The sequence below is a fragment of the Esox lucius genome, chromosome 17 (genome assembly GCF_011004845.1).
Source record: "Esox lucius isolate fEsoLuc1 chromosome 17, fEsoLuc1.pri, whole genome shotgun sequence".
NCBI lineage: Eukaryota > Metazoa > Chordata > Actinopteri > Esociformes > Esocidae > Esox > Esox lucius.
The window spans coordinates 20,824,110-21,243,919 of NC_047585.1; the positions used below are offsets into that span (position 1 = coordinate 20,824,110).

At 42.3% G+C, this 419,810-nt stretch overlaps 5 protein-coding genes and 1 long non-coding RNA gene across 19 annotated transcripts; 3 read left to right on the plus strand and 3 right to left on the minus strand.

The window, feature by feature from the left end:
• Positions 1–11,478: 11,478 nt before the first annotated feature.
• On the minus strand, positions 11,479–29,992 carry nampt2 (nicotinamide phosphoribosyltransferase 2). The gene is made up of 11 exons (XM_010881670.3): positions 29,720–29,992; positions 24,562–24,700; positions 23,695–23,798; positions 23,400–23,528; positions 21,797–21,955; positions 14,756–14,886; positions 14,443–14,668; positions 14,148–14,267; positions 13,907–14,047; positions 13,377–13,502; positions 11,479–13,232 (listed from the first exon to the last, which is right to left on the minus strand). Exons 1-11 carry the CDS (start codon positions 29,765–29,767, stop codon positions 13,059–13,061), a joined length of 1,497 nt encoding a protein of 498 aa, XP_010879972.1. The 5' UTR covers positions 29,768–29,992; the 3' UTR covers positions 11,479–13,058.
• Positions 29,993–31,314: 1,322 nt separating this feature from the next.
• Positions 31,315–32,787, plus strand: LOC105017247. The gene is made up of 3 exons (XR_828511.4): positions 31,315–31,470; positions 32,107–32,169; positions 32,401–32,787. It is a non-coding gene; the product is annotated as an uncharacterized LOC105017247 (long non-coding RNA).
• Positions 32,788–38,606: 5,819 nt separating this feature from the next.
• cadpsa (Ca2+-dependent activator protein for secretion a) lies at positions 38,607–149,081 on the plus strand. Of its 11 annotated transcripts, XM_034287074.1 has the most exons (35): positions 38,608–39,400; positions 39,663–40,019; positions 66,246–66,359; positions 67,762–68,094; positions 77,079–77,159; positions 77,384–77,617; positions 78,006–78,127; positions 84,343–84,454; positions 84,614–84,753; positions 86,317–86,383; positions 86,944–86,949; positions 94,241–94,349; positions 96,203–96,415; positions 97,343–97,354; positions 100,875–101,011; positions 101,128–101,315; positions 101,987–102,154; positions 107,344–107,445; positions 108,042–108,105; positions 108,398–108,521; positions 112,385–112,432; positions 114,628–114,734; positions 118,302–118,310; positions 119,815–119,971; positions 123,205–123,346; positions 124,523–124,666; positions 126,516–126,671; positions 126,796–126,943; positions 128,408–128,422; positions 128,801–128,875; positions 128,973–129,056; positions 129,477–129,509; positions 130,799–130,906; positions 146,418–146,522; positions 147,784–149,081. In XM_034287074.1, the coding sequence occupies exons 2-35, from the start codon at positions 39,684–39,686 to the stop codon at positions 147,952–147,954; spliced, it is 4,164 nt and encodes a 1,387-aa protein (XP_034142965.1). In that variant the 5' UTR covers positions 38,608–39,400; positions 39,663–39,683; the 3' UTR covers positions 147,955–149,081. The 11 variants fall into 11 exon arrangements, with proteins under 11 accessions (XP_019911243.1, XP_034142965.1, XP_019911237.1 ...); XM_020055678.2 differs by lacking the exons at positions 101,987–102,154; positions 112,385–112,432 and adding an exon at positions 111,324–111,392; XM_034287075.1 differs by lacking the exons at positions 86,944–86,949; positions 101,987–102,154; positions 112,385–112,432 and adding an exon at positions 111,324–111,392 and having other exon boundaries at positions 38,609–39,400.
• A 9,934-nt stretch (positions 149,082–159,015) lies between these two features.
• fezf2 (FEZ family zinc finger 2) lies at positions 159,016–162,542 on the plus strand. The gene is made up of 5 exons (XM_010898600.3): positions 159,016–159,207; positions 159,475–160,319; positions 160,576–160,710; positions 160,817–160,949; positions 161,624–162,542. Exons 2-5 carry the CDS (start codon positions 159,528–159,530, stop codon positions 161,884–161,886), a joined length of 1,323 nt encoding a protein of 440 aa, XP_010896902.1. The 5' UTR covers positions 159,016–159,207; positions 159,475–159,527; the 3' UTR covers positions 161,887–162,542.
• An 8,957-nt stretch (positions 162,543–171,499) lies between these two features.
• Positions 171,500–174,708, minus strand: c17h3orf14 (chromosome 17 C3orf14 homolog). 2 transcript variants are annotated; one of them, XR_829228.4, is made up of 5 exons: positions 174,556–174,708; positions 173,952–174,075; positions 173,759–173,827; positions 172,185–172,413; positions 171,500–171,945 (listed from the first exon to the last, which is right to left on the minus strand). XR_829228.4 is itself a non-coding variant. In XM_010898597.3 (4 exons), exons 1-4 carry the CDS (start codon positions 174,606–174,608, stop codon positions 172,222–172,224), a joined length of 438 nt encoding a protein of 145 aa, XP_010896899.1. In that variant the 5' UTR covers positions 174,609–174,708; the 3' UTR covers positions 171,500–172,221. The 2 variants fall into 2 exon arrangements, 1 of the variants encoding a protein (XP_010896899.1); XM_010898597.3 differs by having other exon boundaries at positions 171,500–172,413.
• Positions 174,709–179,751: 5,043 nt separating this feature from the next.
• ptprga (protein tyrosine phosphatase receptor type Ga) lies at positions 179,752–419,403 on the minus strand. Of its 3 annotated transcripts, XM_029113687.2 has the most exons (30): positions 418,851–419,403; positions 354,356–354,460; positions 264,336–264,518; positions 258,944–259,092; positions 239,858–239,953; positions 232,065–232,131; positions 227,873–228,030; positions 219,745–219,937; positions 213,301–213,485; positions 210,514–210,622; positions 207,540–207,589; positions 206,448–207,225; positions 204,145–204,283; positions 201,533–201,571; positions 200,730–200,821; positions 194,996–195,087; positions 191,595–191,691; positions 191,252–191,334; positions 190,915–191,049; positions 189,356–189,490; positions 189,090–189,262; positions 187,911–188,046; positions 187,462–187,608; positions 186,126–186,219; positions 185,746–185,822; positions 185,318–185,446; positions 184,043–184,189; positions 183,693–183,835; positions 182,577–182,712; positions 179,752–182,494 (listed from the first exon to the last, which is right to left on the minus strand). In XM_029113687.2, the coding sequence occupies exons 1-30, from the start codon at positions 418,936–418,938 to the stop codon at positions 182,348–182,350; spliced, it is 4,302 nt and encodes a 1,433-aa protein (XP_028969520.2). In that variant the 5' UTR covers positions 418,939–419,403; the 3' UTR covers positions 179,752–182,347. The 3 variants fall into 3 exon arrangements, with proteins under 3 accessions (XP_028969520.2, XP_028969521.2, XP_028969522.2); XM_029113688.2 differs by lacking the exon at positions 201,533–201,571; XM_029113689.2 differs by lacking the exons at positions 258,944–259,092; positions 264,336–264,518; positions 354,356–354,460; positions 418,851–419,403 and adding an exon at positions 240,286–240,354.
• Positions 419,404–419,810: the final 407 nt, after the last annotated feature.

The following is a 419,810-nucleotide window of genomic DNA, read 5'->3' on the forward strand; positions in this document are numbered from 1 at the left end:
AACATGGAAAAGGAAGACAGGGTTGTACTACTGTGCAGTCACAGTATCCAGTCAGTTTTAAATGCCTATAGTTTACCACAATGTTTGATTGTGTGTGATTATTATTTTTCTGTTGATATGATAATCCCTTGCTATGCGATTTGCTCTCCAATTAGCCAACTGAGGCAGATAGAATAGGGCTGGACTGTTAACTAACTGCAGGCCAGATGATGGTGAGGCTTCTTGTGTCTGCTACAGAGATTACAATTCCAATAGAGAGAACTGAAAACCAGGCTGACAGCATGGCTAATTTGACAACATCTCTTCTCTCACTCCCCACATCTTCTCCCTATTCACACAGTCCCCCTCTTCTCATCTCCTCTCCCTATCTCCCTCTCTCTCTCTCTCTCTCTCTCTCTCTCTCACACACACACACACACAACAAACCTCTCTCTGTCTGCCTGAAGTGTTCTGTCCTGTTGATTAGGAATTTTTAGATATGGCGTTAAATAGGATCTGTGGGTCTCTTGCACATGGAGCCCAGGTTCCATATCAATATAGCTAATGTAAGCTGGTGTTTTTGTTTTATCTATTAAAATTTCACCCTTGTTTTACCAGTTAAGTTGACTGAAAACACATTGTCACTTACAGAATCAACCTTGGGAACAGTTACCAAGCGAGGATGAGAGGTGGTCTGAGGGCCAGATAAGACACCATGGGTAACACCTTTACTCCTGTTCAGGACACATGATTAACGTTCCATCTGACAGGGCACATTATTCAGGGAGATGCCCCAAATCACTGCATTTGACCAGAAGTAAGAACATCTTACTCACTTCCAGGTGCCGATAATCCCTTTGCTAGCGGGTGTAGTTCTCTTGTCAGTCCTATCCCTATATTGTGTTTCACATTGTGAATGATGATAGATATCCCGGCATCCAAATTAGTCAAGGGTTTGTTTGAATATTAATTAAAGTTTGATGTCAAACTCCACTGCAGTCGTTTAGATCACCACCAGGCCTGACGAGAGCCTCAAGAGCTGTCATTACTGTCAAATGAGCCCTTGGGGAGGAGCCACTGTTCATTTATAGGAGGTTGAATGTGACCGTTCCAGGGTGAACTCACATCCGTCTACCAACCCATACCGCCAACACCCCTCAGAGACTGCTGGGAAAAGGCTGTAAATAGATGCAAAGCACCTGCAGGGAGCTCAGCTGTGTCCAATAATCTTTGAAAACTCACATGCTCCCTCCTTGCACTTTTAAATGATGAAACGAGGGGTGACTCCATGAAGTGGTAACCATCTTGTGGCATAAAGTGAGCGATACTGACCTTCTTTCCGTCCACTGTAGTTCAAAGACAGAGTGTTATGGGGAGAATCCTTGGGGTTGGAAAAGCTTCCTTGATAAAGTATCAGTGGGAATTTGCCACACACACTGGCAGGTGCCCGAACGCATCACACACAGCTTTACAAACTGCTTCGAAGCCAGAAAACAGCCCACCTGGGTACTAGAGGTTGACACAGTAGCACTGTGTGTGGTAAGAGAAGGATGGAGAGAAACAAGAGACTGTGTGATGTGACAGAGATTGAAACAACAGCCAACCAAATAAATGGCCTTTGCTGTGGCTCAACAAAATACATGCGCTATAGTAGTATAGTGATCTATTTCTCAGTTTATGGGTAGGGCATTTAAATAAGAGCATCAACAATTAGAAATGAACCACCCTCAGGGACCAACACACAGTGTGTCTAATCATCAAACAGTGCATTAGACCTCTACAGTAATTAAAGTGTGTGTGATGTGATATTGCAATAACATCAAAGCTAAAAGAAAGGATAATGTAAAGGTTTAAGGCCTGTGTATATAACATTATATAACATTATTTTAGTTTTTGGTGTGTGAACTGTGTGTTTGTGCATGCGCTTCAGGACATATGTTAGAAGCAGCACCGTAACCTTTTCATGGCCTTCGTTGTTCTTCGTAAGACCTTAGACAAGGTCAACAGAGAGACAGACGTCGTCTTTAAGTTTGGTTGCCCGAAGACGTTTCTCAACATCCTGCACCAATTCTACATGAGAACGATGGTTCACGTGACTATAGGAGGCCAGGAGGCAGAACCCTTGCCCTTCCCTTTAACATCTTCCTCTAACGTGTCACAGGGTGTCTCCACGATGAGAGTGAGAAAGACAGTTGTGGTACAGTGGAGTGGATGGATAAACCTGTTCAGCATAAAGAGGCTTCGAACTGCTACAAAAAAATGTGAGCAGCTTCAGTATGTGGATCATTTTGCATATGTCGTTCAAACAGCTGAGGCCCTGCCAACTACCATAACAACTGCTGCAAGGGCCTATAGTTAGGAAGGGGCAAGGGGCCCTGTGCAGAATCCTACCTCTAAACAATAACCCAGGTTTCTCCTCTTTGCCAACCCTTACTAAATGAGACCAGTATAGTACCAGCTAGTCAAGGGTGGACAGTACTGCGAGTGTCTAAAATAAGTATATAGAGATTATAAGGAGAAGTCAATGCAAACTGATAGACGGACTGGCGAGAAAGTTTACATGGGGAATATGTGAGTGACTCATTTAGAAGGATTATTTAAATCATTAAGGTTAAACATTACCTGAAGATTTTTTTATCGTGATATTTGTTCATTTTTCCCATGAATGTACGTCAATGTGCATCCACTGTACCATCTGACCTGCTGAACCATCAAAGATTACTCACTACAGCAGTGCAATCATTCAAATACCTGGGCAGTTTACCCTCAGATGACTGAACTAGTGAAATAGAAATACAAAGTCCAATGAATCAAGCCTCTGCCTCCTTTGGCAGGCTCAGATTAAGGTTATTCCAGAGCAAAGACTTCAACCATCAGACAAAAATATTATTTTACCCGGCGGTGGTCTTCTACAACTCTCCTATACTATTGTGAAACATGGACCTTATACAGTCAGTACATCAGGATGCTCAAATTAGGTGTCACCAGTATATTCTCTGTGGTGTATGGAGGTTACTATCACTTCAGTAAGGAGGCTACCATCACATCTGTATGGAGGCTAACATCACATCAGTTTAGAAGCTTTCACCTAATCCAAATGGAGGCTACCATTACATCAATAGCACTTCATTCAAATGTAGTTGTGAGTCAGCAAGACAAAATAAACATACAAATATTAACCTGGTTTATTGAGGATGGCAAATTGAAACCCTTTTGATGGAGTCAACTATTTTGGTGAAGCTAATGTATTGAGACTGAAGGATGATGTATGTCCTCTCTGGTTTGTGGAAGGCAGTATTGGTGTTCCACTAGTTCAGTTTTGCCACAGCCTGTTGTGTGTAGCGTCATCTTCCTCTAGGTCAATAGACAAGAGGTGTGTTTGAGCATGTGTTGACCAAAGCACTGCATTCACACCTGTGTCTCTTTAATACGTGAAGTCTACTGGAGAGAAACTCGTCAGTCCTTCCTGTTTCCCCACCTGATACAGCAAAACATGGGGCATCAGGGACATGAAGCCATCGTCTCTTATTAAATTAACCAAAATCAAATGATTTTTTTCCTCAGGTGGAATATTTTCACCACCTCAATAGTGAGATGAAATACATACCTTTGACATGCTTCACATTTGGACGCTCTAAAAGTTACCTCCTTTACCGATCGGCACAACCAAATGAACATTTCTCGAATCAACACCAAGACAAACAATGAGGATGTATTGTTTGAGTGTGCCTTCACACCCCAGAGGAGATCTGTGATGGCAGGACCTTTGTCAGCCGTTACAGCTGTCAATCATTTACAATAAGATTCTACAGAACAACTCTCAGGGCAATATACAGTTTTTATAGTTTTTTGTGAATATCACTCAAGCTCAGTACATTTGTTTGGTAGTCATTGATGGACAGTACTATTCAATATTCCAATTGTCAAAAACTATTTAAGCAGAATCAACATAGGATTGAGGCTGGACCATTCAGGAAAAATCTAAACCCATTTGCATCACAATTTTTGAAATTTTTGAAAAATACATATCGCATGATTACAGGTTTACAGAAGACTGAGGACAGTTTCTACTTCTGCTTTTGTCTATGTAGGGGAATGCAAATATACATGTATGTAAATTAAGTATTTGAAAATCCTTATAGCATATAGAATAATATTGCTTAGTATATCTACTGTACAGTAAGCACTGGAGAGTTCAAAATAGAATGGGATCAAAATTACCATGAAATACTTCAGGGTAAAATTTGGAGAAATCTTACTGAATCCCTTTTTAAAGCATCCTTGTACAAGACATGTGTGTACTGTCCTCTCCTGTGCTCATCAGCAGAACCAGAGATGGAAAGTCCTATATACAGGACGGTTAAATGTTTGAACTGAAAACTTGAAATTTATATAAATCACATCTGATACAAGATAATGCCAATTCATCTGTTTTAACATATTGCCTATCTAAAGTAGGATCTCTTGCTGTTGGCTTTCCTAGACACTAGATGGCAGTTTTACTGTATGGTGTTTTAGGTTGAGAGCTCATTACCTTTACCCTGCAAAAGGCCTTCCATTCTACACAAATTTTCCCCATCATCACTTGTTCCTGATCCTGACCAAGTAGATGGTGTTAAAATGAAACCAACATGAGCACTTAAAAAGACGGCATGTTATGCAGCACGACTAAACTGTAGCCTATTTTTAAATGTCAGTTCTACCCCATTGTTGCCCTAGAGTATTTATTATGAACAAGGAGAAACCAAGTTATATTTCACCTTTTGTTATTTTTAAAATCATACCAAACAACTAGTGAACGTCAATGTTTATTTTATTTTTTTAAATAACATGTTTTGTCATTGCCTTCCTCAGATTTCTACCCGAGTGTGGTTGAGTAGTATACAGAAAGAAGATTCCAGAGCAGGCTGAGGTAAAGCTGCTGAGACACTGTGCTGCTGTATCTGGGTGAGGATGGAGCAGGCAACACAGCCAGGCTGCTAACCGGTACCATTCTTCTCCTCTGTTTAAGCCTCTTTCATACTGTGCCTATAGCAGAGGAATTATAGCAACCAGCATAGTCCAGGCACTTTAATATGGAAGTCTGTTCCTGCCAATACTGAAATGAGCTATGAGATTCATAAGTGTTATGACATACTATCAGTTATGAGATTATTCAAATCATTGTTATGATGTCATTAGATGATAAAAAAAAAGTTACTCATAATATGCTATGGTAGTGTATTTCAACTACGTACAGGACATTGTAGTATGGAAAGGGCCAGGTCACGGCTTAGTCATTTTGGACACCATCACAATTGTCACTGTTGGTTGTCAATTAAACATACGTGCCTGTAAAAATAAAAAGCAATGAAAAATGTATAGACATTATAACAAAAGGTGAGCGTTAGGAAATATTTCTATTTAAATGGTGTTAGCCCTGGACTCATTCTACAGAAGTAACACAGCAGTTCTACAGAAATAAATCCAGAAGTTCAAAGTTTATTTATCAAATGCACCAAATAACGCAGGGTCATCCTGCACAATGAAATTCTTGTGACATGGCACACGACATCCAGGGTTGGGTAGGTTACTTTTTAAAAGTAATCTGTTACAGTTACAAGTTACCTGTCCACATTTGTAATCAGTAACATAACATAACATTACTACATTTTTGATTACTCAAATTTAGTAATCGGATTATTGAATTACTTTTAGATTACTTTCATATTAAGGTATTGGAAAACCAATAGGAATAGCCCATAACCAACTGAACACCTTTTGCAGGATCAATCAATTTTAGAGTTTACATAGCTGGCCAGAAACGGAATTCACATTTTACCTTATGGGTTGTGTAGGCTACAGTGGCTTTGGAAATGGGTTTCAAAACCATTGGTTTTTACTTCAAAATGATTGGGCTACATCTCTACATTACATGCTAAAGGTCTGTCAGATATTCAGTCATTCCAATTAAACCAATAAACCTTGATATTTAAACTAGCGCTTCCTCCGTCACTAAGCTGGTTATGTGCGTTCACCTTTGCACGGATGATGATGACAACTGAGGTGCCAATTCATATTTTGATTCAAATATCGATGTTTTTATAACATTAAATAATAAACTCAAACATATGTGTCATAATTATTTCACGCACCTATTGTTTTTCAATTGAAGTAATCCAAAAGTACTGTATTTTTGTAATCCTTTACTCCCCAACTGTGACAACATCTATGTAGTAAGAATTAAGAAATATATAAAGCAATAATATAAGTTTAAACTAGCAGCAATTTTTAAAAGCTAGGAGAAGCAACCTTTCTTCACATATCTTGTTGACGTTAAAGTTCACGCTCACCTCAATGACATCACTGCCAAAGAACAGGGGCCGGTTTCACAAAGCTGTTTTAGACTGTTATATAGTGCTAGACTAGTCTCAAATTTGCTCATAGACTAGTCTAATGCAAGGTAGATCGTTTCACAGAAATAAAGACTGACTTACTTTAGACCAAAAAAAATTGACATCTTACCCCCAGTCAAAGATACTGTTACCTTGGTAACAATCAGTAACAATCAGTTCCATAACAAAACAACAGCAAATAAACAACATAACGTCCTTGTAGGCTGTCGTTAAATTGTTAACGTTAATTTGCTGGCTAGCAAGCTTTCTGGTTCACATTAACATAAGTCAACGTGACTTTATTAACATCAAATCGACGGCAATGAAGCAAAACATTTTATGTCTTTAAAACAATCACAAGAAACACTGATAACCTACCGTTACCCGTATTCTCCTCTTGACTGTCTGGCTGTCCCTCTTGACAAGGTGGGGTGCTGTCATTGTCAGTGCGTCAGGGATCTCTGCCGGTGATTTTGAGAACACCACACACTCCACTTTCCCATCCTCCGCTTATCCCCCAGAACATAGGCGACTGTCCACTGTATATGTTCACTACCATTTTGGTTGTGTCTTTGAGTTTCTCTAAGGGTCCTCCTCTCGTTTTAGGATATTTCCTCTTAAATGTTTATTTTTTGGCATCTTGTACCATGTTTTTGTATCTTTTGTTTGTCTTTGACGCTCCGCTCCATGGTTGGGTTAACACTGTTTACTGAAAAAATCAAAATCAAGCTTTCCAAGTAAAATATCCTTATAACTAAATGTCTTTATAACTAGTACTTCTCCAACAAACACACATTTTCTACTGGGGTAAACTGCACTGAGCGGTTAGAAGCACCTACTCGATCCGCCATTTTTGTTTTGTTTTGAAAAGTGTCTCATTGTACCTAGAATTCATTGCAGTGTAGTCCTACATAAGATAGTCAGGGTCTTAAGTGCTTTGTGCAACGTTCTGGTTAAGATGTCTACCAGAAGTCTGACTATTTACTATAGCTAAGCTGTAGTCAAAGTCTATATTTGTGAAACCGGCCCCAGAAGCTGTGTATTGCGGCTATAGGAAATAGTTTGCTGGTGCCAGTTTGAATTCAGCCAATTCCGCCTGCTGTTTCATTAATGTACAGTTTTAAAAGAATCTATGCTACTGCAACAGTTTACTGAATGTTAGTTTGAAGTATTTTGGAGTAGTTTTCCACTTGCAATGCAGCTTTGCAATAGTGGTACGAAACGTTTCCATTCATGAATTTGGACGATGCTAATAACACTAATTTTCAGACTGGGACAGAGCTGAATAATTGATTGTTTGAAAAAGAATACACTATGGGCCTTCTGGAAGATCTTTTGGTAAGTTAACTCTAAGAAAAATATGAATTTTGGATGAATTATCCCTTTAAGCGATATTGCAAATATCATCTCTATGGCATTTAACAATGTATCTTATTACGGGTTTGGCTTTAGAAAAAAGTCTTAATTTCTACCCAGATAATGAAAGAAGTTCCACATTCATGGAGAGAACTAAAAGATCCAGGCCTGAATTAGAACAGTCTTCTGTTATACACATATTCACAGCTCTCAACTGCAGCCTTTCTGGTAAACACAGTCAATTAAATTATATCACATAACCATCCAATCAGTCAAAGCCTGTCTCTGCGTAGTTATGCACATATAACAAAAGAGCAAAGGCCACTGTTACAGTAGAGACAGAGAAATTTACATACAGCACTTCATTTGAGCTTTTACCACGATTGAAATACAGTGAAAACAGTCAGCCTCAGACACCTGACTGACTCACCCAGATGCCTTTGATAGACAGAGCCGTTTCCATGTCTGTCATTGGTCAGTAGACCACTTCAGAGGGCACCACAGGATAAGTCGACTCCATGACAACAGGCTTAGCCCATGCGTTGCTAGGCAACTAATCCGGCGGGCACAGAGTAGGTCTACGTTGCGACAATGATGACCAATTATCGTACCCTTATCTCTTTTGCAGACGTTTTTTCCCAGGCATGGTTTTTCTCGTTTGCAGACGTTTTTCCCAGAACAATATTTTTTCTCTCTTTTGTAGACGTTTTTTCCAGGGCATTGTTCACCATTCCTCAAAATGGATTCTGCAGAACACAATTCTTTTTTTTACTGACAATATGCACTTCACAATGTGCAGTTGTTTAGAAACATGGCCTTTAGGCTCTCTGCAATTATGAACAAGCATGCACAACCATATAGGGTGAGAGTAATTGTTGCAGGCCTGGCCAGTAGACTCTGTTCAAAACAATAGTGAATTGATTATGCCCACTTGTCCTCCAAAAATAGACCTACAATTAGAGGACAGAGAATTAGGCTCTATTGTCATACTGACACTTTGTTTACGTTTTATGTGATTGTTTGCTTTCTTTGTATTGTCAAATGAGTGACAGTCTTAGTTAAGAATTGCCACGGACCTCTCTGGCGCCCTCTGTAGTTAAACTGATTTAATGTTTTTCTCTTATTTTGGAATGCACAAGGCTTATGTCTGGAAAAAATCTCAGAAACACAGAAGTATAATCATATGGAATTTGGTCAGCTTCTTTTGCACTCTGAATGGCCCATCGTGAGGTTTTACTCTCGACATGATGAATTTGTAGGCTCAGGGCGTGTATATCCTACTGCAAGTGCATCTCAGCTACAACTTCATTTTATGTATCCATCAATGCATCGTTCAACCACATCACAGGCTAAAAATATCCATATACATCTTCGGAAAAATAAATCAACTAGATATTTTCCAGTGAACAATTGCAGATGCCAGAGAGGCCAATCCTCCCTAACGGTTGTTTAAAAAAATCTGGTTATCTGTTGCTGCCAATCTCCATCGGAAATTACAGACAGAAAACATGCGAGGACCAGTAGCTCTTTCAGCTCTGCAGCACTCAGATGAGGAGACCAGATAGAGCCAACGATGCCAGAGCCCCAATAACCTGGGGACAAGCTGCCAAACACAGTCAAATGAATGGGGGATGTTTCTCATCAGCTACGCTCCCTATCTCCTCACAGCCTGTGCTGCTGGATGGATGCACAACATGCCTACATAAACACTGCTAATTTAGTATGGGAAGAAAAACACAATTCCTTGAAGATGCAATGTGAGGATTCCAAATCAAGTTGTATTTGTCAAGTGCTTCATTACAAAACATGTTTCCACTAATGGTAAAATGGTTATGTACGTTTGTGATGTGAACCCCAAAGAACGTAAAAACACATGATCCTGTCCACTTCAGCCCCTTCATTGTGGATGGGGGGCATAGGTGGGTATGCAAACTGCGATGCACTGTGTTCTGACACCTTTTTATAAGCACCAGAATGAACCTTTTCAGCAATTTGAGCTACAGTAGCTCATCTGTTGGATCTGATCACACTCGCCAACCTTCGCTCCCCAGGTGCAATCAATGTCTCTAGTTCACCGCTTTTCCTTCCTTGGACCCCTTTTGATAGGTACTGACCATTGCAGACCGGGAACACCGCACAAGGGCTGCAGTTTTGGAGACTTCTCAGTCGCTCAGATCTTTACGCTTGCCCATTTTTCCTGCTTTTAACACACATTTTGGTGTTTTTTCACTACAATACTACTATATGTTACTTTTCTTTAGTGACACATTACAGGGCCTTACAAGTAGTGTAATGGCATAAGGTTCTCTTTTGTATTTGTTGCTAGCTCGACTAAAATAAATTGTCAGCATCAGCTGGGGAGTGGTAAAAAAAATAATTGTTAACATCAGCTGTCTGCAGTAAAATCTTGAATCCTCCAGAATTCTGCCAAATTAATGTTTTAAATATGACACTATATAAAATACTACTTTCATAGTGATTTTCTTTTTCTGTTATTTCTGATAATTTTTCATACTTATTGTGCTGATAGAGGAAAAACTCATACAAATATTTGAATCTACTTTAGGGCCATAAACATCAAACACATGACCCAAAAAGTAAATAGAGGTAAATGCAATTTCACCATTTACCTATAGGGGCCGCTACAGGCAGACAAAGATTTGGTGAATATGGCGCTATACCATATTTTTTGCAGCATGACAACTTTACAAATGTGCCAATTGTTATGCTGTTATATAGATTTTCTGGGACCTAAACTTCATTGGATTAGCCAGGGTGTAGCCTTTTTACTTTACAGCCCATTCCATGTTATGTGTCTTTTGAAATGAAAAGGATTAGAATGTCAGTGAAAGAGACTGAAACTCATATTACTACTGGACTATATTATAGGAACAAACACTTTTGGAAAAGAACAATTGAAACGCACATTCTACATAAATGTAAAAAACGGGAAATATTAAGATACCTCTTATAACCTATTTGTGCTGGTGGCACAATCCAGGGGATTTGTTTGATGTGGTTGTCTTCCCTGTACAGGGAACACAGTTCCAGACCTACGAGTCTCACTCTTTGCAATCGTGTGTTATGGTGAGATGAGACCAACATGAATGTTTTACAATGGCCATCTCAGTCTCGGGACTTGAATCCAATTGAAAATCAGTGGTCTGAATGGAAAAGGGCCGTCCACAAGCAGCAACTCAAAATGTATTAAGGCCTTGAAATGTACTGCATGGAGGATTGGTCCAAGATCCCACAAAAGCATACACCAACCATGTCAGAGGAAAAGCCTCTGTGGCATTTTCCAGTCCATATTGAAATCTTGATTGTAGTGGTGCCATTAATTTTGAGATATTGTATTGTTTTTGAGATATTGTTGTGTTGAAATAGTATGCGGTTCCCTCTTGTGTTTAAGCCCAAAATATGACAATGATAGTTTTTTTCTTTGGTATAAAACCTTCCTCAATTTCATGAAGGGTACCAATACTTCAAGAGTTGACTGTAAATAAAGATATACACGTTTTACTAGCATCATAACACCAGGCCGGTAGGTCACAAGGTGAATAATTAGTGTACTTGATTTGGCAGTATTCACAGCATAGAAACCTTACAGACCAAACATCAGTAACATCAGTTAACTTTTGTTACATCGTTTTTTTAATGATAAGGCAGAAGAAATACAAATACGTTATCAGTCAAGACCATATTTATTTTTGAAATACAAAGTATTACTTTTGTAAAAATCAAAAACTAAATGGAGAACAATTAATTCACTAAAGGTAGACTATTTTCAAAAAGGTATTTACATAAGAATAATAATAATATATATATATATCATTAGTACCTAATCTACTTGTACAATATCATTATAGAAAAAAAAGAGGTAGGGTCAAGTGCCTTTTGCCCAATTATTTTGAACACAAAAATATGTATTTGCTCAAAATAATTTAACATGGGGCAGAGATCTGAAAGCATAGTCTTAATTAGCATGGTCTTAATTAACCTGTGCCTCAACCAGTCCAGACTAGCAGACCAGCATCTAAATCAGACAATTATCGGCATTCCAATTAAAATGATTCACAAAAGTACTTCACACTAACGTTGCAAGTTGGGGATTCAAATAGAAAAAATAAAGCCTCAAATGACTGTGACTGCAAAGGCATTAAAGTCATAGTCAGGTCTGGAGACAATATGGAAGCAAATCTTCAATATAAACAGCACACTAATATTAGTGTAAAAAATGTGCATAAATAGTTAAAAGTGTGCATAACACATACACATCAGTCGCAGTGACATTCTCACAAGATGATTAGTATTCTGCCCCAAAGTGCAGCATTTTCATGTGAAGCAGAATCAGTTGAGTAATAAAATGTTGACGCTTAACATAAGAGACTAAAAATGTTAGCTCTTCAAAGCCTGTTGAAGAACGTAGTTAACCGACGGGAGATGAGACAACCAACTCAGCAGCAAGACGCTTGCATGGCAAAGGAACTTGACTTTAAACCCAGTCTCAGTCTAGGTGACTTAAGGACATTGAGCACCTCTAAGGAAAATTGCCTGAAATAGTCATCTTCGTTGCCGTCATCATGTTAAAAACTAGGAACCATCCTAGACTCCATCACCAGTCTCGACTGCAGGGCCTGATACTGACTTGTATTGGAAATTAGACAAAAAACACGTTTGGGACATTATTGAGATGGCAATGAAATACTTTCAATTAGTGCAATTTTGCCAGAATAGAGAAAAATTTGATTTGAAATTAATTTCATAAAATTGGCAAAAGAAACACAAAACGTTCTCCAAAAACAGAAACAGACCAGCAGACAATCAAGACAGTTAATGGTATTCATTGGAACAATCTGTGATATAAGAAAAAGTATATTTTTATAGGAAATAAAGCTAAATATGGCATCCTTTGTCTCATCATGTAGCTCACGTCACTGGTACTGATGATGTCACTATGACATGATAGATCATCAGGCGCCGGAGAACAGAAGGTGACGCATATAAACTTCTCTTGAAAGACAAAGGTAAAACAAAGCCCCGTGGTCTAAGAGAGACAGCAGGTCAGCCATTGGTCAGAAATGAGTGTTTCAAAAGAGGAACTGCATGCAGACTGATGACCACATCACTCAATGAACTATGTGCATCTAGTGCGCAGAAAAATCACTGCATCGTACCGAGGTGTGCTTCTGGTGCAGCTCCAATAACACTGTTCTTGTGTGCCCTGACAATATAACGGTGTACAGTGGTAGGCCGGTTGTTAACGAGTTACACCCACTACAATACGTGACTTGCCTACAGTCTAGGTGGAGTCGGTGCATTGCTTGAATCAGCGAGGTGTCTTGTTGTTCAGTGTACCCCGTTCATGATGTGTTTCTGGTGGAGCTCAAGGCCCTTGGGCTCGTCCTGGTTGTGCTGGAAGGAGATGACATCATCGTCCTGGAGACGAGCATTCTTCCGGATCTCCTCCAGAGTGTACTCCTGCATTATGGAGCCGTTCTCAAACACCGTCACCAGCATATCCTGAGAGACACACTACAGGGTCAGTACAACACAATGATAGCGAGACATCGGAAAGACACACAAGGGTTACCAAATCTATACTTGAGCGACTGAGGATAGTGAGCATGTATGCTCTTTGCCCCAGGTGAACCACTGTCCCCTAACCTCCTCTGGCTTTCCCACTCCTCGCTCCACCGTCTCAATGAAGCCGTCAGAGTTTCTCCTGAGTGACAGGCGACCTCTTTTTGAACCCTTGGATGGGTCGGTCACAGGCTGCTTGTACACATCCATCTAGAAAAAACCAAACCCACCAGACAAACGCATCAGTAAAAATCCCTAGTGGTCCCATTCCACTTGGAAAACCAACCCATTCAAAGGCTCCCATAATCATTTGTTTGTACATAAACTCCCACAGAAAATGAATATTTAGCAGTCTGACCAGATGTCTCAAGTCCACCAATATTAGGATAATATACACGCATTCCAACAGAAAATTATGGAATGTGCCTCATCGATATTGACCATGCAATGTTGATCTAGCGCTTGGTTCTGCCCATCTCCTAGTGAAGGTTCTGCACACTTCAATTCATGAGCCTCCAATTGGGAGCAACAGCTTGTAGGGCATCTTGTTTTAGCTGTAAATGTCTTTGATCCACATGCAAGTAAATAAAAGCAAGTCAAAGTGAAGAGCATACCCCCTTCCCATTGGTCTCCACGTAGCTACATTTGAAGGCACAGTTGAGTGTGTCCCTGTTGAGCTTCTGAAGGAGGGCACTCCCACAGCCAAAGAACACATTCTCAGAACTCCAGCCCTCATCACGCAGCTTCTCCAAGATCTACACGGAGAGAAAGGGGTTAAACAACGTGGTACGGACAACCAGTTTATAACCAGAGTGGCGTTTATGGGAGGTTATTGTGTGTAGGTTATTTTCTTACATCATCCACCGAGTTGAGATCAATGCCATCACCCTGGATGATACGCAGGTAAGATGGCAGCACCTTGAATCCTTGAGAGTTTAGGGAACAACCGAAGCATTCCTCTAAGATCTTTATCACCTGGGGAGTGAAAAACAAAGTTAAGCACTAGACCCAGACCCGAGTCAGTACGGATGAGCTTGGATGCAACCTGTAAATTAACTGTGTGTCCCAGCACCCAGACCTGTGACAGCTGCAGTGAAATCACACTCGCACGACCTGGAACCCCAATGACAGGGGCACATGTGTTCCTTACCTCAATGAGGGTCTCTGCAGGGTCTCCTGAGTCAGGCCGGATGACCAGGCAGGATTCTTCGCTCCTCTCCATTACTCGCTCCTTCAGCTTGTCCCCCCAGATGTGCTTACAAGCCTTGAAGATGTCATAGCTGTCACTGACCACTGACACCGGGCCTGTGGGAAACTGGTCCAGCAGACGCTCAAAGGCCTCCTTCTCCCTGCTCCGCCCCCAGGAGATGATCGTGCTACCAGACATAATGCGCAAAGCTACAGGTCTAAGGGAACGTGTCCTTGTTTTCACCCAGCTGTGTTTATGGCTGTGTGGTTCTTACCTGTGCTCGGCTGCAGGTATAGAGAAGCCTGCCATGGGACACCCGTAGTATTGCTGGGCCATCAGAAGCCCTGGGACTGTGTCTGTGCTGCAGAAATTCACCAGGTGGGCTGCCCCGCCTAAGGCCGCAGACTGGGAGACAAACACACCGAAACAGTGCTCAGTTTCCACAGTCTCACACCCAGACCCAGCAGTCACACATTCACGCCCTCTGGTAACTACACACAGAGGAGGAGGAAGATCAGGAGGAAGGAAAGAAGGACACTAAATAATAGATGTGAATCCCAGCTCACCATTTGCATACTGTGGTGGTCAAGTCTGCACTTAACCCAACTGCACTTAACTTTCTGTCTGGGTCGGAGACTAGGAGTCAGACGTAGGAGCAGAAGGCCTGTGGCAGACCCAGTCAGGAAAGTTAGGTACAGTTAAGTACTGTTCCTTCTATTTGAATGTCGGAAGCATGTTTCAAATTCGCTGGTTGAAATTCACCTTGGAGAATCGGGTGCGTTGTGATCAAACTCAGGCAAATGCTCAGCTTCTATGGCCACTGCCACACTGGAGAAGGGTGCTCTTTACCGGTGAGTCCTGCTTTCAACTCAGTGTGCAAGAACTCCATTGAGCTTGACTGCCTTAGTCCAGGACTAGGCTTAATCGGTGTCCGAAAACCGGAAGTGGTCATCACTATGAGGGACATAAGCCATAAAACAACTTCTATTATGCCAACCTTATATAGATGTAATTCTTGCAACAACTAAAAAAAATAACAGTGGGCTTGTACCTCATTACAGTAACCCCTGGCAGATAGAGTCATGTGCAGGTTCAGCAAATGGACTGATCAGTGATCCTGGTCTAGGCTACACCTTCAACACAACATGTTCCGAGGGGACATCAGGATCAAATGGTCCTAATTCAAGCTGATGCATGCACTATTAAATTATTGCAGAAATGTGTGCATACCTTTTAATAATGTAAAGTAATAAAGGGTACAGTGAAAAGTAATTTTATTATAAATCCCAAGTTTAGATAACCTTGAAGGTCCAGATTACTAATGAATAGAAATGAATGCAATAGAACAAACACCACTCTACTAAGAAGGCTTTCCACAATATTTGTGTCTCTGTGGGAATTTGTGCCCATTCAGCCAAAAGAGCATTTCTGAGGTCAGCCACTGAAGGCCTGGGACAGTATTGCCATTCCAATTCATCCGTGAGGTGTTCAGTGGGGTTGAGGTCAGGGCTCTGTGCAGGCAACACAAGTTCCTCCACACCAACCTCGCTTAACCATGTCTTTATGGACCCCGCTTTGTGCACAGGGGCACAGTCATACTGGGACAGGAAAGGGCCTTCCCCAAACAGTTGCCACAAAGTTGGAAGCACCCAATTGTCTGAAATGTCTTTGTATCCTGTTGCATTAAGATGACCCTTCATTGGGACTAAGGGGCTTAGCCCAAACCCTGAAACACAGCCCCAGACCATTTTCCCTCCTACACCAAACTTTACAGTAGCCACTATGCATTCTGGTAGGTAGCGTTCTCCTGGCATCTGCCACAGCCACATTCATCAGTCAGACTGCCAGATAGTGAAGCGTGATTCATCACTCCAGAGAACACGTTTTCACTGCTCTAGAGTCCAGTGGTGGCATGCTTAACACCACTCCAGCCGACACTCGGCATTGCCCTAATCATCATCTTCCGCTTATCCGGGGCCGGGTCACGGGGGCAGCTGTCTAAGCAGAGATGCCCAGACATCACTCTCCCTAGACACTTCCTCCAGCTCTTCCGGGGGGAGTATTTTCAATACTTTATTCATGTCACTTATAGACAAACGATGCATGTGCTTAAACAAGGAGACTGGATCTATGCACTGGCGTTGAAACTCGTTAGCCTCACTAGAATCCCCAGGAGAGATCCGCAAAGACGCGCTGTTTTAGTAGCCTATTTACATGGAAAAAAGGATGTTGTATTTCTCCAAAAACTCTTCTTGGTTATTCATGGACAAACAATGCATGTGCCTAAACTACGAGTCTGGACCAATACACTAGCGTTTGAATTAACGACTTTTCATAGCCTATTCACTAGGTGAAAATGTTTTGTGTTTTTCTCCTCTCGGTGTTCTCCTCTCGGTCTTATGATCTTTTGTTTAGCAGTTCATCTGGTTGCCTTTTCACTATCCATTAAGTGTAATTGTTCTTTTTGTACGCTTTTGTTTATTTATTTGTAGAGTTATAGTTACAGACTCTCTCCACCTCCATACAGTCATATATTTTGAGTGTAATTCAGTTGCCAAAAAAGAGAAAAAAAAACAAACATTAAACAAAGTGTTTCATGTTTTTTTACCTCAAATTTTGTCTAGATACCGCAGGTATATCGTTATCGTGGCCAAAATAATTCACGGTAATTGCGTAGTGAAAATCTGATATTGTAACAGTCCTAATTCACATCCAAATTGGAGGAAGTGTTTAGGAATTACAGCCCTTTAATATGTAGCCCACTCTTTTTCAAAGGACAAAAGTTAATCAGACAATTGACACCAAAGCTGTTTCATGGACAGGTGAGGGGTATTCCTTCATTATTTCTTCATCAATGAAGCAGATAAGAGGTCTGGAGTTGATTCCAGGTGTGGCATTCGCATTTGGAAGCTGTTGCTGTGAACCCACATCATGTGGTCAAAGAAGCTCTCAATGCAAGTGAAACAGGCCATCCTTAGGCTGCAAAAAAAATTCAATCACTCAGAGAGATAGCATGAACATTAGGAGTTTGGTATTTTCTGAGAAAATGAAAAACCCAGCAAGCCTAGTTCAGAACGTTGTTGCCCTCCCAAGATCCCCACCCAGGTCGCCCACATGAAAGGCTGTGTCTTTGCTAGGTGTCAGTATAGCCTCTTGATATTATATAATTTTGTCACACATTAACATCACACCAAGTTTGAGTATTTCATTAGACACCATTAACCATTGTGTTAAACTGAGTAATGTTTCTTATTGGTATAAGATTACAACCACCAAAAGCAGCATCTATGAACTGTATTGCTTTTGCTGCTGGCCGTTTTAATAACTTATTAGCCATTTGTGAATGACATCGATACAAAAACTACTGTATCAATATAGGTGATGATAACAGACTTTTTCGTCAAGTGAAAAGACTAGAGAATCGTGTAGTCAGCAAAGTTTGTCAATCCTTAACAAATCCTAATATCCACCAGAACTGTTTTATTTTAGGCTTCCTATTTTGTATCTACTGAAGGTTGTAGCTAGCAAAGCTTTTGTCTATCCTGAACAAATCCAGAGGCATAATGTGTTTTGACTGGGAGTCGAGCGCAAAACCTGTTATCCTGTAGTTCGTGCCTCTAACCACTACACTATTTAACAAGGGTTAGACAGTCATTCACTCACCCACCCACTCTCACTCAGTCAGTAAGAGACATTTGCTCTTCTAGGCCGGCTCTGCTTACAAAAAGAATGCACTAGTGAGGTCTGCAACACAAAAAGGCCTGGACGTCCATGGAAGACAGCAGTGGTGGATGATTGTAGGATCCTTTCCATGGTGAACAAAAACGCCTTCACAACATCACCAGTTCTTCACCAGCCAAGTGAAGAACACTCCCCAGGAGGTAGGCATATCATTATCAAAGTCTACCATAAAGAGAAGACTTCACGAGAGAAAATACAGAGGGTTCACCACAAGGTGCAAACCATTCATAAGCCTCAAGAATAGAGGGGCAAGATTAGACTGTGCCAAAAAACATCTAAAAAAGCCAGCCCAGTTCTGGAACCGCATTCTTTGGAGATGAAACTAAGATCAACCTGTACCAGAATGATGGGAAGAAAAAAGTATGAAGGCTTGGTTCATAATCCGAAGCATACCACATCATCTGCAAAACATGATGGAGGCAGTGTGATGGCATGGGCATGCATGGCTTCCAATGGCACTGGGTCACTAGTGTTTATTGATGATGTGACAAAAGACAGAAACAGCCGGATGAATTCTTAAGTTTATAAGGATAGTCTGCTCAGATTCAGCAAAGTTGATTGGACGTCGCTTCACTTTACAGATGGACAATGACCCAAAACATTCTGTAAAAGCAACCCAGGAGTTTAAGGCAAAGAAGTGGAATATTCTGTAATGGCCTAGTCAATCACCTAATCTCAACCCGATCGAGCATGCATTTCACTTGCTGAAAACCAAACTTAAGGCAGAAAGACCCACGAACAAACAACAAACGAAGACAGCTGCAGTAAAGGCCTGGCAAAGCATCATAAAAGGAGGAAACCCAGCATTTGTTGGGTCATGCGTTCCAGACTTCAAGCAGTCATTGCCTGCAAAGGATACTCGACAAAGTATTAAAAATGAACATTTTATTTATGATTGTGTTAATTTGTCCAAATACATTTGAGCCCCTGAAATAAGAGGACTGTGTGAAAATGGTTGCAATTGCTAAATGTTTCATATGATATTTTTGTTCAGCCCCTTGAATTAAAGCTGAAAGTCTGCACTTGAATTGCATCTCGGTTGTTTCATTTCAAATCCATTGTGCCTTACTGTATAATCTTAGAATGGCACATGATTTAAGAGGTTTACATTTGCAAGTTATCACCTGTTGTTTGATTAGCGGGAGGTCTAAAAGGTGACAATTCACCAGAATAAGAAATCCTGAAATAAGAAACAGCCACACCATTCAAAAAAAAAAAATGGGCCAAGCTGCAATGTTCAGGGAATGTTAGGCTACAGGGCTAAAACAAATGTGATTTTCACTGATGTCGCAAAGTAATCTTATAGGAAAATAAGGTAATTACAGGCAATTATTTTCTTGACCAGTCAGCGGAAACCACTTCATAGGCATACATCAAAAATAGGCAACATCTCCATTTCTAGTGGTACAAACACGTCATTAAATGTTGTTAAATTGCACTTCCATTTGGCTGCTAAATTGCTCTTCCATTTTTCAGGATTAATCACTAGGGAGTGGTAGAAAGATAAGCAGAGCTTTTCCTTAGTTATTGATTTATTGAAATGCCATTTCTGTTGTCAATATTGCAACCAGATGCCCAGTCACAACATTATAGTAATGGCATGAATAAAAGTGTAAAAGAGGTTTTCTACATAGAGAATATGCCTCGTTAGGTGTGGCAACTAGCATTCAGACCTAGTTATTTTCTCTCAATGACTAGATTTATTTTGCAGACATAATATATACTATAGTTCTCAAACTTCTCTTCTGGGATCCCCAGATGTTTCAATACTAATAATTTTGTTGTAGCCCTACACTAGCACACCTGAATTACTAACCAAAGCCTTGGTGAGTAGCTTAAATTGTGTGTGCTAGTTAAGGAATAGTTAAAATACATGGAATGGATGGAGGTCCCCAGGACTAAGCAGAGGAAGAATCACTGGGATATAGTACTACAATCTAAGGTAATGTAAAAAAGGTGAGACAAAGTAATAACAACCTATGAAATTACTTAGCGGCTTCCCAAGCCAAAGTATTTCAAAGCCAATGTTGCTCACTACAATGTGTAACACAAGGTCAAGGCTGATCTCTTTTTATAAACGGATTTCTTGAGTGCTTTAAGGATTGACTCAGCCTTTCATCCAGTAATAGCCTTTAGAGTTTAGTGCTCCCATAGGACATGTAGGCAGTCTACAGGTCCGGACCAGAAACTGGAAGGAGCCAACAAGAAAATATTTGGTTCATTCTGGGTTAAAAAGTGAAATATTTTTTTGGATGGAATTTCAAATGTAGTAAACAACAGCTAGCAAACAATGACCATTCCCATTTTGACATGTTATCTGCATTGGAATTTGTGTGTCCACCTTGTGCTCATGCAATAACATTTTAATCACCAACAGTTGATGACTAGCCAAAGGAAACAGATATAAATTGAAAAGGCTACTGAAATCACTTAGCTGGGAAAACTATTATCCTAATTATCCTGTGCCTCTGAAAATTATTCAGATGCCTGAATACTAATAACTAATCAATCTACACACAATATTCCAATAATGACAAAGCAAATACACCGTTTTCAAAATGTGTGTCAATTTATTGAAAATATATAAAACTGAAATATCTAATGTACATAGTTATTTAGGCCATTTATTTACTACTTTGTAGAAACGTCTTTGGTTGCGATCAGAGCATGGAGTATTCATGGGTATTTTTCTACCAGCTTTGCACACTTGGATTTGTAGAGTTACTCCCATTCTTCCTTGTAGAGCCTTTCAAGCTCTGTCAGATTGGATGCGGAGCGCCAGTGAACTGTGATCTTCGGGTTTCCATTGGGTATGTTCAATGCGGTTCAAGTCTGAGCTTTGAGTGGGCCACTCAAGGACATTGTCTTTTCCCAAACCCACTCCTGCGTTATCTTGCCTGCGTGCTTAGGGTTGTTGTGCTGAAGGATAAATCTGCAACCAGCCTGATGTCCTGTGTGCTCTGGGTCTTCAAGGACCTCTATGTATTTTACCTTGATCATTCTTTCCTCAATCCTGACCAGTCTCCAAGTCCCTGCCAATGAAAAGCATTCCCAAAGCAGGATGCTTCCATCACAATGCTTCACTGTAGGGAGGTATTTAGCCAGGTGATAAGCAGTACCAGGTTTTTTTGGTGCTTGGCATTCAGGCCCAACAGTTTGATTGTGGTCTCATCAGACCAGAGAATGTTTAACCTGATGCCATCATAGATCCTCAGACATACAACAACATATTGAGAAGATGAAGGGGTCTGAATACTTTCTGGAGGCACCATTTTCTGGGACTACTTTCACATATTCTACGTAAACTGTCAGAAAGGTAATTAAAACCCTTGATGAAAAAAACTCTAGTGTTTAAAAAAAGATAATGCTACACTAAAGAAAATCAATAGATTAATGCATGTCTCTTAGCTAAGTACTGTAGCTTAAAATGTTCTAAAAATAATAATGGTGCAAGGCAACATAGCAGTAGTCCAGCAAATAACTGAAATAAATAATACTAAAGCAACTATTCCCAAGAAGACAAAAAGAAACCAGAGTGATGGCCATCCCTGGCTGGGTATGAAATGTGTCTTACCTCTTGCGAGGAGACCCCTCTGTAGCCAAAGTCATGAAGTTTGAAGTCCAGGCCTTCCAGATTGCCTGATGTTGCCTTCAGGTGCTTGGCTAAGATCTTCTTAAATTCCCTGGAGATGGAAGCCACTGTAATGGGATACCACATCTGGACCAGCATGGTCTGTGGAGAACAGAAACACACAGTCAAAACAACTTTTTGACTGGAGAAGTTGAGTTTGTTGAAGACAGAGACGGGTGAGAAATTAAAGGAAAAAACATAAAAACATAGTGTCTCAGTAAGGTGTTGGGCCACCACGAGCCGCTAAAACAGCTTCAATGCAGCTAGGCATAGACTGTACATGTATCTGGAACTCTATCGGAGTGATGGAACACCTGTCCTTCCAAAGACATTCCCACTGTGTAACGATCCAAAATCTCCAAAAGGTGTTCAATTGGGTTACAATCTGTTGACTGCGAAAGCCAAAACATATGATTCACAACAAACACACACTCATCAAACCACCCTGTGACTCCTCGTCACCAGAATACGGTCAAGGATGAGTCATCTTGTTTGTCACATCTCTGTAGACCAGTGCCAGCGGTTCTTGCACCACTAAACTCCCAAATGTACATTTGTGTTGGTAATGAGGAGTTTATGCACTGCAGACCTACTATGACATCCTTCTCTGTGTAGTTCTCAGTAACCCGGGAAAGACGTGGTCTTCTGCTCTTCTGTTGCTCTTCCTTACACTTCACATTCACTCACATGCATCTTGGTCATAAAACGTGCGCTTTTGGACCACAATTTCTGACCCTATTTAATGATCTGTCCCATAGATCTAAATGCAAATGTAACTTTAGTCACTCTTCCTTTTGGAACACTTGCCCATTGAGCAGTATTTTTAATTGAAGCTAATGCCAACAGAGCCCCAATAATGAACCATCTTAGAAAAGTCACATCTTGATCTAGGTCAACTGGGCCTGCTCAGCATTTTCTACATTCCACAGAGATAGGATGTTAATTGCTAAATTGTATCAAGCAGTAAATCTGTTTTGAAGGATTTGTCCAGAAGCAAAATGTGGTAAGCCATTAAAGGGAAATTAACACTGTCCACTTAATGAGGTGTCAACCTAAAATTAAGTGGACAGTGTTAGGTTTTAATGGTCAAGCTGTTAAATGTATACAGGGGAAACACTGTATACCCAATGCCGAAGAACAATGAGGATAAAACATTTCACTAATGGTCCTCAAACATTGTTCCCTCAACAAAGAAGCTTTGCTGAAGAGGTACCTTAAGTGTACACCAACCATTTAGAGCCAAACAAATACAGGTTGTCCCAATAAACAATATTCAACACAAATGTTACAAGCTTGTCAGTCCTATCTCAACAATGATTTGATGACAACATGCTAAATTATGTACAACATTTGTAATTAGTTGATGGGTAATGTGTTACAGAAAGTAATCACTTACAGCTAGTGTGTGTAGGTCAGTGTAGACGTGGGCAGGCTGACTCACAGGTTTTAAAAATACACACATCATTATATTAATGTATTGAATTTGAGAGAATAAGTACAAAAAGATTACGATGAACTGGAAACTAACAGAGGGAAATCAAATTACCTCAATATAGTTGGTAAGCCAAAAGAAATCTGGGTCTGTGTTTTCCACTGTGAAGAGGACGTTTCCCCTGGGAATAATCTTTCCCTCTGGAACCGCTTTGATTCGGATTGGAAGACGGCCATCATACCTCTGATGGAACAGCACACAAATCTACAATCAACCTCAACTGTGTGAACATCTTACAGTCAATAGCCTTAACGTTCAGAATACACCCAATAGAAAAACTATATTATATATTGAAAAGCTAAAATAAGAGCCTGGAGTGTCTAATCTGACTGAAAGGCATCCCACTTACCTCCATCACTTTCCTCCAGCCTTCCTCATCAAACACAGTTTGTTTAAAGTGCATCTGGTAAAATATTTTCGCTTCCTGAATCTTCTCCTCTGTGATAACCCTTCCTGAATAGGGTAGACAATAGGACAAAGTCATTAATTAATCTGAATTAAAACACACACACACACACACACACACACACACACACACACACACACACACACACACACACACACACAAAAGATCCTCCTTTATCTCAAAGACATTTAATAAAAACTCATAAGCACATATTTATCTCTCTAGCACTGGCTAAAATTCCTTTTCAGCTAGGCAACATTTGTTGTCATTGGTTGATCAAGTGCAAGAGATACACAGACTGTGATCGTGGTGGAGCATGCAGGAGTGCCTCAGTAGTCTTTGCCCTTAGGGATCCTCTCTGGTTGATTTTTTAGGTAAGAGGTCACCCAATCCACACATACTGTATGAGAGCATATATGGGGTTGGATACAACCAATCCTGACTAGCGAATTAGGCGAGTTGATATTGTTTAATGGCAATCTCTTAGGAAACCAAGTTATCTAGATTATGCTGCATGGAAGTGGCCATTTAGTTGCATTCGCAAATAAAACCATTAAAGTTGGATGAATTAAATCTGCGGTCTGCTTTTGTAAAATCTTTTGCACATCCTTCACCATATTGACTTAGTGGGTCATCCACGCACATCATGCGACTCAAAGGACGATGCTGGTAGTAAACAGAACCCATGCCAGCGTGACACAGCAAAGACATCAAACACACGCTGGGCTGAGGACACCTCCTAAGCCCTGACTAGCCCTCAATAGTTCCCGTTAGTGCCCTTTCTCGGGATTGAAGACAAGGTGAACCCACCTGAAAGATACTTCTTCAAGAGGTACTGAAGGCCAAAGAACACCACCTCGTTTAACTGAGTGCCCCCCTTCTTACGGCGGCACTCAAAGTAGGAGTAGACCTTGTTGACGTTGGGAGGGTACTGTTTGTAGTGTGTGATCTGTGGAAGACGGATTACAACACCATCAACCACAGCGAGGCGACATGCTGTAGGGGAGTCAGGAGAAAAGACATGCAATCCAGAAAGCAGAGGATTTTGTTCATACAACATGGTGTCAGTAAAGACGGCGTGAGGAGAAAGGTAGAATTCATGTTTAAAGGTCCTGCGAAATAAGCTTGCAGATCATTTTTACAGTCAAAGTGGTGTAATTCAAAGCGACATCATTTCTGAAGACAATGTCAATTCGTAGTGTCAAATCAATGTATAAATCGTTCCTTTTTCACATTTTGCACATTTCTGACCTTGAACAAATAATATGACACTTTTTCCTAGTACAATGCGACAGTGATGTGAAGATGTTTTAAATCTTGCAAGGATGGTGTAGATGGTGTATGGATGCAGCGACACACTTTTCACAGACAGTGGTTTTCAAAAGCGTTCCTGAGCCCACGCAGCGAATTCCACTACAGAATTGTCTGTTTTTAATGCAGCGCTGCCTGAAGGCCTGAAGATCACGGCCACCCAATATTGGTTTTCGGCCTGGTCCCTTGCATACAGAGACTTCTCCGGATTCTCTGAATCTTTCAATTATATTATGTACCATAGATGACAAGATTCCCAAACTTCTTGCAATTGTACATAGAGAAACGTTATTCTTAAAGTGTTGCACTATTTGCCCGCTCAGTCTTTCATAAACAAAAAAAAATACACTGGAAAATTAATGTTGTAAAATGTTATTACTGGCCCGCTAATATGCTTTAAATGGTAGATTTCTTTTTTTAGAGGGTTGTGTCGTGCACAACAGCAAAAGGCCATCAAATCAAATAGATACAAAATTGTCTTTAATGAAAATGAATTGTCTTTCACAAGGTTGCAGCAATGACAGTTTCAGACAAGACTTTGGCTAGAATCTTGTTTCCTTCTCCAATTGACTTGTGAAACAATGACTCTGTCGAGTCTGCTTTGTAAGCATCTGTGGAAGTCTTGCAATGTACAAAACTTTTATTCCCTCTACAAGGTCAAATGTGCAAGCAACCAATAATGTATTTTTCTAATTCCTATTGTACTAAAAACATTTTATGAAAAGCCAAGTGAACATGTAATGTTTTTGTCCTCATAATAACTGCAGAAACTGTTCCCACTGTATTTATTGGGTCAGTAAGCATGCATTTATTTCTTCAGTCTCCAAATTATTATGATGTAATTTTTTTAATCAGACTGACTTCTTTTGTCAATGGAACAACTGCAGTGGGGATTTCCTGGTGGCTAAAATTTGACATGATGTATATTAGCTGAAAACTAGTCCAATTTGTTTTTACACACAACAGAGTTTACCAGTGTGTCCAATAGGTGTCTCCATAATTACAATGTAAATATAAGTGTGTGTGAAGTCAATGTCTATCAACAATAGTAAAACCTAAATAATAGGTCCCCACAAGTCCTGACCAGGCCAAATGCTATTTTAAGTTTAGGGGGGAAATAATTGTGCATAGTGTTAGAACTGGGGTTGCTTTCAGGCTAAGTCATTACTGGTTAGGGCTGGGTTAGGTTTAGGCATACAAGCAAAGTTATTAATGTTGTGTGTGTGGACTGAGCTTAGTTATTCTACAGTACCAGCTTCTCATCCACATCCAGAGTAGTTTTCTCCTGATGTTAAAAGCAAAAGTCTTATTATTCGAAAGGTCCAAAATATTCACATCTAAATCTGGCTATGTGTATGTTGTTCTGAATAGCAAGTCAACAAATGGTACAAACTAGAGCTAGCCTAATGTTTTTTTTGTTGTTCTCTAAGTATTACACTAATTATCATGACTGCTCATGCTCTGCACGCACGCTCTCCCCGTATCCACCCACCCACACACACACAATAGCTGTCTGTTAGTTTTTTTTATAATTAGCCAAAAATCCTGACAATCGCAAACAATAAATGTTTACTCGCAAAATGTTTTCAAAGTAACCCAATTTACAGAAAAAAAAACACGGCCATGGCAACATTGCCGACAGCTACAGGCGTAAACCTGTTTTGTAACTATTCGTTTTGCAGACCACAAGGAGTGTCTGGAAGTTTAGCCTCTTTGTAGTTCATGTAATACAAAGCAAGAGGGATATTTTCTGTATTTATATGAAAAGCTAAGCGCTAGTAGGCCTGCTTTTTTATTGAGATGGGTCCTCCATGCATAATTTTTATTACACTCGCACAGCTGTTAATGCACACTAGGGATGCAATGGTACAAGGTATGTTATCAAACTGTTCGGTACGCCCCCTACGGTTTAATACGCACACGTGAACCGCAGAGTTACGATATGCCGATCATTTTCCTATACATGCATAATTATAACACTGCAGACTATACACACGTTGTAGATTCAGATCCGCAGAATCAGACGGGTAGTTTGTGAACAGGTAACCCCCAGTTCACATAGTGATGTGCAGTTCGCAAACAAACCGTTCGTTTTGAACAAATATTTTTAGTGACTCAGGACTCAAGTCCTTTTTCTAGTGACTCTTTGTGACAATTGTATCGTTCATTTGAACATTTGACAGCGGATAACTAAAACATGATCACTTGCTTCATACCCAATCCTCCAGCTCAGTTCTCCGATCAAATTCTATGTGCATTCGCAGAGAAAAATAGATTAAGGCAGGAACATCATAAAGACATGTTTATCACTGATAATTGAATGCATACTATAATAATTAATATAGTTAGTTGATTACTGATGCCATGAAAAAAAGATGAAAACAAGCATGGAGCCGCTGCCTTTGCCTGACTAAAAAGACTTGTGAACCACTGACTCGGTCAGTTTTATCGTTCAATTGAACGGTTGTTTCTTTCATTTGAATGACTGGCAGCAGGGTTCTACCCAACCTCGGCATACGCTGTTAGTGTTACGTTCACAAAGAAAAATAGACCAAGACAATAACATAATAAAGACATGTTTGTAACAGATATTTGGACACATGGTAGGTCTAAAATAATTAATGTGGTAGTTGATTTTTGATTGTAATGATAAACACATAAAAATCACACACTGAGCCTTTGCCTAAGTAAAAAGAGTTGTGAACGTCTGACTCGGTCAGTTTTATTGTTCAATACACAAGGGGAGTACTGACGACTGACCAGGGGAGGGCTGACGACTGACCAGGGGAGGGCTGACGACTGACCAGGGGAGGGCTGAAGCTTAAACAGCTTTTTCTATCGACCAAAATGAAATGCCAGCTACTTGCTAGCTATATTTCTAAAACAAATGGCATACATCCATTTTCATTAAAAACTTTAAGGCCTTTAAAAAGACAAAATAAGACGATTTAAGACTTTAAGGCCTTTGATTTCGATAAAATCCTTATCCTAAACAACAAAGAACAATACCTAAAAGCTTAGGTGTGATTCAGTGTTGGATCAAATGCCTGGAGATGGTGTAAGTATGGGATCAGAGACCAGCAAACTTCTATACAGATTTACAAAGGCCACAAATAGATGCCGGCTGTTATTGTGGTAATTTGAGGGGAGAAATGTTACAGCTGTTGACACACTGATCTAATGAACCGATTTAGACAGCTACTGCAGTTATTGAATTTCAAGTCAAGCCATGTCTACAGCAGGGGTGTCCAAACAGTTCCACAGAGAGTCGAATGTCTGCTGTTTTTTTTCTTCCTACAAATTGGTTCACAGTTCACACCTAAACAACCAGATGAGGGAAGAAACTAACCAATTAGTAACCTAATTAGTTAATCAAGTGCAAAGTGAGAGAGAAAACCTCTGCCCTCTGTGGAATGGTTTGGAAACCCCTGGTCTACAGTTTCTAATAAAACAAAATGCACTGCTTTTTAAACAGAACATTGTTTAAGGACAAATCTAAATAAATGCTAAAATGGTGATTAATCACCATTAACAACAAAAGACTGATTAATTGCAATTATATATTTTGGTTCAATTTACTTGCTTTTAAGATTTTGCATTCTCTTTCGCATGTTTTGTAAAACTAGCAGCCAGCCCCATCACAACAATAAAAGTTTCTGAATGTGTAAATCAAAGTCGTTTTGAATAATTCTGTTTGGATAATATTAATGGAACCCTGTGTAGAATCCTGCCTCTAATCTTTACAAAATTTTAATTAAACAATAATGACCTGTCTCCTCTTCCCTTACGGGAATATTACTAGCTAGTCCAAGGTGGTTGGAGGGAGGGGGCGGTAGTACTGGGAGCGTCTGGAGTGAGTAAGAGTAGACTACAACCGGCTGAAAAGTTCAAACAGGGAATCTCAGGCACTCAGAAGTTCCATTTTGTCGGAAATATATATATAAAACATGTATTTAAAGCATTTCGTGCAGATGTGTCTTCTGGTCATTTATGCTCATAGTACTATAAAAATGTAACATATGTGCCCTTTAATACATTTAAAGGGAATGAGAGCGCGGGTGGCTTGTTTTCCTTTTTCTCTTTCTACGTACTAGGCTACGATTTGTCTGGCAATATCTATGACAAGAAAGACCATTTTGTTCTTGGTCCTTTTTGACCTCTGTTGTGGTCGTGATATTAGCATACGCTGCCTGCAACATGAATTTGTCAGGAATGTAATTGCCAGCTAACGTTAGTAACCATTAAAAGTTAGTAGGCGTTTTTTAAATTAGAAATAGGAGGGCGGCGCACCAGCCGTGGATAACCCCAACGTCATTACCTAACTAGCTATAGACGTTTCATTTCGGTTTCGTTTACGGCCTCTCAGGCTAGTTCTTGAAATAAGGGCCCCTCCCCCTCACGTGAATGTCGCCTGCATTGTAGCAGAGACTTCTATGCTATACCGTACGACATGGCATTGGACAAAAACAAATGATACAAATAATTGTCAACATAAAACATCTGCCAATATAACGATGTACTGTCCATTCACAACACTTAGCTACCAAACGATTTGTAGACAGTTTCTGATAATGACCACCTGATATTTGAACAGTTGAAATGAAATACCTAGCTAGTTAATTTAGAGGGGCAATGATTGAATCATCATGACACCCACCTTGTATGAATCTGTCGCCAGCAAAATATTAAAATCCTGGGCTGCCATGGTTATTACACTGAATGAGATGTATGCTGCTGCTGTGCCCTGCTTCGTCACTATAGCGATGAGAACCGGAAAAGTGACCCTCAGGACGGAGATAGCAACTAGTTAACTAATCATACAATCCATTGGTTAATATTTCTGTGTTTATAGTTAACGTTTCGTTTTCCAGACCACCGCTAAAGATGTGACCGAGAAACTGGAGGTTGGGAGTGTGGACTTGAAACACGCATGTCAGAAAGCACGTAGTTAGTGAAGAGGCGTGGTCACGTTTTTTTTTTTTTATCCGGGTGCGTTTGTAACCAAGTGGAAATTTACCTCATACGACTGACAAAAACAGAGTTCAATGGCGGCATCAACCGGAGATGCAACATTTTCCTACCACCACACTGTCAAAAGCGAAAAAGCTAGTGACTGGTCTGGGACAAAGCAAGTCGATGGGCGTTTGTATACAAACAACCCTCGCCATTCCAGTCTGGTCCAATCACAGCAAACTGCACAGGGACGAGTTTATCATCTGATCGTGGCAGTATATGAACTCCAATGTCAAAAGAGCAGCGTCGCGTTTAATCAATGACAACTAGGGTGTAATTAGGCGGTAAAAACGAAAAGGCGTTCGGTACTACTTTTGATTGGGTGGCCTTTTTATAGGTTATGACCATGGTTTTGTCCAAATTATTATCACTTTTGTTTGTGTGAATGGATTATTTAATATGTAACATGCCAACTTATGTCTCTGAAACAAAACTATATACCGTCAGTTTAAAATAATGTACCCACATCAACTCAACTATATATAGTTGATCATTTTTGAGATTGCCGATTTTTGCATTGGAAATGTATTGTAGAATTATAATGAAGACATCAAAACAATTAAATAACACATGGTATCACATAGCAGCCAGAAAATTGTTAAACAGGTCAAAACACATTTATGTTGTAGATTCTTCTAAGTAGCCCCCATTGATTACAGCTTTGCACACTCTGCATTCCCTCAACCACGGGGTAAGATCTTTTCATTATTATTCTGCAATGCAGAAAATAGTAAAAATTACAAAATTAGTAGGTGTGTCCTGACTTTTGAGTTGTGCTGTATGTATATCACTGTAAGACTGTTATGGTATTTCAACATTAAAATACTGTAGAGTTTTGGTTAAAATGCTGAGAAATACAGCTATATACTCTATTTGAAAGCCTCCTGTAAACAACTTTAAAGCAGTTTACTTTCCACCTGTCGTTGTTAGCGCCAAATATGGACTTAGATGTATCTCAATATTCGTAAATATATCTAGAAAAACCTTGCGTATATTCATCACAACTCACAAATAAAAATTGAATTTGTAAATGTGAAAAAAATATTTTGTAAATAAAAACATTATCTGTAAAAATTTAATAATGGTTCACAAATATAAATAAAATGTGTGAATATGTAAAAACATATTTCACAAATAAAACACAAATCTGTAAAACATTTACAACTGTTGTTTAACATATACAAGTGTTGACTTACATTTACAAACTTACAAACCTTAAGTTTATTTAAGGATCAGAATTTTATATTGACAATTTTTTAGACACATTTCCCTTCGGTCGACAAGTTCTCGTGTGCGTGGTTTCAGTCAGAGGGCTCGCTTGGTGGGATATATGGATTATCCGGACTGGAGCCTGGTAGATTGGAGTCTATAGGTAGAACACGTTTTTCCTGAAATGTGAGTATAACGTTTATTTGTATAACAATATTTGACTGCATCACCAATGGGTAATATAACGCCGAGCGTGTTTTCGACTTCAGGCAACTAACTTAAGCACAGTTAGTTATGTCAGCCTACATCTGGTTGGCTAGCTAGTCAGCTAGTAGGCTACTGTAGCTTAACTGAAGTAATGAAGGTAACTAACCCGACGATGCAACTGACTAGATATGGGTATGATGTTGACGTGCACAGCTGCATTCGGTTCATTCAGTATGAGTCTTGCACATCTAGTTAACGTTAGTGGTTATAAAACGGAGAACTGTATGCATGTGTTAGTCCTTAGAATGTGTGTAAGTACAGAGTGATAGTACACCAACATCATGGTCCACCTACATCTTTTGTTTGTTAAAAGTGAATGTACTCTTTATTTGGCAAGTATATGTCGCCACTTTTCAACCTTTCATCACACATCCAATCAGAGATAGAATTTATCTACTGCAGAACACTCAGTGCACTTCTGGCTCTCACAGGTTATTTAAGAAGGGTTCCCATGATGCTTTAAGTTTAAAACAAACTGGAATATTGGATATTTTTATCAAGAGTAACCATTAATATAATGTGTTTGTATTTCTCTTTGTTTCCCTCCTACTGTAGCTTGTGTCAATGTCCCATCACAATGTCCTTCAATGTCCCTCACACCAAACCTCAAGGAAATAGGTGAACATGCACTCTTCAGTTCCTTTGCAGTCTTTTTAGAATGACATTCCCTAATAATAAAAGTCTTAAAGATACTAAATGCATGAACTATACTTTAGTAATCTCTGCTGACTTCCACAGTACCTGAAATATCAGTGTTCTTACCATTGATTTGATACTGTTACTTAATTGCACAAAAAAGATCCATCAATCATGTGACATTACCCTGCTTCTCCGTCCTGCTTTTTTCAGCAACGTGTTTTAACGACCATCCTCTTTGCCACCACTACCAAATGATGGCCCGTCATTGATCTTCTAATTAATATGTCCCTAAGTCATCAGAAACGAAGGATTATTTCTCAGAGAGGAGACCATAACAAAAAGTATACTGTATAGTTATTAATATTGTCAGTATGATTGTACAAAATACTCTATTTATTAAATCCCCATGAATGCAAATTAGTAATTACATACTGGAGTATCCTTGTTACAATAAATATAATGGTATACATTTTATTGTCATTAGATTCACTGTTGTGAGAAATAATGTTTCCTAAAGAAATGTATCCAAAAATATAAACTTTGCTTTGAGAATGCCTGATGTCATCCTCCATTCACTACTGTCAATGAGCAATTACAGTTTGCATACCCTTGAAGAATTGGTAATAAATGTACCATTTTTAAAGAAATCATGAGTGAGCAGGCATTTATTTTATTTCTTATGGGATTCATATTCAACTGTAGGTTATAACAGAATGGCATCATAAAACAAAACATGGTAATAAAGAACAAAATGGAATGACTCCTGTTCAAAAGTCTGCATACCCTTAGTTCTTAATATTGTGTATTGCTCCCTTTAGCATCAATGATAGCGTGCAGTCTTTTATAAAAGTTGTCTATGAAGCCCTGAATTCTTGCAGGCGGTATAGCTGCCCATTTGTCTTGGCAAAATGCCTCCAGGTCACGCAAAGTCTTTATTTGTCTTGTATGAACCGCACCTTTGAGATCTCCCCAGAGTGGCCACTCCAGGACTGACACTAATTGCAATTTAAAAAGCATCAGGTGTGGGAAATTAACCTTTAATTTCCATTTTAACCTGTGTGTCACCTTTTGTGTCTGTAACAAGGCCAAACATTCAAGGGTATGTCAACTTTTGATCAGGGCCATTTGGATGATTTCTGTTATCATTATGATTTAAAAAGGAGCCAGACAACTATGATAATAAATGGCTTCATATGATCACTATCCTTAAATAAAAGAAACTTTTTTAAGCATGATCAGTCATATTTTCAAAATCAATGCTAAAATTGCACAATTTCTGCCAGGTTATGCAAACCACTGAGCACAATTGTATAACCACTAACACTAGCTAGATGTGCAAGACTCATACTGAATGAACCAAATGCAGCTGTGCAAGTCAACAACATATTGTTATCTAGTCAGTCACGCCATGGGGTTTAATTAGGGTTGCCCCCTTCAATGTGGACAAATAAGGGACACCTTGCCAGCAGCCCCAAACCCGGGGGACACTAATGAAGCGGGTTCTGGGGGTTCTCCCCAATGAGAGTGTCAGATGCTTCATTCTGGTGAATTTCTATGCACCAATTATTTTATACATAATGTACTCTGCTACTGTGAACATTAATGTAATGGAAATAGAGTAAAGAAGAGTAAAGAACAAATGCATCAATTATATTAAGGATTAAAACTTCAGATCATAGACATGGGCAAGATGTTTGGTCTTTATAAACTATTTGGTATATTTGGAAGAAGCAAGAACCCACGCTCCAGGAAGGATAGGGTAGCTTAGTTTTGTCTGTTGCTGCTCCCATGCTCTGGAATAGTCTCCCATCCCATCTCTTGCCTTAATCTGCTATTGGGAATGTAGGCTAGCTCTCTTGCCTTTATCTGCAAATGCCATCGAAGTTGTGCTTTAAGTGATGTGATCACTAAGCTACAAAAGAGTATATAGCCTCAGCAAGCCATGCATGCAAAGATTATTTTTGTTAAATTTCTCTCACACGAACTCACAAGCTCGTGCGTGCGGAGATGGTATCTTTTATTTACAACTTGTGTATCTAGGAGAACCGCACTGCTGATGTTACCGTGCGTCTGAGTCTCCGTAACCAGGGCAACGATGACGTTCAGTGACAGACAACTCGTCTGTCATTCTGATTAAATACTTCTTCGCTATGTTTCATTGAAACTCTTTTGGTTTTATTATTTTTCGTGTCAATCCAATCTTAAAGTAGGGTGTACACGAAAAAAATTGCGTCCCGTTTTGATTCTGTAAGGGACAATGCATTTTATTTTTCAATACGGGACGATACCGTATTATACGGGACAGGTGGCAACCCTAGGTTATAGATACCTTCATTACTTGAGTTAAGCTCCAGTAGCCTACTAGCTGACTAGGTAGCCAACCAGATGTAGGCTGAGATAACTAACTGTGCTTAAGTTAGTTGCCTGATGTCGAAAACACGCTCGGCGTTGTATTACCCATTGGTGATACAGTCAAATATTGTTATACAAATAAACGTTATACTCACATTTCAGGAAAACGTGCCCAAGCTACCTATATACCAGGCTCCAGTCCGGATATTCCATAAGTCCCACCAAGCGATCCCTCAGACTGAAACCATGTACACGAGAACTTGTCGGCCGAAGGAAAATGTCTCAAAAATGTGTAAAAATGTTTTAATCAGATCCTTAAATAAACTTAAGATTTGTAAATGTAAGTCAACACATGTAAATGTTAAACAACAGTTGTAAATGTTTTATAGATTTGTGTTTTATTTGTGAAATCTGTTTTTACATATTCACACATGTTATTTATATTTGTGAAACGTTTACATATTTAGAGATAATGTTTTCATAAGTCCCACCCATTATTTTCACATTTACAAATTCAATTTGTATTTGTGAGTTGTAATGAATATACGCGCACAGATTTTCTTGATATATTTACGAATATTGAAACACATCTAATTCCATACAAAGTTGGAGTTGTGAATGCGAAAGAGCCCCAAACTCTCAGTGAGGAAAGATGCCTGAGACTAAACATTGTAAAACGTATTTTGGGCGTTTTTGGGGGAGATTAAGGTAGTTGTGTGGACATCTGCCAGGTAGCTATTTTCTAATTTTATAAAAGCATTTAATGAACTTAACAACATTATCTTCTGCATGTGTTGACCTCGGTAGCCAAGTTATTAACTTTAGGAAGTGATTTAAAGATTACTAGTTAACTTGCTAGTTACTGCTTGGGAATCTAACTTGTCTTTTAGCCAAGTTGACATGTTGTTCTCTACTGTAATGTTAGGTGGTGCCAGCTTAATACTGTATTTTTGCTATACAGCAACGAAGCTGTAATATATTTTCTTAGCATACAGATTTATTACTTGATGGGGATCTTTGCATTCATTAGGAGAAAGATTCAACAGGAGCACTTTAAAAATGAACTACCTAATAAAATACAGTGGTCAGTAGAACTCAAATTTCAACCCTGTTTGCAAAAAAGTTGGGACACTGTGTAAAATATAAAGAATAAACGAAGATGTGCAAATCATTTAAACTCTGTATTCAGTAGAGCATAGTACAAAGACAACATATCAAATGTTGAAACTGAAAAAAAGGTATTGTTCCTTGAAAAATATATGCCCACTTTGAAGATGATGCCAGAAACAAGTTTTAAAAAAGCTGGGAGAGGGGCATCGAAATAAAATCTGTATAAAAACAGCATCCCAGGTTGAGTCTTTCAGAACTAAAGATGGGGAGGGTTTCACCACTCTGTGAATGACTGCACGGGCAAATAGTGCAACAATTTAGGAATAATGTCTCTCAATATAAAATTGCAAAGAGTTTGGGGATCTCATAATCTATAGTCTATAATATCATTAAAAGATTCAAAGAATCCGAAGAAATCTCTGTATGCAAGGGACAAGGCCGAAAACCATTATGGGATGGCCGTGATCTTTGGCCCACTGAATTAAAAACAGACACAATTCTATAGTGGACATCACTGCATGGGCTCAGGAACACTTCAGAAAACCATTGTCTGTGAAAACAGTATGTCGCTGCATCCACAAATGCAAAGTAAAAAACATATATAAATAAGATCCAGAACCGCCGCTGCCTTCTCTGGGTCCATGGTCATTTAAGATGGACTGAGGTGAAGTGGAAAACTGTCCTGTGGTCTGACAAATAAAAATGTGAAATTATTTTTTGGGAATCATGCATGCCGTGTCCTCCGGACTAAAAGAGGAGAGGGACCATACGACTTGTTATAAGCACACATTTCAAAAGCCAACATCTGTGATGGTATGGGGGTGCATTAGTGCACATGGCATGGGTGACTTGCACATCGGTGAAGGCACCATTAATGCTGAACAATATATACAGAGTTTTGGAGCAACATATGCTGCCATCCAGACAACACCTTTTTCAGGGAAGGCCTTGCTTTTTTCAGCAAGTCAATGCCAAACCACATTCTGCATGTATTACAACAGCATCGCTCTGTAATAAATGAGTCTGGGTGCTAAACTGGCCTGCCTGTAGTCCAGATCTATCACCCATTGAAAACATTTGGCACATTATCAAACCAACTGTTGAATTTGAACAGCTGAACAGCTAAATTCCTATATCCAGAATGAGAATACATTTCATTTTCAAAACTACAGTAACTGGTCTCCTCAGTTCTCAAACGCTTACAGAGTATTGTTAACAGAAGAGGTGATGCAACATAATGGTAAACATATCCCTGTCCCAACTTTTTTAAATGTGTTGCTGGCATCAAATTCAATATGGGCATGTATTATTCCAGAAACAATATAATTTCTCAGTTTCAACATTTGATATGTTGTCTGTACTATTTTCAACATAAAATAGGGATACATGATTTGTACATCATTGCATTCTGTTTTATTTGCATTTTACGCAGCATCCAAACTTTTTTGGAAACAGGGTTGTAATTTTGAATGTTTATTTCTCCACGATGGTACACTAAATTTATTGTACACATAGAGGGGCCCTAACTTAACTAAAATCTAGTAGAATTTTTTACTTATTATGGGGAGTCTGTCATTTAGCTTTAAGTGTAACAGCATCCACGTCTCCACAGAGATGCAGTATACATTTAAATACAAATATCTCAAAAGTGCTTCAATAAATTTAGTGTAAATGTAAAGGCCACCGTTCTTAACAGAAATCAAGTAGATTAATTAACTAATTATAGGATTTGAGCCTGTAGCTTAAAGTGTAGCAGCATTCAAGTCATCATAGACATGCATTATACCTTTAAATACACATTTCTTCAATATGCTACAGTCAAATTGCGCTATATGTGGTGTATTTATGAAGGAGACCTTCCTTAATAAAAATCAAGTGGAATTATTAACTTATTGTAGGAATTGAGCCTGTAATGTGGCTTTAAGTGTAGAAGCATTAACATATCCATGGTTCATTAGGCCTATATATATAAATGTTTTTTTCTCCAAAGTCATTCAGTGAAATGTATTTATTTGTGATGTGTATATAGAGGAGATCTGACTGATCACAAATCAAGTGAAAATTAGTCTGTGGTTTAGCATCAAATAAAAGTAATGTAATATAATCCCCAAAAGGAAATTCCTATTTCTCAATAAAAGTCTGTATCATACCTATAAACACTGAAACGTTCTTACTACTAAGCATCTTCAGAAATGTTTAATACATTCATGTATCTTGAAATTCGGATTGAGCAAAACACGAATGCACTGCTTTCAGAGCGCTCCCTTGAAGATAATGGTATAGACGTGCACATCATTTTTTACGAGTGGCTAGTTTGACCGAGTATTTTCAATAGCCGGCTAGATTGACCACAGTGAACTATCCTATCAGCTTACTTTTACCATCAAATTCAGTTTCCTCCAATCCAACTACTCCTTACTGCTTATAAGCTACAAGCATATCTGTCATATCAGAAAACTAACTGTTATATAACAATAGGCATACGAATACTTGAGGTAGGCCCTACATGAGTTCAGGATACACAATTACGATGGGTCCAGATTAGTAAGGGGATAACGACTTTTTCCAACATTATGTCAACAACACAGCATTGCAAGGACATTGGTGTCCTTGTTAACTAGCTACATATCTCCCCATAACATAACTCTGCATATCTCCCCATAACATAACTTTGTATATCTCCCCATAACATAACTCTGCATATCTCCCCATAACATAACTCTACATATCTCCCCATAATATAACTCTACATATCTCCCCATAGCTTAACTACTGGAAAAGTGCTCAACAGGCAGGGGAAAACTACCTCACACAAGCAGAGCAGGAGAGCAACATTACAAATTACTGCCAGTGTCCTGAAAGATCATTTATTTTATTTATACTTTTTTTGGAAGTAGGTCTACATATGCTACCACAGGATAAGGATAAGACCCTAATTTATTTTCACATAGCTTGCTGATATGCTGATGGAATCTACCAATAGTCTTTCCTTAGCTTAGAGAGGGAACACAAATCTCTAGTAGGGCTGTTGAATCAGAATAAACAATTGTATAGATTGATAGCCAAGGGGACCTCGACACACACTACAATTAGATGGGTGATGCCTGTAGGTGGGATTTGAAAGATTACCACTTTACGTGCCTTATTTGAGCAACAAAGAAATTAGGAAATGGTTTAGTTGTATTTCAGGATAGTGTATTAAAAGGCTTACAGTTAAAGAAAACAAATAATGTTTCAACCCAGCAAAGGAAAACATTGGTACAATGATAAGTGTTTTTAAGCGTTTTTTTTCCGTACTTCAACTTTTAACTGAAAACTGTTAAACGTAGTTGGAACTTCATTTTGGCGTTCCTTCTGGGTGGGGAATAAAAGTGAATAGCCTAAAGATTTTTTTTTTGAAATAGGCTTATTCAAATTGGTCATAACTACCATTAGATATTCACAGTCCAGTCTCAGATCATCAGGTGGATGGTGTGGGGTTGTCTCGACTACAGCGAAAGCTCCCGCAACCAGGCAATAATTTGCCTTTGGATTCAGAACCACGGTCAGTTCCCGGTACCTTTACCATCGCGTGTTGCTTTGGAGGAAGCGCAATTGATAGTTTTGCATTGACAAATCACATCAGGAAGAAGTCGACGGATGGCGCTGGGTCCTGAAAAGCTCTCTTTCTCATCTTTCATCCGACCCCTCCCCTTCATATAGCATCCTAGCAAATCCCCGGCGGCGACTGGAGAGTAAAACGCGTACAGTAAGCAACTAGAATTTTCTTTCGTTCAAATTCAGTAATTTCTTGTGCAAATAGTTTGTCTAGACATTGTTTAATGACAGTTGCGAGCTTTAGTAATTCCACTCATCAATTGAAATTTTCTGGTTTTTATCTAGCTTTCACTAGGCTTTCTTATTTTTCTCCGGCGTTGCCATCGCAAAAAAAAAGCCTGTCGAAACGTCGTTCTTGAAAAACCTCTCGTGACACTGAGAGTCATCGTTATCCGCTTTCTTCCCCTGTCTAGTCTCCTTCCAATACCGCCAACATGTTGGACCCATCTTCCAGTGAGGAGGAAACGGATGAGATAGTGGAAGAAGAACGTAAAGAGGTGATGGCACCAAAGACGGGGTGCGCACGGGTGTCACCCAGCCGGACCACCGAGAGTTCTGGTGGGCTACAGCCCTCAAGCCGGGGAGGCGCTCGCCCGTCAAGCCCCAGCCCCTCGGTGGCCAGCGATAAGGAAAAAGAGGATCTGGAAAAGATGCAAAGGGAAGAGGAAGAGAGAAAGAGGAGGCTCCAGCTGTATGTCTTTGTAATGCGCTGTATTGCCTACCCTTTTAATGCAAAGCAACCCACTGACATGGCCAGGCGACAGCAGAAGGTAAGACCAATGTAAAGAATATGCACACAACAGTGACAATATTTTTTATTATGTGTATATATATACACACACACACACACACCTGTGTAGGATGAGAATTGTTGGTCATTATTACAAGGGAACCCATCATGCATAATGTGAACAATTAAAGCCCCCATGATGGGGGTGGAGATGGAGTTCAGCACCCACTCTTCTGCTGCCTGCTATTGCTGCTGTTGGGGATGGAAAGACAGCACATCCTGGAAAGGCATATTTTAACAGCAGCGAAACTACATCAGTAGGCAGTTGCACAGTCACATTGTTTCCACAAAGGGGCAATCAGCTATTGCTACATCGGTTAACTCGACTTTTAAACGAATAGCAGTGATTCTTGAGGAATATAGCTCACACATCTGCTATGAGCTTGTTTTAACAGTGTAAACCCATCAGAACCCCAAATACAAGATTATTTGAATTATAAATAAACACTACAGTCTCAAAGCATGCTTAATGTCAGTAGTCCTCACAGTTGCATCCATAGCTCCGTCTATGCATTTGAGAGGAGTTACATTTCTCCAAGCTCATGTATCTTTGCTGTTAATACCTACATGTTTCTTGAATTAAATTGTGAGGAAGTGCCATACAGCTTTATGTCTATGGGTAAGTAAAATGCACGCTTCGTCTCATCCACTGCTTAGTGTCCGTGACACTGCTCTGGTGCCCTACCCACTCTAATAGCACTTGCATAAATCCAGCCTCCAGGGCAGATAAGCATCCTTCTGTACCTACATGAATCAAGGGAGGCTTTTGGCCTGTTTACACAGAAGCCCTTTAACACTGGATTTGTTGCTTATTTCACTGTTTTTGTTTACACCATTTATAGTGTTCTGTAGGCTTATATTATACATGTGAGAGTTTACATTTCCACTCCATCCAGTATACTCATATAGTATTTTCCTAACCATGGTAATGGTTAGAAAAATACCCAAACACACCTGCTAGGCAATTGTTGGTGTAAAGCTTTGATCTAGACTACCTGAATAGTAATGTGCCCAGCTCTATGAGACATTACCATAAAACCATGAAAAAGACTAATTTACATACTGCATTAGCTTTGAATTTTTACTTTGTCTTTCCATTGGAAAATATATATTAAATATTGTGCACACAGTCTCTGGATGACAGTTGACAAGTGGGTGTGCTGGCCTCCACTCACCTGAAACACACACAGGGCAAAGCCCGTTCCCCGGCCCAAGGGGATTTTCTGGGAGAGGAATTTCACACCCACAATGCCCACGAGTAGCCTATAAAATATGTATAACACAAAATACAAAAATCTGCGCTGTGGTGAATTCATTCCCCATCCAACAACCACAGTAAACTAACAGAGGAGCTAGAGCCCAACGAGGCAAGTCAGGCCTGTCTGACATCTATCCTTCCACCACAGGCAGTGCTGAGCCGATTTCGATCTGCCCTGTGATGGACGCCAGGCACTGTCGTTTTTGCCGACACCTGGGCGCAGTAGCACAGATGTTCCACGAGCCAGTGCCTTAGACCACTTGGGAACCCATTCTTTCTCATGTTTGTCTCTGATTCTTTAACGTTACCTGGTTTCATTCTTTTTTGTTTCCAGATTAAAGCCTGACACAGAGGAGCCACGTCTCTTCGATGGTTTAGGAGGTTTATACTTGGATGATTTTCTTAGTCCCACTGCCTAGGTCAGGTCATGCTGAGCCTGGTTCTAGCATCAGCTTGACAATGTTTTTTTTGTGTATTTTCTTTTGTGTGTCTCTACTATGCTAAGCACACAGTAGAGGGGATTTTCCGCTATGCATGACTTCCTAATAACTGAAGAACTAGGGGAGGAAAGGGCTGTGTAACCTCATGGAACATGCAGTGTTTAAATCAAGGAAGAGAGGCAAGGTCCAATACCATTTGAAATCTCTATCCTCTGGTTATTTGATATCTGAATGGATGCAACATGTTTGCATTTACTACTGTAATTCACTCTGGATAACAGCCTCTGCTAAATCACTGAAATATAAATGTAAGTTATATTCTTACATGAAACCCACTTGAATAGTTCATCCCAAATCAGACTTAGATTAAGATTAGTGGGTCATGTGTATCACTTATTATTTCCCCTGACTAAACCAACATCATATTGATTTCCTAAATGCCAAAATATAAATTTAGGAAATTTGAGATACAATCCTAACCTTAAGGAGTTGCAAGATCCTTGTGAAGTGTAAGACATTCGGTCACCTCCTTTCACCCCACTTGCTTAAAATATTTGCTCAGTGCATAACTAAGGGGGCATTGCCAGATACTGAGGTTATTATTACGGTCATTCATAACAAGGGTACAGGTCAGAACGTGGTTGGATGGTTCTCTCCTCAACACAGACCAAGAGATGTTAGCAAACTTTAGGTAGCAGGCTTTGTACTTTGGTGGCAAAACTAGCCCACTAGGATCATCCCTAAAAGGAACTTGTTTACACTTAAAGGTTACCTAATTTGTACCTGGCTGTTATATGAAGTAGAATGGCCTTATAGACATCTTACTATATATTGGAGACATGTTTATAAAATGAATCCTATTTCGAAACAGGAACTCCTGCAGTAGAACAGCTACCAAACAACCGCTGCCAACCCAGTTTGACCCCCATAGAGGGATGAGGCATGATTGTGTACTTTTGCTGCTGCTTTTGTTCTTTGTACTTCTCACTCATGCCTAAAAGTCTCATGTAGCAACACTAATGTCTATAATGCCAAAGACATTCTAAAATTCCTCCATACGCAGATGAAGTTCTCAGCTATTTAACTGAACTGATCAAAGAAATTAAGACACACTTGATCTGGTAAACTTTTCAATCAGTGAAATAACTGATTTGTAGAACTCTACCAATATCCCTGCTGCTGAGTTGATGCCATTTAAATATTTTGACTCCTTAATTACTTTAAGTTTTCCAGAATATTATCATATTCATACCAAAACCCTACTATAAGCAACTGGACGTAATTATCAACACACTCCTCTGGGATTATAGTACACACAGGATAGGTAAAAAAAGCCTCCTTAAATCTAAAATGGACATCTCACTATCTGTATTTAAAAGAAAATGAATTGATATTTACGTCAACACCCTGGGAGCAATCAGGGTTAACTGTCTTGCTTAGGGACAGAAGACGTTGTTGGCTGGGAGATTAGAATCAGTGACCTTTTGTTTTTTGGCCCAATGCTCATTGACTGATTGAGGCTATCCTGCCGCACCCATTCTGAATGTAGGCCAATATCATTCCTGTTCCCGATTGCGAGGAACTCCTAATATACTCACTCCAACCTTAATAATATCTTTGAGCAAGGTGGAGAGCAGGATCTATACATAGAAGGAACCTTTGCCTTCTTTGCTCAGAAAACCAAGTACTTGAATACCTTTAAAATCATGTGCCTGTTCTCAAACAAATTCTTGAGAAGTCCTTGAAATGTAGTTTTAGTTGTTTTTCTGCTCAGCTGTTCCAATATAAGTTCCCACCAATTTAATTACTCAACTGTTTTTGAGATGTAGAACCTTTTGTTAGTTCCCATCTGTGTGATTTGACAGGTGTTGCAGACTGCACTTGTGTCAAGTCAACTGAAAACTGAACAATGGTTTTGTAGCATTTTCCATTTACTGACAAAATTACATGCAGTTCATTGTGACTTTATTTCTGACAAATCACTGGTAGAACTTTGGAGAAAATCTGATTTGGTTTGCAGTAGCCTGTTATACAGTAAACAATGTTCATTCTTTGTGTAGCACATATGCAGAACTACGCAAAAATGCAGGTATCCAAGTGGGTGTATAGAACTGTATTGGCCCTAAATGTAATGATGAATGCGGTGGCAATTTTTTGGTAAAGTTTGGTATTGTGACAATAAAATACTTAAGCACAATATCTATATATTGTAAGCCCAATGTCTAGTGTTAAACCAAGATGTTTAACATTTTTCACAGCTAAACAGCTAGGGCCACTCAGTGGGGTCTTGATTAAATATACATCCTAACTAGTGATGGGTCATTGGACAGTGAACAACTCTTCCTCAATTAATGTCAGGAACTGAAAAGAAACAGTGAAAGAATCATTTATTCTGATCCCTGATCTACATAGTCTTTTCTTCTAGCTCAAGAGATAAATATTGTGTATCTGCGTAGTAAATAGTGTGGAGCTCTCTAGTCCACAAACAATATATAACAATGTTTTTTTAAACAGGAAATCTAGTGTAATTAGGCAAGATGTTGATGATTTAGTGATTTGAGTAGTCATTGTCACATCATACAATTAAACACGTAAAGCCACTGCCATCGGAAAACTTCAGGAGAATTGTCCAGTTTGTCCTAAAGACCGCAAATTAGACCTTACTTTTGCAGTACTTTTGAACAACAAAATTGTGTACCCCACAATACAACTTTTTGTATCGTGGGGTACAACTCTAATTGAAAGATCCATACCTAAATTTAGTTTGTCTACATATTCTCTGCCAGGATGTAGAAAGGCAGCTGCAGCAGCAGTAAAGTCCCACTGTCAAATTCTCTCTAAGACTAGACAAATAGTTTTAGAAACATTTTCTGAGCAATAAAACGTGTGTATTGAATGTATAACTAGTTGGGTAGTAGTACTTAGCTACTTTTTCCTAAATTTAGCAATAAGTATCCAAGCGTTACTATTATCAAATTGAGGTCTTTGAAAACGTCTGTACCGACACAGGTTTTTATTTTCTCTCCGGGACAAAAACATACATACAATGTTTTTGTAAAACTGTACTGTATTGTCCTTGTGTTGTGTGTGTTCTATAAAAAAACATTTTAAACAGGAATTGTCAATAAGCCCCTAAACCAAGTGTCCACACTAAAGCACAGAGGTTTATGCACTTTCCAATTAATAATTATTGTCCATTTGACTAAAAGTCTGCCAGGTCAATGATCCATTGTGCAGCTCTACATTGTATTTAACCCACCCTATTTTCCAGTAAGCACATCACTGGACAATGTGGAATACATACAGACACAGTCAGAAGTTTGGACACCTACTCAATCAAGGCACCTACTCATTCAAGGGTATTTCTTTATTTCTACATTTTCCACATTGAAGACATCAAAACTATGAAACAACATATGGAATCATAGAGTAAACAAGAAAGTGTGACAGAAATCAAAATACATTCATATTTTTGATGCTTCAAGGTTTTTTTTTTGTCTTGATGATTGCTTTGCACACTCATCCAGCTTCATGAGGTCATCACCTGGAATGCTTTTGCGACAGTCTTGAACAGAGGTCTCAAACCTGTTCCATGGAGGGCCGAGTGTCTGCAGGTTTCCACTCTAACCTTGTACTTAATTGACTAATTAGGTCACTAATTGGTTTGTTTCTACCCCCACCTGGTTGTTTAGGTCTGAACTGGGAACCAATTTAAAGGAAAACCCAAAAACCTGCAGACACATTGCCCTCCGCGGAACCGGTTTGAGACCTCTGGTCTTGAAGGTGTTGCCACACATAATGAGCACTTGCTGACTGCTTTTCCTTCACTCTGCAGACCAACTCCTCCCAAATCAACTCAGTTCGGTTGAACTCGGGTAATTGCGGAGGCCAGGTCATCTGATGCTGCATCATCACTCTTCTTTTTGGTCAAATATTCCTTGCACAACCTGAAGGCGTGTTTTGGGTCATTGTCCTGTTGAAAAATAAATGATTGTCCCACTAAGCGCAAACCAGATGGGATGGAGTATTGCTGTAGAACAGAGGTGTCAAACCGGTTCCACAGAGGGCCGAGTGTCTGCAGGTTTTTGGTTTTTCCTGTAAATTGGTTCCCAGTTCAGACCTACACAACCAGGTGTGGGTAGAAACTAACCAATTAGTGACCTAATTGATCAATCAAGTGCAAGGTGAGAGTGAAAACCTGCAGACACTCGGCCCTCCGTGGAACCGGTTTGACACCTCTGCTGTAGAATGAGGTGGTAGCCATGCTGGTTGAGTGTGACTTGGTAACTCCAGTGAAATTATCATATTTAGCTGAGGTAACTCTGGGTCTTCCTTTCCAGTGTCGATCATCATGAGAGCCAGTTTCATCATAGCACCTTGATGGTTTTTGCGACTGCTCTTGAAGAAACCTGCTAAGTTATTGAAATTTTCCGCATTCACTGAACTTCATGTCTTAAATATGATGGACAATAATTATCTTTGTATATTTGATCTGTTCTTGCCATAATATGGTCTACTGCATTACAGACATGATGATGGTTTTCTGTCTACCAACACAACTGATTGGCTCAAACGCATTAAAATGGAAAGGAATTCCACAAAAGAAACTTTTAACATGGATCCATGTTAATTGAAATGCATTCCAGGTGACTACCTCATTAAGGTGGTTGAGAGAAAGCAAAGAGTGTGCAAAACTGTCATCAAGGCAAAAGGTGGCTTCTTTGAAGAATCTACAACATAAATGTATTTTGATCTGTGTACCACTTCTGGTTACTACATGATTCCATATGTGTTATTTTATAGTTTTGATGTCCTCACTATTATTAAAAAATGTGGAAAACAGTAAAACTAAAGAAATACCCTTGAATGATGTGTCCAAACTGGACTGGTGTTTTACATTCATTGGTCAATGCATGGGAGGGCATGTAAACAGCCTCAGTTAGCTTAGCAGGTGCCCAAGTTGCCCGAGGGAGTTCCTACAGCATGATGATGAGTCCAGAAAATCCCTGCTGACAAATTTGCATCCCAGTTGAGTGTTCACAGCCACTCAGCTACATGATTCCATAAGTGTTATTTTATAGTTTTGATGTCCTCACTATTGTTAAAAAATGTGGTAAACAGTAAAACTAAAGAAATACCCTTGAACGATGTGTCCAAACTGGACTGGTGTTTTACATTCATTGGTCAATGCATGGGAGGGCATGTAAACAGCCTCAGTTAGCTTAGCAGGTGCCCAAGTTGCCCGAGGGAGTTCCTACAGCATGATGATGAGTCCAGAAAATCCCTGCTGACAAATTTGCATCCCAGTTGAGTGTTCACAGCCACTCAGCTACATGATTCCATAAGTGTTATTTTATAGTTTTGATGTCCTCACTATTATTAAAAAATGTGGAAAACAGTAAAACTAAAGAAATACCCTTGAACGATGTGTCCAAACTGGACTGGTGTTTTACATTCATTGGTCAATGCATGGGAGGGCATGTAAACAGCCTCAGTTAGCTTAGCAGGTGCCCAAGTTGCCCGAGGGAGTTCCTACAGCATGATGATGAGTCCAGAAAATCCCTGCTGACAAATTTGCATCCCAGTTGAGTGTTCACAGCCACTCAGCTGGTGACACAGTCAGTATCTGCTAGTATTCTCTTGGGGTTGATGATCTAACTGATACTGAGGCCCCTGAGGATTGCACATGAACATGTTACTCCATATAGGGAAACCTTCCATGATAATTCCCAAAGCAAGGCTGTGCAATCACTGTTTTCTCCTGTGGACACCATGTTATGATCCCTTTCTTGCATGATGAAATGTACAATTTGGCATTGTTTAGTGAGTCTCATGGAGAGTCTCAAGGGTTTTATGCTATCAGACGCTTTGTGCAGATGAGTGGTCAGGGCTTACTCTCATAGGATAACTTGACATAGGCAACTTGTTAGTCTTGTTTCATTTGGACTCTTAAAGTATCTTCATGGCATTACAGTAAGAGCCAACGTTGAGTGAATGGACAGATGGTGGCCCTTGTCAAACATGGCATTAGAAAGAGGGTATTTAATTACTGTTAAATCTTGACATGATGAGGTAGCGACCATACCGTAACTGGGGTTTGACCCGGGTCTGATCTGACCCGAGTCACTCTAAGCTGATATGTGAATGATAATCTCACATTATCCTCTCATGCATTTCTGATCACTAAAAACGGAAATTTAAGGCATGTCTATACCCCCGTGGTTCACTCTCAGGGAAACTTGTCATTTATTCAGACTCTGGTTCGTTCATACACTCTTTAGGGATTTCTCTGTTATACCATAATGGGGGCGTGGAGGCACAGCTCTGAACCTTCCCCTTTGGGGCATCAGATTACCTCATCCCGCATTACCTCATCCTGCACTGTTTTGTGTACACAGACAGTAAGTCACATATCTGTATGTGTTATTACTAGTGCCTACTGTCAAATCCATTCCTGAGCGATATCTCTGACAGAAAGTTATTTAAATATAATTTCTTTCTATACTATGAAATTTAGCTGCAAACTATTTAAAATGTAGTAAACTAACGGTTACGTTTTGAATGGTTCCGTATTTCCACCCTATGAAATACAGTATACCGTACCACATATTTACCATACATCTTTGAATAACCCCTAATGGGTGCATCATATGTTGTTTCGGACTCATTAAAATATTTGTATTCATGCCTTATTTGTTGCAATTCAATAAAAATGTATTGGGGACCGATTTGAGTGGCAACAAGTCTTAAAGCTTTAAGGTGTACTGTGTAGAATCCTGCCTCTAACATTTACAAGACAGAATTTTGTATAATGAGACAACTTGTCTCCCCTTTCACCCTTGCTGAACGAGACTGAAATAGTATCAGCTAGTCCAAGGTGGTTTAGGGTGGAGGGATAGTACTGTGTGTCTGAAGAGAATATGTGGAGACTACAAGTCACTGCAAACTAATACATTTAGTTTAAAGGTGAATATCTCAGGCACTTGGAACAATTTTGTGGAAAAAATATTTTAAATATGAAATTAAAACATTTACAGGATATACGTTCTGGTAATGTATGCTTGTTATTTATGTTATTTCTGTTTTGCTCTATTTTGCCCTTTAACCGCTGCCATTTTGGAAGCCCCTGTTAAGTCATATAAAACATTTAGTATGCTGTAAAATGTAAACACTTTACCTTGCAGCAAACCTGCTGGCACCAATCCCTTTGATGTACTGTTAGATACTGTTATAACAAACCTCCTACCCTGGGGGGGGGTTCAACGTAGGACATTTTGCAGCATTGTATTGGGAGTCATTACACAATTGGTCGTACTTGCTTTGAAACATGACCGTGGGAAGATGTTTGGATCAGGGAGTTCTGATAATGATTAATTGTGTGGTGGAACTGAACAGATATCGAACGCATCTGCGATGCGTACCTGCTTGCCATAATGACGCGTTCAACAAGAGGACTTTCTGAAACAAGCGTGGTGTTTTCTGAAACAATGGTATTCTGCTTCTAGGCTTGTCTCCTAACTGTGCATTTGGGCCGAGCCTTTCCTGTCACTTGAATCCGGTTGGCTGCCTTGGACTAAGAAAACTGCATGACTAACATTTTCTAACACGGATGTAGGTCTCTCAAACTCTGTGTCTTCTCCTTGTTCTCACAGATTTTTTTTCTGGTTCCCTTTTATGCTCTCAGTGTTTTTCTGAGCACCCACCCCACCCCACACCTCTCACTCTCTCTCCCGTCTCCTTCCCTGTCTTTCTCTCTCACTCTCTCTTGTCTCCTTCCCTGTCTTTCTCTCTCACTCTCTCTCCCGTCTCCTTCCCTGTCTCTCTCTCTTACTCTCTCCCGTCTCCTTCCCTGTCTATCTCTCTCACTCTCTCTTGTCTCCTTCCCTGTCTTTCTCTCTCACTCTCTCTCCCGTCTCCTTCCCTGTCTCTCTCTCTTACTCTCTCCCGTCTCCTTCCCTGTCTATCTCTCTCGCTCTCTCTTGTCTCCTTCCCTGTCTCTCTCTCACTCTCTCCGGTCTCCTTCCCTGTCTCTCTCTCTTACTCTCTCCTGTCTCCTTCCCTGTCTCTCTCTCTCACACTCTCTTGTCTCCTTCCCTGTCTCTCTCTCTCACACTCTCTTGTCTCCTTCCCTCTCTCTCTCTCTCTCTCACAATCTCTTGTCTCCTTCCCTGTCTCTCTCTCTCACACTCTCTTGTCTCCTTCCCTGTCTCTCTCTCTCACACTCTCTTGTCTCCTTCCCTGTCTCTCTCTCTTACTCTCTCCTGTCTCCTTCCCTGTCTCTCTCTCTCACACTCTCTTGTCTCCTTCCCTGTCTCTCTCTCTCACACTCTCTTGTCTCCTTCCCTCTCTCTCTCTCTCTCTCACAATCTCTTGTCTCCTTCCCTGTCTCTCTCTCTCACACTCTCTTGTCTCCTTCCCTGTCTCTCTCTCTCACACTATCTTGTCTCCTTCCCTGTCTCTCTCTCTCACACTCTCTTGTCTCCTTCCATGTCTCTCTCTCCGTCTCTCCTGTCTCCTTCCCTGTCTCTCTCTCTCACTCTCTCTGATCTCTTTCCTGTCTCTCTCTCTCCCGTCTCCTTCCCTGTTTATCTCTCTCTCACTCTCTCTCTTTCTTTTCCTTTCTGCCTGAATATTGCTCTCTCACTCTCACTCTCAGTCTTTCAGTGAGCTTTCAGTGATTGTATCAGTCATCAAGCCCTTCACTGGATTTCGTCTGCATGCCTGTTCTCCATGGCTCCTTTTCTCACTTCACATTATTATGTGCATTTCTCACTGTCCGTCAAATACCACAGTGAAAATTGGCATCTGCTGTGTGTGGGAGCCATATTGCTATGGCAAAACAAAGATCTTGGCCTTTTTAGACATCATGCTAAACTGGTTTTTGCGGCGATAGCTGATTTGGAATCTGTTTCCTGTAAACACATTTTCTAATTAGACCCAAGGACTATGTGGCCCTTGATCTAAAATGAAATATGGTAACTAGCTCTGTTGTCTCAAGCACTTCATAAAAATATCACACGCCATACCAATTACTAAAAACACGGGCGATAGTTGAAGGCAGAAGGTACTGCAGTATGAAAACAACCTCCCTTTCCCTCACAAGCCTTCTAATCAGGCCTGGGATTTGACACAGGTGAGACTGAGGCAGTACAGTAGCACAATCAGGCCATCAGTCCTCGTCTCCACCGCAATAGACCTTGATTAAACCGGCCGAATACCTCCGTACCTCACAGCCGCCTTTCTCCTCATCCTCTCTGGTCATTTTCTCGATTTCTTTACCATTCTCTTGCTCATTGTCCCCTTCTCTCATCCTCTTCTCCACTATTTCCCTACTCTTGTCTCTATCTTCTACCTGCTGTTTGTCTTCTCCATAACCCCACCCCATTGTTCTGTTTATCTGCTCTTCTCCTCACCCGTTTCTCTCTTCCACCATGCTCTTGCATTCGTCTGTTACCTTCTGAAATAATTTCCTCCATTTCTTTTCTCCCTCTTCAACAGTAGCTGGAGTGGCAGGGTTTTTGGAAACAAAGTACTTAGATCAACAGATACTCAGCAACAAGGGCTTCCTTTTGATATTTTCACCTATTTGTTGAGCTGACCCCCCCCCCCTCCCCCACATGGCTACTTACTCTGTCGGCTTTTACAAGCTTCAGGTTTGAAATATTTCCAAGAAATATCTTTGTGAAATAAGTTCTACACTTTTTACATATTAGATAGGATACACAAGTTGGGGCTCACTCATCGCAATAGGGTGTTCCAAATCTGTACCACTACTACAGAGACAAACAATCAATTTAGCATTAGCACATGCATCATTACATTGACAGTCAGAAGCCATATGAACTGATTGAGAGAAAGAGGCTCTAATGATGAGAGTATTAAACAGACATAGATCCATGTATCCTTTATAAAATAGACTCCAATATATTCAAATACCCAAAATAGTGAGTGCATTACAGTAAATGAGACTTTCTGAAATGTATTTGAAACTTGTTTGACAGGAACATTTGAGAAAGCGTATATCAATACACCAGACAATAACGAAACAGAAACCTTTGTGAATTCACTCATCAGAGGCATATGTTGCATGTATTAATAATTAAACCTAGTGCTGGGCCATTATCTTGTTAATAAGGTGATTGTGTGATGTGGAAATCCAGCATATGTTTGTGTGACGAGTGTGTCAGCTGTCTCTCTTAACGCTTTGTGTTGTAAAACTGGTTCAATAGTGACCTGCATAATTCATGAGTACAAGGTGTATGCTGCTAATGATGCCATGTCAGGCCTCTCGCTGTGCACTCAGGGTCTGCACACACACACACACACACACACACACAGCCACACACTCACGCTTGTTTTACTATATTTGTGAGGGCTTTGTGCAACCACAATTGATTTCAATCAAACATTCTCTCTTTTCTAACCCCTAAACTTAACCCTAACCTCAACACCTAATAACCCATTGTAACCCTAACTGTAACTTTGACCCCAAACCTAACAACGCTATTTATCTTATTAGGTCTGCCACTATGTCCTAAAAGGCCGTGATTTGCCCAGGGTTACTATACTAGTGAGGACATCTGAAGTATAGTAGCGAACTAAACGACATGTGCACACAAATGCATGCAGCCATGTGTATGAGCACATACACGACAAGCAGGCCCCACGCCCACACACACTGTACTGCACACATGGTCACACATCCAATCTCTGCACGTGCACATGGACGCGCAGTAGTAGTAGCCTAACTAACCCCCGACTGTGAGTCACTGCGAAACACCTACCCATAAACCATGTTCCACTCCGTGGATGGTGGAGGCAGCCACAGAACTGGCATGCCAGTTACTACAAAGACTGAAAGGCACGCGGTATCAGCCTGAACCCCCCTACATGAGCTCAGGTTTTACACAGCTGTATTTGTTGCATTATTCCAAAACACAGTTTGGCTGCTTTGCTATGCCAAGCTGAGTGTTGTTTGTGTTTTATAGTTTCTTTTTTAAAAGGTATGCTTTCTGTAGGTGGTGCTTGATCTGTCTGCGAAGGAGTTGCTTATTTCCATTCTTGAATGTCTCGTTTTATTAAGGGCTTCCGATAGCGGAGGTGGCGAGAGCTGTTTTCATGTGGGCTTTTCGTTTCTTTCTCTCCATCTCTGATCTTTTGGAGACTCATACCTCCATTTTTGGGGAATTATCCTTATTTCAACAGCGGGAGCTGAGAAATAAAAAGCTCTATTCTGAGTGCCAGCACCCGAGGATATTATGGGATTATTGTGTTAGACCAAGCCTAATGGCCCTAGATGGCAGCCCCACTGGCCCAAAAACCTCTAGACAGACAGAGATGAGATCATAGGGGCACGGTAGAGATACTCGTGACCTGTTCCACAATGACTTTCACAATACATCCTTCCTGCTCTCCAGACCACACATCCAAACATCTACTGAGTAGACTTGATTGGTTTAAGCTTAGACGTGGAAGCCGTGACTTCCCTTTAATTCGATCAGTGATCATTTCAAGAAAGGAAAAAAATAATAATGCTTCTTACTTAAAGGGTCCGTTCTCTGGTTCAGAAACAGAGGGCTTGGCTACAATCTAATGTCCCTAGACATAACCCATTCTTTAGGGTTGGCCAGTTCAGCAGGGGTTTGCTGTGATTAACCAGTTACCGTGACAGCTTGCCCTGAAGGTGTGGCACTGCTACATGACTGGAATGGCACTTACTGACCTATAACCTCTATAATGCAAACATTAATTTTTTCAGATGACAGGATATTTTTATTTCAGAGACACTCGTTGGCTTCTCGGGTTTGCTGGCCTGTATTTTCTTTTTGGTTTCTTTGTTACAAACAAACATTTGTGAAAAATTGTCCTTTTAAAAAAAATCTGTTTTCTTTCAAAAGAGACAAAAGTGAACTCTGAGGAGAGAGTGGGGGAGGAGTCCTCTGTGTCTGTTGGGTTCTTCTTTTGTGCTTGTGTGAATGCATGTCTCTTAAAGCAACACAATACAGTGTTGCAGCTGAGCGTTCACGTTGCCCTGACTTGTGTGTGTGTGTGTTTAGATCTGTGTGCACGTGCACAGATGAGCGCTGTTTCTCTTCTTTGTTGGCTGTCACTAATCTGGGATTACACGTCCATTTGATGTTTTCTGGCCATTACGTAACCAATGGGGGAGAGGCCTCTGTAAATGGAGAAGAAAGATGTGTGTTTACATACAGTTGAGTGATGTGTATGTCTGACTAACTGAAAGATAAGAGGGAGTCGGTTGCCTTCCTTCCTTCTGGTGACTTCTCTCATCTATGGTACTTTTCTTGACCAACATGCAGTAGTCACATGTTAAAAACTCCCCATTAAGTAACTGACTGGTGACACCATTTCCCTGATGGAGATACAGGGAGATACAGTATATTCCTTGACTTTTCCTTGATGAAGATACAGGGAGATAGAGTATATTCCTTGACTTTTCCTTGATGAAGATGAAGTATACTCCTTGACTTTTCCCTGATGAAGATGGAGTATATTCCTTGACTTTTCCCTGATGGAGATACAGGGAGTTTTAGGATATTGCTTAATTTGTGATAGGTAAAAATACAGACAGCAAGACAGAACTTCTATGTAACACAAAAACCAAAATGTCTACATCATTCATCCATCCTCTACCTGGGTCCACTCCCCAGTTCTCCCAGTGGGAATTCATGGTGGGAGAAGAAACAGTGCCTCATGACTGGAGAGGTGTATGTCAGAGTGAGTCCACGTGACAGAGTTATCTGTGTTCTCAGCTCCCAGATGGCATGCACAGAGACGGCCTTCACCAGCCCCAGACGCTCCCTCGCTCACACATCTAGTTAACTCAGGGTGTCAGAGCCAATCACGTTTCATTACAGCAGATGCCAGAAGCCCTGGTACTACTGAAATACAGTGACCGTCAATGGGAGTGTGAGGGAGATTTTGTGAAGACGCAGCTTCATTTTCTTGGCTGGTATAATGAGAAATTGCACCCCGTAGAGTGTATGTTCTTGTTTGTGAGAGAATGGACTCTGTTTTTGGCCGCGCCTTGTCAAATGCATATTCAATGGTCATTTTGACATTGGTAAATCCAGTGCTCTGACAATTCCAACCTGTGTTGATTGGTTATTTACCTGTCTTAACTTGCTAGTGCTTTGATGGGTGAGTACTAATTTCAGACAGCAATAAACAGGGGTGTTGAATTGGGGTGAAGAATTTTACAGAGTTCCATTGTTTCCCCCTGGATAAGAGTGAAAATATGGGATTCAGTGACCCTGACCCCCCCCCCCCCCCCCAATAAACAATACAAATCTACGCCGTTGGCGCTAGAAGATATACGAGACCATCTTAGGAAGATAGACAAGACCAAGAGGGTTTTCATAGAAACACTGTTGGTAATGGCATGCATTTTGACAGAGGCAATGTAGCCTACTTTATATCCAGCCATGAGTCACACTGCACATATGCGCATGGAACTTGAATAACGTGCCTTAAGTGCACATGAATGTTCAGAATTGAGCCACTTTAGAATTTTTAAAGACCAACCCTACCCTTTTCAGTGAAGGGAGCTTTTTGTACTGCCCAGTGTTATCTCTGAAACACAGAAATGAAGTCTCACATACTTCAGCTGTGCACAGGAGAATGTGCCCAATGCAATCAGTGACATGTCTATAAAATGTTTAAAAAATAACATATTTGGGAGTACTATAATTACTATAATTTGAGGGGACATTCCACCTTTTTCTTTCTGTTCGATTTTTGCCCAGCTCCTTAAAACCCTTCATAGTCTGTGTTGTAGTGAACGTCTTGCTGCCTATTAGTGCATTTAGACATGACTTGACTTTATATTGTTTTTTATGCAAATTTATAACAGACTATTACCAGAATTGGAGTTCATTCAAGGTATTACGTAAAAGACGGTATATAGCCAAATTGACGCGATAGAGCATGTTGTGATTGGCCATTGAGGGGATCAAGCCTCAATACGCCTACACCTTCTGTATTTGTTAAAACCCATCTGATTCTCGTCAATGCCAGTCCTGAGTGTGTTTTAATTTAGCCCTTGAATCAGTATTGCCAGCGCTTGACCATGTGCCTGGTTTGCAAGCATTAGCTAGAGTATCAACAGAGACAGTAAACTAGTAGTGGTCATCCCTGAGACCAGAGTAGTAGAGCTATGAAATCAGTGATAGAGTTCCAGTTTTCCAGAGGTCCAGGGCTCCTGGTACAGAGCTCCATGTGTGGGGGTAAACTCAGGCTCGCGCTCGGGGACATGAAAACAGGACTATACCTCAGACACTCACAATATGCTCGTATCCATGCATGCTTGCACATACTGTGGGTACTTACACATGCTTCGCCCACTTATACACTTTCACATCAGCGCACACACACACACACACACACATGCACACACACCGCTAATGGTGACTTTGTATCACTGGGGGTCCGTCCGTCACAACTCATGCACACGCAGGCCCAGTGGACTTCTGGGTATGTAAGCACGGTCTCTGTTCTAGCCACCATTAGGGTGCTAATTACGGGAGGAAGTGTAGCTATGACGTTGGCTGAACACAAATAGGACACGGTCCGTGAGATATACCAGGCACGTGGATAAAACACACTAGAAAAGCACTTTACTTCATCTGCATGTCACAACAGCTATTCTACAGTTCATGTTTGTAAAACCTACTACAGAGATGATAGGTGAACTATAGAGACGCCGTGCCATATTTGCTCTGTAAACTTGTAAAGAGCATGGTTTTTCTGGAGTCCACCCTGGTCGTGGCCAGCTGGCTCAGTAAAACAATCATTTGAGGGAATATTACATCCTGTGCCAGAGATGATTAGATTCATACCATTAAAGTGCTGCATTACATAAACCCTCAGCTTGAGGTTGGCTGGCACAGGGGCTTAGAGCCAACAATACTGAATTATAAATTGATTGGCGGACCCGGTTATACATGGAAAAGAGCTGGAGTCAGTGTAGAACCCATTGGTTGATCCAGGTGTCAATCAGGAAGTGGAGACATTCTGAGCTGTCTGAGCTGCTTGTTGGCTACACCATCAGAAGATTACTGTATGTCTGTATATCATGTTATGTCAGATATTTCCAGAGTCACGTCTTCTTTTTTTAACTAATACCTAGACTGTAATATGAAAACAATTGTAATTTGTAGTCGTTTTTAAACATTCCTATACGGTTATTTGTCCACAACACATTAAGATACTTTATAAGGTGTATAATTTTATGTCATTTGCACATATGATTCCATTTGGTTTTGAAATGAATCTAACATACCCTAGAATGACATGTCCTTATTTACATCAATATTACTTACTTTTACATTTTTTAAGCTTAAGCAAAAGCTGGAATTTTGACTTTATTTTGAAATCTTTGTGCGAATTGCATTGAAGTTGTATCTCCATCTGGTTTTTAAGGGGTGTAGCCATGATATGAAAATTGTGAAATTACAACAGTTTGATTTTAGAATCAATCCAATTCTTACCTCACTGAGCACTGTAGTTAGTAGGTTTCACTTTTGGCTGATAAGCTTACAAAGTTGGAATAAACTAGATATATATTTTACTAAATAAAACAATGATTTAGGTGCCACAATTATTCTCTATACTGACTTTGATGGGGGTAAAAGAGGGTACTGCTTTTCCATTTGATAACAGAAGCCAGTCTGGCTTTTGTTTACCAATAGAAATTCTGCATTTCATGATGTGCTTTTGTATGTATTTGTATTTATTGTGAAGAAATGTTCAGAAAGACATTTTAGTTTGATTGCTGCCATGGCTGGCTGGCCTGCCTCAAAGTCTGTCAGCCACACAGTGGGTATAGAAAGTCACCACCCCCTTTAAACGTTTTCATTTTTGTTGCCTTACAGACAGATTTTTTTTTTTTCTGGCTTTATTTAATCCAGAACATCCAAGCAAAAAATAAAACATAAAAACTCTTGGGTAGGGTGACTTTCTTTAGCCTCTGTATGTACTGTATATATACAGTTAAGAATCCTAAGGCCTCTGTCTTAAGAGGTGTTCACATTACCAATCAATACATTGTGCAAAGTGTCAATCTTGTACAGTGTGACAGATTTTTACACATGTATTTGATTTCCTGCATGAATTTTACCATTCATTTAATATGAGGACACTTCCTTAAATAAACCAAATTTGGTGCGCAGAAAAAAAAAATTGTGATCATTCTGTGCAAACTCTGGCATGAGTTTTTTCTGGGAATTCTTAGGCTGTACCGACTTTATGTTGCATGGGCTTTATAGTGGCAACCTATGAAGGATTAGGGTTAGCCCAGTCTCAAGATCAGCTACTCTGAAATACATTGCTGCTATTCAGTCTGTGGGTGAGTTAGTGGGTGAGTGAGTGAGATTTCTCTGAAAGTAAACAGCGACATGGTGTCTCTGTTTACTTTAACCTGGAATGTAATAACCCCAAGACTAGGGATCAGTCTGTTTGGCAGACTGACCGTGGGCAACATAATAACAGTATAACTGAGGGAATATATGCATATACGGAATTGGTTTTAAAAGGTATTAATAAGCTCCTCGACTCCTGACTCCATGTGTTGTGGCTGAGGCAGCAGGGAGGGGGATGTTACCTAGCAACCAAATGATTGTTACAGCACTTGCTTGTTTCGTCCCACAGATATCCATTCATTTCCTTAGTCATTGGCCTCCGCAATGGAGCTACAGGGTTTCAGCACATTATAAACTCCGTGTCACAGGCTCACCCTCACCAATGCTGCCGAGCCAAACAGTCAGCTGTTTGTTCTGAAGTCCCACCCTCCCAATTTTTTAATGACCTTTTTTAGTCTTACCTCCATTTTTATTCTGCTGTTATTTTCATCCATAGCTGTTGTTTACACTGTGACTGTGGCTGCCCTAGTGTATGGACTTACTGAAGCAACTGTTAGTATGTCGTCTACTAAAATGTATCTGCCCCTCCCCATCTCGGGTCCCTCTTCCCCAAACCATGGCCGTGTTTCTCATGGTTCCTTTCGGTGGATGATTACGAGGCTTGGCTACAGACTCTTTGAGTAGTGGCAGTCATGTTACATACGTGTATTATGTGTATCTGCTGGTTCCGTCAACCTGTCTGGTGTGGAGCTAATATGTTGGGCTTGTTGTTTATTACATGGTTTCACATGTTGACATGGTGCTTTAGCGGGGTATAGATTGTCGGGGTATAGATTATCCCTTTATAGATCATCAGGGTACACACGTGGAATGTGCTGAGCCTCCAGAGGATAGGCTGATGTCACTCTGCTCCTTGGTGTGTTGAAAGCAGAGCTAGAGGGGATTACGGGTGTTACTGACAGTTTAAACCACAGGCCGGACCATAGAGAGAATGAAGAGAAAGGACAGCGTACAGCTGCCTTAACAGGATCAGCTGAGGATATAGTACCAGGATTAATATTTTAAATTTCAACGGTTTATTGGTCGTGTACCTATTACAGCAGAGGTAGTCACGGGTGTAGCGAAATGCCTCTGTCTCGACTTCGGAACTGTGCAGTTGGTGAAAATAATGTGCATTTAATATAAAACGGGAAGATATAGTCCACTCAGGATCAATGTTGGGGGAAACGCCTTACAGTGTGCATATGCACCAGGCATATGTCCAACGACAGAAGTTCAGTCATTTAAAGTGAACAAGTGTGTTATGGTGCAAAGACGTATAGCACTAGGTGCACCCTTTGTGAATGCATCACATTTGGGGTGTTGCATGCGTTAGATTTTTCCTACTTGTGCGCTGTATTGTGTGCATTAATCAAACTGGAAACTGTTAATTTATCATTGGGGAACAGGTCAGAGAGGGATTAAGGATAGATACAAATATATTTATTATATATCTGTATATATTTTTATATATTATAATCTGTAATTTCGTTTGCATTGATTTAATATTTTTTGTCTTAATAGTAAAGATCTTCCTATTGAATTTCTTCAGTTTGTGTTGGAAAAATAAGGCTTAATATCCAAGAGAAATAAATATCCAATCAGAATATTTCTTTGGTTGTATCTTGGTAGAAATTATCTAGCTGTGCTCAACACTCATTTGCTAGGCCCTTAGGCTTTGTAAATGAGGCAAGATCCAGCGTCATTGAAATTCACTTCAATTAGAGTAACAATTTGGAATGACAGTAGAGTCAACCAATCACAAATTGTCTTGTAATAGTTGGGACAGTTGTATGATGTCTCATCACTAATGCTGAGCCAACGGTGAGCCTTATCATGTTTTCTCACGATTGAGCCTAGCGAACTGGCTTGATTTTATGTGTGTATGTAAGGATGGCGATTGACCGGGTGTCAGCTCTGGCTTTGATTTCTTTGAAATGACACAACCGTATTTTTTTCTAACGTGGTTCCTGCTATCGATATTTGCAACTACTGCGTTAGTTATTTAATGAATCCCTTCAAGTAATTTTTTTCAACTAACGCGTTACTCAATTTCCCCCAGTGCAACCTACGTAGCTATACGTTGAGTTAATTTTCTCTAGTAGCAACAAAGGACGAAAATGATAGTTTATAGTTAATTAACATCTAAATACATGTTCTGTGTTTAAACGAGATTTAGTAATTATTCACCTCTGAATAAAGTAATGAAACATTAATGGATTATGCACATTATTGCAGAGATTTCAAATTGCAGTTTTCTTTTTGAGAAGGTATGTTTATCAGTGTACAAGGCTAAAGCTGTTATTTTTGTTCTTCATTGTTGACTGCATTGAATCTGTCTAGTATTGAAGTCTGTACATATAGGCTGTTACAAAAGCCTGGCCTGACAATGTGAAGGCAGAATCATTGATTGTTTTCAGAGTTTTAATTAAAGAACTAAATGCATATATTTGTTGTCATTATGGTATATGATTACTTTATATACTTGGATAATTGGTCACTCTTGCTGTATAATGATTGAAGATTGATAATGTTATATGCTGGTGAGTGACACTGACTATGTAATACCTGACTACGTAATTATACAACGGCCCATTAAAAGTCTGCCTTGGCATAAATTACCAACACGTGAATGTGGAATCAAAGGACTAATCATAAAGTAACGGCTAAGTAACTTAACTCCTTACTTTCTACATCAAGTAACTAAGTAACATAACTTAGGAACTTTAACTAGTAACTGTAATTAGTTACTTTTCAAAATAACATTCCCAAACACTGCTCAGGATGTCCCGGAGAGCTGGAAGCGTAACCATTGAGCTGACCCCACCAGCGTTCGAAAAGGCCATGGTGTCGCAGTTTGGCATTGTATCTGGATAGGAGTTTGGCCAACTCATGCTCAACATAGAGTTTAGCCTGTGCTAAACATTTCTTTCATTTCTTTTTTACAGTATTTGTCACATTCGATTAGACAAAGAAGCTATGTTTCAGGAAGCCCCTTGGTGTCTTCTCTGCTGTCTGATCATTCACATGGGGCTGATTGGGTCAGGCATCTGGAGGTGAAAGGTTTGGCCCATGTTCAATATCTATTAACCCCTCTGACCCAGCTGGTCTGCAACCATAACCCTCTCATCCAAAAATAACCTTTGTCTTTCCTGGATGAATGAGATTGGGCAGGGCTAGGCTCTACAGCTGATAAGATATGGAAAAACTGGGATGGGATGGTGGTTGAATGAGGATGGCTATTTTGCAAGAGCAGATGGATGTTTGCCACTTTGCTAGCTTTACTCAATCCTATCTTCAATACCCCGACCACTGGTAATATCGGCATAGCCCTTGGCTTAGAGCCAGGTAATGTAAAGGTTATGTTGGACTCGATTGACCCTAATCTCTACAGTGCTTCCTGAAGATTTCTGTGACAGGGTTACCAAGGTAACAGTTACTTGGGGCAGCGGTGTGGAGCAACCGGTGAGGAGGTCCAATGGGTGGGCAGGAGGCTGTGATTCTGGTGTTCTTTTGCTGTCAGACATAGTGGATTGAGGCTTTTATTGGTTTGTTTGTTTGTCTTGTGCAGGGCATAAAGGTGAGAGATGAAGGGAGCATTGATAAAGTGGGTTGTGTATGTATTCTTCCACTGGACTGTCCAAATTTATTGAATTGTATTTTTTTACCAAACATTTTCTATGTGAAATTGGAAGAATAACATGGTATTCATTTCAATGAAAAGCACTGAAATTGTTTGATTAGATAAAATAATCACCAAATGATTACATATGTACACCTTATTGGTTAAGTCTACAGTATGTAATGTGACTAGAGGATTTAATACATCATTGATATTATAGTTATTTAATTAACCATGTTTTAAAATATACCAACTGTCTGATTTATTTTACTGTACCATACCAATAACTGACCTTCAATATGACACTAACATAAACTATCCTCGGTCTTGATAGTTGAGTCCATGATTGGAATGATTTACTTGACTGAGGTGACAGATGGTCTATTTATAGGAGTCAAGGAAAGGGTTAGTAATTAAAACATGTAAATTGCTTCTATTTCACCAAATTAAGTCTATGTAACATACAGTGGGAGGTTTCGGGGCTGTCGCTGGGCAATACGGACTTTCAGCTCCCTACAAAGATTTTGTATTGGGTTGAGGTCTGGAGACTGGCTAGGCCACTCCAGGACCTTGAGATGCTTCTTACGGAGCCACTCCTTGCCCTGGCTGTGTGTTTCGGGTCGTGGTCATGCTGAAAGACCCAGCCACGACCCATCTTCAATGCTCTTACTGAGGGAAGGAGGTTGTTGGCCAAGATCTCGCAATACATGGCCCCATCCATCCTCCCCTCAATACGGTGCAGTCGTCCTGTCCCCTTTGCAGAAAAGCATCCCCAAAGAATGATGTTTCCACCTCCATGCTTCACGGTTGGGATGGTGTTCTTGGGGTTGTACTCATCCTTCTTCTTCTTCCAAACACGACGAGTGGAGTTTAGACCTAAAAGCTCTATTTTTGTTTCATCAGACCACATGATGTTCTCCCATTCCTCCTCTGGATCATCCAGATGGTCATTGGCAAACTTCAGACGGGCCTGGACATGTGCTGGCTTGAGCAGGGGGACCTTGAGTGCACTGCAGGATTTTAATCCATGACAGCATAGTGTGTTACTAATGCTTTTCTTTGAGACTGTGGTCCCAGCTCTCTTCAGGTCATTGACCAGGTCCTGCTGTGTAGTTCTGGACTAATCCCTCAACTTCCTCATGATCATTGATGCCCCACGAGGTGAGATCTTGCATGGAGCACCAGACCAAGGGAGATTGAGCGTCATCTTGAACTTCTTCCGTTTTCTAATAATTGCGCCAACAGTTGTTGCCTCCTCACCAAGCTGCTTGCCTATTGTCCTGTAGCCCATCCCAGCCTTGTGCAGGTCTAAAATTTTCTCCCTGATGTCCTTACACAGCTCTCTGGTCTTGGCCATTGTGGAGAGGTTGGAGTCTGTTTGACTAAGTGTGTGGACAGGTGTCTTTTATACAGGTAACAAGTTTAATCAGGTGCAGTTAATACAGGTAATGAGTGGCGAACAGGAGGGCTTCTTAAAGAAAAACTAACAGGTCTGTGAGAGCCGGAATTCTTACTGGTTGGTAGGTGAACAAATACTTATGTCATGCAATAAAATGCAAATTAATTATTTAAAATCATATAATGTGATTTTCTGGATTTTTGTTTTAGATTCCGTCTCTCACAGTTGAAGAGTACCTATGATAAAAATTACAGACCTCTACATGCTTTGTAAGTAGGAAAACCTGCAAAATCGGCAGTGTATCAAATATTTGTTCTCCCCACTGTATATGATTTGCTAGGCCAAATTTCAATCCTGAATTAATTTAGGCATACCTCAACAAATAATTAAATATTTATGCAATTACTATATTGTACTTGCTTTTTTATATCTTTGTAAACATTTGTAAAATATTTGATGACTATGATTCGATAATGTTGATGTTATGGTGTAGAACTAGGCCTATGGATTGGGTGCAATGCTTGAATTAATTGAATGAATAAAAGATGAGTTTAGTTGTCGGTGTAAGTCTCAGAAGTTAATAATATGGGCACGGACTGACAGTTATGGATGTGTTCATTATATTTATATTTTCTGCATATTTATCAACATGCGCATGAGGCTTTTGAGTTATTTCAGCACTGCGCTCCTGTTATATCTCCTTCGATCCGGCACCTCGTTCCTTCAAAAGACCAGTGCAACACTGTACAAGTTCATTTATTGTAACAGTGATCATGTACAGCTGACCTAAATTCTGAGTTATGACCTTTCTTTAACCTGTACTGTCTTGCTTCACACTGTCTCCGGCACATCACTTCCTTTGTCCTAGATACACCTGCTGCTCCCTTCTCTACAGTTGTGCTCACACGTTTGCATACCCTGGCAGAAATTGAGAAATTCTGGAATTTTCTAAATATGACTGATCTGTCTTTTAAAATCTGTCTTTTATTTAAGGATAGTGATCATATGAAGCCATTTATTATCACATTGTTGTTTGGCACCTTTTTAAATCATAATGATAACAGAAATCACCAAATGGCTGTGATCAAAAGTTTACATACCCTTGAATGTTTGGCCTTGTTACAGACACTCAAGGTGACACACCCAGGTGAAAATGGCTATTAAAGGTGAATTTCCCACACCTGTGGCTTTTTAAACTGCAATTACTGTCAGTGTATAAATTGTCAATGAGTTTGTTAGATCTCACATGGATGCATTGAGCAGGCTAGATACTGAGCCATGGGGAGCAGGAAAGAACTGTCAAAAGACTTGAGTAACAAGGTAATGTTATGGAAAAGGATATAAAAAGATATCCAAAGCCTTGCAAATGCAAGTAAGTACTGTTCAGTCACTTATTAAGAAGTGGAAAATTGGGGGTATCTCTTGATACCAAGCCAAGGTCAGGTAGACCAAGAAAGATTTCAGCCAAAACTGCCAGAGAAATTGTTCAGGATACAAAGAAAAATCCACAGGGAACCTCAGGAGAAATTCAGGCTGCTCTGGAAAAAAGACGGTGTGGTTGTTTCAAGGAGCACAATACGACGATACTTGAACCAAAATGAGCTGCATGGTCGAGTTGCCAGAAAGAAGCCTTTACTGCGCCAATGCCACAAAAAAGCCTGGTTACAATATGCCAGACAACACATTGACACATCTCACAACTTCTGGCACACTGTAATTTGGAGTGACAAAACCAAAATAGAGCTTTATGGTCACAACCATGAGCGCTATTTTTGGAGAGGGCTCAACAAGGCCTATAGTGAACAGAATACCATCTCCACGGTGAAGCATGGTGGGGGCTCATTGATGTTTTGGGGTTGTATGAACTATGGGGAATCTTGTGAAAATTGATGGCATGAGTGCTGTGCATGGGACGCTCTTGGAGGTTCTGGAGTGGCCATCACAGTCTCCTGACCTTATATCATCGAGCTACTCTTGGGAGATCTCAAACGTGCGGTTCATGCAAGACTTTGCATGACCTGGAGGCATTTTGCCAAGATGAATGGGCAGCTATACCACCTGCAAGAATTCGGGGCCTCATACAAAACTATTACAAAAGACTGCACACTGTCATTGATGATAAAGGGGCCAATACACAGTATTAAGAACTACAGGATATTAAGACTTTTGAACAGGGGTCAGTTCATTTTTTCTTTGTTGCCATGTTTTGTTTTATGATTTTGCCATTCTGTTATGACCTGCAGTTGAATGTGAATTCCATAAGAAATAAAAGACGTGTTTTGCCTGCTCACTCATGTTTTCTTTACAAATGGTACATATATTGCCGATTCAAACTTTTGAGCACAACGGTATCTTTGCTTCCCCTACCAGCCAGTGTGTTTAGTATGGACAGGGCAATTCAATACACATTTGCCCAAGTGACCCACGCTGAATTACTGTGGCAACATCACCCCCAACTAATTTCCTCTCGATCATTGAACATATTTAATACCTATAATTAGTTTAAAGCCCATCTATCAGTCCTGTTTACGTGAGAAGAGGCTAAAACAGAAGATCTACTCTGGCTTTCTGCCACACAGTGATGATTCATTTAAACCTCCACCATGTTACCGACACTGGAGACACACAGCAGTTTTTAGAAACATTGGTGAGGACTGTAATCCAGAATTAAAGAGGCTGGTTTTTTTGTTGCATTAAATGCTCTGTGAAGTTTGCAAATGAAGATGTGGATGTTTAAAAGGGCACGAGATAGGAGTGTGAAATTAGTCACTGCTAATGGAAAGACTGAGTTATCAGTGCTGGGGTCGGGGCTCCGCATGGGCAGTTTAATTACTTGTGGGCTGAAGATGTTGAAGGAAAAAATGGGTTTAAACAGGCAGTGTTTCAGTTTAGCACGGAGTAAAACAAAAATGTGCCGTATTATGCAAATTCAGAAATGTTATAAATGGACAGTGACAATATTAGTAAGAAATACTCAGGAAACTTTGTGTGCTAACTTAATGTTACTGTAATTCCTATGTCTCTATTGTGCTTTCCTCTATATTAACTGTCTGTCTGTCTCTCTCTTAGATCAGTAAGCAGCAGCTTCAGACAGTAAAGGAGCGTTTCCAGGCCTTCCTAACTGGTGACACCCAGATAGTGGCAGACGAGGCGTTCATCAATGCTGTCCAGAGCTACTATGATGTGAGGCCCTTGCTATGTGTGTGTGTGTGTGTGTATTCATGTCTGTGGACCTGAAATGTTAAAGTGTCTGTGTGGTCTGTTGTTTATTTTCTCTGATGATTCTTCTGCAATTTTAAATACAGTACTACTCTGTGGATTAATTGTCTGGATGTTTGAGATGATTCACCTTTGGTAAATGATGTGGAACACAGACATGCTGCTTCTCTCTTCTGTAGTTTTGTTCATTTTCTACTCCTGCACTAGATTCAAATGAATTTCACAGAAAGTGTTCAGCGTCCAGACAGGCTGTGTGAGGGACTAACCTGAATCCGTATCCAGAAAACTGCACCTTAACCTATACAAAATATAGAGAAAAAGAGATGAGAAAAGTGAATGAGAAAAAGATCTTCTCTGACTGCAAAACTAATCAATACAGCTCTTAAAAATGCCCACGTTAGTAAATTGAAATGCTTCATTATTTAACACCCAGCTAAAGCCGGTTCTCCAATTCAATTAAAGCGTAATGCTCTTATTGACTGCTCCAGAGGCTTACACTCTCAGCACCTCCCGACCTGCTCTGGAGAGTGGAGGGCAGACATCTGGGCTGTTCTTTGTTGACAGGTAAAGCTATTGTACATGAAAATGTCTTGCTGCCGAAAACATTTCATTTATTTTGTTTACCAGCGGCTCTATCTTCAAGACATCCATGTCACAAATGCCCAAAGCTGGCACTAGAAAACTGTGTCTATGTATCTGTCCATCCTGGTTGGAACTGAAGGCAGTCTGTCTTTACCATTCATAGGTCACTGATGGGAAACAGGCAGCCCGTCACTTTGATCAATAAGGCTACGTGATAGAGATGAGACAAGATTTAGTCAGATAGACACATGGGTCTCTGTCTGTCTGCCTGCCTGCCTGTCTCTCTGCATGTCTCCCCGCCTGTCTGTCTGCCAGTCTCCCTCTTTCTCTTCAACTCACAAACTCACACCGGGCAATGGAAAATTGCTTTGTGGGTAGTGGGAAAAGAGAAATGTGCAGCTTGGGATTGAAGCGCGACAATGTCAGATTGAATTGAAAATGTAATCATTTCTTTCCCCCTTCACCTTCATCGTAACAGAGAAACAGACGGACAGGGCTGGGGCAAATTCTCAACTAGTGAAGCAGTACTCCAGACGCCCTCTTCTGCAGCTGTGCCTTTCACTTCCCTTCAGGAGCATCGACGTGTCAGGCTGGCGCCGGGACTGTTGTACCCAGCTGCAGGGAGGACGTCTCTGGGAACATAATGAAACAGCTCCGTTCAGAGACTGACTTTAAAAGGACTCGACCCCGATCGCGCAGTGTGCTCCGTCTGAATGTTCCTCCTTCTCTTTAATGCTAAACCGCCACGCCCACCCCCCCTCTCTGTTCTCTGTCCCGATCACAGATATTCCTGAAGAGTGACCGCGTGTCCCGGATGGTCCAGAGCGGAGGCTGCTCGGCCAGTGACTCACGGGAGGTCTTCAAAAAGCACATCGAGAAGCGTGTCCGTAGCCTGCCCGAGATCGACGGCCTGAGTAAAGAGACGGTGCTCAGCTCCTGGATGGCCAAGTTCGACACCATCTACCGCGGGGAGGAGGACCCCAGGAAGCACCAGCAGAGGATGACGGCCAGCGCGGCCTCCGAGCTCATCCTCAGCAAGGACCAGCTCTACGAGATGTTCCAGTCTATTCTAGGCATTAAGAAGTTTGAGCACCAGCTCCTCTACAATGCCTGTCAGGTTAGCTATGAGCTAATACGTCATGTCCTTTGTACCAGTTTTATGCATGAATCATCTTGTTATGCGCACAGCAAAAGTAAACACGGATCTTTTGCTGTCAAGCTATCTACACACACAATGTCATGCAAGCATACAGCACTGCTGCAAGGCAAATGCATTGCTCAACTGAAAGTGGATCCCCAGTTTCACTCCTTTCCCAATTTCTCATAGGTGTGTCAATCATTTACCCAGGTGTGCCTTTAGGCTTTTGAGGGCTCCATGGCAGACACGTATTACTGCTCTACTCCCTGTTCCATAATGAACAAGGAATTGCCTTGATAAACTCAGTCTAACTTCAAAACTAACAAAATGTTTTGGTTAATGGATATACATTTTAGAAACCTACATTATAAATTGTTTAAAATGTTCTGGCAACAACCCTGGCTAACAGGCCTAGCTTGTTGGTGGGCAGATTAGTTCAAATCAAATGATGTGCTTGGTTGTTATAATGTTTTTGTTTATTCTTTTTTTTTTTGTTGGAAAAATGTGGTATGTTTATAGGGCAAATTTGCAAATGAGATCTCATTCTCACTTTTCCCTGACTAAACAAATATATAAAAATATAAAACATTGGAATTGTATGGTGTCTGCTTGCATTCTAATAGATACTGGACACTTACGCTTGTTAGCGAAACCCCCTTTTGACTGACAAATTCAGTAACATGAAAATGGTGTCAACGCCGTCGTACTCGGTGTGAAGGGCCTCACTGCCAAAATGAAAAGTGTCCCTTCAAACGGTGGGAAACCTCCCGTTTAAATCCACCTTCCGAAGTTATTAGATGAATAGCCACCTGTCACAGGAGCAGCTTTCAGTGTGGGACTGCATTTTCTTTGGCACCTTAAAGCTGGAAAGAGAACTGGAATGTATACTGCAAAGAGAATATGACTATTTTGAGAAGGAGAGCGTGGGTAGTGTGCATGGAGGTAGAACAATAGATGAGCGTGAGAACCAAGGTATTGTGTCACAAGGAGATTTGGTTGAGGCTGGAAACGACTTGTACACCTGCAAACAGCATTCATGTTGTAATCCCAGAGAGTTGAGCGGAATAGAAAGCTATTGATGGTTAACTGGAGATAATGGGCTAAGATGAAGGCTGATAGGATAATACAGTGATTTTGGCCTTTAAAGATGGCGTCCACTTGTCAGTCACTTTTGGTTCAGTGGAAAAATGTGTAGTGAGAGAATGTGTCAATTCCTCATCCTGCCTTTTGTCTGTCAAAGATTAAACATTCATAAAATGCCAAATGTATGGGTATAGGCCTAGTCATTCTATTTTCTAGAACACCTGTGTATCAGAATCCTGGCCAAGATTGAAACCTTTCTAATTTCAGTGAAAAGGCAAGGCCTTTTTCTGGCAATTTACACTGCCAGGCCACAGGAGTCCTTTCAGCTTGATGTATTTCCCTCTTCCACAGAATCAGATTTTGAGTCGTCAAACCTATTGCTGTAGCTTCCACTAAAGTCATTTCCCCCCCATTTTCCATCCTCGCGGACGAGTCAAGAAGATCGAGCTGTTATATGTGCTGGCAGTATTTATGGTTTCTTTCTCTGTTTTTTTCCCCCTCTGCTGCACTTTAATGTCAAAAAGACATGTCAATATCCACACCCACGCCACATTTAGTCCTGGTCACACACACTGGCACATGCACACCCAAGCAAAAACACACACACACACACACATGCTTTGTCATGACGTTTCAAATGACGTCTTTCTACGCAACATACTGCTGTAAGCGTCAGATTGAGGAGTTGAGTCTGAACAGCTGTAATCCATGTCCCTACATCGGCCCTTGTCATCAAGTACCTTAGATTTGTTTGTTGGATTGAGAGACAGATGGTTCCCTTCCATCACATTTTGTGGCAAGCTGTTGTTGCACTCGTTAGAAGATGTCTGGGGATTGTAAGAACGGATGCTGATTCTGTGGGGTCTCTGGTGTATTCCATGTTCTTTTACATGTGTGTGTTCACAAACCTCTCCCTCGACCAACTGAAGGTCACTTGGACGAAACATGACTATGTAAAAATTGCGATGAGGATTGAACCTTACTCTCTGCTGTGTATCTTGTGACGTTAGCCTGAGGCACCTAGTTTTCTGATAAGAATCACCGTTTGTTAACTACATTAACACGGACCAAATATTGTGCTTGGTGTAATGGTGCTGTTGGTGGTCAACAACGTACAGCGATAGAAGTCACAAAATATGTGCCATCTTTGGCACCCTTTGCCTTGATGACCACTTTGAGCGCTCAAACCTCAGGAAGGACTTGTTCCTAGAGGGGCAGCTGAAGCCAAAAGCTATTTTCAGGAAGTCAGTGATTTACTGACAGAAGCCGGAACCTTAGTCAATGTCTACAAACAGCACACTTGCATACATCTTTGCGTTGCAAATGTGTTGGAGGATGTATTGAGGTCATGTTGATGGTGTAGACCACTGACCTAGGCTCTGTATTAAAGCTGTAGTTGAATTGCAGTGAGTCAAAAGAGGCATCAGTGATAGTTTCCAGATGGGATTGGACTCCAAACATGTTAATGACGTCCAATGTGAGTGCTAAAGATCTGTAGCCATTCACTTGATCTTTGATGAAGAGTGCATTGCTCTTGGGGCTTATTGACGAAGTGTAAATTGGTGCTGGGTTTTAACCTGTAGTACTGCCTTGGGAAAAAGAATCAACTGAATTTTGTTCCTGTGCAGTAGTTGTGGGCTCTGTGTAGGTGGTCCACCCTTTCATCAGACAGGCTTGTGTTTTACGGGGATGACCATGCCCATTGCCAGGCTCTGTTTCAGTGAAACTTCACAACATGGTTGAGGTGGCTACTCTCCTGCCTTCTGATTGGTGAAGAATAACAACTTTAGTTATTTCCCAGTGGTGTTTTTATTTATCCAGCTCTAAACGTCTGATCATTTTAATCCGGCTCTGCTCCCTCAACACACTCACAGTGTTGCAGAATTCCAGTATCTTTCTCAATTTTCCTGGAAATGGGTGTGCAGGACATTTTGGAAAATTTTGGGAAAGTTACTAGAATTTTGCAACCCTACTCATACATCACAAACACTCCCCATTAGCCAATTCATCTTCAAGTTTATATTGTCTGCCTCTGACTTATTTAACACAGGTGTCACATAAAACTGTCCATAAAGCTAGTGCCATTGGCAAGCAAGAACAGGAATTGTTTTATTTCACAATAAAATATGCCTACCTCAGGTATGGTAGAAGTCCATTTGCTGTTTTTTAGGTGAGTTGGACCAGAAAAGCAACAATGTGATCAAAGTGTTTCTAATTCTCTGTAATATGTATAAAACCTTTTGTTCTTTTAGAAGTTGCTTTACAGATGACAGAGATAAATCCAGAGGAAAGGATCTATATTTAACATAATAAACAAGGCCATCAATATAACAGTCTGAAAGACATTGATTGGAAAAAACATTTGAGAAATTGCAAAGTAATATATTTTCATCAAAGACCTTGCTACTTTCCTACTACAAACAGAGGTGTGTCTGAAAGCTTTGAATATTTCAGTCCTGGAAGTTGGTCTGGTCAGTCTGTTAGTCAAGTCAGTGTTATGTTGGTCTAGTCTGTATTGTTGGTGTAGTCTGTGTGTTGGTCAAGTTAGCGTTGTGCTAGTCAAGTCAGTGTTGGGTTGGTCTAGTCAGAATTGTGTTGGTCTAGTCAGTGTGTTGGTATATTCTGTGTGTTGATCTAGTCTGTGTTGTGTTGGTCTAGTCTGTGTGGAGTTGGTCTAGTCTGTGTTGAGTTGATCTAGTTTGTTTTGTGTCGGTTGAGTCTGTGTTGAGTTGGTCAAGTAAATGTTGTGTTGGTCTAGTCTGTGTGTTGGTGTAGTCTGTGTTGAGTTGATCTAGTTTGTTTTGTGTCGGCTGAGTCTGTGTTGAGTTGGTCAAGTGAATGTTGTGTTGGTCTAGTCTGTGTGTTGGTGTAGTCTGTGTGTTGGTCTAGTTTGTGTTGAGTAAGTCAAGTCAGTGTTATGTTTGTCTAGTCTGTATTGTTGGTGTAGTCTGTGTGTTGGTCAAGTTAGCGTTGTGCTAGTCAAGTCAGTGTTGGGTTGGTCTAGTCAGTGTGTTGGTATATTCTGTGTGTTGGTCTAGTCTGTGTTGAGTTGATCTAGTTTGTTTTGCGTCGGTCGAGTCTGTGTTGAGTTGGTCAAGTGAATGTTGTGTTGGTCTAGTCTGTGTGTTGGTGTAATCTGTGTGTTGGTCAAGTTAGTGTTGTGCTAGTCAAGTCAGAGCTGTGTTGGTCTAGTCTGTGTGTTGGTCTAGTCTGTGTTGTGTTGGTCTAGTATGTGTGGAGTTGGTCTAGTCTGTGTTGAGTTGGTGTAGTCTGTGTTGAGTTGGTCTAATTTGTTTTGTGTCGGTCGAGTCTGTGTTGTGCTGGTCTGGTCAGCGTGTTGGTCTAGTTTGTTTTGTGTCGGTCGAGTCTGTGTTGTGTCGGTCTAGTTATTGTGTTGGTCTAGTCTGTGTTGTGTTGGTCTAGTCTGTGTTGTTTTGGTCTAGTCTGTGTTGTGTTGGTCTAGTTAGTGTGTTGGTATGGTCAGTGTGTTGGTCTAGTCTGTGTTGAGTTGATCTGGCCTGTGTTGAGTTGGTCTGGTCTGTGTGTTGGGCTAGTCTGTGTTGTGTCGATCTAGTTATTGTGTTGGTCTAGTCTTTGTGTTGGTCTAGTCATGTTCTGTTGCTATGCTCAGAGTTATGTGTGTGTGTGTGTGTGTCTGTGTGTCTGTGTGTGTGGGGAGGTGTTTATTTGTTTGTGAAACCTTTCTGCCATCATTCACATATACAAACACACACTACACACACACATACATACACACCATTTCCTTTGTCTGCTCAGTCTTGGCTACCATGGTGACAGCAAACACTAGGCTACCCCTCTTCCCCCAGCACCCACTCCCTTCCCTTTCATACTGCAAAAAATCAGGTAACAAAATCCTTAAAGTAAGATACATTTCCTTAACAAGCTACATTTGTGTTAGATAATACCACTTTGTTTGAGCAAAAATGCCTTAAATGTCTTGTTTAGCATATAAATAAAATGTTTAGTGTAGATTTAGGAGAAACTTAAGAGAGACACTGAAACTGAATTTAGACATCACATCCATACTAATAATCTTTCAGACTGAAAACTGCTCCTTATTTTAAGTTTGAATTGCTAAAAAAATTGCTACAAATCTAAAATATGCTCATCTTATTTCAAGATACCTGCCATATTCAGATGCTTAAATATTTTTTGTTGTGTGCTTATTTCAAAACGTCTTGCAGATTATTTGACTTATTTCACCCATATATCTCCTTACATTTTTCCCCTTATTTTTTGCAGTACTGATGCTGTCTCCTAATTGAACCAGTCTGACTAGATTATTTCTGGTGGTTAATCCTTCAATTGGAGGTACAAGCAATTTATTTAAACAATTAAAAGACTGGAAAGATGAGGACATAAGACTGAGGAGAGAAGAGGAGATTTTGGATTGGGCAGAGGATATAAGGATTTGTGATTGGTTGCTTCCTGCAAAGCCCTCCTTTAGTCCTGTAGGTACATCAGGCACATTTGGGGATGACAAAGTCACAGTGATCCATTTTGATGGTCTTCAGTATGTTCCAGTTGAAAATGTGTGATAGTAAAACAACAATGGAGGCTTTTTTGTGTGATTGCTCTTTCATCCATCCCATTCATTTTCCCATAGGGATTTTATCATATGACAATGTCAATATACAAGTCATTGCTCACGTTTTATTCATGTGTAGTTTGGAAGGTTATAAACTTGCAGCTGTCCAATAGACATATTTTTATAATGTTTACGTCAACAGAGCTTGATCTTTGACCTTTACTTCCTATGGCACCTACAGTATCATGAAAAACCTGTATAATTGACCCTGACACATTTGAATTTTTTTGCAACAAATGTTTCTGAAAGGTCAGACAAGACCAGACAGTTAAGATCCTAGATCAAGACACTCTGGCTGTTATGCTTTATGAATACAGACCTCTTTCAATGTTTCACATTATTGAATCACAGAATGTTACATATCGGCCACTTGACTAAATTTGCCAAGAAAAAAGTAATTATTGTTTATCAACATAATTTTATACTCGAAAGACAGAGAAACCAAAACTTGAATAGAGGGAAAGTTAATTAAGAATCACATTTCTTTAAAAGTTTTTTTTTTTTTATTTGCACAAAGTTGACAATGTATCAGCATTTCATTAGTAAAGCCATTTCTACTGGTAACTCAGGTATCTATCCAATAGCGTGGACGTACAACAGAGCCTGAGACCTTTTCACCCAGGAAGCCTGTAGTCTATCACATTGTGTTTCCTGTACACAGAGATACACTGATCAGACATTCAGACAATCCAGGCGACATATATTCCATGACAGGACCATGGTGTATAAAACAGAAGAGAACAATCTGATTACTACTGTAGCCATGACAACAGTATAGGATAGTGTAATACTGGACCCCAAAGTCAGTCAAGCCAGGGGTCTGGAAATGTGATGAACTATGATCCTGAACTTATGGTATACATATACATGTATGTAGGATATATGATGAAGAATTCCTTGTGGTGGACAAGGGAGTGGGGAGTGAGACTTGCAACATTTGGGTCTAGTTTCAGAGGTAAACTCTCCCTAATTCTCCTCAACCCTCTCTGCTTGGTCTCCATACTATAACTTCTCCCTCTATGGATGTTTTCACTCAAGAATGAGTTACCTGCTGCCAGCAGTGATTAATGAAGGACACCAGGCCGTCACACTCGGGATCTATGCTCTAGGGAGTGAGCGGAAAAAATAGTCGATCATGCTACTCTACCGTTTGACAGAAGACACTATTGATTGGTGTTCAGTACAACAATGATATGGCGACCGCAGCTACAACAGCATGATGCTAAGATACATTCCAGAGATCGGAGACGGGCAGACAGACAGGAGTGCCTAACCCACTGGGGTTGTGATTGTCGTTGTAATTGGCTGGTATTTATACTTGTACTGTAGGTTGTATCTGCTCTTCAGTAGGGTCGTTGTAATTGGCTGGTATTTAGACTTGTACACTGCTCTTCAGTAGAATCGTTGTAATTGGCTAGTATTTAGACTTGTTATTGGATGAGTTATTTTGAAATTTCATGCTGGGAAGTGACCTGGGTTTGGTTTTTTGTAGTACTGCACATTGTGTCTGCAGTGACATTTCTGTACCCATTCACACCTGTTTACACACATTTTGGGAATTTCTAGTGTAGGCAAATGAAAAAGTCTAACCTAACCATTACTCCAGACACCTAACCATAACCCTGAACCTAACCAAGACCTTAACCTAATCACTAATCCATAACTCTTCTAATAACCTACTAACCCTAACCCTAACCCGTAAACCTAGAATGGCCTTTTTTGTCGTTGGGAGAAGTATCCCCACAAGGTGGAACTGTCCTAGTTTTACTGCCCTGGTGAGGGTTTTGGTCCCTTCCAGGTTTGTCAAACCTGTACACACAATTCATTCAGGCAGATCATCATCCTGACATCTGTGTGTTGACAGTGTTTAAACTAAGCCCTGGGAGGTTACTAAGGGAGGAGAGAGAAGTCATGTTGAACAGTTCATGGTACCAGCATAGGCTTATTCCAGACACACACACACACACACACACACACATACACACACTACTCCAAGACACACACAGTTAAATACAGTCACATGCACTATCCTGTGCACGTCTTTCGGCCGGCAGGGATTTGGCTGGTCCAATTCATCTAACTTAGTTTGCTTTCATCAGATGTGATTCCGTTACGTCAGGGATATCTCACTCTCATTAGTGCCATTGTGTAATTCAGTAAAGGTTATCTACAGGTGTGTTCTGCCAACATCCTCTTATCGTTCTTCTTGTCATCCACCCAGTCTGTGGATTCATCCCAGGGCGCCTGTTTGGCCCAGGACAACGTGCTCTCTGTCAGAAGGAAGGCCAGCCCTGTGGGTGTGTCTGGCATTTCCTGTCGACTACATTTCTGCTACTCTGCACAGCGTGCCCTACAGAGTTGCACAAGCAAAGTCCAATAACACACATGAATTATTACAGTAAGACAGAAACACACGTCTAGCATGGTTTTGTGGTGTGTGTGTGTGTGCGCGCGTGTGTGCGTGTGAAAGAGAGAGCGAGCCAGAGAGAGTGGACGGGTGTGTGTTCTAGAGAGAGAGTAGATGATGTGGATCTGTAGGACAGTGGGAATCTTTATGCAGTACTATCCTCTGTGGTGTGTGTGTCGGGGTGTGTGTTCTAGAAAACATGGGAGTGGTGATTTGTCCGTCCGTCCTCAGGGACTGAAGGAGAGGCTGTGACGGACGGGTTTGTGTCTGCAGTTGTACTGCAGGCTCCCTGACTACCAATGACAGTCCCTTTCTCACCAGCCCGGACCCATCGCTGCTCCGTGGTCTGGGGGACCAGGCCCCTCACCTGAAGGCCTATATTATAACATCATAGTGTGTATTCAATTGACATGAAGGACGCATGGCCGTTGTAAACAAGCGCCTTTCAACAGGGAATGAGGAACACAATCATTTGACAGCGGTTGTAAACGCATCTCTTTGATTGGACTTCCCCTCGCCAGATAGCCTAAAGGTTTCGATTCCATGATTTGAGTGTGTGCGTGCTGCATACGGAACTGAAGGCCATGATCCCATGAAAGGCATACTGGATTGAAACTAAATACTGTGCCAGCGCTATTAGTCTCCGGTCAATTCTAAGGCTAAAAGTTCAAAAGGTTTATTTGTCATTTGCAATAACAAGTTACGGCATTGAAATGCTTGGTTTTCCTACTCCTGTGTGCAGTTAAACATTAAAAAGGAACAGTAATTATAATTTAGAATAATAATAATACTTGCTTTTTGTGCTCTGTGAAAATAAATACTGTATTTTGTCTTGACAAAGTCTCTTGTTGTGTTGGTTTCCAGCTTGATAACCCAGATGAGCAGGCCGCTCAGATCAGGAGAGAGCTGGACGGACGTCTGCAGATGGCTGATCAGATTGCCAGGGTAAGACGCCACCTAACACCTAGCAGGTAGAGTAGAAGACAGGAAGCCGTGCTACTACAGTATCAGTGACATTTCTTTACATGAGCAGCCTTGGCTAAATGGTGGGAGGCTAAAAGGGACATCCAGGGAGGAAGGATCAACACATTACTCCCTTATAGTTGGAGACTTCGCTGTGGACATGGTCTGTCGATGTCTGCATGTGCCTGTATGTCTGCGTCTAACAGGGGGGGAAGTTTCCCAAGTTTGTGTCCAAAGAGATGGAACAGATGTACATCGAGGAGCTGAGATCCTCCGTGAACCTGCTGATGGCCAACCTGGAGAGCATGCCCGTGTCTAAGGGAGGGGAGTTCAAACTGCAGAAGCTCAAAAGGGGACACAACACCTCCATCATAGACATGGGCCAGGAGGATGAGAACACGCTGTCCAAGTCCGATGTGGTGCTCTCCTTCACCCTGGAGGTAGGCTTGGCCAGGCTACCCTTCAGCTGAAACACAAGTCTGCTTACAGACAAGGCCTCCAGGGGTCGACTACTGAACTATCTTTTTAATCGGATAACACGGAAATTGAATTAAAGTCAGCATTGACTACATGGAAAAGATAATTAAAGTCAGCATTAACTCATTAAGATGATAAGATAATGGCAGTCACTTTTAAAATACTGAGATGTAGACTGAATTTAGATACCACGCCCGGGAAGGAGAGATGGATAGGCTTTGATGGTTAATGTCTTGCTGTCAAAGACGCATTTGTAGCAGCTGGCAGTTAATGCAGTCGTCATGTTTTCCAAGCCTTTATAACCAGTTAATACTGTTGTAATGTATTTGACCGGTGCTATTTTTCTGGCAGGTGGTGATCGTGGAGGTTCAGGGGTTAAAGTCACTGGCACCCAATCGGATTGTCTACTGCACTATGGAGGTGGAGGGGGGGCATAAGCTTCAGACTGACCAGGCCGAGGCCTCTAAACCAACGTGAGTGACTAGAACACCCTAGATCACAGGTGTCGAACCGGTTCCACAAAGGGCCGAGTGTCTGCAGGGTTTTGGTTTTTCCTATAAATTGGTTCCTAGTTCATACCTACACAACCAGGTGAGGGTAGAAACTAACCAATCAGTGACCTAATTAACCAATCAAGTACAAGGAGAGAGCAAAAACCTGCAGACACACGGCCCTCCGTGGAACCGGTTTGACACCTCTGCCCTAGATCACCCTATCGAGATCACCCTATATTTTTCTTCTTAATTCTCACTATTTAGTTGTCGGGTGCCATGTCATAAGGATTTCATTGAAATTCTTTGAGAATACTCTAGATTAGGAACACCCTAGGCCTACGCAACTAGTAACAACTTCAGTTGTAAATCTTTTGAGTAGTAAATACCTAGTCACTAGTAATAAGTTCAGTATGTTATAGCATTAATAATAAGTAGTAAATACCTAGTCACTAGTAATAAGTTCCATTTGTATTAGCATTCATAATAAGCTATAAATACCTAGTCACTAGTAATACATTCCGTTTGTTATGGCATTCATAATAAGTTATAAATACCTAGTCACTAGTAATAAGTTCAGTATGTTATAGCATTCATAATAAGTAGCAAATACCTAGTCACTAGTAATAACTTCAGTTTGTTATAGCATTCATAATAAGTAGTAAAAACCTATTAACAAGTACAGTATGTTATTTGAAACTTCATACCTGCGTGTACTGTCTAGTCAGTTTTTCTGTACTTGGATTTGTGGTAGTAAGTCATGCACAGGTCTGAGTGATGTTAAAAAGGACCTGGTAATATGAGTGATTCTGCTCCCTGCTACGCTACTTCCTGCTTACATGCACATTGCCACATCATGTGGACTTCCTCTGACGTGAAACCCCCAAGCCCTTTGGTACTGTGGCGGTCAATTTAAGCCTTGCTGTCTGCTTGTCTGACCTCGGTAGATTAGATTCAACATTGAAATTAGATGTTCCCCTGGTCTTCTACAGTAAACACCATGCTTAGTAGAGGCAAGACAAGGCAACCTTTATCTGAGCCCAAAATTATTATTTAATTACATCTAGTTATGTACTGGCCCGTATGCATTTGAAATAAAGGTTGTTTTCCGGAAAGCTCTAGACATCGCTTTCATTCTCTGTCCTGTTTCTGTTACTTTTAGAATGTTTGAAGATTATTTTAGGACTTTTTGTGATATGTGTGAGAAAGTAGGATAGTGTGCTGAAATGTGGGCCAGAATGGAACCTAGTGTATACTGCTGCGTGCTGGGAGGGGTTTTGTACAGTAACACAGTGAAAGGTTTTTGTACAGTAACACACTAGGAGGAGTATTGTTCAGTAACACACTGGGAGGAGTTTTGTACAGTAACACAGTGGGAGGGGTTTTGTACAATAACACAGTGGGAGGGGTTTTGTACAATAACACAGTGGGAGGGGTTTTGTACAGTAACACACTGGGAGGAGTATTGTTCAGTAACACACTGGGAGGAGTTTTGTACAGTAACACAGTGGAAGGGGTTTTGTACAGTAACACAGTGGAAGGGATTTTGTACAGTAACACAGTGGGAGGGGTTTTGTACAGTAACACAGTGGGTGGGGTTCTGTACAGTAACACAGTTGAAGGGGTTTTGTACAGTAACACAGTGGAAGGGATTTTGTACAGTAACACAGTGGGAGGGGTTTTGTACAGTAACACAGTGGAAGGGATTTTGTACAGTAACACAGTGGAAGGGATTTTGTACAGTAATACAGTGGGTGGGGTTTTGTACAGTAACACAGTGGAAGGGATTTTGTACAGTAACACAGTGGAAGGGATTTTGTACAGTAATACAGTGGGTGGGGTTTTGTACAGTAACACAGTGGGTGGGGTTTTGTACAGTAACACAGTGGAAGGGGTTTTGTACAGTAACACAGTGGAAGGGATTTTGTACAGTAACACAATGGAAGGGGTTTTGTACAGTAACACAGTGGGTGGGGTTTTGTACAGTAACACAGTGGGTGGGGTTTTGTACAATTACACAGTGTGTGGGGTTTTGTACAGTAACACAGTGGAAGGGGTTTTGTACAGTAACACAGTGGAAGGGATTTTGTACAGTAACACAGTGGAAGGGGTTTTGTACAGTAACACAGTGGGTGGGGTTTTGTACAATAACACAGTGGGTGGGGTTTTGTACAGTAACACAGTGGGAGGGGTTTTGTACAATAACACAGTGGGAGGAGTTTTGTACAGTAACACAGTGGGATGTTTTTTTTTGTTACAGAGTGGAGGGGGCGGGGTGTATTGTAACACAGTGAATGTTATTTTTATGTATAACACAATGGGATTTTTTTTTCAGTAACAAAGTAGGAGGGGTTTTGTACAGTAACATCGTGGCTTGTTTCTGAGAATTGTATGTTAGTGGGTCAGGTTTGATTTGTAGACTGTAAGGTGATGTATGAAAGGATGGAATCACACCTGTTATCACAAAATTAGATTTTAGTTTTTTTTGTGGAATCAGCCTCTCACAGTAGCTCATATGTGGCAACATGCATTGCCAAAGAAAAATGTAAAGCTTGGAGTTAAACAGCACTGACCCTTGATTTAGAACCAGTGATTTGGTCAGATTACATGAATATTGAGCTCTTTGGTCAGATTACAGGAATATTGAGCGCTTGGGTCATGCACACAAGCAGTCGGTTTTGAACTGAAATGAGAATGCATCAGCAGACAAAAAAACCTTCTTTATCAACTGTAAAATAAGGTGGTGGATCTTTGATGTCGTGAGTCTATTTGGCTTAATCTTGTTAAGATGAAAGGTAATCGGAACTTTACCCAGTGATCGATTTACCCAATGAAATGAACCTTTAGGGCAAAGAAGGGCTAAACAAAAGCACTTCAAAACATCCAACCCTGTATGAAAGCATAGTGATACCAAAACCGCTGAGGTGCTTTATATCTTGTCTTTATATATACCACTTACCAATGCCAATATTCAGTATAAACTCAGTGGTATATGGTCTGATGTACCATAGCTTTTAACCAATCAGCATCCATTTTTGAACCCTCTGGTTTTATGACAACCACAAGAAGTGATCCATTTACACTGTATTTGTTGTCAATCTAATCCAAAGTGAAACACGTGCTTAGACTGCCATCTGCAGGTGCAATGTGAGAATAATTATGGACTGGTCTCCTACTTCACTGAAAACACATTTACAAAGATAAATTCAGTTGTATGTAAATGAATGCCCATTAATAGGATATAATTGGAAGCACATGGAGTATTTTATTCTGTTGTATACATCCACACAAAGCTCTGTAATACAGTATAATAAATTATTTGACAATATGTGTTTTCAAAGTTAACATGAGTGGACTCTGCTCTGACACAAATAAAACCATAATCCCAGAAAAATCTTACCCTAACCCCAGAGAAATGTAACCCTAACCCCAGAGAAATAGAACTCTAACCCCAGAATAACATTACCCTAGCCGCATAGAAACAGAACTCTACCACAGAGAAATAAAACCTCTAACACCAGAGAAATAAAACTCTAACCCCAGAGAAATAGAACCCTAACCCCAGAGAAATGTAACCCTACACCAGAGAAATAGAACCCTAACACCAGAGACATAGAACCCTAACCCCAGAGAAATAGAACCCTAACCCCAGAGAAAAATATGAAAGACTTGATGATAGCTAGTAGGTAAGTATGAAGTAGAAAGTGGCAAGGCAAAAATGTTTTCCCCAGGAGCAGGATTGGGAAACACTGCCCTGACCCCAGAGAAACAACTAATCCATATGGATCTATATCTACTGTATCTTTCTGTCCTATCAACTATATCTATTCATCTATCCATACTGTATTTATATAGTGTAGCCCATAATTGTTTGAACAGTGACCCCAGTTTTTTTTTGTTTTAGCTCTGTACTTTTGTTTTAGCTCAGCAAATTGTTTTATTGAAGCTTTTTGTGATCCATTCATATGATTGAGAAATTCTGTGCTCCTGTTGGCTCTCGAAATTATTGCAGGATCTTAACATTGGACAATGGACCCGCATTTAGATTGATGGGAGGAAACATCTCTTAGAAAAATAACTGAAGGTGTGATATTGAACGACTCAACTTGTTAGTGTCCTCTTTGAACCACAACACGAGAGCATAGCACACTACCAGTTTCAAGTCAATTTGCTCATTGTCATGTAGATGACATGCAGTACATTTTTTAATGGCATAATTTCCAAAAGTTGGTTTGGCATTTTGTTTTATTTATTGTGATAGAGTCAAGTTTTGCCAGTATGGATTTCCACCACTATGTACAGCCCTCGTTTCTAAAAAAGTTGTGAGGCTGCGTAAATTGCAAATAATAACAGAGTGCAATGATGTACAAATCATTTATCCCTGTATTTAATTGAAAATAGTACAAAGACAACATATCAAATGTTGAAACTGAGAAATATTATTTTTGGAAAAATACTTGCCTGTTTTTAATTTGATGCTAGCAACACGTTTCAAAAACGTTGGGACAGGATATGTTTACCATTGTGTTGCATCACCTCTTCTTTCAACAGTACTGTGTAAACGTTTGGGAACTGAGGGGACTAATTGCTGTAGTTTTGAAAGTGAAATTTTTTCCCATTCTTATAGGATATATATAGGATATCAGCTGCTCAACAGTTCAGGGTCTCCTTTGTCATATTTTTTATAATGTGCCAAATGTTTTCAATGGGTGACATGTCTGGACTGCAGCCAGGCCAATTTAGCACTATTTTACTATGGAGCCATGCTGTTGTAATACGTGCAGAGTGTGGTTTGGCATTGTCTTGCTGAAATAAGCAAGGCTTCCCCGAAAAAGATGTCTTCTGGATGGCAGCATATGTTGCTCCCAAACCTGTATATATTGTTCAGCATTAATGGTACCTTCACAGATGTGCAAGTCACCCATGCCATGTGCACTGATGCCCCCCCATACCATCATGGATGCTGGCTTTTGAACTGTGTGCTGATAACAAGCCGGATGATTCCAACAAATTATTTCACATTTTGATTTGTCAGACCACAGGACAGTTAAATGAAATCAGACCCAGAGAAGGCAGCGTTTGTTCTGGATGTTGTTTATATATGGATTCTCAGCATGGTTGAGTTTTAACTTGCATTTGTGAATGCAGCGACGTACTGTGTTCACAGACAATGGTTTTCAGATTTGTTCCTGAGCCCTTGCAGTGATGTCCACTCCAGAATCCTTTTTTTTTTTATGTTGTGCTGCCTGAGGCCCCAAAGATCACGGCCATCAAATATTGGTTTTCGGCCTTGTCCCTTGAGTACAGAGATTACTCCGTATTCTCTGAATATTTTAATGATATCATGTACCGTAGAGGATGAGATTCACAAACTCTTTGCAATTTTACGTTTGAGAAAGGATATTCTTAAGTTGTTGAACCCCTCCTCACTTCTGACCAACCCATCCTGTCTTAATACCCAATCATATACTGACCTTTTGCCAACTGACATGATTAGTAGTGTGATGTTCCACTTGGTTCAGTTTTTTTGCGTTACACAACTTATCCAGTCTTTTATTGCCTTTGTCCCAACTTTTTTGAAACGTGTTGCTGGCATCCAATTCATAGTGGGTATATAGTTTCAACATTTGATATATTGTCTTTGTGCTATTTTCTATTGAATATAAGGTTTAAATGATTTGCACATCATTGCATTCTTTTTTCATTTACATTTTACACACCATCCCAACTATTTTGGAAACTGGGTTGTATTTTGACCAAAGCGTACTTTCAGCCATGAGTACGCTCTTGTGTAGCAGTTAAACAGAGAATGCTCCCACTGTGGATATAATAAAAGACATAAACTGTGTTTATAGTACTTAAGTGTTAACTGCGGGATATTCTTCAGCGATGTGAGACCACATAGAAAGGTGATACAGCACATCAGTCAGAAGTGACACAGGTGAACATCTCAAAGCCTGGAGCTGGATCACAGATTGTTGATGTGTGTCCCAAAGGCTTGCTGGGTGATGTAGGAGCAAAGTGGTTGTGCTGTGGAGTTGTCAAGTTATCCCCAGTGCTAACTCCATCCCGTAGTGTCTTCTAAATACACCTGGGTTGACACAAACACGCACACACCAAAAACATCAGTGTGTTCTGTGACAGGAGTTGGTGTGTGATTGTCAAATGGTTTGCCTCTGTGATCTGGTGTGTTTCAGCTGGGGGACCCAGGGGGACTTCACCACCACACAGCCCCTGCCTGCTGTCAAGGTGAAGCTATTCACTGAGAGCACAGGAGTCCTGGCCCTGGAGGACAAAGAGCTGGGCAGGGTAAGACACCATCCACCTGGAGCCTGAGGGAGGCATGGTTAGCTACAAACTGTTGGCACACCAGTATAGAGCGCATTATCACAAACACTTGTGTTGAAACACCATTCATGACTGGGTGCTTGCTTGATGTATAGCGTGTGTGCACCTTTTGGCTCCAAGGTGGTGCTCCATCCGACCCCCAACAGTCCCAAACAGTCGGAACTGCACAAGATGACCGTGTCCAAAGGCTGCCCTGACAGTGACCTGAAGATCAAACTGGCCATTCGCATGGACAAGCCGCAAAACATGAAGCACTGTGGGTGAGTTACGCCATGCAGAATCTCAGAATTAAAACTCAGTTCTAAGGCGAGGGTTTGCTGCCATCTACTGGTGGTCTACCTGCAGTGCATACCACACACTAAGACCAGAACTGTTACTAAAGCAGACAACCTCTTATCGCACCACTCACTGAACCAGGAAGTATGCCAGAACATACACGCAGCAGGAGAATGCGACAGCTAACGGCTACAGTTTGTCTTCCCATCACCTATCCTGCCACGAGCAGTCACTTGAGCATGACTCCACAAGGCAATGGACCTCCTTTGGCACTGGCTGGACCTCCTTGTGGTACTCCCAGTCTGTCCGTATGCCGCAAGCAGGATGCTCCATTTGGGTGACCCAGACCTCCATAATGTTCGTTCAAGAATGAGTTCTCCTCTTCCATACTTTTTCAGGAACAGATATCATTAAGTCAGCCTTCGTTTGGAGTGAAATATAGGATCCATTTTCTGGGTTGTGGACAGGACAGCCTGACACTAATACAAACATGAAGGACTCGCCCATATTAAAGCGAGTCGCGTGTCATTCATAGCTATCCAGAGGTAAACGGCATTGGCAGCCTCTTCAATCCAGATCAAATATCAAATCGTGATTGTGATTAGGCCAATGGCTAATGACAGCGGCGCTCGCGTATACGCTTCTCCCCAACACCCCCCACCCCCGTCTCCGTGTGTGTCCCGCTCTGTGGGGAAGCCCAAGTGCTTCCCAGCGTCCGGGCTTGGAGGAGCTCCGCCTGTCTCCCTCACTCGTTCTCCTCCGTATGCTTCCCTGCAGAGCCTGTGGGACCTGGCGCTCTGCAGGGAGACCCACCGGCAGCCCTCCCCGGTGCCTCGCGTCCGCTTGGCAGGCTGCCGACAGGCCCTCTCCCTCGCTGCTCTCCCAGCGCAAGTTTATTCAGTGCGACAGGCCCCGGCGCCCCTAACGTAACCGCGGGTGCCGCAGGCAGAGGGGAGGCAAGACAGGGCACCTTCAGCCCGACCAGGGGGGGACGAGCTGGCGGACCCGGGCAGGGCTGGTGGGGGGTCCTCACCCTCAGATGTTCTTTTCCAAAAACCTTACGTCGTCTCTATCGTCCTAAGTCTTTTACAGCAGGACGTACGACAACACAACCGGAGCGCGTTCATCACGGCCTTGTAAGGACATCCTCTGGTCCACACCAAACTCTAGCTGGTTGTTAAGCAGTCCCAAACTCAACCATGTTCTGCTCTAAATGAAGTACATGTTACTTAATTAAATGTTAAAATGTAATCTTACTGTAACGCAAGATGGGCAGCTCTAGCTCTCAAACGGAACCACGTTAAACGCAAACAGTAACAACTCTTCTCCATAAGAGGTCAGCAGAGACCTTGGTCTCTAACTGGCGGGAGAGCTGTTGTCCTGCGGTTGCTATTCACTTCGTGTTGTTTACAGTTTGTTACTCATTGTGACATGAAAGGAAAATGTGTATGCTTCTTAAACATTAAGTAGTGATGCCAGGCAATGTTAAATAACGTAAAGTAGCCTTTGCAGAAACTGTTACTAAATCATTGCTTTTGCTTACTTAGGTACCTATGGGCCATTGGTAAAAATGTCTGGAAGAGATGGAAGAAGAGATTCTTTGTCTTGGTGCAGGTAAGAATAAAATACCACTAAATATCCATGGTCCACACCAAACCCATGAGTAATACTTTTTACTAAAATCCTTATTTTATTTGTCAAGTTATTGTATGATGTCTCCTAGTTGACTGGGTGATAAAGGTCTAAGCCAGTTCTTGTCAGGGGCTGTGTAGCGGTAGCAGCCATTTTCTGTTGGTCCTGATTTGGAGCAGAAAGCTTTCTCCTCCGTGTTTGAGAGGAGATGTCTTAAAGCGAGGAGTTGACAGGCCATTGACAAACCAGAGTGTACGCTGGCTGGCCTAGCACTTGCAGCTAAAAGACCGACGGAATGCTCCTCTGACTCGCTCCCAGCTATACATACAGCAAGTGACAAATACCGGTCAATAGACTGTGTGTCTGTATGTGTGTGGGTGTGTGTGCTTGTATGTATGCAGTTTTTTCCCTGTGTGTTCACTGTTTTATGTCTTGCATTTCTTTAAGAGACAGACAGCATGCATGTGCTTTATTCTTGTGTTTCATTTGATTTGTCTTATTTCTTTTCTTTTTCTTGCCTCTTCTGTTTTGGTTATGTTAAGTCACGTGTAAGTATTGAAGACATTCAATACTCTATTGCTGTATGGGGTTACTTACATGTTTTTGTACTTTTTCTGGCATCATTTTAGTATCATCCCTGTGTTTCTTTCAGCCTGAAAACACTTTATTAGGTGTGGATCCATAATGTCATGTTTCCTTCTTCTACATGCCATAAATGGAATTAGACTAGGAATAGAAATGATCCATCAATTAGGAAACTCAATTCTTGTTTTTTCTTAGTTTGTTGTGTTTGCTGTGTTAATTAATATGGATGTGATTCACCATCGGCACTGTGATGTTCAACCTCCCTCATCAGAAATTACTTAACAAAAAACAAGTTACCATCCGCTGCGTGCCAAATGTGGCACGCGCACACACACATGCACACACACACACACACACACAAACTCTCGCAGTTTCTTTCTGAATGCTGTTTGATTGACATTTGCCATGATACTCATAAATAGCACAGCTTACACTGGGGGGTATTTGTTTCAGTCGCGAGAGATTAGTTTCCTGTTGAATAATTCATGAGTTGTTAATTACTGGGAGTGAGTGGATCAGTTACAGTGCCGTGTGACGGACACTGGCATCACCCACGAAGCATGGCGGCAACACGCCGAGAACCCGTCGGCACCGTGGAAACGGCGTTCCACAGGTGTACGGCTGACGTCGTGTAAACACGCTGCATCTGCCAGGCATAACATGGGGACCGGGTGGAAAGTCCCACGAGGGGGCTGTCGTCAGGGCTCATTCCGTACAACCCGGCCGTTTTCTATCCGTGACAGTGGAAAACCTGTTATGGAAGGCAGAAATGCCAGTCTTAACCTGTGAAACTGTGTTGTGACTAAATTACCAGTGGAACGAACATACTGAGGCTTCCTACCCATTCCCCTTCTGTACTTGCCCTGTTCAGATGGGGTTAATCCCGTCTGTAGTGGTAGCTGGCTAGTTTAAAGCCCTGACATTTCCCCTGCTCAACGGAACAGATTGGAGCCCTAAACCAAATGTTTATGATGCAAAGTGAAGTGTAATTATTCAGCGGTCTGGAGGTTGCCCTCGGAGACCGCCAGCAGCAGCCTCTCTCTCGCTCACTCTTGCTCCTCTCTCCGCTGTCTCCCTCTGTCGCTCGCTCTTTTTTATTTTTCTCTCTGTTCGCTCACTCACCCAATCTCTTTTTCTCTCTTGCTCTCTTCTTCTCTCTCTCTCTCTGCTGAGATGCCCTGGTTCAGATCTAAAGTCTTAAGAAGTTCTATATGGATCAGAGGGAGTTTGGTGGATGGGGGTGGTATGATGTCACAGAATGTCCTTAGTGACGTATTGGAAAACATCTCTGGCCCCCCAGCCTGACACTAATACCATCACATAATCCAGTTTATCAAATTTCAACAACAACTGTGTTATTTCCAAGAGTAAAGCATGTAGGGTAATCAGTGAACAGAGTCATTTAGAATCATTTAACCATCAGTTTGACAGGAGGTCAGCCAGCCTCAAGGCCCTTTTCATCCTGTCCTGTCTGTCTCATATCTATGTCTCTGTCTGTACTTCTCTGCCTCTTTGTCTGTCTTTCTGTCTCTGTTTTTCTCCATCTCTCAATCTCACTCTCTGTTTCTTCTCTCTGTCTTTGTCCCTGTCTTTTTCTCAGCCTCTCTGTCTCTCTCTCTTCTCTCTGTCTGTGTCTGTCTTCATTTCTTTGTGCCTATCTGTCTGTGCCTCGCCTGGCCCTGATAGGCCCAAACTTTAGCAGTCAGATCCTGACTGGAGTACCAGGAGAAATGTGAGGGGGTAGTGGGGAGAGGGGGAGTTGTGCCTCGGTGACGTCCCAGAGGCAAGGGGGCGGTATAGAGCCGGTTGGAGACCCGGCGGCCCTGCACAAAACACCCGGGGCCTCATCAGAGCCCTGACAGTCAATCTCTGTTGTCACACAGAGGCAGGCTGCAGCCAGTGAAAGCTGCCACTTGCAGCAGCAGAGGTGACAATGGCGCGGTATTGGCCGAGCTCCTCGGGTTGCTGTGGCATGACTGGCACCTAGCAGTCCGGCTCCCATCTCTTGTGACAGGGTGTCACTCCCGCACTCGTCTGGCCTCGCTGAGTGACAGAGTCAGGACCACAACCCCTCCCTGGCAACGGCCTCGGCAACAGCACCTTGACCGCCTGTCCCTCGAACCCCCCCCATCAATTAAATGTCATTGAAATGGGCTCTCTGCTTCTGTTCCTGTCAGTAGCGGATTAAACCTGCTGTAATTCAGGAGAGACACACATCATAGTTTCTATCATCCACATGAGCTACTTTTAAAAGCACGTGCACAACCATGAGCTGTTGTTCCCAGACACCGACACTTGTCATAAATCGCGCTGAAAACAGCCTCCACCCTCCGGTTCGGCCACTTCATTCATCTAATTATAATGTCATTATCCTTGTATAGCCACACTCTCACACACTCACACATATTACTGACAAGAGGTTCAAGAGCGGGCAACACAGCTGTCTCTTACTGCCGTCCATACTCCCTCTGATACACGTTCTCTAACACACACAAACAAACACATTGTTTACCCACGATTAGATTCTCCAATATATACTCCCAATCTTTGTCTGGTCATTGGTTCAATGGTAATACAAATGATAATAATGGATTGGACTTAAACAGTGGGTGGTAACTAGGCAACCGATATGTTTTTTTAGGGCTGATTAGTGATCAAGGAGACCAATAACCGATATTTGGGACCGATGTACACCGTTCATCCATAACATAATGACCACTGACAGATTAAGTGAATAACACTGATACACCGATCAGCCATAACATTATGACCACTGACAGATGAAGTGAATAACACTGATACACCGATCAGCCATAACATTATGACCACTGAGAGGTGAAGTAAATAACACTGATACACCGATCAGCCATAACATTATGACCACTGAGAGGAGAAGTAAATAACACTGATACAACGATCAGCCATAACATTATGACCACTGAGAGGTGAAGTAAGTAACACTGATACAACGATCAGCCATAACATTATGACCACTGAGAGGTGAAGTAAATAACACTGATACACCGATCAGCCATAACATTATGACCACTGACAGGTGAAGTGAATAACACTGATACAATGATCAGCCATAACATTATGACCACTGACAGGTGAAGGGAATAACACTCATAATCTCGTTATCATGGCACCTGTCAGTGGGTGGGATATATTAGGCAGCAAGTGAACATTCTGTCCTCAAAGTTGATGTGTTAGAAGCAGGAAAAATGTGTAAGGATCTGAATGACTTTGACAAAGGCTCTTCCCAGTCTGCAGTGGTCAGTACCTATCAAAAGTGGTCTCAGAAGATGGCCTGGTCTGATGAATCATGTTTTCTTTTACATCACGTGGATGGCCGGGTGCGTGTGTGTCGCTTACTTGGAGAAAACATGGCACCAGGATGCACTATGGGAAGAAGGCAAGCCGGCGGATGCAGTGTGATGCTTTGGGCAATGTTCTGCTGGGAAACCTTGGGTCCTGCCATTCATGTGGATGTTACTTTGACATGTACCACATACCTAAGTATTGTTGCAGACCATGTGCACCCTTTCATGGCATTGGTATTCCCTGATGGCATTGGCCTCTTTCAGCAGGATAATGCACACTACTTTAAAAATGGTTCAGGAATGGTTTGATGAACACAAGTTCAAGGTGTTGACTTGGCCTCCAAATTCCCCAGATCTCAGTCCAATCAAGCATCTCTGGGATGTGCTGGACAAACAAGTCTAACTTACAGGACCACAACTTACAGGACTTAAAGGATCTGCTGCTTACGTCTTGGACCCAGATCCCACAGCACACCTTCAGAGGTCTAGTGGAGTCCATGCCTCGAAGGGTCAGGACTGTTTTGGCGAAAAAGGGGGACATACACAATATTAGGCAGGTGGTCATAATGTTATGGCTGATCGGTGTATATTTCCGGTGAAAATTACTGTCAAAATTTTAAGTACTAGTTACAGTTGAAACATTATATTTTGAAGAATAAAGTGCAGGGAAGTCCTACCAGCGTTTTACGTGTGATGTCCACCAGACACGTCAAACTTGTTGCGTTGTGCCGGAGGTCATTCATTGTCAATGAAGCAATCCTAAAAGTTACGTTTTCAATGCTATGTTGCATTGCGGTGCATTTGTATATGGCAATGAGTGGCACATAGCATGACCAAAGCCAACTGATAAAAAAATGTCAGGTTTATCAAATGTTGTTGATGTATTTGACAATGTATTATTTATTATTTATTGTATTATTATTATAAATGTATTATACATTTGACAGTGTATTATTTACTTTCCAAGGTCTGACGCTTTAGTGACGCTTTCCAAGGTCTGTTTTTCTGCTAGTAGGCTAAACCAAAGCATTTATTCAGACATTTTCAGGGGAGTAACGTTAGTCCATAAAAATTTTTACTGGGTATTGTCATCACAGATAAAGATCATAACAAGGGTAATGTCTGTTGCAAGGTCAGTTTAGATTATTGTGATATTGTGATTGGCTTTTTACTTGTGATGTATAACCAATTAGATAATTCTGCGGGCGGGACATTGAGCAATACAAGCAGAAAACTTTCTGAAAGATGTGGCTGCCAGAGAAGTGCCATGAGAAGTGTTTTGTCAGCAGTTATATCAGACAAATGAACGATTCCGATTATTGTAAAAAGTATGAATATCGGATCCAATTATCGGCCAGGCTGATAATCGGTCGACCCCTACAACTCAGCACATATGAGGTAGAGAGGTGAGGAGGGATATATAACAACTCAGCACTTATGAGGTAGAGAGGTGAGGAGGGATATATAACAACTCAGCACATAAGAGGTAGAGAGGTGAGGAGGGATATATAACAACTCAGCACATATGAGGTAGAGAGGTGAGGAGGGATATATAACAACTCAGCACATATGAGGTAGAGAGGTGAGGAGGGATATATAACAACTCAGAACATATGAGGTAGAGAGGTGAGGAGGGATATATAACAACTCAGCACATATGAGGTAGAGAGGTGAGGAGGGATATATAACAACTCAGCACATATGAGGTAGAGAGGTGAGGAGGGATATATAATAACTTAGCACATATGAGGTAGAGAGGTGAGGAGAGATATATAACAACTCAGCACATATGAGGTAGGCAGGTGAGGAGGGATATTTAACAACTCAGCACATATGAGGTAGAGAGGTGAGGAGGGATATATAACAACTCAGCACATATGAGGTAGACAGGTGAGGAGGGATATTTAACAACTCAGCACATATGAGGTAGAGAGGTGAGGAGGGATATATAACAACTCAACACATAAGAGGTAGAGAGGTGAGGAGGGATATATAACAACTCAGCACATATGAGGTAGGCAGGTGAGGAGGTATATATAACAACTCAACACATATGAGGTAGAGAGGTGAGGAGGGATATTTAACAACTCAGAACATATGAGGTAGAGAGGTGAGGAGGGATATATAACCATTGGGGATGAGGGGGTTAATCGGGTGGTCATGATGGTGATAGGGCTGGGTTGGGAATACAGCCTTTTGTTATGACACCTTTAGTGACCAAAAAGAGTCAGGACACCTGGTTAATCTGAAATAACACTTGAAGAAAGACCTAATAAAATGCACTGCCTTTAGAAACATAATGTAAACAACAGCTGGAATAATACCACAAGGTGTCTGTCTCCTCTGTGGTGTAGGTGAGACAGGACACTTTTGATAATGTCTGTCTCCTCTGTGGTGTAGGTGAGACAGGACATCTTTGGTAATGTCTGTCTCCTCTGTGGTGTAGGTGAGACAGGACACCTTTGATAATGTCTGTCTCCTCTGTGGTGTAGGTGAGACAGGACACCTTTGATAATGTCTGTCTCCTCTGTGGTGTAGGTGAGGCAGGACACTTTTGATAATGTCTGTCTCCTCTGTGGTGCATTTTAGCCAGATAATGTCTGTCTCCTCTGTGGTGTTGGTGAGACAGGACACCTTTGATAATGTCTCTCTCTTTGGTGTAAGTGAGACAGGACACCTTTGATTATGTCTGTCTCCTCTGTGGTGTATTTTAACCATATAATGTATGTCTCCTCTGTGGTGTAGGTGAGACAGGACACTTTTGATAATGTCTGTCTCCTCTGTGGTGTAGGTGAGACAGGACACCTTTGATAATGTCTGTCTCCTCTGTGGTGTAGGTGAGACAGGACACATTTGATAATGTCTGTCTCTTCTGTGGTGTAGGTGAGACAGGACACCTTTGATAATGTCTGTCAACTCTGTTGGGCATTTTAGCCATATAATGTATGTCTCCTCTGTAGTGTAGGTGAGACAGGACACTTTTGATAATGTCTGTCTCCTCTGTGGTGCATTTTAGCCAGATAATGTCTGTCTCCTCTGTGGTGTAGGTGAGACAGGACATCTTTGGTAATGTCTGTCTCTGTGGTGTAGGTGAGACAGGACACATTTGATAATGTCTGTCTCCTCTGTGGTGTATTTTAGCCATATAATATATGTCTCCTCTGTGGTGTAGGTGAGACAGGACACCTTTGGTAATGTCTGTCTCCTCTGTGGTGTAGGTGAGACAGGACACCGTTGATAATGTCTGTCTCCTCTGTGGTGTTGGTGAGACAGGACACCTTTGATAATGTCTCTCTCTGTGGTGTAAGTGAGACAGGACACCTTTGATTATGTCTGTCTCCTCTGTGCTGCATTTTAGCCAGATAATGTCTGTCTCCTCTGTAGTGTTGGTGAGACAGGACACCTTTGATAATGTCTCTCTCTGTGGTGTAAGTGAGACAGGACACCTTTGATTATGTCTGTCTCCTCTGTGGTGTATTTTAACCATATAATGTCTGTCTCCTCTGTAGTGTTGGTGAGACAGGACACCTTTGATAATGTCTCTCTCTGTGGTGTAAGTGAGACAGGACACCTTTGATTATGTCTGTCTCCTCTGTGGTGTATTTTAGCCATATAATGTATGTCTCCTCTGTGGTGTAGGTGAGACAGGACACCTTTGATTATGTCTGTCTCCTCTGTGGTGTATTTTAGCCATATAATGTATGTCTCCTCTGTGGTGTAGGTGAGACAGGACACATTTGATAATGTCTGTCTCCTCTGTGGTGTATTTTAGCCATATAATGTATGTCTCCTCTGTGGTGTAGGTGAGACAGGACACCTTTGATTATGTCTGTCTCCTCTGTGGTGTATTTTAGCCATATAATGTATGTCTCCTCTGTGGTGTAGGTGAGTCAGGACACCTTTGATAATGTCTGTCTCCTCTGTGATGTAGGTCAGCCAGTACACCTTTGCCATGTGCAGCTACAGAGAAAAGAAGGCAGAGCCTGTGGAACTTCTTCAACTGGATGGTTATACTGTGGACTACACCGACCCTCAGTCAGGTACAGTATTACACACATACACACACAGATATACACACACACACAGAGACAGATATATATACACACACAGAGACAGATATATGTACACACACAGAGACAGATATATATACACACACAGAGACAAATATATATACACACACAGAGACAGATATATATACACACACAGGGACAAATATATATACACACACAGACACATATACACTCACCTAAAGGATTATTAGGAACACCTGTTCAATTTCTCATTAATGCAATTATCTAATCAACCGATCACATGGCAGTTGCTTCAATGTATTTAGGGGTGTGGTCCTGGTCAAGACAATCTCCTGAACTCCAAACTGAATGTCAGAATGGGAAAGAAAGGCAATTTTTAGCGTGGCATGGTTGTTGGTGCCAGACGGGCCGGTCTGAGTATTTCACAATCTGCTCAGTTACTGGGATTTTCACATTTTCACGTACAACCATTTCTAGGGTTTACAAAGAATGGTGTGAAAAGGGAAAAACATCCAGTATGTGGCAGTCCTGTGGGTGAAAAGGCCTTGTTGATGCTAGAGGTCAGAGGAGAATGGGCCGACTGATTCAAGCTGATAGAAGAGCAACTTTGACTGAAATAACCAATCGTTACAACTGAGGTATGCAGCAAAGCATTTGTGAAGCCACAACACGCACAACCTTGATGCGGATGGGCTACAACAGCAGAAGACCCCACAGGGTACCACTCATCTCCACTACAAAAGGAAAAAGAGGCTACAATTTGCACGAGCTCACCAAAATTAGACAGTTGAAGCCTGGAAGAATGTTGCCTGGTCTGATGAGTCTCGATTTCTGTTGAGACATTCAGATGGTATAGTCAGAATTTGGCGTAAACAGAATGTGAACATGGATCCATCATGCCTTGTTACCACTGTGCAGGCTGGTGGTGGTGGTGTAATGGTGTGGGGGATGTTTTCTTGGGACACTTTAGGCCCCTTAGTGCCAATTGGGCATTGTTTAAATGCCACGGCCTACCTGAGCATTGTTTCTGACCATGTCCATCCCTTTATGACCACCATGTACCCATCCTCTGATGGCTACTTCCAGCAGGATAATGCACCATGTCACAAAGCTCGAATCATTTCAAATTTGTTTCTTGAACATGACAATGAGTTCACTGTACTGAAATGGCCCCCACAGTCACCAGATCTCAACCCAATAGAGCATCTTTGGGATGTGGTGGAACCGGAGCTTCGTGCCCTGGATGTGCATCCCACAAATCTCCATCAACTGCAAGATGCTATCCTATAAATGTGGGCCAACATTTCTAAAGAATGCTTTCAGCACAGTCAGGCAGGCAGACAGGCCGATAGAGTGACAGACAGGCCAACAGACCCACAGACAGGAAGGCAGACAGACAGGTTACCAGAGTGACAGACAGGAAGGCAGGCATACAGGTTACTAGAGTGACAGACAGGAAGGCAGACAGGCAGGCCAACATAGCCACAGACAGGAAGGCAGACAGACAGGTTAACAGAGTGACAGACAGGAAGGCAGACAGACAGGCCAACAGAACCACTGACAGGAAGGCAGACAGGTTAACAGAGTGACAGACAGGAAGGCAGACAGACAGGCCAACCGAGCCACAGACAGGAAGGCAGGCAGACAGGTTAACAGAGTGACAGACAGGTACAGTAATACTCCATGCACCCACCTGACCTCAGTCAGTTAACCCGCTCTGCCACCCTAACAACCTCCAGGGGAGGTTTGCCTGTGCAAACAGGAGTCTGATTCCTTTTCTAGCATGCTAGTCTGACTTCCATAAGTACCTAAATACAGGACAACTAGCCCTTCAATCAGTGCTGACAGTTGTTGTCCCTTAGGTCTGGATGGTGGGAGGACCTTCTTCAATGCAGTGAAGGAGGGTGACACTGTGATATTTGCCAGTGATGACGAACAGGACCGCATCCTGTGGGTACAGGCCATGTACCGAGCCACGGGCCAGTCCCATAAACCCATCCCCCCAACCCAGGTCCAGAAACTCAACAACAGAGCCGGCTCCGCACCCCAGCTAGATGCACCCATCTCCCAGTTTTGTAAGTATCAGCCCTGCTGTTCCAATGAAGCCTAGCCCAAACCATGTTGTTCTCACTGTCTCAGACTCAGATAGAACAACAACACCCAGCCCAGACATTGTAACTCTCACTGTCTGAGACTCAGAAAGAACAACAAAATCCAGCACACACTGTACTTCTCAGTGTCTCAAGCTCAGAAAGAACTACAACACCTAACTCACACATTGCAGCTCTTACTGTGTCAGATTCAGAAAAAAACTTCAACACCTAGCTAAACAGCCACCCCAATGTACACTGCAGTTATGTTTAATTAAATTCTACCCCTGTCCAGATCCAGATCATTGGACTGCTTTTTGAGGTGACCTGTTTCTCTTTATTTCTCTCCACATGATATAAGTGTGTATTTAAAATGTGGTCTAAAGGTGTGTGTTAATAGTATGATGACAAGTGTAACAATGTATTTAATGTAACCCCAAGCCAATACAGTCAGCTGTTTACATGAACATGGAGGAGAGAGACCTCATGTTTCCTCTCCCTCAGTCTGTCTCTACCATCATCACTAAATAGGTTGTTTTCATGTCTTTCTTATTGCATATTTGTATCAAGTGGTCTTTCCTCTGTCTATAAATGTCTCTGTATCTACAGAATAGGATGTATGTTACATCACACCCTTTGTAGGTTACTGTATCTCTTCTCCTGTGTCCTTGTATATCTGTTTTCTAACTCTCTCGCTAACAGTCTTTATTTCTCAAACTATCTTTTTTCTCACTGCATACTACATCTCTGTTTCTTCCATACTTGCTTTCATTCTTTCTTGCCCTCCCTCTCCCTCTCTGTCAAGCTGTGTGTGTCCCTGGTCTAGCCCGGCTGTGGCGGGTCAGGTCTCTGTGTCTGTTCTCTGTCTTTATGTCTCTCTGGTTTGTTCCTTCTTACCCTGCTCTCTTTTAGCTGGACTTAAGGGTAAGTGCTTCCCTGTAGCTGGCACAGCACAGATAATCCATACTGATTATCTGACTAAAGCAATGTGCTCTCCTCCCTCTCTTCCCCCTTTTCTTTTGTTCATTCTCTCCCTCTATTTAAATCTTTATCTTGTCTCGACGTCTTAGACCGCTCTAGAAAATGTTTGTTTTCGTTTGGTTTGGTTTGATTGTTTTTAGGTTTGAACTACTAACTTGGGTCCGTCCAAGACTAGGGATGCATGTGAATCTGATTTACTTTGGTTATACTCTCTGCATATTTGCCATCTCTCCCTCTTTCTGTCAGCAACATTATTGAACATGAAATCTCTTAGCTGAATACACTCTTATCTGAACTACAGGAAATTTCTAATATTTTATTTTAAAAAGGCACTTACATTTGTCCTAAATATCATAATTGTGATTGTGAAAAGTTTTAGGCAAAGACACAACTAAAACCCACAACATGAATTACAGTGATTTATCAATTGTAATGTTTAATTCAATTCCAGTAGAAAGAAATTAGGATTGATGTGAATTTTGTGAAATTGCTGTTTTTGACAACTCCTGAAGGCCCCTGTGTCTCCCAGCAGCTGCTAATTACCATGTTAAAAGTGTCATGTCATGAATTAAACAGTGTGGTTGCTGCACAGTTATTTCAGGAAGCAATCAGTGAAATGTTACCAAATAAGTACTTGCTAGTTCACACCTGCATCTGTGCGCTGTATAATACAACAGCACAAATGTTTTCTTGGGAGGAAAACAATGGCCAAAGAAATATTTTTGGAGTATACGATAATAACGATAATAAAATCATATTAAAGGAAGGCCCGATGGTCGTTTATATATTCATATTTATATTTATATTCTAGACCAATTTAATTAATCTACAGTTTATATGCATTAGAATATAGTTTGATTATGGCTTGTTCCAAATTGTCCAATCGTCAATTCATAGTTTTCATCAATTCAAAGTTGTTATTTCCATTGGAATATCCATGTTCTACTGATGAAGACTCCTCGCCTTTCCCCCTTCATTCTTCTTGCTGCTAGACGAGAGCTGGCAAAAATGTATGTAGAGCAATCTGAATGCTAACATAGAGCAGACGATGGCCCTCATATCATCCCTCCACTAAACCGTATGCTACTCTAGTCTTCTCCATCATGGGGACGGACCTGAGATTATCACCTGGACTAACATAATACTACCACTTCTTCAATGAACATGTTCCTTCATCATTCTGTGCCTGACAAGGACATTTACCCGGGTAATGTTCTCAGAATTATTTATGAAAACAATGGAGTCGTTTAACACACTAATACTAATTGGTATCAAATGCTCAATGAATCATTCAGTGTAGAACGTATCATCAACTTGCAAATGTACAAACGGATAAAAACCTGAACCTGTAAACAAAACCGAAATAAGCATAGTATATGATCTTCCACCGTCGCTGTTCAATGAACGAGAACCTCCGTGGCAGTTAATGCCTTTGGCTCCAGGTTAGCCCACAGCCACACCCAGCAATCAGTGTGTTCCCCTACCCTGCTGTCAGAGTGCTGGGCTGTTCATGTTGAGCGGAGGGGGTGGTGCTGGTGGTCAAACCTCCGACAGAAACAGAAGCCGGCCGCTAAATAGCCCCAAATGTTCTGCTCTCAACTCGGTGGGCTCAGGGATCTATAAATGAGTAGCATCCATCAATCATTGTCATGTCTGTCCTCCCCCTGCCTAGAGAGACGAGGTGACTAGTGTCATTGTCTGTTATTGTCCGGAGCCCTCGTGTCCACTCCACCGCCGGAGTGTCAAACAGACGTGACAGGCCACCAGTCCCAGAGGAGAGGGACACAAAGTCACCTTTTGGATTTGGGAGTTGGGGATCATAAGCATCATAGCAGCTATTGTCTTTGTTCCCTGGGTGATTGACAGCTTGCCCGGCGCCACATTGGGCTTCGCGCAACAGTGAAGTCCAGGTCATTGGGAGAAAATGGCGCCTTTAGTCAAGCTTTTGTGGGGTTTTGATATTGTAGGGTTACATCCTATGGTCTAAGTCATCTATATTTCTACCTGAAACTTTCAACTTTCGTGTGTTTTTGAGTTAAGAAAGAACAAAACTCACTTTTTTCTTGTCAGTGTGTCTGGATCCATTTTAGGTATTGCAACAAGTATTGTGTGTGTGTGCACAGCCAGTACTAATTTGTTTCAGCCGGTACTGCAGCCAGTACTCATTGTTTCAGCCGGTACTGCAGCCAGTACTAATTTGTTTCAGCCGGTACTACAGCCAGTACTCATTTGTTTCAGCCGGTACTGCAGCCAGTACTAATTTGTTTCAGCCGGTACTGCAGCCAGTACTCATTTGTTTCAGCCAGTACTGCAACCAGTACGCATTTGTTTCCAAGTATTTAAATAGTTGTTAATGCCCCATAAATGGTAATGTTCCTTCATGGACATGTAAACTGCGGGTCCAGGAGGGGCAGCTGCATGTAGGCTATTTATCCAGACCTCTGCTTAGAATAGCTGTGACCTGCAGATCTAGGGCCTCCAGAGGGCTCCTTAAGCCCTGGCTAAAATGGGCCATTAGAATAAAAATAGCCGGAGATTGCCTCAGCAAGGATTAGCAGGCAGCCTTCCCATTCCAGACAAACCTGATGTAATGCCTAAGACCACTCACTGGGAAGGAAAGTGAAAATGTGTTGACAAATTTATTTAGCCCCCTCTTTGGACAAAGGGGTGTGTGGGCAGAGGGACCTTCTGGCGGGCCCTGTCCCAGGCCCTGTTTTACCGGCGCAGGGGGGGCGTTTAATTAGGGACACCCCGGGGGGGATGTGCCCACAGGCTGAGCAGTGTGTGTGTGTGTGTGTGTGTGTGGGGGGGGGGGGTTACGTAGGGGGAGGTGGGGGAAGCCCACATTAGAAATAGCACTAAATCGTGTGAGGATGCAGTCAGAAAGGCTGCTTATAGAGACTTAAGACGATACACATCGATCTGCTCGGCTGGGCGGTGAGTACTCTCTCACGCAAATGAACTTCGAACCTTTACGTTTGGCAAGGGACCGGGGTTGTAACGGTGAAGCAGACGTACAGAACCAGACCTGCATGACCTCGTGAATGACCCTTCTGCATTGGTTATGCTGCAGTCTATGTCGGCTCACACTGGCCATCGCCGCTCCGGGGTTCGATAATGACCCCACAAAGAACCTCCCCCCTGACCAGAGTGGCGACCTCAGAGGATGAATACTAAACCACAGTCCTGTTCAGTCAAACCACTAACCAGCCGTTTAAGAACACATTCAACATTATTCCCATTGTTTCTTAAAACGGGGGGGAATTTAGCCCCAACCCAGAATCTCTGAGTGCTCCAAAACTTGACACCGTCATCCTGTAAACCTGCTTAGTGGTTTTGATAGAATGGGGCCCTCAGCGTGTGACCTCCCCCCCCGTTCAGCTGTTCACTTCCTCTGTTGTTTCTAACCCCTCTGTGGAACATCTCTCTCTCCACGGACGCTGGTTGTCTCTCTCGCATACAGACGCGGACCGGGCCCAGAAACACGGTATGGATGAGTTCATCTCCGCCAACCCCTGTAGCTTTGACCACGCCTCCCTGTTCGAGATGGTGCAGCGCCTCACCCTGGACCACCGGCTTAACGACTCCTACTCGTGCCTGGTGAGGAGGGGCGGACCCCCCCCCCCCCCCGCCCCCATTGTTCTCTCTTTCATTCACCATTGAAATCCGAGTCATTCTCTCGTTCAACGCCCCTGTTTTTTTTCTGTCTTTGTCAGGGTTGGTTCAGTCCAGGCCAGGTGTTTGTGATGGATGAGTACTGTGCTCGTAACGGTGTGCGGGGGTGTCACAGACACCTGTGTTACCTCAGCGACCTGCTGGAGCGGGCGGAGAACGGGGCTATGATTGACCCCACCCTGCTGCACTACAGCTTCGCCTTCTGTGCCTCACATGTCCACGGCAACAGGTACTGAGAACTGGCCTTTTGGCAACATGTGGCCATGGGTAAATTTCTTTAGCCCCCACCCCCCCCAATGTTTCTCCTGGTGTGCATATATATCATTTATATATATACGTGGGAACCAATTAGAAGTGTAGAAATGATTTATTATTACAGTTACAGTATGTCCCCCCACCCTGACTATTTGCTCGGCCAAACATTGACCCACTGTAGTTGAATACCGCTGTTCTACACTGCCTATCTTTCTTTCTCTTCCTCTCTCTCTCTCTCTCTCTCTCTACCCATCTCCCTTTCTCCAAATCCCTGTTCAGAACCCACAATACCACCATTGCTCTTCTTTGAACGAACCTCATTCAGAGAAGACAGTAACACATTGTGTAATGGACCCAGTCACCCAGTTCTGGATGTTGTCTTCTGTACCTTTGGGATTCATCACCATATCGACCCTTGCTTGTTGTTTCTTACTTTCCTAATACTCTTTTTTTTCAATCATGTTTTTCAGTCACTAAATGATTTCAAGTTGGTCTTGTTTTGTTATTTGCTTAACTTGTTCTTCTTTCAGTTGTATTACTGTATGGTTTCTCATCATGTGTTCTGATGTTGGTTTACTTTTTTACTTCTCTTTTCTCCTGCTTGCTCTCATAACATCATCCCTGCCCCTCCCTCATGTCCACTAGTCAGAGACTGTGTGAGTTTCTAAGCTGGCCCGTAAACGAGGCAGAGCTACAGAGCTACCTTAACCCCCCCGCCCCAGAGCCCCCCGCCCCCTCTAAGAGGGAACTCAAAATCATGGAGTTTAGGAAAAAAAAGGACTCCAAGTCCCAGGCTGCCTTTTTACCCAGAAGGTAAGAGACCCTGATCCAGAGTGTCTCCCTCCCTTCTAACCAGACGTACTGATGTGACTGTTTGATTTACATTATGAGAAGCGTATTGAGTATTTCAAGTGTTGAGTCATGTAATGTGTGCCGGCGTGTCTGTGTAGGAGTTCATATGGGAGAGGGATCAGTGGCATCCCTGGCTGGACCTCTGGTCTACACCAGCCAGTGTCAATACACTGTAAGGGGAAGGTCATGGACGGCTGTCTGTCACTCTGCCAGTCTGCCCCACTTGGACACTCCTCCTACCCCCTTTTCCTCCCCTCCCTCCCTGCCTCACATCCTCCCTCCCTCTCCTCCCCATCCTGTGACAGACAGTGATGGAGCTGAGGTGGGTTGTCTGTTTGAGTCCTGGTATGATCAGGCTGGACAGGAGGATGGGTGTTGGGGGTGGGGGTGGGGGGTGGGGAACAAGGAGAAATAGAGAGCTGGTCAGGAATAGAGAGGACGGAAGGATAGACCGGGTGTATTGTATAGTAGTGGGAGGGCTCCAGCCAACCGGTGTGCCTGGAGGTCAGGGATGACAGGATGACAGGTCGCCATGGGTGACGGGCGAGTGTCTCCTGCCACTGTCCGAGTCCAGGCTACAGCCACAGCCAGCCGCCTCCAGTCCCTGTGACCGTGACAGCCATCTCTGGCCAAGACCCCCCCCTCCTCATCCACCCACAACCTAATAGCCTGTTGGCCAGAGGCCATGAACTGACGATTATAGAGAGTACAGTAGCCTGGGAGCAGATTGAGAATAAATTGTCTCTTTAAAGGTTGGAGTTGATTTCTATCCACCTCCAGTTAATTTAAATGATGATTATGTGAAAATGTGGTGTTTGAAAGTAATAAATACTCGTTATTACGATGTAGTATGTCTTTTTAAGATTGATGTGCGTGTCAATTTGTGAATTGGCTGTGATTTGGCTCCTGTCATGTACTGTGGCTTCTTGAAATTGAGAAAGCAGAGGCTGTTTGAAGTGGTGTTATTAGTTTCGCTCTCTGTGACCAATGACGACTCATGTCCATTTAGTCATGAATACAGAGGACAGGGGGCGTGAGGTTATGAAAACATTATGAAAGCTGTGGAGCGGAAAATAAGGCTAGGCATAATTAGTGTGAAATTATCCAATTATTACTATATATTGACAGTCTGTCAGTGGCGGAGTACACACACACACACACACACACACACACAGAAATGACATTCCATGTTGTTAAAGGCTTGGGCTTTTTATTGTCTGTGACATGCCTCAGATGAACACACACCAAAACACACACACTGACAGTCATGGCTTCACACACACAGACACACACAGAAACAGAGGGAAAGGAGCGTGGGTGAGGGCCTGGCTCTTTATAGTTACTGACACGGCTGAGGACGGGGGAACGTGAGCAGAGTGCATGTGACAGAGGAAGCGCTGGTCGCCGTGACAGCGGCTTGAGGAGCAGGAGACGTGACATGCTCCTCGTCACCGGGCCCAGGATGTCATCTCAGTGAAGGACAGTGAGAAGGGGGGGGGGGGGGGTCCTCCTGTCAGACGAGATGGGGGTCACAGCTTGGTAATGGGGGAGTGTTGAGGGGCATGGGATACCCCCCCCCAACCATCTCCCCAAATATCAGCTGTCTGTCTCGTACCTGCAGAATAAAGACATTTAGGCTTTGTGCTGTGGACTCTACTGTGGAATCAAACAGTACTGTAGAGAATCAATACATGTGTGCCTGGAGGCGGATACACTCTGAACATTTCCCTTCGGGATGCAGTCAGTGGAGAAAATCAGCATTGTTTAAACGATTCTCAGTGAGAAACCGTGAGATGCTGGCAATTCTGTATGAATTAAAATGATTAGTCCCCTAGCCCTGTCGGTCTTTCACAGTCAGATCAAACCCAGCTGTAATGTGAACATTTGAAATGGGTAAATTAAGATTTTTGTCAACTGAGCAAAATATTTGTTTTGCTCAGGGGTTTCACTTTCATTTATACTTTTACATTTTGATTGTAGTTACCTTGGAATTGAACCTTTCATTCAATGCATTTCACTATGGGCCAGTTTCACAGATTAAAGCCTTGTCTGACACTAGAAAGGCCAAGGTCTATATAAACTCTGGCCCAATTGTCCAATCGTGTTTTTTCACTGTTGTTTCCCTTTTGTCAAAGTGTTTCTGTTTTACTCTGTTGTTGAAGTGTTTCTGTTCACTGTTGTAGAAGTGTTTCTGTTTCACTGTTGTAGAAGTGTTTCTGTTTCACTGTTGTAGAAGTGTTTCTGTTTCACTATTGTTGAAGTGTTTCTGTTTCACTGTTGTAGAAGTGTTTCTGTTTCACTATTGTAGAAGTGTATCTGTTTCATTGTTGTAGAAGTGTTTTTTCTAGAGCGTATAGATTTTTTGCCAAAAAGCGTGCTGTTTTAGTGCACTCGATTGATGCAAAAAATCATGCTAACATTTAATTGAGAAGATTTTTGGGAAGGCCATCCAGGTAACAGAAGATTGTTTTAGTACTTTCATTATCATCAATAATAAAATGTTTTGTTTTATACTGTGAGGCAAGTTTTGGCTTGTGTCAAAGTAGCCAGGGCAAAATTACACAACACAAATATCAATGCATTCTGTTCTGAAGATCCTTTATTCAACTTTCTTCCCTTTTCTAGCCTAAAGATCTATAACAGTTGTTGCATCTTCTTGCACCATTTACATCTAATAATTTAGAAAACATCCAGAGCAACTTAAAGTTAATGTATACATTTTAAGAAACTAAGTGGAGCCACCACATACCTTAGTAGCAGCAAGTACTACTGAATTAGTTAGTTGTCAGCAATAGTCAGTGCTGGGAATAAGACAATACAAATAATAAACATATGCTTTTTATCTCCCTTTTCCACATTTGTATTGGATATTGCTTGCATGTGTGTTGTGCTTCAGAACATGGTTTTTCCTGCAAAATTGCAGTTTATTTAATTTATTAAATAATTTTGAACTGTTTCTACTTCTGAACAGTGTGTGTAGGTGGTATACCTGTCTACAGACCCATACAATCCTGACTGTTTGACCCTTGCATGATACCCACCATCATTGTGTCACCACCTTCCTCTCTATTCCAATAAGGATAAGTTTTTTTATAGGAAATTACAGGAAATTGCAGGGTTTTTTTTTACATTAAGGCATCACTCAACTCCTCCACCACATTTTCGAGTCTCTCAAGACAGTTTTATTCTTGTTCTGTAAAGACCATGATATGGGGATGTATTTTTTATATGCCTCCAGCCATGTTAAGCTACAGTACTGCCTCACGGCCTGGAAACAAAAATGAGTAACTAGGTTGTCTTTGTAATGTCAGGTTGTATCCAGAACATCTCCAGTTTGTGGGGCATACTGTACAATTTAGTCTTATTTATAATATGGTGATGATTCCAGTTTAACATTTCACAGAGTCCCTTTCACAGAATCATGGCCATAGCTAACACAGGGAAAGGTGGATATGATTCACATGGCCCATGGCGTGACAGGGCCCACTGGTCGTTAAAATGTCAATGCCTTCTATAAGTGAGGGGGCCCAGGACATATTTTCAAGGACCCAGGATTCCTAGCCATGGCCCTGCACAGAATGTACCTTACAACACTGCTCAAAGAAATTAAGGCCTCACGTAATTGTCACAGTATAACACCAAGTCAATTAAACTTCAGGGATTTCAATCTGTCCAGATAGGAAGCATACGTGATTGTGAGTCAGTGTCACCTGCTTTGGTACAAATGAAAGTGGCAACAGGAGCACTGGTGAGGCAACAGCAAGACAACCCCCAAAAAGGGAATGGTGTTGCAGGTGGTTGCCACTGACAATTGCTCTCTACTTATCCTTCCATTCTTCTCTAGTTTTATGTTTTGCTAGTATCCCTGTCACTGCTGATATTATGAGGCGTTAACTGCAGCCCATTTAATTTGCACAGGTAGTCCAGCTGGACAGGGATGTAGAAAGGCATCAACCCAGCAGCAGTACCGATATTTGCTCCTTTGTGTGGGAAGGTACAGGACGAATACTGTCAGAGCCCTACAAAATGACTTCCAGCAGGCTGCTGGTGTAGCTGTTTCTAACCAAACTGTCAGAAACTGACTCCATGAGGGTGGCATGAGGGCCCTTCGTTCTCTAGTGGGACCTGTGCTCACAGCCCAGCACCGTGCAGCTCAGTTGGCATTTGCCAGAGAACACCAGAATTGGCAGATCTGCCATTGGCACTCCGTTCTCTTCACAGATGAGAGCAGGTTCACACTGAGCATGTGACAGATGTGAAAGGGTCAGGAGATGCCGTGCTGAACGTTATGCTGCCTGCAACATCATCCAGCATGACCGGTTTGGTGGTGGGTCAGGGATGGTCTGGAGAGGCATATCCTTGGAGGGTCCCACAGACTTCCACATGCTAGCCAACGGCACCCTGACTGCTGTTAGGTACCGGGATGAAATCCTCAGACCCGTTGTCATACCTTAAGCTAGTGCAGTGGGCCCTGGTTTCCTCCTGGTGCAGGACAATGCCTGGCCTCATGTGGCCAGAGTATGTAGGCAGTTCCTGGATGATGAAGGCATTGATGCCATTGACTGGCCCTCATGTTCCCCAGACCCAAATCCAATTGAGAACCTCTGGGATGTTATTGGTGCATCCGATGCCACCCAGTAGTGCCACAGCCTGTCCAGAAGCTCACTGATTCCCTGATCCAGGTCTGGGAGGAGATCTCCCAGGACACAATCCACCATCTCATCAGGATCATGCCCAGACGTTGTCAGGAGTACATACAGGCATGTGGGGGCCAGACATACTACTGAGTCACATTATGAGTTTCTGTGATGAAATTCACCCAAGTTGGGACAGCCTGTGATTTCAGTTTACTTAGATTTTTGTTGTGAGTTTGAATCCAGCCCTCAATCGGTTGGTGATTTTGGTGTCCACTGGCCCTTGTTACTTCATTTTGTTCTCAATTAATTACACAATGAACAGTAAAAAAGATTTTGATCTTTCATATATTTCGTTCATCGAGACCTGATTTGAGTGTTCCAATACTTTCTTTTTGAGCAGTGTGTATTCATTGGTCTTTTTTGAAACATTTTGGAAATGAACCCACAACCTCAGTGTTTTCTGCCGCCTCTTGCTCCAACCGTCTAAACTCTCTGGTGTCATCTGTACCTCAGGCCTGATGGCATAGGGACAGTGACTGTGGAGGAGAAGGAGCGCTTTGAGGAGATCAAAGAGAGGCTGCGTGTGCTGTTGGAAAACCAGATCACACACTTCAGGTTTGTACTGTAATACTTGAATTAGCTTACAGAAAGATTCCTGTTTGTACTGTAATACTCTAGACAGACTGACAGAGACAGCTTCAGGTTTTACTGTTGTATTATAGACAAAAGGTCAGCTTCAGGTTTGTACTGTAATACAGTTGACAGAGAGACAGCTTGGAGTTTCTTCAGTGATACTAAGACATGTAGACATCTTCAGATTTCTTCTGTGATAATAAGACAGACAAACTGCTTCAGGTTTCTTCTGTGATACTAAGATGTACAGACAGCTCCATGTTTTACTGTAATACTATATGCTGACAGCTTCATGTGTCTACTGTGATATTATATACAGCCAGCTTCATATGTTTACTGTAAAACTATGTACAGACAGCTTCATGTGTCTACTGTAATACAATATACAGACAGCTTTGTGTGTTTATTGTAATGTTATGTACAGACAGCTTCATGTGTCTACTGTAATACTATATACAGACAGCTTCATGTGTCTACTGTAATACTATATACAGACAGCTTCATAGATTTTAAGTAATGATGTTAGTATTTACCTACACACTACACCTTGTATAAATGGAACTAAATTGCTTTCACAGGTACTGTTTTCCCTTTGGTCGACCGGAGGGAGCACTGAAAGCCACTTTGTCCCTGCTTGAGAGGGTAAGTCATTACGTATCCTCTTTCAGTCGTACCATATTCTGTTTACCGTACTCTAGTTACACACACTTTCCTTTAGGCTCCTGTGCAAAACAAACACAGATTGTAAACGTTCCATCCCAATGTAAATGTCCCAGACGTCACAGCTAGTTGTCCGTTTGACCTCTGTGTAGTCTGGTGGTCATCTGTTCAGTGGAGGGTCGACACAGCCCACTCCTGTGTTTTTCTCTTTTGTGCTACCGACCCCAGAAAACAGTAGTGTGTTGTTCTAGAATGTGAACCTGTTGTGTGGCAGGTCCTGATGAAGGATATCGTCACCCCTGTGCCCCAGGAGGAGGTGAAGACGGTCATACGGAAGTGTTTGGAGCAGGCAGCCTTGGTAAACTACCAGCGGCTGTCAGAATACGCCAAAGTAGAAGGTAGACGACTGCTTTCAATGCGTCCTCCACGCATGCATCGAAACACGCCCCCCCAACACGCACACCCAGTTAAATCGATGTGAGCCGCACATTGTAATACACCCTGAATGCTCCCTGCTGTACTTGGGTGCTGTCATTCGGGACTGACCTGCAGCAGCGTTCTTACCACTTTAGTGTGGATATCTGCAGGAAAGACTACACACTGTGGTTGCGCAGCACAGGAAGCTGGTCAGGGAAAGACAGCTCGTAGTGGTGCCTTGAGTGAAGTGACTGGAAGTTTATCAAACACACGGGTCTGTTGTGCTTCACCTGTTTCCTTCTGGTCCATCTACCACATCCCAGCCACTGCTATGAGCTTGTCCTCCCCAGTGCCACCAGCTGCCTGTGTTGCACAGTGCCGTTGAGATACTACAAAGTGTGCCCTCTTCAGCACACTGCCCCCTGCAGGTCACTGGGTTCCATGGCCTGTTTTGAGGTTTAGGTTAAGTGTATCAATGGCACTGGCATAGACCCATTTGGAGTGGACGTCACAGTTACGTCACTGAAGTTTGGTGGTGGCAGAAAACAGCGGGAACAAATATAGGGAAACGGGCAAGATCTTCTGACTTAAATTTAAAAAAATTGTGTTGTGCCATTGAATAGGAATGCAAAAAATGGTCTTCATTTTTATTGAATACCGTTGCAAGAGCCGCCCTTTGAAACTTAATGTGGACGTTTGTGGTTGTAAGCCATTACACAGACAGACTGGACTCTGCCGTGCTCATTTCATAACAGGCAAGGTTTTGTCCACTGTTTATCACACACAGGCAAAATTAATGCTGTAGTTATAATAATACCAGTAAGTTAGTAACACCTGCAACCACAAAGCTGGCATTCTCAGTAGGCTAATTCACAATGGTTAACACCATTGACTAACGTTAGCAACATTAGCTAGCATTTAAGCAGAATTAGCATGTAAACAAACCAAATTGCTCATACTTAGACTGTTTAGATAACATCATTAATATCTCTTAATATCTCACCCGGCACAACCAGAAGAGGACTGGTCACCCCTCTGAGCCTGGGTCCTCTCTAGGTTTCTTCCTAAAATCTGGCCTTCTTAGGGTGTTTTTCCTAGCTGCTGAAATTCAACTCTACTGTTGTTTGCTCCTTGGGGCTTAAGGCCAGGTGTCTCTGTAAAAGCACTTTGTGACAACTGCTGTTGTAAAAAGGGCTTTATAAATAAATTTGATTGATTGATTGATCATTCAATATTTATGCAATAATTAAATTAATGAATGGGGTACACGGTAATATTGTATCTGTGATGTGACATTTTCTTTACAGAATAATTGGAGAAGGGATCCGGATTATCCATAGTCCTGTATGTTTTAAAGAGGTTACTGTCACCTTCTGCCACCAAAAAGGGTCACCTGTAAAGGCAAAAGGCGACATTTTATTTGTTTGCCAAAGATCATTTTTATGTTTTGGAGCAACTCCCACTAGTGACATTCGGACTGTACAATGGGTGAAATAGACATTTAAGAGGAAATCAAAATACATAATTCAAGTACAGTCAGTGAAGGGAAATACAAACAATAATTTGTATTGTGTTGAAAATGCAGTTTCTAACAAAAATCAGAGGTTTCGTACATGTCATACAAACAATATGTAGTATGTTATATATATTGTATATGTGATATTGGCATTTTTATATTTATATAACGGCTATAACTGTTATAACTGTATAATATAACTGTCCCTCAGCTGAAGCGATGACACGTGGCCTCCTTCCTGTGGCTGTTGTTGCTGTTAGTAATGCTTGTAAAGTTTAAACCCCCCTTCCAGGTGTCTTTACTGTATAGTGATGCTCTACTAAGCTTGCATGTTAGCGTTGTGTTCAGTAAGTAAAAATGCATTCAATGCCCTGTGAATCTGCCATCTTTATGCTGACTCCAGTGTGTCTCTGCTTCTCTCTGGCCCAGTCTGTCCTTTCCCTCGTTACACCGACGGCTGGTGCTCTGAAGGACACTCCCTCCACTCCTTATCTCCTTATCTCCTACCCCCTAACCCTGTGCTATCTTCTCCCGGGTTGAAATGACCTTCATCTTCTGCTCGCCGCCTTCTGCCCTCACCGCTTTCCTCCTCCTTGTTTATTGGCTTTGCTGCTTCACCTCAAGCCCCCCTGTAGTGTGAACGCAGGTCAGGAAGGCCAATACACAAGGCGTTGCCCTCTGCAGCGACCCGGGATCTGTTTGTTGCATGTCCTGACTTGTCTTTAACAGGCGTAGCTGGCCACATGTTCCAAGGACACATTTACAAAGAACATGATTTATTGGAATATACTGTATTCGTATGGATGTGTAGTGTGGACTACTATTACAGCACTCAAAACCTCTTTTCAAATTCCGCTATTCCAGTCAATGTTTAGAAAGAAATACCTGAGAAAGGCCTCTTGGTATCTTAGAGAGGAAATACTACTGAACAAAAGGCTGCTTATTTTCTTCATAACGGTTTGCCAGTTTGTTACCTGGATTGGGGGAAACCCGGTCTTGACAGAAAAGTCTCACACTTCCATTTGGCGTTGAGAATGATTAAAAGTAAGTGTGGCCTAAGTGACCCTTTTTCCACCCATTCACTCCCCTCCGACACCTCTGTCAAACAGATGCCTCTCCTTCTGTCTCCATGGGCCTAGGCTCCTCCACCTCCACCTCCATGTAGGATCCTGTGGGGTCCCCTAACCCCCACATGCAACTGCCCTCCGAACTCTGACCTCTCCTCCTCTGACCCCAGCCTTTTGCATGCCCCGATCCTCTCTTGTAGGGAAAAAGAGAGAAATGTATGAGCATCCTGTCTTCTGCTTGGCGTCTCAAGTGATGGATTTAACCATTCGTGAGTACCTTCCTCATCCTGCTCCACCCACCTCCACCCTTTCCTCCTCCCCTCTCATAAACCATGTTTTCCTTTTCTCGGCGTACCTCCGTTTGCACGTCATCCCACTCCTCCACCCCCATCCCCTGCCTCCCCCCTGAAACAGTCTCTCTCGCTCTCTCTCTTGCTTCTCCTGAGTCCTTTGGCCTTTTGATCTGTTGCTTCTGTCTGTGAAACCAAGCTGTGAGAGATCCAGGCCCCGGCTCCTAGCATAACAGGCCGTAGGCTCCATCAGATCTGTGAAGACCATAGGCTGTCTACTCCGTCAGCTTCTTTTTCCTCCACCCGTGCCTGTCTGCCACTTGAATGCATTTTTACTTTGCTTTGGTGTAAACCCTGTTCGTTCTGTTGAGCCATGTCTCCTGGGTATACTACGTGCTACCATACCCAGAGCACGATCGTGACCATCCCCATTTGGCTCGCCCTGGGGACCAGCGGGGTACAACAGGAAAAGGAACAGGAAGTGGCTACCATAAGGAGGACAGGATATAATGTCTACATATTCTGTTATCATGTCTTGTCTTTATGATTACAGGTTTTCTCTGTCCTGAAGTGTTTGATTGTTCTTTTTTTTTCTTTGGGGGGGGTTGAGTTTTATTTTGGTCCACTGTCTGTTAATGTTTTACTGTATGAAGCTATACAGTACATGTCTGTGTCTGAGTATTGGTTAACATCAGATCCAGACCAGAGAACCCTTGGATGAATGCTGAAAGGTGTTGCTCAACCACCTTCTCCAGATTTCCATTCTGTCCTGCTCTTATACTGTCATTACTGACTATCCTCTCTTCTTTTTCTCTTTATGTCTCTCCTTCTTTCTCCCTCCCTCTACCTCCTTTGACCTCCTTGGCTTGACCTCTCTGCTTTCCCTGTCTCTTCTTCCATCTGTCTCCTCTTCTGCTCTCTCCTCTTCTGCTCTCTCCTCTTCTGCTCTCTCCTCTTCTGTTCTCTCCTAGCGGATAAAACTCAGAGAGATAAGAAAGATTCAAAGGATCAGGATTCAGGTGACATCCCATGTATTAGCATATCCTAACCCAGCTAGAACCATAGCAACATAACATCTCACAGCCTTCCTGAGGCACGGCCTGGGAATGTTTCAGGAACGTTGTGACAGCGTTATGTCTCCACACCCTGTAGTTTCCTCTGCAATGCATTCCAGTAATGGAGATGCAGTGTTCCCAGTGGGGGCCTGTGGTAACTCTGGTCGTCCAGTCCCCTCCCCAGCCCTCTGCTCAGCCGTGGAGTGGCTCCACCAATGGACATCCTCTGAATTCTCTTAAAATGCTTCCTCTTTCCTACAGTGTTGCCTTACTCCCCTACAGTAATTTCTGGAAGAAAACCAAAAAGTCTAGAAGTCAGGAGTTATTGAGGGAGGGAGGGTGAGGGAAAAAAGACTCAAATGAATAAACAGAGGTAGCAATTTTAAGACCATTTAGACTATTGCCATTGAGGATCCCCCTTGTGTTCTTGGAAGCTGCAGTTACTTCCTCTATATTCCAAGCTTCAGTACGTTAGAAAGCAGTCATGACATGCTTCTGAATTCATACATGTTGCAATGTAACTAGTACTTTCTCTGCAGAAAGTGCATGAACCTTAATCTATAGACATTTTCAGTGTTCTAAAATTCAATAATTTCAACCTCATATCAAGGTTCTGTTGTACATTTTAACCGATGCATGTTTTGGAAATTCCAACTGAAATTGTATATAGATTCCTGGTAGGATGCCGCATTGTCGTATCAATGCAAGTACTGATACAAATGAGTGAAATAAGATAATTGTATAATAGCGTATGCTATTGTCCCCTGTAAATAAAACTGTGTCATTAGTGCCTCCGGAGGTTTTGTCATGGTCCCTCAGACGTCCTTAGGTAGGCCCCCGTTTGCTGGGTAATCATCATTAACGTCCGTTCAGACTGTTTCATGACTACAGCCCTGCTGGTGTCCCTGTTTGACGCGTAATTGATCATTAGATGTCACTGATTAGACCGAGCTCACACCTCCTTGTCCAAATCAGTCACATAATAAAAAAAAAAAAAAGTCTGGCATCCCTTTCCACGAACTGTAGAATGTGGCAGTACTAGGTTTCTGTTACGGAACATCTAGAGCTAGTCTCTTTCCTTAAACCCCATGTATAACTCTAACACTACTGCCTCTTCATTGACCAAGGGATGAAATTACCTTTGTTGTTTGGGGGCCTTTCTTTTAAATCCTCTGCCCACGCTGCCTAATGGACTATTATTTTAGCACTTTGTTACTAAGAGGTAGCCCTCTGGCCACAGTCATCTGCCAATGTGTGGGCATCATAAAACTGTACCTCAGAATGCTCCCAATGAATTCCCAGTTACTGCAGACACTCTACAGCACAATGCCACGTGAGTGTCTGACAAAGAGCAGAAAGCTGTGTGGAGAGGTGGGAAAGCCCTCGTTATCGTTTATACCTTTCCATTTCACTGGCGCTATAAAGTAAATCAAGCAAGTTGGCGTTGTTGTGAGAAGACTGACTCATTAAGACACAGGGTCCAGGAGTCAGGCGTATCTGAAGATCTTTGACTCTAAGATGCCCCAAAGTCTGAACGAGCTCGGTTCTCCGGTTACCTCTCTGATTCTATCACATCTACCACTTCTTCACTTCATTCATTAATGTTCTTTACTTAGAAAACCTGACATTCATGTGTATTATCATCACAACCTCTGTGGTCGGTTGAGCAGGGTGTCATCGGTCTTGTTTTATCATGATTTCTGTAGATTTAATAGTTTCCACAGACATTTATTGTTTGTTCTTCGATATGATCTCGTTATAAAAAACAGTCAGTTCTTGCCCTCCAGGCCTTCTTAGTGATTCTGTGTATCCTGCTTGTGACAGTTTTGCTTTCAGGGGGCAGGAATCACCCTAGAGGGAGAGTTGTCTTGCATATCACGTTAAACATGGGACTCGCATAAGCAACATTCAACGTGTGGCTGTCAACACATAAAGGACATAAGCGCTGCACGACGTTTCGGCACATTTTGCATGATGACTGTGGGACATATCTGTTGTTGTGGATGTTCCATTGTACCTGCTGTATTGTTGATGGCATTATTGAAGCGTGGCCCTTGGGGGCTTACATAATATCACAGAACTACCAAACCTCTGACTAGAGGGGATGTTTTACACCAGGGTGTCTCCCACCATAATGACCTGTTACCTTTGTGCTGCAGAAAATGTAGGGCGCTTAGTCACCCCTGCCAAAAAGCTGGAGGACACTATTCGTCTGGCCGAGCTGGTCATAGAGGTCCTCCAACAGAATGAAGAGCACCATGCAGAGGTGAGTACAGACACACACACACACAGAGACACACACAGAGAAACACACACACAGAGAAACACACACAGAGACGGACACACTCACACACAGAGACACCCACACACACATACAGAGACACACACACAGAGAAACCCTCACAGAGACACCCAAAGATACACAAACCCTCACAGAGACACTAGCACCCATTCACAGAGTCACACACACACACAAAGACACTAAAACACACTGACTAAAACAGACGCTTATCCACACCTACACACCAATTTGCTGTGAAACGCTGCAAAATCACCAGGGAAAACCCAAAGGGATTTAATTACAGAGAGTATAGAATTACAGGGACTATGGAATTACAAGGACCATAGAACTACAGGGACTATAGAAATACAGGGAGCATAGAACTTCAGGGAGTATAGAACTATAGGGAGTATAGAATTACAGGGAGTATAGAACTACAGGGAGTACAGAATTTCAGGGAGTATAGAACTTCAGGGAGTACAGAATTTCAGGGAGTATAGAACTACAGGGAGTACAGAATTTCAGGGAGTATAGAACTTCAGGGAGTACAGAATTTCAGGGAGTATAGAACTACAGGGAGTACAGCATTTCAGGGAGTATAGAACTACAGGGAGCATAGAACTTCAGGGAGTATAGAACTACAGGGAGTACAGAATTTCAGGGAGTATAGAACTACAGGGAGTACAGAATTACAGGGAGTACAGAATTGCAGGGGGTATAGAGATACAGGGAGTACAGAACAAAAGCTGGAGGACACTATTCGTCTGGCCGAGCTGGTCATAGAGGTCCTCCAACCTCTATGACCAGGAGTACAGAACTACAGGGAGTATAGAACTACAGGGAGTAAAGAACTAAATGGGAGTATAGAACTACAGGCAGTATAGAACTACCGGGAATACAGAACTACAAGGAGTACAGCACTACTGGGAGTATAGAACTACAGGGAGTATAGAACTACTGAGAGTACAGAAATACTGGGAGTACAGAACTACAGGGAGTATATAACTACAGGGAGTACAAAACTAAATGGGAGTACAGAACTACAGGGAGTATTGAACTACAGGAATTATAGAACTAAATGGGTGTATAGAACTACATCAGAGTATAGAACTACATGGGAGTACAGAACTACATGGGAGTACAGAACTACGTGGGAGTACAGAACTACAGGGAGTATGTAACTACAGGGAGTATAGAACTAAATGGGAGTGTAGAACTACAGGGAGTATTGAACTACAGGGATTATAGAACTAAATGAGTGTATAGAACTTCATCAGAGAATAGAACTACAGGGAGTATAGAACTATAGGGAGTATATAACTACAGGGAGTATAGAACTACATGGGAGAACAGAACTACATGGGAGTATAGAACTACATGGGAGTATAGAACTACATGGGAGTACAGAACTACGTGGGAGTATAGAACTACATCGGAGTACAGAACTACAGGGAGTACATAACTATGTGGGAGTTTAGAACTACATCGGAGTACAGAACTACAGGGAGTATAGAACTACGTGGGAGTATAGATCTACATCGGAGTACAGAACTACAGGGAGTATAGAACCACAGGGAGTACAGAACTACGTGAGAGTATAGAACTACATCGGAGAACAGAACTTCAGGGAGTATAGAACTACAGGAAGTACAGAAATATGTGGGAGTATAGAACTACATCGGACTACAGAACTACAGGGAGTATAGAACTACAGGGAGTACAGAACTACGTGGGTGTATTGAACTACATCGGAGTACAGAACTACAGGGAGTATAGAACTACATGGGACATTTATTGCGTCTCTGACTCTGTTTAACAGGCTACGGTCACAAGCACTGGAAATCAGTGGGTACAGTATTCCTGTCTCTGTTTTCTTTATATTTATGGTGCATGCTAGCCAGAGCACACTGGCCTGAATACACGGTACGGGGTCAAAGTGTGGGTTCGAAGGTCAACAAGTTTGCATCACTCCATTTCATGTGCACTGTGCATCATTTGGGATTACAATGGTGAGCATTGTAAAGGAATACCCAACAGGGCTTTAATGAACCCTATGATGTCATATGTTGCTGCAGGCTCAGGAAAGGCTTTCCGGGTGATGTCACACATTGTTCTTCCTGTAAACTAGGGTGTCCCCACAGACATAGTGGAGGTGTAGGGGTGTAACATAGTGGAGGTTGAGTGACTAGGATTTTAAATATCATCCCTGCCCTTGCATCACATAGGCATTTCAAGAGGCATAGGACTGCCTTTTTCTAAAAATGGGAAGAGAATTCACAGACCTCAGCCACGCATTTTGAAACACCAGATGTGTTTTGAAGATTAGGCCAAGTGCATGACTTCTCATGCAAATTATGTTTATATCAAAACAAAAAGCATCTCTTTTGGATTGTATCTTTTGTATCTCTTCACAGTTATCATAGCATATTCTCTGTTATCTTTGCATATTATCTATTATCATTGCATATTCTCTGTTATCATTGCATATTCTCTGTTATCATTACATATTCTCTGTTATCATTGCATATTCTCTGTTATCGTTGCATATTCTCTTTTTTCATTGACTATTCTCTGTTGTCATTGCATATTCTCTGTTGTCATTGCATATTCTATGTTATCATTGCATATTCTCTGTTATCATTACATATTCTCTGTTATCATTGCATAATCTCTGTTATCATTCCATATTCTATGTAATCATTTCATATTCTCTGTTATCATTGCATATTCTATGTTGTCATTGCATATTCTCTGTTATCATTACATAATCTCTGTTATCATTGCATATTCTCTGTTATCATTGCATATTCTCTGTTATCATTGCATATTCTCTGTTATCGTTGCATATTCTCTGTTATCGTTGCATATTATCTGTTATCATTGCATATTCTCTGTTATCATTGTATATTCTCTGTTATCATTACATATTCTATGTAATCATTTCATATTCTCTGTTGTCATTGTATATTCTATGTTGTCATTGCATATTCTCTGTTATCATTACATAATCCCTGTTATTATTGCATATTCTCTGTTATCATTGCATATTCTCTGTTATCATTGTATATTCTCTGTTATCATTACATATTCTCTGTTATCATTGCATATTCTCTGTTATCATTACATATTCTCTGTTATAATTGCATTTTCTCTGTTATCACTGTATATTCTCTGTTATCATTACATAATCTCTGTTATCATTACATATTCTCTGTTATCATTACATATTCTCTGTTATCATTGTATATTCTCTGTTATCATTACATATTCTCTGTTATCATTGCATATTCTCTGTTATCATTACATATTCTCTGTTATCATTACATATTCTCTGTTATCATTGTATATTCTCTGTTATCATTACATATTCTCTGTTATCATTGTATATTCTCTGTTATCATTACATATTCTCTGTTATCATTACATATTCTCTGTTATCATTGCATATTCTCTGACAATTAACCATTTGAAAGAAATATGGAACAGCACCTGACTTAAACCCTTCCTGTTCTCTCGTTATTTGTTTTGTTTTGCGGGGGAATGTTTGGACAGGGCAAAGAGGTATGTGATGGATCTTCACATCCGGATAATATAACCCCTGACCCCTGACTCACCTCACTTCCCATACCATGTGCATGTTTTAAAAATGCCCAGTGAGGACCCCAACCCTTCCTAGTGATGGTCTTGTATCCCCTCCTACTTGTTGTCAGATCCCCTGGACAGTTGTCCAAGTGCTTTTGCCACTCAAAGCTGATGCCTTTGGGGACGAGGCCGACCCTGACAAGCCATGTCCCTGTCCGTCACACTGAACCCCCCCTCCCTGTCAGGTCTGTTGCAGTTCTCTGTCCGCCCCGATACTGACACGCCCTACCGGGGTCGTATCCAGCCAGTGAAGAGACCCAACAGGCCCATCCTCCTCCTCCTACAGAGACCTGACTACTCTGAAAAGCATGCCATTGATTTGTGGGGGGGGAGCAGGACCCCTCCATCCCCTCTTGCATTTCTCCAAATGCCTTGTCGTGTGACCTACTGTCAGTGGATCAGCATAAGCAGCAATAGACACATCTTCCTCTCCCGTTCAACCCAGTACCTCCAGTCAGCTTGTCACTCAGCCGGTTCTGTCTCGTTCCGTTCAAGTCAACCGGCCTCCCTGATTTCATGTTTGTGTGTAGTGTACACCACGTCCCATACACTTCCTGAGTTGACTTGCCTGGAAATGAGACAGACCTGCCCGGCGTGTGGTCCGGCGGCCAGTGTGGAGCCGCAGTAAATGGGTCCCGCCACTGGCCCCGTGCATTTGACGGTGACGTGCTTCCTCGATTTGACCCCCGAGATCCTGTTGCTGGTTGCTGCTGGCGCTCCTCATGCCAACCGTCCCATGCCAGCGTGCATGACGCCCATTGGAACATTCACATCAGAGAGTTGTGACGATGTGAATGGCTGATGGCCCGGGTTCTCCGCTGGCCAAGGGGACCATGGGAAAACAGTGGGGGACATGGGAGGATTAAGTGTTTACCTGCATGAGACCAGGCCCTTCCAGACTGTGTCACTCCACTGGTTCTATCTCTCCTGTGGGGAGGCTCCGAGCAGCTCTGTGCGAATGACTCAGTCAAGGAGCCGTGTCTGCACAGCTCTCTGTGTTTCTCTCTGTGGGCCTGCAGAACGGCACATGTTTAGCCGTGCTCAACCGCAGAGACAAAACACAGTGCTCGAAGAGGTGGAAGTGTCCCTCAGAGATCTGGATGTGATGTCTCAGAGGTGACAGCTTGGCTCTTATTGTGAAATTGAGAGAAGAGCCCTTATAGAACGGTGGAGTAACATTCCCTGTCCTCTGTAGAGTATGGCACTGAGACTTGAATTTAGAGACGTGCTTGTGTTATCTTTGTACACACTAATATCAAATGTTTCAATCTTTGTCTTTGTTTTTCCACTTCTTTCCTCAGTTTTTCATCAAACTTCTGTATCTTCTCTCCCATGCTTCTCCCTTTCTATCTTCCCCTTTATCTGTGGGTTCTTCTCTTTCCTTCTCCACAATATTTCTCTCTCTACCCCCCCCCTCCCCAAGGCATTTGCCTGGTGGTCTGACCTGATGGTTGAACACGCAGAGACCTTCCTGTCTCTGTATGCGGTAGACATGGACTCTGCTCTGGAGGTGCAGCCCCCTGACAGCTGGGACAGCTTTCCTCTCTTCCAGCTGCTCAATGACTTCCTGAGGACTGACTGTGAGTGACTCTGCCACCATCCTGGTCCTGAATCAGGGCTATCTAAATAAGAAACACTCCCTGAACCTGAATCATGACTACATTATTAACAGAAACTCATTGAACCTGAAACAGGGCTACATTATTAACAGAGACTCCTTGAACCTGAAATAGGGCTACATTATTAACAGAAACTCCCTGAACCTGAATCAGGGCTTCATTATTAACAGACACTCCCTGAACCTGAATCAGGGCTACATTATTAACAGAAACTCCCTGAACCTGAAACAGGGCCTCCTAAATAACAGACACTCCCTGAACCTGAATCATGACTACATTATTAACAGAAACTCACTGAACCTGAATCAGGGCTACATTATTAACAGAAACTCCCTGAACCTGAAATAGCGCCACCTAATTAATCGACACTCCCTGAACCTGAATCAGGGCTGCATTATTAACAGACAATCCCTGAACCTGAATCAGGACTACATTATTAACAGACACTCCCTGAACCTGAATCAGGACTACATTATTAACAGACACTCCCTGAACCTGAATCAGGACTACATTATTAACACACTCCCTGAACCTGAATCAGGACTACATTATTAACAGACACTCCCTGAATGTGAATCAGGACTACATTATTAACAGACACTCCCTGAATGTGAATCAGGACTAGATTATTAACAGACACTCCCTGAATGTGAATCAGGACTACATTATTAACAGACACTCCCTGAATGCGAATCAGGACTACATTATGAACAGACACTCCCTGAATGTGAATCAGGACAACATTACTGACAGTTCCTGAACCTAAATCAGGGCTACATTATAAGTCATTATAGTCATTACACAACCATTGTGGTTGATCTTGGCCGAACTGGAGAAACGAATGCCTAGTGTTGGAGAACTGGAGAAACAAACTGTGAAGAATATGTTGCAATCTAATTTGACTTTGCCACTGCACTCTCCACCTTTGTACATTTGACTTCAGTATAATGAAATGGCTGTAGGTAATTGAGATGACAATAGAGCACTATGGGAGCTTTGTGCTAAGTGCTAAGAGACCAACGGTGATATGGTTGCTGTGGGCCCTGTCATCTCACTAATGAACTCCAGTTGCCCTAGGAGCGCTGTCCAGGGTCCTGAAAGCGTGAGCCGGAGAAGGAACACTTAGTAAAACCTTTGTCAAGCGAACCAGCACTGAGTTATGTCAGCAGTTTTTCTTGGGTTATGTCTCCTTTTAGCAGGGGTCTGGAAGTGTGTACTCTGGTGTTCACCTGCACTGGAACAGCTTGTTATGCTCACTTTTTATTGTTGCACAAGTAGCCACGTTCACAAATGACAATTTCTAGCCCATAGGATATAGCACATAGCATTGATCATAGCAACAAGACCAAAATGAATGGTATTCGCCCCAAATGGACCGGACAATCATGGTCTAACTGTAAAGACAGAAACACTCTAGATGACAGCATGTCAGCACATGATATGGTGTTGATTGATTGCATTTGCGTAACATGCAGAGACTAATTATATATAATACTAGTGAACTAATTCCCATGACTCTGACAGCAGAACCCAACCAGTAAACGTGACACCATGATGAGTGAGATGGCCACCAAAATAGCATCTAGGCATCCTTTCCCTCAGGGTTCTCCTGTGGTGTACAGGAACACACTACGCACACACACACACACCACTACTACACTCAAAGTACAACACACACACACACACATCACTACTACACTCACAGTACAACACACACATCACTACTACACTCACAGTACAACACACACACACACACCACTACTACACTCACAGTACAACACACACACACCACTACTACACTCACAGTACAACACACACACACCACTACTACACTCACAGTACAACACACACACACCACTACTACACTCACAGTACAACACACACACACACATCACTACTACACTCACAGTACAACACACACACACACACACCACTACTACACTCACAGTACAACACACACACACCACTACTACACTCACAGTACAACACACACACACACCACTACTACACTCACAGTACAACACACACACACCACTACTACACTCACAGTACAAAACACACACCATGACTACACTCACAGTATAACACACACACACACCACTACTACACGCACAGTACAACACACACACTACGCACACACACACATCACTACTACACTCACAGTACAACAGACACACACACACACACACACACACAACACTACTACACTCAAAGTACAACACACACACACACCACTACTACACTCACAGTACAACACACACACACACCACCACTACATTCACAGTACAACACACACACACCACTACTACACTCACAGTACAACACGCGCACACACCATTACATACACAAAGAACAACACTCAGTTCCACACTACAGACACAGAACAACATCCCTGCACTACCAAATCATATCAGAGGGGCATTTTACACGGAAGGTCATTTGTTTTGTCTCCCCGAAGCAGCTAGCTTATGTGGCAGGAAATAGCCTTAGCACCAGACAGGCGCCAAAGTCGGACGCCATTCAAGCAGTTAATGAGGTCTAAAACAGAGGTGGCTGGGAAAGGGGCGAGCCCTCCGTCCTCACTCCTGGACAAATACATCAAAGTGTACAGCAGCCGCTCAAGTGGCTAATTGGAGAGCGACAATCAGGGAACAAAATAAACATTGCACCTACTGTGTATCATCGACCTTGACTTGTCCCCACGCAGGCACATGCACTCCAAGGGATGAGGAGGAAACCAGCCTCGCTGTGTGGAGCCGGTAGCCATGGCATTGCCACACACTGGCCTCCATTTTGTCTCCCGTGGTCCGTGTTAGCGTTGCCTTTTTACCAGTTCAGTCAAAAGAAAACATTCCCGTCCAAAAACGTAACGAATGCTGCCACCAGATATACAAAGAGAGGAGATCCACTACAGTATGATAGCTGACAGGGAGGACCAGGACTGCTGTTAGCTGCCGTTAACTTCCTTCCAGCAGGATCGGAAAGGTGAAAGACTGGCTCTAATCTTATAGCTTTGTCAGGCCAATCATTTCAGATCAATGGACCCCCCCCCCCCACCCACCCAAGGAACATAGGAAGGAGAGGTGTCTTTTGAAGTCTTTTACCAGCAGCTGTTAAAACAATGATTACTCTGGTGTTTCAGTTTAATGAAGAGCTTCCCCTTGACCTACTGTCTGTGGTCTGGTCTGTCTTAGATAACCTGTGCAACGGCAGGTTCCACAAACATCTGCAGGACCTGTATGCCCCCTTGGTGGTACGTTACGTGGACCTCATGGAGTCGTCTATTGCCCAGTCCATCCACAGGGGATTTGAGAGGGAGTCATGGGAACCCGTCAAGTAAGGACACCTCAACCTCTACGATTGACAGCCGTGGTTACACAGCCTGAACTACATTGTTTCAGCAGTCAAATACGCTTCAGCAGAAATTGAATGGCCCCCCCAAGCTAGTCATAATGCAGAGGCATTTCAACATACCTTATTCATGTCGACCAATTCAGTTTGTGAATGGCTTTGGGTACTTGCACACATACGCTGATGTCTTAGTTCCTGTCCACGGGAACAGAAATATTCTGAGCACTTTCTGTTTTGTTTCTTAATTATGTGGTTCATATACTATCCACCCTTTAATCATAAGACACTCAGGCTACGAGCATTTGCTAAATGACTAAAATGTGACAGTAAAATTATGTCTGTAAAACTGTATAACAACAAATCAATTGTACTAACAAGATTATTTACTATCTACTTGTCCTTATTGCAGGTAAGAACACATCTGTCAATGTTTTATATTCATATGGTACCCCTATCTAATGGTGTAGCAGTTTGCTGTCACCGTACGTTGACGTTTAGACACTCTTTACCGATCATTAAGACACTCTTTACACATCATTAAGACATTTTTATCCATCATTAAGACACTCTTTACACATCATTAAGACATTATTTATCCATCATTAAGACACTCTTTACACATCATTAAGACATTATTTATCCATCATTAAGACACTCTTTACACATCATTAAGAAATGATTTATCCATCATTAAGACATTATTTATCCATCATTAAGACACTCTTTACACATCATTAAGACACTATTTATCCATACAATATTTACGTTATTTACCCATCATTTAGATGCTATTTACCCATCATTAACACACTATTTACCCATCTTTAAGACATTCTGTACACAATATTTAGACACTATGTACACATTATTATGACACAATTACACATTATTAAGACAATATTTACACATCATTACACTGTATTTACACTTTTTAAGACAATTTACTTTACACAATTAAATGTATATTTTATTCACTGCATGGATACCATATAAATATAACAATGTTTTCTTTTTGCCCTACCTCACCACCTTTTCATATACACAGCATTGCTTTTACCTGTTTTGCTTAACTTTCCATTTTAAAACATATCCTCATTATTTCAGTACTTTTATTTTCTTGTTATCTTTTTTATTTCTTTTCTGTTCTGTCTCTTTCCTCAGGAGCCTAACAAGTAATCTGCCTGATTTGAATCTACCAAATGTCAACCTTCAAATACCCAAAGTACCAAATCTACCACAAGTTGGCCTCCCAACAATGCCTAGCTTTTCTACACCCAACTGGATGGCAACTATATGTGACTCAGAGTGTGTATTGAGTCTCGGCTGGAGCCTTGAGACATTAAAAACATGCGTCTGTGTTCTTGGCATGAACATGTCACAAGTGCTCTGGGATACTGGCTTCATTTCTTGAGCTCAACAGGCAATATTCACCAATCCTAATGTAGACCACTAGGTTTTGGCCTGAGTGAATGTTCTCAACTTCGGGATGCAATAAAACATTGACTGGTAAACGTTGCAATCAATCAAACATAGTCCTTTAGTGGTAGTGGTTAGGGCATTTGAAAAACCAACCATGTCTAATGTGGAGAAGCAAGAGCGCTGCGATCTGCCAAACGTCTCCTTGTGACTGTCTTTAGTAAGTCATGAGCTTCTCAGAGACAGTCCTGATGTTGTATGTTTGGCTATTCACACCACGATAATGATTCCACTTTAATATGGTCTTGAACATTTGAAATGAAGAATTAGCAATTTTGCACTTTACTCCCTGCACCTTGAAGTAGCCCTGACACATGACTCTCCTCAAATTCAAGTGAAAATCCTCAGCATCCACTAACAGTGTGTGTTGAAGGAGAGAGAAAAACACATTCTCAAAACCCATCGGAGTGAGACCCTGGCTGCTTGAATGTTTTGAATTCTTGGTCATGTGTAGGGTATCTTCAAATTAGCATGAAGCAGTCAATGATATGAAGCAAAGGTCTCCTCCCCAAGAAGTAGTTGCTTCTGGTGCAAAACTGGTGGCATCCACATCAACTCCACAGCTAATAGCTGCTCTTAGGCCTGAATCAGGCAGTAAGTCATGGAATATTCAAACCCCTGAGGTGCCTTAATGCTGAAGGATGCATTCTGCCGTTTCTGGCCACTGGATGCCAAAGTGGTGCTATGGAGACAAAACGTGTTCCAGGAAGTGATGTGCTTTGTCATGTACGTGTCGTGATATGATCATTTAGGATTTGATTCTATTTATACTGTAGATCATGCACATAAATACTTGTTACACAACCAGACCAAGAGGTTTATTTTTTTATTCACAAACATCCCAGCATACTTCATGTAACCAGCTGCTAGTGATGTGAAGGTCTGTTGCGTGAACCCCAGTCGTCCCCAGTGTCCTTATCGTTCTACCGTCAGCCATGTTCATGCCAAGGCCAACGCGTGGCCAGTATGTTTAGAGTAGGCACCGTTCAAACTGACAAACCATTAACAGCCTTTCATTTTCCTCATGCTGCATGTGTGGAAAAGACCCAAATTACTTTTTTAAGCGGATTGAAAAACAAATCCAATGGGCTCATGCAAAAGGATAGCTCAATAAATAAGGCGTTGAATTTGCATCTTTCCATCGCATTCCTCTGACCTCTTGTCTGTCACTGTGTGGACGGGACCACCGGTTCCTGTTCATCCTGTGTTGAAGGCCCTGTGGGGCTGCAGGGAGCTGCACCCTATATTCCCAGGGTTAGGAGACAGAGAATTAGAGTGGAATCCAGTCTCTTCCACTACATTTAAAATCAACCCAACCCTTCACCGTGGCTGGTTTCCCAGACTAACTGACCAACTGACCAACTGGCAGCGTGCATGGACCCTTACTCTTTTAATAACCACTCACCTGGTTATTCCTGTGTCATACTGTCTGTTTACTTTTACCAGACACTGATTGGTTCCTTGGCTAATCATATTGGTCAGGGATAATTCAACGATTTATTTATAATTCAACTAATGTACGGTCTTACATTTTATTTGAACCAATCAGTAAATGGGAAAAGTAACCCACAGAAATGCACTGCAGGGATTTGTCCCATCCTCTCTGATCCTTGATGTAGTCCTCCATCCCTTCAGTGGGTACCCACGCTCTAACATTTGAACCCTGAACTGTGCCCAGTAATGGCTCAGGTACGTCAGAGGACCTGTTCTGGAAGCTGGATGCACTGCAAACGTTCATCAGGGACCTTCACTGGCCTGAGGAGGAGTTTGGAAAGCACTTGGAGAGCAGACTCAAACTCATGTCCAGTGACATGATCGAGTCCTGTGTCAAACGGTGAGGCACTCATGGATGGGACTCTAGCACGTTCCCTACATACACATGAACACACACACACACTTGCATTCGGTCCGTTCATAATGTTCTCCAACCTCTCTCTGTTACCTTCGCCTGTCTCCAGAACCAGGGGGGCCTTTGAGGCCAAACTCCAGAAGAGCAGTCGGACCACAGACTTCCGTGTGCCTCAGTCCATCTGCACCATGTTCAACGTGATGGTGGATGCCAAGACCCAGTCAGCCAAGCTTTGTGCCATGGAGCTGGGACAGGAGGTAGACCATTTAACCAGTCTGAGATGACACATACCAGTCCACCTATCAGAATCAACCCAGTCTGAGATGACACATACCAGTCCACCTATCAGAATAACCCAGTCTGAGATGACACATACCAGTCCACCTATCAGAATAACCCAGTCTGAGATGACACATACCAGTCCACCTATCAGAATCGACCCAGTCTGAGATGACACATACCAGTCCACCTATAAGAATCGACCCAGTCTGAGATGACACATACCAGTCCACCTATCAGAATAACCCAGTCTGAGATGACACATACCAGTCCACCTATAAGAATCGACCCAGTCTGAGATGACACATACCAGTCCACCTATCAGAATTGACCCAGTCTGAGATGACACATACCAATCCACCTATCAGAATCGACCCAGTCTGAGATGACACATACCAGTCCACTTATCAGAATCGACCCAGTCTGAGATGACACATACCAGTCCACATACCAGAATTGACCCAGTCTGAGATGACACATACCAGAATCGACCCAGTCTGAGATGAGACATACCAGTCCACATACCAGAATCGACCCAGTCTGAGATGACACATACCAGTCCACTTATAAGGAATCAACCCAGTCTGAGATGGGAGTACCAGTCCATCTACATGGGCACAGACTTTAAGCAGCATGCAGATGTTATACAGTGTTTGAATCAGTGCATGGATCACATTTTCACCTATTATATTTCAGATGGGATATAATGTACAGTCTATGCTTTGTCTAATAGTGATTTGTCATTTATGTTTTTGGCGTAGCAATTGAAAGGCAATCGCTGAGCATGCCGCCCTGGATATAATCTCAATTCACCCCAAGATCAGTACCAAACCACTTTGGGAAAATCATTTTGTGCTCTCCAGCAGTCTTTGAAGTGTGTATTTTCTTAATTGCACGAACTCAGGTGCTTCAGGCCACATTGAACAGTGGCTTTCAAAACGTTTCGGTCCGGTGAACCTTTATATTATAGAAAAATATATCCGACAATTTTACACGTTTAGCTATGAAGTGGAGAGAAAAGGTTTTTAAAGCTAAATCCCTAACAAATGTATTGAGTAGTTTACAGTAGAATTGATTGGTTGAGTACTTTGGACCCCAAAAGCTCTGTCGGTTAATAGAATTAAATTGTACTTGTTACACCCTCTAGTTAATTCACTGATCTCCTCCATAAAAATATTACTTTTTGGTCAATTTGAGAACAATTGACTAAAACAACTCAGCACTTTGATTTCAAAATTTCTTTCTTTCTGCTCATATGAAGTAATGGTATGCTTATAAAATACCGGTACATTCTGCATATAAGCCCATAAAGTATTTGTTTAGTTTTTTTGGCACTTGTCTCATGATTTTGCTTTTGCTTGAATATATGCTTTAACTGTAGTCGCTTGCTTTTTCACCATCACTTATGTTTCTTTTTATTTCTTTTGTCTGTCTTGTGAAAGTTTGTTAGAAATTGGGTAAGTGTGGCTAACAATTCAATTGACATCTTACCCCAAGAACCCAAATGTATAATTAGCCCTCATTGCGGTGTTCCCTCATCTTCCAACACTTGAATTGTTTTGATTTCATTAGCATATGTGTAGATGGTTCTGAATATACATGATGTAGATGTGAGAGTTCTCAAATCCGCACAATCTAGAGACAGATACCAATTACCAGAACAGAATTAATTAGCCGGGGGCCTTTTACTTGGCTCACGCGAAGACAAAGGAATGCTCTCATACTCCTGATTAGCGGCATTTTGGCCTCTTCTAGACCTGATGACAACAAACAGAAGGGAAGGGAGGGAGGCTGAGTTTGGCCATTGTGACTAATGCGTGTCTCCTTCCTGGCAGAGACAGTACCATTCCCAAATCGACGCTCTCATAGAGGAAACTGTTAAGGAGATGATCACCTTACTGGTAGCAAAGGTGCTGTTACCATCTTACATCTTACAGTGTTCATTTTGTGAATGTGAACTTGATGGACAAGCCATTAAACAGACCTGTCTGTCTGTCTGTCTGTCAGTTTGTGGTCATTCTAGAAAGCGTCCTGGCCAAACTGTCCAGATACGATGAGGGCACACTCTTCTCCTCCTTTCTCTCTTTCACAGTAAGAACACACTCCTCATTCTCCTTGTTCTCATCTGCAAACACAACTGGACGTGGACCTTTTATTTGATTTCTTCTGAGTCTATTACTGTCCCTCCATTTGCTTATCATAGCCCTCCCAGTACATGAAAAGGTTCAGCATTTTAGTACAGATGTCCTTTAACATTGTAATAAGTCTAATTACATTTACTGTGCAATTACATTTCCTGGCATGACTCGCTTAAGCATATTAGAGTCATACAATGAAGCTACACTCACGTTATACAGCTTTTCTAATGAAAGGAAGTTGCACAGTCGGAAACTCAGTCTTTCCTTTGACCTAATCTCTCTCTCTCACACACTTTCTTGCTCTTTCTTTCTCTCTCTCTCTCTCCCTCTCTGTTTCTCGCTCTCTGTTGCTCTCTTTCTCTTTTGTTTTAAGGTGAAAGCTGCCTCAAAGTATGTGGATGTCCCAGTAAGTGAGAATAGCATTATTATCAGTACTTGTGTTTTTGTCATCACAGCCCGTGTGGGTGTGTCTCTGTGTGTGTGTGTCTGTGTGTGTATTATGTGGATTCAACTTGCAACTGTAAGGCAAGAAGCTGCAAGCGGATTATCATTTTGTAGTTATACTCAAATTGCTTTTTCCAATTTTGCTCACTTCAGGCAAAGTAGGTTGAGTAAACACACATTCACACATTAGCTACTGTAGGTTTGTTGTCTGTCTGAAGTGAGTTTAACTTGCAGACTAGCAGATGTGTAACCTTTTTAAAGGGCTGGGAGACATCTATTTGTAATTTCATTAATTTCAATTTCAATTCAATTCAAGTTGTTAGCACACTGTATTTATTGAGTTTATTGAGTTTATCAAGTTTATTGAGACAAAATGTTTTCACACATTGGCTACATTGAATGTCCTTCTAATGTCCACTGAACTCACAGAACAAAGCTGATTACAGAGATTGGTTTAATTATTTTTTTTCAGACTGCATGTCAAAATGGCACTTTGTAAATGAATACCAGGTCAATGACTCTGTGATGGGTTATCTTACGTCTGTAGGGTTAGATACACTAAATTAAATGAAAGGGGAAACATACTTATTTGCACCCTTTGTTGCTACACCTGGATGTTAAAAAAAGTCAGTTTACAGCAATTGATTGTTAAAAAGTCTTATGACCTCATCAGCTACCACAGGAGGATGCATTTCATTTACGAGAGAAGAGACGGTGGGGTAGTGACACACACACACACACACACACAGAGTCTTATTTACATGCCAATTGTCCGGTTTGAATATTTGCGATGCTATGAGATATTCCTTTTCACAGCCTCTTCATGTGTTCCTGGTACATTGGTTCACTTTGCACATGCCCAGACTGTGACAGATGACTCTGGGCCAAGTATACATCTCTAATAGGAAGTTCAGTGGTAAAGACAGCCATAGCCCAGGGTCTATATGCACTGCAAATGAAACACCTCTCCAGAGATGTCAACCGTAAACTCTAACATGATTTCTCTGAGATGAAAAGGACAATTTGATAACACTTCAGTTGAATGTTTATTGTAATACCTGCAAGGTTTTGTTTGTAGAGCTTTCCATGACCTAACAATTATAATTTAATAATATGCTGGCCTCCACAATCTCTATTCTGATGGAAACACGTTTAAGTGCCTTGGTGAAACAATGTATCTCTGTTTTTGTTTGGACTAATTATCCCCCCTTCTCTACTCTACTCTCTGTCTCTGTGTGGTGTGTTCTGCAGAAGCCTGGCATGGATGTAGCGGACGGTTACGTGACCTTTATGCGCCATTCTCAGGACATGCTGCGGGACAAGGTCAATGAGGAGGTGTACATAGAAAGGTTATTTGCTGTAAGTAACCAGTGCCGTCTCCTCCCTTACAGTGGGAGGCTCTCCAAAATGTGATAAAACAGTCAGTTCAGAGGGATAAGTCACATTTTGAACAGCTCTCTGCGTTCTCTCCCAAAGCCGCACAAGTATCTCTCTCTCTCTCTCTCTCTCTCTCTCTCTCGCTCTCTCTCTCTCTGTCTTTTCCCCCTTCCCTCCAGTCTGAATACACTATGTCTGTCTCTTCTAATGCAGTGTCCTGTTTGTTTTAGGAGTGTAAAACCTTGAGGAGGATTATCTTAAGCAGTGTTCTCTCTCTGTGAGACCGCGAACAGGGCTTCACCATTAATGACCGTACAATAGAATGCCCTGCCCTAATACCGTCTTTACAATTCCCCAGTCTGGATAATGTGTTCAGCCATTAGAATACATTGTGTTCTTCTACTAATTGAACTGTCAGGAAACATTGATAATCAGCTGAAAATCTTTGGGTTAGTCAGGTGCGTTGTGAGGACCAGTTTTGGACCTGCCCCATATTGACGGGGACAGCTTTCTCCAGTAAATTAGTATTTTTCTAAGGCGATGCCAACAGAATAGAGGGCCTCTGACCCAGGGCTTATTATAATGAGGGCTTAAGGAGGATGGAGAGAATGAAATGCCCAAAGAAAGAGACCAGGAGCGATCCAATGGGTTAGTGTTACAGAGCGAATGAAGAGGAGGGAGACGCGAGAACAGAGAACACTGTCTTAAGGAATAGCCTAGAAGCAGGTTATCTAAATAATCCTTTTGTGATGCATGTTGACCAGTTGGTCTAGTTGTCTTTTTGGGCCGAGGACCCCAGGTTGCACCTGTGCATGCGTGTGCAGCTTCCCTGATGGCTTGCTGGCATGGCCTGTCTCCTTTGAGTGGACCTGTCTCCTCTTCATGTTTGTTTCTTCTGCTGCTTTGACCTGCTGTTGGCCTGTATCCTCCTCTCTCAGAAGAGCCTTTCTTTTCTGATTATAGCGGAGGCCTCTCTCTCTCTCTCTCTCTCCCTCTCTCTCTCTCTCTCTCTCCCTCCCTTCCTCTCTCAGCCCCTCCTCTCTCTCAGTGTGTCACTGTGTATCTGCTCTCCCTCTGGCTGTAACGTTATTGTGGCATATGAAGGTGTCTTGCTGCACTGTAGGACTCCTCTGTGTTGTCCTTTTCTTGTTGCTCTGCTGAATATGACCAAGATGTGATGCTTTTCTGCTGCTCTTCCTATAGTACATGTCCATGCTCAGTGATCAAAAAGCATTAAAAAACATCTGTGGCTTCCTTTTCTTCACTTAAATTCCTTTCCAAATGTCTTTCTGCTTTACTTTCCTAACCTTTCTAAACCTTTGCGCGCCTCTCCATTCTCACCTGGCTAAGTATTTTGAAATGGAACTTATCTCTCACGTCGAGTTGTTTTAACACATTATGTCCAGTGGCATGATTCAGATTCAAATAATCTTCCTATGTACATCTACTAGCATGGCCCATTTCCTTGAAGATCCACCCCATACATGCACTCAGCTTTCTCCAGCATTCCCCCACCCACCCACCCAGCACCTCTCCCTCTACAGTCTCCTTGGCAATGCTTACAACATGAGACACATATTTTGATCTCACAAAAATACAGGGATGTTACCTGAACAGACACAATTACTCTACAGAGCCCTTTAAATAATAATAATGAAATATCAAATATATATAGTTTAGTACTGTTAGTATTACAGTCAAATTTGGCAACATCTGCAGACTGTTAGCTGTCAAGTGTTCATATCACTTTCTTTAGAGAGTGGGGTTTGTTCTGCAAAAATGAGGATAGGGATTGACCCCCCCCCCCCCCCCCCCCGCATCAACAATGTTACTACTAGAGTAGATTATTAATTTATTGCATTAGTGATTAAACAGTAGCATGTGCTGTTGTCTTTAAACTGCATCAGCATCCTGTCAGACATTTACATCAGATTTCATAGGTTAACTTAGTAGTAGTTTCTGGTGCTTATTTAACAACTTCTGACCAATACCAAATGCTATGTTGTGATACTTTAGAAATTAATTATGACATAGTTATTGTAACATTATTCATGAAGTGAATACCGTTTACCATGGTACTTAGACAAAAAGTCAGTTCAAAAGTTGTCATCAAAATCTCAAATTATTAATATCAACCATAATAAATAGATTTGGATTTGAAGGGGTATTGATGGCATCAGATAATAGACGTTGTAAAGATTACCAGGAGACAAGATTTAAATCATGAATCTATTTTATCATAATAGAAATAATTTACAAGATTGAGATGTTGACCTCTAAAATAACCTTTTAGCCTTAACGTTATTACAGTTGATCATAAGGGGATTACTTTTCAAATCACACGATGCCTCTGCAAATGAATATCCCTCTCAAGCACGTCAGAGCGAGACCAAACTAAAGATCAAAATAATCTGTCTTTTCATCTCCCTTTGACCTGCAGTGATTCACACATTGTGTTGGTGCTCCGTTAGAAGGGGGCAATCGAACAGTCGGGTGCTTGGCTAGTAGGGTTGGGTGCTTTACCAAATATATACCGTTCAGTCCCTCCGCTAATATTGGTGCCTTTGGTAAATATGAGCAAAACTTTCTCTCTATTGTTTATCCTCTTGATCTTTCATTCAAAATATTAATAAAAATCTAACTTTCTATTCAAGTAAAACATTTGACAGAAGAAATTCATTTATATTATAAAACCAATATTTTTCTCATATGTGTGCCAAAATAAATGGCACCCTCTTTGTTTAATATTTGGTGCAACCTCCCTTTGGCAAGATGACAGCTCAGTCTTCTCCTATAATGCGTAATGAGATGAGAGAACACACGGCAAGGGATCTGAGACCAATCCTCCATACAGAATCTCTCCAAGCTTGTGGACTCCTTCAGCTTATACCACAGGTTTTCTATGGGGTTTATGTCAGGGGACTGGGGTTGGCCGTGGCAAAACCTTGATGCTGTGGTCAGTGAACCATTTTTGAGCTGTTTTGCCATGGCTGTTTTGTCCTGCCGTGGAAGGATCGTCCTGTTGGAGGATGCATCCACGGCACAGTTTAAGTTTCCTGATTGGAGACAACTGGAGAATCTGATTGTAGTTTTGGAGACGTCCTTATCCCAAGACCCAACTAACATCTCCAGTTGTGATCCTTGGAGATTCTCTAGCCACTCGAATCTTCCTCCTCACAGTGCGTGGGGTTAATATAGACACACACTCTTTCAGGACGATCTGCATTTGCTTTTAACAAGTTATTGCCCTGATCGTAGAAAGGGGCCGTTTCAATCTATTTCCAAATCTGTGTATTTGATTAACCTTTTCTTGTATATCATTGCTGTTTTCTGGGGTCTTTCCCATAGTGATGGATATCTATGGGAATTTGGCCTGTGTGTCACTTCATATTTATACCCCAGTGAAAGGCATGTCTCACCACTTGTGTTCCTCATTACTCAGGTGAACTTAAAAATGTAAAATATGAATGGGAATATAGTTCCCTTCCCTTCAGTTAGATTTTATTTATAATAATTTTTAAGGATTCCAATAATTGTGGCACACATGTTTTGAAGAAAAATATTTCATTTATTTCACATTTATTTTGTAAAATAATTTCACTAATAATGTTTTGATTTTATATATATATTTTGAATGAAAGACTCATATAAATAACTTTTTTTCACGGTCCATTTTGCTCATATTTACCAAGGGTGCCAATATTAGGGGAGAGACTGTATGTACCAAGCCTGAGCTATTGGTGCTGTAGTGATCTGTTTGTGGGAGATGACTTTAATTGCTGCCAATCATTTTGTAGCTTTTCCACTGAATTTTTTTGTCTTCTTTTGAATACCTGCACTCAACTTGTGCAATATGTTTTTAGTTAAAGCAAATCAAGATCTTAATTTTACCTGTAATATATTTTTTTATTATCAAGCTTAGTTGTCCTAGTAATTCCCCAGAGATTTGAACCAGTCACATCACCAACGCGTGATCATTTGAAAAGAGCGCAGCTTGGAGAAAGCACGGGCTGGTGAGTCATTTGGTTTAACTATCTAGTTAGCTTTATTTATTAGAAGTCAGCGCATTAGCATTCTGCCATGTTTCAGAAGTCATACAGTTTTGAATAAGTTCTCAGTGCAGCTGCCACTGACTGAACACTTCGGTATCTCTGAGATTTTGTTTGATTATGCTGCTCAACCTTCGCCCACTGTGGTCATACAGAAAGCCTGTAGGCTACACTCTTCATGTTAGTTTGCACAATGCCTGTCATTCACTTACTCTTGTAAATGTCCAATGTCGTCCAATATGTCTGGCTCCTACCTATACATGTCTAACTTCAGGAGCTGGGTGGCCCCCTTTACAACTAATTAATTCATTTGTTAGTATAACTAACACTGCTTGTGCTTGTCCTAGATTTTTTTGCATTCAGACAACAGAAGCGAAGTGGCCTTTTAAGCGTTTCCTCTTTTGTGTATGCCTTAATACTGAATACCCTACTGAAGGAGAAAGCATGGATGAAAATAAGAACATCTGGATATCACCCAATCTTGCTAGTGCTTGTCTTAGCAAGATTGGCTATAGAGGTTAAGGTCAGGCCTGGGGTTAGCGGGTTGGCTAGTGCCCATTCATTTGAATAGCCACCCTCAGCCTAAGACCTGGGCAATGGTTCTGAAGAGTACACCATCGGGCAATCCTCTAGGGACCATTTCTGTTTTCTGTGGTTCCCAGTACACTAATCAAATGGGTACTGATTACGTTTAGGCAAGGGTTTATACTTGTGTTCGTTGTGCATGCATGCGTGTGTGTGAGTATGTTGTGGCCAGTAGAACGTGAGGAATACCTTGTGTAGAGTTAATTACATCTCATATCAGCCACCATAACGAGATTACATGATATGGTTCACTTCATTTAAATGGAGGGTGGGGTGTTGTTTAAAGATTTGGGCCTCTTCGTCAGTAACGACTGCTGTCTAAGCACAACAGTTCTCTGGCTCAGTGTGCCAGTGTCCAGAGGATCAAACAGCTTGTTGTTCTAAAATGTTATTGTATTCGGCATGAAAAATCCAGATTTTTACAAACCATGAATCCTATCACTCCATTATCTCTAATAATGCATTTTTGTATTGGAAAAGGCAGGATTTTCGACAGGTGTTCTGTTATATCTCTGTGTGTGTGTGTGTGTGTGTGTGTGTTTGTGTTTGGGGAGAGATATGCGGGTATTATTCAACAGTAATGATTAATCTTAACCAACTGTTTAGAAGTACAGATGGCTTGTGCTGTAGGTTTAACAGTGGAGCAATTTGTCTTTAACCAAGCTGCCTAAGCGCCACTGAATTCTACACAGCGATAAAGAGATGAATCTCACAGTCAGATGGCAAAGTTTGTTAGGTTCAGGGGCAGGGAAAGGGGAAGGGGGTTGAGGGAAAGAGGGAGAGAATGAGGGAGAGAGGGATAGGATGAGGGATAGGGAAAGGGGGAGAGGATGAGGGAAAGAGGGAGAAGATGAGGGAAAGAGGGATAGGATGAGGGATAGGGAAAGGGGGAGAGGATGAGGGAAAGAGAAAGAGGATTAGGGAAAGGGGGAGAGGATTAGGGAAAGGGGGAGAGGATGAGGGAAAGAGGGAGCGGATGAGGGAAAGAGGGAGAGGATGAGGGAAAGAGGGAGCAGATGAGGGAAAGGGGGAGAGGATGAGGGAAAGGGGGAGAGGATGAGGGAAAGGGTGAGAGGATGAGGGATGAGGGAAAGAGGGAGAGGATGAGGGAAAGAGGGAGAGAATGAGGGAAAGAGGGATAGGATGAGGGATAGGGAAAGGGGGAGAGGATGAGGGAAAGAGGGAGAAGATGAGGGAAAGAGGGATAGGATGAGGGATAGGGAAAGGGGGAGAGGATGAGGGAAAGAGAAAGAGGATTAGGGAAAGGGGGAGAGGATGAGGGAAAGAGGGAGCGGATGAGGGAAAGAGGGAGAGGATGAGGGAAAGAGGGAGCAGATGAGGGAAAGGGGGAGTGGATGAGGGAAAGGGGGAGAGGATGAGGGAAAGGGGGAGAGGATGAGGGAAAGGGTGAGAGGATGAGGGATGAGGGAAAGAGGGAGAGGATGAGGGAAAGAGGGAGAGGATGAGGGAAAGGGGGGAGAGGATGGAGTGAACAAATGTATGGGCTGGAGGAAAAATTAATTTGTTTTCATCCCCCCCACCCCTCTCTCCATCTCTCTCTCTCTTTCTCTCCCCGCTAGTTCTTGAAAGAACAGCTGAAGAGATGAGGATTAAAACAGCTGTGCTTAACGTAAGGGCTCATGGACTTAATGCGGCCGGCCCAGAGATCATTGATTAAAAAAAGCCATCTCTTTAGCCGCTGCTAAATCCAGCGTCGCACTGATATGCTTGCTGCCTGGTGCCGGCCTCCAAGGGACACTAGGCTGTCTGTGGGGGGCGCGGTGCCAAGCCAGCCTTCGCCCACCACAAATACATGGATTACAGGGTCAATTATACGCTTAATCTGCCTCCTGGGGGATTAGGGCCCAGCTCATTGATTGATTCGAAGCATTTCCGTTGACCTTGGTAGTTATCAGGTCTGCGAGATTGCACTTTACGGCAAAGTTAAAAAGCTTTAATCGCCGCGCAGCGAACTGGTTCCCGGCTGGCAGGGGCGGCGGAGGGGAGGGCGGGGGATTGGGGATTGTGCCGCCGCTGCTGTGACTGTTGCTGCCAGCCTGAGCTTGTGGCGGCGTTGAGGATGACGAGGGAGAGGATAACTGTGACAGACCTGCTGCAATACCACTTCACTGTCCTAGACACTTCACCACTTTACAGGCCCCGGTTGCCAAACGCTGGGCCAACTGAATGGTTTAATCAACCGGAGCTACTTGTGCAGCGCGCTGGTTGTCTGAGGCAGGGTGGGTCAGCAGACGGAGAGGGACAGGGTTAGGACCGTATGAAGGGGAGTAACAGAGGGAAGGATGGAAGGTGCTAATTAGACCATATGTTATTAAACCTTCATTGTTTCTCTGTGGAGATCTCTCTCAATGTTAGCTATTACGTGTGTTTACTCCTGTTACTTTTTTGTCATCCTTTTATAAGTCTCATTATTATATTTTTTTGTGTAATAGCGACACGTATTTGTTCTTTTACGGTACTGATGAATGTTTTGGTACAGACATTGGTGTTTGTGTGTTTAGATATGATGTGTGAAAAGAAAGTGCATGTTTTCGTTGCTGTTGTTTTCTTTGTTTCCCCACCAGTTTTTAATGTTGGGATTTAGTGGTTCACCTTTACTGTGAATAAATACAATGTATAATTAATTACTGCGGTGGCCCTATTGAAGTCGATGATAGATTCATGACATGCTTCATTTAATTATTTTAGTTTTTCATGTTTTGCTCTTGTTGATCTTGATTGGATTAACTTTGTCAGCCCGTTAACACAAAGAGAGGCAGACATGTTCGCGATTATAACAGAAGCATTATTTACTCTTTTAAAAATCTACATCACAATGGTGGAATACATTTTGATCATGTTTAGGAGAATGAGGACATGATGAAATACTGTCCTCATTCTCCTAAATTCATTCTCCTTTTAAATTCAGACACAATGAGCAGGTCCCTCATTGTTTTTCATGCCAGTTAATAATCTCTCTGTCTATATAAACCAATGGTGAACAGAGGCTTTAGAATGGAAGATGATTCTGGATGATAGTAGGCCAGATTTAAAAAGGACTATGCATAACAAACAGGTAGAATATGGACTCACTGCAACATGGCAAACGTTTCCCCTCCTTTTAATGAAGTCTGTAAGCAACTTTCACTCTTTACAATTACTGAGGGTGCACTTTGTTTCCTCCATCCATCCGTCTAGCAGCCCTGTGATCTCAGACTGCATGGTATACATCCCCCCTGACCCACCCACAGAGGGCCAGAGGTCCATGTCAGTGGTCAAAACCAAATGAGGAAAGGAACGGATGAATAACATAAGACGAGGGAAATGGAAGTTAAATGAAGCCTTCTTTTATGCTGAGTGGGACAAGTCCCACTGTTTCTCTCTCTTCTCTATGTCTTTCTTTTTCTGTTTCCCTCTCTCTCTCCCTCTCTATGTAAAGGCTGGTATGGTGGCATTTGTTTGATTAACTTGTCTGACAAAAGTGACAGCTGCTAACGGGTGCATGTGGATGAGAGGCTCAGCGCGGGTCCCTCTTTGTACATCTGTCAGCGGAGAGGCAGGGGGACAGGGTGAAAAGAGACAAATTGGTCCCAAAAGGCAGGCCATTCACCTTCCCCAAACCCCCACGGCCCCCCCGGCCCTCCTTCCCATTCAGGAGCTCGGCGGGATCCTCAAGTGCTTGCTGGCTTATTCCATTTCGCTTCCCCTATAGAGGTTGAAGCCCACAAGTGTTTTACCCGTCATTCTGAGCCCCTCAATCCGCCTCTAAGCGGCCTTTTGTTAGGAGAATGGCTCACTTTGCTCAGGCCTCGGCCTGTTTTTTTCTCCACTGAGCTTTTCTGTCCTTTATTGTGTGTTTATTCAATGACGCGGTGTAGTCCATAATTCCACCCGTTTAGTTCCTCACAACACGCTTTTTATTTCCTTTACCGTGGGTTTGTGAAGTACTCTCTACATTTGACACTGTAATCAGTTCGACTGACATTCACAAGCGTTATATGACAGGCATTTTCGTTATTTTTTTTTTTTGGGCTACTCCGATGGCAACAGAAAATTATTCGGGAACGTTCGAGCCCCTGTCGCTTGGTCTCCTTTGATACGAACATTTCTGTCCGTCTAGTATTAAATATGCACAGACCATGTATTGTTAGCGGGGTTTATTTAAAATCCCAAACCTCCTCCCCCAGAAAAAGATGGACTATCTGGCCGATGTTCCGGTTGGGTGCACACAGAGGAGTTTTGTTCCACTCCAGGTTGCGCTGAAGCGTATGAATCGTTGGCTGGCCTCTCCTTTGTACACGCGGCACAATCGGAACAGTTTGAAGCCCATAAGCTTGCTGAGCCTGAAACTTTATTTCACTTTGGCCATTCAGGGCCCTGCACTCCCCGACGCTTGAAGGAGTAAAAGGAAAGCGGTGTGAGCGGAGCGCTGGCAGGATCTAAGGGCAGTACCAACGGCGGCGCTCGCCCAGCGTGGAGGGACGCGGTTAAGGCTGTCAGCTTCCTGTGAAAGGACTGACTACCTACAGGGTCAGCTCAGCCCAACTGGGGAGGGGGGGTTGTGGGGTGGACCTGGGGGTCACCGGTGTGAGTTACTATGGTAATTGAGTTCGGTCATCAATGGGCCTCCTCTCATGAGCTGTGGAGCTGACAATAACAGGCAAGCAGCAGCGGTGAAAAGCAAGCAGGTAGGATTACTCTGCTCCTTTGTCCTAAGTGCATAATGTCTTGTAGTCAGATTTAAAGACTTCTCAATACCGGGCCCTCCCCTCAAATGCCCGCTGGGGGGCCTTGTCTAGCTGCCCTGGCTTCCAGCTCTCTCTGGGGCAAAAGACCAGTGTGGACAGCTCTTTTTTCCCATTAACAAAACTCTGTAGACACCCTGGCCTGGAGGTCTGAAGAAAGGTTGTGCCCTCCGTCGGCCCTACCGCTCTGAAATGGACTTCTGAGGATTGTTTTGTGTGGGTTTCAAGGAGCTCGGAGAGGCTGCGCCCATACCTGTGTGAATGCACACGACTGCATATGCGTGTTTGCGTGTGTGCGCGTGCGTGTGTGTGAGTGAGAGAGGGAGACTTAAAAAGCAAAAGTAGCGGCGCATTATGTTTCTGAAACACAGCGACCTCCCCTCTCCTTTGGAAGTAAGCCTGTCACTTTACATTAGCATCGGCGCGGCAACAATCATCATTCCATGCCTCCCGCTAATTGCAGACACAGCTGGGTCCCAGCAGGACACTGCTACACACCCCAGCCTTCACCAGCCAGGACCAATCTGTGGAGCAGTAACACACACACAAACACACACACACACACACACACACAAAGTTAATACAAGGTCCCAGCCCATTCAGGCCAGATCCAATCTGGTGTGTAGCGCTGACATACACAATCATGTACTCACAGAGACCCACTCCCACATTACCACCAGCAAGGGCTGAAAGAGGCAGAGTCACAGGTTGCTTGTAATCCCCCGTACCCCACGGAGGGGCCCCGCCCCGCATCTCTCCCGCAGCATTCCTGCTTTTTGTGTTTTTTAGGGGGCCCGGCACAAAGGCCTAATCCGACCCCTCACCAGTCCTCTGTCCCAGTCTGGCATAGGAGTACTGGGGACCCATCAGGTGTGTGAAATGAGAGAGAGAGTGTGTGTTTGGGCGCGGGTGATTGTGTGTTCATCAACAGGACGGGTTTTTGTGGAACTGCGTCGGGATACGAGGGGGGGGGTGCAGATTTGCACTGAATTCTGTTGGTTTCCCCCCCGCCAGGCGTTATGGCTTCCTGTAACATGTCAGATATGAGTGTGAACACCATGTTCGGGGCGGGGTGGTGTGCGGTGACGGTCGTGGGGGGGGGGTTGGGTTGGGTTGGGGGTTGGTGTTGCAGGGGGCAGGAGGTCGCACTGCCTGCCAGACCTTGGCTCCAAGGGGGATGGGACCTGCAGATGTTCATGAATGTTTGTCGTGAAGCGATGGAACCCCAGCCCTTGGCACGGACGCCCCCAGAACCTCGTCCGTCCTCCAAGCCCCAATATCAGACGGAACTCGTTAGAATGTCACAGATTCCATCCCTGTCGGGTTATGCCATTATATATTCAGAGCCACATTACACGTGTTTTGGCTGTCAGCTATCGCTAGCCTCCTGCTGATTCCAATCCAGCCTAAGAAAAGAGGGAGTCTCTGGGTGTGTTCATCTGCTCTGAGAGATTTGTTAGGGTTGGTTAGTCTGTTCAGAGTGGAACAAAGCGAGAGTGCCATCACTGTTCATTTCACAAGCCTGGAATCTGAAGTCTGCCTTCTCACTCATTTTCTGGAGTTTCCCTTGAGCGCACTTATAAATATATATTTTTTTCACTACCACTCATTGCCTCTTCTCTGGGGACTGTGGTCAACTCAAGAGAATCATCTTTTTGAAGTATCGTAGATGACCAGTTTTTTCCCAGAAGATGACTGTTATCAGAACTATTGAGACTGCGTAAGAGGAGAGGAGGGAGGAGAGGGAAAGATGCATGTTAAAGGATGTGAAACAAAAAGTTATGAACCTAATGTTAACCCAGATCATTAGACTTAAAGAGTAAAGGGAGGAGAGCATGTGGAGGCTGACAGCAAGAGATGGAAGGAGGGCAAAGGGAAAAGAGGAGAGGGAGAGCGAGCAGTCGCTCCAGGCCTGGCCTCTCAACGGGGGGTCACGCTCGGGGCGAGATCACAGCCCTGCTGCCGTGGCGATGCCTTCACAGGCACAGAGCGGCAGAGAGGAAGCAGTGGTCCACACACAGCAGGACTCCACAGTGATTTAGCCTGCGGAGAAGGCCCTTACGTTGTAGTCTTACATACCCCAGCACTACTCCAGTGTCACATCCTAGAGAGGGAACGGATGAGCTGCATGCGCAAACTACTGTGGTATGTTCACATAAAACAAACAACTGTGGTATGTTCACATAAAACAAACTACTGTGGTATGTTCACATAAAACAAACTACTGTGGTATGTTCACATAAAGCAAACTACTAGGGTATGTTCACATAAAACCAACTATTGGGGTATGTTCACATAAAACAAATTACTGGGGTATTTTCACATAAAACAAACTACTAGTGTATGTTCACATAAAAAAACTATTGGGGTGTGTTCACATAAACATTATGTAACTACTAATGCCTAGTTTTTACAAATACTCTGTGGCCTGAATAAAAAGGTTCCTATATTTCTTAAGTCTTTTGTTGTGTAACATGGGCCTCTTACTGAGAAGTGTGTGAGTTTCAGCAACACAAACTCACAGTTACCCCAAATATGTCCACCCCCCTCTCTGCTTCTGACGGTTGAGGTCTAGTCCACTCTGATTAGCATCACCCTGCCCTGATCATTACCAATCAATTAGACTTCAAACAGGACTGAGCCCACAGATAAACATCTGCAGCCTCTCGGATAGCTGCTTCAGGATTAGAAGAGGTGCTTCCAGGTCACTCTCCCCTCAGCTAAGGAGACACACGTCCTTACGTTCTGCCAATTGTAGCACATTACAGTCACATCCCTCTGATCATCCAGAGCTATAAAGAATTTGAAATTAAATCAAACATGGATAAACTGTCATATATGTAGTGAGGAATACTGTAATGTACAATCACCACAGCAGGATTTGTGATCCACTGGCATGAGAAATGGGCAACCAGTCACTAATAACCTTCTAATCTTAACTAATATTCAACTTTTTATTTTGCCTTGCCATTCCTACTTGTAACTATTTACACATTTGTACAACACTGTATATTAGCTTATACCTACATTTATCCTATGAAACTTTTGTATGTTTACATTTCCAATGTTTTCTATTCAGTTTTGTTATTTAATATACCTTATTTATTTTCCAGTTTGGCAAGGTAAAAACAATCCATGCCAATAAATCCCTTTACATTTCAATAGAAAATTGTGGAGACAGATTTGACCCCAGTTATTTGTAATGTAATTTAAAGCAGACTCCATCAATTTGTGCTTCTCAACAAATCATCACAAGACCATGTACTGTATATACCCTAAATTAAACAATAGCAAGATCTTCCCATTGTTTGTTGATTAAAAAAACAGCTTTTGAATACATTTGGCAAAATCCTTGTACTCAACAATGTGTTGCAGTTTGAAATCAGCAACACATTTCTTAGGGACTGGTGGGTAAAACAGGGATGCAGATTGAGACCCATTCTTTTCAACATTTACAGCGCATTTGGAATGTATTCAGACCCCTTCACTTTGTCCAAAATTAGTTGTTATAGACTTCATTTATAAATTATAAAAAATTATACATGATACCCCACAACGGAAAAAAAACAAACATGTTTTTAAACATATTTGCCATTTTACTGTAGAAAATAATATTACAAATCCCATTCTGACCCTTTATTCAGTACTTTGTAGAAATGCCTTTGTCAGCGATCCAAGCGTTGAGTCTTCTTGGGTATACCTCTAGCAGCTTGACATTCCTGGATTTGGACACTTTCTCAAATTCATCTGTAAAGAATCCCTCAAGCTTGTTCAGATTTTCTTGGGGGCATTTGTGAATGGCAATCTTCATGACTCCCCTCAGATGATCAATCAGGATCAAGTCTGGGCTTTGGCTAGGCCACTCAAGGGCATTCACAATTTTGTCTTGGCAGTGTACTGTGGGTCATTGACATGCTGAAAAATGAGTCTTCACCCCCAGTATGACCTCCTGTGCTCTGTGTATCAGGTTTTCTTCAAGGACTCCATTATATCTCCATTCATCTTTTCCTCAATCCTGACAAATCTCTCAATCTCTACCAGCGAGAAGCATCCCCACTGCATGATGCTCCCACCAACATGCAATGAGTATGTTTCTCAGTCTCCTCCAGTTTTACATTTTAGGAGGAGATGAGGTCCTGGTCCACACCTGCGGATTACCTGGTTTGGGCGGCCTGTTGCTGTCCCTGTCCTTGTCCATCTGGTCATAATTTTGACCTAGTCTAGTATCAAATAGACTCTGAATTTAGCCCAGAGAAATGTATTTATTATTCCAATTGGACTCTTAATATCTCACCCAGGACACAGCCAGAAGAGGACTGGTCACCCCTCTGAGCCTGGGTCCTCTCTAGGTTTCATCCTAAAATTCAGCCTTCTTAGGGAGTTTTTCCTAGCCACTGAAATCCAACACTACTGTTGTTTGCTCTTTGGGGTTTAAGGCCGGGTGTCTCTGTAAAGCACTTTGTGACAACTGCTGTTGTAAAAAGGGCTTTATAAATACATTTGATTGAATGATTGATTGAGTATTACCTTGTTTTAGGTACTACTCCCACCAACCAATGATGCTCCCACCAACCAATGAGTATTACCTTGGTTTACTTCGATTTTGGTCTCATTTTAGTTTGATTTTGGTCTCATTAGAACAGAGAATGTTTTTCCTAATGCTCTCAGAATCCTTCAAGCGGCATGTCATTTGCCTTTTTCTGTCCTGATATAACCTTCTCTAGTCTATGCCTGAACACAGTTTTGAAGGTCTATAGGAAATCCCTTTATTTTTGATCTGACATGCCCTGCGAAATGTGGGACCTTTCTAAAGTCAGGTTGGTTGACTTTCTAAATCAGGTTAAATCCATTGATAATGCCACAAGTGGACTCCTATCAAGTTGTAAAGACATCTCAATGATGGTTAAAGAACAGAGGATGTACCTGAGCTCAATTTTCTAAAGTCATGGTAACGTGACTGAATACTTAGAGGCTCTGGTACACTGCAGCAATGGTAGACATGGCGACCACTTGATTCATCTTACCTCCATTGGCTAACTCAGCTCATGCTGTGTTTAGTTGAGCACCTACAGCTTGCACCTAATGATTAGCAATTCGTCTTGTTGTTAGACCCCAGCTCTGAGACAATCAGAAAACGGATAAGAAATGGTTTGTAGAAATCATCAAGAGCGAGAAGAAGAGGGTAGAGATACAGAAACAGATACAGAAACAGCGTTCTATTCTGGAGAGTAGTCAGTGTGAACGTAAGAATCGCTAATTGGGGAGTGGTGCTATTTGCTCTCTTCTGAGAATAAACCAAGTGCATATATTTGCCCGAATCTTTAGTTTTTCATTTACAATACATTGGCACTGATTTCAAAAAACGTGTTCACTTTGTCATTATGTGGTATAGTATGTAGATTGATCACAAATATACATTAATTTAATTGGATATAAAATAAGTCTATAACACTTTGAGGTCTATCTAATGTGAAAGTAGGCAAGTGGTCTGAAACCTTCCTAAGGCACTATGTATGAACAAATAAAATAATTGGCAAGAGCCAAGTCTGCCTCAACCTACTTCTAAATTGTCTGCTGTTTAAAGATAATTTGTTGCTGCTGTCTCCAACCAGAGTGGACTTACAGGAGCTCCTAGATCTCCCAATTCTGTCAGACCTGGACCCTGATATATGAGTTGAAATAGAAAATTGACAGAGGGAGTCAGAAAGACAAAGAAAGTCAGAGAGACACAGAGCAAGGGAGACATAGCGAGGTAGAGTCAGACAGAATGAGAGTTGGAGTCAGAGAGAGAGAGAGAGAGAGCGAGGGAGTCAGAGACAGAGTCCAAGAAGAATAATAGACTCTGTAATAGATTGAAAGAAGCGTTGTCAGGATGGAAACAAAGATATAGAGAGGGGATGAGAGGGGGTGGAGATGGAGAGGAGAAAAAGTGACAGAGACAGAGTGACAGTATCAAGTCCTATGAAATGTTGTTTCTGCTCTTTGTTTCTATATTCTGGTTGTCTATGTGTGTGTGTGTGTGTGTGTATATATATATATATATGTATATGTGTGCGTGTGTGTGTGTGTGTGTGTGTCTTTTTTGCTGGAGACCGCTGTGTTTTTGTGTTGCAGCAATGGTACACCAGCACGATGAACCTCTTGGGTACGTGGTTGACTGACCGGATGGACCTTCAGCTCCATGTCTACCAGCTCAAAATCCTCATCAGGATAGTCAAGGTAAGATGGGGTTAGCCATCAGGTCCTCACCAGGGCCCCCCAAACCAATTGATCATATGAATATCTTATGGCCATTTTGACTATCCAAATAAAGTATAACCAGAGCGAATGCATAGTGGTTCATGATTAAATAAAACTAAAAGACTAGAATTATAGATATTTGGGCGCCTGAGGTTTCCAGTGCTCTGTGTCACTGCCTTGTAATACCACTGTGCCATAGTTGCCAGCTTGAATCCTCCTTGCGACATACCCACCGTGTCCAACATAAGGGTATGCAAATTGGCGGCAAGAGTGGATGGGTAGATGTCGGACAGAAGTGCCTTGTTCTGATGTGCTGTAGCTTGTCGAAGTAATCGGATCAGGCAAATGGGACCTTAGTCCTGGTTGTTGGGTGGGGAATGTATTCTCCTCCAGCGTGTATGCACTAAAGAGAAGATCCTGGATGAGTGATAGGTGTGATAAGAAGCAGATGGACTTGGTGAGGTGCTTCAGAGGAATTTGTTCTGATATTCAACTTTCTGGCACCTGCTGTGGAGTTGTTGTGATAAGGCAAGGCTATAATTGTTAACAGGACATTACTAAATTGGGGGAGGGGGCAGAGAAATTTGGTAAAATATTTATATATTTTTGATATTTAAAACTGCTTTTTATGGTCTTCTCTTACTCTGTGACCAATATTGAATGAGTTGTGACCTACCTCCTCATGACTTGATAGAAAGCCTAGTACTGACAACCATTGCTTCTCTGCCCGTGTTAATATTTCAGTGTGATGTTGGTTCAGTGTGAGCAGTAACAAGTCCTTCCAGCATAATGTCACGTCACACATTTATTTCTGTTCTCTCAGAGAGAGAGAGAGGCTGTTTCCCTGTACGTGCACTAATCACTGGTGGGGCCTGATAAAAAAAAAATGCATGGAATCCGTCCTCACATAGCTTAATTGCCTTTGGTATTGATTATTTAGTCTGTTCATGAGGCAACTGCATGGTTGTCAAATTTTATGAACAATGTTATCTTCTACCATTTACTCCTGCATGTTGACTGATGTGAAAATACAAACTAGGCTAGTTGTGCCTGTTGTCTGTCACCTGTCTGCTTCTTTAACGGCGTAGCTGGAGGAAAGATGAAGCACTAATGCCATTCAATATGCACTCAGACACTGCTGTGCATTCCTGGCTTCATGTGTTCACTTGCCTTAGTAACTGGCTGAGGATGCATCCTGTCTGAGCCAGTCCCATCCCATTTTCTCGTGGGGTCTTTACAGAAAAAATACCGTGACTTCCGGCTCCAGGGCGTCCTGGATTCCACACTAAACAGTAAGATGTATGAGACGGTGAGGAACAGACTGACCCTGGAAGAGGCCACAGCATCCGTGAGGGAAGGAGGGATGGCTGGCATATCCATGAAGGATAGTGATGAAGACGACGATGACTAGATGAACAGCACCAGGTGGAAGAGCCTGTCAGAGTCCGTCTGAGCCCTCAGACCGATGCATGTACCAACCAAGTTAACAAGGGGACCAATATTATGGGTTTTCAATTTTTCTCTGTCAGATAGAAATACCCATGAACGAACAACAATACAAATGATTAACGCTACAGAAATTATAATTATATTAGTCATGATAATTATGATATATATATATATATACACATATTATATATATATTTAAGTGTTGAACTTAAAAGTGTAGGTGTTTTATGAAAAAAGTTAGCAAAGTTTCTCATTCTCCTGAATTCCCTCCTGAATGTTCCTAAGCAATATGGAAATCCATGTGTATGCGATGTTGAGTTCTATGATTAGGATAATGCTTGGTGTGTCCCTGTTTAACGCAGACCTGTTGAGGCGATTAGTTAACGTACTGTGAATACAGTAATGTTACATCATTATGAGTTGGAGAGTATTTTATTTGTCTCAGAGCCCGTGTCTACTGCCTAAAGGGAACCAAAAGACAGACGGACAGACTGACAGACTTAGAACTGTTTGCAACTAACTGTAGGTACATTTTAGAAAAGTAGCTATCCATTCTCCTCAACACTGTTGATGTATAATTTACTTTAATTCAATTCAATACTCCTTTAACATTTTCCCTCACTGGCAAATATTTAGCCACCTTTTTAAATAAGTTGTTTTAGAAATGCAATATTTTCATTTCGTTATTATATCTTGTATTTATGAATTATCTATGTTTTTTATGTTTAATTTTTTTTAATATATAAAAGCACCTAGCACAATAAATATTACTTCATAGAGTGAAAAGAGACATTCTGTGTTAGCCTAAACTTCAGCCATTCCAGGAGGTACGTTTCCACACTTTTATAATATGGATAGCGAGAGATGATGACATCCAGTATTTTCTCTTACGCTGATGTTGTTTTGTATTTACACAATGTTTATTGCTCCGTCTGCAGTTACTGCATGTCCCAGGTATCCACTCCCACCCCCAAAGCATTTTTTTGTTATCTCTGTAAAGTTTCTGGTGGAGTCATCTTGCTTCTGCCTTATGGTAGCCTACTGAATTGGGGCCCACAAAGTAAAAATAAAGATATCTGTACAAATATGCTGCTTATTCATCTTTGTTGTTTTTTGCCAATATTATAGTCTTCTACAGTCCTGAAAAACTTACAATAATATGAGTAAGGCATCCTGGAAATGAATCTGCCCATGCAAATAAAAGAGTTAGTGTAAAGAGCTACAGTATGTGGTGAGGAAAATTAGAAAGAAAAACCTACTCAAACTGATGAGGTTAATAGGTTCCTTGAACCTGAATGCATAATACATATTTAAAAGACTGCCCTTGTAACCCCTTGTTGTCCCCTCTTCATGTCTCAGCAGTGTCCAAAGAAAAGAATCAGAGATTAGTGTGTTGGATTAAAGCATCACTCATCTTTAGTTTGTATTACAGCCCAGAAGGAGATTGGAAGAATGGCCGAAGATGATATGCACTTTGCCACATCTCCCCCAGATTAAAATTATTCTGCAACAAAAAAAACAAATCAGGCCCAAGACGACAGATATCAGTAAAGTCAAGGGGATTAAATATAATAAAGTCACAAATTAAATGAGGACTGGATATTTTTAATTATTTCATAGAAGGGCGAACCACAAATCCTTCTTAGAAGAACTGAGGAAAACAAGCTTTGGCCCCAGTGTTGTGAGAACGAGCTGATTCAAAACAAAAACAAAAAACAAAATATTTTGTCTCATCCAATGTTAAGGCATATGTTTGTTTAAAGCTTGACAATATTTTTCAGAAATGTGTTAAGCTGAACATTCAATATTTGACATTATTACACATTTCCTATGACTTATTATGGCAGGTGTCTCATTGCTTATTCTTCTACTGTAAGGTTTGCAGTTTAGCTACACACATTCTGTGAGTCACATTGTGAGATTTACATACTGAGAGTCACACTGGAACATTCATGTGATTGTCCTCTCTGATTCCTCTGGTACTAGTAGAGAATATGAAGAACTGTGGCGTTGAGTAAATGAAGCCTTCTCATCCCAGCAGACATTGTGGTTAAACTCAGGATACTATTAACCCAGCTCATTGTTGTTGGCGGCTGGGGTGGTGGGGTGGTGGGGTGGTGGGGGGGTGCCGGCCGACAAAGGAGAGGCCCTAAGCGGTAATGTCCTCCTTGGGACTGCATTTCTGACCTAATCGTGGGAGCGTAGTCTATGTTTCAATGGAGGCCCAGCTTGTCCGCTACTTGATATAGGAATAATTGACAGCAAAGGCCAAAACACTGTAGCTCGACATTCAATCTAACATTGGAGAGGCCTGGGGATATTATACATTTAATCAGCATATAAAGCTGGGCACCATGCAAAAATTTGGAGAGGGAGAGGACACCGAGACGGATTAATAGGCCTGGAGATTTACGCAGGCACGATCTGAGCTGCTCTGGTTTTTTTAAGCTTCAATCAGGTTAGGAAATGAGAATGATAACAGTATCCTAATAAAAGATTCTCAATTTACCATCTCAGCAAGAACTGACCGAAGTCTGAACAGTGGAGAACATGGACTGGGGTGTCTAATAACAGGGATTCGGATGACAGTTGAAGTCCCCATATCAGACCCAGCAGGCTCCATCAGACTTGGCATCACAGGATAATAACAAAAACATTGAAAGATGAAAAAATTGTAACAACCTTAATATCAACATTTGCTCAACCAAATCAATTGATCTCACTTTATTTCAAGCACGCAGTTTATCATCCAAACAATTTCTAGACTGCTGCAATCAAATGGTTGTTATGGGAAAGGTATTTTTGTTTGTTGATTTGCGTGTCAGGCGATTGTCTGTTATTTAACAGAGCAGGTAGATGTCAGATCTGTTTAATAATGGCCAACCTAAAGCCTCTTATGTTTTCCTGCCCCTCCCCAACCTTCTTATCTTAGCTTTAAGAAAGGAAAACAACCCCACTGATTAATTTTAGATCTTTTTTCCGTGAAAAGAGTAGCTTACAGTTTAAAGCAATCTCACACAATGTTGACTCAAGACATCAGGGCAGTGTATTCCAGAGAGAGGACTTGCTGTCTGGTCATACAGTAAGTCCATATGGAGATCAACTGTATCACAGGAACAGGGGCTGCCTATCTCACTGTTATTAACATTTAATCCCTCCACAGACACATTTTATTTTCCATAGCTCTTTTTAAGCTTTTTTCTTCTATTTCATTTTTAATGTACCTATTTCTACCAATTATCAGAAATAATGCTGGTCCATAGAATTGGTAGTCTGCTCTCAACCATCCACAATTATGCCCTGAATCTATGGTAAACTTCACTGCTCTTCAATCAAATGCATCAAACTCTAATCCTCAACTCAATCTAATGCACCTGTCAATCTAGCCTGCAGTCCAAAATGTGAACACAAAGAAGCCGTCGAGCTCTGATGTCCTCTTCTGTGCTGGTGATAGGCCTGGGGAGGTACTGGCTGGGCTGGCTGAGTCAGCTTTGGGTTTACCTGGGCCTGCATGGACCCCTTCAACCTGCTGTCAATCACTTTAATTATGATAGACACATGGGGTCTGTGCAGAGTGGGCAGAAGCCAGCAGGGCAAACTAAGGCCTCTCACGTGGCCATACATGCTCTGTACTCTCAGGCCTCCTCACCATTGTCCTGCTCTGCCATTCACTTCTCTGCTCTATGCATCAAAGGCGTTTTGAAAACTCTGGGCTGTTCAGAACTAATAGTATAGAGAACCTCTTGCACTTGGATAAGGGGTCAGAAAAATTGACGGAGGCGCAGAGTAAAAAACACAAATGTTTCAAAGCGCTTGAGAATTATAGGGGAGGGAAAGGGAGGGAAAAGGAGGAAATCTGCTAAAAGGCTGCCTGAAGGATGTTATTCTGAATAGGACATGCATTGTGTGTGTGTTGGTGTGTGTGTTCCTGTGTGTCGGTTTGTTTCCGTAGGTGAACAGAGGCAAACAGACAAGCCACATGGTGGTCTGTGTTGAGGGGAAGGTGAGGGGCCTGAGATCTGACAGGCTACAGGAACTCAGGAGGCCTTCAGGACACAAACACTGGCTGACAAAAAGACTCACTCAGGAATACATTAAAAAGCAATTTTTGCAATCCATAGCACAGGAACGATGAATCTTTTTGACAGACAATGTTTTCCTCTTCGTTGGCATTTCCTTTACAAACTTTTCTCAAGACACTTGCTTTTCCTCTGAGCAATTTTGTATAAAACAACAAAGCATATAAAAACAGTGCCATCATTCTTTATAATATCTTAAGACATATTTGTGAGACATGTCTGAGAAAATATATCTCCTGATGTTGTCTATAAAAAGTCTCAGTCTCAAAATGCATGTAGATGATGTTCAAAACTTTACTTGCTAAGGCATGTGGAGACAGTGGTAACTCGTCTTTGCATGAGCTTGAATAATAGGTCAAAAGAATATATGGCCCATTTAAACCTATGACAAATTGACATGCCGATCCCCTGCTCTAAATAGTCCTTTGGGATATAACATGTCAGAGATCAGTAAATGCTTTCTGGTAACATTCTGGTCATGTGACTCCTTGATGTAACACATATGTAAACAAATCCTTAATGTAGCTGGACGTACAGGTTCACTGCTAAATTCTGATAACAAGCACTTCCAAGTGGTCACACATCATCTCAGTTCCATTCCCTCACATTAAGATGGTGGTGAAAGTTGTCATCTTCTGCCTCACAACAAACAAAGGGAGTGAGGACCACTTCAGGTTGGGATGGATACTTGGAAATTTAGACCTCAATCAAATCAAATGTGTTTCGCTGCATTTGTGCAAAAACTTTTTCCAGTTGTCGAATTAACTCACAAACTGGGGTCTAGTGATGTCTGAGCTAATTGAAGTGTAAACAATAGGTTTGATGTTTATCGTGTGCTCAACCCTGTTATTGTGCCTGAATAAACTAAAATTAGAGTTACATAATTTACAATTGTTGTTGGATAAGAGTAGTTAGTTTAAATCTTGTAAACATTAAAGAAGCAGGTACATAGTATAACTTAAGATGTACTCCACCTAGGCTTACATGATCAGGTCTTGGTTATGTAGGCCTTTAAAGACAAACAGTTCTGAATAATGTACCTATTATTTTCTTTTAATATTTGTGTGTGGATATTAACATGATGTGTTAACCGTTTCCACAACAAATGAAGAAAAACAAACTGTGTGAGAGCAATATTCAATTCTAAACATGTTTTATCAGTAAATTTAAACTGCAATATTAAAGCAGTTTAGCTCAGTTGACATTTAACATTGTTTCAGTATGACTAACATATGATTGAGTACTATTTCAAATAAATGTACATATACTCCTCAACACTTGAATTTCTACATTTTGTGGGATAAGGACAGACAACTCTACAATGGAAAAATGTAAATAATGAACAGGCATCATCAGTAAAGCATTTTACAAACTAATAATACATTTATGAAGAATTTTGCATCGTGTTTGAGCTTGCTAAGTACATTTTGCACGTCTTTTGTTATAATTACACCACTGGCCAAATGTCTAAATTTCACTTATTAATCTACTTTGGAGTGAAAAGAATAATGATGATTTCCATTAATGTGTGTGATTTACAGTATATTTTGGTGTGACATCATGTATCAGAGGCAGCTTAAACAATTGTAATGGCATATTTGACAACCACGAGCCCATCTTGTAGGGTTAAAGGGCATACATGTAATGTGTTCTGTTAACAATTGGTACATTAGACGAGTGCTTATTTACAGAGGGGACGTGAGAAAACTCATGTGACACATATGGCTGAATATTGACTAGTCATGCAGGACACATGACACAGGTGTGTGATTGAGATTTGACATAGTCTAAAATCAAATAGACTCTGGATTTAGCCCAGAGAAATGTATTAATTATTCCAATTGGACTCTTAGTATATCACCCAGCACAGCCAGAAGAGGACTGGTCACCCCTCTGAGCCTGGGTCCTCTTGAGGTTTCTTCCTAAAATTCAGCCTTCTTAGGGAGTTTTTCCAAGCCACTGAAATTCAACACTACTGTTGTTTGCTCCTTGGGGTTTAAGGCCAGGTGTCTCTGTAAAGCACTTTGTGACAACTGCTGTTGTAAAAAGGGCTTTATAAATACATTTGATTGATTGATTGATTGATTGATTGAGATTGTTGGTCATTCTTACTAAGACATCATATTACCATGGCATAATGGCATAATTCATGGTCAAATGTGTAGAATTGTAGAAAATTGCATAATTTCCTGGTTGCAGAATATCAACAATGCTCAGGGGTCCAGCATAGAATGACAAACTGGGTCAGCTCTGTGCTGGGTAGACTGAGTGGACTGTTGTACAGAATTGCCTGGTTACGTCTCTAGCGAATCCTTGTGGTAGGTTGGGCACCTGGGAAGCTCAATGATGGTTGAAGGCTAGGGAATGCATTCCCCTCAAGTGTTTGTGTCCCAATAAACATTTCCTGATTGAATGAGCAATCTGATAGAAACAACAATAGCTTGGCAAGACTTTATTGGTGGAAACGTGTTGATCTTCAACTTTCCTGCACCTTCAGCAAAAAACTAAACCTGGGGCAATATCACACTACTAGTTAGGTAAATTGGCAACAGGTCAGTAACATGATTGGGTATTAAAAGATCATTCCAGAGAGGATGTGTCAGAAGTGAAGATGTGTAGGGGTTCACCACTCTGTGAATGAATGTATGGGCAAAATTGCCACAATTCAAGAATAACGTAACACAATGTAAATGTGCAAAGAGTTTAGGGATCTCATCCCATCACAATATCATTAAAAGATTCAGAGAATCTGGAGAAATCTCTGTATGCAAGGGACCAGGGGATGAAAACAAATATTTGATGGCTATAATCTTCAGGCCCCCAGGCAGCAATACATTACAAACAGACAATATTCTTTAGTGGATATCAATGCATTGGCTCAGGAACAATTCTGAAAACCATTGTCTGTGAACACAGTAAATCGCAGCATCCACAAATGCTAGATAAAACTCAACCATGCAAAGAAGAAACCATACATAAACAACATCCAGAAACGCCAGGGCATTCTCTGGGCCAGAGCTCATTTTAGATGGACTGAGGCAAAGTGGAATATTGTCTGTCATATGGTCAGACATATCAACATTGGAGATTCTTTTTGGGGATCATGGATGCCACGTCCCTCCGGGCGAAACAGGAGAGGGAGCATCCTGCTTGTTATCAACACACAGTTCAAAAGCTAGCATCCATGATGGTATGGGGGTGCATTAGTGCACATGGCATCGGTGACTTGCACTTCTCTGAAGGCACCATAAATGCAGAACAATATACTGTATAAAGGTTATGGAACAATATATGCTGCCACCCAAATTACATATTTTTCATGGAAAGCCTTACTTCAGCAGGGCAATGCCAAACCACATTCTACACATATTAGAACATCATAGCTCTGTAGTAAAAGAGTATGGGTACTAAACCGGCCTGCCTGCAGTCCAACCCTGTCCCCTTTTGAAAAATGACAAATACAGCAAAGGAGACCTCAAACTGTTGAGCAGCTGCAATCCTATATCAAGCAAGAATGGAACATTCCACTTTCAAAACTACAGCAATTGGTATACTCATTGTTTACTGGGTGTTGTTAAAAGAAGAAGTGATACAACACAGTGGTAAAGATAACCCTGTCCCAACTTTTTAAAACATGTCACTGACATCCAATTCAAAACGATCATGTATTTTTTCAAAAACAATAGAATTTCTCAGTTTCAATATTTGATATGTTGGCTTTGTACTTTTCAATTAAATATAGGGATTAAATGATTTGCACATCATTGCATTCTGTTTTATTTGCATTTATACAGCGTCCCAACTTATTTGGAAACTGTGTTGTATATCTGTGACCTTTAATCCTAGCAACCTATTTTCAATTGTAACAAATTAATTAAAATATTGTCAAAAAACGTATAATTATGGCACATAAATGATACGTATTAGCTTAATTTTATGACAAATATTAAGGTAATACTTTTTTGGCATTTATATGCCATATACGCTTAATATTACCACAACAATAAAATTATTATGCCAGAAAAGCTATCTGAAATACAGTTTTGTACCAGTTTGAATATAATATTTTATGTCACTTGGAAAATCATTCTGGAATCATTAACTAATAATATTAATGATTAGAACTACATGCAGTATGACTCTATAATTGTATCAATGCCAAGTACATTCCATCTTATATAAAATCCTGAATGTATTAACCTCAGCAAAAAAAGATCATGCTTTGCACAAAATGCCATTAAAAACAGAGCAATAAGCCTGAATTAAGATTGTAAAAGTCTACATAATAATAGTTATTTCTTATATAACCATATTTAACAGTAGGTTTGCAAAATATACAATAAGTGCAAATTATTTGCACTTTTTTTTTCCAAATCAATTGCCTAAATCTATGTATTTATATAATTCATATGGTTAGCATGTGCATCCCTAATTCTATATTTTAGAAATTGTTCATACTAATATTATTTGCTGTCCACTGCCACCTGCAGGGACAAAACAATAAAAGCTATATATTTTATACAACACTATTCAGTGTGCTTGAGAAGAAATCGTTCATACAGGTACAGTGAAAGGGCAGTTCGGGTACTTAGACTTAATGGGAAAACATTTTATTTTAGTCTTTAACCACTAAAAGACAAGAAACACCATTCATACAGCTTTTGATATAAATCGTGCTTTTTTAACTATATCCTTTTTAGATATGCATAAAACCTCCAAAGACTTCAAATACCACATTTTAAGTGTAATTTGGTTTCAACACAGCTTATTGCAACTATTTCTCTTTCAGAAACTACAATGCTTGTTGTATCCACATAAATTTCAATGGCATAATGCAGGCTTTCTCACACCAAATTAAAAACATTGGACAAAATGTGTATGGTAAATTAGTTGAAGAATGTTTAAATTAAAATCAAATGAAATAACCTATGATGACAGTACTCACTCTAGACTCCTGTACTAACCCTCACACATTATGCCATATTTTTTAAAATAAAAACACATGTTTTGAATCCTGACGTTTTCATTGTGTTTCAAAGTAGCATTAGCTGCCTGATGATAATGGAACCAGTTTACAGTACATGGCTGAGGTATTAAAGCATTAGGTTGACAGCCTTTGTAATGACATTATTTCTGGGGTATGTTGGAGCACAGAGCCTACTGAAATATGTACTGGTGTGTTTTAATGGTTGTTGGGGGTTATGGAAGGCATGACTTATTTCAAATCTCCGATTGCATAATTGACATGAAATGTGTCAAGAAGCATCTAAAGTAATGGCTATAACATAATTAAGTTACGAATAGGTTACACAGAAGGTGACAGATTTTTTTTTGTTTAGAGAGCACAATTTTTCACCAAGTTCAACATTGTCAGGATCAGAAGTGATTGTAATGAACAGTATTCCGTTTTCAGAGATCATCGTATCTACCTAAACCGTTGCTTAATCCAGATTGAGACATTTCAAATAGCATCTTTGGGCAACTCAACTTAACGACGGGTATACCTTTTATGCTGAGTATTAAACCACTACACAACAAGATAGTAAGTTCTTGTTATTGTATTAATTAACTGCAATATGTGAACTAATTTGCCTAAAACAACGTATTTCTTGCGTTAGTGTTATAGGTTTATATGTATGTGTGTGTGTGTGTTGTAAATCTCAAAAATGTTATATTCCATTGTTGTCTGATACGGTCGTTTTCACAGAGCTTGTGCACTTCCAACATTCAACGTTCACTTATTACCCTGCGAACATTCTATAGCATAGACAACAAGTGTGAAATATAACAGCTTCCCTTTCGGAGTGGCTATCGTATACCAATTTTCAGCAGAGGCTTTTGGGGAACGATTAACTACTATCATCCACTGACACAGCAAGGTTTTTCGGTTGGCCCATGCACTAAATTTGTTGTGAGTCTCAGGTGAAATCGTCAGCAAACAAATGAATTCAAGAGTGTGCTTATGAAAAAAAGACGAGAGGGCGACTGGTCATTGTAGCAAGCACACAAAACTCTGAATTCCAGCAAACTTTGTATGCTGGTTTAAAAGGAGATCTTTTCATTTCTTGGTCTACTTCTGGCCAGTCTTTTCTTCCCCCTTTAATCCGTCCCTTTATTTACGAAGAACACAAAACCAGGTTCCACGCAGTGCTTTAGTAGCTAAAAGAGAAAGAACTGTTTTTTTCCGGAGCTGAGCTCTGAATCGCCCTGGAAAATTGGTTCTTCTGAATAGGTGAAGGAGGAAAAACGTTTAATGGGATCCGAGGGAGGTTCTGCTCTTGCAATCTGCTTCTTAAACAGGTGGAAATTGGAGCTTCTCAATTATACAAATAGTAGGCCTAAGTATAAACCAGCATGGAAAAGCTATTCCATCTCCTAGGATTAGCAACTCGCAATGAAAATTAAAAGGTGGTTAACCAGAAGACCCAAATTGTTAATTAAGTTAAATAACTTCCAAATCAAAATAACAGCGATGTCAAATAGTATTAGGATAGCCACAAGCATAACATCTGAAAATATTTGATTGTCTTATTCATTATATAGCATAGTTATTGTTTACTATGTAGCAATATTTGCACCTAATCCAATTCAAACATAGTGGCCAGAAATATCTAATATAGCTACTTAGAATATTATTTGCTGAAAATCTATAGATCTAACAGCGTGTTTAGGCAATAGCAACAATAATAAAAACAAACACATAACTATAATATCATTAATAATAGCAATAATAATGTGAAGGCAAAAAATAAGAAAAACATTGTTTAAATTATGTTAATCAGAACAGTCTTCTTTCACTTTTTCCGAGAAAGGAATGGGCTACATCATTGTTATTCGATTAGAGAATAGCTGGTGGTAAGAGGCAGAGGATTTGAGGATGGAGACATACGTAAATAATAATCTGTAATAACGGTCATGTATACCACCCCCATGGCAGTAGCCTATATAAGTGGGCAGCAGGAGATGGGACAGAGCTGGTGATGGCGTTTCCTTGTCACCCTGATACGAAGTAGTCCGTGTGATGTCAGCTAAATGTAAGAGAGTGATCTCGCGCTGATGAGGACGTCCGCTTCCAAAATGTGACAGAGCAGTCACGCTGCTATCTCCGAATACATCTGCAGTCGCTTTACAAAAAGGTAAACTTCAACATTGACTCTGACACTAAGTTTGCTATCAGATTCTCAGAGGTGCTGAATAGGAATTAACTCACTGCTTTTTGTCTTTTTCTTTTCGCTAACGAGCTCTGTAATGTCCTGTTAATTTTGTGTGTACTAGTTAATGAGCATTAATCTGGTACCCCTGGACGCTATTGTTCAAGGGATACCCATTTGAATGCAAATGAGGACATTGTATTACCAAGGTGCTTATATTAACTGTTGTGTCCTGTCTTTTCTGGAATTCAGGAGGCGAGGACAGGGCTGCTGGTCGGCTGCTCACATCAAGTTTGGTACACAAAATGACAAGTTCTCTTCCTTTGGGAACGGTGATGTCTTGCCCACGATTAGACAGCGGTAGGAACGGAGGGTCCGCCGCCCCAAAAGCCCTGGCCTTCTCCATTGACCGGATCATGTCTAAGACCTCGGAACCCAAGGGCAATTCGGATGAGCGGCGAGGAGTGGGGTCTTCGGAAGGAAAGAGGATGCTAGGACTCTGCTCACCTATACCGTGCATGATTCCCCTGCAACCTTTTAGCTACGACTTACAAGCCAAGGCGCTGATGAACTACTCCGAATTTTGGAAAGCTAATTTCAGGGGAACATTATGCACTTCTGCTGCGATGTGCAAAGCCAACTGCGGAATGTGTGGCAAAACGGACTTGGGGTTGAAGCACTCTTTATTACCCGGGAGCAGGGTGATTAAACCCCAAGTCATCCATCAGGCGGTGGCGATGCCCACCAATGGCTCTCTTTACTATTTCAACTACCTGGACTCTGCATACCACCAGTCTGAGCTGCTAACCGGACATTTGTTTTCCTCGGCCCTGGCCAGCTCTCAAGCCCAGGCCAATCTCAGTACGCATCAGAAACTGCTACTGCTGGAGAACGCCAAACTCGCCAACGTTTCGGCTGAGAAATTTCCGACACCTCAGTACCCACACAAGGAGCATCTCCCAGGCCAACTCGACCAGATTGTGAAGGAAAACCATAGCCTTAGCTCGGAGAAAAATGGAGTGAAAGTGCACACCAAGCTCAACAACAGCTCAATGGACGGAAAACCCAAAAACTTCACATGCGAAGTGTGTGGAAAGGTAATTGATTTCATGATATATTGTAATAATGACGTAATTATTTTTGTTCGATTTATTTGTTTCTAAATCTAAAAAATATTCTAAAACAAAACCACATAGGCCTAGATAGTTAGACTATGTATCAGTTAACGAATATTATGTGTTGCTTGACTATGCCCTACTCTATTAATTTTGAAATTAAAATGATGCTGAATTGATAATTATACATTATCAAATCAAAAAACGTCTAAACGAGATTGTTTAATTATTCCTCCAGGTGTTCAACGCTCATTATAATTTGACACGACACATGCCAGTGCACACCGGCGCTAGGCCGTTCGTGTGTAAAGTGTGCGGGAAAGGATTCCGCCAGGCCAGTACATTGTGCAGACACAAAATCATTCACACACAGGTGAGATATATATTACTCATTTAAAGCTATTTATTCTATATCACTGTATTATACATTTAATCGAATAGTCTTATAAATAGTGTAATATCGCTTCATATCTTTTCAGGAAAAGCCTCATAAATGTAACCAGTGTGGGAAGGCGTTCAACAGGAGCTCAACGCTGAATACTCACATACGAATACACGCGGGGTACAAACCATTCGTTTGTGAATTCTGTGGGAAAGGATTTCATCAGAAAGGTAATTATTCGCTATTAAAACCCAAGTCCATATATTCGGCATGCCTTTGGAACGCATAGTTGAACACAAATACGCTTTACGTGTAATGATGTAAGCCTATGTTTGAGATTAAGATGACACAAGCATCCTAATAGAAACTTTCATATCATAAACTTTCATAAAGCGTTAATTAAATTATTATCAATGACAAATATGAATGTAAAACTATGTGTGATGTTAGGCTACCATTATAACCCTATGGGAAGATTAGGTCTAAATGTAACAAAGACGCATAATTATTATTCTGAAATTATAATTATTATGCTACCTATTGGTAAAAATGGATTCCTATTGCGGCCTTCTGATCTTAAAGCATCAATCTAAATAGAACGTGTCATTAACTCCCCCTACAAGACTCTTAAATTCGCAATGGGTCAACACACCGACCTTTCCCTGGTTTATAATCCGACAGTTTTCAGTTGTTATTGCGTTTGATTTTGACCAAGTTTGACAACTTCTTGACTTCAACATGCATAAGCGGAAGGCTGTAGAATGGGCTGCGTTTGTGGAGAGTATAACTTAATTGTGAACTGTTGACACTGACAAAAAAAGAGCTCAGTTTGGGTTCCCTTTGTTCTATGCTGTTCATTTTATTCTCGATGTTCATTTCCATTAATTTCATTTCCCAATTTCAGGAAATTACAAGAACCACAAGCTGACGCACAGCGGTGAGAAACAGTACAAGTGTTCCATCTGTAACAAGGCCTTCCATCAGATCTACAACCTAACCTTCCACATGCATACGCACAATGACAAAAAGCCCTTCACGTGCGGGACTTGTGGGAAAGGCTTCTGCAGAAACTTTGACCTGAAAAAACACATAAGGAAGTTGCACGACAATTACTCATGTAGGCCCGTATCTACGTCGACCGATTCTTCCAGGGGACCCCAAAGTTGAGTTTTTCCATTCCATTTCCATTGACAGTTTATTATGACTGCACCATGCAGTGCACATTTAAATTTTTCTTCAGTTTTCAGTTAGTAAAGAAAACATCAAATGACAGCTGAAATAAGTAAAACTGAATTTCATTAAAAATAGGAAAACCTTAACGCATAAAACATCGAAACGATGGGCAATGATTGGCTAGAATGCTCTCAGACCCGCCTTGTAGTAATATTTACGCACTGTCTTCACGATGATCATCCTCTGCACAAACTATTCTACTTCTGAAAAATGAAAATAGGCTATACCTACGAGGGAAATGGTTCTGGCAGGAGCTGTAGGTTTGTATAAAGTACTAAAGTATGTGATTTAATTATAACATCGGGAAAAGGCTATTGAGTAAATATGCTAGTGCAATGGCGGTCTGTTTTAATTAAACGGTGGATAGCCTGAATTAAGACAGTTTTGTATTTTAAGTTTATATTACTTCATATGAAAAAATATAATTATAAACCTAATGAGGCGCACTGACGAATTTTGCACTGTTGCACTGCCGTAAATCTGAACCTGAATGGAATCATGTCATATGCCTAAATATTTATGAACTATTTCATGACAATTTGTAAATGGGAAAATTCAGGAAGAACTGTTTTCCGTTTTTTTTTATTGCATAATGTGTGAAAATAAAATTGTAAATAATATGAAAATAAAATATTATTTAAAAGTGTTTTACTGTGGGTACATTTTTATACATTGCAATTGCTATATATGAAATATTTAACTATATCTACTTGTGACATATATATTTAGGACAGTAAATTGTAGGCCTTTCACTAAATATAATGCTATGACAAACTTTTCTGTTTTTTAGGAAGACTTTCTAAATTCATAGAGTTCATACTAGTTAGGCATAAGGTTTTTTGAAAAAGGCTATAACATAATAACAGAATGTCATTGACATCAAATATTTTAAGATTTTTTTCCATATTAAGCTACATATGACAGGCAATATCTTTTGAAGTACGTGATCCGTTATAATGATCCAATTATTGATGTTATAAAAAATAATCAGTAACAATAATAGGTGTACACTTCCACAGCTATAGGCAACTTCATTCTCTCAAATCTTTCAAGCAGCTGTTTTACTTGCAAAAGTGTAAGTTAGTCTGAAATGTAATACTAGTCAGAATAAATTGCTTATGTTACTTGGATGAGAGAAATATGCCTGTGAAGCATCATAAACCTCCAATTTAAATAGCAGGCCATAAATTCAGTTAAAACACTTGGCCAAACAAGAGAAAAGACTCTGAAGATGCAACACTTGACTTCAGCGTAATGGCACAAATGATCAGATATAACATGGACTCTTGAAAGCGAATTACATTAATCAGCTAAACGTCCTCGAGGGGAGGATTCAGCGCAAGACGTGCTCATCAGAATATGAATAATAAAGCACTTGGGCCACATCAGCCAACCCTGTCCTCATTTGTTCAACTTTAATATAGGATAGTGTATTCTACCCACGGCTCCTGGAACAATATTATCCTTGCGCGCCAACAGAAATTCTGGTGAGAGAGGAGTGCGTGCTCACAAATCTCGTTCTCCCAATTAGAACGTTTAGTAATTACTCGCCATGCCCAGGGACCAGTTACATGGCTAATATTACCAGTAGAATGGCCTGTTCACCTATACGGTCCCCTCTGTTCCAGCTATTTCACACACAAGATGCCTTAAAGATCATTCTATAAAAACTAGTGTGCTTTTCACAAAACCGTTAGGCCTGTTGTTATGTCAACACGATATTTTGGGTTAAATGTACTGCAAATAGCCCTAAGTATATTTTATACAAATGCGTTGTCATATCGTGTAATTCCCATATCCCAATATTCTGTATCCTAATTTAGGGCGGCAGGGTAGACAGTTGGTCAAGAGCTTTGGGCCAATAAACGAAACGTTGCTACTTCTAATCCGCTAGCTAACTTTAAAACCACCTCATTCTGTTCCTAAGCAAGACAGGTAATCCTAACGTTCCCACGTCGTTGGTGTAAATAAGAATCTGTTCTTAGCATAGGCGTAAAATAACGAACAAAAATAAGCCTAATTGCAGTTTAAGATACCTTCATGTTGCATCATACATTTTATTAAGTGTGCTTTATATGTGTTATTAAAACAACTCTCGATTGAATAGTCTTTCGAAACTCTCAATCCTCTTTTAATTTACTTTTTTTTAATTTGAATGCCCACTGGGCCCTTTTTCAACAAACATTCCAGAGCACCCTCATACAATCAACTTTAATTGACGGGTTAGGGGGTTGGCCTTTGCAGCAAAATGTCATAATCAAATTCCAACATAAACATACATATGCCCAATTAAACAATAAGTAGGCAACGCAATCAAGTTGGTATACCCCTCCCCCACAGCTACAGCCGTCTTGGGTTGACTAGCCGAATAATCAACATAATAGGGTACGTCAGGTGTGGCCAATGAAACTTATTTTTGAAAGAAACTGAGAAAACCACCCTATAGTTTGTTTTGTTCTTTCTTTTACAACGTATCCCATATTGAGTTTCAGTCATCTATCTTTGTTGGGTAATCTTCGTCTATACATAGAAAAATACGGATCACGCATGGGGCGAGTTTCTCAAAAGAAATCTTTGTATCGATAAAAGCGTCAAGGCTATGCGCAAGAGTGCCGGTCTTGTCCAAACCCGGGAAAAAAGAGTGCTGGGGAGTAAACAACCTAAAGGCAGCGGCGTTGCCCTTTTCTCTGTACTTACCTCTCAAACATCTGAGCAACCAGCTTCGCTTCTAGAAACATGTTAATTGACAACGGAGCTCATTACAGCGTGCACATGTAGACTACGCAGCAAGAGAGATTACCGACACAAGAGCGCATTAATCAACTGTCAACAATCGAGTACATCTACACGACCAGGATCACCCAAAATTGAGGCATTTACAAGTCACAAAGGGCTCGGCTGACAGGAAGAAAAGAAGAGCCAGACTTTTGTTTGGCCATTTCAATTGATTGTAAATGGAAGATTAACGGGAGTAGATTCAGCACTAAGAAGAGAAGAGAAAAGGACCAATTAAGTCCATCAAATGTTAACTAGGACTACACCAGTTTTCCCCCGTTTATCCCAAACTAAATTCTAGCCTAATTAAACCGTCCCTTGCCATCATTTTGGAAAGCAATTTATTCCGCTGCTAAGGGAGCGACGGGGCTGATTGCGGCGGTCGCTAAAGAAGCGTTGGCTCTTGGCACAAAGAGCTCACAAGAAGACGCATTCTAAAATGCCAAGGGGGAAGTTAATGAGCATCGGGCGAAGCCTTTGGATCTATTCCTGGATAATGGTGTTGAAAAGATGGAATCAGCTAGCCAACTGCATGGGGTTCTGGACACTTGTAAATAATGTCCAAAAGGGCAGTCACCAATAATGTTGTTCTGGCTGCTCAAAATCTGCAGTAGTTAGACTACTCGACTGGAAAATGATAGGATTGGATATGACACAATGTAGCAAACTGAATTTAGGACATTGTTATTTATTATATAAATATGTTTGTGTGTACATATAGAAAACAATGAAATTGTAAAGCACATTTAGTTTCAAACACTGTAGGATTTCCAACTTTTTTAGTGCAGCAACCTAGCCAATTACTCTTGCAAAATAAATAGAGAGTATGGGCAGGTCTGGAGTATTCCACTGATACAATGTCCTTAATAAAAATCCTTCTAAATAAAATCCTTCTATACACACTGAGGTGATATCAGTTGGCTCAACACAGATGAAAAACACACACAGGACACAGACACATGGCCCACCAACCCCCTTCCCTGGATCCGCCTTGGCTCGTCAAGGGCATGAGTATAGAAGGTGCTTTATGGCTTGGAGGTCTGTGAGCTGGGCTGGTGGAAGCCATGTGCAGGCTCTGCCCTGCTGGAATCACATCACTGTCTGTCAGTCTCCAGAGAGTGACCTCCACACAGGACCAGTCCACTCACCCGCCCTAAGAGCCCAGGGCCAAGGAGCTGAAGGGGACCCTCTGTCCCCTTGCCCACTCCCTTCACCTCCATCTCTGGGAGGAGAGAACCCTGACCCCAAACAATCTGCTCTATATTTCCAGCCTCAGTCTGTCAGGGTGCTGATATGCACTGATGGCAAGTATGTTGGTTTCCATGTAGAATCTTGGTTAATGTCAAACAATATTAAATGTATGTAATGAATAGGAAGGCTTGAAAAGGAATATTAACAGAATATAGTATTTTGGATGAATAAGTGAATGGTGTGTAGTCCTTTCCATCACACCATGGCAACACTGAGCTCTATTCTTGTGGAATTAAATCAGTCTCATTGTTGGTCAGGATCACTAATTCTGGGATGTCCGGTGCTAATCCCTTTGACCTGGGCTGGCTCTGCTGAGAAATGTCCACTACTGTTGTGATTACCCGGAAGTGCTAACGACATACTTCAGAACCACAGCCTTCGTTCACACAAATAAGGCCCCTAATTATAAGATCCTATAGGTTGTGCCACATTAAGATTAGCACTAGTAGGTACAAGTTTAAAAGGACACTGGTAAAAATGATTTACTTTATGTTTGTCACTTGCATGATAGAATGAGGAAGCATTTTTTTCTAAATGTAATGAAATACAAATAGTAAAAACCTGTCTCTAGGCTAGTTCAGGACACACTGTGAATGCATTCTTTTCTCCACAGTATCAGTGCTAAAAAGGCAAAAATAACTGAAACTTCACTCTCTCACACATACATATCCAGGCAGTCGCACACACTTCAATAAAGGCATATGGTATCACCTTACCAGATTGGCAGGCTTCTGGAGAAAGAGTCAAAAAGAAATAATGCACCTTCAGTACATTAGAAAAATAAGTATATAAGGTAAAAACACTGCACAAGTTTCCAGCAGTGAGCTTGCTGCTTTATTGCTGGAATCTCTTGCAATGTTTTAAGAAATATATGTATATTTTCTGTGGTAGTGAATTTGAATAATTTGTATCTCAGAAAAACTGCATCAAGTTTGAAGAGAAAAAACCCACTACTCTTGTATACAGAAGCTATTTTTAAGTGCAGTACAATTGATAAAGTACATGCCAAAAGCTCTATTTGTACAGAGAGCCGGTGAACTACATGATTATGTTGACAAAAAAAAGCTCAGGTCCATTTTGGAGGAAACACTACACTTAAGCCAGTCAATACTGCACAGTGTGGGGTTCCCTTTAGGCCAGTGGTACTTCCTTTTAGTGTGCCACATGTAGACTTTTCTTTAATCCAACATACTTAATACGACATAGAACAACACAGTCAACTCCTCTCTTAGTGGGTACATTGGACACTTACTTTGTAGGGCAGGCACTTAAGAGTTGGCATGACATGATTTAAACAAGTGCTATTACTTTTAAATTGGAGTATACTGTACAGTATGAAGCTCAGTATTTGGACAAGAAACAGCATATTGACATTGGATTATTTCCAAGTCCTGTAATGTCAATAGGAACAGCCCACATATAAGTGGCTACAGAGTGTGTGTGAGTGGATGTGTCTAAAGGGCGAGTTGGTGTGTCGAATGGAGGGGGTGTCGGAAAGCAGATCAATTAATTGGACAGATTTGTTGTCACTCATGACTGTTTTTACGAGGCTGATCTGAGCTGCTGCTCAATGGGTTCATAAGCCGTTGTGAAGGTGCACATCTGTCCAAGCCCCAGAGTAACAAGTTGCTGCGCTACTTTAACTAAAATCATTGGTGGGAGAAAACTGCCATGCTAGCAACTGCCATCGATATGCACTACATGTGCTCAGTGGGAACCAGCCCCCGGTTGGGCGAACTTCAAGTAGCCTACACAAGAAATAATTCAAAAAATTATTGGATGTACTGGTCAATAATGCTTGAAGAGTCTTCTATGAATGCATAAGACAAAAAACTCAAATGTATTGTAAAGTGTCGACACCATGTCAACGGTCAAGCATGGTGGTGTAACGTTTTGAGGATGCTTTACTGCCTGCAGACCTGGACGACCTAACACCATTCAAAGAACCATGAATTCTGCCCAGTATCAAAGAAAGTCAGCCCAATCTTTAGAGGAGACGAAGCTGAAACACAACTGCATGACAATGATCCAAAACAAACAAAGGTTTCATCAAACTGGGTGAGAAGAAAAACATTGTGTACTTTCTGGAGTGCCCAGGTTAATGTTCAGACCTAATCGACATGAAAATGGTGTGGCAAGACCTACAAAGTTCATACTCAATAAATCTAAAACATCACTGAGTTAAATCAGCTCCGCGTGAAAAAGTGGGCTAAAATTCCTCCACGGCAATGTGAGACTGATCAACTGCTAGGTGGCGTAACTCATTTATTAACTGTAAGGGGGCCATCTCTTTTTCACAGTGGGAATTGTATGATACATAACTTTGTTTATTAAATACAAGAAATACATATAGAGATACTTAATCAGACTTTTCATTATTTCACATAAGGATTTTGGTTGAAGATGTGACTTGACAAAAATTGCAGAAGACTTAAAACGGTGAAATATGGCACTGTAGAGGTCACCACGGGCAGGGCTTGAATCCCACTGGGCCAATTTCCTTCACTCCCAGTTTAAGCACTATAATGAACAGCAGTAAACAAACATACCACACACATAAGCAACAGTATAACAACCGATTTTTCCCAAACAGTTTTTTGTGGTATGACAGCAGCAGTTAGATGAGTAAGAAATACAAAATCGTATCCATTGAAACTTTCAAACTCTGTGTAATTCAACCTTTTTTTCTCCAGACCCCATGGATGTGGGGTGAATGAAGCGATCACCGGTTCTCCCTGCACATATTTCATTATCATAGGTAGTAGGTAATGTTTTTTCTCCGGTTGAATTTGCTTTCCTTTATAGACAGCCGGTTACCATTACCAAAAGCGAGAATTTTCATTGCAGAGCAGAAATTATCTGTACTACTATTAAAGCAAAATAAGCAGACTAGAATATCTATTGTAAGCTGTTATGAGTATGTTGGAGTAAATCTTTAAATGAAAAAATATTTATATTTTCAAGTTGTTAAAGTTAATCCAATGATCTTTCTCAAGCATGCTCGCATAGAATAATTAATATTCCAACTTTTAGTATAGGGACACCACTTTATATAAGTATAGGGACACCACTTTACAGAAGTATAAGGACACCACTTTATAGAAGTATAAGGACAGCACTTTATAGAAGTGTAGGGACACCACTTTATAGAAGTATAGGGACACCACTTTATAGAAGTATAGTGACACCACTTTATAGAAGTATAGGGACACCACTTTATAGAAGTATAGTGACACCACTTTATAGAAGTATAGTGACACCACTTTATAGAAGTATAGGGACACCACTTTATAGAAGTATAGTGACACCACTTTATATAAGTATAGGGACCCACTTTATAGAAGTATAGGGACCCCACTTTATAGAAGTATAGGGACAGCACTTTATAGAAGTATAGTGAAACAACTTTATAGAGGTATAGGGACACCACTTTATAGAAGTATAGGGACCCCACTTTGTAGAAGTATAGTGACACCACTGTAATTCCTCTGAATCCCCAGGTTGCAACTCACAGTCTAGCCACTTCTTGTGCAAGCTGAAAGGCATTCCCTCCAACACATTGGTTCAGATGATTTCTGGCTTAACAAGAATGGTCTTAAAAGGAGCATGGCTTGGCAGAGTATATTTCAAAGGACACACGTCCCAATCTTTGCCTCTCCAGAGGCAGCTGGAGTTGCAAAACTGAACGACAATTTCAACTTGATACCTCAAAATTATGGAGAAAATACAAGTAAAATTGCTTACATTTTTGGCGCAGTGCTTAAAACACAACATATCAGTCAATAAAATCCAACATGCAATTATCCATTATCCAATCAATTGAAGTCAACAGGCAACCAGTTATTGTGCTTTTCTGTCTCAATTTTCTCAGGAGCCTCTCAGTGCTCTCAACAGACGCCTCAGCCATGTAATCATGCGGTTTGAAATGCATATGCTATTAGAGATGGAGGAGTTCACCCTTAGCCTCTGTCTGCCGCTAATCCTGCCGATGAACGTGAGAGGCAGGTGTCTGTGGGCCAATGGGGGTCAGGGGACCCAGGGAGGGTTGTCAGGGCTGAGGCTGGTGGGGCTTGGAAACAGGGCTTCAGCTCTCCAGCCGAGGGCGTGGCGGAACCGTGGTGTCCGTAGCTAATCCACCTCGGGGCCTTCAACATTAGAATACATAATGCAAAGCTAGTCATTTGGAAGGGCTCCAGATCGTGCTCTTCAAAACCCTTTTAGATAATTTGCTGGCAGTCCCCTCGCCCCCCGCCCCCCGCCCTCGCTGCCACTGCCCAAATCTTCACATCTACCCTCCAACAACGGCGACCCCCCCCCCCCCCCCCCCCACGACGACTGGTGGCTGCCTGACCGCGGGGGCAGTAGCGTGGGTCCCAGCTGAGGAGCTAGGGCAGCTGCCAACCACGGCCACTTCAACCCCGGCCATCCGGATGATTGCGTTTGTCAAGCCGCCACTCTGCGTCAACTCCGCGCAGGTTTGATCATCGCAATTAGGTTGGATCAGGGATGCCATCTCTGCCACAGACACGGGAGAAGGGAGAGGAAGATGAATGATGGGAGGCAGAGGAGGGTGGATGGGGGCAGTCAGGAAGCAGGTGGAAGTGCTTGCTGCGTTTTTGCATCTTGTTTAACAGCGAGACGTCCAATTTCATCAGATGTTTCATTATGTCCCGTGTACCTTCTCATTACCCACACAGTGGCTTCTAAACACTGTCAACATGGCCCATGTGTTAACTGCAAATATTTGAACAGAAGTCTCAATTATGTTGGTAGGAGAATCATGTAATAACCAATTTGTAACTCAATAAATATATGTTTGTCATACAAAAACGGGCAACCTTACAGCAGTTAACACCAGAAAGCAAAAACAAAACAAGGCTATTTATTAAATACTCAGGACATAAGACTATCGAAAGGATAGCAATAACCTAAGACCGCCCCACCCCAAGAAAAGTGGTCTTGAGAACCTCATCAGTTTATGCACGCCTAATGGTCCTGCAGAAATGAATCAGTTTTACATACATTTATATGGAGTATTATGAACATATGGTAACAGGCTGACCTCAAGCTACCCTTGAATAAAGGGACAATAAAAAAGCAATTATCACAGACACAGAACATCCTTGTGGAGGCTTTGTGTAATAAAGACGGTACCCACTGCATCCCAGGTATAAAGAGGACTCTATAATGACTACATAATGGTTTAGAGACATTCCAGAGAAGCCTGCTCAATGGCCCGGGCTAATATAGTTAACCCCCTAATGCACAGCATATACTGTGTGATAAAGCAAAGCTCTACATTTAGCTAAACTCTATAAGCTCCCAACAATTTAATGGATACAACTATTACACCAATGGAAGTGTGACACTTTAACCACCTTTTCATACAGTTGACTTTTATACAGTACATCTACACACATGTCTACACACATCTAGTAATCACATACTTCTTTTTTGCACAAATAAGCTAATTATTTCTCACAATGTTTTTAAATTTCAGTAAAATGCTATAAATGCAAGAATCAGTAAACGGATAATGTTTATTGAGACATATACATATCAATTGCTTAAACAAGGGAACAGTAATGACATGAGTAATTGTGGTTTACCATAATGTTGACATTTAAAATAAAATAAAAGCTGTTAATAATACATATTATGCATGTAATGGTGAAGCACCAGAATACAGCTAGGTTAGAAGATATGCACATAAATTACAGTAAATGTTATTAAATCATTGACGAGTAACAGATGGTGAAGTGAATGACCTCAGGCTGGAGTAGAGTTTGGCCTTTGTTTTCCAAATCCATGGTGCTACCTCCCCCTAGTGGGCAGACAGGAGACATGAACTCTAGGAAACCACATTGTTTCAGATTACTGGTGGTGTGGTATTAAAATCACGTGCTACAGACCATATACTTACACAGTGTGTGTATGTATTGCTTATAAAAAGTAGGGGCGGAAATTCTGTAGAGTGAGAGGTAAGAAAATATCATATAGAAGTATTGGATGATGTTCAAAATCAAAGCTTGACCTTGAACTGTCAAAATTGCTGATCATAAAAAGGTGCTGGAGTATAAACATAAATAGGGGGGAAAAAAATTTTAGCCGACTGTCAATGCTAAGCACACTGTCATAGGAGAATACCTCATAACACTTGTGCCCAGGCACTTGACATGAATGAATAATCTACATTATAATTTTACCTGTTGCATGCAAATGATGTACATTTTCCCCTTCAGGTCATTTTGCATGTTTCAGTATAGGATGAGGAGACAGGGCCTTGTCTTGTGTGGGAGAACTGTTGCGTGGGTTGGCTTTCTGTTTCCATGGTTTAGGTGTTCTGCTAAGGTTGCTGCTAGGATGTGGCCCCTTACCCAGTAGGAAGCGCTCCCATTCTGGAATGTTCTCCTCAACGGACGCCCAGTAACGTGTCTGAAACAAGCCAACAGCACATTGGCCTAGGTCATCAGGTACAGGCACTACTTGGGTCATGCTGAGCCTGTAGAGATCCTGATCACAATTGGGATTATCTTTTCATTTAGCATATAGTCTCATTCCGCACGATTTACAGGAGAAATCAGGGTAAAGTGCTTTGCTAAAAGGGCGCATCTTTTCACCTATGTGCTTTGAACCAGCAACCTGCAGTTACAGGCCCAAACTCTAAACACTAGTGTAGCTGACAACTTGTGGCATTTCAGTTGAAAACTCTTTTTAAGTCATCTGGGTGAGACTTCCTGTCTAACCTCTCTTCAAGAGAGATAAGCCAATGAATTATACAAACATCCCATAACAGCAGGTGGCAGTAAATGGCCCCGTCTATGGCATAATTCAGTACCTGTTCAAACAGCACACTGCAGGTGGCAGTATGCATCATTAGTGTGTTCACCAACGCATGCAGGCATAGAAAATACAAATGACTACATCAACACTGAGATGGTCTCAATGGCACTGCTAGAGAAGTAGAGGCAATGCAAAAGGATTTACTCCATGAAAAATCTATCCATGCAAAATAAGCACAGTGTTATTAACAGAAGTTAAATAATCCATAGGTTATCATCATTTGTCTACAGATATCAATAAACGTGTGGAATTCCCCGTATTATTTTGCTGCGTCGTGCCTCTTGTTCACATGCACATCTGTTATTGCATTAGCTAGCATGCCACACCGGAGGTGGCTGCTTTTACTCTTTCCAATTTCACACATGAAGTAATCATTAACATTTTATAGAATGGTGCAATAAACAAAAACATCCACCAATCCTATGGGAGAAAATAGCTCATTAATGAGAGAGGTTAAAGGACAATGGCAAAAAGTGTGCAATCAAACAGACAGGCCACAAACTGGCCAATACCGCGGGGTACAGTGGTGTGCAGAAAGGCATTGCCTTGTCACTGGCGTGCTATTACAGCAACCTTTGTCTTTCGTCAGCTCAAAACAAGAAGTGACTCCAGTGGGTAGGAAATCACAAACACAGGAGAAATGACATGGGGAAGAAACATTTCCGGAGGCGACAGATCCAGGTTCAGTTTGCTTAAGTGACCAGTGCAGACCTTAACCCAATGCAGTATCTCTGCCAATCTGCAACTAATGCGAGCGGCCATTGTGTCAGAATGGGCAGACATTCCTGTGGAATGATTCCGACACTTTGTAGAATCCATATTCCTAAGAATTCGGCCTGTTCTGAAGGCAAAGCGGTCCAACTCATTACCGGCTGTCTGCATCACAACTCAGGTCAAAACAATTTCTGTTGAAAAAAATTTTTTAAATAACTTTTACCTCCAAAGTGAGGATATCTGGGTGTGGGAGTTGTTTTGTTCCAAGACGATTCTCAATTTTCTGCAAGTCCTATCGTGTGAGATAGATAAGGATTTTACAATTCATGCTATTCCTTTGGCATGTCAGGTTAATCAACATGCACAATAAAAGAGTTACAGTAAAAGTGTACTTTCAAGATGAATCCGTTCCATACCTGGAGGAGTTGGGCGTTTCTCTCATGAGCAACATGTGACATCTTCACCTGCTGCTTCCTTGTACACTTCTGTTGTTTATATAGACTCTCCATCTGCAGAAGCAGCACAGCTCTCTTTCCTAGACTGACACATCATAATAACATGAGTAACTTCATCCAACGGAAATTATTTTGGTGCAAGTATGCACTACTCTTAGAGGTACAACGGAGTTAGTTATATTATTGTTGAAATTTAGCAAGCCTGTTAATACAGTAAACTTTTAACTAACTAAGCTAAATCTTTGGTGGCTGGCTTGCTAACAACGTTGTCGTTAACACTAAGGTTTTCCTTTTAATCAACGTTAGCACACTACGGACTCTGTATATGGTCTGTGATGAATTGGCTGGCTAGCTAACGTTAGCAACGGGTTATTCGTATGGTAGACAGGTCATAATAATTCTGCCCCCAGGTACTAAAGCACTGGTAACTGAGATAGATAGCGAACGTTTAGCAAGCTTAGTTAAGCTTTACAGTAACCATTCAGCCTTCAACTAGCATTATCTAACGCTAACGTTACACATCATACTGCCCTAGATATGTTTTAAATGCATGACTATTAAATACATTTCCTCATGTTTCTTGCTCAGTTCCACTTCTTCAGATTGAGTAGATAGCATTCTGCCAGGTAGTTTTTTAATCACTGCAAGAAGCCACCGGCATCCATTAGTAAGCGTCCATGGAAATGAACCGGATGTCAGGGAAATAACGTTGACGTCACGTAGTAGGTTCCTCTTCTCTACAAATCCAGGCAGAGTTGGTTAATAAAACATTCTGGGCGGGGTGCACACAGAATGCGTTGCGGCTGACGTCCATTCATTCCAAATGAGCGCAGAACGGACCGCTGCGACTCATCTGCAGAACTAGTTTGCAGAGCTCGCTGTATTTTTTCAAGTTGTGCGAAGTTTTGCCGTCCGTTCTTCGAAACAGAATTGGATCATCTATCAAAGCTGTGTAACTTTTATCGATTGATATGGGATAGCAACAAACACGAAAGCTCAATACATTTATAAAAAAGTACAATCAGAATTGATTGATTATTTCATGATCAACGTCTGATCAATACATGAGAAGAAAATATTCTGTATTTGAAGGGACATGTTTGCTGTATTTAGAGTATATTTCGGGAGGAACATTGTAGCATTATAAATGTTGTGAAAGCAAGATGAGTGAACCTTTGTCATTAATCTATAATGAGACAAAGTTATAGATTAATGACAAAGCTGAAACACTTAGAAAGTTATAAAAGTTAAAACACTTGAGGGGTATTTCAGAAAATTGTATTAGTAATCTAGCAAGCTCTGTCAAATCAGAATTTTAGCAAACTTGAGTTTTCAGCTCCAGAAAGAGAGCATTTAGTGTAGCCTGATCAGAAACTATAAACGCTCTGAAACCAAAAAACCTTCTACATACTACATGTTTTCTTATCCTATCCAACTGAATAAAACGATTTTTCCACATACAGTTGAAGTCGGAACTTTACATACACATAAGGAGATGTCATTAAAAACATTTTTCAAACACTCGACAGATTTCTTGTTAACAAAATATAGTTTTGCCAAGTCGGTTCGGACATCTACTTTGTGCGTGATACAAGTAATTTTTCCAACAATTGTTTACAGATTATTTCACTTATAATTCACAATATCAAATTTTCCAGTGGGTCAGAAGTTAGCATATATTAAGTTGGCAGTGCCATTAAACAGCTTGAAAAATTCCCGAAAATTATGTCATGGCTTTAGAAGCTTCTGATTGACTAATTGACATGCCTCTTTTCTTGACTTCATGGGAAAATCAAAAGAAATCAGCCAAGACCTTGAAGGTACCGTTCATCATTGAAGGTACCATTCATCAACTGACCTGAAGGTACCATTCATCAGTACAAACAACAAACAAGTATGGCTCCACGCAGCCATCTACTGCTCAGGAAGTTGACACCCTCTGTCTCCTAGAGTTGAACCGTACTTTGGTGCAAAAAATGCAGAACAAAGCAAGGACCTTGTGAAGATGCTGGAGGAAACAGGTAAAAGTATCTACACTGAACAAAATTATAAACGCAACACTTTTCTTTTTGCCCCCATTTATCAACTCTGTGATGGAGATGTGTTGCACTGTGTGAGGGAAATGGTGGTCACACCAGATACTGACTGGTTTTCGCCCCCCCCCCCCGACCCCCGAACCCCCCAAATACAGTGAAACAGCACATTTTAGAATGGCCTTTTATTTCCTCAATATTTGAGAGAAATAGGCCTTTTGTGTACATAGAGAAAGTCTTAGATCTTTGAGTTCAGCTCATGATAAATGGGGGCAAAAACAAAAGTGTTGCATTTATAATTTTGTTCAGTGTATATCCACAGTAAAACAAGTCTGATATCAATATAACCTGAAAAGCTGCTCAGCAAGGAAGAAGCCACTGCATCAAAACCAGCACAAAAAAGTTCTTTCAGGAGGGATGGGCCAAAATTCTCCCAATTTGTGGGAATGTTGTGGATGGCTACCTGAAATGTTTGACCCAAGATAAACAATTAAAACGGAATGCTACCAAATACTATTTGAGTGTATGCAATTAAAGTTATTCTTAAAATAAAGTGGTGATCCTAACTGACCTAAAACAGGGATTTTGTCAGGAATTGTGAACAACTGAGTTTAAATGTATTTGGCTGAGGTGTATGTTAACTTTCAGCTTCAACTGTAGTCAATCATTTTTTTATCTGGCCAATTTACTGAACTCAACTGTCACCGAATGTGGTTTCACTTTGACTACACAAACCCTGTGTATTGCTTTTCAATTTCTCCCAAATAATAATTTAAACACCTCTGCAAATGCCAGATTGGAAACCTGGCAGAGAATATTTAATGATAAAATAGGCCTTCACACATATAGGTGATAATAATGTTTTAAATTTATCGAACCTCAGGAGTGACATGAAGAAAAAATACTATTTTGAACAATCTTCCAAATGTTAAAGCGAATACACAAGTGTGCCTTAGATGGAACAATCGCCATCTAAGAGTAGGGTACCGTTTGTATAGCTCGTTGTCAACGTGGTGCTGCATAACAGTTACGCTTCTTCCAGTGTCGGACCGCACCCAAGGTGGGACGCAGAGTGGGCCTCGAACACGCTGCCTTCTGCTTCGCGACACACTATATAAGGAAAACAGATTCCAAGTGACGTCACACACAATTGTTGAGGCTAGGACCACTATGTCCATTGCTTAGCACAGGCTGAAACTACATACAACTAGTTAGCGAACCTTATCTATAATATTGATGATTGCATTACATTAGCCAGTGTTTTCTCTGGAAGGGAGGGGGAGCAGCATGGTGACAGGAGCAGGCGGACTCCGGGGCTCAACCATTTTACGGGGAAGGGAGGATTCAAAGATATTGGAACGGGTTACCATAGAGATTAACAACGAAAGTAGAAAAAACATAATACTATTCAATAAAATTAAACATGAATATATATATAATATAATATATAATAGCAGACACTCCTGACGCCTGGGATGGTGAGTGGGGTGGCAACACATTTTTGTGGTTTCGCCAGTACTCATTTTATAAGAATGCGCTCTTGTGCTATTATTTTCTGATGGGACATTTTCTACCTGAAATTATTTTGAATTAATTTAAACATCTGTGCAACTAATTAGAAAAAAGCATCGTTTTTTTTTGCCTGCTATTTTCTTCAACCTCAATTAAAGAGGTATTTTTTTTCATGACTTGCCTAGGCAGATGGATGGTGGGAACCCAAATGATACTCATCCCTGTGTTCATGCTTCGATGACCTGGGAAGTGTCCGTCTCACCTGGACTGCTGTGTGCGTTATTCTATCACTGACGTAGAGGGCTTCAAACCAAGAATCCACAGTCACTTCATCCAGGTTTGAATCCACAGTCACTTCATACTGAATGACTACTGTATTAACTCCAGGTTTGAATCCACAGTCACTTCATACTGAATGACTACTGTATTAACTCCAGGTTTGAATCCACAGTCACTTCATACTGAATGACTACTGTATTAACTCCAGCTTTGAATCCACAGTCACTTCATACTGAATGACTACTGTATTAACTCCAGCTTTGAATCCACAGTCACTTCATACTGAAAGACTACTGTATTAACTCCAGCTTTGAATCCACAGTCACTTCATATTGAAAGACTACTGTGTTAACTCCAGTTTTGAATGTCAACTGGTGATAGGGATGGACTGCTTAAATGAATGGATCGTTTTGACATTGGAGACTCACAGCAAGCATTGTAAGTCACATGCCATTTGCATTCAACTTGTGTGCTCCAGGTTGACAGCTGCAGCAACTTGAGAAACTGCCTTGCTGATTAAATCGTAGGTGCAGGCAACATCAAAAGCCAGAGATCCAATACTTTCGAGGCCGATGAAACAGTGCAGAAAATTCTGATATAATGTATTGATGAAATGCAAAGACTCTTTTAAAATGTCACTCTACATATGGGTATTGGTTGTCTGAATCTCACAACACTACTTAGCTGGCCTTACTGTCTGAGATAGCTTTAGTTCTGCATTGAATGAATATGTCCTTATCGTAGAATTCAGTTTGATATACAGTAAATGAAATGTTCAGTGTTCTAAAAATTAGCAATTTGTAGCGTCGCTGCTACTAAGAAATGAGGTACCGGTCAATCTGGATGACCCGTGAAATTTCATCCTTCTCTTTTTGTCGCTGCAGCCTTGAGCAAACAGCCAAGAGATCTTCTGATGCACCTTCCTTCACCTTTCACATTGGCACTTCATATATAATAGAAGACTATTTGACTGATGCTGCTATGAAGCTTTTTTGTTAGTCATTTTGTATACTCACAAAAAAAACGGGTAAAGTAACGTGTTTTTAGACACAATGTAGGAGGGTAACACAGACATTCAGGAGCTCCTGACTTCTGGGAACATGGGACTGATGACAACACGGGTTAAAGGAGACCTTGTCCGTACAACACAGCCTCATACGGAGGAAATCCCAACACTAGATTACACCAGGCATTTGAAGAGGTTTGACATGATCTACGGGTTTCCATGAGGTTCTGACAGATATATATACAATGCATACAAAACACATACACTGACATTACGGGTTATGCAACAGATTTGTATGTATTTCATAAAAGCTAAGCAGATTATATTTATGCTTTCTAACTATTTATGCTTTTCTAATTAAACATGGAATTGTATCCATCGGGAATGTAAGAAAAACAAGTAGGTGGCCAGTACAATAAAGTACAATGATGGGACTGTCAAGATATGTTTCTTCTCAAGCACATATGATGCCACTCTGGTAATAACCGCGAGGCAGTGACTCTAACACTGTTAGACTCTAACACAGTGACTCCCTCTTAAGCTTATTCAAGTTAACCCAGATGGTCTCCAATTGTTATTTAACAGATCTTCATACCCCACAGTGCTCACGTTTGGCTGCCTTCCGCTAGCTTCAAATTAAATCTGAATAGGGAATTCATTGCATGTTATTGCAACCACTCCAAGTTTTTGTAAAAGTATTCATTTCTTTGCCACTAGATGGCTACCTTGCATGATTTATTCCATGACTGAATAAGAAACATGTATTTTGCAAATACCAACCAGCCCTGAAACACCCTTAGACAAGTCACAGCCATGGTCAGCCCTTATCAACACGGACCTTTATAAATTAGGGATATTGTTTGAAATTGGAATGATAAAGCTCAATCCACATTCACAACAGGAAGGATTTCACACAAGAATTTCGACAAAATACATCAAAACCCATATTTTATTTTAAGTATAGCAATACAATTTACATATTAAATAACACTGTTATAGAATGCTTTGATATAGCTTTCAACGAAACAAAACATTTTTTTCCTTTTTTTTTAAATTTCAGTTTAGAAAAGAGGAAGCAACGCCCACCTATTCAAAATGGCCAATGGGACAAAATGATTCAGTGACTTACTATAGCTATTCTATTGCACACTCTGACAACCAAATTGTATATCAGAAAATCAAAACAAAAACGAATTAATAACAATGATAATATCACAGTCACTGCCTTAAAGATAATGGGAGGCGTGGAATTGTATTGGAATGTGATGACAACCACTAGTTCAATGCACGGAGACTTGGTTTCCACGTTTCACCACAAAAGCAATGCAATAAAGAACTTGAAATGCGAGAAAGAAAAATAGCTTTATATGAAAATATAAAATTCTATGATTATATGCCATAGATACAAAGTTTCAGAAGAATGGTTGTTTATACGTATAAGCAACAAAATATATACAATGTTTTCTTGACACACTAGTACATTTTGTGTTTTACAAAGTGGACACTAGGCTCGGTCAGAAAAATAAAGAGTTAACCTGATGGACCAAGACAAAACTGAAAGACTGAAAAAAGCTAGTCCATAACAAGGCAAAATGTTTTCTGCGACAAAGGGACAAGTGTCAGATTTTTACCCCAAATGTTGGAGAGTTATGACCTAATTCAAGAGCCCTCCTTTGAAAGATGAAGGATGACAGATAAGAAAAGAAAGAAGTTATGCATCTCTCCTTCATTTTGTTATTCTAAGAGTTGAGTAATCTGATATAATACAATTACAACGACCTCCTTCTATAGCAAAGGGAATTCCTAAATTAACACAAGTGATGAGGAGTTGATGCCAAAACATCAGCCTGGAAACAAAAAGATGGTGAAAAAAGCTGAAAAAAAAGTAAATAGGATCATTATCACTCACACAGTCAACAGCCTACATATATATTAAAATGATTCAGACCCAAATGTAATAAACCTGCTCTCCATCTCTAATATTTGTCTTAATGGAAATTCGTATAAGTCTTTGGTAAAAGTTACAAATAATAGGTATCCTTGATGTTTGTTGTGATAAACACAAAATATTAGACAATGGTCATTGTGCTGTATACTGAATTCACATTTCCTTTCAAATGCAAATACCAGGTGGTCTGTCTCTCTTTCAGATGACTAACGGAGGTGTTTATTAAAGTGATTCTACCAGGATATAAAGGGCTGGTGGGAGGACAATAACTAAAACAGGGTCAACGAGGTAATGAATCCCTCTGGGACTCGAGAACCACAGTAAATCTGTCCTTGCTTAGGCCACAAAGTTCCCAACTCACTTATACCGGAGCGAAAACACACAACAGTCATAGCATACAATCAGTCATATCACACACAAACACAGTCAAGCAACGGTGAGGATTAAAAACTATGTACACAAGGCTGTATGACTTGGGAGCATACCTCCATCAGGACAAACAAGGGGATTAGAAAAATACCTTCAACCAAATTCTAACTTCAACAGGTATCCATTTTACCACTCACACGAGAATCATTATTTCTTCCTCTGACTATATTATGTTGTGTTGACAATTAGCAGCAATAAGCAAAACAAACTCAGCCAGAAGGTAAGGGGGTTGAGTGTGAAGGAAACCAACATTGGCATGGGATAAGAGTGGTAAACTAGTGTATCATGAGGGAGTCAGCTGGGTTGAGGCAGGTCATGACATTGGACATCTACAAAATCACAAGTTATAATGATAAGGATATTCATATGTGTGTACATATCTATATATATATATATATTTATATTAAAAAGCATAATATGAATCATACAAAAATCCAAGTTCACAGTAGCTGTTATAATACCACCTTCAAAGTTCAAATACGGGTTTGAGATGCTAATAGGATGCATAATGACGATAAGGTGATACGAACAAAAGAGAAAAACAAACAACAAATGACCGTACTGCCTGTAGGTGTGACAGACGGTTGAGTCTTGCAGCAAATTAGTGATATATGAGCCACATGGGGGAGGGAGGGAGAGAGAGAAGGAAAGGTCTACTGCAGTCTACTGCAGTCAGCCTCAGGTTGAAAAGGTTATTAAAATGAACTGGGAGATAGTTCCCCGACGCTCCTCTTCCTTGTATCAGCCAGTTGGAAGCAAACAGGAAACGTATTTGTCTTACTTCTCAAACGGAATTGAGTGAAGCCTTTGAAATGGAATGTTGAAATCAGAGCTTATGTGAAGTAGAACAGACTTGATCAGCTTAGTATAGGCAGTAACACTGACATTATAGTGCAAACAAGAAAGACAGAAGTGTGTTTCGTTGTTGTGAACTCAAAAACGCAGGTGCAAACGTTCAGTAGGATAACATTAAGACATAACATGGCAAAAAATAAATATCAAAAACTTTTTATCAGTGTAAAAAAGTAATCAGGTTGTTCATTTAACCAAGAGTCTGGCAAAAAAGGCCTCAAAAAGTATTGTCTCATAGTCCTTAACGTTTTACAAATAAGTGCCTCTCTCTTTGTAAGGGCCGGGAGGTCGGGACTCTTTAGACCAGGGACTCCATGCTTTCCTCATGGTCCGACTCATCCGACATGGCCATGGTGCCGTTTCTGTCCATGGACATGAGACCCGAGCGGTTCTCCTTGGTGCCGATCAGACTGAGCATAGCTTTATAAAGGTACTGGTACTGATCCTGTAAAGGGAGAGTGAAATGCTGAATAACGGCTCCGAATCCCGAAACACATTTCGGCACCGTGTGTTACCGGGGTACTTACTATGTCTGTAAATACTCCAGGCCTCATGAGGTTGATCATTTTGGCCACCTGATAGACGCCCACAGCGCTCTCGCTCTCCAGCTGCTGGGACAGGGTGGTGAGGGCACACAGCATGCCCGCTGACACTGCCCCGAACCTGAGGGAAAGGACACACTGGGTTACTGAATGGGACCCCGAAACAAGACAGGGAACCCAATGTCAGACTGAGCACCTACACGTATTCCACGTGAGATGACAGGAAGGGTTCAGCCCCTCGGAGAGAGGGCGTCTCACGAAGAAAAGGTTGCTGCTTCCATTAACAACCGTGTCAAGTGCTATGGAGATACACAGCCTAACAACCATGTCTCCCCAGCTAATGAATATGCAGAAAATTACGGCAGCCGTCTATCCAAAGCCTCTTAGGGGGGAGGGGGGTACCATAGTAACGTTACACAACCGAAATGCTCAATTAGTCCCTTTTTTCTCTGGGATGAGACAAGCAATCTTCATTATGTTAATGAATAAACATTACTGAGGCTACATGTCTTGTCGTTGGGAGTGTTTTGCTCGTCGCCGCTAATATCTGCCAATGTTAAGAGACGTTCATTATTTCTAATTGTACGGCGTATCAGTGTACCTGGGGGTGGAACTCATTAGAATTATTATATTCTGTTGAAACACTGCTTTGTTTAAAGGGGCAGTGGACTTTATTTTTTTTTCTTCATATTATGAGGTTGAAGTATCAGTGAAAATCATTATACATCCCTTTTTGTGTAAGAGCTGTATGAAAAAAACTGCTGGAATTTTTGCCTGAAGAGGTGGAATGCAACTTTTGGCCAACATAATTTTACAATGTGATCCGATTATAACAGACCAATGACTGTTCTGCTGGAAAACGGAGTCGAGTAAAGATGATCCTATCAGCCATTTGTACTATAGTTTGTACTATATGTAAATAGTTTCACATTTGTTTCCTATGCCCACACAATTCTATTGAGAATTTCAAGGAGCCAAATGAAAGGTAAATAATAAAAAAAAAAAATTTTTTTAAACCAAACACACAGTGATTTGTTAGACAGTGATGGTTACAGTACATTACTGGAAAAGGTTAAAAGGTGTGGAGAGTGGCACACTCACTCATCATGTACTATGGTGGGTCCGTCTCTGGTCATGGCCTCCTCCTTGATGACATTGATGAGTTCAAAGGTGCTGCTGATGGGAGCGTCAGGGTTGGGCCATTTAGGGCACTGGAAGTGACGCACCTCCAGGACATAGTCATCCTGGGGGAGAGGTATTGAGAAAGACACACAGGCTGACTCACAAATGAAGGCAAGCGAAGATAGTTATACAGTCGTAAATACACACATGCACTTGTGCACATGTATAAACATATACACACACACGCACACACACACACACACACACACAAACACACATACCATGACTCGAATCCTAAACCATTACACTAACCCTAACATTAAAAGTACCTGTGTGGCCTCCAGAATGAAGTCATGGATGATGATCTGCTCCTCATTAGAAAGGCAAATTCTGTCTTTACTTATGAGTGTAACAGTGAAGGCCTCACAGTTCATGGCCTCCTCGCGGCTCGGCCAATACACAAACTCGTCCTCCGCCTAAAGACAAAACAGCCAAACCAAAAGCCTGGATGAGAATGAACGGTGTATGAAAAGGCAGTGGTGAGGGAAAAGTTGAAAAACTAGTGATGAGGGAGACATTTCAGGTTAGTAGAATCACTGACAGTTTATGCTAAACCAGGCATAAGGTCCAGAATATTCTAATACTAAAAGGAAGGGAGTGTGAGTGCATTACTAGTTAGAGACATGGAGCTGCTGTCACATTCGATCCTAGTGATGCTCATCAGCACCAAACTATTGTGTGAAACAGAGTGGGCCCAGGCTTGTGTGAAACAGAGTGGGCCCAGGCTTGTGTGAAACAGAGTGGGCCCAGGCTGGTGTGACTCCCATAACGAGTAGGCTACTAGCCGTTGGCTGAAACAGGGGCGAGAGAGAGGGAGGCCCGTAAAAGGGGCTTGAGCATGTAATATCCAAGGTTATAAACTTACCTAACACTCTTGTAATGTTTTTATTTGTAATTGCTTTTATTTTGATGTATTTGGGGTCACAGTGCAGACTGAACAAAGATGTCCCATATCTCAGTTCAGTACGAGTACTGTTCCACACCTAGGAGACTAATGTGAGGGTGCTAAGACAGTCCTGTAATAGACCAGACATGTAGCTGATAGGCAAACTGTTCCTTTATCTCCTGCTAAAGACATAAATGTGTTGTGGTGTGTGTGTGTGTGTGTGTGTAGTGTGTGTGTGTGTGTTTGTGTGTAGTGTGAGTGTTTGTAGAGAGTGTGTGTGTGTGTGTGTGTGTGTAGTGTGTGTGTGTGTGTGTGTAGTGTGTGTGTGTGTGTTTGTGTGTAGTGTGAGTGTTTGTAGAGGGTGTGTGTGTGTGTGTAGTGTGTGTGTGTGTCTGCATGTAGTAAGTGTGTGTAGTGAGTGTGTATAGTGTGTGTGTATAGTAAGAGTATGGTGTGTATGCGTGTAGTGTGTGTAGTGTGTGTGTGCGTGTAATGTGTGTGCTTAGTGTGTGTGTGCGTGTAGTAAGTGTGTGTAGTGTGTGTGTGTGTGTGTGTGTGTGTTTGTGTGTGTGCGTGTGTAGTGTGTGTGTGTTTGTGTGTGTAGTGTGTGTGTATGGGCAGTGTATGTGTGTGTGTGTGTGTAGTGTATAAGACCCACCAGGCCCTGGTTGTCTGGCAGCATGATGATAATCTGTGCGTTGTGGTCCCAGATCATCCTCCAGAAGTCTTTAGTGGTGTGTGGCAGAGGATGCTGGGTAATGATGAATTCATTGCTCCTGTAGTAGCCCTTCAGGGTAACAACAGAGGTCAAAAGGTCAATCAAGGTTTGCGTTGTGGCTACACAACGTCGAAAACAAGCCAGCAGCAGACAAAACCAGCCTCACCAGCAGCCCACCACTGCTCATAACACCTGAGATACAGCAGTCTACAGTACCCCGTCCCAACACAACCATAAGATGCAAGTCAACAGTGACTCCAAGTCTTTTACTCAAAGTGGACAGCATTGAATGTCTGGAATACGGTTAGACAAATGTGTGACTTGACGGGTGGCAGTGAATGATTGACAATGTAGGAAGTGGTACTTACCATTATGTAAGACGCATTAATGTAATCTGTGCCTGTCATGCCTGGCAAAGGTGCCAATCCAACTCTTGCTCGCTCCGCTGCCATAGAGCGACAGAGAAAACCAATCAGGTCACAGTGCGCGAAACATCAAACAAGTAGCAAGTGAGTGAAGAGTTATTCTCATGAAATGCACCCACAGTGTATTTACTTAAGAACTACCGTTTGAGCATGGACCATAAAACCCAAGTTATATAACTAACTAGAGTAGATAAATTACTACCTACGACATTGAAGAAAGACCAGGGTCAACAGAAAAGTGAAACTGTATGAAAAGCAACAGCGCAGATCATCAGGTGGTGCACGGAAAATACACATCAGGACAAGTTGAGCATTTGACTCACAGGGGACCACTGAGGAGTTGCGATTCTTCTCTTTGTTGCACTCTTTCTGAGCACTGAAGCATTCCACAAACCTGGCGTTACACTGAGTCACCAACTGTAATCCAGAGACAAAGTGATAGGGCATCAATCACGGACAGAGATGAATGATAGTGGGGGAGAAAGAAAGGAGGCGACAGGTCAGGTAAGACTGATCCATAAAGCCAGAGTCTGATAAGGACACACGCTTCCATTGCTCATTCATATCTTCCCAAATTCGTCGTGTAAACAAAGGCTTATGGCCTGCAGTGCACTCCGCTGTATATTCAGTAAGGAGTCATTGACCTCAGGGGTTCTGACAGCGACCACTGACTCCACAGTTATGACCCTGAACAAGACGGGAGCTTGAGAACACAGCTTGGGTCTGAACAACAAACCAACCATGTGGTGCTTCTATTCAATATTGACTTTCAACAGTTAATTTCTCGGAAATTCTCAGAAAAAAACTTCAACTTCAAATTCAACTTGAAAAATCATTGTGTGATTCATCTCAATCGCTATGCCAAATTATATATCACAAATGTAAAAACACAGAAGAATTTTTTGAATAGCTGAAATAAAAATGGGCCTTAGGATATGTTTGGGCCCTAAAAAGCCAAATACATAATTCTCTCTAACAAATGATTAACTTCCAATCCAGCCTTGAGGCTAATTGCATTAAAATCACAATGGCTACCATTGTTTCGCAAGAGCACGCTCAATCTCGCATGACCCTGGGCCGAATCAAATCACACCGTGGAGAAGAATAATGAGAGCCAATTACGATTTGAGGCTGTCATCAAACTATGTGACAACCCAGACCCCCCCCCCCCCCCCCCCACAACCTGATAGGAGGGTTTACATCTCCCTGGCAACCAGTGCACTGAGTAGCGTTTGTCAAAGGAAGAGAATAACTCTTTCCTTCCATGTATTTCCATTCTAATTCCATTCACTTCTCCAGTAGTGGGCCCCGAGTGAGATGAATCAACACTTTGTGATGCTGAGGGATATCTTTAAGGAGTGAGACACGACCCTGGGGTCCTTGCTCTGGGAAAACATGGAAACAATGGAGAGAATAGAGGGAGAGTGGGGTGCGAGAGAGAGATTGGTAAAGAGAGATCAGGGGACACAACGATCAGTAGAGAGCGATTGGTAGAGAGAGATTAATACAAAAGAGATCAGTGGAGACAAATCAGGAGACAGAGATTGGGTGATGCGGGCAGAGAAAAAAGCTGCAGAGAAAATGAGCGAGAGAAGAAGCGTGACAGGCAGACAGAGACATTGATCCAGAGGAGTGAGTGTTCAGTTAACCTGCTCTGACCTTGAACTGTTTCTCCAGCCGTGTCTTGCCACCCACCCCAGGCGTAAGGATGCTGCTGACATAGCTGTGCAGCTGGCTGGACAGCACCTCCGTCTCTTTGCCCATGATGGCCTCCACCAACACATCATGGATGAAGATATACTGTTCCTATAGGCAGGGCAAGACCGAAACAACCGGTCAGAAAAAAGAGACAGAGAAGCTCTTGGCCCCCAGGGCAAACGTCTATTTAAAACCGATGAATGTGACAGATGCAACAAAGCTGCATGAGACAGATAAAAGACGTGCACGTTCAATGTTGCGCTCCACTGTAGCCGTAGCAACGGATTATTGGGATCATTCAGGTCGTTCACACAGGTCAGCTCAAGTGAACACAACGGCACAAGTGAGAACAGACAGATTATTTTAGGAAGATAAGAAAACAAAGACACACGAACAGAATCAGTCCACACCTCGGTTTGGACCAGATAGTTGCGCTGGGTCCGGATGTGTTTGAGGAAGCCCAGGATGTTCACTGTGCTTTTGTCCTTGATCTGCTGCAGCATGCTGTCTATGACAATGTAGGTCCCTGTTCGCCCCACACCCGCACTGCGCACACACACACACACACACACGCAGGAACACACAGTTAGACACTACATGGTCTCCATTCTGAGAAAAGCTCTTCAGGAACAAATCGATGACAGCAACAGACCAATGAACACTCTGTCCTCATTCCCAGTTCCTGTGAATTACATCCATGGTCAACTCGAGCTAACACATCATAGATTAATTCACGTCATGGCTGCCACCATTGCGGAATAACGGTAAAAGAAAAAAAACGGAAGGCACAATGGTCCTGGACGGTAGGAGTTAGGAAGCCAGTGTAACACCTCCAACCATTCAGGGACAAGTCATACAATACACACACCTATAAGAAGTCCTGAACGTGACCTCTGACCTGTGACAGGACCATTTCTCCCTCCTAGGTAGATCATAAACAGGGCTAAGTCCATTATCAGCGGGGTGAAACCAGTAGCCAAACCTGACAGTGTGACAGGATCCATTCAGGTCTCAGGCACTGTAATGAGCCAGGCAAGAAGACCTCTGTGTGTGTGTGTGTATGTGTGTGTTTGTGTGTGTGTGTCTGGCAGAGCTGTAAGTGTACAGAAACAGTGGGGTCTGCAAAGTGAAGGGTCATTTTCTAACAGCACAGGACAGATGACATTAGAGAACATTACTTTCATTACAAAGGCGGGAACTTTCCCTGGATAATTACATTCCCCTGCCCTTCATGTGCCCGGAATTACTGCCTAAAAACGCACTTTGCTACCCAGGCCTGGGACCTCGGCTCCCAGTTAACAAAGGAAGTGCAGAGTGGCTGTGGTGAAAATGATAGTGTATATTTCATAGTGCACTACATATAATGACATGGCGCTTAGCCAAGTCACTCACAGAAATGAATGGAAAGGGCAGAAAAAAGAACTAAACAAACAAACTACTAAACTGACAGTATATTGACACACGTTTTCACCTTTCTTTTCACATTTTATCCCCTCTGTGTTTCCTCTCGCCCACTTAACATTTAAAAGAACAGTTTGTAAAATGTGCACCATGACAGCTAAGCCTTCATAACGTGCCCTCCACAGTACCTGCAGTGGACCAGCACGGGGCCCATCTCTGGGGTCTGCCAGGCTGAGGACCTCCGAATGAAGGTGAGCACGGGCAGGGTGTACTCTGGGACGCCCATGTCGGGCCACTGGGTGTAGTGGTACTGAACCACGGTCCGTTCACCCTGACGACCCTTGGGGTTCCCCTTTTGACTCTGGGAGGGCCGTGAAAACATGGACACTTGTGTTAGTCACAGCAGTGGAACCGGGTCACCTGGGAGATGGGTTCCAACACTCGGAACACTGACCTTTTTTAATTTGGTGTTGCGCACCGTGAAGCGTCTTAGCGTGTAGCAGGCATGGACTTTGGTGCTCTTCAGCGTAACCACAATGTTCCCATACTCTTCACTGTTCTCGGTTGGCCAGTACTGGTCACATTTCCTCTGTAGGGAATTGACACACAAATCAGGAACCCTTGTTTCAATTACTCACTAAGACATCATCACTCTGTTTGAAGGGACCTATGATACTGTACTGTATCACACCATAGTGCAGCATATTATAATGTAGTTGAGTATTGCACTGTAGTGTGTATGTTACTGAAATGTAAAATGAAGAGTAGTGCACTGCAGCGTACTGTGGTGAGGTCAAGTGTAGTGTAGTGTACTACACTTAACATCAGTGAAATGTGTAGTGAAATGCAATGTATTATAGTTTACTGAAATGTAGTGTACTATAGTGTACTGAAAGCTAGTGTGGTACAGTCTAGTGTACTGAAATGTAGAGTATTAAAGACTAGAATACTAAATTGCAGTGTATTATAGTGTACTGAAATGTAGAGTTTTGTGTACCGAATTGTAGTATAATATAGTGTACACAAATGCAGTGTATTATAGTGTAGTGAAGTGTGTTGTACTCTGTAGTAGTGTTGTGTTGTGTCACAAATTGTAGTGTAATTTCGTCTAGCTTAGTGAGTTGTTGTGTAGTGTGGTGTAGTGTGTAGTGTAGTGAAGTAGTGTGGTGTAGTGTGTAGTGTAGTGAAGTAGTGTGGTGTAGTATGTAGTGTAGTGTAGTAGTGTGGTGTGTAGTGTAGTGAAGTAGTGTGGTGTAGTGTGTAGTGTAGTGAAGTAGTGTGGTGTAGTGTGTAGTGTAGTGAAGTAGTGTGGTGTAGTGTGTAGTGTAGTGTAGTGTAGTAGTGTGGTGTAGTGTGTAGTGTAGTGAAGTAGTGTGGTGTAGTGTGTAGTGTAGTGAAGTAGTGTGGTGTAGTGTGTAGTGTAGTGAAGTAGTGTGGTGTAGTGTGTAGTGTAGTGAAGTAGTGTGATGTAGTGTGTAGTGTAGTGTAGTAGTGTGGTGTAGTGTGTAGTGTAGTGAAGTAGTGTGGTGTAGTAGTGTGTAGTGTAGTGAAGTAGTGTGGTGTAGTAGTGTGTAGTGTAGTGAAGTAGTGTAGTGAAGTAGTGTGGTGTAGTGAAGTAGTGTAGTGAAGTAGTGTGGTGTAGTGAAGTAGTGTGGTGTAGTGAAGTAGTGTGGTGTAGTGTGTAGTGTAGTGAAGTAGTGTGGTGTAGTGTGTAGTGTAGTGAAGTAGTGTGGTGTAGTGAAGTAGTGTGGTGTAGTGAAGTAGTGTGGTGTAGTGAAGTAGTGGGGTGTAGTGAAGTAGTGTGGTGTAGTGAAGTAGTGTGGTGTAGTGAAGTAGTGTGGTGTAGTGTGTAGTGTAGTGAAGTAGTGTGGTGTAGTGTGTAGTGTAGTGAAGTAGTGTGGTGTAGTGAAGTAGTGTGGTGTAGTGAAGTAGTGTGGTGTAGTGAAGTAGTGTAGTGAAGTAGTGTGGTGTAGTGAAGTAGTGTGGTGTAGTGAAGTAGTGTGGTGTACACACCCTTCCTTTCTCCACCAGGTTAGTGATCATGACGATGATGCCAGTGTTCTGCTCCCACACCATCCTCCAGAAGTCCTCAAAGGTGGACTTGAGAGGGCCCTGGGTGGCGATGTAGGCCTTGGGCTTGTTGTAGCCCTGCAGTACACGGGCACGAGGACAGGCCATTCACAACACAACCAACAGTCAAAACTACTGACTTCCTCTGCCCGTCCACATGACACACGTCATCCATATCATATGCGCAACATATGCATACAATACGCAATGCACAAACCAACTCTCACACAAATCTACATTCATATGGTGGGACCAGATGGCCCGTAACACACACACTCACATCAACATAATTGGCATTGATGTAGTCGCTGTGTTTGGAGTCCTTCCCAGCTAAAGGCCGCAGCTTCACCCGACTGTGATCGTCTGGATGAGGGAGACAGGGGGTAGTTAGAAACGAGTGTGCATGTGAGTGTGCACGTGAGTGTGCATTAGAGAGTGCATGTGAGTGTGCACGTGCTTGTGCGTCACGTTCACAGCACTACAGAAACTGTCAGTTTTGAGACACGGGTAGCCTACACGACGACAGCGGAACTCTGACGGGCGGGGGGGACCTGTGTGACATGAGGCGTCAGTGCAGTGGTGTGATAGCCTGTCACGAACCCACGATGGTGATGGGTACTCACAGGCCACAATGTTGATGTATCTGTTCTTGTGCTTGTTGTCTGGATGGTTGGAGTGCTCTGACATGATCTTCAAGTCCGCCGTGCATCTCTGCACCTCCTGTGGGAGACAGAGAGACACGCGCACGCACACACACACACACGCACGCACACACACACCAAGAGTGACATTTTGGAAGGCGATGAAAAAAGAGGTTTTGACATTGAGGTTTGGTGCTGCGAGTTATACAGCCATTTCTGGTGACATCTCAGCAATTTCACGCTGTGAGAGTGTGGTTGACATAGTGACAGACACAGGGAAGATGTATCCTCCTCTCTCCCCTCTCCCCTCTCCCCTCTCCTCTCTCCCCTCTCCCCTCTCCCCTCTCTCTTAGAGCAGAGGTTGACATGCTCTCTTCCCTTTAGTACTGTTACACACTCAGCCAACCATCACGTAATCTTTCTGAGCGTCAGCTCTCACATTCTCACAACACGATTTCAGTGGAACCATAAAGCATGCCAATCGCTGAGAAGCTTTGTGTATAAATTGTAACTGTCACTTTCAAACCCCCTTTAAAGCCATGGTAAATAACATGCCAAGTAATCATTTATTACCTGTGTGTCTGTACGGTTAAAGAAACAGAGAATACATGTCCATTATGCTCTATCTGACAGAGTGGCCCAGAAGCTACAAATGTCAGTGTTTCATGACAAACCAACAACAGTCTGGCCCAGCACTAATAGATAAGGCCCTCAGTTTGGCTTCCGCCCCTCAGACATTTCCTGCAGGGATTTACAGTCCAACAATCTCGTTTAGCTTTAAAGATGTCTCTCTCTCTGCATGGTACAAACAGGAGTCCTAATTTATGCTAGGCAGAGCTGAAGGAATCAAAACCCTCATAAAAGGCATATATATATATACTATATATATATATGCCTTTTATATATAAGGCAGCAACTGGAGATGGGGTATAGGGGCTTAGAAGGTTGCAGGAGTTGTGAGGACTCAAGCACAGACAGGATACATGGTGACTGCACAGCAGCTGGCTGGTGGGGTAACCAGATGGTACATATACATACACTACTCCCAAACACACACACACACACACACATACATACATACATACACACAAACACACTACTCGCACACACACACACACACACACACACACACATACATACAACCACATTCACATACTACTCTCACACACACACACACACACACACCCACACCCACACACGCACACACACACACACACACACACACCCACATACACACACACACACGCCCACTGGCTCCAATTACAGAGTGTATGCGAATGCAGGTGGCGGCATTACCAAATGACATTCGACAAACGAGCAGATTTCTAGTGACCATAATGGACATTGTGTATATGGACCAGGGCTGCTCAATACTGGTACCGGAGATCTACCATCCAGTAGGTTCTCTCTCCAACCCCAGTTGTGACCTGACTTAGCTTTTCATCCCGCTCATTAGTAGAACCAGGTGTGCAAAATTCGTGTTGGAGTGAAAACCAACCGGATGGTAACTCTCCTGGTTACCCCTCTCCCCGCACCCCATCCTGTGTTTCTGCACCCAAACCATGTTTCCTTCGGGCTCGGCTGGACAAAGCCACTTGTCACGGCCAGAGTACGTTCCAGCTAAAGGGGTTTTGCTCTACTGCCTACCCCCTTTTCTCCTGCCTTCTTTTTGGGGCCAAATAAAGAGTTGCGGATCACACCGAGCTCTCCATTCACCCAGGAGAGGCCCCCCCACACCTAACACCACTTCCAAATGTCTATCAAACAGGCATGCACAACAAGGGGGTGATGATGGGGGGAGGGTGGCAGTGTTTCTAGTCCCCTACACAGCTCCTTCTTCTGGGAAAGGGGTTCCTTAGGATTGTGAGAGGTTTGCTAAGGAAGAGGTTTGCTAAGGAAGAGAAGAAGAGAAGCTGAGATGGTTTCCAAAAGCACAGCGATATAAATAAGGGATGTCTTTGCAGCACATTCTGGAGCTGACCGGAATCCCCTCAAAATAATCAAGTCCTAGGATCCCTGCCTGAAACATAAGAGGTCAGCTATTTTAAATGAAACATGAAATCTTGTCTGTGTACTGTCCTGAAGTCTCAGCGCATTACGGATCTTTCCATTTAGCTTTCTGTCTATAATACACACATAACACAAGGTAAATATTGGTCTGGTAAGACAGTGAAGTGTACATTTGACACAGGCTCTCTCTCCAGCTCTACACAATGACATTCAAAAGGGCTTTATTGGCAAAGCCAAACATTTGTTTACCTTTCCGAAGCGAGTGGAGAAAACCAAATCAATACGAAGAATAATGGAATAATAATGAATAATGAATTAAAGCATTATCTGAGGGTTATGCATGGCACCAGGACAATGTTGCTGTGTTTTCCATGCAGAGTCTCAGTTGCGTATTAGTCCCATTTAGCACATTTTTGGTTGGTAAATTGAAACCAGACCTCACAACCAGGGGGGTCAATGGGCTCTATAATGGATTGGAATATTTGTGCACAGATCCCTATTGGGCTTTTATGTTCTGTTTTTTTTTTCTCCCAGCCTTATCTGTAAGATCATTTACAGCCTTGTTGGAGTTATCAGTGGTGTTGATGGGTCGAGGAGGGTGTAATTGTTTGCTCCAGCAGAACGATATCTGGGTAGAATTTATGTTCACGGTTTGGTATCTGGACCTTTTTTAGAACTCCATTATTTTTTTCTTACTGATATTCACTGTCAGGCTCCCTCTCTCCCTCTTACACCATAGATCTACACCAGTTAGGAGACACTGGTCTAGACCAACTAAAAGGCCTCTCCTACACCATCTGCTCCAATACCATTAGCAGCACTATGGAATCCTTAAATGGCCCATATGCACGGATGTGCGAGTACACACACACACACACACACACACACATCTTATGGACAGACTGACTGTAACTCTAACCCAGCAGACTAAATGTAACCCATCTAACTAAATCTAACCCATCTGATTAAATGTAACCCATCTAACTAAATCTAACCCACCTGACTAACTCAAACCCACCTGACTAAGTCTAACCCACCTGACTAACTCTAACCCACCCGACTAACTCTAAATCTAATCCACCTGACTAACTCTAACCCACCTGACTAACTCTAAATCTAATCCACTTGATTAACTCTAACCCACCTGACTAACTCTAAATCTAATCCACCTGACTAACTCTAACCCACCTGACTAACTCTAAATCTAATCCACCTGATTAACTCTAACCCACCTGACTAACTCTAAATCTAATCCACCTGACTAACTCTAACCCACATGACTAACTGTAACCCACCGGGCTGGAATGCTATGCTAGTCCAGACAGTGTATCATCGGGTGAAGACAGCCAGAGCAACAGAGGGCAATACTTTACCTCAAAATCTTCTGAGAAACCATGCTGGTTGTTGGAGTAGAGTTCTGAGATGTGTTTGATAAACTGCTTGACAGGAATGGCCTCCATGTCATCTGGGAGGGCAAGAAAAGACAATAAAATGCAATTAGACTCTTATAAATTAATTAAAAAGGAGTTATACTTCCACAGTTGGAGTTCAACACAGCTGCGTCTTAGAAATACACTGAGAAGTGTAGTAGAGGATCTTTGGTCGGCACAACATCAACATGCTTCATGTACAGTATAAACTGTATGACTAACCAACACACTCTCCTCTAGGATCTTTAAAAACAACTGAATAGCTGTCTGCACCAAAACGGAAAAAGAGAGGGAACCAGCAGGATGCTACAGCAAAACAACCGAGGACAGAGGGAGAATGCTACGCTCACTGCTCTTCCATTGTATCGCAATGACTCAGTAAATATTTCACTAAGACAAATTAAAGCATGGGTTATTCATATCCACAGGCTTATGTTTCTTCAAGGTGAAGTTAAGTTCAGCGTTGTAGGCTCATAGCGAGTCATTAATGATTCACAGTCTCAATCTGGTCCCAGTTATATCCACTTCTTCCAAAAAGGGGGTAAAAATAGCAAAGGGGAGACTTCCTAAGGAGTGTGACAGTGGAAAGTAATGATGGAGACAGATCTCATCTGGCTGGATGTTCTGTCCTAACTGTGCCTGTGGGAACCACTCTAAACGCTGATTCAGTGGGACATACGGAGAGCTGGGCAGAACAAACGATTCATCCATGGACACCAAATGGGAAACCAAACAGTCAAACACATGTACGAATTCACAGCTGTATGTGCACGCACACACACACACACACACTTGCATACACATACACACACACTCATTCGGGAACACAACGACAAACACCCACGCAAAGTAAATGTTCTATAGTCCTTTTAAAGTCCCACTGCAGATAAAAAAGTGATTTTCTTGTTTTCTTAGTTTCATTACCACAGTACATTACCACAGTATATTACCACAGTACATTATCACAGTACAAGTTCAAAATAACACAGCGGATGATATTTTTTATGTAGTCACTCGATCTGATGACTTCTTACAGCTCAGCTGGGTAAAGGTCTTAGTATAGACTATTATAAATGCATACGCACACTTACACCATTGTTATAGAACAGTGGCTCCTCCCAACAGCTTCTAACAGTACCCCCCAAACAGCAAACATTGTATGCCTGGACAAGCACACCCAACACAACTTTATTGAGAGCCTGATTATTAGTCGACAAGTTGAATCAGCTGTGATTGGACGGCCCTACAACGAAATTGGGGGTACTTGAGCACCGGCACTGGAAACTACTGTTCTGGAATATTGGACTGTTGGCCTTATCACTTCATTTGAATTCTCAGCCAAGCTCAAGCTGTCGACACAGGATGCGTACCGGAGCCATGTTTACTGGGTCTCAAAGCCACATAGCTGTATCACAATGGCACGTAACAGTGTCGCGTCTGAGGACTATCATTTGGTTATAAGAGGGTGGGCTGGACTGAAGACCACCCTATCAGCCATTTCAGGCTGTACTGTACTGTAGACTGGGGACTGAGGCCGGTTAATGGATGTACATTATAAAAATATATGCTTTACATTAAATATGTACATTGTGATTAATTAGACAATGCAGTGTTAATTTAGGAACACAATTATAAAGGCTGCATGTGGGCTTTATAACTACCTGTACTTTTCAATATCTGTCCAACTGAGTGATGAAAATCCTTCATTGAGCATTTGTGTGAACTACAGTGTCTTTAGAAAGCACAACAACCCTCTCTTAACGCCCCTCTGGGTCCCACTCGTACTGACACCCTCACACGCTGGAGAAGAATATCTATGCATGCAAACGTCCCATGTCACATATTTACAGCATATACAACATATAGAGATTAAACAAAATGGCTAAAGGTCAAACATGTTCATTATAAACCGATTAGACACAAAACTATAGCTTGAAAAAAGGGTTGTTGGAAATGTGTTGTGTGTCTCTGGTCGTTAGGCTTGTGGTTTTCTGGTGGTCTTTTTGTTTAGAGGGCGAAATCCCCAGAGAGAGAAAGCGAGAGACAGCAGCAGAGAGAGCCAAAGAGAGACGGAAAGATATGGAGAGAGGACAGAGAGTAGGGGGTGAGGGGCACTTGAGAAAATAACTGCTGTGAGAAGCAGGTTTGTCACTATGGTCACATATGGCTGTCCCTGCAATGCTGTTCTCTGACCCACAGATCTCTACAGCAGACCCACAGGTCTCTACAGCGGACCCACAGGTCTCTACAGCGGACCCACAGGTCTCTACAGCAGACCCACAGGTCTCTACAGCAGACCCACAGGTCTCTACAGCAGACCCACAGGTCTCTACAGCAGACCCACAGGTCTCTACAGCAGACCCACAGGTCTCTACAGCAGACCCACAGGTCTCTAAAATAGACCCACAGGTCTCTACAACAGACCCACAGGTCTCTACAATAGACCCACAGGTCTCTACAACAGACCCACTGGGGCTCAGAACCCTCAGATTCCCTGAACAACATATTAGTCACATTAACAAAATGTATACAAATCTCAAATCTGATCAACATTAAAACAACCCACAAGCAACCTTCTGATGAATACTCCGCAATATCCTAGAAACATTGTCTTACATCACAGTTATTATAGTCTCATGAAGCCACATACCTTCTGATGCCTCCAGTTACAATCTGCTGGGGAGAAAATAGAGTACTAACGTAGGTTCTCAAAGTTAAGACCCTTTTAATGAGGTGGAGGAATGGGTTCTTCTGGTAGCCTGTTTCTAAGGCTGCCCTGTTCATGTGCTGGGTAATGCTGTGCCGTTGGTTAAAAGAGGCACATTGGACACAGCACTCTATGCCAAGGCTCATTGTGAAGGGCACTCATTCAGTTCAAATGGATTTAGAAGCTGGGGAGAATCTTGGATGTGAAGAGAGTAGTTTGATATGAAAGAGTGGGTGTTTGAGGGTCATTGTCCATGTTTTCTACATTTGATCTACTGTTTGGATTGAGTGAGAGAGAGAGATCCAGACTTTCTCCACCCTCCTAACTATGGTGCATTTACAGAGCACGAGGACTGGGCTGTTATAATACAGTGCACACACACACACACACACACACACACACTTACTGAGCTATTTCAATGGGGACACTGAAGTAGATTGCCCTATCTCCTAACCCTAACCCCAACACTAAACCTTAACATTGATGTCTAAACTTCACCTAGCTCTAAAGCCAAACCTGAACCCAAACCCTAACTGGTAATGCCTAACCCTAACTGGTAATGCCTAACCCTAACCGGTAATGCCTAACCCTAACCGGTAATGCCTAACCCTAACCGGTAATGCCTAACCCTAACCGGTAATGCCAAACCCTAACCGGTAATGCCTAACCCTAACCGGTAATGCCTTAAAAAAAATCCAAATGTAATTTTTGCCCCAAACCTAACACTTTAAAACAGGAAGAGGAAAAATGTCCTCCACAGTCAGGTAAGGTCCAGGCCATCTTTCAAAAACTTTGATTGAACAAAAACTGAACACACATGTACAGGGCTGTAGCTGAAGTAAGGAAAAGGTGGATATAATTTACAGGGCCAATGGCTTGGCAGGGCCCACTGATTGTAATAATGCAAATGTCCTCTATAAGTGCGAGGGCATATAACTTTTCAGGCGGCCCAGGATTCCTGGGGACGACCATGCACACCCTACCAACCAACTACCTGATCACATATGTACCCTACCAACCAACTACCTGAACACCCATGTACCCTACCAACCAACTACCTGATCACACATGTACCCTACCAACCAACTACCTGATCACACATGTACCCTACCAACCAACTACCTGTTCACACATGTACCCTACCAACCAACTACCTGATCACACATGTACCCCACCAACCAACTACCTGATCACACATGTAACCTACCAGCCAACTACCTGATCACACATGTACCCTACCAGCCAACTACCTGAACACACACATGTAACCTACCAGCCAACTACCTGATCACACATGTACCCTACCAACCAACTACCTAAACACACACATGTACCCTACCAACCAACTACCTGATCACACATGTACCCCACCAACCAACTACCTGAACACCCATGTACCCTACCAACCAACTACCTGATCACACATGTACCCCACAAACCAACTACCTGAACACCCATGTACCCTACCAACCAACTACCTGATCACACATGTACCCCACAAACCAACTACCTGAACACCCATATACCCTACCAACCAACTACCTGTTTACACATGTACCCTACCAGCCAACTACCTGAACACACACATGTAACCTACCAGCCAACTACCTGATCACACATGTACCCTACCAACCAACTACCTGATCACACATGTACCCTACCAACCAACTACCTAAACACACACATGTACCCTACCAACCAACTACCTAAACACACACATGTACCCTACCAACCAACTACCTAAACACACATGTACCCTACCAACCAACTACCTAAACACACACATGTACCCTACCAACCAACTACCTGATCACACATGTACCCTACCAACCAACTACCTGATCACACATGTACCCCACCAACCAACTACCTGAACACACATGTACCCTACCAACCAACTACCTGTTCACACATGTACCCTACCAGCCAACTACCTGAACACACATATGTAACCTACCAGCCAACTACCTGATCACACATGTACCCTACCAGCCAACTACCTAAACACACACATGTACCCTACCAACCAACTACCTAAACACACACATATACCCTACCAACCAACTACCTATTCACACATGTACCCTACCAACCAACTACCTGAACACACACGTACCCTACCAACCAACTACCTGAACACACACATGTACCCTGCCAACCAATGACTATAAAACAATGGCACCTTCACTGTCAAGCAAACACCAACAAAAACCATGTCTATGTGAATTCTGCCAAGTCAGACTGCAGCACCACCTGTCCTGTCAGGAGTTTTAACATTTTAAGATAAAAAAAGAAAAGATTGGTTGTCAAACCTTAACGTAGGCTGTTAAACTTCATCTCAGGCACTGTCTTTATTTAAATATCCATGGGTATGGGCTTTCCCACCTGCCCAGTGGGTGTGAGAGACGTCGCAGCTCCCTGCGGTTAGTAATTCACACATTTTAGTTCACCTCTGGGAGTAATCTAATGTCGATGTTGGATGAAATGTATGCATGTATCTATAATTCATGTCTGTATGCTGCTGATGTCAAAGAGAACCTCCCCTTTTGAAAATCAATACTGTGCAATCAATACACGGTACGTAGAGATGCATGTACAGGAATCCCAACACACATACTTAAAATTTCTAACAGTCCCTATAGAATAAAAATACCATATTTGGTTGAACTACTAGCCCTACAGTGAAAGGAGCAGAGTCACAGATTGTTTTCTCGACTGTGTGTTAGTGGTGACTGTGTGACTCAGATTCTACATTACGGTGCTGAAGGAACACTCAAGTCCCGAATTCCTCTTCTTCGTTTCGTTCAGCAATGACCTCTGACCCCGGTGTATGCTGAACCGACCACAGTCAGAAAACAAACATGTGGTCAACTTCGGAGCTGGGCAACAAATTGCAGCCAAACAGCATTTCACTCACCCGTTCCTGATTCCTCCTGTACTATGGGAGCAGATGGTATTATTGGTGTTTACCTGGGATCGGGATGACAGGTATACTCTCATTGGGCACCACTCTGGGGGAACTGCTCTCCTCCACGTAGAAATGAGCTGTCTGGAAACACCTCCTGAAAGACAGACAGAGAGAGAGAGAGAAAGACACAGGGAGAAAGAGTGAGACAGGGAGAAACACACAGTTAGTCAGTGTCACATTAGACCTGTGAATAATGTATCAGTGCTGTCATCAGCGTCGCCACAGGTGACAATCCCCCCAAAGTAAACACAGATGGTGCAGGAGAGGCGTGACAGGATCAAGGTGTACTTTGAACTCTTCCAGAGCAGGCAAATGTTAAGGCCAACACACCATATCACACACACACCCACGCAGGCACACATCCACTCTCACGGCTCAAGCAACACAGAGTGAAGGCTCCCATAAACACCGCAAGAACAAAAATCCATTCCGATTCAGTAGGAGCGCGGTTAAACCAAGATCAAGAGGGCAAAGTACCCACAGACACAGCCGCAAGCCCAAGCTACGTAAAGCTAGAAAGACATCCAACTCTAGACGAGAGAACTGTGTAAACAGTCATAACCTGGACCTCTAAAAGTGCAAGAAATATTTTATCCTTATTTCTAACTCAATGACAGCGCTGCGCACTACTAAGCCGGGTACAAAGACCTCTTACAGCCATTAAAGGTAGGAAAGGGAGGCAGAGGAATAATCTTCTTGGAGACCGGAGCATTGGTCTAAGCTTGAACTCAAGGCTATTTATACCAAACAGAGTAAAGTTACTGTGTGAGTGTGTGTGTGTGTGTGTGTGTAGTCCTACTCCTACCTGTATTTTATGCAGAGTAGATTGCAGAGACTGGTCATCCTAGAAAGTGACGGGAGGAACCAAAGAGAGGAGACAGAACAGCCTTAGTGTGCATGCTTCTGCTGAACCAGAGCAGCGGACCGAGAGAGGAGGAGCAGAGGGAGGAGAGAAGAGAAGGAGCAGAGGGAGGAGAGTAGAAGAGTGGGAGGGCTTCCCTCTTTTCTGGTCTAATGCTGAATTCATAACCAAGCGGGAGGTGGGAAATTACCAGTTGTGAAGTTCTAAGTAACAGTTGGATGCATGTGCTTTGAACTTGTTGGGAACAGCTGATTGGCCAAAGGTCCAACAATCTGCGTCAGCCATTAACAAAAAACACGTTTATCATGCTTGTAGGAAAGCATTCAAAACAAACACTAATATATACTTCTATAAAAAAAAAAGAATGTTTTGTTGAATTTCACTGCCTAAAATGCTGTCCTCGGGAGTTGTCAAAGGTCACTAAGTGGAAAACATCTGAGAGATTAAAGTTTTCCAGAAGTATTTATGAGTTGAAGGACCGTCGCTTCACGTGGTAATTTTCCAGTTCCCACTCCCACCAACGCATCATAACAAGCAGGAGGATCAGTGGCTTCGGTCTGTCTAGTAACAGTTCCTGGATCATTCTACTGGGTTGAGAGTCAGGCTCAGGGTTGGTTGACCTGATCCCAGACCAATCATGGGTAGGATTACTTTCACTGGGCAGCGTCCGTGGCCCAGGTGGGGGAGGGGTTACACGACGACGGGGCGGTTGAGCCATGAGCTCTGCTCCACAATAGGATTACAAATACCCAACACTCCCCTCTCAGGGCTCCAACACCTGCTACTGCCCAGGAAATCTCTGGCTCAACCCCCACCGTTACGCTGTTTGAGTATATGTGTGTGTGTGTCTGTGTGTGTGTGTATGTGTAGGGATACTCCAAAGACTGCAGACAACATCACTGTAACATTTTATCATGCACAAACACGCACACACAAACACCCATGCACGCAGGCAAAACAGTCACCCACCCCACACCCGCATATTCGCGGATGATCTGCTGGACACGACGTCAGACTCAGAGCCCACTCTGTGATGTGGTCAGGCTAGGTCTATCACCCTCAGCAGAGTCCAAACGACCTGCGTAATCCTCCTAGCCTGCTGTTGCAACTCTACCATATGTTCTCCCCAGTTACCCCCTACTGGGCTCCCAAGGTACTGCACCTCTGTGACAGTCCTAAGCCTAGTATAGGTCCAAACCAGGGGTATTCCAATCTTAGCCTAGGAGGGCGGGAGCCTATTGGTTTTCTGTTCTACCTCATCATTAACTGGACCCACCTGGTGTCTTAAGTCTGAATACGTCTCTGATTAGAGGGTTGTAGTGAAGAAATGGAGCGGAACCGGTTTCAAGGGCCAGATTTGAATGCCACTGGTCTAAACTATCAAGGTCAATGGAGAAATCTTATTTAATGTCCGTGAAGTGTGCTAGAGGTAAAGGTTCGCCTCTAGGCACGGATTGAGAATTAGCTTACCCTCCTGAAATTCTTAACTATTGGTGTGGAAAGATAAAACTGACCTTTGATGGATATCTAGGGACAGCCCCCTCCTGCTCTGCCAGGGTTCAGGGAAGGGTTAATCGTCTGGCCATGGCTGCTGACCTTTAACGGAGCCGAGGGTGGTGAGAACCAGAGAGGTCATGGCCCTCACTCAGAAGTAAGATGGCCTTTGAACCGATGCTGACATTAAACATCTGATTGAAGTACTATGATAGATGCGCTTTGATGATAAAGGCCTGGGGACTGACCATGCTCTCTTAAGCATCATTGCAATCGTCTTTTAGTGTGGAATCACTATGAAAACTAGTGCTCATAACCTTGGTAAGGCTGTTTGTGTGACAGTGTTTATGTATGCAAATAAGCTTGCTGTTGAATACATTAAATTGCAAATGCCCTCCACTAGGTCGACAGATTAAAACCCCTTTGGGAGATATTGTGTCACTTTTATCCAGTTGATGAGTGGTGTGTGTGTTTTCACCCCTGACCCACACTGCTGAGGGTCCAGTGGAGTCATGAAGGGAAGCAGATGGCCGGGTCCTGTCCCTCAGCATTAACTCACCATGGGTGCTTGGGCACCAGGCTACTGTAGGGCACTGGTGCTGCTGGGTAAAGCAAACGCCATAGCCAGTTCACAGACCGACGCATGACCACACAGGAGGGAGCCCTGGAATGTTACCATCTCACAACATCAGTTGACAAGAGGCGTGTGGCAGTTCACTTGTCTTAAAACCCTCCACATCAACACGATTTGGGGAAGAAATCTTCGTCTATTTGAGCTTGGTGTTTCACTGTGTGTAATGGTGATGTGTCAATGTGTGTTTTGCTAATAACAGCGTGTGTTGTGGTGTTGACAGTGCGTTTTTTTGGTGATGACAGTTTGTTCTGGTGATGACAACGTGTGTTGTGGTAATGACAGTTCGTTGTGGCGTTGACAGCGTGTGTTGAGGTGATGACAAGCTTGCGTTTTGGTGATGAAATGAGTTGCAGTGTTGAGAATGTGTGTTATTGTTGTGTGTCAGTATGAGTCACAATGACATATCACTGTGTGCTATGGTACCCACCTCCAGTAGACGAGCACGGCCAGCAGCAAGATGAGGCAGACGAAGGTGAGGGCTGAAACAACTACGAGGGGGATGATCCACTCCACCTTGCCCACCCCGGGGGAACCCTGTCGGGTGAGGTTGGACACGCTTGTCCTCTCTGGGGGAGGGAGAGAGAACACTCAACCAGTCAGTGATATAGCAACATTTACAGAACTTATTAAAGATGCTGAAACAGAAGAGGTTTGTAATGAAGACAAAGACACATTTAGCCAGATTAATGGAGCTTTGCAGAGGTACAAATCAAGCCCGGAAACCAATAATGGCCTTATAAAATGAACTAGCCATCTTATCAACCAAAAAATAATAATGCTTACTAAATCAGCCAGAATGTTTGCTAGAAAAAAAATCATAGAATTGTAATTATGCCTAAAGAAACATATCTTCAAACCAAATGCTACCTTTATGGTCCATTTGTGTGCAATGAAAGGCAGCTAAGTATTCTAAAGATAGTGTCTCTACCTGCCAAAATACATCAACATCATTAGCCCCTCCACGCTAATGTTGCTAGACTGGGGATTTACACAGACAATAACAGATAATCACACAGACAGCAACAATCCAAGCCTCTACTGCATTCAGCATGCATGCACAGGGGAAAACATGTCCCGCAACAACACACCACTAAGTGTAAAGGACAATGGATACGATTAGGACATCAAAAATCCATACATAATCTGCTTGTGAAGGCAACCCTGGTGCTATATCGCCGGCCTATCTTCCAGACCCCAACCATCCTGAGGCTTCAGGGCCACTGAGAACGACCCCCACCCCCCACCCAACCTACCCAGGCCTGGTTCTCCTGCGATGCTGATCCTGGCCCCCATAGCTTCACTCTGCTACAGCCCGGGAGGTAGCGTTAGCGGCGCAGTGTAGGTAGCCCCGGGGGTGTAATAGCAGCGGCCCCCTGCGCTGCAGCACAGCCAGTCACTACCACAGATCCCTCTCCCCCCGCCATCCACACACACCAGGCAGGCAGGGGCATCCCGGTGTGCTGCTGTGCGCTTCGCTACTCTGCCTGCCTCTCACGCCAGCCAACGCCAGAGAAAAACAACGCCAACCGGAAGTGCGCAGGGACGCTCCGGGAGCGCACACACACACACGTGCATGCAAACGCAGCCAGTCGCAAATATGCACCCGAAGGACACACACGTACGTCATCACAAACAAACACACACACACACAAACACCAATGGACTACATGACTAGTGCCATGCAGGGAGCTATAAATGGAACAGAGGGTTTTTCCCCTGGAGCTGCGTCTATGCTCTGAGCTCATCTCACTGGCTCTGAAAGTAGGACAGCACTCAGCCTAAAGAGAACACAGAGGAGGGAAGGAGGAATGGGAAACCAGCGCTGGGCGATGGGCGGGGGGGGGCGCTTGAACAGCATTGCGGTTACACCATCTGACCAGTCACTGAAAGGTCGCTGGATCGAGCCCCAGAACCCAACAAGGTGAAAAATCTGTTGTTCTCTCGTTGTCCATAGAAAGTTAACCCCAATGCTCCGGTGTGTCACTGAACAGTAGTGTCTGCTGAATGACTCAATCAAATGTTCATGGGGGGGGGGGGGGGGGGGGGGGTGTACAGAGCGAAGTACAAGGACGAAGACAAATGGCGGGAAGGAGGGAGAAGAAAGATGGAGTAGAAAGACTGAGCCTCTAAAACGACGCATGGGACACTGGGAAGGAGACGGTGGGGGTCGTTCCAAACAAACGTCAAAAACACACATCTTCAAGTGTTACTAAGTCAAATTCACCCTACTGTACCTATTGGATGAACAGAGCTGTACAGTATATTACATAGACGGATCTGTACACACTGGGAATATCATGTTATGGTGTTCTGGCAAACCAAATCAATATTGCACACAGTCTACTGTAGTTAAGGCTGTCTGCAAGGCAGTAGCAGTGGCAGTTAAAAGCCTTAACAGTTCTTCCAGCAGTGTGTCTTCACCATTAGCTATAGCCTCTCAGCATGTAGAGAGCTCTCTTGGGCAGATCACTTAACACTAAACTGTGAGTCATTCATTATAACCATTCCAGTGTGTATAAGATGGTGTGGGTGGGTGTGGCCCTGAAAAAAGCCATAATAGAATCAAGTAAGGTTGTCATAGAGTTTTCTTGGTATTCTTAGTTTCCTGGTATCTTTTTTTATCGGAAAACGAATCACACACTAAGAAAAAGAGCAAAAGAGAATTGAGGTGGAGAAAGAGTGGATTTCGGTTTGAGATAAATAAGTTGCTGCTATAAGGCTTGTGCTCACCTGTGTGTATGGAGAAGGGCCAGAGGCTCTTGTCTCCTCCTGAGCTGGGCCTGAGGGTAGGGGTGGAGCTGTCTGGGGCTGGAAACTCTGCTGTGTCATTCCCTGGCTCTGCGGTGAAGGACATCGTGTTTGACCCTAACGTGATCTCTGTGTGTGTCACCAGCTGGTCCTCCTCGGCACCAGAGGGCGTAGTGTTGCTGGTGTTGGCCTCAGCCTCCCCTTTTTCTCGTCCTTTCTCTTTGGCAGTTGAGGCCGGGGGGGAGGTGGGCGACTCCTTCACCACTGTGCTGTTGGCCTGCTTCTCCACCTCGTCCGCCTTCGTGTCTTTCTTCTCCTTTGTCTCCTTTTCTTTCTCCTCTTCGTCTTCCTCCTTATCTTCATCTCCCTCCTTCTCTCCATCCTCACCCTCACTCTTGGCTCCTTTCTCCCCGTCCTCGGATCCCTCTCCACTGTCTTTGGCCACATCGGCGCTCTGGGAGGCCGTAGGTTCGCCGATGGGCTGACGAGGCGTGGCAGCAGTGGGGTTCCGGGTGGAGGCGGGGCTTCCAGTCGGCCAGACAGAACTGGGGAAGGAGGAGATGACCCCACCGCTGAACCCCAGCCCAGCCAGGAGGGTACTGGTCACCACGGACGCTACTGTCGCCTGGCTACCACTCGAGGAGGGTCCGATGCCTGTCGCCATGGAGACGAAGGAGAAGGGAAGGCCGGAGGAGGTCCAGGTGGAGGAACCAGAACTGATGGGAGCCATGTCTGCTGAGGAGGCAGGAGATACAGTGGGCTGGAGGGAGGAGGTAGATGGAGAAAGAGGGAGGGATCAGAGAGAGGCCAAGGGAATATTTACACGCCATATTAACTTCCACTTAATCATGTTTGATAATGTCATCAGTGCAAGGAGAAATAAGTCAAGTACACGCTGTTATCTTCTGCTAAATATTGACTTAGAAGATTTCATTAACATCTGTGGATGTTAGGCTAGTTAAGAGAAGGCTGAGTGACAGTGGGTACATTATCTTCAGCACAGAAGCTTGATAATGAGATGGTGCTGCTCCTTGCTGGATGGACGGAGTACTACAGAGAGTCGGAATCACTCACCATCCCGGTTTTTACTATCCTTGTTCCTTCAAATATCCTGGTGGTGTTTGCTGAAAAGACCAAATTACATTGAAATGTGTTAACCAGTTTTATCACACCTTGTTTTATAATATTGACAATGTTTAGTTTTTTTTCCCGATTCAAATTCATAGTCATTGAACAAGTACAAGTACAGTACAACGAAATTCAGTTAGCATCTAACCAGAAGTGCAAATAGAAGAGCGCAGAAAATGTACAAGTGAAACAATTAAGAACAATGAATGTTATAGGTGGGATGAATAAATGAGCAATGAAGGCAAATATTACCAATGGCAATTAAAAATGTGCAATGAAAGCAAATTGAAGGTGCAAGGTGGCATGTGCAACTGAAATACAGGGATAGCAGAAATGAAGTTCCTAAAGTAGACATGTACATGTAACAACTGAAAACGTCCTTATCAGATTTTGCAAAGCAATGTCAGAGACCAGTAGTACAAAGAGATTAGTGCAACAAGGTCCCTGAGAGGCAGTACTAAGCGGTGGGCGTGTGGGTATGGTTGTTGCTGGATCACAGAGTTCAGCAGGGTTACAGTAGCTGGAAAGAAACTGTTCCTGAGCCTGCTGGTGTTGGAACGAAGAGACCTGCACCGCCTGCCGGAGAGATGGGCTGATCCCTAGGTCAGGGACTTTGTTGACCAGCCTAGAGAGGATGACCGTACTGAATGCTGAGCTAAAGTTTACGAACAGAATTCTCACATAGCTATTGGTTTTATCCAGGTGGGTCATGGCAGAGCGTAAAGCTGTGGAGATAGCGTCCTCTGTAGACCTGTTTGATCGGTGGGCAAACTGGTAGGGATCCAGGGCTGGGGGGAGGCAGGACATAAGGGCCAGGATCAGTCTTTCGAAGCACTTCATGATGGCGGGGGTGAGTGCGACAGATCGGAAGACATTCAAGCTTGACGCAGTCAATTGCTTCGGCACTGGCACAATGGTTGGAGTCTTGAAGCATGTGGGGACAACTGACTGGGCCAGTGACAGGTTGAAAATGTCAGAAAAGACCTCGGCCAGCTGCCAAGCACACGCCCAGGGACACCATCAGGACTGGCAGCCTTGCGTGCATTCCCCCAGATCAGTGCGAACAACACATCTGCGATGGATAGTCTGAGGGGGAGGTTGTCTGGGGGAGCTCTGCTTTAATGGCTGGATCTTTTTTGTTCCATTTTTTGTCGAAGTGGGCGTAGAATCTGTTTAACTCGTCGGTGAAGAAGATGTCGCTGGCTGTGGAGGTAGGGTTCTTTAGTCTGTAAACGGCTTGGATGTCCTGCCACATGCATCGAGGTTCTAAGTTGTTTTTGAAGTGCTCTTCAATCCGTAGTTTGTGGTCATGTTTAGCCATGTTGTTGGCCCTGGATGAGCTGTAGGCCTCAGCGTCGTTGGATCTGAAAGCTGCGTCGCGTGCCTTTAGCAGTTGTTAGACCTCTCTGTTCATCCACGGCTTCTTGTTGGGGAAGTTCTTTATTAGTTTATGGATGGTGACATTGTTGATGCAGATGTTGATGTAATCCAGAACGGAAGAAGCATATGTTTCAGTGTCCATATGGGAGTCAAGAGTGGCCAGAGTGGCAAATAATCTCCAGTCTGTGTGTTGAAGTAGTGAATCTGAACCCTCTGGCCACATTTTGACTGTTCTCACTGATGGTTTTACACGTTTAATGAGGGGTAAATACTTGGGGAGAAGGAACAGTGAAAGATGATCAGACTGTCCCAGGTGGGGTGGTGATGGCTTTGTAAAGCCTCTGGAATGTTTGTGTACACCTGGTCCAGTGTATCGTCTCCTTTGGTGGGGCAGGAGACATTTTGGTGGACTTTGGGAAAAACTGTTTTCAGATTTGAGTAGTTGAAATCCCCAGCAACAATAAAAGCACCATCCGGATGTGCAGTTTGCTGTTTACTAGTTGCAGCCTGCAGTTATTTCATTGCTAGTTTATCATTAGCATCCAGAGATATACAGGTTTGCACTGACAACAATGTATGTGAACTCCTGGGGCAAGTAAAAAGGCCTGCAACAAATCATCAGGGATTCCAGATTGGTTGAGCAGTGACTCCCGGTTATGTTAGAGTCTGTACACCACACTTTGTTTCCATGAATGCACAGACCACCTCCTTTGGACTCACCGGAGTCCTCTGCCGTACGGTCAAGCTTTGAAGATGTCCCGCTCCTCCAGCTCAATTGCGTTGTCGGGTATGCTGTTGTTTAGCCATGTTTCTGTGAAAATCATGATGCTGCAATTCATAATCCTGTTTTGTGAGATGATTCTTAGTTGCATTTCATCCATTTTGTTCGCCAGTGAGTGTACGTTAGAAAGGAAAAGGCTAGGTAGTGAAAGCTGATGGGGGGGTTAGCTTCTGCTTAGCCCAGAGACCATCCTGCTTCCCTTGCTTTTGTTTACGATCTCGACGCCACCTCCGGGCACTTCCTGTTGGAGATATCTCCTGGGGCATCTTCACAATCTCTAGTGGAAGTTGTAAGTTGTCATAAACCCTTTCTGTGCATTGTGTACCAATATCCAGGAGTTCTTGTCGGCTATTTAGCGTGCAGGTCAGGCTTTACTGAGTGAATAAACTAAGAACTATTAAGCAAAATGGGCAGACGCTGAGCCTTGTGTTGTGCACATGCCTCCATCTTGGTCTAATCCATATTATACAGCTACTGATAATATTTCTAACTGATTCATATATATTATTAATAAGACCTATAATATTGTTATCACTAAAAAATCTGGATTAGTTAAATGCTGGATCACTAAACTCCAGATCACTAAATGCTGGATCACTAAACTAAAGACAAAGAGAAGTGAGCTCAATATATTGCGAGTGATGCAACTTGAGGGAAATACAGTTTCTTTTTTTACAAAAGTGAGAAGAAATAAATCAAGGAAAGAAGTTAATAAGGAAGACGATGATAATGAGGAAGAGCAGGACAAGGATGAGTCACCTCTGAAGAGCATGCTCTGGCTGAAGTCACTGCGCATATCGTTCATACACACAGCCTGCACCCGGAAAAGATACAGCACATCAGGAGACACTGGAGTGATGACTGCTTCCTGTAGTACACAAACACACACAACAAGCAGACATCAGCAATACAGAGGACAACATACACGCAAACACACACACTAACACACACACTAACACTAAAATATCTAGAAATTTCCCTGGGTTGGAGTAATGCAGGACGTCTGCTGCATACTGAGAGTTTGATCCACAAAACAAGAGAAGGACGTGGTTGACACTGTCAGCTCCCATGAAGAGACATAAAGAGACCACACATGACGAGACCACACATTAGGAGACATGAAGACACCAAACAGTAGGAAACAAGAATAGACCAAACAGTAGGAGACATGAAGAGACCAAACAATAGGAGACATGAAGAGATCAAACAGTAGGAAACAAGAATAGACCAAACAGTAGGAGACATGAAGAGACCAAACAATAGGAGACATGAAGAGATCAAACAGTAGGAGACATAAAAAGACCACAGATGACAAGACAGGAAGAGACCACACATGACGAGATATGAAGAGACCAATACTTGGAGACAAGAAGAGAGCAAACAAAAGGAGACATGAAGAGACCAACATGCTCAAGAGGTGGATTGTCGTGCAGAACACTTCCCCTCACACATGCAGCCAGTACAAAACGCTGTGTGTAGTAGAGGACACACACAATCACACAAACACACAGATTTTGATGAGTTCTGGCAACCTTCCAGGAGAGGTCACATAGCTTTACCTAGAATCCTGCTGGAGCTAAAAGTATTACACAACACAGCCTGACCCCATGACCTCAGAACACACATAGGGCAGAGGTCACAGAATGAAGGTTAAAGCAGGAAGGGCCAGACTTTCTCCCCTTTCCTTCCTTCTTCAGACAACTAACATTAGACCTGCCCCATTATTTGTAGCGGACAGGTCGTAGTGACACTGTAAAAACCACACACAAAACAACAGAGATATTTTGTATTAGGTTATAATGTAAATCCCCCCTGGGCTGGATATGGCCATCAGATCCACACAGCGCCTCTCACCTTAATGTACGGCAACTGTCCCTCCCTCCCTTCCCAATTCCTCTTTATGGTGGGCGCGTTCCAAATCACACGCATGAATTATACCCACGACGGGGAGACGGTGGTCCGATCCACCGCTAAATGCATGAGGAACGGCCATTATCATAACTCACATTCTCCGGTGTCCGATCGTCAGGGAGGACTCGCCGCACAACTAAATCTTACATTAAGTAATGGCGTTTGTTCTCCCATCACTACCGCCACGACATCCTCCCTGATTTATTCGAGTTCCGCGCAGTTTAATTCAGTTAAGGATGTGTCTGCCCAGTTCCCGGGTGGCTGTTACAGCGTGGAGAGGGCTGTGGAGGATGACGACAGGCTGGGGTCGCAGCGGGGCGAGAGCGGGTATCGTAATTGATTCTGACAACCGGTTTCATAAAGGCCCGGTGGTACCGTGGCTCTGTAACGCGACCCACGGAGTAGTGGTGCCCAGGGAGCACACAGAGAGGAAGAAAAAAAGGAAAATAACAAAAACAAAAGGAAAAGAGATGGGGAGAGAGACAGAGAGAGAGAGACAGACAGACAGAGAGAGACAGAGAGAGAGAGACAGAGAGAGAGAGCGACAGACAGAGAGAGACAGACAGACAGAGAGAGACAGAGAGAGAGAGAGAGACAGAGAGAGAGAGAGAGAGAGAGAGAGACAGACAGAGAGAGACAGAGAGAGAGAGAGAGAGACAGAGAGACAGACAGAGAGAGACAGAGAAAGAGAGAGAGAGCGACAGACAGAGAGAGACCGAGAGAGAGAGAGAGAGAAAATTAGTGATGGAAAACAAGAGAAAGATAAAAACATATTAAAAAGAGCGTGAGAACAGGAAGGAGTGATGAGAGGAGGAAGAATGGCTAGGAGCAGCGAGGCTGTGGTTCATGGGGAGATGAAACTCCATTAATGACGGGCAGCCCTCAAAGAAAACAGCCTCCGTGTCTCTCCTCGGCTCCCTCCTCCGCTGTCCCTAGTTCTCCTTCTCTCTATCAGCCACCAGAAATCCCTCCCACCCTCTCCTCCTCATTAAATCCAGCCCCCGTCAGAACACAATGGCAGGATATTAAAAGAGCCGTGGGTGTTTAAAATTCCAGTGCTGCTGCTCTTAAATGGCTAGGGGGCAGCTGTGCTCCTTCCACTGGTGTCTCACGGTGCAAGTTACAAGGTCACATTACCAACACTGTCACTACAGTAGGCTCCACACGCAGTCTAATGTGCAGCCAATTTATCCTGCGTTTTCAGCCTACCTCATCACTTTCTTCATTGTCCCCGTGTCTGGCACTGTGATTAGGGCGGAAGGAGTCTCACTCCTCTTAAAAATGTGCGCACGTGTACGTGTGTGTAACTGACAGCTGTCAGTGCAGGTGCATCTGCCCGTGCGTGTGTGTGTGCGTACCGGTTATCCTAATCTGGTGGGGCCGGAGGTCCCAGTTTGACCTTGAGTGCGTGATGTGATAAGACGGACCAGTTTGTGATAGTTACTGGTGATGTGATAGGACTGACCAGTTTGTGATAGCCACTGGTGATGTGATAAGACTGACCAGTTTGTGATAGTTACTGGTGATGTGATAGGACTGACCAGTTTGTGATAGCCACTGGTGATGTGATAAGACTGACCAGTTTGTGATAGTTACTGGTGATGTGGGTGAAGTTCTGCGTTTAGTGCCACTAACCAGTTTGTGTTGACCGTCAGTTATGTGCGTCTCCTCGTAGGACTCGTCGTGTTTGGTCCAGCTGTAGGAGATGAGGAAGGAGATGATGGGTGGGTGGTAGGTGAATTCTGGCCGGGACCATCGTACCACCAGGGCAGTTTGGTTCAGATGCTGCACCTTCATGTTGATAGGAGCACTGCTGCACACTGAGAGAGAGACAGACAGACAGAGAATCAGACAGACCCAGAGAGAGTGAGACACACACAGAGAAAGAGACAGACAGACAGAGAGACAGAGAAAGAGACAGACAGACAGACAGAGAGAGAGAGAAAGGTGGGAAAAAGAACAAAAAAGGAAGAAGAAAGGGGAGTGTTTAATGAGGATCTAACACTGTGGTCTAACACCAATCTGTAATGTAAGACAAAAGGACTGCCTCAGGACAGGACACACGACACGCTAACACGGACACATGAAAGACTAATGAAAGAGAGAGACAGAGATGCAGTGAACAGAGAGCTAGACAGACGTACTGGAGAGATATGAATCACTGCCACCGGTACTTTGAGGTAGTTCTGGGACTGATCCGCCAGAGACAAGCATCTGTCCTAGGCCTAAAACTATTCAAGAGCTCTTACATATGTGCACACAGACCTTTCAGAGTGCACATCTCCAGTTTGTGAGTCCGCTTTAGTGATCTGCTTGGCTGTGGTGCCATTGCCTCATGTGGCCACTAGATGTCACTATGAGTGTGTCTCAGAACTGGTACCCAGTTACCATGGCGTCGCAGGCACCCAGCCAGCAGGCTCCGTGGCTCCGTAAGCACCACGGCAGAGGGGTTCATTGAAGGCCTGTCAGGAAGCTGAAGACGCCGCCGTAATAACCGAACCCTGTTCAATTCACCTTGAGGAACCAGCTACAACTTCCCCTTTTCTGTCCCTGAATTCCCATAACCAATGTCATTCCCAACCAGTGAAGACTACCCTAAAGAACCAAAGGACGCCTCCACTTCTATCATCGGTGTCATTATCACTAACGGTCTGAGGGTGACTAAAACACACAGTTCGGTAAACAAACAGCCACTGCATGTGTGAGCACACTCAATATATTGGAATGGTAAACCAGGCTCATGCATATGAATGGCCTATTATGTGTTGTGTGTGACTAAACTGATTAGTCATAAATAGCAGCAGTGCGGTTGGTTTTCCATTGACACCCCGGCGAATAGCCCCATGTGGTTTGGCATTAATAAAATGATTAGTCACTCCCATCTCCCCCAGGCTGAGCCAATGGAACCGGCTTTGACCTTTACACACCTCCGGGTTGTCCTCTAGCTAACACCCAGCTGTGTTGGGTCAGCCTACAATGGCACTCTCAGAGAGTGGGTTTTGATGCACCTGTGTGTGTGTCTGTGTGTGTGTGTGTGAGATGGAAACACAGGATGAGGTGTATAGAGACAGGAGAATAGGAGGCTTTAGGGGCTCTCTTTGTGATGAAAGGCCTGAGAGGATCTCTCCATCACCACTCCCAGCACCCATTGCCCCTCATGACTCCCCTCTGATAGATAGTAGATGGCACGGTTACCAAAGCATTGTACAAACACACACACACACTCTCTAACGCGCGCATGCACACACACACACACACACACACACACACACACTCAGACACAGAGAGAGAGACACAGGGGACAGGTAGCAATGGCAAAGGCTACATGATTCTTTCATTCCTGTCACCAAAGCAGAGAGGAGATGTGAGAGGCAGTAGAAGGGAGGAAGGTCATCAGCGGCCCTGCGGCTAACTGACCGTCCTGGTAGATGAATAGCTAATGGGAAGGAGTGGGGACGGTGGCGGTGAGAGAGCTAGTTACCTCATTAAGGCTTCCTGGAGTCTCAGAGACCTTACTTCAGGAGGCTAATCACACAATTAAACACGGTGAATATTCCTGTGAGGTCTGAACTGTGTAATAACCATACAGTAGTTGTCTACAAGCGATTGCATATTCAATATTCAGAATCACCTTTAATCAGTAAGTACATTTACACATACTCAAATCCTCACTAACGAGGTTAGGAATGGATCCAACCCGACACCCTTCATCTCCTTTCTAACCCCACTCCAAAGCCTGGTGTTTTCTGGATTGATCAGTTCTGGGTTAATTCACCGCGGCTAAAGCCAGCGGAGCTCATTTCAAACCGTAGGCTTTAATTTATTTTTTAAAGGAACGACAGCCATCACTCTCCATCCCAATGATCAGTCCCCCCAACTCCATCTCCTCTGTGGGACAGCTTACCGAACTGTCAATCAATTCTCCACTGCCATAACTGAAGAAAAACATCTTAGATGGATGATAGAGACAACCTAAAAAGCTCTTTGTCAGTGGATTAGCAGGTTTTCTCAGAGCACCTAAATTAATTCTAACTGTGATTATGACTGTGAGGTTAGGCTCTCCAGGACCTGCCAATGTTTCTTGATTTCCTTTTGTCTGATTAGCAGCCTTTCCACCGGCCAGCAGGCTGGACTTAAGCTACAGGGTAGAGCAGCTCTTTGACCAGAGACATTCAGCTTCTGACTCTGAAGTCACTCAGTCCTTCACTCCGGCATTTCATAGCATATCATTTCCTTGTGTTTTACAAGGGCAGAGTGGATGGAATAAAGGACTTCAGAGACACACACACACACACACAAAAGCACAAGCAGATATATACAAACACGCACACACACAAACACACGGACGCACACACAGAAAGCACAATTTATTTTCCTGCTGAGCGCTTTCATGGCGATGAGGGGCACACGTGTCTGGAGGTTGACAAAGGCTGCAGTCTGTTCTTGATTTGATGGAATTGTGTCATTCGTCAGCTGTGACACACAGGCTATCAGGAACAGTGCTGGATTGGAACGTTCCCTTTCTACAGCGCGACTTGACTTGGGCAAAGGTTATACTATCACACTGTGATTGTGGTTTCTTGTGTCTGATACACTGAAGTACGCACAGAGGTGTGCGCGCACACACACACACGCATTAACAACAGCGCTCGTACACACACATTTTACTATCAAAATCCTATTTTTTATATTGATAAAACCAACCCCAGCTTTAGCCCTTAATCTCAACCATAACCCAAAAGTGTTAAAAATTGTATTTATTTTAGACACATCAATCCTTGTAGGGACAGAGATCATTTCCATTCTAATTCTCATTTTCCCTGACGCCTAAACTTAACCCAAGCTGAAAATAGTGTTTTTCCTCATGGGAATCTGCAAAAATGTCCCCACAAGGTCAAACTTTCCTTGTTTCACTGTCCATGTGGGGAGTTTTGGTCCCCAACTGGACTGAAAACAGTGAACACACATAGACACACGCATTGTGTGGAACGCAGCGGACTGTGGAGTGAATAGGCGGCATATGGTAGGTCCCTGTACAGACCCACGCTCTTCACTCTGCTCCCCTCCTCTCTTCACTGGGCCTGTTCATTTTCCCCTTCGTCTGACGGTGCAGCTTTCAAGGACACACATTACAGTAATGTGAAGTGTGTGTGTTTGTGCGTGTGTGTGTGTGTTTGTGTGTGTGTGTATGTGTGTGTGTGCGGGCATGCGCATGTGTGTCCTTGTGTGTGCGGGCATGTTGGGGAAATCTATGTGTGTCGCTTCATTTTCTATATTGACATTAAAACTGAAGGACGGGGACGGAAAGCAGCCAGGCTGGTGTGGTCATGCAGCACAGACAGATGCTAGCCGGCTGTGTGACGGGGTCGCATGAGACACGAGGCGAGTGGCCACACACACTCCCAGCTGGGTTGGAGACATGAAGTACTAGAACCAGCAATGAGCCAGTAAAAGACTGGCCACTGGTGGGCCTCCCAGTACCGTATGGCAGGGGAGCACCACTCCTCGTTTGTCCCAAACCAGCAGAGCATCTTCCAGAACAGCAGAGTCACTGGATATGTTTGATTGTACCTCAGGGATTCTGAGGCTTCTGCATGCATGACCAAGCGTTCACTGGAGAGAAACAGTGTACCAAGATGGTGCTTCAGTGAATAGTTGCCATCTCCTGGGCTCCTACCCTGCTAGTTTGTGAAGGGTTTTTGTATATTGCCTGTGCCATCATTTTCTGTGATGAGAGAATCTCCCGGAAATCCAAAAAGTAATCACTCACCTGGATCTATACTATGATTAAATTTCTAAAGAATCTTCAGCCTAAAACATTCTGTTTAATCCAGACCATGCCCTACTTATTCCAGACCACGCACTAGTTAATCCAGAGGAGACAAAACTCTAGATCACGTATTAAACACATAAACCCATAAGGTCCTTGCTTTACCAACTCAGACCGTAATACAACCCTATTGCCTCAGACCTGTAAACAATAACATGAATAGGAACTAACAGGTTACCAGTGACACCCTCAACATGGCAGTGTTGGATGAAGTCAATGCCAAGCTACAGGACTGCTGTACCAACACCGGCTGGATTATGTTCCAGGATTCATCCATCGATGACATCGTCCCCACAGAGACCATACCTTCATACCCAACCAGAAGGCTTGGATTACAGGCGGCATTCACATTGAGCTGAAGGCCAGAGCTGGCAATATCAAGGAGTGAGACACAAATCCGGACTCTTTAAAAGAAATCCCTGACCAGCTATTAAACGGGCAAAGCATCAATATAGGTACAAGCGTGAACCCAACTACGGCGGCGCTGACGAAGGCCTTGCAAACTATCACAGACCGGAAAGGGAAACCCAGCTTGAGAGCTCCCAAGAGACACAAGCCAACCAGATGAGCTAAATGCCATCTATGATCGCTTTGAGGCAAATAACACTGAACAATGCTTGAGAACACCTGCTGTTCTGGACGACTATATGATTCTGCTCTCCTCAGCCAATGTAAGCCTTTTAAACAAGTTACTGCCCTCTCGCTCCATCTGCCTCTTTTTGTCTTTGTTGTTTGCAGGTTGGTGGCAGGTAGAGCTGTTTGGCTTGTTAAGGAGATAAGTCACACCTGGGGTTGGCATTGGCTAGAAGTTAGAAGTTCCTGGTGCCCATTCCTGTCTATCTCGCTTCATGAGCACCGTTTTGTTCTTTGACCTTTTGGTTAAGCGCACACTTCAACACTTCTACATGTCCATGCACCTCTAATTCACGCCTGATATTCCTACTTACGCACTTCATAGTTTATGTTGCATTAGTAGTTGCATACTTTGTCATTCATTTATTAAACTATTTTGTTACTCCTTTTACGACAATGTGTGGACTCCCTTGTTTGTCGCAGTCTAAGAGCCGGGTTTGACAAATAGGAAAACATCCATAAGGCTTCAGTGCCAGATGGAATGCCAGAGATCACACTAAGAGCATCAACAGACCAGCTGGCTGTTGTCTTCTTGGACATATTTAACCTCTCCCTGACCCACTACATAATACCGATGAGCCCCAGTGCCCAAGAAGGCAGAAGGCTACCTACCTACAGTGAATGACTACTGTCCAGGAGCACTGGTCGTCCTTTGGAACCGCTCCCAGGTGAGGCTAGGCATCAAGACATCCACCACCTGAACCCTCAACTCAGGGGCCTGTTAGGGATGTACTCTTTGGTCATACACGACTACAAGGCTGTGCACAACGCAATCAACCACTTCTCTGATGACACAACAGCTATAGGCCTAGTTGATGAACAGACCAAACGTAGGGAGGAGGTCCAAGTTCTGGCAGTATGTCTACAACATCTCGCTAAACACTAGACGCAGGAACTAATGGTGGACGCCAGGAAACAGATGAAGAACAACGCCGTCCAACCATCCCCCAACGTGCAGCACTGAAAGCATCTTGACCGGCTGCGTCACTCCTTGCTATGTCAACAGCCCCAACATGCATCGCAAGGAGCTTCAGAGGGTGAAAACCCTTAACACCCAGGAGCTCTATACCAGGCGGTCACCCAAGCCACACTCTGGTCCCTATACTACTACATGTCTGGTTGTATTTGTCCCTCAATTCTGGAACCAACCCATTTCAGTTACTTTCCCCAATCCATGAGACAATAAAAACAACACAGCCTAATGATTAACCCGGTCTATCTGGCCTGTCATTAACATCACCTTTTTTTTTAATACTGATTACCTGCGCACACACTAGATACATTCCCACACACCCACTCACACATAGTAATACACATTTTGTATATTACTAGTTACATATTCCTTGTGTTACGTCTCTTTATTATTATGATGATGATGATTATTATTATTTTTCTCTCTTGGTAGTATAATTTATTTTACTCTGCATTATTGGAAAAGGGCCGTTAGGTAAACATTTCACCATGAGTATGCACCAAGTGTTTACAAATGAGACACTTTTATGCACTCAAAAGTCTGCTTATATGTCAGTTAACTACTATTCTCAGTGTTGCTCGGAATACACATTGATTGGCCATAACCAGGCTGGTATCCAATCATGCCTAAGGTCCCGCCCTACCTTTGGATGCCTCGGTTCCATAAGGGTTTCCCAGGCTGTCTGTCAGGTCAGGTAACCAGGCGTCTCTGACTGCAGACTTGAAAACGTCACGGTTGTCGAGGCTCTGGATTGGCCGGAAGTTGCTCCTCAGGTACTCGACAGACTTCACATGGTCCTGCTGCTCTGTGGTGAAGATAGAGTAGAATGCCTCCAGCTAAAATAGACAGAGAAAGAGAGGGAGAGAAAGAGACAGAAAAAATATATATTAAGGAGGTGAGAATTACATTTTGAGGATATTAAAACCTGAAAAATGAACCATTGTTTGGTTGACATGTTCAGGGAATCTTTCTAGCAGTCAAATCCCTGGGAGCCCCTCCTTTCCTTTTCCCATAGTTGTGATGCTGCAAGATTTTTTCGAACAGTAAGAATGAGAGGCTTAAAAAAGGTATTCAGGGCCAAATGAACCTAGCCTAATGAGGGAAATAGTGTTTGTGAAACAAACAAAAAAACATGACCAGCACTTCTTGGCTGAAAAACCACAACCACAGAATAACCACTCCATCTGACCAGGGCAGCCAGGAACTAATCATCCTAATCTGTTGAGTGGTTTAAGACGATGAAAGCAAAGTCTACGTTTTAGAACGTCAACATCACAACAAGAAACACGCTGCTCGTGTAAAAACCACAGTCAGGTTTAAAAGAGAAAACAGGGAGGAAAAGAGAAAGGGCAGGATTTAGACAGGGAAGGTCTCATTTCCGTAGTGGTTTGGGAGGTTACGGTTACAGCGCGACAGTCGGACCATTTCCCTGTCAGCGGAGCTCTGTGTGTGTTTATTAAGAGTACTGAGACTGCAGGTCTGTGTAATACTCAACTAAATGTCTACCCCCTACAGTGGCTGTAGAACATGGCTAGGCAAATCCATTCAGCCGCAGGCCGAGTTTTGTCAGAGCTGATGGTCGGAGGCTGGAACGTAATTAGAAAAGAAAAAAAATTGTACACTATGAATTGACCACTACTAAGCCGAAAAAACAGATTGTGTTTGAAAATAACAATTTCATACCATGATTACTTTGTGACTCTGCCATGTAATGTCTCGTTGTATTTCTGGGAACACTTGGGAACAGATTTCTTTTAAATTGACATTATTCTGAGCTAAATTCCTGGTGGTTTTAAAGTCTGTTTGGACACAAAGGAACAAACACACACACACACAGTTCCCGCTACAGAGGGTGTGTACATGTTATCTGACACTATAGAGAATGTAGTCCAGCTGCAGCCGAATAATACTCCATCTTCCATCCTGATCCCTTTCTATTGGCTGCATTAGCTCATCTGTTAAACATCATGTAGCCTCCATTCCTGGCACAGACCACACAGTCTCACACCAGGCCGCGTTGAGGCAATACGCTGTTCTCCACCAAATCTCTTAATCAGACTAAAATCTGCTAATCCCTAATATGGCAAAACCCCCCTGAAAAAGCAGCTTACAGGGATTGAAATCTCTTCCAGGCCAGAGAGAGGATTTCTACTTTTTGTGGAAATCACAGCGCAATTGGAGACTAATACTTTCGGTAGCGATGCAGTACACACGCAAGAACGCCATCACACACACAAACACACTGTTGTTACTGGTAAGAAAGGCGTCCATGAGGGGGTGAGCATGGGGTTAAGTGGCCTGGCGTGACAACGGGCGTTCCCCTGACACATAGCTGGGTTTTGGAGGTCCACACACTCACGGTTCACATGTTACATATGGAAGCATTTTAGGCGTTAGCTGTCGCTGAGGAAAAGCTGAGCATCGATCTTCGGTAAAAGCCACCCCTAAGCAACATCTGTTACTCACTATGACCTACTTCTACCAAATAGTGGAAGATCAAGAACAAAAGACAGACATGGAGGGAGGGACAACATTAAATTAATAAAGAGAGACAGGGAGGGCGAGAGGGAGGTAGCGAGAGATGGGTGAGTAAAAGAGCTGGAGGGAGTGAGGGAGATGGAGAGGGAGGGCAGAAGGGAGTGAAAGAGAGAGGGAGCAATAGAGGCTGGGAAGGAAATAAGGAAAGAGGCAGTCGGTGAGAGACAGAGGAAAGGAAAGAAAAAGGAAAGGAGAGAGTTGGGGAGAGGTGGAGGGAAGAAATACGAGCAGGAAATAGAGAGTTGAAGAGAGAGGGAGGGAAGGAACGAGAGAGCTGGGGAGAGAGGGAGGGAAGGAACGAGAGAGCTGGGGAGAGAGGGAGGGAAGGAAGGAGAGAGCTGGGGAGAGAGGGAGGGAAGGAAGGAGAGACCTGGGGAGAGAGGGAGGGAAGGAACGAGAGAGCTGGGGAGAGAGGGAGGGAAGGAACGAGAGAGCTGGGGAGAGAGGGAGGGAGGGAAGGAACGAGAGAGCTGGGGAGAGATGAAGACAGAGACAGACAGGAGAGAGGGAGCACATTGTGTCTTCTTTCATCTTGGCCAGTGATGTTTTCTTTAAACCGCAGGACAGGAACAGTAACAATAGACTTCAAAGCCCAGTTAAAAATGTTAAAAAAGACTGACTAATGGTCAGGGTAAACATCCGGAGGATGGAGGACAGGACCGGTAAGGGATTCCACTGACGGGAAGGAAAGACGTGCTGTCTGTGTGGATGGAGCTTCTAAAGTCACATCTCTTCCTAGTTCCTGTCCTGCCCATGAACACACTGGTTTTGCATCACCTCACATGTGTCCTGGGTTCCTCTCAGGAAGGCAAAACATTTGTATTATATATAGACAGTCTATTCGGGTGCTATGAGACGAAATGAAAACCCCTGCATATTCTATATATTTCACAGAGTATATTCATTGTTGTTTGGATCTCAGGCTAAATCAAATCATCCAAAAGGTCAGGCTGAGAGTTCTTCCATGCTGCTTCTCATCCTCTCTTGTCTGCCTCTCCGCTCTCTTATAATTCAGAGGATGACAACAGACAAATCCCCTCTATTACTTTGCTACGGGACACCTGCTGTCCTCTGCCGAAGAAGCGCCGTTCACAGTCAGCTCCCATAAACACTCTGTTCTAACACGTCTGCCACTCATTGCTGTATTAAAGAGCAAAAAAAAAAACAGATGGATTCACCTCCAATCACATTTGGACAGAAATTGTTAATGGCTCCATTAGTAAAACGACCTGATGTGCACAGTCGGTGATAGCGCGCGTGCGGCCATCTTCCGGGGGCTCTTCTGGCCCGGGGGCGCGGACAAACACGTCGGCCACAGCCGTGTGCGCAGCTTCAGTGTAATGCTGGTGGTAGACAGGTCTTAAGGGCACGTGAAAGTCCTCACTTCCGGCAGTACAATGCACGCAGCCGCTAACACCGTCTGCCTTTCCGCTGGCTACTGAGGCCGCACACGCCGATGTACCGTTTAGCATTCAGCGGTAGGAGCACGCCGACGCTCCAACTCCGTGTGGCAGCCGGCATGTTATCCAGCCAGACGGTATGTAAGGGGAATATGAAGCTGGCTATGGGGAAGCTAGTGGTATTGAAATGGTCGAGAGCCATATGTGGGAGTGACCATATCTCTGTGGGCCCCTAGCCAGGCAGATCCTCTCCTTCACAGCTGCAGAGCTGTCTGGGCCTTGACTAAGCTCTGGCAGATAAACATGTTTAATGCAGACCCACAGAGCACGGTCACAGGGGGCAGCGCTCGGCCACCCCTCAACACCACAGCCCACACGCTCGCGCTCTTGACATCCTCTTTCTCCACATCCCCTTCTCTTTCATTCTCGCTAGCCATCTTGATTGCTTTCTCTCTGGTTTTCTCTCCCCTCTCCCGTATTTTTATTACTTGAGCTCTTTTCCGAGGCCCGTCCTACTGTGTCGTCGTGTGCTAAGCCAGCACCTCTTCCACATTTGGCTTCCTGCAACAACACTCTTAAGCAAACTCATTTGGCCTCATTACAATGTGCTTCAAGTGCCAAATGCTCCCTGGACTGCTGGGGAGCAGAGACGAGGAGTAGAGACTAGGAGAGTACAGCAGAGAAGGGAACTGCGATGGAAGACACTGCAGACAATGATTGTCTCAACTCAATCACAAATACATACAAAACACATTAAGGACTGATCGTTTTTCATGATCTGGGGTATCCGGAGGAAAAAGCCCCCCCCCCGAAAATCTAAAAATGGTTGACCCTCCCCCAAGCAAATTATATTTATCGCCCGAGCCTTCAGGAAGAACATAACCCTCCCCATTCAAAATACAGATTAAACAGTAGACTGAGCACATTTGGTTTTAAAGACAAACTCTCCTGCTCAACAATATGCACACAAAGGTAACCTATAGTGGTTCCCAACCCTTTTCAGTTCCTGCTTTGCTTGGATTACCCCTGAAGTACCCCCACATGTTAATTTCACTAGTAAGCCTATGGTGTCATGAGTGTTTTCAGGGCCCCCGTGGAGAAGCAAAGTACCCCCAGGGGACCTAGTATGACTGGTTGAGAACCACTGGCCAATACTATAGGACCAGTGTACAAAATACGGACCTAATAAAAGCGGAAAAATTAAAACGTATATAGGCTAGATTACCTATATATTCAAAACGCAGAACGTATTCTACCTTCAAGCCCACATTATAGGATTGTTTTTACTTTTCCAAACGTTTATAAAAATATGAAGCCTAATATGCACAATGCTGCACTTACCGCATATCCATCCTTGCAGCTAACGGAGGGAGCATTTGTTTCTAATAGTATTTTTTGTTGGATTTATAAAAAAATGTAATCACTGTCGCAAGCCCAGCACTCGAACCATCCACATGGACTGTTCTCTACATTCATACTGATAGTCTAACCATCCACATGGACTGTTCTCTACATTCATACTGATACTGTAACCATCCACATGGACTGTTCTCTACATTCATACTGATACTGTAACCATCCACATGGACTGTTCTCTACATTCATACTGATAGTATAACCATCCACATGGACTGTTCTCTACATTCATACTGATAGTCTAACCATCCACATGGACTGTTCTCTACATTCATACTGATACTGTAACCATCCACATGGACTGTTCTCTACATTCATACTGATAGTCTAACCATCCACATGGACTGTTCTCTACATTCATACTGATACTGTAACCATCCACATGGACTGTTCTCTACATTCATACTGATAGTCTAACCATCCACATGGACTGTTCTCTACATTCATACTGATACTGTAACCATCCACATGGACTGTTCTCTACATTCATACTGATAGTCTAACCATCCACATGGACTGTTCTCTACATTCATACTGATACTGTAACCATCCACATGGACTGTTCTCTACATTCATACTGATAGTCTAACCATCCACATGGACTGTTCTCTACATTCATACTGATAGTTGACCATCCACATGGACTGTTCTCTACATTCATACTGATAGTCTAACCATCCACATGGACTGTTCTCTACATTCATACTGATAGTATAACCATCCACATGGACTGTTCTCTACATTCATACTGATAGTCTAACCATCCACATGGACTGTTCTATACATTCATACTGATAGTTGACCATCCACATGGACTGTTCTCTACATTCATACTGATAGTATAACCATCCACATGGACTGTTCTCTACATTCATACTGATAGTATAACCATCCACATGGACTGTTCTCTACATTCATACTGATAGTCTAACCATCCACATGGACTGTTCTATACATTCATACTGATAGTTGACCATCCACATGGACTGTTCTCTACATTCATACTGATACTGTAACCATCCACATGGACTGTTCTCTACATTCATACTGATAGTCTAACCATCCACATGGACTGTTCTCTACATTCATACTGATACTGTAACCATTCACATGGACTGTTCTCTACATTCATACTGATAGTCTAACCATCCACATGGACTGTTCTCTACATTCAGTAGCAGCAGCTCCTCCAACACACGATTCATATACTCTTCCCCCAACGGAACATCTCCCTTCGACTCTGAAAATCCATTGAATATTTCAAGACAATCTACAGCAAACTGAGACTGCAAAGAAACTCTTACATTTTTGAGTAGAGAACCACGGTTCTTCTGTAATTCTGTAATGCCATGATGGTAGCACAAAGTTGGACTCATCAAATAGCCAATAGAAGGGTGCTCTAGAAATAAGGTATGTTCCGCGAGTCAATAAGCAAATTCTAAAAGTCTGACAGCTACTAAAATGTAATCAATTATAAAATAAAATCACCCTCCCTTGGACTTAATAAAAAACTGTAAAAACCTCCCCAAGACTGATATGAAAAAAGCATGACCCTCCCCACTTTCCCTCCCTGTCTCATTATGTAAAATTCCAATCTCTCCCTTAGATATGGGAGTATATTACAGCTCCTGGAAAATGGGAGGCCATTAGTCAAAAACGTATGTGTGTATGTGTGTGTGTGTGTTTGTATGTGTGTGTGTGTGTGTGTGTGTATGTGTGTGTGTGTGTGTGTGTATGTGTGTATGTATCCCTTTTAGTCACTATGGGGGGGACTAATACCTGTATGTGTATCATCTGAATATGAAATTCAATCACGCCTTTCAAGGCCAATAAGGGCTTCAGTTGATGAACCACTTGTCTTTTGTTCTTGGTCACACCAAACAGCTCTGGTGAGAATTTTCACCTTTTTCAATTTTCAAACTTTTTTTTAATGCCACTTCTTCTGGCTGTGAAAACTGATGAAAGCTTTCAAGCTGGCTTTGTGTTCTGGACCATTCTGTTTGTTTTATGTGATTCCGGCAATCACTTTACACTCAAAGCGTTCCACATAGCATTCACCTGGTTATTTGGCTTGGTTGCTTGTCCGTCTCAGGCCAACTGCATTCAGCTACACTGAACTCATGAATCCAGCAACTGATGAGTTTCCACGTCCATTTCTTAGTATTCCCTGCTGACATGTCACAGACTGTTGGCTCATGCTATGGAGGCTGTGTGCGCCTCTGGGGAAACCCATTCGATTCCTCAGCCAGCCCCCAAGCCTAAACAGCCAAGATTCTGTGTGTTTGGTTTTGTTCCCGGCTTCACTCGTAACAGTATCACATCCCTTTTTTTGATTTTCTGGACTGTCTGAGGGCTACCTGGCATTCTACTAGTTGTGCTAGGGATATGTATTGTTGGGGCTGGATTTCAGGGCATAGACAGGGCTGTTTCGCATGAGAAGCTAGCTGCCTAGTGCAGAATCTTAACTGGGAACTATTCAACCCACTGATTCTCTCCCAAACAAAGTCCTGTTTTGGCAGTCCATCTCAAAGAGGTTTATGGTGTAGGTTTATGGGCCTTGAAAGGTACGACAACAGTTCAAACTAAGCCTGAACGTGCAATTCCTTCCATAGCATTGAAACCTGTTTCCTCCTTCAGGGAACCAAGTTCTAGATATATTCTTAGCATTCTGAATGAACCATTCCATGTATTATTGGACTATTAGAGAAGAAATTTGAAAGAAAGTGCGGCCTGGCCTGTGGTAACCAGTAAACCATGACACGCATTGTGTTTTCCACCTTGAGTTTTAAAGGGGGTTATAAGGGAGTCTGTTGCACATGCTGTTGCCCTTCACACAAGGCCTTGTACATTGTCGGACATAAACACCTTGTCAACCTGGTAGCCACTGAGGTGAAACAGGTGGTCTCAACAACAGCACACATACAAACATTCTGTTGCCAGAGGAGCCTGGGTCGATGCTGACGATTATGTGTTTTCTAGTACACAGAATAAGCCAGATGTTGTTGTGGAGAGGCCTGATATTGGAAGTAAGCTGCTCCTTTGACCGCAACATAGAGCAGGCCTCTGGTGACAAGTTGCTTAAATATCAGTACCTACTGTCACACCTGAACAGCCTGGGTTGGCAGCGCAAGCTTGCAATACTAACGATTGGGAGTCTTGGCCATGTTCACCGGGTAACAGTACATCAGATTTAAGGGCTGTGTAAGGGCCGGGCCGCTGGCGAGGTGATGCCCTGGGGCAGCGGAGAACAAGGTGGCGTTCCTACCCTTAGGTGTTCTCACATACAGCGGCCTTCACCAATAATCCATCTTGAATGTAAACTGAGTGTGTAGGCTCAAAGAGTATTTAAAATGCGTGCGTGTGTTTGTGTGCGGGTTTGTATGCGCGTGCGTGTTGGAGAGCGATAGGGTGACTCACCTGCTTGTAGGAGACAAACACGGGTCTGTTGAAGACAATCCACTCCACCACCTTGCTGCATGGCGGCGTGGTGAGAGAGCCTGTGTAGCGATAATAACTTCCCAACGACGACGGCAACAGGTCCCTCAGAACAAAGGGCTCCAGGAAGGTTTCTTTTTCTGCGGGAAGACATGAGACATAACGACCAGAAGTATCGACCATTCGGTCAAAGCCGCATACACTCATTATTCACATGTAATATGTCTCTGTACTGCAACATGTACAGTATGGACAGATCTGTAATGATTTAAACAGAGTCATGGGGAACAGTGTTCCTTTGTCAGTGAGTAGTTGTGTATGGCTTGTTGGTATTGATGCCAGTAGGCAGGTTTGGCAACCAATCATTACTATTGATCTTCTCAAAGATTAATTCAACCAGAGTAGAGATAGAGGTGATGTAACCACTGAATCTGTGCTCAGTATACCAGGCCAAATCAGAACCCATTTCGGAATGCACGACTTCAGCTTTGCGTACACCATTTTAGAGATAAAGAGAAGGGGCTAACTTTTCAGGGCCAACAATGAGGGTCCCCCACATACCCTAATATACGTAGCAGCGTAAATAACCTCAAAGATATGGCAAGGAAACAAACCGATAGATCCTCCGGCCCCACACATTAAAGAACCAAAAATGGGAATCCCATTGAGCGTGGGTGAAAAAGGGGCTTAGCGTGCTAGCAATACACCACGGAGGCGCATCACATTGGTAGTGAATGGGAGAGCTGGGGATTAACGCCACTGCTGGAGAATAGACGACAGACAGAAGCAGGCCCATTTGCATGGAAGGGGCTATGCGACTGCTAGGAGCATGGCTGAAACACTAGCCTCCCATACTGTACCGTAAGCTATTTCAGCCTTTAGAAATGAATTTCCAATCAGGGTTGGGGAATCAGCGGAGACTTCAAAGCCACCGTACCGTGAGACGCCGAATTAATGGACTTGTAATGTGTCCCGGCGAGGAACGCGGAGTTCATTCAGCACCGTCACGGGAGACCGGGGGGTGAGGGAACGGTTCACCGGGCCAACACCAACGCCGGACTAAGACTGAGCCATGTACAGATACATACATGCAAGAGAATCCAACGACACACAGGGTTAGGTTGGTCCGGGAAGCCTCCATCCCCGTCCTAAGCTGTGTCTAGTATAAAGACACCACCGTGGCATACATCCAGGCAATGTTTGTAACCAGATCAACTTGAATCCGTCTTAAATGTTAATGTTATGCAACGGCACCTATTCACGCCTCTGTGGTTTCATATCAAGACTGCGGCTTACTGTCTGTTTACAAGGTAACGTTGTCATGTTTAGATGGGCGCTATGGTGAGTGGGCCTTCCACAGTCTCCTGCGCTCATGAAGCGGCTTTTGATATAGGACATGAATGAACGGACCATTAATGATTAAAGCTGGGTACATGCATGTGTTGACTGGCCCCAGACGGATCCCACTTGCAAAATCAGCCTCTTGCAGGGGAAATATCTGAGCTGTAAACTATACACACGGACATGAAACGCACGCTGGCACGGAGCTGTCTTCAAGCATTTGATGTCCCTTGATGTGTCCTGACTTCTGATACATCTATTCTTACCCCGATGATGTCCCTGTCCCAGCTGTATAACCAAATATTAAGACTAAACAACAATGGAACGTTACTTGAGCAGACAGCTTGTCATGTACCACAGGCTCATTTGCTTAAAACACCAGCAGATTGAGCTCTGTCGCTTACGTTACAATTAAAATGCCTTCCTTGGAGGCACATGGAGCCCACACAGAGCCAGACATGGGTCGGCCTCGCAACGTTCTCACAAACTTCTTTTTTTTTGCTTCAAACAAGTGAGTTTCTCATTATGAGTGTGTATATGAGAAGGCTCCATTTGAATCCTGAGAGCCCCCCCCCCACCCCCAACCATCCCCCTCCATGCCTGTCCCCTCCCCGTGCGGAGGTGACAGAGCTGAAAATACATCTCTGCAATCACAACTGGAAGACAGCAGAAGACAGGCCTGTCAGCGGGGAGGAGGGGGAGGAGGGGGAGGAGTGGGAGGCAGGGAGGCGGGGGACCCCACGGTCATATCTGTCTCAGATAAAGACAGTGCATATCTCACCCCCCGTCACGCTGCCTGGCCCTGGGCATGCCACCGCCTGCCTCGCCTCCTGCCCTATCCTCTCCTTCCTCCCCTCCACTCCCACTCTCCTCACCCGCCCTCTCCCCCCTCTCCTCTTCTCGCTTAACTCCCTCATTCCCTCAGTCCTTTTTCTCTCTTCCAGCGTGCTCCCTTCTTTCTTTTACTCCCCTGTCAGGTTCATCGTTTCCCTGCTTCAGAGTCCCCCCTCTACTCCTTTAGAGCGTCTTCACACTCCTTTCTAGTCCTGTCATCTGTCTAGCCTCTCACCACAGGACATGGCCCGGGCCCTCTGTAATAACACAGCGCATCAAAGACCCAAAGACAGCAGGACTTCCATTGTGGCTGTCTTGGTGAAAGTTACAGGGACGTTGATAATGATTATTATTATTACTGGTTCCACAGGAGCTAATGGAAACGTGAGGATTGTTTCACAATCTCCATCATCACTGATATTATCATCAGCATCACAAAAAGGCAGACATATGTTATACTATAGTGTTGTCTGTATGTTGTTTGAAAGTGAACCAGTCCTTCGATATCAGTCAGAGCTCAGTGAATTAAAGACGTGTGCAGCCTTCCTCTTAGCCTGCCATGTGCCTTAAGCCTTTACCCTAATATCATGATTCCTGTCAGACTTAGCAGCTTTATCTCACATCTGAGTTCAAACATTCAACCAGCTACAGTCAATCCACCAGAGACACACCCACATGCCTCTGGTCTCATTCCGACAAGGTTTGAATTTTATTTACATTGTGTACATAGGCAGAGATGGATTGAATTGTATTTATATTGTGTATATGGGCAGAGATGGATTGAATTGTATTTACATTGTGTATATAGGCAGAACAGTTGGTAATGACATGGCTAAACTACAAAATCAACAAGACAAGTGGTTGTGAAGACACTCAGTCTGGTCCACTGTCTATCTTTGGTGATGACTTGAAGCACATGGAAATCCGACTAATTATGGAGTAGGTTAAACAAACAAAAAATGTAGGAATCATTTAATGATGGTCACATTATGCACAGCACTCAAAGCGTCCTGAAGCGAATTTGGAGCGGGACAGAGTGTGTGGAATTCATGCTCTAGTCAAATTATACACACCCCGCTCCTCTCCTGCTCCACTCTGATATATCCCATCGTGTAGCCAAATTGCTATGGTAATATTTTTTTTTCTTTATACTCAAATAGCATGTTTTTACTACGATGCCCATGCATTTTTTCAGAGGACCCGCACCCCGAAACGCCCCCCCCAACTTGAATCCAGTCTGTACAGGGAGATTTGTCACGAGGGCACAGCAGCTTGCCATGCTTGTTGAAGGGCATTTGTTAGACAAAGGTTTCATGTAAAGTGCAACCAGGCGTGAGCTACTGTACTAAGACAGGGCAACCAGAGTGGTGATGTGTCTTCCAGACATGCCCAGAACCAGCCAGATGAGGAAGTGTAAGAACTGGAACCAACATGTTTCACAACCAGAGACCATGCACCTTTTCTGTTTGGTATAACAAACTGAACGTGATTGGGCAGGACCTGCACAGTTTTCCCATGATTTTTACATTAAAACAAAAGGCCTGTGGTGACAGTGTTGAGGTGTATGGCTGAAGCATAACAGTCCCGCGATTCCATGAATACATTACATTACTTAAAGATGAATTTTTCGATTTTTAGCTCCTGGTTGCAGAAGTGGCCAGACTGCATCTTTAATGCTGTGGCTGTGCACCATTTTATTGAAGACTAGTGGTTTTATAAATTGCCCTCAGTAGTCCCAACAAAAAAATTATCTTCCTGTATATATATATTTTTTGTTGGCACCACTGAAGGCAACTGGCGGTGTATTCTCTATCATCAGGCAGTAGCATTTGATTTGGACCAGAAAATGAGTAAAATATGCCTGAAAGGTGCTGAGATAACGTACTGTTACAGGCAACTTCGCAAAAGCATTAGTGTTCCTGACTGAATGTTGTTGGTCTACGATGCTGGTGGAGTCAAAATCCCTTGTGGAATGATTGGCTGAGGCATCCCCACTCACCATGATGGACCACGCCCCTGAGGCCGTGAATAATGGGGTCCACTGCTGGATTGTCCTTTAGCCCGACCTGAGGACCAGAGAGGAGAGAGAAGAAAACATGTTAGCCTGGAAAATGTTTAATAAATTGAAGTCAACAAGGACTCAACGCTAAACAAAGACAGAAAAGGGCAGTTATAGAAAGTGAAGAAGGAAAGAGAGAGACAAAGGGAAGAGAGAGAAATCATGACTTGAACAGAGCACTACAGAACAGAGGCAATCAGCCTATTTGAGCTGAACAAAACATGACGTCAATGAACTCATACGTACAGTACCCACGCACTGATGGTTATGTTGATAGTTATTTGGGCACAGAATAGTCTAATTTCTACCTCACATTACAGAAATGAGAGAGGCACACTAGACTATTCTGTGCCCAGAAATGTTTGGCCTAAGAGTATGTTTTTAAAACCCTGCTGGGCCCAATGTTATGTTTAGAGTGTCACATGTCCGCAAGCAGCAGAGCAGCAGGTAAAGTGCTGATGAAAACACTTTGATTTGCACCACTGAGGGAAGATGGCTGGCCAGGGGAGATGCAAAAATATGCTCCATTACCCTATGTCTTTGTATCATCTCACAGGAAGGGTGAGAGGACTGTTAAAAAACAGGACTGCTATCTTTTTACTGGCACTAAGCAGAGACACATGGAAAGGAGGCCATCTGTGAGTATTGCGACAAAGCTCCACACTGATCTGAACACTGTCCCTACACTGACCTGAACAGTAACCTGAAAACTGTCCCTACACTGACCTGAACTATAACCTGAACATTGTCCCTACACTGACCCGGAGAGTAAACCGAACACAGTCCCTACACTGACCTGAACAGTAACCTGAACACTGTCCCTACAACGACCTGAACTATAACCTGAACATTGTTCCTACACTGACCCGGAGAGTAAACCGAACACAGTCCCTACACTGACCTGAACTGTCACCTGAACATTTTCCCTACACTGCCCCTGAAGAGAAACCTGAACATCATCCCTACACTCACCTGAAGAGAAACCTGAACATCATCCCTACACGCACCTGAAGAGAAACCTGAACACTGTCCCTACACTGAAATGAACACTAATCTGAACACTGTCCCTACATTGACCTGAAGAGAAACCTGAACACTGTCCCTACACTGACATGAACACTGATCTGAACACTGTCCCTACACTGACACGAACACTGATCTGAACACTGTCCCTACATTGACCAGAACAGTGCTGAACACTGGCCCTACACTGGCCAGAACACTCACTTGAACTCAGGCAGCATGTCTTTCTTAGTCTCCCCTCATAGAATAGATAGACAAACCATAGAGCAACATCCTTCCTTCATGATCTCCGTCCACCAGTCCTTTAGTCTCCCTCAGCCTCCTCTTATTTACTCCCCCTCTGATTTTTCCTCACCCCCACTGTCATCCGCTGTCATCCCCCATTCTTTTGTTTCTGCTCACCTCCTGAGCTTTTGTACATCTACAAGTATCTGGTGTTCATGCACACTGTCCCACTATTCTTAAATGCGCTGAATAGATGTTCTGGGAGGATGGCAGACCACACAGAACGACTGTTGCAGCACATAGCACTGGGCCAGATCTGCCTACCTAAGACAGCCCTGTGAGAGAGGGAGAAAGATGGCATCAAAGATAGACACAGGGGAGTAGCAGAAAAGAGATTGGGAGAGAGGCAGAGAGCGAAAGACGGAGAGCATGACCAGGGGAATTATAGTTTCATTATTAATGATTGTCTGTAAAAGCCCAGAGCTCCGTCTCCTGGGGACCTCCCCCAGTGGGCCACTGTCCCTCTTCCATCCTCCCTCATGCAGGCTGCCTTATCCAGACACACCAAACCACCGTGACGCAGGACAAAGACAATGTCAGTACACGTCTAAGGTTGCAAACAAATCCTGAGGATTTCTTCCCGACTTCTCTTCACTACCGTCCACCAAAAAGGCCGGCCCTTAGTCTGTCCAATCGGTGAAGAATAAAAGAACACCGCACATGACGCTACTGTGCCTTTAAGAGACTCAGTTCACTGCACTGTGTATCTTTAACTGCGGTGCGGGCAAATCCTACGGAGGAGAGTTTTCGACAAACGAGGATGAAACACCAGCTTCCCTTCCCACCAATGAGTGTTAAAGAATGGCACTGTCATTTTCTTGCATGTGTGCTCACCGCTTTTGGACGTTGATAATATATATTCCTTCCTAAAAATAGAACCTACGATCAATTAAGAGGGAGAATTCACGCCTAATGAAGTAACCAACATTTCTTTGCAGTGACATGAACTTAAAAGTGCTCCATCTTGTTTCTGGGGATGGTGACGTCGGTGGCAGTCTGAAGAATGTCCCACCGTAACTATGGTGACTGGCGACAGAGAGAGGAAGCAGAGATGAAGTGGCTAGGTCATCCTGCTTCATCAACAACAACCCTGCCTATACTGTATACACTAATACAGTTACAGGCCTTGCTTCCTCACAAATTTACCACTTAACAAATGGCTAAAACCAACTAGACCAAATTACATTTAATTAATTATTTTTCTCTGTTAAAAGCTGGAACTAATTTCACCTCCAGCAGCAACTACTCTCCTGAATTGGAAGAAGCATTGTAGCATCTAGCAATGTTGGCATATACGGTGTAATTAACTTTAATTGGAGGTAATTGATTCGGGGAGGGATGGAGAGTCACCTAAATAGACCCACCCCCACCAAAATCCCCCATCAACACATTATTTTAATGGTTGCCTCGCCTATCACACGATGCATCTCCTTAATTTAGTGCACACCTTGGCTGGGTTGATCAGCACTGAACCAGCGGTAAGTTGGTAGACGTGTGTTACAGTTGCGGTAAGTTGGTAGACGTGTGTTACTGATGCTGGTCATGACTCTGCCCTGCACACACCTATGTATCTGATCGTGTGGTGAATCGCTGATCATGCGGACTGTAAATAAGCCAATAAAACAGTAATGATAGATGTTACTACTGCAATCTATTTCAATCAGGGGGCCGGGCGCCGAGCGAGGTTGGACCGTAAAAGCATGGCAGCGCGAGCCCTGAGAGCTCACGCCAATTTGTCTTGTATGGCAACCGACACCGCTGAATTAATACATGGTACGGTGAGAGCAGAGCAATCTAATCACACCACAGACACACAAACACGCAATGACTGAGACAACACACGCGTGCACAAAAACACTGGCTTAAATATAAACACACCCATACCTACAGTGCTATTCTTGCGAGGCCCTTTCGGAGAGTAACAACTGATTTACATTGAAAATAACCCTAACCATAGCGACTTACCACAGCGACTTACCACAGCGACTTACCACAGTGACTTACCACAGTGACATACCATAGCGACTTACCACAGCGACTTACCACAGCGACTTACCACAGCGACTTACAGTTAACCCCTAATTCTAACCCTAACTAAGTCAAAAATAGCCTATGTAAAGTGAGGAACATTGAGGTCCTACACTGTTAGCCTTTTCCTGGGTAAACAATTTTTCATGAGGGCTTTAAAAGAATGCCGGTAGTTGGTAAAGCATACAAATACATCCACACACACAGACACACCCACACACACACCCATACCACACACTCTCTGTCTCTCGGACAGAGACGTACACACATATGAACATGACATACTCCTGGGGTCAGTTGATTGATAAATGGATGTTTCCATTGTGTGTATCGATTAGCTCTCCGTAAGAAGGGACCTTTTTATTAGCTGCTGGTATCTCTGGGTGTTGTGAGGACGATTGGCCTGGTGGGGACGTGGAACTTGGCATACAGGAGAGGAGGCTCTTTAAGGTTATCACAATTGAGGGAGCCATCACTTTTCAACAGGATACCTCGTCACGATAAACACCCCCGAGGGATACATCCACTCCGCAGGCCTGCCACATATTGGCTCTCTGACAATCAGTTTGCAGGCTCACTGTGTGTGTATGTGGGTGTGTGCGCGTGTACGTGTGTGTTATGTTAGTGTGTGCGGATGAGTATGTTTGTGTAGGTGCGTGCGTGTGTGTGCGTGTGCGTGCATGCGACAATAAGTATTTCCATTTCCCCAGTGCTCTGTATTCTACACTAGAGGTTGTTTGACATGCACACACACACACACACACACACAGGTTAGAGCTTGAAAGAGGAGAGGGTGTTTGAGTTAGAAGAGATCAAAGATTGAAAAATGCCATTATAAAGAGTGCACCCACACACACTCATATTTGCATTAGAACAAACGCATAGATGGAACCTCTGGAGACCCCACACACATTCTCTATGTATCTGCCTGGTTATTGAGGGCACAGCTTCACTTCAACCTCGCAGTTCAAGAGATGTGCATTATCAGATTTTTCACGGAATAAGGAGGCGTGGGGGAGTGGAGAGGACTATGGGAGAGGGTGAGAGAGAGTGACTGAGAGAGAAAGAGAGCAAGGGGGAAGACAGTCATTGTAATTCAGGGGACATAAATAACTGCCAACCTGGACCTGGAGAAGTGCAGGACTATGTGCACAGTGCATGTCGTTGCTGTCTGATGAAAACCTCTTATCTCCCACACAGACACTTCTCAGGAAAATCAAAAATATTACCATACCTTGCCATTAACTGACATCAAATTATTAAACTTTAGGAGCTATTTTGACTAAATGTTCTTGGTCCTAGATTAACTCTTTGACCAAGTGTGTACTTTCAAAATATGAAAAGGAACTAGTCATAAGGTTTTCTTCAGACAGTAGCCGTGTGTCTGTGGGCATGTGGTGGGGAGTGTGTCTGGGTGTGTGTGAGGGAGCATTAAAGGCGGGGTAATGGGCCAAGGAAAAGAGCACTTACACAATCGATGGGATCAAATTAACTTTTAATCCTGCCAATTCAGAATGATGAGTTCCAATGATTCCGCCCACTGCTAGCTGTTAGTTCAACAGTCTTACCTTCAGGCTGATCACTAAAGCCAAACTCAGTAAGACCTAAAATACATTTTCTCGAAAAGGATTGATGGAAAAGCTTACTTTTACATTTGTGTCACATTCAAGTGATAAAAAAGTATGTTTTGTACAGCTTATATGTACAGCAGCTGGGTTTACAAATCACATTTCTCCGCCCATTGTCTATCAAAATTGGGTAGGACATGGAGATTCTGCAGGTACTGAATTATGTATGGATCTGGTTAAATGAATAAGCCACTGGTAATAAATTACTAAATTGTCAAATTGTTTTTTTGTTGTTTTACCCCGAAACTTAATCCTAATTTTAACCTGTTGTGAATTCACATTTGAAGAGTTTGACTGACAACTCCAGAGAAAAGAATTAAAAAGTCATGGCAAAATGACAGATTCGTGACAGCATGGTGTAATTAAAATGCCAAGCCATGCTGTTATTTTGTTGATGCAGATTCGCCAAGGGAAGCTGTATTACTTGAAGATTAGGTTGAGATTTCTCCAGGTAATTATGATGCATGGTAATAATTCTTAAGCACGTTCTTGGCCCACCAGCTCCTCTGATCCAAACACAACTACAGCAACACATCAACAACACAGATATACAATTCATCCCTCTCATTATTAATGTTTTGACTAAATCGTTTGCTATTCCTCTTTCTTTCTTTCGGACCCACAACATTTTTACATATAGGCTACTTGTAACGTCGAAACAAGAGGGAGGACACATACGCATGTCTTTTAATAAAGAACTAAAAGCTAACGCAAACTACACGAAAACAGAAACAATGCCACAGCAGCATGAAAACTAAACAACGAGCGACAACAAACATAACAGGAGGAACCTAAATAGGGTCAGTGGTCAGGAACACAGGTGGGGCAATAACAACAAACAAGCGTCAGTGCTCCAAATGAGGGAGAGAAGGAGTTGGATTCCACTGGCAGGCCTGCCGTGCCAGGATGTCACAGCGGAAGCCACCAATCCCGGAACCCTGGCGAAGTCTACTGGGCTGTGAAAGAAGGGCTCCGTAGGCAACCGGGAACTGGCTGAGATGCAGCCCCGGAACCGACGAACAGGCAGTGGGGCAGGGCTTCAGAGGCGCACTTCTCCCACCAAACAACTGCTGGGGCGATAGTCTTCTACCCCCAGATCCACCTACAGGGGGTCCAGCAGTGGGGCCGGAAAGACGTGACCTCTATAAACCACGGGGATTCCCTGCGATCAATGAACCCGGTCGTACATCTCCTTTGGCAGCAGCAGCTGGGTCCGAGCGACCTTCTTCTCTGTGCTCCCGGATTCGCCGCCACAGGGGTTCCACACCGGAGCCAGAACGCACATCATCTCCATGCACTGTGCTTATCGTCCCACCGCCATAGCCCCCCCCCCAAAAAAATATTGATTTGGGGACATGACAATACTGGAAACATTATCAAAGACATACACTTTTTGCCAAACAAAATGGAGCATTTTTTTTTTTTCCATAATGTACAAACAGATTAAAACGGTGAAAGACGCATTAAAACTGTTTTACAACAGAACACCTTGGCTTAGGTGGTTAAATGACTGAATAAGGTGTGGCCTTAACAAATGGTGAACAGTCAGGTTGGCAAGGACAACTGTCTGTGCGACATGCTTTGTGAATGAGAAAACTGACTCACCAATGCACGACAGGCAGAAAAAAACACATGCACAATTGTGTGTGATCCGAGACAGAGACAGAGGAGGGGCTGCCTGCCTTTCCACCCATACTCTCATGCAATGCACCAGCTGACGTAGGCTGTGTGTGCCGGGTCCAATGCAAACTTGCCACTGCTGAACGGAACTGCTTAGACCCTCTGGGGAGACTAATAAAATGTCTCCTTATCATAATGTAATTACAGCTACAAGTCACTGTCACCAGGGGTTGAGAAGTCCGAGTCAGTGATTGTCGAGTCCTAGTTGTCAAGCAAATAATGTCACTATTGAAAGTAGGAGTAATGTTTAGTTACCAGTATCTTTCACAGAATATTATACAGCTTTGGAAAAAATTAAGAGACCACTGCATCTTTTTCTTTCCTTTCCAAAAACTTTGAAAAGGAACAGAAGAGACCAAAATTAAGAGACCACAGCAAATTTAACAGAAGCGTTAAATTTACAGTGGTCTACTTTTTTGGAAAGGAAAGAAAAAGGTGCACTGGTCTCTTAATTTTTCCAGAGCTGTATGTTGAGAGTTTATTTCAAGTGTATTAAAATGTATGTGCAATCATGTCTACAATAAAGGAAAAACAGGAAAAAAGAGGGTCCTGAATTATATTTATTACCAGTGTTAATTTCGTCAACAAAAATATTGACATAAATATTTGTTAAATACCTATTTTTCAGTGGAAGTTGATGGGGACGATAACTGACTAAAAAGAAACAGAAAAAACTAAATCTAAATGAAAAAATACTTTTCATTTTGGTTGACCAAAATGTGACTAGACAAATTTGGATGTGAGGATTTTAGAATGAGATTCCCAGTGGGTTTTCTTCATGACACACTTTCAGTTGTCATTAAAATAATCTGAATCCACATCACCCCAATATATACGTGCAGGCAAAGACTGTGGTGTGGTGCCTGGAGAAGAGGGTATTCCCTAATCTTCTGTTCTCCGCTCGTTCTTAGATTTTAAACTGATATTTCCATCCACGTCAAATAAATTGCTCGAACAATAACGTTTGTGCAGAACACATTTTCCACTAGCTAAGCAGAAATACTGTGATTCACTTCAGGTGAGTATGTAGAATGATATAGAGTCAAAAGCTCCAAAGCTCCTGTGAAAAGACAAAAAAACTGTTCTCACCTGAAAGAAGACAGACATTGCTGCAATGATCCTCTTTTGCCGTATGGCGGCACTGAGGCTGTCAAAGTCATCCGAGTTGTACATGTAGATCTGCATCTGTGAGGGAAAGAGAACGAGAAAAACATAGGGAGATAGAATGAATGAAAGTGTTAGGCATCCATCTGTGAAAACTCCACCTCTCTCAAGGAACAGCTTGGCTCTCCAAATTGCATCATTTATGACCATGACTGCAGAGCCTCAGAAGCATGTGAATGGGACTGTGTTCTGCTCTCCGACTCTTTTTTTCCCTTCAGGGTTTTCTCAGAATCCTTGAGTTATACTGGGAGCCAACATGATGTCATAAGGTCAAAGGTCATATATCGGTTGTAGGTTAATTATTTCAGTGAGCTGCATAAAGACATATAATGTCCATAGGGCGTCCCGCTCACCGATTCTGGTGTCAGAGACACACGGATCCACAACATCAAGACAATCAGCAGTACCAGCCCTCAAAACTCTGAAAAGATGTACAGTTAGTCAGATAAGTTAGAATAGCCATTTCTCACCCGCTTGCATAAATACACACGGATTCAGCACAACCAACATAGATCTCCACTTCAGGCCCGTTGTCATGGTGATGTCGAGCAGGCAAAACTCACACATACGTCCACACACACACACACACACGACACACACACATCCGGTGGGTGGGATTAAGGATGTAGCATGTGTCCAGCTCTGTGTTACAGAGTGCTTCCATAGAGTTTCCGGATTGTAAAGGGAAGGATAAACTCCCCCCAACATGTCATGGTGCAGTTTTACCTCTACAGTACATACAGCTCCACCTCAACAGCTCAGCTGTTCCTCTAAATACAGGTTCACCTCATCAGCTCAGCTGTTCCTCTAAAAATAGGTCCACCTTGACAGCTCAATTGTTCCTCTAAATACAGGTTTACCTCGTCAGCTCTGCTGTTCCTCTACCAACAGGTCCACCTCGACAGCTCAGCCGTTCCTCTAAATACAGGTCCACCTCGACAGCTCAGCCGTTCCTCTAAATACAGGTCCACCTCGACAGCTCAGCTGTTCCTCTAAATACAGGTCCACCTCGACAGCTCAGCTGTTCCTCTAAATACAGGTCCACCTCGACAGCTCAGCTGTTCCTCTAAATACAGGTCCACCTCGACAGCTCAGCCGTTCCTCTAAATACAGGTCCACCTCGACAGCTCAGCCGTTCCTCTAAATACAGGTCCACCTCGACAGCTCAGCCGTTCCTCTAAATACAGGTCCACCTCGACAGCTCAGCCGTTCCTCTAAATACAGGTCCACCTCGACAGCTCAGCTGTTCCTCTAAATACAGGTCCACCTCGACAGCTCAGCCGTTCCTCTACCAACAGGTCCACCTCGACAGCTCAGCTGTTCCTCTAAATACAGGTCCACCTCGACAGCTCAGCCGTTCCTCTAAATACAGGTCCACCTCGACAGCTCAGCTGTTCCTCTAAATACAGGTCCACCTCGACAGCTCAGCTGTTCCTCTAAATACAGGTCCACCTCGACAGCTCAGCTGTTCCTCTAAATACAGGTCCACCTCGACAGCTCTGCTGTTCCTCTAAATACAGGTCCACCTCGACAGCTCTGCTGTTCCTCTAAATACAGATTCACCTCGTCAGCTCAGCAGTTCCACTATATACAGGTCCATCTTGATAGCTTAACTGTTCCACAACATATAGGGTTCTCCTCGACAACTCAGCCGTCCCACTGCCTACAAATCCACCTCGACAGCTCAGCAGTTCCTCTATCTACAGGTCCACCATGACACACCGAGACACTCATCAATCATCATCAACACCTGAATCTTCACTGAAGTCATTAGGTGCGAAGGTAGTGGGATGTGTGTCTGTGCATGCGTCCACGGACCAGTGTATGTGGTGTGTGTGTGTGTACGTATGAACAATAAAGCGGCAATACTGTTATTGTATATTGCCATGTACTATTACCTGACAGATGAAGCTGATGGTATTAGGGTCCGGTCATAAATACATCTGTTACTTTACGATCTATATTAGAAGACTGCAGAACTGTTTATGCTTCTGACACATCAAAGTGGGCTGTGCATGCTGCTTTATGTAAGGATTAGAGAAGTGTGGAAAATGCTACTGGAATAATATTGACAATGAGAAAGTGCCAGGAAATGGATTTTGGCAGGCGCAGAATGTGTTCCCCTACAGCACTTCTCTCCGCAGCTTTTATGTAAACAGGCACATACACCCTTTCCAGAAGAATGGAGGTTCACCTTGACAGGAGAAACAGTGGGGAATGAAAGACAGGCCTGCTGTGTGTACATGTGAATGAATGCGTGATGTTTATGTCATATGTGTGTGTGTGTGTGTGTAGGTGGCTTGCTTCATTTACGCATTTCGCCTTCTCATCTTGAACAATACAGAGGAAATATATTTCCTTCTTGACAGGCTGTTATGTACACACACAAATCATGTCTCCCTATAGTGAAACACACCCTTTACCCTTGTTTCTCTATCTCTCACACACACACACACACACACAGGGCTAGCTGAGTCAGTGGAGACATCACTTCATAAATAAGTGAGAGCAGGTTGCATGGACTCTGTGTGTAGAGGACTGTGGCTCACTATGCATTTAGCCCAGAAAAGAAGTGGCAGGAGGGGAGACATTCTCCATATTTATCTCAGGCAAGTAGAAAAAACACACAGCGCGCACAAAAACTACAGCCAATCAGCAAACAAGACGGATCACGCACACGCACAAACGCACACACACACACACACACACACACAAGCACACACACAGCCAGGCCAAATAGAAGACCCAAGGAGCAATCTGAACCCTGAATTACAATTGACATTTTAGTCATTTAACAAGGTTAACATCTAGTGCTGGAACCAAGCCTTCGCAGCATGCACTGTGTCACTCATCAGGAGCAGGGCTGGGGTCCATTGGCTAAACTGCAGAACACAGTGATCTACATCATCCCACTGAAGGACAGACCTGACACCGTATGGTCCCAGCCATGCCAGTGTCTTTTCAGTTCAGTGACTGATGTCAATCTGTGTCATCATTATTCAGTCCCAAGCTGCAGTTAAGTCAAGAAATATGGGACGTGTACACACTGACAGACACCCCCCCCCCCCCCCCCCCCCCCCCACACACACACACACACAGACACATGCAATGCACGCACACTCGCTCTCCGTCTCTCGCTCTCTCTCTCTTTGTCTTTCTCTCTCCCACTCTAACACACAAACACACACCCACCCGCACACACAACACAAACAAAAGCTTTTTCTAATTCCTAAGTGGATGCAAACGTGTTGAAATGAAAGGTGTTTTGCTTTCCAAAAGTCCAGAAGAGCTTGGACAAATATGCACAGGCTTAAGAAGAATAAGCAGGCTTAAGGGGAGACAGGGAGCTGTGATCCCAGGCTCTATTAACACACAGGTCACTGTGAGCTGTTACAGAGCACAGGGCTGCTCACACACATATCAATATCATGTTGGTTCACACAGTGAATACCACAGCAGGAGGAGGAGAGGGATGGCCGCCACGGACAGCGCTGCACAGACGGAATATTTCGTTTTTTGTTTTTTTTCTTCATTCTTTTTATTGGAATTTGGACTAGGAATAATGATATGACAATATTATTCATTAATTACATCTAAAAGATAGGCCATGTAGTTAAAGAGGAAATTAACAAAAAAAGCATCTAATCAGTCCCAACACTGTGTTGTCCCCGCCAATCCTGGTTTTTTCAGTTCAGTGTCATCATTATTCACTGCCAGGCTGCAGTTAAGTCAAGAAAAATAAAACATGTATATAATACACACACACCAACAGACTCATAGACAGAGAAAGGAATAGACTGGGATGAGCTGCTAAGGACAGAACAAAAATTCTAAGAACAACCTGGGTAGGAGAGAACAATGATTCTAAGAACAACCTGGCAAGGACAGAACAATGATTCTAAGAACAACCTGGCTAGAACAGAACAATGATTCTAAGAAGAACAACCTGGCTAGGACAGAACAATGACTCCGCAGAAAGGATACGGGATGAAACATGCCTTGTTTCATGGCCTTAGGGAGTCTAACAACACCTCTCCATTTGTGTAGCTTAAAAAGAGGAGTAGGCAGCCTGCAGGCTCCCTCTCAGCCCCAGACGGGCATGTTTTCCCTCAGAATGGCGTGAAGAGAGGGAGCCCTGCTGCTCCACGCGGGAGGCCATCGCTACAAATCTCCCAAAGTAGAGCAGCGGCCAAACCCCCGGAGATGGTTGGCGATTGTTTTAACTTGCTAACCACTGGAGCAGGTTCAAGGTCATGCTCAAAATACACCCCCCTGCCACAGCGTGTGGCTCTGACAGAACAGTGGCCGTGGACTCACCCTGACGATGGAACAATCCTTACAAGAACGCAGTCCACTTCCCCCCGTAGCGAACATGGCCAATAATTACAGACAATCAGAGAGCCTCCTGAGCCGTGGCGACTGCGGACTGGACAATAATGTGTGCCTGTCCCCGTGCTCAGGGAAATAAACATATTGACAATATATCTTCATTCAGTGCATCTTAACCAAATTAATCCAATTGGTTTCCTGCAGCTTCCAATTCCACATTGCCCTGCCACTGAGTGGATCCATAGTTCAGGATTTTCTCAATGGTAACTGACTACCAGAGCAGAGTTGTAATTACCGAATGCCCCCCCCCCCCCCCCCCCCCCCCACGACATTACGGCTAACGAGCCGCATCAATTACTACGGACCTTTTCACAAAAAAGGATTGAATTGGTGTGACACCAACAAAACACGGGAAACAGTGATGTTTTGTGCCTACCTGTTGGGAGTCAGCGTCCAATATATGTTATTACTCAGCTACATACTGTTGGACTTGTGGACGACTCCATATTACTATAAGTGGTACCTTTTTGCTCAATGCTGGCAGCAACTGATGAAGCCTGCAGGCCCCTATAACATACAGCGTCTATATACAGTATGTATAGGGGTACAGCCACACACAGAAAACACACAGCAACCAGGGAATGTCTACGTCACGTGAGACTTGAGAAACAATTACCCCGGCATTAAACGGTCAATGTGATTAATCATGAGTCCTGTACAGGTGGCATGTTCATGTATCATGATTAGAGTTCCTCTGGGTGGCCTCTCAGAGGATAGGCCTGGATCCTCCATCATTCACCATGCTAGCCCTGACTGACAGGCTGCCATTATCTAGCTCATCCCTTCAGAACAACAGCCATCAACGTGAAGGAAGGAGGGAGATAAACGAGTGGCCAATGCCCCAGGGAGCGGTTCCCAAAGATTTCCCATCCATCCAGAAACATACACACGTACACCACCCCCCCCCACACTGCCCCCTCCTCTTTTCCACCCTTTCAATCTCTTCAACCTTTTCTCCTTCCACAGCCCAATTTCCCCCTTTCTACAGCACAAACAAGCCCCGTCAAGTGTTTGCTCCTGGCTGAGGGGATGGCAGGTCCTGTGAATCCTACGGACACATCTAAAACTGTTTTATAGACTTTACGGAGCACTTGGAGAGTGAAAAGAAGATGACTGAACGGCTGACACTTCAGCTACACAACACACGTCCCATTGAGTTGCCATCACAGTCAGGGTGGATGGGACTTTCTACCTGCCACAGCAGAAACTAACCTAAAGCAACTTTTTTCCCCCTCATTACTTCAATTTCCAGGATAGAATGACGATGCCATTGGAAAAACACACAACGCAACTCGGACAGTAGAATAGGTTTAATTGATTTCAAGGGAAACATTCCTTCAATGGCTGATGTCAACGCAAGACGTATATGGCCATAGCGTGGCAGAATATGCACTCTGGGAACAGAGCGCTTGACAATGGATGTAGTAAATGGTAATACTAGCACACAGAGACAGTCCTGCAGAAGACTGACACTTCAGCGACACTGCACGTGACAGACTTTCTATCTGCTGTACCAGAAACCAACCAAAAGCAACTTTGTTAGTGTTCACATCACCCACTGACAATCAAACCTTTGGGATTGTTGAGCTCGGATGCTGGCATGTCACGCGATTCAACACAGACAGTGTAACAGCTTTGATTGACTTCCAGGGATGTGTTCCCTCAATGGCTGAAGGCCGATGGCAATGCCTGACCACCGACATTGGCCATGAGGACAGAAGGAGGAAGGACACCGAAGACAGACAAGGAGGGGCAAGAGGAGCAAGAAAAATGACATGCACACAGAAGGTTTATTCAGACCACGTCCTGTATTGTAACATTTCAAAAAGCTGTAAGAATTGACTGAGACTTATCTGCCAAAAATGTCAGGAATCCATATTTGTAACGGTTGTGCACACGTATGTGTGTGTGTTTTCTACGCCGGCTCCTCCCTTTCCCCCATCACACTGTGTGACGGCAGTCAGCATGCCCAGATTCACATCGATTTCCGTCAAAACGCAATGTCAGCCCAGGGCCCAGAAACACAAGGGGGAGGTAGAGAAGGGGAGCATGCAAGACGGAGAGAGAGAAGGGGAGACAGATGGAAAAAAAGAAAAGGGAGTAAAGGGTGTTTGTGAACCGTCCCGCAGTTTGGAGTTGTTTGTGGGGGAGAGATAGATAATGAGGCTGATCGAGACTGGGGAGGCAGAGATGAGGGATAACGAGATGAGGTGGTGTCTCCCATTGTCAGCAAATGACACCACTGTCTGTGTGTTTTCACAGAAAATCCTCACAAGGATTGGAAAGTAAGGAAGATGTGCCAGAAAAAATAGGATTTCCTTCTTATGGAATCGGTTTAGGGTAACGAATTAGGGTTAGTGATTAGTGGTTGTGGTACAGTTCAGGTTTAAAAAGGGCAAAAATGTCCTTGATTATATAGCTAAGTTAAATATGTGTGTGTGCCCATGGAGGGGGTATTGTCTCTGCAAATAAGACTGAAATATTCATGTGGACAATCTGGCTCATTAAGAAAGAGATGGTGGCCTACTTGAGCTTGACAAAAACAAACACGCTTCCTTCAAAGACTAAAAACAGGCTGATTGAAGATAAATAGGCTAATCAAATATCTAATGAGCTGATCGCTGAAAGGGAGTTCATTCCAAAGCATCAAATGGAGTAAAATATAAGTGATTGAGTTCCATATGATCTGTGTTGAGGGATATCTGTTTTTCATTGACTTTAACGGCTATTATCCCAAACACACATCACAAGTATGACACATTATGTCCAACATCGGTACAATAAAGTATTTCCACGTTTGATCTGAAAACAAAATCCACAGTAGCCTCTGTGTTCTTCCACTCTGAAGTGGATACTAAGAGGGAGAGAGTTTCATTGGAGAGGAGGGCTGTGTTGGTGGTGCTGTGTACCTCCTGAGGTGCACCAAGACTATGAAGAGTTTTATGATATCACCCCCTGGGACTATGGAAGATCTGAGGCTGAATTCGCACGCCTTTGTGCCCGGGAAGGAACCAATACCAGACAGACAGATGTGCTTCACTGCGTCCTTGCTGGGAGAGAGCACTTCAAGGAGATGTTCTGATGCTCTTGTACACAGTAACTGTAGAGATCTCCATGGGATTAGAATCTGGCTTTGGTTATTCCTCACAAATGGCTGTCCATGGAATAGGTCATGTGTAGCCTATTGTCAGCACCTGTCGCACCAAAGCTGCCTCTCATCTCCCCCTTACTACAATGTCTTCAGAAGCCATGTGTACTATTATAGAGAGCTCACGGGCTGGGATAGTGCACGTTTGGTGTCTGAAGCCATTGCAATCTGTCTGAAAACCCAATTGAAATTACAGAAGAAATATTATAATGTTGGTCCCTCGCCTTTTCAATTTTGGGAGTATTGCTTTTTCTGGAAAAATATTGCTTTTGAGAAAACAAAACGCAGAAACCTGCATCTGTAACAAGATTATTAAAAATGGTACCAAGCCAGCCCAGAACTGGGACAACATCTATTTGCCCTCTAGGTACTGTAGCATTGGGCTTTTAAAGAATGGCTGTGTTTTTCTGTGTCATTGAGGACAGGCCAGGAAATATAACATTATGTTAGGAATTGCACGCCTTCCTATCCAGAGGGAGGCCAATCATAAATAAAACAGATAAATAAATAAAGAAGAAACTCGGCATGGCAGTCATCAGTTATCTTTGAAGGATTAATGGAATGTTGCTGCCAAGAGAGGGAGTCAGAGAGAGAAGGAAACAGAGAGAGCAAGAAAGAGAGAGAAGGAAACAGAGAGAGCAAGAAAGAGAGAGAAGGAAACAGAGAGAGAAGGAAACAGAGAGTAAGAAAGAGAGAGAAGGAAACAGAGAGAGAAGGAAACAGAGAGTAAGAAAGTGAGAGAAGGAAACAGAGGGAGAAAGAAAGAGAGAGAAGGAAACAGAGATAGAAAGAAAGAGAGAGAAGGAAACAGAGAGAGAAGCGGTGATACAGAAACAGTGTGAGAGTTGGGGAGAATAGTGGGGGAGAGACAGAAACAAAGAGGTCGAGAAATAAGAGAGGGGTACAAAAAGAGAAACAGAGGGACGAATGACATGACAATAAATAAACTCAACTTATGCAATTCTCTAAAGCCAACACAAGATAATCAAGGCATCTGTGAAGGTGTCGTCCCACACAAATGATACCGCATCCTCCTTTGGGCCAATGACACATTGTGTTTCACTAATGAATTTCAGCTCACCTTGGGCCAATCATTGTGATTATGTAAATTCTAGATCTTCTTTGCAAGACGCATTATTCACCAAAATGTAATCAAAATGTGGCCAGTGGTGTCTGACAAACTACCAATGTACATAAGGGCATGGACTGATCCATGGTCCTTCATTGATTTCATTGTGGGGCACAACAAAATGGTGCCGGTCCTAACAGTACTATTTAGACATCTTTGTGCAGGATATGTGCAGTTTGATTGGCAGTGTGTTTGGAACAGTATAGAGGTTCAGAGATTCAGCATAGAAAGTATATCAGAGACTCCATGCATTACTCTTCGCTCAAGTTCTTCACTCATTTTAACTACTATAAAGCCTCTTCTTGAAGTCCACTAAAACTGTAGCACTGACTGTTCTTTTCTATCATTCACCGCCTCTCCAGTCTCTCAGAAATAAAGCTTTATATAATATATTTTATGAAAAAAAAGGAAAAAAGGAAAATAAAGCCATTGGTTCTTCATTTCCTCCTTGGACGCTCTCTGAGCCAGCGACATCTTGTTAAGCTTCCTTCCTCCCTGACATGTTTTTATTGCCATGCCACTCATTCCCTTTGATTGTACATTACACAGGCAGCAGAAAGCAACTTCTCCAGCCTGGCATAGACTCTGCACAGTATTTGTTGAATTGCCTTTAACCCATACATGCATACATACAAACACAGATGACATTTCTATACATAATGCCAAGATCTGGAAAAAGGTCCTTAAACATAGAATAAAACAGAAGTGTGTGCATTCTGGTGAGATAACACACTAAATGTGCTATTTAGTGTATCCAGAGGCACCCAAAATAAAACTAGTGCACCAATTCTTATCTCTCTCTACACGGTAGCATACTGCAGTAAGATTTCGATTACAAAGAGATCCATTCCATTAAAGTGCTGGTGATGAAAACAGATTTGAAATACCATAATTTCTCACAACTGTGCTAAAGATGTATTCCAGGACTTTTTCAAATAACAAACTATTTTAAACTTCCCATTTTGTGCTAGATGTGTAATAAGTTGTTTATATGTGCACAATCTATAAGAATCCCTGTCCCACAGTAGCTCAATGAGTAACCATGAAATTCCAAGTGTGTAAACATGTGATTTTGATGACACAGGGCACATATTGGCACATACTTTACATGACATTAGAACCACTGGCCAGTATTCGGAGAATACATCATTAGCAGAATATCAACCAATCAGAGCTGAGGACTTAATTCATTATCTCTGACTCATCCCTAGTAAACATTCTATGACCTCAACACAGCCAAGTGATCAACATCATGAGACACAAGCTCTGCAGAACATTACCCTCCATACCGCAAAATGATCATGGGAAGAATATGAAGTACATTTCAAAGACGAATAACATGCTATATACATCTCTGAATGTGTTGGAAATAAATTAAAATGAATTATGTAACACATACACATTTCTAAATGCATACAAAATAAAAGATTGGTCAAATGTTTCACATCCTAAATGCATTCCCAATATATATACATATATATATATATATATATATATATATATATATATATATATATATATATATATATATATATATATATATATATATATAAAGAAAATGATAAAAAATTATAATTAATAATAATAACAATAATGTGCCTATATATTATTTATTTCCCTGTAAGCAGATACACATGAGGGCATCAACAGAGTTATCACAATTCAGAACCAACTTAGGCCAGGGATGCTTTTTCCTATTCACCCACAGCACAAAGGTTAACAGAAATACAGTTTCCAACTGACATCTCTTTGATACTTCCATCAACATATATAATATATTATTATAGTTTGTGTTTGAATTGTTTGATCTATGCACATCACCTCTCGTGCCCAACATTGTGTTTTCATTGTTTACCAGGTGTTGTCTCCAAGCAGGTGGGTAAAGACCATCAGAGCATGCTTAGGGGAATAACAAGGAGGAGGCTATAATAGGCCAGGTTGGTTTGGACAGAATGGAAAGCTTAGCACCTCAGTGAGATAATGAAAATAGTGATATCACCTGCACCAGGGGGTTAACTGGGCCTGGACAGAAGAGCTGGAACATACACACTCTCACCTCCTTACAACAAGTGTCATATGACAGTGGGAGGAACTTGTCTTCAGAGAAATGTCCCTGAAAGGAACAATACTGCCGTAACCCAATGTGAGGAAATTTAGACATTATGTTAAACTGAGTTTCATATCTTTTGTGATTAAGTGTCATTCTTGCCATGATATGCCAAAACATCCCTCTAGCAGTCAATTGATTCTGAACAGACAGAATATGAAAATGACCCTGATGAAGTTAAGCTCCCCGCAATCAAATAAATTCAGTCCATATTCCATGCATAATTCATTTATGAAGCCAAATGTTTCCGGAATCTGTTCAGAGACTCAGGGTGGGGATGTGACTGAGATGTGAAATGTGATTGTGGCATCCGATAGGAGTGTTGTACAGTGTGAAAGCAGGGTATCGCACCGTGGTTGATGGATACAGTCGGAGCCGTGCTTCATGCATGCCTGGCTGTGCTTTGCATATTAACCAGTGTTTTACAGTTAAAACAGCAAGCAGGAACGCAGCAAGCCTCCACTTAATCATGCCATTCAAGGAGCTTATTAGAGAACAATTACTAAATGGCAAGCCTTGTAAATCATAAATCATTCATCCAGAGGACTTTAAAAATGAGAGCACCATTTTGCAGCGAATCTCCTCTGTGTCGACAGCAGTGGCCTCATGAGTATTCATAAGAGCCTGCTCAGCCTCCGACCAGGGTTCTCTTAGTGACAGTCAACAAGGACATCAGGCCACAGCTTCAGTACAGGCTGCAGTCTGTTAGCACTATTAACACTGCTGTTCATAAGGGCACTTTAAGTGTGTGGTTTTGAGTAGCATGGTTGAAATATTTTGTTATTTCGTTCTTGTAATTTATTGGTCTCTAACCATGCCCTCTCTCTTTCTCTCCTTGACAAAAGTTATACTATCTGAGAGTCAAACAACAGAAATGTCCTCATAAACTTATGCCAATGCTTTCTTGCAAGCTTTCTGCTGTCCATTGGATAGAGTGCTACTTAAGGGACCAATAACAAGGGAACAGTAAATACATCATCCCCCATGAAGGATGCACTGCCCCTCTGAGCCAGTTAGTGTAATACTGGAATGCTTTCTATGATACATCTTTAACCCAGGTCTAGGACAAATCTGGAAGTGGTGTCTGAGATATAACTTCCTTTTTCAAATGGTAGAAAATCCATCATGGCAGACAGTGTGGTTTCCTGAGGCAAATTAGTTTCTAATGAGAACAGGGACAGATGTACCACATTTCACAACTTTAGGTAAAACGATGTGAGCAGTATGACCTTGCAAAGTTAGCATTTTCAAACGCTCTTTATTATTGTGCCGCTTCACCCTCCCTTAGTAAATCACGTATCGCTATGGTGAGGCATATTATTCACCAACATTCCCTCAAAATAGGGCCAGTGGTGTCTGAGATATTGCACATGGTGAAAGTACGCCTGCACAAACAGAGTGCGTTAATCTCTCTATCTCGCTCGCTCTCTCTCACCAAACCATTTCTGGTAATGCAATCAAGAATAACTAGGGGGTTAGTATTACTGTAATGTTCTAAATGGGCAGTGACATCAAAGAAAACACTGGGTTATATATAATGAAGATCAAAATAGATTATATGAAAGAGGCTAAGTATATAGGAGCACATTACTATGATGAAAAATGAAAGAAAATAATCTAATCTTGAGCCTTTGTCCATCAAATGCTACACTTGATCTCAACCACAGTGGGCGAAACCACAGCCACTGAATTCAGGTCAGCTCAGGAGGGAGAAGCGGAGATTCAGCCCTAACCAATTTAACTAGACCCACATTTTAAAGTAATGTCTCCGCAAAACCACCCAGGGTTTAGAGTATTTTCCAGACTAAACCTTGTCATTGGCAATTTCCCTTCATGAAGGAATCCCTTGCTACATCTAAATACGTTTGAGACAGAACCAGCGCACTTCAGTGTGATGCATACAGATTTAGCTACAATGTCTGTGTGTACCTGTTAATTCAATATCCACTGTAGTGACTAATTCTTCTGCCTTCAAAATAATTCAACAAAATCAACACTGGCTGTTACGGAATAACAGCTAATATTAATTCTGCTGTTCCTGCAGTGAGAGCTGCTTTCTGTTCACTGTCATGTAATACAGGTCAGCAAAGCACCTGTGACATTCAAAATGTAATGTGTTATTAGCTGGAAAGCTGTAATGACTAGCACAGCAAGGCATGTCGGCAATGGGGTGCACACACGCACACTAAATTACACAAAGGAAAATGCACATGCACATGCACATGCACCCACCCACACACACACACACACACACACACACACTTTGCCCTGCTGCTGACATCTGTAATTACCTAAAAGACACCATCGCCCTCCTTGGCTGTGTGTTAATTGTGCACTTTCTCCACACCGCATTCCTCCTCACGCTCTCTTTCTATACTATGTGCTCAGCTCCTTCCCGTACATCTCTCCCTTTCCTTCCCCTCGCCTGTGGCCCCAGCACTCTATTCTCACCCTACCTTTCTCATATTCTCATTCTCTCTCTCCCTGTATAGATAAGGATTTCAGCAGAGGGTGTTGGCAGCACTCATTAGCATTCACCACAGTAACACAACCTACAGAACTGAACCACATGATCAACCAGACCAAAATAATCAAACCCAGTTTATTTTTCATTTACGCCTATTGGACTAGAAAATTCTAGTCCTAAGCATCTGGATGGACAGTGACAAAGCGTACTACACAACAAATCATACATATTCAATCTATTAAGAAACCATGAATATAACAGAAATGGATACAGGATATCATAAATCAGTTTTGAAAATATAAATGTGTGAAACATGAATATAATGTGAGACCTTTTATGATATTTTAAGCGGCACAGTAATACCACTTCTTAATGACAACATTAAATGTAAATATTTTTGCTAAGACCAGCAAGATCCATCCAATGTTAAATGATACATATTTATTTGTTCTCCAGAGGACAGCATAAAAGCTGCTGAGGGTCCCATGAAACCAAGCAGATCACTGGGTTCAAAGTGGGTCACTGGGTTCAAAGATCACTTCTTATTGTTACTGGATCCTAGACAGATGACAATACTGCACTGCCCCACTTACAGATTTTCTCTCATACAGTATTTTGTAGTCAACCAATGTTTTCAGCTCTTCATTCAAAACCCAACATTAAATAGGAGACTTAAGGGAAAAAAACATAATTTAAATATTTCATAATTAAACAGTAATCTAACACACAATGTTCTAGCGTGAAAAAGTGATCGCCTCCTTACACTAAATAAGTGGTTGCTCCACCTTTTCCTGCAGTGACTACAACCAAACCATTCCTTTTTTAGTTGACCACCCTCTCACATCACTGTGGATGAATTTAATCATTTAACTCAGCACTTTATTTAACTCAGCGCTCTATATACTGTAAAATAAATATAAATAAATAAAATATGTGATACAGAGCAACACGGATGTTACCCAGCTCCTGATGCAGCAAAGCATGCTCAAAACATCACACTACCACCAACATGCTTGACCGTTGACATGGAGTCAACACTTTAGAGTGCAGTATTTGGTTTTCACCAGACATAACTTGAGGCCTTTTTCCTGAAAAGCTACACTTTTGACTCATCTACACTCAGCTACACTTTTGACTCAAAAATACTTCCAAGAATCTTGATGTGCATTGACAGGTGCTTCTAGGTGTGTTTTGACAAACATTAGTTGACTCTTTTTTTCTGTTTTGTGAGTTTACGATGTTTTAAATGAAGCCTCTCCCATCAACAATGAAAGTCAACGGGGCAACGGATATAGAATTTGAAATTATATGATACATTCAGTTTTCTAAAATGTGAAGGCCAGGTTATATTGATATAGGTCTCCGATATGTTCTCCAAAAACAATTTATGTCAAAACGAGCATTGTTTCAATGGTTATCGCGGTTTATTCTTTCTGGAAAATGGATAAGCAGCTGCCGCATGGATGAATCTGTCTGTGAGGAGGCTGTATCCGTAACTGGCTTTTTTGTTTACAAAACTGTATCTCATGTATAAACTACTATCTCAAAAAAAATGCCAACAAGTTCTATTAGCTTCTGGTAAACCAACGTGAATCTGTCTGCGATTAGGATTTATCTGGCAACCGGGTTTGTTTACTAAACTGTAGCCCATGCTAGCTAGTATAAACCACTAGCTCAAACTAAAATGTTTCCAACGAAACTGGAAGTGGCAGAGGGTGGAGGGACCAAACAGACAACACACAATTCTGTAAGTAGGCGTGTACTGTAATAGCTATTTGGATAAGTCCCGTTCTGCATGAATAGTACTGAAATGATTACTAATACGGAGCATTGGCACGATACTGTTTTGTTACTGTTGGGAACGGCCATGTCAGTTATTCCTGACTGACAACATTCCGGTATGACTGCCTGTCTTTTACATATTTAGCTAGAATAAATGTTATTAACACTGTAGGGGACTTTACATTCTCAAAACATTTTGGATAAATACCGTAAATTGTGCTTGTTGCCTGCTAGTTAACTCCAATGAGGTCAGATGTTTTGAAACAGCACTGTGTTGTTAGCTCGAGCGTGGAAGTTTACAGATGTTGTGAGGTAGTGCATTGTTCATGATAAGAATTGTTTGGTTTCACATAGAACATAACCATTGAATTGATACAATGCTCGTTTTGGCTATTTTTTTCAGGAGAACATACAGAGACCTATATCAATACACCGTGGCCTTCCCATATTGGAAAACTTAATTTTTCATATATTTTCAAATGCTACATCGTTTGCCCTGTTAAGTTATGTTTTGGCCTAGTGAGAGACAACAGGAATAATCATGAATTCTCAAAACTGTATTAATTCCAAAACATAATATCTCCACAGTCCAGGATTAGGCTAGATAATCCGAAAAAAGGCCCCAGGATCAAAAATAGCTAACCTTTCCTTTAAGACACTATGTTAACAGCATTGTTAATGTCAGCGTTTCTAACATTGCCTTGTGAACAGATGAGGGGTTCACCAGTCGGGACCATGAAAGTCTTGGTCCCGACTGGTGAACAGTAAAAACAACAACAACATTTTTTATTACCAACAGAAACAAGCTAGGTATTACAAAGACATAAACTGTATGGGACCTTAAAAAAATATTCCATGAAAGTCCAATAAACATCCCGGGGACTAAATGAAAACTAGACCAAACTTCTGGGCTTAATGAAAAAAAACTACCCTGAGAATGTCCAACATACACTACCCTAAGTTTAAGGTCACTTAGAAATGTCCTTGTTTTCCATGAAAACATACATGAAATTAGTTTGAATAGCAAATAGAGAAAAATGAATTATAGTCATCGACAAGGTTAGAAATAATGATTTTGAATTGAAATAATAATTTCAAAGCAAAACATTGCTTTGATCAAATAATCCTCCATATGCAGCAATAACAGCCTTGCAGACCTTTGGCATTCTAGTTGTCAAGTTGTTGAGATAATCTGAAGAGATTTCACCCCATGTTTCCTGAAGCACCTCCCACAAGTTGGATTGGCTTGATGGAAACATCTTACAGACCATATGGTCAAGCTGCTCCCACAACAGCTAATTTGGGTTGAGCTGTTGTCAAAAGGGTATAGCATGGCGTTGCAAAATCGAGTTATAACTTTCCTTCAAGATTCCTTTTACCCTTTTACAAATCTTCTACTTTACCAGCAACAAATCACCCCCAGACCATCACATTGCCTCCACCATGCTTGACAGATGGCCTCAAGCTCTCCTCTAGCATCTTTTAATTTGGTTTACGTCTCATGAATGTTCTTCTTTGTGATCCGTGAACACCTAAAACGTAGATTTGTTTGTCTATAACACTTTTTTTCCAATCTTCCTCTGTCCAGTGTCTTTTTATTGGCCAGTCTGAGATAGGGCTTTTTCTTTGCAACTCTGCCTTGAAGGCCAAAATCCTGGAGTCGCCTCTTCACTGTTGATGTTGAGACTGGAGTTTTGCGGGTACTATTCAATGAAGTCAATGAGCCTGTAATCAAATCCACAATTGCTGATGTTCTAGATACTCAAGAAGGGCAGTTTTATTGCTTCTTTAATCAGCACAACAGATAAAGAAAAGGACTGCTATAACGCAGCATAGACAAAGAAAATATTAAATATGGGACACTTCCCGGATACAGAGCTACAGCTCTATGGTGGGTCTGGAGTCTACTGTCAAACACGTAATGGAACCTTCGTAATACAGCACAAAGATACAAGGAAACAGAGGGACCATTTATACACGTATAGATGAGGAAATAAAAACCAGGTGTGAGTCATGAAACAGGACAGTCTGGGGAGCGTTCAAGATGGATGGGAAATGGTGGTAACTAAAAGGCCGGCGATGTTGATCACTGGAGCTGTGACAGACCCAGGGCAAGATCAGCAACAGAGGGAGACGTGACATTTCTAATGATCAATTAGCCTTTTAAAACGATAAACTTGAATTGGCAAACACAATGTGCCACAGGAATATAGGAGTGATTGTTGCTGATAAAGGGCCTCTGCATGCCTATGCACAGTTATGTTCAAAAGTTTGCATACCCTTGGGGAATTGGTAATATATGTAAAACAATTTAAGAAAACATGAGTGAGCAGGCAAAACACATGTATTTTATTTCTTATGGGATTCGCATTCAACTGTAGGTCATAACAGAATGGCATAATCATAAAACAAAACATGGCAACAAAGAAAAAAATTAACTGACCCCTCTTCAAAAGTCTGTATACCCTTAGTTCTTAATACTGTGTATTGCCCCCTTTAGCATCAATGACAGCGTGCAGTCTTTGGTGATAGTTGTCTATGATTCTTGCAGGGGGTATAGCTGCCCATTCATCTTGGCAAAATGCCTCCAGGTCATGCAAAGTCTTTGGTTGTCTTGCATGAACTGCACGTTTGAGATCTCCCTAGAGTGGCTTGATGATATTAAGTTGAGGAGACTGTGACGGCCACTCCAGAACCTTAACCTTTTTCTGCTGTAACCACTGGAACTTGGCCTTATGCTTATGGTAATTGTCGTGCTGGAAAGTCAGAGCGCATCCCATGCACAACTTTCGTGCAGAAGAATGAAAATTGTCTGTCAGTATTTTCTGATAACATGCTGCATTCATCTTGCCATCAATTTTCCCTGTGCCTTTAGAGCCCACACCCCCTCAAAACATCAGTGAGTCACCACCATGGGTCACAGTGGGGATGGTATCCTGTTCACTATAGGCCTTGTTGACCCCTCTCCAAACATAACACTCATGGTTGTGACCATAAAGCTCTATTTTGGTCTCGTCATTCCAAATTACAATGTGCCAGAAGCTGTGAGGCGTGTTAAGGTGTTATCGGGCATATTGTAACCGGGCATTTTTGTGGCATTGGCGCAGTAAAGGCTTCTTTCAGGCAACTTGACCATGCAGCTCATTTTTGTTCAAGTATCATCATATTGTGCTCATTGAAACAACCACACTGTCTTTTCCAGAGCAGCCTGTATTTCTTCTGAGGTTACCTGTGGGTTTTTCTTTGTATACTGAACAATTCTTCTGGCAGTTTTGGCTGAAATCTTTATTGGTCTACCTGACCTTGGCTTGGTATCAAGAGATCCCTGAATTTTCCACTTTGTAGTAAGTGATTGAACAGTACTGACTGGCATTTGCAAGGCTTTAGATATCTTGTTCCATCTTCATAAAGTTCCATTACCTTGTTACGCAGGTCTTTTGACAGTTCTTTTCTGGTCCCCAAGGCTCATTATCTAGCCTGCTCAGTGCATCCACGTGAGAGCTAACAAACTCATTGACTACTTCTACACAGACACTAATTGCAATTTAAAAAGCCACAGGTGTGAGAAATTCCCCTTTTATTGCCATTTTCACCTGTGTGTGTCACCTTGTGTGTCTGTAACAAGGCCAAACATTCAAGGGTATGTAAACTTTTGATCAGGGCCATTTGGTGATTTCTGTTATCATTATGATTTAAAAAGGAGCCAAACAACTATGTGATAATAAATGGCTTCATATGTTCACTATCCTTAAATAAAATACATATTTATTGCATGATCAGTCATATTTTCTAAATCATTGCAAAAAATGTCACAATTTCTGACTGGGTATACAAACTTATGAGCACAACTGTAGATATTCTATACAGAACAATGTGTAGTTTCCAGCTACAAAAAAAAAGATGAGTAGTAATGTTACTGTGGGAAGTCATATGTTAGGTAAAAGTTTACCTACCCTTAATCCCCGCCCTCTTAGAACCCTCCCTCTCACCTCAACTGGGAACCTCCTGCCGTTGATGCTGTGCTCAGAACCTTCAGACCCATTGCTTTGGCCCCAGTGAAACTCCAGCTTCTCAGCCTTAAAACGCCCTGGCAGGCCTGCACCACGCACAAAGTAGTCATCCTTCAGCATGATGGCCACTGACAGAGAGCAAGAGAGAGTGAGACAATGATTACATGGGGGTTGTTTTTCACACTGAGGTAACAATGTTATCACAAAAGCACAATGTACCACAAATTAGTGTATATTGCATAAACAAGACAGAACCCTGACACTAACACACACACATACAGCATGAAACCTATGTTTGGTGTCAAAACAATAGTTTTAGGACCCTTGTCATTGAGGTTTATTACTTAAAAAAAAAAAATGCTGTCAAAACAAAGATAACCTTTCTTGAATTAAACATCTGCAGTGAAAAAATGTGGCATGTTACAAAACGTCTGAAAACGAAAAAGTCTGAAAACAAGAATATCAGGCTTGTTCAGATGTGTCGTTGTGTCTGAATTGAACTATGTACCTTGTTTTCAGCATTTTCTGTCTCGTAACAAGTAACATATTCTCACTGCATTGGAAGATATTTTTGCTTAATTGAAGCATTTTGTTCATATTTTTCAGGAAGCATTTTTTGCAATGTATCTCCTTTAGTTTCTTTAGGGAGATGCTGATGCAACACACTGGATTGTTGTACTGCCTGCCATTCAAGGCTGGGTCTTAAATGAAGGGCTAATTTCCTGGCAAAAGCCACGTCCAATTTCTTTGGTAAGTTGATTGTTATTTCATCATACACTTGCTGAAATAAAATGGGAATTGACAGAATGGGGCATTTTCCTTTACTATGAATAGACTCAAATTTAATTAACCAATCTGAACTTAAATAAATGATCCTATTGTCAAACTGATTTCTTACTGTGATTGATTTTCACAATTGTTCCTACTCCTCCTTTCAAAGGAGATGTCTGTCCCATTTATAAGAAGCACTCAAGTGAACGGAGTGGCCTGGTTTGCCATCTCCACATCTGAAAGTTAAGACATTTCAAACTAAATACACCAGGCCTGTAAAAATGCATTCAATTAACTTTGTTTGAAAGTTTTCAGGTCATAGTCTGCCAACGTCTGTGACCTTTGACCAATAGGCTGGTCTATCAGTGTTTATTTCACCTCCTTGTATAGTTTGTCTCCTCTGGGATATATTGGAGATTTTAAGAGATGTGTTGCTTGGCGCTTTTACAAGGTTGTTGGCACTCCCACTGAATTTCTACCATTCCGCTTCGAAGGATGCTGAGAAAGACGTGCTGTTAGAGCCTAGCTATTTTAAAATATCTCATTCTACCACTGAGACTACAGGATTCAAAAGGTAGCAAAATAGTAATTATTATAATAAAACATTAATACAATAGAAACCAAGGGATTAATCATACAAAGTGTTCTTAAGGGGTAGCTTAGCATCTATTGCATGGGATAAAACAGACAAAGACAATCTGGAGGGAGACATACCACTGTGACCAAACAAAATGCACTCTACTGTATTGCTGTTACGTTAAGTCTTATTCATCCACTGTGGCTAGTCTGAGCGGTTGCAGTTAATGCTTCAGCTAACAGGTTAGCTGAAGGGATGGCATGGTACCTCCCATCAGCGTTCAGAGCATTACAGGGAGAGAAAAAAAACAAAACATGTATTGCACTTTTCTATTTTTTTTGTCTTGTTGATTTGTTATAATCCAGCGTGAGAGGGGAAGGCAGGCCCTGGGAGTTTCATTAGTGATGGGAGCCAGTGTTTGGGTGCACTAACAGGCGAGCAGGAATTAGATGCTAAGCCACTGAGACCTTGGACCGCAGTGTGAGAACAGAGGGCTCATATAGAAATAAAGCCTTGATCAATGCAAATATTTCTTCAAGATTCAAGTCCTCATGCATTTCTTAAAAGGTTTATTTGATATGATTCTGAGAAAATCTTCTCCCTTCATCCCTCTTCCTCCAGCCGCCACCCGCTCCCTCTCAGAACCCCTGACACTGTTTCGTTGGCCATGGAACATTATTTATAATAACTTCCTGCTTCAAGGTGTCAGGGTCATAGTTCAGCTGATTGAAGCATTAATTATTTAGAGATACTTACCCCTCTCTTTTCTGGTGAGATGTACTGTTCATCAACCCCCCCCCCACCCCCGTTCAGGTCATTACTTCACAGATAAAATGCACAGCTGCCATTTATAAATAGTGGAGAACATATAAATAATGCATAACACAACAAAAGGATATTTTGTCTTGTTAGGGTGCATTATGAAGTAAGCATTGGTAAGATGCTGTTAGTTATTTCATTCCACAGCTGTTGTTTGTCTTGGTGGGCTGCGCCAGTGCAATGCTAACCTGTGTTAACCTGGCACTCCCCCAAAATGCCTGCAAAGCAGACAGTTCAGGGTTGGGCATCATCCTTTATGACACAATGGCCTCGGGAGTCCCCCCTAAAAAAACTGTTGATCAGGGATGGATAGTTCGTATGCTGAGGAGAGACACACTCACTCTCTTGCTCACTCGTTCACTCAGGGGGAAGTGAGTGATCCCAGGGTAGAGGGATGTTCTGTCCCCTACCAGATGAACCAGACTCTCCTTCAGCCTTACAAAAGACATGGCCTCCCATTTCAATACCAAGCCATTCAGTCAGCCCCCACTTCGCAACAATGAAGAATATGCCCATTCCCTACTAGAGGCAGCTCAAAATAGCATCAGCGTTAGCCTTGACAGGAATACGGCAAGCTTGATGGCCTTTTTCCCTCTGTAGGATCTTCATTATATGATAGAACAGTTTAAAAGGAAACCAATAGATCACAAGGAGGGATATAAGGTTTACATGTGGCAACCATTTTCAAAGCAGATACAGTCATCCGTTAGGGGAGAGATGGTCCAGGGACAATGCCAGTTCATATACAACATGCTGTGCCCAGACGTCATAGAATAAAATATGTGATGATACAGAAATCACACTAGACATATTTGTTTCCTCAGGTCTGCAGAGAGCACCTATAATAGGACAACAGGCCTTGTTGTGACTGCTGTCAGTACTGACACCAGCCACCTGTGGCCCTCGCTCCCACAAGCATTTAAACTCCATTTGTAGGCAGAAAGAGAGGACGATCCATCATTGTGACAGATAGAAATTGTGAAAAATACCTGTCTTAGACAAGAAAAGTCCACAAGAGGCTATAAGAGAATGTCAAAAAAGTTTTTTTTAGGGTTTCATCTGCTCCAACGACAGCTTCACTAATATGGAGTCATCACCTCTATGTGCAAATCCTCTTCTATCACAAATATAGTAATGTAATGCTGTACTCTTTGTTTTCAAACAACTAGAATATATATACACTACTGTTAAAAAGTTTGGGGTCACTTATAAATGTCCTTGTTTTTGAAAGAAAAGCTAATTGATCAGAAATGCTGTGTAGACATTGTTAATGTTGTAAATGACTATTTCAGCTGGAAATGACAGATTTGTAATGGAATATTTACAATGGCATAAAGAGGCCCATTATCAGCAACCATCACTCCTGTGTTCCAGTGGAACGTTGTGTTTGCTAATCTAAGTTTATAATTTTAAAGGATAATTGATCATTACCAAAAAAATTTGCAGTTATGTTAGTTGTTATACTGATTAAAGAAGCAATAAAACTCTTCTTCTTTAGAGTAATTGAGTATCTAGAGCTTAATTACAGGCTCAAAATGTCCAGAAACCAAGAACTTTCTTCTGAAACTCATCGGTCTAATCTTGTACTACTCCCTTCCACTGAACAGCACAAACTGTCTCTAACCAGAATAGAAAGAGGAGTGAGAGGCCCTGATGCACAACTTACCAAGAGGAAAAATACATTAGAGTGTCTAGTTTGTCAAAGTTGTGGGAGGTGCTTCAGGAAGCATGGGGTGAAATCTCTTCAGATTACCTCAACAAATTGACAACTAGAATGCCAAAGGTCTGCAAGGCTGTTATTGCTGCATATGGAGGATTATTTGACAAAAGCACAGTTTAATGGACACAATTATAACTTAAAAGTCATTATTTCTAACTTTGTCGATTAGTATATCTCCTATTCATTTTGCCAAATTTCCTATTCAAACTCATTTCATGTGACACCAAACTTTTAAACGGTAGTGTGTGTATATATATATTATACTGTATATGTTCTTAGAAACAGCATCTAGCCGTAAAATACTGCCAATAAATCACAAACCCCCAAGATGCCTTATTGTGCATCCAAACTGGTTATCAAATCAATTAGAGCAGCAAATTGTGATTTGATGTCATACCTGTGGTATATATGACAACACTTTTACAGCTCTAATTCTGTTAGTAACCAATTTATAAAAGCAATAAGGTATCTCAGAGTCTAAAAAAACAAGGCTTAGCGCTGTGTCCAGGCAGTGCGGATTTGTATATTGGCCATATACCACACCCCCTTGTGCCTAATTGCTAATGTTTACAGTGACCTCCAGAATTATTGGCACCCTAAAAATACATTTAAAAAATGACATTGCTGTTTATCAGCTGGATCTTACACACAAAAACATCTTATGAATCTAACCTGAAAATAGTTCATAGATAAAATAGCTATTTTATTCAAAAACCGGGAGAGACACAGTTCCACTATTCTGAGACCTGGAGGGCATTGACTTACAAATAGCAGAAGAAACACAATCACAACTGAAAAATAGTTGTATTCCACTCTTCTTTCTCTTGTTTCAGTCCTTGCATCCTGGAGCTGCTTTAGTGGGGGCCTTTTTACAGTATCTTCCCCCTGTCAAAGCCAGATTAAGGGCAGGTGTTCCTTGTCAAGGGGTGGCAACTGAGTTCAAGGTCCCCATTTTGCATCTTCTGGCCAGGTGTTTCTCTCTGGGTGTATTCGCCCACTCCTGGATCAGTGTTGCACCAACACCCTTAAAGGAAATGGGGACCAGGTTCCTGAAAAGCTGGCAGGTTCCAGAGCATTCCGGAGGCGACTAGAATGGCCAGTCATTCCCATGCCCAGAAGCCCACTACCTGCAGCCCTTCATGCTGCACTGCCCCAGCAACGCAGGACCCCTAGGAGAAAGAAGACAGCCAGGAGACGAAGGGTGCAGAGGCTGCCCAGGTTTTGACTGCCCCTACCCTTTTGTCCTAAACATCAGCGACAACACAGGAATCCCAGGAGAGAGATTTATCTTTAGATTTTCCCCTCACCCCTGATGTCATTAATAAATGCTCTTGAGGCTCTGAAGACTTATATCTCAGCCGCAATATATTTGTTTCCTGCATCTGTTACAATGTATTTAGAGTTTGATCTGAATGTTCTAGGAATAAGTTGGTAGAACAAGAGAAGAGTAAACGGCGATTGTTGTTGCATTGAATAAATCTTACCAGTTTTGCCAGTGTTTTTCATGGAGGTCTTGTTGGAAGACTCTGTCCCAAATCCATCCAGAGTGAGCTCCTGATATTCCATGGACACCTTGGTGTCCTGGTCTGCTATGTTGATTGGTGACTGGTTTCTCTCTCTGCATTCTGGGTATGCTGATGACCAACCTTCCTCTGGCCCGTACGTACCTAGACAAAATGCAACACTGATTATATTTAAATTTCCAGTTTTCCAGACTGGCAAATTGAAAGATTTTACATACATACACCGGACAATATGGCTTTACCCACTTTCAGTTACAGACAGTAGACAATAAATTACCTTAGCATAATCTAAGCCTATCAGAGTGTCCAATAAAGGAATTCCCATTACATTTTCATATAGTATTTGATTTATAAAATACAAAGCTGCTGTTGTTGACCTAAAGTATACAGTATGTGGTGTTCAATGCAGGTGTGCATTGCATGAGTCTTATATATATTTTTATATTAAGGCTTAAAATTTAAGATTTTTGACTAACACCACGGAACAAACTGGTGACTGTAATTAGCATTGTACTTGTGTGTACGATGCAAAAAGTCATTTTACACATACAATTCACGATCATTACCACAAGGCCTATAGCGAATTCAGCAGTGGGTAGATGTCAATGTGTCATGTTTTTGTTGGAATAACGCCATCCTAATGGCACTCATTTTTCAAAATGGAGTTACTATCTATGGTAAACACTGTGTACATTCCCTCTAATGTTGACCTGCAGTTCAAACCTTCCTTCCCATAATCAATGCATTCCTTTTTGTCTCTACACAGAGGAAAACAATCTGTTAACCACCTGATGACCTTTAACATAACCCTACTTACTACCTTAGATGCAGATGCACCAAAAAAGAAATGCCTGAAGAAACAAACTTCATGATGTATAGAATATACCAGAGCCATAAAGCATGGTTATACCAGAGCCATAAAGCAAGGACAGGAAGCAAATGCAGCTCCACCAAAATGGACTCAGCGCTGCTTGTTTAGCTTATAATTCCAGCCTGATTCAGGTGAATAAAAACAAGCAAAAAAGTATTTTTCATTCAATCACAATGGTAACAAAAAAGCAGCATTAGCCAAGTAAAATGGACCATTACTATAGCAGTGATGAATTAATAAAAATCTTTGACGGAATCGTCATTACAAGAGATATTCCTAAATAAACAAATTTTTCCAAACATAGTTGTCCTGAGACTGCCCAGATCTGCCAGGACTTCTGATTAAAACAGAACTTAAAGTTTTTGGCTGGACACATTCACTAAATAAGTAATGGCCTTGAAACCTTCCAGCTGTCTACTGGACCCTATTCCAAAAAAATGATTGAGTTACATCCGGTGCTTGGCCCCGTATGAGATAAAAACAAATGTATACCTAGTTCTTGATGGGTATTACTAAAAGTAATGAAGTCTCTCCTAGAAAAGCCAAGCTTTGACCCTTAAAACCTTCAGCCTATATCTAATCTCCCATTCCTCTCAAATTTTTTTGAGAAAGCTGTTTCCCAGCAACTCACCACCATCTTGAATACAACTAATATCCAGTATCAAACACTCCAGTATGTTTTTGATCCCATTATATTCCTGAAAATGCACTTGTGAAGGTGCTAAATTACCTTTTAATGGCATCAGATCAAGGCCATATGTCTGTCCTTATGTTTCTTGACCTATTTGTCACTTTCGACACCTGATCATTATATTCTTTTGCAGAGATTAGAAAGCCAAATTGGCCTACGCAGAAAAGCTCTAGCCTGGTTTAGATTCTATCGGAAAGATATCAGTTACTGTCTGTGGATGATCTGGAGGACAAATCAATGGTAGATTTTTACTACATAATAGTTTTTACTGAATGGCGAATTGGTCCTGCCATACATACCTACAGTAGAGTGCAGTGTATGCATATTTGGACAGTGAAATAAAAAAATAAAATCTGTGTCTACTCCAACACGATGGATTTGAAATGAAACAATGACTAAGAGGTTAAAAGGTCTGTCAGCTTTTATTTTAGGGAATCTACATTTATAAACCTTGAAGTGTGAAGGACTTTTTAAAGATAGTCTTCCTGATTTTAGGAGACCAAAAGAAATTGGACAAATGAAAATAATCTTTGAATAAAAATTATCTATATTAACATATTGAGTAATTGGTTGCAAATCCTTGCCCAAGGTAGTAAAAGTAAGAGCAAGGCACAGAAGTGACAAACCACACTTTTGCTGTCTCTACCAGACAGGCTTGTCTCTTTCCTCTGGGATATCTTAACACTGACACTATACGGGGGCTGAGTAACTCTCCTAAGCCGACTCCCAAAGAGTGCATTTCTTCAGGCAAATTTGACTATACACGAGTGGGTATTCTGTCTGGTTTGGTATCTTTGGTGTAGATAACTCTGTGAGTAAAAAGCCTTGTCTCAGGGTAGGTACAGTGGGGAGAACAAGCATTTGATACACTGTTGATTTTGCAGGTTTTCCTACTTACAAAGCATGTAGAGGTCTGTAAAAAAATCTTTAAGAAGCCCTCATGTTCTCCACTCATTACCTGTATTAACTGCACCTGTTTGAACTCGTTACCTGTATAAAAGACACCTGTCCACACACTCAATCAAACAGACTCCAACCTCTCCACAATGGCCAAGACCAAAGAGCTGTGTTAGGACACCAGGGAGAAAATTGTAGACCTGCACAAGGCTGGGATGGGCTACAGGATAATAGGCAAGCAGCTTGGTGAGAAGGCTAGAAATGTTGGCGCAATTATTCGAAAATGGAAGAAGTTCAAGATGACGGTCAAGCTCCCTCGGTCTGGGGTTCCATGCAAGATCTCACCTCGTGGGGCATCAATGATCATAAGGAAGGTGAGGGATCAGCCCAGAACCATACAGCAGGACCTGAAGAGAGCTGGGACCACAGTCTTAAAGAAAACCATTAGTAACACACTTCGCCATCATGGATTAAAATCCTGCAGCGCACGCAAGGTCCCCCTGCTCAAGCCAGCGCATGTCCAGGCCAGTCTGAAGTTTGCCAATGACCATCTGGATGATCCAGAGGAGGAATGGGAGAAGGTCATGTGGTCTGATGAGACAAAAATAGAGCTTTTTGGTCTAAACTCCACTCGCCGTGGAGGAAGAAGAAGGATGAGTACAACCCCAAGAACACCATCCCAACCGTGAAGCATGGAGGTGGAAACATCATTCTTTGGGGATGCTTTTCTGCAAAAGGGACAGGAAGACTGCACCGTATTGAGGGGAGGACGGACGGGGCCATGTATCCTTCCCTCAGTAAGAGCATTAAAGATGGGTCGTGGCTGGGTCTTCCAGCATGACAATGACCCGAAACACACAGCCAGGACAACTAAGGAGTGGCTCCGTAAGAAGCATCTCAAGGTCCTGGAGTGGCCTAGCCAGTCTCCAGACCTGAACCCAATAGAAAATCTTTGGAGGGAGCTGAAAGTCCGTATTGCCCAGCGACAGCCCCGAAACCTGAAGGATCTGGAGAAGGTCTGTATGGAGGAGTGGGCCAAAATCCCTGCTGCAATGTGTGCAAACCTGGTCAAGAACTACAGGAAGTGTATGATATCTGTAATTGCAAACAAAGGTTTCTGTACCAAATATTAAGTTCTGCTTTTCTGATGTATCAAATAATTATGTCATACAATAACATGTAAATTAATTACTTAAAAATCATACAATGTGATTTTCTGGATTTTTTGATTCCGTCACTCACAGTTGAAGAGTACCTATGATAAAAATTACAGACTTCTACATGCTTTGTAAGTGGGAAAACCTGCAAAATCGGCAGTGTAATAAATACTTGTTCTCCCTACTGTAGTTGCTAGTCTGTTGATGTCTCTGTGAGGTTGCATAACCCAATCATGCAAGACCCCTTTTAATAGACTTACAATACCATTTAAAATACAGAAATGTTTCCACACTATACCGTAATTGACATTACTCTCAATATGCGAAATGCCACTATCTTTCTTGCCTTACAATGTAGTATACTGTAAACACACCGATCAGCTATAACATTATGGCCACCTGCCTAATATTGTGTAGGTCCCCCTTTTGCCGCCAAAACATCCCTGATCCATCAAGGCATGGACTCCACTAGACCTCTGAAGTTGTGTTATGGTTTCTGGCACCAAGAATTTAGCAGCAGATCTTTTAAGTCCTGTAAGTTGCGAGGTGGGGCTTTCATGGATCAGACCTGCTTGTCCAGCACATCCAACAGATGGTCAATTAGATTTGGGGAATTTGGAGGCCAAGTCAACACCTTGAACTCGTTGTGTTCCTCCAACCATTCCTGAACCATTTTTGCTTTGTGGCACATCCACATGAATGGCAGGACCCAAGGTTTCCCAGCAGAACATTGCCCAAAGCATCACACTGTCTCTGCCCGCTGGCCTCCTTCCAATAGTGCATCCTGGTTGACATCTGTTCTCCAGGTAAGCAAAACATACACACCCAGCCATCCACGTGATGGTAAAGAAAACATGATTCATCAGACCAGGCCACCTTCTTCCATTGCTCTGTGGTCCAGTTCTGATGCTCACGTGCACATTGTAGGTGCTTTCCGCTGTGGACAGGGGTCAGCATGGGCACCCTGACTGGTCTGCGGCTAGGCAGCCCCATACGCAACAAACATCATGGCTCATTGATGCACAGTGTTTTCTGTCACCTTTCGATCAGTACCAGCAATATCTTTTTCAGCAATTCGAGCTACAGTAGCTTGTCTGTTGGATTGGACCACAAGGGCCAGCCTTTGCTCCCTACGTGCCTCAATGAGCCATAACCCTGTAGCCGTTTTATCGCTTTTCCTTCCTTGAACCACTTTTGATAGGTACTGACCACTGCAGACTGGGAACACCACACAATGGCAGCAGTTTTGGAGATGCTCTGACCCAGTCAGACCCATCACAATTTGGCCCTCAAAGTCGCTCAGATCCTTATGCTTGCCCATTTTTCAGGCTTCTAATACATCAACTTTGAGTACAGAACATTCACTGGATGTCTAATATATCCCACCCACTGACAGGTGCCATGATATCGAGATAATCAATGTTATTCACTTCACCTGTCAGTGGTCATAATGTTATGGCTGATTGGTGTATACTCACATACATTATTTACAGTATAGTATACTAGCTTTTTTCATATGAAGAGGATGGAGAACAAGACATTCCTGCACTGTTTCTATACAGTTGAAATGCAAAATTTGGGCACCCCTGGCCAGATGATATGTTTTGTTGATTTTCTATGGGAAAAGAAAAGGTAGAAAAGGAATCAGGCAAGCCTAGTTCAATAAGCCTGCAATTAGAAGGAATGAATGTTGACCTCACTGGATTTGAACCAGGGTCTCCTATGTGAGACCACTTAGCTATATGTGTGCAGAGTGTTCTGCATTGTAAAACCAATTAGTGAAAACTCCATGGTTCTCAAAACTAGTTCCCTACATTAATTGACATCCAAACCAACAACAGGTATAACAGGGTTGATACACTACATTCAACACATTAACTTAGAAAAAGATTCATGTAGGGACCGATTGGGACAACCTACCTCATCATAAAATTGTGTCTCAACATTAGATCATTTTGTCACGCATTAACATCACGCCAAGTTTGAATATTTAGCTAGACAACATTAATCATTGTGTTAAACTGACTAACGTATCTTATTAAGTTTACTTCCACCACAAATAGCATCTATGAACTGTATGGCTTTTATTAGCCAGTATTAGGCCTACTAGTATCTACTTACCACTTGGAATAGTCATAAGGATTGAGCAATTGCTAGAAAGACTAAAGATGAACTTTACACTGCCAAACCTATTTATTTTCATGGCAAAACAACGTTTGATTTTCTTTAATTCGTGAATGACATTGATACAATAACTATCATTTTAGGTGATGATAACTGGCTTTTTTTGTCATGTGAAAAGACCACCCCATAAAGCATGCACAGATGCATACTTCAAAAATCCACCAGAAAAAGTTGCAATATAACCATAAACAATTTTATTTTAGGCTTACTATAACCTAACTACTGAAGCTTGTAGCCAGCAAAGTTTTTGTCTATCCTGAACAAATCCTAATGCGTACTATGTTGAACGCGAGGGTTGAACAGTGTAGTTCAGAAATATTTTCAGGTCTTCCAGGCACTGCATGTTTGAGATCTACCCACAGATTTTCAATAATATTAAAGTCTGAAGATCGTGAGGTCCATCCCAAAACTATTTTTTTATTTTTAGTTTGAAACATTTTTAGTTTCTTAAAGTAGTTCATGGTTTATTTTTGGAGGTAAGCTTTGGATCATTGTCTGATAATATCCAACCAATTTCCTACTTCAGTTTCTTTACTGACAGTGGGATTTTTTGATACTTAGTAGAATCTGCACAATATTTACTGTGCTACTGGCTGCCACACAGTTTCAAAGCATAATAGATCAAGGCCCATGTTTTATATTTGGCAAGGTGTTCTTTTCATCAAATGACGAATATGGTGAATATGGCCAAAGAGCAACATTTTTTACTTCATCAAACAACAACAACACTTGTTTCCAAGACGCCTCTGGCTTATTAAGTGTTATATTGCATACTTCAGATGCTGACTTTTGTGAGGAGATTACAGTTAATGTTTTCTTCTGATGAATCCATGTAGATCATGTTTGTGCACCGCCGCGCAGTGTACAGGTGCACCACTAGTGCCAGTTAAACCTTCCTGCAGGTCCTTTACGGTGCGACAGTATGAGGATTTGGCTTTGCATTCCTGACTATTCTACAATCAGTTTTGTCAGAGATCTTTCTAGACTGTCCAGATCTTGTCTTGAACAGTTCCCTTGAACTTCCATTTGTTAATGACAGTGGAAATTGCAAGTAGGAAGCATTTAGATATCTTTTTAATAGTAATCTCCTGCTTTGTAAGAGTAAATTATCTGTCAGCTGCTTAGAGGAGCCTATGGTTGTTGTGTGGAGTTTAAGCACTTTGAGAGCTTTGAATAGTCAGGGAATAAGGGAATAAGCTCTGGAATTGTCATCACCTACCTAGGATTAAGTCCTAATGAGTCAAATAAGTGTTAAGACCTCAAAAACAAAATAACATAAGTGGATCAACTGGAAGGGCGCCCAAACTTTTGAACATGCACCATGTATCTGAGCATTAACTGAGCATTACAATTTGCAGAATTATGTCAAATTGAAGTTAGTTTGGTGCAGAGTTCGTATTAACTTCTTTTAACTTAGAAAATCAACAAAACATGTAATTTAGCCAGGGCTGCCCAAACCTGCACAAAAGTATGTAACCAGAATAGGCATGGTGTCTTCAGTGTGGGGTCACTGTACGTCATCAGACACATATAAACTAAAGGAAGTGCATCTTTAATATCACTAGAAAGGAAATTAAGGAAAACACTCTAAAAACACATATATATAAGATATATTGTATATCCTGTATAGGAAAGCCCGACATTGTATACCCTGTGTAAGAAAGTCATATTCAGCATATCCTAAAAGGAAATAGATTATATAATTCAACTGATTAAGGATATTCAAACCCATACACCTTTGAGAACTTCTTTAGATATGTATCTACATAATAATGTACATTATTGGAAGCATGAGCTAAACAGCATCATGATGTGACACATAGCCCCACCATCTGGTCCTATCTCAAAAAACATAAATTTACACTGCACAGCCTGCCAACTTTAATTTATTATACAATGATTAAAACTGCACAACTTGCTGTAAGCATTTGATATAGAACATATTTTCTACAATAGACAAGCTTTGTGTCCTAACCTTGAGTTGCATTGACTTTCCCCCTGCAGTATGTCCTCCCGTCCTCTCTACCCCCTATATTCACAACATACACACTAAGGATAAAGTGCACCCCTTATTGAAAGCTTCTACCGGGCAACCAGGGTACTAAAATGAATTTGTCTATGATTACTCATGCCCTGCGCACGTCCGGAGCGTTTGGTAATGTCTATTTCATTGAATTAGGAAGCATCCACTTCTCCTGCCCCCTGTCCCAGCCTTGGGGGGTATTGATTGGAGAGGTCTGGGTTTCATATAACAGAGCATGGGGTATGGATCCAGGCAGCTGCGGCCGGGTAATGAATGCAGTGGAGAGCTGGTGTGAAGCCATTAGTCATTGCATTAATGCAGCTAATGTGTGCAGAGAGCTGCATCACTGAGAGGAGAGACGAGGGGGACGGGTAGACGGCCGTTGCCTAAAAAGAATTGCAAGACACCTGGCCAATGAGGAAGGCAATCCGCATGCTGCTCATCAAAAGAAGCTGCACTGTCGACGGCCTTCCTGAATACGCGTCGCCTCACTCCAAAGCATGTTACACCCATCGAAGTCTCACAAGACAATGAAGGAGCCTGAGTGGAACAAGGATTTCTGCTAGCTCACACAACAATGACAAAAATGAGACCTTGTATGCCAAGGCCAGAGCCAGTCGTGCTGTCTTCCCCTTCAGCATCCCGCGATATGTTCATGCTTTCTCCAGAGACGAGCTAGCGTGACAGGAACTACACCCAGGGGCAGTCCACCAGGATGTATTCTCCTCTGACCCCCGCCACCTGGTGATCGATAGTGTGCAATTTTACTCTTTTCACTTAAGGGGGCCATCAGTGCAACGGTCTGTCACACACTTCCTGCTAGCGGACACTAACAACGCTAACACACTGCTGAGCCCTAGGGAGACACAGGTGCTGATGGCTTTACCATGTTATTGTTACTGAAGACAAGACGAGACAGACTTTTGGGCGTGAACTCAGTCGCATGTTGATTGCTCCTATAATTGAAAATTGGTTTGTTTAACCACTGTTCAAATGGGTAGTTCGCCCACATTACATACTGGCATATTGGAGTTCTTACCCTGGATGTACCATGTTTTTTTAAGCCTCAACCAGAATACATTTGTAACTGTTCACGTGTTTAATTGCTTCTAGAATTGTTTTTTATAATAAACAATAAACCATTCTGTTTATTACATCCACTCCTAGCAGCTTCTGGAGATGACCTGATAATGGTTGTATAAATCAATATTCATAAAGTTTTATTTCTATTACTCTAATGACCCCATTTTTAAATTAGGCAACACTAATTGAACTATGCTCTAACTGGACTTCCAGTTGGCCTTCTATCTATGTATGTGGTGACATGGACTTAAAACAAAGGAATGGACCAATTTCAGTAGGTTTTAGATGTATTAGGATTGTATTATAGAGCATTATTATGTATAAGTCACAATAAGGCAAAGGATAGAGGAAAGTAAAGAATCAAGAAGGCAGGGGAGAGACATCTACCCAAATGATAAAAGAGGAGCAGCACATCCACCTCAGAATATTACATTTGCCTGTATGCTACAAAAATGAACACTGTACATCACATTCACAAAGTGGAGTAATAATACGTACTTATCTCCCCGACAACCAGACACACGGCAGAGACATCATCAGAAATAAAAGCTTTGCAACATGCATAATCATATATTTAGGTCAATCTCCCTTGAGGTCCTCTACAGGCAAAGGATTTTAGATTTCTGATGTTTTATGTATTTTTCACGGCCAATTGTGTATGATTCTCTGGAGAGGCTGCACATTTTATTTTACCAAATGAAGAATACTGTAAATACACCTTTATGGCGCTTTTACCCTCGAGGGACTTGAAGCATTTCAGTCAATTAAGAGTGTTTTCTTCAAGAGCCTCTGTGCTCACGACCTTGCTCATTGCATATTGAAAAACCGCCATATTCCAAATTGCTGCATAAACAACACCATGATTGTGTGAGGCTGCTTAAAGACCACAGTTATTAAACGTTTGCCCAAAGACAGCAGTGTTTCACAAAAGCAAACACACCTTAGGGGGAATTTGCCTTTGGAAAAAATATGCCATTCTCCAAGGAACAGAACAAAGCACGTTTGGATGTTATGAAGAAAAAAAAACGATTGTAGCTATAACAGAAGAACGCCACCCTCCTCAATTTCACCCGTTTTTCCAGCACCTATTTCAGGATGCTCTATGGTCCTCTCCTAGGGCAGTGATTCCATCAAGATTAGTGGGAAATGGCAGAAATCAATGCTGTGAGAAGTCTGCTGTTATTTCAGCGATCTCCGCCTTGCCAGGAGAGGCCCAATAGAGACACTCAAGGTATTATGTGTAATCTCCCAGTGCAGCCAGCACAAGAGAAGCACCTCTCAAATCCTCGCCACCTGGAGAAAAATACCCAGCCTACTGTACCCTCTACAGCAGCACAATACAATGGCTACCACTGTAACCAATTACACAAGGTTAATTTGAACTGGGATGGGGATGATTTCTGAGAGTAAGAAGGTAATAGAAGAGAAAGAGACAGACATACATTGTGTCCTAACCTTGACAGACAGATAGAGAGCAAGCGAGCAGGGCGAGAGAGAGAGAGAGAGAGAGAGAGACAGAGAGACAGAGAGACAGAGAGAGAGAATGGGTTTTGTGTGACAGATCCTGAGAGAGGCTGAACAGGAGCTTTTAGATATGGCACAACATCAGAATGTATGGGTCTAGTGCCTACAACAATTAGGCCTTAGCTTTCTGAGTGGAATATTCTGGTGCATTCTTGTGGTTCTTCAGCACTCTCATGCAACATAATGTACTCTCATGCCACATATACATTGGGCTGGAAGAACCCCTGTGCCCCCGACAAGGGACACTCTTGTGGTCACACGGGCATTGCAAGTTGTGGATGGGGTTCATGGATCGCTGATATGAGATTGGATTAACCTGGAAACATTACTCGTGGCCATACAATTTACTGATCGCTCACAATGAGGTATTAAGAAGCCGTGACAGTTTCCAGCTTTTTGGAATGAAGCTTTAATAAGCTAGTGAGGGAATGACAGCATACAATGATTAGGCAATGACAATGAAAGAGAACACGACTGCTGATAGGTGAGTCAACTGGGAAATTAATAACACAACATCAAAATCCCCCAAACCATGGCCTGGAATTTCTAAGTCATTATGTTCAAGAAATGTCAGTAAAATAATTATAACATCAACAGATTATTTGCAAGCAGCTGCACAGCACTTTCTCGCATTCATGCCTCTCAACCTCATCTCACAGAAAAGTATAATTATCATTGACGGTTGTCCTTGGGTTATTAAATTTACATGATGCTTTTACAACAGGAGTCACACCTTGAGGAATAAAACATGGCCAGGATCTGCTAAAGCTCTTTCCCCAGACTGAATAAACAGCCCTCCTCCGAGCCTCTAGCTTTTCACACACTGACTCCTCTCACCTTGGCTGCAGGGACAATTCCCAGCCAGTAGGATGTGTTAGTCAGACCCGCGGACATATGGGGGGAAAACGGGTTGTCTACTGGGCAACCGTCAGTCAGCCTTAATTAGAGATGTTGTGTGTTGTGTGTGTGTGTGTGTGGAGAGCGCCGCTGCATTCACAGTGCCAGCGGGTCCCTGACAGGCCCCTTAAGCGTGTGAGGATGCTGTCACAGTCCATTTCACAGCTGTCCCCCTCACCATTCTCAAACCAACATCCTCATGGCCACAATACACACGGTCGGTGTGTCTCCACACGCACACACAAAGCATGGAACCCAACAATACTGTAGCGGAAAGTCACCAGCTGAACTCATCACACCTCACTCATAGAAATCTACACATTGGTAAACTGCCCACATGGGCACCAACAAAGAGACACAGACATGTCTACAAAGTGACAATAAAAAGTTAATTTCACACTCACTACTCCATCAATACCCTTCGAGTGTTAATCCTATCTGACCATTCAACTGAGCATGAACAGATTGAAAAACAGTCATACAGAAAGATTAAATTAAATGTAATCCAATGAAAATAATCTAACACACACACACACCAGCACACACACAAAACACACAGATTCAGTGGGAAAAGATTGTACTTCCCTTACACAATGCTGTTTTCCCTGCACCCCTTTCTATCTAGTCCAACCAATCATAGATGAATAGAGTAACACCCTCAGAGGCCAAGCTAACGAGAGGGACCCCAGCGGTAGTTTCATTCATCCCCACTGTCCACTAAATTCACAGGAAAGACTCTCGCCATCTTAAAAGCTTAGAACTCATAATGATAGCACTGAATATCAGTCCATATCAACCCATTCAATTGATGTACAATTTTAAATTGGGTTGTTATGTTGTTGTCATATTCCGTATAATTTGCACAGCCTGGTAAGCAGAAGAGACACTAGCTAACTTGCAGTGACAGAATTACTGAGGCAGTTCAGGAGAATTTACAGTATACCTTTTACATTTTGATAGCTTGGCTTATTGGGTAAACCATTTCAGACATTACTGTGGATAACTAGTCTTTACAATCAGAAGAATCACCTTCAATTGACAGGTTTATTTACACACTCCCAGATGTAGAGCTGCCACTGGGTCAGGATACACAAAATCTACATTCAGTCAACATACATTTAAACATACATTTACAGTATGTACTGAACATAAAACGAGCAGTGAGCATATAAGGTTATATTATTGGTAACATATACATTAAATTACGGTGGGTGTGCACATTTACAGATTTAAAACACTACGTACATGTAGGGAGAAGGGCAGGGTTTTGGGGGTAGTATAGTGAAGATGTTTGATAAGACGTTAACAGGTTAGAGGTGGCTTCATATGTTAAGCAGTGTTTTTAGACTGGGGTGGGTTGCTGGATAATGAGGGCAACAGGACAGTCAAAAAAACAGTGGCAGGAATTTTGAGTGATTGACCTGTACCGCCAGGTTGGCAGTTCAACATTTTTGGAACAGCTGGGTGGATTATTTTGATTAAGGATATTCACCGGCTAGTTTAGTAAAATTAAATTAAATTACTTGGATTAATTTTGTGTCTGAAATAATTATTAAATCCTGCTTGTCTGATCTTTTGCTTGTTTCAAATATTTAGCGTCATTATTGCAGATAAATAGCCATTAGTCATTAAAACCGCTGTGGCAATAGCAGAGCGCAAAAGAAATTAACGTTACCAGTCGCAGAGAAATTGGGATATAGGTCTGGGGAAAAATGAAATAAATGTTGGCCTTGCTTTCGAGCAGATTTTTCCATAGTCCATATTTTAGTTTACTCGGTTATAGTTATATCAGTTATAGCGCAATAGACATGTGCTAAGATGCTTTTTTTCCCGATCACGCTTAACTGACACATGAAATATTTTGCTAATATAATACGTGACGTGTTGAATGATTGCAATATCAGTGTAAAAAAAATAAGACAAAGGTTTGAGATTGCAAGGTCACCAAATCAATTGAGCTGATTGACAGCAGTGTCACCAAATGATATGATCTCTTAGAGTTCCGTTGTATTGTGATAAAGTGACATGTGAGTAATATCGGTTATCCGACGCCCTAGTCAATACATTTAATTTCCCGTTTGCCGGACCTTTTCGTAGCTATCATCCCGTAACTAAGAATTCGTCCGTACATCCGAATGCCAAATGTAATACATTTAATTCCGTTTGTCTGACCTTTTCGTAGTTAGTTCTGAGTAAACTAGGAATTCGTCCACTTTATTATATAGGCCTACGACGTTATTTAACACATGTATTATTTGTTTATTAAAAACACTATTTCATTTGTCATTCTTCAAACATCGTGAGGATGGTTGATTTAGAACAGTGGTTCCCAACCAGGGGTACTAGGACCCCTGGGGGTACTTAGCCTCTCCACAGGGGGTACTTGAAAACACTCATGACACCATAGACTTACTAGTGAAATGAACATGAGGGGATACTTCAGGGGTACTCCAAGCAGTGCAAAATCTTTTTGGGGGTACAGTAACTGAAAAAGGTTGGGAGCCACTGATTTAGAACACAGTAGATGTACGCTGCTATAGTAACCTCAATACGGAAGTTCTATTTTTGAAACACAACATGTCACTTAAACAAGTGAGTGAATTTCTTTTGTCGGGGTCGAGGGAAAATGTGTAAAAAGTGGGGTTCAACAGGCTCTGCCAGACCACTTCACCTGCAGACATCTTCACAAAAACGTTCGCACCCTCCAGGTTCACGTTAGCAGCATCACCGCCCTGCAGAGTCCATAACAAAAATGTGCTGACTCCATTCGCCAACACTAGCATCGTCCAGAGTGCTTCGCCTGTAGCATAGCATGAGGGCGTGTCTGTGGGTGAGCTCCTGTCGTAAAGTATTATTATTAACTTTTTAGAATAGCACATTTGTATGAACGAACGTCAGATTATCACAATGGTTAAAATTGAAAAAGAAACGTATTATAATACGTAATTATTGTAATTTTGAAATTGTATATATCTTTACTCAATTCATACGTCTCATTGATGTTATTCTTAAAACCTGCAACCAGCAATGCTAGCTTGCAAGCCAGCTTGCAAGCCAGCTTGCTAGAATTAGGTAGCCACCAGTAAGCAAACGTATCTGATATTGACACCAGAATCTTCTTAAAAAGGACTGCAAAACACTTCTGTTTAAGTTATTTTAATTGTATGCAGAGCATTTCAGAACCACCTACACAAAATCCAGTGATTTAGTGAGCCTCTCATGGAAAATCGTCATGTTTCATTCATTGAAATGAATTGAGCCATTGCCCCCATCGCGAATAGTGTGAATGTACCGCTATGCGTTCACGTATTTACTTGTAGGTACTATGCATTTGCGTGCATATGGGACGCAGATCTTAAGAGATGGCGCTGCAGAATTGTAGCATCTTCGAGAAACGTATTTGTCAATGTCCCATATATTACCAGGCAATTTATATAAATTGTGCATTGTATATGGCAATGGTGCTGTACATATCTTGATAGTGCTTTTTCAACATTAATATGAGCAATCGTGCTCTTCCAAAAAATTCTGAATGGAAGTGAGGTTCTTGTCAGTGAATGTGAGCAGAATGAAAGCAGTAAGAGGTTAGTCGGGTTATTCTTGTGCTTCATCAGTGGCTGGATGAGTCATTAAGTTCATCTAACATATTCACTTTCTCAGTAGATGCTGTGCTTTGACTGAGAAGAAAGGTGCCATTTATCTGCGTAAGCTTCCTGTCATTGCTTTTGAAGCTGCATTTGTTTCACCGTCTCCATTCCTTCACTTAAAGCAACCAGAGATGAATGCAGTCAAATCTATCACAGATTTTAACTACATTCCTGAATTAAATGACTAGTTATACAGAGGAGTGACGAGCTCCAAGCAAATCGTGATAATGACAACGACATCAGGGATGATGATCATAGTGAAGACCACTGTTTGCCTCCTTGGTCGTTTTGTTTTTCACCTGCTAATTCTTGCGTTTAATGGAGAGATGCCTTTACTGATTGACAGTCCTGGCTTTGGAGTTTTGTATGTTACGAATCTGTTGTTTATGTCTATAAATATCAAACTGTCGCTTAGCATGATATCTAAAATACAATTGTTATTACGACAAGATGTACAATAAGTGTGAAGGCAATCTGGTTTTATATTGCTCTCGTGACTCACTAAAGCAACTTGGGCACCTGCAAATGTAACCGAGGTGGTCAGGTAAGTGAATCACCCAAACATCTGCCTTGTTGGTAAAGTATTGTGGGGAAAATGACAAATGGCTTAGCACAAATACCTAGGAGGAAGGCGTATCACAATTATCAACTCTCCCAGTTGTTGCGATGACAGAAATGTCATCATATGGAAGGCAGGAAAAAGTAAATAGAATAACAAATGGTCTTTATTTTTAATAAAACATTTCTGTGAACTAGGCATTGCACAAGCCATTTCTGTAAATTCTGTAAATCTGTGGTTTAAAGCCCACAGCTCTGGAAGGAGTACCCATATCTCTTATATGCGATGTGCGTATTAACCATCCTTCCTCTCCAGAGCATTCTGTCTTAGAGGGGTGATGGGAGAAAGGTCAAAAGCTGAAGGTCACGTCCCTGACATCACACTTCCAGCAGACACCTACTGTAGGCCAAACTAAAGGCCAAAGGAAAGCACTCTGGGTACCTGTGATCTGTATTCACCTAGCCCAGCAGTAACTGCTGACCTTCCTGTCTGACAACACCTTCTCCCAATATGTTAGCCATGGGTGTGTGTGTGTGTGCCCAGTTTTTTGTCTGCCTGAATGTGTGTGTGTGAGTAAAACTGTGAGAGACTGCAGCATGTGTGTGCATGAAACAGTCGTAATGGTGTGCATTGTCAAAGCAAAATGGCAGGATTTGTAATTTCCATGGCAACAGATCATAATCGTTTGACCTTGCCAATGATTGCATTTTTGTTTGCTTTTATGTTATTGTTTCTGAATTGTTCCATTGTCTCATCCTTTTCTTTTCTTGAGATAAATAAAAGATAATGAAAGCCCCTTGAGCGAAGAAGGAACGAATCTAATTCGAGCAATACTTCAAAGAGATTTAACCAAGTTACAGTAGAGGAAGAAGCAAGAAAGAATCAGAAATGACAATAAATATATCCAGGATTTGCTTGTGGCAAGATTTAATCTTCTGCAACAACACAAAAAAGGGTCAGTTTACAAGTTTTGGGACTAATCAAAAGTATTCTCACTGCCACCACAAATCATTAGAATAAGAATATCAAATGGAAATAGATTATGTTGAAATGTTTGAAATGTAGTTTTAACATCCAGGTATATTTCAAAATATGCACCAGACCTAGCTTTAATATAATGTAGGAATATTTTATGGGAGTTGTTATTTTCGGTTTCACTGTTCCATAAAAAGTATGGAATCAGTTGTTATGCAGTAGAAATAGTTATTGAATTTTACTTAGCAACCACCTGGATGTTTTTGTGATTGGTGGAACTGAAATAAGAGTTCTGGCCATGATTATAAATGGTTTAATAAATCATCAAAAAGACTAATCAATCTCTATCCATTTTGTATTCACACAGAGAGTCATCCATCAACCATTGAAAGAACCCACAAATTACAATAATGTTACTTTGCGCTGCTTTGCTAGGTTTGGACTGACAAACTCGATTGTGCAGAGCCTGCTGGTGCAGGAATGAAGAGAACATACCACAAACCTAGGATTAGAATTACGTTAGCACACTATGCAAATTGAGGCATGGTGTGAGACCATCAAGATTGTCAATCTTACATACTCAATGTTCTATTTGTGAGACTACATAGACCTTCTATGAATGTCATCCCCCCAAAATTATAATGTTATCCCTAAAAATCAACTGTATCAGAACTATAAACTACTTTTTCTACAACCACAATTTCTGTATGCTAGACTACCGGCCAAAGAAACAACCCCCCCCCCCCCCCCCCCCCCCCGAGACTATCCGCCGCAGATGTGTTGTCTGCACTGAGCAGGGTGAATGCATGCATGGCTGCAGGTCCTGATGGATGTGTGCTCAGAGCATGTGTTGGGGAGCTGGCCGAGGTCTTTACTGACATTTTCAAATTGTAACTGGCCCAGGCGGTTGTCCCCGCGTGCTTCAAGACCACAACCATTTTCCCAGTGCCGAAGTAGTCGACTGCGTCTAGCCTGAATGGCTTGTCGCACTCACCCACATGCTCATGAAATGCTTCGAAAGACTAGTTCTGGCCCACCTTAAGTCCTGCCTCCCCCCAACACTGGGTCCCTATCAGTTTGTCTACCGGACAAACAGGTCTACAGAGGATGCCATCTCGACAGCTTTGAACTCTGCCTGAACCCACATGGACAAAGCCAACACCTATGTGAGAATGGTATTCATAGACCTTAGCTCAGCATTCAACATGGTCATCCCCTCTAGTCAGGTGATTTTTAATTTAAACTCCATGACCTCGGGATCAGCCCCTTTCTCTGCAACTGGACTTTGGACTTCCTAACCAACAGACCCGACCCCAGTCTATCAGGTTAGACAACTTTTCCAACTGATCCTGAACACTGGTGTTCCACAAGGCTGCATACTGAGCCCCCTCCTGTACTCCCTCGTCACGCACAACTGCGTTCCTGTACACAGTTCTAACACCATTGTCAAGTTTGCTGACAACACCACGGTGGTAGGCCTGATCAGTGACAATGACGAGTCATCCTACATGAAGGAGGTCATGTGCCTGGCGGCATGGTGTGCTGATAACAACCTGGCCCCCAATGCAAAGAAAACCAAGGAGCTCCTTGTGGATTACAGGAAGTCTAAAGGTTGCAGTCACGCCCCAGTTCTCATCGATGGCACTGAGGTGGAGCGTGTGTCCAGCTTCAAATTCTTGGGTGTCCACATCTGGACCCTCAACACCTCAACCCTGGCTAAAAAGGCGCAGCAGCACCTGTACTTCTTCAGGAGGCTGAAGAAGGCCCGTCTGTCTTCCAAGATCCTTGTAAACATCTACCGCTGCAATTGAGGGCATTTTGACGAACTGTGCCACAGTGTGATTTGGTAGATGCTCCGGTCCTACAACGACTGGTGAAAACTGCCCAGCATATCACTGGTGCCCAGCTCCCAGCCATTTTAAACCTCCAGCAACAGCGATGTCTGAGTAGGGCGTGTGGCACGATCAGAGACCCTTCACATATATGCCACAAACTAAATATTCTGCCCCCCCATTCGCCTTCTTTGCACATTTAGAATTACCATTTGTACTGAATTTGCCTTCATTGCATATCGATATATTCTACTTGTAACATACACTACACTTAATACTTAATAAAAAAATATAATCTAATGCTACCAACAACACCAATGAGATTTATCAGTAGTTTCTTCTAAACCTAAAAAGGCCAAACATTAGGCTTAACCAGAATAACCACATTGAGGGCTGGTTACAATGAGTAAATCATGACGGATCATGATGGTACACTTTGGTATAGTTTTTTTACTGTGTGCCATTGACAGTGTCCTTCAATCCTACGTGTTCTATTGAGGCTCTCTACATCCCCTGCAATGTGTTACTTTCAGGAGACTCTCTAAACTCCATTCTATGTGCCTTCGTATCCCTGAGAGTCCCCCGGTGCAGGGATAAAAGGATAAAGGCATTAGATATAATGGCACTCACAACTCTCTCGCACATGCTTTCCTTTCAGACTCCCTATTAGAAACATACTCATGTGCAGGGGCGACTGGTCATTAGGGGCAGGTGGGGCACAGCCGGTAGCGCCACTACAGCGTCATTTCATATTTCAGACCTGATTGGCTGTCTGTCTGGCGCTGACATTAGTCAGCAAGAAAAGCGAGGAGGGTAGACTGTCTTAGCTAGTTTGGTAGCTACACAAACGCCACATAACTTGAGAAAATGAATAAAGTGGATTTTGTTCTCAAGCACTGGTTTGAAACCCTTAACTTGGAGGAGAATCTTGAAGTAAATGACTTGGTATCCATCAGCCACGGGATATTGTCATCACTCAAACTACTGGTAAAAGTAACCGTGGGTTTAACGTGGAGTGGTTTTTGAAGAAAAAGTGGCTAACGGTTATCATACAAAAGAAGGCACTCTTCTGTTTTCCATGTCTGCTATTTGGTGGAGATGTTACTTGGTCGAGGACGGATTACAAAGATTTGAAATATCTTTCTGAGGATTGCAAAACATGAGAGCAGCGGGAGTCATCTGGACAATGCTGTGAATTTGCGCTTACTTGAAAGGGTAAATGTCGCAGCCCAAGTTGACAGTGCGTACAGGCGCTCCATTGAGCAGCATAACAAACAGGTGGAGGAGAACATGTACGTTCTCAGTCAGATCATAGAAAATATGAAACTGCACTGCGGGGGCACGACGAGTCGGTGGACTCCCTGAATCTTGGAATGTTCAGATGCATTTTCGAGACTGTGTGTGAGAGCGATTCGAGACTTCAGAGGCACTATGACCCTCAGCCCATCTTCAAAGGGACATCTAGCACTGTACAAAACAGACTGTATGTATGAAATGTAAAGGGAGGAGATAGCCAAGCAAGTGGACGAAACATCATTTGTTGCCATACAGGCAGATGAGACAACTGATGTCTCCTGTAGATCACAAAATGGTGGTTGTGTTGCAATACATGTTGCCTGACAATACAGTGACAGAGAGGTTTTTGGAGTTTAGTGGAAGTCAAAGATAAAACTGGACTCGGCCTCTCTAATAGCTTCACAGGTGTGCTGGAACCACTGAAGCTGGGAGAAAAGCTGATCGCTCAGACTTATGATGGTGTGGCAGTAATGAGTGCAAACGTCTGAGGGATACAGACGCTAATGAAAGAGACATACCCACATGCCCAGTTTGTTCACTGCTATGCTCACCAGCTGAACCTAACTTTCCAGCAACTTTGTTCAGCAAGGATGAGCATCCTGAAGGTGCTCATCTGAAAGGTGCCACCTTTTTCTCTGGCAATCCAAAACGTGTTGCAGCACTTGCTGAGGCAACACAGAGATGCATTCCAAGGCCACCCGCTGTACGTGGGAACTTTAAAAGTAGAACTGTCAATGCAGTTTGGAAAAACCGCGCTACGCTGCTCCTGTGTATGGAGGACATATGCACACAACCAGGATGGGATGAGGCCACCATAAGTGAGGCATACGGCCTGTCAAAAAAACTCCGGGACCATGCCTTTCTGCAGCTGCTTGAATGTATTTTCTTCCTTATGCCAGAAGTTTATGTTTTATACAACACTCTGCAAAAACGGAGCATGGATGCATGTGGGATTAGCAGTGCGCTCACCCATTTCAAGGAGAATGTCCAAAATATGCGGAAGCAAACTGATGAATGGGCTGCCACCATTCACGATGGAACAGACGAGTTAGGTCGACGAGTAACCAATACAGCGCCGGTGATCAAGGAGGTATACGAGACAGTCATCTCCCAAAGTGACCATGTGATCGCTGCCAAGCTGGTTGACAGCTCGCTCTTCCCACAATTTGTCCTGTCATTCCATACATCTGAGCTTGACTGTGCAAACTATGGCCTCTAGGAAACGAGGAAAAGTTTAATATTTTATCATCCTGCCTTTGTGGTGCTGGTCTGTGGATTGGTCATATTTTTATGCTGGATCGATTGATATAGATGGTGACGAGTGTCAGTGCTTATCTATTTAGATTATTGTCATAGAATGGCAATACTTTCTATCCCTAAAAAGTTGTCTTTCCGCTTCATTGTGGCCTTCTGTGGTGTTGAGCTCATTGCTGTTCGCGAATGGCCTGTGTAGGCACATTGGTTCGGAGCTTGGTTGCATTCCTAATTTAGGTTTGTAAATGTGACAGTGGTCATTTTACCTGTGTGTGAGAGAAAAGGAGGGCAATAACACAAGACCGTCTCTCTCCAGTATGAGTACTACAACACCTGGTAGAAGCAAGCCGCTCTGTCATTAAAGGTGTTTTGTGGAGCCACCCCTGTCTGTTGATGTGTTAAATAAACACATCAGTAGCAAGAGGGAGTTTTGTAGCTTTACTGGTATGTATCCAATATTTTGAAATGGTTCGTGCCCCACCAATTCGTTTACATATAAAAACACCACTGCTCAAATGTCTCCTCCATGCACTTCTACATCACCCCCACCACCCCCCATCCTTGTGTCTGTCATCTGTTTTAAGGGGAGCCCAGCGGAGAGCAGAAATGACTTGCAATATCTTTCTTAGACATCTTTTCAATGTTTTCGTCTTGTGCTGGTAGGAAGGGAAGAGAGGTGGTGGCAGAGCAGCAGTCGAGGGAGGCTGGTGGATTAGGGTTGTTTTTGGGACTGTTCACATTCCCTCCCATGAGAGTGATATTGGCTCTCTACCTCAGCTGCACCACAAAACTATAGCAGACGCTACCGCTTCTCAACAGCCAGAAAGCCAGCCAATCAGTCAGCCAGCCATTCAAAATGGGGAGGGCCCAAACTCTGGTCCTCATTGATTCTGGGTGATTTTAATTAAAAGATACAAGCTGCTTTAGATTCCAGAGTCATTCTCTTTTGTCCAGCCCCTCCTTCACCTCAGTCTGAATTGCTTTATATTCTAAGGTGGGCGGCAGTCTTTTCTACCCTGAAAGCAGCCTGTTGTTTTTCTCTCCCCTGTTACGCTCTGTTCTGTATTGATGGCACAAATAATACAAGGGCAGCGCCTTACTCCCATCTGCCTGCTAAAGCAGGGGATGAGCACGTTATGCCATGGTTTCTATTGCTGCTCTTCTTCGCTCAACGGCAGGAAAGTTTTGCTGCATTAAAAGTCGATCGTGCTCTCGTTTAGTAACTCTGACCTCTGCTCGTATGGCACGCTGTGGGGGAACCATGGCCTTTGTAGACAGATAACTTCTTGGCTTTCCTCTGGACTCTCTCCCACTGCTGTGAATTCACTACAGACATAATGATTTCACTCGTGTGTACCTCTGAGTGCTTGTTTGTCCTATAATGTCCCTAATGCAGTGACTTTTCATGCCATTAATGCCACATTCTCTCTCTTTCTCTCTCTTAGTACAAGTTTTAAAGCTAGACTCCTGCATCGGGTTGGTTGCACTTGGGTGAACTGCAAATAAATCACTCAACATGTGGAATAAAAAATACATTTCAACCCACAGGTCGGCTCACGGGTTAGAACTCCATTTCGTGGGTTGGAAACATTTTATAAAGACAAAACTTCACTTCCTTTAGAGGCGAGATACAACCCCGTTTCCAGAAAAGTTGAAGGCGCTGTGTAAATGTGTAAATCATTTAAACCCTACATTCAATAGAAAATAGTACTAAGACAACATATCAAATGTTGAATCTGATAGATACTTATTGTTCCTTGAAAAATATATGCCCACACAAAAAATGCAATACAAAAAAAGAACCTGGTGGAACATCTCAAAACGAATTAGGTTAATTGGCAACAGGTCAGTAACATGATTGGGTATAAAAAGAAGTAAAGACGGGGCGGGGTTCTCCACTCTGTGAAAGACTGCACGGGCAAATGGTGCAACAATTTATGAATAACATTTCTGTGACCGTTGCTCCCTGTGGCACTGCGTGCTCTCTTCCTCTCCAGTGCTCCACCTCATCGGTGTACTAACCGCTGGCAGGAGAAGATGGCAGCAGCGTGCCTCTCACACACACACACCTGTTTTGAGCTAGTCATTATGTTGTCTATTTAGTTCTTGGTTTTCACCCGCACCTCCAAGCATGTTGTGTCTATGTGTAGTCTGAGACCACGTGGTGCCGTGCTCATTGTTCTACAAATGTCAAGAAACTTCATGTCGGCGTTATTACTTTCGTTTTTTGCCTCTCCAAACACACTCGCTACACCTCACAGTTCCTCAACGTAAAATTGCAAAGAGTTACGGTACATGATGTCATTAAAAGATTCAGAGAATCAGAAGAAATCTCTGTACGCGAGGGGCAACGCCAAAAACCAGTATTAGATGGTTAGGATCATCGGCACCTTATGCGGCACCAGGTTAAAAAGACTAGTTTTCAGTGCATGTTTTAAAAGCCAACATCCCTGATGGTCTGTAGATGATGCATTAGTGCACATGGCATGGGTGACTTACACATCTTTAAAGGCACCACTGATGCTGAACAATATATACAGGTTTTGGAGAAACATATACTGCCATCCAGACGACGTCTTTTCCAGGAAAGGCCTTCCTTATTTCAGCAAAACAATGCTAAACCACATTCTGCACGTATTAAAACAGCATGGCTTCAGAGTAAAAGAGTCTGGGTGCTAAACTGGCCTGCCTGCAGTCCAGAACTGTCACTCATTGAAAACATTTGGTGCATTATGAAACAAAAAATACAACAAAGGAGACCCTGAGCTGTTGAGCAGCTGAAATCCTATATCAAGCAAGAATGGGAAAACATTTGACTTTCAAAACTACAGCAACTGGTCTCCTCAGTTCCCAAACGTTTACAGAGTATTGTTAAAAAAAAAAAAACTGAGGTGATGCAATACAGTGGTAAACATGCCTCTGTCCCAACTTTTTTTGAAACGTGTTGCAGGCATCAAATTCAAAATGGCCATGTACTTTTCCAAACATTTCTCAGATTCAACATTTGATATGTGGTCTTTTTACTATTTTAAATTAAATATAGGGATAAATGATTTGCACATTATGGCATTCTGCATTTATTTGCATTTTGAACAGCGTCCCAAATCTTTTGGAAAAGGGGTTGTAGATAATCAGCAGGATGCAGTGAGGAACAGGAGCAGCATCTATCCAAGTAATTGTCTCCTCCCCCAACGTGAGAGTAGTTAGGTTAGGTATCCTAACTAGCCTAGAAGGGTTGAAATTAATTAATGAATAAACTCTTGTTGCACAGGGGCTGCGCGAGCGCAGGTGGGGTTCTGGATAAGAACATAATTGAATATGGACAGACAACCTAGAAAAAGTAGGCGCATGGTATTTGTTTAAGTAGGAAGAATAACTGTTTTAATGCATGTAACGTTAAATGGTTTTCATGGAATTCATGAAGGAGAATGGAGTTAAGAATATGAATAATTATGTCTGGAGGCATGAATAAGTTGGATTACTTTTTGTAGGTAACTGTTTTATTTAGAACCAAATATATGCAGGTGGGTCATCTGCTGAGAAAAATGTGTCCTTCAGTCAGGTGATGGGTTGTCAAGAGAACAAATGTGGAGGTCAAGAGAACTGGGTTTGGATAAAGAAACTGACCCGTGCAGGTCTGTATAGTTTAAGCTTGGAATGTGTGTGTGTCTGTATGTGTGTTTGTGTGTGATGGTCTAGCTCCCACAGACCTTGAAAGGAAAGCTGTGTTAATTAGAAACAGGACAGTTCATTAACCAGAGCATGATTTCCTTATCGCAAAGGACTGAGGTCATTATGATATGGTTAACTTCTTCAAGGTTCTCCCAACATGTGAGGTAATTCCCTGAGTAGTAACGGCTCCTCTGAGGATTTGTTTGGAGGTACGATGGCAGATTGAGAGGTGATGAATGAGTCCAGTGAGAACCCCTCTAAAATGGCCTTTAAGCTGCCTTTATTGATTTTCAGTTCCTGGCAAACACTCTTCTGGGATAACACGACTATTACCTACCCAGCTTGACTGATCTCCATCCTCAAACCTCCTATTTTCATTATTCCTCAAAAGTGAATATGTCAAGTATACACATGTACTAAATGTGATATACAGAACAATGTGATAAAGCTAAGCAGTTCTGATGCAATACTCCAGCACCGTATACTTGGAACTATAAAGACTCTGAAATATGGTCTTGTCCACAACCCGAGGGGCCAGAACAATTGCATATTCACTGCAGAGTATTGAAATGTTCATGTAATACTGGACTGTAAAAGCTATTACGCCGCTAAACTAATGTTGCAGATGTCTCATGATGACATATTCCAGTCCAGACAATCTGGCTAACTTATTCCCAACATCTCTGCTCTTGACAGGTTCCATATTTTATCATCAGCAGATGGCAGATGGTGGATCCTAAGGGAGGATATGAGATGCAGAGAGAGCAGTTAGCTTTGGAGTAGAAACACATTTAAGAGAGACACATAACAGACAACATCCCACTTCAGATGAGGAGGAAACTTGTATTATTTTGTCTGCTAACACTGTCGTTTGTTATTCACTCCTACCTCTTTGTGTCTTGGAGGGACTAATATTGTTAGATCGTAAGGATAAATGCATCAAATTCAATTAACTAGTTGATAGCATCATTGAGGTTTCCTCATACAGGCTACGTCAAGGACACCCATTGTGTTAAAGCTGTTCCCCTACCCGGAGACTTGAGCGTTGCCCTCCTCTGGGCCGTACTTAAAACTTCATCAACACAACGCCACTTCCTTCCCAATTTCAGCAACCTTTGGCCCGCCATGCTATACATACCATAAATCAACATGAGCAGCAAACAACATTACAATCATCAAATAATGGATTGCACCTTTCACTGGGGATGCACGATCCATTAAAATTTAATTTAGCCCCACACTTATTTCTCCAAACAAGTAAAAGTGCCAGTCATCATTTTCGCGGGAGTGATTCCGTACTCCTGAGCCTCCAAGATTGATGAGAGGAGAGATTAACACTTCATTTTCAACGCCACTGGAGATACCATGAACGTAATGAGATAAATGCACTGAGGAGAGTCAGAGCCAGGGAAGGAACAAGACAGAGAGACAGAGAGAGAGAACAAAAGGCCGGCTGTGGTGTGATCTGTGCTTCAGTAAGAAGGACCTCTGACTGGTGGTGGGCCCCAGGCAGGAGGAGGGCGGAAGGCGAGAGGGAGCCAGTAAAAGAGTCAGCGTATAGCAGCACACCGTGGCGCGCGCAGCTCTACAGGCCAACCACGTTCACTTCACAAACAATACAATATTTCAAAACCTAGCGAGTGGAACTCCATAAATCTAGCTACAGAGGGTGAGTGTTCGGGCCGCTGGTCTGGAGCAGTAGAGAGTGGGTGGCTAAGTGTGTTCAAGTGATCCCATTGTGTCTCCATGAGACTGCAGTTCATGTAGCATGAAATCCCTGTGCCCAGTGGGTGGCTAAGTGTGGGTGCTTTGTTAAAGACCTCCTTCTTACCTAATTCCTTGGGACGGCGGTGTTGCATACACATAGCTCCCCCTCCCTTATCGGCATGCCACTGTACATGCGGATGATAGGGTGGCGTCGCATTAAATACTTCCCTCCTCCTCTGCATTTTTTCGCGGGGGATACTGCATGCTGCCAGTAAACACAGCTCATTACAAGGGCTTTTATTTTGAAGCCGTGAAGACACATCAAAATCAATTCCTCCCTGCCCTTTGATCAGCCATGCTAGAGCCTGTACGCTACTCAAGTACATCCTACTTGATTGAGACACTAGAGTGAGGCCCTTGAGAAATGGGGATGTGTGTTGTGAAGTCCCTCTGTACATTATGGCGCCTGCCCTGTGTTCTCAAGAATACAGGGATGTCTGACTCCATCTTGCAATTTGTACTCTGAAAAGACAGGCACATCATTAAGGCACTTTACTGACGTCTCCAGGGATTATGAAACTGCTGGAGGGAACGATGAAACAATGAAAGGGAAAGAGACTGAATGAAGAGAGAAGTAAAGAAAAAAGCAAGAGGGAAAGAGTGAGACAATGGCGGAGATATTCGAGCTACAAATTAAGCTTGGCTGTCAGGTAAAAAGCGCCTTAGGCTTTTGTGATGTCAGTCAATCCGGTGCAGAGATCTGACACACAATAGTAGCAGGCCAGCCATCAAGTGGACATGACGCCCCAGTGCCAGGACCCCAAATGCCACATCCATAATCTGCCTGCCAATTCCCATCAAATTCACCTCTCCTGCCTGACAGTTCCCTCACAGTCCTGCCTTTGACAAGACCGTCTCGGCACTAGCCTCTGAATTATAAAGCTCAAAGATAATGTTCTTGTCACTTCCCAGGTTTCCCCCCAGAAGGGATTGGGAGAGAGAAAATGAACCCTGCTAACCTCCTACTTCTATTGCTTTGGTCTTTGAAGTTTCACTTCTTCCCTTGAAGGGTGTGTTTAAGATTATCTAAGAATATCATGAAAACAAACCATACATAAATGAAATGAAAATCACACATGAAAGGTGCTGAAGAGTTTAAAAAAAAAGAGCTGCATTTGAAGTGTTTTAAATGCGCTGTCCATATATATCTGTTTTTTTCAATGCATTTACCTTTGGATTCATAAGAAGACAGGTGAAGAGACATCGTGGTGAAGGATAGAGATGGAAACTGAACCCCGGTCTCCGCCGGCGAGCGCCACACGTGCGCAGAGACGGGACTGACACTGCTGGGCAACACCTCCTCTCACCTGATGGTCTATTCTCACATTCAATCGAAGAGCAACTGAAAGCGTCAATGCTTCATATAGAAAGCTATGACCTTGTGACTCACTGGTCGCAAAGCTGAATGCTGAGTAGATGACGTAGAGATGGAGATGTGGAGAGAGTGGTAAACAGGTCCCTGTGTTGCCCTGCTGCCCTACCTGGTTCCTATTCGGCCAGGCTGTGTCACAGCTGGCCACATTGAGTCTCGTAAGTTTCTCTCTGACCCTGTGCAGAAAACCCATTTAAAGAGTCAGGCTCGGTAAGAGAAGAGCAGACGCCTTCATTATGTTACCGTCAGGCCACAGTGGTTAGGCCTTTCCAGCAACGGGCCCAGAAACCAGGGCTGACGACCAGGGGAGTTCCGCCATAGCCGCGGCTCTCCCCATCAGAAAACCCGGCTTAATTCATTTTCTGCCCGCCACTTCTCATGGTGATGACAGAATCCCAGACGACATGGCAGCCTACTGAACACACACACACACACACAACTTCTCTGCACCTTCTCTGAGGCGTGAAAGCCATTCAATAAAGGTACAACGAACAATGTGCCTGTTCAAGAAAATGGATACACTGTCCTCGCCTGCAAAATGTTCTGTTGAGGGTTGGTTGATGTATGTCGTCTCTCTGTGTGTGTGTGTATGTGTATGTGTGTGTAACTGTGTGCATGTGTGTGTAGGCTTATCACAGGATGCGGCAAACAAAAGACAGAGGCCAGTTTGGTAAAAGCCAAGCACGCTAAAAGCATCAATGTCAAGAAAAGGATTTATCAGTATCCTCTCGGTTCAAAAAGGGTTTCAACTCAAGGTTAGCAAGCATGTGACATAGTCCACCCTGCTTAAAGTGTGATCACAACACGTGTGTTACCCCAGGACGTGTGAATGTTCTGCCCTCATCGTGAAGTCACCCTTCCATTAAGACTGAGCCAGTCCTTCATTGGATGAAATGGCTAAAAGCATCACTAACACTCATATCTTCACCTTCATTTACTAACCACCCGATCTCAAGGAGAGCGGGTCACCTTGTCATCTCCCAGCTCAACAACATCATCATGCCCTCCGGGGCTTCACCTGCCAGGTGGTCTCAGATGAAGGCTGCCCTAGTCACAGACTGTTCTCTTGGTTACCAAACGCCAACAGGTATCGTCGCATCAAGACTGGGAATCCTGAACAGCTTCCCCCAATTCATAACAGAACCAGTTTATCAAATGACTTCTGGTGTTTAACACTTATTGCACTGACTGTATGCACACTCACTGGAGTCTACCCAGACAATCACACATACTTGTTTATCTGGACTCAAGAACTTTACTAGTAGGTCCTGCTGCATATCTAGCTCAACTGCCAAGTCACATTACTCCTGTGTACATACAGTAACTAGGTTAACTACCCAGTCATTTTACTCCTGCCTTCTTACAGTATCTAGATCTACTACCCAGAAGTATCTAGCTCACCTACTAAGTCACTTTACCCCTTTGATATAAAACTAATTGTCAATATATGGACACAGCTCCTTCAAGGTCCATATCAGCCGGTGAATTCCTCTGTTGTAACGATTGAAAGTAAAGCCTATATTTGAGTTGTCTCTTATCCCAATTTCTTTGAGACAAGTAATACAAACAGAAAAATTTCATCATTGAGAAGATGCGTGAGAATGGCAACAATAACATACTATTTCTGAAGTACTCAATTTCATATAACACCTTTTCCCAATAATGTGTATTATAATTAGCATGTTTCTGCATTTGTATGGTGGAAATATGGAAATATTACAAAATAATATTTCCATATTAAATGAACTCAGGATTTTTGCTACACCTGGGAACTTTCCTTCCTCCACCCATTCATCTGCTCAGGTCTAAACAAAGGTCATGAGAGCATCTATAAGGAGGTGAGGAGAAAGCTATTTCAGCTCCATCCCTTTCTCACAGCCAGCCATCCCAGCATGCAGTGTGCATTTTGTGATGCTGATTTCTGGATGAGCTGAGATGCAGGAAGCAGGAAGCAGCGCTGCCAATCGATCAGTGCTGTGGCCCTGACACTGTCATGCCTAATTAAGCATGCTGATGATGGGCTTAATTAAGCATGCCCTCGCATCTGAGAAGCTCTGCTCGACACACACATAGAGGATCAAGCGTTCTCTATGCACAGACACAAATGATTCAATGGGTATATCTAAAGACTCTAAATACTTCCTTTTTTCATACAAGCAAGCAAACAATCTTCAGAGTTTGTTCCTGATCAGGTGACATTCAGTACCACACAAGGAAAGGAACAGTATCGATTGGAATCAATTAGTCTTCTATTTACTTAATAGGCTTGGTCAAGATCCATGTCCAAGTGATTTTGCTGTGGTTGACGAGCCAGATGCTGTTCCTTTTTCAAGCGGGTGACACAACACGGGAAACTCACTCTTTGCTCAGTCAAGCTGCTCAAGGTCTTGTTGGACAATTGTTTTCTTCAAAACAATGCATTTCCCTTTCCAATGTCCTGTGTGTTCCATACCTGGGAACACAGCCCATCACACAGTGAGGCAGAATGGGCGAAGGTTTTCATCGTCACAAATCACACGCATAAACGGTTCCCCCAGTCAGGCCCTGCCAGGTTCTAGCACACTCTTCCAGATACTGGCTACTTAGGAGCCATGTGAGAATCTCCAGGAGACAGAGCCTGATAGTGTTAAATGTCTTGAATAATTCAAGCTACAGTGGCAATTTAATGAGGAGAGCCAATGACAGTTCACCAAGAAGGCCAAGCTAAGCAGTGTGTCCCCCAGATTGGTGAAAGGGAAAACATGAGAAACGCTAGCTAGATAAATGCATATATGCGTGGGGAAGCGACACACGCACGCCCACACACACACACACACACACACACACACACACACAACACCAATACACAGAACTAGTCATACCTCCAAGGGTGACCTTGATGAGGATTCAGTGTAATCCCACTGATTTTAAAGCAGGGTGTGTGGAGCACTCAGGGAGATGGAGGACAAGGCATAGTGATTTATTACACACGGGCCTTATGCATGTGAAGGCATGTTCTCCTCTCCACCGCTGCTCCTGCCTTGGCTAGGAAATTAGACAGCAGTGAATCTTAATGGCATCACCTCACCTCCCACTGCTCACTTCAGCAGAGGACGGTCTTTGATGCCCAAAACACATGTTTTATCACAACCTTCAATGTGTCAATGAAATAAAATAAACAGAAATATCAGTGTTTTTTATGAACATTTTAGTGTAGCAAATTTGTCTTTAGAAACGCGTCAGTCACTACAAAGGGAGCGATGAATAGTTGAATGACAAATTAAGTCGTTGAGACCGGACTAGTTACTGTCCATATCCACTCAGTGGGTCTGACAAACAGAGACAGACACAGCCACACTTCCAATATCACTTACATTGACAAAGGCACTTAGCTAACATTAAAGGGTAATTGGGTAGAGCTCGTGCAATATTTCCAAAGTGTTAGGGCCAGGAAAGGAAGGTCCAGAGATCAAAGGCGGAACATCAGGCGGGTATAATGAACCTTAGAGAAATGTACTCATTCTAATTAAAATGTACTGGAAATAACTACATGTAGAAAACTAAAGGGATCTAATGGCAGCTGCAAAGCCAGGACAATCTCATTCTTCCTGTCAAATAACTAACTCAGTTGTGATCAGAAGGGGTCCACGCTTATAGTTCATCACAGCAGATAATTCATACAGAGTAAGGCTAGCTGTCATAATACCCAAATAAACAAATACATAAAGATGAATACCTGTAGTGAATAGGCTGAATGGCAGGATTGGAAAAACAATAATTAGGTCAGTCCTATAAAAAGGTCAGTCTCTAAACGTAGATGGATAAACATTTATTTGTCTCCACAAACACATAATGGATGTGTCGCAAACAAGCACAGAATAGATGTGTAGCTACAAACACATAATGGATGTGTAGCTACAAACACATAATGGGCCTGCCGCTACAAACACATAATGGATGTGTTGCTACAAACACATAATGGATGTGTTGCTACAAACACATAATGGATGTGTTGCTACAAACACATAATGGATGTGTTACTACACACAATGGACATGCCGCTACAAATACATAATGGATGTGTAGCTACAAACACATAATGGGCCTGCCGCTACGAACACATAATGGATGTGTTGCTACAAACACATAATGGATGTGTTGCTACAAACACATAATGGATGTGTTGCTACAAACACATAATGGATGTGTTACTACACACAATGGACATGCCGCTACAAATACATAATGGATGTGCCGGTTTGACACCACAATATAGACCTCTTAGATAAGGTAGCAGAAACACTTGCAATATTGCCGTTCAGCTGCAGCAAAAAAAAAGAATCACAGAAATGGAGCAACTGTATCTGTAACCGGAGTATGTAGCAAGCATTTTTTTCTATATTTTTTCAAGGCTGTTACTGTAAAAAGGAACCTAATGTTAACAACTTGGCTGATTTAATAAAGGTAAATAAGTAATCACAGGAGCTAAGATGGGTTTACTCCCTGGATGAGCAATAACATCCAGGGTAAATCTGACAGTACTACCAGGTGTGTGAACATTTCCTAAATACACACAGACAATGTTATTAGATTAGAGGATTTTGGGTGTTGGACCTTCTATGATATGATGGATGAAAGTGGCATTTGCATACCATAAAACCCCCTGGATTCTTCAAATGTCCGTCACACACTCAATAGCATTTGGAAAAAAAGTAGTGGGCCTTTCTATCACAAGACTAGTAGACAGGCCCAGTTTTCAAAGTGCACTGAGAAACTGTCAACAGGTAGTCTTAATGGATGGAAAATCTTTTGTCTGGCTTTTCTTAGCTAGCCACTCTGCAGTAATGACAAAACACTCAACAACAGCACTTGAAAATGGTTCAAAATAGCACCTGTCTACAAAGGACAACGGCATGAAAACTGAGTCGGGGAGAGAAGACAGGCTGGTGCGTTTGGTTGGTGGAAGTAAATGACATACATCATGGTTTACATCTTGGCCTGTCTCTAAGGCACTACAAGCTTTACAGCATGCTAGGAATGTGGCCTGGCTATTTGATTGGCTGTGAGAAGATGTGAGGAGCACACACTGCTGATAGCTGAGTCTCTGATCACAGACACTAAGGCTGCTCACAGGCCATCAAAGTCCTAACAGAGATGGAAATTCATGTTTGATGGAAGCTTTGATGGGAACCAATCAAACTAATCCCATCCTTGACACCAAAAAACAGGCAGCCAGGGATCAGTAAAGAAGAATCTTCTTTAGTCAAATAACCATAAGCAAGAGATGTATCTTTAATGTGAGACAATATTTCAAAGAACGAGTAGCATAAAGTGAGGTGACTTGCTTACAACAAAACAAACACTGTACCCGGGTATCCCATGAAATATTCAAATGTCTCCATGTGATAATAACAGCCGAACACAACCAACACGAATCTTCACCTCATTCGTCATTCAGATGCCCTAGTAGTGTATTAAACCCATCCAAACAGTTCTGTCAGAGCAAAAGATGTTCCCCATCACTCCAAATCCCTAAAATGAGCATAAAGTACAGAGGAGGCTTAGTCTAATGGAAAAGAGAGAGATAGGGATAGACAGGAAGGTGCTGTCACTCTTACACACTCCCTTATCTCCCAGAGATGGAGATGAGAGATGATCAGGTATAATTAATATCGTTCAGGCCACTCAAGGTTCTAGTTAAGCCCACATCTCCTCCCACCACAGAAGCATGGAGCTTACCCAGGCTTCTGGGGCTTTCGGCTTCTAGCGCTCCACATAATGAGGTCTGAAGGACAGGCCGCGTCCTGGCAGAGAGAAGGAGGAGGATGCCAGACTACAGGTGAGATAAAACACTAAGAGGCCTGGGTCCAGGGCTTCCTCTCTCAGGCCCACTGAGATGGATGGGACAGCCAGGAAACATGGATAACAGGGAATATTACCATGCTCAGGTGGCATTTATTACAGTCTATCTGTGTCATGTTTGTCCCCTCGCATAATTAATGTTATTATTAACTTTAAAAGGGGGCACAGAGAGAACACACTTAAAAAAAAAAAGTAGTTATGGAGATAAATGTTTGAAATCCAGGCTCGTAGTTCTTATTATTTTGTGTTTTCATGTAGTGCACTGGTCTCTGGATCAGTATTAGTCCAATATTTATAAGTAACACAACATCTCTGGATCAGTATTAGTCCAATATTTATAAGTAACACAACATCTCTGGATCAGTATTAGTCCAATATTTATAAGTAACACAACATCCCTGGATCAGTATTAGTCCAATATGTATAAGTAACACAACATCCCTGGATCAGTATTAGTCCAATATTTATAAGTAACACAACATCCCTGGATCAGTATTAGTCCAATATGTATAAGTAACACAACATCCCTGGATCAGAATTAGTCTCATGTTTATATGTAACACAACATCCCTGGATCAGAATTAGTCTCATGTTTATATGTAACACAACATCCCTGGATCAGAATTAGTCTCATATTTATATGTAACACAACATCCCTGGATCAGAATTAGTCTCATGTTTATATGTAACACAACATCCCTGGATCAGAATTAGTCTCATGTTTATATGTAACACAACATCCCTGGATCAGAATTAGTCTCATGTTTATATGTAACACAACTTTTCAGCCTCAGTTGTATTGGTCCTCTTAAGTGACACAGTATTGTTTTTCTATGCTTATTGCTTATTGTTTCATTAGGTTAGCTGACTGAGTTGACCAGCAACGACCAGGGAACAATTAGGGTGTACTGTAAGGGACAGTACCACCTTGACGCAGTGGGTTAATCACCTTGACACAGTTCATATTTCTGTCACTGTTCCGAGGCTCCAAATTCTAAATCACCTGCCACCCAAAACACACCTGGCTGTATTGTTCCCACATTCACCGGTGACACAACATCTCTCACACACCAACCCGAGCTGAGATGCTTTTCAATCACAGCAAAAACGCAGAGTAAGCCAAGCTCTTAAAAATAGATGTGAAAGTATGACCCACAAAAATGAAACAAGGACGATGACTCTCTGCGAAGTGTTCATGCCTAAAAAAAAAACAAAAACTGAAATGTACCAACTGTCTTGCCGTGGTAAATTGGGTGGGTGTGTTTCAGAGTCTGTCTGTAAACAACACCCTGTGAGAGGCGTGCGAGGGGAGGATTGCTGCTTGGTGTGTACGTGGGTGTGTGAGTGAACCCCGGCTGCCAGATCAGGTGCTTTCACAGACACACGGGAAAAAATATGTCACAAGATCAAACACCTATTCAGACGAAGAAGACTAAAGAAAAACGAAGCCTTGTCAAAACATAAATGTTGTACATAAACTGTGCATCGCATATGGGTTTGAAATGTGTCTCTTTGATGACAAAACCCAATCGCTTTTACCCTGTTTGAAGCAGACAGTATTCTGTCTATCAGTAGGGGGCAGTGTGTGGGGGGCTACCCTGTCGTGTTAAGACTATTTGTTCCCTGACACGTGCGCCAAAGTTATTAGGTCTCTCCATAAAAATCCTCCCCCCACCTTCAATCCCTCAGAAAACGGCACAAAAGGCAGAGACGTCGTATTCTTCACCCTCTTATTACATTCCAAAGAAGCCGGAGCGATTGCACCTCATTGATTCCTTTATTATTGTGCGTTATGATGACATTTAACATTTTGTCGGTTCAGCTTTTCTCCGCCTGATTTAAATTGCTGATTATTCCGCATCAGTCCGGGCTGATTTGATGAAAGAGCAAACAGAGTTATTGCTTCCCCCAGTTAAAGTTATTACCCGGGCAGGCGCCTCCTCTGGAGCCGGCCACAGCAGACCATACAGTGGGGAGAAATAACCCGGCAAGCAGCTGAGGGCAGCGTGTGACGCCTCAGCAGATGGGTGAGACAGCCTGAGTGACAGAGAGGAGACCCCCGCAGCTGAACGCCGTCGCCCGGCGTGGCTCCCCTGACACAGCTGCTGTTGACACACTCTCCCTCGGAGTGAGGACGCCGTGCAGGTTCTGACACAGCACTCACCTGCAGCTAGCTGGAGGAGTGACAGGGAAGCTCATTATAACCACATCTTTATCTTCTAATCAGCTCCACACAGTTACATCCTCCCCCTGCTCTCCCATTACCCACTCATTAGCTCCTTCCCAGAAGTCACTGGCCAATTTCTTCCTGGCGGCAATACAACAGTGTTGTGGTCATTCAGAGCAATTCAATTTACACAGATCACTGTAATGCTCCAGACCTTTTAGGATAAACTATTCACCCCCGGTTCCACTTCCCAAGACTCCCTTATGGCTGCCAAAAGACAGACCACGGCTAGTAATGGAACTCTTTAGATGGCTATCGGGAAAATCATGAAAGTAGAAGGACAATGTCACGTTCACAAGTCACAGCCACGTTAATTTAGGGACAAACATTAAGAAACGTGCCCGTACACACGCACGCACAGACATTCACTTGGTTTCCATTACCTAACACTACTGTATGAGGTTGACTATCTCTCATAGAGGACATTATTCCCCCTGTCAAAAGCTGCTCTCATCAGCATGATTCATTATTTACTCTGTCCTCCTAAGCGCCTTGGCTCATTTCACATTATGTTTGGCAAATCAGGAAATGGAGTGATTAACTATTTTGGGATGTCACCACCTATTGTAAACGTTGCATTAATCATGTGTCGTGTGGCTGTTGTTCACCTATTTCATTTCCTGTCTGTCTACAGGCTGATGTGTCTTTGCACCGCTCCTGTCATTTCACGCTGTGTGCCTTCTGCAAATGAGAGAGGTGCTTTGGGACCGGGGAGGGAGGCTGCCAACCCCTGATCTGGAAATTAGGCCACTTTCAGAACCTGAGGACATAAACCGCAGGCTCAGGGACACACGAAGTCCAACGAGAGAGAACAATGCTGCTGGGACACTACCTGTGAGTGTTTTTAGGGGTGGTCCGGGGGGAGGTGGGGGGGGGGGTCTGTGCATGAGTCAAGCCCAGCTTGATAGGAGCACAGATAATCTATCTTGCTTTCTAATACTATGCTGGTGCTAAGAGGGCATATTCAATATCCACTAAGGTCAAGTTTGTGCTGGTAGAGTCATTGAAAGGGCAATACCATGGAGTCAGAAGAATGGGGTTGAGTCAGAAGAATGGGGTTCAGTAAGAAGAATGGGGTTCAGTCAGTGGTCTAAGGCAATTGTGCCTGCCAAGCGAAGATCACCAGGTATGTGAGCGTGCCAAAGAAGTTGAATGGGTTGGTGTAGTGTCTAGAAGGAAGGCTTGAACTCTTTTATATTCACTGGCCATTGCCGCGAAACAATAGGATATTATAAATAAATGAATAAAATAATACATTATAGGCAAACTAGGGCATTCTCTGAAACTCATCTGCACATTCCCTCCTACCCGGCCCTTCTGTGAAACTATAACAGTCTCATAGGAATCCACCGTCACGTTCCTCATCAGGTAGAGCCCAACGCTGCTGGAGAAGACCCACTTCCAAAGTTCTTAGGTGGGCAGGAGGATCCTTTAAAGAAACCTCTACCACACCAAAAGGTAAGGAAGCCTAATGGATAGGCGATCATTTGTGTATTGTGGAGAGTTTGCAAAATGAAGGCATGCAGGTGCCGTTGGCGGTTTCTAATCTTGGCAGATGGAGGATAAACGGAGGTAAAGAAAGCATCCAGATGCTCGCTGCAAACTCACTAACCTTAACAAACCTATAGCACAATACAATGAGGTGTGTGTGTGCGTGCGTGTGTGCAAGAGCCAGAGAGAGAAAGAGAGAGATAATGAAAAAACTCCTGTTTTTTTGCCAGGCATGCAACTCTGGCTTCTCTCTATTGTTCTAGGCCTTTGGGCATACCTGTCTGAGTGCCAGTTCTGGGCCTATAGCTACAACTGGAGAGTCCATTGGAGGAAACAACACTGTATGTGTGTGTGTGCACATCTGTTTTTGTGAATACATGTGTGTTTGTGAATACATGTGAGCATGTGTAGCAGAAGGACCCGATCCCTCAAGGGAACTCTGTAATTTATTATCTGAAGCCTTGTTGAGAACACACACATGTCGGGGCTCTACAGGGAGGTTTGATCGCCACAGCGCCAGTCTTAATTAGCGACCCTCTGTGCTCCGGCAGCTCATCCAAGGGGTTCGTCTGCTGTTGCTGTCCAGCCATAACACATCTGTCCTGGGCCTCACCGAGAGCCAACAGTCCCTGCCCGGTTTCCTCTACCAGTATCCTGCTTCTGCCATTTACTGCACCAGTTTGCACTACCAATCATCTCACTGCACACTGGGGACACACCGGATTCCATTACACATCTCAGCTAATTAGGCAGGGGGCGGAGGGAGGGCATGGGGGAGGGGGGCATCTGCCGACGGAGCAGTGGGCTTTGCCGTCACGCAAAACGTAGAGTCTTGGTTATGTAATTTCAATGGAGGTGTCGAGCAACTCTGTGCGAACAGATGCAATAACACGACGCATGAACTCCTTTGAGTTAAAATGTTTTCAATGATTGAATGCGGCCTCTGTCAAAAGGTGGGAAGCCAGAGCCTATTTCCCTAAGGACTCCGTGTTCATTGGGGTAGAGCAGTCACCTCCACCCATGCACAGTCCACAGATAGCCTAGTGTTCAAAGCATCGGTCCAGTATACCAAATGGCTTCTACATTTCATCTGGGAGAACTATCGGTTGCCCTGACCATAAAAAGGAAAACGCTAATTGCTCATTTAAGTCACTTTGGATGAGGGCACCTGCTTGAAGAAAGAAAAAACAAACACTAAATAAGCCATGTCCTTCTCTTTTCTAATATAATTTCCATGGAATTTGCAACTCAATTGTTTGTGACTTTTCTATTGAGTAAAGCAGCACAACCTGACCTCCCGGCATTCCAGTTGTGTCACTTGCCGTTCATGTGACTTCTGTAATCAAAATAAGAAGACTTCATTGGAAAGGCAAACAGTCGCATCATGACCTGATTTCATTCAGCTCTGCCTGACCATTTCTGTCACTTCGTCCTCAGTCTGGAAGCAATGAAGCTAATGAAAGCACATCCTCAGTGAGCGACATCATCAACTCAAATTGCAACACAAACCCTGCATTAACCATCAAGTGTTGACACATCCTTAGTTACAGCATATATCCCACACCCTTATTACTTATTGCTTGCATAAACCACGGTGCATATTGGTCCACTCCCCAGCCTGTAGCATAAAACTACACCCCGCACTGTGTAATCCATTAAACCTGTACTGGCCAGAGATATCTATGTCTTAAAAGGCAATTAAGTGAGTGTGGCATGCGTAGGCCAGGATTAAAGGGCCAGTTTCTCTGTTTGTGGAAATCAATAGGCACTTAGCGTTCCAGGCTAACAGCATGCTGTGGCTCTTCCAAGAAGATACCTTTCTGCCATAGATAATTAGTATGGAGCATGGAGCACAAACGTCAAACAGAAGCGCAAGGTAATGACGCCCCTTCAGCCCTTACAAGGGGACATGTTGTCGCCGCCGTCATCACCCTGTTTCCCGGCTTTCTGTTCGAAAATGATCTGCCGCTCAGATGGAGAGTGGGTGACACTGTTTTTATGTTTTTAAATTCTGACTAGATGGAGGAGGGTAAAATATTCCAATTCACAATCATGAAAGTCATCAAGGCCCAAGGCGTCGCACAAAGCACATTATACCAAAACAATTTCCTGCTATATCTATTTGCCATCCATTGTGGTGCTCTAATTAAGTCATAGCCCTATGATTTCATACTGCCCAAAAAAAAAGCCTCTCCTTTCTAATTTCCCCTATCCAACCGCGAACGCTTTTGGATGAAAGGTCAGTCTGATAATTGTATTTCTGAGTAGAGCCCAGTGCAGGCTCTCTATGTCTCTCTGTCTGTCTCGCTGTGTCTCAGTGTGTCTGTGTTTGTTAAACTGTACTGCTAAACTGTGTCTGTTGAACTGCAGTGCTCAGGGTGTCCCTGATACATCAGCTACAATCCATCATTACTCCATCCAGAGCACGGCAGAGCAAAGCTAGTGCATTAAGACATTTCATTTTTGCAGCCTCTAACCTAATTAGCCTGGTATCCACGCATCTCTGCAATCTAATAACTAATTAGCAGGAGTCCAGCACGGCTGGGGCTGAGGAGACAAAAAGAGCCGCAGGCAAACCTCCTGTCCCTTCCTTTTCCCTCCTCTCAGTTTTTCCCTTTCTTTCCATCTTCATCTCTCGTCCCTAACTACCTCTCTCTCTCTCTCTCTCTCTCTCAGAAAACAATGCAAGGGGATGCAAAAGGAGATCTGTTCATTTTTCTTTTATGTAGCAGTTTCTCAGGAGACGGAGGAAAGGATATGTTCCAAGAAAACAAGGGGAATAGAGCCTGGGGAGGCTGGGCCGGAGAGACCAGAACGGTCCTCTATTCTTTGATCCCAAAGAAAGAAGAGGTGCTTCAGGACTGTCAGCAGACAGAAGAAGCGGGGGAGATGGAGGGAAACAGGAAATAGGAGAGAGACCCTAAAAGAGAAACATATTGTAAAAAGGGGAGTAAGATAAAGAACAAAACAGAACAGTGTGTGTGTGTGTGTGTGTGTGTGTGTGTGTGTGCGTTTGTGTGTGTGTTTTATGTGTGTGTGTCCCCCCGTGTGCGTGTGTGATGTGTGATGCAGGGACACGAGCCTCATATACTCTCTCAAAAGTCCCCCGGCCAAACAGAACTCCCCTGGGTGATCCGCCTACACTACAGACGCACGTTCTCCACCACGCATCGTTGCGGCACCACTGTCCGCGTCGGCGGGCAAAGGCAACGTCATGAAAAATGCATTAAAAGTGCCCCGGGGGAGCGGGATGGCATGGGTGAGGGAGGGAGGGAGGGAGGGAGGGAGGGGGGCCAGAGTGATACACATCCACGCAGAGACAGGGAGAGGAGCGCACGGAGGGGTAGGGGGGGGTGACACATACCCACACAAAGAAGCTCAGGAGACTGGGCCGAGAGAACGGCAGGCGCTGCGCTTTATTGTGCAGCCTCTCATTCACACAGACTCTCCAGTGAGGATGGACCATCGACAGGCAATGCAAACAATGGGATGAGTCACAATGTGGCTGACGTCTGCCTCCGCCTCTCAGTCCTTGATCAGAGACGCCCAGCAGACCTGGGATAAATACTTTGCTATGTGGCATGTCCGTTTTTTTTGGAAAAGCAACTACTATTTGAATACTTTTTTCCCTGAAAGTTACTGTACTGTCTCATGTTTATGTGTGTATGTGTGTGTGTTTCTACTTTTTTCAACTGTCTGAGTACAGATCACATGAAGAAAATACTTTGGAATTGGCTGTAGTTGTAGTGGTAGTGTTTTATTGGGAGCAGCATGTTAAAAACTGAAATACAATGAATGGAATACAATCCCCCATAGAATTCCTATCACATTGGATTTAGACTCCTTTTTCATCTGAGGCATCTGTAAATGTCCATTCTCCTGTGTAAATGGTCAAACCTATTTACCAATTACATTTTGTCATTTTCTTATCTTTAAAGGGACCGTTTTGTCAGAATACAAACCAACATGATTTTTTCATCTAGCTAGGCTGTAGTTGATGTTGGCCAGCAGTTTGAGGATATTTATTTTCTTTTGACTGTTAGTAACAATATTTAGTTATTGTTGGCATTCTCAGTAAAACCTAATATTAAACTGCTATTGATCCAGGGTTATACAACTGTAGAAAGAGCTACTTTTGAAGAAGCATTTTATTTGAATCCTGTTACCTAATCATTTGGTCAGTACATATTAAATGCATAGCAATGACCAATGTTTTTGTAACAACTCTACACATGAAGATGAGTCATTATTCAATGTAATACATCCATTAATATAAAATTATAAAGCAAAGTAATATGGAGAGACATCAATGCTTTTTAAATTAATAATAGTTACTTTAATGTAAAGTCTTTAGATAGAACTGTATGTCTCACACATCACAAATCTATTATTTAGTGATTTTGAAAATGCAAAAAGGGGTCTAGTCTAATGTTGAGTGGATTCCATATCACCCATGTACTGTAATCCATTCTAGGTTACAATATATTAAAGATTAATATCTGACAGTGGTATAAAGCACGTGCTCAGGAGTAGATATTCACTAAATCAGCTCTTCTAGTTTGTGGTTCTTCATGAAATATTTGGTAGCTGTTTCATCCTCAAATGAAACAGCACATATTTTTCAGAGAGTTATTCAAAATACTTAAAAAGTATAATTGTTTTTCACCTGATCTGAAAAGTTTGTATTTTCAAATAAACAACAAAATACATTTTTTTTAGCTGAGCTCTTAAACCCAACAGACAAGGTTGCTGTAATTCCAAGGAATTCATCAATAGTGTTTATTTATTTATACATTCATGCAGCAAGGCCACAACATACACTCTGTTTGTGGGTATCACCATGGAGATACACAAACGAAGACAATGTCTTTTTTTATTCCAGGTGGTGAAAAGAAAAAAAAAATGGAGAGGTGGCTGGATGGCAAAAGATCTTGTTTTCTATGGCTCTGCACCCAGTCTACACATTGTCCTCACTCCTTCCTTCTGAATCCTCAGCTGGCTTTGAGTTTCAAGAAGATACACATGTAGGACTTCACCCGCAGGGTTTACCCTTCTCCTCTCTTTCAACCACTGCTCCAGTCCATCACAGACAGAAGGAGGATTAGAAAGCAGCGGGCAGATTGCTGGAGCTGATGTAACACAGGAGGGGATGGGGAATCAAACATTTCGAGGTGACTCACAGATGGAAGCTAGAGCAGGTTCATAGACCCCTGGTTCAGCTACACAGACCCCCTCTGTTCACATTCATGAACAGCTGCATCCCACTCTGGGAGCTACACTAGTAAACCTGTGTCCAATGCACGGAGCCAAGACAATACTGGTGGCTTCTAGACAAGTCTGTGAATGTCCTTCAGTGGCCCAGCCCAACACCAGACTTGAACCCCTTAAAACATCTATGGGGGATCTGAAGATCGCGGGTCACCAACGTTCCCCATCCAATCTGACAGAGCTTGAAAGGTTCTGTAAAAAAAGAATGACAGAACTACCCACATTCAGGTGGGCCCTGCTTGTAGAGGTCCATCCTAGAAGACTCAAAGCTGTGATCACTACCAATGGCGCTTCTACATAAAACTCAAGAAGGGTCGGAATACTTATGAGATAAGAGGTCTGAGGTATTTCAACTTTTATTTCAATAAATTTGTGCAAAGTTAAAAAAAACTTCAATTCAATGTTACATTGTTGGGGATTGTGTGTAGGTCAAATTGCCAGATTGGTGTACTGATAGCAAAAATCTATTATACAACCCTGTTTCCAAAAAGATTGGGATACTGCGTAAAATGTAAATGAAAACAAAATGCAATGATGTGCAAATCATTTAAACCCTATGTTGAAAATGGAACATTTGAATGTTTCTTGAAAAAAAATATATGCTCACTTTGAATTTGATGCCAGCAACATGTTTCAAAAAATATGGGACAGAGGCAATAAAAGGCTGGAAAAGTTTAAGGCAGTGTGTAAGGCTAAAAACTAAACCTGGTGGAATACCACAGATCTAATTAGGTAAATTGGCAACAGGTCAGTAACATGATTGGGTATTAAAAGATAATTCCAGAGAGGATGGGTCTGTCAGAAGTGAGGATGGGGTGGGGTTCAGTACTCTGTGAAAGCGCAGGCAAATAGTGCGACAATCTTAGAATAACGTTTCTCAACGTAAAATTGCAGTTTGGGGATCTCATCATACACAGTACGTAATATCATTAAAAGATTCAGAGAATCCGGATAAAGTATGTGGACAATATTGGATGGCCGTGATCTTCGGGCCCTCAGACGGCACTACATGGAAATCACTGCATGGGCTCAGGAACACTTCTGAAAACGATGGTTTGTGAACACATTATGTCGCTGCATCCAGAAATGCAAGTTAAATCTCTACCATGCATAGAAACCATACATAAAAAAGATCCACAACCACAGCCATCTTCTCTGGAAGTGGAAAACTCCTGGGGTCTGACAAATCATTTGAAATAAATTTCGGGAATTATGGACACCGCGTCATCCAGACAAAAGAGGAGACGGACAATCAGGCTTGTTATCAGTGCACAGTTCATTACTGCACATGGCGTGGGTGACTTGTGAAGGCACCATTAATGCTGAACAACACATATAGGTTTTGGAGCAAGATGTGCCGCCATCCAGACAACGCCTTTTTCAGAGAAGGCCTTTTCCAGCAAGACAATGCCAAACCAGATTCTGCAAACATTACAACAGCATGGCTCTGTAGTAAAAGTACTCCGTACTAAACTGGCCTGCCTGCAGTCCTGACCTGTCACCGATGGAAAACATTTGGGGCATTATGAAAATCCAATATCAAGCAAGAGTGGGAATACATTTCATTTTCAGAACTACAGCAACTGGTCTCCTCAGTTACCAAACGCTTACAGAATATTGTTAAAAGAAGAGGTGATGCAACACAGTGGTAAACATGCCTCTGTCCCAACTTTTTTGAAACATGTTGCTGGCATCACATTCAACATTTTTCCAAAAAACATTAAATGTCTTAGTTTCAACATTTGATATGTTTTAATTTTTCCCCTTTTCCTCCTCAAAGATTTCAGTTTGTTCACATTATTGGTCACATTAAAAGTGGAAAAAGTTCTGACATGATTTATCTTTGTCTCATTCTTTTGCTTTACAAAAAGCTGGCATTTTAACAGGGGTGTGTAGACTTTTTATATCCACTGTATCCTACTATTCATGGTACTCAAGAACATACGTTGGCATTCACTAGCCTGATATAGAACTTTAATATATACTTTTGGGAAATGTACCAGAACATTGATTATATAAAACATATTCTAGCCTATAGGGTTCTATCTGATTGTGCCTATGCCTGCCTACGGCTCTCTCCTCTCATAAACCTCACTCTTTCTTAAAAAAAATTATCGTTCCCCAGAACGATGCCTCGAAACAATCTCTCATGTCTACATAGAATTCCTTGGACTTCATGGATTGGTTTTTGCTCTGACATGCACTGTGAAGTGTGGGTCCTTACAGACAGGTGTTTGTCTGACTAAAACATGTCCAATCAGTCAAATTTGCCACAGGTGACTCCAATCAGGTTTTAACTTGATAATGATCCAAGGCTACACGATGCATCTGAGCTCAGTTTGGAGAGTCATGGCGAAGAGTCTGAAAACTTACGTAAAATAGTTATTAAAAGTAATTTTTTCACAATAAAGTGGCACAAAATATATATATATATACATATTCTCGCTTTGCCATTCTGCGGTATTGTGTGTAAAAAAACACAATTCTCTGTCTAATATCCCTCTTGTGAATCAAATATCAGCTGAAAAAACTGATTCTCAAGGACTCCAACTTCTCTCAAAAGTTAAATAAGCTATGAAGTACATCACAAAAAAAACAGATAGCTAGTCTTTCTAATCAAGGATCGAAGGATCTGCTGTTGTCATACAGTCAGGTCGTTTGACTAACATAGAGAACAGTCAGGGTGTTAGAGAAATAGATCAGAAAATACTCAACCGCAAAATATTAGTCATGAGACAAATAATGCACAACATTTTACGGTCCAGATCAGAGTTAGCAGATTTCATCAGCGTTAGGCTCATGGCAATCCTGCTAGGTACAATGTACACAGTGGCGATACCACTTCAATTCATGCTATGAATGTAGTGTTGTCAACAACAAGCGCTATCTCTCACTCACACCTGTGACAACATATCTCCAGTGATGGTGCAAAACCTCAATCGAATAAACCAGTCAGCTTGCTGGCCATAGACACAGCAGGGCTTGGTCATGGCTGTGAGGACCGGTGCTAGGCCCAAAGCCCTTGACGGAAGAATGATTATGTATCTTCACCAACGGGAATCAGCTGAGATCAACGCAGGAAAGTCTACTGACCCTGACTGTGAAGATGTGTGTCTAATGACTTACAACTGTGTTGTCTTTATCGCACTGTAAAAGCACCAGCGAATGTGAAACACACAACACCCACCCACACAGACACACATGATGTTTCGCACAGTTGGTGGCCTTCAGCAATGGCATAAGAAGAACCCCCCTGTGGCATTCAAAGCACATACACATCTTTCTTTTCTGAAACACACTCACACATTTCTTCTCCTCTGCCGGATTAATGAACAAACATAACACTCAACCACTGAGCAACTGGCCTGCACTGAGTCTCTCCACCTCAAGACAGCCCTGTAGAAAGTATGTCTCCCCTAGTGAGCACATGAAAATCTCTGTCTCGCTTAGTGTAACCACATCTCTAACTACCACAACTTGTAATGATAAGGCCCAGCCTAGAGTCTACCAGTATGTTCTTACTTCACCCAAGCTATACTGCCCATCAGAAACAGCGCTGGCCTGGGATACATACATAGGAGTAACACCTAAGGGACCTGGGGAAAAACCAGACACCTTTCATCAATCATAGCAGCTGTTTTTCTGCTCCGGTGAGTGACTCCATTCTTAAGTCTGTCTCTTAGCAATGCTTTGTGCTCCATTAGGAGCTAGTGTGTTTATAACCTTTCAGAATATTGAACCAGTAATGATCTGAATGTGTGTGATAAATGCATTCCTGATCCAGTTAGCGTCTGTATATCTGTCTGAACCCATTACTCTCTGATCCCTGCAGAGGAAGTAATGCAGCAAAACTGGACCTCTGGTCTACACCTACAAGTAACTGCCCAGTGTTTTCAAACATTTCAGAAATATACAATATGTGTGTGTGAAATACAAAAGCTATTGGGAAGAAAAGTATCTTAGAATGGTGTAGGCGTATCCCAACAAAAGAATGGTGTGGGTTTAGCCCGGTCATTAAAAATGTACTGTCAATGTGAGTAGCCCGTTGATTGACAAGCTCATAGTCTCCAGCATTTTTCAAATGGTCTGTTTCAGACAGAAGTTTGAATCGGGCTAGTGGGCTACCATAATTACCCATTGGCCAGTCTAGAAAAACACATTCTAGCCGCCAGGAATTTGTTGAGATCTGAGAGGGATTCATAGATGCTGACATAGTTAAAGCTCCACCATACCCTTTGATAGGCTTGGTGGAAAATTGGCATTTTCTACATCCACCTGTCAGGAATGGTAGGGGCTGTGTCTGAAATGACAGGACACTAAATGACTCTTTGGGTGAGCGGTAGAACTTGAAGAATTCTTTTAAGGTTGCTGGTCACACAAATGCTTTACATTGACCATTAACATAATGCAACAGAACAATGCAGGTCATAGAAAGGGATGAGAGCACAAAAACATATATCTTCAAATGTCACATGGGCCTAAAGGGGTTTTACCACTGTCCAACCATCTGACGAGGATGATCATGGATCATTGCAGCGCCACAGCAGATACTCTGTAATTTGGCTTATTGTTTTAAAATGTAGGCCTTTTTTTTAATGTGACTTGTGGGCCTAGGCAAAGCCTAGGGTACTCTTTCATGATCTCATGAACAATTAAAAGCCTTTTGAGCTACACAAAGAGTAATGATTTTACAGACCCATATGCGGCATATCAAGCTAGCTGTGGAGAGAGCTGGTGGTGCGTTTTAAACCTTTCCCCTAGCCTATCTAAAGTACACAGTGATCTACCCCTATTTAACTGCTGGTCCAGGTCAAAGGTTCCACTAGAGCTGATGTCAACATGCTGTGGCTAATCGTTTGTGGCACCATTCCAATGCAGGGCATTTGCTCCATCAACCCTCAAGTCATCAACACAAATTATGTAGCTTATGCTAGAAAGGGTAGATACAGAAAACTATTCAAAATATTTAAAGGGAGTAATCCAATAACCCACTTAAAACGTGAAAATGCCAGTATATATATATATTTTTATGAGCGTGTTCATTGGAAATACATATTTTTGTTATAGCTCCAGACAAATGTAGTCTTCATGACTCCACTTATTGATGACATGACGATTAGTTACAAGGTGGAATCATGTGATTTTGTCCACGGCTTGGAGAAAAGGGGGCCTAATACCTGTACTGTTAATGGGTATTATATCCCGTATTATATCAGGTTAAAATTAATTAACCTGATATAATAATTAAAGCTATACTTTACTTTGGGGGAATTGATTCAGCATTGATTGCAAGAAGACATATTCAACTCTATACGCATGGTTTTATCTATCTGGTTGTGCCTATGCCTGCCTATGCCTCTCTCCTCTTGTAATGCTCACTTTTTCTTTGCTATGAGTTGGGAGTCCCACAAAACCAAGAAATGGGAGTTAACACTAAGAGTCCACTTTCCAGCACTACCATCACACAATTTCAATCTAGCTGTGGAGGGAACTTATGTTATGTTTTTAACTCAGTTACTTAGATATAGTTAATAATTATCCTTAGGCAACAGTCGTGAATATTTTCTTTCCCACAAAGTTGGCTATCGTTTAAGTCATCTTGACAATGTTGTTTTTTTGGTGCTGCATCTTTAAGTTTATCTCGTAATTTCGAGATAGTATCTCGTTGTAACATGATTTTCTGATGTTGAAAGACTGATTCTGATTCTTTATTCATTTCTTATTAAAATATGGTGTGATTAGTTTTTAATATAAGCCTGAAACGTAATGGTTAGGTTACCATGTTATATAACACATGACAGTGATTTTTCATGCAAACAATCTTGCCCTGGGGGATGTAGCCTACAGGTTACTTTGACCATATAGTATCCAGAACATTATTTGTTAATTATTCAACACTCTATTTTATAGAAAAAACACAAGACTTTGGTAGAAAAAAATAATAAAGGGGAAGGTTAATCAAAGCTACCGTGTAACTTACAACTATTGGAAAAATCGTGCAGCTATACTAAAACATTTTAATGGATTTATTTAACCAAGAGGCCATTTGAGCATTAATGACAGTTATTTGGCAAATTGAAGTATAGAATGTGCTGCTTCAGTTGGGTCTGGTCTATACATTTCTGTTGGATAATTCACTTGCTGCCTAATATCTCCCACCCACTGACAGGTGCCATGATTATGAGATTATCAGTGTTATTCACTTCACCTGTCAGTGGTCATAATGTTATGGCTGATCGGTGTAGTTTGGGTGTTGTAGCAGAATACAGTCAGATACAGTCTAAATGAGAACTCACTATTTCTGAATGACCTGTTGAAAATGACTATCTAAGTGGTTCTAGTGTTACATTTATTTTTTCTGTTTGGTGTGAGCATTTTCGATAGGTTGTGTTGATGTAGGCTGTTCAAATGAAAAAGAAAATCTCATTCAGGCATTAGTTTTGCACCAGGAAAGTATCAGCTATAGAAGACCCTTGTGAGTTATCAGCTGTACTGAACATTGTCTGAATTCACTGTAACAGCAGAGGCCGCTTTGCAAGGCCAAGTCAAAGTAACCTATCCATTTAATAATTCAAGGCTCCATTTGTTAACATGTTCCTCTGTTTTTGTTTTCTTCTGTCGTAGGAATTTCATTTGTTATTTTATTTTCTAAGCAAAAAGCTTGATTGGAGAAAAGAGTAGCAGAATGCACCGACTTATAGAACCTAAATGCTAGATGCTAGTTGTCACTGTTGTCACTGTCAACACATTATAAAGAATTAAAGGAATACAACCATCCACTTTCTGAAAATAGACAGATGCATGAGGTGCTTTTCATGTCAATGAATCAGAGAATTTGTTCATCTTGAAATAAAAACAAACATTGTTTTGCTGCTGCATTTCTAAGTGTATCTCTATATAATGAGACTGTTCTTGTAATAACAAGATAGTATCTCGAAAATACAAGATAAGCTTAAAGCTGCAGCACCAAAACTTTTTTCCACCATACGGTTCAGGGCTTCCATACAAATTGCATGGTTCAATTTGTTTTAAACAATAATTCCAAACTTCAGCTAACTTTAGCCATGTCTATCGAAAAATCAATAGTAAAGTAATCAGTATGTGAGAGCACGTATTTTTTCTTTTATTTTCAAATCAGTTTTTAGATTATTGTTATTTTTATAGTCACACACCCTGATTAATTCCATAGATTTTTAACTACAGGTGGTAAAAGTTAGCTTAAGATTGTAATGGCTGTTTAAAGAAAACTAAATCAGAGAGCATTCCCAGGCTTTAATCAGTCACATATAAGGAACTTGGCTTTGGGAAACACTGTTTTGATCGGAGTATGGGAGAAAAGTTGAGTGGTTGAAAATCCCAGTCATTGTTCACAGAGCACCGGTTGCGCACTGCTCCATGCTAAACATACATTTTTCCACTCTAAAAAAATATGCCAGGTTCACAGGAAGAACGTTCAGGGCAATTTCGTAATATACATTTTTTGTTAACTCTGAATCGATCAGTAGAAAACCAGTAGGTAGCCTTACAATTTATATTCATTGAAAGCATTCCAACATATCATTTGATTTGTGGGCTAAATAGCAATTATCATAGATTTAGATGTACCATTCTTTTTTTATTTACATAAACTAACATTTCCTCATTATATGTTCTATTTATTATGATGTTGTCATGGTTCACATTTGTTAAAATACTTGTATTTAATTTAATTTTAGAATTTGAACATTACCCAGAACATTGCCCTATGGCCACTGCATAAAGAAGACAAGAGCTGAATCCTTCCTAAAAAGTGTGATGTCATACCATTCTGGACTACATATCTCTGGGTGTGTTTATGGTAGAGTTTATGGCCACTTCAGTATAAGCTATTCATATTAGGATTGAATATGGTTTGAGAAATGATTTATCAGAGTAAGAGGAATTGGTAAAAGACAGAAGTTCTGGAAATGTCAATAGAATCACAAACAATTTGAGTTGGAAAAGCATGTACTACATATTCCTAACGTACAGAGTCGAGGGAATTAGGTACTGGTTTAGTGAGTTTCTCGGCAGTTATACACTGTGTATTCTCCAGAACATGCAAGTCATTGGGTTTTTTCTCTGTGACACACACACAATTCAAAATCCATCTTTAGTACTGTTGTAACATCTGGGGATAACCTAGAGTCAGAATAATGCAAAATCGAATGCGGTCAAAAATCAAATACAGCCCTGTCCAACATCCACACATACACTTCTGGAGGCCCTAAGCCAATTTTGTGCTGCCTTCAGCTGGACCTCCTGGAATCGCTGGTATGCAGTAACCAGAACCCAAACACCTGGCCACAGTGCAATCCAGCAAGCTGTGACTTACTGTGTACAATTATGTCACTTGAGTATTATGCCATGTGAGTATCTATCCACTATAACATTAAAGATTCATTTTCTAATATATTAATTGGATTTTTTTAATTATTAACTTCCTCTACTCTACACTCTACACCATTTCTAAGTGTTATGTAACAATAACATACAGTTTGTCCACAGGAAGAACCTTCCCTTCTATTCCTCTATATGAAATGGCAGAACCTAAGTATGTCCATAAACTGCATTACATGCAACCACAACCTCTTACTGGAAACATAAAACCCTTAGACAGGACTTTACAGTGAGGTTGCCTATCAACTTTAAAATCATAATAACTGCATTAATAAAATAGTGTAAACCTCACTATGGCAATACTGCTGCTTAAAGTAAAAAGATTCCTTTGCACCACTCACAGAAACCAATAACAACATGGTGAGACCATTGAATGGTTCTTGCCTGTATCTAGCAGGATAGTAGATCCAAAGGAAGAAGTTAAAAAGCAGAGCAGATAGAAGGAGCTACATTAGCCAGACCCTTGGGTGCTCCAGACAATCCCCTAACCACCCACTATTCACATAGACACACTCTCATTAATAAATATGCTTTTTAACATTGTTCAATGCAACATTTAGACCTCAGACTCACAGGTATCCTGAGGAAATAATATTACATACTGTACAATGTCTAAAAAGAATTTCAAAATGTAGGTTATTTTTCCAGAGTAAAATAATATTATTCTATAATAACAATTTTTCATATCTCTTTGTGCATTGTTAAGATACAGTCACTGAAGTACTGTAGAAAAAGGTATTTGCAAAATAACTGATTTCAAGTAATAACTAAATAAATATTCAAGGTCATTTTAACTAACTCCAAAGCTTGGTGGTTACTACTTTGTAGATGTGATGTGTGGATTAGAAGTGTTTTAAATGAAGTTATTAACTATTTTCTAGGAGTACCAAGTAAGCACATTCCATTAATTCACCCTTGGGGACCAGAATAAGGTGAGCACAACTCTCTAATCACCTGTATAGCAGTGGCAATCAGACAGACCTAATCAGACAGATGTTGAATGTTTTTTCAACTAAATGTGTTAATATTCTAAAATACAGATCATTATTTATAACTTTGGAATATGACTAAATAAATTACTAACCACCAATATAAGTTGTTTTGTGAATGCTGAAGAAGAAATTCATTTCTCAGCTTTTGAGAAGATCTGGCTAGTGGCTAGTGTTTCTGAATATGTTCAGCAATTGTGATAACAGAATAGCAAGATATCCAAACTGCACACAGAGGCACAAATAAGGTATCCGCAAAACTAGAATGACTCTGACGTTGCACATAAAATAATACTGCGATGACAAAAGCAGAAAGTATGAACTTTCTGGCTCAAAGCCATGTTGATGTCCACCTTATAAACCAGAGTCACAATAAAACAGCATAAATACAGTACTCCTATACAATTGTGATTTGGCAGTTGGAAGTATTTACTGTAGTTTGTTTTGCTGATTTACTGGATTATTTATTTAAATGTTTTTAGTTTTAATATAATTCAAATTGAATTTGGAGTTTTCTCCTTGAGGAAATTATTGAAGGAATACAACAAAGAGCAAATGTACTAAGTGCTGAAAACTTTAGTATGTAGAAACTGTAAATTGTAGTATCATTTGTGAAACCAAAAACAATTATTTGAGATGAAACAGCAGACTCATGGTTAGAATCAAGAGAGCAACCTGCCAGTAGATAAAAGATGTCCTATAAATACTGGGAATAGGATGTAGTCCTAGTTTTACTGAAAGACATGAAATAAATACTAGTAGAGAGTGTCTGGCTTTAGATAATGTCCTAAAACAGGAATGCTAATAAACCAAATGAAGTGTCCTACTCGTAAAAATGGTCGAGTATTGACCAATATGAAAATGGATGTAGTTCAAATTATAAAATCAATTCGAGCAAAGCTTTCAGTGCAGGGAAAACAACAACAGCCAGAACAGAAGCAGGTAGAAAATGATGTATAAATCTGTCAGAATAAATATTACATATTTACTCAATGCTCCTAACTGTACTGTAATTCATCATAAACTGTATTGTAGATTTCTTCTCTCTGCCTCTCTATTGTTAGAGATCTGCCCTCCTTGTAAAGATTAAGGCATTTTCATAAGGATGTGTGGCTGTTTACCCCAAAGAAAATGAATTAGTGATGAATAACAGATGAGTTAAACAGACACAGGGACATGAAACGAGGAAGAAAGCATATTGTAGATTAATAGAGCATCATGGTCCTGATGAACTGAGCTACAGTACAGTATATGGCTCTAGTCCTGTGCTCTGCTTTCTGCAGCTCCCCTGTTTGAAAATGGTAGAGTTTCTCAGGTTGCACATTTGTGTTTTATCTCTGTGTTCTGTGAAGCCTGAGACTTCAATAAAATGGTGGCGCCACTCTTGGCTGTTACAGAGTGATATTGACGAGATTCCTGTGGTAAAGAAGCGAGAAAAGGATCCGTTCCAGCACCTCTAAAGTATTGACAGAGACGCAGGGCAGAAACAAACCCACAAAGGGCGTCTGCTGGGCGTCTGCTGGGCCTCTGGGGTTGACAGGTCAAGCGTTCTGTCTGACCTCAGTCTGGAGGGACTACAATACCAGTCGCCTCGGTGGATGCGCCGTGGATGAAATAGATTGTGTCTGGTGCTATGAAAAAATTATGAGATATCTAATTGATGTCTGAGCTAGCTGTGGTGCAGCATCCAAGACAAATAACGGCCCAGCGCAGCTGCATAGGCAACAATCCAGACAGAGCTCAATCATTTATGGCTAGAGCCTCATGCATTGTGAAAAGCACAGTGTAACTAGGACATTGTTAAAGTAAATGTTTATGTGCCCTTAAATGGTTCAGTTAAAATCACTCACAGTCAATAAAATCCATATGGAATGGCTTGTAAAAGAAAAACTCAAATGTTGGCACCAATGCAGGAGTTAATATGTGCCAATGACCCATTAGAGGTAAAACTAGTAGATTACTACTTACAAAGAAGTAGCAGCTTGCCTGTAGCTACCTTTTAGGGAGAAAAAAAACACGGAAATGGGTTATATTGTTAGCTGAATAGGTTTATTTCAACAGGCAAATAGAAACATAAACAAATAGATTGAGGATTGAGAAAGTAAAATCTATTAATGGCTATGTCAAATTGCAAACTGAATAGGCTTTATCCCTTTATATATCTGGCAACTGAAGTTTTCTGCTTTGCCCTGAAGACAAAGTTATTAGTAGCACTACACCACTTTCCCGCAGTGGTTTACATTCTCCCACACTCATGACTGTCAAATTTCCTTGGGGAATTACAAAATAATGTGACATCGAAGTTACATTAAAGTACGCCAGGCAATAGTCATTGCAGCCGTTTTACCGCCTTCCTCCACCAACATTATCATCCCAGCACATATACTTACGGTAGGATAAAGGAACCTGACTCCCTCAGGTCATTGTGTGTGTGTGTGTTTACATCTCCTCTCACACATCCTGGCCTTGAGTCTGATGCAGAGTGAAAAGCAACGTGATCCCTGACACTCTCAGTTACTTCCCAGTACTTCCACAGATGATACAAATACAGACTAAATGTCTAAAGAACAGTGCTAGATGTAACCCCTCTTATCCTTGGTGCCCGCAGGCTACAGAGAAATCCCTTCAGACAGAAGCCACTCCAGCCCCAGGCTCCAGCCCAGCCTGCCCACAAGACAAAGGAGGCGAGAAGATGCCCGAAAAACAAATCACATAAAGCCATTATGTTTGAGATCACAGATGCGGTCTATATATCTAATATGCAGCTCAGGTGGACCGTGTGTACAGCAGATAGTATATAATAGTATACAAAAACATCCTGTATTGTTCCAGAGCCAATCAGAGGAGGGAATCAGCGAGAGAGTTTGAACACAGGTACATCGTTCTTCCAGGAAGGGATGCGTGCACATTTTGGTCCAACGTGCAAAGACCCAAACAGCATTCCATAATTTTGTGGCGCTGTCTGCCCATTATAAGCACAACAGTGTATCATTATTAAATGTTCAAACATTGAGAAAAACTAAAAATATCTCATTGCTTCCCTCACTAGCCCCAATCCTATTTAACAATACTAAGTATAACAGTAACTATCGGTTACTGTGCTAGCTTGATGGTGTTTTTGCCTCCATAATGTGTGTGAATTGCTGTCTCTAAGCAAGCTTTGTAAACATAGAAAAGGGCCCATACTATAGCAGTAATCTAACATGATTAATCCAAACCTGATGTGAGGAAATTTACCTTTTCTGAATAGCTCAACAGCAATTCTAAGTGACAAAAGTGAGAGAACAGAAACATAATAGAGACTGCAAAATGGCAGGTGCTAGACAGTTGGAGTGAAAAATGAAGCAGAGATGGAATTTGATTATTCCTCCTTCAAACAGGGGGAAGGTAAGGCCACAGCATGCTCATTGTGTTAAAAGCTAGGCTGGAATGGGGGAACAGAGAGGGAAGATGGGTAAAAAAATAAAGCACCTCGACTTGTGAAAAGAATTCAGGCTTGACTTCCAGCCGACGGGTCCACTGTTACTTTTTAGACTCATGCCCATGAATATTGCATCACCCAGCAGATTACTGTAATTCCAACAACATCTCAGTTTTCAGCTGACTATTGATGAGATTCCGAGAGGTGTTAATGGGGAGAGAGCAGCAGAGAGAGACGTGGTTACTGTGACAACCTCCAGGGAAAGGAGTGATCCCACCCTGGGGATGTCACACTGCTTCACCACGACACTGCAGGATATGCAGACCGTGGAGCAACTTTACTTTACAAAGACACAGCACGACACCCAGGCCAAGGAGCAACTTTGCAGGAGACACAGCAGGATGCCCAGGCCATGGAGCAACTTTACTTTACAGAGACACAGGAGGACACCCAGGCCATGGAGCAACTTTACTTTACAGAGACACAGCAGGATACACAGGCCATGGAGCAACTTTACTTTACAGAGACACAGCAGGTAATCCAGGCCATGGAGCAACTTCACTTGATAGAGACACAGGAGTATATCCAGGCCATGGAGACACTCTCCCTTAACAGCAATGAGGACAATCATAATTTACAAAGTATAATAGTATAATAATAGTATAATAATTATAGTATAATTACCTGCCATTGTAAATATTTTCTAAAATATGTTGACTGGATGGCTATTTGTCCTAGTGGGGCTAGCTATAGGCTCTTCATATGAAGAGACAGGGTTAGCTACCTGGTGTAGAGCCTAGTGAGGGGCAGGCTCTGGGCAACTTTGAGTGCATGGGCTTGGTAAGGTTAAGTGGATGGTGACAAATGGCTGGCGGTGACTAGGCTCTCTGCTGAGTGAGACTAGGGTCTGGACACGGTGTGACATTACAGCTATCCATCATAAGGTGATGGGGGGGGGTACCCCCAACAATCATTAATCACAGTCAGGGCCAGAGAGCACGCCCAGGGACAGCTGGTTTCCAGCGCAATAGGACATCAGAGGAAACCACAAAAAAAAACCACTGCTTGATAAGAGTTAAGTAGGTCTATCCCGATTTATCAAGTAACTTGAATAATTAGAATACAAAAAAAATCCTTGATTAGAATTTACTTCCTTGAAGTTCTAGGCACCATGGCAGTGAATCCAGAGAACATTAAGGATGGTCCTGAAGTTTGGGAGCATTTCCCACTAAAAGTGAAAACATGACAACATTTTACATCAGCACTTTGACGCCAAAATGGTTGGAAAAGATCAAAGCATTAGATCCGGGCATGGGGATGTTTTAAATACATTTGGTGCCAAGTATTTTATAGGGAAACAATTTTTGATCTTCTACATACACCGATCAGCCATAACATTATGACCACTTGCCTAATATTGTGTAAGTCCCCCTTTTGCCACCAAAACAGTCCTGACCTGTCGAGGCATGAACTCCACTAGATGTCTGAAGGTGTGCTGTGGTATCTGGCACCAAGACCTTAGCAGGAGATCCTGTAAATTGCAAGGTGGGGCCTCCATGGATCAGACCTGTTTGTCCAGCACATCCCACAGATGCTCGACTGGATTGAGATCTGGGGAATTTGGAGGCCAAGTCAATACCATGTGTTCCTCAAACCATTGATGAACCATTTTTGCTTTGTGGCAGGGCACATTATCCTGCTGAAAGAGGACAATGACATCAGGGAATGCCGTTGACATTAAAGGGTGCACATGGTCTGCAACAATGCCCAAGGTAGGTGGTACGTGTCAAAGTAACATCCACATGAATGGCAGGACCCAAGGTTTCCCAGCAGAACATTTCCCAAAGCATCACACTGTCTCTCCCCGCTGGCCTCCTTCCAATAGTGCATCCTGGTTGACATCTGTTCTCCAGGTAAGCAAAACATACACACCCGGCCATCCACGTGATGGTAAAGAAAACCTGATTAATCAGACCAGGCCACCTTCTTCCATTGCTCACGTGCCCATTGTAGGTGCTTTCAGCAGTGGACAGGGGTCAGCATTGGCACCCTGACTGGTCTGCGTCTATGCACCCCCATTGGGGTGCACTGTGTGTTCTGACTCCTTTTCCATCAGTACCAGCATTAACCTTTTCAGCAATTTGAGCCGCGGTAGCTCGTCTGTAGGATCAGACCACACAGGCCAGCCGTTGCTCTCCGCTTGCATCAATGAGCCCTGGTTGCCCATGACCCTGTCGCCGGTTCACCGCTTTTCCTTCCTTGGACCACTTTTGATAGGTACTGACCATCGCAGACCGGGAACACCCCACAAGGGCTGCAGTTTTGGAGATGCTCTGACCCAGTCGTCTAGCCATCACAATTTGGCCCTTGTCAAAGTCGTTCCGATCCTTACGCTTGCCATTTTTTCCTGCTTCTAACACATCAACTTTGAGGACAGAACATTCACTTGCTGCCTAATATATCCCACCCCCTGAGAGGTGCCATGATAACAAGATTATATGTGTTATTCACTTCACCTGTCAGTGGTCATAATGTTATGGCAGATCAGTGTATAAAAGACTTGATAAAGGTTTATAATAACGTGGCTCTACAGAGCTTGAACAGGTGACTTTCTTACATTGGCATTCTCATGAAATGCTTGCCCTCCAGCCATAAGAATCCTATTTCCAAAGCAGAAATATTCTTAGATTAATATGGGGTCAATTCAGTTTTAATTAAGAAAATAAACAGGGGATAAAAACTCAATTGTTTTATATTGCATAAGAAGCATTTTATTTTTATGATAGGTACGGGTGTAGTCAAATAGAAAATCAATATTCTTATAGAAAGGGGGGGGAGATCTTTCCACAGAGTAGCTCATTTGACGTTTAGGTCTACCGCACACGCTTCATCGCTGATCTTCTGTACAGGCATGCATGGCATTTAGTGAGGCGAGGGGACAGGGGATTGCATGTCTGTCGGTCTATAGAGGCAGAAAACACTGCCCATCTCCCAGTCAGCCTTACTGCTAGAACTATGCTGAAACGCCACACTAAGCCCCCATTCCAGGGTAATGGTTTCACATCAGTGTTGTCTACAAAAACCACTGAAAATGTTACCGGAAATGTAAAACCCGCAGTGGGTTAATTCATCCAACCGTGCAGGACCATTTTCTTCCCCGTTCCCTTTACAAAGTCAGTAATGAAGGCTGCCATGAGCCCCCCATAACAAATATGGGTCAGTGCTCAAACATTATTATTTATTTCTGCTTTGTGTACAAGGCCTTATTTATCTTTCTGCCGCAACACCTATGGGAATGGTCTAGGCTAACTCGGTTCTCTCTTGACACAATGTGACTTTGAATACGCTCCCGCAAACAGACACAACCACACACTAAGCCATAATTGGCCTGTTTCATTAGCATCTGAATGTAGGGCTGTGTTTGAAAGAGCGAGGCAGCCAAACAGCTTTATCTTCACCGCTTACTATTTTCTATTTTCACCGGTTAGTCTGTGGGTTGAGAGACAGAGAGTGATATGTAGAGAATGATGATCGGGTGTAGAAAGACACGATGAACAGCTGGAGGGTAGAGGTGGATAGAGAAGGACAGAAAGAGAGATGCTCTGATTAGGAATGAGGGTTGGAGGCCTGGGAGGCAGGCAGAGTGGGACAGATGCAGTAGATACTAGGTAGGCAGGTGTGTAATTGGCTGATGACCCGTCCTGCGGTCAGATCTCCTCCAATCAGACAGGACGGGAAGAGCACAATGTTTGGACACAGTCTCTTCGCTCCATTACCACTGACGCAGGGGGGAAAAAATCATAAGTGAAAGCAACACACTATATAGCTGATGGTGAGGTCTCAGTCACATTGAAATACCCATCATGTTCCCTCAGATCAATGACATGAAAAGGAGAATATTTAAGTACTTTTGGAATGCAGCCAGAGCCTCTCAGACTACTCATCTTTCCAGCAGACCAACAATTGCATTTTTCTTGTCCTTATTCTAAGTGCTATTTTCCAGAATTCTATAATCAAATAATGTTTTAGCTCCTGGGGATGTAATCAATCCCGATGAGTGAGAATGTTCTCGGCGCTCTCTGTGGCCCTCCTAAGGGTGACCCCGTGCCCCAGCAGAGCCAGTTACCGATCACATCACCACAGGTGGATGGGGCAACACTGTGAGCTAGCAGTAAAAAGACTCTTCTCACAGCTCCTCTGCAGAAAGGAAGAGACACAGGAAGTATCCCAGGATGTAGCTGACCAGCTGTTAGAAGGTTTTCTCAGAGAGTGCATTCTCTGCCTGGTCACCTGTTCTGTCACTAGTATTCAGAGTGGTCATTAATCAAGGTGTAAAGACCTGCTGTCTCTCCGATTTCCTTCACTCAGTCTGGATAAAACAGCCATGAACAACTCACCATTGTTCTTTGACTCCCTCGGTGGTTTCTCTCACACACACTCCCAAAAAGCTCCCTGAAAGCTTATCCCAGCAACAGGTTAGCCTCCACAAACCCAGACAGTATATACAGACAGATGAAAAACCTAACTGAAAAACTGTTTTGTTTTCCTATTTATGAAAATATGTCATTTCCCAGAGCACTTTTAAGCACCCTGGTCAAATGATAATCCAACTGAAATCTCCTTTTAGCTGAAAGGTTCCACCTTGTAAACCAGTTATTGGTTGAAGAGACAAAATGAGACATACAATTGTAGCTTACAGAAACAGAGAGAGCGGTACATCCCCTTACCCTCACAAGCTGCGGCCCACATTTACCTCAGTGTGATTGTGGTGATGTGTGTGTGCCACAAGGGGAGGTCAGTAAAGGAAAAGGTAAGATCTCAATTTGAGAACAGTGTGGATGTGTTAATAAATATGCGTGTGGCTCTGGACCATTCATACAGTCAGAGTATTACTACTGTAATAATAAAATATTTGTAAACATTTACTAATATTGTTTTACCTGATATACTCTACGGGCATATTGATGTTCCAGGGTGTTATTTCAAGCTTCTTTAAGAGATCCAGTTTGGAAAAACTTTGAATGTGAATGTAAATTGAAATGTATTGAAAAATGGCTGCTTTGCAAGTGTTTTACAGAATGTGCAATGTTAGAGGATACTGACACTTTGTACAGTAAACCCCCAGCTATCCGCGGTTCCACATTCGCGAACTCAAGTATCCGCGGAACTTTTTCAAGTCCGAAATTCTAAAAACGCGTTCATTTCAGCCATCCAAGCGTCGATCCGGTTAATTGCATGACGTGCAAATATAAAGAAAATATAAAGTAAACTGTACATTACATGACGATTATGCAAATAAACGTTCACGCGCACAATATATTGTTTTCCTAGATGCGATTGTTTTGAATTAATACTTATCCGCGATTTGTGTCACTTATCCGCGATTTTCCACATCCGCGAGGGTTCGCAGAACCGATCCCTCGCGGATACGGGGGATGTACTGTAAACAATCCGTCCTACAAAGGACCGTTCTGTGGATAACCCTTTGTAAGAATCCTCAGAGTCAAGTCATCTATTGCCTGGCTTTAGCCTTTCAAACATCCTCAAAAAAGAAACAAAGATGATTACCTGTTGTGAGGAGAGCGAATAGCAGGACCCAACAACATAGAGGGAAAAAAGAGAAAACAACCATTAGGCTATAAAGTGAAAAACAGGAATATCAAAAGGACACATACATGTATAAAGAATAGTAGAACAGATCAGTCCCATGTCCCATCTTAACTGTGACCTGTTATAAACCAGCTACAATAGAAACACATGGTAGAGGAGGCATTTTCTGATTTTATAACGGTAATATTTCCTTTTTATAAATAACCACTGTCATGCACTGCATAATGCTTTCAACGACTGCAATGTTCAGAATATTAAGAAACAAATCCGTTTTAAATAGTTTTCAATAATTTATTCATTTAAGAGTACAAAATGGCTATGGTAACTAGAGTATGAAGGTACAGAATAGTACTTTAAAAATACAGAGCAAAGGAATATTTATTTATTTCCAATGACAAAAATTTACTTTTTTTCGCATTATAATACAAAATACCAGCATGACTAATTGTTAAGTGGCTTGGAATATCAGAACTGGTCCTAGGTAAGATGGCTGACCTACTGAGAAGTCAGATAGAACTATATGTCAGATAGAACATCCTCCCAGTTCGCTGTTGCCCAGTTTGGTGTTTGAAGGTGGTGTGTATTGGTCAGCGAAACAGCAACACTGGAAAACAACAGTTGTTTGGAGCCATCAGAGATAACCAGCAGACAACCACCAGCTCCTTTCCTCTGGGGTTGCCAGACTCCCCACACCTGCACTGTCCCCTGCCTCGGTCTGTCACCTGGTAAGCTATCAGGTCAGACGCCTGGTCTGTCACCTGGTCTATCAGGAAGTGACCGGTCCAACAGCCATGATGCTGGAGACAGGAGGTAAACAGCTACTATTCTCTCAGAGAAAACTGCTGAGTGAATAACCTACATGAACACTACATTGGTCTTGTTTGCAGATAGCGGTAGAGTATTTTTGGCCTCTGAGAGCTTGGCTAGACTCCAATCCAACAACAGACACCTGGGAGAGGGGCACGCTCCTCCTCCACTCCATGGACTTCTGCCCAACAACAGACACCTGGGAGAGGGGCACGCTCCTCCTCCACTCCATGGACTCCAACCCAACAACAGACACCTGGGAGAGGGTACGCTCCTCCTCGGCTCCATGGACTCCTGCCCAACAACAGACACCTGGGAGAGGGTACGCTCCTCCTCGGCTCCATGGACTCCTGCCCAACAACAGACACCTGGGAGAGGGGCACGCTCCTCCTCCGCTCCACGGACTCCAACAGTGACAGTGTGAATTGATCTTCAGCACACCCTTCAGACACCTCACGCTGGGAGATCACAGGTAGACAAAGGCCCCCAGCGCCCTGACGTACACATACCCATTCATGGCTTTGACAAACAGATTATCTCTCTGGAGCCCAAGCAGCGATCGATTACACCTCCTTAAAAAGACAGAGCAGTGAGGGAGACACGGATAGAGAGAGAGAGAGTGGAGAGGGAGACACAGAGAGACACAGAGAGAAAGAAAGAGAAAGAGAGAGAAAGAGACGAGAGACGGGTGGAGATGTTTGGGTTTATTTTGAGCTGGATCAAAAATCTCTCAGATGAGTCAGTGCACAGACAACCAAAAACCGATCTCTTGCTTATTCCAACACATACACACCATACATCATCTGTTCTATACTATCCAAAGACGTGTTTGAGGATGTTGTTTGGAAAATGAATCCACTGAGAACCTGCTAGGCCTGGAGGCATTATTAAGCTCACAGATTTGATAGGAACCTAACAGTTTATTCCACTAAGACTATGGGCTTTCACTTACCCGACAGCATCTCATCTCCACAGTCTGTTTGACCTCTGATCTGTCACAATCAGCCTGTTTATTTAAAGCCCAAGCCATTTAACGGCTCACTAACTCTGTGGTTCTTCCTCAATTATTCAGCAGCTTGGATGTGTGTGGGTGTGTGTGCGTGTTGTCCATCTCTGATGCCCCTCAGACAGAGCATGGAGGCTGATGAGAGGGCAGCATGGGCCAAAGGAGGAGCAGAGAGCAGGTTTTCGCTCCCAGGCACAAACACTAATTAGGCTGGATGTGAATGTGCCTCTACACTTTCTCTCCTGGACTGTTGTATCCAAGCTGGATGCTCTATACCAAACTCTGTTCCAGGCCGGTCTCAGGATAAACCCACCAATCCTCTACTACCAGCACATCCCAACCGCATGCCCACCCGGGGACGTTACCTAGTGAGTAAATTAGTCTGAAGGTGAGGTGAGGCAAGGTGAGGAGCAAGAAGAGACAGAGGGAGAGGTGAGGCAAGGTGAGGAGCAAGAAGAGACAGAGGGAGAGGGGAAGTAAGGAGTGTGTGTATGTGTGTGTCAACCAGAAGCCCCATATCCCGGTAGTTGGTAAAAATTCAGAAAAAGCCAGAATTCATAATGTTACTTCCACCCAGATGTCCTGAGCCCTGGGGCACATTACTGAGTAAATGTCATGGTTTTCATCTCTTTCCTCATTGCTCTTTGACTCCACTGTTTAAAAGCTGAGCAGCCTATTTTATGCCCTTTTATGAAATCAATACCTTCCCCCACCCACCCAATAAAAGTCCTATAAAAGGCGAATGAAGACTGATGGTACAGGCACACATACAAGGAAGTGTATGCATGCACACACACACAAACACACACACACCACACACTCATTGCCCAAGCTTCTACATTTAACATGGAACATGATCTTCATTCACTGGTCAATTTGCAGAGCCAAAAAAAGAGAGACCCTTGTGTTCTCCTTTCCACTCTTATGGCAGTCCTTTCCTCCAGATGGACCTACAGTACCAGGAGAAGTGGTCTCCACCCCCCTGTGCCTCTGACAGAACCCTCCTCTGGGGTCTTGATGAGCCATATAGCACCCACTCACCAGCTGGTGTAGGGCCATGCTTAAGACCACTCATCCAGAATAAATATATCTCATCCCTATTCAGAAAGTACAGGAAAGACTGAAAAAGATAGAAGCGGTAGCCAGGGCTGTATTAAGGAAACATGTTTGCCCAGCAAATTAAACAGTTTCTGGGAAAGTTCCAAGATTTGTTAGGCTGCTCTAAATATTTGTATAACACAAAAACTGTCCAGTTGGTCTGATGACTGTACAACGTATGTATAACACATTAGGCTGATGTTGCAAGTGTACATCCAAAATTGTGGTATCGAAAGTTGCGTGTTATTACCTCGCAACGTAATGACAGATTTGGGTTTGATATTTCAACTACATTTTATTTTCAAACACTGACAACTTCAAAATAAATTATTGAAATTGCATATTTTAAGTAATTATATAAAAAAATGCATATTTAGTAGAGCCACTTTTCGCAGCAACGGCTTTAAGTCTTTGGGTACATATGTAGTTGCTTTGTTCTAGGGCTGTCCCTCACTAATTAGTTACAAAAAAACACTGCAAAATTCATGCCCAGCCTATCTCACTAACGTCTTTAACCTCTTCCCTTTCTTGTATACAGTATCTGCAGCGATGTTCCAGACTGGGATTCTGTATTCATCAGACACTTCTCTAAATCTATGCACATTGTTGGCTGAGCCATGATTCCCTTATTTTTTGAATCGGTGTGGTGTGGCCTTGCGACTAATCAACTAAAAAATCTCAGTCAAGCAACGACTACCAACTAAACAAGGGAGTTGTCGACTGAATGGGGTCAGTCCTACTTTGCACCCAGTGTTGGAGTGATTTTGGCCCATTCGTCCTGGCAGATTTGCTCCAGATTGTTGTGGTTGGTTGGACAGTGCTTGTGGACTGCAATTTAGATAGAGTGCCACATATTATCAATGTGATTAAGATCTGAACTTTGACTGAGCCATCATAGTACATTCACATTTTGTTCTTGGGCAACTCCTATGTTGCTTTTGCCTTGTGACTGGGTTCATTGAATGGCAAATTTATTCCCAAGATTTACTTTTCAGGATGCATGTTCTCTTGCTTGTATTTTGCTCTAACCATTTTTCCTTCAATTTTAACAAGATGCCCAGCCCCTGCTGATGAGAAGCATCCCTACAGAATGATGCTGCTACCATCATACTTCACTGTAAGAACGGTTTTTGTTGAGGCGTTGGCAGTGTTAGGTCCCCACAACACATAGCACCAAAAAGCTCTATCTGGGTCTCATCTGACCACAAAACCTTCTGTCACATCGCAGCTGGGTCACTCATGCTTTCAGATGGATTTTGATGAGAAAGGTCTTCTTTCTTGCCACCCTCCAGTACAGGCCAGTGTGGTGTGAGTTAGCTTCCACTTTCCTCAGTGGGGTATTGGAATATTTGGATATTATTTTATACCCTTTTCCTTGTTAGGGCAGTTTCTCTATAATCTGCAGTAACTGAACACTTTCACAGTGCAGGGGTTGAATAGTTATGCCAGATACAGTACATATATATATTTTTATTTGTTAGAAATATTTTCCGACATAAAACCATTGTCAACTTTTAATCCTATATTTTGGGTTATAAAGGCAATGCCAGACAGTGACTTATACAGCTCTAGGAAAAAATTAAGAGACCACTGCACCTTTATACATCCAGCCACACAGTATCCTATACGACACAGCCACATATATGACCCAGACACACAGTGTCTTATATACGACACAGCCACATATATGACCCAGCCACACAGTGTCTTATATACGACACTGCCACATATAAGAGACTGCCACACAGTGTCCTATATACATTTATACACATAGTACAGAAACAATTATATATTATAGGGAGAGAGAGTGAAAATATATTTTCTAATGAATGTTTTTCCAGAACATCTTCGCACACTTGAAAGAAAAAAAAATATTCAGTTGAACAGATACATTGGGAGATAAAGATGTTTTCACTGTCTCTGGGCAAACTATGTGTGGCTCTAGTTGTGTGTGGGGGGAGGGAGAAGAGCAGGGCTCTCATATTCATAGCAGACCCAGCATGAGGCCCGGCTTCAATATGGGCTCAGCAGCCGGAGAGATTAGTCCCAGCCAGGTACATTTAAGGTTCAACCTGCCTCCATCAACACTCCGGGGGGGAAATTAGGAAAAGACAGCTTGTGTCTGTGTGTGTTTCTGGAAAAGTGAAGTATATGGTGGTGTGTGTATGTTAGAGGATGTGTAAGTGAATCAGTGGATCAGGAGAGCATGTTTGTGTGCATCAGAGTACATTTTTGCATTTGTGTGTGTGGGTGTGTGTGTGTGTGTGTGTCTACGGTCACCTCCGGGTCCCATTGAGGAGGAGCTCTCTTCATGTGATTTATGGTTCTGGTAGCACAAGCAGGCATGGCCTATTTTCCCAGAGGCCTTTGCAAAGAAGCCAAAATAACATAGCTCTCCACACCACTCTTTCCTGTGTCCTGCCTACTCCAGATGAGGGTGGAGCCCTGCATTCACCTCTGATCCTTCTACCTCTCTTTCCTTCTGCCTTTCCCATTTCACTTTCTCTCCCTATTTTTCCCTTTCCCCAATACTTTGTTGCTGTCTAGCTTTAATAGAGCTGTTTCCCCAGACTGCAGACTGACCTATCCACCCGCTCCATTTCTATCGAGGACCTCCACACTTTCTAGCCATTCCCATTAAAAACTACTTGAACCAGACCTGACATCTACAGTACTTGTTGCAATTTCTGCTTTATAAAGTCCTAAATAGAGTTTTGGTTCAATTCCATTTTTCATTTGTTGAATTATTTTTTTTCAACAAAGATCGATAAGGGGGAACACACTGTACCAAAGGAATAAGTGTTGAGTTTTATTCTCAAAAGCAACTTTATATAGAGAAGGAAAGTAAAAAGAAAATGTAACAAAGAGCCATTTGACACCATATCCACACAGACAAAAATAATAATACAAGTAAACATATCAAAAGTATATGCCACCACTTCTAATCAGATCCCTTCTCCTTTCTTCTTCTGATACACAGAAAAAAATGTTTTTCACATCTCTGCTATCAGGTCCTCGACTCGCCTAGCCGTATTCATTACTATTATTAAGCAATTCATTAGCAGATGAAAGAAAGATAATGTTAAACTGTATTTGCTGGGATAATGACTAGCCACGAGGGTGGGCGTGCGGAGCCTGATGGATATCGGCCAAGCGCAGAAGTGACATTAACCTTTTGATTAGCGGAGTAATGGGCAGATGGACGGGCTGCCCCATCCCTTTTCCAAGTGAAGGAGGGAAAAAATCCCAGATAATGATGCCACCGGCAGGATGTATGACTATCTGTGTTCAAAGTGATGGGATGACATCATTCCCATGCTGCTCCCAGTTCCAAAGTCATCTGTGGAACTGGATTAGTCTTGTTATCCACCTCCCTTTGCCTCTACAAGACAGAGCCCGTATGCAACAGACTACAGCTGTTGGGTCACTGTTTGCAAATTCCAAAATTGAAAAAGATGGATGAGTATCCACCAAGAAAAAAGTCTTGAAGTGTTTTAGATTTTTTGCAGATTCATTTCAGAAATCAGGGGAGCCTCGCGTAGTTAAAACCAGTAAAAAAAATGAATAATCTTTTGCAGACTGAAAAATATCTCCTTGATTGAAAAAATGCAATAAACAATCAGAGAGAAAGCATTCTGCACTGTGTGCAATGTGAAACTTCGAGATGCAAAGAAGTCCTGAGAAATCACTTGAGAATAATTCCAAAGTCATGCCCATCAACTGTTCATCACAACAGACCACTCCATCAGCCTGGCCACTTTATATAACTGGATCAGGTCATGCATAATGCAGCAGCCGTACCGTATGTCCTATCCCAAACCACTGATGGAGACTGACATCTTATGACGTGGGCGACTGCGTACCAACCCTGGCACCTCACAGAGAAGCCCTGGCCGACTAACAGTTTACTAACAGGCTTCTTTGTGATTTTATTGGTCCAGAAATGACAGTATAGTGAAGCATACCCGGTAAAGGTGGACATGATCTCAATTCAAAATATATACTGTACCATTACTAGTTAACATGGACCTAATCTGTTTTCAAAATGTATATTAGATAATGTGGTAAAAGTCCAGGACTGCATTAGGGTCCTTGTAGCCTCGTTGAAAAACCTGGGTTTCTTCTCAAATGCATTTCCTCACCTCCTTTCTCCTCCTCTCTGACCACCTTTTATAGTAAGAGGGTAATCATGCACAAAAAACAGCTTCCAATAAAAGTCCTACTTCAACATTTCCCACCAACATGTCAGCATGTTTTTTTTCTGAGGGACAGATCACAAATCAAATTTAATGGATAAAACAACTAACCCTGTATAGTTTTTAAACACAAATATCTAACTGCAAACCATCATCTCCTTGCCTACTCGATTACGTGTTGGATTCTGCTTCACAGAGGATCCTCTCTAATTTTGAAGCATGGGGGAAGCCCGTAATAGAAGCTCAGTAGGGGTGGGAACCCACTGTAAATCTGTGACGCCCCGTTATACATCAAACCCCGCAAATGCCTGACTTGGGCAGAGCTCCAAAAGTGCTCACTAGAGTAGTAGGTGCAACAAAGTGTGAAGATGGCGGTCGAAATCTCTGAGCAGAATTATTTTTGAGCCTTGGCATTTACTTGGTATTGAAGACTGTTCAGTTCCTCTTCCATGTTGTAAACCAGTATACAAAACACATCTCAGCTATATGTGTCCTCCTCGGCATGAATAACCGTCACAAAAATAACACAAACGGACATGTGGGGGAGGTTTCATGAAATGTAATATCAATAAAAATATTGATGCCTGGAGCCAGCAGGCCATTCAAAGCGTTTTTGCTCAATGAAAATGTCTCCAGACCTCCAAGGAGTGTGACGATTACAGGATGTTGGAGCAATGGTAATGCATGACTAGTGTCTTCACTAGACAAAGGCTATCTCTGAGTGTCTTGTGTCCCAGTAATAATGCATAAAGAATTCAGCACTTTGCTACATCACTCACTTTCATGGCAAATGTCTGCCATGCTTTCTATTTCATTTAAATACATTGACAGTTGCCACACATTTTCAGAGGAAATTGATGAGGCATTTGGTATATTTCCAGATGTTCTCCCCTGCTCTCCAAGCCTTTTGTTCTATGCACACTTTCTCACCAGGCCCAGACACCACTGCTAACTCTGGTTGAACTCCTGGGAATACATTTTTAGCCAACAAGGGGCTCTTTATTGAGGCCAATTAGGCCATCTGCAGATTAAGCATCACAATGGTGCACTATGGGAAAAAGCAATAGGTTTACTCTCTAAACATGCCCACTGCTTCAGAATAAGGACAGAAATCAATAGGCGCTTGTGTAATTCACTTCACAGCAGATAACTGCAGTGGGGAGGGCTGGGTAATGAGGCGATAGCCAATGAGACAGCCGGAATGGCCCTTGTGTGCTGAGGACCATCAAAACCTGGTGTGTTTTCCTGCAACAAGGTCCAGTCACAGAGACAGAAGAATTCCTGTTTCAAAGTGCTAATGACCAGTTATGGGAAGCATGGGAGGGGATGGACAGAGGGGTAGTCTAAAACAACGAGGAGAGGTTGGCCCTGAAACAGTGAGGAGAGGTTGGTGCTGAAACAATGAGGAGAGGTTGGCCCTGAAACAGTGAGGACAGGTTTGTGCTGAAACAGTGAGGAGAGGTTGGTGCTGAAACAATGAGGTGAGGTTGGTGTTGAAACAGCGAGGACAGGTTGTTGCTGAAACAGTGAGGAGAGGTTGCTGCTGAAACAGTGAGGAGAGGTTGGTGCTGAAACATTGTGGAGAGGTTAGTCCTGAAACAGTGAGGAGAGGTTTGTGCTGAAACAGAGAGGAGAGGTTGGTGCTGAAAAAGTGAGGAGAGGTTGCTGCTGAAACAGTGAGGAGAGGTTGGTGCTGAAATCATGCAGATAGGTTGCTGCTGAAACAGTGAGGAGAGGTTGGTGCTGAAACAGTGTGGAGAGGTTGGTCCTGAAACATTATGGAGAGGTTGGTCCTGAAACAGTGAGGAGAGGTTTGTGCTGAAACAGAGAGGAGAGGTTTGTGCTGAAACAGAGAGGAGAGGTTGGTGCTGAAACAATGAGGAGAGGTTGTTGTTGAAATAGCGAGGACAGGTTGTTGCTGAAACAGTGAGGAGAGGTTGGTGCTGAAACATTGAGGAGAGGTTGGTGCTGAAATCGTGCAGATAGGTTGCTGCTGAAACAGTGAGGAGAGGTTGGCGCTGAAACAGTGTGGTAATATTTCCTTGTAAATGTTGGCTGGAGGATATAGCCTTTGGTATCCATGTAGGCCTGTTCAGATTCCAATTTCTGTTTGTTTTCAATGCATTAGGGTGTTGTACACAGACGTGTACTAACCTGACCATTCTCTCTGTTTCCCTGCTGGGATCTATCAAAATGCCTTCATGTACTTAGGTGTTGCCAAGTGAGAAATTCACTACCACAGCTATTCTGCTGAATCCTCCACTGCCTCCTCCTAACTTAATGTGGATGGCTGTGGTACAAAGTATTTCTAAAGGAGTGTTGTCTACTCTCGCCAAACTCCTAAATATGAGCCATTTCTGGAATAATCAATGTCCAACTCTCTGATGACATCATTTTCACTTCCAGCTGCCCTCCGAGGCAATCGATAGCGCCAGTATTCGGGAAGAAAGATTGACCAATAATTTACCCCAGGATTTTCAATTATAAACTGCTAAACATCTGCAATAAAAAGAGTGGCAGGGAGGCAGCGCAATCCATCACCGTAGCGACCGTGTAGATGGGAGTGATAGTACGAGAACAGCCGTCAGGGAAGAGGAATGCCCCTCTGGCTGCCTCACACACACACACACACACACACAAACACACACACCACAATACAAAACAAAACACATACACCTTGAAAAGGGTGTCTTCTCCTTCCATCCATTCCCTCCATCAATGCCTTCCTGTCTACCAGCCTCTCACTCAATTAATCCATCCTCCGTATCTCTTTCTGTCTCTTTGTCCATATTCTATTTCCCTGCGTCGTATCAGCCACGCCGTGATCCTTCGCATTCTCACTGTAAACAACTACGCTCTCTTCTTGTCCCTCGGAAGCGCTCTGCTTCTTCCTCACATTACTGTGCTTTGTTTGCCCGTGTCTGCCCTAAGCCTCCTGTCTCTCCACTCTCGGTGATCCACAGGCTCCATCATGTCACGTGCTGCTGTGCGGAGCTTATTAAATACCCTTTAAGCCAATAAGCCAGAGGAATGTGTATTCAGTAGAAGAGTAATCTGCCACAAGCCTTTGCAGGAGATTTACTACTGGATGTGTTTTCTTTTAAATTGATATTGTATGACTTCGTGAGCTAGATTGGCCCTAATTTTGCCTGTTTGTGAGAATTCCAGATTGTTCATACAGATGAAATCAACATCACAAACAGCCAATGAGATTCAAGCTACTAAACATTATGAGTCCTAAGACGACAACCCCCAACAATGTATTTCTTTTTTCATACCAATTAGGTTTGCAGCCGCACATGAAGCTTGCAAGCTCTGCAATGGCTAGCTGTAATCTGCTATTCTACACAGTTTGCCATGGATTATGCTATCTGAGCCTTCTGGGCACTTCGGTAAATTTTGGTCGGGCCCTTTGCATTAAGTTGTTGGGCCGTTGGAGTTTGAGGCCCCATAAGTAATCATTAGCCCCTGACAAAGGCAAGTTCAAAGACTATTTGCCTATTTATGGAAAAATATGATTGTCCTTGAGGTTTGGTAGGGAAGACAGGAAGATCGATCAAGATTTAACCAAACATATGTTCTGTAAATATAACAAAAACATATCTCATTTAGGCTCTGTAGAAAAAACAAATCGCCAGAACCTCGTACAGGAGACATATCACTGCCATTGGGCCAGGGGTGGTGAGATGTTCATACTGGTGATGAAACTGAATCCTTGCCCAGTGAGATCAGAGGGCTGAAAATCCTAATTCCACGCTGGATTAGCTCAGTGGGGTTTAAGTTAATTTGATATACATGTAGAGGACCAGTATGAGCATGAGCGATAATCCCAGATTCTATTCACACCAATGGGCAGTCAGCCCCGTCAAGCATCTGGGAACAGAGCAGAGCCGGAGCATACCGAAGCAACCTGTAGCACTAACAGACAAACCACAGACACTGTGACACACACTGTCTGTAACGCACAAATAAATATGCATGGACGGGCAAACGGACACACACACGCCAACACACGTATCCAAGCACGCACAAATACACACTTATTTAGTCCGTCCCCGTCCCCTGTGAGTTGGCCGTCTGAGGCTCATTGATTAATTAATAGTGAGTGATTTCTCATCTTTAGGGTCTTTAATTACACAAGGGAGCAGCCTGGCTAGAGCACAAGGACAGGGGGGTCGTCGTCATGCCGATGCACTTCATCACACACACCATGGAAAAGTGTGTGTGTGTGTGTGTGTGTGTCAAGCCCTGTCAGCAGGCCTAACATCAGTCCATCCCAGGGAGATCTGCTCAGAGCTTGCATCACACCAGGGTGAGGAGGGTATGTTATGGGGGGGTGTCGTTGTTTACTAGCCAGGAGTCAAAAAGGCAGCCAGCATGCAGTCAAAATGCAGCAACCACACTGCTACAAAAACAACTGCTTGGTCTCTCTCAACACATTACCACATTAACAGGAAAACAACTAAAAACATGTTAGGGTGTAATTAGATACAGTCCTTAACAAAGATGACTCACAGCAAAAACCAAATTGCCATTTCAGTACTAATGTATCCCTACCTTAATTCCATCTGTTACAACTCAGGCCCTGATTCATGTGGCCGGTCGATACTCAGATAAACTGGGAATGTGAAATGGCAGCCATTGCTCTGAGAACCACCATGACACAGCAAAAGAGCCTGCTGCCCAGGACAATGCAGTCTAAACACTTCTGCTTGGCTGGAGCAAAACTCTCCGCTGCAGTACACACTGCCCCATCGGCCTATTCAGAGTCTACGTAAAAACTTAAACAGTCACAAACAGCCACCAGGCATTGGTAGGTTCAGTAAATGAACACGTTAATAAAGGACAGACACATCATTTCCATGGGACTGCAACCAGCAAACAATTCACAATGGGTGTGACAAAGGTGCTGTAGCCAAAATCGGTGGTCGTATGATAGGCACAGGGCGTCTCATGACAGCTGTCCAAGAGATGGCACTGTTTCACATTCAAGTCTTTCATTCATTCATGTCATATCAACAATATTTTGTCAGTTAATTAATAAACCAATTTCTTTTTTAATCCTGAAAAATCATCTGTGTGACTTTCCCACTGCACTACTGTTTAGGTCCATTTTGGTCCTGCAGATGTTCCAGCATCACTCAGTGCTCTGTTGTTGCAGCATTAGCCAGGCAGCAACCATTGTTGATTTACTTTGGCTCGGCGCAGTTGGCTGCTAGTGGCTGATGCTAGTGGCTGATGCTAGTGGCTGATGCTAGTGGCTGATGCTAGTGGCTGATGCTAGTGGCTGATGCTAGTGGCTGATGCTAGTGGCTGATGCTAGTGGCTGATGCTAGTGGCTGATGCTAGTGGCTGATGCTAGTGGCTGATGCTAGTGGCTGATGCTAGTGGCTGATGCTAGTGGCTGATGCTAGTGGCTGATGCGAGCTTAAGGGTTTGGTTGGATGAATTGGGACAGCGTGTACCCATGCACGTTGTTTGAGTTCTAGGCAGCTTCAGCTTCTAGGCATTGTCTGTCTATAAGCTCAAGGTCATTGGCAACAGACAAATCAACATCTTCTTAGCAGTATTTTATAATGGACTGATGTCTCAAATTAATAGCTAGTTGTTTCTCACATGTTCAACATAGCTAGGTAGTTTAGCTAGCCGTATGACTTCATTGAACACATAAAGCATGAAAAAATAGGCTTTCTTCAAGCTTTTTCTCCAAATGCAAATTTGTGAATGAAATGAAAAGACTACACAACAAAGCATTAAAGTAAGGGTTAACATTCAATTACCTGTCTTAATGTTGATGATTTCAATCCATCAATCAATCAAATTAATTTATAAAGCCCTTTTTACATCAGCAGTTGTCACAAAGTGCTTTTACAAAACACCCAGCCTGAAACCCAAAGGAGCAAGCAACAACAATGTTGAAGGGCAGTGGCTAGGAAAAACTCCCCAAGAGTGGCCGAAATTAAGGATGAAACCTAGAGAGGAACCAGGCTCAGTGGGGTAACGAGTCCACTTCTGGCTGTGCCGGAAGAACATTTTAAGACTACAAGTTGTAATAATTAATAAATGCATTTGGGTTGTGTCCAAGGTTTATAAATCCTAATCCAGGTCAAAAACATGGGACAAAGGACAGGGACAACCAGGTGGAGTAGGGGGGTGGTTATCAGACTGGGAATCGTCAGGTATCGTCTTGATCTGCAACACAGTTAGGAGGACTCTGGACAGTGGCAGCAATGAGTCTTTAGAGCCTGGTACTCGGGAGGTGTGGGCCAAGAACTCATGTCCTCCTAAGTTTGAAAGGAACAGGAGACAAGAACATTTAGAGAGTGCATTCCTTAGTTTGTATTTCTAACCATTCTAACCTTGGCAGATCATTCCATAGCAGTGGAGATCTATTAGAGAAAGCCCTACCTCCAGCTGTTTGTTTAGAAATTCTAGGTACAATTAGAAGTCCTGCATCTTGCGACCTTAGGTTACGGGTAGGTATGTATGGCTGGATCATTTGAATTAGGTAAGTAGGAGCAAGTCCATGTATTGCTTTATAGTTTAACAATAATACCTTAAAAATCAGCCTTTTTTATGAGCTACAGTCATGTGAGAAAGTGTTGCCCCTCTTGGCTGCAATAACTTCATGTAACCCTTTTTGGTAAATGTCTATCAATCTCTATCATCAACTTTTTTTTCCCACTCTTCTTTACACTACTACTTCATGTCACATTCAGGGGTTTTCTTCCATGCACAGCTCGCTTTATATTCCTTCACAGCACTTTGATAGGATTGAGCTCTTGGCATTTTTTCCCCCATTGTTTTATAGTTATGCTTGTAACTTTTTGATTATTGTCCTGTTGCAAGATCTATGTTCGGTTCAGGTCAGCTTTTTGACAGATGGCCTCACATTCTCCTAAAGAAATCTGTCTTGTCACGTAATTTCTTGATATTCTTTCTTGAGAGCAATGACTTCTTCCTTCCTGACATCCAATGCAGGCCAGGTTTGTAAAGTCTCTTTATAACAGTTGACTCATGCACTTCGATATTGATTGTGGAAAGGAATATCTGTATGTCCTTTGATGTTTGGTACCCTGGGGTTTTTAGAAACTTTCGGTCAGCTCTTTGGCTGAATTTAGTGGGGCGACCTTGTCCTATGTAAATTGCCAGTGGTCTGGAACTTTCTCCATTTGTAGATGATTCGGCGGACAATGGATTTATGTACTTTGAATTACAAGGAAATGCCTTTGTAACCCATCCCAGACACATAGGCATGAATAATCTTTCTTCTGAGGGCCTTGGATAGGTATGATGACTAAACACCCATTTGGCTAAGACCAGAGCAAGTTTATAATCTATAGAAGGCTGGATCCTCCCAAGTAACTTTCTAATGATGTTTTAATCATTTGCACCAGTTTCTAATTTCAGCCACTTTTATGATAATAAAGGACAGGATGTACATACTTTTCATCATAAAGAAATAGCATTTCTGTTCATTTTAATTGCTTAAATGGTTTAAACGTGGTTGTTTTGGGGGTAATTTGTAGACGTGTTTTTCGTAATTTGTAAAAATGTTCCCTTTATTACTGAATGGGGTTTTGTGCGCAAAAAAGAACACTTTCCAAAGTTATTATTTACATATCTTCTTTATTATGATAATTAGCAACATAAGCAAATAAAAACATGTTTTTGACTATAAATTGCTTTGTAATACTAACACTTTACAATTTACATCCGATAAACATAGCCTGCGAGGTTCGAAATCTGGCCCCCGTAATGCCTGCCCTACCTGCCTCGTCGGCAACGCTCCCCTCCACACATCTGATTCCAAATGTCTATTAAGTTTCGTATTCAAGTCACTGTTTTCACCGTTTCTGTATGGATCTTTGTGTTTACCTGTATTGCTAGTAGCCCATGTGGCGCCGTAAATACATCAAACTTAATCGTCAAGCTGTCTCATCGTTTTTGTTTCCTTTTTCGCCTCTCCTTTTTTCGCTCACCACCCTCACGCCCACTGAACTTTGAGCAAAAACATTCTCCTCTTTACCCACTTCGGTCCAATAAACCATTAAAATGACTTAAAAAGAACCTCCATATTTGATGATATTCTAATCATCGGTTGACTGACGGAGCATCGACACATAGCATCTGAATTTTGGAAGGGAATACCTGTTACTCCCTGTGCTCTTATAGGGGATTCTGCTCTGAGTGTTTCCGTATGTGACATGCCTGAATTAGACACAGAGGTTGGCCGGGGGCTGTTTCTGTTTCTGGAGAGGAAGCAGTTTGAAGGCAGCTGAAAAGCACAGTGTGGAGGAAACTGCACTACCACCATCCATCAACCCTCAAGGAAAAGACCAGAAAAAAAACTCTTGATACAATATTTAGTTTAGCAATCATAAGTTACTAATTTATTTACATTCCTAATATATATGTATACTTTTTTTTTTTTGTTGGGGGGGTGATGAATCACAGGTGGCCCGGGAAAGTGATGTGATGATTTAGGGTCCAATTCGAGCTCCAAAATTGGTTCCTGCCAGCCTAATACATCACAGGGAATTAAAAGGTGATTGTGGTGTGAGGTGAACTTGGGCCGGAGAGCGATGGAGGTAGCTCAGTCACACTGACACATCACTCACAATGGCTCCAGTCAGACAGAGATGGATCGGGTCGAGAGCAAGTGTGAATTGCTGATCTGATCATTACACGATAACCAAGATGAATCAAGATAAGGATGGAAAAAGTCAAAGAAAGAGAGGTAGGATCATCTTTAAAATCTTATTAATAAAGGGGGAGCACAAAATTAATAATAATTAGAGAGAGGACACTTGTGCATGTCCGAGATAAATTAAGTAGAAGGTGGGAGGGAAGAAACATAGAAGCAAACAGAGTCCTGATTGACCTTACATAGCCTCAGTGGCCAATCACATACACAGCCTCAGTGGCCAATCACATACACAGCCTCAGTGGCCAATCACATACACAGCCTCAGTGGCCAATCACATACATAGCCTCAGTGGCCAATCACATACACAGCCTTAGTTTCCACATAAACACACACACAAGTGAGCACACACACACACACATTCACACGTAAACAGCCTTAGTGTCTACACACACACACAGGAAGTTTATGAGCGATGGTCTATTGGGACTCTCATCATTGCTGGCGTCTCAGACATTGAGTGTGGCTGTAAATCGCAGGCTGGCACGGGATGGAGGACAATCTCTCACATAAGGACAGAAACCAATGAATTAGGTCTTCCTTACATTACCACTGGCTTGTAGTACACCCATAAGCGGATATGAATAGAAGCACACTTACTAAATAGAATGGAACTCTAGGGAGTGTGGTTCTTCTACAATAGTCTCCTCAGATTCCTTATGCATAGATTCCCCATCCTTATTAGGCTAGAGTGAGCAACATCAACTGGCACTGAGGAGAGAACACAGCAATATACGCAGAGTAGCACTCCTGAATCCCACATGAATACACAAAGTCAAAGTTAGATCTCCACAGACAGAAATCCCCCACACAGTTCACTCTGCCACATCCTACACACCAAAGACACATACGCCTTGCACTGCAACATCCATTGTACTCCTATATGTATATTTAAAATCATCACTATGATTATGGATGACATTTCCTTAATAATTTACACTGGTGCCAATGGAGAATTAAAAATAATGTGTGTATGTGCGCACCAGTGAAGATGAGAGGGACGAACTATCAAAGTATCTGTCTTTACTGTAGCACACTGATAATTACAATTTAATTGAAAACGAGCATAAAAAATACTGAGTACAGGATCAATCTGGGTGTCTCATAAAAACGCTGAATACATGATCTATTTGGGTGTCTCATAAAAACACTGAATACAGGATCAATCTGGGTGTCTCATAAAAACACTGAATACAGGATCAATCAAGATGTCTCATAAAAACACAGAATACATGATTAATCTGGGTGTCTCATAAAAACGCTGAATACATGATCTATTTGGGTGTCTCATAAAAACACTGAATACAGGATCAATCTGGGTGTCTCATAAAAACACTGAATACAGGATCAATCAAGATGTCTCATAAAAACACAGAATACATGATTAATCTGGGTGTCTCATAAAAACGCTGAATACATGATCTATTTGGGTGTCTCATAAAAACACTGAATACAGGATCAGTCTGGGTGTCTCATAAAAACACTGAATACAGGATCAATCAAGATGTCTCATAAAAACACAGAATACATGATTAATCTGGGTGTCTCATAAAAACACAGAATACAGGATCAATCTGTGTATCTCATAAAAACGCTGAATACATGATCTATTTGGGTGTCTCATAAAAACACTGAATACAGGATCAATCTGGGTGTCTCATAAAAACACTGAATACAGGATCAATCAAGATGTCTCATAAAAACACAGAATACATGATTAATCTGGGTGTCTCATAAAAACGCTGAATACATGATCTATTTGGGTGTCTCAGAAAAACACTGAATACAGGATCAATCTGGGTGTCTCATAAAAACACTGAATACAGGATCAATCAAGATGTCTCATAAAAACACAGAATACATGATTAATCTGGGTGTCTCATAAAAACGCTGAATACATGATCTATTTGGGTGTCTCATAAAAACACTGAATATAGGATCAATCTGGTTATCTCATAAAAACACAAGATACATGATTAATCTGGGTGTCTCATGAAAACGCTGAATACAGGATCAATCTGGGTGTCTCATAAAAACACTGAATACAGGATAAATCTGAGTGTCTCATAAAACACTGAATACAAGATCAATCGGGTGTCTCATAAAAACACTGAATACAGGATCAGTCTGGGTGTCTCATAAAAACACTGAATACAGGTTCAGTCTGGATGTCTAAAGCTTATGCTTCACCTCCTTTTTCACTTAATAAGATTGCTGTTTCCTTTCCTCTCTCTCACTCTACAGATGTTACCATCAGGCTTTGGAAAGTCTCTAAACTGTCCTGAGTTGCATGTTAAACTACTGTAAGTATAAATGAGTCTCTCTGCCTTAGTCTCACATCCGGTGTCCTTTAACCCTGCCTAACCACTGCCCTGTTTTTTCCAATCTCTCACCTATATCTAAAAAGCTATGAGATATGGGCTGTCAAGGGAAAGCTCTTTAACTCATATGTCCAGAGGTCTTGAGAAAAGAAACAAGGAAAAGGTCAAATTCTCCTAAATAATTTGAGCCAATCAAGCAGCTCTGTTTAGTAGACTTCAGTACACCAACTGAAGTGAGGAGCCATGCACACCCACACACCCACACACACACACAACTACACACAAACCCACACACACACCCACACACGCACACCCACGCACACACACACCCACCCACACACGCACACCCACACACACACACACACACACACACAAACACACACACACACGCGCACATCCACACGCGCACACACACACACACACCCACCCACACACCCACGCACACACACACACAGGCACACACACACACACACAGGCAAGCACACACACACTCCTTGGTCTGTTTACTGGGATGCCATCTCCTTCTTTCCCTCGTCCCTCCTGGATGATGTACGACAACACTCAGAAATATTTAGCTGAGATGATTTCAGAGAAATGGATGAATAATTCATGCATGATGGAGTCTTTTTAATATTTTAAGCATAATTAATAAGGTGACGCATTGCTCCCCTCGCAGAAGAAATAGCCTTGAATGTCAACAGCAGATGAATGAGACAGAAGGCAGAGCCTCGTTCAGTGGCCGTTCCACACACACACCTTCTCCAAGCCACAGCCGGAACAGAAAGATAAGGCCAAGAAGCTAGAATGTGTCTATCTCCCTCTTCCCCTCCCTTGCACTCTTTAACGCATTATCCCTCTCACTCTTTAACACATTATCTCTCTCCTGCTTCCTACCACTTTCCCTAAACCAGGTCTTATCGAGATAAAAGAAGAACCTGGACCAATACAGCATCGTCATCAGTTCCAAAATGAAGATGACGTGAATTAGACAAAGAACATAGATTTAACAAGTAACTGTGGTGTGTGTGTGTGTGTGTGTGTGTGAGGGAGGGAGGGAGGCTGCTATGAGGACTGGTGCTGCCTCAGGCACTGCCAGGATCACAGCCGCACTCCGGAGTTTGCTCTTCAAGGGCGACAGAAAGATACACACACACACACACACACACACAGGCGGGCGCACATCTAACCCCTCTCAGTAAATAAACACAGAAACCTACACAAACACAATTCACCCCTCATAATCCTGGGACACAACATTGCTAACTCTCCAGGGATCTTCCTCAGACGTTCACCAGGAGCCAGGTCACCACAGGACAACGCGCATATTACAGGCTAGTCTTCAGCACTATTACATTTAAGTAGACTTGGCAAGACAGTGACTTTGACTCCAAAGGTTGTGTGAGAGAATACATATGGAGACAAATATTTGGTTTATTGATATCACATTCCATTTTTCTTTTAAGTCTTTCCCACACCTTAAACCTTATCCTGAACCATTCACAAGAAATACCTACACCTAAACATAATACCTAAACCAAACCTCACCTCTCAACCTCTCCAGGTTCTCTTCTTCTATAGAAGTTCAGTTTCACTTCAACCACAAATGTTTAACTCGGGACAAACGTTGAATACTAACAAGAGCGGTGAGATCCCGTTGCATCCAAACCATACAGAGGCAAGCTCACATTACACTTGACATTTCCAACCATCTCTTATTCAACTACATCATCCTCAAATCCCCCTCCACTTTGACTTCATCTGTTCACCTCCTGCTTAGCTAAATAGGTTGTATTTATCCTCCCCTCACCTCCTTCACTAGATCCACCTTTTACTCAGAATGCTTAACACACACACAGCCCTCCTCTACTTTCTAGAGAGATGAGATGCAGGCTCTGTGTCCCCAGAGTCTTTGTGTGTGGTGATATTACCAGACCTGTTATGAATAATGGCCCAGAGTACACAAGCTTTAAATAAACTTTCATCAATTTCACTATGTGCGGCTCTGGGTAATCCATTTGCCACTTTACAACTGCACAACAGAGAGAAACTGTATCCACACACACATACGCACACAGTCACACACACACGCACACGCACGCACATACACACAAACAAACACAATCAGGGGAGCACAACATTAATAATAATTAGAGAGAGGACACTTGTGCATGTCCGAGGTAAATTAAGTAGAAGGTGGCAGGGAAGAAACGGAGAAGCAAACAGAGCTCTGATTGACCTTACACAGCCTCAGTGGCCAATCACATGCACATCCTTAGTGGCCAATCACATACACAGCCTCAGTGGCCAATCACATACACATCCTTAGTGGCCAATCACATACACAGCCTTAGTGGCCAATCACATACAGAGCCTCAGTGGCCAATCACATACACAGCCTTAGTGCACAAATGCACACACACAAAATCGCAGTGTCCACACACACACATACAGACAAAACACACACACACAAAACCACAGTGTCCACACACACATACACACACACACACACACACACAAAACACACAGCAATAGTTTCCAAGCACACACACACAAACAAACACACAGCCTTAGTGTGCACAAACACACACAAACAAACAGACAGCCTTAATGTTCATACACACACACACATGTTCAAAACATCCACTTGCAGCACAGACCATATTGACCTAAGTAATCATTTGGGTCATAGGCATCCCCACATCCCCGCCCCGCACACACACACACACACACACACACACACACACACACACACACAGACTCTCCAGCTTCAGATTAAACACTAATGAGTGATCCCCTTCTTGTTCCCATCTCTCTCTTCTATATTCAGCTCTGCCCATGATTTTCCACTTTCCTTTCATCGGAGGCTCCACTTTTAAGTCATTAAGCTGGCCCACAGAGTTCTCTGTATCCTTGGGCCTGCCCAGAGCCCCACCCTCTGCCCTTACCAGCCCCTGTCTCCACAGCCTGCTGACGGCTCAGAGGAAACGCAGCCACATGCTTAATTCCTATATTATTTACACCTGAGGCCCGACCTAATCAGAGATCCGCGCCCAGTGGGAATTCCGTTTCCCTGCACATGATCAAAGGTTTTACAGCAGATGGGTTTTCCAAGGAAGTGCTCTTGATTGCACCCTGATTACCCCTACTGGTGGGTTATTCCCCCTCTCTCCCTGTGTTTCTCCCCATCTCTGTCTCTCCCCTCTCTCCCTCTATTTCTCCCAATCTCTGTCTCTCCCCTCTCTCCCTGTGTTTCTCCCCATCTCTGTCTCCCCCCTCTCTCCCTGTGTTTCTCCCCATCTCTGTCTCTCCCCTCTCTCCCCTCTCTCCCTCTATTTCTCCCAATCTCTGTCTCTCCCCTCTCTCCCTGTGTTTCTCCCCATCTCTGTCTCCCCCCTCTCTCCCTGTGTTTCTCCCCATCTCTGTCTCTCCCCTCTCTCCCCTCTCTCCCTCTATTTCTCCCAATCTCTGTCTCTCCCCTCTCTCCCTGTGTTTCTCCCCATCTCTGTCTCCCCCCTCTCTCCCTGTGTTTCTCCCCATCTCTGTTTCTCCCCTCTCTCCCTCTATTTCTCCCCATCTCTATCTCTCCCTCTATTTCTCCCCATCTCTGTCTCTCCCCTCTCTCCCTCTATTTCTCTCTCCATCTCTGTCTTTCTCCATGTCTCTCCCTCTTTCTCTTCATCTCTCTCTTCCTTCATTTCTCTCTATCCTCATCTGTGATTATCTAACATCTGTCAGGCTGAACCAACTGGTCTGCACCTTCATGTATCTACACACACTCACACACACACACACACCTCCTTTGACTGGATCTGTTTGCTGACAGCTGAATGTTTCCATATATTTATGAAAAAAGATGACAATTACATAATTCATCCTAATGCAGCTTAAGGCTTTGCATTACTAATAAGCTGGCATGTTTAAAGAACGCCACGTAATATCTTATTCTGCATATGTTATGTAATAAAAAAATTATATATATATATATATATATATATATATATATATATATTACCACCAAGACCCCTCCCCTGTGAGTACTGTATGGTAGGAAGATTTAATTAAGTCTCCAACTCCCCCCGAATTCCACTATCTTATTCTCTGCTCCATCTAACCATCATTTCATCAATCCATCCACCCCTCCCTCCATCTATTCATTCAGGATATAAAGTTAATGCCAAATGTGGGCAGATTATGACATAGATGGTCATACAGAGCTCTTTAGTGTTTCACTCTCTGTTTTTGTGACATAAACTACTTTAAAATCAATTATGTGTATGTGTACATTTAGTTTAATAGCGATACTATTTTAACAGCAATGGGAGCAACATTGTGCTCACTGACTGCACAGTAAACTCAAACTGTTGACTCTGTTACCACGGAAACCCTCTGTTTTTAAAGGGTCAGCTGAAAATGTCTCATCTCTGATATTGTGGCTCAGGTTACATTCTGGGGGAAATTGAGAAATATACCACATCCTCCCCGCCTCCCACCATCCATCCCTCACTCCCTGCCTCCCACCAGCCATCCCTCCCTGCCTCCCTCCATCCCTCCCTCCCTCCCTCCGTCCCTCCCTCCCTCCATCCATCCCTCACTCCCCGCCTCCCACCATCCATCCATCCCCGCCTCCCACCAGCCATCCCTCCCTGCCTCCCACAAGGCCTCCCTCCCTGCCTCCATCCCTCCCCGCCTCCCTCCATCCATCCCTCCCTCCATCCCTCCCTCCATCCCTCCATCCATCCATCCCTCCCTGCCTCCCTCCATCCATCCCTCCATCCCTCCATCCCTCCCTCCCTCCCTCCCTCCATCCATCCCTCCCTGCCTCCCTCCATCCATCCCTCCATCCATCCCTCCCCGCCTCCCTCCATCCATCCCTCCCTCCATCCCACCATCCATCCATCCCTCCCTCCATCCCTCCCTCCATCCCTCCATCCATCCCTCCCTGCCTCCCTCCCTCCATCCCTCCCTCCCTCCCTCCCTCCCTCCCTCCCTCCCTCCCTCCCTCCCTCCCTCCCTCCCTCCCTCCCTCCCTCCATCCATCCATCCCTCCCTCCCTCCCTCCCTCCCTCCCTCCCTCCCTCCCTCCATCCCTCCCTGCCTCCCTCCATCCATCCCTCCATCCATCCCTCCCCACCTCCCTCCATCCATCCCTCCCTCCATCCCACCATCCATCCCTCCCCGCCTCCCTCCATCCATCCCTTCCCGCCTCCCTCCCTGCCTCCCTCCCTCCATCCATTCATCCATCCCTCCCTGCCTCCCACCATCCATCCCTCCCTCCATCCCTCCATCCCTCCCTGTATTTCTCGGTCCCCTGCTATGCTTACAAAAAGCAAGAATGAGAGGAGAGGACAGGCGAAGGGAAAAGAGGAGAGACCTCCACTACAGATGTGTTCACCACGCTCCCACCATGGCCTTTCTGAACATTTTCCAGGCCTAGTCACCCACAAACAGTCAGGAGAGGTTGGAAAACAATGCCAAGCAAGTAGACAGGATTCACTCAGCCAGACAAGGTTTCTGCCACTCTGTCTGCGCGTGTCAAGCTGAACGACGTGTCCCTGTTAAGGCGCATCAGCAGCACTAATGGTGACGGTAATGATCTCATCGCCAGGGCCACACCGCCTCTCAATGTGACCTACATGCTTTATCTGCCAGATACTCCCCACCGTACCTCACGCCTCTCCTTCTCTCCAACGCTCCCTCTTTCCCTCCGTCCTTCCCTAACGCTCCCTCCTCCCCTCTGTCTTCCTCCTCCTTCTCGGTACTCAGGGCTGAGGCATGCCTGAGGGTCAGGGTCTAAAATGGAGAGATTACTCAAACAGTACAAAGTCATATTCAATTAGGGTGGCAGGATATTGGCTGTACAGTAAATTGCACAATTACGGCGGTGCAGTGGCAGATGTGCGGCTCCGTTTTCAGGAGTGTGCTGCTGTCAGCAGTGCAGGGTCATTCTATTAGCGTGGCCTTATGATGGGCCGTGCGGGTCGTACGCGGTGCATGCTTAAACGCAGCACCTAGGCACGGTCTGCCCACAGCATCCAGCAACAAAAGACAAGATGCCTGGCAGAGCGAGAGAGGGAGAGATTTATCGCTTGCCATCGCTTCTCATTTGCTCTCCCTCCTGCCATTCATTTTTCCCCCTTGCTTCTTTCACACTTCCCATTTGTTTTACGCCACTGAAGGCATGATGTTTTTATAGGTGAATGTATTAGCACAGACAGAGAGAAAGAAAAGAGTGAGAAAAACCAACCCAACAAAGCCTCAGGACAGCTCTGGCCCGACCAAATAATCACCAAACAAAAATAAAATTACATCACATATTGGAAAGACACCACAAAAAATCAAGAGTAAACTCCAACACTATTTGGCTCTAATCAGACTATACACAGTAACAGACTGATAGAACACTTTGACTGATAGAAAATGTAGAAAATACTCACTATGTACAGACCTGACCATTGAAACAGGTTGTCATAGACAGATTTGTCTACCCAAGGAGGACAGGTTGTGCTCACACTGCCTACAGAGAGAGGTCCTTTTTCTCCTGCACTGTGAAACCTATGCTGATGTATGTGAAATATAATCCTGAAAATTAAAAAACTAAAATAAAAATGTTGTAAGAACAACAAAAATGGAACAAATGCTATATTCTTGTCATATTAGAGTCAAAATATGTATCTTCCTGCCACACCCGTAGCAGCCAGTTAAACATTATTATAAAATGAATTCCCACTATTCGCTTCTTACTGTAATTGTTATTCACTGTTGAGTTAATATTATTAAATACATATTTATGTTTGTATGTAATAGCACATTCCATGCCATTTTAATTAAATTTGACAGAGAAAGATGACGCAGAGCTTTTATCTGTTCTATGAGCTTTTAAAAGTTGTATACACTGAGGGTAGATGGGGACATTCAAAAATACCAGAGATACTAGACAACATTCCTGTATCAACTAAAACCAGCTAAAGGCTGACCATTCAAGCAAACACTGACTGACATAGTAGGCTAGCAAGTGTGAAAGGCAGACAGCGTGAAAGAGAGATTGAGATGTGCCACTGCAGACAGGGGGAAGTGGAGCTACGAGTGAGAGAATAGACTGGAAGGCTTGAACACCACAATAAGAAGTTGATATCTTCAGGTCTTGTTTTTTTCCCGGCGGCACTTTTCCCCTGCTCTCTCCAAACGTCAAATGCCTTAATACAATATTACCCCTTCTTGCTCCACCTGTCTCTTGTCTCTTTCTGTCTCACCGATTATTAACCATTATTTGACTTTGAAGGAATAATTATACTGAGTGAAGAGAGTTCATAATGAATAATGACCACCTGCACCTTTATGGCTGACTGTTCTGTAAAGGTTGGCATGACGACCAGATGCCCACCCATTTGTCTAACTCTGATAAATCTTGTGTTACTCCACTGAGTGCTGACATAATCATTGAAAGGTGTTGGATAATACACAAGCCATAACACTATGCATAGATTATACGGTCTGAAAAGCCCATTCAGTAAATAATGAGCATTAAACAGCCATAAGAGCATTTTGGACCTACGGTAGCATTACAGAGTCAAGATTGATCTAATGGCACTTTCCTTTTTCCACGACGGCCCACTATTGAATATGCATAGAGGATCAAAACAGCATTTAGACCTGCTCAGAAATACACAAAGAAAAATTAAATGTGAACAAATCATAAGTAAAGCACACTCAAATAATCCTGGGACTTATTAAAGTGGAATTAAACATACTAAGTAAGCAGCAGAATAAAGAGGATTAAAAACAACATTTTGTGTAACATCCTCACAGAAACTTTATAAGCTGTCTATTTAAGTCACAGCCCTTAGTCCTCTAAAGTTAACAGTACAACATATCATCAACTTCCATCTCCTTTTCTTCAAGGCTGCCCACAAAAGCAGAGCGCTCTCAACTCAAGTCTGCCAGTAAATGTGAAATGGGTTATAAGGACTGATATGAAAAGGACAAGGTGGTGAATTCTCTATCTCATAAATTAGGGTACGTCTCCCATTGATGCCAGACTTATTGAGGCCACAGGGGCTTTAAAATTAATATCCAGCAAGTTGGGGTGAAGGGAGATAGGGGGGTGATGATTTATAATGCTACTGAGGTAATGATTTCCTGAAGTGGAAAAGTGGAACTTTCTATCAAATACACTTAAATGCAAGCTTCAATATTGGTAGGGACGTCTGGGGAGGGAGGGTCTATTGATCTGGCCTTGTGTTTCAGTCAAACTCACACATTAAAATACATAGTGGAGCAACTGTAATTATGTAGACTAGAGGGCATAAATCACCCAGGTCATTTGTTTGGTTTGTACTGGATACTTTAATTAAGACCTGGCTATAAGGACATTCTGATGTAAACCTTGCCAGAGTTATGGGTCATTTAGTTTTATAACATCTGACAACCTAACAAGTGATTAACATTAATTTCTTCCATCCATGTTGCAGTCATGGCATGAGTGGGGCTATGCAGTCAAATCTTCCCACACGTTGCTAGTTTGACAAGCTGTTTTCAGAAACTAGTTTTATTGAATTCAGTTGTTTTTATTTTCAGATTTGCCAACAACTAATAAATTAAACTTCTAGCATGTATAATTTGCAATGACAATTTGTCATTCTGATGACATTCTGGTCTTTATCACAGTGCTGGCTCAACCGGGCCTTCTACCAAAAATGTACCTCAAAGGGGCTCAAGCCACCACAAGGTTTCACTGGAGCACAATGAGGCAAAGAAAGCCAATTAGATTACTAAACCCTTAACCCCAGGCAGCGCTGGGCAATTTCACCTTTTCAGAAGCAAGAGTCAGACTTAAACCCTGGCCACCCAAATGACAAGGCAGTGACTTTACCGGCACGCCATTCAGAGGCCACTGGTATATCTGTTTTTGCGATTTTGTTTAATTTTATGTTTCAGTCGGTAGCTTGCTTGCAATCACTTATAAAATGAAATCAATCAAATGTATTTATAAAGCCCTTTTTACATCAGCAGTTGGCTAATCTGTCTCATGTTGCTAACTGTTATAATTCATCATGAAAAAAGGCATGAGAAAAGCCCCACAATAGGCTTTTACATGTTTTAAAGTATCAATATCACTTAGCAGCAAAAGAGTAATCACTGAAAATGACTGAATTATTCTTTTCGTAATTGACTAAAACAAGCAGACAAGAAAATTATGTTTGGAAAAAGGTTAAGCTTTTGCTATGAGCCAATGGGTAACCAAGGTTACCACAGGTGTTTTTATTTTTCAAAAAAGCTGGCGGGGCGCTGATGTTCCATTTATTACCAACTGTAAGTACGATCTCCACAAGGACAGCACGTTTAAAATAATACAGCAGTCAGCAAAGCTAGCAGATAGCAGTAAATGTAACTGATCTTTATCTATTTATCTTTCACAACAATAGCTTGTGAAGACATAATTTCACATAACACTAAATATAATAAATGGAACAAGACAATTGCTGGAGTGTAGCCTAGCCCAGCAAGGCTGTATTTTTCACAATACAAGGTTAAGAGGATACCTCCCCCATAAGTCTCTGTGCTACTATTTAACAAGACACCAGCTTCCACACTCAGGAATGACTGGGAGTGAATGGTAGCAGTACAGGAACAAGACAATAAATTTGTTGGGAGTTGGGGAAAAATAAGTAAAAGCCACATTGGAATTTGATTGTGCTGACAATTGGTCTTGTTTTAAATGCTTATCCTGTGGAATCTATCGACAGCACTGGCGCCCTGCAATGTTCCATCCAAACTAGCTACAGTAGTTCTAATAAGATCCACCAGTTTCCCATACGGCAACCTCACTAAAGCACAGCATACTAACCCATTGGCCTGCCAGGGAGGACCAAGCATTACAGGGTAAATAGAGAGTGGAGAACTCAGACCTGTGTCCAAACCCAGGCCATATCTAGGGACAGTCCTACATACAGACTGTCCTCCCCTGCAGATCCCTAAGGCCCAGAAAGAGGTCGAGAGAGATGCCAGCAGTTCAGTGTTAGTGACAGGTGCGTGATTGCTGGTGGTGGTAGTGAGGTAGAGGAAGGCTCTCAGCTGTTCTGGGAATCAAAAGCAGTGGGTGCCCGACCAGGCCCTGAGGGATTGATATGATTATTAAATATCAGGGTGGGCTGCGAGGCTGCCACAGCTCATTCACATGAAAGGTTTTGGGGCCATCAGCATTTTCAAAACCAAGCATTACTTCATATCCTCAGTTGACTCTCACACACACATGAACAAACACACAGACGCACACACCAGAAACCCTACATTATATAGCACCAGCAAATACTTTTGTCCATCCATCTTACAAAATGGAGAGATATCTGTGACTGTCCTATTTAATGTGTATTGTTTTCCTCTTGCTGAAATTATACCCACAGTTACATCATAGACTTATATAAGCCTTTAATATTAAGTGTGCCATGACACAAAAGACCATCAGTAGATCTTAGCATCAATACCCAGCTCGCTAAGTGAATCTGTCACCAGCTCCACTTTGCCACAAGCCCCTTACTTTAAAGCAGTGACGGGCTACAATTAGAGTAGACATGGGAACAGAAATATTTAAATAAATAAAATAAAGATCATTTGTTGCCTGAGGCTTGGTTGCACAGTAAAAGATTAATGCTCCTCCTCTGCAAATATCGCTCAGAGGGACAACCGAAGTCCCTTTTTCTCCACAGAAACATTTATAAAATAAAAAGCTCTGAGAATCCCTGAGGCCAGGGCTCTAAAGAGCAGGGTGAATGGGGGAGTGGGGGAGAGGGGGGAGATGAGAGGGGAGAGAGAGAGTGTAAGAGCCATGCAGAAGTTACACAAACACACACAGATCACACATACACACCACTTGTGCTACACACCTGAGTAGGCCCAGTAGGACTCCTCTGCTGCTCTCCTGAGTCTGGTCCTGGGCGCTCCGCCATCTTGGCTCCCTTGCGTGGACACAGGTTGCCCTCCTGTCAATGCTGTGAGGATAAAAGAAAGAGCAAAGATGTAACCAACATGCTATTGCAATTGCTCACTGTGATAGAACAAAAAAGCATATTAACTGCTGACAGCGTTCTCATTAATGACTCACTAAAAAATCCTACCCAAAAGCAAAAACAATGCTCTTAAAACGTAGGCATGAATACAGATACATAGATAAATATCGTGGCTCATTTGGTAGAGGCAGGATATATCTGAGCACTGAGGCAGAGAGCAGGGGACCAGCCTGAGGTGTGATGTTGCCTCTTTGATTATTCTGATCCACTGCCCCACCACAGAGGTGGGACTGAGATAGAAGAGAGGATGGTGGTTGTGGGGTTTCGTGTGGTTGTGTGTGTGTGTGTGTGTGTGTGTGTGGTTGTGTGTGCGGTCCTTCCTTTGTCAGATCTAATCATGCCAAGCCCATTGTGACTTTGGGGGCTCTGAGATGTGAGCTGCTGGCTGCTAAGGATTTTGGGTAAGAGTCACCCATGCTCCTGCCCCTCACCTTGCTGTGCCACAAATGGGCTTTGGCAGTACCTGGGGGTAACTGCCATTTTACATTACATCTGACTTAAAATGTATACCTGAGGCTACAAAGCAGTGGTGGTACTAATACATTACAAATACTCTCGTTACAGTAATTGAGTTGCTATTTCAAGTATTTTAACTTAATTTGTATATTTTTCTTCAAGTATTTTTTAAAGATTGTTTTGAATTAAGAATTGTACTTTGTAACATTTACAGTGGATAATAAACAAAAATGTTGCCACGCTGTCATAAAGAAACTGCAAAATGTTAACTATTCAGTGACCAATCTTATTTCATGCATTGCACCGAAACAGACAAATAAAATATGTGCCCGAAGTTTGTGTTTAAATATGAAGCAAAGAGTTCTTTGACACAAATGGCCAGACAAAATGTCTGTCTTGAACTGCAAGACAACAAGTTATAATTTCTAGTTATATCATTTATTTTCGGATCACTTTAACAATGTATGTATTATTAATCTAGTGTCAGCCTAGTTGTCTACAGTGATTGGTTAGCTATATTAGCACCTGCCAATAATGATAAACAGGAATCATTTTTGCTAGCCATTTAAGTTATTTGACCTTTAGCTAACATCATAAGGCTATGGTGAGCAAGTGAACTAGCTAGCTTGCAAGTTAACATTAGCTTGCTTGGTAATGGCAAGTGACCAGGGGACCTGAGGTATACTGTTGCCTCTGATAATTCTGATACATTATTCCTATTCACACCAAACCTGAATGCTGGCATTTTGACCATTCCATGATTTCTATGCCATTTATTTTTATATAAAAGTTACCCGAAAGGAATGGTGGCAAAAAGTTGATAGCTTTGTTTTTGGCTCTTGACCTTGTGATTACAGTAAAGTATAGTGTCCATTTTAGCATCAATGAGGGAGTAATTCTGCAGTGGCATTTCAGCACTACACTAATGTGTTGTGACATCGAGGTCCAGGTGCAGAATGTTCACTGGGGTGAACCAATCACAGAAATGATGGACATTCATCTAGCTCATTTACAGTCACAAACAGGGAAAATGGCAAAATTCATTGTTCATCATCATTGCTTCCAAAAAGCTGGGTAGCTAATTAATTGGTAAAAAATATTATATTTAATATTATCATATATATTATATATAATATATAACTAAATCAGTAACAGAAAAGTGTGCAAAAATACATCTTTAATTCATGCTCAGTAGTTCTATATTGTTTCACACATGCTGGAGCTGAATGGTTTCCTTGGCTGTGCGTCAGACAAGGAAATCATTCCTCTCCATACATAAACAAACAGTCCTTTATACTGAACACAGGTCTGACTGCCTCTGCCGGTTGTGAGCATCTGTTTATCTTTGCTGGACTGCTATTCACTGCAAAGCGAGCCAGGTTATGCCCTATTCACCTTAAAAAGCCACTCCTGTTGAAACTGAATAGTAGTTTAGAGGCAGGAAAATATTTTGTAACAGGGTGAGTAAGTGGAGAGAGACAGAATGTACTGTTGGTAGGAATAAAATCAATACAGGTTTGCACTTTACCAAGAAAAAAACTAGGCAAGCCTAGTTCAGCCGGCACATGGGTAAAAGTGACTGTGGTGAGCCGGGGAGGGGGCTTAGACAGCAGCTCTCTATGGGTCAAGTCAAGGTACTTAACCTTTAGACTTATGATTTGGGTAATCACCATGACTTTTTAACACAATAACAAACCAGCATTTTAGTTCTTTTGCAATGCCATATTGGTGATCTCCCACATTCTAGCCAAGTGTCAGGAAAAAGATACAAGCTTTCTCAATGGCAAAAAGGTAATTACATAACACCAGCAAGCCAGGGGTGCGAAGTTGCACACAAGAGTCCGCGGTAAGAATAAAAAAAGGCCGGGGATTCCAATCTAAGAATTTACGCACACACGTCCATGTCTCTAACCACAATGCTACTGAACATTGAGAATTGTTACAAGGCAGAATTTCAGAATTATTAAAGACATGCATGCAGAATACTGTGGAGAACAGGCCACTTTGATTTTCAGAATTATTAAAGACATGCATGCAGAATACTGTGGAGAACAGGCCACTTTGATTTTGTTCAACTAGCTAACCTGCTGATCCAACATTGTCTGTCTGGAACTTAAACCTTTAAGACATGCCTTTCTGTGAATACAAACCCGATTCCAAAAAAGTTGGGACACTGTACATATTGTGAGTAAAAAAGGAATGGAATAATATACAAATCTCATTGACATTTAATTCACAATAGAATATAGATAACATATTGAACGTTGAAAGTGAGACATTTTGTAATGTCATGCCAAATATTGGCTCATTTAGGATTTCATGAGAGCTACACATTCCAAAAAGGTTGGGACAGGTAGCAATAAGAGGCCGGAAAAGTTACATGTACAGATAAGGAACAGCTGGAGGACCAATTTGCTATTTATTATGTCAATTGGCAACATGATTGGGTATAAAAAGAGCCTTTCAGAGTGGCAGTGTCTCTCAGAAGTCAAGATGGGCAGAGGATCACCAATTCCCCCAATGCTGCAGCGAAAAATTGTGGAGCAATATCAGAAAGGAGTTTCTCAGAGAAGAATTGCAAAGAATTTGAAGTTATCATCATCTACAGTGCATAATATCATCCAAAGATTCAGAGATTCTGGAACAATCTCTGTGCGTAAGGGTCAAGGCCGGAAAACCATACTGGATGCCCGTGATCTTCGGGCCCTCAGACGGCACTGCATCACATACAAGAATGATACTGTAATGGAAATCACAACATGGGATACTGGAATACTTCCAGAAAACATTGTCGGTGAACACAATCCATCGTGCCATTCGCCGTTGCCGGCTAAAACTCTATAGGTCAAAAAAGAAGCCGTATGTAAACAGGATCCAGAAGCGCAGGCGTTTTCTCTGGGCCAAGGATCATTTAAAATGGACTGTGGCAAAGTGGAAAAGTGTTCTGTGGTTAGACTAATCAAAATGTAAAGTTCATTTTGGAAAACTGGGACGCCATGTCATCCGGACTAAAGAGGACAAGGACAACCCAAGTTGTTATCAGCGCTCAGTTCAGAAGCCTGCATCTCTGATGGTATGGGGTTGCATGAGTGTGTGTGGCATGGGCAGCCTACACATCTGGAAAGGCACCATCAATGCTGACAGTTATATTCAAGTTCTAGAACAACATATGCTCCCACCCAGACGTCGTCTCTTTCAGGGAAGACCTTGCGTTTTCCAACATGTCAATGCCAGACCACATACTGCATCAATTACAATGGCATGGCTGCATAGAAGAAGGATCCGGGTACTGAAATGGCCAGCCTGCAGTCCAGATCTTTCACCCATAGAAAACATTTGGCGCATCATAAAGAGGAAGGTGCGACAAAGAAGACAGTTGAGCAACTAGAAGCCTGTATTAGACAAGAATGCGACCACATTCCTATTCATAAACTTGAGCAACTTGTCTCCTCAGTCCCCAGACGTTTGCAGTCTGTTATAAAAAGAAGAGAGGATGCCACACAGTGGTAAACATGGCCTTGTCCCAACTTTGATGTTGATGCCATGAAATTTGAAATCAACTTATTTTCCCCTTAAAGTGATACATTTTCTCAGTTTAAACATTTGATATGTCATCTATGTTGTATTCTGAATAAAATATTGAAATTTGAAACTTCCACATCATTGCATTCTGTTTTTATTCCCAATTGTACAGTGTCCCAACTTTTTTGGAATCGGGTTTGTATATTCAGCAGTTAGTCTGGGCAGACTGGAACATGAATCTAGCTAGTTTGGGAAGACCACACACAGTAATTCCATTTCATAACAAGACAGAGTGGAAGACATGCTAAAACAGTGACTCCGACTTATTAGGTATATAATTTGAAATGAAATCTTACAATAACTGTATTTGCAAGCTATATTTGTTCTGGCTTGGTTAACTGCTATAGGTGGTTTCAGACCTCGAGCATCTTTTGTTGTAGTTGTGGAGAACATTGTTTCCATCAATCATCAGTTAGCTATTTTCTGGCCAGCTTTCTGAGTTAAAAACATGTTTTCACATTGATAGCTATATTTTTGTTTGAGGAGTACATCAGCTAGCTTTTTAGTAAAGAAACTTCTGGCCAGTAGTCCTAGCCACCTTGCATAAGGGAATAGGAGTTTAGTCCCTTCCTCTAACAGTTGGTGAATTTTTATGTTCAGTGTCTTTAAGTTCTAGTCTTTCTGTTTCTATGTTCATTTATTCACCTGTGTTCATAGTCTTCTCTCCTGTGCGTAATCTTTCCTTGATCACCACCCTATTTAGTCTAACCAGTTCCTTGTCCCACTGTCAGTCATAGTCTTAAATGTCACGTTGAGTTCCTGTCAAGCCCTGATGAGAGTTGCCTAGTCTTGAGTTTCGGTATGTCTTGGGAATAAAAAAACATATTTGTACAGTACTCTGCATTTGTGTTCTGCCTCATCTCTACAACGTGAAACTTCCTTCTAGCCACGACCAAAGTACTGTAGGCTGCCTTTCCTGCAACAACATGTGTGCAACACAATTGTCCCGGCATCATTACACACAGATGAATCACTGCACGTATGCATTACATACAGTGTCAGAGTGTAATCCCTATATGTAAAAAAATGTACGCGTAAATAATAAAGTCACAACAGTTAATATTTAAGTGCTAATTGGTCAATAGGCTTTTTCAATGTAAATTGTACCTTATTCAGCATTAAATAGTGTTATTAAACTTAACACAAATTTTGCGATGCAAAGACCCAAACAGTGTTCTATACTAGTGGATTTTAGCTCCGCATTTCAAAGGCCTGTAAACAGGACTGAATTTGTAGTGAATTTCCTGCCTTTGTGATCATTTCAGCCAATGCAGCTGTATTTTCCTTTTGGCTTGTTTGTTTGGTTATTGTATGTAGCCACTGATGCTTGTAGCCAGCTTATCCTCAGCTAATCTTTCTTGTCCCTGTCAAGATTCAACACCCGGTCTACTGGGTGGCAGTCCGCATCTCTAACCACTACGCTATTTAACAATGGGTAGCCACTCACTCACTCAGTCACTCAGTCAGACATTTGCTCTTCTTGGCCGGCTCCGCTTATGTGTTCCGGCAAAAATAGGAACAGTCAAAGCGCAGTGATTGTGCAGTGACACCATAAAAAGTACTGCGGATGTTGCAATACGAACACACAAAAAATCATATTGTAATTACACTTGACCTTCCCAGTGCAGGTAAGCCTACACAGTCGGAGCTCTGGCTGGCCACACGTTTGCACTGTCCCACCAAGGACACTGGGCCACCAGTGATGTCAATCAAAGCTTAATACAATTTTAAGGGGCTACTCGCTGGGCATTGTGGGTACTTAAGGGCTTGATTTGAACAATGGGTGACTCTTTATTTCAATGACAGACCCTTTTTTTCTCGGTTCTTTAATTCTTGGGCATGTAAGCTCGAGCATGCCATTGAATGTCAATGAGGGGCCAGTCCATGGCTTTTCTATGAATTACATTATCGATTCCCAATACCCTCCCAACAGAAAATGTAATTATGCACAGCCCCACCCTATCTTCTCAATACACGGCAAACGTATCGTCCCTCTATCCTTCTTCTTGCTTCTCTCTCTGTCATTCATTCTCTCTCCCTTTGTCTCTCACCCTTCAGTCTCATTCTCTAACAGACACACGTGCCTGGGTGCCCCAAGAGTTAACCCTGTCATTGCATGACTGGACTGCTTTTGACATCGCCAGACATTTAGCAGAGAGTTACTATCTACACAGGTGTCCATTAAAGCAGTCAGGCAGTCCACAGTGTCCAAGCCCAGAGACACAAGAACTAAAACTATCACCCAGAACTCCAACAGAAGAAAATGACTGTCAAGGCCGCTGACAATGAAAACATAACAATACGGAATATGTGGAGTTGATAGGGAAACAGGAAAGGGAGGGATAGAAAGCAGAGTCTGGATTGAATGAGAGGAGAAACCCAGGCCACTCTCATACAGTCAGATGCCGGGTAACAGTGATGGGCAGCCTGCTGCCTGGCAACCATTCAGGGGGAGGAGAGGAGGGAAAGAGGAGAGGAAGAAGGAATAAAAGAACAGAGGCCTTCTCTGTGGAGGAGGAATGAGAAAAGTGAGAGGAGAGAACAGGCTTTGACTGGTAGTGCCGGTTTAAAATCAGTCACAAGGGGCTCACAAGGTTTAATAGCACATGGAATTATACTTAAGAAATAGTAAATATTGCAAACTATTGGCAAAAGCACCCAGGGTGAAGACTGCAATTCCCATAGAGCGCATCCTTCTACTTTGATCCTATCCAGTGCCCTATCTCTCCAAAACAACCATCACCACTCTCCTAGACTCAGTCAAAGAGTATCAACATCAACATGGCCGGCAATGCAACAAAGACCCACACACACACACACACACACACAAGCCACGAACCACCACATGAAAACACTAGCAGTCATGCGCTAGTGATGTAGAAAACCCTGTCTTTTAAAACACACCTCATTAAGATTCTTTGCATGGAGCGGCACATAGTATTTTGAGGGAACTTAAGAAAGTCCTTGTTTAACAGCAGAGGCAATGCTAGAGATGTCTCCTATGATCTAATCTGCCAGAGGTTCCATTCTGCTGCACTGGCCTAAATGAATTCTGACCTAATTGATTTATACTTTCCCGTTAGAGGAATGTGCTCTTATAAGACAGATATTTGGGGGCTGACATTTTTGTCAAGCCATCTCTGCAGAAACAATGATACGGGGAGATGGAATCTAATAAGGCTCAGAGTGTAGGACTATAAAACTCCCCCACGGCTGAGGCTTGGGCTTTAACAGAAAGCCAAATAAAGTAGACAGTTCTGCTGTGTCCTGGAAACAAAGAATGAAGGTGCCATTGGTGGTTTCATAGGGAGAATGAGGTTTTGATTGGCTCTTATTTGACATGACCAATGGTGTACGCCGTGTCAACGCTACGATTTACAAGGATAGAGCATTTATATAGAGCTGTCTTTAATCTGCAGCATATACACACACAAACACAGTAAGAATGCATGGAAAATAAAATAGACATGAATGCCAAAAACATGACTTGTGATTGTGCTGTGTACATTTACTGCCAGAACTCAATAAAGCTGAAAAATCCTGACACTTTGGCTGACCCGATTTTGTTTCCACACTGTGAGTCACACAAAAGTTCCTCTTGAGAAGGGAAATGGAGAACATTGGTTTCTGCCATCCATCCATCATGGCAGGCCAGCCACTGAAGCTATTGAAGCCTGTTTGCTCTCACTTAATTAAAATGCAGAGCCGAATCCTGTGTTGATGTACTTAACCTTGGCTTTTTTTATATGTCTTTTTTTTTCTTCTTCTCTTCAGCGGTTTCAAGGAGGTAGCATGGGGTGTCCAGACACATGCAGACACACACCCACACACACACACACACGCACACACGCACACGCACACACAGCACATGCTGTGTGAGCCAGCCGGCCAGGGCAGTCCTCACTCCCATGATACACTTCATTAGCATTCTTTACATCTTTCTCCAAAACCTCTTTACAGCTGAAGGACATCTGCGGCAAGCAAACACAGACACGCATGCACACAAAAGCCTACAAGCATAAAGACCAACACACCTAAAAACTCCCTCTTACTCTCTCAAACAAACACATACTGGCGGTCTAAAAGGCTTGGCACTGGGATAAACACAGAGTCAAATCTGTCATGTTAAATAAACCTTGCGGGACTGTAATAGTCCTCCACACCCTCTAGTGGGTGACGAGATCCCCAGGCAGAAGCCAGGCACAGTGGCCCGGGTAAGAAAAAGAGGGGAGGAATAGGGGCTGGTGCCGGGGATGTGAGGAATGGCGGCTGGTGTTTGGTTGGTCGGTCGGACCTGGCATTGGGCTGTCATACAGTGGCTGAGGTTGGACCTGGGTTATGGTACTGAGAGCGGGTAGAGAAAGCAGCAGTGATGAGGGAATAAGTTCCCAAAACAAGTCGGCATGGGGTAAATTCACTACGCTCTTAGCCAAAGGGAGCGAGAGCAGCACGCAGAGGCGAGGGAAAGGGGAATAAAGCGAGAGAAACAGAGAGCTGTAAACCCAAAGCGCGAGTGCATCGTCCATGAAGCAGAAACACTGGGAGGCAACACGAAAGCATGTCAGAGGCACATTACTCAAATAGGTCTTTAGTGTCGTGGAAAAGGCAGCTGAAGACACACGGCGGCTCCAAGCGGCCCCTCCTCTGGGTGTCTCCTCCCTGCATTGATCTGCTATAGACAGGAGACAGTGGGCGCGACGGATGGCTGCTCCACGCACATTGATGTTAATTAATAGGCGGTCTGCTGAATACAAGGTCGCTGAGCCAAATACAAAGCCAACGCTGACACCTCCACTGTGAAGGGGAAAAGTCCTGCTACTGTTAACGCTTCCTTTTGTCCTCCACAATTACAAACACAGGGGCAGCCATGGGTTCCTTTATGGCGCCATCACACAACGTTCTGCCACTGTGACAGACATAGCCCATTTATGTTCAGGCCATCTGTCTTCCTTGAAATACCATCCACATGTAAGTTTGTTCTAGATACTTATTTTCTTTTTTGTTCATACACTTAAACAGCCACTATGTGGTTGTCAAAAAAAAAAACAGAAAAGAAACCAGGCAAGCCTAGTTCAGTGGAAATGTGGAGAATACCTAGTTATTAGTATACATGAATGTTTGCGTCTAAGTCCTCCATGATACATTGGAAAGTTGAGAGATCTACAGGAGCATGTACACAAAAACAAATATGACCAAATATTGCGACTGTGTAGTTACTATATGGCCATGCTAGATTAGCAATTTCAGAAAAATCTATTAGAAAGAAGAGGAACTTAATTTAGGGTTATGGCTATGGTTTGGGTAAAAGTTAGAGAAGACATAGATAGATAGCATGACCAGATAGCAGCAACTATTTCAGTGCTGCCCAGTGAGAAAGCAGCATACACTGTAAACCCAAAAAACCAAAGGATTCTGGCTAGATTTGAAATTAAATTCAAGTCAATATTTTGCTTGAGGTGTAAGTACATTGTATCAGTCTTATACAGAATTTGATTTATTTTCAGGCATTTTAAGCTTTATTAGATAGAGAAAGTGGAGAATTGATGCTGAAAGAGCAGTAGGCCAGATTGAAACCCACAGTGAATCAGTATGTAGCTACATGTGTACCAGAGGCAGCAGGTTAGACCACTGGACCAGGTTTTAGTGGATTGTGGATAATTACAAAATGTTTACACTTTATAATAATTGTACACAACATTATATACACGTTTGTCAAATGAAAAGTACATATTTACATTTGTCATAAGCCGCTTTTTGTGCTATGAGTCGTGACGGATCATCATAAGCGGATATCAAAACCTTCAGAACAATATGACATTCAGTGAGACCATCCATTTCCAAAGTAGCGCATTTTTATGGCACATTTAGTGTCCCTGAAATTATTTTTTTCACATATATTTTACTCAAAAACAGAGGACGCTACACTTGGTCAATAAAAAACGTTTTAGATTAAACCGCAATTTTTATGATTAAACTGCAAAACATTTTACAGTGTAGAGATGCATACTTAGAGGACTAGCATGAACCTTCCCATTGAATGCATTCACCCTTTGAAAGAAGTTAACATGTAGATGGCCTAAAGTACACTGTCCATGTCAGCACAGACCCATGTCAAGATACACACATGAGACCTCTTGTTATCCCTATGGAGATGAGTCGACACATAAAAATGCAGAGGAGAGGACTGTGGGTGATCTTTAGTAATGTTCCACCTGATTGGTGGAGGATAGAAGGGTGATTTGTGGGTGTCATCTTCCAGTAAAAAACCTGCATTTGTCTCTGGCATTCATGGAGGGCAGGAAATAAAGACAAATTAGATGCAGTCATTTCTTTTTTGAGTTCTTTTTTTTTTAAACAGAAGCTTGAAGGTCAGTGTATATGAAACAATCCATAACAGATGTCACTTAGCAATATCCAAGTGCAGACAATGGACATCAGCTCTCTCACTCTCTCCCTAAGTACAGTCACTGAGAGGGGAATGGGCTGTTCTACTAATAACTCATCCAATTCTTCTGTGACATTTCAATAATCATGAGGATGGATCCCTGTCCTCTAGGCTTTACAGCACGCTACAAGAGTGATGCAAATGCCAAACCACAAACAGTGCTCAATGCTATCTGGTCTCATTCTGAAATCTCAAGTGCGCTGCTACGGTATTGTACTACTTAATGCATGACCCCTTAGCACAGGGTAACACCCAATTTATATCAGTGACGTATAGACTGACGTGACTGAAATGCATCAGAAAAGTCCGGTGAGTACACAAAATCGTCGGCCAATCAAGGTGTTTGATGGTCTGTGTGGAGAAGAACAACATTGGGGATGAAAAACTGGTTAATTATCAGGAAGTTTGAAATGACAGGCTGAGTGGCTAGGGAAATTATATTCAAGAGCTCAACTTGACTGACAGCTCTTTGAAGCACCCTTGTGGTAGTTGCCAGGTAACTAGGTAAACAATGACTCATATGTCATTGATGACTGCACGCTATTGATGAGTAACAGAGATCTTCATGGACTGTTGTGTATCAGCAGCAATATACAATTGCCTCTTAGCTGTTGTAACTAATTGTAGAATACAGTTCACTAATACGTCAAGCCTGAGTAACCTTGTGAGCTAAGAGCTGATGGAAGGCACATGAAAACCGCATACAAGAAGAGCACTAGACAAATTATTTGGGCTGCTACATTAGCATTTGAAATGTTATTTCTTTCATCAGATTGCTAACATCTCTGGATGAAGGGGTTATTATTCACAAAAAGTAGAGGGGTAATGTTGGCCGATTTCTTCAAACTTGTGTCAGGAGTCGCTGCGTTAGAATATTGATAAGCCAATCACTGTCACCCCGATATAAACTCCACAGAGGGACATGCTGTGTTTTTGCCATTGCTTTTCTCCCTGGCCACCAATTTTCTTGCTTATAGTCTCTTGCTTAAGGGTCTCATGTGGCAATACATGGTTATAATACTAAAGAAACTTTAAATAAAATGTCTCCACATGCAGTTGTCATTCTCCATGTAAATAAACCCCAATTTAGTATTTCGGTCATACCTAGCTCTGAGTTTGTTCATATCTGACACACATACAGACCCACCCCACCCCACCACACACACACACAAACACAGCCGTTATATTTTTGTGAATCTGTTGCATTTTTATTTCATATTTGTGTTCAGTTAAACATATTTCCAGCTTTATCAAAATAATGCAGTAATAATGCTTGGCTCCTGAATCTACTGTGTTTGATCAGTGAGGGAGGGGTGCAGTCATTAATTACATTAATATATGTACAATCTAGAGCCATTTTTCATACCTGGGTCACACTAATTGGAAGTTGCTGCCTGCAAATAGATAATAAAAACATTATTTTCACTGTTTAGAACGTTAATGACCGGTTTCGTGCATTCATGGGGCACAGAAGAGTTAAGAAAATACACATACGTATTCACAGGAATCTTTCAGTGAAGATATCGTACTACATTTGTAGAAAGGAAAAAGAAACTGATCTGTTAATTACAACCACATGCATAGCTTCCGGACAGTGCCACACAACCATGCACACATTTTCTCTTTTGACCACATTTTCTAATCCTTCAACCCCAAATGGAGCCTAGACCCCTAGTTCGGACCACACTGGAACATGTGCTGTGTGACCACACGCTGCTGCTGTTTTGGCCGGGTGTTTCAAAGAGAGAAGGTGCTCGAACCCCAAGTGGCCATTCAGGAAAATAAAAGAGGAATACACAAATAAAAAACGTGACAGACATGATAAACTGCGACAGTAAGCTAGCGTAGTGACAAACGGCACACTCTTAGACTAGTGAGAGCCATTACAAAGAACACTCGTTGTTCTGCCTTCATTGTGATCCTTTGAGTTAGTGGGCTGTCTTCATTACACACCGAGGACAGTCAGGTTACCGCATGTCAGACTGCAGGCACCGCATGTCAGACTGCAAAATGAAACCATGCGGTGCGAGCGGGGGCCTCTGACCTCATCTCATCCAATCAGAGCTCTCAGTATAGGGCACCGAGGCAAGAGGGTTTGTGTTAGTATAGGACTGTCATCTGGGAACTGCAGCTTTACAGGGAGCAATGGGGGGCAAAGGACGTGTGATTAATCTGAGAGTGGAGATGTGTGGGTGATGCCACATGACTGCCGCCTCGCGATGAGCCAGTCCAGCCAGGTTCCAGGACACACTGTTACGCTTAATGGCATTAGTGGAATAACGATGCAGTCCTGTTCGGAAGCATCCAAAGAGAGGGGAGAAAGATATTAATTCAACGCTTCAGCTACACGCGACACATTGTGTTGCCGTCAGAGAAAATCATGTCAATGGGATGTTCTACCGGCTATACCAGAAAACAACCTGAAGCAACCTTCTCTCCCTCTTTTATGTCAATTCACAAGCCTTAACGATGGGGATTCTCTCACTTGGAATCTGAAATCTGCTATTTGGAATCTGTTATTTGAGGTAGAAGGTACAAAATGTAATGGATTTCAGTGGAAGCATTCCATTAATGCCTGACTTGATAGCTGTAGTCTGAATCATATACATGTTTGGCCAGGAAAATGGCTGCCATACTTTTAAACTAGAACATTTGGTGATCTTACACTAAGGGTGCCTTCAACAATTCCATATATAAATCACACTCTACAAAGCTTAGTGCCCAAAACAGTAAGGCTTGTTAAAATCAACCAAGGAAAAAGGTTAAAAACCAAAGCCTCACAGAAGTCTTTGTACAGCACACTGCATACATTCACAGCCAGAAAAATGCATATCACATACAGGGAGGAAAATAAGCTTAGTCTGGCTGACACCAGCGCTCTTAGTTCTTTTTTGCTGCTTAGTCACGTGGGTTGCGTCAGCCACGCTGGAAGAAGCTCCCCTGCAGATAAAAGCCTGTGTGGTTTAATCAGACCAAACACCTGACTGTGATTACCCCTCTCTAACAGGCAGTCAAGGCTGCAACTAGAGATGACAGCTGACAAGAGATAATCCACAGTTCCAATGTGGAATGGAATCTGGAGTAAACACACTACAGTTACAGGACAGGGGGGAAAACGAAGTCAACCCACATGCCCAGATCAGAGGCACCCGGAAAGGGTTTCACCGGCAGGATGGACTGACCCCTGAGCCCATCAGAGTAAGCGTGGTAAAGGCAGAGGGGCCCCGAAATAGACCGGCACTTCCTGCTTCCTGCTCTCATTTCCATACAAAAGCTGTGCATGCAGCTGAGCGCCAGCTAGCCAACTCACAAAGGTTAATGCACAGGGGTTCTCTGCAGTCAGGAAAACCCACACGCATGGACATTATGCGTACACACATTCAAAACGTGGTTCAGGGACCACAGAGTACGGGGCAGGGAGATAGACAGAGAGAGTGAGAGAGAGTAGTAAGGGAGAGAGGAGGAGCAGAAGACGAGGGAGGGCGAGAGATAGACAGAGAGAGAGAGAGATTGTTAAAGGAGGAAATGAAACAAAGAGTGATACCATGCTACAGACAGCCCTGACATGTGCATATTACCCTGTCATTGCGTCATGGGCATGAATAACGCATTATCACCTACTGCATCAAGCCTTTTTGTTGTAGCTCCCAGTCAGCAATTAGGACACGTTGATTTGAGTGTCTGGGATAAGAGTGAAATCAGCGGATGACGCCAGCAGATATGCCTCACTGTTACACTTCAGCTACATGGCACACCTCTTGTTACGCTGTCATTAGCCTTGTGTCAACGTAACATTTTACCTGCCAGACTATAAACAAATCAAAACTGCTTTTCCTCTTTATCGCCCAATTAAAAGATGTAATATGCCCTCTGTCAACCTTGACGGTTGAAACCGCTGTCACGGAAACCTTGGACATTATTGTCGGTACGTGACGCAAAGAAACCAGGAGACAGCGTGGCAGCTTTCATTGGTCTTAAGAGGAACATGCCCTTACCTGTAGCAGGACCATTGAAACGCGTATGAAATGCATACTCAGGTCAACATCTGACTATGAGATTATAGGCCTCTCGCAAACGCCATTTGATGAGTTATTCAGAATCAATAGTGCAGGCCTTTGTCACTCCTGTGAGCCAGCGACTTACCCTTAGGGGTCAAGACCATCTCAATGCAGCTCAAATCAATATAGAAATGGCCTCAGGGTTTTTATGTTCAGCATATGCAATCGTCATAAAAGCATGCAACTCCCTTAATTCTTTTGCATATCTTTTGAATTCAATCATTGCCTATAGAATGTTACCCACAAACCACCAGACGTTGGATATATTCCCTGGCGATGCCCTGCCAGGCTTGAACTAAAGCCACACTTTAGTACAGGCCATTCTTGCTTGTTTTGGGGGCTTTTGCCCTTCGGCCTTGTCTTCAGCATGTAAAAGGGATGCTCAGGCGGATTCTGGTCAGGTGATTACTTTTCAGGCGCATGTTTTATTACAGTGCCTTTCTTCTGTTTCGTGATGGTCAGAGCCTGTGAATGCGGTCACCGCGTGTAAGTGATGTAGTGTGCTGTATACCCGAGGTAGTCGTTTCAGCCCTGAGTGTTTTTCCGGTAATATTTGCTATGATCGAAATGCTCAGTGCAGCGTAGATGGTGTCAGCTACACTCGCATTACCAAAACAGAAGGACACATATAGCTCAACGTGTGAACTCTGAGATATTAGAGGAAAGTCATTTCTGAATGTAGAGAAAGGGGAACGGTCGATACTGTGCCTTGAGGTGCTTTGCGCATTGTCTACCGAGTATAGACTCTGTGCACCAGCATAGTGAGGAACTTCCGCTTTTGTCTAGAAGTCTGCATTGCAGTTTCCGGTTTACTTACTAATACTCATCTGCATTAGTAAACACCTAAACTCACAACAAGATGAGTGATGCTGTTGTACGAAAAAAAAAAAGGAAATATAATGTACGTGACTCATTTAAGTTTCAAGGTGCAAGTGGGGCATCATTTTAATCAGGAGAATGTCCTCTTTTTAATAAAATATGGCTTGCGCCATTCAATTACTTCAAATGCTAGACAAGAAATAGTAAGAAAAGGTGATTTTTTATTTACTTCCACGTAATGCAGGTTTAAGCGCAATTAATACCATATAAGACCAGATGTTTACTTCCTATGCCAGTTATTATTTTTCAGTTTCGTTGTGAAATGAGGTTACAGTAGTAAAATAAAAGAGGAGACCTGTTTTGGTGCTTTTTTGAGGCTATGGAATTTTAAGCTTCATTCAGGTTGAAGAGGCTGAATGAAGGTTTGTTTCAATTCACTTACTATGGGGACGCGCTAGCGTTCTAGCTCAGCCAGCGTTCCAGCTCAGCCAGCGTTCCAGCTCAGCCAGCGTTCTTTTGCCGTTTTTGAGGCTATTTACTTAAGGCGATCACCCGCGTCGCCCAAAATTTCAGTTTTTAGTAGATGTCTCCAAGACCTGCCTAAAATAAGCATTAGTGATGTCCATCGAATTGTTGATGCCTGGTCCCCTGCTCCAACAAGCAAGCGGAACAAGGGATTCAAACTCTACGTATCGAGTTATCTGCACAACTACGAGGGTAAGTAGTTTACTGTGGTGTGCCGGCTGGCTATCGGCTAAGCTAGTTAGCAACGTGTTCCTTTTTAGTGTAATATTAGGCAGGACAATAGAACGCATACAAATTCTCCCTAGCCTCAAAAACGGCAAAAGAACGCTGGCTGAGCTGGAACGCTAGCGCGTCCCCATAGTAAGTGAATTGAAATGAACCTTCGTTCAGCCTCTTCAACCTGAATGAAGCTTAAAATTCCAGTCTCAAAAAAGCACCAAAACCTCCTCTTTTATTTTACTACTGTAACCTCATTTCACAACGAAACTGAAAAATAACAACTGGCATAGGAAGTAAACATCTGGTCCTATATGGTATGCATTACGTGGAAGTATATTAAAAATCGCCTTTTCTTACTATTTCTAGTCTAGCGTTTGAAGTAATTGAATAGCGCAAAAAAAAGGACATTCTCCTGATCAAAATGACGCCCCACTTGTACCTTGAAACTTTAATGAGTCACGTACATTATATTTCCTTTTTTTTTTCGTACAACAGCATCACTCATCTTGTTGTGAGTTTAGGTGTTTACTAATGCAGATGAGTATTGGTAAGTAAACCGGAAACTGCAATGCAGACTTCTAGACAAAAGCGGAAGATCCTCACTACGCTGGTGCACAGAGTCTATTAGGGGTGATTATTTTCCTTCCACCTCCACGAACATTGTTTTGTTTTACGAAGATATTCATGGAGCCAGTCTCATTATGTTTTAGTTTTTTCCAGTGATGTTCATTCTCGTAATACGATTGAACATACGATTGAATTATCAACAAAATCAAATGTTTTTGGTAAAATCACATTGGTCAGGTGAAGAAAAAATACAATTAGCAAGTTGCATGAAAGTAGAAAAATTGGGTCTAAAGATTTAAATGATATAGCTATCGAATAGACCACTAATGCACAGTACCTGCCAAATGTCTGGACACGTGTCCAAACACTTTTGACCGGTACTGTAGGTCTGTAAGTATTTAGGCCTATGGGTTTCTGCCTTTATAAAGGCTTCTGTAGAGGGAACTCTTCCAGACATGATTAAGACCCCTGCATGGGTACAGATGAATGCCCAGCACCTGAGACATGGTTCATTCTGGGGAGAGGGCGTTTATTCAGTTGCATTGGAGAACCATACAGAGTTTTGGCAGGAGCATAAGTGGCAGTGTAATGCAGTAGTGTGATGAATTCCGGACACGGTAACATTTGATTAACCTTTGGCCTTCTCCCCTTCCTCTGACCCCTCTCCCAAAACCATGATACCCTACTCTGACCCTTCTCCCAAAACCATGATACCCTACTCTGACCCTTCTCCCAAAACCATGATACCCTACTCTGACCCTTCTCCCAAAACCATGATACCCTACTCTGACCCTTCTCCCAAGGCCATGACACCCTTCTGTCAACCCCTCTCCATGGCTAATGACAAATCCGACGCATCATGGATGGAAAACCATCTGGTAGCACTGACGCCATAGACCAAATAAAATACCGTACCCAAAGAGATCCGGGTGGCAGACAATACGGTACACATGGCTCTGGAGAGAGAGAACTCCAAGCCTTTGTGTGTATATTTGCCGGTTTGAAGATATTTATCAGAGAGATTCCATTTCGGTTAGCGTGATGAATTGGGTCTAACATAGGGCAATCCACACATTCTCACATGCACGCATGGTAGATTATGTGAGGACATTCCTCAAGGTGTGTAAGTTGCTTCTTCATGCCCAGGGCACCGCTTATTTAACTTGGTGTTATCGCCTCCTGATCACTCACAGTGGCAGTCCTAAATATATCCCTCCCCCTGAATCGATTCTCCAGTGGTTCTGTGTCTCCCTTCCCTGTCTCTGTCTCCAACAAACACCTGTATCTGTATGTTGCACACACCTGTATCTCTGTGTCTCTCTTCCTCCTCTCCATCTCATCTATCTGCTGCTATTCACAGTGTCATCCTAGTTGACAGTGGCATAGGTTAGTGCTACTGTCCTGCTCTCTCAACTCACTACTCTCCCTAGCGCATTGAATTTATGTCAGGATGTAGCACATACTATCCATACACCAGCGAAGACTTTGTCCCCCACACCACATCTAACAGCTGTCACATGCTGTCAAATACTGCCAAAGCACCTGCCAAGGTAATGTGACTCTAAAATGAGCTGAATCTCTGCTAGATGCCTCGGATACAAGCTACACGCTTTTAAAATGAGGTACAAAAATTGCCCTCTGTGAAGAGTGGGGGACTAGAAAATATGAAATCTTGTTTTCCAGAACGTAGCCACACCTCAGTCACAGCTTGACACAGGGTACCGAAGTCATCCGCTCAGACTCACTGTGGTGAAGCAAAAATATTCCCCTAATTAGACTTTGTAAGTAAAATGCCTGGTGTTAACGGCTCCCAGCAATTTGCGATAAGGCGGCTGAGTAGTGAAGTGAATCCAGCTAATAAATGACTAGAGCTGCTGGAGATAAAACATACAGTACCTGGGAAATGTATTTCTCCAGGGACAACCACATCTAATTATTGAAACTGAGATAAGGGTGAACTGGGGTGAGGGGGTTCAGGGGTGTGTGGGCTAGGGGGAGGCAGGGTTATGGTGGGTGTAGCTTCGTATTAAGGATCCATGAAAGTGTGGTATCTTGCGAATGCTTACGGAAGGAGCATAGGAAGATGGAAGCAATGGTTTCTGTTATCTCTGCTCTACAAACTGAAATGTGTCTGGAGGTGTGTTTAGGGTCATTGTCCTGTTGAAAACAAATGATAGTCCCACTAAGTGCAAACCAGATCGGATGGAGTATCGCTGCAGAATGATGTGGTAGCCATGCTGGTTGAGTGTGCTTTGAATTCTAAATAAATCAACAACAGTGTCACCAGCTAAGCAACCCCACACCATCACATCTCCGTCTCCATAATTATATTTGGGAACCACACATGCAGAGATCATCCGTTCACTCACTGAAATTAGGAATCAACAGACAAAAGGAGAGATTTCCACTGGCCTAATGTCCATTTCTCGTATTTCTTGGCCCAATTAAGTGACTTCTTCGTCTTGGTGTCCTTAAGTAGTGGTTTCTTTGCGACAATTCCACCATGAAGGTCTGATACTGAACAAGGGTTGATGCTGATATGTGTCTGTTCCTTGAACTCTGAGAAGCTTTTATTTAGGCTCCAATCTGAAGGGTAGCTAATTTACGATTTCTGATGGTTTTTATTTCTCTTTGGTTGTTATACAGTCTGGCAATCTCTGGTTGTTATACCGTGTTGTTTTCTCTGGTTATCATACATAATATACTATGTGTATATATGTTTGAGGAGCAAGAGCATAACACAGACCGGGAAACAACACGTAATAGTCGATATCTTTTCCTGTGCACATCTGACCTGATATCCATCTAAATCAGTCATTCCATTCTTCTCTCTCAACCTCCCAATCTCTTCCTCCATCTCCACTTGGAGAAGTGAATGACAGCTCATTTCAATTTAAACAGATAGACACCAGGCAATATTTCATCATATGCTACACACTCATCCAGATTAGAAGGGAGATAAAAACAAGATTATGAATTTACTGGACCTAATGAAAAGTGGTTTGTCCCCTGTTCTGTTCCCATCACCTCTGACTGAACACAGACATGATGATTTATTCACCCCCGTCAACCATGACCTAATGGCGCATTCCAACAAACCTACATTCAATTTACACATTATTGGATAGCTCCATTTATTGACTGAGGGTTATTACTTTATAATGGAGTCAGTGAGATCTGAAAGTTAAACTCTAGGTGGAATCAATAAGCAGAAGATAAATTACTTCAGAGTAAATTAAATACTTACAGTAACCCCAGCATTTCCATTCAACAATAAAAAAAATACACATAAAAAAATCTATAGACTTCCAGTCATCACGGTTTAGTTTTATGCATCCCCCCAGAATCAGAGATACTATAGCTTCCATCTCAGTTATGACAGGACTATAGCGGAGGCATTATTCTTCTAACCACATGTGTAATTAAACCCCCCTGTACCATAAATGGTGCCAGTCGAATTGAACGATCATTAACAACTAAGGAACGGGAGTGGGCCAAACCTCTTACAGCCCAAAGTAGTCAGACATAATGACATTTCAGGCCATTCCCAGTGCACCCCCCCAACACTATCTTTCTCCCCCTCACCCTCCGCTCTGCTCTCTGACTCGCACAAACACCTCACCTGACGTGGCTCGGGGGACATCCAATTTACCACAGAACACTGCATCTCTCCCGGTCTCCCCTCTCCTCCCCCAACCCCATCTGATACAAAACGACTCACAGACAAGTATCACAGCTCTGGGACTCCCAGTATTCCACAAGTTGGCCTGCCAAGGGACCAGTCTTCATGTCAATTAGCTCCAAGCACTCTGCTCCCAATCTCCTCCTCTCCAAGGAGCAGACCTACCTGGGAAGAAGTAGGGTAAAGGGGGAGCACTGGGAGACAGGACAAGGAGGAGGAGGAGGAAACTCCCGCTCTGGAGTCCACAAAAGCACCCTCTCTCACAGTAACAGTTTTGTAAACAGAAAGAGAGAGAGATTCGTACAGTGCCCTCCGGAATAATTGGCAACCTACATAAAAATGAACAAAAAATGATGATCAAGTTTATCATCTTGATATTACACAAAAATATAATATGAAAATGAAATGAAAATAATTTTACAAACAAATGTCAGTATGACATTATTTTACTTAAACCAATCGTAACTTTTAAGTGGTCATCCATTACATCCTTTTTAAATATGAGGTGACAGACAGGCTCAAATCCCTTCCATAAGCATGGGAAAGGTCAGAAAACACAAATGAAATAAGACAAAAGATTGTGGACCGGTATAAATCAGCAAATTCATTTAAAAAGACTATAAAACTGAAAATATCTTCCCTTTTAAGGCAATAATTAAGAAGTGTAAAACAACTGGAGATTTGATGAACCTGCCTGGAGGAGGACACATGTGCCCCCCACCCCCAGTGAGAAAGATGGTTTAAGTGGCAAAAAAATCTCCAATGATCCCAATTGAAAAAGTGCTGCAGAAGTTGGCTACATCTTGGGGACAGCATGTCTTCAAAACCACGATTGGACAACACCTCCATAAACCTATTTGAAATGGTTGCCTAAAGAAAACCTTTGCAGTCTACAAACCACAAACAGCTAGTGCCGTGAGTTTGTTAAATATAATTGAAACTTGGATTGGAACTAGGTTCTGTTGTCTGATGAGATAAAAATGTATTCACCTGGCAACAAATACCAGAGCTGTGTTTGGTGTAAAACGAGTCATGGTTTTGCAGATAATAACAATCCTGTGAAGTGATGTGGTGGATCTGTGATGTTGTGGGGCTGTTTCACTTCAAAACACCCTGGGAACCTTGTTATGATACATTGGCAACAAGGACTCCATCAAGTACAAGGAGATTTCAGGCCAAAACCTGCCTTTACAAGGCATCTGAAACTGGATCTTCCAGCAGCACAACTGTCCACATGTGAGGAACAAGGATCTGGACAGTTTCTGTAAGAAGGAATGATTTACTCAGAGGTGGGGTTTTTTTTATGGAAAAAGGGGGTGCACAAAGTACTAATACTAGGATGCATATTTAAATAATAATAATAATAATTGGAAACATTTTCATTAAATAAACTCATACAATATTTTTAGATCAAGCAGATGAACAACAATGCATTTTTTTTTTAAAAACATTCTTGATCATATTTACAGTGGATATAAAAAGTCCACACACCCCTGTTAAAAGCCAGGTTTTTGTGATGTAATGAGACAAATATAAATCATTTGCACTCTTAATGTGACCTATTGTGTGGACAATTCAATTGAAAAACAAACTGAAATCTTCGAGGGGGAAAAATTAAAAATAAAAATTTTACAATAACCTGGTTGCATAAGTGTGCACACCCTCTTATAACTGGGGGTGTGGCTGTGTTCAGAATTAACCAACCACATTCAAACATTCACACACCTGTCATCATTTAAAGTGACTCTGATTAATCACAAATAAAATTCTGCTGTTCTAATAGGATTTTCCTGACATTTTCTTAGTTGCATCTCAGAGCAAAAGCCATGGTCCGCATAGAGCTTCCAAAGCATCAGAGGGATCTCATTGTTGAAAGATATCAGTCAGGAGAAGGTTACAAAATAATTTCCAAAGCATTAGATATACCATGGAACACAGTCATGACAGTCATCATCAAGTGAATAAAATATGGCATAACAGAGACATTACCAAGAACTGGACGTCCCTCCAAAATGTATGAAAAGACGAGACGAAAACTGGTCAGGGAGGCTTCCTAGAGGCCTACAGCAACATTAAAGGAACTGCAGGAATTTTTGGCAAGTACTGGCTGTGTGCTACATGTGACAACAATCTCCTGTATTCTTCATATGAATAGGCTATTGGGTAGGGTGGCAAGCTGAAAGCCTTTTGTTACAAAGAAAAACATACAATCCCGGCTGAAGTTTGCAAGTCCCCCAAAAGCATGTGGGAAAATGTGTTATGGTTTGATGATAGCAAGGTTGAACCTTTTGGCCATAATTCCAAAAGGTATGTTTGGCGCAAAAACAACATTGCACATCACCCAAAGAACACCATACCCACAGTGAAGCATGGTGGTGGCAGCATCATGCTTTGGGGCTGTCTTTCTTCAGCTGGAACTGGAGCCTTAGTCAGGGTGGAGGTAATTATGAACAATTCCAAATACTAGGCAATTTTGGCACAGAACCTTCACGGCGTCCATTAGAAAGCTGCCGATGAAGAGGAAGTTCACCTTTCAGCATGACAACAACCCAAAGCACACATCCAAATCCACAAAAACATGGCTTCGCCAGAAGGCCCAGCCAGAGCCCAGACCTGAATCCAATTGAACATCTGTGGGGTGATCTGAAGTGGGCTGTGCACAGGAGATGTCCTCGCAATCTGACAGATTTGGAGCGCTTTTGCAAAGAAGAGTGGGCAAATATTGCCACGTCAAGATGTGCCATGCTAATAGACTCCTACCCAAAAAGACTGAGTGCTGTAATAAAATGAAAAGGTGCTTCAACAAAGTATTAGTTTAAGGGTGTGCAGACTTATGCAACCAGGTTATTGAGTTTGATTTCTGTTTCTTTTTCAATTTAATTGTTCACGTTATTGGTCACATTAAAGGTGAAAAAAGTTCTGACATGATTTATCTTTGTCTCATTCTTTTACATCACAAGAAGGGGTGTGTAGACTTTTTATATCCACTGTACATAGGGTGCCAATAACTCTGCAGGGCACTGTACACATATAAAGGGAGGAATACAGAGAGAGGAATAGAGAGAGAAGCTAAGGAGATTGGCGTAATGAAGCAGGAAAGCCTGCAGTGGAATTGTGCTGTAAATCAAGTCTGATACTACCATTTTGTCTGCTAAAAGCAGATAAACAAACTGCTGCTGAGACTTGTTACAGTGTGATTGATGCAGGTGCAAACACACATGCACGCACACACACGCATGTACACACAGACACACACAGACACACACACACACACGCGCACACATACACACACACACACAGCTTCCTGCTCCTGAAAGTACCACAAGTTGTGGTTGTGGTGTTCAGTGTGTGTGTGTGTGTGTGTATTTCACATTATGTACGCAGCAGACAGAGGTGTAAAGAACCACTGATGATGACTGCTAACAAGTAGCTCATACACATCATGACACTGGGGTCCTATTAGTGAAAACAGAGCTGTGTCTCTGCACATATGCACACATACATTTGTTACACATCCTTATCAGCACGCACATCCAGTTACACATCCACAGCTACATCTCTTCAGGTACACATCCAGATATATAAATATTCAGTTACACACCCACATATACACACACATACACTTAGGCATCCACATCTGCATACATTCAGTTGCACATCAACATCTACTTACATTCAGTTATATATACACACACACATCCACATACGTATATTCAGTTACACATCCATGCATTCACATGTACATTTATCGCACATTCACATCCATTTAGTTACACATCCACACGCATCCACACAAAGGTCCCCTACACTACTGCTGCCTCTTGACTCATGCTTATGTCATTGGTAAGGAGGGGGAGTATTGGGCAACGCAAAAATAAAATGAGCCACAAAAACAGTTTACACGGCCATCAAACAAGTCAGAAAGCCAAAGTCGCTACAAAATCTCAAAATAAAATCACGCAGGGACTTTTAAAAGTCTTTGTTCTACCTGGAAGAACATGACATCATCAAGCCAATATACAGCCACAGGATCACCTGTTGGCTATAGAGGAAGAAACACTTCAAGGTCATGTAGTCATGTTTATATATACACTGATGTGCCAATACATTATGACCCCTCACCGGTAAAGCAAATAACGTTGAGCATCTTCTAACAAGGGCACAGGTCAAGGTCTGAAAAGATTACATGGTAAGCGAACTATCAGTTCACATAGTCAACGTTTTGGATCCAGGAAAAACAGGCGGATGTAAAGATCTGAGTGACTTTGACAAGGGCCAAATTGTTATGGTCAGATGACAGGTTAAGAGCATCTCTGAAATGGCAAGGCGTGTGGGGTGCTCCCAGTCAGCAGTGGTGCGAGGAGGGAGAAACCACAACACTGGCAACAGGGCGCTCAAGGCTCATCAACACATGAGGGCAACAAAGGATATTTTGTCTGGTCCGAACCCACAGAAGGTCTGCTGTGGCACAAGTCACAGAACATTGTAATGATGGTTAAGGAAGGAACAACAGACCGGTCAGAGTGTCCATGATGACCCCTGTCCACTGTCGAAAGCACCTACAATGGGCGTCAGAACTCGACCTTGGAGAAGTGGAAGATGGTCGCCTGGTCCGATGAGTCACGTTTTCTTTGTCATCACGTGAATGGTTGTGTACATGTGCACCATTCGCCTGGGGAGGGGATGGCACCAGGATGCACTATGGGAAGACGACAAGCCGGTGGAGGGAGTTTGAGGCTCTGGGCAATGCTCTGCTGGGTCGGGAATTCATATGTGTGTGCTGTATATGTGTATAATGTATTTATCATCAAATAACATCAAATGCATCCTTGGATCAGGTTGAGGAGATGGTTGAATTGTTCAGAGTTTTTTAGGGTCACAAGGCCATTGCTGGTGTGAAGGGTATGGAAGACCCACAGGGCCAGTCTGGGCAGCGGAGGCTGAATCAGTGTGCAGGTCAGCTCAAGTGATTACAGAGTCGATGCATTCTGCCCAATTAGAGCTGGCCTGGGTCGATGGAAGACTTTTCCATTGGCGTAGCGTCTCTAGACATCCAGGTTGACTCCCACAATGTTTCAGCTTAACTCATCTGTACGTAACGGATTGTCAGTTTGGCATTTAGGAACTAAATTGCTGCCTATATCCGCTATATGTATTTGTTTCTGTTATATCCATTTGAACAAACCACAATCTATAACATTGTCATCACAGTGGGCCATTTTCACCAACTACCTTATCTAAAACCCCTGCTGAGGTTTGTCTGTGAACACTCGATTGGAAATGTTACGTCCCTGGCATGGCTTCTGTATGATATTTTGGGAAAGTTGTCTGTAACAAGAGGACCCATAGAGGAATTTTAGTCCCTCATTTCAAAGTAACAAAGACTTGGTCGTATCCAGACCCTGTTGTTGCCAGGGTCCAGTACACCAGGCTAGCATTTTGTTTTTCTGCTGCACAGTGATTTCACACAAAAACATAATTGGATTAGTAGCTTAGCATTCATTGTTTAATAGGACACTTAAAAAGAAAGTGAAAGAACACATTCCTTTGTGTATAGCTTTTATCTACCAAAACAGAAAGGTATTTCAGTGCCCCAGAAAACTAAACCTGTATCCCACCCACAGCACACACGTTCATTAGCCATTTTTACCCATGATTCTCATCCAGTGCCAGTAAGACAGTCTCCATGGGGAAGAGTCTATTTCCAGCCCAGGAGATGTGAAGGTGTGTATGGGGTGGATGGAGACTCTCTAAAGGGTAATTACTGACAAGGTGAGCCACAGTTCAGGTAAATGAGTTACCTAACTCCTGCTACTGAAGTGAAGTGATTACACAGTTACTAACTCAGCTTTCTGTACATAGGACGTGAAATCACCCCCCGTTGAATGCAAATAAAGAACATGGATAGCATTTTATTTTTGTAGCAAATGTGTCTTTATGTACAAATGTTATTATAGATGTAATTACAATACACTTAGTGAGTGCTTCATCTAACACAACACGAAAACAAAACATAGGCCTACTTCTACAAGAAATTACAAAGAACCAGCACAAAGAATAGTAACCACATAGAAACATACAAAAGAAAGACATACAAGAAAACAATGTTTTATTACATTTTTTATGTTTCTATGCTGTTATTTGGTAAGGGCATACGTTTATCTCAATTGTTCAAAGGAGTAAAAGGCCAAACTAGTGTATGTATAGAGCCCATATTGCATACATCCTGACAATAAAATACGTTGTTTAAGTTCGAAAGGGACAAGTTTGGATTATTCGCCCTCAGATGGGTGAATGACATTGGTCAGAGGTCAAGGTGTACCTTAACTTTCTAAAGATTGTGCCTATGTACAATGGGGTTATAGCATTGCAAACCCTAGCTGTCATAACATAAAACCTTTGATAAAACCTTTCATTTAAAAACATTCAAAGCTCAAACTTTTGGAGTCAATTTGACCCTGTATGTTTCTGTTGCAAAAATCATAATATTTACATAAAACGGCAATATTGAAATTAGCAACATTCAGTATGTTGAAATTAGCAACATTCAAAATATAACATTTTGGAGACAGTTTTTATTGAAAAAACAGAAACCTTATGCCCAGTGGTAGAAAGACTAGGCCGTGAAAGAAGGTGAAAGACGACTTCAGGCAGACCACCAGAGGATTGATTGTCACGCTAACAGCTTGAGCACAAGGGCACTGTTTGTCTCCAGAACCCAGAAAGAATCAGGTCTTACACGTTACTGGAAAGGTCCTCCGCTCCTTCAAAAAAGCCTGCATGCCAAATATTAGAGGTGTTGTTAAGCTGCGAGGTAGAGACAGTTTTTCTTGCAATTGTTTTGTCTTTAAAAAAGAGAACAACAAGGAATGCAGAAAAAAAGTCTAAAGACACAGGAATGATGGGATAGAAAGAGGAAGGAAAGTATGTGTAAAGAGAGCAAGGACTGACAGGTTCCCGGAAATGTGTTTGTCACACCACATGTGAGACTGGGGTGCCTGAGGTTCATGCATAATTTATCCTGGATTTGGGGGATGAGCGTTAAGATGTTCCACACTCGGGGTGACAAGCGCACATGACAATTTAGAAAGGCAGTGACCTCAATCAAAAAGCTGGGTCAATCAGGGACTCAGCAACAGACGGAGTGCTGGCATGTTAGTTTATTAGTACTGCCTATTCATTTCCCTCAGCCTGGTCTTTCTCACAGTAAAACGGGAGAATGAATTAACAGAATAATACCAGAAAAAAATTATGCAGCCAATTTGCCACGTAGCTCAGGCAAAGCTGACTCTCAAGTACCCAGAAAATAAGCTCAATCCATCAACTATCAACTGAGAGCTGAGTGGGTTAATCGAATGCAGTGAATAAAAAGGTGTTAGTGATTCACCCGGTAATAACGAAGCAAGGCAGCAACAACGTGCTTTTCCCAGCAGCTTTTCCTGTCTTCCTAAGTTCAAAATACTCAGTCACTGTTTGGCAATGGGATCGGCAAACTAGAGTTAAACTTGAGAAAGTTTCAGAGTTGAACAGTGAAAGAGTAAGACCCGATTCCTTCCCAAATTTCCTAGATTCCATTGCACCTCAGGGGTTTCATCTTCTTCTTCATTAATCATTGGTCCATATGGGTCCAGGAGTTTCATCTTCATCTTCTTCATTAAGCATTGGACCATATGGGTGAACCAGACAGCGCTGACAGATTTAAATCAACCATACGGGAGAAAGGAATTTAACCATGCAGAGAAAATATAAAGAGAGCGAGCAAAGTCATCCCAAACAGGTTCCATAAAAGACTGAACGGTTTGACGAAACTCAGTGGGCATCCACTTTTCAAAGGCCCGTCTAATATCCCTTTCAAAGGAGGTGGAACATGTACTATTATCAGTGGGGAAATGGTTTGCTAGACTGTAATCAAGCTGCACCACAAACAACAAACACTGCTGGGACCCATTGTTACTAGACTCCCTGCGGTCAGAGCTGGAAATGAATGGCAGGGGTACACCATTCTCCTTGTTAGAGTAAAGGGCAAAAAGTGTAACCCTTGTTTGCTTAAGATTTGTTATATCTCCAAAATCCTCAGCAGAGGCCCTCCACAACACAAAACAAAAACAGTGCTTGATGGAGCGGAGGGAGGAAAGGGCAATAAAAAGGGCAACTGTTACAGCAGAATCAACACTAACCTAACTATTTCTTTACGGAGAGTACTACCAGCCAATCAAGACGATAACGCAGAAGTGACAGACAGCAGTAATGGCACTGGCAGCAGGATCACTATATAAGGACCTCCTTCGTGTGCAAGCATATATATATATTTTGGATGGGCCTATTCGCAATGCCAGATCATTTAACTATAATACATACGGAACGTTTCATTGAGACATAATCAGGCTTGATGTTATTATTTCACTGTGCATGTTGACTCAGCATCCAAACAGTGTCCTGTGTTCCCACAATGTGACACCAAAGACTGTAAAAGCATCATTATGTCTACACTGCTCTAGCCTGAAATAACCAACTAGCTGAAGTATGGAGACAGAAAAGTTGGGACAGTTCACCCTTCCAACCGTCCAAGAGCAGCTGTGGCCATTTTTGGATGACACAGATGTGTGTGGGTGTGTGTGTGTGAGTGTGTGTGTGTGGGGTGGGGGGGGGGGGGGTTGAACACAGTAGTCAGCAGAATATTGATTTATAATCAGTTTCATAGATGGGAATATTTGATCTCTGCTTTTCTGTTTAGAGGGAGCAGAATTCATATCACACACGTTGAGCAGACCAGTCATCTCCATCGTATTGACCAGGGGGCCTTGTAACGAAATACAGGATAACAGGAAGAATGACGAGTGTTGGATGGGCGACACCTTGCCCAAGGCACGTGCCTTCATGTTCTACATGGAGAGAGACAACAGAGCAGACAAGCAGGAGCAGTGCTGGGGTGGGGAGTGACGGAGACAGTCATCAGACCCACACAGCTTGGGTTTCCCTGGCTCCCTTCTCCAACTCAGTAAGACACACTGTGGGACATCTGACACAGCCACATCCGCCTCTGACACATCCCTGTGGCGTTGGGTCATTATTACACACACACACACACTCACACTAAACCACACACACACACACACACAAACACACACTAAACCACACACATACAAACACACTAAACTATACATACACACTAAACCACACAAACACACACACTAAACCACACAAACACACACACACACTAAACCATGCACACACTAAACCACACAAACACACACACACACTAAACCATGCACACACTAAACCACACACACACACACACACACACACACTAAACCACATACACACTAACCCATACACACACTAAACCGCGCACACACACTAAACCATATACACACTAAATCACACACACATACATACACAAAACAAATGCGTCAATACACACAAACCCTCTGCCGTCACGCTGTCATGCCAGGACAGTACGTACCGCCACCGGTGGGCCCATAGACAGTCTATGAGACTCAAAACGCATGAGGAAAATGAATGAGGTGCAACAGCAATGTTATAGTCAATTAGTGAGAAACATAAAAGTAAGGAAGCTTTCACCAGCTGAGCACTTCCTTCTTGTGTTAGCACTCAGCTACTGTAAATGAAATGTGCTCCGTTTACTCTCTGTTGAAATGTAGGAGTTTTAGAGAGTTTTTTTGCATGTGATGGAGTGTTTTCAGGGATATGGGATTTGTCATACTGTTCAGAAGCAACCACTCATGCAAAAATAAACATTCCTCCTAAACGTCCTTTAGTATCCTTTTCTCAAGCCTGCTCTCATTTCCTCTGCCTTCCCACAAATGTTTATGTGCCTCTGTCTGTGTGTGTATGTGTGTGTGTGTGTGTGTGTGTGTGTGTACTAGCCTGAGGATGAGGGCATTTAAAGACAGTCAGTCAGAGAGCTGCAACGAGGCCAATCCTAATGCAACTTGATTTCCATAATGGCTCTGGCTATTGATTATAGTTTCCAAGCAGCTCCAGAAATCAATTAAATTAGATTGAGCAAACTACTGGAGATTATGCAGATTGGAGGAAAATAGGAGGAAACAAATGAAAGAGAAAAGAGAGAAAAAGAAACAGCTGCTTGGGTGAGAGTAATGAGAGTAATGGGGGAGAACAAGCATGTCCTGATTAGCGAGTGTGAGAACCCAGTCCATTTAGAAGGTTTCCTCTCAGCACCACATCCTCCAGCTAAATGCCACAGGATTTTCATGGACGAACACATGAATGACCAACAATAAAATACATTTGCTTTGACAATCACCAATTAAGCACACATTTAACGCCAAACAATTAGGCATAGCCTAATACCTACAGTAGTCAATGCAAACACACGATGAGAGCCGTTTATGTATGAGAGGGTAAAAACACTGTCCCTCCATTTTAACTGGAGGTGGGGAAACTCTGACCTGTCTTGTGAAACTGGCACTTTGGAACACTGTTGAGGGGTGGGGGGGGGGGGTTGGGTGGGGTGGGGGGGGGGGGGGGCTGCATGACAGGCAGGACGGAGGGGACACACCAGATGGAGGGAGGAAGGGAAGTGTAAACTCTCTAAAACACTTCCTTTGGCCAACTGGAGTGGGTTGTCATAGCAAGGAGTGGCACAGTGGCACAGGGGGCAACCACAGACAGGAAGCAGAAAACTGGCCAATCATCCCAGGGGTGATCAGAGGAAACGGGGGCATACGGAGGCTTTGCATCTATAAAACAGAAGAAATATACTGCAGACAACACTGGACCCTATAATCTCTCAATGTCTGTTTGCTTCCGTGTCCTCTGCCTCTGTCTCTCTGTTAGGGATTCCTGTAGCGTAGTCAGTCAGACTGGGGACAAAGCGGAACGCCTTTAAAAGGGTTGTTCTGTTCTGAAGATGTCATGGCCAGAGATACGCATCTGGGCTGGCAGTTAACAGCGGCTTTCACTCTGTCAGAGATAGAGAGGGAGAGCGTGCGCGTGTGTGTGCAGAGGCAGTTAACGGTTGGAATCACGTGGAGCCCGAGGAGGTGGGAGTCAGGGGCCGGTGTGAGGACGAAGGGGACAGAGACTATTAAAACCACAACACATGTCTTCACTGCTGCGCAGCTCCTCCTCCTCCTCTCCAACCCAGAGAGGAGCACACTGCACAACGCCACCATTTACAACAGACACAATGTGCTGTCTTATTCCCCCTCCCCCCCCCTCCCCAGCTAGCCTCATTCCAATTCCCCACTTCCACTCTGCTCTGTCGGCTCATCCTCTTCTCCCACTGTAATCATCCAACTCCCTTGTCCCTCAATAACTTCTTCCTTCCCAGAAAACATCACTCCCATTGGGGCTGGTCCATTGCAACACTGGCTCTGGGTATGACTTTAGTTGGGAGGTCAGAGAGAAAATGACAGAAAGAGAGAGATGAGGAATTACATCTACCTAGGACTAAAAATTAACACCACCGGTAACTTCCACAATGCTGCGAATAATCAGAGAAGCAAAGCAAGAATAGGCTTGTACACGATCAAAAGAGAATGTCTAGCTAAAAATATCTAGCTAGAAATACGCCAATCAGAAATAGAACCGTGATGGTTGTGAGGTACAGCACACTCACAAATCAGACAAACAAAAAAGGAGACAAACAACAAAATGTGAATCAACATACAGACTTCTGAATTTTTTTTTATAATAATGCAGGAGAATTATGACTATACCAAATAATAATCAAAGTTCAGAAAATAGGCATTTAAATTAAACCTACAAGGAGGTTAATCTAAAGTGGTGCAGGGTAGTTTTTTGTCACTTTTGACAAACAAAAACAGACCACACAAAGCCTTTAGGACAGGAACACAATTTGACCAAACCAGATAATGAGAAAACAAAGAGAACTATGTAACAAATTGGAAAGACTTAACCAAAAACTAAAGGAATTTAGAATGTTATCTTGCCTTAAACAGAGAATACAAAGTAGCAGAATACCTGAACACCAAGATTGACCGAGCATTAAGAAAATGCTTATTTACAGACTCAGAGAGCATGGCCTCGCTACGGAGAGAGCCTGCCATAATAAGACCTGGCTCCCAAGAGAATACAATGTGCAAACAGGCAGTAAAATGATGTGGAAACTGAGCAGTACATTCTAACGCCCTGCCAAATGTACGATGATGACACATAAATACTACCCACTTCACACTCAAAAAAACTGAATGTTGACAAACTCACATTTCTCTAAGGGTGAAATACTGTACCACAGTGTGCTATCACAGCACCTTAATGTGTGACCTGCAGCCACAAGAACAAGTGGATCTCTAAAACCCACTTCCCCAAAAATCGAAAGGTACTCGGTTCAATTTCAGCCTCCCTCCCTCAGCCTGCCAGCCCTCCAAACATTCCCACCCTGAATGGGTTTGAATAAAATAATGTGGACACCTTGGTGTATGACTTACTCTCATTCCATAACCATTTAACCCACCTTCAATCTAACACAGAAAAAATGTACATCCTGCTAATCCTCAGCTATGGCAATGTCAACATATACTTACTGCTAAAAACTCCTCACTAGCAGCGGTTTGGCACCCATGTATTAATTACAGTAAACAACTGATACCAAACTACTATGTTACATAGCACACATGGCTTTATTACTTTACCACTTAATTTAACCTCAGTGTAATAATTATCCTGAAAATACTTACACAGACCAATCACTACACAAGCCTACACTACTTTTGATTGTCGTTCGTCACCACCAGTGACTGGACCAAAATGACTGTTAAGCTTGACATTTCCATCACACCTAAGTCCATCAAAAACAACATAAACAAGCTGTTATCTCATCAAGGCACCTGCTGGTTCCGCAAACCCGTCTGTATACGTGTCTTGATGTTTATTCTCTTGTATGAAATGTTTATTTGTATTCATTTCTTACACTATGTATTTGGTTCTATGTATTGTATCTCTCTTGCATTTGAATTCCTGTTGCCAGGTTGTCTTTTAAAGTTTTCATTGGTTCTCAGTTGACTAAGTTAAATAACTATTAAATTAATATACTGTAAGATACAAGTGCATCTAATAACAATTTAATATTGTGGAAAAGTTCATTTTTGTCCATAATTCAAATCAAATCTTCGCATGTCAACATTTCTGTATTATATATTTTTGATTTCTAATGTTTTGAGATACTGGATTTTTGATTTACATGAGCTGAAAGCCATAATCATCAAGATTGAAACAAAAAAGGCTTGAAATATTTCACTTCATGTGTAATGTATCTAGAATATATGGTGTCACTTTTTGAGTGGAAAAAAATATAATCATGATATTCTAATTATTTGAGATGCACTTGTCTATACAATCTATATTTATCTGACTTACTGTCTATTTATTGCAATCTAAATCTTTTTATTATGGCATGTGCAGAAACTATGTCTGTAGATCTGCATTGTTTTGACAATCTTAGTGATGACTGGATTTCTTAGCTGAAGGGTGGCATATATTTTATTGCAGGAAAAAATACAATAACCGATGACTTATCACAGGTATTCTTCTATATTACACATTTATGCAAAATGTATTTATTTTTCTGCACACACACACACACAACCACACTTTATTGCAGCCCACCCAGAAACAAGATCTACAGGCATAGGAGGCACACTTCATAAGGGAACAGTAAGAAGGGAAAGCTAAGAAGGCATCTTTGAGTGGTTTAAGGTCATCACTGAGAGAGACAGACAGGATGATAGGCAGACAGGATGACAGACAGACAGGATGACAGACAGACAGGATGACACACAGACAGGATGACAGACAGACAGGATGACAGACAGACAGGATGACACACAGACAGGATGATAGACAGACAGGATGACAGACAGACAGGATGACACACAGACAGGATGACAGACAGACAGGATGACAGACAGACAGGATGACACACAGACAGGATGACACACAGACAGGATGACAGACAGAGACAGTTCCCTGCAGTCCTAACCCTCCTCCTCCCTGGCAAAACAAACAGAGACACCACCTTCTCATATCCTTGCCAAGTGCTACACTCTTTGCACACTTCTAGCTGAATTATGGACAGCCTTTTAGAATAAGAGAGAAAGTAAAAGAAAAAAGAAATCATCACATAGTCGCTATATTTGACATACAGACACATTAAATACTATTGACTGAATTGTACTAAGGTTGGTTTTTATACATCCAGAGTACTAATGATTATAGTATCACTTTCCATTACACCATTTGAATTGCCACTTAATGAAAGCAATTAAGCAAATAACTACAATCTTTAACTTAGTCTCAACTGCCAACATGGCACCGTAAGTCTGCATAAACAATTAACTGGATGCCATTTAAGTCCATTTAGATCCCCAAAGATAAAAAAAAATCTGGATAAACTGTTAAATGACATTTAACAGTTCAGCCAAACCAGGGAAAATAAACAACTGAGTTTACATGCCAATGCTTATGACTGGTTAAAAGTGGAATCGAAATGTTTTGAGCTAAGATTTTGAGCTAGCTGCGATCGATCTGTCATTTTGACATAAAATGATCAAGTGAGAAAGAGAGAAAGTAACCATTCAAATGATGTCACTTACAGTTTTTCATTTACAAATGCAAGGTTTCTGCAATTTTATTCATTGCAGGGAAACATGCTTCGTGAATGTATTAGGCAAAGAAAAACGTGCCACATTACATTAATCATTGCGGTTCCACTTTAAGACAAACAACATTTTGGTTCTGAACACCCATGCCTCCTTCATCTGACTGACTGAAATGCTACAGGTAGGTGATTTACCTTTGATGAGCAGCAAGCAGAACTCAATAGATTACTCAATGTTTATGTAGATGTCATGGGGGTCAGATCATGGGTACACATCTGTCGATAATCTAAACAGGCCAAACAGAGGCTGTACGGATGTAGCTTCAGACAGATCTAGGCCAAATAGAGGCTGTACGGATGTAGCTTCAGACAGATCAAGGCCAAACAGAGGCTGTACAGTTGTAGCTTCAGGACAGATCAAGGCCAAACAGAGGCTGTACGGATGTAGCTTCAGACAGATCAAGGCCGAACAGAGGTTGTATCAATGTAGCTTCAGGACAGATCAAGACCTAACAGAGGCTTATATATTGATATAGCTTCAGAGATCACCTCTCACTAATCACTAAAATGAGGTTATGGAAAGGCACCAATGCAGGATGGTAAAGTGCAGTTTTTGTCCATGTAAGAGCATAGGATTATTTAAGATACTCTATGAAGTGTGCTGTCTTATCATCAAGCAGAAGCTGGTTCTATCTTTGGGATACCAGGACACACACACATACAGTATGCATACACACAGACTTCCAGCACCCCTGCTGAGCTCTAATCAGGGCAGAACGTAAACAGAGCCATCTAGTGCCATCACCACGACGGGGGTTCACCTAGGGGTCAGGCCTCAGAAATCTACAGAAGTGCATGAGAGAAAGAGGGAAGGGTTCTGATCTGCGGTATTCTCCACATTTTTTAAATTACTTTATCTGTTGAGTATGTTTACTTCTCATTTACTCTACACACGCCGATGTCCATGCTACTGTCAACTTTCAGGCTGCCTCCCACCGGAGGTTTTCCCAGACGAGTAAGGACTGAGGAGCAGCCTAGCTAGCGCAAACACAACACCCCTCCACCCCCTCTTCCCGCTACCCTGCTCTTCCCAATGGGGCCTAAAGTCCCCTGAGCAACTTTCAACAACACCGCCAGTCGCATAGACTACTACCCAGGAGACAGTCATTAAATTGGTAGCACTTGCTACCACACAAGACAACACCTTCAGAACTGCTTAGCCATATAGCTGAGCCATATAGGAGTTCAAAACGGCCCATTTGAACACAGATGTGTGCCTAATTTGCAACACACCCGTTGTACAGTAACATGCCACGTGTGACGCCAAAGCTCAGGCCTTCACAGCGCCGTGTGTGTTTGAATGACAGCAGTTCTGAGCTTGAGCAAAACATTCAACAAGAAGGTCTTCCAACCCTCCTGCTAATTGGGCAACTTTAGCAAATGTTTTGCTGTCTGAGTGAGGGAAATTCTCTCAACCAAAAGGACTTTGTAGTTAAAAGCCGAGAGTTTGAGGATTATCGTAATAGTGTTGATGTTGTACCGGCAAGACAAACAACTGTGAGTCCAAATGTCCATGACAATGTTTACGATCGCTGCGTTTGATGTAGTTACAAGATGACATGCAGTTGGGTTTCTCTAAACAGAATTAGCAAATGAACATAAGCTGAAGAGCAACACGCACCTGAATGCATTAATTACTAATTTCTATGCGCACTAAAATTATGATCCATTTCCCTGAATTGCTTTAGCTAGTAATGTTGGCAATAGAACAAGCTTTCAAATTAGGCCCACCTGACCCGGACTGTGATTGATAATGGGCTGTTTTTGGATTGCGTACACAACAGTAATTGTGTGATGGTGGTGTTCTTCCAAACAGAAGAACCACAAGTGTGCTTGCTCTAATTCCTCAATGGCAAAGCACTGAGAACAGCAAAAAAAATCCCCATACAGTAAAATACTCTTCAGAGAGTTATGAAGTGCATTGCAATTACTGTCCCCGGTTTGAAGAGGACCAGGACCACATTGAGACACCAGTTACTCCTCACTCAGACGCTTGTTGTTTTCTGACCAGTTACACTTACCCCGCAATTTCCAGGGGTATTACTACCCTCCAGAGGGTGGTAAAGTCTGCGGAGCGCATTATCTGCTGCCATCTCCCCTCCATGCAAGGCATCAACCATAAACGATGCCTTAGGATAGCACGGAACATGATCAAAGACTACAGCCACCCAGGCTATGGTCTGTTCACACTGCCGCCATGTGGTAGACGTTACCGGAGCATCTGAGCACGCACTTCCAGACTCACAGTTTTTTCCCTAAGGCCATAAGGCTCCTCAACCAGCAACATTGATCCATGATCATACAGATCACACATGAACATTCCAGATGCTCCTTTTAGGTACTTTTAATCGGCATTAGCATAGTCTAATATACTAGTTGCATGTACCATTCATAAGCATATTACGCTCATATGTGTCTATAAACTCAATACTTCTACAATACTGTTCATACTCCCCTTCCTACACTTTCAAAAATGTATGCTAGTTAAAAATGTTCTGTTTATTACTGCCATACTTGCCATATCAATAGTATTCAATACTGCAATTGAAAATTCAATATTGCTGCTAGTTTACAGTACACTTTTTAAACTGTTACTGCTGTATGTACAGTGTTATGTATATTATTGCTCTATTATCTTCTTGCTATATTTTTGCTGAATATTCATTTTTCTCCTTAAATTCTCACTATGTAGTGTGCTCTGACACCATTCATAAGCTTATTACACTCATATGTATCTATAATATTCAATGACTCCACCAATTGCTGCTAGTTTACACTGTTATGTGTATCACTGCTATACTTGCCATATCTATACGTTCAATAATTACTACCTAGATTGCTGCTAGTTTACAGTATCTTTTCTTTAAACTGCAGCTACTGTACAGCGTTATGTATATTTGTGCTTTATTTTACGATTATGATTATTAAAAAAATGTGTCTGGCTATTATTTTGCTTATATATTCTTCTTCTTAACTCTCACTATGTAGTTGTCGGGTGCCATGTCACAAGAATTTCATAGTGCAGCATGATGCTGTGTTCTTCTGTGCATTTGACAAATAAACCTTGAAACTTGAAACATAATGCTACTGAACGTATGCAGACTATATTCAGATATCTGTAAAAAAAACAATAAATACATTCAGTCCAAGTTTAAATCATGAATGAATTTCCCAACTACCTCCAAACGGGTCCCTTTCAGTTGCTAGCGTGGTATGCACATGTTTTTGACGTTTTGACATTAAGATTTTATCACATTTTATCTGACCTTTACAGTGTACTACACCAGCAGATGGAAACACATCCATAGTCCCAACCTAACCCCCAACCTCCCACCCTGATTTCACTGCACAGGGGAACTATAATGCGTCCAATGCATATCAGTATGGTTCACGCAACATCATTTAAGAAAGGGTCAATGTGAAAGCCATTCCTCCGGGAGGTCCTGAGAGGGCAGGGTCGATCGCTTGGCTTCACGATCACATGTCGGCCCACTGTTGACCTCACTGGGACCTCATAATGACCTCAATCACAGTTGATCCAATAACCTCCTGATCCCATCACTGACCAGAATATGAGCAAGAGCAGATGTGTAAATCAGAATTCAACAACCAGAGGTTTTGGATGGTATTGAGTTGTAGCTCAAGATTACACACACTTTTGGCTCTCTCGCTTTCCCTAACAGATGCACATCTAAATTACAGTCACAACTCTAATTGTGTATTGCTCGCAGACTCCTCGTTCCCTTATAACAAAGACGATTTTAAAGGAAGGACAAAAGCTGTTGTACATTGCAACTCTGTAACTCCTTTCCTGGGACGGAAGAAACCACTGAACTGTGGCTACATCTACAGTAACTAGCATAGGAAGCATTAAGCAATTTCAAATTAGATAAGGTTAACTGCAGTTTGTGATCTTTTTTTTTTTTTATGACATTGAACAGTGACGAGATACACGGTTAAATCACTTCCTCGCTCTGAAGATCAGCAGGCTAAAAAAAGTTGTGATTCTGTTTAATCTGTAATCTTAAACCCTCAGAAGTAAATTACATGTACAATACATCTAACAACTTAAGTAGACCTACTTACCTCACCCAACAACATATAAAGCAGCAGACAGACTGAATAAAATCACACACACACACACACACGCGCGTGCGCACACACACACACACACACACACAGCCTCACACACACACAAGGCCTATCTCTCAGGCATCTGAGCAATACACACAGACTAATTGAGCTATTAGGTCTGGCATTAGCTGGCTGTGGTTCCTGCAGCCATTACTGCCAAAGCCTGAGTCAGTGGACGGGGACGTGGAGCGAGAGGACTGCCGCCGTGGCCACCGCACCATTAGCCAATTAAAACAATCACTGCTTCGCCCGCTTCGGCTAATGAGTTGGATTAGTCATTTGTGCATAAAATAACTGCTGGTCTCCTAACATTCTTATTTTTCCTTCCTACTCAAACATCTGATTACCTACACAGAGGCTGCTCTAGAGAGAAGGGCTGGAGCTCTTGTCAAAAGCAGTTACAGTCTATTTACAGCGCTGTGTCAAATGATGGTGGCGGGAAGAGAAATCCATAGCACATGCATTAGGCCGCCATATTGTAGATTTATGTGAAGGGCGAGATGAGGGAGATGGGCCCGCTGTCCAGGGAAGGACGGGCCTTTCCGAGGGGGCCTTGCTCCCTCCTCCAACTATTAGGAGGAGTTATGGCCAGTAGGAACAGAATACTCCCTCAGTCCTTCATCGATTCTGGATCATTTTGCAGCATGTACAGTATTTTACAGAATGATAAGAGAAGGATACAATTCTGTCTGGCGAGGAAAGGACAGGAACATGACAGAGTACAAACTCAGGGAGAACGACAGGGAGGGGGAGAGTCAGAGAGACGAAGAAAAGAGAGCAGCAGATCAGTGGTAGTTAGGGGCAAAAAGGCGACAGAGAGAGAGGGACTTGAAGAGGGAGAGCAGGGAACCAAGTGTGAGTCACGGCAGAGCTGTTCTGGTGGGGCGAAGCTGGATGTTGGTGTTCACTCCTCTGCTTGCCTTATAAGAGCCATCGTTCCCGGTTGCCTTTCATTGGTGGATCGATACACTCACTAAGTGCTGTCTGACAAAAGGCATATTCCACATTTAAATTCACTTCAGATAAAGCCAGCTGAAACACAATCTTCTCATTACAACGCTCCCCTTCAAGCAGCAAGCCAAGTGTGATCTCTCACCGAGAGAGGGTGGAAGTCAGCTCCCTTTTGGATACAGGGTCAGCTAGATGTGCTAGTCTCACATAACCTTTAGGAGAAATATATTGACCAACATATAAACATTTCAAACCCACACAAATTAGTACTGCAACTAAATACATCATTAACAAGCATCTCTCAATAACAATTGAATCCTTACCACGCTTTACTGGTATTTAGGCCTTCACCCCTTACCACACTCTAACAGGCCTTCACCCCTTACCACACTTTAACAGGACTTCAGGCCTTCAAACCTTACCACGCTTTACTGGTATTTAGGCCTTCACCCCTTACCACACTCTAACAGGCCTTCACCCCTTACCACGCTTTAACAGGACTTCAGGCCTTCAAACCTTACCACGCTTTACTGGTATTTAGGCCTTCACCCCTTACCACACTCTAACAGGCCTTCACCCCTTACCACGCTTTAACAGGACTTCACCCCTTACCACGCTTTAACAGGCCTTCACCCCTTACCACGCTTTAACAGGACTTCAGGCCTTCAAACCTTAACACGCTTTACTGGCATTCAAGCTTTCACCCCTTACCACACTTAAACAGGCCGTCACTCCTTACCACGCTTTAACAGGCCTTCACCCCTTACCATGCTTTAACAGGCCTTCAGGCCTTCACCCCTTACCACGCTTTAACAGGCCTTCAGGCCGTACCACGCTTTAACAAGTCTTCAGGCCTTCACCCCTTACCACACTTTAACAAGTCTTCAGGCCTTCACCCCTTACCACGCTTTAACAGGTCTTCAGGCCTTCACCCCTTACCACACATCACCCCATAACCATGCTTTAACAGGCCTTCACCCCTTACTATGCTTTAACAGGCCTTCACCCCTTACTATACTTTAACAGGCCATCCCCTCTTCCCACGCTTTAACAGTCCTTCAGGCCTTCACCCCCCACCATGCTTTAACAGGCCTTCAGGCATTCACCCCTTACCAACCACCTTTCACTGAGTTTTGAACAAAGCAGGCAATGTTTTTAGCAAATATAAACACAACAAATGTGCAATAAAGAGTTGAACAAATAGATTAATGTTAGGTGACTCAGTAATTGCTGGAGAGGCAGAGATACCCCTTTACACATCCCAACACAGGTAATACAATCCCTCCTGAGAGTCAATATAACATTACAACTGACATGGAAAGCAAGGACAAAAGACATCTATACACCAGCATCAAAAGCTCAGTCGCAGACTCACATATGCACAGATATGTTTTCCAACAGTATATTTTCTTTCTTCTGCCGGCCCTGAGCTACATTTTCTTTCTGATATCTTCCCCTCTTTACTCCTCCTTCCTTCCTACTTTCCCAGTGTCCACCATCCCTCCCCCAACACTTCCAATGTCAGAAAGCCTTTGATGTTATTTTGGGATCAATACATGGGAGCTGGTGAGACACTATCATGGTCCTGAAGGGAACCATGAACTAGATTTCAGAATTGCTTCCATAAAACAGAAGCTAAGTCCCAAGGACACCAGCATGTCCTGGACTTTTAACTCCTTTAAACAGTGTTTTAATATTACAGGCTTTTTGATTGTTACCTAGCAAATCCTTTTGTATAAATGTTCACAACTAGCCTGTGTGATTAACAGACAGAGTAACAGTGCTGTTTTGTTAGACATAGTCTGCACCTGGCTGCTGTATGACGGTCACAAGCCGAAGTAGTTACAAGGTAAGGATTTCATCGAACGTCACAGGAAATCACAAGTCATAGTGCCTATGGCATTAAGCGCCCACTGTTGCTATCACAAACTGCAAATTCCACAGTTTTGTAACTGACTAGTTGGATATTAACTTCACATTGAGCAAAACAATTCAGAATTTACAGGATTATACACTGATGACCCAAAACATTATGACCATTCAAAGGTGAAGCGAATACGTTTGATTATCTCCTAACAAGGGCACATGTTAGGGACTGGGAAGATCAGATGGCAAGCGAACACTCTGTTCTCGTAGTCAAATTGTTATGGCCAGGCGACTCGGTCAGAGCATATCAGAAACAGCAAGGCTCCCGGTCAGCAGTGGTGAGGACCTACCGACAGTGGTCCGAGGAAGGACAAACCACACATATCAGCAACAGGGTATTGGGCGCCCAAAGCTAACTGATGCCCATGTGCAACGAAGATGATCCAGTCTGGTCTGAACCGACATAAGCTCCACTTTGGTACAAATCATAGAAAATATTAATGATGGTTACGGAAATAAGGTGTCACTGTGCCTGGTCAACGTAGCCGCAGACCAGGCACCGTGACCATGATGACCCCTGTCCGCCGTCAAAAGCACCTGCAATGGGCACGAGAGCATCGGACCTGGACCTTGTAGCAATGGAAGTCTGGTGATTGTGTGACTGTATGGTGGTGGTCGAATGAGTCCTGCTTTCTTTTACATCATGTGGACCGTCGTGGAGGGAGGGTGATGCTCTGGGCATTGTTCTGCTGGGAAACCATGGGTCCTGGCCTTCATGTGGATGCCAATTTGACACGTGCCATTTACCTAAACATCGTTGCAGACCAGGTACACCCCTTCATGGCAATGATATTCCCTGATGGCAGTGGCCTCTTTCAGCACAATAATGCGCCCTGCCACACTGCACACATTGTTCAGGAATGGTTTGAGGAACAGGATGAAGAGTTCAAGGTGTTGCCCTGGCTTCCAAATTCCCCAGATCTGAATCCGACTGAGCATCAATGGGATGTGTTGGACCAACAAATCCGATCAATGGCGGCTCCACCTCGCAACTTACAGAACTTGAAGGATCTGCTGCTAATGTCTTGGTGCCAGATACCACAGGACACCTTCAGGGGTCTTGTAGAGTCCATGCCTCGGAGGGTCGGTGCTGTTTTAGCACATGGAGGACCAACAGCATATTAGGCAGGTGGTCATATGAGAGCCTTGTTTTGCCTCATCAGTGTACTTTTTTGTAATGAGGTTATTGTTTGGCAGACATTTGTCAACACAAAAAACTGTTCAAGTGAAATTGTTTGATTGTCCAGTAAAGCAAATGGTAAAACACAACAATGTGAGGCTTAAGACGAGGGCAGAGCAAGTAGATACATTGTTAAAACAGTTTTTATATTTCTGGGGTGAACGTGAGTGAAATGTTTAAAGATCAACTTGTTTAAAGTCAGAGCCAAGTTGAGTGAGACAGGATGAAAAGATACAGTGACTACACTTTCAAACACACATTAATGCATCCACATAAAGTTCTACCTGGTACTCCCCGCCACAAACCCATCTGCATTAATATTAGCGTCAAAGCATTTCAGTTGCTCGCCATCTCGTGAACAGCCATTACAAAGCCATTTGGAAACTGTCATTATCAGTCCCCACAGCCCCAGAAATCCTGTTTGAACCCCTCAGCTATATCCATCCCCATCAAAGGTACCATACATCAACATCCCTGCAATCCCCCAGTCACTTTTTACTATTACATACACACCCACAGAAATCATCCTGTCATGCAAAATGGTGGACATTTTCCGTTCCTAACATACATGGGGATGACCAGAGAGAAAGAGAGAGACAAAGAGAAAGAGAGAAAGACAGTGAGAAATAGAGACTGGATCCCAGGGTCTGTCAAGACTTCAAGGGATGTGGTTCAAAGTGGGTAGGTCACTAGGTTGGATCATTAAATGAACCGTAACAGCACTTGATTAACCCATTGGAACAAAGAGATATTCAATTTCTCCAGACCTGAAGAACACCAGTTCTTATACAGGGCCTGTCTATCTAAAGGACGGAATTCAGTCACTAATGTCCCCCTTGTTAACCTTTTGAACACACACATAGACACAACCACCACCTGATTACTACTACTTACAAACACTTAATACTCATCTCATCCATTCTTCATTCACTAAGACCTTCCCTTCCAGGGCTCTCCAACCCTGGAGCACTAGTGTCCTGTAGGGTTTCAGTCCATCCCTCATCTAAAGCAGCTACCTTTAACAATTAACCGGTTCACGTTAGTTAGGACACTCCTGCTCTCACTTTGTCCCCCCGACCCTCATACCCCCGTGTCCTGGTCCTGTGGCGAGAGCTGCAGTGAGTGGCTGCAGTGAGTGGCTGCAGTGAGGGTCTGCAGTGAGGGTCTGCAGTGAGGGGTTGTGCCGTTGATAATGTCTAATTAAAGAGATTAGAGGAAGACAGGCTCACTGTGATAACAGAGTGACCTAGTACTAATGTGCTCCGCCCACCCCATTTAATACAATCACATCCATTATAGTGACCCCCCCCCTTTGTGCTTCTGTTAAACCTGTCACTTAAGAGGGAATGTCATCCTTTGTTTAAACAAGCCACTCCTTTTATCAGCTGAAAGGGAATGGGCCCAGGCTGACACGAGGAGCAAAAAGATCCTCCATTTCTCCCACAGAGTACAGTCCATTAAATCACAGTCTTATCTCTGAGACTAAACAATAAGATGTCTGCTCTGCATTGTATTCATGCTCAGCAGTAGAAGTCCAGGAATAACATCTGCCTATCTTGAGATACAAGCTCTCACAGACTAGGCATTGGGCTTTTTTTCTGATAATAGGGCGTACATTCAAATTCCTCCGTCACGGCCACTACGTTCGCACATTAGCTTGGCCTTTGTGTTTGTGTTCATGAGTAATACATAGCCAACAGAGCGATTCTAGAAAACCTTGTGTTTTAAGCTGAAAATGAAATTACAATAAGTGTTCGGGTTTAGGAAACAGCATGGCAATTGGCTGTCTCTGAGCAACTCCACTTTCCACATTGGTGTATGACCTGGTAAGCAAATGGCCTGTGCAAAGGAAACCCTGCATTTGCAGGCAACATTCTGTTGCTAGGCAATGGCGTATCAGATTGTCTTCAATCACACAACATACAACAGCTTCTTTAAAGAACCTCCTTAGGGTTCTGTTCTGCCGGTCTGCTGGAACCTACTGTTGCCAGACCAGGGTTGGTTCAAGTTTAGATAAGACGCTGTCAGTAAAGGGCTAAGAGGAACGGGTTGGACTGCGTGTGAAAAATTCCAAGCTGGGAGATGGACTCCCACTTTTGATATGGTCATGTGGATGCCAAATCCATGCTACCAGAATCTGATAAGGCTAAATCCACCCAAGTCTGTATCAAGAAGTCAGTTTCACACACACAGACACACGTAAATCCTGTTTTCAGGACTTTTCAGGATACATTTATATTTTTTATTCACAACTTACTTTCCTGATAATAACCATATACCTAACCATTACCATAACCTAAACCTGAATAACATAACTTTTAACCCTAACCAATAACCCTACAAAAGCATTTCGAAAGTCCATACACTTTACCATGTTTCATGTTTTCATGCAACGTCCGGACATACTGGTACACAATCAAATTATTTCCAAGATGTTGGGTTCCATCATATTGTCGGAACACTTCTCACTCTATTCCCTTAATATGGTTTCCAATTCCATCAGCTTCCCTTTTGAATAGTCATTCCCTGGAACCCAGGACAAAAAACGTCAGGAAAACAACGGAGTGCCCTAAATGGCTGCAGTCTTAGATACAGAGTGTATAATCAGGCACAGACATTGAAGATGACATTTGTCTGTTTGAATTTATAACTCGGGTCACTCAGTTTACAGGGGGAAGCTGGAGAGATTAGGCAGAGAAATGAAAAGCATATCATGCCAGCAAACGGACAAATGCTGCATGTACTGTATATCAGTGTCTTGAATCTGAAAGCATGAAACATTTCCACAGATTACTGATACGAAGAGGATCTGCCCCCAATCCCAGCAATGCAACTGCTCAGCTGCACCACCACACAGTCCCAACATCACACATCCACACCACCACACATCCACAACACCGTACATTCACACCACCACATATCCACACCACGACACAGTCCCAACACTTCACATCCACACCACCAAAAATCCACACCACCACAACACCACACATTCACACCACGACATATCCACACCACCACACAGTCCCAACACTTCACATCCACACCACCAAAAATCCACACCACAACACCACACATTCACACCACGACATATCCACACCACCACACAGTCCCAGTGCCACACATCCACACCACCACACATCCACACCACCACACATCCACACCACCACACATCCACAACACCACACATCCACACATTCACACCACCACACATCCACATCTCCACAACACCAAACATTCACATCACCACACCACCACACAGTCCCAAAACCACACATCTACACCACAAACATCCCTACCACAAATCCACACCACCACACATCCACATCACCAAACATCCACACCACCACACATTCCCAACACCACACATCCACACCACCACTACACCACACATCCACACCACCACAACACCAAACATCCACACCACCACAACACCACACATTCACACCACCACACATCCACACCACCACACATCCACATCACCAAACATCCACACCACCACACAGTCCCAACACCACACATCCACACCACCACAACACCACACATCCACACTACCACAACACCAAACATCCACACCACCACAACACCACACATTCACACCACCACACAGTCTCAACACCACACATCAACAGCACCACACATCCACACCACCACACAGTTCCAACACCACACATCCACACCACCACAACACCACACATTCACACCACCACACATACGCACCACCACACATCCACACCACCACACAGTCCCAACACCACACATCCACACTTCCACACAGTCTCAATACTACACATCAACAGCACCACACATTCACACCACCACAGAGTCCCAACACCACAGATCTACACCCCTACACTGTCACACCACCAGACCACCATGTAGTCACACCACCACACAGCCACACCAGCACTGTCCCAACACCACACCACCATACAGCCACACCAGCACTGTCACAACACCACACCACCACACAGCCACACCAGCACTGTCACAACACCACACCACCACACAGCCACACCAGCACTGTCACAACACCACACCAGCATACAGCCACACCAGCACTGTCACAACACCACACCACCACACAGACACACCATCACCACACATAAACACTTAGACATGAGAATGAAGAAAGTAAAATTAAACTAATGCATGTTGTCAAGTACAATATATGCAAATACAGTATGATATACAAATACAGTATGACATACAAATACAGTATGATATACAACCATGTTGTTGCATTATGTATCCTGTGCTCTATCCAATGTTAAGAAGAACAGACAGGACCAGTGAGAAGAATAAACTCTTTACAATTTAAAAACACCAAAAGAAGGGATGTTGGACCAGTTAGAAGTAATGTAGAAGATAAATTACGTCCTATCACACAACAGACACAACAAGCAAACTGTCTCCAGAGCGACACAGGCTGAAATTAATGACAGATTTGGCTAAGGAAATAAATACTTTAGAATAGAACTAAATAACACAATTTATAAAGATTGAAAATATCCTTTACTGTCTTCCCAGGATATTTTTTGTGCAATGGATCAGAAACAGGAGAGATTAAAGGAAAGTTATCAGTTCAGCCTTTTGATGTTTAATCCTTAAAAGTTTTGTTGTCTTACTGAAACATGCTTCTATTTTTAGAAGGATTCAGTGCCTTGTTGTATTACATCTCTTGAAGTTCTGAATTATTTGTATGTTTATTCCAAAAACACATCCCACAAAGGCTTCTTACAATGTAACTTTTTATTAAGCAGTTCAGCAGAGAGTAACATCCCCACCGAAAATGAAAACTCCAACATTCCTGTCTACTGAGTTTTGTGGTAGGTTGTATTTCTAGGTACTAAGGTCCTATGACCAGCGCTATCCCACATAAAAATAGTCTTTATCCGCTTTGTACATATACACATACCCAGAATGTTATTTTGATATAACAGAGCTGCTAGTGGTAGACAGTATATAGGAACAGACAGCAATTTCACATTATAATTTGACCGCCAGCAGAACCTGCAGTGGAAACAAGACAATATTCGGTTAAAAGCCATCTGGTGTAAAGCGAGAATACCGCCTGCAACATAACACAACTCTTTATGTCGTGATGTACTGTATTTAATGTGTATCAAATTTAAGTCACTTGGGAGAAGAGCGCTTGTTACATGGCTAAAATGTAAATGTGTGTGTTTGTGTGTGTAAACACATACTGTAGACTGACACTGTACAACATACACAACACATACACTAGCTGATGCACAGGAATCACATAAACATCCCCATCCACAAAATGTATTTAAGTGAATTGACACTCAAAAATAAATAAACCACCCACACTTCAACCAAGAACTGACTTCTGAGTGTAATGGTGAACTCAAAACTTCTTAAGCAGAGTGATAGAATGTAGCTACAAATCATTAACCTAGCCTCGCAGTCGAATAAACACACACATGAGGAACAAGGAACTCATACGACGTGCCAAACACATGAATTTAAACACTCTAAATCTCTCGAGAGAGCTGGGCAAAGTGTGAAGAGTGTTTTAGGCAAGGACTTGGTATTTGTGACCAGAGATAGACAGACATTGAGTGATCTGTCTCTGTGTGTCTCCGTTAATTTTAGGTAATAGGCCCTGCAGTCATGCGGAGGCTGAGGCTTGGGCTCTGGTTAATGGTAATTAGATTTTCCTATTGGATCGTTCGCCCGATGCCTGTCAACATGCTGTCACTTTGGATCCTTTGAGTGACACCGCCTCAGAGTCTTTTCATTGGCTGAACACCAAAGGCCTTAAAAGACACTGGGGAGAGAAGTAAAGTAAAAAGAGAGTTGGAGAAAGAACAAGGACCAGAAGGATAGAGAGAGGAAAGATAAAGACACATACCGAGAGTTTGGAGGAATGTATCAGGGTTTTCTCTAACTCCACTAATTATCTATTGCATTACTTTTATTGTCATTTTAAAAAGCGTAATTTTTTTTTCTATATAACAGTTTCTGCAGTCATGACTCCACTGAACCTTATGGTGGAAATAGATAAAAACACATCATACCAAAGGAATCTTAAGACTTATTCTAAAGGTGTCCTACATAATACCTTTTTGACATAGAGTGAAATTATTTCCAAGCCCTTGATAACAGTCGACGAAGACCTTCCCTCTCCTTTGAGATTATGGAATCTCCTGAGCTCAAAGCTATAAAATGGTATTGCTTGTGTACTTTCATTGGATCTATTAACATTTTTCCATCTAAGTATTTAGGAGTTGTTGTCACATGGAACATTTTGTCTGCAGTGCAAATAATCTAAAACGGCTGTGAAAAATATGAAGGTGGACATATTGGACCATGCAAAGATGTCTGTCAAGCAAGTATTTGGATCCCAAAAAATGTGTTAGTTCAAGGACAACGACCTCAATCGTTGTATATGAAAGCAGATCTAATTCGGCAAACTCCATTGAGACTAAATGTTCTTTGTCTCTGCAGAGTGCTTCTCTGTGTGGCACCTAGAAAGTGTTCTGGAGCGTCAGGCTTGGCTGGGTTCCATTCAATTTCCCCTGCGGGTCATCCATCGGCCCCAGGACGGGCAAGAGAGCGCCCAGCCCCGAGGTGATTAACGGAAGAAAGATGGCTACAGCCCCAGCGTAAATCCAGAGGGGTTTCAGGTGGAACACAGGCGCTTGTCTACCGATGAAGAATGGGACAGAGTCTGGAAATCTCTCCCCACACTCCTCACTGTCCTCACTCCTGCCATTTTAGAGAGCAAATCTGACGGAGGTGAGAGAGAGGAAGAGAAAGAGTGTCTAGGGTGGAAAGAAGAAAGGGAGTGAACAACTCAAGGGGAAGAAGAAAAATAGAGGGGGAGCAAATGAAAGGGAAAGAGTGCAAAAGTGAGAGAGAGACTGAAAGAGCGAAGAAGAGTATGGGCTGAAACCTGCGAGCCCCCAGGGTAATATTAGTAAGGCCCATCTGTTGAACATCTGGAGCCAAACACCTACAGCATCGTGGTCTGGAAATCAGAGAGGGCAGAGCATCTCCCTCATTCTGTGATCATGATGGAGGAGATAAATGGAGCGATAGATAGACATTACTACTAAGCACATCAAGCATAAAGGTGACTTTTTATCAAATGTAAACACATTACGCAACATTTCGAGAGGAATTATTACGTCTTTGTGCGATTCAAAGAGGTCATAGCAAAACTATGGTGCACAAGAAACAAAGTACTTTGCTTCTTTGTACCGTGATATCAGTACTTGACTGAGACTTGAATGAGCCAGTAAGAGTGACGGCACAGAATACAGTCTAGAACCCAAAGGGTTGAGAGTGAGAGGGAATGACAGAAGCAGTAGCAGCTCAGTACACCGCTCATCATCTCCATCTACATGCCCATTCATCTGAAATGTCATCAGGCCAGGCCAACCAGAGAGGCAATCTCTTCACGCTAAGAAATTAAATAAAAAATCTACTTGCATCCAGTTGCAATTTTCTGCTTTGTGCAACTACTTGCATGCAACAGTCAATTTAAAAAACAGATAATATTTTTGACACAATGTCCATTTGAAGCTTCACTCTGGCCCAGTTATCAGGTGAGCACAGCTGTCCTTCCCACTGGAGCCATGTTCCAAGGTGAACAGAAGAGATGCTTTTTAAACAGGAGGCGGCTCCTGATCCAGAAGACACAGCTGTTTTGCATGTCATTCTGTCTTTCTACTCACATTATAACATGTCAATTAGCCAACAAACGTATTGTATAGGAAATGCTTGATTTAATAAAGCAGACATACAGTTTTATGTTGCACTGTGTTTTCAGTTCATTTTAGCTGAATAAGGAAGTTACCAAAAGCGGCTATTCCAGTCTCATTCAGTGCTTTATTATTGCGGAATTAGTCAGACAGCAGCCATTGATGATTTTCATTGGTCGCTTGCAACTGGCCCTGCATGGCTGGCCCTAGTTTTTTATTATGACATCAAGCTTGTTAGTGAGTTCTGCTAGACACATAATCATGAATTGTGCCATCTAGCCTATCTCCTTGCAAATCATTTTCCAAATAAGTGTTGAAAAGGTGAGAAATGTTGCTGTGTTCATCAGCGACTAAGCATTGAATTGAGGTTACCCATTAAGCAAACTGGAAAGTACGTCGATGTGGTGGTGAATGAACTGAGCAGCTGTTGAGGTATTGAGGTAGCACTGACATTATATACATGACTTAATATTGATGGCAGTGTGTACCCGTGGATCTGTAATCAGTAATGGCATTAGAAAACGTTTTACTTTATTGTTGGGCCATCTTTGTAAGAGGCAGGTATTTTGACAGCATCCCAATACTTTTCCAATGCTACCATATTTTGCAGAAATGAATAGCGTGTCGACATAGAAGTGACGTCTAATAGTTGCAGAAACATAACTCAACTGATAACGCAGTTAGCCTTGGATCAATTTGCTACCCCTTAAACCCCTTAAACCATCATCCACTGTGCATGTGGGCTAAAGACACTTGGGTCCTTTTCCAGACAGGTTCATTACAGCGCCAGTTGATTTACACTTGTTAATTATTGGCCTAATAGTAGAGGTGGGTATTTTCAGATGTTTAGCTATTTTCTTTTATAGCCATTGCATAATATGTTTGCTCTCCAACCTTCCCCATATTAATAGAAGAATTAGGGAATTTGGCTAGTATATAAGTCATATTTATACCACAATCATGTTTAAGAGAAGAATCTGCTTAAGAGTTCCTAATGACTCAGTGTAACTTGACAAATAAATTTGTGGCAATGGGAATATTTCAACTAGATTTGGTTCATATGAATTCAAAAGGTTGAACACATTATTGACAGAAATATGGAACTTGAAAATTCCTTTCATATTTTGAAAGAAATAATTCAAAATATCACCTGATCAAGCTGATAAACACCAATGACATTTCTTAGCCTTTTTGTGACAATTTGTACCTAGAAAGACAATAATTCTGGAAGGCACAAGGAGGTGAACAAGGTACAGATAAACTGTAAACATAAAACAGAAAGGTGTGACCAGATATGTGCACATTTTGTGTATTTCTTTAAGAATGTGAAACGAAGGTGTCAAGCTTAAGAACCTTTTGCAAATCATTCCAATCATTAGTGGCTGCAAACCGTGTCAACCAAAATGTGTATAGTGTACATTACCCAGGACTAACCATGATGTCTAGAATGCATTATTTGCCATTTGGCATGTTTCTCCTGTCCTGGTTGGCACAGCACCGTGTTGACAATGACTTGACAACTGTTTACAAAAGGAAGAGTCATGCAGTCTCTCTGTTCACCAATTAGACATTGTTTACAAAACGTTGTGTACAACAGGAATGATTTTTCTTGCAATGCTAAGACATGCTAAGACGCATGTTTTTAGGGTGAGACATTGAGCAACCTAGATGCAACTTCATTGCAAACTACATATTGCTTTACGTTATATCGGCTTGAGTTTTGATTCCATGGATACACATACAAAAACACTCTGCCAGGATTTCGTTAATATCCCAGTGATATTGGCCAGTCTTTGCAACGCTGATTGTTATTAATACCATGCTGGTGAGTAAAGACAAGGAAAACATGCCGCAGGCCAAACTTCAGTCCACGGTCGAGGAGAAAGCCAGCATAGTGCTCTCTCTGAGTCACGGACATTTTTCATATTTTCGTCTTCTTCCATCCATCCGAATCTCTTTATGGCTGGTCTCATGTGACAGTGTCCAAAACAAGCTGCTGACCGGAGGGGTTTGGAGTCTGATGGTCTTTCGTCATTTCAACACCCTTAATGTTACTTGGGAGTACTGATTCCACTTACTTCTACAGTACCACTTCTATCGTTAAGCAGATGATGACAAACCTACTGATTTAAATCTCTCTCTGACTGGTGAAAGTCCACTGTGTAGGTAGCGAATGGCTGGTGGAACTGGCGGGTTTCACCTAGGTTGACCACACAGATATGCTGCCGTGTCATACGATAAGGTCACCATATTCAAATAGCCTGATAATTAGAGCCTGGTGCTAGGAAAGGGAAGTTTCTATTGAAAAAACAAACACATTTATTACCCAAAGGTGGCATGTCACAGGAATCAATAGGGTTTCCATTAAACACTGCTTCTCCACGTGCTACTCCGCTGCTCTCTCTCTCACTTCCTTCCTCTCTCTCCTTTTGCATTTCCTCAGAAGCTCTTTTTTTCCTTTTTCTCCCTCGCACTCCCAGGCGTGATCTTTAGAAAACGACTTTAACAAGCAGAACACTCCTCTGACTCTCAAATCCCACCTCTGAGGGGTATTCCAGCTATTTAATTTTATGAGATTATTAATGAAAGACATGAGGCGCATCGATCTCTTCAGGAGATGCATACTTTAAAAGCTGAGGTGGCTCCATGAAACCACCCTCTCATTGTTTGATTGACAGAGAGGCGGCGGGCTGTGATGACGGACCCTAGAGGCAGATCTAACACAGTTCTGTACATTCAGTACTTACAATGGCTGGTTGGGGCTGTTTGTGCTACAGTGACTTGTGATGGGTCAATCTGGCTGACTTTCAGTGTAACAGTGACAAATGACTGTGGCGTGACATTGACCATCACACTTCCATAGTGCAAGAATGAGACAGAGGGAAAGAAACAAAGAAGGAAAGAGAGAGAAAGAAAGAGAGACAGAGCGAAAGAGAGAGAGAGAGAGATGGGCAATGGGAGAGGGCACTGTACTTTAAACAGCCTCCCCAGAAGTAAGACAAATTGGGCTCTGCAGCCAACTCCACAGTCTTTGTCCCCATCTCTCAGAGGGGGAAACCAGCGTCTCCCAAGCATTAAAGTGGAAAAACCAACGCCACTGCGAGAATTTAATGAGGAGGGCTCTGTACTGCTCTCTACTCTCAGGACCACTGCTGACTCTTTTGGCATGTGCTGGTATTCTCTCTTTTTTATTGTCTTTTCTTTGGCAAAACTGAGGGGATATCCAGGCAGTAACCAGCCAAGGCCTCTCAGTCACCTCTGTGCAACCCTAACACATTAGGACTGTGGAAATGGAAGTTTACATTAGACTTGTACAGATTATTATGATCTCGCGAACTCCCAAAAAGAACGTGAGATTGCAAGATCAGGATGGGTCGTACAAGGCAAATGCTTTTCTCCAATAACAGCCAGACATTACCCTGTTCATCAAGCCCTCTACATAAACCTACCTCAAACAAGTGGGGTAACGAACGGAAACAGTTTTCTGGTTCAACCAAAAATAGCAGTTGGAGTGAAGCAAAATAGAAAACGAACAATACTATTTCAAGCTAAGCATTAGCCCTTTTAACTTTATTTCAAACCTGCACCTCCTGATCCATAGTAGAGTAATGGAGAAAGGCTAAAGTTAAGTTGCTAAAGCTTTCCCAAAATAGTGTAGCCACGCAGTGCAGAAAATGCATAACAGCAGTATTATGTTCTTTTAGTAAATATTTGATTGATGGAATCAAATATACTTGCTGGAAGATTGAAGTGAGCGGCCTGATTTTCATTTGAAACGGGTCAAATGTTTCAGGATTGATACAGGTTGTGAAAACGAATAAGGCTTATTTAAGAGAGAGGCATGTAGGCAAAAGGTAGAGTCAGGAGACTTGCAAAAGGAGAATGGTGATGGATGATATTTAGCACTCTTCCCAGAAAGCTCTGACTGAATGTCTGGACAAACACTGTTAATGTAATGCCAATACTGATTATTGACAATATAGAGTAACACAGGAATCCTGAAAAAGCTCTGTTCAAAATCTTAATACCTATAATCCCTCTCAATGGTTTTATTGAATTTTATGTAATAAAAGTAAAAAAGTGAAACAAAACAGCCCTTGTATAAAAGACCCTTCTACTGTTCCAGTTAATATTTGCTATATTGAGTAACATTCCATGGTAGCAAAATAAAAGGTATGCATGTAGTCATTAACATTCCAGAAGGAAGATAATCATTCAAAATGATATCCTTAAGTGTCTTCAGCAGTTTGCATCTTGATGCTGACATTGAGGCTCATGTTGAATCTTAATTGTTTAACACATTAATGTATCCCATTGCTAATACCACACTTCATTGAGCACTCAACCACCACACAGAAAAACACAGACCTTTGTGTGTGCGTGTGGGTGTGTGTGTATCTGTGTGTACCTCTGCATAGGCCAGCTAGTGTGGGTATTTTTTTGTAAAATAAAGAAAATGCAACCAATAATTTGCCAGTCCCCATGAGGAAAATAGTTTTGGGCTAAGGATTAGGTTTACAGTAAAATTTATAATTAGAGTTAGACTATGTTTCGGTTCACATTTAGGGAAAATCTGATTTTGAATTGGTATTATTTTTGCGGTCCCAACAAGGATGGCAAATCAAATATATGTGTGTGTGTGTGTGTTTCCTGCATCTATACTAAGCATTTCCATGGTTGCTAGAACGGCGGTCACAGAGGATTGCTTGACAACCTCACCGAAAAAAATGCCATTTAACTTTATAGGCACTGGCATGAACCGCTTTAATTTGTTATTAATGTCTCTTCCGTGGCTACAGAGCCATGCTAATTGTGACCGCAAAGAGAGGTGGAGACAGAGAGAGAGTTAGAGAGCCATTGGAGAACAGGGAGAACAAGGTTAAGCCTAAATTCAGACGGGGATAGTATAAGTTCCAGTGGACTAAACCATTTATGTTCTAAGGTGGTAAAAGTCTACCAGAAATGTGATATTTTCACACCTAAGGGGTGACAAGAAATGCTGAGAGGGAAAAAAGTACTACGACTTTCACATAAAAAATCTGGATTTCACAGTGCCTTACAACTGAAAATCATTATTACTGTATTTAGAACTAGTCATTTAGAAAAGTCAAAGAAAAAAGTTTAATCGGTTAACATGTTTAATGTCAAACTACCCTGGATCACATAAAAGAGAATCGGAGTAAAGGGTGACATACAATGCTCAAAAAGCCTAAGAAATCAGTAAGAGATATTTGAAGACATAAATCAATATATTTCAATGAATTGTCTAGACTTGACTGTACAGCTAAATGGTTAGGATAGAAACCATAAGATCGGTGTAGGTTTCTGGCATAGCAACCAGAAGAGACAGAAAACCGCAAGTAAAACATTGCACTCAATTCAAGCTCTTCCATTTGTTTGTGACGAGATCCCACTTCTGCATCCATCCAACAACAAAAATCTAACCCAGGAGAATAAAGAAATAATCAGACATCACCATCGCAGGACAGAACACTAATTTGAGTATGACAGGCTCTACTTTCCTCCTCCCTACTATGTGTTTGTCTGGTTCAGGCCACAGTTAGCTCTGGCTGCCTCATCAACTGACAGCCTGTCAGTCCTGGGCGTTTTAACACTGACCAATCCTCAGCGCTGACATCCTCCCCTGGCACAGCTCTGCCGCTCAGTCTCCTCAACCTGGCAGGCAGAGTTACCCCACAGAAGGGGTGAGAGTTTACCCTACTCTCTGTCTCACCACCTCTTCTTCCTCTACCTCTCACAGCAGACACTGCTGACCAACTAGCCAGTCTTTTTTTCATTTAGAGGCTTGCATGCAGCCTAGGTCTGTGGAGAACAGTGGCAGGTTTGGTAGGAGGAGGGTCTATAATACCTCCTATATTCGCTACACAGTACTTGTACACCCTCAGGTCTCCTGTTCTTACCACAGCCCTAGTCTACTTAAAGGGGTTTCTGTGATAGTACTGCTAGGAGTGATCTTCTTCACTGCAGATAGCTGTCACTTCCACTGCAGCCCGCCATTCAGCTGCTCCAAAAGGACATTGAAAAAGACATGACTTGCTTTTTCTCTAAAGTGACTCTCTGGTAAACAGGGCACGCATCCTTGAATTGAAGATAATTCAGTGCAGCAAGGTCTAAATCGTTACTTGACATGGGGCACAATTAAATCTTGCTATTATCTTTGATAAACAATTTGGACATAAAAGCCCTCTTCAGACAATATTGCTTAATATATTTTTTTGAAAAGAGAAATATATACATATATTGTTTACCGTGAAATATTTTATCAGACATTAACAGGTTTATAGTCACCAATTCCATGTTGGTTCAGACAAAATCATTAATGTAGTAGAAAAACAATATAAAAAAGGAATTTGTGCAGGGGCAAAAAAAGTAAAACACAAGTTGCATTGGTTAAATCAAACAGGTAGATAGACACAGGTGGGTAAATAATTGGGTAACAAATGAACCAATCAAAAGAGGGATATATAGGAACGAGGTTGGGCACTCTGATGTTTAGAGTCAAGAAACCTGGTCAGGTTCATATTACCCATATGGGTGAGTGCAGAACAACTCATGCTGAGAGGAAAAGAAAATATCACAGGACACCAGGAATAGGTAAATGTGAGCACATCAGTTAGGATAAGGCTATACAAGCCACTCTAAAAGAATTGACCTTGATCAGTCCACTGTGAGGTAAATCATTTCCAAATTGGAGAGCATTTAAGATGACAGTAACTCGGCCAAGAAGTGGACGCCCTTCAAAAATATCCCCACATAAGAGCCACAAGAAACATAATAAATTGGGTAAATGACAACCCAAACATAACATGTGGAGATTTGCAGACCTCCCTTGCTGCATCTCAGGTTGCTAAAATGGCATTCATGGGAGGATTGCTAGGAAGGAGAAAAAATAACCAAACTGCCCGTCTTAACCTTGCCAGAGACCACCTGGACAAACCTAAATGTTCCATTCTCTGGACACATTTACATTTTAGGTCACAATGAAAACTGTATGTCTGGAAAAAACCCACCACTGCTTACCACCAATAGAACCTTATCCCAACAGTCAAGCATGGTTGTGGGAATGTCAAGATGTGGGGCTGCTTTTCCTCCTATGGACCTGATCAACTGCACACCAAGGGAATTCTGAGATATGGTGATAACCTGGAGTTACTGGAGCAGAACGTCCATCAAGGAGCTAAAGCTGCAACAAAGACGGTTCTTCCAAGAAGATAATGACCCAGAGCATTTAACCGAATAATATGTCTCAAGAGAAAGAAGACTTGTGATTTGGACAGGCCAAGTCAAAGTCCTGATCTTAATCCAATCGAGTTCCTGTCACAAGATCTGAAATGGGAAGTACATGGCAGACACACCTCAAACCTCACTCAATTAATTGAGTTCTGTGAGGAGGACTGGACAACATTTTTAAAAAAGATGTCAGAGACAAATTAGTGACTATAGGAGATGTTTAATATGTTTATCGTTGTTAATGGAGGTGGCACAAGGACATGATTAAATGAAAGGGTTTCCATATTTTGGCACACATGAAATCTGGGTTTTTGTTAAATTAACAAAGTTTGTGAAATAAACAATGAAAATATACAGCTCTGGAAAAAATGAGACCACTGCACCTTTTTCTTTCCTCTTTCTTTCCTTTCTCAAAAAAGTATTGAGTGAGGAACAGAAGCGTTCAATTTACAGTGGTCTCTTAAGTTTAACCCTTCTGTTCCTCACTCAAAACCTTCATTTCGACTTTTTTGGAAAGGAAAAAAAAAGCATTGTAATGTAAGAAAATTTGTTTTTTCATCTATTCACCACAAATGTGTTTACATGCATAAAAAAAAAACATGTTAAGGCACACAAGGACGCCAACAGGAATCCAAGGGCCCGGGACAGAACTGAACGTTTACGACCTAAACCACAGGCCAAAAAATATATATTAATGATATTACTGTCCAAAACACAGGTCATAAACGTTTTACTGTTTAATGTTTTATTACATAACTAGGCCACATTCAAATCACTTTGTTTTCAACACAGGTAATTTATAAGGCTATGTCACATCTTTCAATTCAAACCTACTCAGTCACAATCAGTCATTACTTAACTGCTACAGTATACATTTTAACATTCTCTTTTTGATTTGTAATTCCATTTCTGTGCTCCTTGTTTTGGTTGCATGGTGGCAATGTTTTAGCCAGATAGATACTGCAATGGGGGCAATGTTTTAGCCAGATAGCTACTGTAGTTAGACAAATTTACATTGGTTACATTTTTATTGTTATTTTTTTAAAGCTGCACTACGTAGGATTTTTTCAGTAAAATAACAATGTGGGAGCAAATTTGAGATATCCCCTTTAATTTCAGGCCCCATATACAGTATGTTAAGAGATGAGATCGGAAACGGAGCAAAGAGGTGTTCACTCTCTTTGAAAATTACCAGCAAGTGCCAAATCTCTCTCCAGAAATTCAAAGATGCTTACACCTGCAAATTCAATATATTTCCGTGACACTGTAGTACACAATAGTGCTTATTATTTCTCATAAACCGTTGTTTCACTACCGATCTACGACACTATCTATTTTTACGTACTGTCCACAAGAGATTAGTCTCAGGGATAACAGGAGCTGAGTTGGATAAACCTTGTTGTATCAAAGACTTATTTAGTACATTCTCCATATCTTTTACAATATTCATTTATCATAAAATATATTTATGAGTACTCGGGAGCTAGCATAACAGTAACAGAAGGCTACAATAGGGTGTAACAGGGACCTTACAATGTTATATATCTGGCACAAAAAACTTGGCACCCCCAAAGTCTGGCTCCGCTCTAGGTTCCTTTATAGGTTACTTTCTTTCTAGTGCTTTTCCTAGTCACTTAAAAATCATATTGCTTCTCTGTCGGGTTTTAGCTTGGAAATATGTATGAGCACTTTGCGACAACCGCTGATGTAAAAAGGGCATTTTAAAATAAATTTGACTGATTGACTAATTGATTCAGTCATATTGCCCTTTGTCACCTTCATCGCCCATTGTGAGGAAAATAATGTTTTACCTTTATTTCTAATCCATGTATTAAAATGCATGGGATATAGTATAATACAATTATTCAGTATGAAAGCATTACAGACAGTATGTTCCAAGCACTTCAAATGAAGCACCAGAAAGACGTGCAATTGAAAAAGTATCTACTTCACTGCATAATGAGGGATAATGGACACCCTGCATCTAACAGCATGAGATGTGCTTCTCACAGAGGGTAAAGGGGGGGGCGGGGGGGGGGGGGTTGGGCAGCAAACACGCTAACTGAACCGAAGCGCACTGGAAGCAATCAGACCATCCCACAAAAAGAAAGAGAAACAGAAAGAAATAGAGAAAGAGCAGAGATTGTTTTAAAGCAGCAAAGGGCAGACTGGTTAATAATTCTAGAACTTTAAAAGGAATTACGGGAAACTTCCATTCCTTTGCATTGTTAATTATCCAGTGAGGACTTTATTAAAACAATGAGCTGGAACAATAGAAAAGGTGACACCAATGCCCACTATTGAATGAAGAAGCTTTTATTTTCAGCAGTTCATTAAACTCAAGAGCTATGACAGGAAAAAGGAAAGGCAGACAGAATACTTCCAGCACGGACTGTGTCCCCCAACAGCTCCCCTAGGCTTCAGAGCTGATGATGTGAAAAACAAATGAGAGAACGAAATGCCTAACCAAGTAGGAAAACTATTCACAGATCTTGATTTATTTTATTTTGCATTACACAAATTCTTAAGACAACTTTTATTGTGAAACAATTCATTAGTAGTATTATTAGCCATAATGTTGTAAATAACAGAAGGCTCTAACTGATACCTGAAATACATAACACATTGCTGAGTGAGTGCCCTCGTATATTTCAGCATCTTTCTCCACAACCCACACTTCTCTAAAAGAAATCTGTAGAACATCACTAAGCAACAGAAAGATGACAGTGTCCCACACAGTTAACTGTCTGCTTCCCCCATATCTTTTAATCAATCTATTAGGGGAAGCTTGGCCACAATGGCAGGCCCAGTGCCTGATAAAGTGACCTCGCTAACATTAGAGCCGCTCTGGCCTGTGCGTGAGGAAGATAATGGCCAGTTCTGGGAGAGATGATGATGATGATAATGTTGTTACTGAAGCCAGGAGCATCCAATTCTCCCTAAATGTCAACCTTTACTATCGCACACTGCGTCTCAGAATTTAAGACGCTGCCTGTTCAGAATGGATAATAAACACATTATATCATTCTAGCAGACTGTAACAATTGAACTACCAGATGACAATAAGGGGAAGGAAAATGAGTAAAATAAAAAGGACAAGAATATGAAAAGGTGTGCTGGTTCATACGTTTATCAAGAGTTCTGTTTTGCGCGTTCCGTTTAGCTCGTTCTGTGAACAACATATATTTCATAGACAAAGGGAAGGGTTGAAAGCTATACTGATCTCTGTATACAGCTCTTTCACGCCATCTTACCTAGTGGCTCTGAACTGAATGGTGAGTGACTGGGAGATATGTTCTCTCTTTCATTAGCAGATTGGCTATGGTCAGATTCAAAGTGCACTGACACCCAGGACTGAGGTTGGAGCCAGTGCCTCACGGCAGGAGACATCCTGCAGTGACATTCAGGACTGTTTACATCAGTAAACTGGCCATTACGGGAAACTGAAGAGTGTAACAAGCTCTTTGTCATTCTCTGTCTACAGTGGTCGACTGTATTGGTAGATGACATGATATTGAAGGACACTTGAGACTGACAATTGTGAGATGTTAAAGCACATTCAATGCTCATGTTTAACATCAAATATTACTGTGTGTATATATATGTATATATAATTATGATCACAGAAAAAGCTAATATTCCCTAACTTTTTGTCATGGGCTGTCCCTTTCAATCATTGCAATCATTTTAGTGATAGCTTAAAATTATCACTTTTGTCATTAAACTGCTTGCAGCAACTGCTGCTTATGACACATAGCAGAAGTGATCACACTATGCTTTTCTCTTCATGTACCACTAACTGTCCCACCCAATTTCTTATTGCTGCATTAAGCAGGCAGACAACTTGACGTTTAACAGAGGGAGTGTCTCAGTTAAACCTCAAATCCATTTGCTTGCTTGGCTATGCAAACTCCTTGCTCAAGCTAAATGTTACTCCACAACATAAAACTAATTTATTTTCAGCACAGCTAATTCTTAGATAACAAAAACAATCTAACCGTTCTGATTGATCCCCATAAAGCAGTTCCACCTGATTGGAAAATGTATAAATTGCTTTGAGAATCTGATTAGTAAGAAATTATGAATTTGTTTAACTTTGTTTAACACAGATGATTTTTACATCACTTAAAGGACTGAAATAGAAAGGCTTAGACTTCAATAGGTAGTGAATTACTAGAATAATTCAGCTTGAGTCATCAGTCAATGTATGTGCAGTTCTATGACAATGCCAATTCCTAAAGCATTTAAGAATTTCTCTAATGTAACTATTACCTCCAGTTCTGAATTCTGCCACTACTTGCCCAGCTACAGAATCAATCCATTCCTCCCTTTGGCCATTCATTTCTCTATCATACTGGTTCTTTGCAGTTGATCCCCAATTCCCCACTTCTTACTGATCCCCTCCCACTGGCTGATTTCTATATAGATTTATGATCAGATGGAATGGGAGATGAAAACTGTAAGGGGAGAAGAGTCAAAGAAAACAAAATCAGAATGCTGAACAAAGGCTGGTACCCATGTTGCATTCAGCTTTTATGATAGAATTTAGGAAGTTGTGGATTTCTCAGTAAACTGACTACGTATTGTTTAATGTTTTCGAACAGTATAAACCAGGGTACTGGCATAGACTCGGTTTGGGATTTGCATGGTACAAAGAACTGTAATATACTGAATTATTACTTTCATGATTTGAAGTGGGAGAAAATATCATGTGTAAATCCGAGAGATAGAGAGACACATGCACAATGCATTTCTATATGTACATTGCAATTAAATGATCATGCTTTGCTTATGCATTTTCATTATCTTCAGACACATGTGATGTCATCTAAAGGAATGTATTTGAATAATGAGCAATACTCAAACAAAATGTGTGTCTTGGCTTCTACATACCACAGAAGTAAAGATACAATGTGTAATAAAAACTGTATATGCAAAACACTATTGGATTTTGTCTGGGCTATACATCGTCTAAGCAAACAATCTCTGTTGTACAGAGCAGAAGCGTCCATCGCTGCCTTCCCCCTAAAGGGCCTGTCAAGAGGGCAAAAATAAATTTCTTGGAACTGCTGTCATCACGTTTAAATTGAAAAAGGTTGAAGAGATTCTGGTGCCACTCACTCAAGGTCACCCGAATTAAAATTGTACAGAGAAAATAATCAAACGAACAGCGGTGTCAGTTCCGTAGACTAGCCTAACACATAGTCCCAAATCAATAATCCATACCGGTTTAAGGATAGTAAAATAATGACAATTATGCTTATGAGTTTTCCTATAACGCATTTGAATGGCGAACCTCGCCGAGCAACATGTTAATCCATGCAAACATGCCATCGTTTTTCTCCTGATTTTCTTTTGGCCAAGTCAGAATGGAGCTTAACATTGCGCCACGACTTAATGATGTTTTAAAACAATCGCCGTCAATTTGACCGAAATTTCAGAATATGTATCTGCGTTCCCTTCACCGTAACAATGCTCGTCTAATACTTAATGTGTACATTTAATAGCGTGTAGTTGATATAATTTAGCGTGTGTCAATACAAATGCATATGTGTCGCTGATTTGCCTTTCTCGCTCTGTAGCCACACTTGGGCTATACGACTTGGAGATAACGGTTTAGCCGCATGGGTGCTTCTGCTGTCAATTTTCAAGGCTGTTTTGAGATTTCCAATACATTTCGGATAGTCGTTGTATCAGGTTAGTCTTGTTTAATCTACACTCTATCTCAAGATCTTTAGTTTTGATATGCCCCGCCACAAGTTAATCAGTGGTTAAAGTGAAAGGGAGTTTCACCATCTTTGGATTTAGGCTACTAAAGCCTAAAGGGACTCAACACATTCAAGGAAAAAACACGTAAAAGCAAATACTTTTTCGAGACATTTGTATTTCCATTATCCCAAATTATATTGTGTACCGTAGCTTTCTGTAGCCTATGATTAATTATGAAAAGGCGCATAGAACATAGGCACAAAATGTGTCTATAGAGAAGCCTACTGTACACTTCCAAATCAAAAAATATGTTTGTGTATCAGCCGAGTTTAGTCATATTGCACTTAGCCTACTCCAAGTCATCAAAATAACCAAACCTGGAAACACATGATGTGACTTGGAAAACTTACCAGGATGACAGTCGGCCCAAAAGACCACGAAGGCAGACACAATCAAAGACAAGATCCACCAGCAACACGATTGCAGTAGCCTCCGCATGACAAAATGAACATCGAGAGCAAAAGAGGCAACTGTTGAGCTATCCGTATGATCAAATAATAAATGTCCGCTGCGTAAAAGCAGCGCAAATGCCGCTAGAGACTGTTTAATGGAATTCAGTGTGGCTCTGGAACGTTATGAAAATAGTCTTTATTTCTCAAAACCTCCTTCCAAACAGCTTCTTGATACTTCCAAAGAAAAACATCAGATAGGAGATATATAGCTTTCGAGATTGATTTTATTAATCAAGGATACGGGGTAGAGATGCAAAAGACGCTAGTGCCAGTAGTCCATGCAGCAGAGAGCTGCAGCGGCAATACTGCTGATGAAAACAGCGAGGGAATAGTTGGAGCGGCACTGGAAGCGTTTCATTCCTCCATCCAGGAAGTAGCGTGTGAACCGAAGTCCGACGGAGACTTAAAACATGCTTTGGAGAAAAGACTATGAGAGGACGGAGGGGAAGCGGTGGGGAAGGAGGGAGAAAGGGAGAGAGAGTGGACGAAATGCAAAGCTCAGTCCCCCGGATCCTAGCGCCGGGGAGTAGCACTCCATTTAGTCAATAGCAAGCAGTTTAAAGGGGAAACGTGCATTTGGAATAACAAAGCAGACATCGCACAAGTTATTTTAGCGAACAGCTGAGGGAGTCTTCTGCAATTCTTTCCAACCATTAGTGGCAGAGAAATTAATAAATGAAGACCAAAGGAAATGTGTGTTTTAGGAATGACCAGTGTGCAATATATACACTATTATAGCGCAGGTTATTGGAAAAGCAGATGTTGGGAGATGAGCCGAGGTGGAGGGGGGATTTGCCAATAGGGGCTTAAATCTGTAAATCAGTTGGTAGGCCTAGCAGCTGAGTCTGGAGTTATATA

Excerpts from the sequence above, each read along its gene's own strand:
- cadpsa (XM_034287074.1), top strand. The coding sequence starts at position 39,684 with ATGTTGGACCCATCTTCCAGTGAGGAGGAAACGGATGAGATAGTGGAA. Across the intron at positions 101,012-101,127 it reads ACGACTCCTACTCGTGCCTG|GGTTGGTTCAGTCCAGGCCA; the intron begins GTGAGGAGGGGC and ends TGTCTTTGTCAG. Across the intron at positions 129,057-129,476 it reads CCTCCTTTCTCTCTTTCACA|GTGAAAGCTGCCTCAAAGTA; the intron begins GTAAGAACACAC and ends TTTTGTTTTAAG.
- nampt2 (XM_010881670.3), bottom strand. The coding sequence starts at position 29,767 with ATGGCAGCCCAGGATTTTAATATTTTGCTGGCGACAGATTCATACAAG. Across the intron at positions 21,956-23,399 it reads GGCTTACCAACTATATTGAG|ACCATGCTGGTCCAGATGTG; the intron begins GTAATTTGATTT and ends TGTTCTCCACAG. Across the intron at positions 14,669-14,755 it reads ATACCTGCAGCCGAGCACAG|CACGATCATCTCCTGGGGGC; the intron begins GTAAGAACCACA and ends TATGTCTGGTAG.
- c17h3orf14 (XM_010898597.3), bottom strand. The coding sequence starts at position 174,608 with ATGCTATCTACTCAATCTGAAGAAGTGGAACTGAGCAAGAAACATGAG. Across the intron at positions 173,828-173,951 it reads GAAACGCCCAACTCCTCCAG|GACTTGCAGAAAATTGAGAA; the intron begins GTATGGAACGGA and ends CTCACACGATAG. Across the intron at positions 172,414-173,758 it reads CAGATATCCTCACTTTGGAG|ACACGTTACTGGGCGTCCGT; the intron begins GTAAAAGTTATT and ends GGCTTGTTTCAG.
- fezf2 (XM_010898600.3), top strand. The coding sequence starts at position 159,528 with ATGACAAGTTCTCTTCCTTTGGGAACGGTGATGTCTTGCCCACGATTA. Across the intron at positions 160,711-160,816 it reads ACAAAATCATTCACACACAG|GAAAAGCCTCATAAATGTAA; the intron begins GTGAGATATATA and ends ATATCTTTTCAG. Across the intron at positions 160,950-161,623 it reads GAAAGGATTTCATCAGAAAG|GAAATTACAAGAACCACAAG; the intron begins GTAATTATTCGC and ends TCCCAATTTCAG.
- ptprga (XM_029113687.2), bottom strand. The coding sequence starts at position 418,938 with ATGCGGAGGCTACTGCAATCGTGTTGCTGGTGGATCTTGTCTTTGATT. Across the intron at positions 201,572-204,144 it reads GCCGTGCTCGTCTACTGGAG|GATGACCAGTCTCTGCAATC; the intron begins GTGGGTACCATA and ends GTCACTTTCTAG. Across the intron at positions 185,447-185,745 it reads TTAATGCGTCTTACATAATG|GGCTACTACAGGAGCAATGA; the intron begins GTAAGTACCACT and ends GTTACCCTGAAG.